Genomic DNA, 487,587 nt, shown 5'->3' on the forward strand with positions numbered 1-487,587 from the left:
CACATCAGTGAGACAGAAAGTTAACAAGAATATCCAGGAATTGAACTCAACTCTGCACCAAGCGGACCTAATAGACATCTACAGAACTCTCCACCCCAAATCAACAGAATATACATTCTTCTCAGCATCACATCACACTTATTCCAAAACTGACCACATAATTGGAAGTAAAGCACTCCTCAGCAAATGTACAAGAACAGAAATTATAACAAACTCTCTCTCAGACCACAGTGCAATCAAACTAGAACTCAGGACTAAGAAACTCAATCAAAACCGCTCAACTACATGGAAACTGAACAACCTGCTCCTGAATGACTACAGGGTACATAACGAAATGAAGGCAGAAATAAAGATGTTCTTTGAAACCAATGAGAACAAAGATACAATATACCAGAATCTCTGGGACACATTTAAAGCAGTGTGTAGAGGGAAATTTATAGCACTAAATACCCACAAGAGAAAGCTGGAAAGATCAAAAATTGACACTCTAACATCACAATTAAAAGAATTAGAGAAGCAAGAGCAAACACATTCAAAAGCTAGCAGAAGGCAAGAAATAATTAAGATCAGAGCAGAACTGAAGGAGATAGAGACACAAAAACCCTCCAAAAAAATCAATGAATCCAGGAGCTGGTTTTTTGAAAAGATCAACAAAATTGATAGACCGCTAGCAAGACTAATAAAGAAGAAAAGAGAGAAGAATCAAATAGATGCAATAAAAAATGATAAAGGGGATATCACCACCGACCCCAAAGAAATACAAACTACCATCAGAGTATACTATAAACACCTCTATGCAAATAAACTAGAAAATCTAGAAGAAATGGATAATTTCCTGAACACTTACAATCTCCCAAGACTAAACCAGGAAGAAGTTGAATCCCTGAATAGGCCAATAGCAGGCTCTGAAATTGAGGCAATAATTAATAGCCTACCAACCAAAAAAAGTCCAGGACCAGACGGATTCACAGCCGAATTCTACCAGAGGTACAAGGAGGAGTTGGTATCATTCCTTCTGAAACTATTCCAATCAATAGAAAAAGAGGGAATCCTCCCTAACTCATTTTATGAGGCCAACATCATCCTGATACCAAAGCCTGGCAGAGACACACAAAAAAAGAGAATGTTAGATCAATATCCCTGATGAACATCGATGCAAAAATCCTCAATAAAATACTGGCAAACCGAATCCAGCAGCATATCAAAAAGCTTATCCACCATGATCAAGTGGGCTTCATCCCTGGGATGCAAGCTGATTCAACATACACAAATCAATAAACGTAATCCAGCATATAAACAGAACCAAAGACAAAAACCACATGATTATCTCAATAGATGCAGAAAAGGTCTTTGACAAAATTCAACAACCCTTCATGCTAAAAACTCTCAATAAATTCGGTATTGATGGAACGTATCTCAAAATAATAAGAGCTATTTATGACAAACCCACAGCCAGTATCATACTGAATGGGCAAAACCTGGAAGCATTCCCTTTGAAAACTGGCACAAGACAGGGATGTCCTCTCTCACCACTCCTATTCAACATAGTGCTGGAAGTTCTGGCTAGGGCAATCAGGCAAGAGAAAGAAATAAAGGGTATTCAGTTAGGAAAAGAAGAAGTCAAATTGTCCCTGTTTGCAGATGACATGATTGTATATTTAGAAAATCCCATCATCGCAGCCCAAAATCTCCTTAAGCTGATAAGCAACTTCAGCAAAGTCTCAGGATACAAAATTAATGTGCAAAAATCACAAGCATTCTTATACACCAGTAACAGACAAACAGAGAGCCAAATCAGGAATGAACTTTCATTCACAATTGCTTCAAAGAGAATAAAATACCTAGGAATCCAACTTACAAGGGATGTAAAGGACCTCTTCAAGAAGAACTACAAACCACTGCTCAGTGAAATAAAAGAGGATACAAATAAATGGAAGAACATACCATGCTCATGGATAGGAAGAATCAATATCGTGAAAATGGCCATACTGCCCAAAGTAATTTATAGATTCAATGCCATCCCCATCAAGCTACCAATGAGTTTCTTCACAGAATTGGAAAAAACTGCTTTAAAGTTCCTATGGAACCAAAAAAGAGCCCGCATTGCCAAGACAATCCTAAGTCAAAAGAACAAAGCTGGAGGCATCACGCTACCTGACTTCAAACTGTACTACAAGGCTACAGTAACCAAAACAGCATGGTACTGGTACCAAAACAGAGATATAGACCAATGGAACAGAACAGAGTCCTCAGAAATAATACCACACATCTACAGCCATCTGATCTTTGACAAACCTGAGAGAAACAAGAAATGGGGAAAGGATTCCCTATTTAATAAATGGTGCTGGGAAAATTGGCTAGCCACAAGTAGAAAGCTGAAACTGGATCCTTTCCTTACTCCTTATACGAAAATTAATTCAAGATGGATTAGAGACTTAAATGTTAGACCTAATACCATAAAAATCCTAGAAGAAAACCTAGGTAATACCATTCAGGACATAGGCATGGGCAAGGATTTCATGTCTAAAACACCAAAAGCAATGGCAACAAAAGCCAAAATTGACAAATGGGATCTAATTAAACTAAAGAGCTTCTCCACAGCAAAAGAAACTACCATCAGAGTGAACAGGCAACCTACACAATGGGAGAAAATTTTTGCAATCTACTCATCTGACAAAGGGCTAATATCCAGAACCTACAAAGAACTCAAACAAATTTACAAGAAAAAAACAACCCCATCAAAAAGTGGGCAAAGGATATGAACAGACATTTCTCAAAAGAAGACATGTATACAGCCAACAGACACATGAAAAGATGCTCACCATCACTGGCCATCAGAGAAATGCAAATCAAAACCACAATCAGATACCATCTCACACCAGTTAGAATGGCAATCATTAAAAAATCGGGAAACCACAGGTGCTGGACAGGATGTGGAGAAATAGGAGCACTTTTACACAGTTGGTGGGATTGTAAACTAGTTCAACCATTATGGAAAACAGTATGGCGATTCCTCAAGGATCTAGAACTAGAAATACCATATGACCCAGCCATCCCATTACTGTTTATATACCCAAAGGATTATAAATCATGCTGCTATAAAGACACATGCACACGTATGTTTATTGCAACACTATTCATAATAGCAAAGACTTGGAATCAACCCAGATGTCCATCAGTGACAGACTGGATTAAGAAAATGTGGCACATATACACCATGGAATACTATGCAGCCATAAAAAGGGATGAGTTTGTGTCCTTTGTAGGAACATGAATGCAGCTGGAAACCATCATTCTCAGCAAACTATTGCAAGAACAGAAAATCAAACACCGCATGTTCTCACTCATAGGTGGGAATTGAACAATGAGATCACCTGGACTCGGGAAGGGGAACATCACACACTGGGGCCTATTATGGGGAGGGAGGAGGGGGAGGGATGGCATTGGGAGTTATACCTGATGTAAATGACGAGTTGATGGGTGCTGACGAATTGATGGGTGCAGCACACCAACATGGCACAAGTATACATATGTAACAAACCTGCACGTTGTGCACATGTACCCTAGAACTTAAAGTATAATAAAAATAAATAAAATATAAAATAAAAATAAAAATAAAAGAAAACATGTATGAAGAACAACAATGAAAGTGCAATATATCCAAATGACCAGGATGCAGCTAAAACAGTAATAAATGTGAAATCCAGAGTTTTAGCTGCTTATTTTAGAGCACAAGCATATTTCTATCTTAAAATGAGAATGGAAAAATACATTTCGATGTGGAATTTCATTTTATCGCAAATGTGCCTTGAATGTCTCTGTGAATTGAGGAGTGTTTGTAAAGCAAATGAAGTAAGAAAGGCATCTACTGAAACGATCACTAGAGGGCACTATTATCTAACTTCCAGAGGAAAAAGCTTTTAGTGTGGATAAAGAAATGTTATTAGCTCTAAAACAGACTCAAGATGGCATTATTTTATTCCTCTGTTTTATAGATGAGACAATTGAGGTCCAAAGGGGGGAAATGACTTGCTTAATATCATACAAACACCAGTTGTAGTGTCAGAACTAGAACCCCAATCACATCATGATTCTGCATGAAATCAGACAGACCCAGACTTTCCTACACATTTATGGGAAATAAGAGGCTCTTTTCCACTGGGGTTGCCCAGCTACTGTAATGCATGCCTGGCGTTGCTGGAGCTGCTGGATAGGGCTGGGCACTGAGGGAGTGTACCCTATGGAGAAAGCCTGCCTGAGAGTGAACCCGTTATAGTGGAAGGTGTAAGCCAGGAATGGGGAGATGGGACTTGAGAGCATTTGAGCCAATAACCTGTGCCTGAAGCTAGTGCCACCTCTTGGACATTTCTGTGATACAAGCTGGTAGATTTCTTTTTATCTAAAGCTGGTGGGTATGGGAGTTTTCTATCGTTTGCATCCAAAATTTCTGAATATGCCAAGTGTCTGTACTTTGCAGAAAGACCAATAGTATTCAGAACACATGGCTTTATGTTGGACAAAGCTAAAAAAGGTTCTGGGAAACTCACCAGGACTGTTTGAGAGGTGATAAAAACATATGAAGAGCTTCTCATGTTTCATTTTCTAGAAATTTTAGATCCTAAGTCATCAGTATGATTGTTTTTCTCTGCTGACTTCATTGCATTCTTGGAAGGCTAAATTATTTCGAAGGAGACTATTAAGAAAATGTGTGTTATATACTGGTAGAAAGGAGATGCAGGTTGTGTCATCTTTAGTACAATAGTGATGTCACACTCTCCAGGGGCAGAGTAGGGAGCGAACATGGCTTGCCTCAACAGTTTATGTCCTTCGCTTTTATGTACATCGCCTTATTTCCACCACATAGCAAATTTGCGAAGTGTTCTCGTGTCTATTCCACAGATGATATAGAGACAAAGTCTAAAGTCACCAGCTAGTCTGTATAAATATTAGGATTGGAACTCAATTCTATACTTTTGCTTTTATGCTAGAAGTACTTGTATCTTGTCCCAACTCAGTGCTAATAAACCTAGGAACTTCAGAATGCATCATGTTTGATTGAGATGTTGGCTTTTAAACTGCTTTCATTTGCCATGATGAAAGTATAATGTATTAAAAGGGCATAAAAATGCAGTTTTTCAACACATTCGCCACACTATGATATGGTTTGGCTGTGTCTCCACCCAAATCTCGTCTTGATTTATAGCTCCCATAATTCCTACAGGTTGTGGGAGGGACCTGGTGGGAGATAATTGAATCACGGGGGCGGTTTCCCCCATACTGTTCTCATGTTAGTAAGTCTCATGAGATCTGATGATTTTTTAAGGGGTTTCCCCTCTGGCTTGATTCTCATTCTCTTTGCCTGCTGCCATGTAAGATGTGCCTTTTGCCTTCTGCCATGATTGTGAAGTCTCCCCAGCTGCGTGGAACTGTGAGTCCATTAAACCTTTTTCTTTATAAATTACGCAGTCTCAGATATGTCTTTATCAGCAGTGTGAAAACGGACTAATACACTAGTTTTTCTCAGAAAAGTTTCTTTTCTTCCTTCCTCCTTTCTGAACCAGTTTAACCCACATTTTGCTTCTGTCTGAGGCATAACAAACCCAAAATGTGTAAACTGCTCTCATCTTAAGTGTACAGCCCAGTCATTTTTAAACATCTTGATATCCATGAATCATCACCTAGATTGAGATAAAAAAACATGTCTAGCAACCTAGAAGTCTGTCTGTTTGGTACTTGTTCATTTCCATCCAGAGGTAACAGACTGGAGTCCAGTGGCATGATCACAGCTCACTGCACCCTTGATTTCCCAGGTTCAAGTGATCCTCCCACCTCAGTTTCCTGAGTAGCTAGGGCCACAGGTGCACACTACCACATCCAGCTAATTTTGTTTTGTAAACATGGGGGTCTCACTATGTTGCCAAGGTTGGTCTTGAATCCCTGGACTCAAACGATCCTCCTGCCGGGGCCTCCTGAAGTGCTGATTACATGAGCCACTGCGCCCAGCTCATGGTTCTCTTTAATGCATCTTCCATACTTAGATTTGTAATGTTTCATTTCATAGAATATTGAGAGTGAAAATGGGCTTACTTTAGGGATTATCTAGCCTATCTCAGCCTCTGCTTACCAGGAAAATACAATAGTGAGGAATGTATCTTTCCCAGCCAAGGTTGCCCACCAGGGCCTCCTCACTTCCGGTCTAGTCCTTACCAGTTCCCCTCTGTTATGGACTGAATGTCTCCCCAGGTCCCTGTGTGGAAGCCTAACCCCTAGTATGAGGGTATTTGGAATTGGGGCCATTGGGAGGTAATTAGGTCATGAGGGTTCCACCCTCATGAATGGGATTCATGTCCTTAGATAAGGAGATACAGGAGAAATGATCTTTCCAACACATGGGGATGCAGCAAGACAACCATCTGCAAACCATGAAAAGCGCTCACCAGGAGCTGAATCTGCCGGTGCCTTGCTCTTGCACTTCCAGCCTCCCTAACAGTAACAAATGTCAGTTGTGTAAGTCACTCAGTCTGTGGTAGTTACAGCAGCCTGAACTAAGACATCTTCTTACACTTCCATAAACATCACTTGGCCTGTACTTCCAGAATTGCTTATAGGGAATGTTAAATATTTATATGAAAGCATAATGGAGAGAAGACAGCAGCAGATAGAACTCAGTGGCTTATCTTCAGGGAAAGCAGGGGAGGCTTAACGTAAACAAAAAGCTCATTAGCAGGTCCTCTGAAAGCCATGCAACTGAGCAGCTTATTTACAGTTCTGAGAAGGACCCCCTCATCTAGCCAAGCTCTGAAAGGCCCTAGCACCATAGGTCCCCTTCCCCCAGCCTCTTTCCCCCATGTCAAGCACTACAGTGGCTTGAAGGACACTTACTTCCACATTTTCTCTTCACAAGACTTCAGGTCCCTGAGAAACCTTCCAGCTCCTCAGAATATGGCCTAACCCATAACACATCCGGGATTTCTACGTCTCCTGGCTCATTTTTGTTTTGGGTGGTGGTTTAGAAGGAGGTATCCAAGGCAATGAATTTTCCTTCCATTTCTGAACTGGAAGGCTCACAGCCTCAGAGATGAGCCAAGCAGCAGAGGCATCCTGGGATCAAGAGGAAACTTCTTATTCACACAGGGGACTAGATGGGCAGAAAACTAGTCTTTAGGTTAGCAGCAGGTTAAGTAACAATCAGTTGTATCCCAAGTTAGGATCTGACGGTCTGGGCTTGGCCACAGGTATTTCTACCAAGGAGAAAACACTTTTTGCTTGCTTTAAGATTTATAGTTCTGTTCCTAAAAATCCCAAATTCTCAGCTGTGTTCACATGGTAAAGCTCATGAGAGCTGTGAGGCTTAACATTCTCTGTCCTGGAGAAAGAAGACCACTATCTGGTCTTTAATAAGAGAAAATCTAGACATATCACATTAGACTTAAAAGCAAGTGATTATTTGAGACTTAATGTTGATTTGTCCATAGCTCAGGTAGAGAAAGTCCTTATTATCCACGGGGCCAGCAAATCCACAGCATCAGCATCGCCTGGGAGCTTGTTAAGAAATGTGGGTCCCACCCCAGACTTACCAAGCCAGAATAACACCCCAAAGAGATTTGTATGTAGACTACAGTTTGATAAGCACTGCCCTAGGAACATTCAAATAAAGAAATTAGAGCTCTGAGAAAAGTGTGTTGCTCAGATGAACATTATTTCATGAACCGTGTGTGTGGGGGGCTGAATACTGATCCAAAGACAGGAGTCGAAGACAGCTCTCTGCAGGACTTGCTGACTCACAGTCTAAGTATCTCCTGCTTAGATTGCGGTGTGCACACAGCACCCAGGTTACTCAACATTCATTCACCATGTCCCCACTGACCCAGCACAACAGCAGTTGGGAGTGAAAAAAAAAAACAAATCTTCCAGTGGCCCAGCAGTCAATTCAGTCACACTTCAAGTTCTGTCTCCCCACAGGGGTGATAGCTACCAGCGGAGATAAGGTATCTGTTTGTCTTCATCACTATGCTTCTTTCGAGAAACGTCTGTGGTCTCAATGATAAAAAATAATTTCACGGTATTTGGGTTAATTACAAAAACCAAACTCTACAACTATTTGTTGAGCTGTGGAACTCACACACATTCAAAGGTTTCTGAATGAATGCTAATTCCACTCTTTTATTTCCTCATACCACAAACATTTTAATTTATCTGCCTTTTTACAACCTGATTTACACAAGCAAATTGCAAACGAAAACCAGGCATTCTTTAATCATCCAAAGTGCGTGTATAAAATATAGAACAAACCCTAGTATTTAAACATAAACAGGGGTAGCTGAAGCAGCTTTATTGCAATCTCTTCAAGTTAGCATATTACAGTTTAAATATTTATGCTTGTAAAGGTCTGCATAATCTACAATACAGAGTTATTTTAGAAGCAGTTAAGACTTAACTAATTGAAAAAAACCAACAAAACGTCAACGCAAAGCTGTAACAATTATCTGAAACTTATTTACAATTAAACATTTAGGGTCCTGATTTACAGAACTCAGTGCCTTTCATGATTTATTGATGAGTTTTATAGAGAAAGTAAGCAGTATGTAGAATATTCCCCAGGTAAAATCTGGAGTGAATGGCTTTTAAAGCAATCCATCAATATGCTTAACTAACAACTAAAGAGTAACAAAACTGTATACAGCAGCAATCAGAATAACAGGCCACAACAGAAGAACTAATGCCATTTTTGACAGTATCCTTGGTATGTGTAGGAAGAAAAATGATTGCCATCCCCCACCCCCCGCTGCCAACTTTTTTTATTAAAAAAATAAATTGTCCTTAATAATCACTATATGTGAATTCTGGGTAATAATCTCCTTTCTTCCCACAGAGTTGTGTTTAAACTTAATTCCTGCATCAGCAAATTTAAACAAAGAAAAGTTCCTTTGATAACAGCCATCAGAGTTCAATGGGTATTTATTCAGAGGGGAAAGCTTGGGGCAAGGTGACCAAGTGGTTAACTATTCCAATTGCAAAAGAGACATCATGGATAAGGTGCTAGAAACCCAAGATTACCCTTGAAGCACTTCAGTGGATTCAAGTGATTTAATGTACACAACAAAGGAAATGACAAAGGAAAATTAATGAAAGTGTTTTAAAGAGAAAAATTTCAACAAATCAGTTCCCAGGTAGTCTTTAAAAGAACAAAAATTTACAGTAAACATTTTAACTCTGGAATGCAAGTATTGTACAATTACCAGTACATTACATTTACAAAACTGCTTAGACAGTAGTTGCTCCAGAGTAAGAATTTTAAAATATACAAGCCAGTTCACGATGACTTTAGATATGTTATTAAAATACATTGTTAATCAAAAATACTTTACTATGTACATGTACACTGTATAAACTCTAGATTTGCCTACCAAAGAAAGCCTTAATCAATTTCTGGTTCACTGGCCCAGTACAATTCTATCATTTGGTCTTCGTATCATACACATGGGCTGAGAGGCATGGTACTGCCGTCAGTTCGTCAATAAAACAGTAACGCATTTTTCTTTCTGTAGAACGTCTAGTTGGATGAGTCAGTTTTACTTCCACCATATTTTACTTTCCTAAATGCTGATCCAAGTAACTCTGGGCATTCACATAATTCATTTGCAATTTGGTTACACTTCAAAATAAGGCTATAATTCATTTCATCAGTTATGACACTGTCTTGCTTGTAGTCAGGATGGTTTGCGATAAACTCCCTCATCCATCTGGCAACTGTCATTAGTTCTCCTGTGGGGCGGGGAAGCGGAAAAAAAAATTAAAACCACAGAAGTTTTTTTTTAATAAGTTGATATTTAGTGGTCGGCATAAACACAATTCTGGAGAGAAATCACTGTGTCCTTTTAGTGTAGCCGCATGGCAGGCGGTGGGAACATCTTTCATAGCGTTTGAAGAAGTCCTCCTGGGCAGGAATTCTAGGTTGCGGGCAGGCAATGAGAACACATACATCCAGTTTCTATGGTACCTGTTAGAGGCCACCCATATGCCGACACTGCTAGCTCTTAAGGGACAGGAGCCAGCACATGTGTACAAGAGCATGTGTCCTCCCGTTTGGCCAGAGGGCTAGGACTACAAATGCCGAGACTGCCTCAGAGGACTGTAGGGTCCCTTGAGCCATCTTTGATCAAAGAGGTGGAGAGAATAAAGAACAGTAAGTAGAGTGAATGAAGAGGGAAATTGGCAGTATACCATTTGAGGGGTGAGGCGGGGTTCTACGGCTATCCTTTGTGACTCCAGAAAGTGTACAGAAGCCTCAAGTTAAATACAGATGCCATTACCATTATTGCTGTCGCTTTATTAATAGCTGACAGCTCCCTTGTGCCAAATACTGTGTTAGGCACTGTAAATGTAACCTTAAAGCTAATAAAGAAAGGGGATTCTCAGGAGCCTCATTGTATGTACAAATGCAGGCTGAAGAACAGTTCAGCTTATTTAACTTACAGAGTTCCTTAGTCCTATAAAAGAGCCCATGATGATGTACAATCAACACAGTTGGACATAAATGGTAAGTAAACAATCCAGATGCCATTTCATCATCTGAGATGCCAGTGATTTGAAGATGCACCCCTATTTTCTGAACTGATAAGAAAAAAAGCACTGCTAATCTAAATTATGTGTCAAAGATTAAAAGGTGAATATAATTGCAGAGATACGAAAATGTGAAACAGTGTGCATGAATTAAATACGGCATTATTTTAAAAGACTTTAAGAAATTGAACATTCTAAGATTGTACCGTTCTGTCTACATTACGAGATTAAGAAAAACAGGTATCATACCAGATGCTCTCTTCTTAATTAGCTTTAGGTAGTTCAGAATACTACATCTGGTGTCCACATCTACTTCCATGTTTTCAAGGTAAGAGTTCAGAATTGGGATCAGTCCAGGAAACACACCTTCCTACAAGAAGCAGGACACGTTATGAACTCCCTGCCGGCGGATGTGCACAGTGAGGCATACTGTACAGGGCCACCCTCCTACCTTCCCATTGATGATGGTGTCTATGCTCATGAGGGTGTACTCCTCTGCAGCAAGCTCTGTGCTGTTCTGGGCCTTGCCACAACCATCTACCACTGCGTTGCCACCTGCCGAGGAAGAGCGTCAGGGGAGCTTTAGCAGCTTGTTGCAGCATAAGCTGACGTTAGAAATCTAAGATAATGTAATACCTTTGCAAATATCTTTCCTGAAATAAAACATTCCCTGCAAGACAGCATCTCGTTTCTGTGCTGCCTTCATGTTCTCATCAACCTAAGGGAGAAAAAGAATCACGACTAAGTCACAATATTCTTGATCGGACATACAGGTTGCAGCGCCTTCCTCACTTCTGCAATGAGGACTCACTCCCTTAGGGATTCTACGTTCTGCTCAAATGCTTCCCAGTGGGAGGAACAGGCTTTTTATTTATGAGTGACTGTGTCACTCAATCATGGATTGGTATGTGATTTTTTTTAACTAATCAGGGAATTTTAAGAGAAACGTAAAACCCAAAACTTATATTCATGTGGAATGTCTGTATTTCAAAGCACTTCTGTGACTGAGGCTTGCAATAGACATACAGTGTTGGGAGGGCAGGTGGCTGGTTCCATTTACATAGCAGTGTCTCACCAGGAGTCCCAGGGTAATGAAGGCAGAAGGCAGGACTAGAACCCAGTTCTTCTTCTTCTGTTTTTTTGAGACGGAGTCTCGCTCTGTTGCCCAGGCTGGAGTGCAGTGGTGCGATCTCAGCTCACCCCAACCTCTGTCTCCTGGGTTCAAGTGATGCTTCGTGCCTCAGCCTCCCAAGTAGCTGGGATTACAGGCCTGCGCCACCACACCTGGCTAATTTTTTTTGTATTTTTAGCAGAGACGGGGCTGGTCTCGAACTCCTGACCTCAAGTGATCTGCACGCTTCGGCCTCCCAAAGTGCTGGGATTACAGGTGTGAGCCACCGCGCCTGGCCTATAACCCAGTTCTTCTAAGTTGAATGCTCTTCCCCTGCTGCCTCGCCATTGGGGTTTTGCCTCCCCACTAGAGTGAGGAAAGGCAAAGACAGTTCATAGGTTGTCGTATCTGGAATAAGGTTACAGCCCTCCCAAGGGCAGAAGATCACTGCTTTTTGCCCACCTGGTGGCTCCAGACATGTAGACTCACTCATGAAACCGAAAACTGTTTCATTTGTGAATTCTCTACATCTCCAATGACTTTTTAAGACTCTCAAAGCAGAATTTAAAAAACTTTTTAGTAGTAATCCCTTATTTTCTATAATGAAATCTTATGTGGGACCTCAGTGTATACAATAGTGACCAGTTAGGCTGATGTGGGACAGATGGTACATAAACTCTCTTGATTACCAAATCTCCTCCCACATTAATTATGTGGGGAGTGCGATTGTTAACGGTTTCATTTTTGAAGAGACACACAGGACCTTCTGAACAATCTACATACTCTAGGAGCACACTCAAATAAATAGTATAAATTCCACCATGGCTGTGAACATCTGCTTTCATTACTAGTATTTGTTTCTTTTTTCCTTAGTCTTGTAAAAAGTTGATAATGACCACTTCTAATTTCTGCTTTTATGACTTCCTTTCAAAGTATATTTTATTTTGTTCTTTAGATTCTCAACTACTTAGATTCAAAATCTTTGTTTTACGACATAATTTTTCCTCACACACCAGCTCTGCCAGCAACCTACTGTCTTTCACTTTCCTATACAACCTGTAATTCTAGTTTTGGTGAATCTAAAATCTATACATTTTTAATTTCCAATGTTAAATTTCTCCAGAATCTCTCTTTAGTTTTAGTGGGAACGCATGCTCTATTGTGTCTACTTTTGAGAAGTGAAGATTTTCTTTATTTTTTGTAAATCTTACTCATGGCATCTGAAAAAAGATGTGGTATGAGATATGTAATACAGGCCATACAACCAAGCTTATTAACCGTGCCATTTAACTCCCCCATGGCCCTTCCCATCCTTTGATTATATGACCTGTCAGTTACTAAGTAACAGGCAAGGTACTCTGCTAAGTGGTTTACCTCATTAATCCCACATGGGCTTACAACAGCCTACTTATCCCCCTCTGGGATACATGTGGGAAACTGAGGCACTGAGAATAAGTAACTTGTCCAGGTTAAAAGCCTCCTAAGTAGTACCAGGGATTTATGCATTTAGTTCTCACATCAAAGCCACATATTACCCATCACACTAAATTCTTTTCATGTTACATTTCATGGTACAAAAAGGACCACAGCTTTCCTATCTTCTTGCAAGAATATATAAAACTACTTTCTCTATCCCATTTAATAATTTCTACCTCACATTTTGCCTGATATCGCTTTGCCATTCCTGCTATCATTCCAAAAGGTCACTATGCAGTTCTTCCCAGCATCTGTCCTTGTTCTAGGTATATCTTGTGCAAACTGTGTTGTTGCTATTTTATATTATCTGTTTTAGCTGTTTAATAGGATAGAGTTTAGTCTATTCAAATTTGTTTGCATTTTATTTTCACCATTTTATGTTCTGTGGGCTATTGTTTCTTCACTCCCCTGGCCCCACACCCAATTTTGTGGCACTGAAATGTATTCCTGGTTCATTTTACCACCCTTTTAGCCAGCAAGTTTAGGAGTAATAAATCCTGTTTCTATACTATTAATAGTTTTCCTTACTTTTAAAGAGGTAGTTTTGAAATTATAACTCTCTAAGTGTCAAGCACTAATGAGTATCTGCCACTCATCTCCTTCCATATCCCCTTACTAGGTGCTATGGTTTGAATGTTTGTGTTCCCTCAAATTCATAAGCTGATGCCTAATGCCCATTGTGACAGTATTAGAAGGTAGGGCCTTTGGGGGGCGATTGGCAGGACCTCCTTTGGGATGTCATGAAGGCTCTACCCTCATAAATGGGAGTAGTGCTCTCATAACAGAGACACCTGAAGAGCTAGTTAGCCCCTTCCACCATGTAAGAACACAGCAAGAAGGCACCATGTATGAACCAGAGGGCAAAAGCTCTCACCAGACACTGACACTGCCGGTGACTTGATCGGGGACTTCCCAGCCTCCAGAATTGTGAGCAATACATTCCCGTTGTTTATAAACCACCCAGTGTAAGGTATTTTTGTTACAGCAGCCCAAACAAACTAAGACACTAGATAAGACTTCTGGCATACTTTTAGCCCTAACTTGATCCATTCAGTTTTGTTAGAATCACCTGAAATTTAAAGAATAATTTGGATGAGAAGATAATTCTGTGGTTGTTAATTCTTTACCTCTCGAGATTCTGAAAACTTCTTTCCATCCAGCATTTAATGTTGCAAATGAGAAGTAGTATCAGTTGATTTTTTCCCCCTTGGCAGGTCTCCTCATATTTCCTCTTGTCCAGACAGTTAATTTTCTCTTTGAAATTAATAAATGCCTACATTTGAGTTAAGTATTTGTCTCATCCTTAAGGGAGACTTATTAAGGAAAAATTCTATTATTTCCTTGATTATTGTATTTTATATCTTTTCTATATAAACTATTCTCCTCTTCTAAATTATTACATAAACATTGAATTTTCTAGAGTTTTCCAGGCTTCAGGTTTTCCATAATTTTCATTTCTTCACCATCCTGCTGGGATTAATCTTAATTTGGTCTTCTAAGTCACTACCTTGGATATTCAACAACATCTGCACTACTGGTGAGAATACTCACCATTAAATAAGCACCATCTATAATGCTTGTTTTATGGATGTGACTGAACCTCTATAGAATTTGTCTGAGGCCACTAATTAGAATTCCTTTAAGAACACTTTCCAAAGCTGAGCATGGTGGTTTGTGTCTGTAATTCCAGCTACCTGGAAGGCTTGGCAGCAGGAGGATCATTTCAGCCCAGGAGTTCGAGACCAGCCTCAGCAACATAGTGAGACCCTGTCTCCAAAAAAGGTTTAAAAATTAAAAATAATAATAATAATTCTTTCCAGTTTCTTATCTTTTTTTTTCAAGAGATGGGATCAGGGCTGCACTGGAATTCCTGGATTCAAGCAATCCTCCTGCCTCAGCCTCCTGAGGAGCAGAGATTATAGGTGTGTGCTGGGCCCAGCTTACTTCCTTGAAGTAACCAAGTTTCACTGAACAGAGTATACCCTTGCAGGACCAGTTGGGCCCCTCTCTTTAAGGCTGTTAATTGTTCTCAATTTTCTGTTGCCTTCCGGGCATCTATTCTTATTTATAAGCAAAGGCTTAGACCGGTAGCTTACATGCAATCTCTCTTAGATGGATTTGGTCTCCCCAGTAGGTAGGCATGAGGGCAATGTGGGCCCACAGAGTTCTACGAGTGATCTTTGGTCTGGGTGTGAGGAGCAGGCAGGGATGGGCTGACAGTCTGACTTCCCTCAGGGGGTGTGGGGATGGGCACAGTCTGGCAAACCGCTCATGGAGGAAGGAGATGCCCCAGGGGCAGATGCTGGAGCTAAGCAGTTTCATTCCTGCTTCCATGTTTGCTGTGACAGGGCTGCCCTACTTCTCCATTCTCTGGCCCTAAAACCCTCAACCAGGAACTCCTGCGGCAGGGCCCTCTCTGTTTAGCAGTTTTTTCCAGCCACTCTCTGCCAAGAGGAACCCTGGCCCAGAAACCAAAGGCCTTCACCTCCTCAGCTACTGCCCCACCACCCACAGCTCTGTTCCCTCATCACCTGGAGTTGTTCTGCTGGCAAACTGCTCCCAGAAAGCGTGGTTTTTGGTCTTCTGGGGGGCTGATGAACTCCAATTTGTTTTTCTGACAGTCCAACCCCATCCAGATTCTTCAGAAACATCTCAAGTTCAGTTCTACTGAGGATACTTTTCCCGGCATTCCAGCATTTACACTTTCCCTCCCCATCCTGATTTTAACATTGTAATCAACCTGGGATTTTGTAGTGAATGAAATCAATGTGTGGGACTACTTCTAGCCATCAATCACCTTGAATGGAAAGCGTCTAGAAATTAAGCTTAGGTTTAAAAGAAAATAAAGAATAGGGCTGATGGAGAAACATTTTATTGCAAAGGGTAAACAATTCCAAATGAAATCAGGTTGTAAAAAAATGGCATATATAAATAAATATATCTACAGATAGATCTATACCCATCACCGTAAAGAAACATATCCTTACCTTTGACAGTGGAATGAGAAAATCCAATTTGTACGAAAGGATCACTCTGGTGAGCAGTACCACGAACACCACATAGGCAGAGTTCTCAAAGTCTGTTAATTGCACCTAGACAAGCAGAAGCTCAGAGAAGTTACAAACCAACTACACAAACGTGCTCTTCCCTGACCCAGGCCCCTCCTTAGATCATGTCATTCCCAAGCCATCTCCTAATTCCCCATCTGGGTCTGGAAGCCCTTTGCCCACATCTATTCTCAGAAATCAACCCTCTATAACTTGGACTGACTTGTTACCATGCACATACTTAATTTTTATTTTATATTTAAGAGCCTTCTGACAGCAGCATCAGAAGGGTGATGAACAGCTGGCAAAAGAGTACTTTTGAGTCAGTTCTTGCTGATGCGTGTGTCTTACCTCCATGGGTCGAAATTCTACTCTCCATCCGATGTCTGAGTTTGGAGGAGGGGGTTTAAATCTCATTGTCTGCCAATTTGTGGACTGAATATTCTATGATACAAAAGCAGAGAAGAAAACCAACTTTTCATACATCTGGGAAAATATTAAGATGATCTGATATTTAATTAGGAAAGAAGACCGCTTACTGTCCATACCAAATTTCTTCAACTGACAAAGACAAAAAGGTATAATTTAAGATTTTCTTGGAGTGTGCTCTTTCAGGAAAACAAAACAGCAAGTGTTTACCAAAAGCTAGAGGCCCTATCCCTGCAAGCTTAATCCCACCCAGCTCCTACTCCCTACCTCCCACCTAGCGGGCAGCAGCTGAAGAGCCACGGGGCCCCCACCTTCATCCCTGAGAGTTTTAGGAGCCAGCCTCCCGTTCCAGGTGACACTGGACACTTTCATCTGAGAACCCTGTCACACAACAGTTGTTTCCTTTCTTCCTCCTCTCCTGGGAATGCTGCTGCTTCAGTGACCCCAGAGCCTAAGAAGGGTAGCTGTTTCTCAAGACGCTGAGAGAGAGTTCTTTCTTGGCCCTAACCATCTTGGGATCTGATGGCAAGACTGGAAGGATTTGTATCTTTTGTGAGTTTGGTGGGGGAAAGAAAGGGGATATAGGTGTATTTCAAAAGGTATATATGTCAATGTCCACATATAACATGACACAGAAATAAGCCTATGAGAAGCCTATCTACAAAAAAAAAAAAAAAAAAAAAAAAAAAGGGATGACCTAAAAAAAAAAAAAAAAAAAAAAAAAAAAAAAAAGGTGGTATGTCTGAAGCACTGAAATAACTGATCAGGTTATTTTTTGTGCAGTGTATGAATTTTTCACCACTAGGCAAATAAGAAAATACTGAACAACAGCGAAACAATATAATCAGTGAGATAAACAGTAAGAATCGTAAAATAAGAGTACTTGAAACCAATTTTTCATTTGTTCAAGTTCTTTTCTGCACTGGGTAAATGAAAGTCTTATGAAATTTCTTTTGTATTCTTCACAGGTACAGAAAACTGCCTCCCCATGTTGGTTTGTGAAGTGAAATGCATATAAAACAGAGGATTCCAGACTCTCAGAAGTCAATAAATAAATAAATAAAAATAAAACTGAGGAGATACCTCAAAATGGTCAGACTCATTAGCATCATCCAGGTGTATTTTCTCTTCAAAAAGTGTCAGTGGGTCTCTAATAAAGAGATGAGCAACATGCTGGGCCAGGAGATGATCAATGCCTGCAAAGAGATCATATGGGAACTCACTGCAAAGCAGGAGATACCCCTTCCTCTTAGTCCAGAAAGACGACAGGATAGCTCAGGAAGTTTGAAGAAAGGGTGTCTAGAAGCTTGAAATAGCTGGTTTGATTAGTATCCTCACCTCGCCCAGTATTTTATCCTGCGGACACTGCGGAAATGTCAACGTTTTATTCACTACTTACACAATGCCTGCTGGGGCACTGGTGTGGACCTACACACAGACCTCCAAAGCAAGCTCCTTTTGCTAAAAGTCAAGAAGATCTCACAAGTATTTGGAACCTGAAACTTTAGGAACAAGCAGCCTCATAAGGAAAGTTAAAGACTTCACACTAAAAATAGAAACCAGACCAGGAGTCAGCAAAAAAGTGTATAAGAGCTTTGAAGAACTAAAGGCGTACAATTAAACCCAGAAAGATGCAGTGGGAACCCACCTTCCTGCAACAGCTGTTCGTAGATCTCTTTATCTATCGTCAAGTCGATGTCATTATATTTCTCACCACACTTAGATAAATAGCTGTCTATTGAGTCATATCGGGATTTACTGATCCTATAGTTATTGTTCTTCAACGGCTAAAGATTAAAAATATATATAAATGAATATGCTATATAAAATGAGTTGAAAATAATATATTTTTATATATGATAATTATATAAAAACCTCAACATAAGATACAGAAAAAAAGTTAGAGAGCCCTGAAAAGTATTATTAAGGAAAATTATATTTTTTAAAATCTGAAGGTAATTTAAATACCCTTTTTTTCTGGTATGATTTAAATATACTCTTTTCTTTTACAAGCAGATCACTTTCATTCTTATTAAGCTAGGGAAAATAAATGCTAAGGTTAAAAGCAAATAAATAAATAAATCTATAATGTAAGATAGACCTATCAAAATAATTTATCCTTTAAAGTTTATTTCTACTTAGAAAGCATGTTCAACAATTTATGAACAATTACATGAAGACCAGAGCAGCAGTAGTATAGCCCTGGTTAAGAATATCAAAAACACTTATAAGGGCTCCTTTAAAAACACCCCTGGTTCAGGTCCCATCCTAGAGATTCTTATTTAGTAGGTCTAGGATAGGGTCTCGGTATCTACTTTTAAAGATTTCCATGGGTGGTTCTGATGCACACCCCTTGCTGGAGAGAGGCAAGGGTTACTTTACAGTTCAACATGCAAACAAGAGGTGCCATCTCACCCTTATTAGTCAATGCCTAACCTTTTACATGAAAAAAGAATCTCTGACACAAATTATACTTTCCACGGCAGAAAGAACCATATACAAAACACTCATGTGGCACCAAAAAGCCTTTTGCTAAAAACAGCCATCAGCACTTCCAAAATATAGAAAAATGGCACTACTAATTTTAAATGAAGCTAAAACAAATACAGACATCAACATATGATAGAAATTAACTCCCCACCTAGACCAAATCTTTTTCCTCACTTTAGATAAAAATTTCAGGGAGACATCCTAAAATTGCAAGTAGTTACAAAAGATCCATTTTTACCTGCTTGATTTAAAAGGGCTATTAAGGAACAATAATTCCCACCTCCAGTCCTCTCTCCTCCCGAGTTCTATCATCTACAGATGCAGAAATCACTCCCCAGCGACAATCGATGTCTGACACATAGCCTCGGTAAAAGGGAGATGCAGCACTCAAAGCCATCTAAAAACAAACAAAAGTCAGCTCCTGCAAATTCAAAATGTCACTTACATGCTAAAAAAAGCTCCATGCAGTTATATTTCTGATAAAAAATAATCAGTCTGTGCAACCCATACAGAGCTCCACCACACGTACCTGTGCCTATCTTACAGTGAAATATACCAAGAAGAATCCAGTTCCTTGGGTTTGATTCACTTAAATCATCCTCTCTCTAATGTGAGGACATGAAGTATGGGAGAGGGAAAATGTCCACATTCAAACTTGACGTTTAACAAATCAATGTTGTACTAGCAACAGTAAATTTCTACAGTGTAGACTCTCAGTTCATTATACCTAAACCCGCATACTACTTATATTAGTCCATCTCTGACTGAGGTCTTAACTGGACTTAAATAGCACACCATTAGTAAATTCTGCATATGCTATCTTATTTCCTACGAAGTAGTATTTAAAATAAGAGGTAATTTATACTTACGACAATTGGACAGATAGTAGCCAACTGATCATAAAGGTATCTGGCCTCAGATATACTGCAGGCTTGGAATGTCACCTGTTTAAGAATTGCAAAGTTATTAACACCAAGGAATCATTAGCATGCTCCCCAAGCAGTGAAATCAGATAAGGAAGGTGCTGGGGAGAGAGGGGCAAGTTAACAGTGCTTCATGAATGGCAACATTTAATGCAAGAGTTTTGTTTAAAAGTTGTCTTAGGTGAATTTAACTAGAAAATGATATTTAATTATGTTCCATTGCCTATAGACAACTAATATAAATAACCAAGGTCCTAAGTGAAATAGGATTAAGTAGTCAAAAAAGAAAAATAAGACACAGACATACAATGACCTTTAGCAAAGCATTTTCTCTTCTACTGGCTTGTTGCCTTCCTATCCCTTCAGTTAGTGAGGGATGCAAAAGGTATTTGGACCTGTTAACTATTGTTTCCTTTCCCTTCCTTTTGCTTTCCTTCCCTTCCCTTTTCTTTCTTTCCTTTTTTTTTTTTTTTTTTTTTTTTTTGAGATGGAGTCTCACTCTGTCGCCTAGGCTGGAGTGCAGTGGCGTGATCTCGGCTCACTGCAAGCTCTGCCTTCTGAGTTCACGCCATTCTTCCACCTCAGCCTCCCGAGTAGCTGGGGCTACATGTGCCCACCACCATGCCCGGCTAATTTTGTTTTTGTATTTTTAGTAGAGACGGGATTTCAACGTGTTAGCCAGGTTGGTCTCAATCTCCTGACCTCGTGATCCACTCGCCTCAGCCTCCCAAAGTGCTGGTATTACAGGTGTGAGCCACCGCACATGGCCAACTATTGTTTTCAAATTTCACTGGTGGCAGTATGGTGAAGAGCTTGGAAGGGGGCAAGACTAGAAAGACTGGGAAGCAGTTAAAATACTGCATCTGTCAAGGAAAAGGCTGAGGAAGGATGTGGGGGAGAGTGATACTAAAGTCAAAGTAGCAGGCACTGGTGACCAAGGGGAGACCGAGAGTGGGGGATGGCTTAGGTTTTGGCTTGGGTGTTCAGAGGTTAGAGATAAAGAGGTGTCATGACGTGATGGACTTATGAGGCCAAGAGAACAGACAGAAAAAGAGGTCCTCTAAGTGGCTAGGTCTCCAGGGCTGGTGCTCAGAAGAAAAATCTGAGTTGAAGAAATACCTGGGGAGTAGGCTCAGACAATGTCCTGAAGATGGGGAGATCACCCAGGAAGCCTGCACAAGGAGGGTAGGTAGGACACTTAAGAGTCAGGCAGAGAGAAAGATCATACAACTTGGTGAGCATAAATTCTTTGTTACCCAACAGAAACCAAAACCAAAAACAAAAGACCTGCTTTTTTTCCAAGAGGGTAGAAGGGACAAGGAACACAAATGTGTTTGTGTTAGCACATTAGTCATAACTGCAAGTTGGCAACAGTTTTAATCTCCTCCGTTGTTGTTATTCAATAACGACAGTTTGAATTTCGTGTTATTCAATAATGACAGCTTGAATTTAGTGTTGGAACATGAAATAATTTCAGTGTTGAAGACTTGAAATACAGCAGCTAAGTGAATATTTGACTGTTACAATCTCAACTTGTTAGTTCCAATGGTCTTAGCTAGATCTCAACTTTGTTTTCCACAGCAGACAACGTCTATTGGAGACTCAAGTTTGCCTGCTCAATTATAATCGCATTTCATGTCAGTGTGGAGACTATATTAACTAGTAATTACTAGTTTAATAATAATTAATAATTAATTCAACACAGAGAAAAGCTGTGTCATGGGCACCAAAGAGTAAGAGTTTCAAAGGTTAAAGTAGACAAAGATTGATAAGGGTTGGCAATTAGGTCACTGATAACCAAACCAAGGGGAGTTGCTGCAAAGAGGTGGGAACTTGGAAATCACTTTGCGTGTGGCATGAATTACACGAGCAGTGAGGAAATGGGAGCTGGCACGCAAAGTCTTTATGCACTTATTTGCTGAAGTGGAAGCTCCAGAAGGGCGGGGATCTTTCTTCCCATTCTCTATCCCAAGTGTGCAGGACACCTGGTTAGTGCTAAACAAATGAGAATCTTGGAAAAAAAAAAAAAAAAAAAGAGGTGCTAAAGAGGATAACATAAGGTCAAAGGTATGGTGAGAAACCTGAAAGACAGGGACCCCAAAGGCCAACTGACAAGGCATTGCGATTTAAAGAAAAACAAAAAACAAAAAACTACATGTTTCCCAAGTATTTTGACTAAATAATTATTTTGAACATGCATCTCTTAGTTTTTTATGTCTTTTTTATGTTACTCTTAGGTATTTTAGTGTGTGTCATTTTTGTTTTTAAAAAGATACTATGAGAAGCAGGTTTTCTTTCCAGTTTTTCAATTGGCTTCTCTCAGATGGCCTGTACACAATACATAATTTGTAGGTGAATCCTGGGAAATCCAACCCCAGAGAAGTATACAACAGTGAAGTGACTTAGTTATTTTAAATACCTTTAGTAATTAGCTTTCTTACTCTAGAGCTGATATGCAATCATCAAATTAAATAGGACATCACTGTGGATAATGGCTTTAATGGAAGGAAAAAAAGTTCTTATGCCTTAAAAAGCTATAAATACATGAGTAATTTGGGCTTCTAGTGTCCTTTTAAAGCATCATATAAAGGAGACGCACAATGCTGCCAGGAAACTGATGGGGGTGGGGCTGGGGGTGGAGGGAGGAACTAAGGAAGATATATGTTAGAAACCTAAACATCTAATCTAAACTTTATCTACAACCCAGATCTGAAGTCACATGACTTTGAGGGGGTGGGGTGGAGGGGTCTCATAACCTGTCATGAACTTAGTGCTTTTTTTTTTTGGAGACAAAGACTTGCTCTGTTCCCCAGGCTGGAATGCAGTGGTACAATCTTGGCTCACTGCAACCTCCGCCTCCCAGGTTCAAGCGTTTCTCATGCCTCAGACTCCTGACTAGCTGGGATTACAGGCACATGCCACCATGTCTAATTTTTGTATTTTTAGTAGACACGAGATTTTGCCATGGTGGCCAGGCTGGTCTCAAACTCCTGACCTCAAGTGATCTGCCCACCTCAGCCTCCCAAAGTGCTGGGATTACAGGCACGAGCCACCGCACCTGGCTGTGAACTTGGTGCTTTTTAAGTGATTCCTGAAAGGCCCCCAAACAGTCAAGAATTTGAATGTGGTTAAAATGCTTTTTGTTTTATACACTAAGTCTTCCATTAGCCTTAAAAAATTACTTTAAAACTACTTTTTCTGCTTTACTGTAATAAGTAGTTTCTTTTTTTTCCCCAGCTCTCTAATGATACATAATAGATGTACACAGCTTCAGGGCACACGTGATAATTTAATACATTCATATAATTTGTACAGATCAAATCAGTGTACTTGGGAAAGAAGTCGTTTTAGCGTTCCACTGAAGAGACATAAAGCAGGGATTCTGGTGGTGAATTGGCAAAATTCATTTCATGTGCCACACATGAAATGCTTTATCTGTGCTAATGATTTAAGTGGCGTAGTGAAACTGTATATGTCATTGGGAAAAAGAAAACAATCCTACACCCATGACAGAGCTTACACTGGATGGAAAACTTCTATCTACAAGCAATAAAAATATTGATCATCTACCACTAGGAAACATTTATGGGTATACACACAGTGTTTCAGTGGAAAGAAATCCCTTGGAACTATATCAGAGAAACTATGCGGTCCTTGGCAGAACACCCTGGTTTAATATTAAACCAAGAAACGGCAATCAATACACTAACAGCACTTACACAATTCTAAAACCATGTACTGTAAGCTCTAGAACTTAATGGTTTTCTTTAGAAATACTTGTAATTAAGATAGGAAAACAGATATGCAGTTAAAAGTTGAAAAATCTCTTTTTTCGTGAAGTGTGATGGTTTATGTTTATTTGGAAGTCACGTATTTTACGCTACCTATAAATGTCAAGAAAACAGAAAGAAACTATCCTCAGTCATGTTATTTAAACACATTCAGAATGGAAAAATCTGATTCTAGCATTCAATTTGGATTATACTTAGTTCTGAAAATAAACAGACCAGAGATATATGCGCAAGAAATGCGTGTACACGCGGTAGCTGTCTGAGGTGAAGGAAGGCTGGGTTCTGGGCCGCTGCATTGAGAGAAGTCAGGCTGGGGGCTCAGAAGGGTCTTAATGGGTCCAGGCTCTGCACGGCCCCGCGCCTCTAAGGACGCTGTTTTTAATCAGCTGAAGTAATCAGAACTGGATAAAATTTCCTTGGACATTAAATAACAAGCAGCCTCTCTCTTTTACTTCCATTAGTTAAGGCAATAAAATAAATATTAGCTTAGAGTCAGATCTAGAAGGGGACTTAATATCAGCCCTTCTTTCAAATGACGAAAAACCTGAGCCAAAAGATGTAAAGGGAGTTGCCCAAATACCTGAGTAGTGACAGAGCCAAAACCCAACTGCAGGCTTGCGTGTGGCCACCTGATGGGTTCCATGCTCTTCCATTCCGGTCTTAAGCGCGCTTGGACACTCACTGCCAGGGGCACCATAATTTAAACAGATCCAGGAAAATTTTTTAATGGGTAAACAGAAACAGGCTCCTGTATACTTCACTCAGGGGCAAGACAAACACAAGCTGCTAAGTTATTTACTCTTTTTATACCTCTAGACAGTTTTGCACAAATCCCTTGGATCACAAAATCACTGGAATATTTCCATCAGAGCTCATTTTCAGAGTTTAGAACAATATTTAAGCCACCTCATTAGCCTGTCACGAGATGGCAGTAAAAACTAGGCATATAAAAAGAGAAGAGAAACAATGACAGAATATATTGCATTTTAAGTTAACTGAAATTACAGTTATAAAGGTATATATACTGTGTATACCTTTGTGGTGAACCACAGAGTCTGTAGAACGATTAGTCATAGACAGCTACCAATGAATTTGCTAATATAATTTCACTGTTTTTCAGAAAGGCATACCAGCTACCATTTCAACCTCATTAAAATGTGATTTTTGGAACAGGAAACATACATATATGAAGAAGCTAAAAAACAGAAATGGATGGAACACTTTGCCTCTCTGTATGTTTGAAACAATACCTGAAGACAGCAATTGCCCATTCCAAATCCCATGGCATCCATGTAAATATGATCTGGCTTAGAAGCCCTTGAAGCTTCATCATCCTCAGGAAATGTTTCTATAAATGGAGATGGTGTATTCTTGTCCTTAAATACTGTATTATAAAAATACAAAAATAAAAATGGCTTAGAATTCAGGATTAAACAACAAATTCAACATGTCTTTCTCCCACCCCACCACTTCTCAGTAGACTTACTTGGTACATTGATGACAACCTTTTCTCCTCTCCTATGTCGGATATTTCTTGTTAAGGTACTAAAACAGACAACCAAACGTCATAAATTGGTCACCTAACAGTCATCGTGTAAAAGAAGAATTTGATTACACACAAGTAAGCGGAATGAAATCATATCTCAGATTAGTTCTCTAAGACAACTCAACAGATAACGTATCTGAGTCAAGATACTATAAGGGAACTTTCTGGTTAAAGGTTTTGCATTAGTATCAATTCTTTGGCTCCTGCTCAAGAATGCTGTTCTGTCTCCTGCTCAACCCCTGCTCCCACGGCTCCCTTAACTTACCAAATCAATTCAGGTGTTCAAAGTCTGCCATGGTCTGCTTTCACTGTTTCCAACATGTCCCAAATTAACTCCAAAGACTTTGGTCAAACTCTAGTACCCACTTTGCCCAGGCATCTCTGGAGCCCCAATACCTTGTTCCTCCCTCCTTCAAATCTGCAGGATTAATCCTTATCCTCCAGACTCATGCTTGTTTAGTCCAGAAGCTACCAGGCACACTGTGGCCACTGAGTACTTGAAATATGGCTTGTCCTAATTAAAACACGCACGTGCTGTCAGAGTAAAATATACACCAGATTTTGAAGACGCAGTACCAAAAAAACCACGAAATTACTTGTGAATAAAGGATTGCATGGTTCAAATAACATTTTTGGACATATTGGGCTAAATAAAATCTAAAATTATGTTCATCTGGTTTTTACTTTAATGTGGCTATGAGAACATTTACAATTACATGTTTCTATGGGCAGTGCTGCTATAGATTCAGCCTAAATGCCACTTCTTCCATGAAGCCTGCTTTGATCCCCTCAGTCAGAAGCATCTCACTTTCTCCAAGAAGGATTTCTGGTGCATCTCTTGACATCTGTTATAATCTATCTCTTCTTGAGCAACTGAATTATTTTTATTTTCCTTTAAACACATGACAACATATGAAGTTAGAAACTATGTCTATAAGTATCTGTCTTCCCCAAAAGGCTCTGCACGTAGCAAACGTGCGGGCCTGTTAAAAGTAATGAACGCTGAGAAGTCTCCATGTTGCCACTCTGGGTCAGGAGCCTAGGCTCAGGGTGACAGATGAGCATGCATTGTGCAAAGCTAAGATCAGACTAGTGACAGCCTTAAAGCAACTTAAAACCTCAGAACTGAATGACAAACCAACAGAACTCGAAGTTAATGGAAGAGAAGAGAGTGCTTATTATATATATCAGGTACTGTACCTATTTTATAAGTTATATAGAGTAAGATGGGCAGATCACAGATACTGACGGTTAGATAGAGGGAAAAAAAATAGAAATAACGAAAAGAAAAAAAAAATCCCAGTAGGCATTTACAGACCTAGGACTGAAAATAATCTCCTCATTAAAAGAGGTCAGTGGCTCAGCTAGTAACTTTGTGATGACTTGGAGAACTGACAAGCCTGGTGCACGCATCAACAACCAAGGAGCCTTGGGGTACTGAAGATGTGAACAGGTGCACATCTGCTGTCTTCTCTGGTTACTTAGGAAGACAGCCAAAACTCAGTTAATGCTCAAAAAGGATTTCTAGACAGAAACACTATACTCTCAGAAGTCAGGGGTCTAGTGAAGGGCATCTGCATTTCAACACAAAGCCATACTCACCTGAAGCGAGGGTGCTTGTTTATTGCTTCATCTGGAAAGAAGAGGGACTTGGAAGCTCCTCCTTCCACTGGGTTGGGTTTGACCTCGGGCAGTGTGAACCCAGGACAGCCTAATCTACAACAAATTGAAGAACTAAATAGATGGGATTTGTTTTCAGGAATTAATTGTGTGCAGTCTTGCCATCACTGCACCTGCTAAAGACACCTCATTTCTAGTATCCCCTTTTCAGAGGGTTTTGTGTTTACAAAACAAATGTTGTGTAAATACTGTGCCCCTTTACAACCACTCCCACTCTTCTTGCTCACAAGGATCTTCTTTTAATTCCAGCCCACTAGTAACTTTATCCAAGTCTCCACTCACCCACAATCCACACAGCATTTACTCGGGTCCTCTCCATCTCTTCATCTAATAGAAAGGACTGACAGCACAGAAGTCATTTCCCTTGGTCACATCAGCTGTCATGGGTGACAGGTGTCCCCCTACATGGCCTATAATGGGTGTCTTCCTTTTCCATCTCTAAACTCTCAGATTATCTTTGGACCCCCTGCATGGCACCACTGCCTCCCACTTCCCGGTAGGCTCTGAATCTGGAAGGAGCCTGTTTTATGCCTCTGTAGGACACCTCATGAGTCCCTCAAGATTAGGGAGTATCTCTGCAGGTGTCCCCACCTACCCCTGAGATCACTCTCTGAAGTCTGAAACCCAACCCTTTTCTCTTACTTAAGCAGCTCTACTTTCAACACAGAAAAATGAAGCTCCATATTTATTCCTAAGTGTAAAGCTCAAAATTCCACATCACTTTTAGTGATGGCCCCAGTTCTTCCAAGTTAGGAATTTGAGGTCAATATATTACATGTGCTGTGAGGGAGGACAAGGACTAAGTGAAAGCCAAACAAGGGAGGAGTTTTAAATCAGTGGGAAGAAACTTTTGGCTTGAGGCTCAAGATAAGCTCATACCTTTTTTAAAAAAAATTATTTTTTTTTTCTGAGACAGGGTCTTGCTCTGTCTCCCAGGCTGCAGTGCAGTGGTGCAATCATAGCTCAGTGCAGCCTTGAACTCCTGGGCTCAAGTCATCCTCCTGCCTCAGGCTCCTGAGTAGCTGGGATTACAGGCGTGAGCCACTGTACCCAAGTTTTTTTTTTTTTTTTTAGGGATGAGGTCTCACTATGTTGCCCAGAATGGTCTTGAACTCCTAGGCTCAAGTAATCCTTCTGCCTCGGCCTCCTAAATTGCTGGGATTACAGGCGTGAGCCACCATACCTGGCCATCCATGCCTTATTTTTAACCCCTACCTTTTCTTAATATAAAATAAAGTATTTGTTGGCTGCCCATATCCACTTTGGAAACAATTGAAGGTAGTGATCTTATCTAGAAAACAGTTCCCAGCTACAAGGGTTCTTGAGAATTCTTGAAGCTATGTCCATTATTTACTATGAGCCAACAACCTTAGGAATAGTTCTTTGGGAGAGTAACAAACTTAAATCTAAGGGGATTCCTTGCTCACCAGAATCAGATTGGATGAAAAGAGAATGAAAATGTGTTTGTGTGGCAGGGAGAAGATAGAATCAGAACTTGCATCTTCGGACACCTATGGCACTGCTTCATTTTGGACCAGTGCTGTCCCACAGAACTTTCTGGAGTGATGGAAATGTTTAATATCTCTACTATCCAAAACAATGTGGTAGTCACTAACCACGTGGTTACTGAGCCCTTGAAATGAGGCTAGTTCCTCAGTCACATCAGGAAAACTATAATTTTCATTTTATATAATTTTAATTTTAAATTTAAATAGTCACATGGTTACTGTTTTGGACTACAGTTCCACACTATAGAGCTTTGCATCTTTATAAAGAAAGTCACCCTGTTTACACTTAAGAACCAGAGTACTCCTTTCTCTCTTGATCCTATACTACAACAAAACTTTATCATTTACTGTGGATGTATAGGGAGGCTTCTAGCCACTAAATAACTAATAATTATTGTTCCAAGTCCCAAAATACCTTCCTATATGGACAGGGTATAAAAAAATTATACATATAATTTTTTCAAAATTATAGGTTTTTAGAATAAAGCTTATTCCTCTGTCTCAACTCCCCCTTCACAATGACTTAAGATGCTGAATCTTTTTATTTTTATTTATTTATTTTGAGATGGAGGGTTGCTTTGTCACCCAGGCTAGAGCAGAGTGACACAATCTCAGCTCACAACCTCTGCCTCCCAGGTTCAAGCGATTCTCCTGCCGCAGCCTCCCGAGTAGCTGGGATTACAGGCACGTATCACCATACGTGGCTAATTTTTGTGTTTTTTGTAAAGACGGGGTTTCACCGTGTTGGCCAGGCTGGTCTTGAACTCCTGACTTCAGGCGATCTGCCTGCCTTGGCCTCCCAAAGTGCTGGGATTACAGGTGTAAGCCACCATGCCCACGCATTTAGTGCACGCTAAATCTTTTTTAAAAAGGCAACTATCCCATATGGAACCATTCTCAAGGTAAGGGACACATTAGGTTTAACCCAAAACTTTATTTTCTGGCCCAGAAGGAAACACCACTGCCCATCAATCCTATATATTCTTCAGCTTTAATATATAAAACAGTTCTGGTTTGTGTTACAAATCCCCTCCCACTTTCTTAATTTGCTAAGTGAAATGTACAACCCTCTTAATGTTAAGGGGGAAAAAAAGGAAAATATAAGGTATTACATTTTCCAGTTCACTAGAAGTTGTCATTTAACATCTGTAACCTCCTCCTTGGCTTCTACTCGAGTATTCGAAGGTTTTCAGGACAATGACCTATAGCAAAAGCCTTGCTGTGTCTTCTCTTCCCAGCAGTTCACTGACTCTGCCATCTTTTAAACCACACACTTTTCCTATCACCAGCACCCACCAGCATCCAGGCAGCCCTTGTCTCTCCACAGGGAGCTTGCTCACTCACTTCCTAGTAAGCCCTGGCACCTACAGCCCAAGCGAGGGCTGCAAAGCAAAAAGGGGATGCCATTCGCCCAACCCAACCTTCCCAAGGCCTCCAACTATTTTTAGGAGAACGACTAAAATTTGTGGTTAACCTGACCTGCCTGCCAATTACCTGCCAGCTTCCATTTACCCCATACTTGCACTTCCTCCTCAGCCTCCTAGTCACACTGGCCAGCTTGCTTTCTTCTAGTTCCCAGGAAGTCCCCGCTTGCTTGGCTCATCCTCGGACTTCTACACACACCGCTTCCCCTCCCTAAGACCTTCCTCCGCTCCCCATTCCTATTTCACTCCTCCTGGAATCTTGGACATGCCACTCCCTCTCCCTCCACCCACCAGAGTCCACTGGATACTCAGGTTGTACTCTTTGCTCCCCATCTCCTCCTCCTAGCATGGCCCCACTTTGACACGTATTGAATCTATGGGTATTTGATTGTCCTTCGTCCCCCCAGCTCCACAGAGACAAATCTGTCCATCCTCACTCATGAGAGCATGCCCATTCTGCCTGCAGCAGGCACTCAAGTGTCTGAGTGAATGGCAGGGCCAGTGACTTTTTACCTCCTCTTTCAAACATTAAGTCGAAGAAATGTCCCCACTCTAATCAAAACAAATCTGTCCACCTCACCCAGCTGGGATTTTCCTTCTGGTGGGGAGAGGGAGGGAAGTGGCCTGTACATATAGAACGAAGGGATCACAGAAATAGAGATGCTTCTATAAATGTTAGATGGCTGGGTTAAATAAGTTTTCAACTATTTAGATGTTACAATAGAGATATAAAAAACAATAAAATTCCCATTTAAATGCCCCTCTGAGGCCAATGATATGACCCTGAATGGCTGATGGACATTTATCAGAGAAAAGGTATAAAAATAGTTCAAAGTGTTCTCTCCACCATGGATACCAACCCCCAGAGCTCCTTTGAACTTTGAGGAGCTAAGTATACTGTCACAATCTGACAGACACCTAGCATAGATAAATCACATTCATGCTTTGACAGAAATGTATTTTTACATAGGGGTTCTATGTATAATACATATGATATTCATGTACCTCATTTTAAGCGAAGAACATAATTTCACTATTTACTTTTATGTACTTTTGGTCATAACTAGATTTGATGACAAACCCTAAATCTTCTTTTCAGGACAATATGCAAGGACCTAATGACTCATGTTGTTCATAGAGCATCGGTATCGATAGCGCTTTGGGCGCACCACAGACCCTCCGATCTGCCACTGAAGCCACCATATGCTAGTAGGTAAATGCTCCTTTTTGAAAGTGCGTGAGGGCACAACCATCACAGTCACCAGGGGATAGTATTCCAGAAGCTCTGGCTACTGCTTACAGAGTCAGAACTGTGTGGCAGGCCTGCTGCTCCCTCCACCCTCGCCTGCGGCAGACACGGCCACGCTGCTGGTCTGTCATCACAGTATCCTGGTCTTTCCCACTGAGCCCCACTGAGTGTGCTCACCACGGTGCAGCCGCCACAGCTGACAGAAGCTGGCATGCAACCGTGCCTGCAGCTCTACTGTTACAGAGTCTATCAAGTGCAGTGTATAAAAGATAAACTGTCTGTAACGTATGGGGATTATAGGGTGGAAAGCCTGGGTTATGACTTGCTCTTTTCATTACCTGTATCTCCGAGAGATCTGCTGGGGCATGTTAATATAGGAACTAACCTGGGAAATGAAGTTATTGTGCAAAGAGCCTGATTTTCTTCTAATACAGAAGTAGCCTCCTTCCGGCGTTTTCGCATGTTGGCCTCAACTGTGTTGAACTCGGACATCGTTCCTCCGTAGGGCTGTCCTGGTGTCCCTTCAATCATGTAACTCCCATACTCTGGTCTCCAAAGGGTAGGATGGCTATGGAGGAGAAATAATTTAGTTCCATCTTATTCTTCTGCTATAGTCTGCTCAATTTTTAAGTTTTTAAAGTTGCTTTAAAAGTGTAGAAACCATTAGGTATAAATGAAGCTAAGAACTCCTTCATAGTTCTCAGTGATTATTACTTTAACATAGCTATACAACTACATAAGGGGTCAACAAGTATTGGGTCCAAAATGTTTTTTTTCTTTTGAGACAGAGTCTCACTCTGTCACCCAGGCTGGAGTGTAATGGCACTATCTCGGCTCACTGAAACCTCTGCCTCACTGCAACCTCTGCCTCCCACGTCCAAGTGATTCTCGTGCCTCAGTCTCCTGTGTAGCTGGGATCACAGGCGTGCACTACCACACCCGGCTGATTTTTGTATTTTTAGTAGAGATGGGGTTTTGCCATGTTGGCCAGGCTGGTCTCGAACTCCTGGCCTTAAGTGATCCGCCTGCCTTGGCCTCCCAAAGTGCTGGGATTACAGGCGTGAGCCACCGTGCCTGACGCAAAATTTTTATAAATAACTGAAAATGCACACAGAGCATTCACTGTCCAGGACAAACTAACCTACTCTGCAGAGAAGGTGATGAAGCCTTAAGGGTTCTTTCAATTCAGTGCTGCCCTCCAAACTCAAATGCAGCTTCCCCAAAACGAATGAGTGGAAAATGAACAGAGGAGGATATACTCCCCTTCCCTCCCCGTCTCTCTCCTTAAATACAGGAATATCTTAAAAACGTGCCAGGTCAGGCACGGTGGGTCATGCTTGTAATTCCAGCACTTTGGGAGGCTGAGGCAGGCGGATCACAAGGTCAGGAGATGGAGACCATCCTGGCTAACATGGCGAAACCCCATCTCAACTAAAAATACAAAAAATTAGCTGGGCGTGATAGTGGGCACCTGTAGTCCCAGCTACTTGGGAGGCTGAGGCAGGAGAATGGCGTGAACCCAGGAGGCAGAGCTTGCAGTGAGCTGAGATCGCGCCACTGCACTCCAGCCTGGGCGACAGAGCGAGACTCCATCTCAAAAAACAAACAAACAAGAAAAACATCATGCTAGCCAACAAAACCCATCTGCAAGTTATATCTTGCACCATGGTTTGTGATCCCAGTTATACGCTTCCGCAATACATTTTTTTCCCAAAAATATTTTAATAAAAAACAGGCTTTATATTTAGTTTACTGTACAAAGTGCTTCATATATTAATGTACTTAATTCCAACACCTTAGGTAGGTAGTGCTATTATCTTTACAGACGAGAGAACTGAGGCACAGAACAGTTAAGTAACTTGCCCAAGGTTATTCAGCTATTGAGTAAAGGAACCATGATTTGAAACTCTGTCAACCTGAAACCAGAGCCTATACTCTTTTCTGTTTTTTTTTTTTTTTTGAGACGGAGTCTTGCTCTGTCGCCCAGGCTGGAGTGCAGTGGCCGGATCTCAGCTCACTGCAGCTCCTCCTCCCGGGTTCACGCCATTCTCCTGCCTCAGCCTCCCAAGTAGCTGGGACTACAGGCGCCCGCCACCTCGCCCGGCTAGTTTTTTGTAGTTTTAGTAGAGATGGGGTTTCACTGTGTTCGCCAGGATGGTCTCGATCTCCTGACCTCGTGATCCACCCGTCTCGGCCTCCCAAAGTGCTGGGATTACAGGCTTGAGCCACCGCGCCCGGCACCAGAGCCTATACTCTTAACTGTTATGCTACCCTGACTCCAATAACTGAGAAAAAACCTCCACATTCTAGTAGTTTTAGCAGTTTCAGAAACACTAAATCAGCATATGAGAGCTTACTTTGGGTTTGTCCTTTCCCCCTTCTCTTGTAGAGTTTCAAGAACTTTCTCCCCAGACAGGACCAATCGGACTTTTTTATTTTCATGATCAAAAGATACCAACATGTATTCCACCTATTGAAAATAAAGGTGAGAAAAATTAACATTCTTCCAGACTTGTTTTCAGGGTGACCTCCAGAAGAAAAAGGCAAGGAAACGTGAAGTCTGTAAAGGATCCACAGTAACTCCAGTCAGTCACAACTGCTTACAGTACAGCACAAAATAAGTGTTCATATGCATAATATGGAAACCTGCAGAAAGGATCAGTCAGTAGTGCCACTTCCACCCCTTCTTTCCTCTGTCCTACTTAATATCCTATGGAAAGGTCGATACCCATTTTGACAAGCTGTACATCAAAAAAGATGTATTTTGGAGCAAAGATTCTGGAAACTGCTGTTGTAAAAAAGAAGCTGCATTTTAAAATTTATTTCCTCAGTTGGCTTATTATAAGTTTAAGAAAGAGGTTATCTGGACATTGCAGTCAAGGTAGCTTATGCTTACTTATTGGCAAAGTAATAAGTAAGGTAGATTACACTTTCATAATCCTACTACCAGTCCCACCTTTGGAGAGTTAAACCATAACCATGAATATACTGTGTGGAGAAGTTATTTTAGGGGTTTCAACAATTTAATTTTGGTTTATCTCAAGTAATTTAAGACAAATTCTCCACTCTGAAACCATATACAATTTACAATGCAGGGTGCACTAGTGCACTTATTAACAATACCTGGTGGAATTCTAATAAAAATAAAGACTTAAACACCAAAGTCAGACTTCTGGGCAGAATACAACTAGAACCTACTTTTGTTTTTCCTGAAATTGTATGCTTTCAATCATGATAGTTGGCGTGAACAGTGAAGATTATGAATCACTATGTGTGATTGAAACAAAACATCCACTATCCATACGTAAGTGAAAAGATACAGAATTATTCAGGCAAACCCTTGAATGTACCCTTTGCACATGGCACCAAGACAGTTACTACAGAGGTAGGAAACTGACTCCTCACAAAGCAAACCAGGCCACGGTGTATTTGGTTTGGCCTACAATAGCAGTTTAGGAAAGAAAAAAAAAAAAAGGCAAGCAACAGTATATCCACTATTTCCCAGACATTTCACATGTAAATCTAGTTTCTCAGTCTTAAAACAATACCCAGAAGCTCAGCACGAGCCTGTGACTGTGCAGCTGCGCTGTCTGCTTCTCAGGGGTGCACACTGTCTACAGTTTATTCCCTTATTTATGTGTATTTCCCTGGTCTTAGAAGGCATTTGGGTCATTCACCCTCATCACAGAAACATTACGGGCCAAGTAATATGATTATAATGGGGAAAAAAATGTTAGTAACTATAGGAGATAACCTAGCAGATTTAAACAACAACAAAATAAACTTTCAATCAACTTTTATTAGCTCTCATCAGAATCTTTTTGCTCAGGAAATGGAAAAGGCTGCTTGATTTGGGTACGTGAACCAGAAACATGAGATCTCCACCTGCACAATCACTCAGTGTCAGCTGACTAAAAAACTAGGCTGCAGAATCTGGAACTGTTCGCAACAACAATTACAGGTTGCAAGATACCATCTATAGATCTCTGACTCCAGAATAGCTAAAACCTGATGGAACAGGAAACTTGGTTAAGTCTCAGAATGGGTATGTGAAAAGATACAAGTTAATCTTTAAATGAGTATAATGAGAAAGGATACACTTTCATATATGAATCCTAATCTTCAAACCCAGCATGCAAAAGTAGGCATGATCACCCATTTCACAGGTGGGCAAAGGGGCTCAGAGAGGTAAGCTACACAAGGCCACAAGTGTCAGGCAGGGATTTGAAGCCAGCCCCGTCTGGCCTCAAGGCCCAGCACACCTTGCTGCTAGGACTGTAGAGGGTGCCAATCTTGGTAAGTGAAGATAAGCTTTTTATAAAATTGTTAGTTAACCTATATGAAGCAGGGAAAAGTGATACTGCTGGTTGAAACTATCTCAAATTGATGATGCTTTTATTTTATGGAAGGGGTCCTAACATTGTATCATGGAAGCCGAGCTGTAACAGTAGTTACAGTCATAGATTTAAACAGATGAATTGGCCCATCCCTCAGGCCCAGGACGGAACTCACTTATTCTATGCAGCATTCCTAACTCCCAGCCAGGAGGAAATGTTCCTTCTTCAGTACTTCCTCTATCACTCACTTAGACTCCAACTGATCTGCCTGGCATCTGCTACTGGAATTAAGTTATTTGCTTAACTAGATAACATGCTTCCTAAAGAAAGTCTAAGAGATACTTCCTTGCTTACTGAGTGCATCATTTATTTTTTACCAAATGAGCAAAAACTTGTAGCAATGATATAAACTAAGTCGCAATGACTTCTGTTAGTTTCCTAACTTTGAAAAAAATTGAAATCCTTAGTTTTCAAATTCATTCTTAGCCCACAAGTTTCAAACATGGGTAGGGCAAAAGAACAAAAAGTTCAAGCTCATTTTGCGTTTTAAACATCAGCCAAATGGATGACATTTAAAATGTTAACAAACCAAACTCTCCTCAATTAAAGTATAATCACTTCATGATCTCATTAAGCAAATGAAACAGAAAAACATCAGAATATTTACCAAATGACAAAGAAAACCAAATTTACTTTTCAATAGAATATAATCAGTTGGAAGCCTCAAGAATTTCCTGAAGGTTTTTCAAACTAAAATTTAATGCCTTCTGAAGTGCTCCTTCTCTGCAGTCATCTTGATCTTTCTGCACTAGTCCTCAAAGAGGTTCTCCAACCTTTTAGCTTTTTGTTAAACAACCCCACCACCTCAACACATTTATGTTTATTTCTGATTAGAGCCTGTCTATATGAGCATTCTGAATCGTAACCACATCTTTAAAAGCCAAACTAGAGCTGAAATGGGGTTGAACGCAATAACCTAGATGACTGGTGATAATAAAAAGTGATACATTAAGACAACGCTTTTCCAATATAAAACATCTAAAGCCCCAATACATTATTTTATGATTGCTGGATTGTATCCCCATCCTAAACTTCGGTTTTGAATCCAAAGGATAAGAGGAACAATATACAAAAGAAAATCTTAAAACAGATGCCTTTCTGTATCACAACACTGATTCCAAGGATAAAATTGTACTGGCTTTCTAACTTTGAATAGCATTTAGGCTATAAACCCAGAATTGCAGCAACATCTAATATATTTACATACTTTACACACATATACAACTCCAAAAGCATATAAACCCAAAGAGTATTATAAATGGGTTGCAGAGCAACAATTCAAACTTGTGTAATTAACATATCATCTTGGAAGTAGGGGGAAAAATGCCCACTGAGCTCTATTCTCTGCAATACACAGGTTACAACGTCCTGAAGGTGGCTTTGGGATACTGTTTTTTGGCACCCATCAGTTGTCCTTTTAACTGAGGGAGGAGACCCAATAAAAATATCTGACCACTTTGCAAGGCATTCAGATTTTAAATGTGCACTATTTTTACAAATGAAAATTAAAATCTCTTGGATTTCTATTGCTAAAAGGCTAAACTTTATCCTACTAGAATAAAAGCCACTACTCTCAGCTGTCATATCAAAGACAAAGACACATATAAAAGACCAGAATAAAAGTCACTAATACACTACTATCTCTGAGCTGTTGAACCAAGGACAAAGACACATACAAAAGCCTAGTATGTACTTTGCTTTATGTGTGAAATAGTGTTGCTAGGAACACTCCGGACACAATAATCCAAGTCATTTAATGCAGGTTTAAACAAGGGTGAGGTACTTTTATGTTAATCTGAAATTAGGCCAATAAAAAGAAATAATTTTAATGGAGGCGATGTAAGTACTCAGTACAATGCTGAATATACAGCAGACAGTGAAAATACCTGTGACAAAGAAGTTTAAGATAAGAGTAAATACAAGCTTTTAGGATTTCAGTCTTTAAACGGCATTTACCACTGGTATAAAAATGTTCTTTTCTTTCTTTTAAAAACATGTTGATATTGTACCTTAAGGGTAAGAGTTTCAGGGAGCTTAGAATTTGAGGAACAGTGGGCCTGGTGCGGTGGCTCATGCCTGTAATCCCAGCACTTTGGGAGGCCAAGGTGGGCACATCACAAGGTCAGGAGATCGAGACCATCTTGGCAAACATGGTGAAACCCCATCTCTACTAAAAATACAAAAAATTAGCCGGGCGTGGTGGAGGCGCCTGTGCGAGATCGCGCCACTGCACTCCAGCCTGGGTGACAGAACGAGACTCCATCTCAAAAAAAAAAAAAAGAATTTGAGGAATGGCTGGGTATTTTATGAAATACTTATATCTTAATATCTACTCCTAGAGGTAAAAACAGTGCTTAATTAGGAAACAATACAGAGTTCTATAATACTCAGAGCAGTTACAGGCAGTTCCCCATTTAGGGAGAAAGTTCCTTTGTCAGTTTCTGTGTAAATGAGACGAAGGAATTTCCCCTCTCAAACTATTTAACTCATCATATGCTTGACCTCTTAAGAGAAGAAACCTACACTAAGTCCTTCAGAGACTACGAGCTGTGAGGTCCTACATTCCTCCCAGAGGGAGCATGAGGACTTTCCCCTCCTTACACCCTGGGAAGGATCTGTATTCAGGTGGTCAGCCCAAGAGGGCAAGACAGTGAAGGGCTCCCCAGGACCTAGTCCAGGTACAGTATGTGTGCAGGGCGGGGTTTTCAGTCCCCCTACCGACATCTGGGGTTCAGGGCCAGCTCTTCCATTTCACACTGCTGGCTCTCTTGCACTGGCCCAAGCAATAGTTTTGATCCTTTTGCTAGAACCACCTGTTGCTTCTCAGAGACTTAGTCTTCTCCTTACACTAACTCCTAAACAAGCCTGCAACCATTTTGAGGACGAAGGCTCTAGTTAGAGTTGATGACTCATCAGTGCCAAAAAAACATCGTCTTGCTGGACACACTCTCTGCCCTCCAACCCCCAGCACTAACCCCTTTGTCCTTTTATCCATTCAACAAAGCCCTTTGCTAAGCAGGTGCTGGGAATACTGTGAAGAGCCAGGCAGATGTGGCTCCTGTTCTCAGGCTTACACTGGCTGGACTGACAGCCAATAACACGCTATTGCTGAATTATCTGAACGAGCACTCGAAATGACCAAAGAGAGCTGTACATATGTAACAGCAGAGTCTAAGCCAGTCTAGAAGATCAGAAGGCTTCCCAGAGGAAGTGCCATTTAAATTTAAGTTGATTCCTGACATGGGGACTGGCTAGGCAAAGGTGAGGGTCTAGGGATTCTTCAACATAAAATTCAACCTCCCATCAGGATCCTGTCCCCCAGGGGAGCTGCACCACTGACTGCAGCACAATCACCCTCTCGCCTGTCAAAGATGCAGATCACTGCATCCACCCCGCAGCGATCATGCCAAGTAGTCACCCTCTAGGTTATAAACTGTTTTAAAGTTAGGGGCTATGCCTTCTGTCCAGAAGACTGTTTCATAGCAAAATGGTAATGACAAATATTTTTTAAAAGAAATCTCAACCATCAAGTTGGATGGCATTCATTTCCCAAACTTGGAGCACCCAAAGAGGTGTTAGCCATAGTGATATTACTTTATTTTTAAACACCCACAGTAACATAGGACAACCTGAATGACAAGGCTAAAAGAGGAGCTGTGTTTTAAAAAGTAGAAAATTGAGTATGAGATTCTAACACAGATGTAATAAAATTACATATGGCTCAGATTTTTAAAGATGGACTCCCATGTTCGATATGTCTAATGATGACATCACAAATATGAAAACCACTGTTTCACAAGGTAATCTCCAAGCACTTTTAGGGGACCAGTAAGTACAAAGTAGAAACTGTGTGTGCTTTTGTGTACATGACACTATACATACATAACATCACACACACAACTATATTTTAAACTGATGACTGTGGATACTGTAATAATTAAATTGTACTATGTTCCAAAAAGAAAATGTTTTAGCAGTCTCGTCTAAAGCTGTATCAAATTCTTCTAACATTTCATATATTTTGAGAAAATAGGTTTTTTTCCTCCTACTTTGAAATGCCTATTCATACTAAATAATTTCGCATGATACTATGAAAGGTTTACACTTTTAGAAATTAAAATAAATGTGGCCTCTCCCTGATCTAGTTTTCTGTAGCACAGAGCAGGCTGCTTTTTATTTATAACACATTAATCTCAATTTTAATACTGCATAAAAATCAATTAATTTCCTATAGGATTAGGTGGAGTAACTTTCTCAACGTTGTCTCGGCCCAAACAGAGAAAATATTCTTAACATGCCTAGATTAGTGATACGAGACCCAAGAGAAAAATTTCAAGACTTTAATAAAATACAGAAAGACAATGAGAGTTGCGGGGTAAACTGGGATGACTCTCATACAGGGGAAAATGTCACCTGTCACCAAAGGAACGCAAAACATTGTGTTGTCCATTATGCTACTCACTTAGCACATGTGGCTGTATGGATTTAAAATTACTTAGCATAAAACAAAAAAATCAGTTTCCTACTCCCTAATGGTTAGTACAGAGTAGAACATTTCTCTTACTGCAGAGGTTGTACTAGGCAGCACTGGACCAAAACCCAAGAGAAACTACAATCCTGAAATTAATTTTACCTGGACACACTAATTCATTCTTGTTGGCACAAAGGAAATCCTTGAATGTAGATCTGCTCTTTCATGCTCCACAGATACATGAGACATTTTCTGGGCCTCTGAATTCACACTGGCTGATTTTTTTTTTAAACATCATGCTACCACAATTCAGGCATATGTAGTTTTAATTTTCTGACAATTATAAAGACATTAAGGCATTCCTACTTTATTTCTGAACCATATCTAGCAAAACCTAACCAGTCTTCTTACACAAATTAACCTCAGAAAAGATAGCACATCAAGTTGCCTATGGGGATGTCTGCTTATGGCCACCAGCATAACCCAGGTACTCTGTAATTTAGGAACCTAAACCAGAACACATTTTCTCTTAAAGAAACAACATTGTAAATATGAATAGTTCTTATTTACCTCCAAACATCTGTACTTTAGTACAATAGCTTCTGGGTTCTAAGGACAAGTGAATTCCTTGGCTTTTTCCTAAGAACGTATTCCCCTGCTAGAGTCCTAGTCACCACGTGGTTGACAAGAAACAGTATCCTGGTCCCCAGACAGAAGCTGCTTTGGATCAACTGCCCTGCAGTAGCCAGAGCTGGGGCACCATAGCGGGTGAGGGTCATGGGCAATTTCTGCAGGGGCTCCCTCTAGGTGCAGGAAAGTTTAGGGCTTTAGCACGTGGGCGGGACTATTGCTAGAGAGAATACATCCCCCCAGTGGGTGGTGCCCAGCTCAGGGTCTGATGTACTTCCTGGGCTGAGCAAGCAAGAACACACACATGATTTCCTTCTAAGGCATGTTATAAGCTAGGCTGTCCTAAATTCACAGACTGCCTATGAGAAATTCAGGATTTTAGTTCCTAGGAACTGGTGCTAGACTAACCAACCCAACGAAGAGAGAGAAAAAAAGAGAGCTTTCTAAAGAGACTAAGTGAGAGTCAATGCTACGTGGAGGAATTCTAACTCCAAAGTGACTGCTAGTGCTCAGTGGGGGTCACCTATGCCTCCAGTGACAGGATGACAGGGCTTCAAGACCTCCAATTAATGCCATTCCACCATCATACGAATCTGAGTGCAGACATTCTGTCATAACCACATCTCATAAAGGCAGCGTCCAGTTCCCATTCAGGAATTGTACCTGGGTGTTACAGTAGATCCCACCAACAGAGGAATTCTAACCTGTGGGATCTGGAAGATTTAGGTTTTTGTGAATTCAATTTCCTTCCCTGCCGTATTTGAAATTCATGCTAAAGGATGAAAATCTCAGATTAAAGTTAAAGCTCCTGACTTGGGGTTCTGATTCTGGCCTGCTACCTGCTGCCCTGGGAAGAGGTTGGCACAAGCTGCATAACTATCAAATGAGGTCAGCCTGATTTTCACAGAAAGGGCTCGTCCTGCATCTGCCTTTTCACAGGGCTCGCTGGCCAGCAGATTAGCTGGGAAGGCTGCAGTCACATTACTAAACTTGTTAGCATTTGTCCTGCAGACCGAGAACTTTGCCAAGCATATTCAATGGTATCGTTTTGAAAGAGTGTTGGTATTTCACTAGAAGAGAATTACCGGCTATGGGGTACCAAAAAATGTTTAAGCCTGTATCTGTGGCCGATGACATATTCATATTTTCATAAAAAAAAAAAAAAGCCTACTTCCTACATTACCACCATCGCTTTCTCTGTTCTTCCTTCTCTTCCTCGCCACTCTCAATCTCATCTCTGTCTGGAGCCTATTAAAACTGTCACAGAGCTCTTTTCCTCCTGCCTATTTAGGCGATAATAGGTGGGGGAGCAGCCAAGAGGGCAGGCTTTGGAGTCAATCAGTTTGAATCTTGGTAACTTCTCGATGCTTCAGTTTTTGCAGAATGGAGGTAATACTTGCCTCACAGGGCTACTGGGGAGGATTACATAAAATAATGCATGTAAAGTGCTAAAACAGTATTAAGTACACCGTACTACTTAAGGGTTAGTGGTTACTATTTTCTAGCTCCAGGGCAGCGATACACTGAGGGACACAGAATAGTGTCTTGTGCTTTTCAAACGTTGGTTACAGCTCCTTTGTGGGCCATGATGAGTTGTGATCAACATAACAAAAAATAATTTTTAATAGGGTAGAATAGAAATATGAATGTCACTCATGGGAAGGGAACTGCTGTTTTGTGGAAATGTTTCACAGAGCACTTGTTTTAGTCGAAGGTGAAAGCTACTAGCATGGAATACTGTGTAACCAACCCTACAGTCAGGAAGACCATGGCCCTTCAGCAAGCAGGTCAAGTCACTCTCCTTAAAACTTTTAAATGGCTCACACTCAGTAGAAACTTCAACATCCCTCCTAAAGAGCATTACGACCAATCTTCTCAGCCTCCAAACCCCACACCATGTTGCAGCTACACTGGCCTTTTCTGTCTCCACAACAATTACTTCAAGGCCTTTGAAACACTTTTGTTCCCTCTGCCTGGGAAGATTTTACCTCAGTACTTCAAAGAGCTGGCTCTTGCGTGCTTCAAGTCAAGTGCCACTCCTTCAGAGAGACCTTTGCTGAACCCCCAGCACGGTAACTCCTTCCCCTTTCCACTTTCAAGGGGTGCTACCCACCCTGGTGCCTCCTAAAGTTGTACAAGGTATTTATCCTGCGCAGAGCAGCCTTAATTTTCCCTAATGATAGCCACTCAGAATGTGTTGTAGTCTTTGGCTTTTAAACCATCTGAAAATAAGAGAAAACCCAATGTCCGAAGTTCCAGTTCTAAACTACTGTTTTTGAAATTAAAGTCTTCCAGAAACTCTTAGTATAAGACCATCCGTTTTTCTTTTACTCATCAAACACAGAACATTCACTTTATTCAAATTAATTTTATTACCCAAAACTTACCCCTTTAGAGCATATGTTTTCTTTAAAAAGTTTACATATACAGGAGTGGAAATCTTTCTAAAATTGACTACATCCCCTTCTGCTATCAACAGGAAGATACTAAACATACTTTCACTTTTTATTAGGACTTCGGACGTTTTTGGCAATTTCACTTCTTTAACTACAGCTATAACAGAGCAGGGCTCTTGGGGGCACATCAGGAAGGCCACATCTGGACCTGTTTTGGGCAGCTGCTCTCCGGACTGGTCCCTCTCATTTCTGCCTCAATTTCTTGCAGTACATCCTGAGCTGAGAAACTAGATGACCAAGTTTACAGGAACTATGTATAAAGTGATCTGCATACAGGCGTCAAATATGCTTCCAGGAATAAAGTTTTTGTTTACTTCCCAGTTCTTGCTCTATTTGAGTAGTGAAGCCAACAGATGGTAACCCCTAGACACAACTTAACACACTGACAGGCCAGGGTTCTACTCTGCTTAGCTCAGGCAGGACTGCTGAAAAGTCTGCTAGAAAACAGCAGCTTCTATGACCTTTTCTATCTCTGTGAAGCTCTGGGCCCCCGCCAGCAGTTAATCTGAATAGAGCAGACTTAGAGCCCAGATTTTTACTAGTTTCCTGGAAAAGCGTCATGAAGTCGCTCACCTTAGAGTCTGAATTCTGCTAAGTCACCATCCACTTCAAAAAGGAGTTAACTGAATCCAAAGGCCTAAAAACGGAATCTCGGTGGAGGGGGACAAAGACAACAGGGGGTCTGTAAGAGCATTTATGTAACTAGGAACATCTGTTTTGCGGGCTCTCTTGTAGCATTATTGTGGAAATAAGTTCAACTACTAAACTCTAACCATAAAACAGACACAAAAATCTAATACAGTAAGTTCCTTAGAGATCATCCATCAGAGCAGAACCTTAGCCGTAGAAACCCAGTCGCTCAGGTTTCTATGGTATGTCGCTCAGGACATACCAACCCAGATAACCAAACTTTCCAAGTGCCAATAAAGGTGTATCAAAAATGAACCCTTTTGGCTATAAGTCTGAGGCTCATTACATCCTTCTTTGTCTTTTCAAACCATGTCTGAGAAACATAACCATTAAGTGGAGATTAAGTCATCACTTGTTCCGTTTCACTACACACCAGTGATAACTAAGCCACAGAGATACTACCAAAGTGACCCAAATTCATATGCTGTCCCAGTGCAAGCCTGTTTCCTTCTAAAAATTATAATCAAGATTTCAAGGATCATATGAAATGTAAAAACATGCATGGGGGCTTTGTGGCATTTATTTTGGTCTGACACCAACTTCTGCTATTCTCCCAAATCCTTAATATGTTCAGATATGGTGTTGCCAGATGCTCCCGGTACCTGCCCAAATGGCAAATCCAGAGGCTTCTTGTCCTTCCCCACTTCTTGAAAGCCTGCCATCATTCTGCCTACACACAGCAATACTTCTAACTCCCATACCGAATTTCTAGGAAATTATTATCTGCGGCTTTATAATTAAGATTACTTCTTAATTATAAATACATATAACTTATATATATAAGTTATATATATATTAATAAATATAATTACTAATTATAATTAAGATTACTTCAGTTGATGGTAAAGTATGTAATATCAAAGAAAATGCTAAAACCTGAAAGGTTGCAGGGGAATGAATTCTATCACTTCTGGTAGAATGTACCGATTTTCATAAGTTACAGAGTATTAAGTGTTAAGGTATTCTGAAACAATTAAAAATTGTTAAAAAATACAACTAAAAGAATGTATATATATATAAACATGCAATTCAAAACACGAAATGATACAGTTTTTTAATTAGTCTTACAGATGAGGAAATTATGGTCCAAAGAATTTAAGTTCTGTTTTCTTCTTTTCTTTTTTTTTTTTTTGAGACGGAGTTTCACTCTTGTCGCCCAGGCTGGAGTGCAGTGGTGCGATCTCAGCTCACTGCAACCTCTGCCTCCTGGGTTCAAGCGATTCTCCTGCTCCAGCCTCCATGGTAGCTGGGATTACAGGCATGTGCTACCACTCCCGGCTAATTTTGTATTTTCAGTAGAGACGGGGTTTCACCATGTTGGTCAGGTTGGTCTCAAACTCCTGACCTCAAGTGATCCACCTTCCTCGGCCTCCCAAAGTGCTGGGATTATAGGCGTCAACCACCATGCCCAGTCTTAAGCTCTGTTTTCTAAGCTCACACAACCTGGGATGACCCCAGGTCTTAGACTCTGATCTTCAGACTAAAGCCCATTCATAAAATGTATGTCAACTTTCAAAATAATTGTGCTTTAACCAAATATCCAGTCACAGGATGATAACAGAGATACTAAATGATGAAAACTGTAGCTTCAGAGCAAAGAAAATCCTGACCTTTTACAAACTTGGCTAAATCTTGGTGATGGCAGGTATCTTATAAATCACAATGATAGCCAGCTTTGCACAAAGTTTACAGACAAAGGAGAACAAAGCTAGAAGGATAGAAAAGTGGGAAACAATTCTACTTCTAATCAAGATGGAGTAACAGGGGCTAAATTTACCCCCCTACCTGAAAAACCAAAAAACAACAACAACAACAAAAATAAATAAAGAGAGAGGAAGAGAAAATATACGAAAGAATACTTTTCAAGACACTGCATATCAGATAAGAAAGGATCCCTGAGATATAGGGGAAAATCAGTGGGCTCTACAATTTCCCCCACTTACTGCCTGGGGAGAGGCTCCAGGTCACGGGCAGGAAGGTAAAGTAGAGCCCAGTGGACTCCCTGGGTGGAAGAGATGGAGGTGAAGGTCTGGGGAAAACATTTACAATAGAACTGAAACATAAGAAACATTCAGGGGCCGGGCGCGGTGGCTCAAGCCTGTAATCCCAGCACTTTGGGAGGCCGAGACGGGCGGATCACGAGGTCAGGAGATCGAGACCATCCTGGCGAACACGGTGAAACCCCGTCTCTACTAAAAAATACAAAAAACTAGCCGGGCGAGGTGGCGGGTGCCTGTGGTCCCAGCTACTCGGGAGGCTGAGGCAGGAGAATGGCGTAAGCCCGGGAGGCGGAGCTTGCAGTGAGCCGAGATCGCGCCACTGCACTCCAGCCTGGGCGACAGAGCGAGACTCCGTCTCAAAAAAAAAAAAAAAAAAGAAACATTCAGGGATGACAAAAAAGACGTGAAAGACCTATACTGAAAAACTACACAACACTGCTGGGAGAAATTAAAGATGTAAGTAGAGTGGAGAGATATTCATATACTCAAAGACTCAATATTGTTAAGATGTCAGTTCTCCCCAGACTGAGCTATAGATTCAATGCAATCCCAATAAAAAACCCCAGTAGGGTTTTTGTTTGTTTTTAAGTAGAAATTGCCTATCTGGTTCTAAAATTCACATGGAAATGTGGAAAATCAAAATATCCAGAAGAGTCAAACCAGTTGAAAAAGAATAAAGCCAGAGGGCTAATACTATGTGATCTCATGGCTTACTATAAAGACACAGCAATCAAAAGAGTATGCCATTAGCCAGGTGCAGTGGCACATGCCTCTAAGTCTCAGCTACTTGTGAGGCTGAGGCAGAGGTTTGTTTGAGCCCAAGAGTTCTAGGACAGCCTAGGCAGCACAGCAAAACGTCTTCTCTTAAAAATATAAATAAGGCCAGGCGTGGTGGCTTACGACTGTAATCCCAGCACTTTGGAAGGCCAAGGCAGGCGGATTGCCTGAGCTCAGGAGTTCGAGACCAGCCTGGCCAACATGGTGAAACCTCACCTCTACTAAAAACACAAAATTAGCCAGGCGTGGTGGCACATGCCTGTAATCCCAGCTACTCGGGAGGCTGAGGCAGGAGAATCACTTGAACCTGGAAGGTGGAAGTTGCAGTGAGCTGAGATTGTGCCACTGCACTACAGCCTGGGCCACAGAGTGAGACTCTGTCTCAAAAAAAAAAAAAAAAGAAAAAGAATAAAAAAAGAGAATGAAAACAGACTGAGAGGAAATATTTGCAAAGTTTGCAAAGCATGTGTCTGATAAGACTTACATCGAAAATATAGAGAACGCTCAAAATTCAATAGTTTTAAAACAGACAAATGATTTTAACACACTTCACAAAAAAAGATACACACGTGACAAATCGGCACATGAAAAGATACTCAACATCACTGATCTTCAGGAAGATGCAAATTAAAAATACAATAACGTACCACCACACTCCTATTAGAATAGCTAAAATTAAAGAGACTGCCCATACCAGTGTTAACAAGAATGTGGATGAACTGAACTGGCATACTCGCTAGTGAGAATGCAAAACGGTACAACCACCCTGGAAAAGTCTGGTATTACAGTTTCCTTAAAAAGTTAACATACACCACTCCAAGGGTAATAAGATGAAGAAAAGCATTAGTCCATACATACAAACTTGTATGTTAATGTTCATATAATTTTTTTATAATAGTGAAAAACTGAATGCAACACAAATGGTGAATGTATCAACAAACTGGTATATCCATGGAATGAAATATTACTCAGCAACGAAAAGGAATGAACTACTGACGCGTGTAACATGGATGGATCTCAAAATATTTATGTAGAACCAAAGAAGCCAGACCAAAAAAGTATATGCTGTATGATTTCCTAGATATATGAAACTAGATATCAAATGCAAACTATGATTTCCTGGATATGAAAATCTAGAAAATGCAAACTACAGTAACAGAAAGCAAATCAGTTGCATGGGATGGAGAGAGGAAGAAATTACCAAAGGGGCATGATGACGTTTTTGGAGATAATGAATATACTTATTATCAGAGGTGATTTTATGATGTATACATATGTCAAAACTTACCAAATTGTACATTTTAAATATGTGCAGTTAACTTTATAACTCAATAAAGCTGTTTAAATGTTTTTTTTTTTTTGAAACACCTGATTATATCATGAAATGTAGAAACAGAGTACTAATTAGCAAGCTCATTAGGATATGGTCCTTCCAATAATACCAGCAACATCAGTAATGCTTCATATACAGTTTTCTAACTTTAATAATATATTCACAAGCCTTGATAGTATGTAAAAATGTTCAGAAACATAAATACTGATGTTAGAGGCTCAGTTAATATTGTGACATCTTTTCTGAACATGCAGAGTCTTACTGAATGTTACTCAGGTTTATGATTCAAAATGAAACTACACACAGTACCAATCAATGAGTATATCTGCTAATACCATACTTCTAAGACAGTAGGGTCTTAACATGCAGGAATTCAACAGTGATATGGTAGGTCATAGTAACTGGTAAGTCTTAAAGGATTTTTCTGTAGGAGATAGGTATAGAAGACTAATATACTTTTTTCCATTCTACTATTCTCATGTTTTTAAAGTACAACATAACCTCTACTTATCGAGAACTAAACAAAGACCTCTATAAGCTGGCTAAACCTATTCACTGCATTTACAACACCAAACTGCACAATAACCTTCACATACTATCCAATGGTATTTCTCACCTCTCCTCCTGTGTTACACTGTTCTTTTGGCAATAATGCCTTCCTTTCTCTCCTTCATCTAATTAATGACCACACATTCTTTAAGGCAGTTTCTCAAAGGTGGTGTCTGAAGAAAAACCAGAATCAACTGAAGTGCTCTCCCTCTCTCTCTCTAGCATACACACATGCGCACATGTGCAAAGGGCACAAGGGAACTTCTGGGGGGTGGGTAGGGGTTAATGGACAATAAATGCTGTTGAATCAACGTCCAGTGACAGCTAAAAAAGATAGATGCGACAACTTTGCTTTTTGTGCTACAGAATATGCTATGACCTATAGAAGAAACCTGAATCTTTGTCATGCCTATTAAGAAATAATTAATTTGTGCTCTATATCTTATTTTAAGAAGCCTAGCCTGTGTGAATGCATTTTTGAAGCACAACTTAGAAATGCGATCAAAATCGCTTGAGCCCGGGAGGCTGAGGCTGCAGTACACTGTGATGGTGTCACTGCACTCCAGCCTGGGTGACAGAGCAAGACCCTGTCTCGAAAAAATAAATAAATAAATAATATTTTTAAAAAAGGAAATAAATATGATAAAAAATTATTGTTAATGGAATTTATCTGAATGAGCAAGTTTCAGTCAACTGTAAAAAACAAACAAACAAAAAAATCCCTACATATGTGGAATGTTTCATTCCCCAATGACCACAGCTATTTAAATAAGATATACTAGATATTTTAAATTTTCTAAGTAAATGGTTTAGGCTATTTATGAGTTTTTACTTAACAGGCTAGACACTTGCAAACCATCTCGCTAATATTACCTCTTTTAATCTCAATAACCCTGAAAGGAAGGTAGTGTTGTCCCCATTTAATAGATGACAGAACTGAAGTTGAGAGAGTAAGCAACTTGCCCAAAGCTATAGAGAACCTTCAATTTGACTCAAATAATTGTGCTTTTGTCCATTCTAGATTTATTGCTCAAGACTGTATTTTTAAACAGGATCATAAGCTTATTCATTCATAAGCTAGGCATTTTCTTTCTTTTTTTGTTTGAAAGAGATGGGGTGCCACTCTGTCACCCAGGCTACAGTGCAGTAGTGGCATGATCATAGCTCACTGCAGCCATGAACTCCTGGGCTCCAGCAATCCTTCCACCTCAGCCTCCCAAGTAGCTGGGATTACAGGCACAAGCCACCATGCCTGGCAAGCTATGCATTTTCTAAATAGTCACTTCAGCATTCTGAACCCAGCATAGGCAAATTGGAAGTTCAAACTCAATGGATGATATATCAGCCCTTAATAAATCCCATTTCTGTTTTATACATAAGAACATGCTCATAAAGATTAAAGATACATTGCATTTTCCTCTCAAAGTTCACATGGACTTTTCTGCTAACTAGAGGATAATTTACCTTTTTGCCTTCAAGAGCCACTGCACTGGGTTATAAACTTAGAAGAAGTATAAGTTTTAAATGTTGTTTTCTGACTCTCTACAACCTATACAGTTTGAACTCTGCAAAAGGAAATTCAATGAAATTCATGACTGTAAATAACCCAAAACCTGGTAAAATATTTAAGGACTGGACCTGGAGTCAGACAGATTTCAATTCTGATGATACATCTGCCACTAAGTAGCTGAAAAGGTCTGGTGGGCAGCTAACACTGGAGTGATTAGCAAAAAATCAGGAGTCGTATTTATTACATTTACATCATAGATTTCCCAGATCTGTCTTTTAATGTGCCTAAGTTACAAACAAAACCCATATCTGAAAAGCTGTGTGCGAACTGTGCGGAAGTGCTTACTTGTTTGTATTATCGGCAGGCAACAGGGCACCCAGGAATATCCCCCTCACCTCGCCTCATCCTGGGGCAACATAGGTATCTTCCTGGAACCTAAGAGCTAGAATTTGTGTTTCCCACAGAAGCAGCACAGTAAATGGTGGCTAGAGTTAGGACCTGTCATAGTAAAGGTGAAACAGGCATCTGCAGGCTGATCTTGGAGCTCTCACAGGAAAATACCCGAGTTCCAAAAAGCCAGCACACACGCAGCTCTGTAAGACAATCCACTTCGGCCTTGGACGAGAACACAAGCTGAACCCCAAATCCAAAGTTATTTCTGGTGTGAAGAGACAAATACTATCCTAGTAAGTAGAGTTGAGAATTTCTAAAGTGGCAGCCTCTCCTTCCAACCATACCTATGGCGAGTTTTCAGTTCATGTTTGTCTTTTTTGATCCAAGTCCATGGCTCTATAAGTGCAACAGTAAGCAATAAAAAGCAGCATTTTGATATGATCCCCATAAAGCCCAACATATCACATCCAAAACACCACTTTCTGTCCTGCGGGCCACTCTTCATCTCCACGTGGCACACCACCCACCACACCCACTTTTATCTACCACACACACTTTTATCTGCCCAGCCTGTTTCTCAGCTATTTCTCAAGGCTTCTGCACACAAACAAGCTCTCTTGCATCTGAGCCACTAGGCTTCTGACCTGTCTTCAGACTTCTATTCAGAATGTGTACCAGTGAGTTCCTACTACGTGCAAAGATTAGTGCTAACCTGTTCTTTTTCACAAGGCTCACCTCATCAAATAAATAAATCTGAGACTGTGGCCTTCAAACTCTTCAACTGTGAACCATTGTAAGAAATAATTTACATGCAATCCAATGCACAAGCCTACCCTTCACACACCCCCTCAAAAGATAACTCAGAAGTTCTACATAATATTCTTACTATGGTATGATAGATTAATATTCTTCACCCTGTCCCATTTAATATTTTAAAAAGTCCTGTTGACAAAGCGATATTAGCACTCCAGTGTTCATCGAAGTTATTCACCATTGCCAAGATGTAGAGACAACTAAATGTTCACTGACAGAAGAATGAAGAAAATGTGGTACATACAAGCAAGGGAATATTATTCAGCCTAAAAAAAAAAAAAAAGAAAATCCTGCAGTACGGGACAATTTAGATGAACCTTGAGGACATTATGTTAAGTGAAATACATCAGTCACAGAAGGACAAATACTGCTTGATTCTACTTATATGAAGTACTAAAAGAGTCAAACTCACAAAACAGAATTGTTCCCAGGAACTGGGTGGCGGGGAAAATTGAGGAACTGCTAATCTGTGAGCATGGTTTCAATTATGCAAGATAAACTAGTTCTAGAGATCTGTACAACACTGTCCCTGTAGTTAACAATACTGTATTTGTGCACTTAAAAATCTGTTAAAGAGGTAGATCTTGTGTTAAGTGTCTTGCCACACACACACACACACACACACACACACACACAAAGTCCTGGTTGGAATCTTCTAAATGTACGTCAACCCACTACTGAATCATGACCTGCTGTCTGAAAAATAATGTTCTATCTTACAAAAGGGTGATTAGATTACGTTGACATGATGATGATGCTAGAGGAATGGTTAGAGGCATCAGCAAATATTTAGGCATGATGAGACCCTCCCAACCTCAACCCACAAAAAAAAAAAAGTCACACCTTCTCTTTGCCCATAAGAGATGTAGAGAGGTGGCCAGGCACAGTGGCTCATGCCTGTAATCCCAGCACTTTGGGAGGCCGAGGCAGGTGGATCACCTGAGGCCAGGAGTTCAAGACCAGCCTGGCCAGCATGGTGAAACCCCAATTCTACTAAAAATACAAAAATACAAAAATTAGCCGAGTGTGGTGTTGGGTGCCTGTAATCCCAGCTACTCAGGAGGCTGAGGCAAGAGAATTGCTTGAACCCTGGGAGGCGGACGTTGCAGTGAGCCAGATCACTACGGCCTGAGTGACAAGGGCAAGACTCCGTCTCAAAAAAAAAGAAAAAAAGAAATGTAGAGAGGTACCACAATGGAGAATTAGTATCTGCATCCCAGATCAAGGGTAGGAGGGAGAACTAGCTGGGGGGAGACCAAGGTTTCACTGAAGTGTCATTGCAGGAGGAAAAAGTAGGGTGGGGATTCTTCTTAATCACCTGGGCAATCTTCACAATCTTAATTCTTTCCTTTGTGTCAGGCAACTATCAACACTTCAGGGCAGGAATGTTATTCTTCTCAAAAATTCTATACTCCACCCAGAGATATAACTGAAGCAAATTTAAAATAATAAAAAATGAGCAGCGGGTTATGTTTTTCATCTAAGATGACTTTCCTACCTCAGTTTCTGTTTACTCACCACTCCAAAAGACATTAATATGTTAGTGGGTTGGGGGGGAACAAAGGCAGATGTGGAAAACAAAATAGTCTAGAGAAATAGAAAGGATAGATCATAAAACAGTAAAATGCTGGTAAAAGCAGCATTTCAAATGAGGTTTAAAAAAATCAATTTATAACTTTGTATTTATAACAGAGTATTTGGAAGAAGAAATGTGAAGGTATAGTCTCAATAGTCACTGAAGAAAGTTTTCAGTGAACATCATTTATACATTTTAAGGTAAGAGCAGTGTTATCAAATCTTTTTTGGGGCTGGGGGGCTAAGGTCTCACTGTCACCCAGGCTAGAGTGCAGCTGAACAAGCACGGCTCACTGCAGCCTCAAACTCCCTGGCTTAAGCGATCCTTCCATCTCAGCCTCCCGAGTAGTTGGGGCCACAGGCACACGCCACTAATTTTTAAATTTTTTGTAGAGATGGGGTCTCGCTACATTGCCCAGGCTGGCCTTGAACTCCTGGGCTCAAGTAATCCTCCTGTCTGGGCCTTCCAAAGTGTTGGGATTACAGGCCACCACGCCCAGCCATTATTAGAGTCTTAACACAATATCAAAGTCTAATTCTCCACAGATCTGCTCAGTATAATTTCTTCAAGAAGTGTTATGACCTGGCTGAAATGCTGCGTCCAATTTTCTCTTCTTTATAGATGCATAATACAAGTTTGCATTATTGCCACTCTTTTCCAAGCCCCTTGATCTTTCACAGTGGGAAGGAGGTAAACCTATTGCAAAGCTCTCCATGAAAGCCTGTTAAAAGTAGAGACATGTACTTCAAGACTCTACTCTTCAGCTCTTCTCACTTCAACTTACCTAACAACTACAAAAGTCACTTAAAATAGGTAGTTCTAAATGCTCTTCCTGCCAACAGGAGAGGCCCTTTTTAAAAGGGTAAGATTAAGGATTCCTGGAGGGTCTTGCAGGAATACACAATGGGATGAAGATGGATGAGGGGTGGTGGGGGGTGGGGTGTTGTCTCGGGAATGAGTTGCTGAGCTCCAACTGTGCTGCAAATTTCCTGTTGATGTACTTCTACCTGGGACAATGACTACCAAAGACATGAACTGCCTGTCTTTGTAGAGAGACCTAGTTAAATGTCAAAAGAAGCACAGGGCACACTGGCTCACGCCTGTAATCCCAGCACTTTGGGAGGCCCAGGCAGGTGGATTACCTGAGGTCAGGAGCTTGAGACTGCCCTGACCAACATGGTGAAACCCTATCTCTACTAAAAATACAAAAATTAGCTGGGCCCGGTGGCAGGCACCTGTAATCCCAGCTACTCAGGAGGCTGAGGCAGGAGAATTGCTTGAACCCGGGAGGCACAGGTTGCAGTGAGGCGAGATCGCGCCATTGCGCTCCAGCCTGGGCACAGAGCAAGATTCCGTCTCAAAAAAAAAAAAAAAAAAAGGAGCAGCACAAAAAAAAATGTCAAACTTTGAACTGCTCTAGAATGACTAGTTACCATACAGTGGAAACTTTAAATGGTAATTCACTCACTCATTCATGCCACAAGGACCTGATGCCAGGCACAAGGCTGGGACCTAGGAAAACAGAGGTGAACAAGCATTATGTCCCTGCCCTATTTCGTCTTACATTTTCCTGTGACACATAATACAAAAATGAATATACAAAATGGCAGATGCTGTAAAGAAACTATGAACTTTACAGTAAAACTGAAGAATCATCACCAAAACACATGCTGTGCTTTTTCTGTTCAAAGAAGTGACAAACCACTTTTTGTAGAAATGTGAATTACTAGTCATCATACTTTCCTAATTTAAAACAGCACAATTTCTTCAGCTGTAGGAGGCAGAATTATCTCCCAATCTTAGGAAAAAAAAAAAAAAACTAACTTTTTGAAAGGAGATATTCTGCACTGGTGTAACAGCACCTCAGCACTTAGGCCAAGAGTGATAACAACACTGGCCAAAAGATAAACAGTTTACACAGGTGGCAAGCCAGCTAAGGCAAAAACTAAAAACAAGAAAAACAGAGATGGACTTCTCAAGAAGTCATTTAATGTGTACTGCATACACATGTAATTTTCAAAAACAGAAAGGGAAGGCACAAAACGTTTTGGCAGATGACACTAAACCAACAGTTTTAACATTGCTGCATTCCAGATCATTCCAATAAACAATGGTTCAACATACTGAGAATCTAGAGACATTTCATCTCTAGGCAGAACACTGGTTTGTGAAGTTTAGATGCTGGACCTAGGCCATGGAAAGACACAAGCAAATCCTAATGCTGAAACTCTAAATGCTTTCCCACTTAGAACTAAACAGGAAAGGGAAGTTTCCTCCCCCATGTAGGAAACTGAGCCGTAATTTACTGGTTTCAATTTATAGCTATCAAGTGTGTGTGTTGGAGGGGAGGGGAGATGAGAAGTTGGAGAGGTTTAAGAAAAAGACACCTGCATGAGGTTGAGCAGAAGTGGACATCCTGAAGACCTGATTTCTAAAAGCAGCAGGCCTGCTAGGAAAACTTAGTCTCTTTCATACTGACCGCAAAAGCGAATTTTGAGCCTCTAAGGTGGATCGTGGTAGTCGCCTGTCTGCAGAAACACTAGGTTGAAGACTCGCAGCACCTAGTGTCACTTTTTCATGCTCACGCCCTCCCAGCGCCCAATCCGTGTTTATGAAATGAAGGGGAAAACCCAAAAGAATGAATGAACGAGAAAGGAGTCTAGTCAGAAGGATGGCCCTGGACGCCGACTAGGCGAAGGCAGGGACGATGCTCCCGGGGCCGGGAGGCGCTCGAGGACCCCCGGGCACAGTGGAGAACGCGGACCGCGATAGGGCCGGGGGCGTAGGGCCAGACAAAGGCAGCGCGGGCGGCCAGACAGGGGTGCCGGGCAAGGGCGGGGGCCGCGGGCGCTCACCTCATCGCCCCACTTGAGAACGTCCTTGTGCCGGTCCTTGACGGCGTGGTAGATGTGCAGGAACTGGAGGATCCCGTGCCGCCGCACGTGGTCGGCATGGCGCTTGGTTTCCTCCCAGCTCAGCGGCGAGCCCTGGGACAGCAGCCCCATGGCCGCCCCCTTCTCCTCCTCCTCGGGGCTGACGGCGGCCGCCCGCTCCCGGCGCGAGACGGACACTCAGCCGCCCGCAGAAGGCAGCTGCCACTCCACCCCGGGGGGGCGCCCTCGGGCCGCAGTCGGCGGAGGGAGGGTCCCGCCCGCTCCGGCTCCCCGGCGGCGGCCCCTGCCGCCCAGGTGATAGACCCTGGGTCCGACGCACCGCGCGGATGCGAAAGGCAGACGACCGAGGGCAGGCGGGACGGCTCTCGGCCCGGCGGCCTCGCCCTGGCCGGCTCCCCGCTGCTCCTTCTCCCGCTCCGATGCGGCGGCGTCTGCGGACCCCACGGCCGCGCTGCCGCGGCTGCTCCCGCTTCTCTTTGCCGGTCTGGTGCACTGGCTTCTTCCTACTTGTGACCAAAACCTGCGCCGCCGCCGAGCATGCCCAGTCTTTGCGTCCGCTAGCTCGCAGCTCCTGGGCGCGATCCGTCGCTCCGGGTTTTATAGACTACGGGCGAAGGCGGGGACAGGAGGAGGTGCAGCGGCGGAGGCGTGGCCGGGGGGAGCCCGGTGGGAACTGCGGAGACTGAGGAGGGTTGTGCAGGGGTGGTTGGGGCGGAGTCGAGGGAAGCAGCTCGCGGGAAGGGGGCCTGCGGTCTGCCTCGCTTTAAGCAAACGCGACATGTCAAAATTCATTTTTTTCCTAATCAAAAGAGACAAACTTGGGGTTGGGGAAGAAAGTTGATTGTTTGAATCAATGACTAACTCACCATATTATTTTTTAGTTGGTCAGGGCCTCACACTTAAATCAGTGAGAGCGGCAGAATGTGTTGAGAAAAGTATTAACATGGTAGTGAAGTGAAACAGTTCAACTCTAGGCTCCATCACTTACTGACTGTGAGACTTGGGACAAGTTCTTCCCATAGCTGCATACAATTATATTAATTCTATCTTTTATAGATGTCGTAATTATGTGCATAGTGTACATGTGTATAGTGTTGATGGCCAATAAATTGACCCGGTTATTAAGAGGAATCAATTTGTCAACATTTGTAAATCATTATTCCCTACTCTCTTGATTAACTGGTGACATATGTTCTCTGGATGGCACAGACACCATTTATTGCAAAAAGTCTCGAGATAGACCATATGAGGAACCATCTCCAAAAGTTTATCCTCCATCTAAACCTAAAATTCATCCCTTAAGTGATCAAAATGACGTTCATGTGAGCCTACAGTGGGGATGAAGATAGTGGGAACACCTAGAGTTGGCCTTATCTTGGAGGGAAAGGAGAGGAAGGAGGTACCAAATAATTGTTTAATAAATATGTGTTGACAGAGCAATGACCTGTCAGGGGAAAAGTGCAAGCAACTAGATCATACATGTACCTACTCAGAAAGTGTGTGTTTATCATACCATCTTCCCTCGCACTACAGAGTTAACATTTAGTAAGCACTTATTAATTGCTGAATGAGTGAATACATGATAGCCAGATTCTCTTCTCCCACAGCCTTCATATTGGTTGTGCCCCTCACAGGACTTGGGGACATGAATATCCAAGGTCTGGCTGGGATTTCCACAATGGGGTGTGTGTGTGTGTGTGTGTGTGTGTGTGTGGTAGGGATATTTGAAGCTCAGGAGATGTTTCCATCCTCCTCACACAGCTGGGATAGAAATCAAACCACATTCTAATTTTTCCACAGCCTTTCCTCTGGGGCAGAGATGACTTATGCCTTTTGTACCTTTAATTCTAGAAAAGTGCTTGGTATAGAGTGTGTGCTTAATAAATGTTAGCTTCTCCGTGAAAAGCAGGTAGTGGGAGAGGGGGAGAAACAATGTTTCACATGTAGGTAAGACATCCAAGGATCACTGGGTTATTCTCACCATCTCACCTCACATTTTCATAGACCTGCATTGTTCAACATGACAGCCATCAGCCACATTGGCCGATGCACATTTGAAATGTGGCTAACATGACCGAGAAACCAAATTTTCATTTTAATTTAATCAATTTAAATGTAAATTTAAAAACTGATACACCATTCAGTTACTGGAAAGCTTTTAAGTAAATCTGGAACAAGTTGGAAATGTGAATCCACTTTTTGACTGTAAATTTTATGAAATGTAATTACAGATCAAGTATTTCCAATGAAAACTTAGTGGCCCAGATGTGCTGTGAGTGTAAGTCACACACCAGATTCTAAGACTTAGTGGAATAAAAAGTTGTAAATAGCTCATGAAAAATTGTATCTTGATTACATAGTGATATAGTATTTCAGAAATTTTGAGTTAAATATGATGTAGTACGTTATTTAAATTAATTCACCACCCCCAGTCCCACTTTTATTTTTAGTTTTAAAGGAGGCTACTGAAAAATTTAAGATTACATATGTGGCTCTCATTCCACTTTATTCAAACAGTACTGATGTAGACCTTGATTTACTCTTCGCAAAGCACACTTTTCCCATACACCTGCTGCACACCATACACTTTTCCCATGCACCCGTTAGGAATCATGGACCTGGGCGGTTCAATAACAGACTAAATTCTAGTCTAACCGAAGCCCTACGCGACACTGAACCTAGTGAGAGTTTAACACTGTAATTGGAGTTATTCTGTCCTAGATCCCGGCTGACACTCACATAAGGGACCTCCCTCACCCTATCCCCCGCATTGTGAACCAGCTCTCCCAGCGGGGGTCCCAGGGCTTTGGATAATCCCAAAAAAGGGCGCAGGCACTGTTACACCACAAGGCAGTTATGCCCAATTTAAACTTTGATCTCTCAGTGCCTTCAGCCGTTTCTGTTACAAAGAAAAAACAAAAACCCCATCACGGATCAACTGAAGTCATATTTAACAAGAGTCACTCCCCTCTGACAATGCTTTGCCTGCATAGCTCCACTACTGCTCGATTTCATTCTGTAGACTGCACCCAGGGCTAGGTTTCGACATCTGGAAGTGAGTTTTCAGCAGACAGCTCCATCAGGGCTGTAACGATAGCTGAAGGGAAAGAAGGAGCTCATATCTTGCAGTATCAGCTCTTCCCTATATCATGACCAAAGGCCAATTCCCGGTAGTGTCTTCTGCGGAAAAACGCGAGACCCGCTCGCCAGGAACCCATCACTGCCCAGCGGCGCCCTGGTTCGGCAACCTAGCCTCGCCGCTCCGCGGACCAACACAGGCCCCGCCCCCAGAGCCGCCCGAAAAACCTGGACGGTGGAGATCCGCATCGGGGGATGCTGTGCGGTCTTGAGGCCAAGCTGAGCATGCTCGGAGAGCCGGCCTGTCGCGGGAGGAAGCGGTGTGGGCCGCGGGCGGTGCACGCCGCGCCGTTGTTGTGATACAGCCCCCGCCACGTGACTGCGCGGGCCCGCCTCCCCCGCGCGCGGCACCGCCTCTCCGTGACTCAGCATTCTGTGCGGGCTCCGAGCCGGAGGTCAATCCGGGGGAGGCTTCTCAGGGCAGAGTCTCAGTCCATCACTCCTGACCTCTGGGCTGCTGCTGCTGCTGGTATTGCAGCAGTCATTTCAGACACGATGGGTTTCGGGCCTCTAAGGACCAAAAAATACATCACTTTCCCTGTGGTCACGCCATTCCCAGTTTCCCCTGAGTCAGCGACTTCGCGAGATCAAATAAAACAGAGAGAGTGCCTAGGGGACTCTGAGGAAGGCACTTCTAGGTCTTCTGCCCCTGCCTTTACCGCTCTCTTTGGCTTAAGTATCCTTTCACCTTGGTGGTCTGTTGCGTGGGTACCAGTATATCGCACTCTATGCCAGGTACTTTGAGCTGGTATCCGTAAAACAGTACTAATTTTTGCCACATTTTATAAGTGAGGCAACTGAGATCCAGTAATACTAAGTAACAGGTAGTGGCTAAGTCGGGATTTGAACTCCAGTGATATTTCAAAGCTGTCTACTACACCACTCAGCCTGGGTGAAGCTGGTGGCTGCCTTCAGTGTGATTCTTCCTGGGACTTGATGCCAACCTTCATTACATCCTTTCTTCTCCCTTGACACACCCTTTCCCCAAAACCCGCGGATCTGCCTCTGAAGTCCTTAAGATTTCTGTCTGTTAAATTTCTTAATTGGTAGAAACAAATGGTTATTTCCTAACTTCCGTGTACATGTTAAAGAACAAAAGATATAGAAGGAATTTTCTCCCTACATTTGAATTATACTTGAAATGTGGCTTGATCTTATTCAAGAAGATCCCTGGGGGCTTTATGATGGAAGAGCAGTAACCAAAAGGCTGGGGCTTTGGCCCCAACTCAGAGGGCTACCTGCTGGGTCAATCTAAGCAAAGTTGTGATAATCGTTGGAGAGTCCTTTCCTCTCATCTGTTCAAATGAGAGTGTGGAGGAGATAAAGTTTCCCTTCCAGCCCTAAACATTCTCTGATGTCATTACTAAAATTAGTTGAAAGGGTTCAAATCTTTTTGTATTGTGTAGTTTTTGTAATACATGCTGCTGATGTGTGCTATTGTCATTGTCAAAAAAGCAAGGAACCTCTTTTGACCTTTTCCAAGCCAATTTTTAGTTTACATGGATTTTTGAAAAATATAAATGTGCTTATTTTCATGTAGAGTTACAAAAGGTCTGTGAAGTTCAAGTGAAGAACTTTTTTAACATGGAGAAGTCTGTGCTAAAGAAGATGGGTAGGAGTCAAAAGGGGGCAAGATTAAAGATGTGGGAACGAGAAAGGATGTTTTCAGAAGCAAGATACCTTGGGAAACCTGACTTGTTGGGATCCAGAACACATGGGTAGTGGTGAGCTTTTTTTTCTAGAAAAATCTCATTGTCTTCTTACGCTAAGAAAGAAGATAAAGATGCCATAGTAATGTGTTGGGACGGTTCGAGTGATATCTGAGTCCTGTAGACTCATTCTTCTCACTGGAGAATAATTAAAAGATAACTTTTTATTATGGACATTTCCAATAAAGCACAAAAGTTGAGAGAACATAGTGTAATGACTCTTCATGTACTTTTTTCTTTCCTTTTTTTTTTTTTTTTTTTGAGATGGGAGTCTCGCTTTGTCACCCAGGTTGTAGTGCAGTGGCATGATCTTGGCTCACTGCAACCTCCACCTCCTGGGTTCAAGCAATTCTCCTGCCTCAGCCTCCCAAGTAGCTGGGACTACAGGCGCCTGCCTCCATGCCCAGCTAATTTTTGTATTTTCAGTAGAGACGGGGTTTCATCATTAGCCAGGGTGGTCTTGAACTCCTCACCTCAGGTAATCTGCCAGCCTCGGCCTCCCAAAGTGCTGGGATTACATGTGTGAGCCACTGTGCCCGGCCTTAGTTTTTGTATTTTTAGTAGAGATGGGGTTTTGCTATATTGGCCAGGCTGATCTCGAACTCCTGACCTCAGGTGATCCGCCTGCCTTGGCCTCCCGAAGTGCTGGGATTACAGGTGTGAGCCACTGCACCCAACCTCTTCATGTGCTTGTTATTCACCTTTGTATGTTTCAGTTATTTACCTCCTCCCATTAGTTTAAAAGAAATCTCACTCAAGTCTGATCTCAGGATCTCAGCTCTAAGTGAAGGTTGAAGAAAGAAAGAGGAATGTAGAAGATGAGGTTTGAGCAGCTGATATGGGAGGTGATCTAGAAAGATGGAAAGTAATGACCAATGACCTAATACCCGTAAACCAAAAATAAAATCCTAAGCCCTCCAACTAACTGAATGAACCACTCCTCTAGGCCAAGAACATTCTAAAGTAAACCTGAGGCCAGGCACGGTGACTCACACATGTAATCCCACCACTTTGAGAGGCCGAGGCGGGCAGATCACCTGAGGTCAGGAGTTCAAGACTAGCCTGGCCAACATAGCGAAACCCCGTCTCTACTTAAAATACAAAAATTAGCGAGGTGTGGTGGCATGTGCCAGTAATTCCAGCTACTTGGAGGCTGAAGTAGGAGAATCGCTTGAACCAGGGAGGTGAAGTTTGCAATGAACCAAAATCGCGCCACTGCACTCCAGCCTGGGTGACAGAGTGAGACTCCGTCTCAAAAAATAAATAAATAAATAAATAAATAAGAGAAAGTAAACCTGGAATATGAAACACTACTTCAGGCCATGATGGAATAGGTGATCGGACATGCCTAATTATAACATCCTCTCTGAATTTCAGACATAGCTGACCAGCATTAACATTGAAACAGAGACCCGAAGACTAACTAAACAGATTCTTTGGAGCAATAAAAAACCAACATGATGGATAACAGGCCCTGAAGCTATCAAGTGTTTTATCCCAAAATACAGTTCTTTGACATATTTTGAAATGGCCCTGCAAAGCTGTTTCTTGTGGGGAAAATCTACATCCTGTAGAGAATCCCCTTCCCTTTCCAGGTCTTTTTCCTGATCCAGAAGAGAATTAACGGAGTCTGGACCTTTTTAAGTCTCCCAACAAACATTTACAATCTGTTCTCTCTGAAGCCTGCTACCTGGAGGTTTCATCTGCATAATAAGAACCTTGGTCTCCACAACTCCTTATGTTAACCCAGACACTCCTTTGTATTGATTCTAGGTCCTTAGGTAAACTCAACCAATTGCCATTCAAAAAATCTTTGAATCCACCTATTCAAACATTAGAGGAGGCATGGAACTGACCCTCTGATATTGTTTGGCTGTGTCCCCACCCAAATCTCAACTTGAATTGTACCTCCCAGAATTCCCACCTGTTTTGAGAGGGACCTAGGAGGAGGTAGTTGAATCATGGGGGCTGGTGTTTCCTGTGCTATTCTCATGATAGTGAATAAGTCTCACAAGATCTGATGGGTTTATCAGGGGTTTCCCCTTTTGCTTCGTCCTCATTTTTCTCTTGCTGCCACTCTGTAAGAAGTGCCTTCTGCTTCCCACCATGATTCTGAGGCCCTCCCAGCCATGTGGAACTGTAAGTCCAATTAAACCTCCTTTTATTCCCAGTCTCAGGTATGTTTTTATCAGCAGTGTGAAAACAGACTAATATAGTAAATTGGTACCAGTAGAGTGGCGTGTTGCTGAAAAGATGCCTGAAAATGTGGAAGCAACATTGGAACTGGGTAACAGGCAGAGGTTGGAACAGTTTGGAGGGCTCAGAAGAAGACAGGAAAATGTGGGAAAGTTTGGAGCTTTCTAGAGACTTGTTGAATGGCTTTGCCCAAAATGCTGACAGCAATATGGATAATAATGTCCAGGCTGAGGTGGTCTCAGATGGAGATGAGGAACTTGTTGGGAACTGGAGTAAAAGTGACTCTTGTTATGTTTTAGCAAAGAGACTGGTGGCATTTTGCCTCTGCCCTAGAGATTTGTAGAACTTTGAGCTTGAGAAAGATGATTTAGGATACCTGGTGGAAGAAATTTCTAAGCAGCAAAGCATTCAAGAAGTGACTTGGGTACTGTTAAAGTTTTATAAGGGAAGTAGATCATAATAATTTGGAAAATTTGCAGCCTGACTATGTGATAGAAAAGAAAAAAACCATCTTCTGGGGAGAAATTCAAGCCGGTGTCAGAAATTTGCATAAGTAGCAAGGAGCCTAATGTTAATCCCCAAGACCATGGGAAAAATGTTTCCAGGCCATGTCAGAGACCTTCATGGCAGCCCTTTCCACCACAGGCCCGGAGGCCCAGGAGAAAAGAGTGGTTTTGCAGGCCGGGCCCAGGGTCCCCATGCTGTGTACAGCCCAGGGACTTGGTGCCCTGTGTCCCAGCCACTCCAGCCATGATTGAAAGGGGCCAACATACAGCTCAGGCTGTGGCTTCAGAGGGTGGAAGCCCCAAGCCTTGGCAGCTTCCACGTGGTGTTGAGCCTGCAGGTGCATGGAAACCAAGATTGAGGTTTGGGAACCTCCACCTAAATTTCAGATGTATGAAAACGCCTGGATGCCTAGGCAAAAGTTTGCTTCAGGGGCAGGGGCCTCATGGAGTACCTCTGCTAGGGCAGGGCAGAAGGGAAATGTGGAGTCAGAGCCCCCACACAGAGTCCCTACTGGAGCACTGCCTAGTGGAGCTGTGAGAAGAGGGCTACCATCCTCCAGATCCCAGGATGGTAGATTCACTGACAGCTTGCACCATGCACCTGGAAAAGCCACAGACACTCAATGCCAGCCTGTGAAAGCAGCCGGAAGGGAGGCTGTACCCTGCAAAGCCACTGGGGCAGAGCTGCCCAAGACCATGGGAGCCCACCTCTTCCATCAGCGTGACCTGAACGTGAGACCTGGAGTCAAAGGGGATCGTTTTGGAGCTTTAAAATTTGACTGCTTCACTGGATTTCGGACTTGCATGGGCCCTGTAACCTCTTTGTTTTTGGCTAATTTCTCTCATTTGGAATGGCTGTATTTACCCAATACCTGTACCCCCATTTTATGTAGGAAGTAACTAGCTTGCTTTCGGCTTTACAGGCTCATAGGCAGAAGGGACTTGCCTTGTCTCAGATGAGACTTTGGACTGTGGACTTTTGGGTTAATGCTGAAATGAGTTAAGACTTTGGGGGACTGTTGGGAAGGCATGCTTAGTTTTGAAATGTGAGGACATGAGATGTGGAGGGGTTAGGGGTGGAATGATATGATTTGGTTGTGTCCCCACCCAAATCTCGACTTGAATTGTATCTTTCAGAATTCACATCTGTTTTGGGAGGGACCCAGGGGGAAGTAATTGAATCATGCTGGCTGGTCTTTCCCATGCTATTCTCGTGATTGTGAATAAGTCTCATGAGATGTGACGGGTTTATCAGGGGTTTCTGCTTTTGCTTCCTCCCTGTTTTCTCTTGCTGCTACCATGTAAGAAGTGCCTTTTGCCTCCCACCATGATTCTGAGGCCTCCCTAGCCATGTGAAACTGTAAGTCCAATTAAATTTATTTTTCTTCCCAGTCTCAGGTATGTGTTTATCAGCAGTGTGAAAATGGACTAATATAGCCCCCTCACCCCGAGTTGTCTCATGTTTCCCAAGCGGTCTCACATTTTCAGGGCACGTTTCTGGACTGAACCACCTACATCTTTCATGTATTCATGTCCTACATCCACCTAAAATGTATGAAACCAAGCTATATGTAGCCCGACCACCAGGGCACATGTTCTCAGGATCTCCTGGGGCTGTGTCACAGCCCATGGCCACTCATATTTGGCTCAAAATAAATGTCTTGAACTGTTTTATAGAGTTTGACTGTTTTTGTTGACATATCTTACCAGAAACCAATTTCTGTCATTCTAAATTTGGAGATGGTAGATGTTATCCAGTTTTTTCACTCCAAATTATCCAGGTACTGTTCCAAATTATTGGGCTTTGTATTTAAAAACAAAACCCAAAGCTGGAAAAACATGCTTGTCACATATAGTATGAATGATTTGACAATGGCTGGGCATGGATGATTAATATTGCTGAAATAGGCCAAGTATCAAAATGTGAGTAAGGTTGCTAAGGCACACATTTACCTTTTTAAAGGTATCTGATGTTAGTCTCTGCCTTTTTTCTTCCATTTCATTCACCTTAGTTCACATAAATATGTGTAAAGTTCATTCTAGATTAGATAACACCAAATAATTGAACTTCGGCACACTATAACCTATCACTCATGGATGATGAGCTGTGAAAAAGTGCTAGCCATAATTACATGTATGTAGAAAGGCAACTGTACTGAATAATTGAGCAATTTTGCTTAGATAAGACCAGTTCCTAAAAGCAAAAAAACAAAAACGAAAACAAAAATGGTACTTCCTGAAAGTATTTTTTCTCATACAATACCCCCTGCCACTTATTTTAGTACTTAAACTTAAATGTAGTAGGTACCTTAAGGAAAAAAATTCAACTCACCTAAAAACTTATCTTACAATACACAGGACAGCCCCACAGCAAGAACTGTCCTACTCTAAATGTCAGTAGTATCAAGGTTGAGACACTCCTCTATATGTTGTGAAAGGAAAAGAAATCTCGGGACCTCCAAATCACTAAGCCCAGGGAAAAATCAAGCTGGAAACGATGTCAGGCAAACCTGCCTGCATCTCATTTTATTCCTAAATAAAATAGCTACAAAGACAAAAGGCTACATACCTCCTTTCACCATTTGCCTACAAGGAATTTCCTTGTGGACAAAGGGCAGACAGAAATCAAAGTCATCCCTCTGAGGCTCATCTGAGACAAATGCATATCTGATTGCTTCCTCTGCCCTATTGTTTATACAAAAATGCAGATTCAATGAGCCAGACTAAATTGTGTATTTGGTGAAAGGCTGATCAAAGACTCAAAAGAATCCCCCTCTGCTCCCCACGACCCTGTGTGCCTTTCTGGACTGAACCAATGTACATGTTACACATATTGATTGATATCTCTGTCTCCCTAAAATGAAAAAAAGCAAGCTGTACCCCAACTACCTTGGGCACAAGTCGTCAGGACCTCCTGAGGCTGTGTCACGGGCACATCCTTAACCTTGGTAAAATAAACTTTCTAAATTGACTGTGACCCGTCTCAGATATTTGGGGTTCGTAATGTATTACGATGAACTCTATTACACGAATGCTTGTCTTTAAATATTTGCAAGGATTTCCAAGATCATCAAAATGAATAGTTGAGAAGAATTGAACATTTATGATGGTTAGCGTCATTTTATTTGCAATGAACACAGGGACAAATATGTATATATAGTCACCTAGTATACTCCTCTCTACTGTGCTGATGGAGCCTGTGATGGGAGGGGTTAGGGCCGTTTCTTAATCCTGTTTCTGTTTTTCTTGTGGCCACTTACTAGTGAAAGGAAAATAAATCTTGGGGCCCCAACACCACTAAGCTAAAGGAAAAAGTCACGCAGGTAACTGTTTAGGGCAAACCTGCCTCCCATTCCATTCAAAGTCATCCCTCTGCTCACTGAGATAAATGGGTATCTGATTGCCTTCTTTGGAAAGGCTAATCAGAAACTCAAAGGAATGCAATCATTTGTCTCTCACCTACATGTGACCTGGAAGCCCCCTCCCTGTTTGAATTGTCCCACCTCACCAGACAGAACCAGTGTACATCTTACATATATTGATTGGTGTCTCATGTCTCCCTAAAATGTATAAAAACAAGTTGTGCCCCGACCACCCTGGGCACATGTTGTCATGCCTTCCTGAGACAGCATCATGGGTACGCATCCTCAACCTTGGCAAAATGAACTTTCTAAATTAACTGACACCTGTCTCAGATATTCAGGGTTCACATTTTGGCAACCATGAAGGGATTCTGAGTGGTTGTGCCTCTAACATTTGACAAATCTCCTATCAGTGCTTGGAACCAGCTCGAGCTATCTTTATGGTTCAAACCAATAGGACAATTTGCTGAAGCCTGGAAGCAACCCCTCCAGAGAATCCCCGATCTCCCAAAATTTGGTCGAGATCTAAAGTTTATTTTGTTGTACAACTTCCTTTGGAGTTTTACTTGCTTCCATTACAAGGCAAGCTTTTCCAGCTTCCATGTAGATGGAAGACAGGTAACTCCTTTATAGAGTTTCAGCTTGCTTCCAACAGAGAAGACAAATTTGAGATTTTTCCTGCTTCTAGGATGGTAGAGAGCAGTGTTCAGCCTGGGACTCATTCCTAAGTAAGTAACTGAATTGGGGTTTGTTTTGGCTAAAGTTAAGATGAACAACTAGCTGGTCTTAATTTCTCCTTACCATTAGAGCACTCAGTAATTGTACAAGTTGTGCCATTGTTTGCTTGGCTTAACTGCTTTTTTGTTGTTGTTTGTTTCTGTTTTTGTTGTTTCAGTCTTTTTCCCATTGGGTTTGATCAACCTATCTGACTTGATCAAATCTGAAGGGAAGTTCCAAATTATGGGGAATAAGGCCTCTGAAGTGGCTAAATTCTCACAAAAGAAAAGAGAAAAGAAAAAAGGTGGTGTGGTGGAGGGAGAAAAATGGCCAGCAAAAGAAAAAAAAAATGTTTTTGATTTTGACTACTTGAGGAGTTTTCTTTACATAACAAGGCCACCTCTTTGCTAGCCAGACCAAACTGAAAGAGCAATGGCTGTTGCCCTACTCTGCAGTTCCATAGCTAAGGGTTCTGCTATCTTTTTTTTTTTCACCACAACAGCCTGATTTTGGTTCCTAAATCAAGCCCTTTCTGGTTTGATACTTGTTACTTCTGCAACAGCAGCAATTTGTTCAAGCTGAAATATGGTAATCAAATTTAAAAACTTTTTTAAAAGGAGCTCAATGGTTAAAAGTTAGCTTAATTAAAAGCTACCATCCAAGATATGTGTGTGTATGCATGTGTGTGTGTGGGGCGGGGGGTGTTTGTATTTAAAAGGACATCGTGGTTTGTTTGTTTCTCTCCTAGGATCTCGTCTCTTTTTTTGAGCAAAAGATTTTTTCTTCTCAGCTGGCTGAATTCTCTTTTCTTCATTTACTTCTGCTGTCTCTCCTTTCTCTCGCACCCTCTGCTGCATGAGGGGCCTAAAATAGTTTATAATAGCCTGGGGTTCCTTAAAGAAAATGGAGAAGGCACCAGACTCCCTATTGGGGTGAAACCTGTTTTTCCTTATGGAGCTCCAAGAGTGTAAACAGACAAGTTTGTCTCAGCTCTTAAACTGCTTGTGTTTGTATTGTGTTACCTGATTTATTGACTAAAATAGTTATTGCAACAGAGGCTACTCTTGGGTTTTTAAGGAGGAGTGTAATACACTTTGAAATGTCTTTTCTTAAAAAAAATTGTTTTAAGTGCACTGCAAAAGCATTACATGGTCTAGCCTCATAATAATTTTCCCTTTTTGGAGAGCCAGGATTTAGTGTGGGCTCTGCCCAGATTTCATACATCCAGTTAAAAAAGAAGTAATCCCTATCTGAATAAAATTGGTCTCCTCATACAATCCTATGATAGAGTTCAATCATTTTATGTTTGATTTGGCATCCATCTTTAGTCTCCCTCTAGCACCACTATACTTTTTCTGTCTGTACCTTGAGATGTAAATTTTGCTATCTGATTTTTCATCTAAGAGTTGTTTCCTTCAATATGCAGGTTTAGGGCTATTTAGCTGACAACTACCAGGCTAATGAAACAGGTTATAAACAGTTTGCAAGTCTAAGACAGGGTAAAACAAAAGGAGGTTTTAGGAATCTACAAAATGTATTTCTATCAGTATGCCTAATATGTCTGTGTACCTATGTGTTATGTACATGTTTCACTACTAAAAATATATGAGAGCTGTAATTAATTGGCTTACAGAAAAATAAAGGTACTTAAATCAAATGCTTTATCAGAAAAAAGAAAAGACTAGCCAAATGCTTTTTCAAGTTTACGTGACTTAAGTAAATTCTTTAATAAATAAGCTAGCTTTAAAATTATTGACAAAATAATATTAGAAATGTCTTAAGAATTGCCATCATACATTTTTGTTTGCATTTATGGATCAAGTCATTTCATACTTATCCCTGCCAAATACTGTAAGGTGTCAAGATTTGGCATAGGGTTACAAAACTACAAACCCAGCCTAAAACAGAATGATCTTTGTTTGTGTTAATTTTTAATAAATAAGACATTGCCGGGCGTGGTGGCTCATGCCTGTAATCCCAGTACTTTGGGAGGCCGAGGCGGGTGGATCACGAGCTCAGGAGATCGAGACCATCCTGGTAAACATGGTGAAACCCCATCTCTATTAAAAACACAAAAATTAGCTGGGCTTGGTGGCGGTCGCCTGTAGTCCCAGCTACTTGGGAGGCTGAGTCAGGAGAATGGCGTGAACCCAGGAGGCGGAGCTTGCAGTGAGCCGAGATCGCGCCACTGCACTCTAGCCTGGGTGACAGAGCGAGACTCTGTCTCAAAAAAAAAAAAAAAAAAAAAGACATCGATATTGGTTTAATAAAAATAGCTACATCTTGAATTATTTAGTAAAATTACCATACCTTCTAATCTTATGGCTTTTGGGAGTGTAGTCCACAGGGAATAAGGTTTCTTTTGGGAAATGATTGTTATCATCTTTGTTTCAAAGTTAAACTAAACTACGTTCCTTCCACAGTTAGTTCGGCCTATGCCCAGGAATGAACAAGTATAGTTTGGAGGTTAGAGACAAGAGGGAGTCAGTTAGGTCATATCTTTTTCACTGTGTCAGTTATAATCTTGCAATGGTGACTTTCATAACTTTAAATGATGACTATCACAGTTTTCATAAATAATCTAGGTAAACAATTAAAATAATTAGGTAAATGTAATGGGATAAATACTTATAGATAAACTTGTCATAATTTAGAATCTAAAGTTGCATTAAATTAAACAATGGATATTTCATTATTTGGGTGTTTTCCAATGAAAATATATTGTAGGAAAATATTTTTTCTAAAAAACAAAATGTGTCCTTTTTAAAAGGTGAACAATTTTTGTCTAATTCAAAGCTCATTTCAAGGTTATATATAAAACAAGATAAAAGGAACAAGGAAATAAAGCAGATATAAAGAAAGTTGCAGAAATAAAAGATACTTTTTGGTAAGAAAGCTCAAAGAGAAATAATTTTATATGAGAAAGAATCTTGTATGGTGAATTTAGTCCTAGAATAAAATGACTGGTTGTTTAAGAAAGAGTGATGTTCAGGACAAACCAGAAAATCCAAGCATGTCATGAATCATCTGTGTAAGTCACAATAAGAGGATTTATTTAAAAAAAAAAAAAAAAAACTTTCAGCCGGGCACGATGGCTCACACCTATAATCCCAGCACTTTGGGAGGCTGAGGCAGGTGCATCACCTGAGGTCAGGAGTTCAAGACCAGCCTGACCAGCATGGTTTAGTAGAGAAACCTCATCTCTACTAAAAAATACAAAAAAATTAGCCAGGTATAGTGTCAGGTGCCTGTAATCCCAGATACATAGAAGGCTGAGGCAGGGAGAATTGCTTGAACCCGGGAGGTGGAGGTTGCAGTGAGCCAAGATTGCATCACTACATGCCAGCCTGGGTGACAGAGTAAGACTCTGTCTCAAAAAAAACCAAAAAACAAAAAAACAAAAAAAACCCCACAAACTTTTATATGATCAAGTTGTGTATAATTAAAGAGAAATTAGAATAGTCTTTCTAGAAATTGGGTTTGATGTAAAAAAAAAAACCACACTTATCCACTAAAGAATTGATCAGAACAATACAGTTTTCTTAGGGGATTGATTTACTCTTTTTCTTTTTTTATTTTTCCGAGACAGATTCTTGCTCTGTCACTCAGGCTGGAGTGCAGTGGCACATTATTGGCTCACTACAACCTCTGCCTCCCAGGTTCAAGCAATTCTCCTGCCTCAGCCTCTCAAGTAGCTGGGATTACAGGCATCTGCCACAACACCTGGCTAATTTTTGTATTTTTAGTAGAGACAGGGTTTCACCATGTTGGCCAGGCTGGTCTCGAACTCCTGACCTCGTGATCTGCCCGCCTCAGCCTCCCAAAGTGCTGGGATTACAGGCATGAGCCACCATGCCCAGCTGGATTTACTCTTAATAAATTGTAAGACATTTTAAGTTTTTAAACCCAGAGTTCAACTTTTATTGCATCTCACCATTTTTGGCTTTCTCTCCACTTTTAAAAGGTGTGAAATAGTAATGCTCACCTTCATCTCATTTTCAGCTCATATATGTTTTTTTTTTCCCCTCGAGTTCTGTTTGTTGTGGCCTGATGCTAACAATAAAGGTCTAAATGAAATGTTTTCTCCCAACGTAATATTCTGTGCACTGCAGAAGGTCTTTTGTTTTGCTTTTTGGTAACTTGACTAACAGATTTTACCTTTTATTGAAATAATTCCTATGCCATTATTATTAAGTTTTGGTTTGTTGAGAAAAAAGCTGAGATTAAAAGAAAATTTTTTAAAAATTAAGGTTATTACATCCATGTATCTTTCTGTATATGCTTTTAAACTACTTGTGACATTGAGTTACAGGGCTTTGACTCCTGGGTCTAAAAAGGACACAAAGTCTTGCTAAATCTTTTTTTTTTTTTTTAGACGGAGTCTCGCGCTGTGTCACCCAGGCTGGAGTGCAGTGGCGCGATCTCGGCTCACTGCAAGCTCCGCCTCCCGGGTTCACGCCATTCTCCTGCCTCAGCCTCCGAGTAGCTGGGACTACAGGCGCCCGCCACCACGCCCGGCTAGCTTTTGTATTTTTAGTAGAGACGGGGTTTCACCATGTTAGCCAGGATGGTCTCGATCTCCTGACCTCATGATCCACCCGCCTCGGCCTCCCAAAGTGCTGGGATTACAGGCTTGAGCCACCGCGCCCGGCCTGTCTTGCTAAATCTTAAACACTGATAGCAATTAAAGCCTCATCTTCAGGCCTGGTAGAAGATGTCAATCAAAATAAACTGCATTCCTAAAACACAATGCCAGAAATTAAAGCTACTCAACCCCTCAAGGCCCAGGGACTGTTTTGTGGAATAGGTGGGTGTGTGAGATTGTAAGGACTGATTTTGATAGAGAAAATAAGTTCAGTTTCTCTATAAATTAATCGTTAATGTCGAAGGCATACTGATGCAAGACCATCATATGGTCTCCTGTGTAGGATTAACAAGGTTTTCTGAAAGCACTGACCAACTCCTTAATAAAGGTTATAAAAGTTATAAAAGGCTTATGGAAGTTATGTCTTATGGTCAGGATTAAAATTTTATAGATTGTGTGTAAAATTTTGGAAAACAAATTTAATTGGCTTCATGCTGTTTTTATTACGGCTTGTTTGGGAAATTAAGTCTCCTCTCTGAAATAATGAAGGTTTTTGCCTTTTTTATTTTTAAATCCTTGAGTTATCACTTTGGTTAAATAAATGACTTTTTACAATGACCTGTGATCTTATTTTGTGATATCAAGCGTTTTTGACCTTTGATATTTGACAAACTTTCCAAAATCAAATTATAAATTATGTCTTTTTCTGACCTAATTAATCCTTTAAGATACTATGTTCCCTAAAGTCCAAAAATGACATATTTGGTTTATTTGATATGAAAATTATATAGGAACCATTGTCAAATATGAAATGGTATTTGGTTTTCTTTGGGCTGTATTTGTATAAATGTGTTATTGGTATCTGTTCCAAAATAATAGGAAACTCCTAAAATTCTGATATGACTTAGTGTATGTTATCACTAATTACAATTGTTATGTTAAATTATTGTATGCCACAGAGGTAACAAATTTTCTTGTCAATTGTGTCTTTGACTATGGCTGCCCTAAAACTTTGTTATCCATGGACAATTGTTGTCTTGTTTTGTTCTTCTTTTGAAGGTAGTTTTATAATCAGTTATAAAACTCTTAACACATGTTCTTGAATGCAGTTTTCTGATAACTTTGGAGAATGTAACATCAGAAAAGAGGAAAAACTTTCAGGACTCATGGAGAGCTGAAATGTTCACGAATATCAAGCAGAACAGAAATTAACTGCATGGACTGAACCAATAGAACACTGAAGTAATCTTTTTGGCTTTTTACACAAAATGTTGCTGATCCTTTGTTTTGGTTTTCAGAGTCAAGGAAACTTTTCTTTTGAACTATTGACAGCTTTTAACAAGTATACTCCTATGAACAAAATTTGGAACTTATTTGTTTCTCTCTACCTGATTTCTCCAAAATTTAGAAACTATTTGTGAGTATTCATGACTTATGGCAATATAGTTATTTGCATAAGTGAAATAAGAATCTGTTTTTATTTGTAACAGGACACAATTGGAGAAACTGGTTATATTACTGAGTCTTTTGCTGGAATGGTGTGCTTTCCTTTAAGGTATTAAACTTGACTCATAGAGCCAATAAAAACCCCTTGGGGAAACTGGCCTCATACCTTGTCTGCACAGTCCCTGAACAATGTTCCTGACCTGTGGTAAGTAAAGAATGTCACTTTCTGACAGGCCCAAGATAATTCACCCAACTCATAGGTATTTGATGGCACAAATCTATGGCTGGGCTGGGCTTTAAAAAAGCCTTATCTGAGATTCCTTCTATGGAAGAAGTCCATCAAAGTTAATTTTAAAAGCCTATGTGTAAAATAATTATTCTTGCTTCACTTCATACAAATAATCTGGCCAAGTATAATAAAGCAAATTGGTTCCTCCGTGATTTGTCTTTAGTAAAAATGGGAAACTAGAGAGAGAAAAAATATGTTTCAAAAACTACAGTACACCTGTTGTTAGATTTTAGTCTTGCCTAATGTTTTTCTATTTTTATTATTTCTACAGTTTAGACTGAATTCTAATTTTTCCTGGCTACAAGTCTCCAAAATAATGTTTTCAATTTTTTTCCTTCTTTTCCTTCCCCTCACTCCATTTTTCCTAATTTGAAATAATTGAAAACTAAGCTGTACTTTCTAAAGTCCTGCAGACTGAATCTGGACAACTTAAACTTCAGAAGAAAATAACAGCAACCTATTTATGTACATAAGCCACTTTCATACCTACCTAGTGATGTATGGACTTCAAAGTAATGTGGTCTATATAGATTTTCCAGGATTGCTCTCTTGTTTGTTGTTGTTTTTCTCCCTTCCTCCTACTATTTTCTCTTCAAAGGACATGCGATTTCTCAACCTGCTAAAAATGAGCTTTCCTAATAACTCGGGACCTACCCCTGTAGGAATAAACTATCTAGCCATGAGAGCAGAGACTCGTTTTCTTCTAAAATGCTTTCTTCAAAAGATTTTTTAAAAGAAAATGGAAGAAGTGTGAAAGGAAAATAAATCTTGGAGTCCCAACATCACTAAGCTAAAAGGAAAAGTCAAGCTGGGAACTGTTTAGGGCAAACCTGCCTCCCATTCTATTCAAAGTCACCCCTCTGCTCACTGAGATAAATGCATATTTGATTGCTTCCTTTGGAAAGGCTAATCAGAAACTCAAAAGAATGCAATCGTTTATCTCTCACCTACATATGACCTGGAAGCCCCTCCCTGATTAAGTTGCTGTGCCTTTCTGGACATAACCAATGTACATCTTACATATATTGATTGATGTCTCATGTCTCCCTAAAATGTATAAAAACAAGCTTTGCCCTAACCACTTTAGGCACATATCGTCAGGACCACCTGAGGCTGTGTCATGGGTACACGTCTCAAACTTGGCAAAATAAACTTTCTAAGTGAACTGAGACCTGTCTCAGATATTTTTGGGTTCACATACTCATCCAGCCCTGGTGTACCCTCTGAAGTATGTTATACCAGTGCATGAGAAACTAGTTATATACTTGTACCAATATTAGCATTAAACTACAGAGTACTTTGTACTCCTGTCTACATTTCTTAAAAATTCAGTTTTAACAAATGAAAACTCAGATTTCTTAGAAGCTTTGTTACTACTAGACAGGAAATGTGGCATACCGTGTATTAGTACTGAGGGAGAATCCCAACTCTGGTCCCTCCTAGCTCTGTAATCCTAGGCAAACTACTCTGCTTCAATTTCATCATCTGTGTAATTGAGAGTGAGGAGAAGCAGTAAGTTGCTGAGCGGTTGTGAAGATCAAAAGTAACATACATGGAGCATCTGGCACATATTAGGAGCTTAATAAGTTGGTACTTCTTTTGCACACATCAAGGAAAGGTAGGAATTTCAGGAGACACAACACTGCTAGACTGCAACAAGTAGCAGTGAGCTTGGAAAACACTAGCCGTGGATGCTTTTGCTGCTACAATGGTAACAGGTCTCAAACTTTTCCAGAAAGATCCTCCCCTCTTACTCAAAAGCCCAGCACTTGTAAAAGCTGGGGTTAACAGCTTTCATCTGGCCACCAAAAGCCACCTCACTGGCACTTTAATTTTTAAAGTTTTGTGACGGCTACTAGTGTTTTTTCTGCAAGTATCATTCACACAAAACTTTGCTGGCTCCTCTACCTTCTTCCTTTCTAAGCAGAAACCTGAATTAAATAGAAAACAGCAGCAGCAACCTCCATAGCCTTGGGTAGGGACCTTGTGGAGTCATGCTTCAAGGCTGGCAGGCCCCAGCTGTCAAGGAAAGGCAGGCCAGTGAGTTCCTCATCAGATGTTGCTGTGAAAGCTCATTTGGTGTGGGCAGCTCTGCCCCGGCACAGCCAAACCATCATCCTTCAGAGGAGTGTTCTGCCAAGGGGATGGGCACCGGATAAGTAGGTTGCTCTGTTTTTCTTTGATCTGGAGAAGGAAGGGGAATTAAGACGTTATTCAGTATCTGTTATGATCAGAAAGTCTTGTATTAATTCCTCCCCACAAACTGAGTAAAGCAGAGCTTCCCAAACCGTGTGCCCAGAACATTAATGTGCCCTGTAGAGTTACCAAGTGCCAAAATGCCAATTGCCCTCAGCCCTTGTGAAAGCAAAGCAGGACTTCATTCAGGTGATTAGAGCTCCCTGATCTGGTCACCTCTCACTGTAGGTGGCAACATCCTTTGCAGTAAAAATATTCTCATTTTCAAAGTATACAATATTATGAAAAAGTTTGGGAAAGGCTACTATAAGGTATTACCTTGGTTTACAGAGGAGGAAGTTGAAGCTCACAGATTAGGAAGCACACCCAAAGATCACACTTGCAAACAGCAGAACAGGCATTTGATTCCAGGTTAATTTGCCTTCAAAGTCCAAGTTCATTCCACTTTCCTCACATCGCTAAAAACAAAACAAAACCATACAAACAATAACACCTGAAATCTGAGTAGACCTTTTTGGTTTAGGAAGTGCTATGACAGAAGAAAGGAAGACATAAGAGGTGACGGAACAAACACTTCTCATATACCTACAATGTACCTCGTGCTTTACATTAAGAGTCTTGTCTTTTTAACAGTTTTAATTTGTTTTGCATAAACTTGTAGATAAACATATAAACTTATGGTACTTTTTGACAAATTTAATTTGCTCTTTCATAATTTTCTCTCTATGCCCCACTACTTTTTTCCTATTTATTTATTTTTGTATATTTAGGGGGTACAAGTGCCACTTTCTTACATGCATATGATGCACTATGGGCTTCTAGCATACCCATCACCTGAATAGTGAACGCTGTATTTAACAGGTAATTTTTCAACCTTCACCCCTCTCCCTATTCTCCCACCTTTTATAGTCCCCAGTGTTTATTATTCGACTCTTGTCCCCCACTTCTTCTAATAACTGATTCAGTTCTTAGAGAAACATTTAATGATAGAAACTGGACTTAATCCCATTTCTTTTGACTGCAAATTCTGGACACTCCTTGCCCCAAGAGCAATGGTATAATTAATTCAAAAGAGATTTTCAACATAAAGGAGTCATATTTACTGGGCCAAGACTGTACAAAATAAACTCTTAAATTTGATGCTATTTTTATGTTTTATAATACATTTCTATTTCTCTCTCTATACCCTTTGATTTCCTAGTTCATAATTTTTGGGGTTCAGAATAATATCTATGTCATGTGCTAATGGAGGAAGACATAGAGTAAGACCAAAAGACAGATTGGTTAGGAGTTGAATCACCAATCACTTGAAGTAGAGGCTTGAGAGATTAAAGTAACTTGAGGGTTAGTATAGCTAGAAGACTCCCAAGTGATGATTTCTTTTTAAAGGAAATTGTCTCTAAATACAATCCTTAAAGTAAATCCATGGAAATAAAACAGTATCATTTTATAATAAAATTCACCAAAATTCATGGGATCAAAGATGAAAATTCTCTGTCTAGAGATGTCTCTCAAGCACACAACAAAACCATTTTGTCCTGTCCAGGAAAAGCCAATGTAACTTTTGTGAGAGATCATGAACCATTTCCGTGTCCAGGCAACTAATCACTGCTTATGCTGTGTTCAGTAAGGTCAGGGGCACAATCCTGTAGTTGTAGGCATTTGTGATGGGGAAATCTGGTAGTTTTTCTGAGTCATAATTTGATTGCAATGGTGATGGCAATAGCTGAAACCTTGACTGTGAGAATTTGTTCTTGAAGATAAATTATTATTGAAGTTATATCTGGTACTTTTTTTTTTTTTTTCATGATGCAAAACAACTAAGAACATGGTCAAATCCTGTCTTTACTAAAAATACAAAACCAAAAAACTAGCTGGGCATGGTGGTGCAGACCTGTAATCCCAGCTTCTCAGGAGACTGAGGCAGAAGAATTACTTGAACCCGGGAGGCAGAGGTTGCAGTGAGCCAAGATCGTGCCACTCCACTCCAGCCTGGGCAACAGAGCAAGACTCTGTTTTAAAAAAAAAAAAGAAAGAAAGAAATATTTTACAGTTGTCTTTTAATGTTTAATAACTTGGATTTTATATATATATATATGTTCATAAACCTGCTGTCAGGTTAGTACCAGTGTTGATCTGGGTTGCAAGGAACTTAGTTTGAAAGTTTGGATTTGGATAATATGTAAAGTGCCACAGTTAAGTAACTAAGGCAATTATCTGTCAGATTAAATTTGTGTTTGTTTATTTAACAAATACTAGGCACCCACTCCGTATGGGCCCTGTTTTCGGTGCTGGGGATATTGGGTGAATAAGAATGGCAGCATTTCTGCTGTCATGAAGCTTTCCTTCTAGAAAGAGAAGACGGAAAATAAACACAATACATTGGATCACTTTAGGTGCCATTTTGAAATAATATAGACACCTGTTGTTATGAATGTGTCAGACTGTCTTCTAGTTAGTTTTGCTGAAAATTTACTTACAGGTGCAGTGACTCTGTAGGTCCAAAGAGCTGCCAGCTCTTAGAGAATTTTCCTTTGCTCCTGCTGAAGATAAAATCGGACAGTTATAGTACAGAAGTTTTTTTCCTCATTTCCCTTCGAGTAGAGCATGCAGCTTCCTTCTTAAATACGGAGTGGGTTAATCAGCATGAATTGTAATTGAAAGACAGATGCTTTGGTTCCTCTTTGAGAGTCCCTAGTTTCTGTTATGAATCTATAGATCCTTAGAAACATAGTATTTAACCAATGCCTAAAGCCTGAAAGGTTTATGAGAGATTTATGAGATTTACTCAGTACACCAAAATAGTGTCATAATGTTAAAGAAATTTGACTGATATTTTAAATTGACTTACCATGTTGTTATGTGGTGAAGGTTTTTATTTTTTTCAGAATTTACTTAGGATAAAAACAATAATGAGTGGCAATGCCTTTGATAGTATTACACCATAATCTTCAGGAAGACCATGCTGATATGAAGTTCCAGGCACAGGATGGTAGAAAACATAGAGAATGTAAAACAAGAGGGAAAAGTACAAGTAGTCATGTTTTTCAGAAATCTGGTACATTTGATGATGTCAAATATATAAGAAATAAATAATTCATATTAGTGTATTACACTCAAAGTTGCTTATAAATCCTGTTTTTTTTTTTCCCTTATAAGAAAATAACATAAATTCTGCTTATTTTCTAGATGTAGAAAGGAGGTTCAGAGTCATTACATTTTAACTACAGTAATACGTTTTGGGGTTTCCAAGTTTTAGTTTTCAAGTTATGGCTGGTTTATACAGCTTCAGGGCTGTTCTGTATTCAGATGATTATAAAGTGATTGGCTTGAAAGGCCAACGTAAGTCTGCAAATATTTATTTCAAATTTTAAAGTCTGTTAACAGCTCAATTCAGGTAACATGTTGTTGCATGATTAAAGAAAGCTGAGTTTCCTTTAACTGTACTTAGAAAGAATACTGTTGAAGTAATAAACAACAATGGCTATTATGCCTTTTTTTTTTGAGGCTTATAGTTTTAGTAATCGCATTAGTAACTGCATTCCAGAGGTCCGGAGCTTAGAAGGACAAAAAAGCTGTAGTACAGATTATGAAAAATTACCAGAAATAAAAAAGGAGAAAGAGAGAGAGAGAGATGAAGAAAGGGAGAAGGGAAGGGAAGGGAAGGCCAACAGCCTGGATTAGGGGTTTGAATTTCTTACTTACCAGTTCATTCATTAAGTCATTCATTCCTCCTTTCAAAATATTAGTGTGCTGGTGATAATACTTTAAGCAAATAAGTGAACCTCTTAGCCGAAGTTCTGGGAAAAAATAAAAGTTTTATTTTTTATTTATTTCTTTTTTTGAGACGGGGTCTTCCTCTGTCACCCAGGCTGCAGTGCAATGGTGCGATCTCAGCTCACTGCAACCTCCGCCTCCAGGGTTCAAAGGATTCTCCTGCCTCAGCCTCCCGAGTAGCTGGGACTACAGGCACCCACCACCACACCCAGCTAATTTTTGTGTTTTTAGTAGAGACAGAGTTTCGTCATGTTGGCCAGGCTGGTCTCGAACTCCTGATCTTGGGTGATCCACCCGCCTCAGCCTCCCAAAGTGCTGGGACTACAGGCATGAGCCACTGTGCCCAGCAAGATTTTTTTTTTTTAATAAGAAAAACTGGAAAGGATAATAATTCTGTCTGTGTCTCACAGTTATTGTGAGGCTTCAACAACAACATATATGAAAATGCTTTGGAAAAATTGCCTAGAGAAGAAAGTTCTCCACAGGTGCTATTAATAAAAGGCACATGCCTATTTACTATCTTATTTCTGAAATCACATTTGAGGTATTTCAAGCAGCCTTCAGTGGGGCTCTGGCCCAGTAGCTCGCAGTGCAACATGAACAACATGTTTATCTTGTGAGAAAGCTAGCAGAGTGTCTTAATACTTCAGCTGAGTGTATGAGGAGACAGTTGGAGCAGAGCAATCTCTCTTTGATTAGTGCACAAAAACTACTAATTTGCATATTTAAGATATGCTATTTCATTGTATGGGAAGAAGTTGGGCAGATGATTCATCTGGAAAAGATCAAGGAGGCTGATTCGTTTAATTCAAGGCTTATATATGCAAAGCTGTTTTTGAATGTTTGCAGATCTGGATCAAATAATTATGGCATTAATTGAGACATTAGTATGTGTTTGATGTGTTTGTCATTGTGTTCAAATTCACAAGCATCCTCTTATTTAATTGTCACTACAACCATTTGAGGTGGACAATAATATCCTCATTTTGCCATTGAAAATAGTAAATTTTGATGACTTAAGCATTTCTTTTTTTTAAGTTTACATATCTAGTAATTGGCTCAGGGCTTTCCTGCAAAGTCAGCTGTTGGCTTTGAGGACACTGGGGTCAGTGACCTGGGGTCAGTGATCTTATCCCCACCCTGTCCCTATTCACTGTAGCATTTGCAGAAGATGCTGTGTTCCTTCTCACCTCCTGTGATGGTGGCATCATCCTGGAGGGGGCAGCTCTCCCTCTATCAGGTCAGTCCATCTCTTGCTTCTCAGTGATGCTGTAGTTCCAGCAGTCAGGGAATACTCTGCAGGGGTTAATGGAGGAGCTGGGAAGTGTAGGGGTTCAATAAAGGGATAGATGCAGAAAAAGGAGTAAAGTAAGGGGACTGGGGAAATATGAATAGATTTAATGGATATTTATTAAGTGCCTACTAGGTATCAGGTACTGTGTGCTAGGTGCTGGGACAAAATAATAAGCAAAAGACAGGATATTTCATATAGAGCTTATAGCCTAGTTGGGTGGGAGGAGACTAGTGTTAAATGAAGAGCCACATAAACGAATACAGTGTTCCTGGAATGAACCGAGGATCAGGCTGCTTATTCTCATGGCCCAATAACGAGATGCAGATGAACTGGGAAAGAAGAGAGTTTACTTCTGTAACCAGGTACAGGGAGAAGGCCGGGAAAACATCAGCAGACCAACTCAAAGTTACGAAGTTTTGCAGAGCTTATATACCTTCTAAACTTATGTCTACGTGTAAGAGTGCATTCATCAAAAAGACATAAGTTCTTAATTTCTTCTAACCTGTAAGTAAAGTCTGTGTCCTGAAGACCTTCCTCTGGAGCCTCAGTAAATTTACGTAATCTAGATGGGTCCAGGTGCCAGAGGTAATTACCCTTATCTTGTCTCCTTGCTAAATCATGGAGGTTTGGGGAGATCCTTCAGACCCCAGTAGAACTTGTTTAATCCTAGACGGATCCTGTTAAGAATTCCTTCGTTATCTTGTCATGCTTCAAGGCCCAGGAAAAGGTTAGGCAAAACTCTCAGTGGGCTTTTTGTTACCTTCCAGCCTTTGTATAAGGACACTGGCTTTATCACCTTTGGTTGTGTGTGTGGTTTTTTTTTTTTTTTTTTGAGACGAAGTCTTGCTCTGTCGCCCAGGCTGGAGTGCAGTGGCATGATCTTGGCTCACTGCAATCTCGGCTCACTGCAACCTCCGCCTTCAGGGTCAAGTGATTCTCCTGCCTTGGCCTCCAGAGTAGCTAGGATTACAGGCGCCAGCCACCATGCCCGGTTAATTTTTTGTATTTTTGGTAGAGACGGGGGTTTCACCATGTTGACCAGGCTGGTCTCGAACTCCTGACCTGAAGTGATCCACCCGCTTCAGCTTCCCAAAGTGCTGGGATTACAAGCATGAGCCACCGTATCCGGCTTTCTATCAACCTTTTTTTTTTTTGAGGCAGAGGCTCGCTCTGTCCCCCAGCGTCCCAAGTAGCTGGGACTACAGGCGCCCGACACCATGCTCGGCTAATTTTTTTTTTTTTTTTTTTTTTTTGTATTTTTTAATAGAGACAGGGTTTCACCGTGTTAGCCAGGATGGTCTCGATCTCCTGAGCTTGTGATCCCCCCGCCTCGGCCTCCAAAAGTGCTGGGATTACAGGCGCGAGCCACTGCGCCCGGCCTGTATCAACTTTTAATATTTAACTTAACAGTCAGTGCTGAAACAGTTGTCATGGAGGCCTGCCTGGTTAGCTGTTCGTGAGACCTGGCCTGCTGCAGCACAATTTAAAATTGTGATATTTCATGACAGTGAAAGAGGCTATGACAAAGAATAAGGGGAAGAAGATATAGTTTAGATGACGGGAGTGTGTTTTTCAGAAAAGGAAATGGTGTTTAAAATGACATGTTTATAAACTATGTTTGAATATTGAAATACTTGTATATTGATAATTCTAAAATAATACAACTATTCACCTTTGAAAGTTGTAGTTAATAGTAGGAAATAGGTTTATTTTTATTACTTATGCACAGTTCTTTTTACCATTTTTAAAAGTAAATTGCAGATATAAGTGAATACTTCTACGTATGCTTTAGTTATAAAATTTAAGGAACTACTATTTGATTATCTTCATATCACTTGGAATAAGCCATGAGAATTACTGATTTTTACAGGTAAAATATCTCTTGTTTTGTGAAGGATTTTTCTTGTATTTCCCAATTAACTGTTTCTATATATATAATAAAAATTACCTTCTCACCATTCAATGTGTCTGTTTTAATGTTAATATTGTACCAAATGTGAACTATACCTAATTTCTAAAGTTTATGTAACCACATAGTGTTTTATGTCCAATAAAATGTTATTTATGTACTCAGTTTACAACATACCTAATTTTTCATAGACGAAAAATTGGCATTTTGGCAACCTTTAATGGTGAGAAAATTAAACACTTAGAATCTTCTTTTTAGAAAAATAAAATATGTACTTTCTACCTTTTGGATATGAATTTTCACTTGTTTTCTACTGACAGTTACTTCTCAAATAGTGTACATTATAAATAAAGTTATCATAATTAGTGGAAAGAATATTGATCAAAATATTTTATATTCCATCTTTACCTCTGTTCAGAAACTTCATGTAAAATTGTATATGTGTATTTCAAAATGTAAAAGTAATGTTTGTAAGGATCTTCACAATTATCAAAGCATTAAATGTACCATTAATTTTTTATTTACTGAATAACAGGGAAGTTTATTAAGTGGTACAAATATCATATTTCCTCTGTTTTGATACTTGTTTGTTACAGTTTATAGTTTATGTTATCTGAATCCAGGATTGTTTTATTTTTTTAAATAGAGATGGGGTCTCCCTATGTTTCCTGGGTTGGTTTCCAACTCCTGGCCTCAAGTGATCCGCCTGAATAGTTGGTATTATCAGCATGCATCACACCAACTGGTGCTTTTAAAATTATTATTATTATTTTAATTTTATTTTTTAAATTAAAAAATGTTTTTTGAACTAAAAGTAGATCTGCCGTTTGATCCAGCAATCCCACTAGTAGGTACCTACCCAGAGGAAAAGAAATCGTTATATGAAAAAGATACTTGCACATATATGTTTATAGCAGCACAATTTGCAGTTGCAAAAAATATAGAACCAACCCAAATGCCCATCAATCAACGAGTGGATAAAGAAAATGGAATACTACTCAGCCATAAAAAGGAACAAAATAATGGCATTCACAGCAACCTGGATGGAATTGGAGACTTTTATTCTAAGTGAAGTAACTCAGGAATGGAAAACCAGATACAGTGTGTTCTCACTTATAAGTGGGAGCTAAGCGATGAGGACACAAAGGCGTAAGAATGATATAATGGACTTTGGGGACTTGGAGGAGAGGGTGGGAGGGGGGTGAGGGATAAAAGACTACACAATGGGTACAGTGTACACTGCTTGGATGATGGGTGCACCAAAATCTCAGAAATCACCACTAAAGAACTTATTAATGTAACCAAACACCTATTCCCCAAAAACCTATTGAAAATTTTAAAAACAATCAAATACAATAAAATAAAATATATAAAATTAAAAAAATTTTTAAATAGGGATGGGATCTCACTATGTTGCCCAGGCTGGTCTCAAACTCCTGGTCTCAAGCGATCCTCCAATCTCAGCCTCCCAAAATGCTGGGATTATTGGTGTGAGCCACCATCGCTGGCTAGATGCTGACTGGAGTTTGAATTCAGGATTTCTTTTATGATCATTGTTTATGATTAATTTTAGGAGTAAATTTTTTTTTTCAAAGAAGTCTTATTTAAATCGATGGCACAACTTACAATTAATGGCATTTTAGAATTAGCATCATATGGCATGATTTATATGTTGTCAGCAGCAAGCCTTGATTTCATCCACCTGGGGTAGAAAATGAAATACCATTAAATTTTAATGTCCAACTTTCCATGGTTCTTCTCCCCAGGCTGTGATCCCTTGACCTGTCCCTCATCCTCCACTTTCTCACGATTCTCATTAGGTATTTCTGGGAGTCCTGGACAGCGTGCCTTACACCAGGTCTATAACTTGCTCCTCTGAAGTCCCGGGAGGTACCTGCTGCTAGCTCTCCCACTTTGTTCCTGGCCACGGCCACTGCACTTCCGGTGGCCTGAAGGAGGATCACGTGAGACATCCTGGGGTCTGCACTGTGTGCAGTCCCCAGACACAGTCCCCTCAGGACTGTTGAGTAGTCGGGTTCTTGGTGGCTTCAGTGTAGTCCCCAAGGCTTGCTCTCCTTGGTCCAGGAGTAGCTCTGCTCAAAGCCAAAGGGTCTCCAGGTGTCTCAGGGAAGCTTCTGTCACAAACTTACTGTACCCTTTGTTTTTCCAGCCTTCCACACACACACAAGTCTCCATGGAATCACAGGGCAGTTCCAACTCACTCCCCTTTCAACAGGAAAATTGCAACAGCCTCCCTTCTACCCAAAAGGCATCACGTCATTTAAAAGAAGGATGAGGCAGGGCAGTCAGTAATAATGATGGCGACCACAATAGCTGTCACTCCATTTTGATGTTAGGAAACTCAACAGAGAAAATCAGAGCGGTTGAATGAGTTGCTCAAGGTCACAGACCTAAGAAAACCATGCTCAGGATTTGAGCCAAGGACTACCTGTCTCCAAAGACACTTATGCCATCTCCCATAAAAGGACTGGATTTTTTCTGTCCCATGGCTGTTTTTACCTCTTGCTGAGCCTATCAGCTGAGGTACGTAGAGTAAGGGGTGGGGAAGCACCAACTCCTCCATGTGCAGTGGGTTGAAACACCTATTCCACATTACTGCTGTTGTTGCAGCAGGTATAAAGGGGGTGGGGACCTACCAAAAGGCTCCTGAATTTGTTTTTCAGCTTTTCGCTTACATTTTTGTTTCTATTGTACCATTTGATGCATGCACCTAAGTGCCTTTAAAAAGGAGGCTCCAAACAGCTGAGAAAGAAACGTTATAAAATTGATGATATCTGGTATCTTTTTTTTTCTTTTTTGAGACAGAGGGTTGCTCTGTCACCGAGGCAGGAGTACAGTGGCACCATCTCGACCCACTGCAACCTCCGTCTCCTGGCCTCAAGTAGTTCTCCTGCCTCAGCCTCCGAAGTAGCTGGGACTACAGGCACCGACCACCACGCCTGGCTAATTTTTGTATTTTTAATAAAGACAGGGTTTCACCATGTTGGCCAGGCTGGTCTTGAACTCCTGAACTCAGGTAATTTGCCCTCCTCAGCCTCCCAAAGTGTTGGGATCACAGGCGTGAGCCACCGCAACTGGCTTAATGACATCTTTTATGAAATCCTTTTTATGTTTTCAAGTGAATTTGGGTATTTTGTTTTATGTTTTCTAGTGAATTTGGTCAGTTTTCTCCCTTGAAAGAACTGCAATGCAATTTATTCATTCAGTCTTTCTTTTCCTTTCTTTTTCCCTCCCTTGCTTCTCTCCGTCTTTCCCCCATTTATCATCTAGGAGACATCTGCATGTGTTTGAAGCAGTTCTAAGTATTGTGGGATACAGAGATGAACACAACTGATACCTGTCCTAGGATATTACATTGTAAAGAACTGGATCTTTAGAACAGAAGGCAAATACAGAAAAATTCTAATACCAATTATAAAAGGATAAATACTTAAGCAAATCTGATAAGTGTGATGTGTTTCGTTTTGTATGTAGATCACTCTCCACTGAGAGAAAAGAGAGCAGGGCACTAGGGAAAGCATCATGAGGAGATGGTATACGGGGTAGATTTGGAAGGATAGGTGAAAAGTTGTTATGCAGAGATGGAGCATGGGCAGAATTTGGGGCAGTAGAACCATCAGAAACTATATGATGGGGTCAATGAAGAATAGGCTATACATGGTGAAATGAATGGAATGCTTACATCCCCCCCAAATTCGTATGTTGAAATCTTATCTCTTAAGCTGTTGGTATTAGGAGGTGAGGGCGTTAGCATGTGATTAGGTCATGAAGGTAAAGCACTCGTAATTGGGATCAGTGCCTTTACAGTAGGGACCCCAGAGAGCTAGCTAAACCCTTCCATGACGCAAGGACACAGCAAGAAGGCACTCTCTATCACTGGACGTGGAATCTGCTGTGCCTTGATCTTGGACTTCCTAGCCTATAGAAATGTCATAAATAAATTTCTGTTGTTTATAATCTACCCAGGTTATGGTATTTTATTATAACAGCCTGAAATAGACTAAGACACATGGTTAACAATAGATATTTAATTTTGATGGGATGTTAGTTTTTCAAGGTGGGTGAAAAAATACGCTTAAAAAGGTAGGCCAAGACCAAATTTAGGAGACCTTAAATCCTTAAATGCCAGTCTTTGGACTGACATAGGACTTTTTTTTAGACAGAATCTCATTCTGTCACCCAGGCTGGAGTGTAGTGCCGTGATCTCGGCTCACTGCAACCTCCGCCTCCCAGGTTCAAGTGATTCTTGTGCCTCAGCCTCCTGAGTAGCTGGGATTACAGGCATGGTGTGCACCACCACACCTGACTCATTTTTCTATTTTTAGTAGAGACAGGGTTTCGCTATGTTAGCCAGGCTGGTCTCCAACTCCTAGACTCAAGTGATCTGCCCACCTTAACCTCCCAAAGTGTTGGAATTACAGTCATGAGCCACTGCACCTGGCCTGTTTTGTTTTTCCTGTTTTTACTTTCCAGTTTTCCTGTTTGTTGAAGATTGGTCCAATTATACTCCTTAGTTTGTTTCATACTTTGGCCATTGGTCTGTGTTAGGCTCTTCCTTCTCCATCTTTCATTCATTTTTATTTTCTTTTACTTCTGCCTTTGATTTCCATCCCCACCACCCACCAATGGCAGCAATTCTTGGGCACTTGATATTTATGCTTTTCTTTATATGTGTTTTTATTATCTAAATACTATTGTATACATGCTTTAAAAATATTTTTCTGCCAATCATGGTGGCTCATGCCGAGCACTTTGGGAGGCTGAGGCAGGCAGATCACCTGAGGTCAGGAGTTCGAGACCAGCCTGGCCAACATGGTGAAACCCTGTCTCTACTAAAAATACAAAAATTAGCCAGGGGTGGTGGTGCGCCTGGAGTCCCAGCTACTCAGGATGCTGAGGCAGGAGAACCGCATGAACCCAGGAGGCAGAGGTTGCAGTGAGCTGAGATCGCGTCACTGCACTCCAGCCTGGGCAACAGAGCAAGAAACTCCATCTAAAAAAAAATAATAAAAAGTAAAAATAAAAATATTTCTCATTATGGAAAATCTCAAACATAAAATGTAGCATATTATAATGAACTCTCATGTATCTACCATCCAATTATAATAATGATAAATTATTGTCAAATCTTGGTTATCTCTATCCCCACCCACCTATTCCTTCCCCTCAGGTTATTTTGAGGAAAATCACAGATATTATATTATTTCATCTTTAATATTTTAGTATAAATCTTTAAAAGATATGGGCTTTTTGGGGAGGAAACATAACTTCAATGCTATTATCTTCCTTAGAAAAGGTGGTAAAGACTGGGCACAGTGGCTCATTCCTGTAATCCTAGCATTTTTGGAAGCTGAGGTGGGAAGATCTCTTGATTCCAGAATTTTGAAACCAGCCTGGGCGAGATGGTGAAACCTCATATCTATAGAAAATACAGAGAAGTTAGCTAGACGTGGTGGTGTGGGCCTGTAGTCCCAGCCACTTGGGAGGCTGAAGTGGGAGGACTGCTGGAGTTCAGGAGGTCAAGGCTGCAGTGAGCTGAGATAACACCACTGCACTCCAGCCTGGGTGAGACAAGCAAAACCTTGTCTCAAAAAAAAAAATTGTAGTGAAAATTTTAAAAATATTTCTTAAATAAGTAGTATTCACATTTCCTCAGTATTTCTGTAGAATATCAGAGGATGTTGAAATTATTAAAATTTATAAATTTGGGCTGGGCATGGTGGCTCATGCCTGTAATCCTAGCACTTTGGGAGACTGAGGCAAGTGGATCACTTCAGTTCAGTAGCTCAAGACCAGCCTGGGCAACACAGGGAGATCCTGTCTCTACAAAAATTACAAATAATCAGCTGGGCGTAGTGGCTCGCACCTTAGTTCCAGCTACCTGGGAGACTGAGGTGGGAGGATTGCTTGAGCCCAGGAGGTTGAAGCTGCAGTGAACTCTGATTGCACTACTGCACTCCAGCCTAGGCAACAGAGTGAGACCCTGTTTAAAAAAAAAAAAAAAAAAAAAAATCTACGAATTTGGAGGAGTTGCCCTGAAGAGTTGGAACTAAGACTTCTTTGGGTATGTTGAGGCTGGTTCTGGGAACATTGAAAATACCAAACTGGAAACAACTGTTGCTAGTGGAACAATACTGCTACTACTGGGGAGAATATAATTGGTGTGATGGTAATGATTCCCTTTTAGATTTTTCAGTTCTTTAGAACCCTGCTAACTCTGTTTCTGCCTCCTGTATGGACTCGTCCTGATGCTAACAACTCATGTCTTTTTGTCCACTCCTCTCCACTACTGTGCTGATATTATTTAGAATTTTAGTTCTCGATTATTATGCTATAAATATATTTTTATTTCTTTCTCTTTTCTTTGTTCGTTTTTGCAAATAAAAACTTAGGGTCTGAATTTCATATATCTTTATCAGATAAAAATTTTATTTTTCATTTATTATGTTTTTTTGTTAAAAAACAGCTTTATTTAAGGTATAGTTGACATACAATAAACTGAAAATATTTAGAATGTATGTTTGGGTAAGTTATAGGTATACACTCTTGAAACCATCACCCTTATTATATATATTATTATATAAGCATAATGAGCATACTTATCTCTACCTTCCCCCTCCCACCACCACCAAACTTCCTTGCGTTCCTTTGTAACCCTGCTCACCCACGCCTGCCTGCCTGTTTCCCCTGTTCCCAGGCAACCACCCGTCTTCTTTCTATCACTGTAGATTAGTTGCATTTTCTAGAATTTTTTTATAAATGGTTAAAACAGTGTATACTCTCTTTTATCTATTTAGCATAATTATTTTGATGTTCACTTATGTTGTTTCATGGATCAATAGTTTATTCTTTTTATTGCTGAATAGTATTTCATTACATAAATGTGCTACAATTTGTTTATCCATTCACTCTAGTAATAGACATTTGGATTATTTCCAGTTTGGACTATTACAAATAAATTTGCTATGAACATTTATGTACAAGTCTTTTGTGAACATATGCTTTTTTTTCTCCTGAGGTAATTCTTTGGAGTCAAATGGCTAGATCATATGGAAGGTATATATTTCACTTATTTATTTATTTAGAGACAGGGTCTTGCTCTATTGCTGAGGCTGGAGTGCAGTGGCATGATCTCGGTTCACTGCAACCTTCACCTCCCAGGTTCAAGTGATTCTCATGCCTCAACCACCTGAGTAGCTGGGATTACAGGCGTGTGCCACCATGCCCAGCTAATTTTTTTATTTTTAGTAGAGATGGGGTTTCGCCATGTTGACGAGGCTGGTCTTAAACTCTTGGCCTCATGTGATCCACCCACCTTGGCCTCCCAAAGTCCTGGGATTACAAACATGAGCCATTGCCCCTGGCCTGTATAGTTAACTTTTTAGGAAACTGCCAAACTATTTCTCAAGTAGTCATATTAATCTGTTTGCTTTGCTTTGAGGAAAGAGTGAGACCCTCTCATATTGTTTTATATTGTTTTATACTCAGTACTTGTTTTAAGAAAAATAAGGAAGTAAAACCAAAGACAGGCAGCCCAGTGCCAGGCCCAAAACTGGGCCTGGGCCTGCCTGGCCTAAACCTAGTAGTTAAAAATCAACTCATAACTTAGAAACCGATATTATTCACAGATTCCAGACATTGTATAGAAGAACACTGTGAAACTCCCTGCCCTGTTCTGTTTCTCTCTATCAGTGCATGAAACCCCTGTCACGTATCCCCGAGATTGCTCAATCAATCATGACCCTTTCATATGAAATCTTTAGTGTTGTGAGCCCTTAAAAGGGACAGAAATTTGCACTCGGGGAGCTCAGATTTTAAGGCAGTAGCTTGCTGATGCTCCCAGCTGAATAAAGCCCTTCCTTCTACAATTTGGTGTCTGAGAGGTTTTGTCTGTGGCTTGTCCTGCTACAGCTTGAGGCTGGGTAATTTATACAGAAAAGAGGTTTATTTGGCTCACAGTTCTGCAGGCAGTACAAGCACGGCACTTTGCATCTGCTCAGCTTTTGATGAGGCCTCAGGAAGCTGTTACTCATGATGTGTAGGGAGAGCAGGTGTGTCACATGGTGAAAGCACTAGCAAGAGAGATGCCAGGCTCCTTTAAACAACCAGCTTTTACACGAACTAATAGAGAAAGAACTCACTTATCACCAAAGGGATGGTGCTAAACCATTCGTGAGGTATCCGCCCCTATGATCCAAATACCTCCCACTAGGCCCCACCTCCAACACTGGGGATCACATTTCAGCATAAGATTTGAAACTATAGAAGTAGTTGAGTAATTTTACCTTTGAACTAACAGCATGTTAGAGTTCTAGTTCCTTTAAATATTTGGCAACTTTTGGTATGGTTAGTGTGTGGTGGTATTTTATTACAGTTTTAATTTCCAGTTCACTAATGACTATTGGTGTTGCCTGTCTTTCATGTGCTTATTTCCCATCCGTCTACCTTCTTTAGTAAAGTGTCTGTTCAAGATAAACCACATTGTGCACCATAAAATGTCTCCATGCTCTCTGGTCTCGGCTGCAGAAACGAGATGACGAAGGGAACGTCATCGTTTGGAAAGCGTCGCAATAAGACGCACACATTGCGCCGCCGCTGTGGCTCTAAGGCCTACCACCTTCAGAAGTCGACCTGTGGCAAATGTGGCTACCCTGCCAAGCGCAAGAGAAAGTATAACTGGAGTGCCAAGGCTAAAAGACGAAATACCACCGGAACTGGTTGAATGAGGCACCTAAAAATTGTATACCGCAGATTCAGGCATGGTTTCCGTGAAGGAACAACACCTAAACCCAAGAGGGCAGCTATTGCTGCATCTAGTTCATCTAAAGAATGTCAACGATTAGTCATGCAATAAATGTTCTGGTTTAAAAAAAAAAAAAAAAAGTCTCCGTAAGTTTAAAAGGATTTAAGTCATACAAAGTATGTTTTCGGACCACAGTGGTATTAAATTAGAAATCAATAACAGAATGATATCTGAAAAATCCCCAAATATTTGGCCCCAGTGTTGCTGTTAAGAAATCTGCTGCTAAATCTTCTTGTACCTTTGGAGGAGATATGCTCTTTTTTTCCTGGAAGCTTTTAGTATTTTCTCTTTCTCTTTGTTCTTCAATGTGCAATGCTCTTTCTACATTCTTAATCTCTCCTATTGGGCATGCAACCCTTTCCATCTGACTTCTTTTATCTTTAATTTAGAGATAATTGTTTTTATTATAATCTTAAATATTTGCTCTCTCTTTATTTTCTCTTCCCTTGGACTCCTGTCTTCAAGATGTCAGCATGTCTACTTTTATGCTCCATGGTACTTAACTTTTTATTTCTGTATTTCTCTCATTATCTTTTTTTCTGCCTTCTGAGAGATGTCCTCAGTCTGATCTTTCAGTTTTACAATTTTTCCTTTGGCTGCATTCAACTTGCTATTTATCTCATCTAGGAGTCACTTGGAAGCATAATTTTTTATACTTAATCTATGTATAACATCTGTCTTTCTTTATGACTTTTTTCCTGCTTCCTGTTACCAGTAGCTTTTTGACAATATTGGTTGTGCTTATTTTGTTTCATTTTTTTGAGACAGTCTCACTCTGTCACCTAGGCTAGAGTACAGTGGTGCAATCTCGGCTCACTGCAAACTCCACCCCACTGGTTCAAGCGCTTCTCCTGCCTCAGCCTCCCGAGTAGCTGGGATTACAGGTGCCCGCCACCATGCCCAACTAATTTTTCTATTTTTAGTAGAGATGGGTTTCACCATGTTGGCCCGAGTGGTCTTGAACTCCTGACCTCAAGTGATCTGCCTGCCTCGGCCTCCCAAAGAGCTGGAATTATAGGCGTGAGCCATCGTGCCCAGTGTGGTTGTGCTTATTTTAAATTCTTAATTTGTTTGTTCCAGTACTTCTGCTTGATATTGTGTATGTTCAGTGTGTGTTTTGCTTTTTACAGTGGTTCTAACCTCAGGTATTTTAAGCTGTGAGCTGATATTTCCCTGGAGTTATCAGGTACCAACATGACATGCCAATACCAGGCCCTACTTTCTGTCTTCTTTGTGGTTTTAAGATTAAGGAGTTGAGTCCTAGGGAGTCCCTTAGGTGTTGGAACTATAGTCAACAACCCTTCTGTTGCCCCTCCACTAGGCATTACTCTGCTACGGATTCTCCTCTAAAGCCTTTGAAAGGGAGATGGTAGTCATCTCATAAGTGATCCATCATCTACCACACGTGAGGAGGACTGAAGGAGTGAGTGCTCAGGGGAGCTGCTCAGCCTCCCCTTTTCGGCGTGGGTGATTGCTGCTGCCTCCTGACTCAGTGGTTATGGGACAGGCAATGGTCCAAAGGAAAGAGGAGAGAGAAGGAGAGCAGAACCTAGCAGCACTCTACCTATTATTCTAACTCTACATTCCTCCCCACCCAAAGTTTATGATGGCCTTTAGTCTCTCCAGGGGTTTCTTACAGTTTTTTCCTAGAGCTGATTCCCCAGGGCATCTGTGGCCTGTGCCTGATCTTGTCTGTACTTCAGGGGCCAGCAGTGGGGGATAGGTTACTGAAAGCTTTTGAGTTTTGCTGTGAGAAGATTAATCTTTCAACAGAGTGCAATAAAAGGAGGGAGGAAACCATGTTACTAGTCTAAGTAAGCAATAATGGAGATCTGGATTAATAGTTTGTATGTTGAAGTGAAATGATTTTTTTTTAAGTATAAATGATTTATTTGTTAGTTGAGCTCAAGCTTGAAGAAGCTGTTCTTTTATTTTGCTTTTTTTTTTTTCTTACATATGTTTATTCTTAGCCTTTTCTTTTCTTCTCTTTTCTTTTCTTTTGCAGTGAATTCTGCAAACTAAGCAGTGGAAGAATGTCAAGATGTTACAGTGAAAAAAGGAAGCTAAATGAGGCCAGATTGGAGAGCAAATTGTTATTATTTAAAACTTATGGACCACCTCGAATATGCCAAGTTCTATTTAAGAAAATACAGAAACATGACTCCTTTCATTTAACAGCTAACATTTTCAGGAAGTATACACCACATTTCTGTGTGTGTTTTACTCCACATACTGCCAATATTTAAACTTGGTTAGTTTGAGGAATTTTCTCTTATTAGTTTTCTTTTTCTCAACTTGTTTTTTAAAGAGTGGTTCTCTTTCTTTTTTTAATTTTGTTTCTTTTTTCTTTCCTCTTTTTAAAAATAAAAATAGATACTATGAACAAATATCGTTGCATATGTTCCTATTACTGGGTTGAAAGTTGGTAACTGAAACACTACCTTTATCTGTGATTTTTCTAAAAGCAGGCTGGATGAAATATTTGTTATCCTTTTGCAGTTGTTCAGTGTGTTTGTCTCTCCACAGAATGGTAACTGGCTGATCTCCATTTTCATTTCAGGCTAAAATCAAGGAAATCAATTTGAACTGTAGAATGCAAGTTTTATGTTAATTACAAACATATGAAAAATGTTCAGTTTTAAGTAAGACAATGTTGCTTATTTTTTCCCCTGTTTTTTATGCCTCTAATTCTGCTAGAAATCATATGTAAAAAGAATTTTGTGAACTGCCTAAGAATTCTCATAAAATGCTGATGGGAATGTAACTTCTGCTGACCATGAAGGATACTTATAGATACAGTGTAGCTACTCCCTCTATGCCCCCACTCCCACCATGTATCAGTGGTTCTCAAACTTTAGCATGCATCATAATCACCCAGAGAGTTCGTCAAAAAAGGGATTGCTGGGTTCCACCTCCAGAGTTTCTGATTCAGTAAATCTGGGGCAAGGTTTGATAATGTGCTTTCTAACAAGTCCCCAAGTCATAATGACACTACTAGTCCAGGGACCAACTCTGAGAACCGCTGCCACATCCCAATATTTCTCAGTACTGACTGCACTTGGGGATTTTAAAGAGAATACGACTGCCAAAAATTACCAGTGCTCAGGTCTGTTCCCACTGATTCTGATTTCATTGGTTGGGAAAGAGGCCAACCAATTAAATTGGTTGTACTTTATAAAAGTTCTTCAGGAGATTCTAAGGTATACTTAGGGTCAAGAAGCACTTCCTTATACTCAATCTCCACACGTCATCCAGAGAAACTCATGTAGTTTCTGCTCCACCTTTCATTAAAGCCTTCAATGTTAAGATATTATCAAGGTATTTTTATATAGATTGGGATGCCTGTTAGTCTTGGTCACCACCAAAATGTAAGTCACTAAGTGTTTATCCTCTTCCTTACTTTTACTATTTCTCCATGATTTCTCTCCACTAATCCATACCTGCTCCTACTTTGCCTTCCACCGTGAGTAAAAGTTCCTTGATGCCTCCCCAGAAGCAGATGCCGCCATGTTTCCTGTACAGCCTGCAGAGCCATGAGCCAATTAAACCTCTTTTCTTATAAATTACCCAGTCTCAGGTATTTCTTTATGGCAATGCAAGAATGGACTGATACAGGTAATAAATCATTCATTCATTCAAATAAAGTTACCATAGTGTTGGGGATACAGAAAAGAGACAGCCCCTTAAGGGGCTCAAAGTCCTCAGAATACCCTTCCTTCATTGTGACTTAGGGCCACTTTTGAAGACAAAAAAGAAGTAAGAGTCTTATTTCATGAATATGTGGCAAATGTATGACTTATTACACTTATGGTTCCACTAAGTTTAAATTAGGAGGAAGTTCCTAATAAGTATTTTTAAGCAAAAATTAGTTGTGATAGATTATAAAATTAGACACAATTTATCTCATTTCTTTATGCATACCCTTTGCAATGTGAATTTGTGGTCTTCCTATCATGAGGTGAATTCTATTTCTCCACCCAGTGAATTTGGGCTTGGTCATGTGACTTGGTTGGCCAATGGGACATTATTAACAAATAAATGCACTGCAGGTAGAGGCTTGAAAGGTGCTTGTGCATTGTTGGGGCTTGCTGGCTTGCTGCTCTTGGAGCCTTGAGATAACCTTGTGAATGAGCCTCTAGATGAAGAGAGACACAGGGTCATGTCATCCCTGTCACTACAACTAACAAACGCCAGCCATCAAACCTAAGTCGGAGGCTCTCTTAGCCCATCCAACTCCAACTGAACCACCAGCTACCCTGTAGATGTGTTGAGTGAGCCAGCAGCCAGCAGTTGTGCTGGCCCAGACCAAAAGAATTACCCATTGGAAAGTAGGTGTTGGATTCTTTCCAATCCACAGAACCATGGACAATAATACATGCTTTAAGTCACTACATTTTGGCGTGCATTGTTATATAGCAAAAGCCAACTGATACTATAGAATTTTTAGTTATCTTAAAATTTTTTAAAACTTAATTAACCTGCTGCAGCTACTGGATTAGGATGAGTTCAGAAAGTAAAAATAGAGTCTTAAAATATAACATTTCTCACAGCTGGCTGTCAGTTCTATTGAATTTTTACCTAAGGATTTAAATGAATTAGTTGATAGAGTTCTTTTTTTATTATTATCTCTGGTGCAAAGCATGAAGTTGAAGTTGGGTGAGGGGTAAAATTTCGGTTAGTAGCTGGATGACAGAGCAGCTGATTCTCCCAGCGTTTAGTCTTGCTCTGCTTAGTACACTAGCAGTCAGTGTTTGCTTAAGGAGTGGTTGGTATTTACTGCCTTTCAGTTCAACAACAGGCTACTTTTTAAAAATAAAAATTACCACTCTGAGTTCTATCCACCACCCACTCATCACTCAGTCACTCATTCCTACTATGCAGTGGCTTCAAGGGATATATTCTAGAAAGCCGTAATTGTAGTCCTTGGCTGTAAATCCATTGGATGTAGCAGTTGTCTCTGTGCTGTCTCTTTCTCACCTGCCACTCCTCAACCCACTGTAATCTGGTTTCTTCTCTCCCACGCTAACGAAACGCTTCTCACCAAGGCCACAAAGAACCGGGTATTGCTAAATCCAATGGCTACTTCTCAGTTTTTATTTTAACCTCTTAGCAGCATGTGACATTGTTGATCACTCCCTTCTCAAAGAACATTCCTCCCTTTGCTTCTGCTATACCACTATCTTCTGCTTTTCTTCCTGTTACTCTGACCATTCTACAGTGTCTGTTGAGGGCTCTTTTGTATCTCCCCATCTTTAAATATTGGTGTTCCTTCAGCTTAGGTCCTGGGCCTTTTCCTCTTCTTCCTCTACACACTCTCCCTGGGCAATCTCCTCCCTTGCATAGTTTTGATTATCTTGTATGTTTTCATCTCTTCCAAAGCAATGTCTCCAATTGAAATCACTCTCCTGACCGTCAGAAATCCAGCCATGTACTGAATAACATCTCTTGAATATCTCGCAGGCACGTACCTCAATCTCAATATGTCCAAGACTGAAGACTGAAACTTCCGCTTCCCCCACCCACACACTGCTTTTTGCTCCCTCAGCGCTTTTTGTATCCCATCAGCAGTGCCTGACATGGCTGTTTACCTAGTTACCCAAGAAAGAAACCCAGGCATCATCCTTGAGTTCTTCCATCTCCGGTTCATTCATGTGTCCCACCAGTTCTACCCCCATGAACAGTTCTTGTTTAAATCCAGTTCTCCTCATCTGCATAGCCACATTACCATGTTACCCAGCCCTGAGCCATCCTCTTCTCTTGCCTGGATTATGAAGCAGCTTTATAACTGGTGCGCTTGTCCTGTCCTTGCCACTTCCCCTCCATTTTCCACACAGCTGTCAGAAAGACCTTGGAATGTAAACCTGGCTATGAACATCCCTTCTGTTAAAACTCTTTAATTTCTTTCCACTTCCCTTTGTATAAACACCCATGCAGTTCATGATTTAAATTATGGGAATGTTCCATAATGTGCCTACCTCTCCAATCTTATTCCTTCCCAAACTTCATCATCTAGCCAACCTGATTTCTTTTGGTTCATCAGTGTTCTCTTCACCTCTCAGCATTTGAATGTGTAGTTCCTTTTGTCTGAAATACTCTTCTCCCCTCCCTCCCCTATTTGGCTTGACTAACTCTAGTTGTTCTTTCAGGGTCCAGGTTACATAATCCATTCTCTGAGAAGCTTTCTCTGATGTCTCAGGTCTGGAAACCCACCCCCTCCACCACCTCCAGGGATTTCCTCCATCAGTGTTTTCTGAAATGTGTGCTTTTCTCCATTAGGCAGACTACATGGGACTTTCTCAACTTTAAAGCTCCAGCAACTACCACTGGCCCCGGCACACATAGCCCTCATAGTTGTTGTGCTGCATTTAATTAAATGTTAGGATTGTTTTTTCTTTCTTTCTTCTTCCTTCCTTCCCTCCCTCCCTTCCTTCCTTCCTTCCTTCCTTCCTTCCTTCCTTCCTTCCTTCCTTCCTTCCTTCCTTCCTTCTCTTTCTCTCTCTCTCTTTCTTTTTTTTTTTTTAGACAGTGGCCTCACTCTTTTGCCCAGGCTGGAATGCAAAGGCGTGATCCTGGCTTACTGCATCCTCCTCCTCCCAGGCTCCAACGATCCTCCCACCTGTCTCCCAAGTATTGGGACTACAGGTGAGTGCCACCACCCCCAGCTAACTTTTGTATGTTTCGTAGAGATGGAGTTTTGCCATGTTGCACAGGCTGGTCTTGAACTCCTGAGCTCAAGTGATCCTCCCACCTCGGCCTCCCAAAATGCTGGGATTACAGGCATAAGCCACCATGCCCAGCCAGAGTTGTTTTCAAGTTATCCATTTCTTGTAGCAAATTAATCTGAACATTTCATTAATGAAATTATTGTATGTGTTCTTCAGTCTAATTATGTATTAGACTGTAACAATATTTTAGATGATGTTATTGTTCTTTACTGTGGTAATTGTAATTGGCCTTTATTCTTCCAAACTAATTACTTTCTGTTTTAAAATATTTTCTCTCTTTGATGTATCCAGATTGTGTCAATATGGCTGTCTCAAATGGCCACATTAGAAAAAAATTAAAAAGGAGCCAGGTGCAGTAGCACACACTTGTAGTCCCAGCTGCTTGGGAGGCTGAGAGGGGAGGATCACTTAAGCCCAGGAATTCAAGTCCCAGCCTGGGCAATACAGCAAGACCTCATCTTGAAAAAAGAAAAGAAAAGAAAAGGCCAGGTGAAATTAGTTTTAACAATATATTTTATTTAACTCGATATATCCAAATTATTATGATTTCTTTATATAATTATGTAAAAATTAATGAGAGATTTTACTTTTTTTTCTTACTAAGTCTTTGAAATCTGATGTGTAATTTACACTTTCAGCCCACCTCATCTTGGACTAATCATTTTCAAGTGCGTAAGCCACACGTGGCTAGTGGCTACCATATCGGACAGGGCCACGCTATACTGTTCTCAATTCTCAAGTATTCTAGTCACACAGTTTTCCTCTCCATCTTTCTCCCTCTCCGTTTCAGAGAATGCACGCTCCCACATCATGTGTCTCTAAGGTAAGGCCCAGGCTTTCAAAACTGAAATGCCAAACATTTGATTCCATTGTTATTTTCACTTTGCCAGGTGTTACCTGCCCTGAAGCTTTAAAGAACAACGCCCTGGATGACTTAATCTGAAAGGACAAGGAAAGCATGGAAATGTGAGTGGATGCATGTGAAACTGTGTTCAAAAATATTATCCAGCCACACCTGTAGTAATTTCTAGCGCTTAATTTCTCCATTTACTTTCAAGAGCCCAATTTCTCCATTTACTTTCTAGAGCTCAATGTCTACCTTAGAGCTTATAGCAATCATGTAAATAGCGCAAAATGCTTTTTTAATAGAATTTTTGTTTTGAATTGCCTATGTTGAAACTCAAATATTGTTTTCTAAATTTTTGTGCAGTCTTGAAAATATTTTTCCAGTCTGCCAGAGTTTTTAATCTCCACATTTGCTTGGCATGTTTCACCCCAAACTATCTAGCATGCACTGCAAAATTATAATTTTGTAAAATAAAAGATCACAGTTGCAACTGTTTGGTGACTCCTCATGGTTTACAGTTTTATTTTATTTTTTTTACTCTGAAAAGTACATATTTATTTTTAGTATTTTTCCTTTTTTAATCTCAAAAAGGTAATTAAAATCAGGAGGACCACTTGTGAAAATATCTATGTGTAGATATTACTAGTATTCTGGATACAGGAAAAGGATGGGTTGAGGGCATTTCTCTATAGTCAATTTAAAAAAATTTTTTAAAATATATATTGTTTTAGACAGAGTCTCACTCTGTCACCCAGGCTGAATTGCAGTGGTGCCATCTTGGCTCACTGCAACCTCCACCTCCCGGGTTCAAAGCAATTCTCCTGCCTCAGCCTCCCGAGCAGTTGGGACTACAGGCATGCGCCACCATGCCTGGCTAATTTTTTTGTATTTTTAGGAGAGATGTGGTTTCACCATGTTGGTCAGGGGGGTCTCCAACTCCTGACCTCAGGTGATCCTCCTGCCTCGGCTTCCAAAGTGCTCAGATTCCAGGCGTGAGCCACCGTGCCCGGCCGAGAGTCAAATATTTTAAAATGTTTACTAGGTACTGCGTGGCAGTCAGGCCCACAGAAGATGAGGGTACAATTTGAGAGGCACATGAGGGCTACAAACAAGAGCATGTGTGAACTGTATGAATAAGTGTTTGTGACTGGTGGGTATATGGGACACCTTTTACATTCCACTTGGCATCAACAGGTGCAGGTATGACCTGGTAATGCCTCAGATGCACTGCGTATCTCACGCTGTTCTGTTACTTCTCTGTTCTTGCTGTGTGGATGTCCTCAGAAACCCACTGAGACATTGTGACAGATGCACACACTGGAAGTGTCACAGAATAACACTCCAGGGGACAATCTGACTTGGGCGATGGGAGCCAGGGTAGAATATGAATGTGTAATATACATATGTCCTTTCTCTATGCTTCAGAAGGATAATCCTCAGTGGCATTTTACACAGCTCCTCAGAACTCCTGGTTGCCTTTGGCGGTGACTATCTTGATTATGTACCTGGGTATTGGCTCTTTCCCCAAATTCCCTCATCTGTTCCTTGGGATCCCTTCCCCAAATAAACTGACTACAAGCAAACCTTTGTCTCAGGCTCTGCCTTTGGAGGGATCCTAGGCTCATCTGATGGCACGGAGCAGTGAGTGAAAGGAAGGAACCTGGTGTGTCTCCAAGATTTGGTTTAAACAGCTTGGTAGTCAGTGGACTTAGAGATGGGACATCAAGGAAGAAGAGTCGCAGCAGAATATGAGAGTGGGGAGATGATGAGTTTGATTTTATGCCTGTTAAGTTGGAGAGGCCTGTGGGACAAATCGATGGATATTTAATAGGCAGTTGAAAATTATGACCCTGGAACTCAACAGCGAGGTCAAGGCTCAGGGAAGATTACAAGTTATTTGCATATGGGTGGCAGATAAAGTCTTGCTTACGGAGAAGTTCACCTTGGGAGAGTGTGTACAGTGAGGGGGAGGAGCACTAAGGACAGAACGCTGGGGAATAGCATTATTAATTCACACCAAGAAAGAGGAGCCCACAAAGGGATGAAAATAAACAGCAGGAGGAGAACCCTGGACAACTGGGATCCCAGAAGGCAAAGAATAGTTGTTGAAGGAGGGAATGTCCAACAGTGAAAAAATCATGGAGAGGTCGAGTAAAACATGGTGATTTTTACCTTAGAAAGTGAACATTGAGTGTTACGTACTGCAAGTGTGATCACAATGCGGGTGGAGAGTGAATGGGAAATGAGAAACGGGGCAGCAAATGTAGACTACTCTTTAAAGTGGCTTAGATGTGAGCGAAATGAGAAAGATGCGGAATTACTAGAAGGGACTAAGATGTCAAGAGGGTTTTTTTTGGTATAGAAAACATATAAAGATATTTTATGTTGAAGTCTGGAAATAAAATAAGTAAATATTATAGAATGTGTATTCAGGAGAATGATGAAATCCCTACTGTTAGATCTATTACTATTCTATTACTTACAGGAGTTAATCTATACCTGGCAAAGCCATGTGTAAAATTTTCCCATTATGGAGTTTTTATTTTAGAATCCTAATTTAGAACACCTCTCACTGCCCCATACCAAAGCAAAATTTCATTTTGCTCTGGTTCCTGGTTAACATCTTTTCCTTCAAGTACTTTGTTTATCAATAACTGATGCTCTTTGGTGGTTAGACACTCCATTTCTCAGCCTTTCTGCCCTGCCTTCACTGAAGGGAGAAGACTGAAAGATCCACACGTGTGTCAACTGCTCCTTTCCTGAGGGCTTCTCAGCACTTACAACTTTCTGTTTGTCACACTATGAGCCAGTGTAGGGGCCCACATATAATAGGCACTTTCTTTTTTTGGGACAGAGTTGGGCTCTGTTGCCCAGGCTGGAGTGCAGTGCTGTGATCTCAGCTCACTGCAACCTACGCTTTCCGGGTTCAGGCGATTTTCTCACCTCAACCTCCTGAGTAGCTGAGTTTACAGGCACGTTGCACCACGCCCAGCTAAGTTTTTATTTTTTTAGTAGAGACGGGGTTTCATCACGTTGGCCAGGCTGGTTTCAAACTCCTGACCTCAAGTGATCCACCCGCCTCAGCCTCTCAAAGTGCTGGGATTACAGGCATGAGTCACTGAGCCGGCCTGCTCTTTAATATTTTGAATGGATAAGTGAGTGACTGTAACCAGAAGTAATTAAGAAAGTTGTAAAAGAGAAGTTTCTGCTATTACCTATAGATTCACTTACTTCTCTGCCCAATTTATTAAATCCTGGAGATGTTTATAGGCTATTTTAGCTACAGATTCATTCTCTTTCACTACTTCCCCAAATTGGAAAACATTAAATAATGAGACCAAACACTCCACAACAGAGGGAAGACAAGAAGAAACTGAACTGCTGCATCATTCAACTTCGTCTTGTGACATTTTCTTGCTGACAATCACGACAACATTTAAAACATTCATAATTCTGATTTTAAGTTCTGTTTTGCATGGTGTTAAGAAGAGTGGATTTCCAATAATCCCTGCTACTTTTCAGGGTTTTCAAAATTGGCTAATAAGTATCCCAACTGTACATCTGTTAAGTAGTAACATTATGTATGAGCTCTGTGAAGAAATGGCTGTAACTTGCTGTAGTGGTACCAACCAAAAATTAGCTTTGTAAAAATTCTTTATATTGAAATACACTTACATGCCAGATTTTTAGGTTGATACCTAATGCCTGTACATATTTATGGGGTACATGTGAAATTTTGCTACATGCATAGAATTGCAATGATCAAGTCAGGTATTTAGGGTATCCATCACCTTGAGTATTGAAACGGGTTGGTTGTATCCCCATCCAAATCTCATCTTGATTTGTAGTTCCCATAATCCCTACGTGTTGTGGGAGGGACCAGGTGGAGATAATTGAATCACAGGTGTGGGTTCTCCCACCCTATTCTTGTGATAACGAGTTAGTTCTCCTGAGAGCCGATGGTTTTATAAGGGGCTTCCCCCTTCGCTGGGCACTCATTCTTCTCTTTCTGCCGCCATGTGAAAAAGGACATGTTTGCTTCCACTTCTGCCATGATTGAAAGTTTCCTGAGGCCTCCCCAGGCAAGCTGAACTGTGAGTCAATTAAATCTCTTTCCTTTATAAATTACCCAGTCTTGGGTTTGCCTTTATTATCAGCATGAGAACAGACTAACATAGTATTAATAATTTCTGTGTGTTAGTAACACTTCAAGTCCTCTTTTCTAGCTATTTTGGAATATATAATACATTGCTGTTAACTATGGTCACCCTACTCTGCTATGAGACAATAGAGTATTCCTTCTATTAATCTGTATGTTTTTCCCCATTAACCAACTTCTCTTCATTCCCCACCACACAAACATACTCTTCCCCTACAAGTCAGATTGTGACTATAGAGTCTTTCTAGTCATTGTGATTTTTTGAGTGGTGAAGTGGAAGGCACTTTAGACTTAGAATAATGGGCTTGTGTTTAAGTTTAATATCTTTACTATGCAATGCACTGATACATGTGATCTTGTTTGGTGAATGAAAAAGGAACATGACAATATCAAGTGTTACCGTTATTACTAAGTCTTTGAAAATGGCTGGGTATATTATCTCAGAAGTTAACCTGTACTGAAAATAACATCATCTTCTGAGTCAGACATATGTGAATAGCATTTCTGACTCTACTCTGTACTTTAATTGTCTTCTCTCAGCCTTAGTCTCTGTTCTGTAAAGCACAGAGAAAAAAATTCTTACCTAATAATGAATACCCTCCAGTGTAGTGAGGATTATATAAGACAAAGTATTTACTGGATCTGTCAAATAGTAGATGCCCAATAAATGTTAGTTTTCCTCTTAGTTTCTGCATTTATAAAATTGTGATTACATTTTACTGTTTTAGTTAGTTTTTAAAAATTTTTATTTATTTATTTATTTATTTGAGATGGCATATCTAGCTATGTTGCCTAGGCTGGTCTCAAGCTTGGGGGCTCAAGTGATCCTCCCACCTCAGCCTTCCAAATAGCTGGGATTACAGGTGCCCCCTCAACCAAGTCCGGCAAGTTTTTTGTTTTGTTTTTTTGTTGTTGTTTTGTTTTAATTTCTTCTATTTTTTTGAGACAGGGTCTCACTTTGTTGCCCAGGCTAGAGTGCAGTGGTGCAATCACTGCTCACTGCAGCCTCAACCTACTGGGCTCAAGTGATCCTCCCACCTCAGCCTCCCAAGTGTCTGGGACATAGGTGTGTACCACCACACGTGCCCAGGAAGGTCTTGAACTCCTGGGTTTAAGTCATCCTCCTGCCTTAGCTTCTCAAAGGGCTGGGATTATAGATGTAAGCTACCATGCCTGGCCAGTTTTTTTTTATTAGACTTTAGAAATTATTTCAAGAAAATAATATTTTAAGCTTAAAACTGTTGAAAAATTGGAATTATGATGAAGTACCTCACTGACAATCACTGGTAGTCAAGAAGTATAGTTGAAAGAATATTTTACATGGAATCAGAAAAACCTAGATTCCAGTTCTGGTCTCAACTATTATTATCTCTATCACTTTGGACAATATGTGGCAACTTACACAATGTTGAGTGAGGAAACAGACTAGTCCCAATTCCTAAGCAACTGTTGGCATGAGGGCGGGAAGCAAAAAGGGGAAAAGAATGTTTAGTAACACGGTCAAATGGGAATTTATTTCCAGCTTTCATTTCAAGTGGGAAGTGACTCCTAACAACTAAAATAGATTTAAAACCACACACACGCACTTCGTCACCACAGCATGCAAGATGATAATTTTCAAAAAGGACACCATGACTCCGGCTCCCACAGATTCAGTGGCAGAGATCAGCAATTTACATCCATGACTAGGATTTTGCAGCCAATAATGGACAAAGCCTTTCATCCTAATCAGCTGATTAAAAACTTAGTCTTAAAAGAATGCATGTGAACAAGTTAATAAGCAAAGCAACCATTCTGAAATCACTCCTAAGAATCTCGAAGCAAGAAGCAGACATCTAAATGATTGAGTGGAGTATACGTGTCATGAGTCAGATAGAGAACCAAACTGGAACCTAGCTAGTTCCTTCACCCCACTAAGAACTTTATGGAAGAGAAGTCAGAGATGATATAAAAACACAGTCCAGGTCCTTTAGAATCTTGTGTACATATTCATTTACTGCATAAATCTCACAAGGTGTCATTCAGTCATTCCAACCAGTTGTTTTATTTCCTTAAAAATCTGGAGTTTAGGTGTTGTTTTAGATTTTTGAACATTAGAATTAAGATTGTAGCCCAACATGCAACACCTGGTAAAGAAAAACCAGGGCTTTTGCTAACTCATATGGCATCTTTGAATACATGAGAGAAGTGAGCTACTTCCTTCAGGTAGATGCAGCCTGCAACAGGTGCATGGCGTGGAGAACAGAGCACAGAATGAATTCCAACTCTGCTCATCACCTTGATTGCATGCCCTGGGTAGTGGACACTGACTGTGTATCACTTCAAATCTTTGTGACCTCACGTCTTATTCCAGCCACAGCTACAGCAATCAGTTCTATGTTGGTGTCAATCAGTCTCACACAGGTGCCACTGAATAGTAGCTCACCTACCGCTCTAGGTCTCTCACTTTTTGTTTTGGTACTTTTGTGATCCCTCCATGGGCTAACCCATGGAAACCTTCTTGGCATCCATACATGTGCAAGAGTAAAATGCAGGATGTGCAGGGAGAGAAGGATGCAGGAGGGTGGAGTTAATAATGCTCTGTGAGGGAACCTTTGACCAATGGGAGAGAAAGAGACCAGTAGATAAATGCTCTGTCCCCTCCACTGCCTACCCCTGTGAGGGTTCTAAGACACATTTCGTAAGGGTGGTCAAAGGGTCCCAAACTGATTGTTTGAAGCTCTGCGTTGGATGGACTTACCATAAGACAGACTCATACAACTATATGCAGTAGTGCCAACAATGATCCCTGACCCTGCCTGCTTCAGATTCCACCTTAGAGACTCATTTGTCTCTGGGTGCTTTACGTGTTACATAACCGCTTGACATTCCTGAGCTCCAGTGCCCTCTCTATAAAATGTATTTAAGTGTAAAGCACTAAGTAAATTTAAATCATTATTTCTCCTTTCAAATCTCACATTCACTAACATATAAACAAATACTTGCCTTTGTAAAAAAAAAAATCATTTATAAAGATCTCTAGACTCATGACAACAGGTAATGAGTGTTTTAGACTGAGCTGCCGATTCTAGAAAGAGCTCATTTCTAATTTATCTTTATCTAGGTGGTAAGCTTGTTAGGCTTAGTCTGTCTGATCTGTGCTTTATCACAGCCCCACCTTTCCAGAAGTTTATGCCAAATCTGACCCCTTGATCTGCATGGTTTTGCCTGCTTGCCTATATCTGGTTTTAAGCACCATTCGTTCTGCATGGGTCTTGCCTATATCTGGTTTTAAGCACCATTCATTCTGCATGGGTCTTGCCTATATCTGGTTTTAAGCACCATTCATTCTGCATGGGTCTTGCCTATATCTGGTTTTAAGCACCATTCATTCATGGGTCTTGCCTATATCTGGTTTTAAGCACCATTCATTCTGCATGGAGTCTTGCCTATCTGGTTTAAGCACCATTCATTCTGCATGGGTCTTGCCTATATCTGGTTTTTAAGCACCATTCATTCTGCATGGGTCTTGCCTATATCTGGTTTTAAGCACCATTCATTCTGCATGGGTCTTGCCTATATCTGGTTTTAAGCACCATTCATTCTGCATGGGTCTTTAACATTTTTAGAGCTTGAGGTGCTAATCAGACGCAGGCAGCGTTAATCTGCTTCCCCTAACCAGCCCCCAGCTGCGGTCTCTTCTCTGTCAATACTTCTGTAGGTACTAATCTGTGACATCAAAAAGAATCTATAATTAATTTATTACTCTATTGGGCTTTTAACTTATTTTCATTCTCAAAGATAGCCTTCCATTAACAGATGAAATAAAGCATTGAATAAAGAACTCTTTTCTTTCTAAAGCATTATTACTTCATTTTATTTCATTATATTAAAATGCATTACGATAGAATCAGATTATTGTCATTCATTACAATTTCTTCGCATATTCATTGGATATTCACATATTCATTGGATGCTAAATATTTCCATTCCTAGAGTCAAGTCAGTGTCACAGAAAACTGTATCTAGCTACTTTTCATAGCACGCGATTATCATATCCTTGATTTCACTGTCACATTTTGGGTACTGTGAAGTGGACACTGGGTGTTTAGGACATGGGTTTAGGCCCAATTCCTCCATTGGCTCTGTGACCTTGGATGGCCACTTAATTTCTCTGGCCTCCAGCTTCCACTTTTATAAAATGAGGCTGTAGGACTAGATACACCACATTCTCTAATATTCTATATGTATCTCCTCTCTGCATTTGACCCTCTGTGACCTGGGTCAACTGAGTACACAGTAGGGTCAAGGTATCAGTATTAGTCTGCCCTCCTTTCTTACTTTCTCTTTCTTAATTGTCCTTATCATTTAAAAAAAAGTCATACCACTAATTCACTTTGAATCTTACTATGGCATTTTGTCCTGGGTCATAAAAACCTCTAGGTTACCAACAATGGAACACTTCGAAAAGTTGATGTTGGAGCAGTTTTCTTTAGAAAAGGCACTATAAGCATGCCACTCATCTTTCCCTATGTATTTCTGTTAGTGGAGTACCATTAAACATAGGGTCTTCCAGCCCATATTCAAATTTTCCGATTTCCTATAGAGCATACAGAGCATTGGAGCAGTGGGTATGAGATAATTTTCATTTAATGACCTTCCTTCTTTATCCATTTTTACTGTGAAAGAATGAATTTCTCCTAACGGAGTGTCCAGTGACAGTAGAGCAGATGCTGGAGGAGGTGCTGAGGGAGGCAGCCCCTTGTCTTCCCCAGGGGAGAAACTGTGTCTGTTAGTCAGAGGATTACAATACAGAGATGGTCAGCTTGAGGACACATATTAAAAAGTCAGGTCAAAATGATAAATGAAGTCGGATTTTTCTTTTTTCTGACAAAATATCTGATTTGGTGAGTTGACCTGACAACCACTGGCTTTCTGTATTGGTTTGCTAGGGCTGCTGTAACAAAGTCCCACAGACTGGGTGGCAGACAACAGAAACTTATTTCTCACAGTCTGAAGGCTGGAAGTCCAAGTTCAAGGTGTCGGCAGGTTTAGCTTCTTCTGAGGCCCCTCTCCTCGACTTGCAGATGGCCACCTCTTTGCTGTGTCCTCACTCACACAGCCCCTTTTCTATGTGGATGTACCTGGTGTCTTTGTGTTTTCTCTTCTTATAAGGACTCCAGTCAGACTGTGTTAGGGACCTGCCCTAATGGCCTTGTTTTAACTTAATCACCTCTTTAAAGGCCCTGTCTCCAAATGTAGTCACATTCTGAGGTATGGGGCGTTGGGGGTTCAACAGGAATTTTGGGAAATTACAATTTTATTTTTATTTTTTCTTTTAGCCTAGAAAATTTCTTTAGCATTTCTTATAGTGTAGGTCTCCTGACAACAAATTCTTTCATCTTTCATTTCTTTGAAAATGTCTTTATTCTCCTTTTGCAATGGTAATTTTTTTGAACTTACAGTTTTGGGTTGATAGGTTATTTTTCTTTCTTGTGGCACTTTATTTATTTATTTATTTATTTATTTATTTATTTATGACAGAGTTTCACTCTGCCACCCAGGCTGGAATGCAATAGCGTGGTCTCAGCTCACTGCAACCTCTGCCTCCTGGGTTCAAGCGATTCCCCTGCCTCAGCCTCCTGAGTAGCTGGTACTACAGGCGCATGCCACCACACCCGGCTAATTTTTGTATTTTTAGTAGAGACAGAGTTTCACCATGTTGGCCAGGCTGGTCTTGAACTCCTGACCTCATGATCTGTCTACCTCTGCCTCCCAAAGTGCTGGGATTACAGGTGTGAGTCACCGTGACTGGCCTCTTGTGGCACTTTAAAAGCTCATTTTCTGACTGCTTTTCACCATTGTTTTCACTGAGAAGTCAGTTTGAGTATGTATGATAGTTCCCCTGAACGTAATGCATCTTTTCCTTTGGCATCTCTTAAGATTTTTCTCTTCCTCTGTGTAAGGCCTTTCTTGTATTGCTATAAAGAAATACCTGAGACTGGGTAATTTATCAAGAAAAGGGGTTTAATTGGCTCAAAGTTCTGCAGGCTTTGCAGGAAGCATGGTGCTGGTATCTGCTTGGCTTCTGGAGATGTCTCAGGAAGCTTACAATCATAGTGGAAGATGAAGGGACAGCAGGCACATCACATTGCCAGAGCAGGAGAAAGATGGTGAGGGAAAGTGCCACACACTTTTAAATGACTGGATCTTGTTAGTATTCACTGTTGCAAAGAAGCACCTAGCCATGAGGGATCCACCCCCATTACCCAAACACCTCTCACCAGGCCCCACCTCCAGCATTGGGAATCACAATTCTACATGAGGTTTGGGCAGGGACAAATATCCAAACTATATCATCATCTTGGGTTTTCTGCATTTTGGCTATGAAATGTCTATGTATGTTTTTCATAGTGTTACATTGCATGGACTTCACTGAGCTTCTTGGAGCTGTAAAACTAAATTTGGGAAAATGTCATTCTCCTTTCCTTCAAATCTTTTTTTATCCTCTGTTTTCCTTCTCTTCTCCTTCTGGCACTCCTAGTATACATATGTTAGAGCATTCAGTATTGTTGCACAGGTCCCCAAAACTCTATTCATTAGCAATTTTTTTTCTCTTGTTCTTCAGATTGGATGATGTTTTAGTCTATTTCAGCTGCTACACTGTAACAAAATACCTTGGACTAGGTAATTTACAAACAATGGAAATGTGCTGCTCCCAGTCTGGAAGCTGGGAAGTCCAAGATCAAGGCGCCAGCAGATTTGGTGTCTGGAGAGGGCCCCATTCCTCATAGATATTGCCTTCCAGCTGCATCTTCAAGCCTCTTTTATGAGGGCACAAATCTCACTGATGAAGACAGAGCCTTCATGACCTCCCATAGGCCTCCCTTCTTAATACCATCACATTGAGGATTAGTTTTCAACACATAAATTATAGAGGGACACAAACATTTAGGTCATAGCAGACGATTTCTTTTGATTTGTCTTCAAGATCACTGACTTTTCTTATGCAATCTCTAGTTTACTGTTAAGCCATTTAATGGATATTTTATTTCAGAAAATGTAAATTTCAGTTACAGAATTTCCATTTGGTTATTTTTTATAATTTTTATTTCTATACTGAGATTTCCCACCTGTTTACTGTATTTATCTTTTCTGTTAAGTCCTTAAACATATTTACAATGGCTATTTTTATGTCCTTCTCTGCCAATTCTAGCATTTAGGTCACCCTAGAATCCATAAATAAAGCTTCATGGGAACACAACTATGCTAACTTATTTATGTGTTGTCTGTGGCTGTTTTCATGTTTCTCAGTGAGATAATGGAGTGGTTGTGAAAGTGATCATATTACTTGCAAGCCTAAAATACTGTCTGACCTTGTAAGAAAAATTTTGTCAACCTCTGCTCTAAAGAATGCCCCCACACTCGAGGGTGCAATCCTTCTTGTTCTATGACTTCCCTACAGTCTCAGAAAGTACCCAAAGTGCCTAGTTAGCTCTCCCACTCAGGCTAGGCTGTAAATCCAAAGTCTCTCAGCACTCAGCTGTCGCTGCTACCTCCCTTCAGCAGTCAACTCCGCAGCAGCCTCTCTCTGCCGGGCTTGTGTAGTTTTGCCCTGCACATGTGCAGCCCTGCCCTCAGCCAAGGATCTGTGGGGAACTCCCACTTAGACTTCTAGGAGCTCATCTTTGCAGCTCCCTCCTTTGCAGGGCACCATGCCCTGCAAATTCCAAACTTTCAGCATCCCTGAACTTCAGTCTCTTCCTCTTCAGCTCAGGAAGACTGCTGTGCTGGGTTTGGGCTCCACTTCGTGGCCTCTATTGTTCAAAAAGTTGCCCCCAAACCTGGGGCAAATATATGGCTCACTTCATAGGTTTCCTTTCTCTGAAGGAACACAGTTCTATGCTGCCTGGGGTCCAATATCTGAAAATAGCTGTCATTTAGTTTGTCATTTAAAAATCCTGAATTACGGTAAGGGAAAGCATAGTCATAACTGAAATGGTGTAAAGACTTTAAGTCTACCTAATATCTATTTTTTTCTTTTTTGCTAATTGGGTTATTCCTCTTTTCATTTGTGTCCTTTAATTTTGTTTATGGAAAACAATTGTGACGACCACACTCTTCTGTAGTTATAGGAAATTTTACACCCATTACAACATTATGCATTTATATTATCCTTATAAAATTACCGCTACTAAACCCAAAGCTAATAGCACTATTTTCTTACACTAAAACAATATTTTTAGAATTAGAAAAAAATGATCTGAAAACCATCTGTCGATATCATATGTATTTAGTTCTTATTATATTGCTGCATCCCCTTGTCAGTTGATGCCAGGCGGAGTATTTGTTAAGGGTCCCTAAATTTAAAATTTGGGGAACTGGAGGCAGAATATGCTGCCAGAAGGTAATGACATGGCGCGATTGGTGAAAATGCTAACCTGCATGGCCAAATTCTCAAAATGTAAAGAACTCAGAAATTAGCAGATTAATTTGAACTATCTCTCAAAATGTTGTTTCCTTCCTTCCTTCCTTCCCTTCCTTCCTTCCTCCTTTCCTTCCTCCTTCCTTCCTTCCTTCCTCCCTCCCCTTCCTCCTCCTCCTCTCCTTCCTCCTCTTCCTTCCTTCCTTCCTTCCTTCCTTCCTTCCTTCCTTCCTTCCTTCCTTCCTTCCTTCCTCTCTCTCTCTCTCTCTCTCTTTCTTTCTTTCAATGGCGTCTCGCTCTGTTGCCCAGGCTGAAGTGCAGTGGTGTGATCTTGGCTGACTGCCACCCCCGCCTCCCGGGTTCAAGCGATCCTCTGCCTCAGCCTCCTGAGTAACTGGGATTACAGCCATGCACCACCATGCCTAACTAATTTTTGTATTTTTAGTGGAGACAGGGTTTGCCATGTTGGCCAGGTTTGTCTCGAACTCCTGACCTCCAGTGATCTGCCTGCCTTGGCTTCCCAAAGTGCTGGGATTACAGGTGTGATCCACCACTCCCAGGCTTTAAATTGTAATTAGAAGGTTGACACTCTGACAGACCTAATTATCCTAAACATTCCCAATACAGCAAACACTAAATTTTGTACATATTGTCTAGTCTCCATAGAGAAATATTATAACTTTAATTATCTTGAGCATTTTTAAGCTTGGTTTTGAATTTGACTGGAACTGAAAGGTTCTTACCCATAAAGGAAGAAATTTCATTGTTTCACACAATGTGGAGGTTACTGTCTCTACTTGCCTGAAGTTGCATAATGACTGGCAATTTCAGCCAGGAGGCTTACTGTTTTCTTTCTGACAACCTTGATGGGACACACAAAACCTGATTCTTGCACCTTTGCCATGAACTTCATGATTTCCAGAGATTGGTAACCACTTAGCCCCACAAACTTCTAATTCTCTACACAGACTATCTCTTTCCTCGACTCTTGTGGTTTGTAAATAAAAGTCTTTTACCATACAACTCTGAAGCACTTCAAATTTTACGGTACCCCTTAGGCTCTAATGCCTTTAGAGATGGGACCAAATTGAAATTTTGGAAATCTCTCTTGCCTTTGTAGACTAGTTGATCATACTTCCCAAGTCACACTTCTGATACATCTGTGAGGGATTACTGCTTTGTGCTGCACTAGATGACCTGAAAGGTTTTCTAACCCTAGATAAAGCAAGTCTGCGATTCTCATGGATCAATTTTATTTGTTTATTGGAACCAGGCATCCAGAGGTTCCTCATTTTGTCTGTGTAACAGATGTCTTTCAAGAAATCTGTCTTTCGGCCAGGCATAGTGGCTCACGCCTGTAATCCCAGCACTTTGGGAGGCTGAGGTGGGTGGATCACCTGAGGTTGGGAGTTCGAGACCAGCCTGATCAACATAGAGAAACCCTGTCTCCACTAAAAATATAAAATTAGCTGAGCATGATGGTGCATGCCTGTAATCCCAGCTACTCGGGAGGCTAAGGCAGGAGAATTGCTTGAACCAGGGAGACAGAGGTTGTGGTGAGCCGAGGTCACACCATTGCACTCTAGCCTGGGCAACAAGAGTGTAACATCATCTAAAAAAAAAAAAAAAAAAGAAACCTGTTCTCTCTCTTCTTTCTATTACACACAATGAATGACTTCCTACTTCTGTGCTGGGCATCATTCTAGAAATAAAAAGGTAAGTAATATAGACACAGGTAGTGAATACATACACATTAATAATGTTTTAAAACTTTAAAAATTGATATAAACTTTCATATCACAAATGTACAAATCTTAAGTATAAGTTCAATGAATAACTTGAGTGAGCTTAAGTGTAAGCTCAAACAATAACTTAATAGTTTTCATAAGTGCTAGAAATCTTATTCAGCAATAATTGAGATTTTTACCAATGAATATAATATCCCAAATAAAATAAATGGGCTTTGGTTTGAATTGTCAGTTTGAAGACCATTACTCAGATATTTGAAAGCTGTTAGTTTGGGGCGAGGTCATCACACCATGGCCTGTGGGACTAGGTGCTAATAATGGTTTTTACATTTTTGAAAGGTTTAAGACAAAAACAGAAGAAGAAAAAGGGGAAGGAGAAAGAGAAGGAACAGAGACTATATGTGGACTTCAATGTTGAAATATATTTATTATCTTGTTTCTTATGGAAAAAATTTGCTAACCCTGGAGCTACAGAGTAAAAGTCAACTGGAAGCCAAGACAGTGATTTCTTTTCTTTGTTCTTTAGTTTAGTAAGCCAGATGTGTCAACAGGTTCTTTTTGGCTGGCATTAACATGTTGCTCAATAAAAAAAGGGCTTACATTTTTACTAACTTATGTTAGCCCCACCTAATGAAATTAAATACAAGGAATAGTTTGCTGAAACACTGTGTGCCAGAACCATTAAGTCAGGACAGTCTGAGGTTGTTGACCTCAATTTTGATATGAACTGGATTTTTTAGGCACATAGGAATAGTTATGGCTATATTTAACTATTTTCATGGCCATGGTGTATGTTTTGAAGACTTTCCCACAGATATTGTCATTATCTACTGGCTGGAGCCTTTAGAACACATGGGGGAAGGGGAGAAAGCAGGGAATGGATACTTAGGGTTGTGATTTAGCAATTTCTAATCATATACCTTATTCTCTCTGTCTTTGTTTTTTTTTTTTTTTTGAGACTAGGTCTCACTGTGTCACTCAGGCTGGAGTGTAGTGGTGCGATCCTGGCTCATCACAACCACCACCTCCTGAGCTCAAGTGATTCTCCCATCTCAGCCTCCCAAGTAGTTGGGACCACAGGTGCACATGCCACCACACCTGACTAATTTTTGTATTTTTTGTAGAGACGGGGTTTCGCATGTTGCCCAGTCTAGTCTCGAACTCCTGGACTTAAGAGATTCACCTGCCTTGGCCTCCCAAAGTGCTGGGATTACTGACGCGAGCCACTGCCCCCAGTCATACACCCTATTCTTCCTTCTCTCTCCAAATACTCGACATGCCTTTTCCTCAAGTTGACCCCAACTTGGACTTTGCCTCAGCGCTCAATATCTTACTCTCCAGAAGGGAATTCTACCTCAAATCAGGCCCATGGGGCTAGCATTTGTTTGACAATTGAATAAGGGGCAGCAAGGGAGTTTTTCGGTAGTTTTGATGTCACATTTGTTGTTATAGTTTGGGCTGGTCTGTGTGGTTAGATGGACTATGGTTATTAACATAGAGAGAAAGCTAGAAATAACTAAGAGAGTGTTTGAGCCGTAGTAAAATCGGTGGATCTTAGGGGAAAGTTTGTCCTGAAAAGGGAGCTCGAGTTAACTCAGGAAACTTGGACAAAAGTTACACAAATGGAACAAAGATGGCTGGGGTTAGAGATAGTTTGCCAAGAAATAAAGTACCACAGTTGCAGTCCTCAGTGAGCTTCCAATTGAGTATGGTAGATAGAAAAGGTAGAGATAGAGGTCAGAGATGTTACTGAACTTCTTACATTGCACAGGACAGCCTCATGTGCAAATAATTTTTGGGCCCCAAATGGCAAGGGTGCTGAGATTGAGAAACAGCATTTGGGAGGATCAGCATTCGGGAAGGCCCCTTTCTCCTCTCCTGCCAAGCAGGCTAGAATTGGAGGCAGTCCAGAAATGGGAAGAATGGCAGTGTGACAGGAGGCTAGTCCGTGAGATGGAGCTGAGAAGGACCTGGTCACACAGCGGGGCTACGGAGTCCATCATAATAAGGAGACCTCGGATTTTATTGCAGATTCTCCGTGAGTTTGTTCATCCATCCATTTCAAATGTAGAGATTCAATCAAGTTCCTATTTTCCAGGAAGTTCCAGGCAGTTTAACTACAAATAAGGGGAAGTCTTTTTTTTTTTTTTTGAGACGGAGTCTCGCTCTGTAGCCCAGGCTGGAGTGTAGTGGCACCATCTCGGCTCACTGCAAGCTCTGCCTCCCGGGTTCACGCTATTCTCCTGCCTCAGCCTCCCCGAGTAGCTGGGACTACAGGCGCCCGCCACCACGCCTGGCTTATTTTTTGTATTTTTAGTAGAGACGGGGTTTCACTGTCTTAGCCAGGATGGTCTCGATCTCCCGACCTTGTGATCCACCCGCCTCGGCCTCCCAAAGTGCTGGGATTACAGGAGTGAGCCACCGCGCCCAGCCGGGAAGTCTTAAGTAAAGCACTGCAATAACGCTTTCCTTACTTGCTTGTGGATTCTATAGCAGAAAACACCTCGTAGTTTTAGGTATAAATTAACCAGCCTAAATATTGTCTACTAACTTTCTTACATCTTTGAGACTTTTCAAATACTGCACTCGTCACTTTGACCTCTCTCACATGTGCCATAATATCTTGCTGAGCTCACTCACTTCCTATAGATAAAAATGACTGAGTCATTTTTAATGGTCCATATGGTTAATTATTTCATAATTATTTAAATTGGCCTAATTAATTACTTATTTAGCAATTAGTTGGTTATTATGTCACAAATACCCAGAATCATGCATCCTTATGGGAATTTCCTTAAGTTTTTCTAGACTAAATAGGACCAAACAGGTAAAGAAAAATTGTTTTGTTTTGTTTTGAGACAGAGTCTTCCTCTGTCACCCAGGATGGAATGCAGTGGTATGATCTCAGCTCACTTCAACCTCTGCCTCCTGGGTTCAAGCGATTCTCATGTCTCAGCCACTTGAGTAGCTGGGATTACAGGCATGTGCCACCATGCCCGCCTAATTTTTGTATTTTTAGTAGAGACGGGGGTTCCGCTATATTGACCAGGCTGGTCTCGAACTCCTGACTTCAAGTCATTTGCCTGCCTTGGCCTCCCAAACTGTTGGGATTACAGGCATAAGTCACTGTGGCCAGTCAGAAAGAATTTTTTTTTTATACAAATGAATCAGCTTTTGAATGTAAGTTTTCTGACCTATTAAACTGGCATTTAATAAAGGGAATAGTTTCTTCACTTTTCCAGTATTGTTGTAATTCAGACCCAAGGTTGAAGATCCTAATTGCTTCATGAAAAGAAAATATAAAGAAAAAAAAGATATAACCTCCTTTATTTTGCCAATGGTACATTTGTAAACTAGCCAGAAATAGTAATTTGGATGAAATAAAAAAAAATACCTATGAAGGCTCTGTAAATAAATAGACATGACTAACTAAGAATGCAATAGAAATGTCAATTAATGTGTTCCCTCTTTCAATCACTTTGACCCCGGGGTTGCAAACAAGCCAATGATTCTTAGCCCTGGCTGCATTTTAGTGAAACTTTCTCTGACAAATCTTTCCTACTTTGCTGGAAACTCTGTGCCAGGAGTTGTTTCTTTCTTTTTTGATGACTTTAAGCTCATTTTGTGGCCCTTCAAGTAGGTATCCAATGTTGGGATAGGTGGATGGATGAATGGATGGGGGAATGGAATACACGATTTTGAGTTGTTCTGTCCTTTATTTGATTTGTTTGTTAATTTGAAGAACAAAGCATGATGGCCTCTCGTTAGCTGGGCAATTTCCCACATTTTAGCTGGCTGACACAGTTCTTCCAATAACTTCTTGGTACCCCGTGGAGCTCACTCAGCCTCTCTTCTCCCTAAATCAAATTTTATCTTTAGGCCTAAAAGTGACTGTAACTGAGGATTGTTCTCCGTTCTGTGTTTTTTGTGTTCTTTGCATACTTAATAGCTTATGATTTTTAGGTTTCAGAAAATGGAATTGGTTTATTTCTTAGTTGAATCAAATCCTAAAGTCAACACTACAATACCCAACAGGGTGCAACTCAATTTAATTTAATTTGTTATTTTGTTTTTTTGAGACGGAGTCTTGTTCTGTCGCCCAGGCTGGAGTACAGGCTCACTGCAACCTCCGTCTCCCTGGTTCAAGCGATTCTTCTGCCTCAGCCTCCCGAGTAGCTGACATGCACCACCACACCCAGCTAATTTTTGTATTTTTAGTAGAGACGGGGTTTCACCATGTTGGTCAGGCTGTCTCGAATTCCTGGCCTTGTGATCTACCCACCTTGGCCTCCCAAAGTGCTGGGACTACAGGTGTTAGCCACCATACCCGGCCTTTATTTTTTAAAAATAGAGACAGGGTCTCACTATGTTGCCCAGGCTGGTCTTGAGCTCCTGGGCTCAAGCACTCCTCCTGCCTCAGCCTCCCAAAGTGTTCAGATTACAGGAGTGAGCCACCATGCCTGGCCACAACTGAATTTTAAATGCTGCTACATGAATTCAGATACAATTTTTTGTTGTCAGTTTACATGATAGGATTATTTAAATGCTTTGACATTTTCTTTTTCTTTCTTTGTTTTTTTTTTAACTAGTGATTTTACTCGAGTAAGATTCTGCTACTGTCTAACCTGTAGCTCTCTCCTTTCTTTGCCATTTGACAGATGGGCTGGTTTTTATGCTCTTTCTTTCATTTGGATCCTTATCTCTTAGCCTTTATTGCTGGAACTAGAGCAAATGTTTCCAAATGATGTAAATATATGAAAGTAAACACCGTGTTAACAATATAAAAGCAGTGTTCAGACCTAATGTTGACCATATAGCAGATCTTGTCTTCTACTTAACAAATATAACCAAGGCAAAATATGGTTCATGACATCTATTGTGTCAAACAAGAGAAAGTAGACAGTATTGTTACTACATTAACTGTTACCATCTGCTTCACAGGGTAAACAAAAGCACTAATATTTAGAAGTAAATTGAGAAGAAAGTGCCTGCTTTCACCAGGCAGGGAGTTCTGGTTGCTAGACAAAAAAGTCAGGGAAAAGACAGTGGCTAGGAGAGTGAGGAATGTGCGAGAGGTGGAGCACAGGAAACAGAGAAAATGATGCCTCCTCTTTCTTTTTGGAGCATGAAGCATTAGGCTACAGTGAAGGTGTAGAACGACACATCGATTTTGTTTGTGGGCTTATGAATGCTTGGCATTCATTCATTCATTTTTCAACAAATGTTCATTGAGCACTCACCATCAGGCAAGTACTATTCTAGGTGCTAAGGGTACATCACTGACTATAACAAGCAAACATGCCTGCCCTTGTGGAGCTTATACTTTAGCTAGGGGAGACACACAATATGCACAACAAATAACTGTATAGAAAGTCAGAAGGTGATAATCGTTATGAAAAAGACAGATTAGAGCAGAGGATCAGGGGGTGAGGTTGGGTGCATGGTCAGAATATTATATTAAAGAAGGTGGCCAGGGTGTTTAGGTCTCTTTGAGAAGGAGAAATTAAGCAAGGATTTGAAGGAGATAGGAAATTCAGCCATTCCAGGCAGAGGAAACAGCTGATGCAAAGGCCTCAGGCAGGGAGGGAAGCTAGAGTGGTCAAAGAAAGTAAGGAGGCCAGTGTGGCTGGAGTAGAGTGAGAGAAGCGGGAGTAACAGGAGACGAGGCAGATCTAAGAATTGCATGAGGTTCTATGTATTCCCTCTTTGTCTCCTATTCCATTATACCCTTCTCCCCCACAAACAGATGTGCTTCAATTTTTCTGGTTAAAAAAGGACAGATTTAGTTGTCAGAGCCCTTCACCTTTGCCCATCTTGTCTTAGCCCAGGTGATGTTGATTTGGCACATCTTGGAGGAGTTGCTCCTCTTAGGCTGCTAAGCTATCTACAGTCGGCACAGGGATTTCTTTAGATCCCATCGTCTATCTGCTCTGTGCCTCTGCATGCCTAAAATTCTGTGTTAGGAATGTGACTGATTGGAGCTCTGGAGATGAGGAATCTGCTGAGTTTTCTTTCTGGATGGATTTTTATATTATTTTCCCATAAGAGGCATGGATTTTATTAATTAATTTTTTAAATAGTTTTTGCCCATTAAAGTAACATGTACTTAAAAAAATTCAAACAGTACCAAAGTTATTAAATGAAAGTTGTCTCTTCTTACTCTAGAAGAAAATTTTTCTTTCTTTTTTCTTTTTCCTTTAAATAAATTTTTTTGTTTTTTATTTCAATAGGTTTTTGAGGAACAAGTGGTGTTTGTTTACATGGACAAGTTCTTCAGTGGTGATTTCTGAAATTTTGGTGCACCTATCACCTGAGCAGTGTACACTCTACATGATGTATAGTTTTTTGTCCCTCACCTTCCTTCCACCTTTTCCCCCTGAGTCCCCAGAGTCCATTGTATCATTCTTATGCCTTCGCGTCCTCATAGCTTTAGCTCCCACTTATAAGTGGGGACAAACGATGTTTGGTTTTCCATTCCTGAATTACTTCACTCAGAATAATGGTCTCCAATTCCATACAGGTTGCTGCGAATGCCATTATTTCATTCCTTTTTATGGCAGAGTAGTATTTCATGGTACATACATGTGTATATAGATACATATATGTATATATGGTGTACATAAAATATGTACACCATATTTTCTTTATTCACGCATTGATTTATGGGCATTTGGGCTGGTTCCATATTTTTGCAATTGTGAATTGTGCTGCTATAAACATGCATGTACCAGTATGTTTTTCATATAATGACTTCTTTTCCTCTGGGTAGACACCCAGTAGTGGGATTGCTGGATCAAATGGTAGTTCTACTTTTAGTTCTTTAAGGAATCTCCACACTGTTTTCCATAGTGGTTGTACTAGTTTACATTCCCACCAGCAGTGTAGAAGTATTTCCTTTTCACCACATCCCCGCCAACATCTACTCTTTTTTTTGACCATAGTCTTTCTTGCAGGAGTAAAATGGTATCACATTGTGGTTTTGATTTGCATTTCCCTGATAATTAGCAATGTTGAGCATTTTTTCATATGTTTGTTGGCCATTTGTATATTTTCTTTTGAGAATTGTCTATTCATATCCTTAACCCACTTTTGATGGGATTATTTGCTTTTTTCTTGCTGACTCGTTTGAGATCCTTGTAGATTCTGTATATTAGTCCTTTGTCAGTTGCATAGTTTGTGAAAATTTTCTCCCACTCTGTGGGTTGTCTGTTTACTCTGCTGATTACTTTTGCTGTGCAGAAGCTTTTTAGTTTAATTAAGTCCCAACTATTTATCTTTGTTTTTGTTGCATTTGATTTTGGGATTTTGGTCATGAAGTCTTTGCTTAAGCCAATGTCTACAAGGGTTTTTCTGACGTTACTTTCTCGAAGAAAATTTCTTATGTAGTCTTCCCCAAACTTTCAATTATGTGTACATATATTTATTTACACGAAAAAGATCATACTATATGATGTTTGCAACTTACTTTTTAAAGTTATTTCTTTCTCAGCACATGTACATATACCATGTTCTTTTTAATTGGCACATGGAATACAATACAACATAGATAAATCATAATCATTAGAGAAATACAAATTAAAACCACAGTGTGATAGCCCTGCACACCTATTAGATGCATTATGAATAATGCTGCTATGAACATGGATATACAAATCTGTCCTTGAGACTCTGCTTTTAATTCTTTTGGGTAAATATCCAGAAGTAGAATTGCTGGATAACAGTAATTCTATTTGTGATTTTTTGAGAAACAACCATAATGTTTTCCATAGTAATTGCACTGTTTTTTTAATTACCATCAACAGTACACAAGGGAGTTTTAAACTTTTTTTATTGTTTTGTTTTATTTTATTTTTTTGAGACAGATTTTTTTTGACAGAGTCTCACTCTGTCACTCTGGCTGGAGTACGGTGGTACCAGCAGGACTCACTGCAGCCTTGACTTCCTGGGCTCAGGTGATCCTCCTGCCTCAGTCTCCTGAGTAACAGGGACTACAGATGCATGCCACCACACCCAGCTAATTTTTGTATTTTTTGTAGAGATGGGATTTCACCATGTTGCCCAGGCTGGTTTTGAACTCCTGAGCTCAAGCAATCCACTCGCCTCAGCCTCCCAAAGTGTAGGGATTACAGGTGTGAGCCACCACACCTGGCCTGTTTTATATATATATATATATATATATTTTTTTTTTTTTTTTTTTTGAGACGAAGTCTCACTCAGTCGCCCAGGCTGGAGTGCAGTGGTGCGATCTCGGCTCACTGCAAGCTCGGCCTCCTGGGTTCATGCCATTCTCCTGCCTCAGCCTCCTGAGTAGCTGGGACTACAGGTGCCCGCCACCACGCCCGGCTAATTTTTTGTATTTTTAGTAGAGACGGGGTTTCACTGTGTTAGCCAGGATGGTCTCAATCTCCTGACCTCGTGATCCGCCCACCTCAGCCTCCCAAAGTGCTGGGATTACAGGCGTGAGCCACCCTGCCCAGCCAACACAAACTTTTATGAACACCTATTTGATCATTAGATACTACAATATGTAAAAATTAATTTATATAACTTACTATAAATTTGCTATATATTATATTCTTGGAAAGAAACCTTGTATTGATTAAAAATAAATAGAATTTAAATATGTACTAAAAATTTTTTCCTATAAATATGGCATCTAGAAGGCCAAGTTGTTGGAATGTTCAGGAAAAAAACATCCATACTGAAATGGATCAAAATTACTTGGGGCAGTTACATGTTTGGCTAGAAAACATGGTACTTAAACCACTGAAAATGATTATGTGTCTAATGTTGACATTATTAGAATAGAACAATTATCAAATTCAGAGTTAACTAAAGAATCTGTTTTGAATTGTGAAGACAAAAGTGAAGAAAGGGAAATGTTAGACATTTCAAAAACTTGAAATAAGTATGTGAGCAAGCTGGCGCGGTGGTTCATGCCTGTAATCCTAGCACTTTGGGAGTCCGAGGCAGGTGGATCACTTGACTCCAGGAGTTCAAGACCAGCATGGTCAATGTGGTAAAACCCCCTCTCCACTAAAAATACAAAAATTAGCCGGGCATAGTGGTATGCACCTATAGTCCCAGCTACTTGGGAGGCTGAGGTGGGAGAATCACTTGCACCCTGGAGACAGGGGTTGTGGTGAGCCAAGATTATACCACTGCACTGTAGCCCATTGTGAACAAGTATGTCACATTATTAAGTATGTTCACATTGAGAATGATGTCATATCAACAGAAAAAAGTTATACTGACTTTATTGAAATGTGAAAGAAAAAACTAGATATGATCTACCTTGTGAAATTATTAATGAATTGGAAAAAGATAATATTGACATAAAAATGCTAATTGCCTGGGAAATGATAATAGAGCAAATACGGCTTGTGTATACAAAGGTGTGTGGCCATTATTTCCACCAAAAACAATTATGTCAAACATGTGAAGTACTCAGCTCGTAGTCTTAATTTAATATGCAAAAACATTGCTTCTGTGAATAGAAATATGATAACCATTTTTAGTATTATACAGAGGATATGTACATGTTTTGGAGAATTCAATAAACAGATGTAATATTATATGTCTGTTCTAAGAATTACATTGTGGATACCTGATGGGAATCAAGATCAAATGGAATCAAGACATTTTGTATACAAATTAAAGACATTTATTGAATATTGAAAGATATAATATCAAATGGCAGAATACATGATGCTATAATTGAAAGTATCTTGGTGCAATAGATTATACATTTTAATGAAACATCTGTATGGGGTAATGTTTTAAGCCAGTGGAAAAAATTAATAAAGCTGTATTTTTAAAGAAATTACTATATATAAAGTTATATGCTTAATAGAAGACCTAACTCTTTGCTTATAATAAATGAGAAAAAATACTTTGAAAAAATATTTGATTAATAAAAAGGTCTTAGCAAGAGATGAATATACCTCCAAAATTTATAAATGAATGAAAAGAAAAAATTTAAAAATTGAAAATGCATAAATCACTGCATGGAGATATTAATTATTATTGGAAAAGTGCACGTCAAACAAAAGTTCTGAAGACCATAGCTATCTTAATTTCACATTTAAATGAAAATGTGAAAAAGCAGGTAAAGTATCTTAATATTTTGATTTTTTTTTTTTCTTCGAGACAGGGTCTCACTGTTGCCCAGGCTGGAGTGCACAATTTCGGCTCACTGCAGCCTCTGCCTCCTGGGTTCAAGTGATTCTGCCACCTCACCCTCCTGAGTTAGCTGGGATTACAGGCCTGTGCCACCATGACCAACTAATTTTTGTAGTTTTTGGTAGAGACAGGGTTTCACCACGTTGGCCAGGCTGGCACATTTGAATCTGTAACTAGAAAAAAGTTATTTTCTATGATTACATTTGATGTACAAAAAGCAGTCACTCACTTGGCTCTTAAATATTCTGACAATTTAAAGTATGTAGAAATTTCAGCCGAAATAGTTTTAAGCAGTGTACAATTTCAATAATTTGTAATATAAAATCAGTATTAGGTTTGGATTTTCTAAAAGGGATGCAAGTATATTACTTGGTGCAATCTTATCCAAATTTGGAAGTGCTCTTGAGAATTTTTTTTTTAACAGTAAGCACAGTGGTGCCACATAAAAGAATGTAAGATAAGCAAAAAAGTAGATTTTGAAAATATTATGGATGAGTTTGCTTCCATTACAGCCAGGAAAGTAAGATTATAATGAATTGTTTTGTTGTAAATAAAATCTTTACACTGAGCATAATATTGTGGGTTTTAATAACATGTGTTTAAAATTTTTTTCAATATTTTTATTACTTTAGTGTTTAAATATCCACAAAATACATAAAAAACATGTATACAGGGGTACAATTTTTGTTTTTTGTTTTTCTGCTTCAGCTCCAATATGCTCAGTGTGTCATCTCAATGGATTACAGTAATAAAAAGGAACAAACTCCTGATACATGCCACAGCATTGATGAATCTCAAACGCATTGTGTGAAGTACGAGAAGCCAACTCAAAAGGCGACACTCTATATGATTCTATTTGACCTTCTAGAGTAGGAATAATGATAGGAATGACTTTCTAGAGTAGGAATAATGACAGGAACAGAAAATAGATGTTTGGTTGCCAGGGACTGGGGCAGGGGTTGTGGGAGTGGTACAGAAAGGATTGGCTACTTAGGGGAAGGGGAGGATTTTTAAGATAGAACTGTTCGATATCTTGATTGTGATTGTAGTTACACAATCATATGTTTTTGGAAAGCCTCATAGGATTCTACATTAAGAAGAATCAGTATTTCTATTTCTCTGTAGGTACCGTGATGAGGCTTAGATAATTTTACAGCAGGGTAGCATATAAACGTTTTTGTTTGAAGAAGACTACTTTGGCTATATAAGAAACACAAATTGAGTCTAGGATAATAGCCCTTGTACAAATTGTTCACTCTCTGAATTTGTTTTCTCTCCTTGGTTATTTTGGGGTTCTCCACTTTGCTCTACTTTTATGGCCTATTATTTAGCTAACATCTTGTTTGTTTGGGGGGCCTAAATGTTCCTTGCGAGTAATAGGCCCAAGATGTTAACTGGTTTCCCCAGAACTGCCTAACTCCACTTAAGGCTGAACTTGAAAACACATGTTTTCTCAAGGTTGGGCTTAATTACCTTTTAGTAAAATCTTGGCTTGGGGACAACCATGTTCAGGGTGCATGTCAGAGCAAAGGTTTCTAGTCTTTGGAGGTTTTCACCATACCTCAATTATATTCTTCATTATCCTCTTGGCAAGCTGGCTAGATTTCTAAATCACATGGAGTTCTCCTAAGAGTTTGTATATCCTGAGATGTATGTTTTCTTCCCAAGTGACTAACAATAGTAAACTTTTATTATTTTATGTTTCCATAGTCCATTTCACATATACATTATAGCAATCCTTTTATAAAGGATTATTAAAATTTAGAGTTGTAAGAAGTTTTAGCGTCTTGCTACTCAAAGTGTGGTCCACCAATTAGCATCTGTATCACCTGAAAGCTTGGGAGAAACGTGGAATCTCTGGCCTGACACCAGGCCTACTAAGTCAGAATGCATATTAACAACTCCTCACCCCCAACCCATAATCTGCAAGCACATGAAAATTTGAGAAGCACTGATGTAGTTATTGTCTGGCTTAATCACTTACCTGGGGCTTATGCAGCAACCCTGCAGAACTCTCCCACAGCAACCCCACAGAGCTGAAGTACTGTTAGTTTATTGTATTTTTGTACCTTTTAATACTATATTATACAGTATTTGTATAATACAGTGCTTGTACAGTATAACATGAATATTGAAAAGATAATACATGGAATCTTTTGGTTATCATATTTATTGTATAAATAAATGTGTTTTAGCCGAAATTTGATAAGCACACACAAAACATTCATAGACAACTGTTAAATATCATTTGCATTGCAAAGCTGAGAAAAGTATCTGCTTAGATATTTTCAGGTAGAGGATCATCTCAAAGTAACAAAAGCGAAGATGTTTTGTGCAGCTGCTTTACCTTCTACCCTTGTGATATCCTGCAGCAAGGATGCCCCTGAGGGAGCAAATACTAAAATTAAATCATACTGGTCAGTGATGTTTTTGGGATGAGTCCTGGGACTAGCTCAGCATTCAAATGTATGTAGTGTTTAGAATTTAGGAAGAATTGTTGATGTCTTCATGCTAAGTGACTAATTTATAAAAAGGGTTTAAATTAGTCAGATTTAAGCAACATATTTATCTGATATTATCCCAGATTCTTAAAGTTTCAGGATTTCTTTTTTCATTTCTGCCTGCATTCATTTAGTTGTTCATATGATTCCCCTAAGTTTTCTGCCAAATTTTATATTTACATTGATGTCATCTTTCTAACCATAGTTTTACAATTCCCTATTTAAACCATTGGGTTTAGAGGTGTTTAAGAATTCAGAACTTTTCAAAGTTAGAAGATCCTATTTATTGTATGATATCCGGAGTAGGGTCTGGGGCAGTACTCTTTAATCAAACATGAATATTTCTGCAACATACAAACAATTCACACTAAATCATATGAATGAAGACTTCAAATAGCCTCTCCTTGGGTCACATCAGGTTTTTGTCACAAAATCAGTTACATAAACTTTTCTGTTTTCATAGTTTTGTTTGTTTTATTTTTATATTTTGCAACTATAGATTTAAAAAGATGGACCTGTGTGCAATAACAATATGAGAAGAAATTTTAGACTTTCTATAGTTTACCTTTTGTCTCAAAGTAGTAGTAAGGACAGCAAAAATTAATGTGAATGCATATTTATCCAAAACTAAAATTTCTCAGTATTCCATATTTTTTCAATATTTAACAAATAATACAGTCATAATATCATGTGAAGCTGAGGCTATCCTTATATCTGCTCATGCCAATTCTCATCCCCTTTCTTTCTTAAAAAAAAGCCTAATTTTGTCCAGTGTGCCAAACTAAAAAATATTTGCTTCACCACAGTATCGTACAACTGGAGGGGCCATATGTTTCAGGAGTGTCCCATGAGATAGAAACAGAGGGTTTCGGCCGGGCGCGGTGGCTCAAGCCTGTAATCCCAGCACTTTGGGAGGCCGAGACGGGCGGATCACGAGGTCAGGAGATCGAGACCATCCTGACTGACACGGTGAAACCCCGTCTCTACTAAAAAAAATACGAAAACTTAGCCGGGCGAGGTGGCGGGCGCCTGTAGTCCCAGCTACTCGGGAGGCTGAGGCAGGAGAATGGCGTAAACCCGGGAGGTGGAGCTTGCAGTGAGCTGAGATCCGGCCACTGCACTCCAGCCTGGGCGACAGAGCGAGACTCTGTCTCAAAAAAAAAAAAAGAAACAGAGGGTTTCTGTGAAAGCTTTTGATTTCCTAACACGGGTCTCTCCCCTTCTCAACTCCCCCTTCTTCTCCCTGTCTTGAACACAGATGTAATACCTGGAGATGCAGCAGCTATCTTGCAACAAAGAAGTAATAAGCATTAAGACAAAAGCCTCCAAAAAGGCTGGTGGAGGTAAAAAACAGAAACAGCAACCTGTTAAACCTCCTAGGACTGCCCCAGACTTCCTGTTTTGTGGGGCAAACTTACTATTTAAGCTACTGTTTTTGAGTTTCTGTTATTTGTAGCTAAACATATTCATAAATGCTATAATATGTCGCTACCTTTTTTTCTCATTTATTTAAATTTATTTATGTATGGATGGGGTCTCACTTTGTCGCCCAGGCTAGAGTGCAGTGTACAGTCATAGCTCACTATAGCCTTGACCTGCTGGGCTCAAGGAATCCTCCTGCCTCAGCCTCTCAAGTAGCTGGGACTACAGGTGCACACCACCACATCCAACCAGCTAATTTTTTAAAATTTTCAGTAGTATTCTAAACTTGTGTGAGAGTGTATCCACTCAATAGGTTCTTCCTGCCCACTGCACAGACAAAATCAATCCACCAAGGCCAAGTCATTGCAATAAAATTTAATTTATAGGAGGCCAGCCACACCACATGGGAGATGAAGTTATTACTCAAATCGATCTCCCTGAAAATTTGGAGGCTAGGGTTTTTCAAGGGCAGTCTAGGGGCCCAGGGAGTACACTTCTGGGTAGGCTCTCAGGACTGGTTAGTGCGGGTTGGCAGGCCTGGGTGGAGACGTTGGTTCATTGGTTGTCAGAATTGCAGAAACCTGAAAAGACATCTCAAAAGGCCAGTCTTAGGTTCTACAGTAGTGATGTAATCTGTGGGAGTAATTAGGGGATTTGCAATTTTTGTGGCCTCCAGAGTAACGGCTGGTAATCGTTTAAGTTTACACCTTAGCAGAATTCAGGCTCCTCTCATCCTAATAATCTGGTGGATGGATTAGCTTTCATTAGCTTTACCAAGTGGCATAATTTTGGGGAAGCGCTATTACCATTTAAACTCTGAACTAAATTGTCTCCCAAAGTTAGCTTGGCATAAGCCCAGGCATAATTAAGGCCAGTTTGGAGGTTAAAGGCTAGATGGGGGTTGGTTAGTTCAGATCTCATTCACTGTCATAATTTCCTCATTGTTATAATTTTTGCAAAAGTGATTTCAAGAGAAGAAAACTATATAATGCATATGCATTTTTGTGTATATGAATACATATTTCTGTAGAGATGAACAAAAAGGTGATACCTAGCCTGGGCAGCAAAGTGAGACTCTGTCCAAATAAAAAATTTAAAAATTAGCTGGTTGTGGTGGTGTGTACCTGCAGTCCCAGCTACTCAGGAGGCTGAGGCAATAGGATGACTTGAGCCCAGGAGTGTGAGGCTTCAGTGAGCTATGATTGTATCACTGCACTCCAGCCTGGGCAAAAGGGAGAAACCCCATCTGAAAAAAAAAAAAAAGTAATATCATTGGTTGCCTTTGGGTGGAAAAAGCAGGTGGCTGGAGATCAGAGCCGGGAGTGAGGCATGGCTTTTGTACCTTTTGAATGTATTTTTTAAAATTAAATATATGTATCTTACTGTATGATTTAAATTCTATACATTTCAAGGACAGACAAAATGAATTATGGTAATTGAGGTCAGAATACTATTAACTCTATGGGGAGATATTTACTGGAAAGCGGCATGAGGCGATCTTCTCCAGCTAAGAGATCGGAGATATCCTCTGTCCTGAATTAGATGGTGGTTACATAGGTACATGTAAATGGGAAAAAACCATCAACTCCATACTACTATTTGTGCACTTGATGTACCTCGGTACAGTTTTAGAGCATATACTTTGAATAATAAGAAAGAAAATTAAGATAATTATTAATATTCTGTGGGCTTTTTGTTCACTATCATCTTAGTTCAAATTTCAACAATTTCCCTCAAAGTTTTCTTAAAAGAGTTTTTATGTGAGAATGTGTATGTATACATATGAGTGTCAATGCAGAGGGGATTTGTGGCCAATCTGTAGGTTATTTCTTATTTAAAATAACTCTTCATTGACCTCACTTCATTGTCCAGTTACCACCCCAGTTTTTTACAGTCATGCTTTTTCAGCCCTGCTGTGTGTGTGTATGTGCCTAGACTCAGGACTAAGTATACACCCAGATATGAACAGACCAAGTCACATACTTAAGGATTTGATACTGGAGTTTGCTTCTATAGCGAATGAATTTCTAAATATTAGCCCAGCGCAGCTTTGATGAGTGCATGATGAATCAGCAAAAGCTTAAATAAGGGAGTGCGCCCCAACGACACATTCCCTTTGCAAGGGAACTTTGATCTCTACTGGATGACTACCTACCTGCTTCTGCCGTGCGCGCTCTCTCTCTCTCTCTCTTTGCTTCTAGCAAAACAAATATGTTCCCCTGCACTGAACGTGTTTTTCTAACAACAGCGGTGAAATGTGACAAGGAAACTTGTTTGGAGCAACGTCTGAGTCACAGCAGAATTAGTATCAGGTAAAAATGACCACAAAGTACAGGTGCTGAGTCACAGTGATTTGGGATTCTCTAGTAAAAAGGACATGTGGAGAACTTAACTTTTATTTCCTCTCTTTTGCTGGTGTAAGTTTGGAGGTACCGTCACACGATCATCTTTCATTCACTAATTATCACATTTTAGGTGCTTCTCCTTCTTACATAATAAAATAACAAAGCACATAGGCCTGGGGTCCCTGGGGAAAACCAAGTCTGCCTGGCTGCCTTGAGGACTCTGGACTGGATTTGACGTGGAGGAGTTGGGGACTGATGCTCAGGGATCAGAACACTGAAATTCAGGTTAATGAGTAAAGGAGTGAGAATATGCGTATGTGCGTTTCTTAATCCCATCTACTAGGTGATCACAAAACTCATTCAAAGTGGAATATAGTAGAGGTATTTCAAGTTGCTTTAGAGAGAGAATTACAAAAAAAAAAAGAAAAAAGAAAATCTTCAGGAGCCAGACAACCACTGTGGACACCAATAAGAGAGCTCCAACTTTGATGAGGTATAGACCTCTCAAAGTTGTTGGTAATAACAGCAAGGTCCATCTGGCAAGATTGGTCACCTGTGGTGGAAGTGGTGGTGACAGCGGGGATGCAACTGCAGCAATCAATGAAGATGATCTCACTAGGGCCGGGAGGTGTTAGAGGCATCTTCACAGCAGCACAGTGCCCAGAATGCCAAAGAGCAGCAGGATTGATCCAGGATCCTCTCCTGATAAAAGAGGGCTAGAAGACCGGAGGCTCCGGGGAGTCTACTGGGTGAGTTTTAGTCCACTCTCACATTGCTGTCAAGAAATACCTGAGACTGGGTAATTTATAGAGAAAAGAGGCTTAATTGACTCACTGTTCTGCAGGCTCTACAGGAAGCATAGAGGCTTCTGCCTCTGGGGTGGCCTCAGGAATCTTCCAATCATGGAAGAAGGCAAAGTAGGAGTAGGCATCTCACATGGCAGTAGCAGGAGGAAGAGAGCGAGGGGGAGGTGTCACACACTCTTAAACAACCAGACCTTACAGATAACTCATTATTCCAAGGACAGGACAAAGGGGATGCTGCTAAACCATTCATGAGAAATCTGCCTGCGTGATCCAATTACCTCCCACCAGGTTCTGCCGCCAACATTGGAGATTACAATTCAACACAAAATTTGGGCAGGAACACAGATTCAAACTATACCAGGGTGGAACCCTACATCTCATGTTTCTTGCCCTTGCTCTTGGTAGTTAGTGTCTCACTGGACTCTAGTGTCTGCTTGTTCTATTGGATCAGGAGCTCCTTGAGGGAAGGAGCTGTATTAAATTCATCTCTGTACCCTTAGTGTTTACCAGTGTTTTATTACGTTAGTAAATAAATCCATCTCTGTTCTTTATCAAAACTCTGAGTTGTGATGAAAAAGTAGGAGTTTCCACTTGTGCTTTGGATCCCTCAGTAGGACCTTTGCTTCTACAGTAACACCATCCTACACAGAGTAAACACCTACTGAGTGCTGACTATGCCTGCTGTGGTTGCTACGATCTCTAGGTTTGCCTTTAAGCTTCATATGTAAAATTTTTAATTGCTTTGCTATTTTAATCTGATCACATTCCCATGGTTCCTCCCTTTTAACTTTAAGCATATGCAACGTGCCCTTTTGTATAACAGTCTGAAGTTCTTTTCTACGATTCCTTCTTTTCTGCACAAATGTTCGTGTTTTCATACTTCCTATTACTTCTGAACATTTTCCTAAAGACGGAAGTCATAGAAGCAGTCCTTAAAAGTAGATTTTTTTGTTTGTTTGTTTGTTTTGAGACATTCTGTCACCCAGGTTGGAGTGCAGTGGCATGATCATGGCTCACTGCAGCCTCGACCTCCTGGGCTCAGGTGATCCTCCCACCGGAGCCTCCTGAGTAGCTGGGACTACAGGTACCTGCCACCACACCCAGCTATTTTTTCTATTTTTTGCAGAGATGGGGTTTCACCATATTGCCCAGGCTGGTCTAGAGCTTCTGGACTCAAGCAATCTGCCCACCTCAGCCTCCCAAAATGTTAGAATTATAAGCACGAGCCACCGTGCCCAGCTGAGAGCTGATTGTGTATTAATATCTACAGCTCTGGTTAGACACAATCTGAGGGAATTTGTGGCCAGTCTGTAGTGTTGTCTCCTTACTTAAAAAATACTTCTTCCTTGACCTAACTTCAGTGTCTAATTATCATTCTTTTCTACATCTATCCATGAAAAAATGTATAGAGTGGGGGAAATCTACATTTCTACCTCCATTTCCTTGTCATCCACTTCCACCTGAACTCACTGCCACCTGGCTTCAGCTTCACCACCTACGAACACATCACTTTCTCTAAAGTCTCCCATGCTTTTCTTCTGACTTTGAGCCAGTGGGCTATTTTCATACTTCTCTTTCATGTTTACTTAGTTGGTTTAACATTGTCAAAAAGTAAAACAAAACTCCCAAGCCAAGCCTCCCCTGCTTTGAGACAGTCTCCCCATCCTGACACCTGTGACCTTGAGTTCATCTGCATTATTCCAACCTATCTGGTGAATGAGTTAATGCTGATTTTTGATCATCCAACATGGTGTCAGCCTCCTTCAGCCTTCCAAGGTGAGTCTATGACTTTCCTCCCTTCTAGGTCCACATACGTTGGTTTCCTTCCAACTCTGCATCTTTACCCCATTCATGGCACTCTTAACTCCACATAGCCCCTTGGTTTTCTAAACCCATTTAAAACCTTACACCATCAAGGAGAAACATAACTTCTTAAACTTTCCCCACTCTAATGGCTCCTCAGGGTTTGTGTGAACAGTGGGGGTTTTTAATTTTTTGGTATAATACTAATTTATCAACACATATATACTTCTTTGTAAGTATGCTTAAGGTTTTTTTTTCATGAGTGTTTATTGCTCTCTGACATCCTTTCTTACATTTGGATTTTTTCCAAAATGCTTAATATGGTCCTCCGTATGCAGAGGACACTAGCTAAATATTGGTTAAAGTGGGTAACAATTAAAAATGTAATACTCCTGCCAGCTGAGTAAATACTTAACTTGCTTAATATGACCGTGACAATTTGTGCAGACACTGCCATTTCCTGCTTTCAGGGCACTGTTGTCTGTTGCTAACTTATTGCTCCTCTGGGTCTCCTTTTCCTACCTGGCTCAGATGTAGAATATGGGGCTTACAAAGTTAGATGAGGGCATTTTCTTATGGGTTTTGTTACCCATACCAGTAAGTTAGAAGGAAAAACCCACTAAGGAAAAACCAAAGCAAACCATTGTTTTTACACAGCCAACACAGAGCATTTCACCTCCAGTCTCCAAAATACATAAGGATTTCTCCCCACCAGCAACCAACACATTCCCTAGCAGATATCAGCTATGTGTACTATAATTTAATTCAATTCTGGCACTATCTACCTGGAGATAGCATCAGATCCCACAGAATAAGCGTTCCACCCCATAGAACTGCCCCCGCTTCAGAGGCTGATCACAAGTTACAGGTTGTCACCTATGCTTCTGGCTGACCAGCTGTAAGTCAAGATTCCCACTACTTTCTCTTTGGGTTCAATTCATTTGCTAGGATGGCTTATACAACTCAGAGGAACACTTATTTTGCATTCAGTGGTTTATTATAAAGGATACTAAAAAAGATACAGATGAACAGCCAGGAGAAAGAGATGCATAGGCAAGGCATGTAGGAAGGGGCATGGAACTTCCATGTTCTCTCTGCATGTGCCACCCTCCAGAACTTTCCGCATATTCAGCTATCCAGAAGCTCCTGAACCCGGTCATTCTGAGTTTTTATGGAGGCTTCATCATGTAGGCATGATTGATTAAGTCATGAGCCATTGGTTAGCCCCTCTTTCTTCCCTGGAGGTGAAGGTTGATTGATGGGACTTTAAGTCCCAATCATCTAATCATGCCTTGGTCTTTCTGGTGACCAGCCCCCAAACTGAAGCTACCTAGGGGTCCCTAGCCATCAGTAATCTCCACAGCATATCAAAGACACTCATCACTGGAGATACCCAAGGGTTTTAGGAGCTGTATGTCAAGAAACAGGAACAAGCCCAAATACATATTTCATAATATCATAACCATGTGACAACTTATCATAAAAACCAGGTACTCACTTACCAGACTGAATGCCTGTAAGAATTGATGAGGTTTACTGGAGTGGAGAAGGAACTGATGGAAACCTCTCGTGCCAGATGGGTTGAAGTTCAGGTTTGCCATACTCTAGTAGTATGATTTTGGCCAAGTTACTTAACTTCTCTGTGCCTCAGTTTCTTGTGCCAATGAAAGGAGATTGAGAAAGTGAATGGGGCAAAATGTTAACATTTGATGAATCTGAGTAAAGGGTATACAGGCTTCTATCTACTATTTTTGTAACTTTTCTATAAATTTGAAATTATTTCAAAATAAAAAGTAAAGAAAAATACTCTTGTGACTTGGAGACTCAATTTTTCCATTTGCAAGATGGTTGAGTTTTCATTTATGCTCTTAAAGAATGATGCTAATATTTTCTGAGTGGCAAACTGGGACATTTTGTCTGAGGAATCTCTTTAAATTTTTTAAAGGTAAAAGTCTTTCAAAGATTTTAAGTTAAAGCATATGAATTTTTTAAAGAAGATTTTTAAAGAAGAATAAAAATATATGACAAGAAATAAAAATGTAATAAACTACCTTTATTGGTTAACAAAAGAGTTGAATTGTCATATATCCATTTTAAAGTCAGTGGTATACTGATCCACTAGTATTGTTTGAAGAACTCAGTTTGCTCAATAACGAATTTTTTTCCCCAAATTTCATTGCAAATCTCATAGTCATGAGATTGGATTATCGTTGTTGACACCTCCAATTCATCCAAAGTTCTTAATCTAACAATATTGCTTCTCAATGTGCCCAAAAGCGAAAAGACAAAATCATGTGTTTTTATTAGGTATGAAATACTCACATTCACAGAACAAAAATCTGTAAGTAAATTTTATCATCTCTGATACAAGGAGATTGTATCATCTTCTTTTGTGTGTTACACTCAGGTAGTAAGTTCTCTTTAAAATACACTTTTGTGATACAAAGCTAATTTTAAAACCATATTACCAAATAGCAGAGAATGTCAAAAACATGACAAGTTGGCTTTCAGTTTAAAATGGAAATGTGCTCCATTGCAACTTTTCCTAATTTTATACAGACTCATGAAGACACTGAAAAGTGATTAATCCACATAACCATGACACTGGAAATGAAGTCTGAGTGGCAGTCAGAATCTGGGAGGAAGCATTGCTAAGTGAAAATCTTATGGAGCTTGACTAAAAATCCCGTCAGAACCGTCAAAATCTCTGCCTCTGACATGAAAAATCTTGATGGAAGCTGAGAGAGGTTTATGCCTACTCCGTGATCCAGGAACACAAGACCTTTACCAACCAAAAAAGTGGATAGCTGTTCTTCTGCTGTGAAGGTTAATAAAGGTAAACATTATAATGGCCAGGGCTGGAGTTGAGGGAGAAAGAAGGAGGAAGGAAAGAAAGAAAGAGACAAAGATAATTATATTAGTAAAAGTAAATAATGTTATTGTCTCTCAAAACAAAAATAATTTGACAGAAAAAAGAATCATTTTATATTGATAAAAGATATAATCCATAAAAGAGATATAAAATTCATGAGCCTCTATAGTATTACAACCTTAAAATGGAAAATTGACAGAAATATAATTGTTGTAAAAGACATTAAAATATTTTTCTCAAGATTTGGTAAAGAGTGAAAAGTAAAACAAGATTGAATGAATAGGCAGATCTTGAATTTTGTATTTTAAAAGTGGAGAATATACCTTTTCATGCAACCATGGACTATTTGCAGTAGGTGATCATACCACTGGCACACAGAGGAAATGTTACTATGTAATAAAAATGAGAACATGTAGAAGCCACATTCATATGATCAAAACTAACATATACTAAGAAAAGTTTAAACGAAGTCTTCAATCCATCAATTATCTAACAATTTCTAAAATGAAGTCAGAGTATGTTTTTTGAAACTTTAAAGTTTGTATGTAATCTATAAGAGAATATTCATAACAACACTGCTTATAACAACAAAATGGTGGAAATAACCCAAATGTTTGTCAGTAAAACATACCTATCAATGGAGAACTGTGCAACTATAAATGAGGGGTCTCCGAATATGTTTCTAGTTTAATATACTCTGCAGAATGCATTGTTATATGAAAAAAGCAAAAATGGAGGAAAATACACAATGTGCTACCATTTATCCAAAACAAGAATATGAATATACATATATTAAAAATCACAACAGTCCAGGAGTGGTGGCTCATGCCTGGAATCCCAGCACTTTGGGAAGCAGAGGTGGGAGGATCGTTTAAGCCCAGGAGCTTGAGACTAGCCTAAGCAACAGAGTGAGACCTTGTCTCTACCAAAAAAAAAAAAAAAAAAAAAAAGTTAGCTGGGCCTTGTGGCATGCACCTGTGGTCCTAGCTGTTTGGGAGGCTGAGGTGGGAGGATCACTTGACCCCAGGAGGTCATGGGTGCAGTGAGCTGGGATCATGCCACTGCATTCCAATCTGGGTGACAGAGCAAGACCCTGTCTCAAAACAACAAAAACAAGTAAATAAGAGCATAATAAAACAAAACTGAACAAAAATAAAAAAATTAAAAACTGTTTACCTATATGGGAACAGAGTGGAGAAAACATGGATTAAAAACAAAAGTTTCTGATTATATCTTGTTTTATAAATTTGACTTTGGAACGGTGCAAAGATTTTACGTAATTATCAAATCAAATTAACAAAAATTTTCTAAAAACTGAAAGGAAAATAAAAATTACTGTATTGAACTAGTTGCTTAACTACACAGAGAAGAACTATAACAAGTAACTTAAAAAAAAAACAACTACAGAGATTTAACATACAAACCTAGTGGGATATACCCTAAGAATAAAACAAAATGCAAATACACTTTATGCTACTTTCAATTATCATACTGTTTATAATAATATGGGCACTGCTATTCTGAAACTGTGGTATATATTACAGGATATGGCAAATAAGTACTTATATTGTTAAAAACCAAGTTGTAAGTATGAGAAAAAAAATATAAAAGCAAAAAGTGCAAACCCTGTAATCCTAAACTTGAACTGAAAACATCAGTATGAGCTCATGATGTGCTTTCTCTTAACAAAACAAAACAACTTATTTCCTAGCTCTGCCTGCTAAAAAGGCTTAGAAACAATGACCAGCTCAGCAGCAATGAGTTCCCATAACACTCAATATTCCAAAAAAAGGAAACCACATTCTTGGAAAGTCAGCTAATTCGAAGACTGGGGAGCAAAAAATTCAAGAAGGCCTTTATCTTGGTTTTCTTTGTGCTGTTATAACAAAATACCTGAGATTGGGCAATTTATAAAAATCACAGATTTATTTCTCACAGTTCTGGAGGCTAAAAGTTCAAGATTAAGGCACCAGCAAGTTCAGTGTCTAGAAAGGACCCAGCCTTTGCTTCGAAGATGGCGCTTTTCTGCTGCATTCTCTGAAGAGGATGGACGCTGTGTCCTCACATTGCAGAAGTCAGAAGGGGAAAAAGGGCCTAAACTGGTTCCCTGTAGCCTTTTTACAAGGTACTAATCCATCTCTCGCGGCTGAATCACTTCCCCGAAAGTCTTAACTCCCAACATCACCACAAAAGAGATTAAATTTCAACACATGAATTTTGTGAGGACACACTGAAACCACAGCAGTCTTGGAACATATTGTCATACTATAAAGCAAGAACATTTCATTGACCGCTCAAGTCATGTTAGAAAGGACTCAGAATCCAATTTGAATATCTGGCCAAATTTCAGTGGCCAAAAAAAGAGAAAATTTGCATGAGGGATTGAGACACAGCCAATCTGTTTAAATCCATGCATTCATAAAATAACTCTTGGTCACCTATAGAGGGTTCTGGGAAATCAGCTCATTATTTTCAGAACTGGTAAATACAAGGAAAGGATCAAATGTTAACCCTCCTTTCCTGTACTAACTGTACCACAGAGTAACCAAATCGTTGACAAAGGGAAGTTTCTCTAGTATAGAAGTATTAAGTATTCCTGTTAATACATGATTAAGGAATGAGAATTCGAGTACCTGCACATTTGAATGAAATAGTAGATTTAGGCTAAAATTTCTAACGTCACGCTAAGAGAAGCAACTGGGTACCTGCTAACAGAAGTCCTGTCACTATCACCAATGGTGTCTTCTTGCAAAAATATTCCAGTTATAAGTGACCAAATTACCTATTAGGGAGTGAGGGCACAGGTAATGCAGGAGACAGCAAACATACGAACAATAGACACCACATGGATACAATTAGCAAAATCCACAATGCTGGAAATTCTACAGGGCAAAGTGACCTAGTTTCTTCACCATATACAGGGCAAGGAAGGACTGGGGGAGGAAGTGGCGGATGCTCTTGGTGCCCACCCATATCCTCCGTGCTCTTCACTGTGCTCAGCCTTGCTCCCAACTGTCAGTAGCTGCTTTTTGGTGCCTAAGAGCTATTTTTTTTTTTTTTTTTCCTGAACCGCAGAAGGCCAGAAATGCCAAGCAATTAACAACCCCAGAAGCAACCCTTAACCAATGATTAAATAAAGTGGATGATTACATACCCAAGCTCCTTCAACTCCCAGGGGCATAATTCTGAGGTGGGTGTATGTTTATCCCTTTTTCAAGAACTTCCCCGAAGGATTAAGCTTCAGTCACCCACTGGTAAATTGCTTAACAGCTCAACCTCTATGGGTTTGGGTTGGTTTTTCTTGTATCACGTGCTGTCTCCATTATGGTGTACGCTGCACTTTCCAAATTAACCACCTGTACTTGAATCCTGTCTTAGATGCATTTCTGGAGGAACTCAAACTAAGGCAGACGGGGAACTATAGATTAAATGAAACGTAAGAGATGTCAACCAACTGCAAAGTGTGGAGCTGAGCAAAAAACAAAACAAAAACTGTTCAAAAAGTTTATAAGACAATCAGGGATATTTAAACACTGACTGAATATTTTATAACATTTAGAAATTATTGGGGTTTTTAGGTGGCATAATTCTGATAGGCTTATCTCTAAAACCAAGATCAAATATTGAGTATTTACAGATGAAATGTTAGGATGTCTGGGATTTGCTTTCAAATTAATATGGGGTGGAGTTGTGGTTGGTGATGAGTTGATAATTATTAAAACTGGGCACTGATATGTGAGACTTTATACCATTCTGTCTACTTTTGTAGATGTTGGAAATTTACCCTTATTAGATACAAAAAAGAAAAAAGCCGAAAGCTCTATGGGGATTGTTAATAACTGTGTTTTTAGTGCTTAATAGTGTTTAGTACATAGTCAGCAAAGAAGCACTCAAAACATTATTCATTGAACAACTGTTTTGTCTTATGTTGGGGATACCAAAGCAAATATTGTTGATGTTAACATTTTTAGCTGACATACTGGAAATCTTACCAAGAGTTTTATACAGACTAGGGGAAAAAAAAATCATTTTATCAATTAGTACAATGTCAGGTTCAAAAAACATTATACTAGGCCAGGCGCGGTGGCTCACGCCTGTAATCCCAGCACTTTGGGAGGCCGAGGTGGGGGAGAGATCACGAGGTCTGGAGATCAAGACCATCCTGGCTAATACGTGAAACCCCGTCTCTACTAAAAATACAAAAAAAATAAATAGTCGGGCATGATGGCGGGCGCCTGTAGTCCCAGCTACTCGGGAGGCTGAGGCAGGAGAATGCCGTGAACCCGGGAGGCGGTGGAGCTTGCAGTGAGCCGAGATTGCGCCACTGCACTCCAGCCTGGGCGACAGAGCGAGACTCCATCTCAAAAAAAAAAAAAAAAAAAAAAATAGAAAAGAAAAAAGATGTTATACTACCTCTACTTCTAACTAAAATATTTTTCAGCTTGTGATTCATCACCATCTGTGTCTTGAAGGTATATTTGAGTTAACATATATTTTTATTCGAATGTGCTGTTTTTTTGCAAAAATGCTGGAATTTCTGGGATACTTCGATGATTCAGTGGGACAGAATATGATACTGAATATTTGAAAGCAGGGCTTGGTTAGAAAATCTAAGATTGTGAGTGCTGAATTTAACCAGTGGATATATGTTTCTGAAATTTACAAGGTAACTGCTTTTGTTGGGACCAAAACCACACAGCCGGTAAAACTAAAACTTCACTGGGAAAATCATTTAAATAAAAGAATAGTATATTAAGTTGAAGGGTAGGGTGTATTTGAAGGCTTAGAAGCTTGTAAACAGAAACTTGCAAGAAATTCCTGCAGAAATTTTCCAGTTTAAAAAATATAGATAAAGCTGGGTACAATGGGGAATGTCTGTAGTCCCAGCTACTTGGGAGGCTATGGCAGGAGGATCACTTAAGGCCAGGAGTTCACGGCTGTAGTATGCTTAGACTGTACCTGTGAATAGCCACTGCACTCCAGCCTGGGCAACATAGCAAGATTCCATTTCTAAAAAAACAATTTAGATATAGATGTATCTATTTATCAGTCTCTAAAAAATTCTGTCACTTCCATGAGTTCACATTATTGCTGAGATTTATTTTCTTACAAGATTTTCTAATAACATGATAGTCCTTGTTTTCAAGCTGTCAGGTAGTAAAACAGTAATTTAATTTGGCAATAATATATGACATTCTAAGAAGATGCATTAGAAGGTTTTTAAGAAGTGTACGGAAATATTTTTGGAATGTCCTTCAAACAGGCAAAGTTTAAATGGGAAAGAGTAAAAAGTTAAATATTATATATTTATAAAAAGTCAAACAATTTTTTCCTTACCTGGTTAAAAAGGTGTTACCAAGGTCACAAAATAGCTTTGTATATTAAACAATTTTTTGTATTGCATTAATTCCTTGTTCTAGTTTAGGTACTTATTTTTGTTTTTCATTTATCTTTTTCACCTCTATGTAGCTTATGTTATTAAGTTTTTAAATAAAACCTAAGAGGTTTCTTAATTCTTTATGGAAAATTCTGTGAGAATAGTTGAATTTTAAAACTACAACCGAATAAGATTGACACAATAATATGCATATACATTGCTATTCTCACATTAACAATAATAGATTTGTGTCTTCCAAGATATCTCTGAGAATAAAATTTTCAGCCATATCGTCAGGTAAATTCACTCAAATTTACTATCTGGATTTGGCTGTTTAGCTTGTATGTTAAAAGGTAAAAGTTAAAAGTTAAAAGGTTTGCTATTTCTTGGAATCAAAGGTTATTTAACAAAACAAAATTAATTTCAATAAATTATGCATTTAAAGTTTTTTTTTCCAAGAAAGCATGTAAGAGATTTATCGTAGGTTCTAAATAACTAATTTAATTTTCCTAACATGTTAAGGAGAATTTTGGTTCCCCCAGAGGACTTTGAGAGGACTAACCCTTTATAATAAGACTGACTTTAAACTTCCTTTTAACTTGACAGTAGTTAATTCTAACTTTATTAAATTAGAATCCCCATTAATTCACCCATTTTTCTTTCACCAATTTTGTTTTACAATTAAAGTTTATCTGCAGAGTTTCTGTTTTGACCATTATGCTGAATAGTGCTGAGTTCTGCTGTTTGCCTTCCTTCAGCCTTTCTGCTGAATGGCCTCCTGAATCTTCTCAGAGGTTTTCGTCTGAGCCCATAATTGGGTTCTAAAAGCACATTCTGTTCATGTACTGGGATAGTGGGATGTGAGGGCAGAGAAGTTCTTCCTGAGCATGAGTCCTTCGTCCTCTACCCACTGTCTTATAAACCTGTCTCAAATTCCATGCACTTTTGGACCCACTTACATGAAGTCTCAGGAGCAGGTACTTTGTCACCTCCAGAGGGAAGACCAGGATCCTCCTAGCGGGTACTGCTGTGTGCTTGCCCCTGAGCTAGGAGCTTTGCATTTGCTATCTCATTTGATCCCCTCAACACCCTAGTAGTGAGTATAAAATATCCATTTTAGGCATGAGGAAATTGAGGCCCAGAGAAGGCCTGCTGAAACCAAAGGCTCTGCCTACATTGCCACTGCCTGTATAAACTGGTACAACCCACAGTTATATGGCAGAAAGCAGCGCTTCGAGAAAATGGACAAGCAACCGCCATGTGTTGAACAGGCTATGGGCAGGAGGAGTAAAGCAGTTATAGCACCTGGGGGTGGAAGTCAAGGCAGTAACCAAAATAAAGTGGGAGCACAGAAGAAAGCTGGGGAAATAAAAATGTTCAAATTTCACATTTCCTCATGAAAGCCAGATCAAGTTGGAGCTTGTTTAATAGCAGAAATTAGGCAGTCAGACCTGTCTGTAGGGCAAATAAATTTTGTTGAAAAGCCCAGTAAGTATTTACTCTGATGGAAAAGAGTCTTTTTCTAAATCCAGGATCTTCTCTTTGTGTGCTCTGTAGAATGAAGTGTACTTGTTTGGGTGGGGATATGTTTACCACAATTCTCCGTGTTTTGTTTCGTCTTTCCTCTCCGTGTTGTTGATCTCTTTTTCCTTTGCTCTATCCAAATGTATCAGTCAAAGAAGCCAAGAAAAATGTTATCTTTACTCTAGAGTTAGGGATTTCAGATACGGGTAGATGGCTCTGTTAGGCAGGATTGTCAGAGCTGGTTATAGGAAAACCAGGCAGCACACAGCACATGCGTGATCCCTGACACCAAAGTAACTTCTCTCTCCCAGCAAGGAATTGTGCTCTGAGGGGCTGAAGAGAGAAGGCATATTATGGGTCTGCCAAGGCTTTTTACTGGTCTCTGTTTATCTTTTTCCGAGTGCCAATTCAGCATGATCTAGACCAGGATCATTTGTTTGCAGGGATGGAAAACAAACTGAAACTGGCTCAAGTGAAGGTTCACTGGAAGGCTTACTGGAAAACTTACTGGAAGGATGTGAGGAGATGTTCGGGAATCCATTTGCAGAAAACATGTTTGGGTATACTGGGAGCTCTCCCTTTCTCACATTGTCTGCCTCACTGAAACCAGGATTGCTGTCTATTTCCTGGGGCTGTTGCAGTCATGCTGTCTTACTAACTGTAGTGTTGTATTAGCTACACGACTGCTCAAGTTTATTTTTTTAAAAAATGGTGTTCCATTTAGCCAGGATGATGCAAGTTGTTTCAAGGAAGGTTATAAAATGCCTGCAATAAAAGTCATGTTGGTTCACATTCATTAGGAAAAAATGAAATAAATCTATGCTGCATAACCTTTTTCATGCCAAGTGCAGGAGTGGAAGTTGTCAAATCAAGACTGGATCATCACGTACATAATGATAGGGTGCCAAAATTCCAAGGAGGTTGGGAGTCACTATTGTTGAGGGTGGTCAAAGAATTTGTTTCCCCACAAGGCATGTGGCTTTGGGCCAGCATACCTCATAATTCGTTCTCTTCTATTTCCCACATCCGTCTTATAATGTCTCAATTTAGCCAGGGGAATATGGAGCGTGAACTCTTTCTATTTACCCTTTTAACATCCAGATAGATATTTCTGAGATACATGGCAATGTGTCAGGGTTGAGTTTGCTGCTCTGGTTCTTATCCTTTTTTTTTTTTTTTGAGACAGAGACTCGCTCTGTCGCCCAGGCTGGAATGCAGTGTGGCGTGATCTCCGTTCACCGCAAGCTCCGCCGCCTCCCGGGTTCACACCATTCTCCTGCCTCAGCCTCCCGAGAAGCTGGGACTACAGGCACCCGTCACCACGCCCGGCTAATTTTTTTTTTTTTTTTTTTTTTTTTTTGGTATTTTTAGTAGAGACAGGGTTTCACCGTGTTTGCCAGTGTGGTCTCGATCTCCTGACCTTGTGATCTGCCCGCCTCGGCCTCCCAAAGTGCTGGGATTATAGGTGTGAGCCACCGCGCCTGCCTATCCTTTTTTTTAGACAGGGTCTTGCTCTGTCCCCCAGGCTGGAATACAATGGTGCAATCTCAGCTCACTGCAGCCTCTGCCTCTCAAGTTTAAGTGATTCTCGCGCCTCAGCATCCTGAGTAGCTGGGATTACAGGTGCCTGCCATCGTGCCCAGCTAATTTTTGTATTTTTAACAGTGATGAGGTTTCACCATGTTGCCCAGGCTGATCTCGAACTCCTGGCCTCAAGTGATCCACTTGCTTTGACCTCCCAAAGTGCTGGGATTACAGGTATGAGCTACCATGCCTAGCCTCTGGTTCTTATCCTTTTGAAAGTCTTAAAGTCTCCTCTTCATTCATGTATCAAATATTTGATGAAATATTTGACCAGATGTCAGAGTCTAGAACATCAAACCCAGATAGTGAACCAGTGGGTCGTAAATAGCTACATGAAGGGCATTGAATCTAAACAGATCCAGAGTAAGAGATTAAGATCAAGGAACTGGAAGGCATATCTGGATTTGTTATTTATTTTTAAATAGAGTATTTGTGTGGATGGAGAATGGAAAAAGAACTTGCAGTCTTGGTTCTCTGCAATGCAGTTTGGCCACTGCTATTGCTGTAACTCTGTCCTATTGTTTTGAGATGAGTTAACCCAGAAATTGTCATGGAAAGACAGATTCAGCAAAATGGAAACAGCCAACATTTTATGTATATATACAGCTCTTAGAAGTGTGCCTGACTAGAATAAGCATCTTAAATGCTAGCCATTATTTGATCAAGGTCTCAGCCGGTGATTGTAGTTTCTCAGTGCTACACAGTGTTGTAACTTCCAGAAGGTGGGACTTGATGAATCACGCACACTTCCTGAGTGTTTGGTCAGGGTGACCCTGGGTGCTGCGAGGATGACCAATGCTGTCGGCATCAAAAGGCCAAGAGATGACTTTGGTCAGATTAGATAAAGACCATTTAGGGTCATGGAGACATGGAAGCAATTTTCTTCTTTCCTAGAAGGTGATGCAATAGATGACAATAAGCATTTGGGGGAATCTCTCCAGCCAGGCTTGAAGGCAGTTTGTGTCACCTGGTGGGTGGGTGGATGGGGAAAGTTAGTTCTAATTACTATTCCAGAGCCCTACATCCAGAGCCTTTCCATTTAAAGGCAAGAGTGGGACTAACATTCCCAGTTCATTTGCAAATGACTCAAGAGAATGGGGGAGAGGAAAGGGAGATACCACTTTTAATTCCCCCGGAGGAGTCCTAATGTCCATTAGTGTTTCAACTGTTTGGTCTAATTCAGGTATGAAGTACAGTGTTTTTTGTTTGTTTGTTTGTTTGTTTTTTGTTTTTTGTTCTTCATAAAAGTGGTTGATTGATTAATACATTGCTTGCTGGGCATTGGGGAACTAAAAATGAAAATCATATGACTTTAACCCTTAAGGAGCTCAGAATTTAATGCAGAAGATGGATATTTATGATATATAATAAGGGCAACAATAAATGTAGCACAAGATAATAAGGAATCTTCCAGGCTTTGTGTTGGACAAAATGCCTCTGGGATGTCCTTTACCTGGAGGCAAATATGGGCCTAATGCCAGCTTCAGCTATTCTAAAAGAGACCTGAGTCTAAAGATCACATATTATCTCATATTTGGAGCCATGCTCGCTATCTGAAATTTCCCAGTGGCCACCAAGCTATCTGTATGGTCCCTATCGACCCGTTAATTATTATCCATCCCACTTTGCTACTTCTGGATCGGACACTTGACAGATAACGTCAGGAACAGTATAGCATGTGTTGTGCCCAAATGATCTTTAAGACAGCCTCTTTCCCAGTCTGGCTGTTGTGTGGAAGCCAGCACCCTGACTTCCTGATTTCTATTATACTCCTTCCTACAGCCCTGTCCACCACAGCCAGCTGGCTGAAGAGCTCAAAGGGCAAGAAATCAGCAACAGAGAGATCTGAAGCATGAGAAATGAGCAAAAAGCACCCGGGACATCATAATCATGGACAGTTTAGCAGCACATGAAAATAGATGGTCCTCGCCCCGAGGGACTGCAGTAACCCTGAATAAACAGGATGTCTCTCACTTTTAGCAGTTCTGTCTGTGCTAGTATTGGGGAAATATATTTTTTTGCTGCATGCAAAAATGGTAAAAGACATTCTATTAAGAAAATGAAAACAATGCTTCTGTTTTAGACAAAGCTTTTGAAGGTTCAAGGATCACCCATTTATTGACAAAATTGTTTCCATGGCTTAAAAATAAAATACGGGCGCGGTGGCTCACGCCTGTAATCCCAGCACTTTGGGAGGCCGAGGCGGGCGGATCACGAGGTCAGGAGATCAAGACCATCCTGGCTATCACGGTGAAACCCTGTCTCTACTAAAAATACAAAAAAATTAGCCAGGCGTGGTGGCAGGCGCCTGTAGTCCCAGCTACTCGAGAGGCTGAGGCGGGAGAATGGCATGAACCTGGGAGGCGGAACTTGCAGTGAGCCGAGATTGTGCCACTGCACTCCAGCCTGGGCGACAGAGCGAGACTCTGTCTCAAAAAAGTAAATAAAATAAAAATAAATAAAATAAAATACAAACAAATACTACAGGTATTCTTGCCTTCTCATTCTACTTAAAATCACATTTCCAAAGACTTTCTTCTTTCCTTAAAAACAGGAATTAAGAAATATTCAAAAGAAATCCTAGACAAAACTAACATTTCAGCAACCAAAGATAAATCCTGCTTTTAGAGGAAGATGCTAGGTTCTAGAATCTCTCTGAACACTGTGTAGCACTAAGAAACTACAATCACTGGCTGAGACCTTAATCAAATAATGGCTAGCATCTAAGATGCTTATTCTAGTCAGGCACACTTCTAAGAGCTGTATATATACTAATTCATTTATTCTTGCAGGATATAAAGGATCAGCAGACTCTTCAGGCTCTGGTATGTTTTGAGATGAGTTAACCCAGAAATTGTCATTGAAAGACAGATTCAGCAAAATGGAAACAGCCAACATTTTATGTAGATGTCTCTGTGGCTTAGTGCTAGAGACAGGACATTTGTGCCCTTAGGGGAAAAGTGATGAGGTCAGAGCAGACTGGGATAGATCAGGTCTGGTGATTTTATTGTAGATCCTGGAACCAAAGATGATCTTATGGAAATCCAGGTAGACAGTTCAGCTGAGGCATTCATCCATAGGGACTGACCAGAAAGGCACAGTTTGGGCTGAAAGTGTGGGCACATGAGACCAAAGCAAGAGGGCTTGAAAATGGGGTAGACGCAAGAGCCTGGAGAGAGAAGCCTCAGCCCCTGGGACAAAGTGGCAGGTGCTTTATCCAGGGTGCTGGTGTCTGGAGCACTTAGGGAGGACCCTGTGAAGGGCATGGTGTCTCCAGATCTATTTGGGTGCACCCTCCCATAGTTTAGTGTTCCAGAAGAAGGACGGGAAAATTACAAGAATAAGAGCAGGCAGAATTTGTGCCAAATTTCATCCTAACCCAAAATGTGGTTATAAACAAGGGTAAGGAGAGGGTTTTCATCTCCTGCTTTAATCCTGGAAAGCTCTGCTAGACTGTGATTCAATCTCTCTTTTTCTATCAGTTCTGGGGTTGTGATTCTTAATAGTACCTCAACTAACTTTTGGCATCCTTGTTCTTGTGATTACTAGGGATTTTCCGTTGTTTAAACCCTACTTGGCTTTTCCTAATGAGCACTAATGCCAAGTTTTTATCACTAAGCTCATAGATTTGTCAAAGAAATGGTGATGCCAAGAAATTCATTGCAAGTTACTACCTGTTATCCATGTGTAGGGTGTTTGGTGTGTTGTAATGTTCTTTAGTTTCTAATTCCTTATGTAGATGTCTAAAAAAGCGTGACCTTTGTTTTTCTCTTAAGGGCCAGATAGTAGATATTTCAGGCCCTTTGGGTAACACTCAACTCTGCCATGATGGTGAGAAGCAGTCGTAGACAAAAACATCTAACAGGAGTGGCTGTGTGCAATACAATTGTATTCACAAAACAAGCAGCACTAGGATTTAATATGTGCTCCAGAATTGGTGATTTTTGATATTAATACATAAACAAACAAAAATAAATGTCATACTATCCATGAGCAACATGGCTTTTTTGTTTTTGTTTTTGTTTTTTTTTTAGCTTAAAGTCAATTAAAAATTTTTTGGGCGGGGTTTCCTCCATGCACCCAGGCTGGGTGCAATTAGCACAATCATGTGGTTCACTGGGCGGCCCCAGGCTCAGGTGATCCTCCCATCTCAGCCTCCTGGAGTTAGCTGGGACTTCCACTTGGATGTTTGTCCTGCAAGCCCATTTCTTTCTTTCTTTTCTTTCTTTCTTTCTTTTCTTTCTTTCTTTCTTTCTTTCTTTCTTTCTTTCTTTCTTTCTTTTTTTCTTTCTTTCTCTTTTTCTTTCTTTCTTTCTCTTTCTTTTTTCTTTTTTTCTTTCTTTCTTTCTTTCTTTCTTCTTTCTTTCTTTTTTTCTTTCTTTTCTTTCTCTCTCTCTCTCTTTTCTTTCTTTCTTTCTTTTCTTTCTTTCTTTCTTCTCTCTCTTTCTTTTCTATCTTTTCTTTTCTTTTCTTTTTTTTTTTTGGGAGTCTTGCTCTGTTGCCCAGGTTAAGGAGAACAGTGGGCATGATCTTGTCCACTGTGCCTCCGTCTCCCTGGTTCAAGTGATTCTCCTGCCTCCAGCCTCACCCAGTAGCTGGGATTACAGGTGTGTGCCACCATTCCCAGCTTTTTTTTTTTTTTTTTTTTTGTATTTTTAGTAGAGACAGAGTTTTACCATGTTGACTGTGCTGGTTTCGAACTCCTGACCTCAAATGATCCGCCTGCCTCAGCCTTCCAAAGTGCTGGGATTACAGGTGTGAGCCACTTCACCCAGCTGATTTTTTTCTGTTTTTAGTAGAGACAGGGTTTCATCACATTGCCAAGGCTGGTCTCCAACTTCTGGGCTCAAGTGATCTGCCTACCTCCACCTCCTAAAGTCCTGGGATTACAGGTGTGAGTCACTGCACCTGGCCAACATTTTTTTTTTTTTTTCTTAATGGCCCTTTCCTAAAGAATGGGGAGAGGAGGAACCATTTGCTTGCATGGGTCTGTAAGCCGCTGCCCTTCATCTCATATCTTACCTTTACAACTTTGGAAGCCAATATTCTGAAACCAAACTTCCTTCCTACTTTTAAGATACAGAGGGGCTGGCATGTCCTATTCCAGGTTTCCTTGAAAGAGGAATTTGCTCCTTTCCCCGTCCTATCTAGTGAGGTTCTTTGTACACAGCAGGGCTCTGGTAAGAATTCAGTTACTTCTCCCAGTGGCCTCTCTTCTTTTGTCTTTCACTACATAGGCAATAGTGACCAACTAAAAAGTCTCAGTAATTTTACTTTTTTTTGGGGGGGGGGACACGCACATAAAGAGTTAATAGATTTAAAGACTAGGCAAATACCATTTCTTTTAAAACCTGAAAAACATCAAAACAAAACTTAAATGAAAAACTACTAGAAGATCATTATCCCAGCCACAATCAAGTCCAAAGGTTAAACATGTTTGCCTTCCTTATCTAAGGAATGAAGATGTACAGACCAATGGGAAGAACCTGATCAACTCTAAATTCTCTTTAGCAATTAGTAAATTTGCCACCTGCTATCGGTGGAATCATGTCTCCCAAAGAGATATGTTGAAATCCTAACCCTTGATACATGTAAATGTGACCTTATTTGGAAATCGGATCTTTGCAGATGGAATCAAGTTAAATTGAGGTCATTAGGTTGGGCCCAAATCCAGTGTGACTAGTGTTCTTATATTAGGTTGGTGCAAAAGTCATTGTGGTTTTTGCCATTACTTTCAATTACTTACTAACTACTTTCATTACTGCAATTACATTTTTTTTTTTTTTGAGATAGAGTTGCACTCTTGTTGCCCAGACAGTAGTGCAATGGTGCTATCTCAGCATCTCAGCTCACTGCAACCTCTGCCTCCTCGGTTCAAGTGATTCTCCTGCCTCAGCCTCCTGAGTAGCTGGGACTACAGACACACATCACCATGCTCAGCTAATTTTTTTTTTTTTTTTTTGGTAGAGATGGAGTTTTACCATGTTGGCCTAGCTGTTCTCGAACTTCTGGCCTCCGGTAATCCACCTGCTTTGGCCTCCCAAAGTGCTGGGATTACAGGCATGAGCCACCGTGCCCAGCCACCACAATTACTTTTGTACCAACCTTACAAAAAAAGAGAAGTTTGAACACAGACATATACACAGAGGAGAATGCCATGTGAAGACACAGGGACAAATAAGGAGAAGATGGCCATGTGACAACAGAGGCAAAGATTGGAGTGCTGTCTGTCTAAGCTAAGGATCACCAAAGATGGCTGGTAACTGGCAGAAGCTAGAATAGAGGCAGGGAACCAACTGTCCCTCACAGCTCTCCAGAAGAGACCAACCTTCATGATATCGAACTTCCAGCTTTCAGAACTGTGAAATCATAAGTTTCGGTTGTTTTAAGCCACCCAGTTTGTGATAACTTTTTATGGAAGATCCAAGTAACATACCACCCAAGGGCTGAAGTAAAATAACTCAAAGACATTCTGTAGCATGTTCCTCTCAGGTCATTTTTATGAAATGTCCTGCTCCTTACTATTTAGATATCTCAGTAATGAAACAAAGTTGATGATCCTGAGTGTCATCAGGAATCCACACCACGCACCCATTGGTTTCACTTTGATTTATCTTTTATTTGGATAATCTGGGAGTTTTAAAGTCAAATGGAGAATGATCATTTTAATACTTTTCCTCTTCTAGTTATGTGAACTCACAGTATTGACTGTGCAGTTTGGCAAGCTGTCAGTAACTGATAACATGACCAAAAAACCTGAGACATCAGCTATTGTTCTACTGTACTAGCTTCTTTGGGTACTATGAGCTCATGAAATACAACAAAGCACTTTCTGTCTAAACTCTTCTGAATATATGGCTCATGTTCATGGAACTCCCATTGTCTTAGTCTGTGCCTGTCAAAGGGGCAATTCTCTGACATCTTTGTTTTCTTTTAGAGTGTTCTCCCCTAATTTGATCTATACTTGACAACATGGGTGTAAAGAGCATCATGTCCTGGTATAGCAGAAACACACACAGGTGCTGCTGAAAGCCATTCTTCAGTAGTGGACTGTCTCAATGGGTCCACTGTAGAGCCAAAGGCAGGGAATTTCACAGGCAGAAGAGTTATAATAGCTAACATTTATTGAGTGATTCCTAGGCACCAAACACTCCTTTGGGTGCTTGCTAAAGGATAACTCCTTTCATTTTGACAACAACTCTATGAGGCAGATACTATAGGTATCCTCACTTTAGAGCTAAGGAATCCAAGTTAACGTAATAAGTAAAACTTGCCAAGATCACAAGACTGGTGAGGGCCAAGATATGAGCCCGGCTGCTCTGGCTGCAAAATCTTGTCTTTCATAATTACTCTGTTGGCTTTTTACCTGGGAAATAAACTCTCATATGTTGTAATGTTTTCCTCACCAAAACTGGTATTTTTTATGTCCTTTTCAGCTAATGCAAAATGTGCATCTTTGTATTTGCCCAAGATGGCAGGATCATCCTTGCAGGAAAGGAACCGAATCAGACAGCCTTTGGATCCCAGCTCTAGGGGATTCATGATGTGATCATGATATAGATGTTTATATATCATGATCGTTGAGCATTGTGATGTCAGAGCCTTAACCTTTAATATAATTTTAAGTACAGACTCTTAAGCACCAAGTATGGCTAAAATACATTGCTTACTCACTATCTGGTCAGCACTGTTCCATGTGCTTTAATATAAATTATTGCCTTTAATTTTCATATTATCTCCACTTTATGGATGTGAGACTGAAGCTTAAAGAAACTAAATGATAGGCCAAGCTCGCAGAGCTCATAATGGCAGAACTGAGATGTACTTTTATGCAGGAGGTAAGAGGGGCTATGCAACCAATTTCTGATCTCAGAGAACTGGTTACCAAGTACAGGAAGAAAAATCTGCATAGGAATAGAAGAAAATTTGATAGCTAATATTTATTGGATATTTCCATGTGTCATCAAGTGTACTTTACATGATTATATTTTTATTTTTAAACATTAAAAAATGACAAAAATTACATATTTATTGTATATATTTTAAAAACATGTTTTGAAATATACATACATTGTGGAATGATTAAATCAAGCTAATTAACACATGCATTACCTCATGTATTTATTATCTTTTTTTGAGATAAGAACACACAATCTACTGTCAGTGATTTTCAAGCATAAACAATACATTATTATTATCTGTAGTCACCGTGTTGTACAATAGATTTCTTGACTATATCCTTTCTGTCTAAACTGAAATTTTGTATCTTTTGGCCCATATTTCCACAAATCCCACTCTCCCACCACCACCAAGTCCCCAGCCCCTCATAGTCACCATTCTTCTCTCTACTTCTGTGAGTTCAACTTTTTTTTCAGATTCCACATATAAGTAAGATGATGTGGTATTTGTCTTTCTGTGCCTGTCTTATTTCAGTGAACATAATGTCCTCCAGGTTCATTCATGCTGTTGCAACAGGAAGGCTGAATAGTATTCAATTGGGTACACATACCACATTTTCTTTATCTATTCATCCACTGATGGGCACTGAGGTTGATTCCATGTCTTGGCTATTGTGAATAGTGCCGCAATGAACATGGGAGTGCAGATATCCTTTCCACTCACTGATTTCATCTCCTATGGATATATACCCAGAAGAAGGATTGCTAGATCGTATGGTAACTCTATTTTAAGTTTTTGAGGAAGCTCCATCTTGCTTTCCATAATGGCTGTACTAATTTACATTTTTACCAACGGTGTGCACACATTCCCTTTGCTCGGCATCCTTGCCAGTACTTATCTATCATCTTTCGATAATAGTCATTCTAGCGAGTATGAGGTGATATCTCATTGTGATTTGAATTTGCATTTCTCTGATGATTAGTAATGTTGAGCAGTTTTTAATATACCTGTTGGCCACATGTGTGTCTTCTTTTGAGAAATGATTATTCAGGCCCTTTGCCCATTTTTAAAATGGGTTATTTGTATTCTTGTTTTTGAGCTGTTTGAGTTCCTTATATATTTTGGATATTAACCCCTTATCAGATGTATGGTTTGCAAATATTTTCTCCCATTCTGCAGGTTGTCTCTTTACTCTGTTGATCGTTTCCTTTGCTGTGGAGAAGCTTTTTAGTTTGATGTAATCCTGTTTATCTATTTTTGCTTCTGCTGCCTGTTATTAATCTTTTTAATAACCTTGTAATGACCAAGTATTATTAGCATGATCACCACAGCATCCCACTTACAGACAATGGATCAGAAGTGGAGAGGTTGTTAATAAGTAGCAGGGCTGAGATTTGGATGCATACAGACTGCCTTGGGGGCCTGGACTCTTACTCACCAGTCTAAACTGAGTGATTTTCAAGCGATGGAGACTTTTCTGGTGGCTGGGATCAGTGGTGAATGGCATTTTGAGCTGAGCTTAGGGATGGGAGGAATTTCTACAGGTAGAGATGTGGAATCTCATTTTGCACCCAGAATGACTAGAGCAGAAGAACAGTAGGCTCCCACAGTGTGCAGACCGTTGAGAGAAAGTTGGGAGCCCGAGGCACAAGGAGGTGAGGTGTTCAGTAAGGAAGTGCTCTCTTCTTTTCAATTTTAGAGGCATGATTGTTTCCCCCGGTTGAATACTGAAAAGGATGAACTTTACTGTTGAGCATCTGTGATTGGAATAAATATATCTTTATCTGTTCTGGGCAGCTTTCAAAATAATTTGTTAGAAAGCACATTGTCATTTCTACCTGGTGCTCTGTGTACTACGTGTGTAAAGAAATAGTCTGAAGACAAGCACTGAAGCTCAAATCCTCATTCAACCATGCTACCTTGGGCTTCTTACTTCATGCTCTTCAGTCTCCTGCAAGTCTGGAGTAATAATGCATGCCCAGCTTATTCTTCAAAGACATCAGGAAGCCAAAGAGGGGACAAATGTGCAGAGCTTCAGAAGAAATATGCTATGGGACTCCAAGGAATCACATAGTTTTATTACTCTGATTAATTTGCTATTTTAATGCATAGTAGTAATTAATATTGGCCACAGGCAACTCAAGATAGAAATGTCATGACCTAGATGAATGTGTAGAATGCCCTGGTGTTTTCAGAGTGTTTGCACCTATATTATCTAGTTTAATCTTTACAACTGTCTTATGAAATAAGCAGGGTGGTTATGATTCATTGTTAGGTTTACAAATGTGGAAACTGAGGCCCAAACCATTTGTTTAGCCAATGTTGGATCTGGGTACAAAATTCCAGTCTTCCAATTCCCAGTTTAAACTGCTTTCCAAAGACCACAGAAGAGGCAATTAGGTCACAGCAGTTGCTAAATTTCTTGGCAAAATTCGAGAGGCAAGGGCATAGACTTTATTATAATGCTTTCTGAACACAGTACACAATCTGCAATAATCCCGAATTTCTAAATCTTAAAAAAAATCAGCTCAGAATTTTCCCCTTGCTTTAACTCCTCCAGAGAGAATCTTTCTGAATCTCATGAGGCTCTGTGCATATCCCTGTAATTACAGGTTATTACATCATAGAGCAATAATTTGTTTACATGTCTGTTTCCCCAGCCTCTCCTTCTTCACTTCCCCCTACTCCCAGAGACAGTGAGAAAAGGTCTATTCATCTTTGGAACTCCAGCACCTCACAGGTTGCTAGACATAACAAAAGCTCAAGAAATTATCTATCTATCTGTCTATCTATCTATCTATCTAGCTATCTATCTACCTACCTACCTATCTACCTATCTAGACTCCTGTACATCCACAGCCACAGAAGTTTGCCTGCATTCTCTCTACTTAAAAGTCATTATGTTTCTTTTAAATTGAACTCCTGTTATTTAATTGATGCTACATTTGTTGTTGTTGAGGCTTGATAGTATTATAATTTCTAGGGTAGTGTTTTTAAAATCTAGGTAATACAATTATAGAATAGTTTTCCATATATATGATATATATGGAAAATATTTTACTTCACTGCATAAAACAGAACCACTTAAACAGCAAAGAATATACTAAATGAAATAATAAAGGTTAAAAATAAATTACAAAATAAAAAACAAATGGTTGCAAAATGTCAACTACCCTAAATTAATATATGCATTTAAATCTAGCCTAGTAAAAATATTACAAAGTTTAGTTGACAGTGTTGCTGTTGTTTAAGATTTTTAAAAATGTGCTCTGCCTAGCGTGCTCGCTCGCTCATTGCCTTCCTTCCCTCCCTCGGTCTTCCTTCGCACGCTGCTTGGTGATTGTGGCGCTCGCGACAGGCAGGGAGGCGGTGGCGGAGGACACTCGTCATGGCCCCTCAAGCCTGCGGGATAGCGCGTCGCAGCAGCCGCAACTGGCCCGGTAGTGGGTGGGCCAGCGGTGGGACTGCGGGCCTGGCATCGGGCTTCGCCGCTGATGCGCTGTCTCTGGCGGTCGGGGCACCCTGCTGGCGTATGCCGGTGCCATATACCTGTGGAGTCGCGGCAGCAACGGCGGAGTCCAGAGGTCGGGCGGTTTGTACGGCCTGAAGCGAATAACGGAAGACCCCGGAGAGGGTATAGGCCAGTCCGCCCTTTTAGCGACACCCTGAAGGTCCTGGTACAATTTGGACATGAACTCTTCCAAGCAGCCAAGAATAAAGGCAATAAATATTTTAAAGCAGGAAAATATGAACAAGCTATTCAGTGCTATACTGAGGCTATTAGCTTGTGTCCTACAGAGAAGAATGTCGACCTTTCTACATTTTATCAAAACAGAGCTGCTGCCTTTGAACAGTTGCAAAAATGGAAAGAAGTGGCACAAGATTGTACAAAGGCTGTTGAACTTAATCCCAAATATGTGAAAGCTCTCTTTAGACGTGCAAAAGCCCATGAGAAGCTAGACAATAAGAAGGAATGTTTAGAAGATGTCACTGCTGTGTGTATATTAGAAGGGTTCCAAAATCAACAAAGCATGCTTTTAGCCGATAAAGTTCTTAAACTCCTTGGAAAAGAGAAAGCCAAAGAAAAATATAAGAATCGTGAACCTCTGATGACATCTCCACAGTTTATCAAATCTTACTTCAGTTCTTTCACGGATGATATCATTTCCCAGCCCATGCTTAAAGGAGAGAAGTCTGATGAAGATAAAGACAAGGAAGGGGAGGCTTTAGAAGTGAAAGAAAATTCTGGATATTTAAAGGCCAAACAGTATATGGAAGAAGAAAACTACGATAAAATCATAAGTGAATGCTCAAAAGAAATAGATGCTGAAGGCAAATACATGGCAGAAGCATTACTACTACGAGCTACCTTCTACCTGCTTATTGGCAATGCCAATGCGGCCAAACCAGATTTAGATAAAGTCATCAGTTTGAAAGAAGCTAATGTGAAGCTTCGAGCAAATGCTCTCATCAAAAGAGGCAGCATGTACATGCAACAGCAGCAGCCTTTGCTGTCCACTCAGGATTTTAACATGGCTGCTGACATCGACCCTCAGAATGCAGATGTTTATCACCACCGAGGACAGCTGAAAATACTCCTTGATCAAGTTGAAGAAGCAGTGGCAGATTTTGATGAGTGTATTAGGTTAAGACCTGAGTCTGCTCTGGCACAAGCACAGAAATGTTTTGCATTGTACCGCCAGGCATATACAGGAAACAACTCTTCACAAATCCAAGCAGCTATGAAAGGTTTTGAAGAGGTCATAAAGAAATTTCCAAGGTGTGCCGAAGGCTATGCACTATACGCCCAGGCATTAACAGATCAACAACAGTTTGGTAAAGCTGATGAAATGTATGATAAATGTATTGATTTGGAACCAGTTAATGCCACAACATATGTTCATAAAGGTTTACTTCAACTTCAGTGGAAGCAAGATCTGGATAGAGGTTTGGAACTTATCAGCAAGGCTATTGAAATTGACAATAAATGTGATTTTGCCTATGAAACCATGGGAACTATTGAAGTACAAAGAGGAAACATGGAGAAAGCCATTGATATGTTCAACAAAGCTATTAACCTGGCCAAATCGGAAATGGAGATGGCCCACCTGTATTCACTTTGTGATGCCGCCCATGCCCAGACAGAAGTTGCAAAGAAATACGGATTAAAACCACCAACATTATAAAATAGGGGGAAAGCAGACTGACCCTCTTTTTAAAAGTTTACCCCCTCTTCAACTGAACCCTAAAGACACTGTCATGAACTGTGTTGAATGGTGGAAATTAGTGTTTCTGTTTGTGGTGGTGTTATTTGTTACATCTGTTTCATGTCTAGGTGTTGTGGGTGTGGCTGTTGAAGGAAGTTTGCAGTCTTGCAGCTTTTATTCCCTGTGCAACAAAAGATTAGAACATGTTAAAGGGATATTTAAATAAAGTTGCAAAGAGTACAAATGATAATTGGCCATGCAAATAAAAACTGATTTGTTGATTTTTTTTTATTAATGGGGGTTGGGAGTTGATTATGTTCTGGATGATTTGTCTTTATATATATGTGTGAATACGCGGGGTATTTTGGCAGTGCGACTTTTAACTTCACCATAGTAAATGCCGTAGTAAACAGATTTACATTCACCAACCGCTTTCAGCCGCTGATTTTGAAAGCAAACAAAGGTTCAATGGGGGATTGCGCCAAAAATTGAGAGGACCCTTTAAACCACACACAATGCTCTGACTTGCAGAGTTTTAAACTTGGTGGTTAATTGCACGTAATCCTCAATTCCCCTTTCTACTCTAATATTACCGTACATTCTTCTTAAAGTCCACAACAGCAGATTTTCTTACAGTAAATTATGCAGGAGTAAAACATCTCTAATTGATATATATGCTAATTGAGTATTATGGGGGAGGACCAGACAAAGAGGTAAGATGAAACAGAAGTGTGTTTATAATTGTCTGTAACTATTTTCTATAATACCTGTAAGTAATATTTAATGGTGTGCTTTTAAAAGCGTAGGATAGAGGCAGGTACAGTGGCAATGTGTATATACTATTTATAGTCTCAGCTACTGTGGGAGGCTGATGATAAGAGGCTTGAGACCAGAAGCTCATGGCTTTAATGTGCCAGACACCCCAGCTAGCCACTGCACTCCACCCTGGGCAATATAGTGAGACCCCATCTCTTTAAAAAATTTTAGAACTTTTAAAAAATCAAAGTGCAGATTGCTTGTATGTATAACCCAAATAAAGGGAGTACGTAAGTGTGGATATATGAGTAATGGGAAATAGCTTAAAATTTCTAGGTGAAGACAAAAATGTAGCAAAGGGTCAAAAAGGATGTAAGACTTGGAGCTTGAGCATAGTATTTCCTGAAATAACAAGCTTTCAGTGCCTTTGAACCATGTGGCTACATGTGCTTTTCAAGGAATTTTTCTTTGAGCCACTTATTTTAAAGATGCTGAGGACGTAGAGTGCTTTTTTGTAGAGGAGCTAACCTTTCATCTCTAAGGACTAATCCACCACCGAGGTCCAGGTCTTCACTAGGGATGGCAGTGCCTTTATCTTACTCTGGCCTCCCCACTTAGGAAATCACTTAAGATTTTATTTCCAACTTCCACTTTGTAGACCATCCTTTGCTGGTGCTGGACTTTTCTCCAAGGGTGGAAGTGTCAGGTTCTTCGAAAGGGCCCTTTGTCTTGAAAACACCGTACGGGGAGAGGTCATTTAAGAAGGAATTATAATTATGGTTTACACTGCTGGGAGTAAAGGACATTTCTTGGCACTCTTTGCTAGTGCTTAATTCTGTTGGAAACCAAAAAGATTGTCTACAAATGCTGGTTCTCCTTTTAAGAAACTATTAGAAATGCGACTCTCTTTCCAAAGCCAATCTTTGGAAAATATTGGGCATATTCTACCACACTAGCTGGCTGGAAGCGGCTACAGCACCAAGATGATTTGGATGATTAAGTTTGAGACCTCTGCATTTTGTTTTTAAAATTATGCACTTCTTGATAGGTCTCAATACAGAAATGTTCTGTGATCTCTGACAGATCTCAATTTTAAAGCTATTTGCATGGCTTTTGGCCATTAACACTGACATTTTCTTCCACTTTTCCTCCCTTCTTCACCTTGGGTTGGGTGGTAGAGAAACACAAAGGAAACTGGAAGTAGTGCCATTCTATACTGTCACCCTAAATTCTCATGGACTATTGCCTGTTGTGAAAATATTTGAACGCACTGAAAGTTGCAACGTTCAGCCTTTCTTTTGTAAATGACCTCATGTAAATTCACCAAATAAATAAAGAGATTCAAAAAAAAAAAAAAAAAAGATTTTAAAATGTATATATGTGCATTGTTTTTAAAAACAATCAAAATGTATTGAAGAAAATATTAGTTTATCTTATTGATTTCTAGTAACAGCTCATAGAATATAGAAATGGTCTTGATTCTTTCAAATGTCTCCACCTGGTCATGTCAAAGTTCAATGATGGTTTAAATAATGATGGACCTTCTATTTCACTAAAGATACAATTTTTTTTTTTTTTTTTTTTGAGACAAGGTCTCAGGGGTTGCCCAGGTTGGAGTGTAATTGTGCAATCAGGACTCACTGTAGTCTTGACTTCCTAGGCTCAGGTGATTCTCCCACCTCAGCCTCCCAAGTAGCTTGGACTACAGGCATGCACCACCATGCCCGGCTAATTTTTTGTAGAGACAGGGTTTTGCTATGTTGCTCAGGCTAATCTTGAACTCCTGGGCTCAAGTGATCCTCCACCTCAGTCTCCCAAAGTGCTGGGTTTATAGGCATGAGCCACTATGCCTGGTTAAAAATACAATATTTATATGATCTAATTTTGAAGGGTCCACTGAAGTAGAAGTAATGTATTTATAAAAATAATATTTACAGCATTATATTTTAAAAATACTATCTTAAAAATTATAATTTTATCGAATCTCAATAAGAGGAAATATAGCATCAATTAAATGATAGGAGTCCAACTAAAAAGAGATAAAACAACTTTTAAGGAGAGAGAATGCAGGCAAATCTGTGGCGGTGGATATGCAAAAGTTCATTGCTTTGAAAATGGAATCGAACCTGCATGTGACCCTAAATTCCCGAGTACAGTTAAACAGCAGGGACATGAGTAGTTCTGCTGCTGCCAGACAAATCACCACAGTTTAGTGCATTATAGCCACACATGTTTATTATCTCATTGCTCTGTAGGTCAGAAGTCTGGGTTGGCTTGACTGGTTTCTCTGCTTCAGGTTTCACCAGGCTATAATCTGTGTTGACAGCATGGGTTATAGGGAGATTCACTCAAATTGTGGGCACAATCCAGTTTCTTGTAGCTGTAGGACTGAGGTCTCCATTTCCTTGCTGGCTGTCACCTGGGAACTTCTATTAGCTTTGAGAGGCCTCTTTTTAACTTTGTATCTGGGCAACTGTATCTCAGAACCAGTGATTGCACATCAAATCCATCTCACACTTGAAAGCTCTTGGATTTCCTCTTCTGCTGCATGTCTGACTTTAGCTGGAGAAACTTCTCTGCTTTTAAGAGCTCAAGTGATTAGACTGGCCCCATCTGGTTAATCCAGGATAATCTCTGCACCTCGAGATCCACAACCTTAATTACATAAAGTCCCTCTTGCCATATAGAATAACATATGCACAGGACCCAGAGATTAGGGTATGGACATGAGGGGAAGGGGTGACATTAATTGGCCTACTACAAGGCTACTTGGGAAACCCGGATTTAAATTCTGCTTTAGCCAATTTTAGTCTTTCTATTTTCTTAGCTCCTTGAGCTTCTTTCTTCTTAGTCGAGAGAGTTGATAGAATGAAGTTGTTCCTTGCAATTCTTTCTTCAAGTCTTTATTCATCTTCCTGTAGGAGTTGTGTTTTCCATTTATATTGGTGATGTATTCCTATGTTTCAAAAAGTTTATTCTCTATTTTTAAGAGGTAAACTATCTCCTAAACTGATTTTCTGCCAAGTTTCATGACATGTTCTGTGTGTGTGTGTGCGCGTGCGGGTGTGTGTGTATGCCTTTGTATGTGTGTATGCCTGTGTGTGTGACAGAATCTTGTTCTGTCACCCAGTCTGGAGTGCCATGGTGCAATCTCGGCTCACTGCAACCTCCACCTCCTGGGGGCAAGTGATTTTCTTGCCTCAGCTTTCTGAGTAGCTGGGATTACAGGCACACACCACTATACCTGGCTAATTTTTGTGTTTTTAGTCGAGAGAGAGTTTCACCATGTTGGCCAGGCTGGTTTTGAACTCCTGACCTCAAGTGATCTGCCGGCCTTGACTTCTCAAAGTGCTGGGATTACAGGTGTGAGCCACTGCGCCTGGCCCAGCTGAGGTGTTTGACTCTCACCTTTAAGCTCTGAATTTTCAGACTGCATGTTCATACTTTAAGGAGGGGAAAAGAGCTGGCCAAACGATTTTCTGCCTGGGTCAACGAATATGGCAAGGTCAGTGCAGGCAGGCAGGGGCAGAGGACTGGATGGCTTCATCAAAGGCATTAATTTATCAAGTTGGATTTTAATTGCAAGAATTCAGGGGAAATAATGGAAATTGGCAATGCCTTAACATTTCATGGATTTTCAGTGGAGTTAGTTTGTCCCTGTTCAAAACAAGCAGTCCTGCATGGGGAGACTCCCCTCCAATAGTAACTCTTTCCATTTGTCCATTTGTAGCCCCGCCATCTCCAGCAGGCTCCCAAAGCTGTCCCAGGATCAGTCGCCAGTACACCTCGCCATCTTCAGAAGTGTGGCTCTGTGGAGTGCCTCCAAAGCAGGAGCCAGTCCTTCTTTCAGCTGAATTTGCCACCCCTTATTTCTTTATGCAATATCTCACTCTCCTTGATATGGCTTGGTTATGTCCCCACCCAAATCTCATCTTGAATTGTAGTTCCCATAATCCCCAGGGGAAGGATCCAGGAGGAGGTAATTGAATGATGGAGGCAGTTCTGGTGATAGTGAGTGAGTTCTCACGAGATCTGATGGTTTTATGAGGGGCTCTTCCCCCTTTTGCTCAGCACTTCTTGTTGCTGCCACCATGTGAAGAAGGATGTATTTGCTTCCCTTTCAGCCATGGTTGTAAGTTTCCTGAGGCCTCCCCAGCCATGCTGAACTGTGTGAATCAATTAAACCTCTTTCCTTTATAAACTACTCAGTCCCAGTTATGGCTTTATTAGCAGTGTGAGAACGAACTAATGCACTCCAAGTGTCTCTGGAAGACTCAGGCCCAGAGATTCACAGTCCATCTCCAAGGACTCTGCACTGAGTGACCTGCCCTCAGTACTTTTACCCATGAGGGAAATGAAACACCTTCGATGGAGACTGGTCTGGGGTTCTGAAGGGCACGAGGGATTGAGCTGCAAGGGTCCTGCTTCCAGGAGTCCCTGTTTATCTCTCATTTTTGAGTCAGAAAAAGGCCCCTGGATATTTGTGTGTAGGCTCTACTTTCTTGGGTTTCTCCATGTCTCTGAAAACATGGCTGCCCATGAGAAGTGTTTAAAGAAATGAACTTTACCTATTAACTTGTTTAGCTCTCATATGAGATAAGGTGATGTAATCATAATGGCTCTTAATTTCAGAATGCAAGCATAAGGCCACACATTTTACATACACACACACACACACACACACACATATACACACACACACAGAGAGAGAGAGAGAATATATGTATATACACACACACTCACACTTAAATGATGTGTGTGTGTGTGTGTGTGTGTGTACTTAGTAAGCACCGAATAAATGCTTACTAGCTAAATGATGAAGCTAGTTCTAACCTGTTTTTGAAGAATTGGCAATTGGAGAGAGGATGTATGTAATTTAAAAAATTTTAAAGGGGACATAGCTATAGAGATATCAATCTTTTGAGTTTTTTTTTTTTTTTAAGAAATGGAAAGTGTTGGTTGCATAACTCCTTCCACCTGTAATGTGTCTTAACAATTTAATTTTTGGCTTGCAGCTAGTTTGGAAAAGTTCTCGTTATCATGGTTGTGTACTTTAATGTGCTTCCCTCTAGTGATTCCTGGGGTAAGGGAAAGTGTTTTGCATGCAGTAGATGCTTAATAAGTATTTGTTGATTAAATAAATGAGTAATATTGGAATAGAGATCAGCAAGCAGTAGGTCATGATGGTTTTGCTGTTTTATTCACTCATTCACTTACTTACTTCACACACAAAAAATTGATCTCCTACTATACACCAGGCATGACTCTAGACACTGGAGGTACATCTGTGAATGAGACAAAACTTTCACACTTAAGGATTGTATTCTAAAAGGGATGGCAGAACATAAATCACAGGAAAATATCCAGAGGTGGTAAACTATGATGGCACGTAGGCACAGTGAGATTTGAACCAGGAAGGAAAGGCCATTGGGCTGGAGCTGTTGAGAGTTACAGCCGAGGCCAGAAGCACAGTGCTGAAGCCTGAAGAGGGCAGAAAAAAAAATCCCAACCACTTGCTTCTGCCCTCTGACCTCCTTCTGATACCTCCCGTTAGATGAATAAAATGTGCGGCCAAAGAGCTTGAGTCTGGATGATGTAGTCCCTAGGGGACGGAGCACAGAGCAGGGCAGAGAAAGACAGAATATAATCAGGGGCATGAGGCTGGGAAATAATTATGTCTAATGAACATTTGTTAAACAACAAAGGATTCTTTTGGCATACAGAATTTTCTTTGCTACTCATATGCAGAATTGTAATGAAATAAATCATTTTTCAGTTTGGAACTCTGCAATAAATGGAAACATTTCATTAATATTGCAGAATAAAACTTGAGAGATTACCACCATTTAGCTTCCTTCCCCCTCTTTCTTTCAGGAATCCTCTTCTGTTAATGGGGATTAAGAACAGATGCGTGTATGTCCTCTTTTAGACTCTTCATGTGTTCTCTTCTCCCCAAATTGTCATGTATGGGGAATCTGCTAGTATGGCTAGAGTGGCAGGAATTAAGTCACAGATGTATAATTTTCACTCAACATTCTTTCAGAAGAGGTTAGATCAAGAAGAATTAAGACGATTCCAGAAACAGAAGAACAAGGAGACCCAGGGAGGGAGGGGTTTATTTGATGGCTGTTGGGAACTGGATTTGTGCAAACACTCAAGGCTGGCAGAATACATTTAATACACGCTCTTGACCTGTAAGGGCACTGAATTGAGAAAAGTCTGCAAGAGTTGTCTGGGCTTGTTCTTCAGAAGGAAAAAGGCAAGGTGTAATAGGGGAGCTGAGTACATGTCTTGTGACCCAGGAAAGGGAGAGGAGAGCATTGTTATGGTGTGATCAGAGCCAGAGCAGTGTGGCTGAGGGGAAGCAGTTTGACTGGGAAGCTCCTTGTTCCTTTGATAACCAGGTATGAAGATGACTAGCCATTCATTGTGCAGAGACAATGCTATATGAAAACTTTACTTTTCCTCCTGGACATGAAGACCTTTTTCATAGCTCCCTTTCATCTAAGTAGGCCGGATGGCTGTTCTGGCCAAAGAGATATAGATAGAATTCAGCACAGTGCTGAAGCCTGGAAAGGGCTCAGATCTTGTCTATATCTGGCCTAGCAAAAAAAAAAAGCAAAAGAAACTGCTTAGTTTCCCACTGTAACTGAGAGTGGAGACATCCCCAAGATTGTTGTGGGAGGCCGTACAAATCTGTAGGGAAGCTTGGAGTAATGTGGGAGTTTAAAGAAAACGCAAAGAAACTCTGAGGCATCTGGCTGGTATGCTCAAAATTTGGAATGTGGCACCATTTGTTTTGTGTTTGAGGCTAGTCTAGTCTATTTATATGATTACTGGGCTTGGAGAATTTTAAGAAAAACACTACTGCCATTTAGAATTTCCTAGATTTGATGGCCTCAACTGAATGTTATTATTTAAGTACTAAATTAGATCAAAGGTTGAACATCTTATGTTGGTTACATTTTGCTTGCTCATTTGGAGGGATAAGGTAGAAGAGAAAGGCTGTAAGGGCTTGTCTACATAACAATGGGATTTTATTTCCTAAAACGTTTTGTTGCAAATGATGATGCACCTGTGACAAGCTGGCTGTGGTCAGGGTGGAAATGGGAAGACAAACCACACTTAACCTATGACTTCTAAATAGTCAGGGCTGAGCTAGACCAGAGTTGGGCTTTTCTCTGAGTTACAAAGCAAGTCTCTATTGATGTTTTATACCTTTTTCTTTCACTAGTCTTCAAGCTGTTGAAATATTTTTTCAATTACTTGTCATTTGTTGTTGTTTTGTCTAGGTGAATCATCATGAAAACTAAGTAGAGAAAAAAAAACAAACACCCCAATCATCAGAGAAAGGATATTTCAAAACTGCCCATATTTAGTAATTGACTAAGGTCTTATTGAATGCAGCTTTATTGATAGTGATGAGATTACAAAATAACACTGCATACATTTTAGTTCGTTGTTCCTTACATAGTACCAGAATGTTTTAAGCAAATGAAATTTTTTTTTGCCAAAATCTGCTGAATAAATACAAAGTTTTTAAAGAATATCCAAGACAAATAATTTATTTCAAATTCCCTGAGAGGGCAAATTAAATGGTCTTTACCCAACGAATGTGCTGGAGGGTAAATCTTTAATATTTTAGAGTGTTTAATTCTCATAATTACCAATAGAGCACTGTTTGGAAAATTATGCTGTAGGTTTTTTTGGCATGAAAATAAATACTGAAAAGTAATTCCTTTTAATGCTGCCTTGTGCTGGAGAACCTATTCATCAGTGGCTGGAATAGGGATCTAGCTCATTCAGAGATTACATAAATTCATTTGGTTGTAACTAACGGAAAAAAATTAATGAGGTGATTTTAGTTTCTTTCGCCTAGTAACTTGGATGAGTTCTGAAGACACTTGGCCAGGATAACTATCAAAAAAAATAAAATTAAAAAGTTGACATTTTAGAACATACATATTTCCAGGTAAACTTCTATTTACATGCGTATTTGTAAAATACACTTACTACAACTGCTGCTCTACCTTAAATCACAGAACCATTCAGTACTCACTTTCTTATGGCATCAATTATACCTCCTCACTCATAACACTTCACTACCATCTAATCATCTTTTAAAATTATACGAATCTGTACCATCACTGTCCTATTCAAAACCATTCTTACAACATACGAAGTAAAAATAAAATTCATTCAGTGCACCGAAAGCAACTAATGCATCAGGGATGACAATTTGGCACCAAGAACCTAACTAAAAATGGACAAACTACGTTACAGTTTGGCTTCCTGCAGACTTTCTCATCAGGTCTCTGGCCCATTCGGAAAAAGAGAGCTTGAATTTTATTGTTTCAGCTGCTGGGTAACATGCAATTTCTCTGATACATTGAACTGATGCTTTTATTTGATCACAGGACTCAGACATTACAAAAATAACAAGTCATTTTCTTTAATAAAAAATAAAAGGAAGTATATGGTTGGGTCCTAAGATTCTGGAGAGTAATTGAATGTAAGCTTAAAAACATACTAAATATTTTCCACTTGGGAAATCTGGAGAAACTAGGTTTCTAGCAGCAACTGCTTCAATAGGTGGTTTAAAGAATATGTTTCGCTTACACATGAAAGGGGACACACATTATTTTGATTCTGCATACTTTTATGTCTTTCAATTGGCAATACAAGATGTTCCAGGATATGAAACTTTCATCAATCCTTACATTCCATACTCCTCGCCAATGTGGTATGTCAGAAATTCCAACATTCCAAATTCATATTGGTCTTTATTTTCCTAACTGTTGAAGCAGAAGATGGAACAGCAACGTACCTAAGAATCTGGTAAGCTCACATATGTGGATTTTCTGAGTTTTCAGATAAACAATGAAGAAAATAAGTTAAATAGTAATTTTAAATGATTTATCCAGCTCTAATATGTCTCCAGTTTCATCTCTAGAAAGCCACTGCCAAGTTTTTGCACAATCTATTTTATCAAGCTTTGATAGACGAAAAATCCTCTAGTTTCAGTATCTCTTCTCATTATTCCATCATGTAATGTCACAACTGATTGATTCTCATTTCATTTCAAGCCCTAGGTCCTCCTTTTCATACAATACTTCCAAGATGTCAATGGGAACACATCTATTAGTGTGCATCAAGGAATTACATCTATTTGCCCACTTATGATGTGTAGTCCACAATAAAACACCTTTTCTCTAAAAATTAACCATATACTATAGGCTTCTCAGTTGTATGAGTGTGTGCGTATACACACATAGACATACACCAAGGCAATATACCATATCCACATACACCAAGGTAAAAGATTCTTTGTGTAGGATAAGGAAACAGCCCAGTGCTTTTACATTAATAATGTCTTGTTCTTAATTTACAGCGTTTGTAGCCCTTACCTGAGTGTTATCATTAAATACCCAGAGATTGAACTTTTCATAAGGGGCAATGATATAAAATTGTTCCACAAAGTGTACTATATGAACCACTTTTCACAGTTCAGATAACATATTTTAGAAATAAATATCATAACTCTAGCAACAACCTATCTACACAAAGTGGAGAGGATGAGATGAATGAAAACCAAATTATATTTCCATATAACTCATGTTCAATTCCTAAATAGCTTGTTTTATTTTTCAAAATCCAATTGCACATAACCCATAATTGATAGGCCACTTCCTCTCCAAAACAAATAAACTGTCAAAGAATAAAGTGATAAATTATAAAAAAGGAAAATATGTATCATTTACTACAGTCATTCCCTTTCCTCAAAACTTGGCAAACATATAAGAAAAATGCTATCAAGTGGATATACTTTGATTATAAATCCAAAGCTAATTTGGAGCAGATGAGATTAATAAAAATAGGACAGAATGAGCATATATTTTTATATATGTGAGATGAGTGTTTGATTTTTACTTAAGAAATCAGGAGGATCCATATGAAATGGGAAACAATGGCATTTATCAACAGGAGAACCCGTTCATTCAGTTACTACCAAATCTGCAAATTCCAAATGTTTCTTTCATTCTTGTCTTACAAAAGATTGGGGCAAATAAAATTATTATTATTAGTTGTATAAACTTCAGGCTCTCTAAGCTTCAAGCTAACGGTCCTTAGGGACATAGTTTTATTTGGTGATCTTTGCAGGGCGTACATTAGGGCCAAGGTTGCCTTTAACCAGGTTGGTGTAGCTTTTACGGTGAGGGTAAGGCTCCCAGGGTATGTGAAATTCTTCTTTAACAGAGGACAAGGGATAAAATGCAAATCCTTCTAGTTGAAACAACCACATGACTTAAATTTACACTATAAATTAAATGACTCAAATCAATTCCTTGATTGACAGCAGGATTTTATGGTAGAAAATAAACTGGGGCCTGAGGCATGGAAAAAGAGAAATGTCCGCTAACGCAAAGGTTATCAACTTTACGGTCCCTGGGTGGAATCCCTATTCCTTGTCGGTCAGATCTTGTTTTAAGCTTTATTACGTTGTCATGGGATATCTTTCAAAATCCTTTACTCAATCACATTTGGAGGAAAAATTGCGTTGAAATAGAGAATTAAATCAAGTCTACGTAGATCGACAATTTCCATTTTTAAATAAAATCTATATGAATATCTTCAACTTCCTAAAGAAAAAAGAGAGAGAGGAAAATAAACTTTTGAACATGAAATCACTTACATAAACCTCAAGTGTACTAAAGTGTAGAGGAAAAAATCTCAAATGTGGGTGTAACCGCTATACATTTAGGAAACATGCCGCCTTGGAACAGTGCCTATAACGAATTCCGTCTGCCACCCAGTGGCCGCTGAAATAAATTGTTTCTTTTGTTGGCCATGGCCCTGTATTTTGATTTAAAAAAAAAAAAAAAAAAAAAAAAAAAAAGACAGAGGTAGATTATGCCATACCAGGAATTTAAAGCCATCAGGACATGTGCCTCGACATATTTTACAATACAATCAGTGTAGTAAATGTTAAATATTTTCCTTTTAGCGAACTCAGAGGTTAACCACGTGGCTCTATGAATAAATAAGGTATTCTTTCTGCGTCCCTGCATCTACCTGGGCTCAGATACTGACTGGCACAGAAGATACCGAACTGGCCCGGGATTCCCGAGTCACGTTGTTGGGCATCGAGAGGGTGCAGCAGGACACGCCGACGGTGGCCTCGGGTAGCTCGTCGTCCTCCATCCACTCGTTGAGCTCGGGGCTGAAGCACTGGATGCACTTCTTGTACTTCTTCTCGCCCTCGTTCCAGCCCCCGACCAGGTAGGCGCGGCCGTGCAGGGCCGAGACGCCCGCGGTGCTCACTCCCACCTGCAGCGGCGCCGCGTAGCTCCACTGACCTGTCGCGGGGCTGTAGCACTCCACGGTGAGCACGTCCACGCGCTCCCCGCGCGGCCCTAGCTGGCTGCCGCCCATCACGTACACTCTGTCGCTCAGCGTGACTGCGCAGTGCCAGCCCCTGGGTGTGCTCAGGCTCGGCAGCTCCTGCCACAAGTCGCTGGCCGGGTCATAGGCGCACACAGAGCGCGAGTATGCGTTGGCGATGTAGCCTCCGGTCACCAGCACGCGGCCGTCGGTGACCGCACTGGCGTGGCAGCAGCGCGCCACCTCCAGGGGCGTCTTCGGCTGCCACTGATTGGTGGAGGGCACGTAGCACTCCAGAGAGGCCAGGCTTCCTTCTGCGTTGCGGCCGCCCGCGGCGTACAGGAGCCCGTTGAACACGCTCAGGCTGAAGTGCGTGCGCTTCTGGTTCATGCTGGCCAGGTGTATCCAGGTGTTGAAGCGGGGATCGTATCTGGAAATGACAGAGAAGGTGTAACAGCTTTGTCGACGGCAGCTGGGGACCCCATGTTACTCCGCAAACCATAGTGGGAAGCCTGACACTACCCCTGCAAGGAGGCGAGGACCTGGTCCAGCTCCTCACCTGGAGGCTGGCGTTTCTCTCTCAGCCAGTAAAAATGTGTGACACTTGCTAAAGACAAAGCAGGCATTGAGTACCCCTCACCCCCACCTTTCCTCCGTTTATAAGCACTCCTTTTATGGGGCCGCTTGGAGAAGAGCCCACAGAGACTGAGCTTTCAGCCCCCGTTTCCTCTATATTCAAATATCTACATACAGCGGGATTTATGAGATGTGCACATGGGGGATACTGGGCATTTGTGGTGATCAGAGGAGGGCAACGCCATATTAAAGTCAATTCTGCATATCTTCAGATGCCAACCATTCCCAGCTCCCTCTCACTGTTTAAGATACGAATTGACTGATTGGATTTCTCAATTTCTCGCAAACCCCTTATTTCTACACCTCTCTTGGCCATTGCGACAGTAAAGCCCAAGCCACTCAACAAAGTCTTCTCCTGTCTGTTAGACTGAGAGCAATGGAACTCATGTCTAAAAGCATCATCAAAGGCTTAACTTTGGATACTTTTCTATTTTCCAGCACTTATTGGTAGAGAAGACTTTTTAGTTTAAGGATAAATATATATATATATTTTCAGTGCTTGGAACTCTCCATGTATAAGCACTGAAATCAATACCTCAAAAAGCGACTTGAGTACTAATAGGTGTCTTTTCAGCAGGAGGAAAATAAGCATAGTGAACTGATGCTTTCCTGTTGACATAGTTCAGAAATATTGTAAATACAGAACTCACTCCTTCAGTCTGATGTTCGTCTTTGTCCCATGTAACTTTGTCCCATAGTTAAGATTAAACTTAACTATAGTTACAAATTAAACACTGAAAATCAGTTAATTGTGTTCTTTTCAATGCATACACACATAATGGAATAATAAAGAATATTTTTCATGAAATGCTACACAAATTTTCAGATCTTGCTCATTAGTTATGTTTGACTTCATACTACTACCATGATATAAGCATGATTTTCTGAACATTTCATATAAATGGAAGTTTAATTTTTAATCATAAATATATAAAATAATATGGCATTTGAATTCCATTTTTCTGAAGGATGTGTTTTACTCTTTTACCCTTTTCTATATGTGTCAACAATATTGACACATTTTCTGTTATTCGGTTTTCAAATAAGTATTTCAAAAGAATTAGCTGCCACAGTTTTAGTGATCTCATTCTATTTGCCAATTATGAATTTGACAGTTGTCAGTAGTAGTCACTTAAAATAAATTTTGTTTTATTCTATTCTTTCTTACTACTTAGTGTTAAAAACTAAATTTGTACCTAATTTCTATCAAAAATCAGTATATTGTGAAGAGTACCCAACTAGAAATGAGTAAATGTGAATTGCTGCTTACTGGTGTTATAACTTCTCTGGGTATCAGGTTTCTCATATGTAAAATCAGAATAATTATCTCTTCCCTGCCCACCTCACAGGCTTGCTTCAGGAATCTATAGTGCAAAATATATATGAATGCACTTTATGTAATATAAAGTGCTGAACATACGTAAGGTGGCATTACTATTATTTTTGATTTACTAAGCCAATGGACTAAGCTAATAAGCAAGATTAATTTATTTCTATGTTAGGGCTATTTCCCTATAATATTGAACCATTTCAGTTCCTAATAAAAGATCAAGTACCTGCAGAAATTGCTGACTGCATGCTTGGCTTGATTTCTTGCATCATTCTGGTCTTCACCACCGGCTACATAAAGAAATCCATCCATCACAGCCACACACTGATTAAAACTTTTGGCTGGCATTTCTGTAAGCTTGCTCCACCCATTTTCAGGGTCTCTATACAAAATGTCTCTGCTAAGGGACTTCTCAGTAAGGCCTGGGCGTCCCCCAACGGTGACGAGGACTCGGCAGCCGCCTCGGATTCTTGTTCGCCTAGATTGTAATGTGTTTTGATGATATGGAAGCAAGTGGTAGTTCATAGCATCTACGAGAAGTTTGTGACAATCAGCATCTTGCATCATTCTTGGGACGGATTGAACATAATTGACCAGGTCTTGTGCAGAGATGGTACCAAAGCGAATATTGCTCAAAAGATCTGCAGCGTATTTTACTCTCTTTTGGTCAAATTCTAACCATTTCATTGCAATCTGGAATGCTACTATCTCAGAAGGCAACTGTAAGTCATCATCTATAAGAAGTTCATTAATTTGTTCAAATGTAAGTTTCATAAACTGATCCGATTCTGCAAATTCAAGGAAGTTATCCCGAATAAATTTCTGGGCTGCTGCTTTTGCATTTTTTAGGGAGTATGTTTCAGCAATATTAACAACATACATGCAGTTCTCAACACTCATCTCCCGTATCAGAAAATCACTGCACATCTTTACAAGAGTATGGATCTGAAGATAAACAGCGGCAGAAATAATGCTTCCTATTGTATACAAGGAGAGAGTGAGCTTTCCAGTGTAGGCATAAGCAATGACAGTGGCCAGGCCTAGTGGTGAGATATCATTGAGATCCACCCTCCGAGTTGATGGGTCTTTTTTCAGGATGTTGTAAAAATACTCACTGCATGAAGCCATCACTGACTTATGAACGTCAAAGGATTTGGTTTTGGTACCAATGACTAAGTCACATAGGAAGTTCTCCTGCCGCATTTTACTTAAACCTTCCAAGAGGTTGGGGCCATAAGAAGCATCTGTTAGTTCAGAGGAAATGCAGCTAAGGCCATTGCCTCCCTCTAGGAGCCCATTCAAAGCATTCAGTTTGTTTAGGGGGCTATCTTCTACGATTATAGTCATCTCATTGATATCTCCTTTGTTCTTTTTGGCAATCTTCTTTTTGGGTGCCATGTTGGCAAATACACTGTCACAGGCAAGAGCTTGCTAAAAAAAAGGAAAAAAAGGCATAGTTTTATTTTAATTGTGCTTTAGACTTTGAAATACTACACTGAGAAACCTTTTCATAAGATAATAGTTTTCATGGCATAAAATAGATTAATTTTAAAAAATAGATTTAAAGACATATTAAACTAGATGCACATTTTACAGATAGGTTACTTCAGCATGAAGCATTGAAGACAATTCTAGGAAGATTTATGTTATCAAATGAAATCTCTCCATAACTGTATTGCCAGGTAATTATACAGAAAAAGTGACCACGTTTTCTTTCTTTTTTTTTCTTTCTTTTTTTCTCTTTTCTTTCTTTCTTTTTTTTTTTTTTTTTTTTTTTTGAGACAGAGCCTCTCTCTGTTGGCCAGGCTGGAGTGCAGTGGCATGATCTCAGCTCACTGCAACCTCTGCCTCTCAGGTTCAAGCGATTCTCCTGCCTCAGCCTCCCAAGTAGCTGGGACTACAGGTGTGTGCCACCATGCCCAGGTAATTTTTGTATTTTTAGTAGAGATGGGTTTTCACCATGTTGGCTAGGCTGGTCTCGAACTCCTGGCCTCAGGTGATCTGCCCGCCTCCACCTCCCAAAGTGTTGAGATTACAGATGTGAGCCACTGTACCCAGCCAACATTTTCTGATTGAGCTATACAGTAGAATAGTAGTTAATTATCATTTAAAGGGTTTAGTTTACTCTCATGAAAAAGTGAATTATAAACACTCCAAAGATTTTCCTCAGTAAAATACTAAAATTCAGGAATCCATATGAAATGTAGAAAATATTATCAAAAGATTATTTTATTTGCAGTAGCAATGAAACCTGTTATATTTTAAGAGATATACATACTTGACTCGAATTTAGTGAGACACGTATGATAAGTACTATCAGATTTTGCCAGAGGATTTAACAGAGAGGGACTCTAGAGTCCTATATGAAGAGATGGATGTCAATTCAGTGAAATTTTAATTGCTACCTCTATATTTTTTCTTTTTGGAAATTAATAAAATTAGTTCAGAGTTTAACTGAGGGAGTGAGTATAAAAGAACATCTAGGAATATTGTTTAAAAATAAAGGAATTCTTACCAGATGTAAAAAAATTAGAGGAACTAAAAATTTTGGATAAGGAATAAAAAGAAATTCAGTGGAATAAGATAAGAGGTCGAAACCTATAAACTCACCAGAACAAAATAAAGGGTAGAAACCCGTATATGTGTGTATGTGTGTATAGATATATACAGTATATATGTGTGTGCATATTTATATATTTATATAGTGTATGTGTGTGAGTATATATATTAGGATAAATGTGGCACTTAAAAAATCAATGGGCAAGAACTTGTAATGATAGTATTAGGTCAACTGATTTCCTACTCTATATATTCACTAAAATAACTTCCAGATGAATTAAATATCTAAGTAACATATACACATACACAAACTTACATCAATCAGAACAAGCTAGGGATCTTGTTTTTGTTTTTGTTTTTACATCTTAGGGTAGGGAAGGCCCTTCTCAGCTGACACAAAATCCAGAAGCCATAAAAGGAAAGACTGAAATATCGGAATATAGAAAAATAAAAACATGAAACAAAACTGACTCTTTAAAAGGCAAGCAACAGACTGGGAAAACAAGTATTTTTAACCTTTTGGTTTTTGAGATAGGGTCTCATTCTATCACCCAGGCTAGAGTGCAGTGGTGTGATTTTGGCTTACTGCAGCCTTGACTTTCAGGACTCAAGCAATCCTCCCACCTCAGCCTCCTGAATAGCTAGGGCTACAGGTGCATGCCACTATGCCTGCCTATGTTTTTTGTATTTTTTTTTTTAAGAGAATGGGTTTCACCATGTTGCCCAGGCTGATCTCAAACTCCTGGGCTCAAGCAATCACCTGTCTTGGCCTCCCAAAGTGCTAGGATTACAGGCATGAGCCGCGTTGGCCAGCCTAATCTGATGATTTCTTTGGTGCAAATACACTCATCATGGCTGATTTCAAGCTATCAACTGCTTAACAATCAGCTTGCCAAATTTCTGCAAATTCAACAATCAGCTCTTGTGAGCCAGTGTAAGCCAGCTCCAACATAACACTATGGAAAATTTATATCAAAACAGGTTTATGCTAATTATTCAACAATTTTCTCTTTTCACTAGCAGTAACTCATATACATCTTTCCATAGCAGTACATGTATAAATCCACCTCATTCCTTAAAATCAGTGCATAGTTACACATAGTAAGGGTATATCATACATTGTTCAACTATTATCCTGTTGATAAGCATCTATGTATTTAGGTGGTTTACAATTTTTTGTTTTTGTTGTGTGTGTGTATGTGGGAGGGGAGGGGTGGTATGTGTTTTAAATCCCACTGTAATTTTATCCTGAGGGGTAAAACTCAGCTTTGGCTCTCCTTGAAGGGTTATCAATTTGATGGGTGGTGTAGGTGTTAAAGTAATTTTGTAGCCCTTCTATTGTATTTGCTCCTGTTCCTATCCATGCAGAAGAAGAGTAGCAGGTAGGCAGAAAATAGAGATGGTCTATTTCTTTTCCAGGGCTTTTGTTTTCTTCTTTAAGCTTCAGTTATCATATTCACATTTATATTTTTTACAAGACTATAGCACATATACCCTTCATTCTTTTTTTTGCAAACAATGCAAAATGCGTCCTTACCTTGTGAAAATAGATTATGAACCCACTATCATTTTAATGTTCAAATGCATTAATTTATGTGTTGAGTGTCTCCTTGTTGGACTTTCTGGGAGAAACTTTTGAATATTTGTCAGCAAGCGGTTATCAGATATCCATCTTGGTGTGGGCAGCACAGTGCTGGGAACGATGGAGCAGTATAAGATGTAACTTATATTAGAGAGACAAGACATGGCAAATGTAAAATATTAATAAGGAGCTAGGTAAGCATAGCAGAGTAAATTTGGGGGGGAAAGTCCTGTCTGTGTTCCTGGAAGAACTCCTGTGGCCCATTTTTTGTTATTCATATAGATACAGAATTTGTAAATGCTCATTGTTTAGAGGAAATCCTGAGTCTGAGGAGTAATCTGAGTGCCTCAAACTGAAATGCTAAATATTCTGTTACCCATCATTAAGATGCTGTTTCATAAGTAGCATGTAAGGGTCATATTTAAAATATTGATTACTGATAAAACAGGACATCTACTAACCAGAATGGATTCAGGCCACAGTGCTGGACCTGGGTCCCAGTGACTCCCTAGGGTACACTGTGTAATTCTTCAGTTACTAGGTAATAGACCCAGGAGAGGGTGGAAGGGTGGGAGGGACTCAGAGAAGCTCAGGGCAGTAGCTGTTCGGCTATTTCAATTTGTTTGATATACACATAATATTTACAGAGAGATCTTAATATTTTAGCATACTTTCTGATCCAAATGGAATTAAATTAGAAATTAATAACAATAAGTTGTCTAGGAAAACCATTTAATTTTCAATATTTGAAAATTAAACAATTTCCTTTTACATTATCCATGAGTCAAAAAAGAAATCACAGGAAAAATTTTGATAATATTTCAAATAGAATGACAATGAAAATATAACACAAATACCAATTTTACTACTTATCTGCCGTGTAACTTTTGATAGATTACCTAGCCTGATAGATTACGTAGCCTCTTACAGTCTCCATTGACTTATTTCTTAAGAGAAGATAATAATAGTGCCTGCCTCTAGGGTTGTCAATGAACGCCTAATGAGGAAATGTCTGTAACAGCATTTTGCAGAGTACCTGACAAAAAGTGAATGCTCAAAAAATTTGAACCATTTTCATGACAAGCAATAGCCTACGTTAGTTGTCTTTGGGAATAAAGAAAGGAGCCTGTTTAAGCTTTAGAGTGAAGTGAATCAGAGAAAGCCACCACATCATGGACAAGCAGTCGTGAGGAGCAGGAGGCAATATGGAACAGTCACATAGTGACTCAGAAAAGAAGTGGCAAACAGCAACCAAGGGAAGAGTTCTGGAACATGTAAATATTTCTATGAGATTTTTAAAAAACGCCAGGGAGAGAAAGGGAATACATGCAAATACACAACCTGAGAAATAGTTTTTCATTTTGATAGGTCGGGCTAACCCCAAAAGTTCAGAAAACTTGGGGCATTTGGTTATAGGTTAGGTGAGCAAAACAACAGAGTACATGGAACAGATTGTGTATCTGGATTTAAGGATTCAAATAAAAAGGACTATTGTGGTGGGGTGGTGTTAGAATGGCAGGTTTTGCAGATAACACGAATCTTGTTGGGTCTTGGTAACTGAAGGGTTTTAAAGAGCAGCATGTATAGGAGGGAGAAGGTTATTAGAAGTACAGGAAATGTTTCAAGTTGCAGCAGGGAGGCGTGACTCAGCCTGTCACATGCATTCAGAGATGGCTGAGGTCATGAGGGAGATAGTTGGGCAAGTAATGTTCGGTCAATACATATAGGAGGTTGGATGCCAAGAAGGCTTGAACCTGATAAATTCATATGCAGTCCGGAAGGACTAAGAAATCTCCAGGAAGAGAGAGCGCAACGTGAGGCTAGATGAAATAGTGAAATCAGTAAAAGCTTGCTCTCTCTCCATTTTCTTTCTCTTACTTCCTATTGATGGCTTCTCTTTCCTCCATTGCCTGACCTTCATGCTACTCCTGGTGTTCCCACTGTTGACCCAGCCCTGGCCTGTTCCACTCACGGGAACTTCCATGCCCTTCTTTTTCTTTATATTCTCTTGCCCTTGTCCTATTTCTCTAAGACCCCTCTGGGTAATACATTAGCTAGTCTGACAAATCAATCCAAGCTAACCAGTTAATGGGCAGATCTACTCTTTTTCTCAGATATGCATGGTTTTTGTTTTATAAATAAGTGTCCTTTTATGACTCACATACAAATTTCTATCAGAGTAGCCTTTGTAGAATACATATATTCATATATATGTACTGACTTGCTGAATATACCACATACATTTCAGAAGAATTTGTATTCTGCAATTGTTGGGTATAATGGTCTATAAATAGAACATTATAATCAGGGCAATTGATAATGTTGTTCGGGTAATCTATAACGTTACTGAAAACGTATAGATAGATACACACATGCACACACATATGTATTTATATTTTTTTTTATTAAAAGAAGTCTTTTAGAGCCTGTGAAATCACTTTTTAGAGGTAACTGGCTTACTTAGCTTTCTCCAAAGTGGGGAGAAGGAGAGGAACAGGCAGTAGACCATTTAAGAAACTTGAAGTCAGGCTGGGTGCCATGGCTCACTCCTGTAATCCCAGCACTTTAGGAGGCCGAGGTGGGTGAATCATCTGAGGCCAGGAGTTCAAGACCAGCCTGGCCAACATGGCGAAACCCTGTCTCTACCAAAAATACAAAAATTAGCTGGACCTGGTGATGCGCGCCTGTAATCCCAGCTACTCGGGAGGCTGAGGCAAGAGAATCACTTGAACCTGGGAGACAACAGAGGTTGTAGTGAGCCAGTATTGCACCACTGCACTCTAGCCTGGGCAACAAAGTGAGACTTTGTCTCAAGAAAAGAAACCGTTGAAATCAAAGCCTGCAAGCAACTTTCTTGTGGCCAGATTTTCCTATCTATACTCATAAATTCAGTCTTTCTTTAGAGCTACCATGATATCTCATTGCCGGGTCTGTAACTCATAGGTAAGGTTGTCCACCCACCCACCCAAGTGTTCTCACTCTGTGCCATGCTCCTCCAATAAGGACACTGCTGCAGATCCTTCAGAGGAACCAGAGGATCAGGATCATTGCTTTGAAGCTGAGCAAAGCTCTGATGTTGACTTCAGGGCTGCAGAGTTGTTCATTTGTTCCTATGTCCTAACAAATGCTCTGCCTGTGGCCCTGCTCCTGCATCTCCCAAAGCCACTGCTTTTCTCAACTTGAGGAGAACTGTGGTCAACTAATAATTAATAAGCCCCATCTTGTGCTGCAGGCCCTGTTACAGAAAAGACTAGCTCCCTCTTTATGGGGGATCAGAAATCAGAGGCTAAGTTCTCATGGGGCATACAGGAAAGGCTTTAACAAACTCTCCAGGCCCCTCACATTGGAGCCTTTCTGGGTACAGACACAACGCACGTCACACTGGGTGCAAACAAACACACACCTGCCTAAACACACAGCACACCACTTGATGAACCAGGATTTTTCCACAATCATGTTTAAGTTAAGAGCAAGGGCAATCTTCAAGGAAAGAAGTCATAAAAGGCCAGCAAAGTAATATATTTGCACAGGAAAGGAAAGTGGAACGATTTAATTTACTTCCTTTTACTAATTTGGTCATAGTGCTGGGCTTCGAGGCTGATGATATGGGCTAATAGATGACTGGGAAAAAATTGAGTATTTTTAAAAACATATTATCCAGTAACCAGGTCACATGTGGACATGTAGTCAGAGCAATTCCTACAGGAACTCTCACTGTTTTTTCCTACAATGTTACCAATGTTCACTGTGCACTCCTAGGTCATCAATGCGGGTCACAATGACAGTAAAAATGTGGCTGTGAGGAAGAGGTGTTACAAAAATGAGTTACATGTATGTGTTCATATGTAGAGTATAACTTACATGTTGAGCAATACATTTTGAAACATTCCATTCTTTTTGATTCAATTAATACTTTAACTTTGCAAAGTTGGATGAGGGTTTTACTTACTCTTTTTTTTAAATTTATTTTTAAGCTCTCTCTCTTTCTTTCCTTTTTAACAGAGTGAATATCTTGTTGTCAGCTGCTCAGGGCGTCCCAAGCTGGGTAGCCAGGGCCCAAGCTTGGTAGCCAGGGCCATCAGCCAGGATGTGATTACTATACCCTAGGGAGGGCTTTGACTCGGATTATGGTCTGCATGGAAAGGCATGCATCTTTGCTAAACTGCCCGTGGCTGGGAGAGTGTGAAGGCCGTTTCTCCATTTTTCCTAAACCACAGCAGGCTTGGTTCTCCCTGGCTACCTAAGGGGGGCTCTAACACATTGCCTTTTGGGATCAAAGGAAGGAAGAACTTTACAAGCTTCTGCCAGGACTGTTGGTGGCTTGCACTTTTCACACTATTCCTACCATAGTAGGAATTCTGGAAGGAGGAGCAGGTTTAGCCACAGCAGCTGAGGTTGTGTAATGGGATGAACAGCTATTTGGAGGCACTGCCAGTCCCTTCCCTTTTTGGGTCAAAGAAAAGACTTTGCACAGGATGCAGAGGGTTGTAGAAGGGTCCCTACGCTACTGGAGTTATCCTTTCATTCTGTGGAGGAAGCCCAGAGAATTCACCTTCCCTTGCTATGGACTCCACAGTCTCTCTCCCTCTGCTCTATCTGCTATCACATAGAGCAGCCTCTTGACTACCCTGGAAGAGCTGCCCATTAAAAACTGGGCAGAAGGGTAACAGAGAGGCAATTCCACACTCCCCTCCCCATGCCCACTGCAGATCCTGGCTCTTGGGCCATTTCTAGTGCCATGTATTCAACACCTGATAAGCAGCTGGGCAGAATTACGTAAATCATCACATTTTTCATCATCTTTTCTATTTGCCAAATTTAAGTATATTAATTCTTAAATATACATCACCAAGCAGGAATCTGTGTTATGTATTTACTGTAAATTGATAACTCCATTTTCATCTAAAAAAACAGCTATATAGCTAGTGTTTATTAATTGAGAGTATACTACATGCTGGGCCCTGTAAAGTATGTTAAGTACTTTACATAATTTTAGTTTTTAAATTTAAATATTACAGATATCCTAAAAGTTAGGTTATATTATGTTCATTTTACAAATGAAGAAATTAAGAATCAGAAAGAGTAAAAAAGATTTGTCCAAGATCACATAAGTAAGTGTGCAGTGTGTGCTGGGGCAAAAATTCAAACCCATGGAAACCCTGGCCCCCTATATTGTCTTCTTTAAATCCAGGGTAGAATAAAAACTGTAGTAGGTTAAAAGTTAGCTTTTTTACCATGGGAGGATAGAGACAGTGCAAGGTATAGCTGGTGTTTATAAAATTAAAATTTTGATACGGAGAACATGAAATGGTTCGTTCTGGTTCCAAATACTGGAATAAAAAAGTTACCTTTTTGAATGTAAAATAAATTTGTTTGGGGACACATCGATCCTGTGGATTTCTTTATCCTATCAAGGGTAGTAAGAATGTGAAAATCCAATAGGTTAGGTAAGCCAAATAAATAGGGACAAGGAGGGCTTGCATGACTCTGTTTATCAGATAATCAAGCACTTCCTTTACAAGTATCAGATTGAATATGAAATTATCATTTTTTGTTTAAAAGCAAATACTTTCAATTTCATATGGTTCCACTTAGCTAGAGGCTGTGCCTAACTTTATCTATAAAGAATACAGACTGTATGCACAAAGTTAACTACAATTCTATTCTCTAAGGCTGGATATAGGACACAAGGACACAGTACAAAAGTTTTTGTTTGGGATTTGTTGAAAACTTTAGTAAAATGGCTCTTTTTCTTTCCTAGTATTTTGTGTGTTGGAGGGAGAGGAGGTTAGAAATTGAGTTTTTAATCATCATAGAACTGAAAATTGGGTTTTGGTGTTCATTCTGCTCTAACCGCTTGATAGACCTATGTCAGAACGTCCAACCTATCAGGATTTCAGTTTAATCATCTGTCAAACAAGGAGATGCATTACTTTTGCTTCTATAATTTTGCAGAGAGTTATGAATACACAGCTGACTTTCGCTGTCAGAATTGTCAAAATCTGTTCCTACATCAAATGTCCCTTTAATATGGCCTTCCATATCTCTAGAATCTACTCATTATCAGATAGGGATGAACTGACTGAGACAAGGTTTCTTTACATGGGATCTATATGTCTGGGTCTGAACAGCTGGATTTAACAAATAAAAATACAAGATGTCAAGTTACATATGAATTTCAGATAAACTATGAATCATATTTTAGTATAGGTACGTCCCAGGCAGTGTTGGGGACATACTTATACTAAAAGTTGATTTGTAGCTTACCTGAAATTTAAATGTAGCTGGATGATCTGACTTGTACCTGGCATTCCTGATCTGGGTTGGGTATCAGGTGAGTCCATGAGTCCTATGGGATAGTCTGAAACATACTGTGTGCATATGTTTATGTGTACTTTCCACATAGTGGGCTCTGCATTTTCATGAGATCCATAATCCGAAGTAGATCCAAAATGACTGGACTGAGAATAATGCTGCCAAGCTCTGGCACATAATTGGACCCTTGTCTGTAAGTGGGCAAGTCCATGTGAAAGCATGGCACTTAAATTCCTCCTGGCCCCAACTGATCCCAGAAGAAGGCCCCCAGAACTGGTTACAGAAAAGAGTTGTTACTTCATATTTGAGAACATTTTCCTTCCCACTGCCCTGCACCCGTGCTTCCTGGGAGAGCGTCCACAACAGGGCAAGCTGAAAAGCCATGTGTGCTAAAGTGTCACTGTCACTCTCATGCCAGTATGAACTGGGATCCCAGAATGTCTTTTTGCCAAAGGGGCGAATCAGCTGCTCCTGCTCCCTGTCCTGGCCACATTCCTATCACTGCATCTGTCGGGGCTCATCAGCCCTACCTCCAGGAATAGCAACCCTCCTGGCTTCTGTTGCTTGCCATTTTAAGTCCAGCTTCGGGGTGATGGGGGTGGGGGGTGGTTTCCACTTTACCATGACACTTCCAACATGATTTTAAATATAAAATATATGTCAGCATAATGACATGTGCACATTTAAGACAAATACCTATTTTTTAGCCAAACAACAAATTTTTTTTTTTTCCAGAAAGGATATTTCCATTTTGTCAATAGGTTATATTTCTGGGAATTCAGAGTTGTCCGATATCTGTGCTACAGATTTAGTTAAAACTGGTAACATTTTATCCAAACTGATCAGTACCAAATGTTAAAATGATTCTTGATAAAAATAAAGATAGAATTCTAAACTTTGTGAACAAAGCCTAAGAATTTTCTCTCCTTCTCCTTCTCTATAAAGTAGTGAAAGAAAAATATATCTTAAGCTTTAGAGATTTAGAATTTTTGTGAGAAATTACAGGTGGTTTTACGTTTATAGCGCATCGCTGTCATGCATTTCTGTTACTGTGACACTCTCCTAACACACTACATTTCTCAGATTTCAACAAAATGTTTTCTATCTCCCAACTTCAGATTAGGGACATGAACCACCTGACCCAGCTGTAGACTCCCTTCAGTGAAATAGCTCTACAACCACAAACCCTCAGCCCACCGTCTCCCACCCACACATCCACACACACCCCAGGATCTAGAAGGCAGGAATTGGAGACTCTGGTCCCAGCTCCTTACCCTCCTTGGGTGAAGTGGCAGGTCAACTGGAGATGATGAAGTTTTAGCAGGAGACTCCTCTTGGGAAGGGATCTGTGGAGACAGAGAGAGGGAGAAGGAAAATCCAGTGGGGAGCCACCAGCAGCCACCTGACAAGACCCGACTGCAGCAATTTTTAGAGTGACCCTTTGCCGTCCCACTGGATAAGGCAGGCCGAGCCTGCGCTTTGGCCGGGAGCACAGCAGCGAGCGCCCTCCTCGCCGTCTTTGGCCTTCAACTTTCCGGGCCAGCCGGGGGCAGGGGGCGGGGCTCCGGTTGGTGGAGAGGGATTGGGTTTCTTGACCTGACCGGCTGTTCAAAAATAAAAAAAAAAAGAAGGAAAGAAAGAAAGTCAAGAGCTCAATCAACCTGTGTGAGAGGAAAGAAAATTAACTCGATGGGTGTTTAATTGTTGGAAGCAGGGATTCTAGTAGAGTAAGGAGAAGGGAAGGCTGTGGATTAAAAATTAGTTTTTGGAAAGGTAATTAGCCTGGTCACCTACGGTCTTTTGAGAAGAGAGTGGTTATAAATAGCCTGTTCTTTATAAGAGGAGCACTTATCTATCAGACATGGTACTTTCTACAGCACCTCACATGTGATTCTAACATTATTAGGTTCATTTTATAGTTTAATAACGTGAGGTTTATGGCCAGCGATTTTCCCGTGATCACAGAGAGGTCTGAGATTAACACACACTCTGGTACACATGCCTACCTTGGCAACACTTCATGAGAAAAAAAAAAAAATTAAGGATTGTAATTGACTAAAAACTTTTAATGGGCACCAAGAGTGTGAAATGGTTGCTTAAAAAGTTAGCATGATATTAAGCTACAATAATAGAAAAATAGTTCATGGAAAATAAATGTTCTAATTATTCTTCATTAGTCAGACGATGTGTTAAGCATCGCTTTGCCATCTTGGCACTCTGAGAACTTACTCTTCATCCTACAGAAGATAACTGGAACAAAAAAACTTCAGCGGTGGTGCATGTTGGAAACATCTGAAGAGAAGTATGACAAAGAGAGGAATTTTAAGATAGGTGAGACTCCTGAGAGCAAGTGTTGTGGGGGCTGTTGTACAGCAAGGGGATTCAATCAAAATTTCTGTAGCCTAAAATGTCAAAATTTGTAATGTGCAGTAATTCCGGGGAAATACCTTAAAATAAAGAAGAGTGCAGATAACAGCTGGGTTCTAATGATGACAATGTCAGCCTTGTAAAAGAGCCAGTTCTCTATAATTAGAAGGGTGGAAGTAAAAGAAGTTGCAGGACTGGTGTGACATTGAAGGGACTCTGTCTATGGCTGGAGGCTTCACTGCGTCATCTCTGATATCTTTCCGACTCTAAGCCTCTTTGATTCTACATGTACCAGTCTCCAGTTCACCTGAGACTCTCATTTCACTGGATAGCATCTGTCTATTGACTACTTCTGTTGGAATTCCCACCAAGTTTTTAGTAGGAAAAACTATTTTGATTTTTTTAAAAATTCTTTGCTTCCACCCATAGATCTCCAGCACAGAATGCGCTGGGAGTAAATCAAAGAAGTTTATATTATAGTTTGCTTCTAAGCAATTCTACTTGGTCCCACCTCCTTGACTCAGGTAAAGGGTCAGAATATTCCATCTTTTTTTTTTTTTTTTTTGTAGAGACAGGGTCTCACTATGTTGTCCAAGCTGGTCTCAAATTCCTGGTCTCAAGTGATCTTTCTGCCTTGGCCTTCAATGTTGTTTTATTATAATAAAAGTCAGCCTTATATCAGTATTTATGATAATGATGATATAATGATAGAAAGGGCCTTCAAGAAGATGTTGGTACCAATATTATCATCTTCAAGGGTTCAGGACTATTAATTCCAGTTTTACTGGAACATCACTGAGATGCTTCTTTCAATAGAATATAGTTTAATGTTAAGATACGAACACAAGTGGAAGAATAAAAGGCAAAAGATGGAAAATCTAAGACACTTTAAAAAATCATTTTCAGAGTAGCTACTCTCTGTAACCATTCAACTACTGCTATGGTAGATACACTGGAGACACAGCTTGGAACAGTAGGTTATAGTGAAAACTAAGAAATTTTGTCTTCATCTTTAAAGCAATGAGCCTACCAATTGGAGCATATTTAATAAAAAAGAGGGCCATGATGAGATTGGCATTTTAGAATGAACATTCTATAATTTGGGGATGTAACCTTAATGGAATTTAGATTGAGCAATTATTTGTTTCTATTGCTACTACCTGTCTCTCTTCCACCAACCTCCCAATACCCTCTGCCATACAGGCAGCTCAAATGTAAGCTCCATGAAGGCAGGGCTTTTTAGCTGTCCTAACAGCAGACTTTCTCTTTTGCTGGCTTTGATAAAACCCAGTGCCAGGTTGGAGATGCCCAAGCAAGAAGCAGCCAGCTAGAAACTAAAGCCTTCAGTTCAACATCCCAAAAGATGATGACAATCATCTTTTAGTGAACCTGGAAGTCAGTCCTTCCCCAGTAAGCCTTCAGTTGAGGCCCTAGCCCTGTCTAACACCTTGATTGAAGCCTTGTGAGAGAGCCTAGAGCAGAGGACCTAGGGAAGCTCTGCCTCCATCCCTGATCCAAAGAATCAGTGAGCTTATAAATGCATGTTGTTTTAAGCTGCTAAGTTATACAGCACTAGGTGACTAATATGGTATGCTTCTATTTGCCTTTTACTAGTTTAATTCTTGCAGCATCTTTGCCAGATAAAATTCCTGTTTTATATATAAGAAAACTAAGGCTGTTTTAACTTGTTTCAGATCACATGGCTGGTAAGGGATGGAGTCAGAATTTGGACCCAAGTTGTCAGGCTCCCAAGTGTGCTCTCTTGATTACTTGACTTTACACGAAGGCAGTGGCTGGGTCTGATTTGTTCACAGTTGTCCCATTCTCCAACATAGTGTATGACACATAGTAGATTCTCAATAATGGTTAATTAATTTCTTAATCTAGAACATTGCTAACTGAATGATGAATAGATTTATTTTGTTCATGCAAGATAATTTTATAAGCATTTTCAAAAAGTATAATTGTGCCTGTTTGGTCTCAGAGGTTTCTTCTTGTTTTGTGGTATGGCTTCTTCAGGGCCACATACTAATTGACTGAAATTTACAGGTGCATTTCAGTGTGTAGAGTAGTGTAATATAAACATGATGCAAGCCGCATATGTAATTTTAAATGACCTAGGGGTTACTTTTAAGAAGTAAAAAGAGGCTGGGCGCAGTGGCTCACGCCTGTAATCCCAGCACTTTGGGAGGCCGAGGCAGGCAGATCATGAGGTCAGGAGTTTGAGACCAGCCTGAGCAACATGGTGAAACCCCGTCTCTACTACAAATACAAAAATTAGCCAGGTGCCGTGGTGCGTGCCTGTAATCCCAGCTACTCAGGAGGCTGAGGCAGGAGAATTGCTTGAACTTGGGAGGTGGAGGTTGCAGCAAGCCAAGATGACACCACTGCACCCCAGCCTGGGCAACAGAGTGAGACTCCATCTCAAAAAAAAAAGAAGTAAAAAGAAACAGGTGACATTTATTTTAGTAAAACATTTTATTGAAGTCAATATATCTATATTACTATTTTAATATGTAATTAATATAAAAATTAGTAATGGGATATTTTACATTCAGAATAAATACTACAGCTGCAAAATTTGATCTGGTTTTTACATTTTTTAGTATATTTCAAAGATGGAAAATCTAAAACACTTTAAAAAATCATTTTCAGAGTAGCTACTCTCTGTAGCCATTCAACTAGTGCTATGGTAGATAGACTGGAAACACAGCATGGAACAGTAGGTTATAGTGAATATTAAGAAATTTTGTCTTCATCTTTAAAGAAGTAACCTGGATATTCCCTATTACAAGCACTCAGTAGCCATACCTGGCTAATATTGGAGAGTGCAGGTGTATGGACAGTGCATGTGCATGAATGGTGTAGTTGTATAAACAGTGCATTGTGTGAATGGTGCAGGCGTATAGACAGTGCATGTTTTGAATGGCGCAGGTGTGTGGACAGTGCATGTGTGTGAATGGTATAGGTGTATAGACAGTGCATGTGTGTGAATGGTGCAGTTGTATGAGCAGTGCATGTATGTGAATGGTGCAGGTGTATAGACTGTATATGTTTTGAGTGGTACAGGTGTATAGATAGTGCTTTTGTGTGAATGGTGCAGGTGTATGGACATTGTAGGTGTGTGAACAGCACAGGTACATGGACAGTGTCAGTGTATGAATGGTGCAGGTGTATGAACAGTGCAGGTGTGTGGACAGTGTGTGTGTGTGAATAGTGCAGGTGTATGGATAGTATAGGTGTATGAATGGTGCAGGTGTATGAACAGTGCAGGGCAGGTATGTGAATAGTGCAGGTGTGTGAATGGTGCAGGTGTAATGCTTGGACGGAAGAGTCAACCTTTGGGAATCTATGGAATATCCATTCCCCTTGTGACCGCTCTCTCTGTTATAATTCCAGGATACATCAGAAATAGCTCAAAATAAAAACTGAATTTTAGGGACAGAAGTTGTCTGAAAGTTGCTCTTAAATCATAGCTAGAACATAAATGACTTATCACTTTGGACACCTGAGAAAGCTTTCATTAATTTTGGGCATGGACCTTCATGTTTTTAAAACTGGGGTTAATGAAATAGGCAATATCATTTCAGGCAAAAGAAAGGAAAGGTTAAGAGAACAAAATTGCCCAAGATTTGGGTTATTAGAAGGTGAGACTTGAGAAGGTGACCTTTTAGCAATGACTATATTAGGTTTTTGGTTGTACAAAGTAATTGAGGAGCCAGAAAGGCCAGGAGCCAAATAGGCAGTGGAAAGGTGAAGCAGACAGATTTTACTTCCAGCTGCCCCACATCTGAACCTCTTTCCTATGGTGGTGCATTTTCCCACTGTGTGAGGTCAGGCAGAAAGCAGAGTCTGTCTTTCACCATAGAAGCCAAAAACCAGATGCTTCATTTGTCAGGCTCCTGTGCAGCTATGGCAAGAAGGGGCACAAGACATAGGCTTGACCTATCAGATGCCTACGTCCAGCCTAGAAATGAGGAGCCAGTGATGCAAAGAAGCAGGTGGAGAGGACGCTGTTTTGGCAGTGGGGGGTTGCACGGACTGAGCAGTATCAGCAGCACTGGTTTGTAGGAACAGCACTGGCAGTAGGGCAGTGGTGGCATCCCTGGGTCCAGAGCAGGAGGCTTTAGGACATGAAGCTGTGACATGGAGGCAGCTGTGGTGTCTGGAGCTGTTGGCCTTGACCCTGGCTACAGAGTTTTCTCTTTCTTTTGCTCCTTCCCTTTTTCTGGCCTGGTTCTCTGATCATACAGCGGAGGTTCTATGAGCTGCCCAGCGCCCTTTCAAAGGATTCTTTCCTCCTCAGTTGCTCAGTTGGCTAGCTCCGGAGCTCAGCTGCTCTGCATAATAAATCGCAGGGGACCTGAGGAAGAGAAGCTGAGAGCAGACAGCCTGGAAAACAGGGAAGCATGGAGTTGGTAGGAGTCTCGTGGGAGACAGGGGCTGAGCTACATCACAGGAAGCTGTAGTGTGAGAAAACAAGGAATTACTGATGGTTGTGTGGTTGAAGGGCCTGCCACCACAAAGGTGCCTAATGATTCATTTTCAGCTGTTTGCATTTTGTTGCAACAAGTGCTCTCCATAGCACAAAAGTTTCAGTAAAGTCTGCTATACATAAATGCCTGGGCGGTGTGTTGAGTGGAATCAATGAAAAGTCACCGCAGTCGGCACAGAGCAGACGTGAGGGGAGAGCTGTGGCTGGGCCGTGAGGGGGAGTGCAGCAGAGCAGTAACTTGGAGTCACTGGTGACAGACATGAGCCTATAACCTGGGAAATTCTCTGAAATCCTGGCAAGGGCACAGAGGTCCCCCATGGCTGTGACTTACAAAGGTCAAGCCAATTTTATGGGAGACCTCAGCTGACATCTGGGTTACACCAGTGTTAATTTATCCGTCTTCACTAAGAACAGCTGGCTCAGGGATTGGTCACACGGGACAACAAGTGCCATTTCTCATCTTTTATGTGGCAGAAGTAATCTTTGTCTGAAAAACGAACGTTAGTGACTCCCCAAACAAGTGGGAGGAAAGTCTGTATTCCAAGAATTTTCTGATAATAGAAATGAAACATCGCTTTTTTTTTTTTTTTTTTTTGGAGATGGAGTTTCACTCTTGTTGCCCAGACTAGAGTACAGTGGCATGATCTCAGCTCACTGCAACCTCCACCTCCCGGGTTCAAGTGATTCTCCTTCCTCAGCCTCCCAAGTAGCTGGGATTACAGGCACCTGCTACCAGGTCCAGCTAATTTTTTTGAATTTTTAGTAGAGACGGGGTTTCACCATGTTTGCCAGGCTGGTCTTGAACTCCTGACCTCAGGTAATCGACCCACCTTGGCCTCCCAAAGTGTTGTAATTACAGGCGTGAGCCACTGCATCTGGCCAAAATGTTGCCTTTTTAAGGAGAAACAGAGAAATATGTTTTATTATTTCAAACACATGAGTTTTAAATGAGAAGCAATGGCTAAGATAACTCCAGCAACAAGTCAATGTGTTCAAAAGTCTGATCGAATTTTTACTTTGGAAAAATAAACATGGGGCCAATCAATGAAATAAAAACTTTGATGGAAACTGCGGCTAATTTGGGAATTCATACAGCCTATCCCAATAGTATCTAGAAGTGCTAGTTGTACTTGGTCTGTGCTCAATATAGTTAAGAGGTTCTTGACGTAAGTGGGCACTTGCAAACCACATGCTCTGTTGTGACATTTTGGAGGCAGCAGCACCATTCTAGTGTAAAGGCACACTTGCAAAGGAGAAAACATATTTATTGCAAGGATTAACACATTATGGGCATAGTTTTCAAAACATAGCAAACATGTTGTTTTTTTTTTTTTAAATCTGCATATGAATGCTGAACTCTCATTTGCTGTAGCACCATCGAAGAGTCAACCCTTAGGCCAGGCGCAGTGGCTCACGCCTGTAATCCCAACACTTTGGGAGGCTGAGGCAGGTGGATCACGAGGTCAGGAGATCAAGACCATCTTGCCTAACATGGTGAAACCCTGTCTCTACTAAAAATACAAAAAATTAGCTGGGCATGGTGGCGCATTCCTGTAGTCCCAGCTACTTGGGAGGCTGAGGCAGGAGAATCACTTGAACCCGGGAGGCAGAGGTTGTAGTAAGCCAAGATCGTGCCACTGCACTCCAGCCTGGGTGACAGAGAGAGACTCCATCTCAAAAAAAAAAAAAAAAAAAAAAAAGTCAACTCTTTTAGGACGTAGGAGCCTATTATTCAGAAAACCTGCTTTCCTGGCATAGCGCTTATCTTAATAAAAGTTAGAGACTGGCTCGTGTGGCCACATTAAGTTAAAATGATTTAACTTTTCCTTTTTAACAAGTTTTGAATGGCTTACCTATTCTACCAATTGCCTTCTTCTTGTGTCTCCTTCCCTGACCTGCCTGGCTCTCCCCGACCCCTGCCCCTCTCCCAGCCTGTGAAGTGCCTTCTTTTTGTTTCTGTAATGTCATGTGTATACCTGTCTCTCCTGGCACTTACTACATTTTAACAATTTGTTTGTCTCCTTCCTGGTCTTCATTTTTTAAATCTCTCTATCCCCAGTATGGTGCCTGAACACCTGAGCAATGCTCCAGAAAGCCTGTCACTCTAGTGATGAGTCATTTGCTTGCACTAATGACCCTCTAACTCTGGAATTAAACAAGATTGAAGTAAGATTAAACAAGACCCCAAAGATCACCCACACTTTGGTTGCACTGTCAAATTTTCTTAAAAAGGTGATGAAAGGACTAAAAAGTCCCTTCCACTCTCTGCCCTAATGAAGAGATGGCCCTATCCAGTGCTTGCCTGCCACTCTGTCCCATTTCACCCACTTAGCTACAGTCTGACCTTTGACTCTATTAAAATATTTCTGCTTGCTTCACTCTGATCAAGAGCTACATGATTATGGAAGATTTATAGAAGCTGAGAAGTGATATGCAATCCCTTTTAAGTAAAACCTTAGTAATCATTTTTTATTCCTGTTCTTTTTTTTAAGACCCAAAATCATAAAATCTTGAAACCATATTGGCTTGTGTTTATGCATGTTGAGATCAATTACATGTTGTCTTAAGATAGTTTTAAATTGCAAGAGTTATTTCTGAACAGAAGACTATATTAAAATTACATTCTGAAAGCTTGATGGCAGTCTGTGAGTACTTTCAGGTAACATAGTGACTCCTTACTACCTGGAAAACAGCTGGAAAGAACACAATACGCCTCTGTTCTCTGTTAAAAAAAATGCCTCTGAGCTGCTAAAATAGATGTTATAAGTTATAGTATCTATTATTCTGAAATCCATGCTTTCTCTACATAGGTGTCCCTTCATATCCTCACTCAACGCGTTTTAACTCTGTTTTTTTTTTTTTTTTTTTCACGTTCCAATTGAGCTGGTTCCTAAGCAGGCAAGGAGATAGGCACAGCAAGAGGTGACCAGGTAACCAGAATGGAGGAAAGCTAGTGAAAACTAAGCAGAGGAATTCTGACATCTTGTCCGTCTCAGATTATTTAGGGTAGGGCTACCCATTTCTAAACACATGAGGACTCCTAACTATTGCCCTGTGGGCTCAGTTTGGCCTACATGAGTATTTCGTTTGTCTTTTACAGTGTTATTGTCTATTTTATTGAGCTGACATTCAAAATTAAGTAAGTTTTCCATTGACATATGAATTTTAGGCCTTTCGTGAATCATCACACTATCTAGTAATGCTAGGCTTGTTCATCTCATGGGAACGACAGCTGAAGCTGAGTGGTGACTGCTCCCTTTAGATAGGGCAGTTGTCCTTTCTCTTCACAGTTTCCATCACCCACCCACAGTTTGCACTGCACCAAGGCCCTGGGGGATTTTACTCCTTCTTGCCTGGTCATGAAGGCAACTGAGTTTGCCATGAAGGGCTTCCCATCAGGGCACATTTTCTAATTGTCATACAATTTTGAAATTAGAAGCACCTTTATAAAAGTGACTTCCTTGGGTAGGAGACTGGACTAGAATATCCTCAGCAAGCAGTCACCTAACCACTTCTGGTTTTGCAATGACAGGGAGTTCTCTACTCCACCAAGAAGATCTTCTTGCCTTTTTTTTTCTTTCTAGAGTTAATAACTTGTATTTATGTAAAATCAGTGTCTCCTAAAGTATGTTCTTAGAACCGTTTGTTCTAAGGTATGTTAACATTGATAATACATTTTTTAAAGAATCCAGCAGTCATATATATACACACACTCATATATACACACATATATGCACACATATATACATGCATATATATACACACACATATATATACACACACATATATATATGTGTGTATCCTATCCTCAGAACAGATAAATTACTATTTTTTTAGTGAAAGACTTCCCAGAGCCTTTAGGTGCTATTCTGCATTGTTGATCTCTAAGCCAAGGATAAATTTGCAGTCTTTTTTCATATATATTTGATCATAAAACTTAATTTTTTGGGACTGTCATGTGGCCCAAGTATTCTACAGAATAACCTTGGAAAATGCACATAGGAATTCTCAGTTTTGTCTTAATTGTTCATAAAAGTCAGTCATAAGCAAAGTAAAGCAATTTGCCCAAGAATACAGGAATTGTGGCTGTTATGAAATTGGGTTGGAATTCCAGAATACTGTCTCCTAACAGGATTCAGTGGAGTGTTTCACAGAGTATAATGCACTGATCACTAAATTTAGGGAAATATCCACGGATAAATACACTTGGTTAAATCCAAAAATGTGGAGGAAGAAAGCATTGGTAATCTTAAAAGAAGAATACCAATGTTAAGATAGAATCAATGATCATAAAAATACATAGTAATCATAAAAAATGGGAGATCATAAAGAGATTAAGGGAGTAATTAATGGGGGTTAGCCTTATTTTCATAAAGAGCCTTTCACACTACTTCCCTTAATGTTCACATTTTATATAAAGTATAGTATGTTATCAGCCTATCCTTTATAAAAACAAGCCATTCGATGATTATGGTCTAATTTCCAGCTCCTGTGAAAATTAAGTCCCAATTAATGGAAAATTGAATAGAACAAAACAAAATTTTATAATATCATTATTAAATTATCATTATTAAAAATAAGCAGTCTAGTTAATGATGTATTCTTTTGTATTCAAAGTTTAGTGTTAACCCCAAAAGTAATGGCAACAAAAGCCAAAATTGACAAATGGGATCTAGTTAAACTAAAGACCTTCTGCACAGCAAAAGAAACTATCATCATAGTGAACAGGCAACCTATAGAATGGGAGAAAATTTTTGCACTCTATCCATCTGACAAAGGGCTAATATCTAGAATCCACAAAGAACTTAAACAAATTTACAAGAAAACAACAAACAACTCCATCAAAAAGTGGGCAAAAGATATGAACAGACCCTTCTCAAAAGAAGACATTTATGCAACCAACGAACTTGAAAAAATGCACATCAAACTTGAAAAAATGCACATTATCACTGATCATTAGAGAAATGCAAATCGAAACCACAATGAGATACCATCTAATGCCAGTTAGAATGGCAATCATTAAAAAGTCAGGAAACAACAGATGCTGGAGAGGATGTGGAAAAATAGGAATGCTTTTACACCATTGGTGGGACTGTAAACTAGTTCAACCATTGTGGAAGACAGTGTGGCAATTCCTCAAGGATCTAGAACTAGAAATACTATTTGACCCAGCAATCCCATTACTGGGTATATACCCAAAGGATTATAAATCATTCTACTATAAAGACACATGCACACATATGTTTATTGTGGCACTATTCACAATAGTAAAAACTTGGAACCCAAATGTCCATCAGTGATAGACTGGATAAAGAAAATATGGCACATATACACCATGGAATACTATGCAGCCATATAAAAGGATGAGTTCATGTCCTTTGCAGGGACATGGATGAAGCTGGAAACCATCATTCTCAGCAAACTCTCACAAGAATAGAAAATCAAACACCACATGTTCTCACTCATAAGTGGGAGTTGAACAATGAGAACACATGGACACAGGGAGAGGAAAACATTAATCAGCTACTATGACTGAGCTGCTAGGAACACACTATATAAATTACCATCTTTTCCCCTCAAATTGCTCACAAGTCAGTCGTGGAGACAAATGAATGATGACTACAGAATCAGAAAAAGGTAAGTAGTATTTTGTTATAATGCAAACACAGGGAATTGGCCTGGGGAAACTGGGGCAGTTTCAGTACAGGGGACAGTGCTTCTGACTGGGTCCAGAAGGAGTTGGAGGAGTTTGCCAGGTGTATGATGGGGAATCCAACAGAGTATGTTTCATCCTGGGAAGGGAATCTACAATGCATTATTGGGAGTCTGGAATTTTATGTTTGACTTTTATTTTCAGGAAAATCTTTTTAAAGTTACTTTTAAGTGTATTCATTCACCTTATCACTGGACACTGCTGTACAATTTCGGGGTCCACATTTTCAAATGCGTTTATTATCACAGGATACCAGGAAACACTTTAGCTATCTTTTGCCTTGCAGGAATTCAGGCCCAGAATGTGGAGAGAGATTCTAATTTCTAGATTATAATACAAGTTGGAAATTCAGCTTTTCGTGTGAAATGTTCTAATTTTTAAATGTTGGCAACTAATTTTTTTTCAACATTGTCCGTGGTAACAAAACAAAAACACAGGTCACATGTTTGCAGCTCCTGCTCTTTGGATTTCAGTGTCATTAACAAGGTGTTTTCCACCCAGTGGCCGTGTATTTTTACTGCAGTTTGAAGGGCTTCAAGGGAATTTGCTTCTTGCAGTGTTAACCTTGAAACCCCCAACATATAAAGCCCACCAAAAAGGATAAGGGCCTAACGAGGAATTCAGCAGGAGACAAGAGGTGGTCTGGCCACTGGGTTGAGCTTGCACCACAGGGAAGCCCGTTCTGGAGCAGAGCAGGAAGGAGGGGTAAAGCCCATCAGAACCCAGGCATGGCGCTCTGCTTCGGGATACGTGGCTGAGCTTGTGGAAGGGGAACCGTCTCATAGCTCAAGCAAGGGTATCCGTGAGCAGTGGTTGAACACAGGATGTGTTTGACTGTGACATCAGGTGGCTGCCACCACAGCAGTGATTGTCATGGAGACTGAAATTTTTAGTTTTCTCTGCTGGGTTGTGAAAGTGATGCTTTTCTGAGTGAGAAACTCCTTTTGATTTGGCAAATTTGGGGGTCTGAATGAGGAGAGGGCTAAAGAGGGAGAAAATGGATTGTGGCAGAGGTTGCTAGTTGCTTCTCTTAACATCTGTTTTCCTTTTTTTCCTTAGTTATTAGCACTCCCCAGTTTTCAGCTGGGCACACAACCACCTCCAGGTGACTGTATCACTAATGCCTTTTAACAGGCAGAAGAAAACTAATTTTTAAAAAGTTCAACAGCACCATTAATTTCACCTATTTATATTTCAAATCAGCCATCACTGTGAAACTTCTAAGAAAGTCTAAAGGCATTAACTTGGTAATCCCCAAAACTAGAGTAGCAGAGCAAAAGAGTCAAAACCTCCTCCGGTATGAACTTTGCAAAAATAATAGTTGACAGGTAAAATGTCACCCTTTTTTAAATTGTCTGAACAAAGAAGGCCATGATTCGTCTTATATCCAATAAAAAACATTTTGTAAAATTATGATACATAGTCTCCTCTGTAGGGAGGGTACAGGTAGGCTTGTAGAATTAGAGAGACATGGATTCCAATGAGGAAAGGAGATTACTTGACAAGAGAACAGACAGAATTAATAAGATTAGCTCTTGCCCCATCCTTGGTGGTTTAGGGCCATGGTTTTGAGAGAGTTCAAAGCTCTTGCATGAGGCAAATTGGTAAATATTCGACCTGACACTTCCTGCACAATCATCTTAAATTATAAAGCAGTAAAAAAAGCTAAGACTATTCCATTTTTTGTGTCTTTTTGATGTTTTCCAAACTGAATTTTAACAGAAATGATAGCAAATGTGAACATTCAAAGTCAATCTCTATACCAATAGCACCCCTCAGGCCAGCTTCCTTCTCTGTCTATTTAGACTTGTTCTGATAGATATTTCAAGGGTGATCTCAATTGTACTCATGGAAAATAGCATTTCTGGAGAAGATTTCTACAAGGCTGAATTCTTCCTGTTGTCTAATTCTCCTACATATAGTATTTCCATGTATAGCAGCAACTTCGTCCACAGTTGGTCAGATAATTTTAAAAGCCACTTAAAGGTTTAACAGGAACACTTTTGGTCCCATCTGTGAGGGTGGGAGGGCTAGGCTTTAAGAACAGAATTAAACTCATATTTTGAAGTATAGTATGCAAATCAGGTTGCCAAAACAATTGTTTTTTATGACTCTTAGAAGAGATTTAAGATGGAGCCAAGAGTTGAGATGAAGGCTAAAGAGATCAGAGAATGAGAACCGAGGATTCCTAAGGTGAAAGTTTTTGGAGGATTGTGGCATTTTCCCATTCTTTTGCTGAAGGAAGAAGTGTGCTTCCCCTCTTCTTTTTTTTTTTTTTCTGTTTCCCATTACTTTATTTATTTATATTTTTAAATTTTTCATTATACTTTAAGTTCTAGGGTACATGTGCACAACATGCAGGTTTGTTACATATGTATACATGTGCCATGATGGTATGCTGCACCCATCAACTCATCATTTACATTAGGTATATCTCCTAATGCTATCCCTCTCCCCTCCCCTCGCCCCACAACAGGCCCCAGTGTGTGATGTTCCCCTTCTGTGTCTAAGTGTTCTCATTGTTCAGTTCCCACCTATGAGTGAGAACATGTGGTGTTTGGTTTTCTGTTCTTGCGACAGTTTGCTGAGAATGATGGTTTCCAGCTGCATCCATGACCCTACAAAGGACATGAACTCATCCTTTTTTATGGCTGTATAGTATTCCATGGTGTATATGTGCCACATTTTCTTAATCCAGTCTGTCATTGATGGATATTTGGGTTGGTTCCAAGTCTTTGCTATTGTGAATAGTGCTGCAATAAACATACGTGTGCATGTGTCCTTATAGCAGCATGATTTATAATCCTTTGGGTATATACCCAGTAATGAGATGGCTGGGTCAAATGGTATTTCTAGTTCTAGATCCTTGAGAAATCGCCACACTGTATTCCACAATGGTTGAACTAGTTTACAGTCCCATCAACAGTGTAAAAGTGTTCTTATTTCTCCACATCCTCTCCAGTGCCTGTTGTTTCCTGACTTTTTAATGATTGCCATTCTAACTGGTGTGAGATGGTATCTCATTGCAGTTTTGATTTGCATTTCTCTGATGACCAGTGATGATAAGCATTTTTACTTGTGTCTGTTGGCTGCATAAATGTCTTCTTTTGAGCAGTGTCTGTTCATATCCATTGCCCACTTTCTGATGGGGTTGTTTGTTTTTTTCTTGTAAATTTGTTTGAGTTCCTTGTAGGTTCTGGATATTAGCCCTTTGTCAGACAAGTAGATTGCAAAAATGTTCTCCCATTCTGTAGGTTGCCTGTTCACTCTGATGGTAGTTTTTTACTGTGCAGAAGCTCTTTACTTTAATTAGACCCCATTTGTCAATTTTGGCTTTTGTTGCCATTGCTTTTGGTGTTTTTGACATGAAGTCCTTGCCCATGCCTATGTCCTGAATGATATTGCCTAGGTTTTCTTTTAAGGTTTTTATGGTTTTAGTTCTAACATTTAAGTCTCTAAGCCATCTTGAATTAATTTTTGTAAAAGGTGTAAAGAAGGGATCCAGGTTCGTTTTCTACATATGGCTAGCCAGTTTTCCCAGCAGCATTTATTAAAGAGAATCCTTTCCCCATTTCTTGTTTTTGTCAGGTTTGTCAAAGATCAGATTGTTATAGATGTGTGGTATTATTTCTGAAGGCTCTGTTCTGTTCCATTGGTCTATATCTCTGTTTCGGTATCGGTACCATGCTGTTTTGGTTACTATAGCCTTGTAGTATAGTTTGAAGTCAGGTAGCGTGATGCCTCCAGCTTTGTTCTTTTGGCTTAGGATTGTCTTGGCAATGCAGGCTGTTTTTTGGTTCCATATGAACTTTAAAGCATTTTTTTCCAATTCTGTGAAGAAAGTCATTGGTAGTTTAATGGGGATGGCATTGAATCTATAAATTACCTTGGGCAGTATGGCCATTTTCACAATATTGATTCTTCCTATCCATGAGCATGGAATGTTCTTCCATTTGTTTGTGTCCTCTTTTATTTCATTGAGCAGTGGTTTGTAGATCTCCTTGAAGAGGTCCTTCACATCTCTTGTAAGTTGGAGTCCTAGATATTTTATTCTCTTTGAAGCAATTGTAAATGGGAGTTCACTCATGATTTGGCTCTCTGTTTGTCTGTTATTGGTGTATAAGAATGCTTGTGACTTTTGCACATTGATTTTGTATCCTGAGACTTTGCTGAAGTTGCTTATCAGCTTAAGGAGATTTTGGGCTGAGATGATGGGGTTTTCTAAATATACAATCATGTCATCTGCAAATAGGGACAATTTGACTTCCTCTTTTCCTAATTGAATACCCTTTATTTCTTTCTCCTGCCTGATTGCCCTGGCCAGAACTTCCAACACTATGTTGAATAGGAGTAGTGAGAGAGGGCATCCCTGTCTTGTGCCAGTTTTCAAAGGGAATGCTTCCAGGTTTTGCCCTTATTATTTTGAGATAACTTCCATCAATACCGAATTTATTGAGAGTTTTTAGCATGAAGGGCTGTTGAATTTTGTCAAAGGCCTTTTCTGCATCTATTAAGATAATCATGTGGTTTTTGTCTTTGGTTCTGTTTACATGCTGGATTATGTTTATTTATTTGCATATGTTGAACCAGCCTTGCATCCCAGGGATGAAGCCCACTTGATCATGGCAGATAAGCTTTTTGATGTGCTGCTGGATTCAGTTTGCCAGTATTTTATGGAGGATTTTTGCATTGATATTCATCAGGGATATTGGTCTAAAATTCTCTTTTTTTGTGTCTCTGTCAGGCTTTGGTGTCAGCAGGATGATGCTGGCCTTATAAAATAAGTTAGGGAGGATTCACTCTTTCTATTGACTGGAATACTTTCAGAAGGAATGGTACCACCTCCTCCTTGTACCTCTGGTAGAATTCGGCTGTGAATCCATCTGGTCCTGGACTTTTTTTGGTTGGTAGGCTATTAATTATTGCCTCAATTTCAGAGCCTGTTATTGGTCTCTTCAGGGATTCAACTTATTCCTGGTTTAGTCTTGTGAGAGTGTATGTGTCCAGGAATTTATCCATTTTTTCTTGTTTTTCTAGTTTATTTGTGTAAGGTTGTTTATAGTACTCTCTGATGGTAGTTTGTATTTCTGTGGGGTCGGTGGTGATATCCCCTTTATCATTTTTTATTGCATCTATTTGATTCTTCCTTTTTTTCTTCTTTACTAGTCTTGCTAGTGGTCTATCCATTTTGTTGATCTTTTCAAAAAACCAACTCCTGGATTCATTGATTTTTTTGAAGGGCTTTTTTGTGTCTCTATCTCCTTCAGTTCTGCTCTGATCTTAGTTATTTCTTGCCTTCTGCTAGCTTTTGAATCTGTTTGCTCTTGCTTCTCTAGTTCTTTTAATTGTGATGTTAGGGTGTCAATTTTAGATCTTTCCTGCTTTCTCTTGTGGGCATTTAGTGCTATAAATTTCCCTCTACACACTGCTTTAAATGTGTTCCAGAGATTTTGGTATGTTTCGTCTTTGCTCTCATTGGTTTCAAAGAACATCTTTATTTTTGCCTTCATTTCGTTATGTACCCAGTTGTCATTCAGGAGCAGTTTGTACAGTTTCCATGTAGTTGAGCGGTTTTGAGTGAGTTTCTTAATCCTCAGCTCTAGTTTGATTGCACTGTGGTCTGAGAGACAGTTTGTTATAATTTCTGTTCTTGTACATTTGCTGAGGAGTGCTTTACTTCCAACTATGTGGTCAATTTTGGAATAAGTGCGATGTGGTGCTAAGAAGAATGTATATTCTGTTGATTTGGGGTGGAGAGTTCTGTAGATGTCTATTAGGTCTGCTTGGTGCAGAGCTGAGTTCAATTCCTGGATATCCTTGTTGACTTTCTGTCTCGTTGATCTGTCTAATGTTGACAGTGGGGTGTTAAAGTCTTCTATTATTATTGTGTGGGAGTCTAAGTCTCTTTGTAAGTCTCTAAGGACTTGCTTTATGAAACTGGGTGCTCCTGTATTGGCTGCATATATATTTAGGATAGTTAGATCTTCTTGTTGAATTGATCCCTTTGCCTTTATGTAATGGCCTTCTTTGTCTCTTTTGATCTTTGTTGGTTTAAAGTTTGTTTTATCAGAGACTAGGATTGCAACCCCTGCCTTTTTTGGTTTTCCATTTGCTTGTTAGATCTTTCTCCATCCCTTTATTTTGAGCCTATATGTGTCTCTGCATGTGATATGGGTCTTCTGAATACAGCACACTGGTGGGTCTTGACTCTTTATCCAATTTGCCAGTCTGTGTCTTTTAATTAGAGCCTTTAGTCCATTTACATTTAAGGTTAATATTGTTATGTGTGAATTTGATCCTGTCATTATGATGTTAGCTGGTTATTTTGCTCGTCAGTCAATGCAATTTCTTCCTAGCATTGATGGTCTGTACAATTTGGTATGTTTTAACAGTGGCTGGTACTGGTTGTTCCTTTCCATGTTTAGTGCTTCCTTTAGGAGCTCTTGTAGGGCAGGCCTGGTGGTGACAAAATCTCTCAGCCTTTGCTTGTCTGTAAAGGATTGTATTTCTCCTTCACTTATGAAACTTAGTTTGGCTGGATATGAAATTCTGGGTTGAAAATTCTTTTCTTTAAGAATGTTGAATATTGGCCCCCACTCTCTTCTGGCTTGTAGAATTTCTGCCGAGAGATCCGCTGTTAGTCTGATGGGCTTCCCTTTGTGGGTAACCCGACCTTTCTCTCTGGCTGCCTTAACATTTTTTCCTTCATTTCAAGTTTGGTGAATCTGACAATTATGGGTCTTGGAGTTGCTCTTCTCAAGGAGTATCTTTGTGGCGTTCTCTGTATTTCCTGAATTTGAATGTTGGCCTGCCTTGCTAGGTTGGGGAAGTTCTTCTGGATAATATCCTGCAGAGTGTTTTCCAACTTGGTTCCATTCTCCCCATCTCTTTCAGGTACACCAATCAGACATAGATTTGGTCTTTTCACATAGTCTGATATTTCTTGGAGGCTTTGTTCGTTTCTTTTTACTCTTTTTTTTCTCTAAACTTCTCTTCTCACTTCATTTCATTCATTTGATCTTCAATCACTGATACCCTTTCTTCCAGTTGATTGAATTGGTCACTGAAGCTTGTGCATTTGTCATGTAGTTCTCGTGCCATGGTTTTCAGCTCTATCAGGTCATTTAAGGACTTCTCTACATTGGTTATTCTAGTGAGTCATTCATCTAATCTTTTTTCAAGGTTTTTAGCTTATTTGCAATGTGTTTGAACTTCCTCCTTTAGCTTGGAGAAGTTTGATCGTCTGAAGCCTTCTTCTCTCAACTCGTCAAAGTCATTCTCCGTCTAGCTTTGTTCTGTTGCTGGTGAGGAGTTGCATTCCTTTGGAGGGAGAGAGGTGCTCTGAATTTTAGAATTTTCAGCTTTTCTACCCTGTTTTTCCCCCATCTTTATGGTTTTATCTACCTTTGGTCTTTGATGATGGTGACATACAGATGGGGTTTTCGTATGGATGTCCTTTCTGTTTGTTAGTTTTCTTTCTAACAGTCAGGACCCTCAGCTGCAGGTCTGTTGGAGTTTGCTCGAGGTCCACTCCAGACCCCGTTTGCCTGGGTATCAGCAGCGGAGGCTGTAGAAGAGTGAATATTGCTGAACAGCAAATGTTGCTGCGTGATCATTCCTCTGGAAGCTTTGTCTCAGAGGAGTACCTGGCCATGTAAGGTGTCAGTCTGCCCCTACTGGGGGGTGCCTCCCAGTTAGGCTACTGGGGAGTCAGGGACCCACTTGAGGAGACAGTTTGTCCATTCTCAGATCTCAAACTCCATGCTGGGAGAACCACTACTCTCTTCAAAGCTGTCAGACATGGACATTTAAATCTGCAGAGGTTTCTGCTTCCTTTTGTTTGGCTATGCCCTGTCCCCAGAGGTGGAGTCTATAAAGGCAGGCAGGCCTCCTTGAGCTGCGGTGGGCTCCACCCAGTTTAAGCTTCCTGGCTGCTTTGTTTACCTACTCAAGCCTCAGCAATGGTGGGCACCCCTCCCCCAGCCTTGCTGCCACCTTGCAGTTAGATCTCAGACTGCTGTGCTAGCAATGAAGGAGACCCTGTGGGCATGGGACCCTCTGAGCCAGGCATGGGATATAATCTCCTCATGTGCCACTTGCTAAGACCCTTGGAAAAGTGTAGTATTAGGGTGGGAGTGACCTGATTTTCCAGGTGCTGTGTGTCATGGTTTCCCTTGGCTAGCAAAGGGAATTCCCTTACCCCTTGCACTTCCTGGGTGAGGCAATGCCTTGCCCTGCTTCAGCTCTCACTTGATGGGCTGCACCCACTGTCCTGTACCCACTGTTTGGCACGCCCCAGTGAGATGAACCCAGTACCTTAGTTGGAAATGCAGAAATCACCCATCTTCTGTGTTGCTTATGCTGGGAGCTGTAGCCTGGAGCTGTTCGTATTTGGCCATCTTGGAACTGCCCTCGCTTCCCCTCTTCTTAATCCAAATGAGAAAAACTTTGGGGGAGTCACATAAGGAACTTGATCTATGTCCTCTGGAATTCAGTGGACTAGTGTCTGAACTGTGAGGATAGCTGTTCAGGTTGTACACTGCACAACACTAGAAGGTCCCATTCACATAGACAACAATGTTTAGAAATCTGCAAACTATATTTGGAGACTCTGGGTGTCTGATTCTCCTAGAGGTAAGCTATGGTGGTTGGAGCTGCAATTAATTAATTGCAAAGAGGAAAATAAGGACACTAGGAGCAAGTTGGAGTTTCATCAACAATGAGACAAGGATGTGAGAGTTTTTCAGCTTAGCCATGTGGGTCCATGTAAGGAAACCAGCCTGAAGCCTGAAGCCTTCTTGAGAAGACCCTTAGGGGAAAAAACCTAGAGAGGACCCCTCCAACTGAAAGCCAGAGGGCCAAGTGTTGGTAGTGAAAGTGGCCAGGCATTGGAGTGACTGTCCTCATCATGGACACTGCAGTGGGGATTTTCCATGGGGTAAAGAACCCCATGAGAGTCCACCCTGAGCACTCAAGCTCAATGAGCAGCAATGCCAGATCACAGAGGTTCCATCCGTGTGCCCTTTGCATAGCCCCAGCCCTGGGTCCAGTCCTGGAGGGAATGGAAAGACAGCTTGTGAGGGGAAGCATCAGAAGAGGAAAAGATGCCAACTATGCCCTAAGCGCCCAGCCCCTGACTCCCAAGACCCTCACTTTAGGCTTGTTGGCCAAAATCAGGTGTCAGCTCAGGGAGGGTAAAAAATTTGGAATTTGGTTATTACACTAAATTGAACATTTTAATTACTAAAATAAGACTTGTGTTAAGACTAAAGGTGAGCTCAGGATATTTAATACCTTTAATTGAGAGGGAGATCTGCTTGAGACTTCATGTAAGGACAGAGAAAGAATCAGTCTATGCAATAGGTATAAAGGAGGAGGGGTTGGGGAGGAGTCGGTATTGCTCTCTTTGTAGCCTGTTGAGCTCCAAACCTTCAGTAAGCGGACCTGAAGCATTTTATGTTAACGTGAGACACATAAATCTACACTTATCCCCAATCTTTTGATGTAGAGCCAAGACCTTTTGTGCGAGCACAGGCAACTGATCTTTCTTCAACTCACCCACAACACAGCAACTATGAGTTCCAATTTTTGTTTCCTCACATTGGATTGAAAATGCTAAGAAACTTGCAAAACAACCCGAATATAGCTTAAAATGTATATGATTTATTTTCTCTTGTCTTCCACAGTTGTCTCACCCACACTCTTTTTTTGAAATGAAAATGGGTGTGGGTGAGACAACTGTAAAAGGCCTTTTGAAGGCATTTAGTTTAGTGGTTCATAGAAACAACCACTCTTTTTGTACTCATATGTCATTGGTTTACATAATATTTAATTAAATTATGTAATTCAGCAGCAAGTACTGTTGGCATAAACAGCAGAGCACATGCCCAGCTGACCCTTGGTAAAGGCACATTTGAACTTGTGGGAGTAGAAGCACATGGCTGTACTGGAGAGTAGCCCACTCATGGTGAGCTTTCCATGTGTCCTGATCATCCATCTACAGATCTTACCGAGAGACAGAGTGTGCAGGATTATCTAGGGAGTTGGTAAGTGGACATCAGTCTACTGAGGCACCATTATTTTAGGTCCAATATTTGAGATATAAACACCATCATAAAAGCTACCATTGACTGAGTATCTGCTATGTGCCAGTCAGGGCACTGGGCACTTTAGGCACACTTTAAATGAATAAAACTCATGTAGCTTTCACAGATAATACTTTCCTTCATTTTACAGTTGAGGAAACTGAAATTTACAGAAATTAAATAACTTACTCTAGGTCACATAGACAATACATGAATAATCAGTGCTTCTCAAACTCTAAAGCGCAAATAAATCACCAGGGGGCTATTATTTAAATGAAAATTTTGAAATCGTGGGTCTGGGGTGGGACCTGAGATTCTGCACTCTTTTATTTTTTATTTTTGAGATGGAGTTTCGCTCTTGTTGCCCAGGCTGGAGTGCAATGTGCAATCTCGGCTCACCAAAACCTCCACCTCCTGGGTTTAAGCAATTTGCCTGCCTCAGCCTCCCGAGTAGCTGAGATTACTGGTGCACACCACCACACCTGGCTAATTTTGTATTTTTAGTAGAGACAGGGTTTCTCCATGTTGGTCAGGCTGATCTCAAACTCCCGACCTCAGGTGATCCACCTGCCTTGGCCTCCCAAAGTGCTGGGATTACAGGCATGAGCGACTGCGCTTGGTCTGATTCTGCACTTCTAACAAGCGCCCAGATACTGTTGCTGCTGCTGGTCTGCAGACCATGTCTTGAAAATCCTGATATCCTAACTTAACTGCTCTGAGATGGAGCCCAGGCATCCCTGTTTTCTAAAAACTCTTCAGGAATCTTTTGTAAACAGAGTGGAGATAATTGTTCCTCCAGGAAAGGCAGAAAAGTTGTGGAAGTGGATTGACTTAGTAATACTTAGTTTCAAATACTTTAATTAAAAAAAAAATGTGTTTTAAAAATACAATAGTGGCCAGGCGCGGTGGCTCACACCTGTAACCCCAACACTTTGGGAAGCTGAGGCAGGTGGATCACCCAAGATCAGGAGTTCAAGACCAGCCTGGCCAACATGGCAAAACCCCATCTCTACTAAAAATACAAAAATTCGCTGGGCGTGGTGGCACGTGGCTGTAATTCTAGCTACTCAGGAGGCTAAGGCAGGAGAATTGCTTGAACCTAGGAGGCAGAGGTTGCGGTGAGCTGAGATTGTGCCATTGCAGTCCAGCATGGGTGACAAGAACGAAACTCCATATGAAACAAAACAAAACAAAACAAGCAAACAAAAAATAGTAATGAATTTGAACCAATATACAAGTTCATAAAATAAAAGGTAAAAATCTTCCTCCTTTAACAAGAATTTTTAAAGTAAAATATAATCAAGCTATTTACTGTACACCCTTATGTAACAATTTTCCAATTCCATGATATATCATAAATTTCTTTTGTAGTAAGTACATACTGCTATAATCTGCTTCATCTTACTTCACCCTTATTGACAATGCATTATATTCCATAGCACAATGCAACCATTATTCATCTATTCCTTCATAGGTGGGTATTAAGTTGACTCTAATTTTTTTCAGTTTTACAGATAATGCTTTGTGCATATATCCATGGGCATGTGTATAAGTCATTCTGTAGAATCGACTTCTAGATGTGAAATTGTTGGGTTATTTAAAAAGCTATTCTCAAATAAAAGGTTTGGTGAGTTACACTTGTGCCATCACATATAAAAATGCCTCCTTTCCCCCACCACCTTGAAATACTGGGTATTATCAATCTTTTCTGTATTAAGCAATACAATATGTGAAAGGTGGTTCTCAGTGATTCTTAATTTGTGTGTCATGAATGCATGAGGATGAAAATCTTTTAATATGTGCATTAGACTTAGTATTTCTTATTTTATGGCTTGTCTGTCTATATCCTTTTGCTCTGTTAGTTATTTGGTTGCTTATCTATTTTATATTGTTTGTCTCATATATGCTGCAAATACCAGCCTCCCAGCCTACTACTCGCTACTTTTTTTTTTTTTTTTTTTTTGAGACAAGGGTCTTGCTCTGTCGCCCAGGCTGGAGTGCAGTGGTGCAATCACAGCACACTGCAGCCTTGACCTCCCAGGCTCAAGCGACCCTTCCATCTCAGCCTCTCAAGTAGCAGCTGGGACTACAGGTGCATGCCACCATGCACAGCTAATTTTTAATCTTTTGTAAACACAGGGTCTCACCATGTTGCCCAGGCTGGTCTCAAACGCCCAGACTCAAGCCACCCTCCCACCTCAGCCTCATAAAGTGCTGGGATTACAAGTGTGAGCCACTGCTCCAGGCCTACTGTTCACTTTTTAAATTTGTTTTACAATATTTTACAAAATTGTTTCATTTCTTTATGTCAAATCTGTAAATTTTCTTCCATGACTTCTGTTTTACTTCTTATTTAGGAAAGACTTCCTCATCCCCAAATTATAAAATACATATCCCTGTTTTTTCCATCTATTACTTGCATAGATCTGTCACTCATTAATTCATGTGATCATTAATCCATATGCAAAAATATTCTGTATATAAAGTAGAATTATGACTTGAAGTTAGAGGTTTTTTTGTGTGTGTCTTTTACTCCCAAACACCATTCTCAGCACTATTCACTGAACAGACCACCATTAACCCTGGACTTGAAATGTCCCCTTTATTAAATGATAGAAGTCTCATCATTAAATTTATAAAATGATAGAAATCTCATATGTAGAAGTCTCATCATCTCCTTTCATCCCTTTTCTTCCATGCCTGCCCCAAGTTGTTTTAATTTCTGCAGTTTTATAGAACTGCTGGGAAGACCAGTATGTTATTATTTTTTAGTTTTTCTTCCTTTTTTAAAAACAAATTTCTTCTCTACTTTTCTTTAGATGAATTAAAAATGCCCATATCTTGTTCTAAAGCAAAGTTGCATTGGAATTTTTACTGAAATTTTTTTCTAATGGTCCACTAGTATGGGGAAAATTGACATCTTTATAGTATTGAATGTTTCATGCAGAAACAAGGTATGTCACTTCATTTACTCAGATAAATATTTTACATGGTCTTCACAAATGTAGATTTGCACATAACAAGAGTTAGGTTTATGGGAGGCCGAGGCGGGCGGACCACGAGGTCAGGAGATCATGACCATCCTGGCTAACACAGTGAAACCCCGTCTCTACTAAAAATAGAAAAAAAAAAATTATCAGGGTGTGGTGGCGGGCACCTGTAGTCCCAGCTACTCAGGAGGCTGAGGCAGGAGAATGGCGTGAACCCGGGAGGTGGAGCTTGCAGCGAGCTGAGATCGTGCGACTGCACTCCAGCCTGGGTGACAGGGCGAGACTCCATCTCAAAAATAAACAAAAAAAAGAGTTAGGTTTATTCCTGGATGAATATATATATAAATGAAGAAATATATCTTTATATATATACCTTTTTTTTTTTTTTTTTTTTTTTTGAGACAGAGTCTCATTCTGTTGCCCAGGAGTCCAGTGGAGCCATCTCAGCTCACTACAACCTCCACCTCCCGGGTTCAAACAATTCTCCTGCCTCAACCTCCCAAGTAGCTGGGACTACACGCACACGCCACCACATACGGCTACTTTTTCTATTTTTAGTAGAGACGGGGTTTTGCCATGTTGGCCAGACTGGTCTCAAACTCTCAACCTCAGGTGATCCGCCCGCTTTGGCAACCCAAAGTGCTGGTATTACAGGCATGAGCCACTGCACCCGGCCTATATTTATCTTCAAATATATTTACATATATACATACATATATACATATTTATATATATTTACATATGTATATATATGTAAATATATGTATCCTTTTCCAAAGCATCATTCTAATTGATTATTGCTGATATATGATAGCTGCTGATTTAAATGTATTTTTCTTCCAATTAAGCAGCTTACCAGAGTCTCATAAGGTCTAATCATGTCTTTGGAGCTATAGAGCTTTTATTTGGCAAAATTCATTGATTAAAATTTATACTTTCAACTGTGAAGCTAATAAGTACTCAATAAAGAAAATTAGAAATCTAGAAAAAAATTACCCCAACAACTGATAAGGACTAGTATCATTTTGCTTGCATCAGTTTTCATTCTTTTTATATTTCGTAGTTTCTTTTACATAATTGTAATCACACAGTACAACTAACTGGGTGTAGTTTCTCAAAGAATACATGCCTTCAACATGCAAAGCTCTTTTGCTGGGAGTTTGTTTTATAAGGAGCTGGGTGCTTCTCACTAACGTGCAGAAATGCTAATGCAACTTCTGCTACTGAGAGTTACTGAGTTCAGTTTGGTCCCTTCTTTTGCTGCAGGCCTGGCTTGGTGACACTTTTACCACCCAATTATAGTTCAGCATAACAAACCCTCTCTCTTCGCACCACACATAGCTGCTGACCTCACTGCATACTCAGCCGTTCCATTTCAGGCTTCAACCAGAATCGCTCTTACAGCACAGGTGATGCGGAGATTGCTAGGGGTTTACAATTCCATTTAGAAGGCTGAATAGATCACGATTCACGTAATTGAGATATCTTAAGAAAATTGTCTAAGAACTTAGAACTAAGACTTGTTTACACAAGTGTGTATACAGTTTGGGTTTGGATGGGTTGATTTGCTTTTTCTTCTGGATTGAAATTTGATATCCTCACTTGTTCATTTTGTTACCTATATGAAATGCTCTTTCTTTCTGTAACTTTCTACTTACTCACCTTCACAAAGGATTTCCCTGCCTTGTTTATATAAAATAGAAATCCTAGCTCTAATTCCCCTGGCCAGATCCACCTCAGGCTTATGCACAGCTGGACAAAGGTATAAATGGAGGCCCACATATCCTATGTCCAAGGCCCAGTAGGGCTTCATGCACACACACGTTAACACCTCAGTCAGCCCGTCCTAGTGCCCTCGACACGCCTCTTCCAAAAGCTACCTTTGACTTCCCACTGGGCCTACAGGCACAGAGGCCTGTGGTGAGCTTCATTTTTGAAAGGATGAGGCTAATCGGGCCCTCTCTTAGTGCAAGTAATTCCACGATCCTGGGCAACTTGGAGCATAATTGTCAGGCAGTGCTGTGGGCTACATGTGGCCATGTTCCCTTGGCTCTCAGAATTCCAGCTCCGTGAGGTGGGTCATGGCTGGAGGAGGCATGTGTGGGGCCCAGGGCTCCTCTTGACTGCATCTAAGGGTCTTGCCCATTGGCACACCCTATTTCCCTTGCTCGACCAAAATAGTTTTCCATTGTAATTACCACCATTTATTTATTTGTTATTTGTCTCTCACTAAAGCAAGCTCCACAAGAGAAAGAACTTAATTTTGTTCACGACTTTACTCGTAGCACTTAGAAGTGTCTTTGATCAGGAAACAATAAATACTTTTCAAGTAAGTGAATGAATGGATTCTGAACTATTGTGAATAACATATATAGCATTAGTAGAGGGGATAACACAGAATTTATATGTCTGAAAATTTACTCCTCTTTGTGAGATAGCAACAGACAACATAATTAAATACGTCAACAGACAGAACTGTGCATTATATTCCCTATTTCTTTATATCTGTCATTCCCTAGTTAAATCCTCTAATTTCTATATAGCATTAACTGGTGAAGTTGTGAGAATTAAACAAGATAGCATGATGGGTCTAACCTGATTTTTTTCTTTTACTTTTTTTTTTTTTTTTTTTTGAGACGGAGTCTCTCTTTGTCACTCAGACTGGAGTGCAGTGGCATGATCACGGCTCACTGCAACCTCCGCCTGCCGGATTCAAGCGATTCTCCTGCCTCAGCCTCCCAATGATTTTTTTCTTATTATTGTCCCCGTTCATTTGCTGAAAAGTCCAAGCTTTCCCATTTGTTAGAAATGCTTCTTTAGTAAAATAAATTGAATTTGCTTAAATTGATTCTCGTTCTATTAATTTATTTTTCTACTACTGAACCAAATACCACACTTTTTTTTTTGGGTGGGGGGACAGAGTCTCCCTCTGTTGCCCAAGTTGGAGTGCAATGGCACAATGTCGGCTCACTGAAACTTCTGCCTCCCGGGTTCAAGTGATTCTCCTGCCTCAGCCTCCTGAGTAGCTGGGATTACAGGTGCCCATCACCACGCCTGGCTAATTTTTTGTATTTTTTTTAGTAGAAACAGTGTTTTACCATGTTGGCCTAGCTGGTCTCGAACTTCTGACCTCAGGTGATCCACTCACCTAGACCTCCCAAAGTGCTGAGATTACAGGCGTGAGCCACCTTGCCGGCCTACAACACTATTTTAATTATAATAGCTTTAGAGTATGTTATGATATCTGGAGGACAATTGACACCTCACTGTTTTTTCTCTGTCAAAGTTTCTTTGTCTAGTCTTGTGAATTTTATCTTCCATGTGAACTTTACAACCATCTTAAAAAATTCTCTAAAATAACCCGCTTATAATTCTGATTGGCATATTTATTTCAATGATGGATTTGTGACATGTTGACATTTTTGAATATTGAAGCAGCCAATGCTTTTATTTAGGTCTTCCTTTTATTTTATTTAGGTCTTCAACAAAGTTTCATAATTAAAATAATACAATGTGCATTTAATATTGGTGTGGTTTTGTGACTTTTAATTTTTTACTACAGAATCTTTCTTCCATTACTTTATCTAGTTGATTATTGCTGGAGTAGCAAATGTTTCTAGCCTCCTCCCAATAACTATTCTCTTTTTCCATTTCACCCTTCCTTTTCCTTTCCAAATATAAGATTACCTTTTCCAAACTCTCTTGACCATGTGACTAAATGAGCTCTTCTGGGAAGTTTGCAGTGAGACTTCTAGGAAGTCTCCTTTAATGGGAAAAAATTAATGCTTCATTGTGAAGTAGGCATTCTTATTAGTGATAGATGCGTAATTGGTTTCTTTGTTTTCTCCTGTGGTTATTGTTCTAGTTACTATTCTGTCTTTTTGAGTTAATCTTAATAATTTATATTTTTCTAGATAATTGAGAAAAATTATATAGATTTATAAATTTATTGGTATTAAGCTGACTGTAGTATATTCTTGTAATTGTCTAATTCTCCACTGTCCTTGTAGTTATAGACTCTTTTATTTTTTAATCCATATGTTGTTTCTGTTTCTTTCTGTGTTGACCATGTTTGCTGACTTAGATTTGTCTATTGTATTTTTCTTTTCAACTTTTGATTTCATCAATTGCTCTTCATTTTTTGCTTTAAATTTCCTATTTGTTTTCTGCCTTTATTTTTGTTATTTTCTTCCTTCATTATTTCCTTTCTTTGATTTTATTTGTTGCTATTTTCCAGTTTCTTAGATTTTGTGCTGGATTCATTTGTATTTAGTTTTCCTTGTTTTACAATGTATATACTTAAAGCTATACATTTTCTTTTAAGTATGATTTTGGTCACATGAAATAGCACATGTCAGGCACTGAGAAAAGTCCAGGCACATAATAGTCACCTCTTTTTAAAAGTTTGTTTTCATGTATTGTGCAAAAAGTATTTAAAATTAAAAGAGCTGCTCAAGTTAATATTATCTTATTATCTTGACTAAACATTTTCTTAGTGATATTTCTTTATATATTTACTTTTCTTACCACCAAATTAATGAAAAAATTATTTTATTTATGTTTTGGTCATTCTCAACTGCTTTTTAGAATTACCTGGACAAGAAGGGGACACTTTAAAAAATCCTGATACTGAGGCCTCAACCAGACCAATTTTATCGGAATCTCTAGGTGTAAGACACAGTATATTTTAAAGCTCCCTAGGTGATATTAAATTCAGTGTAATTAACTGCCATTTAGATGAACTTGGGCAGCTGTCTATACCCTTTCATCCTAGCATCTTTAAATATAAAATGGGATGACCTATCCTGAAGATTTCCTTTAAAGGATAAATGGCACTTAGTAGGTCCTTGGTGAGAGTTTCCACAAAAAGTTGATAGTACTGCTTTTTATCATTTTAAAAACCTTATGACATTGTTGTTGTTTTTTTTTCTTTGCCACAGCGATATCTGCAGGGCTATTAGCCAGTCTTGATGAATTGTTTAGTCAAGAAGGAAGAAAGAAATGCTTTGGGTAGTTGCCGTTGACCTTGGCTAGGGTTACATTTCAGCTGAGCCTGAGGAAAGAAACGTTGTGCAACCAAAATGCTTTCCTGGCTGTAACACAATTAATAACAACAACAAAGCATAATGTTCAGCAGTTTTTCCCATTCATCTGCAATAAGTTTAAGAGTGCTTTTGAAGAGTCTGCTGGATTCTAAATATATATATATATATATGTGTGTGTGTGTGTGTGTGTGTGTGTGTGTGTGTATATATATATTTTTTTTTGAGACGGAGTCTCGCTCTGTCACCCAGGTTGGAGTGCAAAGGTGCGATCTCGGCTCACTGCAAGCTCTGCCTCCCGGCTTCATGCCATTCTCCTGCCTCAGCTTCCCGAGTAGCTGGGACTACAGGCACCCGCCACCACGGCTGGCTAATTTTTTTGTATTTTTAGTAGAGACGGGGTTTCACCATGTTAGCCTGGATGGTCTCGGTCTCCTGACCTCGTGATCTGCCGGCCTCGGCCTCCCAAAGTGCTGGGATTACAGGCGTGAGCCACTGAGCCCGGCCTCTAAATATATTTTAAAGAAATTAGTTACATTCTTCTTTTGGTCTCCCTTGCGTTATTCATAAAATCTAAATAATCAAAATTATTAGTCCATACAGCAGATTGACTGTCACACCAAGATCATAGATCCTAAGTTCTGAATTAATATGTATTAAAAAGGGCCAAACCAAGAAATACCAGTTACTGAGAAACTTAGGTAGGCACACACAATAATTCAACCCAAGCTTTCTTCTAACTCTCTCACTCTACTGACTAAATCCCACCCTATTATACAAGCATTGATGATTATTTTTTAGTTTACACAAAAGGATATATGGGAAAAAAATGATGATTTCTTTTTTTTTAAAAAGACAAAAGTGTGCCTTACTTGCAAAACAGGCATTATGTAAGGTAAACAACATATTGGTGCATACCACAAAATCAATTTGAAAGGTTAAAATCAGAATATTTTGGTGGGAATTATTTTCAAATCTGTATTTGTACAAACACACAGAATCTGTTTCTTCAAATATATGCAGAAATATATGCTATAAATATCTTCCATACACATACACACTCACATGATTTTTACATACTGAGTATGGCTTGCATTCCTGACTCCAACTCACAATTTATGTGATATCCAAACTGTTTTAATTCATCCATAGAAATAATGCAATGAATGTGACAAACCTATGATGAATGAGATGTCAACATGATGGCAGTGACATGATACAAAAAACTCTAACACGTACATAGAATTATACGTATACAGTTGAGAGATGATCCAATTTTCAGAAAAGATATCTTTCAATGGGACTTGTTTGGTCTTTGCATTGACACAAAACATTAAAATAGCGGTAGCACGAAGCCACTGTCACCTAAAAGTTTGAACCTGAAAAGCTTACCTTCAAAGTGCACATTTAACCCCAGAATATTCTTAACAGGGTCATAAGAGAAAATCTTAGGTGTTTCATGTGTTCAAACACAATAAAAAGCTTCAAGAAGAATTTTATCCTGATAATGGTGATTTCAGTTTCTTGGTCACAAGGAAAAATTCTTTGGCAGTAAATAGCACTTGCTCGTTATCATATACAAAACCATTAGGGGGTGAGTATGGAGATGCCCTTATCTATAAATTGTTTAATATCACTTTCTTTAGTATTTAAATTATTCGAACCATCTAATTGAAATATCAATAAACACTTCCTTCGTCCTAGTCACTTTTTACCCTCCTACTTCATAAACATCTTAGAAGCACCATATTCTGATATTTATATGTTTTGAGGACTACCTGCATTACAATAAAATGAACACCTATGATGTACTTTCCAATGCTTACTCTATTTCACCCCTTGCCACCTCTTGCCACTGGGTGGCTGTCTCTTGGGAGAGTATCAGAAAGACAATCAGTCCTGGTAAACTTCCATGTTCCCCACCATTCAAGGGATACTTGTGTACCCTGCCATGCCAAATGGTGGATGTGTAGGGTGTTCCTCTGCCGCTCCCTCTCACTCCTGCCTTCTCTCTCAATTCTCCTTTCCCTGACTCAGCTTGGATAGATCTATTGAAACAGAGAAAAGAGAATCAAAACTCCCTTTCTGCCCAGAGTCTGGGGAGAGGCGACTACCTTCCCCTGTGCTACCTGGTTGTCTTCTTATAATGACTAGGATTGGGGTGGATGGGTTGGGGCATAAAGAACTGGTTCTTTAATTGGTGTTACTCTATCAAATCTGTGGCTGGCTTCAGCTGCTAGACGTAGGGTGTAGTAGTGCCTTTTTTCCTCCTCTTTGAGCCTTAGCAAAATTCTCTACAACAGGAGAAAGCATTTACTGGATACACGATTACTCTGGTATAATAGCTATCACTTTGTGAGTTTGGGAGGGTGAAATTCAGGGTGTGAGGAAGTGTTTGTGAGCCATTTAAGCATGAGAAGTAGATGATTTTACAATGTAGCTGCAATCACACAAGGGACTAACACTAGGAGTAAACTTGGGATGTGAGCCTGGGCCTTGCTCAAGTGGAAATGAGCTGAAATGTCTGCAAATGGCAGCTAAAATGTTCAGTTAAGATGAGGCTTTTGCCATTTGGAAGTGGGCCAACCTCAGTGAATGGCTTTGCACCTGTTTGTCAGAAGAATCTTAAAATGATAATCCCAAGAGAGCAGAAATATTTACCCAGTTGAATAAGTCAGGGTTTGTGTGAGGTTTTTTTCCTTCATGCCAGTTAAACAGGCTTTTACTTTTCTTTTTGTTTCAGTTGTAAATGGTCTCAGTTCTTAGTGTAACTCCATAGGACCTGATGCGTAATAAGTGGTGAGCTGAGCTTTCGATTCGCATACCTACAAACACTGCATAGAGCACGCTCAGACCTGTACTCCACAAAAGCAGCAACAAGGGTAATCGTTTCTAATGAGCTGACTGGACTGAGTATATCCGCTACTAATAGACACCACAGCAGACTCCAGAAGAGTTCTCAGAATCTGAGCCACTCCTCTCCAGCAAGTAAAATTTTCAGTTGAGAGCACTGAGTAGTACAGCTGGACAGAGTTTAACAAGGACAAGACATTCCCAAGACTTATCCTGGCTATTTCCTATGAATTTCTAGATTAGCACAAATCGGGAACCAAAGCTCTTTGCTCACAGCTGGCACTGACCTAAGGCATCTTCATTTGTTGCAAATGGCTGCCAATACTAAAAAAAGAATTCATTTCACCAGCAGCTTAGATTACTGATTAAGGAGGCTTCAATTGAAGCTGTTTTAAACAACCACACTAAAATTAATCAAATAGCTATGTTACTTTAAAATAGTGCCTGAAATATATAGGCAATCAATAAATATGTGCTCGATGGGAGAATAAAGCTTTGATATTTATGAGACAAGCAGGGAGATATAATGAGAAGATTGGAAGAGCTATTGGATTTAATGCCTGTGACATGAGGTTCTGCTAATACCAGCCCTTGTGACAACAGCATTCATTCAGCTCCTCAATCTTGATACCCAAGAGTGATTCGGAATGACTCGCTTTCTTCCCCCGACCCAACAATGTTTCAGCAAGTCCTGCCAGGTCTATCTCCAAAATATCATCAAATTTGCCTACTTTCTCCAACTCCACCGTGCCTGACTCCCTGCTGCCATTCACACGCACTCAGCAGACACACAGAAAGTTCCACGTCGTTTCTCTGTTACCTTCCTCCAGTGGATTTCTATTGTCAGAGTCCGCACGGCCCTTCATGATCCGACCTCTGCCTCCTTCGTTCACCTCCTTTTGCACCTTCTCCTCCCTTGTCTAACGCATTGCAGACATACTGGCCTGGTTTTTTTCCTCAAACATGCCCTGTGGCCTTTGCATTTGGTGTTCCCTCTGCTTTGAATATTCCTTGTATGACTTGCTACTACTTCTCCCTCAGGTCACGGCTCAAATGTCATCTTTTCAGAGATGCCCTCCCTGGCCTCCTTAGTCCCTGCTCAATCACTCTTCACCGGATTAGCATGCTTTACTCCCTGCAGAGCACTTACCACAATCTGCCGTTCTTCGTGTACTGTGTCCCTCTAATACAGTGACCTTATCTGTCTTATTCATCTCTGCATCCCCAGCACTTACTTTTTTCTCAACTAATAGTCATTGAGTGAATACAGTAGATGTTACCTTTTCTCTGTTGTTTTCTTTTATTTGGATTGCGACCAAAAAATGTCCGAGAGGGCACCATGTGGCACTTGGTAGGAAATCGAGATCATCTGTTCCCATCCCTTTACTTTGGAATGGGGAAGTAGATGCTGGAGTTCCATGTGACTTGCTCGATGTCACTCAACCCATCAGGGAAGAGTCCAGAATAAAGCCAGGTCTCATGATTAAATCTGGGCTCCCTCTCTACAAAAACTGTGGGCAGAGCCAGCTCTAAAACAATTGGATTTTGTGGCTAAGTAAACAGTAACAAGGAATGTATGATAAAAGGTGGAAGGAGAGGCAGAGAAAAAAGCATTTATAAGACCTCTTAAAACAGCAGGCATGGCTGAAAAGATCATGTAATAAATAAAGGAAACTATGTGTGTTGTTCTACGTCACGTACGCCACAACAGACAATGTATGTAGAAAGGGTGTGGTGGCTGCTGCGGGACAGCAGAGATGGGAGGCACTGGACCAGCCTCGGGAGGGCACATCCTGCCTGCAACATTCACATTCACTTCCTAAATGCTTTGTTGGACACATGCAAACATTTTTAAGGGGCTGGATTCAGCCCATAGAGCCAGTGAGAGAATCTTGACTTAAACCCTCAGATTTGGGGTTGATGCTTGGGTAACATATACCACATCTGTAGTGAATTTAAGTTGTGGTCCAGTACTGAGCAGGAGAGGTTTCTAAGTCATCTTCTTTTTCTCTCAAAGTCTTGCCCAGGATATGGCAAATAAGGGACTTAAAGTGACTCAAGCAACGATAAGAAGAGAAGGCTTGCAGGCTGGGCACGTGTAATCCCAGCACTTTGGGAGGCCTAGGTGGGAGGATCACTTGAGGTCAGGAGTTCGAGACCAGCCTGGCCAACATAGTGAAACCCTGTTTCTACCAAAAATACAAAAATTAGCTGAGTGAGGTGGCAACCGCTTGTAATCCCAGCTACTCAAAAGACTGAGGCATGAAAATCACTTGAACCCAGTAGGTACAGGTTGCAGTGAGCTGAAATCATGCCACTGCACTTCAGCCTTGGTGACAGGGCAAGACTCTATCTCAAAAAAAAAAAAAAAGAGAGAGAGAGAAGACTGACTATGCACTGTGGGCTCTCCACACAAACACCTGTGCACACACGCCCCATTTATTTTTCTCCATATGTGCTCCAGGCTGTGACAGATGATGTCTGGGCCTGAAGACTGTCAATTACACTAGGATGAAGTCATCCTTGGTCTCAGGTGGAATCCCAGAATTTATAATTATATTAGGAAGGAATTCCAGGATTAGATTGGAGAGCAAGATCAAGGGAAAAAGTCAGGGGCAACGGTTCTCAGGCATTCATATCAAGGACGGCTATAGTGAGAGGAATCAAAAGAGTAGAATGTCATTAAATAGAGGAATCAAAAGGGTAGAATGTCATTAAATAGAGGAATCAAAAGGGTAGAATGTCATTAAATAGAGAACCCTGCCTTACATTAAAGGATCTTTGGAAGGTGAGTACATTATTTATGTCTCAGGGTTCCATCAATCAGTCTACTTTTAGTAAGTTTTAACTTATTCTCCTTATGTAACAAGCTCTGGGGAGTCTTCCAGGTAAAAATAAAACAAAACCAGCCAAACGAAAGACCTTTACAAGTGGCCCACTGAAGTAGAACTTGCTTTCTTTGTAGGTCAACCTGACCCCAGAGGAATTTTCTGAAAAATAGCAACACAGGATCCTTAGATATGGCTTATTTTTGACGGAAAAATGTTTGGAGTACAATAGAATATCCTTTAACTTATTGCCCTGGTTACCAATGATCACTGCTGTTAGTTAAATTTCAATTCGATTAATAGAAGATGAAGGTCTTTAATAAACTAGGGCAGTACAGAGGAGAGAAGTTAAAGAGTAAAAAGGTTGCTTTGTGGCAGGAGGAGCTGTTTGACATCCAAAGTTTCCTCTCCTGCCCTGCTCCCTTAAATAATGCATATGCTAGCTTGCTGGTCTTTGTTCTTTATTCGTATCACCTGTTTGACAAGGTAGATAAGATTGCAGGCTCAAAGACCAATGAGGAGGCTGTCCACTTGGAAGAGTGGCCTGTTATGGGGTTCACATTGGAGCTCAAGTGGAAGGAAGAGGTACGCGTGGGAGAGCAGCCTGACTCAGGGTGTTGAGGCCAAAGCAGGGTGAGGAAGGTACCCCTGCAGCGGCTGGCTCAGTGCAGGCCATCAGGGCACAGGTAGAGTGAGGAGGGCTCCCACTCACCAGTGGGGTCTAGCGTGGATATGACAGCGTGGGTGGTGTGAAGGGAGCATATGTGGTAAGGGAGGGTGGCAGCAGCAATAAGAACTTGGTTACAGGGAAGGATTGATTAGGCAAGTAAGCAGATCAGGAATAATGGGTGCCAGCTTTCTCATTGTCTGTGAAGGGGGATATACATATGGAAAGGGAGAAAAACAGAATGAACCTTGTGGTGTTTGAATAGAGTTTGCATTATTGGTGTAAATTTATTTTGTGTGCGTGTGCAGATAACAAGATAGAGCTCTGTTTACTGAGAGCCCTGGAACAGCGGCACTCCGTTACCAAGAAGGCTCTAAATTCTACTAAAAGGAATCATGGTTCCTTGGAGAAATGGCCGATTCCAGAGCCATTCTGGAATCCAGAGCTGTATTGCACGAAAATATAGGTGTAAATAACCACTTTTATATATTCAGTTTTTTTTTCTTTTGACGTCTCCCATCAGAGAATGCTCTTGAACCAGAACAGCCTATGCTGTATGTGTTTTGCTGTGTACCTCCAGCTTGGCACACAGTACGTTCTCAGTACAAATATTTTTTAAGTGAATAAATGAATCAATGAATGAATGACATGTTTACTTTCATGTTTTAGATGCTTACTTTCAAAATACAGAAAGCTTCACAAAACCTGTGCCTTAAGTCATTGTGAATTAATATCTCCATGCTTAATATTTTAGCAGACATTTTATTTTCAACCAATTTATTGCTATGACCGAGATATTGAACCTGAATAAGTTTCTATTGATTACGTTGAGGGAATAGGAGAGTTACACAAGGCAAGATGTTTTCCTTTCCTTATAAAAGCATTGGGAAATTCTCCAAAATTTAATTTTACTGGTAAGTTAAAGAATAGCTTAATTTAATTTTTCTGTTACTCAGTTCAGTCTGGGTCAAGAGATTTCCATGGAATTTTTTACATGCTCACCTCTTGCATATTATTCAGGAATATTTTGCTTTTCTTTGAAAGTCAACTGTCCCTTGAATATGGAAGTGTACTCAGAGAACAGGCAAGTAGAGAACCCGAACAAGCACAGAAACGCTCTTCTTCCTCCCTGCATTCCCTATCTGGGTAATGGCACCACCATCCCTCTGTCACCCAAGACAGAAAACTACTGGTTGTCATAGGATCCTCTCTCTTCACAGCATGCCTCCCACTAAATACACAGCCACAATGAAGCCCGACATCTTATCATTCTTACTTCTTAAGTACCTCTTATCTCTGTCCAGGGCCAGCTTCACGGGCATCCAACCTGTGCACTTGCACAGGTCCTCTCTCTCAGCAAGATTACTTACTTGGGGTTTAATGCTCTGCACTTATCTTGAAATTCTTAATAATGTTTTCTTCACATTTCTGCTTTGTAAGTCAAGTTCAGTGGGGCAATGGAGCATGTGCCGGGGGCTAGGAGCCTGAGTTCATGCATGATCCCACCTCCCGCCATCTCCACTGGGTGGGTTTGGGGCTGTTCCCTCCTGTGCCTCCTAGTGTCCTGCCTGCCCAGCCTTAACCTTCCTACTCAGGACCAGATGGGTCAGACACAAGCTGTGGCTGCTGTCCCTGTCCCAGACTAGCAGGTCTAGGATAGCAGGTCCATGAAGGGCAGCTGGAAGTTGTCTCTTGGTGGCAGCAAGCTTCCCTCCTACCACATCCAGTACCCAGCCCATACTGGCATAGAGGTTTAAGATCCTTGGGAGTTACCTGTCTGCCAGGGTTTGAGGCTCTAGGCTAGTGGGAAGGGGAACCACCTGGTTTGACTTCTCCAGATCCCACCCCTGATGTGGGTAGCACACTGACTCAGTGGCTGGTGGGAGGGGAAGCCCAGAAGCCAACTGACAGAGCAAACGCACTCATGCTACACATTGTGGGATGAGGCCCCTGGGAAGCTGTGGGAATCTGCACTGGCCCCAAGAGTGTTGTGGTGCCTGGGAGTGCTCCCTCAGCCAGCTCTGTGCCTTGGGACCCTCTTCTCTTTCTTCCATCCTTCCTGAATCTGACCTATAGTTGTCTCTCTGGCCAGCTCCAGGCACCCACCAGGATAAGCCACAAAACATGAATTGTGTGATTTTGGTGATTCTACACATGAGTCGAATGCTCATATTTGTATATAAAACTGGCATTTGCACAGTTTAAATTGCACATTGCATGCTGCCCATCTGAGAAGTCAATTCAGGTAAGATCACCTGAGCTGAGACGTGAAGGGTGAGCTCCTAATATGGAGCCAGTGCCATGGAGTGAGCACTTGAGGCAGAGAAAGGAGCGGTGCTGGGACCCAGCATCGAGAGAGTGTGGAATGCATAGACAGTGAGAGAAATCTTCTGTGGGTGGGTACAGGAGTCACTGGAAAATAATAGGGCTGGAGCAAGGCAGAAGCTAGATCTTACAAGAACTTGCTAGGCTAGAGTGCAGGTCGCTAAAATGGTATTATGTAGTTTACACATGGCAGAGAAGACATTAGGAGATGTTGCATTTTTAAAGATTCCTTTTGCAAACTGGAGACTGTGTTGTGGTGGAAGGGTGCTAAGATGGGAGGCAGAGAGATGGTAAGGAGGCTATTGAGCCTGTCCCGGAGGTAGATTTCAGTCTGAACTGTGGAAGTAGCAGTGAGGATGGAGAGGAAGAGGCAGAGACAGGACCAGCTTCATAATCTGTGGGGCCCAGAGCAAAATGAGAATGCAGGGCCCATTGTTCAAAGGGAAAAGTGCCATGAAAGGTTCAGATAAAGCTTATCCTTTCTTCCATGATCTCTCTCTTCTTGTCATGATGTCATGATGTTGTTATTTTATATCCTTCTCAGTAAAGAAAAATGAAATTCTACATTATTAGCATGAATTTTACCCCTCAGCATGAATTTTATCCTTCCAACATCAAGCAGAATTTAAGCACACTTCCCACTGGTAAAATTAAAAGCATTTGGATAATACCAGCCAGGGTGAGAGTATCAGAAACCAGTGCTCCTATAGAAAACTGAGGCACACTTTTCTGGAGGACAATTTAGGAATGTGTACTATAAGCCTTCCAATAATACTCTTTGGCATAACAGTTCCACTGCTAGGAACTTATAGTAAAACAAAAATCAGAAGAAAGCACTAAGATAATGTCATTTAGACTTCGCATGAAAGAGAATTTCACAAAAGGGAAGTTGTTACTTTTTCCCCCATAATGAAGGAATTCCTCTTAATTTTTCTTTCTTAGTATGCAAATAAATTTACTTACCTGAATACATATATATTTTTGGCCCATGACTAAAACAAAGTACTGTAATCTCAGATGTGTGTGTGTATGTGTGTGTGTGTGGGGTGCCCATTCCCTTTAAACTACCACAGACTGCGTGGCTTATACATGACAGAAACTTAGTTCTCATGGTCCTTAAGGCTTGGAAGTTCAAGATCAAGGTGCTGGAAGACTCAATGTCTGGTGAGCCCACTTCCTGGTTCATTGTGTCCTCACATGGTGGAAGAGATGAACCAGCTTCCTTGAGCCTATTTTCTAAGGGCCCTAAGCCTTCATGACCTAATTACCTCCCAAAAGGTTCTACTTTCTAATACCATTGCCTTGGAGATTTGGGTTTCAAAATATGAATTTTTGGGAACACAAACATTCAGACCATAGTGACGTCATTTCATCAAAAGAATCAGATAATATAATGCTCATAGAAAGGCAATGCTAAGTCATTTGGCTTCCTTGGGGAACTGTGGTTTGATGAACATACACCTTACTACAAATAAATCATTGTTAGTTTGACCAATATCTGAATTGATTCCAAATATGATAAGGGAATTTTTTGGGAATGTAGAAATATTTTTAAAGTATTCAAAAATTAAATGAATCCAATTAAACCAAATGTCTCAGAGGATCTTCTTATTTAAAATGTTGTTTCGCAGTCACAAATCATGGCCTGCCTGAGGCAACCGTTTTAAGTAATATGATTTTGCAAAATCGTAGCTTGGACACTGTGCTGCTTACACCTGCAAGTGATAAGGGTCATATAATATGTCACATGTGAGATGATGCTCCTGGCAGAGAGATTATAAGGCTGCAGGTCTGCAAATATGATTTTTTAAAGTGGCTTAAGTGTGTTTCCATGAATTTTGGAATGTTATCAAACACTAGAGTAGATACAACCATGAAATTAATATTCTGTATTGTGGAACTCAGTAGGGTTCATAAAGGAGCCCTAACTCAACCCTAAGATTTAAGAACACATGTTCTGGCTGCTTCTAACATTTACGTAACTAGGAAATAAGTGATAAATTAATTTCTCTGAACCTGTTTCCCAGTCTCCACTGAAGGCAATAATACCATCCCATGAAGTTATTTAAGAGGATTAAATGAGCTTATACAGAGATAAGGAACTAAAAGCCATGCCTGGCTCACCATAAACCTCAAACATCAACGATCCCTATTCACAATAGAGAGGTGCTATGAGAGGTGGAAATTTTCCAAATTAAAATAAGCATTTAAACCCACTGGGAGAAAAATGCAGTTATTGGGAGGGAAAAAGAGACATGCCTAAGTCTGCCCTTGAACTTCTGGCTTCAAGCAACCTAACCTTTTTGTTGCTAGCCAAAAAATAGAATCAGAACTGCTGATTTCCAGGTACTAGAGGAAGAAGGTAGCTGTTGGGATCTAAGACGGGGAAGAGGTGGGGGCTAACACTATTTTCCTGGTGGGGAGGCCATGGGGGAGAGTTTGTGGAGGCAATTGAAGGGAAACAAACTCTGACTCAACATAACGGATACATGTTACCTTGGAAGAAGTCATCTCTAGATGGTCATTATTACATAGACTTCATTGAGCTGCTATAAATATTGGCACAATCTATATAAACCATTACCAAAATGCTATTATTAGTAGTACTGTTATTTCTTATTTATCCTCCAGTAACGAAACCCTTCATTATCTATTCATTCATTCATTCATTCATTCATTTTTTAGAGACCTGAATCTCACTCTGTCACCCAAGCTGGAATGCAGTAATTATAGCTTACTGCAGCCTTGAACTCCTGGGTTCAACTGAGCCTCCCACCTCAGCCTCCCAAATAGCTGAGATTGCATGTGTAAGCCACTGTGCCTGACCCTCACTATATTTGTTGATGGTCAGCACCTGTTTTTTTCCTCCTTACCTATCCTAGGACCCAATCTGTCATTTTATAGGAACAGCCTCCAACACTCTGGATCCTCTACCACTATGACCTAAAGATTGGTTGCTGAAATGGAGTGGATGCCATGAGAATTAAACTGTATTTCTATGTTGTCAAACAAGACATCAACATTTCTGCAACGATGCTGAAGCTAATATTGGTTGACAGCAACAACTTTGGAGTCAGATGGCTTTGGGTTCAAATCCTAACTCTGGTATTTGACAGTAACATAGCTTTAGACGACTTAGTCTCTCTCTGCCTCAATTTGCTCCTTTATCAAATTGGGCTCTACTATCTACTGTGCTGAACATCTTGCATGTGCTCTGCCAGATGTTGCCTTATACTTCACCCTGTTCTGTGCTCCTCAAGGCATCAAAAGGCTTCCTTGTCTTCTGGCTTCCATATGGGGTCATACGCAGAGATTAGCTTACATAATGGTTCAGATTTTTTTTTGTTTTGTTTTTTTTTGTTTGTTTGTTTTTTGAGGCAGGAACTCACTATGTTGCCCAGACTGGCCTCAAACCCCCGGGCTCAAGCAATCCTCCCACCTCAGTCTCCCAAGTAGCTGGGATTCGAGACATGCACAACCATGCCTGGCTTGCTTCAGACTTCTTCAAACAAAGCTCTAATGTCACTACTGTGCACAAAGACACCCGTGGAATAATGTCCAAACATATAGCCTGTAATTGAACAGAATCTGACTCCTAATCTAACAGGAGTCTCACTTTTATCTCTTCTTGTTCCTCCTGATGTACCCTCATGCTGAGGAAACCAGATTACTCATTCACTATTTCCTGCCAATATTCATGCAATTTCCTACCTTCATGCTTCTGATTCTGCCATTCCCTACCAGGTCCTGACTATACATAATGAAATTCTACCCATTGCTCAAGGCCTAGCTCCAATGCCTCGAAAATATCCTCCCTGGCTCCCAGATTTAGGAATTGGTCTCTTGCAAGAATTCCTATACCACTGCGTGTGTATCTTTCTTTCTGCACTTCATCACTTCTTGCTTATATTATAATTATATGTTTCATCTTCCATGTGTTTTGTAAGGTCTGTGGAGGATGTCAGTGTTTTATTCATCCTGTGCCCCCCACCATACCTGCCCACAGAAGCTGCTCAGTAAACACTTCCTGCATGACCCATGTGGATTCTGTTGGTGGGTGAAGATCATCAGGTAGTTGAAAGAATGATGCAAGCTGGCATTATGAATTTACGTACTGCACTTTTTCACAAGCACTTCTTTGGGGGAGGGGGGGTTGTTCTTCAGCTTTATGACTACATGTTGCATTTCTGTACTGTACTGCTCAGGTCAGGTAGGGAGGAGAATCAGTAAATTCATCTTTAATCTCTCTTCTGGATCATTGCTACTTATAGTTCATGACAAAACATTGTCTAAAAAGGCTCACTAGGGGTAACCCTGCATGAATGTTGATATTCCAGAACAGATGGCAGGCTCTGGGGGAGGGGAAAGTGTGAAGGGAAAGTGTAAAGGGAAATTTTCACTCTCCGCCTGCCAAGCAGAATAAATAGAACACATTCTCTACACGGATGTCTTTTAATTCTGTCTTAACATTAGAATGCACCATGATGAATTAACAATTAGGATTGACTCAGCCAAGCTGTATTGAACTTGCACTGTGTCCCAGCACTGCCATGTGTTTGGGGAGGCACCAAGGACTTAAGGCAGGTTCTCTGGTCCTAATTTATTTCTCAAGTTTATGTAGGAAGCAAGATCTAAACACTACCGTCAAAATGAGGAGACATATAGATGGCTGCATATCTTCAAGAGTCTAAAGTATTTGAATAAATTTGAAGTCACATTATTGTGAGCCAGATCCTCCATGCCTGAGTTACTCTCTGGTAAGAAGAAATATGATTCATTTCATGGAGCTGTGGCTAAAAATTTGCTTACCATGGGCTTGGAAGTGGGGCCAAATGTTGGATCTCTTCTGAAGCAAGCTTTGGTGACTACCTGCTTTTCTAACTCCAGATTGGCCTTTACCTCTATCCCTCACCTTGTAAACTCAAACTAGCACTGCTGGTTGTGGCCATTTGGGGGAAGTGCCCAGAAGAGTCGTGGATCTTGTGGACAGACTTCAGAGGCACAGGAGGCCTGCCGTGGCTGCTGCTGGCAGGAGAGAGGTGCAGGTTGGGTTACCAAACACCTAGCAAGGGGAGTACATGTCCTCCTTTCCCCTGAGCTTCCTTTTAACTGGTGTTTAAAATTAGATCACATAGCCTAGGACTAGGAAATTATGAAATGACATTTCCCATTTTTTTAATGTCACTTAATCTACTGGTAACCAATTCTTGCTGTCCTTGTTTGTTTTCCCAGCAACCTACATCATTGGGTGGTTGAGAGGATGTGATAAAGTAGGTGAAAGTGCTTAGCAGAGTGAGAGCACATAGCATGCAAAAATATTAAGTATTACACATAACACGTATCACTTGTTCTGTGCCTCAGCCTATCAACTTCCTAAGAGTGGGATCCATATTTGAATCCCTTTTAGTTAAAACCTAACACAAGCATAAACAAATTCTTCACTTCTATTAAGTCTTTAATATTCTCATATAATGTCATTAAAAAGTAAGTTTTAATATTAACTGTTGTAAATTATTCTTCTTCCTTTTTTATACCCACAAGTTTATTGTAGCTATTTCTAAGTCTGGCACCAGTTGGTTGAGAGGGGAACCTCCATCTCTCTAACAGCAGGACTCACCAGCTTAGGGATGCATTCAGAGTGGCTCAGGGATGGCCTTGGTGTCCCCTCACATGTGGGGACTTTTTGTCATGCATGAACGAACATCAGCTCTTGCAGCTGCTCTAGGGGCCCTGTCCAAAGGAAAGCCATTTTAAAAATAGAATTGAAGGGAACAAATGGTTTGCCTGATAGACTATTTTGAGGTGCAGGAGATTGGAGGATTCAAAAATGAAAGTATGTTATCAAGTAGGATAGAAACATAAAATTTGGAGAAGCTTTGGGGTGTGGTGTTTACCAAAAGGCCATGGCAATTGTATGAATTTACTTTAATCTCTAAAGGTGACACCCAGCCATGAATTGGGTATATGTAAACCCGTCATAATAAGCCTTAGAAGCAAAGGTGAGAAATACCAGTAGCGTGTTCTCAGCACTAGATTACACATATAGCAAAGTCCTCAGTACCTTAGAGACACAATTTTAAGTTTTCAGAATAAACCACAGGCCTTTAAAACGTTGTCAAGAGTCTTCCATTTTTCCAACTCTTCTGGGGACATTTACCTCCCAGGGACTCTTGCTATTACCATGGTGAAAACTGAGCATCAGCCCAGTGCATAATGCCAGCCTGGACTTGATCCATGAGCTCACAGCCTAAAGTCTTACTTAGGAGTTCATATCTTTTCTGTGGGCTTTCAATCTTCCTTCTCTCAGTAAATTGGAGATAACCTAAATGAGCAGTAAGTAAGTCAAACAGCAGAATCAAATACGTACCATTTGAGTGGACTGACATTACATGTGGAAGCCCCTAGCACCATGTCAAGAATCAGTTAATTTTGTTTAGTGTATGTTCTTACACAGGATATTTAATAATTATGGATGTAATTATATTGTATATAGTTTTACCTTTTGCTTTTTCACTTATTTTACAAGTATTTTCTCCCATATTACATCCATTACATCTTTTAAAATGCTTTGTCACAAAATCTGCTTAATTTTAAAAAGTAAATAACATAGAAGTATGTAAAGTCACTGAGTAGTGGCTTGCCTGTAATCCCAGCTACTCAAGAGGCTGAGGCAGGAGAATCCGTTGAGTTTCTCTGTTTCTCTTCTTTGGGGCACTCTCTGACTGTCTCTCCCACACTCTCCACCTGTGGGGTTGACTAGATGCTCTGAGGAACTCAGAGGACTGTGCTTGCAGAGTCTCTAGAGTCCCTGGGACCAGGCCCCAGTTCCAGGAGGGAGGCTTGGAAAGTGGATCATCCTTGCTGTCCAGCACAGTATTTCCTTTGTGGAATTGCATGAGATTGAGCAGCCAATATGAGGCTGACACACTTACTTTGATTGACTCAAATTGTTTACAGAGATAGGCCCATGGCAAAAAACATTTGCTGCTCTTCCACCCATCCCAGGGGCCGCTCAAAAGAAAACAAGTGAGAGGAAGGATAAAGGAATGAGAAAGCTGGGAAATGAAGGTGGCAAGTTGATGTAGGCCCTAAGGGAAACCAAGAAATCCAGCTGAGAAGGATTTTGGAGAATGTCTAATAATAATAATACAATAAATGATAGCTGATACTTACACAATGTCCTTAATATGGCCAGGCACCTAAGAACTGTACATCACTAACCTGTTCAATCCTCACAATCCTAGATAAGAACAGTGACAACCTCAGTTTACAAAAGAAAGAGAGAGAAAGAGGGGAGTGAGGAAAGGTGGGAGAGAAAAATGAAGAAAAAAATGAAGAAAGGAAAGAAGGAGGAAGAGAGAGAAGAAGGGAGAGGAGAACTGAGGCCCAAGGAATTATATAATTTGACACAAGATCACAGAGTGGCAAGGGAGTGGTAAAGCTTGGTCCATGGAGTTAACTCCAGAATCTATGGTCCATATACTAGGCTAGATATATCTAATGTGGATTTTTAAGATACTGACTGGGTGGTATGTAATGTTGTAATGTGATCACTTTATATTGTCTTAGCTGTCCAGTGAATGCTAATATAACTCATGAATGATTTCTTAAAATTTTGCTTCGCTTAGAAACTAGTAGAGAAGCTGCTTATTCTTTAGATCTGTAAGTGAGGGAGCAGGAATGCCTGGGTAGCAATGAACATATGACAATAAGACTTTTAGGAGTCCAAAGAAACCCATGAGAAGGTGTATATATTCATCAGGATACCAAGAGGGAAAGTTGACATCCTCAGAGGGTTTAACCAAGAAGTGTAATGAAGAAGATGGAGGTAGGGTGAGGCATTAAGGGAAACAGTGAGGGAGGGTGAAGCATCCAGGAAATAGCAATAGAGAGAAGCCTTTACACTCCTAGTCCTTGAGGAGTCAGGGGCAATAACTGTGTTACCCAAGTCCATAGAGAGCTTGGACTCTTGGAAGGGAGGCTGCCTGCCAAGAGCCATGACTGCAGAATGTGCTGCTGCTGGAGCCATGGCAAGGCAGTGAGGAAGTACAGGAAATAAATATCTCTTCCTACTTCCCTGTCCAGCATCTGATATCCTGCAGGTGCTTCCATTGGCCAAAACCAACCCAGAAGCCGGAGGGCAAAGGAGCTCAGCTGATGCAACCTGCAAAGTCATCCTCTGGGTGCACAGAGCATGGCAGGGAAGGATGGAGAAGGAAAATCAAATGAAAAGCAACCGGCCCCAAAATTGGGACATCCATAAGCTCTGAAAGTGGAGGTTCCAGAAAATTTCCCTATGTTTGCAAGTGGGGAGATCTCAGTTGATACCTGAGTTACATTTCTCTTGTGATATTTCTACAATAAAAAAGTGCGTGTGTGTGTGTGCATGTGTGCGTGTGTGTGTGATTTATTTGTGCATTGGTAAGACAGTAGTTTGGATTCCAGTTTAAGTGTTATTTAGGTAGGGCCTCAGGTGTTCCTAGATTTCACCAAAAGTCCAGATGTATCCTAGGGAAACAGGCAGAACACTTGAAGGGATGTACATGGTCCCTCCAGAAGCCTGTGCTTCTCCTCAGGCCTCTCCATGACTGAGAACACTTCTTGTGGCTGCCCTAGTCAGTGTGCTGACCCCAGGGAGTGACTGGGGCTATTAAGCTTCCCGAGGCCATGGCCAGGCCCCGCTCGCCTCTCTGGTGTCTGTCTCAGTGTCTCTGGACCAGGCCCACTGTCAAAGCAGCTCATCCCACCCCAATGCCAATAATACTGATGAGCATGGGATCCACAGACTTTTTCTAAGTACAGCCAAAGTGTTCTCCAGAATGCTGTGCAGCTCTTATCAGGAAGACAACTTTATAATTCATTTTTATTTAAATTATATAATGTGGTTTATCATCTTGACATGCCATGCAAGCAACACATGATTCTCATCTGACTGGTTGTTTTAGGTGAAATCTTCGCTGAAAATAGTGTTCTTATATTTCATTAATCTTAAAAAAAAAGAGAGAGAGAGATTTGGAGTTGGAGGGAATGTTTGTTTTCACAATAAATTCCTCCTACACAGGCTCTCATTTATGATCCAGAAAGTCCAACAAGATTTAATTGTTTGGACTTTAAGTAATATGATACAAAAACCACAATTTCCACCTCCTGCAGTAGTGTCAATATTATCCTGATCACAATAAAATGTGACTGCCATATCATGGTTTTCTATCTACTCTGAAAACCTGAAAACTGGAATCAGGGCAATAGTTAACGGTTTTTAGGAAGCAAACTATTGTTAAAGCCATAGCAACTCATTAGCAAGAATTTACTTTACCAGAAAAGGTCAAGTGTGTGTTGACTGTCCTGTCGCTGGAGGCAGAGATGATTATTTTTTCCTTGAGAACAGTGACGTGAATGAGGGTGAAGTGCTCATGTGACCTGAGTGCGGCAGGCTCAATCCAGACTCCAGTGGCCGTCTTGGAGTCTCCTGGCTTTGCTGAGGCCTCCTTGTACCTTCTGCTATTACTTACATTAATTAATTAATGCAAGTGAGTGTTCCATTTGATTCTGATCTTAGCTTCTGCTCGATATGGGGGCAATCCATAATGTAGCCAATACCATGTCCCATGATTCCTGCTGCAATATGATGCTATACTGCAATCTATGAAATTGTCTTTGAAACACTTGATGTGTCATTTCAGCCTTGCCTTTTCTCAGAGAAGGGATATTGGCGCTTTATGCTGGGGAGTTCTTGCCTTCAAAACAAATTCCTTTGTTTCCCAGTGTTCCTTATCATCATTGCTTTGGTTCTGTGGTTATTTTAAGGCCACTGCTATCTGAATGCTTTTCAGTGAACTAACCAAGCCTCACATCTCCCAGGCCCAGAGACCTCCCAGAAGACAGAGGGCTGAGTGTAGAGCAGGCTGGAGAAGCCAGAAAACAGGATGAAAGGACCAGATGTCCTCAAAATGCCATTCCGCTAAAAACACCCACATGAAGGATAAATTCCAGCAGACGCATATTTCAATGCATTGCTGAGCTTCCAAGGTATTAAGGGAATCCCTAAGGACAACAAATTTAAAATAAAAAAACAAGTCAGAAGCTAGCATGGAAGCCAGGGCTGTCCTGAGAGCCAATGGAAGACTGGTCTGTTGGGCTATAGTGCACGTTTCCTGCCTTTGAGTCATCTCAATGTCTATCAACAGAAAAGTGTCAGTAAAATATAGAAATCTCATTGGCTCATACACAGTTCCCCCTCCAGAAAGTGACTGCTTTGTGCTGCAAGCATTAGCAGTTGCCACTGGCACAGCTATGGAGGAACATCATACTGTTCATGAAATGCATTCAACTCCAAATTCGCACTCTGAGCTCAGTCTGATTGTTTGTTCTGTCTAAAAATCCTAACTGCATGAGTCTCCTTAATCTTTGTGCAAAATAAAACAAGAGCATCCACCTCTGGCACCACTGCATTTTACGCAGAGCCTGCACCTGCTTTCCACCAGCAACCTCTGCGAATGTGCCTGTCCTCTCTCCTTGCACTGTAGACTCAGCCTTTCTTATCCACAAGTCCTTCTTATCTTCTTCCATCAAGCTACTTACACCTTTGCTTCAGGTAAAGCCCTGTATTTACTGTATTATTTATTTGTTGGGCATTTAATACGTGTTCTAATTGCTAGTATTTTTGTAAGAATTAGAATTTTACTAATTCCCAGCTTATGGAGTTGCATTGATTGAATTGCCTATCTCTTCCCCCAACTCCCCTCCCCCACCCCCCATAAGCCATTGCTTTTTTCATGTATGAGTAAAACAACAGAATGTAAAGTGTTTACTTTTGGGAATATATTCATATTTCAAGTTTGGGTGAAAACGTTGGCCCAGAATTAGAACAATGGGGATTAAGGACCATGGGAAGGGAAATGGGAAGAGTAAGCCTTGGGTCTACACAAAACAGAGGATGAGCTAAACCTGAAAGCCCCTCCACCCCCTACCCCACAAACAGGTTATTTGCAGAGGCCACAATCTCAGTAAAGAGATAGGCTGGGGAAAATCTGCCTTCAGTTCAAGGCACCAAAAGAGAAAACTATTAGTAGAAAAAAAAATGATGTTAACAATAACAATAATTTCCTCCTTAAGAATCTATAATCATAGGCATACTCTTTCAAGGACCTGGGATTCTACTTCACAGCACCCACTCAGGGATATGTCACATTTGGAGTGGAAATGACCCCAGGAGAGTTGTACCCATGGTACACTTGTGTATCCTCCCTGGAGAGAAGTACCTTCAATCAAGGTCCCACAGGTTATCAGAATATAGGCTTATCATTAAAAGATTCCAAAATGCTTTAAGAAACATGACATCATGAGTGAGACTTATTAATACTAGCAGAAACCACAAAACGCAGTTCTAGATCCCCATAGGATTTCAGATATTGAAATTCTCAGATATAGAGCATAGACTGATTATTCATCCACAAACACATACTTACAGAGATGTTATGTATTTTTACATGTCAACTTTTAAAATAGCAATTTTCCAATTAAAAATATGAAACAAAAATACTGGATAATAACAGTATGCCAGCTGAGAGGAAGTGATTTGAGTTAAAGCATTTTAAGATCTGTGAAGTGTTTGGAAGCAGAATCATGTATATTTTATTTTATTAAGAGCTTCCCTAAATTACACAAAAAAATTTAAAGGTAAACACTAAAGGCGGTGTGTAATGTACAAACAGTAGGTGAAAAAATATCCAGAAGACATCAGGGAGAAAAAAAGAAGCAAAAGCATAGCAAATAGAGGTTATACAACATGGCAGAAAGAAACACAAATTTATCAGTAATCACAATAAATATATACAGTATTTTTAAAAATCCCAAAATGTTTCTAGTTGTGAAAGTACCTCCCCTAGGTGTGTGTGGCCTTGAACAGACCCTGAGGATGGTGGCAGGGTGGTTTCCTCCCATGCCCTGGCCTGTCACACCAGGCAGGCCCTAGGGGCCAGTCGTCACCTTAAGGAGTCTGGTCAGCCAGTGGCGGCAGGACTCATCTTGCTGGCTGAGCACCATGGCATGTGTTTCTCTATGATAGTGCCTCTTAGGATGTTTGTTTCTGAGGCCACATTGAATATAAAAAAGGAAACATGCTCCTGAGGGAGACAAGGAAGCATGGAATTTTTGTCTCCAAGGAGGAAATGACCCAGAGGGGTGTGGACCAGCTCCCAGAACATCTAAAGGATAAGAATCCTTCAAAACCTGGGAACGGATGTCACACTCAAGCAGAGCGCAGAGCGAAACTGAGGGATGGTAAATCTTTACAAAGTGGAAGAAAGCGAATGGTGGCTATCCAGAAAGTCAGGAAAAAGGAGAAAAAATTCCAAAATAATTTTCATTAAAATTTAAATATACTAAAGAAAAGGAGGAAGAAAAGAGATGCAATATTCTGAAGAAGGCACAAGTTTCTGAGCCTACAGAAAAATATTTCCAGGGCTTTTACATAGATTTTCAGAAAGCAGTGCTTTCTGGTGCTTTTTCCTTTAACCTGTACTTAAGATAATGCTTCTAGTAAAATGGAAGAGGACAGCCTATGCAAATGTAAAGCAGAAATGAGAAGTACAGGTCATCTCATTTTAATGAATTCACTCTGGTTCCCAGAGATTTAAGCCATAACCATGTATAACCCCCACACAACCTGGAATACCTGATAGAGCACTGAGCTGTCACCATCTGGTAGAATATATTTGGTCTCATTCTCTCTCCCATAAATGTAACTAACTTTTGTATTTTCAGTGCTTGACACATTGGTAAATTTCTTTTTTTTTTTTTTTTTTAGCTGAAAGCTCAAATCCAAAGCCATACTTTAAACATCGCAAACTGGCTTTGCCTGTTGCCATTTCCACCAAATAAATAGCTGTTGGAGCTCACAGCAACCCAATCCTGTGGTTGGTTTCTTGAGAAAAGGGTTCGGTAACTATCCACCATCTGGTCAACCATTGGACTAATCAAGAGTCCTTCCATTGTAAGGCAAGAAGTTCAACTCAAGCTGGCTTATGTCCAAAATCCAAATTTATTAATATTTGCTTCTGTAACTGGGAAGTCCCGCTGTGGAGCTGGACTCGAGGACTCCAAGCACTCAAGCAACGTGTGGTGGGACAAAACTGAGATTCCTAAAGCAAGGTTTTGCTTTGTCGACCCCTTCCCCTCACATCATTGATTGAGAGGTACCCCTTCCACAGGGAAGACTAGATTAGTATAGGAGGAATGCAAATAGCAAAAAAAATGGTATTTACCTTTTCAATTTCTAAACATATTTCAAAATCTTCTAACAGAGATTTCAAAAGGCAGAGCTTTAGACTTGCAAAAGCAGCGATATTGGAAAGAAGAAAAACTTTTGAGAATTGAAAGAGCTAAACCCTGAAAGAATCAGGGGATAGAGAAAATGCCTTAAACAACATATTGGAAAGCAAATTAGGGTCTTCTAGATTTGGAGTTGCAAGGGGAATAGAAGGGGCATGATCAAGAAGGATGCTGGTGATCCTATGAAGGGAACAGTGTGTCTGGAGGGGCCTTCCCAAGAAGAAGAGTCAGCAGTGGGAGAAACATTGCAGGATTTTAAACTAGCCACCAAAAGCACTGATGACTTGAAAAAAAGAGAAGGGTATTGAGGAAAAAATCAGAACAGAAATGTAGAGGGGTAATAAGAGCATGTAAGTTGTTCTTGCCAAACTAGTAAATGGGAGCTTTGAGTTTTGGGGATGTGCCAATTACAAGGTCAGGAGAAAAAGTCCCATCCAATAGGTAACCTTGCCTTAGACAGTGGGGATGCCCAAAGGGCCATACCCCTTGCAGGACCCTCTAGATAACATAGGGGGCCAAGGGCAAAATTAAAATGTGGGCTACTTGGAAAGACGACATTAAGATTTTCAAGATGGTGACATCAGAGTATTAAACCAAGTAAAGGGCTGTTCTGAACACATTGTCTTGACCAATCCCTTATGAAAGAGTGAACTAGATGTAAGCCTGAGTCCCATCAACTCCAGCAGACTCTTTCTATGCATCCACAACCCAGCCTTCATGTGGATTTGCAGCCTAAATTCATACTATCTGGGTCATCCAAAAATACCTCTAGCCAAGTATTTTGTATAAAGGATACCTGGATTGGGAGTGCAACAAGGAGCCAGACGGAAGCAAAGGCAATTTTCTTTCTTGGAATCAGCTTCAGTGCAAAGTCTAAATCAGTTCTTCCATACAAAGTTTCAAGAAAAAAACAATTTCCTCATGAGAAATCATAAGTTACCCAACGAAGAAAGATGCTATGAATAAGAACTAAGAGAAATAAGTATATGATTTTGAAAAAGACCCACAAATAATTTTCTACTATTGGCATTATCAAATACACAATATTAAAAAGTAGTTTAATGTTTTAAAAAACTAAGGTCCTAGGCTGGGTGTGGTGGCTCACGCCTGTAATCCCAGCACTTCGGGAGGCCTAGGCAGGTGGATCACTTGAGCTCAGGAGCTTGAAACCAGCCTGGCCAACATAGTGAAACTCCATCTCTACTAAAAATACAAAAATTAGCCAGGCATGTTGGTGCATGCCAATAATCCCAGCTACCTGGGAGACTGAGGCAGGAGAATCACTTGAACGGAGGAGGCAGAGGTTGCAGTGAGCTGAGATCACGCCTCTGTACTACAACCTGGTCGACAGAGCAAGACTTGGTCTCAAACAAAAACAAACAAACAAAAACCAAACAAAACAAAAAAAAAAAACAAAAAATTAAGGTTCTAGTGTGACACTGTGCTATAGTTTTAAAACACGTTTTATAGTTTCATTACCACCAGGAGAAACTGGGTAAATGGCACATGGGAGCTCTCTGTATTATTCCTTACAACTGCATGTGAGTCTATAATTATCTCAAAATTAAAAGCTTAATTAAAAAATGAAGGAAAAACTGAAAAACCTGAATAATGAATAGGATTATAAAGAAGCCAAACATGCAAGTTTGAAAAGGAAGCAAATACAACATCTAGAAATGAAAAAGAAAAAGAAAAAAAGTCCTGTAGACTGAAGAATTACTGAACCAGAGTCTTCTGAAGAAATTTTCCAGAATGCAGTACAGAGAGAAAAAGAGATGGAAAATCCGATAGGGAGATTAAGATAAAGTAAGTAGACCTAACACACATACAGTTAGCGTTCTCGACGAAGAGGAGACAGTGAAGATGGGGAAGAAAAAATACCTGAAGAGATGATGGCTGATTTTTCACAGTTGGCGAAGGACACTAATCCACACAAAACATGTCATAATGAAAAAGTAGCCAGGGTGAAAGAGGATTACCTTCAAAGGGACAAAATTAGGCTGCTGACTTTTTGACAGCATCTTTAAAACCTTCCCACACATATTGAAAACCTTTCAATGATTTTCTGTCAGTTTCTGGATAGAGGCAAGAACAGCATAGCCTACAACTCTGTGCCTAAGCCTTTTTCGGGGCCACTGTCCCTGCAGCGGTCTGAGCTCCATGACTGTCTTTCAGTTTCTTGTATACTGCTGTCTTTCCTCATGGCTGGGGACTTCAGACAGGGTGTTCTCTTTGCCTGAAATATTTTCTGCTTTTCTCCTCCTTTAACCCAGTTAGCTACCACTCGTCCTCAGGACTCTGATAAAATGTTCCTTTCCTGGAAAGCAGAGTGAAAATTTGTTAGTTTCTGTGTTTGTTTGCTTTCCTGCCCAACATCTGACCTCCACATCCTACTTAAGGGGACTCTTATAAATTATATCCTTTGACTGATAAGGCTTGAAACTTAATATTCAGAATAGCTATCAGAAGGTATTCAACATACTCAATGGGACCACATACAAGTGAAACGTACTTTTCTTACGTATTTCAGTGGGATGTCTCATTACTTAATAATAAGTAATAAGAAAACATAGTATTTTTCTTATGTGAAGTATTTTATCTTCAAGTCTTCTAAATTCCAATATAAATTCAGTTGAAGTACTTCCACAAACACCTTTATAAAGCTGCACGGCCACGTTTAAGAAAATAGATCAAAAAGTCTGTCTTCCTTGACAGGTGCAAAGGGTGAAAGGCGCCCCATCCATGAGAGTGAGTCAGGGTCTTAGTGCTTCTCAGTGGTGAAGTACTGTAGTCAACTCTTTCTCTGAACTTCGAAGCAAGCTGACTTTGTCTTTAACTACATATGGATTTGGCTCAAGGACAAAGAGGATCCTTGTTTATGGGACTTTGGGAGAGTTCAGTAATTTTTCAGATGGAGGGTGACATGCAGAATTGTTCATTTAAATGACACGCCTTATCAGAAGCCAGAAAGAAGACTTCCTCATGAAATGCTCTTCAACCTCTGCACTTTCCTAAGATATTTATTGAAAAGGCGCTTTGTAGAAAAATACTTTCAGAGGAGCTTCTAAAAGGTAGTTTTTAAAGTAATAAATATTGATTTTTTTTTAACCCAAAGAGGTATAAAAACAAGCTAAAACATGGACCACGATCCCCCCTTCCACTTAACCCACTTATAAACTTAATCTTTACAGAACTGTACAAAACTGAAAGGATTAGCTGCAACCTCATTCCCTTCTTATCCCCAACATTCCATTATAAAAAAGCAAATATCCTAAAATAGTATCTATTTAAAAAGTACATATTTTTGTACAAAAGTAATTATGCTATCCTGCACTTTGCTGTTTTTGCTTAATATATACAAAAAGGAATTTAACCCTGGGGAGTTCTAACGTACGACTCATTGCTTTATAGTAAAACAGAAGAAAAACTATAGGGCAGTTAGAATGATGCTTTTAGCCCAGCCTAAAAAACTCAGAGGCATGTAGCATTGTCAGAAAATTTTTTGGACTACCTTTGTGACCAAAAAAAAGGCCTTGGCTACTGTCACGGTTCAGGCTACAGGTTTTACAGGTAGATTTGAATTCAAGCTGTAGAATTAACAAGTCAGGTTGTCCTTGGGCAAATAACCTCCGAACCCCAAATGTCCTTATCTAAACAGTGGAGCAAACAACACTTAGATTACAGGGTTGTTATAAGCAATTTTTCGTTTTGTTTTTGTTTGTTTGTTTGTGTTTTTTTTTAGACTGAGTCTCACTCTGTCACCCAGACTGGAGTGCAGTGGTGCAATCTCAGCTTACTGCAACCTCCGCCTCCCAGGTTTAAGCAATGCTTGTGCCTCAACCATCTAAGTAGCTGGAAATACAGGTGTGCGCCATGACACCTGGCCGTTTTTTTTTTGTTTTTGTTTTTTGTTTTTTGTTTTTGTTTTTTTGTATTTTTAGCAGAGACAGGGTTTCACCATGTTGGTCAGGCTGGTCTCAAACTCCTGACCTCAAGTGATCTACCCTCCTTAGCCTCCCGAAGTGCTGGGATTACAGGAGTGAGCCACCTCGCCTAGCCCTATTGTGAGCAATAATGAAATAATATATACAAAGCACTTAGCACTGTGGTCACATAGGAATCCTGCAGAAATTACAATTTTTGAAAAAAAGAGGTTGGTAAATAGGTAGCCTCCAAGTTTTCGTACTTGCCTTAATTCCATCTTCTGGAAGAAGCACGTGGGTCTTCCGTAAAAGGGAGTCCTTTCAGGCTCTGCTTCATGGTTTAGTGTCCAAGGTAATGTCGTAGTCCACCAGACAGCACTTTCCTAGCCTGTGCTCTTCAGTCATGACTAAATCGTCTTCATTTGCACTGAAATCTTCTTTTTTATTTTTACATTTTCTGCAAGAAGCAATTCCTCTTGTTTGGCAGAACATTGGCAGCACTAATTAGGATGCCTACAATGAAGGGCAAATCACAGAGAACAACTCCAATAGGGTGTCTTCTTGGGCGTGGTTGTAGTTCATGTTGACCAGAATACATGAGCCAAAGCAGATTTGGAACAGAGAGCACAGAAGCAAAGCAGAAAGATGGAGAGTTTTGTTTTAGTGAGTTCAATGCATCTGTGAGGAAATGTCCAAACATTAGGTGGACTGTTGGTCATCAGCCTATGAGAAAGACTTGGGAGACTGGGAATACAAATTTAGAAGTCATCAATGCACAGGAGATTGGACCTGGAAAAAGATACCTGGAGAACTATTTTAGGCACAAAAAGATAAAGGAGAGCCTGCAAAAGAGCCTGGGAAGATGTGATCAGAGGTAGGAGGAAGGTCAAAAGTTTAGTTTTCAGAAACAAGTAGAGGAGGGTTTTAGGAATGAAGACTGGTTGACTATGTCCAATGCTACAAAGAGATCAGGTAAGTAAAGAACTGAAAGATTTGGGATTTCCATCACTCCACACAGGTTCCTCATATTGGATTGTGATAATGGTGTGTATGCTCTGACACTGATTCTATGACTTCAACTGCGTGCCCAACACTTCAATTCCCTTCTGATACTAAATACTTGGAGTTAGCACAGACCCCACATGCGAAGGACTCAGTCCCCAAATTGCCTTCACATCTGACATCAGCCACCAATCTCAGGTATCCCAAGCTACCTGTACTTCTGCCTAGCTGACTACAAATTTGGGGGCTCCCATGACCTCCCTCAGGTTCAGTAATTCACTAGAATGGTTCACAGAACTCACTGAGAATGCTACAGTTTTGCAATAAAGGATACAACTTAGGAATAACCAAATGGAAGAGATGGAGAGAGCAAGATGTAAGGATAGGGGAATACAGATCTTCCATGTACCACCCTCCTAGCACGTGTGTTCACCAGTTGGAAAGCTCTTCGAGTCTCATGGTCCAAGGGTTCCATTATGCACACATGACTGATAAAGTCACTGGTCACAAGACTGAACTCCATGTCTAGTCTCTTTCCCCTTCCCACACAGGTCAGAGGGTGGAGTTAAAAGTTCTAACCCTCTAATCACGTGGCTGGCTTTTCCGGTTACCAATCCCCATCTGGAAGCTAAGGGGCCTTGTCATGAGTCACCTCTTTAGCATAAACTCAGGTACAGTCAAAAAGGGTTTGTTATGAATAACCAAATATCCTACTATCAGGAAATTCAAATTCCCAAGCTTTGTGCCAGGGACATGGGGGCAAAGACCAAATGTATTTTTTAAATTAAACCATAATAAAATAAAATAATAATAATTATTATTTTATTTTTTATTATATTATTACCAAATTATTTTTGACCTACCAATTCCACTTTGGAAATTTTTTCCTGGCATACACATGAAATTATCTACGTGCAAGGTCAGTCATTGGAGCGTTGTTCAATAGCAAAAGTTTGGGGAAAAAACATTATCTTTCAACAGGGAACTGGTTACAATTTATGATATGCCCCTAGAAAGGAATGACATACAGCTTTAGAAAAATAGAAAGAGGAGGCTTTCTACCTACTGATGTGAAAGGATCTAAAAGAGACACAGTACCAAAGTATAAATACTTTGTACATTATCGTGTACTTTGTATAGTTTGTTACCTTTTGTATAAAAATGGGGAAGATGGTAATTTATGTTTGTATTCACTTGTATCAGCAGAGAAAAACCCTAAGAGGACAGGACGCCACCTTGGACAAATGGTCCCTTAGTGGACATGTTTATGGGGGACTGGACAGACGCAGAGAATTGTAGGAAAATGTTCTGTTGGATACATAAATATTTGTGTTTTCTATTTTCTGGTTTTGGGATCACATAAATATATTATCTGATCAAAAAATAAAATTAAAAATTAAAATTAAAATATATTTAATTGAAGAAAAATGGTGTAGGCAGAGAATGATAGGCTTTGACCTTTATAAGGGTATTAGACTCATATGTGGATTTCTGAAAATAATTCTCAGATCCCGCTTAGAGATTCTGATTCAATCTGCCTGGGGCAAAGCCAGCACCTGTTTTTTCATTAAGCCCCACAGTAATGAAAACACCTGGCAAGCCGCTGCATTGCTGAGTTAGATGTTGGTGTAGTCCTCACAGGTAGAGGGAAATGAGGGGCCCGTGATGGGGTGAGAGCCGGCAACATTTGAAGGTTTTCATTAATAAAAGTTCCTGATTGATATGAAGAAAAGAGATTGGAGAGGAAGTATGGAGAGAAAGGGTCACTGTTCACACTGCCTCAGTTATGATTCTTGGGAGAATCTGACAATAACTCCACACATTAAAAGAAAAAATAAAAGAGCTTTTACCATTCAATGAATGACCTCCACTTTGAGCATTAGGCTTTCTGGCTATGTAGTGTCCACTAGAGGTCACTGTGCTCATGTTTCCGTGGAAACAGAAAACTGGCACCTGCTGCTGCTTAGCTATTCAGTCACTTATCTTAACGACTTGTTAAGCTTTGGTTTCAAAATGAGCCTTCCTCATAAAAAACTAAATCCAAAAAGCAGTACACTCAGAAGTCTCTCAACATCAGAAAGGAGAACTCAGAAAGCAGAGAGAGAAATACTTCCAGAAATGTCAGTGAGTGGATAATAAATTAGAAGAGTCTACTTAGTACTGAGAGATTTTTTTTTTTTTTTTTTCCTAAAGCAGTAATAAGTTAGGAAGGTATCTGAGACTTATTCTCAATTTTGAATCCTTTTTCTTGACTTTTGAACACGATGAGGTCAATTCTCACTGATTCACCAGATGCAGGCCTAGGGCTGTATATATTTTGGGATACACATAGTGGCCAAGGTGGCTTCACTTAGGCAAATAGGAAATTTGACTCAAGTATTTAAGGTAATACTTATTATTTAACTTTTTGAAACTTGTTTCTATGAAGACCAAATTACTGAAAGCATTAAAAAACAAAACAAAACAAGAACAGGGCATAAGGACACAGAATATCCACAATAAGAATATTTGCCTCTAATGATTTTAACTCAAGGTGACTTCTTTACGGATCTTGTCAGATGGAACTAGAACTCATTTCAGGGTTCTCAGAATGGGAGTGGTCTTGAGTCTGCAAATGACAGTATTTAAAAGTCTTTCAATGTGTAGCTCCTGAGTTTTTCTTAGACAATAGCAAGACTGTCTTGCAGCCTAAGGGTAATTAGCTGATTGACAAATACCAGGCCTAAGTTCAAAAGTTGTATTAAGCTTTGTGTCATAATTCTGTTGGTGATAATAAAATCAAATGGATTTCCAAATACTATGTTCATTGATTTTTTTAAAATTGGAAAGGTAACACTGTGCTTTAAACATGTATTTATTATAGATAGACAGATAGATTGTATTATATATTATATATAGGGAGATGCAGAAGCAGCTAAGTATCTATCTATCAACTGTCTATCTATCTCAATAGTTTTTGGAGTATACGTGGTTTTTGGTCACATGGATGAATTGTACAGTGGTGAAACCTGAGATGTTAGTGGACCTGTCACCTGAGTAGTGTACATTATACCCAATATATAGTTTTTTAATCCCTTACTCCCTTCCCACCCTTCCACCTTCTGTACTTCCGAGTCTACAAAGTATTATATCAGTCTGTATGCCTTTGTGCAGTCATAACTTAGCTCCCACTTATAATAGAGAACATAAAGTTTTTGGTTTTCCATTCCTGAGTTACTTCACTTAGAATAATGGCTTCCAGCTCCATCCAAGTTGCTGTAAAAAAACAAATGTATGTTTTTTATGGCTGAGTAATATTCCATGGTGTGTATATACCACATTTTCTTTGTCTGCTCATTGGTCGATGGGCACTTAGGTTGGTCCCACATCTTTGCAATTGTGAGTAGCGCTGTGATAAACATATGTGTGCAGGTGTCTTTTTCTTTTTCTTTTCTTTCTTTCTTTTTTCTTTTTCTTTTTCTTTTTTTTTTCTTTTTTTTTTTTTTTTTTTTTGAGACAGAGTCTTGTTCTGTCACCCAGGCTGGAATACAATGGTGCGATCTCGGCTCACTGCAACCTCTGCCTCCCAGGTTCAAGCGATTCTCCTGCCTCAGTCTCCCAGGTAGCTGGGACTACAGGCACGTGCCACCACACCCGGCTAATTTTGTATTTTTAGCAGAGATGGGGTTTCACTATGTTGGCCAGGCTGGTCTCAAACTCCTGACCACAGGTGATCAGCCCTCCTCAGCCTCCCAAAGTGTGGGGATTACAGGCTTGAGCCACGGGTTGGGCCGCGGGTGTCTTTTTTCTTTTTTCACTTTTTAATAATGGCCATTCTGGCTGGGGCTAGGTGGTATCTCATTGTGGTTTTAATTTACATTTCCCTGATGATTAGTGATGTTGATCATTTTTTCATAAGTTTAAATTGGCCATTTGTGTTATCTCCTTTCGAGAAATGTCTACTCACATCATTTGTCCACTTTTTGATGGGACTCTTTGTTTTTTTGTTTTCTGTGTTTTGTTTTTTGCTTTTATTTATTTATTTTTTCTTGCTGGTTTGTTTGAGTTCCTTATAGATTCTGGATATCAGTCCTTTGTCAGACGCATAGTTTACAAATATTTTCTCCCATTCTGTGGGTTGTTTACTTTGATGATTATTTCTTTTGCTGTGTAGGATCTTTTTTAGTTTAATTAGGTCCCATTTATTTATTTTTTAAACATGTATTTATATTGTGTCCCAGACATTTGAAGGGCCATGTGATCTAGATACCACATGGTGTGCTGGATTGTCTGCAGACAGATCAGCACTGCCTCTCCTAAGGCGAGGGGCTGTTTACCACGATCCTCTTCTGTCTATGGTTCTGGGTAAGAATTGCCAGGAGAAGGATTTGGAGTAAGGCAGATGTGAGCAAGAGGCCATTACCCCTGGAAGGTTATGGTGCTGACGCGGTGACCTATAGACACAGAGGGGCCAGCAGGCACCAGCTTGGCCTGGCTGTTCTCTGCTCATTGTCCAGTCTGTCTTCTCAACTTGCAATCTGGCCAACGAACAGCAGCCCAAGCCCACCAACCAGCACTTGGCCGAGGCCCACAGCACTGGGAGTTCCGTGGCGGCGGAAGTTTCCACAGGCCTCTCTATGAGCTCTTCCTTGGTGGTCCCGTGTTGGTGGCCCATGCACACAGCTTCTCCACATCTTTCCACAAGCTGTCACCCTCCCACCCAGCTGCTGCAGCAACCTGAGGTGGTTAGCAACTTTCTCTGATCCTCCAACTCTCCATCCAGACCTCCTGTACTACTCAGCTCCTCTCACATTCTGTAAGCTCCAATTTCAGTATTAAACCCCATATTCCTGTAAGACTTGGAGTGGCTCTGTTTTCCTGTATGAACTCCAACTGATACAGGCTGTTTTAAGTTTGGCCGTGGTTTAAAAAAAAAAAAAAAGAGCTTGGTTGACCACTTAGGGAAGAAGAGATGTGCTAACATTTACTAAATAGTCTCCAAAGCCCTAAGATAGCATTATAATAACTGTGTTTATTGTGGATAAAAACATGGACTTGGTCATCAGACAAATCGGTTTCATCAATTCATAACTATGGCATAACTCTAGGCAGCTTAATTTCTCAGAACCTTATTTTCCTTCTTTATAAAGTGTGGAATTGATTATTCCTTCTTCATGGGGTTGTTCTGAGGATTAAATGAGATAAGACATTCAGTGTTTAGTCAATATCCAGCACAAAGTAATACTAATTTTTAAAAAGCTACTATCATTGATCTCTTATTTAAGATCTGAGAGTTTCTGAGAATATTGCAGAAAACATCCTAAAAGTATCACTGTTAACCTAACTATGAATGCTAGATTAAGACTTAAAAAAAAATCTTTTAAAATAGACAGTTCACGGTGACGAGGGAATAAGGTAAATCTTCAAAGGCAGTCCATGCATGACTATGTACATGGCACAGATGCAGAGAGGAAATGGCATCAAGGCTGTGGATAGCTTAAAGGGCATCTTTCCATGCACTGGGACCTGGAACTCTGACTTCAGGAGTTACATGGGAGGCAGGGACCTTGCAAAGTGGATATTCAGTTCAGAAAGCCCTATTTAAGCTTCAATTTCAAAAGGCTGTCCCACAAAGATTGAAAGTAAGAAACTTTGCTGGTCTTGACCTTTCCTCTAAGTAAAATGGAAACCAACAACAAATGAACAAACAGAACCCACCTCTCCTAAGAATGCATCATAAGAACAAGCTCCTGGAGGCCGGGTGCGGTGGCTCACGCCTGTAATCTCAGCACTTTGGGAGGCTGAGGCAGGCCAATCACCTGAGGTCAGAAATTTGAGACCAGCCTGACCAACATGGTGAAACCTCATCTCTATAAAAAAAATACAAAAATTAGCCAGGTGTGATGGTGCATGCCTCTAATCCCAGCTACTCGGGAAGCTGAGGCAGGAGAATTGCTTGAACCTGGGAGGTGGAGGTTGTAGTGATCCGAGACTGCGCTCCAGCCTGGGAGACAGAGTGAGATTCTGTCTCAAAAACAAACAAACAAAAACGAAAAGACTTCCGTGCAGGTTTGGGGCTCCAACTCACACTGCTGGCGTGACCTCTCCAAATCCCAAACCAAGAAGGTAAAGTAATACTAGGCTGGTAGCATTCTTCTTCCTTATGCTCCTGGCCAAAGCAAACAGAAATTCTTTTTGGGGAAACCAAGAACAACCCAGACAGACATCACAGCACTCCTGCAGATAATGCTCCAATAACCATGAACTCACAGAACCAAATACTTTTTTTTTTTTTTTTGTAAAAAAAGGAAACAAAGTCCAACAGGCAGGAGTTAGCTAAGAAAACCTGCAGAGGAATCACGTTGACAAAGATTTCAGATGTTAACATTAGTGTTTGCAGAAGATAAATGATTTAGATGTTTGCGGAAGAAATTAGGAAATCAGAATTACATACCAGGAAGAGACTGTTAACTGACTAGGTAGATTTCAACAGAAACATACTGTACGCTCACCCCTCCCACCGCCCTCACACTAAACACATGACAACAACATTCAATGGATGGATTGAACAACAGATTAGGTGCAGGCAGAGAGTATTGGTATACTGAGAATTATCTGAAGAAATTACACAGACTACAGTACGAAGACATAAAATAAATGGAAAATATCGCAGACAAGCTAAAAAAAAAAAAAAAAGAAAAAGAAAAAAAAGAGGAGATTTAATGTTGAAGTTCCAGAAGGACAGAAAAGGGAATGGGGAGAAGATACTAGCTAAGAATTTTCTGAAAGCGTCATGATACGTGATGTGGTGTGCTGTTCCATAGATCCAGGACGCCTGAAGGACCCCAAGCAAAAAAAACCCTCTCACCAAACACATATTTACAAAGAACTGCATTTAGACCGTGGTCAACTTCATTTTATTACCATGATTGCTCTAAGGAACCGATTCCTACACGCCAGCCATTAGCCCTCGTCATTCTTTGAATGCTGCCCAGGTGGGCCTGCAGTATTGCCAGGTGGACCTCTGCACAAATAGTAGCAGTGACATTCATGTTTTATTTCAGGTAAGTGGGATTATGTCCATTTTGATGTCTCCCCTGGAAGTGTGACCTGAAAGGATTGTATCAACCAACCCTCTTGTCCTCTGGGAAAAGGAGACAAAGGAAGGGAAGGGAAAGGAAGAGAAGGGAAGGAAAGGGGAAGGGGGAGGGGAGGGGAGGGAAAAGAGAGGGGAAGAGAGGGGAGGGGAGGGGAGGGCCGCGTGGTCACCTGGGGCTGGCTGCAACCTAAGATCACTGTCCTTACCAGTTGGCCTTCCCTCCACGACTCTCTCTTCAGAAACCCCATGAGTACTCCCTCCCCTTCCTCAGATTCAGGTGTAGTAACAGCTCTGCTGCTAAAGCTCTGAGCTACTTTCTGCACCATCTCATGAGTGTCCCTTGCACCTTGCCCATGCATTGGTAAATAAACCATCCTGGAAAGATCCTAACTTGGGCATGCCATCTGCTTCCTGTTAGGAACCTGACTGAATCACTTTCCAGCTTCTTCAGAGCTCTGGAAACTCTTTGAGAGTTAGAATCCACTTTTCTTGCTTTTGATTCTCTGCATTTAGGGGAGAAATATTCCACAAAGACTGATAGAAATACCAGCATTATGAAATAGAAATATAAAACATGTGCTCACCAAAAGCCTTCCTTAAACTCACTCTGTTTCCATCAAAGTGAAACGATGGAGGTTGAGTGCTGTCTATCACTCTTGGAGATGCTGTCTGTGTGGTCCACATGTAGTTGGTTTCTTGGGCTAGTTCTCACGTGAACCAAATCCCTGTCCCTGAGTGTCTCTTATCATTTGCTGCACAAAATTAGGGAAAGCATGGAAGTTTCTGGAAGTGTTTCATGAGACTTAGGAAGGCCACTGTAGCCCCTCATTAGCTCATTTTATATCCCTGAAGTGGACATGTGCCATGTCTGTACTGAGATAAATCACCGTTTCAAATAATCTCAAAATTCCCTTCTCTCCTTACCTCTGAAGCAGCCTATTTCCATGTTCACTGCAGAAAAGTCTCATTACTCAGCCAGGCGCGGTGGCTCACGCCTGTAATCCCAACACTTTAGGAGGCCGAGGCGGGCGGATCACTTGAGGTCAAGAGTTCAAGAGCAGCCTGGCTAACATGGTGAAACCCTGTTTCTACTAAAAATACAAAAATTAAATTAGCCGGGCGAGGTGACGCGGGCCTATAGTCCCAGCTACACGGGAGGCTCAGGCAGGAGAATCAAGAATCGCTTGGACCCGGGAGGTGGAGGTTGCAGTGACCGAGATCGTGCCACTGTACTCCAGCCTAGGAGACAGAGCGAGACGCCGGGAAAAAAAAAAAAAAAAAAAAAAAAGTCTCATTACTCAAGGTTATTAAATCAATTGTTACCTTTAGTGTCTACCCTTTTCCTGGTCATATTTCAAAGCAACCTTCCTTGCTGGATAATTTATTCTATGCTTGTTTTATGAACGGCTTCCCTGTGACTCCTCGAGCTGCTGAAATCCCGCGCTCCCTAAATGGTGCACTTGAGCTGCTGCTCTGCCCTGCGCTGTCCTCTAGCGGCACAAGTGTGTCAGAGCAGCGGATCCCCCGCCTTCCGGCAGCAACGGGCTGCCAGTATTGAATCCTCCAGCCCTCACCATTTCTCGGCCTCCAGTTTTCTGTTTCTTGCCAGGGTTCTCCCTCGCTGCAGCCTCTTGACCAGAAGAGGATCAACTTGAATGGTCAGCGGCTTTCTTGAACTCTAGTTTGAGTCAAAGTGCCCCTGAAATACAGAAAATCTTGCTGTATACCGTAGACCACTTAGGAGCAACTCTTTCGGAATGCAGACCTTTTGACGTTAGCCTCCCATTCAGCAGCCCTGGCGAGCTGAAAAAAAGATTTGGCTGGGCCAGATTCACCACCCCCACCCCCACCTCCTCTTACATCTTTCTCCACCCTCCCGTCGCACTCTCTCCCGACGGAAAGGAGCTATTTGGAAAGACAAAGTAACATGACAAAATTAAGTAATATGTCAGCATAATAATTGGAGGTGAGCGGTACCAGCAGTAAGGGTTGTCAGTCTTGTGGATGCTTTTTTTTTGACGGAGTCTCGTTCTGTCGCCCAGACTGGACTGGAGTGGCGCGCGATCTCAGCTCACTGCAACCTCTGCCTCCCGGGTTCAAGCAGTTCTCCTGCCTCAGCCTCCCGAGTAGCTGAGACTACAGGCATGCAGCACCATACTCAGCTAATTTTTGTATTTACTTTAATAGAGACTGGGTTTCACCATGTTGACCAGACTGGTCTCGAACTCCTGGGCTCAGGTGATCTGCCCGCCTCGTCCTCCCAAAGTGCTGGGATTACAGGCGTGAGTCACAGTGCCCGGCCCTCTTAGATGCTCTAAGATGAAGAATTCCAAACTGCTAACCGTCAGCACACGTCCTTCATAAGAAAGCACAGCAGAGGATGCCATCCAGAGTCCAGGATGAAGCCAAGAGGGAGCCTCCAGAGCCGGTAAATCTCTCTCTGTTACTCAGTGATGAGGCTGGGACTCTCAAGGAAGGGCAGAAAGGCACCCAGAGGATTCTGAAGGGAGAGACCAAAGGGAGGCGCTTTCCAATACCTATCTGAGGGGGACCCTTTACAAATTACAAAGTGACTAATGAAAAAGGTAAAAATGAACATCTTGCAACATTGTCTACCCTCTATATACTCATTTCTATTTTCATATTGTTTTCTTTGTGATACCATATTTTACCTGCGAACTATTTCAGGTGTTGAATTGCAAGTTAAAAAATTACATAAGGTCAGGCGCGGTGGCTCACGCCTGTAATCTCAACACTTTGGGAGGCCGAGGCGGGTGGATCACTTGAGGTCAGGAGTTCAAGACCAGCCTGGATAACACGGTGAAACCCTGTCTCTACTAAAAAATGCAAAAGTTAGCCTTGGTGGCACAGGCCTGCAAGCCTAGCTACTCAGGAGGCTGAGGTGGGAGAATCATTTGAACCCAGGAGGTGGAGGTTGCATTAAGCCAAGATAACACCACCACACTCCAGTCTGAGCGACAAAGCAAGATTCCATCTCAAAACAAACAAAACTGAGGTGTAGACTGTAATCTCAAAAAAAAGTTACATAATATTAAAGTAGAAGTTTCAATTATTTCCCTGGTGCTAAAAGAAAAGGATGTTGCCCGTGTCCCTAGCTGGCATCTTAGGTTTCCCCTGTGAAATATCACCAGTGTATAACTCAGTAGGCCTCAACCCTGACTGCACTGTAAAATAACCTAGAGAGTTTTCAAACATTGAATCAGAACAGGGAGGTAGAGAGAGAGCTGGACATCTGAAAGTTCCCTGATTGATGTGGATGTGTGGCATGGATTGAGAACCACAGTAGCGTTCATCATTCCAGGTACCTTTGGTGGCGTGTCAGAGGAATGGGGACATTCCAACATGATTGCTGTGAGGACACCACCCTCACATAGCAGCCATCAGCCCTCATCATTCCTAGAGGACTATCCAGTCTGGTCCATGGCATTCCCAGGTGTAACTGCTTACACAATAGGCATGATATTCAGATGGGTTCATTTCAGGTCAACGTGGTTATGCTGTTTTCTTCCTAAGTTGTCTTTACCCCAAATCTTCTGACAACTAGAAGTTTATGGTTAAAATATAACAGGTTTTAGTGCTAGCTATTGGCTTTTTTTTTCTTTTATTTTGCATTTGGATATTAATTTTCTCGGTTATATATTATTATACTGAAAGCTTTCTCATAAAAAAAAAGATTCCCTCTTTTTCTTGTCTCTCGCCTTCACCCAGTGACTTCTGATTTGGTCTTTGCACCTCCAACACTCTCAGCCATCCCATCTGCTCACCCCACCTGAAATCCCAGTTCCCCTCCTTTGAGCTCATATTGCATTTGGGACATTACCGCCTCTTGATTAATTAACTTGTCTGTCTGCCCACCTACACCGTAAACCTATAGAGGAAAATAACAAAGAAATACTTGTGTTTATATCCCCAGTGCTCAGCATAGTCTCTGGCACATAGAAAGGGCTGGAATATTTTAGTAAATGAAAGTTATCAAAGTTATGAAACTTCAGATTTCATTGGAAGATTGTTTTCTTCCAGTGAAATCCTGTTTCAATGCAATTTACGTAGTGCTTGCCTGCCCACTCACTGCTCTGCTCCTAAACTGTGGAAGGGTGAAGTGCAGGGGTGGAGATGTTTTAAGTGTGAAGGTCTGTTCAGCATTCAGCCTGTCCTTCAAGGTAACTTTCAATTTCCTCCCGTGAGAAAGCGTCTGAAAACAGAAGTGGTCTGCCCTGCCCTCTAGCGGTGGCCCTGTGGCAGAACACTTTTAAAGATTGTTTTTGGAACTGCTAAGTGAACGCTCTCCAGAGTGGTATTGGAATGCCAGTCTGTATAATAACCTGTATATTATCCAGTTATTATTTCAGCTTTTCGCCACTGTTTTCTATAAGGGAGCCCTTTGCTCAAGGGTCTGTAGTTATATTCAGCAAGAACACCTCCCCAGAAGGAGGTTTGTGTGTTTAAGAACAGAGTCCTCGATCGGCGACTTCTCCTTGCTTCTGGGGTCGTGGCCTTGCTCCCGCTGTGCGGGAAAAGAATCCAGGTCCTTCCACGAGCGTGTGGGCGCGAGGGCCCCGAAGTGCTCGTGGTTCCGCGCTAGGTCTCCGCTGGGGCAGGAACCGGAGCCATGGGTGGGACCACCAGCACCCGCCGGGTCGCCTTTGAGGCGGACGAGAATGAGAACATCACCGTGGTGAAGGGCATCCGGCTTTCGGAAAATGTGATTGATCGAATGAAGGAATCCTCTCCATCTGGTTCGAAGCCTCAGCGGTATTCTGGTGCTTATGGTGCCTCAGTTTCTGATGAAGAATTGAAAAGAAGAGTAGCTGAGGAGCTGATATTGGAGCAAGCCAAGAAAGAATCCGAAGATCAGAAACGACTAAAGCAAGCCAAAGAGCTGGACCGAGAGAGGGCTGCTGCCAATGAGCAGTTAACCAGAGCCATCCTTCGGGAGAGGATATCAAGCGAGGAGGAAGGCGCTAAGGCGAAGCACCTGGCTAGGCAGCTGGAAGAGAAAGACCGAGTACTAAAGAAGCAGGATGCATTCTACAAAGAACAGCTGGCTAGACTGGAGGAGAGGAGCTCAGAGTTCTACAAAGTCACCACTGAACAATATCAGAAAGCTGCTGAAGAGGTAGAAGCAAAGTTCAAGCGGTATGAGTCTCATCCAGTCTGTGCTGATCTGCAGGCCGAAATTCTTCAGTGTTACCGTGAGAACGCCCACCAGACCCTCAAATGCTCCTCTCTGGCCACCCAGTATATGCACTGTGTCAATCATGCCAAACAGAGCATGCTTGAGAAGGGAGGATAAAAACTTTCAGAACGAGCAAAACACCATCAACGTTAATTCCAGAGATGGAACATTTTTTTTTTTCCTAGTAAGAAAATAACCCATTTGAAGAGAAGACCACTAATGAGAAGACCACTAAAGACAGACAAGAATGGACTCAGCATAATCATTTCACATTTTGAACAGCAGCAATTTGAAGGGCCAAAGCCTTGATCAGGGATCAGTCATTAAAGGACGCACTTCAGTATTAGTAAACCCTCTTATGATGATTAAAAGAGAAGGGCAGCCCTCTCCACCATTTGGTACTTTCTATTCAACTTCCACTGACCATAAAATGTTTCTCTTCTGAGCAAGCCCCATCATTTGGAGAACCTCCATCCTAACAAAGCAGAATGGGGTGGGGGGCTAAATTAATTGGAGTCGGGTGAGGAGAGAACCAGAAAACAGATCTGGGGACAGCAGTGCCAGGTGGAGAGAGCGAGAAAACAGATCTGGAGGTCGCAGTGCTGGGTGGAATTGTCTAGAATGTGGCATGCTTGCTTTCTCTCTCTTTCTTTTCTCCTTTGATTATATAAGAGCTGTTTCATTTTAACTTATTATGGTGATTATAGAGGCAAGAAGACAAAAAGGAGAGAAAATGTAGCTCTTCTACTGGAATAATGTTTATGATTACAAGTGAGATACGGTATTTTTATCAATATGAAGGCAACCTTGGCTGATATAACCTCTATACTGAATACTCACATCTTTACTTCACTCACTATCAATAATAAATATATTTTCTGACAAAGACAGAAAAAAAAAAAAAGAACAGAGTCCTCAGCACTAGAAATCTCCGAGGGATTCCTGGCAGCATCCCATAGGCCACTTGAAATGTGTTTTTTTTCTTTCATACTCTAGATCAAGGGTGTCCAATCCTTTGGCTTCCTTGGGCCACATTGGAAGAATTGTCTTGGGCTACAAATAAAATACGCTACACTCACGCCTGTAATCCCAGTACTTTGGGAGGCCGAGATGGGCGGATCACGAGGTCAGGAGATTGAGACCATCCTGGCTAACACGGTGAAACCCTGTCTCTACTAAAAATACAAAAAATTAGCCGGGCGTGGTGGCGGGCGACTACAGTCCCAGCTACTCGGGAGGCTGAGGCAGGAGAATGGCGTGAACACGGAAGACAGAGCTTGCAATGAGCCGAGATCGCACCACTGCACTCCAGCCTGGGTGACAGAGCGAGACTCCATCTCAAAAAACAAAACAAAACAAAAAAACACTACACTAATGATAGCTGATGAGCTAAAAATAAACAAATAAATAAATAATTTCATAATGTTTTAAGAAAGTTTATGAATTTGTGTTGGGCTGCATTCAAAGCTGTCCTGGTCTGCATGTGGCCTGCAGGCCGGGGACTGGACAGGCTTGCTCTAGGTATTTTTCCTTATGGTACTGGAGTATTTGGGGAGATCAGGGCTGAGTAAGGCTCTCGGCATTACAGTCCCTCAGGGTTCATACTCAAATAAAATTCTACAATAATGACCCAATGTGGCCCAATACAGCTGACCCACAGTACATTATGAGGTATTTAATCAACTCTCTTTGGCTTAAAGAAAATATTTTGGTTTCTGAGTTTTATCGTGGTTGATAGTGGTGGTGTAGCAATTTGCTTATTTGTTTGGTGGGCTTTTTAATCAATCATGATGATAGAAAGCTGTTGTTGGGGCTTAGGAGAAGAAATGACAATCTAATCTGAAATGTCACCGAAGCCAGCAACTGTAGGGAACCTACCAAATAAAATCTGTTGATAAAATAACAGGATATTCGGATTCTGATCTGACAACCTTTATTTTTTATTTCTTCCTTTTTTTTTTTTTTTTTAAGATAGGGGCTATCTAAATAATAATAATAATAAGTAATGCGGAAGGGAAGGGAAGGTAGAGAAAAGTGTATAATATGTGCAAAAAGATTATTCCCATTGCCTGTATACACCATCGTTTCGAATGGACTGCGGTTTTGCTGGCAAACTGCAAACACCTTCTTCAAATTGCAGACACATTTTGAGTCCCAACAATGAGCATGGTTCACAAAGCAATTTGTAGTCATGGTTTCTTTTACAAAATGATGATGTTTAAGAACATCTTGTAATTAGGTCAAAGAAAAACAGTGTTTATTCTATGAGCTGAGGATGGGCTGCAAGTCTGAGTTCTAATTAACACAGTGGTTGAGTCACTAATGCCAAGTGTCTGTTGTTAATGAAGACATGAAAGCAGTCCCACAGGTAACATTTTGGAAGGGGCTTCTTTACAACAGCCGTTCACTTGGGCAAACAGTGATAGCAATCCATGCCCTCATCCAGACTAATGAAATGCATAGCTATTTACTGGATTCTTTTTACCTCAAACCCATATAGAGATTTTGCCCAATAAATGTGTACAGTAAGGCCTTTGGAAAAATGCAAGTATTCATAGCTACAAGTATTAAACCATGCACTTTGAGCCCCTATGAATAGCAGCAAGGCTTAGGAGAGAATGTTCTTTTTTTTTCAATGCTAGATCACAATGGACTTCATCACAGTCCTGGAGTGCTACAGTCAGAATAGGCGGAAGCAGGAACTCTTGCTCCACATTATGCTTTCTTTTTGCAGCATTAAGGCTTTGGCTGAAGTGCTAATGATGAAAACTATCTCCTTGGGAACCTGTAGGTTTCCACCTTGTACCAGGCCTGGAGAGATTAAAATGTTGTGACAGTTGTGAAGTCCCTTTCTGGTAAAGCTCCATGATCCTGTGAAAAGTGTCAAAGGAGATGAATGAAAACAGAGAACCTCACCTGACCTCCAAGTTGAAGAGTGAAGTAAAAAGTTAACCCTAGTCACTCCACTGCAGCAGAAATGTTACATATTCCTGCTGCCAAAATTCCTTAGTCCACTCTTGAAAACACAATAAACACATTCTCTCTCTCTCTCTCTTTCTGCAGAGCATGTTTTCTTTCTGGTGTTTCTTTATATGGGAGACAGGTAAAGGAGAGAAAGGATTGTTTAAGTGGATGAAACAGGCTATATTTAAGAATTTTAGGCCATGAAGGGTGGCTCATGCCTGTAATCCCAGCACTTTGGGAGGCCGAGGTGGGCAATAGCCTGAGGTCAGGAGTTTGAGACCAGCCTGGCTAATATGGTGAAACCCTGTCTCTACTAAAAATACAAAAACATTAGCTGGGCGTGGTGGTGGGCACCTGTAATCCTAGCTACTTGGGAGGCTGAGGTAGGAGAATCACTTGAACCCGGGAGGCAGAGGTTGCAATGAGCTGAGATCATGCCATTGCACTCCAGCCTGGGTGACAAGAGCAAAACTCTGTCTCAGAAAAAGAATTTTAATCCTCTTGCCAAGGGCATATGCCTAGATATCACATGGTTCTGACATCAGTAAGTTTATTATTTAAAAATTTTTAAAATATACATATTTTTTAGAAATAGAGATGGGGCCTCGCTGTGTTGCCCAGGCTGGTCTTGGACTCCTGGGTGATTCTCCTGCCTTGGCTTCCCAAAGTGCTGGGATTACAGATGTGAGTCACCGTGCCTGGATGCTTAGTAAATTTAGACATGAACCCAAACTAAACCCACCCTCAGCTCCTACCTTTCCCACCTGTCCAGAGCTGCCTGCCCTCATTCCTTCCTCCCCTTACTGGCATCTGTTACCTTTCTACTCTTGAAGGAAAGCTTACTTCGGGATAATTTTCCTTCTCCATCTGCTTCTCTTGGCTCTACAACTCATAAGAAAGGATTGGAGAAAATATCACATGGATCACATAGTTTTGCATTTCAGAGACTCTAATGCAGTCATCTGGTGCTAGTCAAAGAATCTCAAAAGATCTACTTCCTCCTGAGTCTTCAATCTGTGAGATAAGGGAAGTTCAAATGTGGTTTCACCTTTTAAAATATGGGTTACTGAGGCTGAAAATCTGAAAAAAACCAGCTCCAAGCATTTGCTATCTTCACCATTTTGCTTCTCTACTCTCCCTTCAATTACTTTTCCTTCCTTGCTATTTCAATGCAGAATCTTCCACGAGGAAGTTCTCAGCCCTTCCACCTTCCACCCCTTTAGCAGATCACCAGTAGGTTCCTAAGGCATATTGTATTGCAACAAGGGATATTCGAAGGTTTTAGTTCCTAGCAGTGATAAGCTGGTGAGTGAAGGCCTTCTCAGTTCCCTAGGATCATGCCCCAGTAGAGACTACCTTGAGGTGAATGTGGTCAAGTTTTCCCTGGAAAAGGCAACCATTCCAAAAGCCTGTTCTGGGACATGGCTCCATCACTAGCACAATCTGCAAAGTGTGGATTTTTTTTTTTTTTTTTTAACAATAGACTGACAACGGTTACTGGTATGAAATTTCTTTCTCTTCATTTGCTTTTCATCTCCAAGCAATTTCTTTTTGCTTTAATCAAGCAGCTACTGTGTTCATGAAACACAACTTTTTTTTTTTAATATACAATTTTTTTTTCAGATTGTTTCAAAGAAAAGAAAAAACCTGGAAGAGCAAAAATCTGGGTCCCTGTTTTTTATCTGCCACTTGAGAGCTGTGTGACCTTGAGCAAGTCATAGCCATTCCTTCTTAAAACATGAGAGTGCCTGGTATATGCCAGGCACTGGGGCACAATGATGAGGAGGAACAGGAAATGGACCCAAGAAATTGGCCATTACACTTGCTCTAAAGAGTTGACCAAGATACTCAAGAGCAGAGAGGAGAAAACCTCTAAGTCTGCTTGGAGGATGGGAAGGATCTTTCATAAAACAGGTAGAAGAACGTTGGCTCTGGTGCTGTGAAATACTTGGTCAAACGCACTAGAACACAGTGCTTTTTATGAGCACTTTATTGGTTTGAAAATTATATAGTTCATTTCTATTAGTGGTGATACTTACAACTTGATCATGCACATGTGACTTTCAAAATCTAAAGTTAACAAATCTATCTACCTACCAAAGAATAGAAAGACTTTAGAACACTCTAAGCCAATGATCTCCTCCATTTTGTTTTAATTTCATCCTATTGTATAACCACAAAATCAATCACTATTATGATGTTGCTCCTTATAATCAAGATCTATTTAGATTTATTTACATTTTACTAATTTCCTTGCTTGCAATACCTTTCTGCATCTCACTCCTTTTTTTTTTTTTTGAGACAGAGTCTCTCTCTGTCGCCCAAGCTGGAGTGCAGTGGCATGATCTTGGCTCACTGCAACCTCCACCTCCCGGGTTCAAGCAATTTTTCTGCCTCAGCCTCCCGAGTAGCTGGTACTACAGACACACACCACCACGCCCTGTTAATTTTTGTATTTACTTTAGTAGAGATGGGGTTTCACCATATTGGTCAATCTGATCTCGAACTCCTGACCTTGCGATCTGCCTGCCTTGGCCTCCTAAAGTGCTGGGATTACAGGCATGAGCCACCATGCCCGGCTTCACTCCTTCCTTCTGAGTTCAACTTTGTTTTTCCTGAATTGCATCCACTAGTAGGGTCCTTTAGGGGTGCACTCTCAATTATTATTATTTTAATGATGGTTTAGTTGGACATAGAACTTTAGTCAAAATCTATTTAGATTTATTTACATTTTACTGATTTCCTTACCTACTATACCTTTCTGCATCTCACTCCTTCCTTCTGAGTTCACTCTTGTTCTTCCTTATTTGCATCTACTAGTAGGGTCCTTTAGGGGTGCACTCTAAATTATTATCATTATTTTAATGATGGTTTAGTTGGGCATAGAACTTTAGTTTGATAACTATGCATCTCAAAGATATTAGTACACTTATAGTGTTGCTTATATCAATGTAATTATTGTTCATTTTGGTTAACTGACTTTTTGCTTATGAAGATCTTTGTCTTTGACATTTTGTTGTTTCACTACATTTTGTTTTGTTGTTGACATTAGGAATGAACTTATTTTTATTTTTCTTGATCAGGACTTCTTAAATTTTGTGAATCTGACCATTTACGTTTCAAAAAGTTTAGACAATTCTAGTCATTGCATCTTCAAATTTTGCTTCTTCCCCATTTTTTCCATGTTTTCTTTCTGGAACTTCTATTGGATATCTTTTCATTTTATTCTCTACATTTCTCCCTTTTTCTTCATGTTTTTTTTTTGTCTCAATCTCTTTGGAATTCATGCTCAGAGATATCTTCCAGTTTGCTAATGCTTACTCCAGTTGCGTATTCCAGCTAATGCTATTCCAGCTAATGTTATCTTCCAGCTTCCACTAGCTGGAATGCATATTCCAGCTAATGCTATCTTCCAGTTTCCTTTGCTCTTTCTAATGCATCAATTAAGTTTTCAGCTTCAATGAATGTACTTTTCATTTCTAAGCACTGTGTTTGTTTATTCCGTCAACTTTGCAGTTGCATTTTTCTCCTTTTTTTTTTTTTTTTAATTGTTTTACGTCTTTAATCATTCTAAAGATACCTGTTTTATTGCCTGTGTCTGACTCACCGGAAATTCCTAGGTATCCAGTCATGCTGTTTGTGGTATCTGTTGCTTCTCGCTCCTGGTAGCTTGAGTGTTTCATAAATATAGATTGCGAATTTATCAACACTGAGCCTTTATCTGTGAGGATCCTGTGAGGCCTGGATCGAAGGTGTGATCCTGCAGCAAAGTTTTACAACTGCCTCTGTCGAATGCCCCATGGGTAGAAAACCAGGCTCCATTTTTACATGAATTGCTTGATTGACAGTACTTGAGCTATAAAAGACAAGCCCTGAATCCATGTGGGGGCAGGTCTTGATCAAGAACTCTCAGGGCAGACTTTCTTTTTCCTCACTCAGAACCCAGACTGAAATAAACAAAATACCTTGTCATCTCCCTGTCAGTGGGTGGTTTTATTTAAGGACCTCTCAATTACTGAAAATAGAGTCCTTCAAGAGTCCCCCTACTGGCATCTCAGTTCCAACTCCCAGCCTTATATATGCGTGGAGCCAGGACCTCATCTGCCATCTCCACGCAAGCATTTGCTCTGAGCTAGTGCGATGGCGCCCCCTTCCTGTCTCCCACTTCCCTCCCAGGACAACCACAGGCTTCCTGTCTCTGTGCTGCTCTGGTTTTCAGTGACCTTTTTCAATTTTAGCTCCTGAACATTTCTTGTACTATCTTATAAAGTCAGCTATGCTTTTAAAGTATGTTCCCCTCCCCCCCAGCATTTCTAGATGTTTTATAATGGGAGGCTCTACACTTTTCTATATTGTTAGAAATGCAAACTCTTACATATACTTTTACTAATAGATCCCAAAGAAGTTTTTAACTTGGTGAAATCATCTTGTTATGTGAAAAGGTGGCCGTCGTAGCTGGCTAACATGCTAAAGAGGATTAGCCTTGGTGAACACGCTACTAACTCAAAAAGTTATAATAGGGTGCTTGAGAGAATACAGGAGAAACATAAAGCCTTTTGAGGGAATAGTCAAGCAGAATATCGCAAACTGAAGGAATCTTGGAGATTAATGTATTTGTTCATTCATTCATTCATCAGTTACCTGATGCATGCCTATGACCCAGAAATTGCTGGGTATGCAGTTTCTTCTCATCAAGATCACCTTCTGCAGCACACGGTTAATAATAAACAGATGATTAAGTAGCATAGTTATAGATGGTGATAAAAGCTCCACACTTATCAGATGAAGACTGGGAGGTATCAGCCTCCATGAAGAAGTAACAGTTGAGCTAAACCCTAAACCATGAGAAAGAGTTAGCCATGAGAAGAGGAGGAAGCAGCACCTAGACAGAAAGGCAATGTGATTCAGTTGGTGGGCGGACAGCACAGGAAACTCCAGTGAGAAACCAGAGCAGACAGAGGGTTCCGAGAACACAGAAACCAACTTAGTCAGAGTTGGCCCTGGCGGGGCTCTGATTATACCTTCTCTATTCTCCAGTCCTGCACCCCTCACATACCACTAATGCCCTTGACAGCTGTCCTATTCAGCCTTGTCTTTAAGCAAGTTGTTATCTACCGCATCAAATACCTCCAAGTGCCCACATGAGCCATAAGAAGACCTAGAACACCTGCTTCTGGGGTATTTTGGACCTCTTGCTCCAAATCCATAGAGCCTCTGCAATTAATGAGATTATCTAGGAGTTCTTGCACCTGTTGTTTTTATGTAATTCTGTCTGTGCTCACTCGAATAACTACTAATTATGTTCTGGCATAATAAATAAAAACTTGCTGTATGGTTTTAGAAAACAAAGAAAGTGCTTGATATTTAAAAAGTGCTTTTTATTAGAAAAATCTCTATACTAAATTGTCAAATTTTCATATCTTTTTGTTATATAGAGAGCTATCTATACAGCCCTGCTCCAGTTGACAAGTATATATACATGTATGTATACATATATGTATTTATATGAGCCTGAAAAGAAGAAAACAAATTTTATTGTCTTCTTTCTAATATTACTGATGAGTAACTGCATCCTATCAATAGTTTGGAAACTATTGTTCACTTGATTTCACTTTATTTTCATAATAATCATGGGAGGTTAATAGTATTATTTTCCTTCTTTACCAGAAAAGGAAATCAGTTTCCTTTTATGACAATGGCGAAGCAACATAAAATATTACATAGAATAGATTAAGGATAAAATGTGCACGTTAAGAGTTAAATATTCATCTCTGTTCTAAGCGAGTAACACCAACATTTGCATCTCAATTTGTATGAATTGGGTATTTTGAATAGCTATGTAATTTCCTACCATTATTAGTAGAAAAGCTGTTGTGCATGCTTTCTTTTAAAATAAACATGCATTGACCAAAATTCGTTATCGAATACAAAATCAAAATCAACATTTCAATTTTTATACTTAGATATGATTTCATTTTCTTTACCTTATTGTTTTGAAGGCCTCTCTACAGGAAGCCAGAGTCTTATGAATTCTAGGATGAGATAGATTTCTGAGACATTAACCACATTAGATGGAATTATTTTCATTAATCCTTTGTATAGCAACTGAAAATAGACCTGGAAATAAGTGTTGAAAACATAAAGCTTAGACATGAGAAGCATTCAGTAGGAGGAGAGTCCTGGCATAGTTGTGTTTTCCCAGGGCACTGTCTTAATTTAATCTTACTGCCACAAATGGAGTGGCTCTTTGAAATACTAGGATTTGTCAAGTGACTTTTCTCAGTAATGGTGTTGCCTCTGCCCGTCTGTCAAATTCTTTTCAACATATGTTTAAAGGGCAAGTTAGAACACAAATGCAGAACTGAAAAGCATTCTGATATATCTACACTGTATTTCGGATGTTGTTTTACTTGCTCTAGTTCAGTCTCTTCAGTTCTTGATGATAATACTTGGCCCATTCTAGCTGCCTACAAAACACATCAATCAGGAAAATAAACTGTTTATAGAATCACACACATGTGATTTCTAACCATCCCAGTTATTCCTATCCTTCAAAATCCTGGCCATTGCCACATTGCTACTTGATTGTATAAAATTTTTTGACAGGTTGTATGTCAAGTGCTTTATATGTAACATCCATCAAACCTTTACAATTACCCAGTGAACCTGCTACCTTGATTAGCCCCCCCTTTTTTTTAACAGATAAGGAAACAGAGGTGTACAGATGTTAACTATCTTACCCAAGGCCATGCAGTCAGGATGGAATGGGGCAGGATTCGAACCCAGGCAGTTTCACCCCAGGGCCTGAGTGTTTAGTCACCGATAAATGGAATGTTGCTTGCGGATTACGTGCAGAGCATCATGGTGGGCATGTATCTCATATTCTACTGAGGAAGTAAGTTACGAGTCTAGGAGGAGGAGGCAGGATGCAAAGTCCAAAACCCTTTGCCTACTCCTCATGGCCCTTTATTTTGGGATTCAACTTATTTTTCTTACCTAATTGCCTACCACCTACCATTTTTCTACTTGAACTCTGGACTCATTGTGAGGTGTCTAGAGAAACCCTCACCTTCCCAGCTCCATGCCTTTGTTTACTTGATGATAACATGTTCTTCTCCATCCCCCACACAAATCCGTTTTTCTTTAGGTGCATCCTAACCGGTCTCCGTGGAGCTCTTCTTTCACTTGAACTCATAACATTCCTTCCCTCCTTTTTCGGTAACCATATATGCTAGGTATTATTTCATGTGCTTCATATCTATCCCTGATGCAAGCCTCAAGGTTACCTAGAAGAGTATACTAGGAAGAAAGAATGGAAAATGCAGAGGCCTTAAGGCCAGAGTGTACTAAGCATGTACCAAACCACAGGGAGGCCAGCAGCATCTAGGAGATATTTTTTAGCTCCCACAGGGCAAAAATGAGCTATGTGGGTACTCAAGGCCAGCAATCTATTTCTCCAAGCTGTCTTTGATGACTCTACACTCAGGCTTGCCTAGTGGAGTGGCTGTCTTATCTCTTTTATAAAGGCATTAATCCCATTCAAATGGCAGCGCCTTCAGTCACTTTCCAAAGGCCCTACATCCTAATGCTATTACCTTGGGGGTTAGGATGAAAACATATAAATTTTGGGAGGACACAGACATTCAGACAATAGCAGTGGTTCTTTGGAAGCCTATCACTCTAGTTTTTCAGTATTATATGTAACAAAAACTGGGCGCAGCTATCATCTAGTAACAAAGCCTTGAAGTACATAAAACAATATTTTCAGAACTAAAAGGAGAAATAGACAAATCCATAATCATAAGGGGAGATTTTGGTGCTCCTTTTTCAGTAAAGAATATAAATAGAATGAACAGACCAAAAAATAGTTAAAAACATAAGGGTTTGAAGAACATGCTTAACAAACTTGATCTAATTGATACATACGTGTTGAAAACTAACACCCAACAAGAGCAGACTAGAATTTTTTTTCAAGTACATGTTCTATAGAATTTTATTAAAAAATTTGACCATATGCTTGACCATGAAGGAAGCCTTAACAAATATCAAGAAACTGAAATAATATGGAATATGTTTTCTGACCACATGTAATGAAACCAGCAATAAATAATAAAAATGCCATACTAAAACCTCACATTTTTAGAAATTAATAATGCACTACTAAATGATTCAATAGGTCAAATCAAAATCACAATAGGAATCAGAAGACATTTTAAATTTCATATATTAAAAATGTAACATATCAAAATGTGTGGGCTGAATTTGAGTCAGTGATTCAAGGGAAATTTATAGGCTTAAATAAAGCTATTAGGGAAGTAGAAAAAAATGGAAATGAATCATCTAAGTATCCATTTCAAGAAGTTTGAAAAAGAAAAGCAAATTTTAACTCAAAGAAAGTAGGTTAGGTAAATTATAAACAACAAACTAGAAATCAATGGAAAAAATACAAATAAACGTATAATGAGGTTTAACAAATCCAAACATTGTATCTTTTTTTTTTTAAGCCTTAAATTGACAAACATCGGACCAGTCTGATCAAGAAGAGAGAGTGAGAATGTGCAAATAAATAATTTCAAGAATGAAAGCTCGTTTGAAAAAATCCTAAGAAGTCTATGTGACTTTTATGTCAATAATTTTGAAAATTTAGATAAAATAGACAAATTCATAGAGAATCTCAATGTACCAAAATGAGAGTGTCAGAAATAGAAGGATTTGAATAGTTCTGTATCTATGAAAGAAATTGAGTCCATAACTAAAAATTTTCCCATCCTAGATGCTTCCCTAGTGAAGTTTACCAAATATTTAAAGAAGTAATCACATCAAATTTACAAAAACTTTTCCAGAAAATTGAAAAGGAAGTACTTCCCAAATAATTTTGTAAGACCAACATATCCTTGATTCTCAAACCTGACAAGAACATACAAGAAAAAATAACAAGCCACTGTCATTTGTGAACATATAAGCAAAAATTCCAAAATAAATAAATAAATAAATAAAAGAATCAAACCCAGTGTTACACGAAAAGAATAATACATCATGACCAAAGTGGGTCTATTTCAGATATGTAAGATTGTTTTTAAATTAAATAATCAATGTAATTTACTGCAGTAATAGAATTTGAAAATCATATGACCATCTTAATAGATGCAGTAAAAATTTTTTATAAAACCCAGGATTCATTTATTTAAAAAAAAACTCTTGCCTTCACAAAGATATCTAGATAAACCTCATTAAAAACATCGTACTTAAGAGTTTTTCCTCTAAAATCAGGAACAAGGTAAAGATGGTTGCTTCTTTTCCACATTGTTTTGTAGGTTCTAGCTAGTGCAGCAAAGTAAGAAAAAGAAAAGAAGAAACCTTGTTGGAGAACTGGAAAGTAAGAAATGAATCTGTCATTATTCACATACAATTATACACATAGATCCAAAAGACCTACAGAAAAACTATTACAATTAAAAGAGGAATAAACCAAGGCCACTGAATACATAGTCAATAAACAGTCCTGTACTTAGTTTCCATATGTAATTAAGTTTTTATATGCTAGTAACAAGCAATTAGAAAACAAAAATTTTAACAAAATATCATTTATCAACAGCATAGAAAAGTCACATGTCAAAGAATCAATCTAAAAAATGTGCAAGACCTCTACACAGAAAACTACAAAACATTATTGGGAGAAATTAAAGAGAATCTAACTAAATGGAGGGATGTATCATATTGTTACTTCTGTCACATTCTGATAGTTAGAGAAAGTCACAAAGTTAACCCAGATTCAGTGCTGGAGGGGACTATGCAAGGACATGAATTCCATGAGGTGTGGTTCACTGAGAGCCATCTTTGGAGCTTAGCTACAGAGTTCATGTTCTGGCCTTTTATGGTTTACATTCTTCACCGGTGAAATACACTTACACTTATCTCCCTTTAGACTCCCAAAGCCTCATCCCATTATGGCACCAGCTCAAAGTCCAGTATCTGATCATCTAAATCATGTTGGCAAATCCAGATAAGGCTCTCCGAATGTATTCCCCTGGTACTACTCCTTGGGTGTGGGTCCTTGGGTGCAGATACTGAATTGTACAGATTGTGAATTTAAAAGACTAGCTCTCTCAAACCTCACCACCAACACACATGTACACTCCCATAAATACACAACATATATTCATAAGATAGGGCTAGAATAAACAAATAGACACTTGCATTTAAAAGGGGGGCATGAATAGGAGGCACAGAGCAAGCACCCATCCACAGCAATTCCAACATCGTCTGGGCACATTTTGCCAGCCCTGCTACTTGGGAGTGATTCTCCGTGGCTCTTGACTCCGCCCTCCATGATATCCTGCCTTTTTCATTAGAAACGACCCACGCTTGCAACTGAGAAACTTTCTTAACCTGCTTAAGAAAGCAGGGGCTCTTGCCTCCGCCCTCGGTGACATCCTGCCTTTTTCATTAGAAACGACCCGTGCTTGCAACTGAGAAACGTTCTTAACCTGCTTGCTCCTCACAGAAGTTTGAGGACCCAGAAGCTTCTTTCATTTTGAACTGTCTCAGTCTCTTTCAGCTCTAGCTGATACAGTTCTTTTGGAAATGTTGTGGTTTTCTGAGATATCAAATGATAAATCAGCTCTCTTAGATAAAAGCCCCTCTGTACTTTTCTGCTTCACTCATTTATTACTCCGCAACAAACTCCCCAAACTAAGTGACTTAAAATAACAATATATGTTTTATGATTCTGTGGGCTTTCTGGAAAATATTGAAAAATTGGACTACATTAAAACTAATAGGCCAAGCATGGTGGCTCATGTCTGTAATCTCAGCACTTCGGGAGGCCGAGGCGGGTGGATCACCTGAGGTCGGGAGTTTTGAGACCAGCCTGGCCAACATGGTGAAACCCCGCCTCTACTAAAAATACAAAACTTGGCCAGGTATGGTGGCATGCTCCTGTAATCCCAGCTACTTGGGAGGCTGAGGTGAGAGAATTTCTTGAACCCAGGAGGCAGAGGTTGTAGTGAGCCGAGATCGTGCCACCGTATTCCAGCCTGGGCTACAGAGCAAGATCCCATCTCAAAAATAAAATAAAATAAAATAAAATAAGTTATAAAGAACGCCTGAAGAATCAGTAAGAATCAGATAATTTAATAGAAAAAAGGGGGAAAGATATGAACAGGCACTTCAGAAAACAGAATATCTAAACGGTCAGTAAATATATATTATATAAAAGAATTCTCAATTAGTCATCAGAGAAAACTCACATTGAAGCAACAATGTGATACCACTGCATACTCAAAAAGATAGCTAAAGTTAAAAAGCCAACTACAAGCAAAATTGCTGGGGGGAGTATAAACTGAAACAGTCACCACTTTGGGAAACTGTCAGTATCTACTAAATTTGAATATAATATACCTTATGACTCAGCAATTCCACTTTTAGGTATATGTGCAACAGAAATGCATACACACATATGCACTAGAAGACTTGTGTATAAATGTTCAAAACAGCAGTATTTGTAATGCCCCCAAATGAAAATAACCCTAATGTCCATCCACAATCTTAAAAAACACACCAACACGTGATGTAGAGCCATAAATCAGATACCATACAGCAATGAAAATGCATGAACTGCTGTATACAACACGAGTAAATCTCACACATATAACATTAAGCAAAAGAAACCAGACACAGAAAGCACATACGATATAATTTCATTTATATAAAGTACTATAAAAAAAGGTAGGCTGGGCGCGGTGGCTCAAGCCTGTAATCCCAACACTTTGGGAGGCCGAGACGGGCGGATCACGAGGTCAGGAGATCGAGACCATCCTGGCTAACACGGTGAAACCCCGTCTCTACTAAAAAATACAAAAAACTAGCCGGTGAGGTGGCGGGCGCCTGTAGTCCCAGCTACTCGGGAGGCTGAGGCAGGAGAATGGCGTGAACCCGGGAGGCGGAGCTTGCAGTGAGCTGGCCACTGAACTCCAGCCTGGGCGACAGAGCCAGACTCCGTCTCAAAAAAAAAAAAAAAAAAAAAAGGTAAAACTTCTTTTATAAGGGAGTGATGATGTTATGTTTTGACCAGGGTGAAAGTTATACCAGTAGTTCTTTTGGTAATAATTTACGGAACTGTGCACCTTGAATGAAAGTCCACTTTACAAAGGGGTACATGTTTTGAACTTTTAATTTAGCAGAGCATACAAAGGGGAGTAATCAGTTGTTCCTGGGAAAGGCCTGATAGCTGAGTTATGAACGAGGAGGAGAGGTGTATCATGCAACCAGGGAGGGGCAAGAAGCAATCCCGGGAAGAGGAAGCATCTTGAGCCAAGGAATGAAAGTGCGAAACAGTTTGACATAAACTGGGACTCTCCAAGCAATTTCATATGGGCTAGGAAGAAGGAGGGTGAGATCAGGTGGAAGAGGGAGGAAAGCCCCACACCAAGTATTTCCAATTTTATTATGCTTTCAGAAGATATTGATAGGTTTTAAGCATGGAAGTGTAAGTTCTGGTTGGCATTTTAAAAAATCTCTCAGGCGGCCAGGTGCAGTGGCTCAAGCCTGTAATCCCAGCACTTTGGGAGGCGGAAGCAGGCGGATCACGAGGTCAGGAGATTGAGACTGTCCTGGCTAACACGGTGAAACCCCGTCTCTTCTAAAAATACAAAAAAAAAAAAAAAAAAAAAAAAAAAAATTAGCCCGGCGTGGTGGCAGGCGCCTGTAGTCCCAGCTGCTCAGGAGGCTGAGGCAGGAGAATCGCTTGAATCCGGGAGGCAGAGGCTGCAGTGAGCTGAGATCATGCCTCTGCACTCCAGCCTGGGCGACAGAGCCAGACTCTGTCTCAAAAACAGAACAAAACAAAACGAAAAAACACAAAACTTTCAGGCTGAGGCGGGGTGAATTGCAAGGGGGTGCCTGGACCTATACCCTCCCAACTTTTTTTCAGAGTTCTTCCTTCATCCAACTCCAAAGGCTGAGAGAATGAGAGGTCAGATCATGGAAAATAATGAAGCTCATGGAGGCACTCACCCTCTCTGTCCTTGATCTCATTAGCACCAGAAAATCATCGATGATCAAAACTGGAAAACAAGTACAAAATTCTTAATGAAAATTGCTCCACTGAAATGTCATAATGGTGATGGAAGGATTGTCCCAAAACTGAAATACCGGAAAAGACATGTATACTCTAAAGTATCTGTCCATGCACTCATTTGCTACAACTGGTTTTTCCTGTCCTTCATCAAGTCAAAGCTAGCTGTTCCTAGGCTTTTCTTCTTAAAAACCAGTTTTACCTGTTATGATACTTTACCTGCTATAGCTAGATTTTTAAAGACATGTTTTCTCCATACTTGCAAACTGGAAAACCTGCCTTGTTAAAGTCAGGTAACTGGGAATGTAATTAGTATATAAATAAACATTCAACCTCACTATTTAATCAGATAATTGCTCATTAAAATAAAATGTTATTTCACAGCTATCATATTGAGAAAGATTTAAAGGTCTGATAATGCAACTGTTGGAAAAGGAAACTCACACACTGCAGAAGAGATTGAAAATTGGTTTGACCATTCTGGAGTGCAATTTGTTTATATCTTTTAGAGCTGAAGATGCACTTATTCATCAAGCCGAAATTCAACTTGCAGGTAGAAACCATGCAGAAAGTCTGAAACTATCTGTAATAAAAAGCCAAGTTTTCTAAAAATATTTCCAACTTGCTGAGGATCAATGTCTTTGTAAAATACAATGAAAATGAATAAATAAAATTTGGGCTGGGAACAGTGACTCATGCCTATAGTCTCAGCATGTTGGGAGGCTGAGGTGGACGGACCACTTGAGCCCAGGAGTTCGAGACCAGTCTGGGCAAGACGGCAAAGCCCCGTGTCTATAACAAGTAAAAAAAATTAGCCAGGTGTGGTGGTGTGTGCCTGTAGTCCTAGCTACTCTGGAGCTGAGGTGAGAGGATCGATCACCTGAGCCTGGGAATTTTAAGGCTACAGTGAGCTGTGATTGCGCCACTGCACTCTGGCTTAGGTGACAGAGTGAGACTCTATCTCAAAAAAATAAAATTTTAAAACAGACATACAAAATACAAAACTCAATATTCTGTATTATTGGATTCAATAGACACCAAAGTACTCAGTTGGATTGCTATTAAAGTTTCTAAATGAGTATTGTCAATTTCTATGCTTAATTAGTTATGAACTGGTAACGATCTTCAGGTCATGGTTTGAGAAGCTCACAGGAACAAGGAGATAGATATAAGGAAAAATGTTCATTGCAGCACCGTTTAAATATTTAAAAAAGTTTAATTCACAACCAAAGGAAAAAATAAATGTTATGGTCGTACAATAAAACATAACACAATAATTAAAATGAACAAACTAGACCTACATATATTGACATGGATAAGTCTTGAAACCAGAACATTCAGTGAAAAAAACTGCTGATAGTCTTTATTGTATAAGTCCATTTATATAAGTTTCAAAAATACTTAACACAATATTACATAAATATCTTATGAATATGGATAAACGTATTAAAATTAAGGAATAGAAGTAACTAACTTCAGAATAGCCATTTTCCTCTGGGAAGTGTGAGAAGAAATATAAGATTAGGAAACTTTGATTTTACCTGTGATGTCTTATTTCTATCAAAAAATTGAAGGCCAGGTGCAGTGGCTCACGCCTGCAATCCCAGCACTTTGGGAGGATGAGGTAGGCAGATCATGAGGTCAGGAGTTCGAGACCCACCTGACCAACATGGTGAAACCCCGTCTCTACTAAAAATACAAAAAATAGCTGGGTCTGGTGGTGCATGCCTGTAATCCCAGCTACTCAGGAGGCTGAGGCAGGAGAATCGCTTGAACCCGGGAGGCGGAGGTTGCAGTGAGCCAAGATTATGCCACTGCACTCCAACCTGGGTGACAGAGCAAGACTCCATCTCAAAAAAAAAAAAAAAGATATTGCATAATGTAAACATTTATTAAATCTGGGTATTGTGGTACATGCATGTCATGTTATTTCCTATTTTAAAACTGTTTGAATTATTTCATAATTTTTAATTTATAAAAACAATAAAAATGGTTCAAGGAAATTTACTACATCTTTGAAATATTGAAATTGTTTAAGTGTCATGGTTTACTTGGCTAGAATACACATAGACATAGACAGATAAACTTAACCATTTACTTCTGGTTTCAAAGTTCTGACTTAAAAACTGGAATACCTCACAGACTCAGGAGGGATAATGGAAAAGCTGTCCCCAGGTAAACACAGAAAACCTGTATTCCAGTCTCAGCTCTTCATGTACTAACCCGTGTGAACACCAAAACATCTCAAATTACAGAGGAGAACTTACAGGTCACCTACTACAACGTGCTCACTCTAAAATAAACTAGCTCACCAGGCTGTGAATTGTCCAAGGCACACACTCATTGTTGGTGGAATTAAGATTCGGTTTGAATGTTTTCTCCATTAGAAAAGTCACAAGTCATTTGGAAACAAATGAACAAACAAAAATAATGGTGTTTGGTTACTGCTAGTTGTTTCTACAAGGCTTGATTTCAGACATTCAAATGCAGTAGCTCACATTGCCTCTTCAAGAGTAAGCTGAGGGATCACATGTCACATGGGAAGCAGGGGAAAGACCACTGACTTTGAAGTCAAGCAGGTCTTGCTGTGAGTTCCAGCTGTGCACTCTGTGATCTAGGACCCAGGTTTACTTACCTGTAAGTATGGGGAAGAATAAATTCCAAATCACATACAGAGTTTGTGCACATGTTGAACATAATGAATGGCTAAGGAATGTTACTTCTTTCACCTTTTTTAACTACTAAGACACGGAGCATAAAATGACTCTATGTCTGCCTTGAAGTGGTGATATAGACACGTAACAAATATATTAGTAACTCCCACTCTCCCCAGCCATCCAAGGTTTCACTTTCCAAGGTTTCAGTCATCCATGGTCAACTGTTGTCTGAAATTAAGTGATTATAGTACAATATCATATTTTGAAAGAGAGAAAGAGAGTGTTTACATATATATATATATATTTTAAGACAGAGTCTCACTCTGTTACCTAGGCTGGAGTGTGGTAGCATGATCTTGGCTTACTGTAAATTCTGCTTCCCAGGTTCAAGCAATTCTCCAGCCTCTGCCTCCTGAGTAGCTGGGATTATAGGTGCCCGCCGCCATGCCTGGCTAATTTTTGTATTTTTTTAGTAGAGTTGGGGTTTTGCCATGTTGATCAGGTGGTCTTGAACTCCTGACCTCAGGTGATCCACCCGCCTCAGCTTCCCAAAGTGCTGGGATTACAGGTGTGAGCCACTGCACCCACACATAACTTTTATTACAGTATATTGGTATACTTGTTCTATTATTAGTTATTATTGTCAATCTCTTACTGTGCCTAATTTATAAATTACCCTTTGTCCTAGGTATGTACGTATAGGAAAAAACATAGTGTATGTAGAGTTTAGTACTGTCCTTGTTTCAGGCATCCACTGGGAGTCCCAGAAGGTATTCCCGGAAAAGAGGAAGCTACTGTAATTGCAGTAGAATGTGGTAAAGACCAACCTAGGCACATGTGGAATATTCCAAGGCAATTGAAAAAGCAGCAGGTAACTACTACACTATACTGTGTTGCCATTTAACATGTCTAGGGCTCCATTTGTCCATAAAATTATTCTCTGCTTACAAAAGTGAGAGCATTAAAAAAAAAAAAAAAACAAAGAAAGTGTTTGGCTTGTAATAAGGTGTATACTAATATGAGGCATTGTTATTTTTTTCACCCATGAAGCAAGTAGGGGAAAAACCAGAATAATGGGCAGAACCAAAACCAGAATAATGGCCTCTCAAAGATGCGTACATCCTAATCCCCAGAATCTGTGAATATGTCATGTTATATGTCAAGGAGGAATTAAGGTTGCTAACCAGCTGTTATTAAAATGAGATCATCCTGGATTATCTGGGTAGGCCCAATGTAATCATAAGGGTCCTTTATGTGTGGAAGAGCGAGGCAGTGTTCAGATTCAAAGATCTGAAGATGCTACACTGCTGCCTTTGAAGATGCAGGAAGGAGCCACAAGCCAAGGAATGCAGTTGTACTCTAGACTCTGGAAAGGGCAAGGAAACAGATTATCTCCTAGAGTTTCCAGAAAAAAAAGCAGACATGCAAACAGCTTCATTTTTAGCCCATGAGACTTATTTCAGGATTCTCATTTCCAGAACTATAAAGTAATACATTTGTATTGTTTTTAAACCATTAAGTTTGTGCTGATTTGTTTACAGTGACAATAGAAAATTTATTCAAACTACAATCTTGATACTTTGAAGACAGTAGCATGAGCAATTAATTAGTCCTGAAGACAGCATTGAATGTGAGTTCCATTTTTTCTTTAATGTACTTGTTATCACCCTAGAGACACTGGGTTCAAATGGCTTCTGCATGATCAATATGGGCCTACAGTCAGCAAGATGAGGTCTTTCATTAAATTTCCTCTAGATCTATTTAGCTGTGGCATGCATAGACTGTGCTCTTCTCTATATACTGATGGCCCTGGTGCATTCCGTGACAGACACTGAGCGTGCACCTTGTACAACAGTCCCAACTACTTTCCCTCAAAACATTTCTGTTAGGCCAAATACTGTGTATTAATATTTCTTTATTTCTCCTGATCCTTATTTCAGATGTCTAGTTCCACCTCATAAACTTGTAATCATCTTTCAGGATGTAGATCAGGGGTTCTCTTTTGTGGTAAATTGAATTTTTTGCTTAATTCCTCACTTCCCTCCAGCAGCATTCACACCCACACATGGCTGAATGGTAGGTATGCCCCTGGCCCTTTACTTTGGGCTTGGCCATGTTACCTGCCTTGACGAATGGAATTTTTACGGCTGTAACAAGAGCAGAGACCTGAACTGTTTTTGCACAGGTAGTCTCTCTTCCTCTGTAGTGACCCCACAACGAGCACATATTCTGGTCCATGGGGGAGGAGAGTCATATTGAACAGATCTGATCCCAATCTGCAGCTCAAAGTTGGAGCTCAGAGCCTGGCGCCCAAATCCTGAAACCAAGCACAGCCCAGCAGTTTGGTCGTTAATTTGCAGACATGAGCCTGAGGATTACTGTTTTGAGTTACTATGTCTTTGAGTGGTTTGTTGCACAGCATTTTTGTGGCAATAGCTGACCGATATACCTCCCAGATAAATGCGTTTTAACTACTCTCGCCCAGTAAAGCTAACTACCTCCTCCTATGCTTTTTGTGCTCATTGTACTGTTACAGATTTATATACTGTCTTCTCCAGTGGACTTAAGTCCTATGAGAGCAGATACCAGGTGTCACTTGATTTTGTATCTATGATCTCCAGCATGATGCTGAGAATATAGTAGGCCCCTAATACCTTACAAGTGAACAAATAAATGAATACAAGGAACACACTGTCCCAGGCCTGAGACTCTTAGGTGGAGCAGGTGAGAAGGAATAGGAAATTACAGATTTCTGAGCTGCTGCGATTGTCATCAAATACAAAGGGGCCAAGCTTTGTTGGTAGACAGAATAAATAATATTTTAAAACACATATGATTTGTTTTTCAGGTATTTATAAAGGCTATTGTTGTTAATGAAGCGAAATAATTTATCTCAAAGTAATAAATTAATTGCCTATTATCATCATGTATTTCCTCAAATGATGGATGTAAAAAGAACAACTCATCTCAGGTGAGGAACGAAAAGTTTTGACATTAAAAAGAGCCCTCGTATTCGGAAATGCTGGGAAATGCCATTCTAGACTATTTGAAGAAGTCACAGAGAAGTCAGCATTGTGCTGAATCTTTTCTTGCTTGTTTACTGGTGGTCAATGTGGCGGTGACTTGGCATGTCTCTCTGGCTTCATCTCTCCCGAAACTTTAGGTCACTGCAGATTGACATCATACGGGCGGGGCCGCTGTCAGACTTTGAGACATCTCAAAGAAAATTATAAGCTTTCATTGTTTCTCCACCCTTTCTATCACAAAAGCTGTCATATCACTGCAGTTTACAGCTCAGCTTTGGGTTGTAATTATAGTCATTGCCATAAGAATTCTTCCAAAAGAGAGGGTTTATTTAATAGGGAGAAACTCACATACACAAAAGAAAGGATTGCCAGCACAAGAGTAATGATTGAACATTGATAGTTTAAAACATGAAAACTACACATTGAGCATGGCAGGGAGTTGGCTTAAACCATATGCCTTCCCATCCTAAATATTTATAGTAGCAAGAGGCTTCTGTGCAACTGTCGAGGCCTTTTTTTTTTTTTTTTTTCGCTCTTTAAATGTATTTTTTCCCTTCCTTCTAGTTCATTTAAAGGATGATATTTCTCATCTGTGGCTAGAATACTGCAGAGGAATGTTTAAGGGTATAAAGGCATGTTAGGAGAACTGGAAGTGGAGGTCAGGGGAGGGGGAAGCAATAGACAAGTGGTGACTTCACTTAGAATCTTTATCTACTTATAGGCAACGTTCAAGGTCTCAACTTAAGCCATGACCCAGGCATAGCTCCGTGGGGCTGACAGAACTAATAGGAGACTCTGGAAAGGATATTTGAGAAATATTTGTTAATGAACATGTGAGTAAGCAAAAAATGAATGCTAAAGCATTCATTATTGATAAATATTGATAAATATTTGTTAATGAACATGAGAGTAAGTGAATGATGAATGCTTCAGCCTGCCCCTTCACTCATGCTCCTTTGGTCATCCTCCACTAAGCACTCTATACTCTTGTGGCAATGAAGTATTTGCCATTTCCCAAACATCATGGTCCCTCTTGCTGTAACTCCTGCATTCTTTATCTCCTCATGCAGCCTACCATAGCCTGTCAAGTTCCTACTCAACCTTCAAGTTATAACTCAAGCTGTCATAGTTCCATGCTCTAGAAATGCTTTATGCATGTATAATAACTCAAAACTCATTATGTTATAATTTTCTCAGTTCACGTGTAGGAACCATATATTTTAATCATTGCAAATTAAGCAACTGGCTTGGTGCATGGCACATCATAGGTATTCAACTAGTGGTCACTAAATATCTTTTATGCTCTTTGACCCTTCCAGTGCCTTCCAAAACAGACAGTGAATTACTGCGCTGTGGGATGATTTCTTCTACAATTCCTTATGTAGAAGAATTCTTTATTCTTTATTCTACATGTCCTCTTTTCCTAGGATATAGTAATTTTTCACTCTAGCTCAGAACTGATCAAGCAACAAGATGAGTAAGACCCCATTCTAGATATTAGGGTTAAGAAAAGGAAAGGGAAACCATTGAAAGAAGTTTAGGTGGGAATGACATCATGATATTTACCTGTGGGAATGACACATACGAGTTTAGACAGCATATTTCAAAGTAGACAAGGTCATTGTAATAGTCCAGAATAGAGAGTTGGGGATATGTATACATATACATATTTTATATATGTATGTATTTATATATGTGTATCTATTTTTATATAGAGAGAAATTATATATGTTACATAGATAATTTCAGAAATAGCACTTTTAAGATTTGGTGGGTGATTGAAATGGTGCAAAGGAGGGAAGGAATCGAAGATTATTTCAAGAGAGCTTGGACAAATCCTATATTCTGCCACTACAATGGGAAATGCAGGAGGAATGACTTTACTAGCAGAAGGGTGGAGGACCCTGAGCTCAATGCTGCTTTTATCACAAATGAGGGACCTGTGGATCATCCAGAAGATAACTGTTCACCAGTAGACAGTTGTTTTGGAGCTCAGCAGAACAATCAAGACTGAAGATACAGATTTCAGAGTCATTAACAAGCAAGTAGAAGTTGAATTTTAGGTTGTAACTTACATTGTCCAAGGATGCTATATGGAGTAGAGGTTCTAGGGGGTTGGGGTAGGAAAAGGTTATGTGGGAGTTTCCATCTCTGAAAATGGGAGACAGTTGACTGAAACCACATGCCTTCCATTGCTAAATATGTGTAGTGGCAGTTTTTAAAAAGTGGGAATTATTGAGAGTCTTGTGCCCTGATCCTAGGTGTAGTTTTGTGTATAATTTAAAAAGCTCCCTATGTATGCTGATATAATCTCACATCTTGAGAATGACTGTTGAATATATTTTTATAATTAGACTTACTATGTAAATTTATATAGTTGACTCATCGATGAGATTTGAATCACCTACGAGATTCTGCGTTACTTGAGGGCAAGACTTTATCTTGTTCAAATCTATATCCTCAGTGCTTAACACAGTATCTATCACACAGGTATTCAAATATTTTATGAGTCAAATGATCTAATTGATTGTTTATTTCACAAGGTAGGGTTTGTCACTGACTTTTTAAATGTACGGACATGGAGGCTGCACAAGATACAGTAACTTGGTCATGGCACACAGCTAGTAAGTGGTTCAGCCAGTTGCCCCAGTGCCGATCAGTGTTTTTCCACAATAGCACACTGCCTCTGCTCATTCCTAAATCTGCCACCACCATCGAAAGACAGGGAAGCAGGGTATTTAGGAACTGGATGTAGCCTTACTAGAAGGCCCTGTTAAATTAAACTCAAAGTGCCCTCTAAGATGTGTGCGGCTTACCTTGTCACTCCTTACTAACTGACTTCTTAAACTATCAGGTGAAAAGAACATTAAAGGAGGAGATATTTCGTATTGGACCCATGTAGAGAAATACTCAGATGAGCCAGGAAAGTAGGAGAAATGACTAACTGAAGGAAAATTGTGTCACAATTCTTTATATGCCTCACCCCTTTTATCTGATTAAACAAGGAGTTTGTTTTCACATGTTCTTTGCATGAATAATATGATCTTCCAAACAGGAAATCAAAACCTTTGCTATACTCTAGGCCTCTCCTTAACCAAAAACTTGATACGTGGATGCTGTATTTAATATGTAGAACATGTGATAAGACAAACAGGAAAATGCTGAGAAAGGAAGGGGGCTACAGAGGAGATTTTATGATGGAAAAATATAGAGGGGACAGTATGGAAACTCCAGTGACTGTGATTTCTGACCAACAGTCCCTGAGTTGTAAACATCTAATACCTATAAGGTAACCTTGACTCTTAGCTGGCCAGAGCTCCTCCAGGAAAGCTGTTACGGAAACTCTCACAGCTTTCAGAGAGTCTATGGATTTAAATGTAAAGACCCTAAAAGCCAGGAAAGTTGGTTGGAGCCATTTTAATGAGTTTATTCTCATGGAGGATGATTTGATTAGAGATTTGTCTTCGTGAAACAAGCTTCAATTAGGCAGAGGTATAAAATATTAGGAAGGTAAAGGTCCAGCAGTCACTTGAACTTATTTGGGTTTGAATAATCAGTTTGCTTTCTAACAAATCATAGCACCTCCAAAGGCAAGGGAGTTGGATTGGGAAAACATGGCACCCCTGCCTGCTGCTCCAAGTCAGGAAATGTAGGCAGGCTTACAGCCAGGTGAGGAAACAAAGGATGAAGGCAGGAGAGGTGTACACAAAGAAGGAAGGTGCCAAAGGCCAAATCTGCCAAATAAATTTGCTCAGGGCTTGACCATGCACCAGGAAAGGGAAAGGAATTATCTTTCTGTTTTACCACAGACCTGGAACCTTCCCTGACCTTCCTCGGCTGGAAGTCCCCTTTCCCTTCTTGGTGCCCCATGGCTCTTTGCTCACCCTTTCCCTATAATGACTCTTTTTGTAGTTATCTGTCGTGAGCCCTAGATTTGAGCTTGTGAGACAGAAACAACAGTTAGCATTAATCAAATGTACCAGCTACTCTAAAATTGTGATTTCATTTCAATCTTGTAACAATACTATAAGGCAAGCACTCTTATTATCCCCAGGAAACTGAGGCATAGAAAGTTAAATATTTTGTTCAAATTCACAGACCATAAAGGGCAGAGCAGAAATTCAAGTCCAGGCGTCTAATCCAAAATCTTTCCTTTGGAGACTCCCTGTTTTTCATGAAGCCCAGAATCCCATCTTGCACATCACTTTCTCCTCATAGTACCTACATGGTCACTTGGACATGGTGAGTGCGTATTAAATTGATTTTGAGTTTGTTAGTCTTTCTGTGGGGGTGACAATTTTCACTGAATTGACTCCAGGGTATTATTAATATTATTAAGTGAGAACATATGTTATTAAGGATGTGCCAGACACAAACCTTTCCTACCTTCCCAGATTCTCTCATCTGCCTCCTGCCACTCTCCTGACTGGCACCTCCCCCACATGCCTCCACTCCACTTCACTCCACTCCACCCCACTTCATCCCACTGCACTCTGGGTTTGGATGAACGACCACATTTCAGGGCATTGGAGTCAGCTTCTGGGGAGGCTCCAAAGGGCCAGATGGCCCAACACTGAAATGCAGAGGAACTAAGTTTGAATGGAATGAAACTCAACCAAACGTAAGTGAGAGAGAGAAGGGGAGTCAGGCAGATCAACTCTCCATTCTTTCTCTTCTTGCAGCTTTTGTGGAGAAGGTCCCTTATGCTAGAGAACAGACCTGTGCTCAGCAAAATACCGTGCTTTCTTAGTTGAGAAGCAGTGGCCAGCATGATAACTCATTCCCTTATATGGCTTTATATTTTTCCTCATCTCGTTTCCTTTTTTCCTCACTGCACTGCCCTGGGCTTGTACCTCTCAAGTAAAATGGCAGCATAAGACAAGGAACAAAGAGAGACATGATATGTCATAACAGTAATAATCCAAGAAACTCTAACAAACAAGTGCTTATCTATACTTCACAACAGAGACATGAAAGATATTTATAAAGAAAACAATTGGTTCCACTGAGAGAGATTGGCAAACTCTAAATCACAGTGGGAGATTTTAATATGCCTCCTCAAAGCTGATAGAGAGATGTCAATACTCTTCCGTTTGAAAATGAGAGATCAATAAAACAAAAATTAGTAAGTCTACACCAGATTTAAATGAGAAAAATAATGGAAAATATCCTTGAAAACTCAAAGGAGCCCAGAATCCTATTAAACAATCATAACATAGCTTCTATGGCAATACAGGTTTGGTGGTTCAAGAAAAGTATTACCATACCAACCTTTGGGACCTGACAACTTTGTTTGAAGGTAGGAGAGACGCCAGTCCTCAAGGTCAGGTCCAGTACTCTGGCACCTAAGATTCCCATGGGCAGACACTCACTGGCTCTGTGCTCATGATTCACTCTACAGGTAAAATCTCCCAAAGGCACTCAACACTGCTGGTCAAAGCCCACATCTGTGCCATCAGAAGAGAAGGTGGGCCTTTGAAGATTTATGGCTTTTATCCCGAGCCTCCCACTTCTTTAACTATCTCCATGGGCTGAATCTCTTACTTTTCAAGCGATGATAACATTAATAATGCAGAAAACTTTCAGAAAGTTGTTTTGATGCGAATGCTATTACTAAGTTGTGCATCTGAGAGTCTTGGTAGTCTTTTATCAATGAATAAACATCAAATTTTACCCTGTCACAGTTTTTCTCTTCTGCTATATATTCAATTATTATTCACTTGAATTCCTTTCTTCCTGAACATTTTATTTGGAATTTTCCCAATGACACATTTTATTAGTTTAAAAAACACTTTCCATTTTTTTCTCATTATCAAAACAAACTGTGCTCATTGTAGCAAATTTAGTAAATACAGAAAAGCAGAGAGAAGAAAATAAAATTCATCCTACCACCCGGTAGTAGTCACTTTCACATGCCATTTTAACCCTGCGACAACTTTTTGAAGCTTATGGGTTCAATTTTCCTGAAGTTCTTAGGCTTGGCTTTTGGCTCCCACCTTTGTCCTTTCTTTCTGTCCTTACTTTTTCCTCTTTCCCTCTCCCATTTTCTTTACATCTGCCAATTTATCAACCAATAACAAATAGAAAGGGAAAATTAAATTTTTAATCTTATTATAAATATCTTATTATCAAATTAAATTTAGGTGTTATAGAGCCATGTGTGAAGACAGAAATTTGCCCATCAATTTTGATATTAATGGTAACTCCTTGCACTAGGCATCTCAGGTATGAACTCAGTGAAACAGGAGTAGATCAGTTCATGGGGTTATCCAAAAAAGCTCACTTTCCCCAGCTCTACAGAATCAACAGTCTGAACTTCTCTAGAACAAAGGCTATTTTATTTACTGTGTTTTAATAATAATGGCACACTCACCAAGCATCAACCCCTGATAGAACTCCTTTACATATATTAATTGATTTAGTTTTCACAATAATCCTGTGGCAAATGCTAGTAATATTACTCCCATTTTGCAGATGAGGATACTGAGGCACAGAAAGATAAAGTGACTTGCTCAATGTCTCACAGCTTATAAGGAATAGAGCTGGCATTAGAACCCTGGCAGTTTGTTTCCAGTGTCTGTAGTTTTAAACCACTGCCAAGCTTCATCTAAAGTGTTTGCATATTTTGTAAGTTGTGATTTCTATGCCATATAATGTTAGAAATAACTTTAGATGGTTCATGGAGTTATTTTAAAAAATATTACAGTGGCTCATGCCTATAATCCCAGCAGTTTGTGAGGTTGAGGTGGGCGGATCATGAGGTCAAGAGATCGAGACCAGCCTGGCCAACATGGTGAAACTTCGTCTCTACTGAAAATACAAAAATTAGCTGGACGTGGTGGTGTGCGTCTGTAGTCCCAGTTACTCGGGAGGCTGAGGCAGGAGAATTGCTTGAACCCGGGAGGCGGAGGTTGCAATGAGTCAAGACTGCACCACTGCACTCCAGTCTGGTGACAGAGCAAGACTCTGTCTCAAAAAACAAAAATTATATGTTATATAATGTGTGTGAGAAAACTATATCTTACACAAAAAATCATAAGTATTTCTGCTTAGGATGAATAAAATTTTAAAGCCAATTTCAAGAAAAAAATAAGTAATTAGCAGTATAAATGGTATGTAAAAGTTGCAAAAATAACAAAAGTGAAAGTGACCTGCTAGTTAACACTGTTAATGTAAAAACTCAAACCATTGGCTGGGCACGGTGGCTCACGCCTGTAATCCCAGCACTTTGGAAGGCTGAGGCAGGTGGGTTACCTGATGTCAGGAGTTCAAGACCAGCCTGGCCAACATGGTGAGACCCTGTCTCTACTAAAAATACAAAAATTAGCTGGGCGTGGTGGCACATGCCTGTAATCCCAGCTACTCAGGTGGCTGAGGCAGGAGAATCGCTTGAACCCAGGAAGTGGAGGTTGCAGTGAGCCAAGATCACGCCACTGCACTCCATCTTTGGGGGAGAGAGCGAGACTCTGTCTCAAAACAAAAAACAAAAAACAAAAAAACTCAAAACAAGATCTCACCTCTAATTCAATGTGGCACCTGGCAGAGATTCCCCACCAGCAGAGTGGATCAAAGATGGTGGGCCCAAACTCTCACCCATATTTTATCCTGTAGCACTGTGAGTGAGGCTTCACTGGTTGAACTTTTTTTTTAAAGTAACACCTTTTGCTTTTTCATACATTACAGTCCTATTAGCTTATTAGACATTTTCTGCCTTGAAAAATTGCCAGTCTGAGTTTCTTAGACTGAGGTTCTACCCAAGGAATAGGCAGAGAGCTGAAAGTTATTCTACTACTAATCTTTACTGTATTTTATTGACTTTCAGAGAAATATGTTAGAAGTAATACCAAGCCAGCTGTGGGCTGGCTTCTTGAGATGGATAGAGACCTCTCTTTATTGCAGTGTACATAAACCCTGTCCCTACAAGAATCAGGGTCAAGAGACACAGTGTCATGGCAACTCAGATAGCCTTTTGCAGTGGATAAGATAAACATGCGCTGTCTGTTCTTCCTTGAGATTTATTTTGAAGAAACAAATTCATTGAAGCTGGCTTCAATGACTTGATGCTGTAATCCTACAAAGCTCTTGACTGTACAAAAGTTGAGCATATTTTTTTCAAATTTTTAAAAAAGGTCCTCTTTATGATGATGCATGAGGCACTTTCTCTTTAATTGCAGTGACAGGAATAATAGACTTGGTTTTATTTTAGGAGATTAGGAATACAATCATTGTTTTGATATAAGAAATCTTAACAGCCAAGATTGTAGCCCTCATGTCTTAGAAATGAAGGGCTCTCATATCTCAGATATATAGAATCTATGGCATGCAGTTTTTGACTTCTCTTTTATCTCATCATTTTTCTGCTCATTTTTCTTTTGACCTATTTTATTCATTCTTTTATTCAAAATTTTATTTCTTTTTTGGCATACAAATGCATAAAATACAATTTACATGGTGTAGGGAATAAAATGAGATGTAAATAATGAGATTATTATTGTCCAAATCCCACATGTTGGATTGTAATTCAAATTACCAAAGGCAGCAAAACTGTAGAAAATGTTTTTACTGTCAGTCTCAGCTAAATTCTGTTTGTGGGCCAAGCCCAATTTATAAGTCTTTGCCAATCCCACTCCCAGGCGCATATATTACAGTAGCATTTGACATCATGTTTTTTCCTCCTTCTGCTTTATGCCTCAATAATTGAACTGATTGCCTGGGTGTGGAGCCCATGCAAGCAAACTTTTCCATTTCTTTTTTCTATACAGGCTGCCTGATCTATTTTAGACTGGGTTTGGGTATTTGTGGTAATAGTCATGATTTTTTCTTCTTCTATTAAAGTTCACGGTCATTCTTGATGATAGATTTACTTTAAGTTAAAAGGAAGTTACTAAAGAAATTCACAGTACAAAGAAAGAAGAAAACCAAAGTGCTAGTCAAAGCACTTCTTTGAGACTTGTGTGTAAAAGCCTAAATAAATATCTTTGCCATGTCCTCGTAAAACTATTTTCAGGTTAGCCTTTTTAATTAAACTGTCTTCAGTACTTTTTAAATATCCTGCTCCACCCTCTGTCTGTTCTGAAGATGATGGAAAGATGCATATATGACTCAAGTTTTCAGTAACTACTTTAGACCCAAATTTTATCTGCCATGGACATAGGGAATCCATGTTATGGGCGTCTGGAGAATATATGAACCACCTGTATGCAGAATTTTGTAAAGACAGAAAAGTGGCCCTTAGCTTTCATTAAATTCTCAAAGGAATCTGTCACCTAAACAAGGACTAGCTGCTCTGGAAGCAATTTAAGAAATGTTTATGCTCTCTTTGGTACCAACAATGCCCTTAGCATCCCATCCTTTGACATTGAGCCAGCAGTGCACTCACTATTGATTCAATTCTGTCAACAATTCTTAAGCTCTTCCATCGGCAAGGCACTATTAGGCCCCACTGGGAAACAAGGATGGTCTGGTGTAGTCCAGGCTTTCCAGGAGTTACAGCCTGGAGGGAGAGGCAGACAAGCATCTCAGATCTTAGTGTGTGAGAGTATCAACTGGGGAGCTTATTTCATTGCAAATTCTGATCTAGTAATTTTGGAGTGGGGCCCCCAATTCTCCATTTTCTCACACACAGAAAGAAAGAATAATTATTATCTATTAGAATAAGATCTAATAGATATGATTAAGATCTATTATTCTATTATCTATTAGAATAAGATCTAAAAAGTAAGAATAAGTATCACATACTTTACACATGTACCTCACTCGAAGCAAAGAAACTCAGTGTTGGCAAACTCAATGATGGGTTTATTCAACAGTTAAACCAGGAGCTTATCATTGCTATATTAAGTAATGCATCATTTGCTATGTTGGTTCTCATCTGTGCCACATATTGGAATCACCTGGGAATCTCTAAAAACTACTGATGCCTGGCCCCCATCCCCAGCCAGCTGACTTAATTGGCAAGGGTGCAATGTGAGCAGGGCATGGGGAGGTTTATAAGCTCTAAGCTCATCCTAATGTGCAGCAAAGTTTAGAAACCACTGATCTAGTGGCTCCCAACATTGTCTTTGTGTCTCATATCCAAAAGTGATTAGCAAAGTTATGATAAAAAACTTGATCTACCTGAGCTCTGAGTCTCCCACCTAAAGGGACCTTCTGAGCTTTCATTTCAGACACTGTATATCCATTTTCTATAGTTTCTCTGTAGCCTTTTCTAGGACTTGACTCTTGTATTTTCCTAGTATGCTAAAGGCCAATAATCAAGCACAATCAGAAGAAATAAATTGTTTAAGGTAACATGAGATCTATTTGTAAGAATGATCTTAAATAGTGTAAAGGACAAAGAATAGTTCAAAGTAGCATTAAAAGCTGCTTAGAAAGAAATGAAAAATTTCTATTAAAATATGTAAAGTCTATAGGAAAAGATAGTAAAACTTGGCCAGGTGTGGTGGCTCACACCTGTAATTGCAGCACTCTGGGAGGCTAAGGCAGGAGGATCTCTTGACCCCAGGAGTTTGAGACCAGTCTGGGCAACTGAGTGAGACTCCATCTCTACCAAAACAAACAAAAATTAGCCAGATGTGGTGGTGTGGACCCATGATCCCAGCTACTCAGGAGGCTGAGGTAGAAGAATCACTTGAGCCTGGGAGGCTGAGGCTTCAGTGACCCATGATTGTGCCACTGCACTCCAGCCTGGGCAATAGAGCAATATAATGTCTCAAAGAAAAAAGAAAAAAAAAAAAAAACCGCCTGGCCCACATGGTGAAACCCCGTCTCTACTAAAAATACAAAAATCAGGTGGGCATGGTGGCAAGCACCTGTAATCACAGCTACCTGATAATATGCCAGTTAACCTGATGGACTAGGAGTCAAACTCCTGTTTGAGTCTCAGCTCTTCAGTTGATTAACTTCTTGAATTCGGACCAGAACTCATGGAAATACCAAAGACACAGCACACAATCAGGGCTCACAAAGGTTTTTCAGGAGCCAACACAGCTGAACATCCAGAACATCCAGACCAGTGATTTCCAAACTCCAATGTGCAAATTACCTGGGGATCATGTTAAAATGCAGATTCTGATTCAGTAAGTCTGAGATTTGGCGAGATAGTCTGCATTTCCCACAAGCTCATGGTGATGCTGATGCTGCTGGTCTTGGACCACACTTTGAGTGGAGAGGATCTAAATTTCTTCAGCAGTGAGTTATTAAACCCTTTTCTAGTGCACCGCCAACATCGTGGTTCTTTCTCTGTCTCTGTGTCTTTCCATGTATCCGTAGCTTCTATCCCACCTCTAATCACTTGTATCTTAATTATTAATTCCACAAGAGAAAAGATCAAATTGATTTATCTCAAAGCAGTGGAAATATAGGCATCTCTTTTTAAAAAATATTTTTTATTTCAATAGCTTTTGGGGTACAAGTGGTTTTTGGTTACATCAATGAATTAAATAGTAGTGAATTATGATATTTCAGTGCACCCATCACCTGAGTAGTGTACATTGTACCCAATATGTAGTGGTTTTTTGTTTGTTTGTTTTTGTTTTTTGAGATGGAGCCTCACTCTGTTGCAAGTATGGAGTGCAGTGGTGTGATCTCGGCTCACTGCAATCTCCGCCTCCCAGGTTCAAGCGATTCTTCTGCCTCAGCCTCCCGAGTAGCTGGGTCTACAGGCACGTGCCACCACGCCCGGCTAATTTTTTGTACTTTAGTAGAATTTGGGTTTCACCGTATTAGCCAGGATGGTCTCAATCTCCTGACCTCATCATCCGCCCACCTCGGCCTCGCAAAGTGCTGGGATTACAGGCATGAGCCACCGTGCCTGGCCCCCAATATGTAGCTTTTATCCCTCACCCCCCCCCCCACCCAACCTCCCGTTTCTGAGCCTCCAAAGCCCATTATACCACTCTGTATGCCTTTGCATACTCATAGCTTAGCTCCCACTGATAAGTAAGAGCATGCAGTTTTTAGTTTTCCATTCCTGAATCACTTCACTTAGAATAATGGCCTCCAGCTCCATCCAAGTGCTGCGAAAGACATTATTTTGTTCCTTTTTATGACTGAGAAGTATTGCATGGTGTATATATATCACATTTTCTTTTTTTAATTTTAATTTTAATTTTAAGTTTGGGGGTACATGTGCAACATGTGCAGGTTTGTTACCTAGGTAAACATGTGCCATGGTGGTTTGCTGCACCTATCAACCCATCATCTAGGTATTAAGCCCAGCATGCATTAGCTGTTTTTCCTTATGCTCTCCCTCTCCCACCACATCCCCCAGGAGGCCCCAGCGTGTGTTGTTACCCTCCCTGTGTCCATCTGTTCTCATTGCTCAGCTCCCATCTGTAAGTAAGAACATGCGGTGTTTGGTTTTCTGTTACTATGTTGGTTTGCTGAGAACAGTGGCTTCCAACTCTATCCATGTCCCCACAAAGGACATGATCTCATTTCTTTTTTATGGCTGCATAGTATCCCATGGTGTATATGTACCACATTTTCTTTATCTAGTCTATCATTGATGGACATTTGGGTTGATTCCTAGTTTTCGCTATTGTGAGTAGTGCTGCAATGAATATACGCATCCATGTATCTTTGTAATAGAATGGGTTATATTCCTTTGGGTATACACTCAATAACGGAATTGCTGGGTCTAATGGCATTTCTGCTTCTAGATCTTTGAGGAATTGCCACACCATCTTCCACAATGGTTGAACTAATTAACATTACCACCAACGGTGTAAAAGTGTTCCTATTTCTCCACAAATATCACGTTTTCTTTATCCACTCATTGGTTGGTGGGCCCTTAGGTTGGTTCCAGATCTTTGCAATTGTAAATTATGCTGCAATAAACATACATATACTTGTGTCTCTTTAATATAATAACTTCTTTTCCTTTAGGTAGATACCCAGTAGTGGGATTGCTGGAACAAATGGTAGATCTTTTAGTTCTTTAAGAAGTCTGTAAACTGTTTTCCGTAGAGGTTGTACTAATTCACATTCCCACAAGCAGCGTATAAGCCTTCCCTTTTCACCACATGCACACTGACACCTATTGTTTTTTCACTTTTTAATAATGGTCATTCTGACTAGGGTAAGGAGATAGTTCACTGTAATTTTAATTTGCATTTCCATGATGATTAGTGATGTTGAGCATTTTTTTCATGTTTCTTGGCCATTTGTATGTTTTCTTTCGAGAAATGTCTATTCATGTCATCTGCCCATTTTGGATGGAATTATTGCATTTTTTTCTTGCTGATTTATTTGAATCAAATTTGTTTGAGATTCTTGTGGATTTTGAATACTAGTCCTTTGCCATATGCATAGTTTGCAAATATTTTCTCCATTCTGTGGGTTATCTCTTTACTCTGCCAATAATCTCTTTTGCTGTGCAGAAGCTTTTTAGTTTAAATAGGTCTCATTTGTTTATTTTTGTTTTTGTTGTATTTACTTTTGGGGATTTAGTCATAAATTCTTTGTCTAGGTCAGTGTCTAAAAGAGTTTTTTGGAAGTTATCTTTTAGAATTTTTATGGTTTCAGGTCTTAGGTTTAAGTCTTTTATCTGTCTTTAATTGATTTTTGTGTTAGGTGAGAGATAGGGATCCAGTTTCATTCTTCTACATGTTGCTAGCCAGTTTTCCCAGCACTATTAAATAGGGTGTCTTTTCCCCCATTTATGTTTTTGCATGCTTTATTGAAGATCAGTTGGTTTTAAGTATTTGGCTTTATTTCTGGGTTCTCTATTCTGTTCTATTGGTCTACGTGCCTACTTTTATACTAGTACCATGCTATTTTGGTAACTATAGCCTTGTAGCATAATTTGAAGTCTGGTAATGTGGTGTCTCCAGATTTGTTTTTTCTGTTTAGTATTGTGTTGGCTATGTGGACTCTTTTTTTGGTTCCATAGGAATTTTAGGATTTCTTTTTCTAATTCTGGGAACAATGATGTTGATATTTTGATGGGAATTGCAGTGAATCTGTAGATTGCTTTGAGCAGTATGGTCATTTTCACAATATTGAATCTCCCAATCCATGAGCATAGGATGTGCTTCCATTTGTTTTTGCCATCTATGATTTCTTTCAGAGTGTTTTGTAGTTCTCTTGTATAGATCTTTTACTTCCTTGGTTAAGTATATTTCTAGGTATTTTATTTTTTTTGCAGTTATTGTAAAGGGGTTGAGTTCTTGATCTGATTCTCAGCTTGGCCGTAGTTGGTGTATAGCAGTACTACTGATTTATGTACATTGATTTTGTAACCTGAGACTTTACTGAATTCATTTATCAAATCTAGGAGTCCTTTGGAGGAGTCTTTAGGATTTTCTAGGTATATGATCATATCATCAGTGAACAGCGATGGTTTTACTTCCTCTTTTTCAATTTTGATGCCTTTTATTTTTTTTACCTTGTCTGATTGCTCTGGCTAGGATTTCCAGTACTATATTGAATAGAAGTGGTGAAAATGAGCATTCCTGTCTTATTCTAGTTCTCAGGGGGAATGCTTTCAACTTTTCCCCATTCAGTATGATGTTGGCTGTGGGTTTGTCATATATGGTTTATTATTTTGAGGTAAGTCCCTTCTATGCCTAGTTTGTGGAGGGTTTTTACCATAAAAGGATGCTTTGATTTTATTGAATGCTTTTTTCTGTATCTATTGAAATAATCATATGGTTTTTGTTTTCAATTCTGTTTATGTGATGTATCACATTTATTGACTTGCATATGTTAAACCATCCCTATGTCCCTAGGATGAAACCCACTTGATCATGATGTATTATCTTTTTGATGTACTGTTGGATCCTTTTAGCTAGTATTCTATTGAGGATTTTTGCATCTGTATTCATCAGAGATATTGACCTGTTTTCCCTTCCTCCCTTCCCATTCTCTCCCCTCCCCTCCTGTCCCCTCCCCTCCCCTCCTGTCCCCTCCTCTTCCCTGCTGTCTTCTTTCTCTTTTCCTTTCTTTTCTTTTTTTCCTCTTCTTTCTATGTTCTTTCCTGATTTTGGTATCAAGGGGATACTGGATTCATAGAATGAATTAGGGAGGATTCCCTCTTCCTCAAACTTTTGTAATAGTTTCAGCAGGATTGGTATCAATTCTTCTTTGAATGTCTGATAGAATTCGGCTATGAATCCATCTGGCCCTGGGATTTTTCTTGTTGAAATTTTTTTTTACTACTGATTTAATCTCACTGCTTGTTATTGGTCTATTCAGAGTTTCTGGGTTTTTTTTCCTGATTTAATCTAGGAGGGTTGTATGTTTCCAGGAATTTATTCATTTCCTCCAGGTTTTCTGGTTTGTGTGCATAGAGGTGTTCATAGTAGTCTTGAATGACCTTTTGTATTTCTGTGCTGTTGGTTGTCATGTCTCCAGTTTCATTTCTTCATTTCTTTTTTTTTTTTTTTTTTGAGACGGAGTCTCGCTGTGTCACCTAGGCTGGAGTGCAGTGGCGCGATCTCGGCTCACTGCAAGCTCCGCCTCCCGGGTTTATGCCATTCTCCTGCCTCAGCCTCCGAGTAGCTGGGACTACAGGCGCCCGCCACCACGCCCGGCTAGTTTTTTGTATTTTTAGTAGAGACGGGGTTTCACCATGTTAGCCAGGATGGTCTCGATCTCCTGACCTCGTGATCCACCCGCCTCGGCCTCCCAAAGTGCTGGGATTACAGGGTTGAGCCACCGCGCCCGGCCTCATTTCTTCATTTCTAATTGAGCTTATTTGAATCTTCTCTCTTCTTTTCTTGGTTAATCTAGCTAATGTTCTATCAATTTGTTTATCTTTTTAAAGAATCAGCATTTTGGTTTATTGATCTTTTGTATTTTGTTTGTTTCAATTTCATTTAATTCTACTCTGATCTTTTTTTTTATGCTAGTTTTGGGTTTAGTTTGTTCTTGTTTTTCTAGTTCCTTGCAGTGTGACATTAAGTTGTCAATTTGTGATCTTTCAGACTTTTTGATGTAGGCATTTCGCACTATAAACTTTCCTCTTAGCAGTGCTTTTGCTGCATCCCAGAAGTTATCATTCATTTCTAATAATTTTTAAATTTCCATCTTGATTTGTTAACCCAAAAATCATTCAGGAGCAGACTGTTTAATTTCCATGTATTAGTATAATTTTGAGAATCCTTTTAAACTTGATTTCTAGTTTTATTCCACTGTGGTCTGAGAAGATACTTGAAATGATTTCAATTTTTAAAAATTTATTGAGACTTATTTTGTGGCTTACCATATGGTCTATCTTGCAGAATGATCCATGAGCTGATGAGAAGAATGCATATTCGGCAGTTTTTGGATAGAATATTCTGTAAATATCTGTTAGGTCCATTTGCCCTAGATCATAGTTTAAGTCCATTGTTTCTTTGTTGAGTTTCTGTCTTGATGATCTGTCTAGTGCTATCAGTGGAGTATTGAAGTCCCTTACTATTATTGTGTTGCTCTCTGTCTCATTTCTTAGGCCTGACATTAATTGTTTAATAAATCTGGGAGCTCCATGTTGGTGCACATAAATTTAGGATTGTAATATCTTCTTGTTGTATTGATCCTTTTATCATTATATAATGACATTCTCTGTATTTTTTTACTATTGCTACTTAAAAGTCTGTTTGTCTGATATAAAAATAGATACTCCTGCTCACTTTTGGTTTCCATTTGCATGGAATATCTTTTTCCGCCTCCTTTATCTTGAATTTATATGAATTTTTACATGTTAGGTGAGTCTCTTGAAGATAGCAGATATTCAGCTTGTAATTTCTATTCATTCTGCCAATCTGTATTTTTTAAGTGGAGCATTTAGGCCACTTAAGTTCAATTTGAATATTGAGATGTGAGGTGTTGTTCCACTCATCATATTAATTGTTACCTAGGTACTTAATTTTTCTCATTATATTATTGTTTTACAGACGCTGTGAATTTTATGCCTTCAAGAGGTTCAATTTGGTGCATAGTGAGATTTTGCTTCAAGATTTAGAATTCCTTTTACCATTTCTTCCAGGGCTAGTCTGGTAGTGACAAATTCCCTCAGCATTTGTTTGTCTTAAAATGACTTTATTTCTCTTTCATTTATGAAATTTAGTTTTGCTGGATACAAAATTCTTGGCTGACAGTTATTCTGTTTAAGGAGGTTAAAGATAGGAGCCCAATCCCTTCTGATTTGTAAGGTTTCTGCTGAGAACTCAACTGTTACTCTGATAGGTTATTATGTAAACATTATCTGACTTTTTGTCTCACTTCTCTTAGAATTCTTTCCTTCATGTTGACTTTGGGTAGCCTGATGACTATATGCCTTGATGATGACCTTTTTGCAGTGAATATCCCAGGGATTCTTTGAGCTTCTTGTATTTGGATATCTAAATCTCTAGCAAGGCCAAGAAAGTTTTCCTCAATTATTCCCTCAAACAAATTTTCCAAACTTTTTGCTTCCTCTTCTCCTTCAGGAACACCAATTATTCTTAGGTTTGGCCACTTTATATAATTCCATATTTCTTGGAGACTTTGTTCATTTCTTTTTATTCTTTTTTCTTTATTTTAGTCTGATTGGGTTAATTTGAAAGCCTTGTCTTCAAGTTCCAAAATTTTCTTCTACTTGTCTAGTCTAGTGTCAAAACTTTCCATTGCACTTTGTAATTCCCTAAGTTTGTCTTTCATTTCCAGAAGTTCTGATTGTTTTTTCTTTAAGATATCTATGTCTTGAAAAAAATTTTCATTCATATCCTAATTGGTTTTTTGATTTCTTTATATTGGTTTTCACCTTTCTTTGGTATCTCCTTGAGTAGCTTGATAATCAACCTTTTGAATTCTTTATCTGGTATTTCAACGATTTCATCATGATTTAGATCCATTGCTGGAGGGTTAGTGTGATCTTTTGGGAGTGTTACAGAACGCTGTTTTGTCATATTACATAATTAGAAGAAAGAGTATTTCTTCTAATTATTCTTGAATTTAGTTTTGATTTGACCATTTTTTAAAAAAGTATTCTCCCCATCCCCTTAAGGATGTGTCTTTAATGTTTATAACTTATTATAGCCTCATTTGGGTCTTGGTGCTTTCAAGGGTGAAGACTCTATACGAGTTCCTTAGTTATAGAGAGTCTTTTTATGATGGCTTTCTCAGATGCTGGTTATAGTAGCAATGTGCTTGGTGTATGAGCAACTTCACTGTCTCCTATGGGGTTGGAATGACAGAGGTCTCTTGTAGCTTATCTCATTCCCCCATGGTAGGTACTTTTAATTTTGGCCCCTGTATTTTATTTACTGGGTTGAATAATTCAGGCTTCAGGCCAATAGGAGGAGTGTCCATGGGTAAAAACCAACTATGGCTAAAGCAGTTGGGTAAATGCAATGCCCAGTGGTGAGCTGAGGTCCCCACCTCAATAGAGGTGGCTGGGGGAGCTCTCAGTGAAACATACTGAGGTCTTATTAGGAGGAAGGGTGGGGCCACCTCAGCTCCCCTGCCAGGCCAGCAGGAAAGCTATCCACCTCCTAGACACACTCCTGACCCAGCGTTCTGCCTGTTCAGATCAGACAGGCATCTCCTTTTCATCTGCAGGAATATTGATGTTTTAAGTAAAGAGAAATTGTGACTCTAGCTCTCATGCAAGCCTGAACCTGGAGGGTGCTCCTACTATGGGGATGCATTCACCCTGAAGTGTTCCAGAAGGGCTGTGTATAGGTACACCGCTGTTGAGCTCCCATGGGAAAAGCTCTAGCTTTGTTTGCAATGGTGGACAAGAGACAAAAGAAGTCCCCTTCTATAAGCCCCTTCATGAGCACCAGGGCTGCCTGACTATTGTGACAGAGCTGCAGACTTTCCCTGCTGAGCCCAGTATTGCAACTGTGCCTCTGCTGGAAGAAACTTCCCACCAGCAGAAAGATCTAGGACTCAAGGATTCCTTTGTTGTATGGGGTGTTCCCTTGATGTGGTACATTCCCCCTTCCCTTAGTAATAGGATTCCCTGAGAGCCAGACCACTGTGAATACAATTATTCCTCTGGGTCTAGTCACCCAGTGGGGCTGCCACACTCCAGGCTGGTACTAGGCAATGTCTGCAAGGGATCCAGCAATGGGACCTGTCCTCAAGTTTCCCAGAAATAGGTACCAGTACCAGCTCTGATGGGGGTGACAGGGGAGTGACATAGACTCTTTGTTATTCCTTAGCTATAGACAGCCTTAGTGTGGGGGCTTTCTCAATGCCAGCTGTAGTATTAATGAACTGGTCACATAGACAGACTTAGGACCTCCTGGTTAGCTAGGGTGGTGCAGGCAATGGTGCAGCTGAGGTCACACACAAGTATTCTCTTTCTTAGGCAGTGTTATTCTACCTGAAGATGCTGTAATGAACTGCGTCAGTTGGCTTCCAGCCAGAATGTGGTGCTTGCAAAAGAGCACCAGTATAGATATCCTTTAAAATAGTCTTTTATACCTTCCAGATGTTCTACAATGAGCTAGCATTACTTATATAATAATAATTTTTTTTCCTGCTATTTGTAGCTAACAACATTACCACTTTGGCTGCCTTATAGGCAATGCAGGCCAAACAAGATCCCTTCAGAGACCCACAGAGCTGGAGAGAAAAATACAGATCTGAAGAGCAGGGAATAGAACCCAAGAACCCAAGTGAAGACTACATCCTTGGAAGGAATTACTGGATTCCAGAGAGGCCAGCAAACAACATTTTATCATGAAGAGCCCTGCTTTCCTAGACTGAGGAGATTTCTAACATTCTTATATGTGGGAGGGTTCAAAACTGCACTGCATCTATGTGATCTCACTGTGGATCTGGAGAGAATCGACAGCGTGCAGTGGCAGGGAGAGTAAATGAGGGGAGTTAACCATGAATGACTCCAGGGGTAGGAGCAGCAGCAGAAATAGGGAAGTGGGAAAGCAAGCTGATCTGAGTGGGGAGACGGGCAAGTTTAAACCAGGCTTTCATTTCAAGGCTAGTGAGTTAATGTCTGGCACAACTGCAGAATCCCACTCCTTTTTGCTCCACATAAACATGTGATTTGGCTGAGACTACACTTTCCCTAGCAATCCAGAGAACTGCATGCAATTGGTTTACCATGTATTTAGTAGCTTCTTCCTCACATTTAATTAGTCCAAATTGACGTTATGTATAATGAAGTCAAAACGGACATTGACCAAGATCAAAGACCTTCAGAATCCCCTCCTCTGATCATTCTTGCTTTTTTGTAGCAATATTAATATTCACTAAGTTTTGAGCACCCACTATGTGTGAGGTGTGGGTTGGATGTTTTACCTACATTCTCATTTCATTTTCACTGCAACCATACAAGGCAGACTTTATTAATTTCATTTTCTGGAAAGGAAACCTAATAATTTTGGTTAACTCAGTACCCAGATTTATTTGTACAGAAAATCTGAGGCTCACAGAAGCAAAATATATTATCCATGGTCATACAACTGGAATTTGAACCCATGTTTGCCAAATTCCAAGTCCTGTGCTATTTATGGTACATTTCCCAAATCTTACTGAGCATACTCATTGTCCTCATCCTGACGTTCTCTCTCCTTTTAGGCCATAACCCATATTCTGGCTTCCCTTATTTCAAGTATTTTATGGTAGCATCCCAGGAACCAACAACTCCACCTACATTTCTTGGTTTTCACTTTGCCCATCCTCATGCCTAATTCTTACCGTCTGATTTTTGTCCTCCTGCTCCAATGTCTAGTGATAAAATAATATAAAAATGTGGAGTAAATCCTTTGGAAACTGGAAGATTTATTTAGCACCTAAAAGGTTAACTCCAGTGCCCACACAGGTGTTGTTGATGGGTGCCAGTCAAAAGCAGCTAATGCTCAAAGAATAACTCAGTCTTATAAAAACACAGCCAGACCTTTTAGGAACCAGGCCAGGACCTGAGCACCAGTTTCAGCTATAGACCAAAAGGGATGAAGACTGAGTCCACAGGGAACATTCCAGGAATCACATAAATACCTGAGACTTAGTACCAGGGTGTGAGCAGGGCTTGGATCTAGAAGAGCCTGGTACGGCCAGAGGTCATACTATAAGCATCCAAATAGACAGGGTGTAGGCTACAAGACACAGTGGGCTAGCTGAGTGTTCTGCCTCTTTTCTAAGGAGTGGCCTGTGGCTACCCACTATGTTTACACTCAATTGTGCAGAGTCTGAAGCAAAGTATCTAAAGTTAATCTTTAGTGGCTTAGGCTGAGGACTCACTGAAGTCAGCAATCCTTGAATCAACTCTCTTGATTTTCTATTACATTCCCTACAGCATTTACCCAACTAGTTTCTAGTCACAGCCTCTCACCCATTCTAAACAACCCCAGCATGACTTTACTCTGAATTTGGAGATGTTCCTTGTGAGCGTCAGTTTTCTTCCAGTCCACCTTAGCAAATTCTTCAGCATTTTAATTTTTTAAATTCATCTTTTCCTTCTATCCTCATGCCTTCCGTCTTGGAATTCACACTTGCTCCACCACTGCTGCTTCCTTTGATGGCATCTTCTCTTACCTGCCTTGTCACTGGTCTCCTCTCTCAAGTTCTTTCTATTACTCACGTCTTTCTTATCCTAAAGGGTTTATGTACTTTCAATTTTCTTGCCTATTTAAGACACTCTGTTTCCTCATGCCATCTTCAGTTTCTACTTCCACACCTCCAACTATCAACCCTTTGCCACTGACTTCTGCTAAAATATCTCCTTAATCAGGGACATCCTAATTGCCAAGACCCCTGTAGAGCTGTGGATCCTCTTGACCACTTCCTTCCACTGGCAACTCTCACCTCTATGGTGCTGAATCCCCTGGTTCCTCCCCTGTTTCTTCTTTGCTTTGTTTTACTGTCTCCTCTTCCCACAGCCCACATATAGGCAAGTCCTAACGTTTGCTTTATCCCTAATGATGATAAAAGCTTCCACTACTTAAGCCATATAGTCTACACATCAATCCAATTTCAGTGTCCATCATTGACCTACTGAATCCAGCTCTGCCCTTTGAGTTGAGTTTATTTTAGTATGGTTGTCCTGATTGGGACTCAAGGTACTCATCATTTTCTGTATGCCCTCCCTCCTAACCTCAGATAATAATAGTTATCATAATTATAGTTACTAAGTAATATGTAGATGTTATACATGTGCTTCTATGTGCTATAGGTTATCCATTGCAATGCCAATGGCATCTCAATGAGGCAGGTGTTTTTATTTTCATTTTGTAAATGAGAACACTGAAATCATGATATAACTGGCCCAAGTTCATACAGTGCAGCGGGAATTCAAAGCCAGATCTAACTGCATCAACCTATATTAACTTTTATGCTTTGAGGAAGTTTAAGATAGTAGTTAAACACATGGCAGCTGATGCTAAATTTTCTAGGTCTCAGTGCTGGCTTATGTTGAGATACCCTTGCAAGTTTTATTTGATCCTTAAAGTCTTTGACAAAACAAGAGAAGCTTCAGGCAACTGAACCTGTATTCACTGGTAGGCTGAGAGAAAGTCAGAACTGCTCCCCTGTGGACAGTCTTTTGGCATTTGAAAGATCCTTCTCCTCCTCCTCTTCCTCTTCCTCCATCTTTTAGCATCTGCACTGGTAGCACAGTAGTCATCTGTCAAATATTTGTTGGATGCTGATTATGTCCCAGACACTGTGCTAGACACATAATGACATCAACAGTGAACTCTCAGATATAAATAAAACTGCTTTCTGAGAATGGGACAGTGTGAGCCTTAGCCAAATTGCAAAATGACAAAGATAGGCTCTATACCATTTCTCTTCTCCTCTCATTATCCTTTCGGCATGGACCCCACTCCTCTTCCAAAAGCCTATGCCTTTGCTGCCACTCCCTAGATTTCTGAAGCAAATAGAATGTTAGCTGGAAAGAGGCATTGGATCAGGGCTCAGGAGACCTTTCCTGATACTGCACTGTATTTATTTGGTCAAATTCCTTTATCACAAAGAGTTTCAGTGTTCCCTGCTGTAAATGTGAAGTTGTGTTGAGGCTGCCTGGAAGATAGCACCAACCTTCATCACTGAAGAAGTATCTTAGGCCCTAGGATAAACACTTTAGAGGGAATCTCTAAAATAAGCTAGTTTTAATGGTAGTCAAATTGCTATTAAATTTAAGTTTCCAAAATATTTTACTATTGTTAAACTAAGGTTTCCAAAAATATTTTACTCTTCAAAGCAAATTAACAGAATGTGAGTATTACAGCATAATGGCACAAATTTTTATTTTTTCTCAATTTGTTTCTGGCATTTTAAAGGCATCCACTGTGGATAATTGGCATTGTTTAGTTTATTATACAGAATAAAAGCCTTCTCTTCTCCATGTCCCCTTTAGTTGGTTAAACTCATTGGGAATCACTTTGGATAACCCTTTAGAAAAATAAGTTAGATTAAAAACCTTTATTTCTATTATACATGTATGTAAGTAAGGCAGAGACATCGTGAGACTTTCAAAGGAAAGAAGGAAACAATAAAATGTATGCTACAAATTGAACACAATCCATGTGAATACTTTCTCAGTTTGAGCAGTGAATCTCAACTGTGACAGTTTTGTGCCCCCCTCCCCACCCACTCCTCCCCAGAGGACATACGGTAATATCCGGAGATATTTTTGATTGTCACAACTTGGCAACTTGAGGACAGATGTTACTGGCATTTAGTGAGTAGAGGCAGGCGCGCTGCCAAGCATCCTGAAATGCATGGGACCCCTCCACTCCCCACCCCCTCAACAAAGAGTCATCCAGTCCAAAATGCTAATAGTGCCCAGGTTGAAAACCCTTGACTTAGAGACACAGCCAGGGTGGTTCAAACTTGTCTTCTAGTTTCTAAACTGGAACGCTTCATGAGTATATGAACTGAATTCTGCTAAAAACAAACAAAAATAAAAATCATTTTGGAGCTTCTCTAAATTTCATAGGGATAGAGTTGGTGGCACTCCACTGATGGCAAAGTAATCACCACTTCTGTCTTTATTTTGGAGTGCAGAGCTTAATTATCTGCAACAGCACCCACGGAAATTGTCATGATGGTATGAGAAGAAATAGCCACCCCCAAAAGTCCTGGAAAAGTTTTAACGAAAGTGGTAGTCAGGAGAAATGGAAGAGGTAACTGTCACTCTCTTTCTAAAACAACTGAGGGCTCCTGGAGGCAACTGCCTTCAGCCATGCTGTGTCAAAAAGACCTTGTCAAGTAAAGGCTGTAATTGCCCACAACTTCCCTGGGAAAAAGGGAAAGAAAAGTTTCTGTGACTCTGTGAATTGCTTTAACACAAAGCACAATGGGTGGGCGGATGTGACAGCTTTTAAGCAGACAGTTGCTCTAGGTGAGCCAACAATAGAGTGACCCTACAGATGTTTAATGAGCTCAGTGGAATGAGCTCACTTTGCTCCCCTCCACTAGCTGTGAACTATTCTCACCAAGAAGTACTGACTCAGGGTGCAAATATTTTTGAGTAAGATGTGTAACTTCTCTTGGTTGCCTATAAATACATTGTAAAATGTATAGCATTGCAGAATTTAGTCTGTTAGAAACATAAAAAGATAAATAATGTTAAAAGATAAAGAAATTAAAGATACTATTTATTCCTACATGAGACAGAAGAGACAAGAGCCTAATACATGGAGAGTGTATGAAACATCAGGGACCTTAGGGTCAGGAAATAATAGGTACCTCCTCTTTCTTCCTCCACACCAGAAAATACCCCAAATTGTTGACAATGTTGCCTCAATGCTTTTCCAGTAGGTGGTAAAGGATTATAGGTAAGAAGCTAAGAATGGGGGAAATATGTCTAGTGGGACAGAGTCTTGGGGAAGCGAGCACATCCAGGGAAGAGATCAGACTCTAGAATGGCTTCCAGATGCTGATTTCCAATGTTCCAAGGTGAGTGCCCAGAGACAGGGGTACATAAATTCCAGCCACTAACCCAAATGTGACTCTGAACACCAGAAAAGGGGTCCCACCCTCAAAATGCTTTCCCACTGTTTTTCAGAAAACTGTCATAATTTTATCGTAAGTTTACAGTGACTGCTATGTCAAGGGCACACCATCCCCAAAGTTATGCAAAGCACAGTCTTCAAAACCATAAAAGAGCAGCTCTGGTGAAGATAGCAACGGTCAGAAAGGCTGAAGTTTTAAAATTCAGTGATCTTAGTTCATCTCCAGTAAATGAGAGAAAGCTCTTCTTCACAGAAGAATGCCAGCTAACAAATTTAGGAGGAACAATAGGACTACAAAATCATTTTTGCTCTTCCCATTGAAATATAACTGATGCAGATAAGAATCATCAATGAATGCTAAAACTATGAGGTGGAGAACAGAATATTAATGTGGTGCCTGAATCACCCTACAAATTACGTATTTTTAAAAAAGAAACAAATATGTCTTTACAATGGAGAAATCTGGTGGCTGCCACTTTATTCAAGGAACCACATTTAGCATCACCAATCTCCTGTGGTTGTAAAATGAAGTACACGGCATCACCACATTTGGAGTATGCTTAACAAAAATGTTTAACCTGAATCTAATCAAGCCTTGTCTTATTCCATTTATGCTGCCCATAACAAAATATCTGAGACTGGGTAATGTGTGACAAAAGAAATATATGTTTCACAGTTTTGGGGGCTAAAAGTCCAAGATCAAAGTTCTGGCAGTTTCGGTGTCTATTGAGGGCCTAGTTTCTGCTTTCCATCTGGCACTATTGCTGCATCCTCTGGAAGGAACATAATGCTGTGTTACTACATGGCAAAAGAGATGGAAGGGTAACAGGGACTAAGAGCTCTCTAGGTTGGGTGCGGTGGCTGGCCACGCGTGGTGGCTCACGCCTGTAATCCCAGCACTTTGGGAGGCTGAGGTGGGCGGATCACAAGGTCAGGAGTTCGAGGACAGCCTGGCCAACACAGTGAAACCTGGTCTCTACTAAAAATACAAAAAATTAGGCAGGCGTGGTGGTGGGCACCTGTAATCCTAGCTACTTGGAAGGCTGAGGCTGGAGAATTGCTTGAACTTGGGAGGCAGAAGTTGCAGCGAGCTGAGATCGCACCACTGCACACCAGCTGGAGTGACAGTGTGAGACTCCGTCTCAAAAAAAAAAACCTCACCTCTAATATTATCATATTGGTGATTAAGCTTCTACATATAAATTTTGAAGGAACACATTCAGTCCACAGCAAGCCTTTTTATCTAATTTCATTTCTATAGAAAATACAAAAGAAAGATACAGAAACAAGTAAAATAACACCATGAGAAAAAAGTTAGGTAGATTCAGAATGTAGGTCTGGTCTCTGACAAAGTCATTGTCATAGAATAACAATAATAAGTTAACTTCTTTGTTGCCCCAAATTACAGAACATATTAATATGTTTCTGCAGTAGTGATGGGTGAATGGCAACACCAATATCAAAAATTCCCCTGGCCAAATATTATAGATCCTTTTATATTTGATAATCATTTTTCAGATTACTTTTTCTTTTTTCTATATTAATGAAACACTTAATCAAAATATACTTACTCTGGTAAAAAATGTTTATCATTTAATATAAAAGTTTATAATAAAGTACAGCAATTTTTGCACTTAACGGTCCCTACCTCCCCAAAACAGTCACCTTTAGCAATTTTGGCTATGTTTTAAAAATAAATATTGTCATAGCTCTTAATAATGTGTTTATACTATAGTTTCTCAGTTTGTCAATTTAAGAAAAGCTAACTTCTGCTACAAGCAAGGATTTTATTATTCTATATTCCTATCTCATCTATCCTTAATATAGTTACATCATTTTTAGTTAAATTAATAAAGGATAATTTTATGTAAATGTCATTGCAGAACCAAGTGGTATCCTATGATTATACTCTTTCTTGTACACCAACAAGTTTCTTCTCATCTTTTTAAGTATCTTTCCTTTGTTTTCCAGTATCTTCTTTATAACAATCACTCAGTTTTATTGGTCATTTTTTGTTTATTTCTTCCTTGTTCTTGTTTTTCTAAAGCACATATTTATCTGGTGCCTTTATTTATTTATTTATTTATTTATTTATTTATTTATTTATTTATTTATATGGGTGAGACTCTCATAGAGCCCTCTGCCCCGCTCTAACGACTCCCTGCTGATTTCTAGGTCTGCTTTATGAGATGTCCCTTGAGGATCTCCTACATTCTTGTTTTTCACTTTTGTGGTGTACTATTTTGTTTTGTGCAGCATATTTTCTGGAAATTTCCTAAGACAGGAAAGAATTTCTGAGGCTTTGCATGTTGGAAAATGTCTTCATGTTATTCCCATACTTGAATAATAGTCTTGCTGAATGCAGACCAGGAGATGAGAAACCATATTCTTTCATCTTTGGAAGGTTAATTTTTGGATTTTATGTTACATAGGTATAGAAATATAGTTGAATTTTGTATACTGGTCTTGTATCCTGCAACCTTGCTGAACTTGTTTATTAGCTCTAATAGTTTTTCAGTGAATTCCTTAGGATTACCTATATACAAGATCATGCCATCTATGAAGAGAGATAATTTTACTTCTTCCTTTCCAATATGGATACATTATATTTCTTCTTCTTGTCTAATTGCTCTGGCTAGAACCTCCAGTACGATGTTGAATGGAAGTGGCCCACAAGAGTAGACCTTCTTATTTTGTTCCTGATTTTAGGGGCAAAGCATCTAGTCTTTCACCATCAATATGATGTTTTCAGTGTTTTTTTTTTTAATAGATGCCCTTTATTAGGTTGAGGAAGTTCTCTTTTATCCCAAGTTTAAGTATTTTTATTATGAAAAGGTGCTGCATTTTGCAAATGCTTTTCCTATGTCTACTGAGATGATCATGTGGTTTTAATTATTCTATTGATATGGTATATTACATTAATTGATTTTTGGATGTTAAAACAACATTGCATTCCTGGAATAAGAAGTCCTACTTGGTCATGGTATAGAATTCTTTTTACATGTTGCTTTACAGATGTATAATTATTTTACATTATTTTAATATATAAATTTCTTTTTATATGTTTATACATTGCTTTTTAATGTCTTTTTATAGGTTTGCTAGTATTTTGTTGAGAATTTTAAAATTCATGCTCCTAAGAGGTAATTGTCCATGGTTTTCTTCAGTTGTCTTTATGTTTTTGATATCCATGTAAAACCAGCCTCAGAAATTAGTTGGAAAATAATGTCCTGCCCCTCTGGGAATATAACCCTCTGACTGCAACCTTGTGGGAGAGGAAACTTGTATTCTTGGCTGAACCTGCCTGAAGTGAAGCTTCCATCTCACTGGGTGGGAAGGGGAGAGGGTGAGCCTTAATTCAAGTACCACAGGCTTTCTGTTCTTATGGAGTTTCACTAGGTTTTCTTGAGTAACTATTTCTTCATTTGCTGTATGGCTTTAGGATAATTTCCAGAGATTTTAAATGGTTGGGTTTTTCTACAAAAAATATTATTTTTGGCAATTTTGCTGGGCAGCTGGTCTATAGAATCTTTTATATTGTCATGTCAGAAGTGGAATTCCAGTTATCTTCTTTTTTTATCTCCTCTAACATATTTATTTTCCAGTAACCTTGGTTGCTCTGTTTAATATGGAAGGCATTCCTGAAATGTCATGTGATCCTTGGTTGTCCCTTCATATTTAAACTGAGACATTGTGTTAGTCCATTCAGGCTGCTACAACAAAATACCTGAGATCAGATAATTGGTAAACCACCAAAATTTATTGCTCAAGGTTGTGGGGCCTAAGAAGTCCCAGATCAAGGCACAAGCAGATTCAGTGCCTGGTGACACATCATATAATAGATCGTGGAAGGGCGCTAATCCCATTGATGAGGCCTCCACATTCATGACCTAGTTACGTCCCAAGGCCCCAGCTCCTAATACTATGACCTTAGTGGTTAAGATTTCAACATGTGAATTTTGGGGGACACATATATTCAAACCATAGAATACTGAAAAGCTAACTGCTCTGTAGAAAGGCAGAAGGGTACATCAAGTTTTTATAAAATAATTTCTACTCATACCTGTTTATCTCTTTGACTATTTACATTGCTCATATATTTATCAACCTTCTATCTGTATATATGCACAGAAAGATGTCTATAATGATGTTTGCTAATTGCTAATGCTGGCTGTTTCTCTATGGCAGGAATTGGGATGCTATATTATTTTTTCTCATTTTTTTATTGATTGACATTTTAAATAGACACATATCATTAAAAAAAAGTAATTACAATGCAAAAGCAAAACTCAACCAACCAATAGAACCACCCAACCAATCAGTCAGGGCGGGGACTAAGGTGAGGCAAGTCAGGTACCTAGGGTATAAAATTTAAGGAGGCACTCCCTCTCATGGTCATCTAAGTACAACCTAGGCTCCTCAGTTGCCTCCCTATAGTTCCAGAAAGCCCTTTCAACAATACAGGGGGACTACAGATCAATGTGGATGAAGAACTACATGTTTGGAATCCTGTGCAGATAAGTAAAGCATACTCTTTCTCCATTATAAATGATTATTTTGCTTTTTTAACTGTCTGCAAAAGAAATCATAGCTTTTACATTTCAGAAGTTTATTGATAAGATACTCTTAAACTAACCAACACCAAGTTTTCCTGTTCTTTTCCTCTCCCTCAATTCAACACATGGGTGAGTAAGTCACAGCCTCTGGCCAGGGCCAGGGAAGGATGCTGGAGAGGGGCGTGCTGTCTCCAGCATTTCTTGCTTTTCCCTCAACTAGGACTCTCCTGATCACCTTAGCTAAGGCAGCACATCATCTTACTACGTTTTCCAGCCCATTTTTCTGCTTTAACATCTTCCTGGTGGTTATCCTACTCCAAACATATTCACACTTTACATATATAGTTTTATTTTGTGTATTATGTTTGATTTCTTGTCTTGCCTTGTTAGAACATAAACTCTGCAATGCTACCCTCATGGAAGCATGATGGCACATAGTGGATTTTAGTTAATATTTGCTGAATGGAAGAATGAATGAGTTCATTGGATTTTCAATGAATGATTGTGAACCTGATACTGTTCTTGGCAACCTGAATGTGAATAAAATATACAGTCTTTGCTCTCTACAGAGAGTCCACATGCCAGACTCTCCCTGCCTCTGCTCCCAGCCCTGTTCATTTGCCTCAGACAATCTTATCTAACAAACACTGTACTTTTGTTTTTACCCCTTTTTCCTTTTCTTATATTCTCTGTCTCCTTGTTTTCCCTCAACTTTTGCCCAATTATAATAGGGGAATATTTTTTCCTCCCCTAAAAAATCACTCACTGATGAACATTAAAAAATAGTGTTAGTAATTACACATTTATCAAGAGAATCAATTTTGGAGAGAAAACAGTAACAATAGTATTATTGGCTGTGAATGTCTGTTAAATGCTTGCTATATACCTGACTCTGCCAAGCAATTATGTGCATTGCCTAACTTAATCAGTACAGATAAGAAAACGATGGTGCGAGAAGTAACTTGCCCAAGCCACAAAGCTGGTAACTGGTCTGATCCAGATCTTGACTTCTCCCAGGGGTAACAGGGAGGCTGAGTTGCTAATTTCCAGTATAATCCTCTCTGTGGGGTTTTTCCTTCATCCCCTCACACATTACAAGGAGAATGAGATGTTGCTTTCTTCACATTCCTACAGCACTCTGCTCATACACTACTTCAGCTCTTATCACATAAAATGTTTGGTATGCATCTGAAAAGTTCAGCTGGGTACATTTTCACTCATTACCAGTGTTATAAACTATTTGATCCCCTTTTCATTGCAATTAGGGTTGTAATAGAAGTAGGAGCTTCAGGTTTAGATAGACTAGAGTTCAAAAGCTGGCATCTGCTACTTACTAGCTGTGTCATGCTGGGAAAATTTTTTAACCCTTCTGAATCTTAGCTTACTCATGTGTAGCATGAAGATAATGATACTTGTGCAATGGTGTAATGGGAATAAGCTAAGATATGTCTGTAAAGGGCCTGGCATTGTGTCTCACACAACATAGGTGCTCAGTGAGTACTTTTTATCTCTCTCCTGCCCACCTCGACTCTGATTCTCCCACTGCATCTTATATAGCATTTCAGCTATATTACATGTTATCTGATATGGTTTGCATTAGTTTTCTATTACTGCTCAACAAATTACCCAAACTTAGCAGCTTAAAATACAAACACTTATTATCTCAAATTTTCTTTGGGCCAGAGATCTGGGACCACCTTAGCTGGGTAGTTTAGGTCAATCTCTTATGAGGTTACAGTCAAGATGTCAGCTGGAGGTACAGTCATCTCAAGGCTCAACTGGGGGGAAAATCTGCTTCCAAGTTCACTGCCATTGCTGCTGAGATGCTTTAGGAGATCTGTGTCTTAGTTCATTTTTGCTATAAAGGAATAACTGAGGCTGGGTAATTTATAAAGAAAAGTTTTGTTTCTGTTTTTGTTTTTGTTTTGGCTCATGAGTCTGCATCTGTTGAGGGCCTCAAGCTATTTTCACTCAAGGAGGAAGGGGAAGAGGAGCCAGTGTGTGCAAATCACATGGGGAGAGAGAAAGTGAGAGAGAGGAGGTGCCAGGTTCTTTTCAACAATCAGTTCTGTGGGAACTAACAGTGAGAATTCTCTCATTCCTGTGAGAATGGCACAAAGCCATTCATAAGGGATTTGCTCCTACAATCCAAACACCTTCTGCCAAGCCCCATTTCCAACATTGGGGATCAAATTTCAACATGAGACTTGGTGGGGACAAGCAAACCATACCTGGATTATAACAATCTGCTCTAAGCTTACTCCTGTGGGCTTCTCTGTAGGGCTATCTCAGGACATGAAAGCTGGCTTTCCCCAGAGCAAGCAATCCAAGAGAGAGTGAGAGAGAGCACCCAAGATGGAAACCATAGCCTTTTTATAATTTGATCTTGAGAGTGACATTCCATGACTTTTACTGTATTTTATTCATTAGAAGTGAGTCAATAAGTCTGGCCAACACTCAAGGGGAGGGAATACTGCAAGAGCATAAATACCAAGAGGTGGAGATCACTAGGACCATTTAGAGTCTGCCTATACCACATGGTTTAAATAGTCTTACAGAGCTAACCTGAGGATTGTGAGCCAGCCAACCTCATTTCATAACTTGTTTTTTTTTTTTTTTTTGAGACAGAATCTCACTCTGTTGCCCAGCCTGGAGTGCAGTGGCATGATCTCGGCTCACTGCAGCCTCTGCCTCCTGGGTTTAAGTGATTCTCATGCCTCAGCCTCCCAAGTAGTTAGGATTACAGGCACGTGCCACCACACCCAGCTAATTTTTGTATTTTTAGTCGAGATGGGTTTCCACCATGTTGGCCAGGCTGCTCTCGAACTCCTGACCTCAGGTGATCCACCCGCCTCGGCCTCCCAAAGAGCTGGGATTACAGGCGTGAGCCACCATGCCTGGCCATCATCTCATTACCTTTTATAGAAAAGTTAGTCTTGCCTTTATAAAAGGGACTTACACATCTTGAGAATACAAATATTACTAAACTGGGTAACATGCTATACCAGTAATAGAATTTCAACACAATCTAAAAAATAATGATAATGATAATGGTGATAATGATTTCTTTTGCATAGAATTAGAAGTTATCACACTATCTTTCCATTCCTATTCTATGTAAAACTATATTTTTTCTTTGATTTATTTTTTTAAACTATTTCTTCTAAGGCGGTCCCCTTGGTACATTTTACACTTTCTTTTCTTTGGTCTGTAGACACACACACACCCAGCTTCCTTTCTCAGGGAGCACCAAAGGTCAGGTAGAAAGTCATGGAGAAATAAAAATACCACTTTCAGCCCTTATTGAAAGGGCAACTTGTTTGTTATTCCCAACTAAGCCACAGTGTGCTCCAATTATCTCCCCAGAGCAAAATGTCCTGCCTATGACTTATCTTGTTTCCTGTTCCCCCTTTCTCTTGCTGGCTGCCTTTAGTTATGGCACTGCCTAGTTGCATTAGTCTCTAGTTGCAACTAGACGCCTAGTTGCATCCCCTAAAGGGGATGAAATTGATCAAATTTGATATTTATATCCATTCAGGTTTATAATAAAGATTATGTAAATACTAAAGTATGTAAGATATAAGTAGCAAAACATATTTAAATATACATTAAATTTTTATTTTATAATTATGAAATATATATATATAGTACATATATATTAATCTCTAAGCAGGGTGTGTATATATAGTAGATCCAACAATAGAGATATGATATATCATGTTCTTCTATTTCTATGAATTACTGCGAACAAATTTTATTAGAGAAATAAAGTATCTATAACTTTCCATCCTCAACAAATTCTGCTTTTGCATCATTCTTTCTCAGTAGAAAGAAATAAGAAGCCAGATGAATATACAAAAAAAGGAGGATAAGGGACTATGGACAGGTGAATATATATTCTGAGATAAATGAATTTGACAATGACAGCTACTTTGGGAACAGGGAAAGAAGAATAACAATGGGATACTGATCATGAATCATAAAAGAAAATGTTACAAAAATGAAACTTGATAGGATAATTTACTTGTGGCGGACTTTATGTCATTTACTTATGCTGAAATGTATTCCTAGCAGAATGTTTTGAGGAAGAAGAAGAGTTAGAGGCTTTTAAGACTTGTCAGGGAACTTACATCCATCTGCTCTTGTTGGAGATGCACAGATGAGGAATAAATGAGGAAAATCCTATGAGGTTCAATGCTATTTTGTTGAAGTGCCAAGACTGAGACTCACTGAATTCATAATTCAGTGGCTTTTATTAATAATTGTACTTTCTTTCCTTCTTTCTTTTTTTTTTTTTTAGAGTTAAGGGTCTTGCTATGTTGCCCAGGCTGGATTTTAATTCCTGGGCTTAAGGATCCTCCTACCTCAGCTTCCCAAGTAGCTGGGACTACTGGTGCATTCCACCACACCCAGCTAATAATTCTACTTTATATCCTGCAAGAGAATTGGTTTAAGTTTTTACTTACAAATGTCAAGTTTCTTATTTTCTACATTGCTTAAGACATTAAAAAATCTGAAATAAGCCTGTCAAGTGAACTTTCCTTATATCCCATGTGAAAATTATACTTTTAATGTAAATTTTCCCCAATTCTTGTGATACAGCATGTTTGAGAAAGATCAAAACTGTCTGGTATCAGTTCACATAGTGATTGGCTTAGGACTTGCAAAGAGTAGTATCTTCACAGGTATTGGTTGAACTATTCTTTTTTTTTTTGAGACAGAGTCTCGCTCCTTTACCCAGGCTGGAGTGCAGTGGCATGACCTCGGCTTACCACAACCTCCATGTGCTGGGTTCAAGCAATTTTCCTGCTTCAGCCTCCCCAGTAGCTGGGACTACAGGCGTGCACCACCACGCCCAGCTAATTTTTGTGTTTTTAGTAGAGATGGGGTTTCCCCATGTTGACCAGGCTGGTCTCAAACTCATGACCTCAAGTGATCTGCCTGCCCTGCCCTCCCAAAGTGCTGGGATTACAGATGTGAGCCACTGCACCCAGCCTGGTTGAACTATTCTCAGACAACATAATGTCATATTGATGTGTAACATGTCATTGGTGCAGATTATAACTGAAGAAACTACATGAAGTCCACACTACTGAATTCACCTAGAACTAAGGCCAGTGTATCCCACCAAACCTGCATCCTAAGATCCACTCATACAAGTAAGTCTTTCCCGATGAAACTTACTCCGTAAAATTAGAAGAAGAGACTTTTTCACCAAATGCTTAGAAATCAACATAGGAACACATCAGACATGAAAAATCAAGGACACATTACTCTTCCAAAGAAAAACAGTAATTTTACAATAACAATAATAGGCAAATACATGAAATGCCAGAAAAAGAACTTTTTAAAAATCTTTAAGAATTTCAGTGAGATACAAGAAAATATAAACAGACAATTTAACAAAATGAGGAAAATAATTCATGATTTGAATGAGATATTCAACAGAGATCAATATCATAAAAAAGAACAAAAAAAAATCCCAAAGCTGAAGAATTCAATAAAGGAAATAAAAAAATACAACTAAGAGGTTCAACAACAGATGAGACCAGAAGAAAGAATTTCTGAACTTGAAGATGGGTATTTTGAAATAATAAAAGAAGGCCAAAAAAAAAAAAAAAAAAAAAAAAAAAGTGAAGAAAGCCTACAGAACTTACGGGATACAAGTAAGTGAACAAATGTTGTTGGTATTATGGGTGTTCCAGAAGGAGAAAACATGGAAAAAGGTGAGGAAAACATATTTCGTGAGATAATAACCGAAAACTTCCCAAGTCTTGGGAGAAAGACCAACATTCAGGTCCAGGAAGCTCAATGAACCCCAAATGGATTAAACCTGAACATATCCTCTCTGAGGCAGATTATAGTAAAACTGTCAAGAGTGAAAGACAAAGAAAGAATTTTAAAGGCAACAAGATAAAAGTTTTGAGTCACATATATGAAAATCTCCATTAGATTTTTCAGCAGGAATTTTAGAGACCAAGAGAGAATGAGATGATATATTCAAAGTAGTGAAAGAAAAATACTTGGCAGGCACAAACATTATACCCAGCAAAGCCATTCATCATAAAAGAAGAAAATGAAATATTTCATAAACAAGCAAAAACTAATGGAAATCATCACCATTAGATCAATTTTTTAAGAAATACCCAAAGGAGTCTTACATCTAGAAATGAAAAAAACAATAACCACCACCATGAAAACATGAGAAACTATAAAACTCAATGCTAGAGCAGATACATAAAGGAGAAAGGGAAGGAATCAAAACTCGTCACTACAGAAAACTACCCAATAGTAAAAATAAACAATAGGAGAGGAAGTAAGGAACAAAGGATACACACACACACACACAAACCTAGAAAACAATCAATAAAATGACAATATTAAGTCCTCACCTATCAATAATAACCTTGAATATAAATGGATTAAATTCCTCATTTAAAAGATATAGACTGGCTGAATAATAATAATAAAACAAGACCGAACTATATGCTGCCTAAAAGAAGCTCACCTCATCTTTAAGGACAATCACACTGAAAGTGAAGGGCTTAAATAAAAAATATTCCATAAAAATAGAAACTAAAAGCAAAAGCAAGCAGGAGTAGCTATACTTAGACAAAACAGACTTCAAGTCAAAAGCTGTACGAAGAGACAAAGACATTACATAATAATAAAGGGATTGACTCAGCAAGAGAATATAATAATTGTAAATGTATATGTGCCCCAAACTGGAGCACTCAGATATATAGAGCAAATATTATTAGATCTAAAAGGAGAGACAGACTCCAATACAATAACAATTGAGAACTTCAACACCCACTCTCAGCACTGGATCGATCATCTAGACAGCAAATTAACAAAGAAATATTAGATATAAACTGCACCATAGATCAAATGGACCTAATAGACATTTTACTTAACATAGAACATTTTACTTAACAGCTGGTAAATACAAATCTTTTTCATCAGCACGTGGAACATTCTTCAGGACTATGTATTAGAACACAAAACAAATCTCAAAAAATTTTTAAAAATTAAAAACATATCTACTATCTTCTCAGACCACAATGGAATAAAACTAGAATTCAATAACAAAATGAACATTCAAAACTATACAAATATACGGAAATTAAATAACAGGCTCCTGAGTGACTAATGGATAGAGAAATTTAAATATTCCTTGAAATAAATAAAAATAAAAACACAATATACCAAACCTAGGGGACATGGCAAAAGCAGTATTAAGGGGCAAGTTTATAGCAATAAATGCCTACATCAAAAAACTACAAAGATCTCAAAAAAACAACCCAAAGGTACATCTCAAAGAACTAGAAAAGAAAGAAGAAAGTAAATCCCAAATTAGTAGAAGGAAAGAAATCAGAGAAGGAAAGATCAGAGCAGAAATTAATAAAATTGAGATTAAGAAGAAAAGTACAAAAATCACTGAAACAAAAAGTTGGGTTTTTTTGGAGAAGATAACCAAAACCAACAAACTATTAGCTAGATTCAGAAAAAAGAGAGATGGTCCAAATAAGTAAAATCAGAAATGAAAAAGGAGATGTCACAACAGATACCACAGAAATACAAAGAGTTACTAGAGAGTACTATGAATAAATACATGACAATAAATTAAAAAAAAAAGAAATAGATAATTTCCTGGACATAAATAATCTACCAAAATTCAACCAAGAAAAAACAGAAAACTCAAACAGGCCAATAACAAGTAACAAGATTGAGTCAGTAACAGAAAATCTCCCAACAAAGAAATGTCAAGGACTGGATGGCTTCACTGCTGAATTCTCCTGAATTTTTAATGAATTAGTATCAATTCTTGTCAAACTATTTCACAAAATGAAGCAGAAAATTTTTTTTCTAACTCATTTTATGAGGCCAGCATAACCCTGGTACCAAAAGCAGACAAGGGCACAACAAAAAAAGGAAACTATAGGCCAGTATTCCTGATAAATATAGACACAAAAATCCTCAACAAAATACTAGCAAATCCAAATCCAATCCAAGAACACATCAAAAAGATAATACACCATGGTCAAGTGTGACTTATCCCAGGAATACAAGGATGGTTCAATATATGCAAATCATTAAATGTTATACATCACATCAATGGAATGAGGGACTACTAAAAACCATATGATCATCTCAATAGATGCTAAAAAAGCACTTGATAAAATTCTACATCTGTTTATAATAAAAACTTTCAATCAACTAGGCAAAGAAGGAACATACCTCAAAATAATAAAGGCCATATATGACAAACTCACAGCTAACATCATATTAAATAGGGAAAAGCTAAAAGGTTTTCTTCTAAGAACTGGAAGAAGACAAATATGTCCACTTTCACCATGCTTATTCAACATAGTACTAGAAGTATTAGTCAGAACAATTAGTCATGAGAAAGAAATAAAAGGCATATAAATTGGAAAGCAGGAAATCAATTTGTCCTTGTTTGCAAATTCCATGATCTTATGTATAGAAAAACCTAAAGACTCTATCAAACAACAGAATAAAATAAATTCAGTAAAGTTGCAGGATATGAAATTAGTATAAAAAAGCAGCATTTCTGGCCGGGCGCAGTGGCTCAAGCCTGTAATCCCAGCACTTTGGGAGGCTGAGACGGGTGGATCACGAGGTCAGGAGATCAAGACCATCCTGGCTAACATGGTGAAACCCCGTCTCTACTAAAAAATACAAAAAAACTAGCTGGGCGAGGTGGTGGGTGCCTGTAGTCCCAGCTACTTGGGAGGCTGAGGCAGGAGAATGGCATAAACCCGGGAGGCGGAGCTTGCAGTGAGCTGAGATCCAGCCACTGCATTCCAACCTGGGCGACACAGCAAGACTCTGTCTCAAAAAAAAAAAAAAAAAGTAGCTTTTCCATACATGAAAAATGAACTAGCTGAAAATAAAATCAAGAAGGCAATCCCATTTGTAATTGCTACAAAAAGTAAAATACCTAGGAATAAATGTAATCAAGGTGGTGAAAGACTTTTATAAGGAAACTACAAAACACTGAAGAATGAAATTAATGAAGATACAAACAAATGGAAAGACATCTCAAGCTCATGGATTACAAGAATTAATATTGTTACAATGACAATACTACCCAAAGTAAACTACAGATTCAATGCTATCCCTACCAAAATGCCCAGGATATTCTTCACAGAAATACAAAAAGAAATCCTAAAATTTGTATGAAACCGCAAAAGACTCCAAGTAGCCAAACCAATACTGAGCAAAACAAACAAACAAACAAGAAAGCCAGCCAGCCAAGTTACAGGAATCACACTACTAGCCTTCAAAATATCTTACAAAGCGGTAGTAACCAAAACAGCATGATACTGGTGCAAAAATAGACACATAGACCAATGAAACAGAATAGATAACTCAGAAATTAATTCATGTATCTATGGCCAACTCATTACTGATGAAGGTGCCAATAAGGCACATTGGGAAAAGAAGAGTCTTTTCAATAAATGGTGCTGGAAACACTGAATATCCATATGCAGAAGAACAAAACTAGACTCCTACCTCTTAACCTATAAAAAAAATCCACTCAAAATAGATAGAAGACCTAAAAGTAAGACCCCCCAAAAAAATAAAGCTTCTGAAAGAAAACATAGGAGAAATGCTTCAGGACATTAGTTTGGGAAAAGATTTTATAAATAAGACCTTAATAGTGCAGGCACCAAAAGCAAAAATAAACAAATGGGATTATACTAAAGTACAAAGTGTCTGCACAGACAAAAACAACAACAATCAACAGAGTGAAAAGACAACCTACATAATGGGAGAAAATATTTGCAGACCATTCATTTGACAAGGGGATAATATCCAGAATATACAAGGAACTCAAACATCTCAGCAGCAAAAAACAAAGTTTAAAAATGGACAAATGATCTGAACAGACATTTCTCAAAAGACCTAGAAATGACCAACAAATCATGGTTAAAACTAACAAATATGATGTTAAAAAATGTTCATCATCACTAGTCATCAGGAAGATGCAAATCAAAACCACAATGAGGTATCATCTCACTCCAGTTAGGAGGGCTATTATCAAAAAGACAAAAAACAACAAATGCTGGCAAGGATGTGGAGAAAAGGGAACTCTATACACTGCTGGTGGGAATGTAAATTAGTACAGCCACTATGGAGAACAGTATGGCGATTCCTCAGAAAACTACAAATTGGACTACCATATGATCCAGCAATCCCACTACTGGGCTTTTATCCAAAGGAAAGGAAATCAGCATATTGGAAATACATCTGCATGTTTATTGCAGTAGTATTCACAATAGCTAACATATGGAATCACCCTAGATGTCCAACAACAGATGAATGGATAGAGAAAATGTGGTGTATATACACAGTGGAATACTATTAGGCCATAAAAAGAATAAAATCCTGTCACAGCAACTCCCTTCCTCCCTCCCTCCCTTTCTTTCTTTCTTGTTGCCCAGAGTGGAGTGCAGTGATGCGATCTCAGCTCATTGTAACCTCTGCCTCTCAGGTTCAAGCAATTCTCTTGCCTCAGCCTCCCAAGTAGCTGGGAGTACAGGCACATACCACCATGTATTTTTAGTAGAGATGGGGTTTCACCATGTTGGCCAGGCTGTTCTCAAACTCCTGACCTCAAGTGATCCACTCACCTCAGCCTCCCAAAGTGCTGGGACTACAGGTGTGAGCAATAATATATAGTTTCAAATAGCTAGAAGGAGGATATTGAATGTTCCCAACACAAAGAAATGCTAAATGTTTGAGATGATGCCCATGCTAATTACCCTGATTTGATCACTATATGTGTATGGAAACACCACTTTATACTCCATAAATATGTACAATTACTGTATCAATTAAAAAATTAAGTTTAATTTTTAAAAGGTGAATACAGTTACACTTAGCTTTGTACATTAGAAATGTACCCACAAAATTGTATGCAACTTAATTTTTTGGTAAATAAAATTGTTTCAGTTGCATTAAAATAATGATCCATTGAAACCTTTTAGTAAATCTTTTTGGTAAAGCAACAAATCCTAGGACAACAAGAATCATCTCTGCATTGAAAATTGCCATGAGATTACCTATCTTCATGCTTGATTTTGCTTAAAACAGGACATATCTGTAGAGTTGCCTTCCTATAAATTAATTTGACTTGTCTCAATGATGGATTTATAATAATATCAGATACTGACATTTCCACCCAAACTCTCTTAATTTTTACCTCCTTTAAGGTGCTATAATTAATGCAATGTATTTGTTTATAAGCTCCTCACATATTAATAAAAACTTTAAAATAAATTGATGTTCTTTGAAAACATTTCTCCCTTGTATTTCATGGGAAGAAAACAGCAAATAAAGTAGATTTGTCAGTTGACCCAGTAATAGAAAATAGTATGAATAAATTAGAATTGCAGAGATTTCTGCAATTCTGAAATAAATGATTGAATGAAGCCTGAATATTATACTTTTAAAAATATATGCTGATCTGATCTTTATTGTTTTATTAGTAACATAAATAAACTATCGTGGTATGCTTAAACAGTGAAATGTTTTTGTTAGCCTGAAAGTTAATAGTTTTCTTTATTTCTTTTAAGACAGCATTATTAATAACATATTATTTCAAGTGGACTAGGCCTAAAAAGTATCTTCTTCTCCAGTCAAGTTTGCATGAACTTTATAGAGAGTGCTAACTTGACTGGAGAAATAGGAGATCTTTCAGGCTTATGTTAGTTAACTGATCAACATACTTTGATCACTAATGGTCTTTGAATTGTTTGAATGACAGTGCTCAGTAGAGTGGTTTCAATCATAGGTATCATTTTTACTTATTACTAAGTAGACCTTGACCTTCAGTGAAAACAGTGTCTATATTGATGTAGTTTATATTATAGGAAATGTTACTATAAAATAAGAGTAACATAAGAAGAGACACAGCTATATGATTTTCTTAAACCTTTTGTGGATGAAGGTGAAAAATAAATGAGGCATCTATGTTTACTTAAATGATTAACAAGTACATTTTGATCAGATGAGGCAATGTATGCTAATGTGCTCTTTTTAAACGATAAAGCATTACACAAATGTAAAGCATTGCCACAACCGGAGGAAGTCCTGTTTGTGAGCTGCCTCTAAGCTTCACCTGAGACATTCCTGTTTTATCGAAGAAGGAGACCATGAGGCTGAGGCAGAGGCCTGGAAAAAGATGGATTCAGTGGCAGATACCTGGTTTTCATTTGGCTTCTTTGATATAGTCTCTTTCCTCTTGAAATACTTTACAGTCACATATCAACTGATATGATAATTTATATATTGTTTACATAAACAATGTACTCACTTGATAGGCTTTCTTTTGGCTGGTAACTGAGCAAAGAGTACTGGCAATTAATAATGCCTAATGTGTTGTGTTCTGCAGTATAGAAAACTTTTTCCATTACATTAACCCATAATCCTCTCAATAATCATTTGAAGGTGGCATTTTTCATGCCTTTGTAGAAATAAAGAATATTAGAGTTAAATATAATTCACCCAAGATCTCATCCCTAGTAGTGGCAGATCCAAAAATTCAATGCAAAATCATGAGTTCTTTATACCACCCCACACTGCAGGTAGTTTTGGCTCACTGCCACTAAGGCAAAATGCTGTTCAATATTTGACTCATCATTAGCACCTTTATAAGGAGATTGAGAAAAACAGAAAAGCAGAAAACTCAAATTGCTCATTTGTAACTCCTATGAATGGAGGGGTAGATTAAAATCTTAGTAATAAGAAAATTTGGATTGTCCATATACTGTTATAATCTGTGAAGCTACATGAACAAATGATTACAATTTATAAAAAACAACTGAGTGGTTACTACATGACCAACTCTCCCACAGATAACAATTATAATGCTGAACAAAATGCAAAAATCAACTATCTGAAGGTACTGGAGAATGGCCAAAATCAAGCAGAAACTGAAGGAAAATCTGTACTAGGAAGAAGAGTGAATTTTCTGTTTTTATGACTCTGACAAGCATACACTAGTCTCTATCACATAGATCAGCTAAAACTCATATTTAGAGCAATCTGGCTCAATGTATCATACATCAGAGTTGGGGTGACAAAACCTCAGACAGGATTGAGTGAGAACAGAAGCTCCAGATTCTGCATATAAATACTCCAAATATTTGACTGACCTCTAAATTATGCATGTGTAGTTCAGCTTTTAAGCAACCTAATTAAGAATAAAATAACTGAACACAAATTTCAGCTGCCATGTACCACAGAGAAAATAAGAGTTTGTTGTTTTATTTCATTCAAGCTAACAGGCTGCTAAAACAAAACAAAACAAAAAATAAACATTCTTTGGAGGACTATAACAGAATCCAGAGATTTTATTATTTACAATATCCAGGACATAACCCAAAATTACTAGGTATATGAGGAGACAGAAAAATGTGACCTATACTTAAAAGAAAACGCAATCAAGGCAGAATGACTCTAAGATGACCCAGGTTTCAGAATTTGCCTACAGAGTTTAAAGCAGTGATTATAACCTTAATCAAATACGTAAAGGAACATAAACTCTTAATAAATGAACACATAGGAAATCTCAGCAGAGAAACAGAAACTATATAAAAAAAGAACCAAATGGAAATTTCAGAACTGAAAAATACACCATCTGAAATTGCATTTCTGATGGGCTTAATAGCAGTTTGAAGATGATAGAAGAACCAGTAAACTTGAAGCTGGAACAGTATATATTATCCAATCTGGAAAACAGAGAGAAAAATATTAGGGAAAAAAGAAGCAGAACCTCAAAAATATGTGGGACAATATCAAGAGGTCTAACATTTTAAAAATTGAAGTATTAAAAGGAAAGAAGAGAATGGGCAAAAAAAATGTGAAGAAATAATGGCTGAAAATGTTCTAAATTTGGTGAAAGTTATAAATTTACAGATTCAATAAGCTCAGCAAACCATAATCAAGATAAATATAGATATATAATAATTAAACTGCTAAAAACCAAGAATACAGAGAAAATCTTAAAAGCAGCCAGAGAAAATGATACATTACATACAAATTAGGTCCAATTTGAGTTGTTGCTGACTTCTCATAAGAAATCATTAGAAAATGGATTATTTTTAGAGTGCTGGGGGAAAAAAAAAACAGTAAACCTGTCAATCCAGAACTGTATATCTACTGAAAATATCTATAAAGAATTAAGGTACAATAAAGACATCTGCAGATAAATCTTTAACAAACTTCCAGGCAAAGAGACATGATACAAGATAGAAATGAAGAGCACTATTTCCTCTTATTTCCTTAAAATAAAAAAGAATTTTAAAAGAAAATACATAAAATTTTGTGTGCGGTTTATAACATATAAATGTAATCGGCATACAAATTGTAACATAAAGCACCAGAGAGTTGAAAAACAGACATAGATAATTGCAAGGATCATATGCAAGGGTTTATATGAATTGGTATATTTACTCTAACTGGACTATGAAAATTTAAGGATGCATATTATATTCCCTAGAGCAACCATGATAGCTAGAAAGCCAATAGATAAGGAGAGATTATAAAATATATTTATTTACTTAAAAGATGTCAAAAAAAGGAGGAACAGAGGAAAAAAATCAGATAGTATACACGGAAAACAAATAATAAAAGAATAGATTTAAGTCCAAATCATCTGATAATTATATGAAATGTAAATGGATTAAACATTTCCACTAAAAAGCAAGGGATGGGGATAGACTTTCAACTTAAATAGTAATACGAATCAAAGAGATTTTAGGGTAATGACTTTAGTTCTGATCATAAACATTGCTGACTTCTAAACTAATGTATCCATGTAATTCTGTAGGCTCTCAGGTTTCTCAAATTGTTTGAGTGTAGGCTTCTCTTATAGCAGGGATATATAATCTTTAGAAAATATCCATAAACTCAACCTTGGAGAATCATGAGTTGGGATCTGAGTGCTTCTTCTCTGAGAGAGGGCTTTGGGATTCATATACAAATCGATCTGTCTTTCTATTATCCAGATTTGTATATCATTAAGATTTAATTTGCTATTTAACCTGTTATATAAATACCTCAGAGGGTCACTCAAATAATCTTTTATAGGGCAAAAGGTCATCCTCTCTAGATTGAGAACAAAAGCTGTTTTACACTACAATAGTACTGATTTATAAGTTCCTTGATAGCTGCCTTTCTTTCAGTAAGACTGAAAGCCCTGTCTTGTTCTTTTTTGTCTCTCCAGCAAATTAACCCAGTGCCTTGCATGTAGTGAACACGTAAATATTTATTGAGCAACTAATACAACACGACTAACCCTAGATGTAATTTACAACTACTTGTTGGATACATTCACCTGTATACTTTTTAATTTTTAAAATTAATTTTACTGATATATACATTTTATATAATAAATGTTTCCTATTTTAAGTATACAGTCTGATGAATAATGTATACACCCACATAACTACACCACAATCAAGATATATAATATTTCCATCTCCCACTTCCCCTACAAATTCCCTGGTTTTCATCACCAATCTTTATCACCACAATCCTTCCTACAACCCAACTAACAGGTTCTAGGCCACTGATTCAGGTTGTGTCACTTTATGTTAGTTTGCATTTTCCAGAATTTTATATACATGGGATCATATAGTATGTACTCTTTTGTGTCTGGCTTTTGTACAACATAGTTTTTGCCATTTATGCACATTGTTACATGTATTAATGGCTTGCCCCTTTTCATTGAATGCTAGTCCATTGTTTCACTATACTACACTGTATCCATCTGTTGATGAATATTTGGATTGTTTCCAGTTTGGGGCTATTATTAACAAAACTGCTCTCCACATTTGTAAACAATCCTTACTTGGACATATGTTTTCACTTTTTCTTGTGCAGATACCTAGGAGTAGAATGGCTAGATCATCAGGGCAGGCATATGATTACAATAAACTGCCAAATTGTTTTACAAAGTGGTTTTACCATTTTACACTTCTATCAGCAATGTATGAATTCCAGTTGCTCCATTTTTTAAAATTTTTTTGAGATAGTATCTTGCTCTGTTGTCCAGGCTGAGTGCAGTGCCCAGCTCACTGCAGCCTCGAACTAACTAGGAGACTCAAGTGATCCTTCCACCTCAGCCTTCTGAGTACCTGGGACTCCAGGCACATGCCACTATGCCGGGCTAATTTATTATTTTTTGTAGAGATGGGTGTCTTCCTATGTTGCCCAGGCTGGTCTTGAACTCCTGGCCTCAAGCGATCCCTCCACCCCATTCTGCCTTGGCCTCCCAAAATGTTGGAATCGTAGGTGTCAGCCACTCTGAGGGCTAAGTTGCTCTGTATCCTTCAGTGACATTTGGTATTGTCTTTTTTTTTTTTTTTTTTTTTTTAATTTTAAGTCATTCTAGTGGTTAGGTGGTGGTATCTCACATTAAAATTCACATGCCCAAACCTCTGAATCTCCATTTTGACCCTATCTTACAAGCTAACATTTTGGACTTTCACAAAAAAAAAATTAATGACATCATGCTCAAAAAATTAATGACAATGCAACAACAGACCACTAAGTGTTTATCATTCTCCTACCTTTAGAGAGTAAGCTTCATGAGGTTAAGACCTATCTTGTTTTTTCTTACATTTCTAGTATCTAGCACAATGCCTGGTACATAGTATGTACCTTTATTAGTTATTTGTTGCTGTGTAATAAATTACTCCAAATCTTAGCAGTTCACAGCAAAAAACATTTATTGTCTCACATAATTTCTGAGGTGCAAGAGTGGGGAGCAGCTTAGCTGAGTGGTCCTGAGTCAGAGGCTATCATGAGGTTTTAGTCAAGCTATCAGCTGGTGCAGCAGTCACTTGAAGGCTTGACAAGGGCTGGAGAATTGGCTTCCAAGATAGCTCACTCACATGACTACTGCCAAGAATCATCAGTCCCTTGCTAGTTGTCCCTTGCTAGTTGCCAGCTGCAATTCTTTGGCACGTGGAGCTCTAGATTTGCTCAGCGTGGCAGCTGGTTTCCCCAAAGTGAGTGTGATTGGAGAGAAAAAGGTTGGTTACAGGGACCAACCAGGAAATGGTGGATGTTGCCCCCAACTTCCTGGAGGCTGGCAAATAAAGTGCATAATGAATATTTATTGATTAAAGTAATATGTGTCTGATACTCTACTAAGCATCTCATATCTTTCATTTCATTTAATCCAGATAACAATCCCATGAACCATTATCCTCATTTGAGATATGGTAAAACTGAGGCTTATAAAAGTTAAGTCAACTGTCAATTTCTACAAAGCTAGTGGCATAATAAGAGTTCAAACACAAATCTCTTTAGCTCAAAGGCTGTGAAAACATGCTTCACAGTATAAATGAATAAAAGAATTACATTATTCTAAGAATAAATTGATTTAGGTGGTCTTTTAAACTTTGTTTAAATTGAGTCAAACTCATTTGTATGTGGCGGAAGAAACTAGATGTTATATCAGGTGGGAAACCCTAAAATTCTTCAGGTGAATAAAAAGTTAATTGCTTCCCTATTCTGTAGTTGACAAGGTGTTGTTTCATTTTTTCTCTCTTACTATGCTGTTTCAAATTCTTGGCAGATCCTTGGAAACAAGGAAAGTCAAGAATTCGCCTACTGACTACCCACAGAATTAAATCAACAAAAACTGTTGATCATTGACTGTGCATATGGCATTGTGGCAGATTCCCCGATCTACAAAGCAAGTGAGACAGTATCTGTTGTTCAAGAGGTCACAATCTCTTTCGAATTAAGCTGATACAAAAATAATAACACAGAGAAACTGAAGCATCATGGAGAGGCACACAAGGAATGCTTATTGAAGTTTGAATTTTTAAAAGACTGGACACGTCTTTAAAATACATTTGGTGTTTGTTAAAATAATCTAGTGTGATAATCTCTGGAAATCAACATTAGATTAAATGGAGGGAGCCAGCCTTCTTTAATTTTTTTTTTTTTTTTTTTAAGCGGTTGGAAAACTTGAAGACGGGGACTTACTAACCTTTCCACATGCCTCTGTCAGGAAGGGTGGCAGAAATGAGCTTCATATGTGTTTCTGGAATGCAAGAATGTAGAAAGTGGGGTGGAGGTTCAAAGTCCAGGTAGCCCTCTGTGAGAATGCAGGAATCAAATCAGGACAAACAAAAGAGAGGGAGAAGTGGGTAGGGCAATGGAGTTTAGGCATTGACTGGAATGAGAGTTAAGGTGATAACGCTGGGGTAGAAATGAAAGTCAGACCCCTCCTTACGGACTGGGAAGAAAGGAGCCCTCCTAGCAGAGTTGAAAAGACCAAGTGTCCTCTTCTCCATTTCACCGGGGAAACCCTCCTGTGCCCAGTTGTAAGATATGGGAGAATCTATGGAGCCAATGGAGAGTCTAATGCAAAAACTAGTTTCCGACTAAACTTTGTCTTGGCCACTGAGCATGCTCAGCTTTGTCTTCTATAGAAAAGTGAACTCCGTGGCTCCAGATTTTAGCTATAGCAGCTGGAGGGCGGGAGTGAGGGTGGGAGAGCCAGCGTGGCAGCGTGGCAGAGGCCACAGGTGGAATCTGGAGTTTGAGTATGCTTGAAAGGGAAAGTGTGGAACGAAGGGGCGGTCGGGTGGGGAGTCAGAGGAGCCCCCGAGGAAATGATTCATCATTGTTACTGACCTTGACTTGAGCAACCCTTCATGAAAGGAGAAAATCTTGTTATTCGGAGATGGGGATTGTGTTGCAAACAGTTACAGGTGAAGAGGGGCAGCTCAGGATTCCGGCCGTGGTCCGCTGGAATGAGTCGGGGCGAGGGAATGGTCGTTATAACCCAATAGTGAGCCTCCCGGTTCATCCGGGCTGGACGGGACCCGGGTTGCAGCAGAAAAGCAGGAGCTGTATGGAGGATGCTCACCTGGCAGCCTCGACCTGCCCCTCTTCGCTTGCTCCTCCCTCCGCACCAGCCCCCGCTAGTTGTCAGGGGCCAACATCTGGGCCGGGCTGGAACTGGCTCAGAAACTCGCTTTTGCCTGCTTATTTCTGCAGTTGGGCTCCTGGCCAGGTGCAACCACATCTATGAGACTCTCGCAGACTCTCAGACTCCTATGCCTTTGGTGGTACAGGGAGGAGGATTTACTGTCACTCACTGCATAAACCATGATCACCGGAGATGTGCTCCCAAGTTACAAAGCCTGCAGGCGGTGCCCGAGGACCAGAGGGCAGGGCAGGGGCCTGGCGCGGCCCGCTCACACTTCTGGAGCAGCCGTGAGCAGCGGGCACACGGGCAGCCACGAAAGCAGCAGCGAGGGCGGTGCAAACACCTCAAAACTACACCGAATCTCGTAGCGCCTGGCGCTCCAGGCGCGCAAGGTACGCTTTCGGGGCGGTCCTGTCTGACCCCGGAAGAGAAAGTTGTTTTGGGGAAGGGGAGCAAGGAGAGGAGTGCGAGTTAAATAAAACTAAGTATCAAAGTTGTTCTGCTCTGCTCAGGCCGCCTCTGCTCCGCCTTATCTTTGCCCCAAGTCCTTTCACAGTCTGCCTTCCTCAAAGGGCCCGACGCGCCCCCGTCCTAGCCGGAGTAAGCCGACCTGCAGCAGCCGGCCCGCAGGTCTGTGGACCCTCTTCGATCCAGGTCGCCGGGAAAACCCGGAGCGGAGCATCCCTCGGGCCGGGAAACGCCCTCGGCGCGCACCCACTGGTGCGCATGCTCAGTCCGCGCAGCTGCCGCGAGTAGGAAGCTCCGCGCGGCGGCGGGGGCGGCGACTGGAGGGTGGGAGGGGAGGCACCGGCTGGCGGGCGGGGGTGCAGGGACGGGGCAGGGGCTCCCGCCTGAGGTTCCTTGAAGCGCTTCCGACCGCGAAGCCGGGCGCGAGAAGCGAGCGAGCCCGAGAGCCAACAACGAGCGCGGAGAGGGCAGCGGGCTGAGCGGAGCCGCCGGGCAGAGCGGGCTCAGAGCCCGGGTCTCCGCCGCTCGGGACCCGGCTCGGCGGCGGCGGGGGCGGCGATGTTCCACTGCATCCCCCTGTGGCGGTGCAACCGTCATGTGGAGAGCATCGACAAGCGCCACTGCTCGCTAGTCTATGTCCCCGAGGAGATCTACCGCTATGCCCGGAGCCTGGAGGAGCTGCTGCTGGACGCCAACCAGCTCCGCGAGCTGCCCGAGGTAAGGGTCCGGCCTCACCTGCGCGCTCTGCTCTCGCCTGTTGTCCCTTCCGCTCTCTCGTCCCCTCTTCCACCTCCGGGTCCGGCGTGAAGGAACCGTCCCTCTTTTATGCATTCACCTGCTTCTTTCTCCCCGTGTCTCTTTACTTCCATCCTTTCCCAGTAAAAGTTCCTTTTCATTTTATTCAAAGTGGCCGAATATTTTCCGCGTAGTCACTGGGGCTCGTGCTATTGGAGAAACGTTCTGGACTGTTAAGTAACTTAGATCCATGTCTAGGTACTGACACCTGGCACTTGTGCCCGGGCAGGTGAGAAGCCGGGTGATTCGGGCTGTTTCCATTTGGAAGCTACAGAGCACAGCCTCCCGCCCCCCTCCACTCCCCGGGGTCGTTCCCCCACTAAGGGCCGGGCGCGCCTCTCCTTTGGTCGAGGCTTGTCCCAGAGGACCTTGTGACCTGGGCAGCGCTCAAGCGGGCCGCACTATCTCGGCATCTTGGGAGGAATGTGCTCCGTGCTTTATCGCGGGTGGGCTTGGCCGGCTGGCCTGCAGTGGCTACGGGGGTGGACGCAGGATGGGGGTAGGGGAGAGCTGGGCCTGGAGCGCTGGGGGCAGGTGCCCAGATGCCGGCCGCCCGGGCCCTGCCTGCGTGGACCTGTTGCGTGGTGGGAGCTGCGGTGAACGTCAGCAGAGGCTCTGCCCGCGGGCCAGCCTTGCAGCCTCCTTTCCCGGAGCGGCCACAGTCGTCCTGCCGACTTTCTGTCGTTGCAGTGATGCGCTATCTCTTCAAAGTTGTTTATGTAAATTGATCACTCCACTGCCGCCGAACTTGTCAAGTGACATGTGCTGATGGTGCTTTGACCGAGAGTAGGGGGACAGCGAACTTCCTTCGAGCTTGTCTCGGGAACTTAGCTAGAGTAACCCTTCAGGGGGAAGGTGTCTCAAACCCAGGTGTGTGCAGGAAGTCAGTGTGCAATAATCCAAAGGTGTGCAGGAAGTAGGGAGACTGCTGGGAGTCGGGGATCGGACCTGTGTAAGGGCTGAGCGTTGGAACGCAAACATCTTGCTTGTCCTTTAGTTAACACAAGCCAAATCATTGTCACAGAAACACTAGTCAAGTGTTCTGGCTTGTTAGAATGACCTGATACGTTCTCCAGCGCTGATGGAGCATTTAAACAATCAGAACTGTGTGTTTTTCTCAATATTTTAAGTGGTGGTGTTCTTCTTGGATTAACTTTCCTGGGTTCCTGTGGAATGGATTGGATGTTTACTCTGTGTAATCATAGAGATTATCCTCACTAGGACCTTTGCAAAGCCCCCCAGGCTTTATTTAGCTTAGAAGCAGCAAAGCCATCAGGTTCCCTCAGGCTTTTATTATTCTGCAGGCATTTTCAAACACGTGATTTTTTTCTGGCCTTTCACATCATTAAAGATTTCACTTACCAGTCGTCAGCTCACTCACTGCTTTAAGTTGTGTAGTTTTAGGCAGTGATATCACCAGGAATATAGAATATGTAATTTAATACTTTTCAGGGGCTTCAGAATGACATTATTAAAGATGGAGTGAAAAGTTATTCACTAGAAATGATTCATTACTCTTTGTGGTATTTGTTTGTTTGTTTTCTTTTGTAGAACTGGAAGATTTCCTTTGACTGGATTGGCTTTTCACTCCCTTCTGCAGGGTTTGTGGGTTTTCCTGTAATGTTGGGGAATTCAGCTTGGCATGGGAAATTACATAATTTCCCATGCCAAGCCAAAATGTCAGGTTTTTCTGTGATCCTAAATGGAAACTTGTCAGAAGCTCAAAATATAGTCTGATGGCACTCTGTAAATACGGTAAATAAACAAGCTTTTCAAAGGTTAGAGGTGATCTTGCTAATGGATTATTATTGCTCTAACAACTCTTAAATTAGTATTAAAGTTTTTAGGTTGTGTGAATTCTGCTTCTCCCTGACTTACTGTGTGTTTTGGTGCCTGGGTGTGTGCATGCCAGGCATGAGAACCACCTTGAAATCATAGATATCTGTTCCATCCCTTCCATTTTTTCCTTGGGCTTTCTGTTGTCTCACCTCTGAGATCTGTATAACTTATTACCACTGCTCTCTGCTGCTCCTGCTCCAAACCCCTATCTCCTTACCTGCCACATCACAAGAGGGTCTCTTGTTGACAAGCCTCAAAGGTCCTTATTTTGGTGGCCATACCAGCTGTATGTTCTCCTCTCTATAATTTGTTTGGAAGCACAGCTTAAGGGGAAGCCCGTACCCCTTACCAGGGCAGCAAAGATATGCAGTCTCTCCAGGCTTCAGTGTTATAACAGCCACCTTCTTTCCACTGAAAGGCGTGCAACCTCTGGTTTGCGCCAGTATCTTCATTTTACAAATTCAGATTCAGGATTGAGGTGACTTTCTCAGGGCTATCCAGTGAGTTAGATGCAGTTGCTGGTGGGTGCTGTTCATCCAGATGTCAGCCAAATACAATTACTTTGGACACCTAGCAGTAATCTTCTATCCTGCTTCTCACACCCATCAAACCTTTATTTAGTCTCTCCTATTTTACTCATGTCATTATAACTTGGCCTTAGCCGAGCATTTATTGAGATTCCATTTTTGCAAGTTATTGGGAATATAGAGATTAAAGGAGGCATGATTCACAGCTTTGTGAGGAAGCAGATGATTTTAATCCAGATGTGGTTAGTGTGGGGTGGAAAGGGCACCACAGTTAAACTGCTCCTAAGCTATGGACTTGATGGTTACTTCGCTAATGTTTTAAGCCTTTGCATCAGATCCCTCATCTTCAGTTTGGTTCCATTTGGGTGATAGTCTCACTATTCTTTATGCATCCACTGACTCCTCACCCACTACCCCCAGTTTGATCCTTTATGGCTCTGTGCTAACAAAGACAGTCTCGCTGTAACCTTCTTGAGATGTCTCTGTTTTTGCTTACCTATGTTTATTATTTGTTTGTTTGTTTATTTATTTTTGAGACGGAGTCTCACTCTTGTCGCCTGGGCTGGAGCGCAGTGGCGCGATCTCCACTCACCGCAAGCTCTGCCTTCCGGATTCATGCCATTCTCCTGCCTCAGCCTCCCAAGTAGCTGGGACTACAAGTGCCCGCCACCACACCTGGCTAATTTTTTAGTATTTTTAGTAGAGACAGGGTTTCACCGTGTTAGCCAGGATGGTCTCGATCTCCTGACCTCGTGATCTGCCCACCTCGGCCTCCCAAAGTGCTGGGATTACAGGCGTGAGCCCCCACGCCCGGCCTTACCTTTGTTGAGCACAGAATCTCACCCTGTGGCACCCGATAGGTCTTGCTCAATAAACAGTTATCTATCTGTTGAATGAATGTTGCCGAATCTTGCAAAAATCTTCCTCCCTCTGCTTCTTTCTCTTCCCTTAAGCATATCACTGCTCAATCCTTTTCTAATATAGTCAGAATATGCAAGTTGGAAGCAACTTCAGAAGAAAAGGTCATTCATAGGATGACACTGTTTTGTCTTACTTGCCCTACAGGAACCTTGGCTTCCCCTCTGTACTTCCTCAGCCTTTCACATGCCATTGGTTTTCTCCTCAGTGTGCGCCAATTCTCAGATACCTTCAAATGCATGTGTTTTCCTGTAATCTCCAGCACCAATATAGCACTTCATGTAGTAGTAGGCAGCACGTATTTTAAATGAATATACTAAAGGCTTCACAGCTTTAAAAAATTGAATTTCACCTTGCCACAGAGTTCAGTTGATCTTTTGTTGATTGCCAGATGGCATTATCTCCAATACCTGCCCCCTACATCATTCTTTCTCATATTCTGCTTTATTTTTTCCTGTTCTTTAGAGCACATATCATTACCTAACTCCAGACCATATACTTGCTTTCTTGTTCTTTGTCTCTCTCCCTAACTAAAACATAAGCTCCATGAGTGCAGAGGTCTTCACGGCTGGACCTAGGACAGTATTTAGTACATAGTGGGCACAAAGATGCATCGATGAGTCCTAACATGGGTAGGTGGGCCCTGTTTCTTAGCCATTGTAATTCACCTTCATATGGTCAGACTTTTCTACACCAATCTAGTGACACTATTGTTGACACAAAGTCTTCTTTCAGAATCCAGTGTCCTTGTCTTGCCAGTCTTTGTTTTCCATCTCTTCTGTACTGGACACCTTTGATTGCCTTATCTTCGAAAGAATCTTCATGCACTGTAAACATATTTTCTATGAATATGACTTCAAGTTTAGTATCTCCAGCTGTGATCTGTTAAGGGAATATCCATCTCCACTTGTGGTAAGTCCCTTTTGCCTTAAACCAACCATGTTTTAATTTAGGTCTCATATTCCAAACTGACTGCTTTTCCCAGAAGTTCCATTTCTAGGGGGCAGGGCACCTATTCTTTCCATCTCAAAGGTCCAAGGACTTACCTCTGATCCTTTCTTCTCTGAATTTTGTTGCCAAGTCCTGCCATTTCTTTTTTCACAATGCCACCTTTTCTGTCTCAGTCCCTCACTCCCATCTGGTTGGCTTCATCTGGATTTATATTGTCCATTGCTGGTTGTCTTGTGCCGAGGTTCTTTAGGGCTTGTCTTGAAAGGGCAGAGAGCAGAGGTGCTGGATTCAGAGAGTTCAAAATGCTGCCCCAACACTTGGAGACTCTGGTCAAGCCTCTGTTTCCTTAGGTGTTCCCTACTGTGTAGGGTTATAGAGTTATTAAAGAATATGTGTAAAGCCCTGAAAGTGTCAGCACAGAGTTAGATCTCAGATGTCTAACATCTTTCTGGATACTGTGGCAAGATCCATTTATTTAAAAATAAAGTTTCTCTTTTTCTTTTTTTCTTTTTTTTGAGACAAAGTCTCTGTGTCACCCAGGCTTGAGTGCAGTGGCACGATCTCAGCTCACTGCAACCTCTGCCTCCTGGGTTCAAGCAATTCTCCTGCCTCAGCCTCTCAACTAACTGGGATTACAGGTGCACGCCACCACACCCAGCTAATTTTTATATTTTTAGTAGAGACGGGGTTTCACCGTGTTGGGAAGACTGGTCTTGAACTCCTGACCTCAAGTGATTTGCCCGCCTCCGTCTCCTAAGGTTCTGGGGTTACAGGCGTGGGTCACCGTGCCTGGCCAAAATAATGTTTCTTAAACTGGAGTTTGAAGACGTTTTCCTGGCAGTTATTTTTTAAAACCAGAATTTCATTTTTAATATTCTTTTCAATAATACTTTTCTTTTTTCTTTTTTTTTAGACAGAATCTCACTCTGTCGCCCAGGCTGGAGTGTAGTGACACAGTCTTGTCGCTACAACCTCTACCTCCTTGGATCAAGCCATTCTCCTGTCTCAGCCCCCTGAGTAGCTGGGATTACAGGCGTGTGCCCCCACACCTGGCTAATTTTTGTGTTTTTAGTAGAGAGGGGGTTTCACTATGTTCACTGGTCTCAAACTCCTGACCTCAAATTATCTGCCCGCCTCAGCCTCCCAAAGTGCTGGGATTACAGGTGTGAGCCACTGTGCCTGGCCAATAATACATTTTTTAAAAAATCACAGATTCTGTGACATCTTGATGACCTTATAAATGAGCAGTGCCAAAAGACTTTCTTGACTGTGTTTGAGCCTTCCTTTAATTGTCTCTAGCTAATGGGGGAAGAAGAGATGTGAACTTATTGCAGAAATGATTTGTTGGTGTCAGAAGATGGCTGGAAGTTGTATGAACAAAGGTTTCATATCAATTTGTTAGACAGAAGTGTTGGGTAGCTGAAGGGGTCACAGCGCACATTGGTGTCAGTAAGCAGAATGGGAATGCAGGCTACCTGCTCCATGCCGCTGTTGTATTTAATACATTGCAAGCAGCCATACAGTGTCTGCAAAATTGCATCATTGTTATCTGTCATGTTAAATTAATGTTGAGCTTTCTTTTATGTGTTTTTACCAGATTTAAAAATTATTTACCTTATAGTTGTATAAGAACTAAAGCATAGAGAAGACATAACCTAGTTTTATGTTTGGACATACTTCAATAACATTGTAATAAATGTAATTTAAGTGAATGCTTAGGGGAAAGGGGATCCAAAGGAATATTTCCCCTTTATAGTGCTGATCTATACATTTCTCAAGTTAGGGAAACAATTCTCATTTCTCAGATACCCTGTTACCATCACACAATTTAGCATTTAATTGTTTTCTGTGTTAGTCCCCCACCCCCCACCCCACACCTCTCCTCACCTCTCATACTTAAAAGTGAGAAAACTGAGACCTAGAGAAGTTGTCATTTGTCTGGGGTTAGTGGAGATTAGAGTCTCTGGTTAAGAAATGTTTAGTGAGTGTCTGTGACATATTAGTAATAATTATAATGGGTTAGTGGAGATTAGAGTCTCTTCAATTAAGAAAAATTTAGTGATTTTCTGTGATGTATTAATAATAATTATAATTGTCACTGCTTATTGAGGTTTAACTGAGTTTTAAGCATTATGTTAAGTGCTCTACATAAATAATTTCTCTAAAATGGAATAACAGTCCACTGTAGCCGTTACGATTTCAGCTTGGCAAATGCAGAAACTGAATCATAAAAACCTTATTTAAAAGGCTTAAGAGCCTTGGTTAAGGTTAGTTCTGGAGCAAGCATGAAACTCCTGCAACATGTACTGCCTTTACTGGTATGCCGTACTGCCCGCCTGGGAGCAAGGAGGCATGGCGGTGTGAAGAGCCTCTGCAGAATGCCATGACAGATAATGAGATGAACTGTGCCTGTAGGCAGAGGAGCCTCAGGGAAGGTGTCTAAGCAGAGGTGAAGTATGGAAAGATCTTTGTTTTTAGAAAGATCATTCTGGGGCAGAGGAGAGAATAGAGTCCGGGAGAGCAGGCAGGGGCCGGTTGCAGTGGTTTAGGCCGGAAGAAAAGATAGAGTACTGGTGGGATGCTCTGGGAGATGGCATCATTAAAGTTTTTGCTGCTAGGAGCCTCTACCTTCCGGTCTGGTGCTCTTTCTACTATGCTGCCTTGTGTTGTGCTTCATAAATTTGTGGGACGCCAAATACAAAGCATTGTCCTCCTTTCCGTGGACATATTTTCCTTGATTGTGGGGTACCCTTGTGTTCAACTTGTAAGATACTCACTAAAACCTGGCAAGTTTTGTAGTAGGCATTGGCTTGGGAGGAAGATGGACAGCCAGATGTGTTATGGGTAGGAAGAGTTTGCTTATTTTTGGTTTTGTTTAGATGAATGGGATCATTAAATTTATAAAAATGTACCAGCAGTGACCCTGGTAACCCTGTGGGTTCTAGTTTTCTGAGTAATATGAATGCGTATTTATGTTTGTTCTATACTATGAATTTTAGTTTCATCGTCCTGTGCTGGAGTAGAGGATGCTCTCAAAGACAAATACTTGGAGAGTATTTATTATTCTAGAGTAACTTGAAACTCATTGCTTGTATATCTTTTTAAAAAGTAGCTGAAGTCCTTGAGAAAAACAAACCATTTGGTTAATGAAACTTTATGAGAGTTGACAAAGATTGAGCCATGCTTTTAGTATGGTAAAACAGCAAAATGAGCCTGCTTCCACAATCCCAGTTCCCTTTTCCTGGGGCTGCCAGCGGAAAGGGAGCACTTTGACTCCACATCACAGGCTTCCAGTGAATTTCCCCTGTTGCCAGAATTTTGCATCTTTTGTACTGTAACAAACAGGTACTTGGGATTTCTTTAAAATGGACCCTTTACCACAGACTTGAGATTTTAGGGGTGAGCCACTGTTGAGATTTACACAAGAGTGTCAGAAATAGCAGTGTAAACATTTCTTTGCGATGATGGCAGGTCCCAAACATGGTCTTGCTGTGCCATGGAATGAGGTGTTGCGTTCTTTTTGGGTGAGGATCCAGTGAGTGCTGCAGGCTTTTCACTGTGCTCACTGAAGTCTAGGGCAAGTTCACCTATTTTAGGACTCTACTCAGAACGCAGAGCTGGAAATGTTTGCCCTCTGCTTCATAAGATAGTTATGAGGGGTGATGAGACCATGGGCCAGATCTTCATAAATGCATAGGAGAAACTTCTGGATGTCCATTAACTTTCTCTTGGGTATGATTTAGTGGACAGGAATGGTAATTTACTATTGCATGTGGTATTTTAGAACATCTAGTAGGGGGTGTGTGTGTGTGTGTGTGTGTGTGTGTAGTGTAAAATAGTTTGGACTCCTAAAATAAGATGTAATATTTAAAATTTTTCCCTCCTCATTATTTTGATCTAGACTATAATGTTTAGATTTCAGGGAAGTTGACTCAGTTGGAAGAAATTTGGTGTTTTTGTTTCTAAAAACCCCAAGGAATGGATTTGCCATGTGGTGAGTGGAAGGTGGTGTTACACCTAATTACAGCATGTTCCAGACTGACTCCTTGATTGTGTGGCTGAATGGAGAGGACTCTGTCCATCTGGCCACCATGGGCACCTTTCTTTCCGCAGTCTACCCCCACTTCTTGGGAAGAGATAATCAGGAGGCTGTCCACTGGCTTGTGGTGAGAACCAGGTGCCTGAATCAAATGAGCTGTTGTGAGGGCCAGAAAGTGGCTTCAAATCTCTCAGGATGTAACATGGGCTCTGACTGCTTGACTTGATCTGGAAGATGCTGAATAAGTGCCTTTGAGGCTCATGTTGTTAGTGCAGATGACCTTGACTATGGTGTTGTCTTGTGTTTATCTTACTATGAGAGTAGTATGTGTTGGATGATTAAAATAATTCAAAGAACAAAAAGAAGAGTCACTTGATTTCCTTGAAATGATATCATCCATTAACAATTTGATTTTATTAAAATTTTTTATTTTATTTTTAATTGACAAATAATTGTATACATATATATGGTGTAACATAATGTTTTGATACATGTATACATTGTGGAGTGATCAAATCAATCTACTTAACATACCCATCACCTCACATATTTATTATTTGTGGTGAAGACATTTAAAATCCCCTTTGTTTTTAGGATGTATTCTTATGGATTGTTTTCTTCTTCATAGATCACCATGTATTTGTTGTTATTAAAACAAAAATAGGACTCCCACTATATAAATTGTTTTGCTGCTTGTTCTTTTTATTTAACACCTTATCTTGGACATTTTTCATACCTATATATATAGAGAGAGAAGTGTTACTGCATTATTGCGAGTGCTATAGTATTCCATTGTATTGGATATAGCACTGTTATTTATTTTTTAACCCTTCTCCTATTACTGGATATTTAAATAGTTTCTAATTCTTTGCAATGGTGAGCCATGCTGGATTTAAAGTTCTTATATGTATTACTTTGTATACCTGTGCAAATGTTTCTTTAAGATACATTTCAAGAAGCATAATTGCTGGATCAATGGATATGTACTTTACTAAATATTGCTAGATTTTCATTTTTTTAGTCAGAGTTGGATGGAGGCCTGGAGATTATACAAATCTAACCTGTCATTTTGCATCTAAAAAGCTAAAGTATAGAGAGGTAAAATGATGTATTAAAGGAGAATAAAGATATGGGCTACACATTCCTGATTCTTGAGACCGAAGTCCTGTGATCCTTGCGAGATCTTGAAAAATAGCCCTAGAGGCTGTCTTTTTTTTTTTTTTTTCCTTCTTTTTATCTCTGGGCCCATTGTTCTTGACTGCAATTCTTTTCCATAGGTCTAGAAAAGGCCTTAGGTAGGCTTTAGTCAGTTGAGCAGGTATTTGTGCCAGATCTTTGGAAGACTAACATCTAATACTTGCCACATGAATGTGCATGCCAAGAGTTGCTGTGGGCCCTTGTCAGAGGCTTGTTGCATTTGAGGTGTAGGAAAGCAGGACTCCGGCTTTCACTGCTGCAGGGCTTAGACAGGCTGGGGAGGGAGGAGGGCATTGCAGACAGGCAGCTTTTGTAAGGTGATATATGCTGTGTTTGGAGCATAGATTCTTACTGTGGGTTGACTTGGTTCTCTTTCTGGAGCGAGAGGGCAGGGTGGTATGCAGGATGTTTGGGGACACAAAGCTTGGTCATTAACTTGTGATGACTGCATGGATCAGCACCCCCACCTCAGTCTCTTCTACTCAAGTCTCCATTCAGGCCAGATCCTCTTACTTGAAGATGAAATATGCATAGTTGTTAGGAGATTGTCCTCTTCATGGTGACCCCTTGGATAGGTAACTTGTCTCTCATTGTACTTCAGTTTACTCATCTGTAGAAAGAAGGTAATAATAGTCCCTACCTTATGAAGTTGTATGAAAATTAAATGTGCTACTCTGTAGACAGTCCTGAGAACACTATCTGGGAGATAGAAAGTACTCAGTACAGTTTGATCATTGTTATCAATGCTGACTTTTGTGGTAGAGGCCCACATTCCCTCATTTGTCCTTCCTTCAGATCCTGTCTCAATACTTGGTCAGAGTGATCTTTCTAAGACACAAATGCGACAGTGATTGCCTGCAATGGTGGCTTCCCCGCACCTGCAGGGTACAGTCTGGCGGCATTCTGCACTCCGCCTACTCCTGCCATCTTACCTCCCCTCAGCCTTGTGTTTCAGCCCCAGTTAGCTGCTCTTAGTTGCTGACGTATTGTTTCATGTTCTTAGTCTTCATTTTTTGTCGTTCTGCCTATGGTGAAGTACTCTTCTCACTTCTTTGCCTGTCTCACTGCTCCTCATCCAACTGGACAGAGCTCCGGAGCTAACATTCCTCCAGGAAGCCCTCCCATCTCCTCTGTGGTCTCTGGAGACACTTCTGACTTTATTGTTGCATCTTTGTAATTATCTCTGTTCCTCATCAAAGCGAGTTTCTTAAAGCAACACATCTTTTCTTTGCATTCCTGCTGCTTAATAGGGTGGTTGGTGCAGAGCAGGCATTGAATACGTATTTGAAGGGCATCTTGGGGAAAGTTTTCAGCCCTTTTGAGGAGCGGATTTAGTAATGGCTTTGAACCAGACTTGTGAGGGAGAGCTTGAACATGACACCAAGAAGAGCCGGGCTGTCTGTAGTCCTTGTGTGTATGGGTGGCACCATGATGGAGCAGAAATAGCACTGGCCTGGGTATCAGCCCTGGGTTCTTGTCCTGGTCCTGTCCAACACTAGCATTGTGACCTTGGGCGGATCATGTACTCTCTTGAGCCTCAGTTTCCTTACCTGAGTGGTGTCAACAAAGTCCCTCTGTGTGTTGACCCTCTCTGATGCTAATTTTATGACTTGAGGTCCCAGAGTGAACCTTTGACGAGTGGTGCTGCAGTTGTACACATACTCTGTGAGGTTGCTTCATGAGGTTTAGTAGAACCACAAATCTAGGCTTAATCATTATAATCAAGGGTTTGATAATAAGGAAAAGCTGTTCCAAACACTTACCCTCCTGTGGTCAGTTGTTGATTCCCAGAACCAATTAAGGAAAAAAGATCAGCAGATTTTCTTTGGTTAAAACACTCACACTCCCTCACCCCCAGCAACCTTTGAACACTGAAGTTTTTCTCTTTTGTCAGTTGCATTTTCCCAGCTTTTCGAAATGAGACAAAATGGGTGAATTTGGCTGGGATCTTTTTTGTGTCCTTATTAAATGAACTCAAGCAATTCAGAGGGGGTTGTTTGAAACTTCCCTTTGTGTTGATTTGAGTACCTGAGAGATTGTATTTTGGGAAACTTAGTTTGGGGATTGACCATTGTAAACATCTATGGGTCAGTGTCAGATTGAAGTGGCTTTGCAAAGAGTAAGTTAGGATCAAAGGCTACAGCTCTCCAGTCTCCTCCTGAATAGCTGGCTTCTCTGATGGGATGTTGGTATCAGGCTTCAGAGACATCTTGATTCAGGAATGGGGACTAGGGATGGGTCTCTGCTGGATCCTGACAGTTTCTCCCTGCTTCCCTCATTCACTCCACATACTGTTGAGCGCTGGCTGTACTTCAGGCATTGTTCTATCTAGAAAGGCAAATAAATCTCTGTCCTTATGGAGCTTCCATTCTAGTTAAGGATAGAAAACAGATAAGAAAATATGAATTTCAGATAGTTACAAAAGCTGTAAAGAAAACAAAACAGAGAAGCCAGGCACAGTGGCTCACTCCTGTAATCCCAGCACTTTGGAAGGCTGAGGCGGGCGGATCACCTGAGGTTGGGAGTTCGAGACCAGCCTGACCAACATGGAGAAAACCCGTCTCTACTAAAAATACAAAATTAGCCAGGCGTGGTGGTGCACGACTGTAATTCCAGCTACTCGGTAGGGTGAGGCAGGAGAATCACTTGAACCTGGGAGATGGAGGTTGCCATGAGCCGAGATCATGCCATTGTACTCCAGTCTGGGCAACAAGAGTGAAACTCTGTGTCAAAACAAACAAAAAACCAAAAAAAGACCCCAAAAAACAAGGAAGTGCTATAGAGAGTGATGCAAATGGAGATTTCTATTTAAGGCCTCTCCAAGGAAGTGACGTTTGCACCAGTGGAGTGGGGCAGCCATGTAAATATGGCAGAGCTTCCTGCAAAGGTTTGCAGATGAGCTTGGTGAGTTTATGGGCAGAAAGAAGGCTAGTGCGACTGGAGCCCTTGGCATGAGCAGTCGGAAATCCAGGTGAGGATATTGGCGGGGCCTGGAGGGCCTGGCGAAGAGATTGGATGGATTTTCATCAGTGAAGTGTGGCAGATCATAAGCCTATAAGATACCTGATTTATGTTAGAGAGTTCACTCTGCCTGCTGATTAGAGATTAGATGATAGAAAGAGAAGAAGCAGGGAGACTGGGAGAGGGGGCTTTTATTGAGAGGTTCTAGTGAAGTGCTCCTGGTGACTTTGACTGTAGTGGTAGCAGTAAATACTGAGATAGCTTGGGGGTAAAGTGGACAGTACCTGCAGGATGTAGATTTTTGGTTTTATTGATGGGGAGTGGGCAGCAGAATTATTTATTGATTTAGGGAGCACTGGAAAAGGGAACTGCTGTATAGGAACTGTAAAGTACTTGAGTCATGGCAGAAGTTTTTATGAGACCTAGAATTTAGGAGAGGAAACCTGCGTAATTGATAATTATAATAATGATAGCATTTTATGAGCAGTGTGCCTCAGTCTGCTCTAAGCACTTCCCGTGATTAACTCATTTAATCCTTACAACCATAGCTATATTTCACATAAACTGGTTTATTTTACAGATGAGGATACTGGGACACGGAGAGGGTAAATAACTTGCCAAGGCCACGCGGCTGCTAAGTAGCAGAGTAGCAGAGCTGTGATTTGAAGTGATGCAGTCTAGCTCCAGAGCCAGTGTTCCTTATCACTGGACCTTCCTGCCTCAAGGTCAGACATGGGGAGACAGTGTTGTCTGCACCAAAAGCCACCTGATGAACCATAAGTTGCATCTGTTCTGTGAAGGGGAACAGAGGGACACCCATGACCCCTGCCTGAGTGACAGAATGAGACCCTGTCTCAAAAACAAATCAATAAAAAGAAAAGAAAAAGAGCACTGAGCCTAAATATCATTTAAAGAAAGGGGTCACTAAATATTAATGAGCTCATTCAAGCATAATCTTTCAAAGATTAGTGACATCCCTTCTTTGGTGCTGGATTTCTTACGTTCGGGATGTAACTCACAGCTGAATCCTTATATACATACTTGAAGTCAAAGCACATCCGTCTCGGAAAACAATAGGAAGCTCACTGAACAGAAGTGAGCATTTGTTTTCTCATAGTAACTCCATGGTAAGTCTGCTCATAATTATTCAGCTGTTATATACTATTTTTTCCTGTTCTCAAAGCATATCAAGTGATTAGCTTATGAGGAAATCATTAGTCTTGACTGTAAAGGTCAGTATTTTAAAGAGGCTCTAATGTGCTTTCTGGAACTATACATATTTCCGTTACAAATGGATGCTAATAAAAATTAAGGGAAAACAAGCATTTTACAATAGATCTGTCTTATCTAATAACATCTTACACTTATTCTCATACCTTGATTTTTGATAACTTCATTGCAAAATGTCAGAAGGAGGAAGGGTCCAGTGTTATTTATGCCCCACACCACAGGTAACTACAGTGATTCACTGAAATTGCATGGGGACAGGAGCAAAGCAAATCAGGTCTCTGCTCTTCAACCTAGTCACCATCCCTCTTTGGTAACTTACTGTTTAAAAGGAAATTTTGTGTTTTTGGTAAGGTAGAAGGTGGTTTTGGTAAGGTAAATATAGCAGAAGATATTTACTTGTGATGTATACTTTATTTTTTAAAAAGTTTATATATTCTAAAATGTTTATTTCAATTTTCAGATATAGGTACAAGGTAAATCTGGTCCAAGAGAAGCATCAGGTAACTTCTGTGGTTTCAATTCACTGGTAGTTTCCCCTTAGTGGAGGGTTCAGCCCTAGGGAGACAGAGAAATGTATGTGGAATACTCTGGACTGCAAATAACAAAAATCTCAACCTAAAATGCCTTTAATGAAACAGGTATTTAGTTATCTCACACATCAGGAAGCCTGAAGGTAGGAGCAGTGGTGGGTGCTTGTATGACTTCCCCGTGACTTGATCCCGTGCTGGTACCCTTAGCAGAGAGGAAAGGGATAGATAGAGTCACAGGCCAGCCCTGGCCACCAGCAAGGCTGACAATGACAGTGTCTGGTTTTAAAATTTTATTTTAAATTTCGCCTCTGTAGCGGGAAGCAGGTGGGCAAGGAATAGTTGGAACAAGAGGTTGGAAACGGGTGTGGGGTGGGCACTCTGCAGTGTCTGCTGCAAGAAGGAAGGCAGGAAGGAAGGCAGGCAGACGGTGAAAGCTTGCCTGGTTCTTGCAGACACCCTTCTTTCCCATCAGGGAGTAGTAGATAAATGTTATGTCTCTCGTTTAACCCTATGTCTTCTGCCAAAAGCGTAAGGGCCATCTGCTCAGGAAAGATCTCTAGCAGGAATGATTTCTGTTTCAAAGTATTCTTAAAAAAAGCTTTTACATGTAGACATTTTCCCTAGATTTTATTCTCACTACTTGTGTGAGAAATTTTGAGAGAACAAAAACGTATATAAATAGGGTATAATAAAAATGAAAGTGATCAATACACTTAGTTTCTAACTTGTTAATTTTCTGTCACTCAGTGATAGGGCTAGCTCTCCCAGCCTCTGTGCCTTTCTCGGTGCTGTCCACTCTGCTCAGAATGCTATTCTCCAACGTCAGTGCTGCCTTCTCTGTGAAACCCTCCCAGGTCTCCCAATCTGTCAACGTCTCTCTGCTCCCCCAGCCTTCGAGGTTTACTTTTCTAATGAGATTCATCAGGACAGGACTTAGCTGTGTATCTGTTTGTTTTCTGTCAGCTTATCATCAGGGACTTACTTATGTGTTTCTACCTCAGGCATTGGGAAATTCAGTGCCTTAATCACAGAAATGCTCCAAAAGTGTATTTTTTCATTAAAAAATAGATTTTGTGTGGAGTAGTTTAGATACGTAACTCCTCAGATATTTCCACATTCTCATTGTGTCTAACCGCTCTGTTTTAGTGCCTTGGCATAATGAGTTATTCTGAGGGCTCGGTGATGACAGGAGCACAGCTTTAGTTTCTGTTTGAGACAGGCGTCTGTCTCGGGAGGAACTCTGCAGGCCACAGACCACAGCTCTGGCCCCAGCTAGGCGTGTTCACATTTGTTTGCTATCCACCTGAGAGGCAGGTGACAGTGCTGGCTGAGTCAGCACATCCTGCTGGCAGAGGGTCAACAGTAGCACAGAAAGATAATATGTCATTAGTCATGTTGACAGAAGGACGTTTCTTCTCCCACTTGTCTATTAGTTGAGGTGTTAATGAGGAATAAAATGGCCAAAAGGCAGGGAGCTTTCTCTCAAAAGAGACGGCCTGAGCTGCTCACACACAGCACACGCAGGATAGGAAGGGTTGACTACAACCTCAGTTGTAACTTTTAAAATACCAATAGCAGCTCTTTATTAGCTGCGTACGGTATTCCAGATGTACAAGTAGGCGCTTAAACAGATTTTGTCCTGCCCTCACATCAGCCTTATGTGTGAGGTTTTTTTAAAAGTCACACTTTACATGTGGGGAAACTGAGGCTGAGCACTTTGCCTGGGGACACTCAGCTAGGAAAAACCTGGGCTGGGGTTAAGCCCAGGTCTGCTAGGCGCAGGCTTTTACATGTGAGGTACTAATCTGACAGGCCCTGTTGATTGGGTGGCACCCTTGAAATCCTCATGCAGTGAATGCATATTGATGGCCTGCTGTGTGCCTTAGGCACTGGGGATGCAAAAGTGAATGCACAGTCCCTGCCTTGACACCTGAGCAGATCAGATCGTGGTGAGCCTGTGTTGTGAAGCTAATAGCAAAGTCTTCTTGGAGGTAGAGGGCATTGCATACGCAGGCAGGGGCACCCTAGAGCCAAGTGTTGTTGGAAGCATGGGGTTTAAGAAGATGGTGTCAAGAGATAAGGCCCCATCATGGACAGCCTTGAATGCTAGGTTAAGGAGTTTGGCTTCTATTTTGTAGATAGAGGAGTGTCTTGTTAGACGTAATTTAGAGAGCTCAGCCTAATGGCAGCTTTTGGATGGATTTGAAGGGAACAAGACTGGAGGAGATAGGGTTAATATTTAGAAAGCAAACCAAGGCAGAATTTAGTGACGTGGTTGGGGGAGTGAAGGATAACAGTTGAATTATTGGTTTGAGTGACTGGGTACCAGCACTGGAATTTGAAGAAAGAGGGGAAGGATGCTTGTTGATAAATAAAAGATCAAACCTGGTGGCTTTAGTTTTCTCAGTTCAAGATGAGATAGGACACTCTGCTAGGTGAGGGAGGTGGAGGTGGAGCATGGGGTGCCTTGGAGGTAGTGGAGGGGAAGGAATGGGAGGGGGGAGCTAATGGGCATTGCTGAGGTTGGCATGAAATTTTGGTGGTGCCAGGCTTCTCATTTTTTTTTTCCTCTGCAGTGCTCAACTTTATAGGCTTAGGATAGAGAAAGGTGGATTGTGGGTGCTGGTTGTACCTATGGAATAGGGAGTGGCTGGACGAGAGTGGGATGGGGCCACTGAGGATGCGAATGAAAAAGTACTTGGGATGCTGTACAGAGAGAGAAGGGAGCTCCAGAAGGAATGGGTGGGCAGAGAGAAAAATGGAACAGCAGCATAGTGGACTGGGGCTATGGGAGAGGTCATGGCCAGATCCGGGATACTAGAGTTGAAGATTCATAAGAGGAAGCAGCTGTGGGTGAGGCTGTATTCTGGGGTGTGACTCAGGAGTGGACTGTGCGGATTGGAGGGGTGTGGTGGTCATTGCCCTTAAGGAAGCCCAGGAGTTGCTATGCTTGCTTGCTGGGTGAATCAGCTCCATGAGGGACCAAAAAATCAAATACCTGTGGCAGGGCCAAGTCGGCAAATTGTAGGATAGGGCAGGCTAGTTATAGACAAACCTATGCAAACCATAGAGTGCATGCCCCCTCTACAGAGGACAGCTGCCCCTGCCCAACTCTACCAGGTAGGAGGTGGGCCTACTGTTACTGCCTGGCTCTGTGGTTTTCTTTCTTTTTTTTTTTTTTTCTGGAAATCAGTTTTTATGTGCAGCTTCCTGATTTTTAAGTGTTCAGTAATTAAAAATGGGCAGTTATCCAACAATTGGAACAACGTACTGTGAGCTATAGGAATCAGGTATACAGGTTGGGTTTGACTCTGTGGGCTGCCTGTTTGCACTCTCTGATCTTTGGACACCTCAACAGGTCGTAGGACTGTGGCAGGGAGTAGAGTAGGGAGGTGATTTTGAATTGGATTCTGTAGTCTTGAAACACCTTGCCTTTCTGGTCATCTCATCTGGCTTGGAGGTTTTAAAGATAAGGAACTAAGTAGCTAAATTAGTTTTTCAGTAGCAGCTAATAGGTGATGATAGTAATCTGAAGCCTGTGGCTCAAAGGAACTGCAGATTGTGTTGGAAATTTTGCTAGCTCCTTCTGAAACCCTTGCATCCTTGCTCCTTTCCTCTATACAGAGTGTCCTTTGGCTCTCATGGTTTGTTTCTTGATTCGTACTTCCTCTTTTGCTTATTCACAGCATTTTCTTCTCTACTCCCTTTTCTCTTCATTACTCATTTACTTCTCTAACTCCAACTCGTCTTTTATAGAATTCAGCTCAATTTAGTTGGCTAAAGTAATGTGTAGGTCAAATGATTGTTGTATTGATTTGTTTAGTAAAATCTTGTTTTCTTAGTTTTTAAACTCAGTGAATTAACTGAATTGTTGTTAGATGGTAGTGAAACTTTTTAAAAAAATTAGCAGATTAAAAGGTGCTTACACATACAAATGCATATTTTACCCTTAAATTAATCACTCTGTGGGTTTTACTCAAATTTCAAAACACCATTGAACCTCTTTGGGAATTATCCTCATGCCACCAACACATATCTGTCCATTATTGGTGTTTGCAAATCTTTGTTTCTTTGAAGGTATTTACATTTGATGGTCGAGGCAGACTAAGAACTGAGTCTAAACAATAAGAGAAGTGATTATGAAGTACTGACACAGTGTCTATCGTTCTGCTCAGCAGTGAGTCCCCAAAGTTGGTCCAAACAAGAAGGTGCACAGATATTTGCAGAGTGAAGCCTGGTCAGAGTATGTGCTACCAGCATAGCTTTGAAAACCTTGCTTCCAGACGTGCTGTATTTATTAAGCTAACATTGAATTTTCTTATTTTCAGACATTTTAGTTAGACCTTTGGTTAGTGTTTTGGAGATAAATATGCAATTTCGATTGGCCTTTGAAATGCTAAAATAGACTTTGAAACCTGCATTACTGTCTTTCTGGGCCCGTTGAGCTCTGGATATTGTAGAAGAGGAAATATTAGGGTATGGGCTTCCCTAAGTGTTGATTTTAAAGAATGATGTGCATGTGGCTGTGTGGCGGCAGCATTAGTGTTGAACAACACGCATGCAAACCAGGCTTACCGCCAAGCCTCTTGTGTATAAGGAACCAGTCTGTCTTTCTCTGGCTGGTCACTTGTTGCGGGGAGCACAGCAGTAGTTTGGACTTGATTCTTTATGAGAAGCACATGGGGAGTTCTTTTTAAAAATATGGATTCTAGAGCCTTATCTCCAGTAATTTCACCCATTATGTTGGGGTGGGGTAGGAGTCGTGAGTGGGACCAGGAGTCTGTAGTTTTAGCTAGTGCCCCAGGTGACTGACGCTCATGGTCCTGGGGCCGCACTATGAGAAGGAGTGGGGCACTGGGCTTTGGGGTTGAATGAACCTAGGTTCATGTCTTATCTCTATCCTCTAATGGTTATATGATCAAGCAAAGCTACTTATCATCTTTGAGTCTCATTTTTCTCACCTTTAAGTGGCAATGATGGTTCCATCAAGCACAGCGTATAGCTCCAGGTCATGAGTTTTTCTTGGGCCCCCTCCTGGACCATTATTTGAGATTTTCTTTTCTCTTGTTCTCTTTTCTCCTCCACTCTAGGGCCTTTTTCTCCACCTACTTGTGTATGCACACACAGTGAGCGTGTCCTGAGGAGCTAGTACCCAAAGCCTGCCTCAGGTCCAGTTCTCTACTCTTAGGTTATTGAAACATGGTGACAGTTGTTTATAATTTTGTCCTGCCAAGACCCAGAAACTCTCCAGACTATAAATTAATTTGGTCTGTGCATGTTGCGTCTGTAGGTAATTAAGGGCATTTGTTTTCAGGGGACAAACTTAAGCAAGTTCTCTCTCCTCCTGCGTTCACTTGTTGAAGGTAAGAGTTCACTGTACACAGATAGTCATCCCTGTGAAACTTTTTGTTTTGGCCAATGTGATCTTGATCTTCCTGGAAGATAGGCAGGCCAGTTTTAAAAAATGTTTTATTTTTGTTTGTTTTTAATGCTAGCACTGAAAAATAATACTTTGGTCTTGGCCCATACTGCTGTCAAAACAAAATACTTCCTGTATCCAGGATATAAGTAGGTTTAACAAGTACCCAAGCATGTTGCTGCTTTTAGTTTTCATCTCTCCTTTGTAACTCTTGAAGTGGAATAACTCTGCATTCTTTTCTTGCTAATCACTTAACTTTTAATTGAAAGTTTTGCTTTTATAACGTGAGCTCTTTTGGCAAATGCATGAAGGTGTGTCTAATGTAATTCCAGTTTCAGAGGCACTTTTTAAAAAAGTAAAAGAGGCTTTAATCTTCAATGCTTTTGACACTGGGCTATTTATTACGTATTTTTAGTTTATAAATTACAGTGAGCGTGGTACCAAAAGGCACTTTTTTTTTTTTTCTGTTTGGTGTATTTCCTGATTCTTGGCCTGGTAATTATATTCAGGATAATTTAGTCTTGGACTATAAAATAGATGTTGGGTCTATATTCTCTACCTACTATACGTTAAAAATTCCGAGTTCATTACATGACAGAATATATAGGTATATTTTAGTATGAGAATTGAAGCCCTTGGTATCTCTGTCAAAAGCTTCTTGAATCTCATATAAAAGAAACATGTAGGAAAGAGAAATCATTGGGATGGAAATGCTAAGTGCCGAGTGACTGTAGAAATCAGTAACAAGCTTTTTTATGTTGCTTTAGAGTTACTCAAATCAAAACAGAGCAATATTTGTAGTTGTGGCCTTTAAAAGACGTAGCTTTCTTACAGTCAGAATATGTAAATCATAGGTTAAAGTTTCTTATTCAAGATGTTATATATTTTCTAGGATACTTTGTAAACTGAATATTTCTTTCAAAATAACCCCATGGAGGGCTAGAGGGAAGGATAAAAAATCTGCATAACACCTCTTCTTTCCTTGTATTTCTGATTCCTCTGCAACTTGTGAAGACTTTCATATATGCCGAACAATCTGAAAGTCGGAACCTCTGCTAAAAATCCAGCTCTCTTCCCCCTTTAAAACTTTTCAACACGTTGGCTTCACTTAAGACAAAGAAGATAGCCAGAATTTTAATTAGTGGTTCAATTTGTGAGCTGAAAACGTTCATTTCAGCTGATATTTTTGAAAGAGATTTTTGACCCCCAATTATGGACATGATATTGACGCCCTTTTAAGAAACTTTGACAAATACAGAAATGTTTAAAGACATAGAAGAAAAAGTCACCCACAATCCCCACCTAAGATTACAGCCCCTAATTTCAATCCGAGATACTGGTTGTCTGATGACCCACTTGCATACCACCTAGCTGGCTCCCTCCCTCATGAGCCCTGGGGCATCCTTCACCCAAGCATCATAGCTGCCGTCTGGCACTGTGCATATCTGGCATGCATGTCTTTTTCTCTATGGGATTCTGAGCTTGAGGGAAGGGACTATCTTCATTTTTTTTTATTTAAAAAAAATTATATATTGACAGATTATAGTTGTATATATTTGTGGGGTACAAAGTGATGTTATGATTTTTTAATACAATGCGAAATGATTAAATCAAGCTAATTAACATATTGCCTCAAATTTTTAACATTTTTGTGATGAGAACATTTGAAATGTTCTATTTTAGTGGTATCAAAATGTACAGTACTCAGTTATTAGCTCTATTCACCATGCTGTGCAACTGACCTAAATAAATCAAACTTATTTCACCTAACTTAAACTTTGTACCCTTAAGAATGAATGGGGATTATCTTTGTACCCGCTTAAGAATGGAGATTATCGTTTCCCCATTCTCCTCACCTCCAGCCTCTGGTAACCACTATTTTACCCTCTGCTTCTATGAACTGAATTGTTTTAGGTTCCACATGCTATAGGCATAATTGGTTAAGACATATGGTACTTGTCTTTCTGTGTTTTGTTTATTTTACTTAGCATACATAGTGTTCTCTTTGCTGCAGATTGCCTCAGTTTTTGTATCCCTAGAATCTAGGGTAATGTAGGTACTAAAAAAATGATTAAGCTACATCCTATGCATTTTAAGTTCATATCATTTAATTGCATGAGGCCAATGCCATGTGTGCTGTATGATCAACACTTTTTTTGAAATGTCTACAAATATTTTAAAGAGCATTTTATATTTTGCATGTGTAATGTGTAATATATGGACATGGTAAGACATGAATACAGCACAAAAGATGCACATACAATGAAAAGTGGGTTTTCTTTACATCCCTTTCCCAAGTCTGTGCTTCCTTTCTAAGAAGAAGGCCACTCTTTTATTACCTTTGCATCTTTCCAGAGATGATCTATATTAATGCTTATATACACACGCGCTGTCTTCTAAAAAAGTCTGCCTTTGGGATGTAGGGCAATGGTAGACATGTGAATGATATGGCTCTTTTGGAAGTCATTCTGGCCTTATCTATTAAAATTAAAAATCAAGCCTAATAATTCCAGTTCTGGCATTCTGTTTTATAAATAGAAATACCAGTGTATCAAGATAGAAACGGAAGGATTTTTGTATCAATAGTGCCTTTTTTTTTTTTGTGGTGGCAAAAAAGAAAGGAAAAAGAAAAAGGAAATACAGTGAATGCCTGTCAATGAAATTGTTGAATAAATTGTGGTACACACATACCATGACTATGGTGCAGTCCTTACAGAATTAAATAAAGTTTTATTATTTGTCACAGAGGAACTTTCTTGGTACATTTTTATATAAGAAAAGAAAGGCAGATAAGATTCCTTGAGATTCTGTTTTTACAAAACAATGCTAAATTCTGTATGTGACTGGATGTTTATGTATGATGGTATGAACATGGAGAAAGATAACAGGGGAAAGGAGTTAAGTAAAAAATGCATTCTAAATTAGAATTCTAAAAAATGTGCCCTTGAATCTTTTCCAGAATAGGCATCAAGGTAGTTGAAGTGATTTGCCAAATCTACTTCCTTTTACTTCTAGGAAATGGTGGTGGATACTTAACCTCATTTAATTTCATTTCATAAATGCTTTTATCTTTTGGGGTGTGAATTACTCAAGGCAGAGCATAGGAACTCATGTAGAGCAGCTAAATGCTTTGATACAATGAATGCTCCTTGGGTTTCAAGTTGTCAGGGAGGCACTGACCCTCATAAGAGTACAGGACTGTGGGGGTCACAGCACAGTTAACTGCACTGCAGGCTGAGAGACTGGAGAGGTGGTAGCACTGACCCATGTGGGGGTGATCAGAGCCTAAGTTAAAGCTCTATGGGATTGGAAACTATAAATGCCAAGAGCTGTGGAAGAGAGAGAGGCAATTAAGGGTCAGATGATAACTTGAGTGTCTTGTCAGAAAGGTGAATTAAGTGGCAGGATGATGCAATGATGAAGGTTAAAAATAGGCATTTTGGAGAAAGGAAGTTCGGATATCTTTTCTGGGTTTACATCCTAACACAGCCCTTTGTTGCCCATCACATTTATCTTATGATCCTTATGATGTATGCTTCTGGCAGGTAGAATAGGGAGGAGGAGAAAATAAATGTTGTTTAAGGGGCTTGAAAAGCAGTTGAAGAAGACATTATGTTCCTACCCTCTTTTCACAGAAGTGCCTAAATACTTACTAAGTGAATACATAGTAAGCCCACGGGAAACACCTAAATTTCTGTTAGCAGAAACTTAAATTATTTAGTCTTGGATTGAGGAGGTACTTTGTCTGCTTGGACATCTGTAAAGGAGGAGAAAACCTCTACTTTCTGGACCACAGGATTGTAAAGTCAATTGGAAAGGAAAAGAGCACATTGAAGACTGTATATGTATTTGAAGGATGTATGCCGCCATCCTGTCCACCCATAAATTCACCCTTCTCTATTCTATATAAACTTATCTTCAGTTGAAGATTTTTTCTAGTTCATTTATTTTGTCTGATTATGCTACTACAGAGATACCACATTTCACCAAAGTCCTTAAAATATGCTACCCCAAATGAGATTTATTAGCAAGGGCAGAGAACTGTCACTCCCCTCATCCAGGGCTTAATACTTCTATGAATGCAGTTCTAGAGCATGTGAATATGTATGTGTAATTATTGGATTCATATTGAGTTTCTAGTTCAGTTAGTATGTATAACTCTTGGATTCACTTTGACTTTCTAGTTAAATCCATCCCAGCATGTTCATGCATGCTGCCTTTGGGCCAGATCTCCATGATTCTGTACAGAACGTTAGGTTTTTTGGATTTAAATGCAAGATTTCACATTTCTCAGATCTAAATTTAATTTCATTAGATTGGCACATTAGCTTCATTGCAACTGCCTTTCAAGAGATCTTTTTCCACTTGATTTTCATACAACTTACTGGCTAGTTTCAGGAACCCTGAAAATGAAATAAACATGTCATCCAGTGGAAAGAAATAAGAGCTGGAGACTGAATTCAGACTTCTGCCATTTGCTAGCTGTATACTCTTCAGCAAGTTAACTTCTTTGAGCTTCCATCCCCATATGCTTTCCTAACTATGAAGTGGAAAAAAAAAATCTCTATTTCACAGGCTTGTTAAAAGGGTAAGGTAAGTCAGTGTGTGTACAGCATCTAGTATGGAGGTTTGCACATGGTAGGCACAGTGCTGGTCAATATCAGTAACTCAAATTCACAAGTTAAACTATGGAACAGTGTGAAGCCCTGAACCATACTCTCCAACAAGCAGATGATCAGGTCACGAGCCCACTAATCAGCATTCTGTGAATCGACTTTGATTGTTCAACAAGTTTTGAACCTCTCCGCCCCCATTTTATCCTTCAGCCCATGTTTCTCCATTGTGTTCAGGATACTGTAAGAGGGTTATCAGGTTATCACCTACCTTAGTGAATTCCAGATGTTCTGTTTAAGGACATAGGAAATTATTTGTGATGTAATATATGTAATAAGATATTGAAGTCTGTTAGAAAAATGGGAACATTTTTCTTTCTTTAGTTTACTGGTATTTGAAGTATTTGAAGTGTACATGTAGTAAAATTAAAAGTTGGTATATATTTTTAAAAAGTGAAGCAGATATGACTAGGGGAAAAAAGAACAGGGCCACACACTAGAATGTCAATACTTACTATGGGGACAATATGGGCTACTACTGTAGTACTCCACAGTGCCAGCGACATAGGAGGATCTCAAGAACCTGTTGACTTATTTCTTCTCTATTCAGGTACCACAGCTTGTTCTCTCTTTATTATTCCAGAGAGCACTTATGAATATGTCACTTACACTATGCTTTCTTTGAAAAATTGAAAGCAAAAAATTATTTTTTTCCTTTCCTTTATGCCTGTTGTAATATGCAGGGTTCATTGTTCAGCTCTCACTGCAGAAAAGCATTTGTGCTAATGCTTACATGATTTGAATGCTTTGTGGGTTCTCATGTGTCCACCTTGGATCTTAAGCAACTTGCCTTGCTAGCATCTGCTTTCTCTCTAAGGACAGAGCTGTGTATGACTTTTCTGGGCCCTAGCATAGGCACTTTGCCTTTATGGTCTCCTTTCTCCATTAAAAAAATTTATAGGTTATATTTTATTACTGCACTAGTCAAATATTCTTTTTACATATTATTATATTTATTTTTCTTTTGATTTCAAAAGAAATGAAAACATTTTTTGAAGACCCTGAAAAGTATCATGGGCCCTCAGCACTGTGCCTTCTCTGCCTAATGGCTAAGTCACCTGGCTCAGGGACTCAGGAGTGCCTGTCACGGAGGGCCTCCTCTGCACACTGAGGCGTGCATGATTTATGATGGCAGTGCTTCTCTGTTTTTATCCTCATTTGCTCTTAGAATGTTGGATGATCATGATTATTATCTGAGAAGTAATCACTTGCATTTCTCCTCTTAATACATTTTCTCTTGTCCCCTTCCCAGATTATTGTTCTCTGGTAGCCTTCCTCAGATTCTTAGAACTCCTGCACTATGAAAGATGGCTTTAAGGGAATTTTTTTTCGGCAACTGCTTTGTACCATTTACAGATGCAACATTGTGAGACTGACTTTGGAAAGGACCTGAAGGTTAATGCTTTGCCTTCTAATGCTAGTAATGCTAGATTTTTTTTGTTTTTTGTTTTTTTTTTTCCTTTTCTTTTTGTTTGTTTCTCTTTTTTTTTTTTAGTGTGGTGAGGTTGTTATGTTCTTTTGATTTTTGAATGGGATCAGTCAAAAGCATTTAGGCATTGTCCGTGGTGATTTTGAAATAAAACTTGTTAAAGAAAGTATAATTACTGTACTTGTCACGTGCTGACAGTCAGTTTCTCTTTGTTGTTATCCTAGCTGTGTATTTCTAGGTCCTGTAAGAATAGCTCCTCCAGTGTTAAAGTGTCTGGTGGCTAGAAGGGAATACAGATCCTTGACAAGAAGAACATAGCAATCGAGGGAGGAAAATTGCAGAGGAGTTGGGGAGGATACAGCAATAGCAAAAGCTCACATGCCAGAGAGAGACCAAGGAACATGGTTTATACTTGCTTCTTTAGTGTTTAAACAGATGGGCAACTCTGAAATAAAGGTCCACATGAAGCCAGAGAAAGTAAATTTTAATGAAATACACCCTTGGAAGGGAGGAGGTCAGGGAGAAGTAATACAAGGTTTATTCCATCAACGTTGCTATAGCCTAACCCAGGAGGATAGCTTTAGCATTTTGAGAGCCAGGAAAGTTGCTGGCATTTCCATTGTCTTCATAAGTTGTTGGCATTTCCATTGTCTTCATAAATAAGTGACTTGAAGCAGTGAAAGCATGTCTTACTAAAGGTTGTTGGGGAGGGTCAGTTTTCCAGTGCTCATATAGTTGCTGGGCTTTAGGCCAGGCCCTGATAAATGTGTGGACAATGAAGTGGTTGGTTCACGTTTTGACTGTGGTTCACGCAGGATTACCAGACAAATGGCCACCTCATCTGTCACTGGCAAAAAATTGAAATCTCACTGACTGTAACTAAATTCTCTCTCACTCAATTGTTTCCCGCTCTTGGTCCTGTTGGAATATGCTCCTTCATAATGTGGGGGAAGAATAGCTACATAAAGAATTCAGTCTCTGTGACTGTTTACAGACATTTAACCCTCATGTATATTCTTGGGAGATGTAGGCATATTCCCATGAGTGAGGAAGGCTGAGTCCAGTTAAGGTGCGAGCCCTCCCGTGTCCTGGAAAGTGTCATCAGAGCAAATGCTGTCATATGATACCATCCTTGTGGCTCTTACAGCTGAGCCATCACAAATACGCAAAAATAGCTTGGATGCTTGGACACATCTCCCAACTTTAAGCTATTAGGGTTTTCAAAATTCTCCAGGTCCCTTGATCCTCACTGTGACTCTGGAGTGTAAGTTTTGGGTAGGCTGCTATTGGTCTGAGCCTTTCATTCAGACATGTCATTACCAGTCACATTGCTATTCTTGTCTGTGAGACTTGTTTTTTAAATTTAAAAAGAAAATAAGCTCCTATTAGTGTGGACTATATTGATAGGAATCAAAATTTCATATTTAAAAGTTTTTTGTAACTCATGAGGGGAGTACGTGAACTCCCTTATTAAAGAACTTTTCTCCATTCTGTAGGTTGTCTGTTTACTGTGTTAATAGTTTCTTTTGCTGTGCAGAGGCTGTTTAGTTTAATGAGATCCCATTTGTCAATTTTTGCTTTTGTCACAGTTACTTTTGGTGTCTTGGTCATGAAATCTTTGCCTGTTCCTATGTCCAGAATGGTATTGCTGAGGTTGTCTTCCAGTTAACTTGAATTTTGGATGCTGTTTTATGACCCCAGAAAACCTGAAGTTTGCTTTTCTGCTTCATGCAAATGCTGTACTTGGTGCTAATTATAGGCCAAAATGCATATCAGGTACTGTTATCTAGGAACCTTGGTAAATTTTGAGAAGGAAGAGGGGAATGTGCATGGAAACGGAACTTGCAGAATCCTAGGGTCAAGAAGGTAGTTTGTAGATCAACCATCCAGTTTTTCAGTTCCTTTGATAAAACCATACTAAGGGGTCACCTGGCCGGTACTTGAATGGGGAATTCACTGTATCCCCAGACGACCCTGACATTTTAGCTCACTGTGTAGGGGAACATGTTTCTTTCTTTAGTTTTCTGGTATTTGGCCATGCCAAGCAAGTCTAATTCTTTCACCATGTGACAGACTTTACATATTCAAAGGACATTTGATGTTCCCTGCAAATCTTCTCTTCCATATCTCATCATAGCCTTGCTGTCCAGGTGTGTTCCGGTGTGTGTTTCAGTGTCCTCTGCACTATTTAGTGTTGCCGGTAAACCATGCATAGGGAGAGAGAACTGAATTTTTCTTTGAAATTTTGTTCATGTGTTTTTTAGGTATACTTCATAATGGCAGTAGGTTCCAGGTATTGACTATGTAATGATGGAGGTATGCACTTTGGATGTTCTTGTAGGTCTATGCAAAGGAATAAATCTTTGAAAAGTGACCAAGTTATCAAATTTGCCTGTCTTGCCTTAAAGATGTAATTGTGTAAGAGCCTGCTAATGTGGGCAGTGGTCAGTCCTGCTAGACCAAGGAGCCTGGGTGCCATGTCAGCCCCTCCGTCTCATGTTCTACTGCCACTGTTTTGAAAGTTAACACTGGGAATTGGCAGAGAAGTCATTGGTATGGGAAATAAGGGATTTTATAAACATTGTAAGTGTGCTTTGGGTTCCTGGAGTTGTAGAATCAGGGAAAGGGGCCATCTCCAAAGTTGGTAGTGCCTCCCAGACTTGGCTGCTCATGAGAGTCACCGGAGAACTTTGTAAACTGCAATGCATTGCCTCACTGCAGACCTACTGAGTAAACTCTGAGGGTGAGGCCCAGGAGTCTGATGATAACGCAGCAGATTAAGAACTGGTTTGCAGGCATTAAGTGGGGAACAGGTGATGGTCCAGCTTTTAGAGCCACAGACTAGGTAATCTTTAAGCTACTCTCTGGTTCTGAAATTACAATTTTTATATCCTTTTGATTGTTCTTTATGCTGTCTTTTTATGGTGTGTGCTTTTTTATTGCCTTCTTTTTCTGTTGCTGTGTTCTTTCACTTTCCTTCTCTGGTTATTGTTGGCTTGTTTTACCCATTTGAGTCACTTACTGGCTGAGTGTCCTCAAAGATTTTTCAAGCAGAGGAATGGCATGATCACAGTTTTCATTCTTGTCCTTGCTGGCCTGTGATGACCATTTTTTTCCCGTCTTTCTAGTGTGTCTAGAAAGAACACACTAGATCAGAGCATCCTTTTGCTAGGGCTTCCACCTACTCCTGCTAGCACTCTGCCTACACATGGGCTTGCTGAGGCATGATCTTTATGTCTCTTCCACATATCTTTTTTTTTTTTTTTTTTTTTTGGACTCCTGATCACAGCTGTCCAGACGTTGCTTTTGAAATGGATCTGAATTTTTAATTTTAACCCTAAAGAGGCCATGCCTTCTTACAACCCAGAGCCTAAGTTTGGTTTGTGTTAATAGAGGAACCTCCCCAGTCTTTCCAAGCCAGCTTGAAATAATAAAGGATGTCTCACTGCACCCTCCAAGAGAGATCACAAAAGGAGAACAAAGAGCCCCTATTACTCTCCATTGATAACATATTAAAAGCTTGTATTTGATAAGGTGCCCTGTTCTGAAGGTGCCCATGTACAGTCAGGCTCCAGCATTCATGTCCATATCATCTTTGAACTGTTTCTCAGTTAGCAAATCTTTACTCAACTCAGAGCAACTGTAGGACAAGTATTTGGGAAAAGGGGGATATCTTCTTTTATGCAAATGTCAAGAGTGATTGACTTTTTTCATCATCTTAACCCAGAGTTCCTCAACCTTATTTTCATTAGATCCCCCTCCGTGCCTCTTTAGACATACATTTTGTAATCTCCCCTTCGATTATGAAATCTTAACACCACTGATAAACTATATATCTGCATATATACTGTGGCCCTTTGAACAAACACAAACATTGTAATAGCTGAGACTTTTTTTTTTTTTTTTTTTTAACACTCTTCCTCCCCCCATTAGTTTCCCTTTCCTGGGTGACTATAGATGCCTCTATTGTAAATGTATGTTTTAACCCACCTGCCCAACCCTGGCCCAACTTGCATAAGGTATATTTAAGCCAAGTGATTCTAATGTGCATCCAGGCTTAGGACCCAGTGATCTTACCTACTGTTTCCAAAACCTGGCTTGATCATAAAAATTAACTGGGAACATTTGTTAAACAATCATATTCCCAAACCCTTGTGCCTGGAGATTATGCACTAAGAATTCATATGCTTAACAATTGCCTCAGTAATTCTTAAAATGTGGCAGATTTGGTTCTTTCTGTTCGGACCCAAAAGCTGCTCTCTCTGCCCATTTTCCAGCCTAGAGTTTATGAGGGTGGGGAATGAAGTTGCTTACAAAGCATATATATATTCTAAATATCCTGAGTTGGAGCTTAAAATGAAACCGAATAAACACTTTCACACACACAAAAAACCAAAACCCAAAAAACAACAACAAAAAAAACCCGTTGAAATAGTGTCATGTTACTTCACTGGACAACTGGCCTTGAATATCTATTGAGTAGAACTGTAGCGGGTATTCTGAGGGATGCCTTAGTGTGTATAATATGGTTTATTACTACAGGGGGCTCATTAATCTCTTGAAGGAGCAGAGACAAAATGCATTGGAGAATCACCTTAAGTTTGCCCAGGTAATTGGGTAAAGGCCTCAGAGAGGTCGTGGCATTTGAGAATGAGTAAAATGCTGCTAGCTGGGGAAAAGTTGTTAGGAACAGGAAAGGCATAATGAATAATGAATGATTCACTGGTGCCAGAACATGGGGTGCATGGGCCTATGGGTGTGGGAAGTGAAGTCAGAAAAGTCACGGATATTTGTGGGACAGAAGTTAGAAAGGACACTAGACTTGAAGCCAGAGAGGTTTGTTGAAGGTGTGGCTCTGATACCTTCCATGCCTTGTCTCTCAAAGTTCAATTTGTGATAATGATTGCTCACTGGGCAGTTGTGTTGGTAGCGTAAGATATGAGCAAGCATTTTATAAGCTCTCAAAACCTACAGAAATGTTGATGGTGTTATTTATGTGCAGGTCATGAGGGCCCTGAATATGGAGCTGAGGAGCTTGTGCTTTGTTCTATAACTAGTAGATAGCCATTGGAAAGCTTTGAGAAGGCCTGTTTATGCTGCATTAGGGACTGAGCAGACGTTTACAGGCTTACTTAAAGACTTAATCACAATCTGTAATGGTCTCATGCATGAGGAAGTGCATTCTGAACTTCTAGCTCTGACCTACAAATGGATGTTTGGAATAGAACCCACTGGAGAGTTGGAGGCCCTTAGTTCAAAGGCCAAAAAAAAAAAAAAAAAGAAAATGGGTAATTTGTCTTACCTGCTTTCCTTTCTTTTCATAATTAGAGAATAGAGAATCACAGGCTGTTGATGCTAGAAAGGAGCACAGAGGTCTAGTTGAGTTCATTTACCATCTTGGGTGCTCAAAGCTTTGCTATTAGTTATTCACAGGGCTAGGACCTGGGAGCCCTGTCACAGGGCAGCACCCATCTGGTTCTGAGCCAGGCAGGCTAATGCTGGAGGGGCTGGCCTAGCCAGGCTTGTCTCCATTTTCCAATGTGTACAACTGTTTTTCCTGGGCAGGATCTAGGCCTCCTCTCTTGCCCTGTGTTCCTTTTATGCACAGTTTAGGTCCACCCTTCATTCAGTGTTGACTGACTTTGCACTGTCTAAGTTGCTGAGCCTCCCTGAACTCCTTCCGTTCCTTTCATATATGTTTTAGCTCACTTGTTGCTTTGGTTTGATGATTAGTATGAAAAACATTTTTTAAAATTTACATGCCATGTTTGGATAGTAGCTTGAATACTTGGTAGATTGGGTTGCTGGACTTGTTAATTAGTCCTGAGACCCTTTAAACATTTGGTCCCTGTGGTCTGTCGGTTTCTGCGTACAATATCTTTTTGTTTGTGGTCCTTCTCTGTTTTTGAAAATGAAAGAAGTCTTAAAATGTGTTGGCATGATTCTTGTTTAGCACTTAGCCTCATCCTACCAGTATACTCCAAGGGCAACAAGGTGTTATCATTAGATCTAATATTTTTGCTCTTGAAAAGTTTGGTGACTTGGATATATAGGAAGATGTGGTATGTGGTGGGTTTAATAGTAATAATTAAGGCTAACATATATTAAGCATTTCTCATATGCCACATACCATCCTGAAAACCTGTATTCACTGTATTAAGTAACTTGTATGAGGTCACACAAACAGCCAGTAAATTGTTGGGGAGTTGGGATTATAGAGTTTGGGCTCCACAGTGCACCTTCTTTGCCTTGGTCTTCATAGTAGAGATGCTGGGACTTTGAACATGAGTCTGAATGCTGGCACAGACACATCGATGTAATCTGGACCCAGGCATGTAATCTCTCTGTGCTTTAGTTGGATCATTTGTGAAATCAGAGTAACTGCCTGGCTCAGGGTTGTTTTTAGGGTTCAATGAGATTATGTAAGTAGAGCCCCTGGCCTAATGTCTGGCACTTGAGAGGCATTTCTCATTATTTTGGAGATGTTCTTGTAAAAAGTAATGTTGTAAACTTTTTGAAATTGGACTTTCAAAATCTGTCTAGTAATAAATCATTTTAATGTTAAATTGCTGTCACTCACGCATATGAGATATTCTTCATTAAAAGAAATCTTTGATGAATCATGGGCCTGGAATATCAGGCTGTGGAAAGTGCTTTCCAGAGAGAAAAGGGGCCCATGGTACCAGGACACGGTATCTCCCTGGTTGGTGCTAATGATATGCTATAGTGAGTCATGACATGGGTGATCTTGTTTCCTTTTATTATACAAATCTGGGTAAAAAGTTGGACTCTTAGCTAGGAGTAGGAACCTGGAGAAGTGGTAGCAAAGAAGCTGTTGGGACACTGAGCTACCTCAGAAAATTGTCCTGGGAGCTTACCAAGAACAGATTGTGCCCTTTGGTCTGAACACCTGGGAGATGTTGCTTGCTTCCTGGTGAAGGAATGCTGTTGCTCTTAACACTTTACTTTGGGATTATGATTGGGAGTTTCCTACAGAATTCCTGCATTCCTCTTTTCTTGAATATTCTTTTTGGTTGCATGTCACAAAGAGAGGTTTCTGACTCAGAGAACCCTTGAGGTGATGTGCTGAACAAAGTACTTACTAGATGGTGTTTCTGCAGAGGAACCAGCTGGTCAGCAAATACAAGCACACTGCCAGAGTGTATTTTAAGAGCTGAGTTGCAATGAAAGAACTGTGTCCTTAGATACTGTGGTAGTGAGATGGCTCATTGGGTGGCCTGCGGGTCACTACCCAACGTTTCTGCACATTCTTACATTAGACAAAGGCCAGAAATGTTAGTTCCATGGCTTACCTAGGTTGTTGGTAAGCAGTAGAAATAAAATGTAAAGACTGTCTGTCAAAAAGAGCAGTTTTTAAAGTGGCTCTGAAGGAGCTTTGCCTTTTCTTGTCACAAAGAAAGCAGACTTGTTAGACGTTAACATCTCATCGGATGTAACTTCAGGACATGGGAGCTGAGTAGAATTTGTTGGATACTAATGGTCTGCCTTGTTCCTTAAACAGTAGGGGGATTCAAAAACTTTGCAGTTAGGCCTTGTCTCTGTGGTTCTTCATCTGGATTAATATTAGAATTTAATATTTAAATTCTGTTTGTGGAGCCAAAATGTGGTGATCAGCATGAGATCTGTTTTGTGTTTGCATAACTGTTTGTGAGTTGCTAGGGAATATACTCTCAGTTTTTTCCATCTTGCCTTTTTACTTAACTATTTTGGTAAACCAGTAGAAAACTGTGTGAATTTAGTGTGTGTGAGAAGTTTAAATGTAAGAGAACATTTATTTTCAAGGTACAAGACTGCCTTTTACAGGAGCTGTAAACACTTCGGGTTTTGCCATTATCTTCAATGGCATTATTCAATAATGCCATTATTGCAATTAAAATTGTGTGATTTTATTATGTTGGTGCAAAAGTAATTACGGTTTTTGCCATTCAATGGCATTATTCAATATTCCATGGCATTATTCAAAAATTATTGAATAATTATTGAATAATGCCATTGAAGATAATGGCAAAAACTGTAATTACTTTTGCACCAACATAATAAAATCACACAGTTTTAATCTTAAATTTTGATTATGGAAATACCACAATATATGTTGTAGCTTACGTATATTTAGAATATGTTACAAGATGTTTGGAGGCAAGTTAAGCCCTTTTCCACTGTTAAATTCTACAGTGGTTATAATTAGATCATTATGTTTCTAAATACCTGAAATCTGGTTAGGGCCTAACAACCTGAACAAATGGCATTAAACAGTCAATCCGGTTCACATGACTTCTTTGTAAACGCAAAAAGCTAAGTTGCATATTTAAATTTTTTGGAATCCTGTGGGATTTCAGTATGTACGCATCTGATGCTTGGGTTATTTGTTCTCCTAGTGTTTGCTGTGTTCTATTGCTTGACCATACCCTGCCGCCCCTTTTGGAAAAGTGCTTTGGCATTCCTTGAAACAAAGTTTCCAGAATAAATATAGCGATATCATGGTTACCATTGCTAGGCTTAATCCGTCTTGCAGTTTGTTAAGAGATGAATTCTTGGCTGCATTAAGTTGTATTAACTGGTTAGTCAGGTCCCTCCCTGACCCTTCAAGATCTCCTGATAATGGTTTAAAACAGTTAGGTCATCTTCAGCATTACTCAGAGTAAGAGATAAAGTCCTTTTCTTTCCTCCATTACTTACAATTTGTATGCACTCAAAGTGCCATTAAATGTTGTCTTAGAAAGTTATGGGCCATTCTTGAGTGATTGTAATCTGTCAACTCATTAATTTTTGAAGTACTATGTCAATGCCTGAGTCTTCCATTTCTTGCTTGCTGTCCAGAAACATCAAACTTTGGCTAGGGGCGGTATCAGCGTATTGCTTAAGGAGATTAAAAACATTAACTAAGGTATTCTGTCATGGATAATAGGTAATCCTAAAGTATTCTGTCATCCATGATCAGGACTTATTAGTGTTGCCTATGTGAGGTTTTTGTTTGCTCGGCCTGTCACTTCAGAAGGTACTCCGAGTGCTGATTTTAATGTTGGTGTATTTGCTGAGAAAATTCAGAAAGAATCTTCCTAATGCAGTTCCTCTGAACAATCCGTTCTTATTTGATGCCTCATAGGAATCTTTGATCCTATTGGTATGATGTGACTGACCATAAAATAGCCTAATTGGGTTTTGTTTTTTTCTCAGAAGAAGCATAACAGATACAGTTTATGATAACAAGAGCCGTTTGTTATCCATTTATGGCAGTTTGTGCCTCATTATGATTTTCATTTTCCACCTTATATTTTAATTATTGATCCACCTGTCCTGTGTCATTTCCTGGATGTCCTTTAGGAATAAGGACTACTTCTTATTTGAAATCTCTTTCATTTTCAAACCTTGCACATAGTAGACACAGTATGTATGTAGTGCTTGTTGTTACTATTAGCTTGCATAAATTGTATTGAATCCATGGCACAATGCCCACTAAACAAAATTTTATTCCATTTGAGTCATGTAATGCTTTCCTGAGTACAATGTGTGAAAAATGCAACCTTATTGAGAATCCCACGTCAAAATATAAAGAACACTTTAATAAACTTTATTGGATATCTGTTTGACTGCTTGTTGAAAGAACCTTTTTCTTTTCTGTATGTAAACAGATTATATCCCCCTCTTTTCAAGTTTTACTTGATGATACATTTGGTTAAAATGTGGAGGAAAAACAACTCTTTCTGGATGAGTAGAATCTTTGATTTTCTGTGGCACAAAATATCAATCCCAAGAAGTTGAATGATCCTCCGTCATCTGGCCTAAGTTCTTTTTTTCTCAGCAGATTTACCTTTTTAAAACAGTTTTTCCCCCTAAAATTTCTATTACATTTTTTAATAAAATAGGACTTATACTGTACACATATACAATTTTACATATCTTTTTTCACTTAACCTTTAAACACAGTGTTTATTATATTATTAAATAATCTCCGGAAACATGATTTTTAGTGGCCATATAATAGTTCATTGTATGCATTTGCCATCCTGTGTTTAATCATTCCCCTATTGTTAGTTTCAGTTCGATATCTTTTTTCTCTCGTCATAGTTGATCTTTCCCTCTGCAGTACCAACCCTGCTCGGTCCAGCTCTCATCAGTTCTCCATCTGCGCCATCAGTCTGGTCCTCCCATGTCAACAGCTCATCCCTTCAGTCAAGTTACCAGTAAAGTAATGCTGCCCTGATCCATTTTACTTTTAGCAAAAGCTTCTTTTCTCCAAGTGATTGCAGTTGCCACTACTAGTCTGATCCACCCTTCTGATCATAGCGCAATACAGAAAACATGCCTGGTTTCTTGGTTTTCAAAGTGATTCACCTTTGAGCTGTTTTAATTATGGGGGTCACCCTTGGGGCATTTATATCTTTGTGTAGGATCTTTAATGGTGACAGCTTAATAATGCGTGAAAACACCTTGGAAACATTAAAATATACCATCAAATGAGGGGATAAATTTATTAGGGGAGGCCAGAAAAATTAGAGAAAGATTTTGAATAAATATTTTGAGCAAAATAAATGTAAGCATCTTTATTATACATGCTCAAGCACACACATACTAACACTCAGTGGAAACTAATTTGCTTCTCTGAAATTTGGTCATGCAAGGAAAGGAGTCAGCACTCTTTTCTTTGTTGCATAAAGAAAAGGGTACTTGTGCCTCTGAAACTATTTGAACCTATTAAAAATTCTATTTTAGAGCAGGACAGGCTTTTTTTCCCCCTGTGATCTATTTCATGTATTTGTCTTCTGGGCAAATAGATGGGCAGGGAAAAATATCTCTTCAGATTATAGAAGAAATGGTTAGTTTTATTTAGAGATTAAACCCTTTATCTTATTTCATATTTATTGTCTATCACCTGGCCTATTAGTACATGAATATAAACTTTCTATTTTTTGAATCAGTATTTCAAATTCTTAAGTATTTGTGATTCTCTTGAATTCCATTCTGTGTCTGTGAAAATTGTTTAGCATTAATAAAATTCTAATTCCCAGTTGAACAGTGTCATCTTTTTGAGTTTCTCCAGGACTGTCCTGCTGCTCTGTGATACCTCCCCCTTTGCCTTCAGAAACTAGACCTAGCTGAGCCTTTTTTCTTTGTATGCCCTTTTGCTGTATCATATTATAAACTTGTATCAAATTTTGTCTTCTGCTTTCCCTGTTTCTTTCAGCCTTCCCTTGCCCAAGGCTTTATCTGGATGTTTGTTTTGTCTCTGTGCCCCTGATCCTCTAGAAGTTGATTCATTCTTATCTGTCTAGATTTCTTGCATGTCTACCCTCTCCATCTGGATTGGATTGGCAGCAACCCCACTTATGTGCTCTCACATGTAGGTTTCATTAGCATGCTCTTTTCTTCCGCTCGCAACTTGTCAATCAAGATGGAATCTGACAGCATTGGTAATTTTAGTAGTTATTTCTTTCCTAGCTTACCCTCCCACCTCCACCTCCAGCATGACTTAGTTTTGGTTAGCTGATTAGATTGTAGTTTCACACCAGTGTTTTTTGTTTACTAGGTAGTTATCTAAGGATTTCTACTGTGTGATCCTCCAGCATGGCTCTGTTTGGGAATTTTTCCTAAAGAATATTATTAACTGGTGTGCAGTATCAGGAAAGCCAGTAAAGTTACTGGACTTCAGTTTCCTTATCTGTTAACTAGAGATAGAAAACAAAACAAAACTCTACCTCACTTGGTTATAGGGATTCAGTTAAATAAAAGTATCTGTGCCTGTAATCCTAGCACTTTGGGAGGCCAAGGCAGGCGGATCACAAGGTCAGGAGATTGAGACCATCCTGGTTAACATGGTGAAACCCCATCTCTACCAAAAATACAAAAAATTAGCCAGGCGTGGTGGCTGGAACCTGTAGTCCCAGCTACTCAGGAGGCTGAGGCAGGAGAATGGCGTGAACCCGGGAGGCGGAGCTTGCAGTGAGTGAGCCGAGATCGTGCCACTGCATTCCAGCCTGGGCAACAGAGCGAGACTCTGTCTCAAAATAAATAAATAAATAAATAAATAAATAAATAAATAAATAAATAAATGTATCTGTGTATCCCCAGCCCAGTCTTTTCTTATTAATAGAAGTCCTTCTTCATTCATGTCTACCAATTCTGTGCATTTTTTGACATCTTTATTAAGATATAATTCACATACCATACGATTCACCCCAAGTGTGCAATTCACTGGTTTTTAATAAAGTCACAGTTGTGCAACTGTGTTGTGCAACTATTCTAAATATATTCTAAATAGTTGTGCAAATATTCTAAAATGACCGCGATCAATTTTAGAATATTTTCATCACCCAAAAGAAACCCCATATCCATTAGCAGTCATTTTCCATTTCCTAGGCAACCGCTAATCTACTTTCTGTAATTTTATGCATTTTAACTTCATGCTTAATGTTATATTGTGTGCTGACAGGATTTTCATTTTTCTTTTGGAACATGGAAAGTATTTTGAAATGCAATTCTATAATTTTTAGAGCTACAAAGAGCCCTTTATCATTTAATACTTATTTTTTTCACAAGGAAACAACAGGACCAAAGAAGTTAAGTGATTCACCCAGGGATATTCCTATTCCACACCTCTACCAAACACACTGACAAAAAGTGTGTCATTCACACTTATTTAATATTTATGAGTGTTTGCTAAAACCCTTTCAAACTCAAATTCTGGGTGTGAGATATGATTGTTTGAATTCTCTGCTTTAACCAAAGTAGTTATTTCACTATTCTGTGAATCTTTCTTGACCTTTTCTGTCTATATCCTTTTTATATATATAGAATCTTAGCCAAAGTTTATTCAGTATATTATTTTCTCTTCTAATTTGCTTTAGAAAAGTCATTACTCTGTAATCAATCATAGCATTTTGTACATAATGTACCCAGTTTTCATGTGTGTTCTGTGGCATATCTGAGGTTTCTACCTCATTTAATCTACCAATTTTTTCCCACCCTCTCCCTCTTTTTAATGTGATTTTTGCCATTCCTTCCATCTATAAATGAAGATGATTTCTCTGCTCCCTTAAATATGGCTGACTTTGTGACTTGCTTTGACCAATGGAATGTGGCAGAAAGGACAGCATCATGCAAATTTCAAGCTTAGGCCCCAAGAGTCCTTTCAGCTTCTGCCATTACCCTTTTGGAATGCTCTCTGAGAGCTTCATATAAGGAAGCCACTGTAGCTTAAGGGAGGAGGAGGGACAGAGGCCTTGTGGAGCACAGAGGAGCTCTAGCTGACAGCTGGCACTAACTGCTAGACATAGGAGTGAGGCCAGTGTGGATCTTCCAGCCCTTCTGACACTAGCCAAATGTGGATGCGTGAGTCCACATGAGAGCAGCAACGCAACTGCCTCACCAACTCACAGAAACGTGAGACATAAAAAAAATCCATGTAGTTTTGAGCCACCAAGTTTGGGATGGTTTGTTAATGCAGTGAAAGCTAACTTACATGTGTAGGTGTCAGCATTGTGGCAACCTTGAGATGATTAAAGAGTGTAATCCATGTGAAGTGTTTAGCTTACTGCCAAACATAGTGTCCCTCAGTAGAGGTTAACTGCTGTATTATTATCATTATCATTGTTGTTTTGGTTATAATGGTCACTTCTCCCTCCTCCTCCTCTAGATCTAATGCCATTGCTCTTTAATATTGTTAACTTTGATGAATTAAGTAATTGGGCGTCCTTGGTGCTAATTGGTATTTTCCTTCCTGATTAGTAAGTAGTCTAAAACTTTAAAAAGTTTTTTTATTGTGAAATAAAACACATTTATAGAAAAGAACTTAAAGCATAAATTTATAGCTTACAGCAAATTATAAAGTGAACATCTGTCACTGCCATTCAGGTTAAGAAACTGAACATTACCATGACTCCAAAAACTTGTATCAAATTATGTATTCTGCTTCCATTGCATGCTTTTCCTGATCATAATCCTCCCTCTTATATCTAGAGGTATCTACTAACCTGATTTTATAAGAATCACTCTTTGCTTATCTTTTTGGGTTTTATTACCTCTGTATGCATCTGTAAAATTAGTTCAGGTGATTTATTCAGCATATAAATGAAATAATATAATACACATTCTTGTGTGCCTGGCTTTATTCACTGAACATTATCTCTAAGATTCATCTATATCATGACTAACAGTAAGCTTTCATTTTCATTGCTGTGTAGAATTTCATTGTAATAATGTATAATACCTCTATCAAATCTACTATTTATGGGTGTTTGGGTTTTTACAGTTTTGGGGTATTATAAATAATTTTTTCAAGCACATTTTGTATATGTATTCTGGAAAAATATATGTGAGAGTTTTTTCTAAAAGATCTATACCTACTATAATTTCTGGGTAACAAAGTCACAGTCACTTTTTGCAAGTCTCACAGAAAAAAACAATGTCAGATGACACAAATGATGTATATTGTGCATTTTACCTTGAGATTAGAACCGTTGGTTTACAACCACATACAGGTGGTTGACCAAAAAGGCAGTCTAGGTTGATGGGGACAGGAGTGGGGATGGGATGAGAGTTATGTAAGATGAAAAGGGGTCAAGATTTATGTGATAGGTTAGAATGTCTCCAGGAAGGAAATCTGTGAGTAAATTTTGTGTCATTATAGTTAGGAGTCCCACAGTTTTTCAGGAATTAATAGCATTCTTTACACTAGTTGTTCTCCATGTGAATCTGTAACAATGGTTTATGTTTTCTCTATATTACGGAGGAGAAGTTTGGGCAGCTGGGGGACAATTGACTGATCCTTGGCCAAATGATAATAAAAGGGGACACAGCTCTTCTAGGACTGAGATTTTCATTGTCCCTTTCTAAAAAGCAGAAGGGTGGTACTAACACTCTACCAAAAAAGAAGGAAAAGAATCTTGTCAGAAATGGAGAATGGGAGAACATTTATCCAAATTAAAGGCTGTATCTACTGAAAGCAATGGTGGCTATAAGAAGATGGGTGTAGCATAACAACCCGAGGCAATTTGGGTTCCTTTGCATATAATTGTACAGAATGTGCTCTAAGTGGGTTAGTGAGCTATAATCAAACATGGTAGAGTTGAAGAACGGTCTCTGTGTGTTCTGTCACATGGTTGCACTGCACTGAGGCGTCCTGCCAAGACGGCTACAGGAATTGTTTTTCATGTGCTCTGGCTGATCTCAAAGGCAAGGCAGAAGGGTTGATAGCTTAGTGAGTTATTTTTCCTGACTCACTGAGGAAGTTGAATATTTGGGAATTTAATACAGTTTCGCTGGCTTGTGTTGATCTTTGGATACCATATTAAGATCACATCAGGATAATGAGAGAAGAATTAAGGAACTACTGGTTTCATTTGGGATCATGTCAGATAGGGTTGTTTTTACATCTGGCAGGTACTTCCCAAGTTGAATAAAGTAGTATTTGTGACAGGCTGTAGTGGAGGATGCTGGTAACATGCAGAACCAAACCTTAAATTTGCGTGCTATTATGACTTCTATTGGATGTGAAGATTTGTAGGTTATCGTTTCCACAGATTATTCACTGTACATCTAAGTACCTTATTGTCTTGATTTCTTGTCTTATTTCTGAATGGTCCCAGAATGTATGGAAATGGTGATGGGTTTTGTAGTTTTGCTATTATGCCTTTCCTGGAAAACAAAGTGAGCTTTTCATGCTTGAGTAAACACATTGATGTATTATGAAACTGTCAGACTCTGAACAATTGGCATAAGCTCAATTATTCAAATATGTGACTCTATTGAATGGCTTTTGTGCTGGCTGATGCTTTAGTACAGGCAGTATAAAGACGTTTTAATATCTTTCCTTAAGAAATTAAATCTCAACTGCATGAGTAAAGAAATCCAAAGGATTAGTCCTTTAGTTGAGCACTTTCCTCATTATCTTGTATAGCTAATTGGTAGCATTCATTTGCTGAGATTTATAGTTCATTTTATTTTTTTAAAAAATATGGTTTTTAAATTTAAAAGTCATTCACGCATTATCCTTGTCACCTAACATAACTGCTTTTTTCTTCTTTGTTCTCTTCCTGTCAGTCCACATGCACATATGCTTTTTAAATGTAGTGTATCTGCAATTTTGTTTTCTTTTTTAGTTATATTTGCATGGTAAATCTTTTTCAAGTTCTGTGGTCTTTATAATATTTATTTTTATTGTTGCATAATATTGAATTATTTAATAATATGCAATCATTTTTCTTCTTTGAAATGTATGTTTTCTAGTTTTTTATTTTTACACATAATAGTGCAAAGATGTATTTGTGCATTATTTTCAGTTGTGAGGACAGATGCCCAGAAGTATTTCAGTGGACTTGAAAAGATTTCTTTCTTTTATGTATTGCTCAATTGCTTTCCAAGAGGCAATTGTATGATTATATAAATATGCAATCTTTTTTACCCACCCAAAAAAGAAAGATGAAGACTATTAAATGTTAGCATCCTACAAAATTAACATTTGGAGTATCCTGGAATCTCAGTAGAGACTTCTTCATTTGTAAATTCAATTTCCATTTTTAGAGAGTAATGTATGCAAATAGTTTAAAAAATCTAATAAGCTGTTTAGTGTGACAATGAAAAACAGCAGCCTCTTGCCTCCTTCCCCACTCCAGTGTCTGGCTTTTGACTATTTCTGCGAATATTTGCCTCCATGTTGCTAAATGACGTACTTTTGCGGCTTGATTTTTTTTCCTCTTTGAGTTATTTATGGATTTCTTTTTATGGAAGATGAGGCTTTAGTTCTTATAGTTTCTTTCCCATTCTCAATATTGACATAACATAAATTTTGGTTTTACCAATATAGATATTATAATGTTATGACTGTAAGTATTGTTCATAATCAGATTTTATATTATGATTATATGTTCTTTCACTTTATATTTTCCCTGGAATTAATAACCCTCTTTCCTTTTGCTTGCTTTGTTCTCTCTATGCCTATTTCTGATTTATCACCAAACATACTGAAAGAGTTGTAAATCTCCTTTGATGCTTCCAAACATATCAGATAATTCCTCAGGTGTGTTTTTATTTATTTTTTCAAAACTTCCCTCTGGGAGCTGTCATATTTTGCTCCAGTGTAGATGGTTTGCTCTTGGGGCCTGATGTTCAAGCTACATCTTGGAATTCCCTTTATGATTTTATCCTGGGAATTTCCTTTGCCTTTCTCTGTTTTGTTGATTCTCTGTTTCCTGGATCTCAGGTTGTTTTTCTTTTAAGTTTATTTACATATTTTGATGGAGTCCTGAGAAAGGTACAAGGAAACTAAACTTTTTGATACCATGTGTGACTGAAATGTTTTTATTCTGTAATCATACTTAATTGATAGTTTGGCTGGGTATACAATTTTAGGTTGGGAATAATGATTTTTTAGGAATTTTGAAGACATTGCTTCATTGCCCACTTACTTTCAAGGTTCCTTTTGAGTCCAGTGCCATTCTGATGCCCAATTCTTCGTTATGATCTTTTTCTTTTATTTCCTGTCTCTGGAAGCTTTTAGAATCTAATTTCTGGAGTATTCCTTGGTATGTACTTTTTTATTCATTCGTTTTATTGGTTACATGGTGGGTCCTCTCAAACCAGAAAAAGCATGTCCTGCAGTTTCCTGTATTTCTCTCTTTGAACTATGAATTACTTTGTAGTACCTTGTGAACTGGTCCATTCATTTTCCTTTCTTTTTTTCTTCCATTTTCCCATCTTTTCATCTTTTTATTCCACCTTCTGAGGACTCTACTCACTTTATTTTTCACCTCTTTTATGGGATTCTTTTATCAATGCTGCAATATTTTTCACTTTCTGAAAGCTTGTTTTTGGTTCTTCTAATTATGCTTTTTATGGTGTTGTGTTGCTTCATCTGTGATTTCTCTGAGGATATTATTTATATTTTGGTTGAGGAAGTTTTTTTCTGCTCCCTGCATCACGTTTGTTTCCTCTGAGATGTGGGGTGTGTGTGTGTGTGTGTGTGTGTGTGTATGTGTGTGTGCGCGCGCGCGCGTACATTCTCTTTCTTGCATGTGACAGTGGAGATCAGGGGAGGTGGGCCTGTTTGGAAGCTCCGTGTGTTGGTGAGGCATATAACCTGAAGCTTCTCTATAGGAAGATTGGTGTCTGCAAGTCTGTGCTCATGCCCAGGAGCCGGGCTGTGGGGAGAAGAGAGGGCAGGATCTTACTGACCAGGCTTTGACTCAGTCCCCTGTTTTTAGCAGGGTTACGTTACCCCTGCCCTCAGCTGTGCTTAGCTCTGTTTGGACTTACCTCTTCTGGAGAGGAAATTTCCAGGCTCCTGCCTGGCTCTGCAGGGTAGAGAAGAGAATATGGCAGTTTAATTGTTCTTTATATAAATTTTCAATCAGTTCTCCTTTCCTCAGAGGTACATGGACCTAGTTTCTTATTGGCTACTCACCCCACAGGCTTAAATTCCAGCTTTGTTTCGATTTGTTGGTTGGTTACCATTCATCCTTCTGTTTTCTAGCTTAAAGGATTTTGTTGCATATCTAGTTTGCTTTTTGTACTCTTTCATTTTTTGTCTTCATGAGCTTATTTCACATTATATTTATGTTCATGTGAATTCCTTTAGTGTCATTTTAATACAGTTTTAAAAAAGTGTGGGGAAAGAGCACATACTCAGTCTGCCATGGTTGATGGAAGTATCCAGTGCAGACTTTTTAGATTGGTCAAATATATATTTTTTGCCTGCACACATTTGTGGGATATTTATTATACTTCCTGATATAATAATTTCTTTAAAAAATGTCTTAAAATATTTTAAAAATATTTTAACATTTAAATATTTAAAAAATTTTAACATTTAAATATTTAAAAATATTTTTAAAATGCATTTTTATTTGTCTATTTTTACGTGTCTATTTAGCATTGCAGATTTAATGTCCACTTTCATAAGTCAATATTTCTGTCTACTGGCTAGCTTAAAGGAGTGACTGTTCTTCTCATTAAGTTGCTCATTAATTTTTAAAAACCTTTTATTTTGAAATAATTGTAGATTGATAGGAAGTTCAAAAATAGTACTGAGAGGTTCCTTATACTTAGTTTTTCCCAGTGGTAGGATCTTCACAACTACAGTACAGCCATCAAAGTTAGGAAATTGATGTTGCTACAATCTTCATTAGTTTTTAAAAAACATTGTTTTACATTTCATAGTAGCCCAAAAGTTTATGATACAAACACATGTGAAATCTATGTTAAACTCTTTTGTCTTTCAGCAATTTTTCCAGCTAGTCAAATTACGAAAGCTTGGACTTAGTGATAATGAAATTCAGCGGCTCCCTCCAGAAATAGCAAACTTCATGCAGCTGGTGGAACTAGACGTGTCTCGAAATGGTAAGAAAGATTCCTCTTGGGTTGGCCATTTATCTCTTCAGATGCTGGGAGTGTTTTTAGTAAATACAGCTAGATAAATATTATTGGAGGTGCTTTCTCTGATAGTTATGTGAAAACTGTATGATTCTTGGGGTGAAATTAATGCCATTTTTGAATAGGTCAGTTAACTTATAGGCATTTTCCAAAAAAAAAATTTCATGACGCAAGTGTTAGGAGACAGCTTTCTCCAAATAAGTTCAATCTGATTCCTAGAGTTAGAGAGTGGGCTGGGAAATCATTTAACCTTGTCCACTTATTTTGCTGAATATGATACTGAGGACTGGTGGCACGGTTCTTGTCCAGTGCTTGGGTGCTGCTGTGGCAAGGGAAACCTGCCCTGCGGAAGGGTTGGTTCCTCTTGGCTGTGTCTCTGTTACTTGGTATACTCTCCCTGTAGTGAACAGACCTGCTTGCATTCAGGCATCTTCTGTCTTCATTTGTTTCTAATTAGGCTGCTGGTGGTTTTGCCCACTTCAATTTGTGTGGTATATTTGTGAGTTGATTTTTATTTTCAGATCCCACTATTGATTCATTTTTATTGAACATTTGAATAGAGCATCCTAATAGATACCCCAACGGGATACTCAAATGCCTTTCATTTTTAAATGGGTACCTTGGTTTAACCCTGAGTTTTATACCGCTTAGAGGGCTTCCCACATGGGCTGGTATTGCTCCTTGTTATAGCATATTTGATTTATTAAATTAAAGTAGCAGCTCCCAGTGGTCCTATCTACTGATGGAATTCAGTTCTTGTAAGGACCCTGGTATAATTTCCTCACGATAGTCTCAAATATGGTCCGAATTATTTATTGAAAAGGTAATTCCTTTATTTATCTCCTATTACATCCCTGATTTATTTTGTGTTTTGCTTTTGCTTTCCTACAAAAATCTGTAGGTTTCTTCTGAATCGATTATCTTTAGGTCTGTATATTTCTGTCTGATATTTTTGACAAAAACCCCAGGTCCCAGACATAGTATTCTTTTGTGGATCATTGTTATAATGCAGCAGTCAGTACTTGGTCGGAAATATGGTGAAGAAAAAATGATTCCTCCTTTCTGCCAACTTCTAATAGGTTTTAAATTGCTGTTATCTATTACATTCCATAAATTAGAAACTGTCTTCTGGCTTAGCCATGTGATCATGACATACTTTTATTTTGCATGAAAATTATTTCTTACTTTGAAGGTACTAGAAGAAGTAAAACAAAACAAAACTTTTTTTTTGGGAGAGTGTCTTGTTTTAGATGGCTTATTTGGTTGCAGGGAACCCAGATCTACCTAGGTAAAGTGGATTTGATTGTACGGAAGCAGAGGGTGGAGGGAATTAACATATACCAAAAGCAGTGGCACCAAGCTTGCATTTGACACTATCTTGAGGGTTTCATGGCCTCTCTTTTCCAGTGTGTCTGCGTCTGTTTGTGGGTTCTCTGTTCTTCCCTCCTCAATGACCTGCTCTGTTGTAACTGGCTTGTGGTGGCCTCTTTTTTGTGATTTCTTTTTACGTACAGTTTGGCTTTTGCCCCTGCTGCAGCATTTGTTTGCCAGTGAAGGATTTCTCAGTGAAGAATGGTTGACCCAACTTATCTTTTTATGCCAACTGTAAGACATAGAGTACAGGTCAGGTTACCAGCCACCCTGAAGGTTGGCTGCCCTGGGAGGTGGATGGCAACCAGTACAAAGCATGGCCCTGCCCCTCAGCTCAGAAGGTGTTGATGAGCAGCTTCGCTTACGCTGGAGTATGGGGTGGGGTGGGCATGTGGGGTCTGGCCAGGCCAGAATTGCCTCAGAAACTAGCCTGTATAATATTTACCCAAAGTATATGTGATTGAAATGATTCTCTTGTCTTAGCAGACAAGTTATATCTCTTGTTTATAACTTAGATAAGTTATATCTAAGTTATAAACAATGACTAGCTATTAACTCTGCAAGGAAGCAGTGACTTTGTAAAATGGTCACAGAAATCACAAAATCTGAAGAAATACATAGCAATTTTGAAATGGGGATTAGAGATAAACAGAAATACTTAAGAAAGACGAAAAGTTTTGGCTCTCACTCTTTGAGAGGAAGGAAACCATACAGCTCAAAAGTTCCCAGTCCCGTAATTAACTCTAATGGGATGCTCAGTGGAAAGTCAGAACTGGTCAGCCGCCAGTTTTACCAGTTCCCACATCAGCTCTTTCAAACACTTGTAACTAGAAAGTAGGGCTCCATGCATCTTCCCGTGTGTCCGCTTTTACCTTCCAGCACGTTGATAAAAGAAACTAGTCTTTCACTGAAGGCAGTATCAGAACACAAAAATGTTTCTGCTCCTTGAGACACCTACACTGCTTTTTTTAATTTTATTTTTTCCCTCAGTTTCAACCTTTCCTTCTGCAAGTGTTCGAGTTTTGTGAAGGATCCTGCAGAACATTCACCTTCTTACCCAGCTCTCTTAGAAATGCTGAGAGGGAGTTAACTGTTCCCTTCCCTTCTTGGCAGAGCCTGGCTCTGGCTCAGTAGCATGATGTGTGTGGTGGATGTAGGGGTAGAGGGGAAGACAGCATGGAAGGTTCGGGGCTTTCCCGGAGGTTGTTAAAAGAAAGAATGAACCTGGGCTGGGTGCAGTGGTTCACGCCTGTAACCCAGCACTTTGGGAGGCCAAGGCGGGGGGATCACGAGGTCAGGAGTTCGAGACCAGCCTGACCAACGTGGTGAAACCCCGACTCTACTAAAAATACAAAAGTTAGCCAGGCTTGGTGGCACGTGCCTGTAATCACAGCTACTCAGGAGGTTGGGGCAGGAGACTCGCTTGAACTTGGGAGGTGGAGGTTGCAGTGAGCCAAGATCGTGCCATTGCACTCCAGCCTGGGCAACAGAGCAAGACTCTGTCTCAAACAAACAAACAAACAAACAAAAGAAAGAATGAATCTGTGCAGATGACAAAGCAGAAGAACAAGGTCACTATTTACTGTAACCAACAGGTATAGGGGTCTTAGGCCATTTCTTGGTCTGGCAGATCTCAGTATGCTTCCTGTCATTTTTTGGACAGATAAAATCATATCAATCTGAATACCCTAGGCAAGTGAGTAGGCAAATAAAAGTCACAAAGCCTGCAGCTGGAGAGTTAGTGTAAGAACCTGACTTTGTACAGGTGCAAACATTTGTGAGGGTTTGTGACTGGTGCCTGGAGGCCTGTGTGGGCCTCTGGTCTTCTGTTGCCCCACCTGACAGTGCCCACTTTCGGATCAGAGGCTGTTCCTTTGGGTCCCTGCCCAGCCTCAGTGGTTTGTAGCAGGGTTATAACCAGGGCTGGCCACAGTCATGGTAGGACCTTCCTTAGTTCTTGATTTTGCATTGCTTTGACCAGGGAGGGGAAAGTCCATTGGATTAGTGCTTGTCATACTTCAATGTGCAAGGAATTATCTGAGACTCTTGTTAAAATGAAGATTCTGATGCAGTAGGTCCAGAGTGGGTCTGAAGATTCTGCATTGCTAAGAAGCTCCCAGGGAATGCCAACCCTGCTGGTCCCCAGCCACACCAAGAAGGATCTTAGACATCACCACCTGCAGGCTTGCTGCTAACTTTCTTTCAGCAGCTTCCTGTGGTTAGGAGCCCACATTCACTCCCTTCAGGCACCCCTGCACCCTCCCATGGAAGGTGGGAGATCTTCCGGTCATTCCTGGGTAAAGGGTAAGATGCTAGAGCTGACTTTAGCTCAAATTTGCTTTGATTCTAAAAGCAAAACTAGACCTTTCCGGATGTTTCCTTGCTCAAGTGAGGAGAAAACTCAGGTTTTGCGTTTCTCTTTAAAGAGGTTTGTAAATGAAGAGAGAAGTTTTTACAGGCTCATTTTCTGGGCCAAGAAGAACTGCCAAGACCTTCAAACACTGACTTTTGTGGCTTTGTTTTCTGACATTTCAGGAGCAAAGTCAAGGGAATTGTGTGCTGTGTTGGAAAAGAGAAGCATGAGTTTAGGGAAAAAGAGGGCAGTGCTTATGGATTATCTAAACTGCAAGGATTTTTTTTTTTTTTTCCGAGGGACAAGTAGAGAGCTTTGGGATGAGCACAGTGCATATGGTCTCTTCCCCAGAATGACTAGATGTGCTCAGCAGAGAGGACCCTGGCTCGGAGCCCTGGCTCTGCTGTCAGCACACGGTTGACTTTGGGCAGGCCCCTTCTGATGCCGCTGGGCCTTGTTTTGCGGAGTGGGATAAAACCCTGCTCCCTGTATGTGCCCAGTGAGAGTCGAGGAAAGCGACACACTTCTCATGTCTTAACTTGGTGGATTTTTTTTTAAAACAGGCAAATGTCGAAAATATATATGAGAAGAAAAAAAGTAGGTGTTTCCCCTGAACATAGAGTAAAGGATGATTGGAGTATATGAACTAGATATCTGAATTTGCTGGTAACATTTTGTCTACAAAAAGTATACAGACTTAGAATTAAGTTCTGCAGCAGTTTTCTGTGGTGAAATGCATATGCTTCAATGCTTGGACCTTCTATCTGCTTTCTCTGCTCACTGATTATTAGCTGCTTGAGGAAAATGACCTCTGATTGTGTGAGAAGTGGTATTATCTCTTTGTGTGAGAAATGGTATTATCGCTGGCTGCTTGAGGAAAATGACCTCTGATTGTGTGAGAAGTGGTATTATCGCATAGTAGGATCTTGCTCTTCAAGAATCTAGGGCAGACTTTCTTAATGCTTCATGATTCCTGCCTCAAGGGTTAGTAATTTGAATTTTATAGTCTATACTGTAATTTGACTTACATCACAGTACTATATCATTATCCATTTAGTTCAGTTTTCCCCAAATTGTAAGGCGTATACTACTAGCACTGCTAGAGATGATTTTAACTGGTGCTGCAAAACAGCAATTTTAAATTTTGAGTCATGGTGAGAAAGTTATCCTTTTAGTTTCAATTTTGTTCCTTTTGGATTGCATCTGTAAAATTTGATAACACTATATTGTATTTGCTACATTTATCTTTTATATCTAGTAGTGATAATAGCTTTGAATTCATGTTAGTGATTTAAAACAGTTTTCTTCCTTTAAAAATCTCATCCAAATTTTAAAAGTCAGTTTAAAAGAATGAGGCAAATGATAAAGAATGCAGGGGCTACACCAGGATGGCAAAAATTGTGAAGGTGGAATAGAGATGGCTGAAGTTAAGGAAACACTTGTCAGTATTAGCATAATGTGCCAAAGAGATCATGAATCTATTTCTCTTATGGGGCAAATAAAACTGCAGATAGAAAAATCATATCCAGAGACTGCATACCTTCACTAATTATTTTGTCAACTTGAGTTAACAAGAACTTAAAGGTAAGACGGTTTTAGTATAATCATCACTAGCACCAGGACAGCACTGCAGACTGAGTGGACTGCCTACCAGTGGGGACATTGTCTCATCCTCTTCTAGAGGCTGGACTTCGAGTGCATGATTGGGTTAGTTGTCCTCTGTCTAACCACCAGATGCTGATCCATGTTTGGTCTATAGTTATGGATTTGTTTCATAAAATCTGAAACCAATCTCGAAGCCTGCTGAAATGCAGAAGTACCACGATAGCACCAAATCGTGGTACTTCTTATTATGCCCTGAAAAGAGCTCGTTCTGGCAAGTGTAACTCTAGTGTGGTTAAAAGTCCTCCTACTTAGTTATGAACAAGTAACCTTTTTTGTTTGTTTGTAATAACTATATACACGCATACCAGAAGTGTGGCGGAAGCAAGTTTTTACCCATGTGGACTTCAGACTTGCCACAGTTAAACCATTGTTCTCTCCTTTCTTGCTGCTGAATTTGGGCCCAAATTTAGCACTTTCCTGAGCAAACTACCCCAGTGACTGGACTTCATACGTTACAGTAGGAGAGTTTCGTTGTCACTGTCATGGTTAAAATATCACAGGAGACATCCAGCAAAGGGAGCACACCTGTATGCTCACTGTACCTTAGGTTGTGCTGGCTGGACAGTGTTGAGCCCAATGCTTGCATTCTTGCTTTGCAAGTACATCCGCTTTCCCATTGTGAGCCTCCTCTCTGCCTTAACTTTTACCTTCCCTTTTGTTAGGAAGAAGAGTTAATGTAGAAAAAAAAAATCGCCTTCTACACACGTTTTAGTTCCAGATAATAATTACCTTTAAAGTGGGGGTGAAGAGGAATCAGGCTTCTGTGATGTTTTCTAATCACCTTTCCATTCTGCAAATTTCAGTGAGCGTTGTTTAAACATGAAGATATGGTTTTCATTTCAAACGCTGAAAAAGTTGGGATAAACTTTATACATGCATCTCTTTTGATGAGTATATTTTACACTTTTTACCTGTTTTCTTCTTGCCATTCCATAGTCCTTTTCTGTTCCGATCTGGAAGGGTCTTTTTGGTCTGCCTTCTGAGGGTCAAGTGATCTTCCTTCCACTTGCTTTGTCAGAACGTATATATGGAAGAGTAAACTACTGTTCCTCTTTATTCTGTTAATATTGTTAATATTCTGTAATCAGAAAAGTTATGACTGATGAATAAGTTGTAGGCTTATATAACTTTTTTTCTTTTACTCTTTTTTTTTTTAAGACGGAGTTTTGCTCTTGTTACCCAGGCTGGAGTGCAGTGGCGCCATCTCGGCTCACGCCAACCTCTGCCTCCTGGGTTCAAGTGATTCTCCTGCCTCAGCCTCCCGAGTAGCTGGGATTACAGGCGTGCACCACCACGCCTGGCTAATTTTGTGTTTTTAGTAGAGATGGGGTTTCTTCATGTTGGTCAGGTTGGTCTTGAACTCCCGACCTCAGGTGATCTGCCCGCCTTGGCCTCCCAAAGTGCTGGGATTACAGGTGTGAGCCACTGCACCCGGCCTACGCTTTTTTTTGTTGTTGTTGTTGTTAATTAGCAGGTTTCTGATAGATCCGAGTTTGAGAACAACACCTTTGAATATGTTTTTAGGTCAACAAGTTCTTCATTCAGTTACAGGTTCTCTAAATGTTTTGTCTATTTTAAATAGCTCCTTATCTTCCTACCTCCATCCCTCCCTAGCTCATTCATTCACTTTATCCGTATGTGCTACGCTCTGTGTTAGATCTTGGATTTTCTAAAACAATGGCGGATTTAACCCAACAGGCTAAGTTATGGAAGGAAAAATAATTGCAGTGGTTTCTCCTGAAATAAAACAAAACCCTAACATATGGGATGACAGTTTCTGCTCACTTTTTAATTAGGCAGTTTCTGTAGGTATCAGGTTGATGGTTTCCAGCCACAGTGCTGGCATCATTTTGATTTTGAGGCCACCTATTTTGTTATGTGAATCTGGCTGAGCCAAATGGTGCTGAGGCTCCAGGCAGCTGAAGGCTGGATGGCATCTTTTGGTCAGGATGGTGACACCAACATGCTCGCACCACTGCAAACAGTGCTGTCCTCTTACTGAGCTAGAAAAGACAAATCTTGGAAAGGGACTTGAGCCAAGAGGGAAAGAGGGAATGAAAAGCAGTACTAAGAACTGCAATTTGAGGATTAAATATAGAAATGATACGATTTTTAAATTAGCTTTTTAAGTGTTGAATAAGTCCTTAATCTAACTAAGATGTCGGCTCAAAGTGAATAATGAAAATGATTCTTAAAAACATAGTGGTGTGTGACTGTTGTCCCAGCTACTTGGGAGGCCAGTTTGAGAGGATCACTTGAGTCCAGTAGCTTGAGTTTACAATGAACTATGATTGTGCCAGTGTACTCCAGACTGAGTGATAGTGCAAGTCCCTGTTTAACAAAAAAAAAAAAAAAAAAAAAAAAAAAGATTCTGTATTCTTTTCAGTTTGAAAAAGCCTAAAACTCTGGCACTTTGAAAAATGCTTACAGTTAACAACTGTAGCTCATAATAAGACTTTTTTTTTTTTTTTTTTTAACTTCAAGCAATATTTATTGAGTACTTACTAAATGTAAGGCTCTATACTAAATTGTTCTATCCCTTAAGGAAATAACGAACAACTCTACAGGCACAACAGACAAATATAATGACTATTATACTATGGTATAAATGAAGTGCTCATTATGTTCGGAAAAGTGTCAGTAACTAGGATTAGTAGCAACTGATGTGAAAAAGACATGAAAGAAGAAAAAGGCATTTTGGATTAGATGTTGGTAACAAGCAGTGTAACAGTTCTTATACTTTGGCAGCAAATTTAGAGGGAGTCAATGAGTGGATTTCTCAGTTGGGTTGTCATTTGTTGTTTGTTACAAATTTATTTCAAATGTTTGTTGTAGCTTTATGGAGTCAACAATATCATTAAAAATGCAAATATCGTAGTGCTTCTCTGTGAACTATTCACTGAAAAATTTAAGGTTCTCTCTGAGACAGATTTATTAGGAATTGATTCATATAGTTATGGGGACTGAGAAGTTCCAGGATTTGCCCTCTGCGGGAAAGCCAGTGGTGTAATTCCAGTCCGAGTCTGAACGCTTGAGAACCAGGGAAGCCAGGGGTGCAAATTCCAATAGAAAGGCAGGAGAAGATGCCTAGTTCAGACAGGCAAGCATGAAGCAAAAAGGGGCAAATTCCTTCTTCTTCCATCGTCTGTTCCATTCAGGTCCTCAGCAGATTGGATGATGCCCACTACATTGTGGAGGGCAGTCTACTTTATTGAATCTACCAATTCAAATGCTTATCTCATCCAGGAACACCCTCACAGACACACCTAGAAATCAATACTGTTTTAATTTGGCATCATGTGGTGCAGTCGCGTTAACACATAAAAGTAACCATCACACCTAGTAAACGTAGACACCACAGACACACACACAGACACATAGACACACACAATCTCATTACACTTTAACAACTTCCTAGTGAGTAGCATGTTTATAGGAAACTCAGATGCCTGTCCAAAGAGGACCGGGTAGCCTGCCTTCCCACAACTGTACATAAATGCATAAACCTAGACCTAAGTTAACATAATTGATGGCCACTGATAAGTTAATAGTTACCATAAAGCCTATGCAAGTGTTTGTGACTTTTTTATTTGAAGTTTTAAAAACTACATTCTTAAAAAATATGTTTTAGAAACTAGAGGTTTATGTTTGAGGAATCCTTGAAGTCCTTCGCATGAGGCAATATGTCATCGTCATAAGTGTGTGAGCCCAGGGATCACTACCTTGGACAGATTACTTAATCTCTCTTTGCCTCAGTTTATTCATCTGTAAAATGATTTTAATAGCATCTACTGTATAGAGGTGTTTTTGACCCTTAAAAGAGGCTGTGCATGTAAATACCTGCACTAAATTAGAAGTACGCTTTTTGTTAGAAAAATTAACATAAACAACTTAGAGTAGTGCCTTGTGTAGAATGAACATTCAGTATAGGTGCTATAATTCTGTCATCTTTCATTTTGGATCATGAAAATCTGAACTAAGACTGAGAGGACTGTCCAAGTGAGAATACAGGCATGAGGGATAGAGTGATACAGGTGAGTTTTCGGCTCAAGATGACTTCTAGATACTGTGCACCATATGCCAGCCATTGTTCTGCTTCACCACATGTATCATTTAATCCACACACTAATTCTGTGAGATGCTATTAGCATCTCAGGGATGGCTGATGAAGAAACTGAGCCTTAAAGAAGTTGTCATGTGCCCCAAATCATACTCCTAGTTAGTGATGGACCTGAGATAAGGAACCCAGGAGGAGTGGTGCTTTTCATTGTTTTTGGAGTTTATTGAAGATAATAAAGGCAGATCTAATTGTTTTATTCTATTTTGAGAGAAAGGATGGACAGTGTATAGACTAGTCACCCTCTGAATTTGAAGATAAAAAACTGGAAAAAGTTATCCTAAGACATTTAAACTTGCAAAAAAATCCATGAAACTACTAGTGAATAAATTCAACCACCTGTAGAAATGGCCCACCCTAAGAGGTGGTGTCCTTGTTTGGGCTGCTATTACAAAATGCCTTAGACAGGATCATTTATAACAAGAGAAATGTATTGCTCACAGTTGTGGAGGCTGGGAAGTCCAAGATCCAGATGCTGGCAGATTCAGTGTCTCATAAAGACTTGTTCTCTGCTTCACAGATGGTGCCTTGTTGCCATATCCTCACATTGTGGAAAGGGCAGGGGAGCTCGTGTTACCCCCTTCTGTTTTCTTTTTATTGTTCCATCTTCTTCTAGTTGAGTGTCTTTTATAAAGGCACTAATCCCACTCATGAGGGTAGAGTCCTCATGACTTACTTCCCAAAGGCTGTACCCTTTAATAGTATCACATTGGGTATTAGGTTTGAACAGGTGAATTTGGGGAATACCAACATTCAGGTGGTATTACATAAATAACAGGTGGTTCATAAATCTTTTTTTTTTTTTTTTTTTTCTGAGATGAAGTTTCACTCTGTTGCCCAGGCTGGAGCACAATGGCATGATCTCTGCTCACTGCAACCTCTGCCTCCTGGGTTCAAGTGATTCTCCTGCTTCAGCCTCCCAAATAGCGGGGATTACAGGCGCTCGCCACCATGCCCAGCTAATTTTTGTATATTTAGTAGAGACGGGGTTTCACTGTATTGACCAGGCTGGTCTTGAGCTCCTGACCTCAGGTGATCCCATAGTGCTGGGATTACAGGTGTGAACCACCATGCCCGGCCCATAAATCTTTTATGGCTAGAAATGGGGTATCATCCCACGAAAAGTAGAAGAGCTTTCTCAGAAAGATCTGACATAGCATTTCTGAGGTAACTGTTGTGCTGTCTTGGCAAAAGGTTGAAGCGTTGCCAGAAGTGTAGTGATAATCAGGAAAGACAAAAACTAGGAATTTATGGGTTTTACCTTTGAAGGAAAAGTAAGGAGATTTGGTAACATGAGTGTCCCAGGTCCCTTGGAAGCAGGTGTAGCTCTCTTCTATGGAGAGGACTTTGTGCATCTCTGATTACTGATGATGAAAATCATACTGTGGTCCTTTCTCAGGGTGTGGATATTCACTAAGCACTGTGATGGGGCATCTAATTTTCTGATATGGGTGCTGAGGATAGGTAATATGCTAACGTGATGACATCAGTACCTAGTTCCATTAGGATTCACATTGGTCACTCAGTCACAAGGAAATTGTCTTAGTGTGGCACATTTCCATAGTCATATCATCTCTGGGCAAACTGACTGACCTGGCAGCTGGTTAACTCTGACCTGGTTAGCCACTAAGTTTTGTCTCACTGGCAGTATACTACACAAGGCTCTGCTTCAAGCAGCCAATAAGCTTCCCTCTTTGAAGTTCTTCTTTGCAATATAGAGTAGTGTTAATTCAGCAGGTTTCCTTCTTTCAACTTGGTATCAATGAAGTGAGTTAAATTTGACCTATCCCTGAAGAAGACTAAGAAGAACACTCCAAGAAGGGTAGAGAAATCAGTTATTAGGATCATTTATTTTCCAGTTTATGTTCTTTAAAATACATGTTCCTCGTTGAGAATTAATAGTGAAATATAAAGAAACATTGTTGAAAAGCAAAGAGAACTGTGTGAATCCTTCTCATCAATATATTTATTGGGTGCTTACTGTGTACCAGGTATGAGGCTAAGTACTTCATATGTATTATATTTTCTCATTTAATCTTCAAACTATCTCCAAGAAATAAGCTTGCCATCTTCTTGTTACAGGTGACAGAACTGAGTCTCAGGTTAGAAACTTTGATTGTGTGACTCAAGAGTAGTAGAATTGGTGTTTGGTCTTAAGTTTGTTGAACTCTAAAATCATAATTCTGTCTCCCCAGTATAAAAACATTTATATCCCACTACCCAGAAATAATCATTAGCATTTTTGTACATTTTATTTATCTTTTTCTCTTTTCATTTCTGTTTTATAAAATTGGGATCATTTAACAAATAGATATTCCTATCTTGCTTTTTATTCACTTAACATAGGTTGTAAGCATTTCTCGTGCCATTATTTGCACTTAAGCACAGTTTTTTAAAAAGGCAGATTAATCAATAACTTTTCCCTTTTCTATAACATGAACACCAACAGGAAGCTATTAGGTTTCAAAGGTAAGGTTGGTATATGGTAGATAATCGACAAGACAGGGGGATTTCCAGAAGGTTGTGATAAGTTAAAAGTCAGCCAGACAGAGTGAAGAAAGAGGTGAGTAAGCAGTTTCGAAGTCTTTACCTGATTTGGGCTTCTTGTGTTGAAATAAGTTAGGGAGGCAGGTACCCCCAGGGCCACGTAGGTGCAGAGGGAAAGAATGTGGGCAGAGGCAGGCCAAACACGTGCAGCTTTTAAAAGATACTCTGAAGCAATCAGGCCTGTATTTACCTAACAAAACACTCTGCTTGTAGAGGTGCTTGGTGAAAGTATTATACCATGCACATTAACAGTTGATATCTTGAAGTATTTAATCTTCGTTTTACAAAATGTTGAAGAACAAGCCTTCCATTCAGCAAGTGAATGAGTGAGTGCTGGGTTAAGATGAACAAGTGGGTCTGAGCAAATTAGGCAAAACTGGGAGGTTGAGTGCCAGTAACTCAACACAGGCCCAACACAAAAGGCAGCCCAGAGCCAGTGGGGAAACCCAAGTAACACCAGAGGGGCTGAGGAGGACTGAAACGAAGTTGGCATAGCAGCAAGCACCTCGGGGACCTGAGGGAGTCTTTGGAATTTCCTGCTCCCTCATCTTACATTGAATGTGCTGCCTGTACTGTGGTCTGCCTGTTTACCTGGGTAGGAACTGATGGGCCACAGCATGGCAAGGACATGTGCCCATTTGACATTAGCCATGAGTGGAGTCAAATGCCATGGAAACTTGCTTTATCACAATCACAGGGAGCACCTTTGCTTTAAGAAGGCCTTCCTCACTCCACCCCAGCCCTGTTTTAGGTCCTTGCTCTATTCAGGAGCTATGCATGATGTCGCTGGAGAAGATACATTCCTTCTGCTCTTCCTCCTGATCAGGGCCCTGCCTTTGGGTCTTGTCTCAGACTAGTCAGCCTTCAGTTTTGACCAACTGGAGCTGGGTAAAGAGGTCTCCTTTTTGCAGTTCATTGGCATCTTCTGAGCAGATGCTTTGGTCTTCTGGAGCCCTTTCTTACTGCCAGCTGAGTTTATTCTTATCTCCAAAACCCTTCTTTACTGTGCTAGCAACTGTTCTGTCCTTCCTTAGGGATCCAAATTGAAAGAGATAAACTCAAAGAAACATTCTAAATAAAGGCCACATATTTCATTATGAATAGCACAGAAAGCACTAGTGAAAGTCTTGGCAAGAGTGTATGCTTCATTGTGATAAGGGACGTAGGGACAGTAACAGATTTTTAGAATGAGTTTTATTCTTTCATGAACATTTATCCAGTGCCATGAATATGGGTTCTGTGCTAGAAGCTAGAGATAAATCAGTTTAGCAGTGGCTCTTGAGGGATTTAGGCCGGAAGGGTGGAAGGGCCAAGTCCATCCCTGATGACACAGGACAGTGTGGAAAGTCCTATCTCAGAGGTATACCTGAAGGAGCTGGGAGTTTGTGGGGCATGCTCCATCATTTTGGGGGAAGTAAGCGTATCAAAAAGACTTCCTGGGAAACATGACACTTAGGCTCTGAGGGGCAAGTTGCGGATAGAGACAAACAAGTGTGAGAAGGTCATTTCTGGGCAGATGAAATAGCATGAATGCGTGTCTGAAAGTTTGAAATAGCATGATGAATTTGAGGAAATGCAAGATATTACTAGAGCCAATGGAAAGAGATAAAGCTAGAGAGGTAGATGACAGCAAGATCACAAAAGGCCTACGTGTTTGCTAAGGAATGTTTTCTTTCTTTATTTTTTTCTTTTTGAGACGGAGTCTGGCCCTGTTGCCCAGGCGGGAGTGCAATGGCACGATCTCGGCACACTGCAACCTCCACCTCCCAGGTTCAAGCAATTCTCCTGCCTGAGCTTCCCGAGTGGCTAGGATTACAGGCACCTGCCACCACGTCCGGCTAATTTTTTGTATGTTTAGTAGAGACAGGGTTTTACTATGTTGGCCAAGCTGGTCTTGAACTCCTGACCTCGTGATCCGCCCGCCTCAGCCTCTCAGAGTGCTGGGATTACAGGCGTGAGCCACCGCGCCTGGCCAGGAATGTTTTCTTGAAAGCTGTGGGGAGCCATGAAAGGGTTTCAGGTAGGGGAGTGGCTCACATATCACCCTGGCCCTAGCAGGGAGCATGAAGTCGATTAAGGACAGTCTGGATGTGGAAGGCCAGGCATCTATGTCAGGGGTGGAGGGACCTGAGAGGGGATCAGGAGAAGAGAAGACCTTGGACCAGGCATGAGGACAACTAGCCAGTAGCTTGCTGGAGTGGGAGTGAGAAGGTTTTGGGTCTGGATAAGTTCCCTCTTCCCACCACAGGCAAGATGGGGGAAGCCGAAGAAATGATCAGGTCTGAGGGGAGAAGATGAGTTTATCTGTGGACATGTGGAGGGTGAGATGCCATTGGGGTGTCTAGATGGAACTGTTCAGTAGGCAGATGAATATAAAGTTCTGAGGCTCAGGGGAGAAACTTTAGTAGGAGATACAGGTTTGAGAGCCATCCGTCTGTCGGTGATGGTTCGAGCCACAGGTATCAGTGACGACAGTCAGGGAGAGGACATGGAGCTGGAAGGGCAGATGAGCTTGCAGAATATCCCTGCTCAAGGGAAACCAGAGGAAGAGGGGCCCTTGTAAGATTCTGAGAAGGAACAGCAGCAAGACTTGTCAGCAGTGGGGACTGATAGTGTGGGGTCCAAGCAACAGAACGACAGAGCAGAGATCATCACGTTAAACCTTATGGGGATGACTGATTGCATGGGCTGGAGCTAGTGTGCAGGTTAATGGATGAAGTGTTGTCATGGATGAAACTGCCCAGGCATAACCTATAGAAAAACAGAATCCTTGGGAAGTACCATCGTTAAAGGACTGGTGAAAAGAACCCTGAGTAAGAGACGGGGAAGCAGCAGGCAGGGAAACAAAGACATTCTCCAGAGCTTTTATAATGGAACTTAAGGCAGGGCAGCACATTCAAAAGGGCTGTGGTGTAAAATGGGGCAGAGTAGTCAATAAACGTGCACTGAAAAGTTTCCATTGGATCTGGCATTTGGGAGGTCATCTGTGACACCAAAGACAGTGTCAAAAGTGGTTCACAGCACACATTGCTTGTTGTTTTGTGCTTTTTCCCTTGACTTTTTTTTGAAAGATCAGAGGAAGGCGTGAAACATATCCACAATTACCTGGAGGAAACAGCAGCAATCACTGTTTCCTGCTGGATCTGCCAGTTCTAAGGGATGTGAGCAATTATGCTGGTGGTATGTGTCTTGGACAGCTAACAATGATATAATTAATGGAGGAATTTCATAACACTCTGCTCATAATGTATACGTGTTTGATCAGTGTCTGGCGTGGGTGCAAGCCATCCGGGCATTGCTGTTGCCACTGCAAGGCAGACCCAGTAGACAAAAGGTGGGAGTAGCCAGTCACCAATTATCTCCTTCTGGAGTCTGGTCATTGGCCATAGATAGGACCAGGGTGGGCTCTGGCCATTTCAGGCCTGTTATTCAATGTTAAGTGTTGAGAACCACAGGCAGATAGTATTCCCTTCTTCTAAGACTCTAATAATTGCATTTATCTCATTGTGTTTCCAAGTTTATTTCACTTTGGGATTTTTTTTTTTAATTATGAAAGCAATATGTGGTCATTAGAAAAAGTCAAGGGAGGCAAGTAAAAGAAAAGTCAACAGACTGCCCTTCCCACTTCCAGACTCTCCCTGCCCTGGTGGAGGGTTGCCAATGTTGGTGTCACACTGTACTGGGCTTATTTTTATGATAACCCTCTCCCCCACTATGTTATGAGATCATAATGGGCAGAGACTGTCCCTCTTGTATTCACCTTTGCCTCCTTACGTTCTGCCACATGGCCTGACATAAATAATCAGGGCCCATCACATAGCAGTTGCTTAAGTAATCAGATAAATGAACAAATGAGTGATTGGAGTGATTTTTTTTAGGTTTTGCCCTTGGGACCATTGTTTCTATCCCTTTCATTGTAATTTTAGAGATAAACTGGATACAAGAGGAGAGCACCATTTTTGTCACTTTTTGGTTTGTAGGAATGTTTATACAGATGGTGCTCTGTGACAAGGTGTAGGGTCTACAGCCCCTTTATCCTGCTAGAGGTACAGATTTATGAATTATGTAGATAAAGTTAATCTTATTTAGAAACTGGTAGATGACTGGCAGAGAATAAATCAGAGATGATGGGCTTAGCACTTCCATGGAATTATAAGATGTGGTATTTGTAATATATTTTAAGTTTTTAAAATGCTTTTTTTAAAGAACTTAAAATGTATTATAAATATCACATCTTATAACTAGTTCTTATATTACTTCTATGTAGTCTAGAAACTTACTATGCACTCTCTGCATGTTAGGCACTGGGATATTATCACAACTAAAGCGGAAGGAAGGTTCTTGGCTAAGAGAGGACAAAAGTCCTATCCCCAGAGACATTCAAACCGCGTGGGCAAAGCTGCCTCTGTAGATTTGAAAGGGAAGATAGAGAAAAATATCTTGAAGATCAGCACAGAGAAAGGGGATGTTCAGGAATGATGGAAGCAAGAATTATTTTTACTTAGATTTTGGATTATGGCCTGTTTTCCTTCACTTGGAGCAGTTGTTTCTCCAAGTGGGCTCTGGAACCACCTACATAGAATTCTTATTAAAATTGCATTTTTCTACCTCCTAAGGAATATGCAATCCAAATTTCCAGAGCAGGAACCCAGGAGTCTGCATTTTAATCTTTAAGAAAATTCATGCAACTCTAAATTGCAGCCAGGAGCCATTCATAAAATAACACGACAGAACCTAAACGTTTCCTGACTGGGTCAAGACCCTAAACAGCATTTAGACCGAAAGGATGTCTTTACATTATGATCTTTTTCTGACAAGCACATGGAACAATGGTTTTACTAAGTCCAGAAAATGAAATGATTTTTGCCCAGTTCAAAATTCAAGCGTCTATTATAATGACCTGGATTACCAGGCCATTGTGACACCAACATTGGTAACCTCCTGCCAGGGCAGGGAGAGTCTGGAAATGGGAGGGACAGGTTATTGACTTTTCCTTTACTTGTTTCTATTGACTTTTTATAATGGCTATATAGTGCTTTATAATTTAAAAAAATCCCAGAATGAAATAGACTTGGAAACACAATGGGATAAATGCAATATTACAATCTTAGAGGGAGGGAACAGTGTCTGTCTGTGGTCCTCAACAGTTAACGTGGAATAACAGGCTTGAAGTGGCCAGAGCCCATGCTGGTTACAACCATAGCCAATGACCAAGAGAAAACTGGTGACTGGTTACTCCCACCTCAGCAAAAGATAACATTTCACCTTCTCTCTCCCTTTCACCCTAAATTTGGATGAGTGTGTCTATGAGAATTGCTTTAGGACATAGAAATTGATCCAATATGCCACAGTACATCATTTTCAGAGTGAGATTCAGCTGAAACACACTATATATTTTATTCTGATTCTCAGTCTTGAATTTTCTATAATTCGTAAGACAGTACTGGTTCTGCAAAATTTTCTCATAACAGTACGTCATCATAAGCACCACTCATTATAATTCTAAAAAAGGACTCTAGATCGCGCCACTGAGCTCCAGCCTGGGCGACAGAGCGAGACTCCGTCTCAAAAAAAAAAAAAAGGACTCTAAAACATTCATTCAATGGCAGAGCCAGAAGAATGTATGTGCATGCTTCATTGATGAATACTTTGAAGGGGATAATACCAATTTCTGATATGTTTCCTTTTAAGAAGTTTAAATGTGTTAGAAATATTTTACCTTTTCATCTGTCAGTTGACAACTTATAATTTTTAAGCTCTTAAGCTCTTTGCAGTATTTCTTTGAAAAATGTGGACATGTTTTTGAGTTCTTTTTAGAATGCTTTTTGTACTCCCTTTTCTGGTTTAATCTCTTTTTTAAAGGGTTACTTTTGAAAAGATGTACTTGTATTATAGTAGAAGGATTTTTTTAAAATCAATTTTATTTCAAAATGAGAAGAAGTCAGTTAAATTAGATCCAAACAGTACCGCTTTTCATCCCTTTCCCACCACCTCCTTTCCCCATCCGCAACTAAACAAAACAGCTTTCCCTTGTCACATTGCTATTGTTACTTCCCGTTGGAGGCAGTTTAACAAAACCTTCAGTGCAGGCTCTAAAGGTTGGATCTGCTTCAATGTAAGAGCATAAATAGCTTTATTATGGGGGTGAAGTGTTAATGGGAGCCATGAGTAATTGTCAGATACCACACTAAAATGGGCAGGGCAACATGGACGGAGCTGGAGACCACTAGCCTACGGGAATTAACGCAGAAACAGAAACCCAGATAATGCATGTTCTCACTTATAAGTGGGAGCTAAACACTAAGTACACATGGACACAAAGAAGGGAACGATAGACACTGGGGCCACTTTTCAGGTGGCGGGTGAGAGAAGGGTTGAGGATGGAAAAACTACCTATTGGGTGTTATGCTGATTACCTGGTACGCCAAATTCCTGTGACACACAATTCACCCATGTAACAAACTTGCACGTGTACCTTTTGAACCTAAAATACAAGTTAAAAAGAAAAATAAAATGAAGTGACCAGGTCCCCATTGGCAGTGGTTCTGAGCTGCGTGTTAGGTTCACCTTCCTGCATGTAGGTTTTGTTGTTATTGTCCTTGAACAGTGCCCGAGTCCTACCCCAGGCTGACTTTTCCAATTCTCAGGTGATGGTGGTCCCGTGATTTTGATCTCAGCCAGAGCTGAGAACCACTAAAGTTGTTTTTTTTAGAGGTTGCCATTAGACCTCCTTTATCTGAATCTCCGGGAATGCTGGGTTAAAGTGTATATTCCTTCTCCTCATCCTAGATCTGCTGAATCAGTCGCTAGGAGTGGGACCAGACCATTCTTTAAGCGGGTCACATGATTCTTTTGTGCTCTGAAGTTTGAGAATCCCCGGCCTCTGGGACACCCAGTGGTTATATTAAACCTGGATTAGGGATGTGATTTGGCAAACAGTGGTGAGACTATTGAGAATCAGTGTTCTAGCTAGTTTATCTGGGCTAAAGGGCTTCTCCTGCCCTTCTGGAAAAGTGTGTTCACTCCTGGCCCTGCACCCTCCTTTCCCCTACTCTGTGTGTTACCCAAAGGTTTTTTGGGTCTGAACGACTCATTCAGCCTGTGGCTGAGTCTCTAATGGACAAACACTATGGTGTGGGCGAGAATACATAGTAGGATGTCTATCCTAGCTGACGAGAATCACAGATCCTATTTGGAAAGATAAGTGTTGCTTAGAAAGACAACACAGAGGGCATGGAAGCTGGTACCATTGAATTCATGCCGAAAGAGTGAGCCTGGCCATAGAGGCTTATTTGCCGTTCAGGGGAGGAAAAGATTCCCATGGCCTAAGGAAGGTGGGGAAGACTTCGGAGAAAGTTAAAGACTTCATTTCTGGATCAAAGCATTCGTTCACTGGAAGACTCCATTTCTCTACACAATTTTGGTATAAACATACCAGTAGTTGTAGTTTTGGCCATATTAAATGGGAATGATTAATATGAGCTGTAATGTTGAGCGAAAGATATGTATCAGATGAATACAACTTTTTTCCCCTTATTTTTGATATTTGATTGCTGTCTTCTTGAAGTAGCCATTAGCCTGAATCATATGTGTGTGTGTGTGTGTATGTGTTTGTGTGCATGTGTGTATGTATGTTTGTGTATATAGTTTTGAAAGAAGAGTAAGTAAAAAGTGCCAAAGTGTCCACATTTTTTTTCTGCACATTATCCCATATGAAACCTACCATTTAATATTCTGGAATTCACCTTTACTTTGTGTGTGTGTGAATCAGCATCTTGTACCCTAAGACATGTTTGTGTTTATTTAAGCCAACTCTGTGTGGGAGGAAAAGCTGAGGTATAAGGGTTATTTTGGTAATTGTGGCTTTAGGTGAAAACCTTTTTGATTAGGAAAAATTTTTGCCAGCACAAGTACCAAGAATTATGCAAAATAAAATCTAACAAAGGGTGTCTCTCTTTCCTGCCTCCCCTCCTGTACTGTGGAGAGACCCATGCCACTCAGCCTGCGTGTGCCCTGGAAAGGTGCTTGGAATTATGGCTTTGTCTACAAGGCTGGCTGCCTTCTCAGTGAGTCTGTGGTGGTTGGAATAATGTGATAAATGGGATGCGTTTGAAAAAAATTCTCCATTTAGCTTCCCCCCCCCCCCCCGGCCCTGCACACCCAGCACAACAGCTGTGGTAGCAAATGGAGACTTGGCTCATGGATTCATATTTAGTCTTGTTTGACAATTCCAGATATTTTTAAGCAGGATTGAGTCAGGCAGCCCACAGCACGGCATTCAAACTGTCTTAATCAGCCAGCTTGTTTGGCACACAAGGACTTTGTTTTATCCTAGTAGTAAATAATACTAAATCAAGCAATATGATGTACTGAATGTACCCAAAGTCACAGCATTCAGTATTTTACTACAGCCTGTCAGCGTCTCTTTTTACATGCTTGTTCTGTTCACTGCTGGTTGTTTTATTCATTGTAGCTTTTGAATTCCATCCTTAGCCAGGTCTGGATTCATAGTTTTCATACATAATAGTCTCCTATGTTTTCTGCCAGTGTGGCCCTTCCTCCTTGCCCTCCTCCCTTTACATAGCATTGCCAAGTAGACGCAGCGTTCATTTTTGCCCAGAAGGGTTTCCTATTGTGGCACCTCATTTCCTTATTAAGATCATGGGATTTTGTCATTTGCCTCTTCTGTGGATGAGTGAATCTCATCCCAAGAGCCTGCTCTCGATGTATGGGGTTTCTTACACTGTTCCAGGTCTTCCGCTCCCAGGCTCCTCTTCATCTCTCCAGGTAGGTAGGTCTCTGAAGTCTTCACGTTCAAGCCCTCCCTTCAGCTCTGTGGCTGTCCTTGCTGCCTTCTGAAGAAGGACTTTGTTTGTCTTGTCTACCTCTCTGCTAGCTGCTCAGATTTTCCAGATAAGTCAAACCCGAACACATCAGAATGAACTTTCCCATTGACCTTGGTATTCTCCTCAAGCTATTCCCCCTTTTTCTCTTCTGATTGCCAGGCTTTTTGAAGGCATACTCTACCCCATGTTCTCAGATGTGGAGATTTAACAGAACAGTTTAATTTTTTTAATGGGATCTGACATAGGATTGCTAATTCTTCATTTTGATAATAAAAACCTATCACCATCATTTAGTAAAAGACAAAGAGATTTCAACCCACTAGTCAGAATATAATCTCAGATTAAACAACAGTCCTTTTAAGTAAATACATTCAGCTTTATTATCAGAAAACTTTTCTCTCTGCTTCTTTCATTTTGCCAACTGTGAATACTGTGTCTCCGACTAGAATTTGACAACTACTGTGTACGCTCACTCTGTCTGCCTCCTCTTTATCCACTGCCTTCTCAACCTTTGTGTTAATAGCTCGGCATCCCCTCAGACCACTCTGCCCTTGTCCTCTCAAAGATGACCACAAATTCCTGACAGCCAGGCCCGCATCTGTCTTGCCTGTTGTGTTGCCGCAATGATCCACCCTCTGGGTGACTCTCTGCTCTTTTAACTTCTGGGACTACTCCGCAGTTCTCTTCCCCTCTGCCTCCTGGGTCTCCACGGAAGCTTGTGTCTTGTTCCCCTCTACGTAACAGCAGGTTCACTTCCCTGCAAACTTGTTCCTCTCTCCCCACACTGCTCATCCACCCCCATCTCTGTGTAAAATGAGTACCAAATGGTATCTTGGAACCTCAGGCTTTGTTTCTGACTCCTCACTTTCTCTCTCCCTATGCATTCCTTCAGCATTTTTGACTCCTGCAGTGTGTCTGGAGCTGATCAAATCTGACTTCAGACCCTCAACCGCTGCTTTGCAGTCTTCCTTGGCCACAAGGCAGATGGCTGGAATTTCAGAGCCCTGCTCTTTCACATGTCAGCAGAATAACCTTGGACAATTTATTTAATGTTTCCAGGCCTGCTTCTGCGTCTGTTAATGGGACTCCTGCTATCTATCTCAATACTTGTGGCAAAGATTAGAGAGAATGCATGCAAAATGCCAGTCATGATACCTGGTACGTAACAGGCCCTGAAAAATGGCAGCTCTTATGTGGAGTCATATAGTCAAAGAGGGCTTGGAGGGAAATAATTCATTCCCCTTTGCACTTCTACTGATCTGAGCCTGTCCTCTGCTGTTTCTCCCAGTGCCTAGGACTTACCACTTATGTCTAAAGTAGCAGTGACACCAGCTGTCAGGTGACTAATTTTAACAAAGCCTTCTTTGAGTAATAGATAGTTGGAAGGCGATTCCAAATTTTCATTGGGGAAATAGAAATATTGTGCTTAAAAGATATGAAGTGTCCATATGGCTGAAAGGAGGCAATTGCGTGTTCACTCTTGATACCATGGCAGCCAGCTGGAGCACAGGCGCCAGCTCAGCATCGGCCAGGATGAGCCATAGTGCACATTTTCTTAGCAGGAGTTGCTCTAGCATTTTGAGAATTCATTGTGCTAACAAGAATATTAATCTGTTGTGATAATTCCTCTCCTCTCATTGTAGAGGATGGTGTTGTATGGGAAGAAGATCAAGTTCTATGTAATCTTGCTTTTGCATTATCCATAGCACTTTCATATTGGTAAATATAGAAGGTGATCAATACAGATGTTAATAGTTTGCATGAGAAGCATGAGAAGGAAAACCTAATTGGGCTTACCTGTAGGTCCATCTTGTATGTTTTTTCCTTAAACACTCAGAACACAAATGTAATTAGACTCAAATGGGGAAATTGTTTATCTTGAGCAAGTCCGGAGGTGACGTAAAGAATGTCTATGCAGAAGGTTGTTAGTCTTTGTATCCACATGCAATTGCTGATTCCTGTTAGGGTTGCCTCTGCCTCTGGACCTCTTGGTGGGACAGTTCGTGGAGTAGTTTTATTGTGAGTAGTTTTATTTGTGAGGTACCATTTGTTTATGCCATATTATTTTTTGTTTGTCTCCGATTTGTTTTAACATCAGTGATGTGGCAGTGAGGGTACAGTCTTCAGATTCTTGATTGCTTATGCAGTTACATGTTTTTTAAATCTAATATTGGATACTAATGACAGAGAACTTAATGACTCAGTCTTTTTTTTTTTTTTTTGAGACAGAATCTTACTCCGTCGGCAGGCTGGAGTGCAGTGGCGCAATCTCGGCTCACTGCAGCCTCCACCTCCCCGAATCAAGTGATTCTCCTGCCCCAGCCTCCTTAGTAGCTGGGACTACAGGCCCGCACCACCATGCCCAGCTAAGTTTTGTATTTTTAGTAGAGATAGGGTTTCACCATGTTGGCCAGGGGCCAGGATGGTCTTGATCTCCTGACCTTGTGATTCGCCTGCTTCAGCCTCCCGAAGTGCTGGGATTATAGGCGTGAGCCACCGTGCCTGGCCAAGACTCAGTTCTTTCTATATTGACAGAGTTCTTGATATTTCCTTCCTCTGGTTTGAATGTGTCCAGGTTGAGAGGAGACCAAGAAAACATATGCCCCAAGCCTTACCAGTTGGTAGGAAAAGTGACCCACATATAAAAACCATTCTGGGCCACTTGGGGAAGGTTGCCTTCCTCTCCCTTATAATCCTGTACATTTGTGTACTTTACCAAGTTATAACGTACATTCTCACTTTACCTATCAGTAGACTTGTGAGGTGGATGAGACAGAGATTCCAGAACCCTTTCACAAGGAAACAGAAGTCCAAAGTGGTTGAAGTTTACCTGTCTTCATTACCTGTAAATGAAGATGCTGGCTGTGAGTCGGTCTTGATTCCAGACCCTGTGGGGTTAGTCAGTACGTGTTGTTGAATGCCTGCCGAGGCCCCACACTGTGGCAATGGTAGGGCACAGTAGAGAACAATATAGGTGTGGTTCCTGACCTAGTGGAGGATACATCTAGTGGGAAAGTTATTGAATAGATTTTATAGATAATCACTGCTGAGACAAAGGCTTCAAACAAGGAGTATTGGGCACCATGAAAGGCCTCATTATTTGGGGGATTCATGGAAGATTTAATTGAAAATGTAAGACAGTATATTGCCTTTTTGTTAGTAGTGCTGCATTAAGTAAGAAATAATTATGAAACATTTTAACATCGTGTACTGAAATACTAAGTTGTAATCCAAAATTGATAAAGATTATTCATACTAAAGAATTAAATAGGGTTAGAATTTTTAAGGCTTCTTTATTACTTTGATTTTTTAAATTATGTATCTTGAAAATGAATTTCAGTTTGGCCAGTTTAATCTGAAGAATTAGGTAAAGAAAAAATTTAAATCTACCGTAAGTCAGATCAGATGATCCACTGGTTCCCTAGACTGAGCTGCAGAAGATTCAGAGACAGTGTTATCCTTAGCTTTGGCAGGTGGCACACGTCTCTTCACCCTCACTTGTTACTTTCAGAGGCAAGATGGCTTTGTGGGCAAGATCATGGGACAGGACTGAGATGGCATAGGGCCAAATCCTGGCCTTCCCAATTACCAGCTGAGTAAACTTGGGCAAGGCCCTTACCCATTTGGTGCCTCAGTTTGCTGATTCGGAGAATGGAGATGATAGTAATAGTACTTCCTTAACATTTTTGTGAAGGTTTAAATGAGTTCATTTTTGCAAAGTGTTCAGAATTGTGTCTCACACTTAGTAGGCACTTAGTAAAGTTCTACCGCTGCAGTTTTATGATCAGGGTGGTAAAGGGCCTCTGAGTGCAGTGAGGCTGGAACCAGGAGAAAGAAATTGTTCTGTGCCTGGGCCGAATCTAGGACCCTGGCCTTGTTAGCCCCTTGTACTAATTAGGCGAACACAGGCATCTTACTGTAGGGATAGTCATGCTGATGCAATAAGTGTGGATGGTTGCTTAAATAGTGCTTGCCCCCTTTTCGGTAGTAAAACTTCAACTTACCTTCCATATCATAGATCCTGAGGTTTAGAATGTTATCCTTTGTGATTTTACAAAAAGACAAATTACTTGAAGAAGGCAATTATTTGCTTTCTTTAAGCCATTTAGTTTTTTTAATTTAACTTTCTTTTGCCAAATGCCATCAACAAATATTTGGTGATCTTAGAGAATAGCCACAAAAAATATGTAAGACTTAAGTTTTGTTTTGATTTGCATTTCATGGTATTCCCAGTGGAAGGAACCTAGTATAATAATTTACTAGCATCATATAGGTCTTGAAGCCAGGAGGAGAAGAGAGGCTATTTATATAGAACAAGAAGAGATACCAGTGAGTAACTGATTTATTCAAAAAGAATTTACTGTGCTGTTTAGACCAAACAGAGGCTGTCTCCCCATAGTCCTTCCCAAAGGAAATGCCCAGGAGTTTCCAAACTCACATATACCTAGAAGGAACTTGAGAAATCACTTAATCCAGTCTGTCTCCATCACAAGAGGGACTCCAAAATGGTGATAGCTTTTCAGAAAAGGTCGTGAGTACACCTTAAGGATTCTGGGGATGTGGGAAAAAAGCCCGAATTTCTTACAGAAGAATATAGAGTGAGCTTAGGCATTACTTTTAGGATACAGTGGGGTGGAATCTCAACTTGGCATGTTCAAAAACGGCTGCTGAGGAAAGAATATGAGTACCAGGAGGGTAGGGAATATCCTTTTAAATCACTTTTTAAGTGATGGTATCTGTTGTGAAAACTATTCTCTCAGAAGCCCTCTGGCAAGTAGCGCCAGGACTGTTCTCCTGGCGGCATTGAAGGAGACTTTGCATGGACAGAGCTTAGGGCTGATTATGAGTTTTCTATGTACAGGCTGTAGTAATGTTTATATTGCCAAACTACAGATTTCATGTTTTTATTTCTAAAGTATGACTATAAATCTCACTAATTGAAAACAATTCGAATTCAGAAATAATAGCTTCTATAGAGTGGGTCAGAATTAAAGTTTAGCTTAAGAAAGTTGTAGGAAAAAAATTAATTTTACAATCATTCTTAGACATTTTATAAATATCAAATTTTATGCTTTTATTCCTGGTGTATGTAGAACAAGCCCAATTTGAATTAATGAAAAGTATGATTAATTTTATTTTTATTTTTTATTTTATTTTCATTTATTTATTTATTTTTTTACCAGTAGTGGTGGCACGCGTAATCCCAAACACTTTAGGAGGCTTAGACGGGAGGATTGCTTGAGCCCAGGAGTTTGAGACCAGCCAGGGCAAGACAGTGAGACCCTGTCTCTACAAAACATTTTAAAATTAGCTGGGCACGGTGGCGTGCACCTGAAACAAAAAAAAAAAAAAATTTTTTTTTGTTTCACCTTATGTAAAAGCTTGAACTGAGTGTTGGCACGTAGTAATTTTGGGTTACATTCCTTAATGAGCAGATGGAAATCTCATTAATAGTACTAAGTATTATTAGTATGCTAACTATATAATAATAAGTATTTCTAATACTCTAAGTTACGTAGATGCTTATTTAGGGTTTAATCATTATTGCTTCTCAAATAGTTAAAACTAGCAAAAGCCCTCTAAATGTTATTTCTATTGGTAATGCTACTCTTTTTTTTTTTTTTTTTTGGGACAGAGGCCCTTAGGCTGGAGTACAGTGGCCCTATCTTGGCTCACTGCAACCTCCACCTTCTGGGTTTAAGCGATTCTCCTGCCTCAGTTTCCCGAGGAGTAGCTGGGATTACAGGCATGCACCATGACATCCAGCTAATTTTTGTATTTTTAGTAGAGACGGGTTTCCCCATGTTGGCCCAGGCTGGTCTCGAACTCCTGACCTCAAGTGGTCTGCCCGCCTTGACCTTCCAAAGTGCAGGTATTACAGGTGTGAGCCACTATGCCCAGCCAGTATGATGCTACTCTTCAAATTATTTGGCCTTGAATGGAAAACAATGGTCGTCTCTTTTGATCCCCTCACCCAGTGTTCTAGTGTGCCATTTACTTTCCCCCCCTTTATCCTACTTAGATTGTAAGTTGGAGGTGTCAGTATCATCTTTTTTTACAGGAGAGGGAACTCCTTGTCTAGCAGATTAATTGTGAACAGATCAAGGTGGCATATGGTAATCTGCTATCAAGAGATCTTTCCAGCCTTCTCTGCAGATACTCTCATTTTGATACCCTGTTGTTCAGGCAGACTGTACCATCATCCCTAGGGATCACCCTCTCATCACTGTGCATCAAATATCACATTCATGCCTGTGCTTCTCCTTTGCTCTTATTTATTTGATTCAAAGCATAACAGGGTCCTTCTTTGTCTGGCTTCCTCCCTTCTCAACTCCTGCAGCACTTAACATTATAATATACTAGCGTTATTTAAAAATACTTGCCGATGATCTATTTTACAGATAAGGAAATTGAGGCACAGATAAGTAGTTTACCCAGGGGCACAAACCTAATAAGTGCAGAAAACTGGTGCAGATTTGCTCTTATGGCTGTTCAGATTTGATGGAGGATAAATTGAATACAGAGAGAGACCATTTAAGAAGCTATTGTCATCATCTGGTAGATTGGGGCCTGAACTAGGTTGATAATAATAGGAATGGACAGAAGATGGACAGGAAAAAATAATTAGAGAATACCAAAAGGATTTGGAAATTGGATGTGAGTGTCAAAGAGGGAGATGGTGGGGTCTGGGGGAAATATTCAAATTACAATTTTTAATGGGGTATTGTGGTCAGGCTAGACCTCATTGAGAAGATTTTTTTTTTCTTCATACATTTAGTTTTAAACCTCACATTTGTCCCCAGCAGAACATTTGGGAATCAGTTAAAAGTGATTTCAGGTGGGAATAACCTGCAAGCTGTATAGTATCTCTTGTAAGAGATCTGGCACTGAGCGGTTTTCTTAGTGGTAAAATAGAGATACTATATACCACATGAAAGAACAATGTTCTCATACAGTCTTTGTTGCATATGTTTTCTTATCCATTCCTTCAGGACCTATGGACTGCTTACAATATTCTTAATACTGTGTGGGCTCTGAGAAACTGCAACTGACAAGGCCAACATGGTCTCTCTTCCCCGGGGATCTTAGAGTTTAGTAAGGGAGATTTACCATCATCAAACAATTAGTTAATTAAAACTGTAACAGATCTTACAAACGTGAAACCCAAGGAACTTGAGAACTGGAGAACCCAATCTAATTTTGGAGTTCAAGGAAACTCCAAGAGGATTTGACATGTTAGTTGAGTATTTCAGGGTAAGCAACTTGCTTAAAGCAAACCAGCAATCAAGACCCTTTAACCCACACTATTGCCTTTCTTGTCTAAAGTTTTTATTTTACAGGCAAATATATTCAAAGGGTCAAGTTAGGAACGTGCGTGTAATGGAAAGAAGTGGTGTTGGGAGTCAGGAGACTTGCGTTCTGTTTACTATCTGCTACTTTATGCATACAAGCAATTTAGCCTGGAGAGAGAATTCACCTTCCTATAAACCACACTTCTAGATCAGCTGTGTCTGGACTTAGTCCAGCTGTGTTTTCTGGCAGTTGTTTTTGTTATCCCCTGATCCCTGAATTCCGGACCAGCTCAACCAGAATTTCTTACAGCCACCATTCATGTGATTTCTCGGTTGGCCCATCTTCTCAGGTCTCAGTGATGCTTCTGTTACTCTGAGCAATATTGAAGCCTTCTACCTAAAAGACATACGTTTCGTCTTTACCCTCTGCTTCTTTGATTTTTATTTTTTGTTGATAGAGTAGTAAGCCACTGTAAAATTTATATTTTAATGTGTGGCTTCATCCTCTTCCTCAGTACTTGTGAGACACCTCTTTTCAAATTTTTCTTTCTCAGCGCTGTAATTTATTAGGAGGTGTCTTTTTTAGTTTTATCTTTAATGGACACATAATTGTACATATTTATGAAGTGCAATGTGGTGTTTTGATACTTTTATTCAATGCATATTGATCAAATCAGGATAGTTAGCATATGTGTGACCTCAACATTTATAATTTCTTTGTGGTGAGATTGTTCAAAATCTTCTCTTTTAGTTATTTTGAATTTAATATATTATTGTTTTTTCTAGTTACCATGCATACTGTGGAATGGAACCCTAGAACTTATTCCTCTTATCTTACTGTAACTTTGTACCTGTTAGCCTTTTTCCCATCCCCTTCACCCCACTACCCTTCCTAGGCTCTCTTAATCACTATTCAACTTGCTACTTCTATGAGATCAACTTCTTTAGATTACACATATGAGTGAGATTATGTGATATTTGTCTTTCTGAGTCTGACTTATTTCACTTAAATAATGTCCTCCAGGCTTATCTATGTTGTCTCAAATGACATGATTTCATTCTTTTTTATGGCTGAATAGTACATTGTGTGAAATATACACATTTTCTTTATCCATTCATCTGTTGAGGGACACTTAAGTTGATTCCATGTCTTGACTCTTGTGAATAATGCTGTGGTAAACATGGGAGTGCAGATATATCTTCGATATGCTGATTTCATATCCTTGAGATATGTGTCTGGTAGTGGGATTGCTGGATCATATGGTAGTTCCATTTTGAATTTTTTGAGGAACCGCCATAATTTTTCATAATGGCTGTACTCATTTACATTCCCATCAACAATGTATAAGAGTTCCCTTTTCTCTGCATCCTTGCCAGTATTTGTTATTTTTTGTCTTTTTGATAATAGCTATAATAACTGGGGTGAGACAATATCTCATTGTGGTTTTGATTTGCATTTCCCTTGTGATTGGTAATGCTGGGCATTTTTTTCATGTACTTGTTAGCCATTTGTATGTCTTCTTTTGAGAAATGTCATTCAGATCAGATCTTATGCCCATTTTTAAAAATGGAATTTTTCTTTTTTGCTATTGAGTTTTTTCTGTATTCTGGATATTAACAATCCCTTGTCAGATGCGTAGTGTGCAAATATTTTCTGTCATTCTGTAGGTTGTCTCTTCATTCTGTCGAGTCTTTTCTTGGCTGTGAAGAAGCTTTTTAGTTTGATAAAATCCCATCTGTCTGTTTTGTTTTGTTTTGTTTTTTGAGATGGAGTTTCACTCTTATTGCCCAGGCTGGGGTGCAGTGTCGAGATCTTGGCTCACTGCAACCTCTGCCTCCCAGGTTCAAGCGATTCTCCCGACTCAACCTCCTGAGTAGCTGGGATTACAGGCACATGCCACCATGCCCAGCTAATTTTTGTATTCTTAGTGGAGACAGGGTTTCGCCATGTTAGCCAGGCTGGTCTCGAACTCCTGACCTCAGGTGATCTGCCGCCTTGGCTTCCTGAAGTGCTGGGATTACAGGTATGAGCTACCGTGCCTGGCCTGTTTTTTGCTTTTGTTGTCTGTGCTTTTGAGGTCTTGTCCAAAGAAATCCTTGCCCAGACCAATGCCGTGAAGCATTTCTCTTGTTTTCCTTTGGTAGTTGCATAGTTTCAGGTCTTACATTTAAGGCTTTAACCCATTTTGAGTCAATTTTTGTATATGGTGAGAAATAGGGATCTTGTTTCATTCTTCTGCATGTGGATATCTGGTTTTTCCAGCACACTCAATGTGTGTTTTTGGCACCTTTGTCGAAAATCAGTTGGCTGTAAATGAGTGGATTTATTTCTCTCTTTTTTTAAAAAAAAATTTTTATTTCCATAGGTGTTTGGGGAACAGATGGTATTTGGTTACAAGAGTAAGTTCTTTAGTGGTGATTTGTGAGATTTTGGTTCAACCATCAACCAAGCAGTATACACTGAACCCAATTTGTAGTGGGTGGATTTATTTCTGGGTTCTCTATTTCATTGGTCAATGTGTCAGTTTCTATGCTAGTACCATACTGTTTTGGTTACTATTGCTTTGTAGTATAGTAATTTACATTCTCACCAACAGTGTGTAAGAATTTCCTTTTCTTTGCATTCTTTTGAAGTCAGGTAGTATGTTGCTTCCAGCTTTGTTCTTTTTCTTTAGCATTACTTTGGCTTTTTGGGGTCTTTTGTGGTTCTGTAAGAATTAGAGGATTGTTTTTTCTATTTCTATGAAGAATATCAATGGTATTTTGATAGCAATTGCATTGAATCTATAGATTGCTTTGGGTAGTATGGACACTTTTAACAATTTTTTTCTTTTTCCTTTTTTTTTTTTTTTTCTTTTGGAGGCAGAGTCTTGCTCTGTCACCCAAGCTGGAGTTCAGTGGTGTGTTCTCGGATCACTGCAACCTTGGCCTCCCAGGTTTAAGCAGTTCTCTTGCCTCAGCCTCCAGAGTAGGTAGGATTACAGGCATATGCCACTGCGCCTGGCTAATTTTTTTATTTTTAGTAGAGATGGAGTTTCACCATGTTGGCCAGTCTGGTCTCGAACTCCTGACCTCAAGTGATCTGCCTGCTTCGACCTCCCATGGTGCTGGGATTGCAGGCGTGAGCCACCATGCCTGGCCACAATGTTAATTCTTCTAACCCATAAACACAGTGTATCTTTCCATTTATTTGTGTCCTCTTCAATTTTTTTCATCAGTGTTTTATAGTTTTCTTTGTGGAGATTTTTTACCTATTTGGTTAAATTTATTCCTAGGTATTTTATTTTTTGTAGCTATTATAAATGGGATTGATTTTAAAAAATTTCTTATTTAGGTAGTTCACAATTGGTGTATAGAAATGCTACTGATTTTTCTATGTTCATTTTGTATCCTGCAACTTTATTTACTAATCCTCACAGGTTTTTTATGGAGTCTTTAGGGTTTTCTATATGTAAAATTATGTCATCTGCAAACAAGGACAATTTAGCTTCTGCTTTTCCAGTTTGGATGCCCTTTATTCCTTTCTCTTGCCTAATCTCTCTGGCCAAGACTTTTAGTACTATGTTGAATAAAAGTGGTGAGAGTAGATATTCTTGTCTTGTCTAGATCTTAGAAAAAAAGCTTTCAACTTTTCTTCATTCCATATGATGTTCATTGTGTATTTGTCATATGTGGCCTTTATTGTGCTGAGATAACAAGGCACCTCTTTTCTCAGCCTTATAGACTGCTCCTCCGAACCAAAAAGAGCGACAACAAGAGAGACTCTCATGGAGTATTCAGGCTGACCAGCGCTTTTCAGATCATGGCAAGCCAATGGCATGGCATGGCCTCACTTGCCTGAACAGTGATGCTCATCCTGTAATGAAATTGCTTGTTTCTTCTTAAGCATGGCAGTGCCATGACTTGAACATGGGAGGGCCAGCACTCAGTGAAATAGATGTGTAGTGATGGTTGAGTCACTTCGTCTCTTTGAGCCTTAGTGTCTATTTTGTATAATGAAAGTTAAAATAGTTTATTTTGAGGAGATTAAATAAGATAATGTATATAAAAGGGCTACAGCTGAATCTGTACTAAGGGTCCACAAATGTTCGTGAGTTTTAAACATTGATTCCAGATTTAACTATAGATTCAACAGCTATATATATATATATATAGCTATATATATATATATAGTTTGTTTTATATATATATATAAAACAAACACTATGGTCCTACTTTCACAAATAAGCTATTATATTTATGCTATTACTTTCATAAATAGGCGATTATATTTATATAAACTAGGACCATAATGTTTGTTTTTCACTACCTCATTTGACCATGCAAGGCAGAAAATAGTGTGAGGAAAATGTCAGCATAGATCCAGATGTTTTACGCTTTTAAATTTGAACTAAAATCTTTCATGGAGCATCTGATTCCTGTGAGGCTGTTGGATCGAGACATCCATTTTCCCTTTAATTCTCCCTTTTCCCTGCCACCCACAATTTAGAAATATTAAGTATGTTTTGGCTCAGATTGCATTAGTCAGACTGGTGGAAGAAACAGCAAGAACCAGGAGAAATCTTTCTATTTTAGCCCTTCTCAATGTTAATACGTCCAAAATAAATGAATCTTTGAAGTTAAATGCTACAGACTAACATTTTAAAGGCCCAAAAGCTATAATCTCAAGTTTTGTATCAAGAAAGGAATTTAAAGTAACAACTGGTCATTTAAAAATCACAATATTTAAAGGCCAGTAAATGTGGGGGAAAATATTCAGCTGCATTAGTAATAAAAAGAATATAAAAATGTTGACATACTATTTTAGCAATACAATTGGCATTTTTTTTTAATGTAACAGAAAGAAAAGAGGAGGAGCGATGTTGAATAGGGCATCTTGTACAGGCTGATGAAAGTTTAAGTAGGCATAAGTTGCTCCTCACAAAAGCAATTTAACAATATTTTTCAAGCGCTGTAGAGATGTTAATGCCTTTGACACAGTAATTCTACTTCTGGGAACATAGCCTAAGGAAATAATCAGGAATGCACATAAATATAACATCAGGAACTTTGTAACAACCTAAATGCCCAACAGTGGAGGATTGATTAAATGAAGTATGAAAATATATACAATGTGCTTTTCTGCCATTAAGAACAGCAAACTACTTGGAAAAATAATGATAGGAGAAAAAAGCTTGTAAAGTAATGTAAAGTGCAAAAAACAAATTATCATGAACTTAGTATTGTGAAATATAATCTGTTTATACACATATTCTGTGTGTGTGTATATGTGTGTACACACGTGTGTGTGTGACAAGTTAAAAAAAAAAATCACAATAAAAGATTACCTCTAGGTGATGAGAGTGTTGGTGGTGTTTATTTTCTTCTTTGTATATTTTCCAAATACTTATGTTTATAATTAGAAAAAAATTCGTAATTTAAAAGTACATTACTTTAGAATACCTGGTACTGATACCACCACATGAAAACACAAGGAAAAAAAGTCTAATGGTAATTACAACAGAATGCCATCAGTGCTTTTGATAGAGTGGTGGGACTTGGTAGTGGTAGTGGTGGTTTTTGTTATTTTATTATTTAATTGATCTGTTAAATAATTGTACATATGTATGGGTACACAGTGATGCTTTGATACATATAGTGTATTGTGATCAGACCAGGGTAATTAACATACTCATCTAAAGCATTTATCATTTCTTTGTGTTAGGAACTTTCAATATCCTCCTTTCACCCATTTGAAACTATATATTATTGTTAACTGTAGTCATCTTATAGTGCTATACAATAGCAGTTCTCAACTTTTTTGGCACCACGGACCGGTTTTGTGGAAGACAGTTGTATTAGTCCATTTTCACACTGCTGATAAAGACATGTCTGAGACTGGGCAATTTAAAACAGAAAGAGGTTTAATTTGACTCACAGTTCCATCTGACTAGGGAGGCCTCACAATCATGGTGGAAGACAAGGAGGAGCAAGTCACATCTTATGTGGATGGTGGCAGACAAAGAGAGCTTATGCAGGGAAACTCCCCCTTATAATAGCTATCAGATCTTGTGAGACTTACTCACTGTCATGAGAACAGCTTGGAACGACCTTCCCCCATGATTCAGTTACCTCCTACCGGATCCCTCCCACAACACATGGGAATTCAAGATGAGATTTGGGTGGGGACATAGCCAAACCATATCATTCTGCCCCTGGCCCCTCCCAAATCTCATGTCCTCCCATTTCAAAACCAATCATGCCTTCCCAACAGTCCCCTAAACTCTTAACTCATTTCAGCATTAACTCAAAAGTCCACAGTCCAAATCTCATCCAAGACAAGGCAAGTCCCTTCCATCTATGAGCCTGTAAAATCAAAAGCAAGTTAGTTACTTCCTAGATACAATGGGAGTACAGGCATTGAATAAATACATCCATTCCAAATGGGAGACATTGACCAAAACAAAGGAGCTACAGGCCCCATACAAGTGCGAAATCCAGCAGGGCAATCAAATCTTAAAGGTCCAAAATGATCTCCTTTGACTCCATGTCTCACATCCAGGTCATGCTGATGCAAGAGGTGTGTTCCCACGGTCTTAGACAGCTTTGCCTCTGTGGCTTTGCAGGGTATAGCCCCTCACCTGGCTGCTTTCACGGCTGGCCTTGACTGGTGGCTTGTCCAGGTGCATGGTGCAAGCTGTCGGTGGATCTACCATTCTGGGGTCTGGAGAATGATGGCTCTCTTCTCGCAGTTCCAGTAGGCACTGCCCTAGGAGGGACTCTGTGTGGGGGCTCCAACCCCACATTTCCTTTCTGCACTTCCCTAGCAGAGGTGTCCCATGAGGGCCTTGCCACTGCAGCAAACTTTTGTCTGGGCATCCAGGCATTTCCATACATCTTCTGAAATCTAGGCAAAGGTTCCCAAACCTCAATTCTTGACTTCTGTGCACCCGCAGGCTCAACACTACATGGAAGCTGCCAAGGTTTGGGGTTTCCACCCTCTGAAGCAACAGCCCAAGCTATACTTTGGCCCCTTTTGGTCAGAGCTGGAGTGGCTGCGATGCAGGGCACCAGGTCCCTAGACTGCACACAGCATGGGGACCCTGGACCAGGCCCAGGATTCAATTTTCTCCTGGGCCTCTGGGCCTGTGATTGAAGGGGCTGCCATGAAGACCTTTGACATGCCCTGGAGACATTTTCGTCATTGTCTTGGTGATTAACATTCAGCTTCTCCTTACTTACGCAAGTTTCTTCAGCCAACTTGAATTTCTCCTCAGAAAATGTTTTTTTTTTTTTTTTTTTTTTTTCTGTCAAATTGTCAGCCTGTAAAATTTCCCAAACTTTTATGCTCTGCTTCCCTTATAAACTGAATGCCTTTAACAGCACCCGAGTTACCTCTTGAATGTTTTGCTGCTTAGAAATTTATTCCACCAGATACCTAAATCATCTCTCTCAAGTTCAAAGTTCCACAAATCTCTAGGATGGGGCAAAATGCTGCCAGTCTCTTCGCTAAAACATAACAAGTCACCTTTGCTCCAGTTCCCAACAAGTTCCTCATCTTCCACCTCAGCCTGGACTTGATTGTCCATATTGCTATCAGGCTTTTGGTCAAAGCCCTTCAACAAATCTCTAGGAAGTTCCAAACTTTCCCACATTTTCCTGTCTTCTGAGCCCTCCAGACTGCTCCAGCCTCCGCCTGTGAACCAGTTCCAAAGCCGCTTCCACATTTTTGGGTATCTTTTCAGCAGCACCCCACTCTACTGGTACTAATTTAGTCTATTAGTCTGTTTTCATGCTGCTGATAAAGACATACCTGAGACTGGGCAATTTATAAAAGAAGGAGGTTTAATTGGACTTACAGTTCCATGTGGCTAGGGAGGCTTCACAATCATGGTGGAAGGCAAGGAGGAGCAAGTCACATCTTACGTTGATGACATCAGGCAAAGAAAGCTTGTGCAGGAAAACTCCCCCTTATAATAACCATCAGATCTGATGAAACTTACTCACTATCATGTGAACAGCACGGGAAGGACCTGCCCCATGATTCAATTACCTCCTACCGGGTCCCTCCCACAACACATGGGAATTCAAGGAGAGATTTGGGTGGACACACAACCAAATCATATGAGCGGTGTTTCCACAGACCAGTGTTTGAAATGGTTCTGGGACAAATCAAGCTCATTACATTTACTGTGCACTTTATTTCTATTATTATTACATTTGTAATATATAATGAAATAATTATGCAACTCACCGTAAGGTAGATTCAGTGGGAGCCCTGAGCTTGTTTTCCTGCAACTGGACAGTCCCATCTGGGGTTGATGGGAAACAGATCAGATCATCAGGCATTAGATTCTCATAAGGAGCACACAACCTAGATCCCTTGCATGGGCAGTTGACAGTAGGGCTCATGCTCTTATGAGAATCTAATGTGGGCGCTGACCTGACAGGAAGTGGAGCTCAGGCAGTAATGCAAGTGATGGGGAGTGGCTATAAATATGGATGAAGGTTCGCTCACCCGCCCACCGCTCACCTCCTGCTGTGCATCCCAGTTCCTCACAGGTACTGGTTTGTAGCTCAGGGGTTGGGGATCCCTGCCATAGAACACTAGAACTTATTCCTCCTATAGCTATAATTTTTTTAGAGATTTGATGTTTTTAATATTTTTCTTTAATGTGCTTCTGTTGAGAATATATCTTATATTAGGAAAACAAATATAAATGTATTAAAATACTTTATAAATCTAGGTCATGTTTGAATGGAGGTAGCATTTCCAGCTGTTCTCTTGTGAGTGTGATCTATCTTGAGAATGATAAAAACTGTTAATAATGGTGGCAAATTATAGACATTTTCTCTACTCCTACAGAGATTCCTGAAATTCCAGAAAGCATTTCATTCTGTAAAGCACTGCAGGTAGCTGACTTCAGCGGAAACCCACTGACTAGGTAAGCTTTCTGCTTACTTTTCTATCTATAGTAGTAAGGATATCTTTTTTGAGAGCCAAGCAAAGAACACAGTCAGGTTAACCATCTTGGAGGTACCTAGATGGCTCACTATCTTTATCACGGATGGTTGACTTTCACAGATACTTCTTTATAAATAGCCCTGTACAATGAAAGGCACACTATTCGATTGATAGAAACCTCAAAGGATGTTATAGGGATAAGGTGCAGCACAGCGAAGTGTACAAAACAGGATGAGGAGTGCATTTCTGAAGCAATGTGAAGAGTTGTAGTAGTTTATAACCCCCCATTGATCTGTCCTGTCTTGTGGGGTAAGGCAGGTTTCTAAACTCCCAGAGAGCTTACACCAGAGTTATCCAAGGAGAAATCATATTACAGTTATTTTTTTGTACTCCAGTAATGAAAAGTGTTTACTATCTTTTTTTTTTTTTTTTTTTTTTTTTTTTTTGAGATGGAGTCTCGCTTAGTCACCCAGGCCGGAGTTGTGTGGCACCATCTCAGCTCACTGCAACCTCCGCCTCCTGGGTTCAAGTGATTCTCCTGCCTCGGCCTCCTGAGTAGCTGGGACTACAGGCGTGCACCACCACGCCCGGCTAATTTTTGTATTTTTAGTAGAGGTAGGGTTTCACCATATTGGCCAGGATGATCTCAATCTCCTGACCTCCTGATCCACCCACCTCAGCCTTCAAAAGTGCTAGGATTACAGGCCCGAGCCACCTTACCTGGCCATACTATCTTTTACTGTCTTAACTTTCCTCTAACTCTCCATTAAAAACAAATGAACATCAACAACAAGAAAAACAAAAACCTCCTATGAACATCATTATTTCTTTAACAATAGCTGTGGGGATTTCTTTGTTTTTGTTTTTGTTTTTGTTTTCCTTCAAATAAAGCTACTGTGTCAGTTTTACTACTTATTCCAGCTTTACCCTTCTTCGTATGACACAGTCTGTTACCCAGGCGTGGCTGAGTGGCATTGCTGTGAGCTGTTCCTTATGGCTCCTGGCTTAGTCATGAGTCCACTGACCACTGGCTTCCAGGCATCTTGTTAGTAGGATAACTGAATTGTGCCCGCGTGGCAATGCAGAGATAGCCCTTGGGTGTCTGTTTTAGATGTCTCTTTGGGCCAGGTGGGTCCATTTATAAGATTTCTCAAGAATCTGAAAGGAACCTCAGAAGAAATGCACTCTTCCCGTCCCTTCTTTTCTGTCTTTTCTCTTTTGATCTAGGAAAATTAAGATTAAACTAAAATTTCTGAGTCATCTCACCCACTTCAAAATTGCTTGGGACTTCTTGGGTATGGAGTGCTGGAGAATGCACTATTTAGTTTTATGTTTCCAATACCTTGTTATTGCCAATAAAGAAATGTGTTTTCTTTTTAAAACTTTTTCTGATTGTCCTCCTTTGAATTGTAGTGATTAAGTTACATGTAACATTTATTACTGAAGAATAGTAATCTAGTAAGCTATACTCCAATAGCTTTCTTACTTATCACTGTCCTTCCAACCTTATCCTCTTTCCCTACCATCTTCCATTCAGCTGTCTCTTAAAACCTTTCTATAGCTCCCATCTCTGTAAGATAAAGTCAGAGCTCCTCCCTGTGCTATGTGAGCCTCTTCTTGCCCCTCCATCTGACCCTGGTCTGTCTCTCCATCTTCATTGACCTCAGTTGCCTGTGCTGGACGTCAGTCTCTGCTGTAATATAAAGTGCTTCTAGTTAGTTCATTTCATGCCTCTGTCTTCTTGACAGTACCGACCCTTTCACCGTCCTTAAGATGCAGTTTGAGCATCATACACGTTTTCGGGAAGGCTTTCCCAGTTACTACCCACGGGCCCCTCCTCTGGGCTCCCGTAATGCTCTCTGTGTACTTTTTTCATAACACTTGAAGTTTACCCTTAAGTTATTTCTCTGACTAAGACTCCTTGACCAACCTGAGGAAGTTACTTGTATTCCTGGAATGGAGTAAGTGCTCAATAAATGTTTGTTGAACTGGACTAAGCTGAAGGCAGCTTACAGCTTTTGGCAAGCTGGGAAATACTCGTTATGTTGCTGTTGACTTTTTTTTAACCATTCAGTTGCTTCTTCCTTTTTTCTATTTTTTTTGATTTTCCTTTTCTAATGTCTGCTGACATTTGACTTTACTATTATTTCAGTTCTCTCTCAACTGGAACACACCTAGATTGTGTGAGGCTTTACTGTTTTGTTTGTTTTAATTCTGGCTTTCTATTTGGCAGGTTTCTTAAGGTGAAGCCATTTTAATTTGGCAGGTGTGCTGTTTTTTTAAGATTTAAGATGGTATCTGTGAGTTGAAGGGACCTTAAAAATGATTTAGTTTGGCTTACTTATTTTATGGCTCAAGAAACTGAGGCACATGTAGGTTAAATTACCTTTCAAGATCACACAGCTAATGAGTGGGAAGCTCGGACTGCAGTTCATTTCTCCTAACCTTGGGTCTGTACTTCCTTATCACATCTGTACTAGTTTAGCTCTTGTGTTAATAGCCAGTAAAAAAGCACCTGTTTAAATCAGCTATTTAAAACTATATTTTTCTTGTGTTTAAGAACATCTTAGCTAGTTTTTAAATTATAAAATGATATACACGTTCTGGTAAAAACTCAGGCAGAACAGATAAGTTGCATCTTTTGAATTATGAGTAAAAATCTTGCCTCTGTTAATTGTGCCTCAGAACAAATTCCAGTGATTATAAATATTCCAGTTAATACCCTGATCTTGCGGGTCTGGATTTGGTTTTGAAGTTTGGAATTAACCTATATTAAATATCAAACATAATGTTTCATAGGCCTTTTTTTAAAGGAACCTAGAAAGATAAAAATGAAAGATTCTAATCTAGAGACCATCACTAAAGCCAGAAATCTCTCCCTCACTGAGAAAAAGTGATACTTATATGTTCTGTTGTCTTTGTTAGCAGATTTATGTTTAATAACCTTCAGCATTTTAAACACAATGAGATCCTTTGCCTTTAGTTAGGTTTTCCCTTCCCTCCCTCAATATGGTAACCATAGAAATATTGAAACTAAACTTTCTTTGTAAATTTTAAATGATGATTTTATTTTGAAGCCTTGTTATTCTGTAGAGTTTAAGGAACATATAAAAAATATCCCTTTGTGTAGAACATAGTAAAACATAAAATTATTTCAAGTGGTTGGCAACTTAAATAGAACTAAAAGAAAAATGTTAAGAAAGTAGCAATTGTCACGGTGGTTCACGCCTGTAATCCCAGCACTTTGGGAGGCTGAGGCGGGTGGATCACTAGGTCAGGAGTTTGAGACCAGCCTGATCAACATGGTGAAACCCTCGTCTCTGCTTAAGAATCCAAAAATTAGGCAGGCGTGGTGGCACGTGCCTGTAATCCCAGCTACTCAGGAAGCCAAGACAGGAGACTAGCTTGAACCCGGGAAGCAGGGGTTGTAGTGAGTTGAGATCTTGCCACTGCACTCCAGCCTGGGCAACAGAGTGAGACTGTGTCTCAAAAAAAAAAAAAAAAAGGGAAGTAGCAATTGTCTGTCAGCGGATCAATAAGTACTCCGTAGCTTTCCCCTAGGAATTATAAACTACAGGAAGAAAAATTATGCAGTAGCTGTCCTGTGTTTTATTATAATCTCAAGGACTGATGAAATTTTCTCTTTAGTTTCTGCTAATCAATAAAGTATTTTTACTCTTAGGCACTTTTAGCTGCAGAAATAATTCATCATTTTCTTTCATAAAGTATTCAGTAGTCCCAACAATTTTTTTTGCCTTTGTTCTTAGAGCTTGCATATCTTTCTACTTTAATTATTTCTAGATCACCATAACAGTAAGTATTTATCATGCCCCTGTACATCTACTATGTATATGAAGTCTTTGTTTTTTCCTTACAAGTGTCTTATTTATAGGAAGACAAGGCAAATATGCCATATATAATGTCATTTTTAGGAGGTTATTTCAATTAGCACGTAGAATAAATCATTATATTTATGCTTGGTATACACTATACATGAACTTTTCTTTTTTAATTTATAGCATTTTTGTTTGTTTGTTTGTTTTGTTTTAGGTTGCCAGAAAGCTTTCCTGAGTTACAGAATTTAACATGTCTTTCTGTAAATGACATCTCACTGCAGTCTCTACCTGAAAATATTGGCAAGTAAGTTTTTTTGTGAAGTTTGGGTGGATCGAGGTGAAAGGGGGTTTATATCATCAGCTCTAGCCTCCTTTCCTTTTTTTTTTTTTTTTTGAGACGGAATCTCGCTCTGTTGCCCAGGCTAGAGTGCAGTGGCGCGATCTCAGCTCACTGCAAGCTCCGCCTCCCGGGTTCACGCCATTCTCCTGCCTCAGCCTCCCGAGTAGCTGGGACTACAGGCGCCCGCCAACTCGCCCGGCTAGTTTTTTGTACTTTTTAGTAGAGACGGGGTTTCACTGTGTTAGCCAGGATGGTCTCGATCTCCTGACCTCGTGATCCGCCCGTCTCGGCCTCCCAAAGTGCTGGGATTACAGGCTTGAGCCACCGCGCCCGGCCTCCTCCTTTCCTTTTAAAGCTCCTATTTGTCGACTCAGAAAGCCATTTACTCATTCTTTAATATGACCTTCAAGAAAGATTATAGCCAGCCTCCTATGTTTTTGCATCTAATTGTCCCTAAATTTTATTGGTTAAAAAGGGTGCTGCTACTTGTTACTAGTAAAAATCCTAAATTGTTTGGAAGTGCTCTTTAAACTGATGTATGGCAAAGTAGTTAATTTAAGCCACGTACTATGTGTCATGTAGGTGGTCAGTAAATACTGGTAGAAACAACCACTCAGTAATTTTAAACCATGCTGGAGAGCCAACAAACAACTCCATTAAAAACGTAAAGTATGTGCTCCTAAAGAACAGCTACATCTGACAGTATTTGTGAACTGTGGATCCAAGAATAGGGAATGAGAATGGTGTATTTGGAGAGTGGGAGTGGAATTGGGAGAGGAAAGGAATGATATGGGCATATTCCATGTTGCCGGCTTAGAGGTTGTGGAGAACTTAGTCATGGCAAGAAATAGAATCCACTGAAGACAGTGTATGCTGGTGAATAAATGTTCTGTTATACCTTCCCACAGATGAACTAGTTGAATTGTCTTTGCAGATCTTTTTCACTTTTCCAGGGCATACAGTGGGTTAAATCAGGTTGATGCAGTAGCTCATGCTTAACCACTTAAAAATAAAGGTCTGACTTGTCTGCCCTAACCTGGTAGACCAGTGTTCTCTACCATCATAAATGATTTTCCTTGTTTGTAGCTGTCCTGCGTAAGTTCTAAGACAAAATAGAAACTTGCTCTTTGAGAACCACAGTAAGCAGTTGAGCACAGTCTATCTGATATGTCTGTTTTGCAAAAGTTCTCTTTCCGGAGGTTTATAAGAATATTTGCAGACAGCTTTTCCCTCTCCTTCCCATCCTCTTCAGGCAAATGACAACTAGCTGACACCTGTTCAGCCAGCAAGTTGGTGTTTTTCTGAAATGCACCCTGATGTTTTATCTTTATGCCATTAGACTTGCTAATTAAAAATTGTGCCCTTAAACTCTCAGGAGGAGGAGAAGACAGGAAACCCTCAATACACTCTAGGTTTAAGGTATCAGTTGCAGAGAAAACAGTGGTATTCTATTGTGAATTTCATGCATGTGCAATTCACTTTTGCTGTATCAAGTGTCAGATATTTATAATGTAACAACTTTTGTGCTGGGCATGGTGGCTCACACCTATAATCCCAGCCTTTTGGGAGGCTGAGGTGGGAGGATTCCTTGAGCTCAGGAGTTCAAGACCAGCCTGGGCTATCTTTTGTAGAGATAACCCATCTCTACAAAAACAAACAAACAAAAAATCAGCTGGGCCTGGTGGCATAAGCCTGTAGTCCCAGCTACTTCGAAGGTTGAGGAGGAAGGATCACTTGAGCCCAGAAGGTTGAGGCTGCAGTGAGCTGTGATTGTGCCACTGAATTCCAGCCTGGGTGACAGAGCGACACCCCAACCCCCTTTTTGCCCCCCCCCCCCCCACACAAAATTCTTAAATACAGTAGCTGTTTAAACACCCAAACTGACGCTGTCCTCCTCTTGCTCCTCAGGATATCTGGAGTTTAATTCCCTTGTTACCTTCCTTTCCGTTCATTCTTAGTCTACAGCTGCCTAGATGGTTCTTCTTTCTAGCCTCCGATTCCTACCTCTCTCCTTTTTTCCCATTTTATGTCTTTTTAAAAAAGTCTTAATGCTTTGATATGAAATATGTTATTAAACCAGAGTGTCCCTCTCCCCCTCTACTGAACTATTTTAATGGAAAGTATAATTTTAGAATATGTTTTTTACAATGTTCATTATTATATATTTTCTGTTAATATCTGTACCTGTTTTTGTCAAAGTTCAAGACGTTTTTGTTTTGTTTGTAGACTTAATCAGCTTCTGTTACCATTATAGCATTGTGGATACTGATTGTTTACTGAATAAAATGCCACTTTGATCTTGAAATTAACTGATTCTTATTAGGTCAGTTTGTGAAATTAAATGAAAAAGAGAGAGAGTTTTCTATTCTTGGTTGTTAGTAATTTTATTACCAGAGCAAGAAACTATGATTTCTTCCTCATGCATACTCAAGTAATGGCCTGTTCTCACATACCAGAAAGAAACAATCAAAGAACAAATTCTTCCTTGGAGAAGATTGGGCACACCTGGTGTCCAAGACCTTGTAGAAAAGGCACTTGAAACAGTGAATTGTTGAGGAAATCTCATATATGCATAAGTGTACTACATTTTAAGCAAATTATTATTTGAAACTTGCAAGCTTTCCTCGTGGGAAGGCTTCATTTGTTTCTCAAAGAATTTCCAAATAGTTTCTTTAGAGCATTTAACACATTTAGTTAACCAATATTTAGTAACCAGTACAACGTCTCGGAGATAGAATTGTTTTGTATGGAAACATACCTGTTTAATATTCCATAAAATTTGAAAGGACATGGAATGACCATTGGAATGCTTGGTGTGTTATCTTTGTGGAGTCTGATGTGGAATCTTTGCATAAATTACCTCTGCTTATGTGGTCAGATGGGTAAACTACGTTAGCATTGGCCTTTCAAGCATCAGTGAAGACAGGACTTCATTTCTCCTCTTGGCACCTAGCACAGTAGTTGGCATTAACTGGGAAAGCTATGGATGTCTCAAGGACTTGGGCCCCCTCAGGATGGTCAGGGGTACTCAGACTAAGAGGGGAGGGCAAAAGTCTTTATATAGATAGAGTGAGCAGACTTGCAGTGTCTTGAACCTGGGGGCACCTGGACACATCTCCCCCATCACGTGTTTGGTTTGCCTATGGTCAGTTAATTTGAAGAAGTTTTTAGGAGTTGATGGCAGAGCTGGAACTGGACTACGGCTCTCCAGGTCCCGGTCCTGTGTTTTTTCACTACTCCACCCTGCCATTGCCACAGGACAGTTGGTTCCTGGGGCCCTTGTGGGCTCAGTAACTTTCTTTTAATACTCCTGGAAATATCTAACAGTTCATTAAGTAGGTCCAAACATCTTAATAAGTGTTTATGTCCTAATAACCTGGTAGCTGTTTGAAAAAAGTTATACATATGAGTGGAAAGAATACATATTTTTATTTCATTCTTAAATATTCCCAATTATTCACAGTGAGTCCTCATGTAACATCATCCATAGGTTCTTGAAAACTGTGACATCAAGTGAAACAAAGTATTATGAAGCCGAGTTTACCATAGGCTAATTGATATAAACAAGAGTTAAGTTACTGGGGACTATTTCTGATCAGAAAAACATCATCAAACTTCCAAGCAAAAACCCAAAACACTTCTAATATTAAACACTGACATAAATATGAGCTATACATACATTTAAGAAAGGTTAATAAAAAGAGGTATAATTATTTACCTAATTTTTGGAGAACCTGTAAGGGATGGCAATTATAATGGTGGTGGATTAAGTCAAGGAATAAATGTTTGCAAAGCAAAAATTTTAAGGAGCACTTCCTATGGTGCAGTTCAAAGACATGAATAGGGTAGGCTCGCTGATTATTTTTGTACTGCATCATTTATTTTTGTGCATTTGTATGATTTTCATACACTTTGTTAATTTTTATTTTACAGTAATTTGTATTCATTCATTCATTTTGCGACCTGCTTATTCCAGTTCAGGTGAATGTTAAAATTTTTTACCTGCCTTGTCTGTTTCCAAACTGGCTGGGGTGTTTCATTTAATGATTGAAATGTTACATCTTTTATCATGCCTTCCCCAGTGATTGACAGGCGAAATAGATCCCAGACTTGCAGGTTCCCTGACCCCTGTCATACTCCCCACACAATAAGTACTTTAGTCCTTTGTCTTTACACAGAAGTGTAGTTGTTCATTGCTTAATTGTATGTATATAACTGGTATATGTACTTGGATCACCTTGTACTCTGATACTACAGGGATCTTGGTTTTCCAACTCTGTTTGTGTCTGTATCTACTCTGGCATTGTTCTCACATACTAAACAAGTACACGTGACAAGGTGCAGAGTATTGCCTCCTTTATTCCACTTGCTTCCAACATCATGTCATAGGCAGTCAAGTTCAGATTCTAGAAGATTTATGCTAGGATCACTTTAGCCTGTTCCTGTATTGTCACTTTTTTGGCCTAATGCAGTTGTACTCAATTTCTAGAAAAAGTTGTTTAAAAGAAGCAACTATTTAAAAAACAGCTTCTGTTGCTGTAAAACCTTCCAAGAAAAAATAATTATTGTCTATTAATATTGCTTAATATCTCTGATATAAGGAGCTATTAGGGAGACAATAAATTATTTTTAAGGAAACAAATGCCTTACCAAAAGAACTGGTAAGCTTCTTCCTTTTTAATAATATTCCTTTTTAATAAACATTTCTAACACTTATTTTCCTGCCTTTGTTGCCCGTAGGCTTAGAGCTAATTCTGATAATCAGTGAGAATAGCTGTGTTCCTTTTTGTGCGATAAAGGGAGAGGTGATGCTGACAGTCTCAGTGGGGCACAGACTCTTTGAGGTGCATACACTGTCTCATGACACCCTTCCTCCTGAGGCTAGCTTTACCCATCCTGAGCTTTCTCAGCTTCCTCTGTGAAATGGAGATAAGTGATCTGCCAAGGTGTGCATTGCTGGTGGATGGTAGAGCTGGCATTTGAACTTAGTTTCTTCCTTGAAGATACTGCATTTTCTTTACTGCCTGCTTCTCATAATGAACACATTAGTGTCTCCCCTCTCTCATGGCCCTAACGTTGTTTCATGAACCTTTTTGCATATTTGCAATTTTAAAAGACTTACTTAAATCCCCTTTAGAAAAAGTTGGGGTATAATTAAGTGAATGACTTTCTGTGTCACTGCAGATGCTGGTTGGCACGGGATAGCACGTAGTGGGGTCTTACTCAGTCGAGTTCCAGGTCTTGGATGGGCTTTCAGAAAACTATCTGAATAAAAAAATTTGGTATTTTAGATATGCCCTTAAAAACAGTGCCTAGCGAATAATGGCTTTTTACTTTACTATCACTAAAAACACTTGTAAGATTTCACTGGTAAGGCCAGGAAGGATAATTTTGTTTTAAGGAGTTTTGAAATGTTGGTACAATGTGTGAATATATTTGTCTTTCAAAATACTGAAAATATTTTTCTTGGGATCAGTTGTATCAGTTTGTACTCAAGCCACACACTTTGTGTTTTACTTTTTAAAAATGAGTTGCTGTTCAGATGACATGATCTTATATAGAAACAATCCTAAGAAATCTTTAAAAATTATTAGAGCTAATAAATTAATTCAGGAAGATAGCAGGATACAAGATTACAAAACAAAAATCAGTTATATTTTTATATATCAGCATTAAACAATTCTACTCACAAAACACTAAAAAGTGTAAAATACTCAGGATAAATTTAACAGAAGAAATGTAGGACACGTCCATGCAAAGTGTAAAACATCATTGAAATAATTAAGGAAGACTAAATAAGTGGTAAGATAATGTGTGTTATGGGTTGATACTTAATATTGTTAAGATAGCAGTACTCTACAAGTCTATCTACAGACTCATCTTAAGCCCCATCAGAATCCTTATATATATCGTTAATTGATTTTGACAGAGGTATCAAAACAATTCATTGGAGAAAGAATAGTCTTTTTAACAAATGTTGGGAAAACTGACTATGAACATTCAAAAGAATGAAGTTATACTCTTACCTCACACCAGACACAAAAACTAAATCAAAATCGGAGATCTGAATATAAGAGCTAAAACTGTAAAAGTCCTCGCCGGGTGCAGTGGCTCATGCCTGTACTCCTAGCACTTTGGGAGGCCGAGGCGGGCAGATCACGAGGTCAGGAGATCAAGACCATCCTGGCTAACACGGTGAAACACCGTCTCTACTAAAAATACAAAAAATTAGCCAGGCATGGTGGTGGGTGCCTGTAGTCCCAGCTACTCAGGAGGCTGAGGCAGGAGAATGGCGTGAACCCAGGAGGCGGAGCTTGCAGTGAGCTGAGATCACGCCACTGCACTCCAGTCTGACTGACACAGCAAGACTCCGTCTCAAAAAACAAACAAACAAACAAAAAACGGTAAAAGTCTTATAAGAAAACAGGGGTAAATATTTGTGACATTGGATTAGGCAGTGGTTTCTTAGTATGACACCAAAGTCTGTGTAACAAAAGAAAAAATGGATAAATTGGATTGCATCAAAATGTAAAATGTGTGTGCATCAAAGAATACTATCATGAAAGTGAAAAGACAACCCACAGAATGGGAGAAAATATTTGCAAATCATATATCTTATCAGAGTCTAGTTACCAGAATATATTTAGATCTCTTACAACTTCGTAATAAAAGAACCAACTCAAAAATGGGCAAAGGATTCGAATAGGCATTTCTTCAGAGAAGATATACAAATAACCAATAAGCATATGAAAAGATGTTTAACAGCATTAGTCATCAGGAAAATGCAAGTCAAAACCACAACGAGATACTACTTTATACCCTCTGGGAAGATTATAATTAAAAAGATAAATGCTAACAAGTGTTATTGAGGATGCAGAGAAATTGAAACCCTCATATGTTGTTGATGGGAGTGTAGAATGGTTTAGCCCCTTTGTAAAACAGTTTGGGGAGGTTCTCCTTAAAATTGAACATAGTTACCATGTGACCCAGCCATTCCATTCCTAGCTATGTATACTCAAAAGAATTGGAAACCTAGGAGGGTTATTATTGGCATTATTTATAACAAAGGTAGAAACAACTGAAATTTTCATCAGTGGGTAAGTGGACAAACAAAATGTGGCATATGTATACAATGAAATAGTATTCCTGGATGAACTTTGAAAACATGTTAAGTAAAAGAAGCCAGACACAAACAATCACATATTCTATGACTCACTTTTTACAAAATGCATACTATAGTCAAATCCATAGACACAGAAATTAAATTATTGGTTGTTGGGGGTTGTGGGGTGGAGGAAGATGATAAAGAATGACTTCTAATGAGTATGGATTTTCTTTTCGGTATGATGAAAATTTTCTGGATTAGATAGTGGTGATGTTTATATACCTTCTGAATAAATATATTAAAGACCACCAAACCGTACACTTTCAAAGGTGAATTTCATAGTTTGTGAATTATATCTCAGTAAAAAGAATGGACCTTAGGCAAATTTGAAGCTGGGTACTGCTGCAGGGTGATGTTATACCTGGGAAACTGACCCCGTTTATTTTTACAGGAAATGCTCTATAATGTAACCTTATAAGTAGTGTGCTAAGATCATTTTGTTTAGTTACTTGCACGTGGTGATCAGGCAAGTGCACATAGCCAGAGTCTCCAAAATGCTCAAGTGATGCAGAGAGAGAGTGGAGGTCGAGAGGACATAAAAACTCAGGTGGCAACTGATGGAAAATTCTGAAGATCTGGGAAGCCTATGATGGTGTCTGAGAGCATGCTGCTTTGTCTTTAGTTGGTATGCCCTTCCATGAGATTCCATATCCTTTACCGTTAAAGAAATGAATACCCTCAAATATGTTAGCCTAAATATCTCTACTCCCTGTTTAACTGAACTGTCTTCTCCAAAAATAGCATTCTTATAGGAGAAGTAATATATGTGATGAAATAGTCCAGTACCCGAAACAGTTATTCAGTCACTAAATAGTCATTATCAATAAACATTTAATTATTCCAAGTTGCTGATAGAAGTAGAATGAGTAAGCCCTAGGTTCTCTGGCAGATTGAACTAGAGCGTGTGGGTCTGATTTTATGTCTGCTGAGTCTGCTGCCCTTGGGAATGGTGACCTTAATTTGAGTGAGCTTGAACTAAGTGAGCCATGTGGCCCCCACTCACAAGGCCTAGTGCTAGGCAGCTTACCTATATCATAAGTGCATGCTGCCTAAAAGGAGTAAATCCTTTTTTTGAAAACTATTACCATATTTAATGTTCTTTTTTGAGGTCTGAGAATTACTATAAAATATTTATTATTTCAAAAACAAAAAGATTTTTAAAAAAAAGTTTTCTAGAGCAAAGCCACCATAAGAAAATTTGTAACCAGAGGTTTCTTGAATACTAATTTGATGTTGAAAGAGTAGAAATATTATGAATGTATAAGCAACTCCCTATTCCCCCATTAATAGTTTTTCCCAATCAAATAATGTTGCCCTAAGTAGTTGTTGTTTTATATATTAATGGTTTTATAGTGAACCGCCACTTGTTTGTTTGGTCTACCTTAATGTGTTTTACTCTTTATTTTCTTAATGATTTTGGCCGCTAAAATGGAAAAAAATTAAGTGGGTTAAGAAGGGATTTGCAAACATAGTGGAGAACAGATGTAAATTCCTTAAAGTAACCATTCATACAGTCACTGAAATAGAATCCTAAAAATACAGTTGGCCTACATTCTGACTTACAAAAGAGTACAACTTTTGTCCCTGCTATTATGAACAGTGTGAAACATTAAGAATTAGTGTGCTTAGAAGAAATACTTCATACACTCTTTTCCTGCAGGAGCTTGTTAGGTGTGTTCCCCTGCCCCCCAACTTCCTTTGTTGGTAAAAATGGTAGGGATTGACAGAGAGGATAGAAAGTCATGTTTTTTTTGGTAGGAGGAGGAAGAAGAGGTCATTCCAGCAGTATTGTGTAGAAATTAATTTATCAGAAATTAAAATTGAAGGATGAAATGTTTATTAATAGGGTTTTAGTTAAAACAGTTAAGATATCCATAGACAGTAAGATACTGTGCAATTGTTGACAAAATACTGGTATGTACAAATAAAAAGTGAGACCAAAAAAATCTGGTGAGGAAAGCAAAGTGCCAGATATATGCAGAACGCTACCTTTCTTGTAAAAAAAAAAAAAAAAAAAAAAAAAAAGGAAAAGAGGGAGAGAGACTATATAAATTCACACCTAAAGATTAAAGAAAGCCCCACATGAACACATGAATCCATACAAAATTTTTAAATTTTTAAGGTAATTTCCTCTGAAAATGTTTGGTGTTGGGAAGCTAGATTGATGGGGGAAAAGAAGGAACTCTTTACTGAATATATTGTAAATATATATAAATTGGCCAGGTGTCATGGCTCATGCCTGTAATCCCAGCACTTTGGGCAGGCCTAGGTAGGCAGATCACCTGAGGTCAGGAGTTCGAGACCAGCCAGGCCAACCGTCTGGTCTGGTGAAACTCCATCTCTATTAAAAATATAAAAATTAGCCGGGTGTGGTGGTGCATTCCTGTAGTCCCAGCTACTTGGAAGGCAGGGGCAGGAGAATCACTTGAACCCAGGAGACGGAGGTTGCAGTGAGCCAAGATCACACCACTGTACTCTAGCCTGGGTGACAGAGTGAGATTTTGTCTCAAAAAAAAAAAAAAAAATATATATATATATATATATAGTGTGTGTATATATACACACACACGTTACAATAAATATGTATATCCATAAATATGTTATTACCTATTTGCAAAATTGGCATACCAACTCAAGAGTGAGAGGCAGCACAACATAGTGGTTAAGAATGCAGATTTCCTGGTGAATCCTGGCATTTCTACTTGGCAATTTTGTGAGACCTTGTTCAAGCTTCCTCTCTGTGCCTCAGTTTTCTCATCTGATAAGTTAATTCTCATAAAGAAGTTATAACAAAATTTGTCATATAGTAAGTTGCCAGTATTAGTAGTAGAACTATTAAGGTGTTAAATTTTTAAAATCACATTTGTAAAAGTATTAGAAATGCCTGATTCTTTCCTGTACCTCTGTAATACCATGTTTAACTGAAATAGCGGATGAAGGCCTGTGGAGTTTGGGTCTCCCTTTCTCTCTCTCAACCTTCTGATTAAGAGCTTGGGCTCTTCAGTACGCAGGATGAGGTTCAGATCCCACTCCCGAAGCTGCTCAGGAGCATGTTCCTTATGGGGTGCTGTAAGAGATGTGAAGATATTTGAATTCAATGGGTTGCTTTGATGGGACAGGGACTTGATTGAAGCTGTTGTATTCTGAAAGATCAGAACAGGAGATTATTCATTCATTCACTTTTGTGTTAACGTCTCTGTTCCAATTCTGCATTTAGGCTGGTTCACTTTTATGTCAGCTCTGTTACTACAACAATTTGGAGAACCATATTCTGGAGTGGGCTGGTTGGGTTCTGCATTTTGGTGAAGGACTGTTGAAGGCAAGCTACTGATGTGAACCCATCAGTTTCATTCTAGAATCACTCAGTGATACTGAGAATGACTTGTCCAGATTATGGAACTGAGAATGACTTGTCCAGATTATGCTGTGAGGTTTGGGCTCATACAGGAGGTAGGAGTCTGTAGTCAAAGCCTTTGTTTGCTTTCTGTTTCGTCCAGTCCGGCTATGGACAGTGTTTGATGGGTTAAAAATTGGCCAATGCCAGATGTGGGGCCTATCCTTCAAGGAGTTTTTTAGTAGTGGAGATGACTTCTGTGATTAGTAGCATCTTGTAGCAATCTTTCTGAAGACCCTGATTCAAGGCACACACATTTGTAAGGTACCCAGCTGCACTTAGGGACAAAGGGTGTCTTAAGGAAATAAGGCAAGAAACTGGCTCTGTTAACTTGAAGGGAAAATGTATTATGCTCTAATTGCCATAATGGATATGATTATATTTATTTTAGGGAAAATCGAGATTCAGCAGTAAATACCTCAGGCAAGCAAACCTAGCTAGTTAGTGAGGGACAAGCAGGATTCAAGCCTGGGCCCCAGGCCTCTCAGATTCCATGTGCTCTTTTTAGAGTGGCTTTCATCAGTGAGTCTATAGAATCTGATGATAATATCCAAGTTTCTTTATTTTAAATAGTTTGAAATAATTGGGGAAGTATTGCCTCAGAATATAAAGATATTATTTTATATACAGGTTGAGCACTCCAAATCCAAAAATCTGAAATCTGAAATGCCCCCAAATCTGAAACTTTATGAGTGCCGAGCATTTGCTCAAAGGAAATACTCATTGGAGCATTTTGGATTTCAGATTAAGTATATCACAAATACTCCAAAATCCAAAATTTGAAACGCTCACAGTTCCAAGCATTTCAGATAAGGGATACTTAGCCTGTACTTTAAGTTAATTTTTACTTTTGAAATATTATAAAAATATGATATTTTTGGTTGTTGATGTATCACCCATACATCCACATTTTATTTACTTCCCCCAAACAGTAGAAACTAAGAGGTTTTGTAGCCAGAACTTTTTTACTTAGCAGGATATTATATCTGGGTGTTAGCATGATGAGGGGTGGGAACTAGGACATTTCAGCAGCATTTTTGCTCAAGTGTTGTTTGCTTCTAGTAACTGTGGCCTGTGCCATTTGCTCTCAAGACAAAATTTAAAGATAATTTTAAAGTGTGTATCACATTCTTAAAATCAAACAGCAAAAATTCCAGTGTCTCTTGGTGTGTTTAAAAAGGTAAGACTTAAGTGTATACCTAAAACTGAGAGGTGTTTTTCAAATTAAAATGAGAGAGTTCTGAAGAACAGAGACACCTGGAGATGCCTCAGTCAGTGAGGGTGAGGGCAGAAGCTTTGGCATTTGGCCAGGGTCGAATAGTGGTTTTACCTATTTCTAACAAGTGGGCCTCACACAAAACCTCACGGTCCTAATCATGTCATGGTAGCATCAACTTGCTGGGTCATTACTAACCAGATGAGATGGCTCATGGAAGGCGCCCTGCACAGCTCCTTCTGCCTGAGCAGGCAGGGTTCTCCCCGCTGGCTGTGGTCTATGTTTCAGGCAGGAGATGCTGAGACCGTGGCTGTGGAAACTTGGCACAACACTCAGCATGAGGCTGTGTGAAACTGGTGCTTTCAGTGATGCCCAGTGAGTCAAGTTTTTGATGCAAAGAAGGACATTTTCCTTCTTTCATTAGTGGGTCTCCTTGGTTTGTTAAAATAGGTGTGAAAGTAATGGATAACAAATAGATAAAATGACAATCCTAACATTGATTTTTAAAATTTAAATGTGAAAATAGCCAAGGAATTACTGTCTTCTTAATGAAACTGGTTAGGCGTTACATGGAAATTTAAAACTGAAAACAAAGCCCTTTGTTTTTAAATTTTTACTTTTTAAGTAAAATTATTATTTACAGATTATTTACAGATTGCTTTTGGAAGGAGATACTGAGTGGTGTACATCTCATCCTCCTCCCCTTCTCTTTGTTGTTTCTTCTATGTAAACACTTGGTCAAGAGAAAGTAGAACTAGAGAACTGCAAGTCCGCACCGAGTTACATTTGATTTGAAGGACGCTGGTGTTAATTTCATGGTGACATATTAGCAGGGAGTTTGTTTGTTAAAAAATAAATTGAAAGTTTTGTTCTTGCTTTAAGTATTAAAATTATTTGGTTTTGTAAAATTGGAGAAGATGCAGGATTTGTACATTTCATAGTACAGTTAAAATATATTTTTCTGGCAAACAGGTTTTAAGCATGTATGTACACTGTTCATTTCAATTTACATTTCTGGATGTTATAAAACCAGCCTTGTTAGTACACGTGATTCTGGCTTTTTTGTTGGAAGGAGGGAGAATGGAGGATTAAGGCAGATTAGAGTGTTGGGATAATGTCTGACTTTTTGTGTTCTGTGCGCTCAGAAATGAAATTCCTCCATATCTGGATGTTACTATGGTGATATTAGCAAAATGTGACTTTTTGGTTGGTATAGTTACTACAGTGCTTGTAGGGGCAATATACTGAGTCACTGATTTCCTGAATCAATATGTTTTGCCAGTGCTGACACAACTTCATGAGGGTTTCTGGTGATGCAGAATTGCCACTGCCTGTCAAGATTTGCCCCATCTGTCAAACATCTGTCCCATTCCACTGTGCTCCTAATAGACTGGATTACACCCGAGAAGCTGGAGAATCAGATGAAGAGAGCCTCATGCTAGGGTTTAATAAGAATAAAAGCAATATTATTATAGCTACCATTTATTAAATCAGTCTGTGTTCCAGGCACTGTGCAAGATGCATTATGACATTATCCTGAATGCATTTAAATGGAAGTTACTTCCTAAGCTCAGCTGCCGCTTGCTGCATGAATTTATGATCTTAAATAGATGAACTTGGACTCTCTGGACTGAGATGCCCCCTACTTTAAAACAGGGATGATCTCTCACTGATACTGGGAAGAAGAGCTCTGAGTTCTGCAAGATTAAAGGTGCTACTGTTTTTATGGTAACAGTGCATTTTTGGCATTTGAAAGTCTATAGACGCACACATTCGGCTTCTGTCTCAGCCCTGAGAATGGTTGTGTTATATTGGCTGATGAGTTATTTCCACATATCACATATACAAGGTATTTGAATGAAGTTGCTTTGTAGTCATGACACACTACTCTTTTATTAATTATTAATATCTTAAGATTACAATTTGAGAGGTCGAGATGGTATTGTTTTTAATGGGTGTGGGTGGTGGTGGTGATAGGCATTTTTACCCTGGGAAGTGACCTACTAGGTTTTATTCAGTGTTGCAATTTGTCCAGTATGTGTATGGGGGAGGGGAGGTAGGAAGAATCTCAGGAATTTCTCTTATACTTTTTTTTCCTTCTGTTCATTTCTAGTCTTTATAACCTGGCTTCACTGGAACTGAGAGAGAATCTTCTTACATATCTTCCTGAGTGAGTCATTAGGGAAAATAAGAGGAGATTTTGTGCAGAATGAATTTAAGTATTTAAAAAAAAATAGGACTACAGTATTACGTCTAAAGATTTGTGTGTTTTGGGAAGTTTGGGGGATGCCAACCGGCCTTTTCTTAACAGTCCTTCCTGTGCAATATTTTCTACCATAGAAATCAAATTTGTCCTTATTTTTGAAGCTACTCCAAGTGAGGGATACTATATTGCTCGGCATTTCTAAGTATTCTCTAAGTGCGCTTTGTTTATTTTTTAAAATAGCTCTCTTACCCAGCTTCGGAGACTAGAAGAACTTGATTTAGGAAACAATGAAATATATAATTTGGTAAGTCCGTATTTGAGATTTGAATTTAACTTTGTTTTTAGTTATGATCGCACAGTATTTGAGGGAGTTCTATGGGGATCTATACGAAGCCAGTATTTCCATAGATGTAGCTTGGGAACACTAGAGAACCAGCTTCATTTCACACAAGTTAGGAATTATGATTCATGGGTAGGGGAGGTCAGGACTAGAGATGATGGACATAGGTGGAAACAACTGGCATTCTTGGGGAAAGTTTGGGCACTTTGAGGAAAGGGACTCGATGTTAAGAGAAGTACCAGTGAACATCTGCTAAGGTACCCAGTTATTAACAGATGAATTCAGATTCTTTCTTTCTTCAGGGAAGACTGAAAATTGAATCTTTGTTACCATACCTTTTTTTTCCTTTTGTTTTAGCCAGAATCAATCGGAGCCCTCTTACATCTAAAAGATCTCTGGTTGGATGGAAATCAGCTGTCAGAATTACCTCAGGTAAGTGGTAATTTCACAGTGTCTCCCCAGAATGTAAAACAGCAACAATAAGCTTTGTGTATTTCCTGCTGCCACATAAGGTTTGCTATAAAAGGATCTTGAAAACCAAAAACATTGATTGAAAAAGCACATTTGGGAAAACATATTGAGCATGCATCATTCTCCATTGCCATATGAAAACTGAAAACCTCAACCCACCATTTGTAAATGTAGTAAATATTTCCTTTAGTTTGTGAAATCTGTTTTTTATTGTGTCCTTGCTACCCATATAGCTTACTTCAAGCACAGCAGGTTAGTAAATTGCCAGGACCCATGATTCTGATGGTGTACCTTTCTGCCACTCCGTGATGTGCCAAGTGCTTTTGGGATAATTTGACCATGTTTTGCCCCGTAATAGTTTGTGTAAAAGCAATGTTAAATGCTTTTATTTCATATTTTTCCAGTGTTTCTTATGGTTTAGCTGGCATGTCGTAGTGTTCAGGCCTTTCCTACTGTTCCCAAGTGGAAGAACCATGTGCCAAATGAAGTGGAGTCTTGTGTAGACGTCTGAGCACATAGTCATCTTGTGGAGTCCTAGCAGACGGGCCTACATTCTGAGACAGAAACTGAGAAACCTAAAACAAACAAAAACCAACAGGCATTTTCCTCTTGTATTTTTTTCTCCAACTGTTACTGAATTTTATTCTTTCGTGTCTCTCATAGCCAGTTTTTCATATGACCAGTTGTAAAGGGCTCTGTACTTTCATTGGGGAATGCCATATCAATGCAGGGAACCCTAATACTAGAAGAAAGCACTTTAGTAAATTTTTAGTTGTTATAGCGCTGAAGTTGCCATGATGTCACCTAATGACTAATGGAACTAAGGAACTAATTTAAGTCTGTTTATGAGATCTTGGCTACAACTGGGGAAAGGAGATAGATTAGCAACTCTTGTGGGTAGAGTTCGATTAGTACTTGGATTTTTCTAGGAAATATATGGGACATCCTGGTTGGGAGAATGCTAGTTACTTTAGAAGTCCAAGGATGGCAGAAAAATATCATGACATTATCAGGAAAGTAATAAATCTGTGGGACATAAAGGGGAAAGGAAAGAGTTGCATATGTTCAGATGTGTGTAAATGACTTTGTGCAGAGTGTGATATTCTAAATACAAAGAAATTAAAATTGCAGTGATTATGCTGTAAATGGTTATTTAAAAATGTCATTTGCTCCTATAGTATAAATTTGTGTTAAATCAGCATTAAACACACAAAAAAGTCTCAAATAATTAGAATGATTTTTCTTATCTTCAATGATGATGGAAAGAGAAGGATAAAAAGGCATTGTTAAAAGGAGTTAATGAAGAGTAGAACAACTTCAGGGATCTGGTCTGAAATTAGTAGAAATCTAGTCTAGTTTCCTTTAGACAGGAAATACAGGGACAGGATCATAAGGCAATATCAGGTTGATGATAAGCTGGAAAGAATAGATCAGACCAAATTAAATGTAGATGGAGGAATTTGTACTTATGTAGACATCAGGGAGCCACAAGATATTTTTTGAATAGAAGGTCATCCAGTTATAGGACGAGAACTGGCTGTGTTTCAGGAAGGAAATGAGGAAGCACAGTTTATGGAATGGTCTCAGGAACGGGGAGTTAAGACTAGAGCCCAAGAGGCAGAACTGACAGTCAAGGTAAGGGAGTAATGAGGGTAAGATTTAATATTGGGAAGTGGAGTGGAAAAGTAGAGGCAGTGATAAGAGAGAAAGCTTGGACTTTGGGAATGGAAAGAAAGGTAGGTCTTGAATAGAATGTTGGACTCATAGAGGTACTTTACCTTATCCTGGTAGACTGTTTTCACTAAAGGCAGTATGCTGCTTTTAATGTTAAAGGTACAGATAGATCTGGATGTTCCAGTTTTGCTGGGGAGCAATTGCATTGATGTTTGTGCTAACAAATGCTACCTGTCATGGAAGAAAATACAAAGTAGGTAGGTTCTTACCAGAGGAAATCCCAGGGTCACCCTACAGTGTAAGCTACTTAGATTAGTTCCAAACTTGAAAAGCTAAATTCTAGCCTCCTTTTCCTTTTATGATTGTGTGACCTTGTAGTTGTTTGTTCTCCTGTATCTTTACCTATTAAGTGGGAATGATTCCTTGCCTGCCTGAAAGGTGTAGGGCTTTTTGTCCCTGCCAGCTCTGTGTCTGTGATTCATACAACTTCCCACTTTCATTGGAAGGGGATCTAGGAATTTGCTCCTGCCTTCAGATTTGGATTCATGCTAAAGATAACATCCTTAGGACCGCCCTGGGATTTAATTGTGAAAAATCACTGGAACAAATGCCTCTGCACTGTGGCAGGTTTAAGTGTGCGTTTATTTTTCCATGTCATTGTTATAGGAAATAGGAAATCTGAAGAACCTGCTGTGCTTAGATGTTTCTGAAAACAGGTTGGAAAGACTTCCTGAAGAAATCAGTGGCCTGACTTCATTAACGGATTTAGTCATTTCCCAGAACTTATTAGAAACTATTCCGGATGGCATTGGTAAGCATTGGAAATCACTAACTGCTAAAGATACTGCCTGCCGTCGTCTTGAGCATTTGGAGCACACTTTGATCCTTTGGTCACCACTTTCAGATGCTGAGAATGTGGCTCCTTAAAGTTTCCTTGCTGTTTGTTTTTAAAGAAGGAAAGCAAAGAGCATTTATTACAGCAGAAGTTTCTCTATATGCAGATGTTTCTGTCATCCTGGGTTGGTATCTACCTGCTTAAAAGTAACTGCTGTCATTACTCTATATGCAGATGTTTCTGTCATCCTGGGTTGGTATCTACCTACTTAAAAGTAACTGCTGTCATTACTTTTAAGCATTGATTCATCTTTACTTCATCTATGTCTTCTCCCAATGATTTCATGAGGGATTACCCCAAATAATAAAATGTATTTAAGGCATATGAGCAGTCACTAAGAAATTTCTAATTTGGCATCCTAATAGCTTATTTATTTTTATTTATTTATTTTTTTAAGATGGAGTCTTGCTCTGTCACCCAGGCTGGAGTGCAGTGGCGGGATCTCAGCTCACTGCAAGCTCTGCCTCCCGGGTTCACGCCATTCTCTTGCCTCAGCCTCCTGAGTAGCTGGGACTACAGGCGCCCGCCACCACACCCGGCTAATTTTTTTTGTATTTTTTAGTAGAGACGGGTTTTCACTGTGTTAGCCAGGATGGTCTCGATCTCCTGACCTTGTGATCCAACTGCCTCAGCCTTCCAAAGTGTTGGGATTACAGGCGTGAGCCACTGTGCCCGGCCAGCATCCTAATAGTTTATGAGAAAATAACTGACTTATTCCATGACCTCAGGGAGGTGCTGGAAGAGTGGCATAACTGAATTGAACCTTTGTTTAGTACATCGATAATCCTTTAATCATTCTGTGCTATTTTCTTTAAAAACAATCAATCCAGACATTTTGTTTACTATGAAGGAACTTATTCCAGTGTGAGAAATAAATGGAGAGAAGGTATAAACAGATACGGACTTGGGAGCTCCATCATAGCAAAGCCACTTTGAAGTTGAAAGAGACTTTATTTAACCATGGAGTTATCATAGGATTGCTGTCTTTAATTTTATTCAGAACATCAAGGAAGCTTCTGAAAGGTTTTCAATAGTTGGAGAACTTGTATGGCAGAGGACCACTCCCTCCGTGGTATGTGGTCAAGATGAAAATTTCAGTAGAAATTCAGACATTGTATTTTGGTTAAACCCGGCTAGAAAATCGATAGGGATTTTGACTCTATGCAGAGATGTTCACTGAGAATCGTTTATGGCATCTGAAAAGGGTTGTAGAGACTGGGCATGTTTTGTTGCTTGGAATGGGAAGCAGCAGAAAGCATGAGAGGATGACTTCAAACGTTTAAAGGACTGCCTTTCAAAGAAGGAGATGTATTACAGCTTTCTGATCAAATGAGCAAAATGAAAGGATTGTGAAGCTCAATTTCATTTAAGAAAGAGCTTTAAAAAGCAAAGATGGCTGGGAATGGCTCACACCTGTAATCCTAGCACTTTGGGAGGCCAGGAGTTTAAGACCAGCTTGGGCATCATAGTGAGACTTCCCGTCTACAAAAAATAAAAATATTAGCCAAGTGGGTTGGCACACGCCTGTAGTCCTAGCTACTCAGAAGCCTAAAGGGGAAGGATTGCTTGAGTCCAGGAGTAGGAGTTTGGGGCTGCAGTGAACCATGATTGTACCACTGTACTCCAGCCTGGGCAATAGAGTGAGGCCCTGTCTCTTAAAAAAGAAAGAAAGAAAAAAAAAAAAGGAAAGATATGTTACAAATTCATTTGGGCTGCTTAGTGAAGAAATGAGTACCTTGTCACTAGAAGTATTCAAGGGGAGGCTAGAAGACTAGTTGCCAGGAGACTTCTCTGTTGGGATGAGATGTTTCAGTGCTTGGCTGTGCTATTCAGTATACCCTGCAGAAAATGCTAGTGGGTCTCCTGACAGTGAGGGCAGGTCGAAGCCCTCCAACAACAGCATTAGGCTATTGACTATGCTAAATAAAGAGCTTAAGAATTGGTTAGTTCTTCTATCTTGCCCTGTGGCTGCACATGAGGCAGGATACACCTTTCGATATTTTTCTTTCTCCAGCTTTATGACTGCGTTAGAATAGAGGCTGTTTTCTGATGTAGTGGGGAAAGCATCAACTTTCCCCACTACAGTAGAGAATGAAGGGTGCCGCTTAATCCCATGACTTGTTGAAGTGAGAATCTGAATGACTTTGCTAGTGGCTAGTGGGGACTCTGAGGAGGCTGCAGTAAGACTTGTTCTTCTTTCCCATGAACAGTGGGTATCACCAGGACATCCAGTCTTCCTGGCCTGAGTGAAATAGACTCCGTCTTTAATATGGCTTTCCTGAGGTTACCGCTTTATTCTGGACCTATAGAAATACCGCGCTGTAGGGCTCTTCACTGAGTCATTTTCATTCATAGGTGATTTAATAAACTATTTCTTTTGTTTATTGTAAGGATAATTCTTGGAGTAAAATGAAAGTTTCCTCTGTGCATGAAACACCTCCATGGAGAGAAAGCTGTTTTGTTTTTCTGTAAATGTCTTGGCTTTGCTGTGATGTTTTTATGCTTTTTAAAATGTTTTGTTTCTAATTGCCAATCGTTTTTGATGTTCTAAACAAATTATTTTAACTCCCAACCTTCATGGTCTAAATGATAGAGTTTCATAATGTGAAAAGCTAGATGAGGAAAAAATAAGTAACTGTTTGAAACAAAAAGAACAGCAGATAGGAAATTCCAAGCAGTGATTACGAAAATAATTGTAACTAATGAATTTGATAATAATAATAATACTAATGATGCTTTTACAGGAAAACTAAAGAAACTGTCAATCTTGAAGGTGGATCAGAATAGACTCACACAGTTGCCTGAAGCAGTTGGGGATTGTGAAAGTCTCACTGAGTTAGTTCTTACAGAAAATCAGCTCCTGGTAAGTGTGGTTTGCACGTACATCATAGAGACTTACTAGGGTAGATTCTACTTATTTGTAATTTGAGTGGACTAAATGGAAATTTCTTCATATTATATCCCAGAAGGGTCTTACAAAGCAAATGCATGACCTAAAGATCAGTTTTTAATCTGCTTAAGCAAAGAAAGTAGTGCTTAGGTTTCCCTGTTGAGCTTGTGTCCCAGTTGTGGTGCTTCGAATATAGGGACTGAACAAATGCCTCACAGATGTCTCCAGTGAGGTGTGGGGATAAGCTACTCTCGATGGATGTGTTGATGCCCCAGCTGTGGTGCCCAGAGACCACCACTGGGAATATTCATCAGGATTCCTCTGGCCTCTCCTTGGGTTCTTTGAGCAAATGGGAAGAACAGGAGAGATGAGAAAAGAGATGAACATTGTCCAGGAAAAGCCTTGGTAGGATGGGGGCTGGGAAATGCTCTTGATCAGGGAGCCATAGGATGGTATCTAATGGGCTCTGGTTAAGGCAGCTTCTTATTAGAACTTTGGGGTAGAGGAGGGGTTCCTCCACCTGGACCAGGCTTCCACCAGACAAGGGCAGGGGTTATGCGTGCACCCCCTGGCAAAGGGTGGGTGGGCAGGGTGGCAGCAGATCTCAGTTGTCTTTTCCTGTCCTGCTTCCCCCTCTGCTTTTGTCAGTCTTTCAGTTGTCACTTCTTCTTCTTCCCCCCTCTTTTAGTTGTCATATAGCCACTCTGTTTTCTTCAGTTTACTCTCCTACTTTTCTCTTTTCTTTTCTCCATCTTCATTTTGTCACTTTATTATTTTTTTTTACTCTCTTTTCCCTTTTCCTTTTCCCTTTTCTCCTTTATCTATAAATAGAGTAAGTAATGTTCTTTAGGTAGAAAGAGCAAAAAGGATAGCAAGAAAGGATGGAGTGCACAGATGTGGGTGGGGAGCCCAGTAGCCCCTCCCCTCAGACAGCTCAAGCAGCCAGCCTCTGGCAGGTGTGGTGGGAGTTACCAAATCTTCCAGTCCTGCTTTGTGATTTTAGGCTTACAAATAGTAATCATAACAACTGTAAAAATAATATTCACCCCTGGATTGCACTGGAGTATTGAAGACTCCCATGTGGGTGCCAGCCTGGTTCTGGTAGAGCTCTGCTCCCCACTCCAGGATGCTTACCTTTCTCCCATCCCCATAGCCCTCGCCTTCCCCTGCCCATGTGGCACCCTGCTCTGGGTGCTGGTTCCCTGCCTCAGTGCTGTGGCTTCCACAGACATCTAAGCCACTGTCCCAATGTGGTCCTTGAAGGTGCAGGCAGGGCGGGAATGAATCTTGAGGGTGCAAATTCTCACTCACTTGAGTTGAACAGCATTTATTTCCCTTTACAAGATGTTTCCCTGTTCCCAGGTCTCTACTTTTGATTTCATTCCTTTAAAACAGACTTACCATTTCAGCAAAAATTCAAAATATTTAATGTCACACCCCCTAAGTGAACATTACAAATATCTAATATTCAGCAAAAACTATTGCTTCTGTTGCTGGATGAGATTATATTCTTTAGGTCCTTCCAGAGATCTTATTTACTGGGAGCCATGTTAAAAATATGTGTTACATTAATAATGAAATTGTTATTTTAACAGACCCTACCTAAAAGCATTGGAAAACTAAAGAAGTTGAGCAACTTGAATGCAGACAGAAATAAATTAGTGTCCTTACCAAAAGAGGTATGTGCTTTTAGAGAAATCATGTGATCATAATTATGAAGAAATAATCACAATACATAAGGGATCAAAAATGTCAAATGCTTTGAAAAGACGCATGTGTTGCTTTTAAAGGTGTGAACTCCAGTCTGTGAGTTTAGAGCCGACTGGAGGAATTATGTCAAAGAATGGTCATCAGTAACATTAAGGAGAGTTGGGAAAGGTGAATTTATAGGATTTTAAATGGGAGAAAGAAAGAGATTGACATTTTGGGTTTGACATACAGAGAATGGTGACACCATTGGCAGAAATGGATTATTTGGGAGTTTGGCAGAGGAAGTGGACGACTTTAGCTTTGATTTTTTAATTTAATGTGGAATTAAGCTCTATCCCATAAGCAATTGGAATTATAAAAACTGATCTCGATGCAACCATATTTCTAGGCAGCGATTTACATTGGGCCATGCTCATGTCTTGGATGAGTTTAAACAAACTCTTCACAAAGGCATACACATAGAGGAAGGTGAATGGGAAGCTAAAGCCAGCTTCCTAGGATTTTTTTTTGGTCAGTGGTCTAAGCACGAGAAAACGAGACGCCACCGTCTGTTGTGGAGAGTAGCTGTGTGGACTTAGAGGTATTTAAATTCTGGCAAGGGAGGTGGAAATGCTGACAATGAGGATGAAGCTTATAGTAGGTCAGACAAGGAGGTGTTTAGTGTGTTGTTTAAAAAGAAGGCTTACAATTAGCCAGGCGTGGTGGTGGGAGCCTGTAGTCCCAGCTACTTGGGAGGCTGAGGCAGGAAAATTGCCTGAACCCGGGAGGCTGAGGTTGCAGTGAGCCGAGATCATGCCACTGCACTCCAGCCCGGGTGACAGAGTGAGACTCTATCTCAAAAAAAAAAAAAAAAAAAAAAAAAAGGAAAAAGAAGAAGACTTACTTTCTATTGGGTACTAGAAGAGCTTGGTTGGAGAAGGATAATACTGAACTTGATTTTTTTATTAGCAATAAAGCTTAAAACTAGCTGTTGATGAGCCTTCTCCTTTGCTGGGTCCTCATCTAGAAGGGTATGGTATTTCCTTGTATGATATGATCACTGGCCGGGTGTAGTTTGCTTCATATTTCTGTTTTGACTTTTTCTAACATCTATTTTGGAGTAATTTCAAAACTGCCATCCAGCCAGTCAGAACACGTGGCCTTCTTATTTTCCTATGGCCACGTCTCAGGGTATCTGAACTTCCTCTTTCCTTTCCTCATCTTGGTGTTTGGCCCACAGTGTCCCAGTCTTCTCCCTGGGTAAGGTGGCCAGCATTTCTGAATGGAGACATGAGAATATTTACTATAAACATGATCATATTCTGAAACATCTTTTATATGAACACTGGCATCTAAGTAAACTGTTTCCGGCTGAAAGACTTAAGTCTGTTTCTCAGCTAAACTGGGACACAACTAAGAGATTCTACTAATTAGAAAAGTTGGGTTCTAGTTTCTAAGCAATAAACCAAAATACACAGCTGATATTCTGAACAGTTAAATTTACTGTTGCTGGATAGTGGCAGATGGATAGTAGATTGGACATATAAACACACATACGGATGTAGAAAAGATTTCTTTCTTTCTTTTTTAATGCCAGGTAACTGTACTAGATGCTTTCAAGTATTTGTTGTACTTGTTGAATCCTTACAACAGCTTTTGCAGTCATGATGATTTCCTCATTTTATGAGTGAGGAAACTGAGGCAAGTAAGTTCTTTTTCTTACTTGGGCTCGCACAGCTGGGAGTTGGTAGAACCTGACTCCAAAGATGAGTCTCTCAATAAACACATGACCACTTAGGTAATGCAGGCTCAGCCCAACCTTTCCATCTGTGACCTTGAGGTAGGGCAAGTCCCTGATTTGTTAAGGAAAGGCCAAAGTATCTTTAGTTTGGACACTACAGAAAGTTAATACATTTTAGGTTTACTTTCAAGGCAGATCATGAGGAGAGCACTTTTAGGTGTAATGTTAATTCCCAGCAAGTTTCACCACCCATCCCCAGCTTCCCTGATCCCCTGACTGTCTTTCACAAGATTACATTCTAAACAAGAACCTTTTGGAAATTTACTTTCATAGAACTTTCACCATCATTTCAGCATCAGTTCTCTTTTAGCTTTAAAAGAATGAAACACACTCAAGTGTTTCTGACTAGAGGGTTATATCTAATCCATGCTATGTGTTCACTAAATTTACTAGAACAGTTTTTCATGATGTGAAAAGTGAAAATATCGTGAAAATATTTCTAACTTCAAAGCCTTTTGGTCATATTTTGTCCATTTTCTGAGAAATTATGATTGGTCTTCTGGCATCTGGCATTTTAGAAAGAAATAGTCTGTGCCTTTCCCTTCAGCTGTCTGAAAAAGCAGAGAATGTTTAGGTTTTTAGGAATTGGATCTTTTCTAGATCGCCTCCTACTCACACACACTCAGCTCCCAGAGTAGGAAATGTGCTGAGCACATGTCTCCAACTCTCCCACGGATCACAGTTTGCTGCCCAGCAGAAATGGTTGAGTGCTTGCTTCTGACCACTGGGGCTGAGCAGCCAAATCACCGAGAGTCTCCTGATCTCTCATGCATCACGTTGGCCCAGGCAGCACCTTCATGTCATGAGTCTCTGTGCAGTGAGCGTGGTAGGCCCTGTGACTGTGTATATGTTAGCTCTTCCTCCAAGCTTGATGCCATTTGATCAAATCTTGCATTTTCCTGATTGGATTCTTCCAAAAATGTATTGCTTTCTCTTGAACAGTTAAGTTGCATACATGACATCTCTAAACTGAAAGACTGACCAATTCAATTCATATGCCAAAAACCCATAGTAGTATTAATTGCCATTGGTCTGGTATGCTGTGTAGTTCTTCCTATATTTTGTCCTTTAAAAAAAAAAATTTTTTATATTATTGTGTGTTGCTAGTTTTAGGGCACAGCTCCTTAGTCTGTAGCAGCATTTATTTGCATTTTTTCCCCAAATGGTTGAGGGGAAAATGTTTGTACTGTGTGGGTCACAATAATGGATTCTGTTTGTGTTTTGTGGTGTTATTTGTAGTAAACATTTGCAAATCAATGAATGTCTTTTGTTTTCTTAATTGTTAGCTGCTTGGAAATTTAGAAAAGTCAGGTAAACTTGTTATCTTGTAAGTATTGTTCAGACCACAGTTGCATCTCTAACTTCCATTCTGCTTCTTAAATGCATGAAGATTCAAATCGGCTGACTGCTTTGTGTGCTCTTCATTATAAAATATTGGACATTTTCCTCTAAATTCAGTTTTTTGTTTTTTTTACGACTGCATGGCCTGGAACCTTATTTTGTTATGTGTTTTTCATGTTTGTTCAGATTATTCACTCTCAAAAGAATGCTTTTCTGTGAATTACATTTTAAGTTATTCAGAAATCTGAAAGGCATCATTTGGCAGCTCATCTGTTTTCACTAAATTGTAAGTTTGTTGGCACAAATCTGTCTCTAATGGAAAGGCTAGATTTGCTTTATTTGCTACACCTGGCATGCCTCTGATTTTTCAAGTCACTTATTTGTGTCTTTTATTTTTCATCCTGTTGCTTAAGTATATATACTTCTGGGAAAAGGAGATTTCTTAAAAACTCATAGTGTTGGTGGAGAGGAGAGTTAAGGAACATACTGTGCAGTAGTATGATTGATTCATGGATAGATGGAGTTGGTGGTATATGTGTGAGCATGAGTATGATGAACAAGAGCCAGACCGTAAAGAATTTTTGGCTAGAAGAAATTGAGCTTATATCCAAGTTTAGAGTCCGTTTTTCTTTTTGTCTCCATTAAGTCCGAATGAAAGTGACACCAACTAAGCCACACTTACGCAGTGAGATGAGGCAAGATAGCATTTGCAGATCATTCATCAAAGCTTTTTTTAATCAGACAACCTGTAAATATTAATTACCCATAAATATTACTATGATACTCAGAAATGCCTGTGGTGATAGAATATTCATTTTGTGGATAGTTTTCTGCCTTCTTCTTATTACAATTTAAAATTATTTCAGTATGTTTCCATTATATTCTAAAATGAATTATTGATTAAAGACATAATATAGAATATAAAAATATTAGATAAAATATAGTTGACCATCAGATTTCAAGATGGAGAAGTCATTCCTAAACTTGAAATAAGTCATTAAAAAATAGTTGATGGATTTGTCTACAGGAAAATTCGATTTCTGATCTTTAAGAAGGTAAAGATAGCCTTTACTTTCTTGAAAGGGGGCAGGGAGACATTTAAAGTATCTTAAATGAGAGATCTGTCTTTACTCTATTAGAAGTTCTTTTACACCAATGAGGAAAAGATGTATTAAATACATCCATAGAGAAGTAGACAAAAACAAAGAAACTTCCACAAAAACCAGCAAGTGATTCACAGAGGAACAAATAGAAATGGCAACTAATGTGAAACAATTTCAGCCTCATCAGTATTCACAAAAAAATTAATAATACCAAATTTTGGCAAGGGTGGAGGGAAGTGTATATTATCATGTAAATGTAAATTATTATGACTTTCTGGAAGAGAATATGATAATAGTAAAAACTTCAGAAATGTTTATACTCTTTGATTCTGCAAGTCCACGTCTAGGAAAACATTCATGGATATACACTAAGAATGATGTACAAGAACATTTCTCACATTATTCATAGGAACAGCCTACATGTTCCAGGCACCATACCAAGTGTCCATAGAGGCAGCTAACATGTGCCAGGCACAATGCCAAGGGCTTTTGCATTTATTCTTATCTAATTATCATAACAGTTCTATGAGGTGTAGGTAAATCATTATCAGTGTCCAACAGATTGTGAAACTAAGACTGAGAGAGGTTAAGTAACTTCTCCAGAATCACACAGCAAAGAAGTGGCAGACCTAACTAGCATTGTCTACCCTGGGCAGTTTCTTAAATAATCTGTGATACATCCATAGAAGGAAATAACTATGTGGTCCATAAAAGTCCTCTTAGAAACATTGTTAAAGTGTATATGTAGAATCACAAATGAATGGCAGTGGTACTGGAAGATCGTTCCTCATAATGTTAATACTGATTATCCCTTTGTGGTAAGATTTGATTTTTTTTTTCATTGTGGTTTCCTGTGCGTGGATGTATGGTTTTTATTTTTCTAATCAATGTAAGGTACTTTTTTATAATCAGAAAAAAAGAATTCCGTAGCTGTTAGTGGATATTTTGATGTCAGTGGCCCCAGAATTCAGGGAATCCCAAAGCCACATGATTTCCAAAAATGTTTATGAAGTAGGGAACATTTGAATAATATGCCATAGATGATGGAATTTTAAAATTATGTTTCATATTATTTTTGCTCAGATTGCATTTTGGCCAGATTTTAATTATTGTACATTTTTCTTTTTTTGCCAATGGGATGTGGGTTCAATTATGTTACAAATAATATTAAAAGGAATATACTGAAGGAAAGTGAAAGTTCCCTTACACTTAAGGCAAGCATTTAAAAAATAGAATATAAACAAAAGTGACTAACGTAGGCTGCCTTTTTGAATCACTGAATCTGTCTCATGATCTTCTCCTTGGGTGAGCTAACCTGCAGGCAATTAATACTTAGTGAAAGTTGACTTGAGCAGAGGTTTGCTCAATAATCTGCAGATCCTATTTTCTTGAGATGGGTTAGATCAATGCCTAACAGCTAAGGAGACACAAAATGGCTGGACAAAGATTCTCAGCTATATTCCATAATTCTCAGATAATCCAAGTCCAACCCCTTGTATTCTGGGAAGGTGCTATTATGTGGTTTAAGGGAGGCTTAAAAATATCAGCTTCCTACATAACTGGTAATAAGTTTTTTAAAGTCTGCTTCCCAGAACTTCTAAATGATACAGATATTTTATCCTGATGACAACTAAGGAACCTGTAAACTCTGCCTCCTGAACCCAAAAGAGAAAGCCAAAATATATATGAATGATGTGTATAATGTCAGTGTTCACTATTATTAATACAAAGTGTCACTGCGATACATCGTTAGGGAGATAGTTTTTTAAAGACATTCAGGTGAGTTCAGGAAAGAGACTGCCAACATCAGTACAGTTCTAAGAACATAGTAGGTATTTAGGTGTTGATTGTACTCATCATTTGGATCTGAGGTTTTTACTTCCCGGAAAAAAAAAATAGCTACCACATTTATTTGGCAGCAGCAAAAGGCCAGTTTCTATGATAGGTGCCAAATTATATATGTGGTTTCATTTAATTTAATCATTATTGTTACTTTTGGTTAAAGTAACACATCCAAACCCACAAAACATATGACTGAGCCTAAATTCTAGCCCAGGTCTGTATGATCTCAAAGCATCCACTCCCTCCATCATACCGCATCTCCCTCTGACGTCTATAATGAACTATATCTTTTCAGTTATGGGTTTGAATGCTTAATAATCTTTTCTAAAAACCAAAGGTTTGTGCCATCCCTTCCTGGCTGATTTGGAAAGAGGGCTGTGTTTGTGTGAATGTTTGCTGGGACAGCATGTGCCTTTGTGGGGTGATTAAGGCATCCCTAGCACACTCTGCAACAACATGTGCTCTTTGTTGGCATTGTTTTTCAAAAACCATAGACAATAGAGATCAGGAGGTCACACTGCCTGCTCTGACAATCCAGAGGGCCTAAGAGGCTCTTGTACGCAATTGCGTTCCACCCCTTGACGTCTCAAACGGGTATGAGATTAGAGTGGGAAAGGAAAAAGAAAAATGAAACAATAACACACAGTAGATAGCTCACACATTTCATTGAAGTTTACACTTTATCTTCCTAAATGATTAATGGATCTTGTCCAGAACATTTATTTAGAGCCCTCTGACCCACTTTAATTAGTTAATTAATTTTTTGGACTACATAATACATGCACATGATACAAATTGAAAATGTTCACATGGTATAGCAGTAGGGCCGCAAAACAGATATCTTACAGGTTGGTGTGGTGGGAGGGCAGTGGACAGCTTCATGACAAGATGCCCACAGTTAAAATGCAGTCCCAGCTCTATATGCCTTCCAGGAGCTGATTATCCCCTCCGGATGATCATATGAATAATGATATCTGCTTTGCCCCCCTTGGGTCACTCATAAATCCTGTGTTTTCAAAGGTAGGTCAGGACGCTAGCAGGGGTCTTCAGCCTCAGCCAGCTGCTGACTTGGAAGCCCTCCTTCAGGGCATGTAGCCGTACCTCTGAACCCCAGCCTCATGCCGAAGCTCCTCCACCTGGGAGCAGGGATGTGGGAAGGGTGCCCCATGGGAACCTAGTCATTCTTTCTCATAAGTAGATCTTTGTCAGGATTGTCTAAATTTATCAGAGACTCTAATAATATTGATCATCAAAGGGATCAGGGTTTTGATTGCTTTCCTTCCATGATATTTCTGGGCATCTAAGTAGACCCGTTGATTCCCTTCCTTAAGGGAGGGAGAATGTGCTCAGCCATATGGGAAATCCAGTTGCACATTTCTTGTAGGACACTATATTGGGGCTATATGTTTATAAAACCTAAGAGAGGCTACTCTGGTGATTCTTACTGGAACAAAAAAGAGTTTTGTTGTCTCCACTGCTGCACATAGAGGCAGGTAACTTTTAAGTAGAGGTCTTTCACAAGTAAGTAAAGTGTCTAAACATACGTAAATGAGAAATTTAGTGGGCAGAGAGGCTATGCATGGTGGGTAGACAGCATGAATACTATACTTGCCAAGTACCCTGAGTGTACATAAACATGTGCAAATTAAGCAGTAACTCAGGTAAATGATCTTAGGGTTCTTCATGTGGTATTTTATGCTCTCAGAGGGTTAGACCATAATTATGAAATAAAGGCAGAGAGCATTTTATTATATGGACCAAAGGGTTCTGTGAAGGCTCTATGGAGGAACAGAGGATGTTTAGCTAATTTTGGATCATTGGTGAGATTTAAAAAGGCATTTCTATAAAAAACAGTGGGATCAAAAATATAAAAATGTATTTAGGGTATAATGAGTAGACCATTTTTGCTGGAATGAGGAGACATATATGAATGCAGGGACTAAAGGGGGCAAAATCTAAAAGCCTTTCTACATATCACAGATTGCTCCATGACCAGAGACAATTTTTTTTTTTTTTTTGAGACAGTCACCGCTCTAGCTAGGCGCTGGAGTGCAGTGGCCGGATCTCAGCTCACTGCAAGCTCCATGCCGAGGAGTTTCGCCATTCTCCCTGCTCAGCCCTCCCGGTAGCTGGGACTACGAGCCCGCCACCTTGCCCGGCTAGTTTTTGTTTTAAGTAGGCGGGGTTTCACCGTGTTAGCCAGGACGATAAATCTCCTGACCTTGTGATCCGCCCGTCTCGGCCTCCCAAAGTGCTGGGATTACAGGCTTGAGCCACCGCGCCCGGCCTGACAAATGTTAGCCTACATTTACTTATATATTTATTTTTCTTTTATATACATTATGGTTAAATATTGTGGTTCAATACATTATTTTGAAATCTTTATATTTTTAAGGGAGGAAATAAAAAGATTATGTATGAAGGTAATTATGTAGCCATTCACAAATCTGCATTCTGCTTTTGAGGATATTATATACATATATTAAACACATGTATAAATAGAAAAGGGCAGAAGATATATTCAGATAGCATTAACCATTCAAGTCTTGTGCTCTTTCTCAAGTGGGAGCCTCTGGAGTAGTATTTTTCCATGTGTTGGAGAGACATCAATAGGTTCCTTCATGAGCCTTTCCTAGCAGTTGCCCTTAGTCAGGAGAGTGAGTACAAGAAGAATGTAGTACTTTATGGAGTCCTGCAGAATGTTGTGTCTGAGATCGAGCTATTTTTCCGCCCTCTTGATTCAGTTTTCCTGACTGTAAAAACCACCACCAATTTGTTAAAGAGAATCATTGGATTTTTGTGTGTGTTTATGTTCCTTTTTGAAGACCAGACTCATACAAAACTCAGTTACCTTTAAATTGCTTACTTTTAAAAAATGGTAATCAAATTTGGTGTGGATGGAGGTGTTGATCTGTGTGCCTTTACGAGCAGGCCACGGCTAAAGAAATGGATGTATAGATTTACTCCGTTCACTTTTTGTGAAGATACTGCTGATTTTACATCCATCAAAAAAAAAGTGAATTTACCACATTAATTTGTGAATGACTAAAAGCTATTAAAAGATGTATGGTGGAAATTAATGTACTGTATAATCTGTAAGATACCCCTTTTTTTTGAAAAAAAACATGGAGAGTGCTGAAGTTAATATAATGGGCAAGTCTTGAATTGTGTGTTCATCAGGATCACCTTTGGCCTAACTTTTGAAACTACAATTGTTAAACTTGCATATTACCACATAGTATTTTTCTGGATTGTATAGTTTGGTTAACATATTTAACAGATGCAGTTGGGTTAGATATCAGCAGTGGAAAATGATTTCTTCTTTAGAATAAAATTTTTAAAGTGTATCATTGATTTTCTTGATTTAATTTAGAACATGTACATCTAACGTTTCACAGAGATTTTTATGAACATATAGGGCTGTGTTTTGTATGATTTAAATTAATGATTATTGGTCATCAGTGAGACCAGTGAGTTATGTGGTATAAGTTTATGCATCCTTTTTATACTGTTTGGTAAACAAAGTACTCTGATCCTACTCCATCTCCCCTAGAAAACTGGAAAAAAAGATGTATTTCCTTTCTCACCGTAGATCGGCGGGTGCTGCAGCCTCACTGTGTTCTGTGTGCGTGACAATAGACTAACTCGGATACCTGCAGAGATGTCACAGGCAACAGAACTTCATGTGCTGGATGTGGCAGGGAACAGGTAAGCCTGTTGTATGCTTTGCTTGAGGGAAACAAATATGCATACATCCCAATCTTTGCGTGCATCTTCAAATTTTTGTCTTTGCTTTATCTTACAGAATATGATCCCAATTTTTCAAATGACCTAGGCCTCAGGGAATTCTTCATATGGGGGCTAGAGTGCTTGAGCCCAATGGAGCAGAGAAAGGGGAAACCTGAGCATGGGTTAAAGTGTCAGTGGACACTTTTGTAGAAATGCTTCCCAGAATGATGGTACAATGATGCCAGGGAAAGAGCACTGAACTAAGAATGGGGAGACTTGGGTTGTGGCTTAGCTCTTCTAAGTAGCTTTTGTAAGTCATCATGGGCTTCAGAGTTTCCTCACCTGGAAAGTGAGCACAAATGAGTTCGAACTCAGTTTTAACCAGGGGACCTTGACATACTGACTCTGAACCCTCTGAAAATACAAACAAAATTGTGTATTTAGGGAAGTGTTTATAGCTAATGTCAGAATCTCCAAATGATTCATAATACAAAAAAAGTTCAGAGCTACCAGACTAGTATCCCCAAGGTCACAGCGTCACCATTTCTCAAGTTCCGGAGCAGAGGTCATGTTGGACTGAGCGCCATTTTCTAGAATATGCCTGTTCATCATCTTTGTGGAACACATTTGTTTCCGTCATTCCGAGCTAATTTCAGCGCCCTAAATGTCATATGCGCCTTCTCTGTGAACAGAAACAGGCTATTCTTTCTATTGGGGACCCTCTTCTCTGGCTCCTTGACTCTCTTCTTCATCACTCAAGCTTTATTTTCTTGAGGGAGCCTCCTTTCTGAGTTCGCATTTGGGAAAATTCCCCTGCCATGGCAGTCACAGTACCATGTGAGAATTGCCAGTTTTCATATGGGTAACCCTTCTAAGCCTGAAGTTACCTAAAGTTAGATGTTCTTCTGGTTTATGTGTCATTGTATCACTTGTCAGATGCAATGACAGAGTGCCTGGCACATAACAGATGCCATTTTCAGTGGAACAAAAATGTTAATAGTTTTACAGGATGAATAGCAGGTCGCTGCAGGATGGCTTATATCATAGGCTTCCTTGCCAAAAGGAATTAAAAATTGCTTTTGAGTGTAATATAGTTAGGAGAGAAAGGTTCAACTGCTTGGGGGAAGATGATCAATGATCTTAAATGGTAAAGGCCAGCAGTCTAAAGAGTGTTTGGGAGACTGTCTCCTGAGTGCTGATTAGCTGATCATTTTGGTCAGGCACAGGTCACCATTTTTTATTCTTGCTAATGGATTATAGACAGCAGGGCTAAATAAACAGCAGTTCTCAGCTGGAATCTAGAGGTGAGTTATAGCCTCAGGCAATGCTCACCTTTTCAAAGTTAATGCTTTCAGGACATCTTGATAGATTCTTAAGACCACTAACTGGTTGCCGGAAACCCAGGATTAAATTGAGTTGCACCTCGGATTTCTGCTGAACTAAGCAGAACTAAGGCATGAGCCTTTACAGCTTGAGGAGGGTACTTCTTTCCTGATCTTTATCCTCTAGCAGTAGAAACTCAATGAGTCAACATTTGCTGGTTCTTGCCACACTACTGAGCATGAATTTGCATCAATTCTTGAGCAGAAAGATGCCTGTGATGGCGAAAAACTGTTTTTACATGAATGAAGGCCCCATTTCTCCAGTTCTCAGAAAAAGAGAAAGTTAAATTTTTATTATGCTTGGGCTGGGATGGAGAAAACCTAGTTAAAAAGTCGAGTTACACAGTTGTCATTTGAGTCAGTTAAGTGTGTCATTTAGTCCATGCATACGTATGTAGATTCATAATCAAATTTTAAGCCTATTAAAATATTTAATCACCGCTTATTAAAAGTATCAGTATAGAAACTAATTTTTTTAAAAAGGGCTACCTGGTCAGCCTTTTAGCTTGCAGAAATGTCATACCATAGGATATCATACTAAATCATATTAAATGTAACAGAAGCTTCTGCCTCTTCTTTCAAGTATATGAAAATAACACATGGCAGCAGGAAACGTACACTGTGAGTTTCTAGAAACTTTCTTTTGCAGTTTGGTAGGATAAATTATAGCAAGGATGACTATAACCTGTCACTTGGAAACTAAGTATTAAACCTTCTGTGACAGTAAAGAAAATGTCTTATATCATCAGTTACCCGAGCACAGAACACAAAATTCTTTAATACTTAGACTCTCTCCCATAGGAATATCCATCAAGTGTGCAAAACTCAGCATTTGAGGATTTTCCTTACTTGCAATATTAGTAGTACTGAATATTAGAAACAATGGTTGTCAATTGGAAAATAGGAAATAGCTTACACTTTTTAATTTTATACTATGTATGTATTACCCAGTCCAAAGAATTAAAAATATTAAAAGACAAACAACAGCATACTGTTGTGGAATACTAAGCAGTCAAAGAATGAGATATTTCTCTGTGCAGTGACACAGAAAGAGACCCAAGATACTGAGTGAAAAGGGAAAATGTTGAGCAGTTTATAGGGCTCTCATTTTGGTGGGGTTTTTTCCTTAAAAAAGAAAAAAAAAATCACTTATTTGTGCATTGTACCCAAATACTAATAGTAGTTCCCCTAGATGAGACTTGAAGGTATAGGGAGTTTTCATTTTAGATATTCTAGTATTGTTTAAGTTTTTGCCAGTTATGTTCTCAATTTATATATATTTTTAAACATTTTTGAAAAGTTTGCTTAAAACTAAAAATTCTGGTAGAAAGTAACAGAAAGATGAAACATTACATTGTAAGGCGTATTCAGTCACTGGTGAAGTTAATATTAATCAGTAGGCCATGCTTAGATATTAAATAAATTTGAGAAGGCAGTTGCTATAGTAGTTCACAGGCATGGAAGGTCACTTGGGGCTGGGTTGGTCATGGATATAACTGGAGACAAGAGGCTTACAGTTTGGTCATTCATTTGCTTTAGTTCTTGTACCATTGGTGTGAATAGTAACCACAAGTTTTTTATTTCTGGGCGCATGTAGTCCTAAATAGAACACAGAGATGCCTACGGGCTGTGGTTTCTTGTGTGTTGATTCTGTTTATTCTATAGTGTACAGAAGGTACCAGAATAAACCAAAAATTATTAGCTCCTTTGGAAAGCAGGAATGTATTTCTCATCGATTTTCTGACTTGTAGCTGGGATGGTTTACCCAAGAGAGACAGAAAAGCATGTGTATGTCTTTTTTTCCCCAGGCTATAGTGAGTTAGAGGATTAGCCAGCCGGCAGAATCTCAGTGGGCAGACTGTTCAGGGAACAGGGTGTTTTTTTTCTTTTGGACACCACTGGCAACACTTCTGTCCGCAAGACAGTGGGCAGCTCATGTGTGGTGTGGACTCAGTCAGCAGCAGCCACATTCAAGCTGGCACTTTGATTCTTTGCAGCAAAACTGGTGTTTCAGGCAACTCATTAATCTGAGTTGAAATATGTTGATAAGATTTGTTGTTGTAGAGTCTAGTAATTTATTTAGCTTTTGTCACATGGTTTGTCATCCTTAGAAGTTGTTATTTATTAGTATTATCGATGCTCTTTTTAGCCTCTTATTTATACTTTTGCTTTAACATTCAGCTGGCTTCTAGTCTGAGAAGTTACAATGACCACGTTTGAGTATCTGTGTTTTGTGCCAGTTTTCAAGTCTTGATTTTTTTTCTTTCTGTTCTCATGAGTAAGACAGGTACAGATGCTGACTGTAAGTGTCTTGCCCAAGACTTGAAACTTTAAACATTCTAGTGGATGTTAGCTTGCTTCCTCTTTTAAAAGATAGAGGAGAAAAATTTTAAATAAATTATATTTTTGTTCAATAAAATGAAAGAGTTTGATGTACTTGAAACTTTAACAGTGTATAATGCCTATTTAAAAAATCCTTGTCACAGTACCTGGCAAATACATGTTTTTAACTTTCTTGCATTTGAGTTTACATGTATGTAACGTTCTTTGGATAGAAAGAGAAAGAATTTTTGTATAAGCAGAAGATATTTCAGTTCTATCCCTTAAAGAACAAATATCTCAGAGTAAGAAGAAATGTAATTGTGATTCTGCTGTTCCCTGTGGTTCCCTCAGGTGTCCTTCTCTAACTGTGAGCATATGGTGGCACCGGGTGGATTCTAGGATTTGAAAATATGTATTTCTCACCTCATACTGCTCTCATTAGTGAAATATTATAATGTACAATTCATAGTCTTTTCAAGAGTACTTTAACATAAGCAGTTCTCGTGGATACACTGGCTTAAGAACCTCACTCCCACTTAAGTTACAGTTTCACAGTACTTCCTCAGTATTGCACGCAATACATATGCATGAGATGGACTCAGCCTTTACTGGACTAATTGTTAAAGAAAAGAAAATATTTTCTCATCTTTGAAACTAACACAGAAATCTTGCAAAATGTATTGTTACTGTGAAAAGTTTGTTAATGATGCTTTTGTTGTTAATACTGTCCATGCACTCTTTGACTTTTTTTTACTTCTTTTATTAAAGTAATTTAACCAGTTTATGCCTACCTTTTCCTCTGATTAGTTTTGTGTTATTGGAATACAGCTTCTTTTCATATCTTTAGAGAGTTCTAGTTTATTTCCCATAAGTTCTGTCAGTTGAAATGGTATTGCGTCTGAGAATTCACTGTTAGTCTTTTGGTAAGATGTATAGGTAGATTTCCTGCTAATGTTAACTGGAAATAGGTGTACATATGATTTCTGGCAGTGGTCTTTACTAAATAGATTCTACGAGTTGCAACCAATCTGTGAAGTCTTTGTGCAAACATAAAAATAAAACTAATCTTTAGGTGTCACATTATAACATTTAAAGTACTTTCATACGTACTACCTCATTTGAAACTGAAATAATCTGATATAGATTTTAATTGTCACCTAGGACTCTGAGAAGTAAGAGCTTCTAGAAACTGAGAGATAAAGGTTTAGAAGGGAATACCTGAAATAATCTCCCTAGAGAAACTAGATGGAGTCCATACAAAATGGGGTTTAATCTTTATTTTGGCTGCAACTTAAATGCTTTGACACCCCAGGCACCTCCTTCCTCTTGGCCTGATTCATCAGGTGCTCCTGGAAACAGGTAATCCCGCAGCTTCAAAACCAGCCCTGTCAGTGAGGCTGTCGCCATCAGAGGTAAAGAACCTCCTCTGGGTCCTTCCAAAATCACCTTGACTTTTTTTCTCTCTTTACATTGAAACCTAGTACAAGACCCTAAAAATGTGTCCTACAATTTTCTCTCTTTTTTTTTTTTTGCCCTGTAATCTGGAGGTTCTCATGGGAGAAGTGAGAGCAGAAAAGGGAAGCACAGGAACCTACTGAAGAATCCACTTGCAAAGAGTATGTCAAGTGTCTTAAAAACATAACATCGTTTTTACATTTTGAAACCAATCTCAGGAAGCTGTTTTTAATTTTTCCTCATTTTATGGATAGGGATTGATTTGATTATAAAATTTGAGGTTGTAATGTCTGTTTTTTTAAAAAAAAAAAAATAGGTTGCTGCATCTACCTTTATCCCTGACTGCCTTGAAGTTGAAGGCTCTGTGGCTATCTGACAACCAGTCCCAGCCCCTGCTTACATTCCAGACAGACACAGACTACACCACGGGAGAGAAGATTTTAACCTGTGTCTTACTTCCTCAGCTGCCTTCTGAACCTACTTGTCAAGGTGAATTTAATTTAAGGACAGTATTCACAGGGCCACGAGATTGAGTAGGACCTAATGTCTGTCCATAAGGCCTCTTACTCCTTCATGTGATTGTGTTATATCCAGTCTGCACCTAGAGCCGGCTCGGGCGAGGCCACTGTGGGACTCTTCCGGAAACGTTACCCTACATCCTTGCAGAAGGGCCGCTCATATCTATTTATCATGTTTGAAATTCCATAAGCAGTTTTTTGGTTTTGAATTATAGCTAAGGCTGAAAATACAATACTTCTAAAAGTGGTAACAGAGTCTCTTAAAATCCAAACTGATAGTTCAGAGGATTAGTACTAACACCACTGGCATACTGTTTTTAAGCCATTGAATTATTTTGAGTCATTGTATCTTTGTTTTGTAAACTGCGTGGTTAAAAAAAAAATTCACATTAACATCAAAATGCTATCATAAACCCTTTGCTGAGAGCTGGGCTTGGTGGAGGGGAACCGGAGTGCCCTGGGGGAATGGGAGCCCAAGTGGGAGGACTTTAAGACCCTAAGGGAAAACGTGGTAGAGTGTGTTACTGAGGAAAGTACTGGTGTCCAACCTGTGCGGCCACATCACTGTCAGGACAGTTTTGAAGTTGCATAAAATAAGTATTTTAAAAGGGACTCTAAATTATGACATTCTGTGATGAAATATTAAACATATTAATTTAGCAGATATTTTATATGATCTCAAATAGAGTTATACATCATTAAGAAAGAAGGGCCAACCTTGCCCCAGGCCTTTTTCTTTTTGTTTTTGAATTTTGTGTGTGTTTGTGTTTTAAAGCCAAACTTGCCACAGAACACCACCCTTATTTCTGGTGTTCTACCCCTGGTCCTCCGTATAGATTCTGCCTTGTCAGCTGCAAAGTTCATGGCTTTTACCGGTCACATGAACCACAGTTCCCTGCTGATGTGGTCTTTGTCACTGCAGAGAATCTGCCTCGCTGTGGTGCGCTGGAGAACTTGGTAAATGATGTCTCTGATGAAGCCTGGAACGAGCGTGCTATCAACAGAGTCAGTGCAATCCGATTTGTGGAGGATGAGAAAGATGAAGAAGACAATGAGACGGTATGGAAATGCAGATTCTTTGCCTCTGTGGAAGTTCAAAATTAAAAGATTGAGAATGGCACCTAATTAGGATATTCTTTATTTTCAATTAGTATGTTCTTTGCCTTGCCTTGCCTTCAGCATTGAAGAATTTTTTTAGAAGACAAAACTAGGTAATTCTAGGTACTCAGTCACAAAAGGTAAATGAGGCAAATGGAACTCATTTTTTTTTTCTTTTTTGAGACAGAGTCTCCCTCTGTCACCCAGGTTGGAGTGCAGTGGAGTGATCTCAGCTTACTGCAACTTCCACCTCTTGGGTTCAAGCCATCCCCCCACCTCAGCCTCTCAAGTAACCTCTGCCTCCCGGGTTCAAGCGATTCTCCTGCCTCAGCCTCCTTAGTAGCTGGGATTACAGGCACCTGCCACCACACCCAGCTAATTTTTTGTATTTTTAGTAGAGACAGGATGTCACCATGTTGGTCAGGCTGGTCTTGAACTCCTGACCTCAAGTGATCCACCCATGTTGGCCTCCCAAAGTGCTGGGATTACAGGCACCTGCCACCATGCCCCTCTAATTTTTGTATTTTTTGTAGAGATGGCATTTTACCATGTTGTCCAGGCTGGTCTACAGTTCCTGGACTCAAGTGACCTCCCCACTTAGCCTCCCAAAGTGCTGGGACTACAGGCGTGAGCCACTGTGCCCGGCCTCTCATTGTTGTGTTGTGCTGCTTTTATGGTGCTTCTTTTTATTTGTGATAGTTTTCCCTCCCACTGAAACTTTTTTTTTTTAATTGTTCCCAGTGAATGCTGTCTCTTCCCATGTTGACTCCATTTACTTGCCATGATTTGACTTAGTGCCCGACCTCTGTGCCTTCTTCATGTAACCAGCTCACCTTAGTCTTCTTGTAGAGGGCTTAGGATCTTAGTTGGATTAGTTAACAAGTTTTTGTTCAGAAATTGGAAAATACCAGTCACCCTTACTTTCATCTGTACTTGAAAATGTCTCTCAGACATCCAGCATCTCTAGGTGTTGGTGACAAGGCTTGACATCTTCCTAGCAGTTGACTTTGGCTTCTTAAATTCCTTAAACTAATTGAGATTTTTCTTAAGCAGAACTTGGAGTACTTGCAGCCCCCAAAACAAAGGCAGTTTTTAAATTTTTGCCTACAGTCTTTGTTATTCCAGTTGTCACCAAATGGGATTTTAGGCCTATACAATCGTAAAGGGCAAAAGGCAAATTAGGGATGATAAAATTACTCACTGTCAATGACTCTTTAATACTCACCTCAAGACTTGTTAGAGTGTGATTATCACCAGTTACTTCATTGCCTCTTCCAGTATTTTGTTAAGCTAGTTTGGTTCCCCCTAAAGCGCTTGGATAGGCCGTTTAAAAGATGTACACGCTGTTTTATGAGCTAAAGATCATGTAACATATTAAATAATATTTAAAAAATTACTCATACCCTGTTACTTAACTTCCAGTCTTTATTAGAAGAGTGTGAACTTTCATCAGTAGGTCATAGAAATAGTACACACAGCAGCAAAATAAGAAAAGGAAATATTTCCCTCTATTTCCTTTTTCTTGCATGCCTCAAGGGTTGAAAAAAGCCAGAATCGCTTTGGGTAATAGTAGAACATTATAGTGACTTTAATTTAGGATTTTTTATTTACTCTTTTATCTTTTTCTTTCCCCACACCCTATAATTATATCCTAAATTTTAAAATAAATGTTCTTGCTGCTTATGGAGATTTTTATTTTATAGTAATTTCATATTTTTATAAGTATTCTTTTATTCTAAAAGTAATCCTTCTATTGTAACAAGGTAAGTTATATGGAACACTTTCCCTTTCCCTTAACTACCAGTGAGCAGTTGATAAATGCACATACCTCCAAAGAAAGCTTTTCCACGCGCTTTAACTCAGAATTTCTAAGAAGGTAACATTTGTATTGGAATGCAAATGCCTTGAAGCTGCGTGTTTTGAAAAAGTAGTGGAATAAAACCAAAACACTCACTCCACTGTTTGTTTTTAGAGAACACTTCTAAGGCGAGCCACTCCACACCCAGGGGAGTTAAAGCACATGAAAAAGACAGTGGAGAATTTACGGAATGACATGAATGCTGCTAAAGGACTGGACTCAAACAAAAACGAGGTCAATCATGCCATTGACCGAGTGACCACTTCTGTGTAGAGTTTCACCTCCGAGTTTTACCTCCTGTGTCTTCCTCTGCTGTCCAGACGTTCCTGTCTGCTTCCGGGGAGCCTCACGTGCTCCTTGTCTTAGCTAACCGGCCCCCGCGCGCCATCCTCCCGTGGAGTGTGGGGAAGCTGCTGTCTCCCAGGAAGTGCCTTACTCGTCCCGCAACCAGTCAGCCACCAGTGGTCTCCCGGCGTGATTTTTTTTTTTTTTTTAATTTCAGTTGTTTGTAATAAGTAGAATACACTACTGTAAACATACGACCTTTGTTTTTGTCTTATGTTGGGATAAGGGAGAGCAGAAAGGGGAATTTTTATCCTACTCCCTTCCATAAAGTGCTGGGACATTTTGAATCCCCCAGGTTCCCTTGGACCTACTGATGAGAGATAGTTTTATGTATGGGGAAAAATGGATACTTTTTAAACCTTTTTTGGCAGCTCAGATGGTGTAAATTTTAAAATTTTGTATAGGTATTTCGTAACAAAAATATGTATTTCTTTTTTGTTATTTTATCTTGAAGACGGTACATATTTTAGTATTTGTGCAGAGAAACAAGTCCTAAAGTATTTGTTTTTATTGGTACCATCCACTTGTGCCTTACTGTATCCTGTGTCATGTCCAATCAGTTGTAAACAATGGCGTCTCTGAACAGTGAGATGAGAATAGGAATGTGGTATTTTAAAGCAGTGTTGTATTTTAATCAGTAATCTACCTGGCGGATTTGTTTTTAACCAAAAAGATGAATTATCAATGATTTGTAATTGTATCGGTTGATTTTTTTTTTGAAAAGATGAACCAAAGGATTTGACTGCTAATATTTTATTCCTTACACTTTAACTTTTTCTGAATAAGTCTCTCATAATGAGCGCTGTGTCAGACTGCACCTACTCTGATGGTATGTGCCATTTGTAAAATAAAATAGATCAGAAAAGCACAAAAAGAGAAAACTGGTTCAGACATTCAGTGGGCAAATAAATTATGTACTGCAAAAGAATGATTTTTATTCAAGAAAGCTTTAAAAGTTTTATATCCAGATATACAACCACAATAAAGCAAAATAACCTATCAAAATAGAAATGTTGCTATCTTTATAAGTGCAATTTAATTTGTAAATAGAGTTTGAATCAAAGTATCAGAAAATACTGCTTCAAGATTTAATTTTAAATCTGCGAATTTAAGGGATATTGGGAAAAGTTTTGGTGTGTTTCTGTTGACTTCTTTTTTGTATGCTGTGATAAAAGAGAAATGAAAAGTGCCAGTCACTGTGTGGTGTCTAGGAAAATCATATATATTTTTTTTCTCCAAGAAATAAATTCTTCCTGGACATTGGCCATACAGCTTTTAAAAATTATTACTTTGTATGTTCAAGTGATAGCAGGTAGCCAAATTTTTTGGCCGTGTGCTCTGGTCTATTACATATTTAAATTACCCATCAGTTGTGAGTGACCTCCTGTGGGACTTGCATTCACACAGGGCGGAGCCCAGAATTGCCTTTGACTCTGGCTAGTAATTTTGGGTTGTGGCAGTCTGGCCAAGTGGACCCCTTAGAAACCCGTCTTCAACCAACCAAATACAATACTTTCTTTTACTTCTATATATTTACTTATTGGGTTCACTTAGCTTTTTTGGCTGTGTGTATGTAAATATGTGTGTATTTTAAAAACTATTTACGGAGCTGAAAGTACATAACATATAAGTGAGTTTCGGCTGGTCAGTTTTATACCTTGCTCCCTAATCTGTGCATAGCAATTTTCTTTTCTCTATTTTAAGGTTTTTTGACATCCTCTATTTTGTTTTAAGCTTATAAAGATGATGCCACTAACTCATGGACTGATTATATATAAGCAAATTGTTTTATTTAATGGGAATTGTCTTGACGTGGAAGAACAAGTAGAACTTGCATGGCGTGTTTTGTTTTTTTTATATAAAGCCCATCCTTTACTACTCAGTTCATCATGGCTTTTCTGGACTGGAGGTGGACAGAATGGCATGTGTGTGCTTACATTTTCCTAGGAAATGTCACGCACCTAGTTTATTTCCTTTGGCCTGTCTCCTTTAGTTCATTTTCACTTGGTTTGCTTTTTGTTTTCATTTTGGGGGATTTTGTTTGTTTCCCCTCTTCCCTTGAGAGGAAAATGTCACTTTCATCTTAATCTTTTATGCTGGGGACCCTGCAGTGCTCTTGAACTTCAGGGTTCTGGAACCAAACTGAAGCTTCACAGTGGAAACAGCATCAACCAGACAGTTCTGCCCTGAGAACATGCCAAGCCGTTTCCAAGAAGGCCCCTCTCGTAGTTAGAAGAAAAACTTGATTATGTGAAAGGATACCTTTCTCTGTCAGTGCCCCTCCCCCGTCCCCATCCAGCCCTTCCTTTAGGAAAGGGAGGAGTACAGTATATGGCTGGCTGTTTGTCTTGTGGGAGTGACAGGTGAAAGCAGGAAAGGAGGTTAGTATGACCTGTTCACCCACTTTTATTTTTTTTTTCCCATAGCTAGTTATTTCTTCTTTTTAGCAAGAAAATAATGCCTCAGTGGGTAAAAGAGCCAACAAAAAAAAAAAAAAAAAGAGGAAGTGGAAATAAAGTCATTGATAATGAAAAGAGGGATTGGTAAGAAATCATAAAATGTTTGCCTGGATATTGTCTTTTTTTCTGGAGAGTTTGGAGGAATGGTCCTGAGTGACCCAATCTTTCTGTCTGAAAACATACTAGCTGGCTGTCAATGAGGTGAGCAGGCAAGGTGGGATCACTCACACCAGCCTCTCACAGCAGCACTTCTGCCATCTCCTGTGAAATCTACCACACCCAACAAGACATGCTTAGTGAATGGGGTGAAGGCTGGGAAAATTCTGTGTCTGAGAGTTACTCTGAACAGCCAGTCCTGCTCTGGTGAAAATGACTGACGCTTGGTTGGCCACAGTGGCTCACAGCTGTAATGCCAGCACTTTGGGAATCTGAGGCGGGCGGATCACAAGGTCAGGAGTTCGAGACCAGCCTGGCCAACATGGTGAAAAGTTGTCTCTACTAAAAATGCAAAAAATTAGCCTGGCCTGGTGGTGCGCACCTGTAATCTGAGCTACTCAGGAGGCTGAGGCAGGAGAATTGCTTGAACTTGGGAGGCAGAAGTTGCAGTGAGCCCAGATCGTGCCACTGCACTCCACCCTGGGCGACAGAGCAAGACTGTCTTAGAGAAAAAAAGAAAGAAAATGAGTGATGCTGTGCCCTGGGCAGGGCTGCAGCAGCACTCTCCAGGGACTGCATTGCAGCTGCTTATTAATAGAAGGCGATTAGGGACATTGCCACTCAGTGACATCCATGGAGAGTTGAAATCTCACTTCACCATTATTGTTGTCTTACCTCATCCAATTTTCCAAAGAGCCAATTAAATATAACTTTATTATGGAAAATTCAAAACATACAAAAGTAGAATAATCATTGACCCTCCTATAGCTATCACTTAACTTCAATAATTAGAAACACAAGACTAAGGCATTTATAAGGAACCAAATGTGTTATGCATGTATTTAAAATATATATATTATGTTTTAAAATACATCTATAAGAAAGTGCACAATGAAGCATTTTTTTAAAAGCTCTAGAAAATCAAGCAAATGTGTTTTTTAAAACTGCTTTGGATTTACAATTTTTGAGTCAACATGCCAGTGGAATCATGCATATGGATATAGGTCTGAATCCCAGCGTGCCATGTAGGTTTGGACAAACTGTTTAACCTCTCTGGCCCTCAGGTCCTTCATCTCTAAAATGGGGCAGTAATACTCCTTTCAGGCTTAGAGTGAGGATTAAGTGGGATACATAAAACATACGCTCTCAGGAAGTGGGTGGCTGCTGTTATTACAGGTCTTGCTGTTTTTGTTGTTATAGTAGTGTTATTAGCAGCTCTGCAATTCCTGCCACCAAGCCAACAGTGTGTCATCAGATGGGTAGTGTTCTCAGGAATGAGGACACACACTAGTTCTGATGGAGAAAACTTTATTTGAAAACTGTTTCGCCTGTGGTTTTATATATAGACTCCTGCATTATGTAATGGATGGTGGAGATATTAATTTGTCCTGTGTGCTTACTTAATGGTAGGTCTAGCAATGGTCTCATGGTAACCACCTCATTTTAACCAGACTTACTAAGTAGCTGTCCTTAAGGTAAAACTAGATCCTGCCAAGAAGCCATGAGACAGCTAGTTGAGGATAGGGTCTCCTTTTCCAGAAAATGTCCCCCTCTTTGTCATAACCTCGGTTTTCTAGGTTCAGGTCTCTGGTGCTCATTTTGCCTTGTCTCTCTCTTTCACCCTGGATTTTCATAACATCTCCTTTTTTACCTCTTGCTTTGTTCTGTCTCCTTTCTCTCAATGGAGGCTTTCATATATCAGGAGGGACGAGTCAATTTAAGACATGGATCATCCACGGAGAAAAACCTGCTGGAACAAATAAATTAGTGCAGCATGACGTGGGGCATGTAGAGAACACTCCCATCTTATTGGAGTGGTTTCCTTTTTTAAAAAGCAGACAGCTGGTGGGAAAAGGAAACCAGAGGAACCTGATCTGTTACTTGTATTCAGTGGGCTGTGTGGAAGATTGGAGATGAGGTTTTGTGTCTAGCAGTTGGCCTGGCAGTTGGCCAGAAGGATAGTGTAACTTTAAACTCCGAGAGTGGGTAGCCATTGTGACAAGCATGGATTTTAGCCAAGGGCTCTTGAGTTCTGACTGGACAAGAACCTGACTGGGTCAATCCTCCAAGTTTCTTTTTTTTTTCTTTCTTTCTTTTGAGACAGAGTCTTGCTCTGCCACCCAGGCTGGAGTGCAGTGCAATCTCAGCTCACTGCAACCTCCGCCTCCCAGGTTCAAATGATTCTCCTGCCTCAGCCTCCCGAGTAGCTGGAATTACAGGTGCACGCCACCATGCCTGGCTAATTTTTGTATTTTTAGTAGACACAGGGTTTCGCCATGTTGCCCAGGCTGATCTCAAACCCCTGGCCTCAAGTGATCCACCCACCTTAGCCTCCTAAAGTGCTGGGATTACAGGCGTGAGCCACTGTGCCCGGCCCCAAGTTTCTTTTGCAGCATCAACAATTAACTTCTAAACAAAAAAACGAGCTGCCCTTTTTTACAGTAAGATACTACTATGAACTACAGCAGCCATTCACTGAGTACTTAACCATGTGCCCTACACTGACCTAGCTGAACACAGCCTCAGCTTTCCAGAATACCACCATGAGGTAGATGGTACCATTTCCTTTGTGCAAAGCAGATAATTAAGACTCAAATAATTTTAGGAATTTGCCCAAGATCAAACAGTAAGGGACAAAATCGGAATTCAAATTCACATCTCCATTGACATTTCAATCACCCCTTTATTTTACTTTGCTCCCCACTCCCAGCCAAAGCACTATAACCTGTAATTGCATTTAAATTCGTATTTATCAAAATGGTGATGGTTCCGTTTTTTGTCAAAATTACGTAGACCTAATTTATAGACAAAGACTGGCATGGAACTGAGTGAAATTTAATGAAATTGATGCAGAATTGGGACTTCATTTGTGTCTAGTGGTTGCAAACACTGTGATTCTGCATTCTCTAACCCAGGGGTCCCCAACCTGTACCCCAGGGCCAGGTACCAGTTCTTGGCCTGTTAGGAACTGGGCCGCACAGCAGGAGGTGAGCAGTGGGCCAGCAAGCATTACCGCTTGAGCTCCGCCTCCTGGCAGATCAGCAGCAGCATTAAATTCTAATAGGAGCACAAACCCTATTGTGAACTGCACATGCAAGGGATCTAGGTTGCATGCTTGTTATGAAAATCTAATGCCTGATGATCTGTCACTGTCTCCCATCACCCCCAGATGAGGCCATCGAGTTGCAGAAAAACAAGCTCAGGGCTCCCACTGATTCTACGTTATGATGAGTTGTATAATTTTTATTATATATAATTAATATATATAATTAATATATAAGATATTAATATTATATATGATAATGTAATAACAATAGAAATAAAGTGCATGGTAAGTGTCATGGACTTAAATCATCCTGATGCCATCCCCCCTCACTGGTCTGTGGAAAAATTATCTTCCATGAAACTGGTCCCTGGTGCCAAAAAAATTTGGAACCACTGCTCTAACCCTCCCACCACCTTCACTCACTTCCTGTATGTTGTCCTGGGCTGGCTAAGTGCTATGGAAATGTTCATGGGGGTCTTTGTTCTGCCATCTCAAACTGTGCAAATTCTAAGAAACTTGGAAGATAAAGTATTTGGCTAGTGGGAAAAAAAATTGATAATGTTTTCAACATTAACTGGAGTGACAGTTTGGTAATCAGCTCTCTGAGAAAGCTTCAGCATATTCCGAAAATTGGCAGTTAGCTCCAGAGTGAGCTAATTAGTTAGGAATGACTTTTAATACTCACTACCTTTAATAGCCTACCCTTGGAGAAGAGACAGATAATGAACACTTGGAAATCTATGGTGCTGCAACTTGACCTTCATGCCATTTGGGGGAAATGAGAAAGATGACTCATAATTTATTATTTAAAGTCCTCCTTTTATAATGTGTTATTGTGAAAGATTTGACAAATAATGATTGCTCCTTTAGGAACTCTCATTTAATCAAAGAATCAGAAAACAGGAAGAATAGAAAACTTGTGTGACTAAGCAATGTTTAATCTTATTTGAAACTGGCTCCACCACCCTGGTGATAGAAAGAGAAGGTCCTATGGAGTCTTCCCATAGCAAGAAACCCGGCTTGTAACAGGGTATAATAGAGTGACACCCCACACCTGATGCCCAGTAAATGCAGAGTCTGCAAATGCCTCTCTTTTGAGGCTTTCTCAAGGTAAGTCATAAATGAAGTCTTACTAAACAAGCTGCTTGCCAACAGTTGCCCAGGCACCCCATGGGACTGCACTTCACTGAGCATCTGAAGAAAGTATTCATTGGAAATGGGCTCTCCTGGGAGACTGTCTGGATCCCGAGTGTTTGGCGTTCATGTTCCCACACCTGGCTGCTGCTTCTTGCCCTTGCTTAGCTGTAGGTGTGAGTGCTTGTTTGTTTAAACCTCTCTCAGCACTGCTTGGAAAAACAAAACAACATGGTTACTTGTCTGGGCATTGAATGTTCTTCCTGAATTTTGGTCCTGCCCATTGGCCCAGAGGCGTAATGGGTGGGGCAAGTTTCGGGGTTAGTTTGGAAAGTTTCAAGAAGAAGCTATGGGCTGGGTCTGTTAGGTTGGGATTGCTCTTGGTTTTAATCCTTTCGGAATGTCTGAGGGTCAGGAGCATTGCCATTGATGGCTATGGGAGTTGTCAGGCTGTGACTCTCTTTCTCACAGAGAATGCCAGAGGCACCCGGGAAGGCATTTGCCAGGGCTCTGACAGATGTAAAGTAAGCCTCATCCATGTTGTGTTCTCACCGGGACACCTGGAAGGTGTTCAGTGTAGAAAAGTCACGAGCTAGATGAGATACCAGCTTGATGTCAACTCCCTCCCCAACAATGGCTGCCTGTCTTCGTCTTAATGCCTGCCAGCAGGTAAAGGGCGTGTGCCCCTGGGACCTGGGTAGCAGCAGTCCTTGGGAAACCCAGGGTTTGTCATCTGTAGTCACTTGACCCTTGGTAAATTACCTAACCTTTTATTCCACATCTCAATGAGAGCAAATCCATGTAGCAGTTAGGTTGTTAGAAGAAATGATGTTGACAACCAAATGTGAAGCTCTGATATGGTTCTTTTCTGCTATCATAGCTACTGGCTCTTTAAAGAACTGGTACAATGTGGGGGGCAGAAAAACCACTTCATGCAGTGATGTTGCTCAGTCAGGCATACAGCTAGAGAAGAGCTATCTCTATCCTTAGCTCCTTAGGTTTGTCCAGGGCTGCTCAGTGTGGCTGACCCTGTCTCGCTCACTCTCATGTAACCTGGCACCTACTGCAGTATCCTCCTCTTCTTGAAGGCTGTATTGCGCAGCAGTTTCCAAACTTGAGCATGCATTGGAACCCCCTGGTGTCAGTGTTAAAGCAGATTGCTGGACCCCACGCTCAGAGTCTGATTCCGTAGGTCTAGTGTGGGGCCTGAGAATTTGCACCTCTAACGTGTTCTTAGGTGCTGCTGCTGCTACTGGTCCAGGGAACATACTTAGATAACCACTGCTCTAGTGTGCTGGAAGGAGCAGGAGCTTTGGAGTTAAGCAGATTTAAATCCAGCTGTGGCACTTACTTAATGTTGTGACCTTGAGAGATTTTTCTTAATTTCCCCAAGTCTTAGTGAACTCATCTGTAAAATGGGAATAATACTTACTTCAAGACTTTCTAGAGAATTAGATGACAGAGCACATAGAAGGTTTTTAGCAATTACCACTCTTTTTGCTATCCTGAAATGCATCGTATTTGCTCCATATGGGGAGTCACAAGAACATCTGGTCTCCTTAGCGATGTGCTGACCTTTAGGCTCTTCTTGCTAATCTATACAAGCTAATAGGAGGAGAGGAAGTGCTAACAGAAGTAGAAAGCATACTTGCCTCTGGGCGAGTGCCTAAGGGGAAGACTGAAAATGCAGATGGCTGACGTAGTTAGAATATATTAACACTTCCTGACTTGCCTGGTGGCTTACCAGCCCACACACCGTGGACTTTCAGTGAGCAGGAACAAAATCTGTGCCTGACATTCAGGTCACAAATCTCCCAACCCACAATCTGTCCTTACACCTGGGCTTTTGGAAGAAATCTTCCAATCTTGGTATTTCAGATTGGGAAACACCCAAGCTCAGGATCTCCAACCTCATCTGTATTCTTCATGTAGCATGACAATCATTTTAGTGTCCTTAGGAAACAAGTTGCCTTATTCAACTGTTCCAAGGTTTTATGATTCTCTCCAAATGCATTATCCCCTTGTCACACTAAGGATGATCCTCAAAATAGGTAACTGGTATGGAAATATATGGTAATACATAGACCAATACATACATTTTAGAAACTCCCTTTTTTATCATATAAAGCAATATTATATGTATCATAAAACTACTTCTCTAGAGATCTGAGTAGTAGTTCTAATCATTTATGATATTGCATAATTATGCATATCATATATTCATAATTTTTGCATCTTTAGGGCTTATTTAATGTAGGTGGCTGCTATCTAAATGATGCCCTTCCCTGGGCCACCATTTGCTTTGGGAACAACATCAAACTTTTTTGATAGCATTCCTATTAAAATACTCAAGTCCAGGGGCTCTTAAACTATAACCCATTGCCTCTTTTTATAAATAAAGTTTTCTTGGAACATGACTATGTCCCTTTTTAAGTATGCAGGGACCAAATGGCACTCAAAGCCAAAAATATTGATTATTTGACCCTTTATTGACAGTTTTCAGGGGTTTCTGCCTCTAGTCAGTCAATAGGTGCAACCTGCTATCTTTTGCCACCAGAGGGCGTTGGATGTGTCGCCTGGTTATCAGAACCAGACACCAGTCTGGACAAATGGGCAAAACTCAGAGAGCCTGTCTCTTGTTCCCTACCAACAGCAAGACCTGCCCTGCCACTTGCTATGCCAACACTGGGATGCTTTGCAACAAATGCCTGGGGCCACCCCCTTCTCAGGCTGCTCAGGAGCTGTAGCACACCCTCAACACTCTCTTGGGTCCCAATGCTATTATGTTTGGGGACCCTAGTGTTATCTTACATTTCTGTTCAATTTTCTTTTTTTTTTTTTTTTTTTTTTTTTTTTTTGAGACGGAGTCTCGCTCTGTCGGGTTCACGCCATTCTCCCGCCTCAGCCTCCGAGTAGCTGGGACTACAGGCGCCCGCCACCACGCCCGGCTAGTTTTTTTTTTTTTTTTTTTTTTTTTTGTGGAGACGGGGTTTCACCATGTTAGCCAGGATGGTCTCGATCTCCTGACCTCGTGATCCACCCGCCTCGGCCTCCCAAAGTGCTGGGATTACAGGCTTGAGCCACCGCGCCCGGCCTCTGTTCAATTTTCTTAAAGGATGGGCTGTATGCCTGGCTAAGCAACATCATTGCATGATGTGTAGACTCCATGAATGAAACTATCTAGCATCCTGTAGGAAGAGATGCAATATTTTTTAAATGGCCAAGGCAGTACATTTAGATACTGAATGTCAGTCTTCTTTTATGGAGGAAATAAAGGCTTTCATGAGTGAATTGCTAGTTTTTATTCCCTGCTACCCACACCCACAGAATGCCTTTGCTGGACTCTGTCCTCTCCCAGACCTCACTTCCTCATCACAGCTAGCTCTTCCAGCCACTCTCTGATCCTTTTTCTCTTAGAGTTTGCTCCATCAATGATTCATTTTGTCCCATCTCAGCAGCTTCTATAAGCATGTTTAAATACCATTCTAAATGAGCAAAAAACCTTGATCACCTAGCTCAACAACCTAGAGCCACTGCACCCAGCCCTGATAGGCATTGTTTCTAAATCTTTGTGACTACTTTTACTCAACTTTAATTGTTTCAAGTATTTACATTACAATCTTTGAATTAGGAATAGAAAATTGAATTGGCAAATAGGAAAATTGTTTTTTGATTACTTCGTGAAGACTTATTCTAAAGACCAATTTACTTTTTGCTTTACTTTTAACTTCTGAGTCCCTGAGAAATAGACTCTTAAGTCCCCTCCATCGTTGTCTTCCTTACTCTTCTCTGCCAAGGTTCTTAAAACAGGTGTATTCTTGTTCTCCCCGCTTCTAAGTTTCCACGCACTACCGTGAAAACTCTGGCTCCCATACACAGCATGGTGGAACTGCTCTAGCCAGGTCAGAGACCTCTGTGGGGCCACATCCGATGGACATTGATTCAGCTCTTACCTTTCTAGAACTGTCTGCTGCATTTGACTCTGGGGAATGCTCCCTCTTTCTCGAAATTTCTACCTCAGTGCTTTTTCAACTTTTCTGACTGCAACTCAACTTTCTTGAAGGAACCTGTTATGTAGTAACCCAGTAAACACATACATGTACATAGCTGAACTTTATCCTTAACTATATGTAAGGAACTCTGATATTTCCAATTTCATTATTTTTAGTGCTAATCAAAACCAAATAAATTGATTTCACAACTCATTAACAGGTCATGTCTTGCAACTTGAACCCTTATGCTTTTGACACGCCTCTGTAATGAGTAAGGAAGTTTCTAGGAAGCTTCTTACCAGTTGATTAGCATCAAACGTATAGTTTAACCTGTAAGAAGCTGTGTTGGAGGAAACCCATTAGCTTGGATGAGAGTGGGAGGAAGGTAAAGAAAAATTAGATGTAATAGGTGTTTGTGGGTGTTGATGGGGTGAAAAAGGGCAGTGATAAGAGGAAGATTGGGTTTGTAAATAGGGCATGTAGGGAGATAAAGAGGATGATTACAAAACCAGGGGAAAGAAATTTGCCTACTTGACAGGCCTATTGTGAAAATTAACTTTCAAAATGGAAATATTATTTTGTAGTGTGTATTGTACTTTTGGAAGAAAGAGTATATTATTATGAAATAAGAATCACATATGTTTTTTCTCCACCCAATTAAAGATTGATGGAAAAAACTTCACCCAAACTGGAGCATTTTCAGTAGAGAGCTCCATTTTCTTTGCCACTTGACAATGTATTCAGACTAGATTTCTCCACTGCATTTGTGCATCACATCTAGTCAATCACTGGAGACCTCTGCGTGTTTCTTAGGCTGACAGCATTTCAAGCAGAACAGAATCAGCCTAAGAAACTGGATTTTCCAGTACTATGGCTGAGATAAACTTGCCTGTTAACTTCTTAGATTCAGCGCAGACCCCTCTTCTGAGGATTGAATATATGTAAGGCATTGTTTCTTTGTTTGTTTGTTTGTTTTGAGACAGGGTCTCTGTCACCCAGGCTGTAGTGTGATGCTGCGATCATAGTTCACTGCAGTGAGTCACCTTGCCCAGCTAATTAAAAAAAAAAAAAAAATTAGAGATGGAGTCTCACTATGTTGCCCAGTCTGGTCTTGAACTCCAGGCCTGAAGTGATCCTTCTGCTTCAGTCTCCTGAGTAGCTGGAGTTACAGGCTAGAGCCACTGCACCTGGCCCTGATAGGCATCAATTCTAAATCCTTGTGGCTACTTATTACTTGACTTTAATTGTCTCAAGTATTTTCTTTATTATTTTTGAATGAAAAACAGGGAAATTGTTTTTTGATCACTACATGAAGGCTTATTCTAAAAACCAATTTACTTTTTCTTTACTGTTTTTGTAACTTGAGTCCCTGGGAAATATACTCTGAGATGCCCATTTGGATGCAGGAGGTTTACTGAGGAATGCTCTCAACAACACTGGTAAGGAGTGAGGAAAGCAAAACTGGGCAGTGGGAAAAGTGGAACTGCGATGCAATTGCAACTGAGGCTTTGAATGGTCAATAAGGAGCTGGGGATCCCAGCTGAGGCAAGAAAGCAGGCCTTTGTTCCCCACAACCAGTAATTAGACGTAGGCTGCCGCTGGAAAGGAGGTGCAAACATGGGCAAGGCAGTTTCCTTTGATAGAGGGCAGTTCTTGTGGAGGGGTTCATGAGTGAGCAATGAGCAGCCAACTCGCTCAACAGCTGGGGCAATGAGCGCCTTCATTCTGAAAGAGCGATCTCAGCTGCACGCTACAATGTGCACTACAGATGTGTTAGTCACTCCAGTCATCTTCAATCTGGTTATTTCCTCAGCATGTATTACATTTCAAACAATTTCTCTTCTAAGACTTGGTTTTTTAAAAAAACTCACTTTTTGGGCCGGGCACGGTGGCTCACGCCTGTAATCCCAGCACTTTGGGAGGCCAAGGCGGGCAGATCATGAGGTCAAGAGATTGAGACCATCCTGGCCAACGTGGTGAAACCCCGTCTCTACTAAAAATACAAAAATTAGCTGGGTGTGGTGGCGTGTGCCTGTAATCCCAGCTACTCAGGAGGCTGAGGCAGGAGAATCGCTTGCACCCGGGAGGTGGAGGTTGCAGTGAGCCAAGATTGTGCCACTGCACTTTAGCACGGCCACAGAGTGAGACTCTGTCTCGAAAAAAAGAAAAAAAAAAAAAAAAGCAGAAAACAAAAACTCACTTTTTAAACTTTAAAGTTCAAGTTGTGCAGGTACATATGCAGGTTTGTAAATAGATAACCTTGTGTCAAGGAATTTTGTTAAGATTTTATGATAAAGACACCAAAAACCATTGAAACAAAAGCAAAAATTGACAAAGGGGATCTAATTAAACTAAAGAGCTTCTGCACAGCCAAAGAAACGATCAACAGAGTAACCAGACAACCTAGAGAATGGGAGAAAATTTTTGCCAGTATGCATCTGACAAAGGTCTAATATCCAGCATCTATAAGAAACTTAAATATATTTATAAGATAAAAACAAACAACCCCATTAAAAAGTGGGCAAAGGACATGAAGAAGACACTATTTAAAAGAAAACATATATGCAGCTGACAAGCATATGAAAAAAAAAGCTCTACATCACTGATCATTAGAAATATGCAAATAGGCCGGGCGCGGTGGCTCAAGCCTGTAATCCCAGCACTTTGGGAGGCCGAGACGGGCGGATCACGAGGTCAGGAGATTGAGACCATCCTGGCTAACACGGTGAAACCCCGTCTCTACTAAAAATACAAGAAAATTAGCCGGGCGAGGTGGCGGGCGCCTGTAGTCCCAGCTACTCGGGAGGCTGAGGCAGGAGAATGGCGTGAACCCGGGGGTGGCGGAGCTTGCAGTGAGCCGAGATCGCGCCACTGCACTCCAGCCTGGGGCACAGAGCAAGACTCCGTCTCAAAAAAAAAAAAAAAAAAAAAGGAAATATGCAAATAAAAACCACAATGGGATATCATTTCACACCAGTCAGAATGGCTGTTACTAAAAAGTCAAAAAGTAATCGGTGCTGGCGAGGTTGCAGAGAAGAAGGAACACTTATAGGCTGTTGGTGGGAGTGTAAGTTAGTTCAACAATTGTAAAAGCTTCACTTTCTATTAGTATGTATTGTTCATGACAAGAGATTAGAAATCATTGATTTATGAAACCAAACTGTCTCCAGATGACCTAAATTATCTTGTGAGCCTGGAGTACCTAGTTTATATTTTCCCCATCTTTCTTGTTACATTGTCTCATTTCTAATCTAGTGAAGGCCTTTGCCTTTGCAGGACAAAACCCTTGATGATACATTTTATTATTAATAGTGTTAAAATCAAAGGGCTGGAAAGGTAGGATTATTTCACTTTTTTTCAGAGAATATTTTTAGAAATTAATATTACAGATGGCACACAGTTGACTGACACCATATTTCCTTAATTTCCTACATTCTCTGCTTTCCCATCATCATTGAATTAAAAAAAAATACAGTGTGTGCATTCAACATTTTGCTTGAGATATGCCAGGAGAATGGAGAAATAATCCTTTTCATTCTGCTGAAAAGTCCTGAAAAGCAAGACCTCCTTGATTTTTATCAAATGTATGTAGTTACAGTGTATGTCAAATAATGTCATATGAAATTAAGTTTTGCTTTATGTACAAAAAAGGAAATAATTCTAATCACCCCTTAGCTTTCTCCCCATCAAAAAAGCTAGCTAGTTGATTGAATACATTCATGCTATTTTCATTTCATGGCGAAAGTTATCTTGTGAACAGAAATAGCTGCTCTCCTAAGCACAATCATGTGAACCAAAGTGTCGTTCACAAGCATCAGTACTTCTGCAGGGAATTCTGCTGACCACTGTCCCTATTAACCAGATTAAAATCTTCTTTATATCCTATAACAATACATTATACAAACATTGACTGCATAATAGTGCTTATGCTAGAAAATGTTTCCTCAAATCAAAATTTGAAGTGGAAGATGTGATAAGATGTTGTGAAGAAGGCCAATAGTGGCCATTATAATCGAAGAGAAAATTCTCTGCAAAGTATTAGAGCTAACACTTAGAAAATAAAAGGCAGCAGTAAAACAGGTACACCCTAAATTAACAAAAAAATTGTATAGCCAGAGAAGATGGTAACCACACTGTGATATCAACCCCATCCTAATGATGCTCCAAGTTCACAATGTTTATATATTGTGCTCTGGGAAAGCATTTCCCCTAATTTAAATTCGCTTCTATTTGAAAAATTAAACTTGTCTTATATGAGCTTTGAAGCATATGAATTCTTATTTTAAGATCTCACTTTTTTGTTTTGATGTTTTAAGTTTTTGTTGTTGTTTTGTTTTGTTTTTAATGTTTTACTGTGCTAATTCCATGATGTATAAATCATTTTAGGTCATTTCTAAGAGAAGAAGTGTTAGTAGATCAAGAAAGGGCTATAGAACTAAGGAAGAAGGATAGGAAGAACGGGAGGAGAAGTGAAGGAAAGGACAGAGAAACTTGGAGAACAATAAACAGCAGAAGACATCCTGGAGACCAAGATGACAAATGGTGTTAAGAAAAGAGCAGCTGTCTACCAGGTGAGGCAGTCTGGCTGGTGGAAAGAGTTCTGACCTCCGTCCAAATCGGGGCTTAGTTTCTCATTATGCAGCTGAAGTTTGTCAGTTAACTGATATTTACTGAATTCCTGTTACATGCTAGGCATTGTGGTGATAATGGTAAGACCTACAGAGTGTCCTTGACAAGTTACTTGAAAGCTTGGAACTTCTTTTCCACCATGGATATGATAGTGTTTATCGTATGGGGTTCCTAGAAGGAGTAGGAATGACAAACATGTTATATAACACTCTTAATTATGAATGGCATTTCTAATTTTATTAATGATTTTAGTTGACAAACTTTGGCATGCTATTTGTATCTTAAGTTCAGAGATCTCACCTTTCCTCTATCCATTCCCAATTGATTATTGAATGGTCTTTAACACGTAAAGAAAAACTGTTTTGTTTGTTTGTTTGTTTGTTTTCAGTGTATTTAGGGTGTGCATTTCCTGGCCCTTCTGCTTCCTTTTCCGGTTGAATGGGCAGATACCTCAAATATAATCTGCCCCCTAAAAGTCAAATTTTCTCTACACCCCATGTCCCAAATCTGCTTCTTTTTCTGAGTGTGTTTTCTGTGCAGTTAATAGCACTGCCACACACAGAGTTACCCCAGCCTGAAACCAGGGTCACCACCATTCCTGCCTATCCATCCTACTACCTTTACCTCCTCCACTCTCATCCCTGCCTCTCCATCTCCATCACCACATCCTGGTTCCTGCCCTCATCACCTTTCACTCAAGACCATACTCAGATATGTGGCCACCACAGGCAGATGAGATGTTTGGGGACCCTACTGACTGTTATTTTACATTAATTTTCACTTGTTTTAGATGATGGGGTTGTGTGGCAGAGAAGTGGGCAAGAAGAGCTGTTGGCATGCATGGTTTCTGTAAGACCTGGTGCCATTCCATGCTGCTCCACCTTTCCATACCCCACTTAGCACCACAAAATCCAACAATGAACTCAGACCACCCCTATACATACCTTAGAAGGCAGTTCATGATTCAAGCATGGCCCTCAGGGATCTCACCACACAGCCGCTCTTGAAATGCTTGTTCCAACTTCACTTAATTCTTTCACTGGGAAGAGCCTGGGTAAGTATTTTGTTTTCTCATCTTATAAAACTTCTAGCGGATGTGTTAACACCTGGAGCAAACTACTAACCTGCCCACTAGTATACATTCTCCCTTTTTATTCTTTTGCCATGTGTTTAAAAATCAGAGACACTGTTACTGTGAGAAGCACCATGTTTTGTTTTACAGTAAGAAAAAAACCCAAACAAAGGTGGTACATCAAAGGCTGCACCTCAGTGGAGGGGAAACAAGAAGTATGCCTGCCATCCACCAAAATGAAAAAAAAAAAAAAAAAAAAAAAAAAGGCTGGAAAATAACATGTCTTACACTGGTGGAGATAGGAAAAATGAAAATTTCCCTTGAGAACTTAAACCAAAAACTGTTAGTCATTTAGATTTGTGGTCTGAATTCATACTAACTGTGGTTTTTAAAAAATCCCAAACAGAGAATTTTTTTGCAAATTTATTTGAATACTTTTATTATTTACAAATGCATTCACTTACCTATCCACAAAGATATTCATTTTAAAATCACCATCAAGAACAAAGTATCTTGAGTTACTATATCCATTTCAACATGCAGGACACTTTTATACATCATTCATGGTTGATTGTAAGAAAAAGTACTGGTTAAAAAAATGAGGGTAATTGTTTCCATTTCTTAGAGATGTTGAAAGATAAAATTTATACCATTTGATTCAGTCTTGATTTTAAGATTAAATTTTGAGACTTGATTTATACCATTTGATTTTAAGTCTTGATTATGAATGCATAGGCTATATAAATAAATTCTCTTGGCAGTTTCACCCGTCACCCAAATCATCACACACAGATAACACAAAACAGAATGTACTACCAAGAACCCTGAGCTTTCTTCTTTCTTTTAACTTTTGAAAATATTTTAATTTACTTTCATTTGTTAAAAGTATTTTAGCTAAATATCTAATTCTAGATTTAACACCATGCTCCTTCAATAGAACTTTCTTGACTAACAATTATGTCAATTTGTATTTTACATTTAATCTACAAGTTATTTTAAATGGTTTCAAATAAAATGTACACACAGATATTAGTTTGATTACACTTAATCTTTACCACCTTTATTAAGGTATGATTGACAAATAAAAATTATATATATTTAAGGTACACAACCTTACATATATGTTTTGATGTATTTATATACTGTGAAATTATTACCACAATGAAACTAATTAAACTGTTGCCCAAACCACCTGCTGCTCATCAATTACCTCATTGAGTTACTCTTTTTCTTTTGGTGTGGTGGTGATATGATGTGGCTGTGTCCCCACCCAAATCTCATCTTGAATTGTAACTCCTACAATTCCCACATGTCATGGGAGGAACCCCGTGGTTGGGGGTTGAATTATGGGGGCAGGTCTTTCCTGGGCTGTTCTCATGATGGTGAATGAGTCTCATGAGATCTGATGGTTTTGAAAGTGGGAGTTTCTCTGCACAAGCTTTCTCTTTGTCTGCTGACATCCATGTAAGATATGACTTACTCCTCCTTGCCTTCTGCCATGATTGTGAGGTTTTCCCAGCCATGTGGAACTGTGAGTTCTCAATTAAACCTTTTTCCTTTTTAAATCGCCCAGTCTCGGGTATGTCTTTATCAGCAGTGTGAAAATGGACTAATACAGGTGGGTTCATCTGAGATCCATTTTACTAACAAAGTTTAAATATACATGAAATAATTAACTAGAGTCACCATGCTGTACATTGAGTCTCCAGCTCTTACACATCTTTTAAAAACATGTTTGAACAATTTGATCAGTAACCCCAATTTCCCCAGCCCGGGGGGTGTCACCATTCTATGCTCTGTAGCTGTGAGTTCCATCTACTCTTTTTCAGATTCCACATAAAAGTGAGGTCATGCAATTTTGTATTTCTATGACTACCTTATTTTACTTAGTGTAAATTCCTTAAGATTTATCCATGTTTTTGCAAATGGCAGGATTTTTTTCTTTTTTAAGGCTGAGTAATATTTCATTAGCTAGAGAGATAGGTAGATAGATATAGATATACACACTTCACTTTTTAAATTCATTCATCTCTTAATGGACACCTAGGTTGTTTTCATATCTTGTCTATTATGAATAATGCTGTGATGAACATGGGAGTACAGACATCTCCTCAAGATAGTAATTTTATGTCCTTTAGGTATTGCTATGATTTGAATGTTTGTCCCCTTCAAAACTCAGCTGAAATTTATTTGGTTGCTCTTGTGGCAAGGTTAGGAGGGGAGCGACAGGACCATGAGAGCTCTGTCCTCATGGGTGGGTTGAATGCCATTATAAAAGGGCTAGTTTGACCCCTGTTCCTGTAGTTTTTTTGTCAGGCGGAGAAATAAATTTAAAGTAGTCTCATGTTGGGAATGTGCCTAGATTACCGGAAGAAACAGATGCAAATGAACTCTGGAAAAACACAACTTCAGTCCAGACAGAATAACTGTAAAATGAATGCTGGTTTGAGAGATGTCAAAATGTGAGTATGTATGTCTTAGAGTAGATAGTGACGGTGATGTTTCAGCTGGACCTATGGCCAAGTCGCTAGAGTCTGCATTTCCCAGTCTTCTCTGAAGCTGTGTAGGGCTGGGTCACTTACTAGGCTGAGAGCAGCCTGGGGCTCTCTGGCTGGGAACTGGTGACCATTGTAGTAAACTCCCTGGATCCAGGGTGGAAGGTCCCGGTTGGAGATAATTGAGCTCACCATCCCAGCCTGGATTCCTGGATGACGTGAAACTCAGAGAAAACTAATTGTCCCAGACCAGTGGTTTACTGGATAGCTGAGGGTCAGATAGCAAATATTTTAGGCCTTTCTTGCCATAAGGTCATGGTCGTACTACTCAACTATCTATGTAGAAGGAAGGCAGGTATAGCCAACAGGGAAATGAGTGGGCGTGGTTCGGCTTCTATGAAACTTTATTTATAAAACAGGCAGCAGTTTGGATTTGGCCCCCAGGCTGTCACTGGTGATCCCTGCCCTAGCCCATCCACACATGTTTGGAGTACTATGAGACATTTAAGCTATTATATTTTGTGTTTCCTTGTTATAGAATCTTAGCCTACATTCTAATTAATGCAGCCTTCATTATGGATTAATTCCCTGAGAAGTGTTTTAACTGGCCCAACTCTTCATCTGCTTCTACTCTCACCTGAGCTGGCAGTGGTCTTCACTTGTCCCTGCTTTTGGTCTCGAAATCCTGTGTGTCACTCTTCAACCTGCCACCAAGATGGGTCTTTCAAGAAATATTCTCATTTTCTCCTCCTTAAAATGCTCTGAGTTTACTCATTGCAAAGAGTAAAATATAATCTCCTAGAGAGGCAGAGGAGACCCTGATCCAACTAGCTCCTGCCTACCTTTTCAGTTTATGCTACAGGCAACGTTAATCTTCAGAGAGGTGTTTGCTTGTGCCACCCCTTCTGGCTGGAATGGCCTTCCCAACAAGGGCTTTTCATTGCACTTCAATTATCTATCACAACTCACTTCCAGGGTTTCCTTCTGTAACAGCCCCTTCTAGATTCTCTCCTGCTAAGAAATTAACTACCTGCAAGTTGAGGCTGTATCTTATTGGTTTTTATTCCTCTAGGATCTGGCACAGAATAACCTCTGTTCATGCCCTAAATGAGTGAGCACCTTTTTCCTCTTCTGTCACTACTCGTAATTAAAATGATCTCTTTACTTAGGAAATATATAATATTTATAATATTTATAAAATCAGCAGAATAGGACATTCTATTTAGAAAGGATAAAAGGAGGCCCACAGACTAAGTACACTGCACAAAGTTTATTTATCTAAGATTTGTTCATTTTCATATTTCACTTGTGAAAGCCTACCCTCCTCCTTTCAAACATCTGTTCCTTCTCCCATCTCTACAATAAAAATCCTCTCCTATGTATTTACTCACTTTTGCCTTCATGCAATGCTCTTCTTTGAAATACTGTTGCCCAAACCACCTCCTGCTTAGAGGAAATCTCACTCTGTCATTTCTTGTCTCATATTGTATGTCCAGTTGCTCTGCACAAAGATGCAGTCACCTAGCTCTTTACTGGGTGGAATAATATGTTAAATGAAATGTTTGTATGAGATCCTTTTTGAAGTTAGTTGTGTGGGAGACCATCCCCTTTTGTAAGATTTGTCAAAAGTGAGGGGGTCAGAGCTGGACTGATGACTTCTAAACCTTGTTCATGCACCAAGGATGTGAGATGTTGGGTGATAAGACAGTTGGGGAGACAGTGTACAAAGAGCTACAAGTGTACTGTGAGTCAGCCCTTGCCTCAGCAACCCCCACTAGGAAGGAGGAGTGAGGGGTGCTTGTCCCATCTTCAAGCCCTGCAGAAGCTTCAACAGACCACCCCCAAAGAGCTAGATATGTACCTCTTAGAGTTACAGGGTCAGCATGGTCTGAAGACTGGCACTCTCCAGAGTAAAGGTCCAGAGACTGGCTGGGCAGAGGTGTGAAGAAGAGAGGCTTCAGGGCTGGGATGGACCAGACCTTCCAGAGGTCGTCAGGAGTTTTCCCCTGGATAACATCCAGGTGCAAATGAAAGATGCAGCATGGGGCTACTTCAAGTCCTGTCTAAGGGGGCTACCTGGAGAGGTTCATACAGGTCAGCAGAGAGAAGCTGAAGATGGAACTAGATACCTAGGAACCTCAAACAACCAGCTGGGATAGAGACGCACAGGCCTGGGTCAAGAGAACTGCAGGGAAAGACACACATTGATGATTGCCAAAAACTTCCACAAAAGCGCCAGCAAGAGAAACAGCTCTACCTCACTGCCAGGCTCAGAATGCATGAAGCCAGCTTACAACAGTGCCAACTGGGAGAACTTTCCTTCCCCGCTTACCTCCCCTCCCTCTCTCTTCAACAACAGAGGGGCAGTCCAACACCAGGCAAGAAATCTGGCAGAAGCAGAGGAGAAATGCTGGCGGTGAAAGGGAAGAGATGCTGACACTGCCCTTTCTGCAGGACTGGAGTCCTGCCCAGGGCCAGGCCTGGCTGGAGGAAGGGGAGAAGGCACAATTGTATATCCTGTGCCTGCTTGGATTCTGATAAAGGCTCGTAGTTTCAGATTTCTGCTTTGAGGATGTCTGCAGTAGCTATAAGTGACCAGAAAAATCATAAGGACAGCCTGCATTCTCACCAAGGGCCTGGGGGAAGCACAGAACATAAACATAAAACTGTTTTATGATTATATTTCCCCACATCAGTCTTGTTCAATAAGTCAATTAAATGTGTTCACCTATGTTTTTGACTTTTGAAGACAGTGCCATGTTTATTATTCCCAGTAATTTTTGCCAAAATTAAAGGAAAGAAAATTGAAAGGCAAAATGATGTGCTTTTGAAACTGAGGTTGTGCTGGGAACAAAGGCGTTATTCGCTAAGAGTAAAAAAATACGACACAAGGAAATTAAGAACTGAGCCTATTTTCTTGTTAGCTACTTTCTCATGCACTTTAATACTATTTCATAAAACTACTTTCACACTTCAGACATCTCAAGATTAGGAATATGTGTTATTTTTTGCTCCTTCTCTGCAACTTTTTGGAGAGGAAAGCAAACAGAATCACAGGGAATCTATTCAGGTAGTGAGAATCTCATGAAGTACAGAAGACACTCTGATTAAGACCGAAACCTCCTGAGGAGTTTGGCTTTAAACCCCATGTTCTCCCTGGCAAAGTGTCTTGATCTGAAATCCATGTTAAGCTAAAATGCCAAGAAGATAAAATATCTTCAGACCTGGCTTTAGCTGGGCTGCTAAAAGGAGCCAAGTGGAAGAAAACTGCAACCTGGAATATTACAGCTGAGGTTTGCTGGTGGCTGCACAGGTGTGGGAGTGATCGTGATGTCAGCGGCTAGAACATCACCTTCATTTTGCCACAAATCAATTGCAAAATGGCTTCCTTTCACTGGAAGGTATGTGTGGAATAAATACTCCTGTTGCTATGGAATTAAATATGGGCAAGCTTGGCTTCAGGGACTGAGGTCTTGATTTTAGAGGGCAGGCTCAGTAGGAGTGAGTCAGAAAGAAACAGTTTTGTGAAAGGGCTACTTATTTGTACTGGAAGTGGGGCCACCACCCCCACCATCCTCTGGGAATGCGATAGGAGGCCTCTGCTCTCTCTAGCATGTTGCTTCTGGAGCCTGCCAACATCCAACCTTTCTAAGGCATATGCCTTACCTGTAAACTTATGTTTATATCAAGAAATACGTGAGGGTGGCTGGGAGCAGTGACTCACGCCTGTAATCCCAGCACTTTGAGAGGCGGAGGTGGGTGGATTGCCTGAGGTCAGGAGTTCGAGACCAGTCTGGTCAATATGGTGAAATCCTGTCTCTACTAAAAATACAAAAAAATTAGTTAGCTAGGCATGGTGGTGCGCACCTGTAATCCCAGCTACTCCAGAGGCTGAGGCAGGGGAATTGCTTGAACCCGGGAGAGAGAGGTTGCAGTGAGCCAAGAGCATGCCACTGCACTGCAGCCTGGGCAACAGACTCCATCTCAAAAAATAAAACAAGAAAAAGAAAATAAATATGTGAGGGTACTGGGCAAGATGGCTCACTACGCAGACAGGTGGAACAGCTGCCACTGAGGGACCCAGATGACTGGAACACTCCTAACAGATCTTCAGAGGGAAGGCACTGAGAGTTAACGGAGGGAAGACTCAGAAGCTGGGCTGAGAGTGGAGGAAGCTGGGAACCCTGCATGGGGTTACCATGTACCAGGACTCGTTCCTGGCCTGCAGTGGCTCCACGAGAGTGACCGAGTTGAATTGGTAAGGAGCAACCCACTCTTGCCACAGGCCTCTGGAATCCTAGCAGGAGGAATCCTCTTGACCACTACAGACACTTGCCACACAGAGTTGGCAAACAGACTACTTAGAGAAGTGGCAGGGGCAGCACACCAGCTGATGTGGAGCCCGGAGGTTTAGTGCAGCAGCGTTTGTAGCGGAGCACAGCCAGTGACACCCATCCCCTAGGCTTGACTTACTCCCAGGAGAGACTCTGGCCCTAGAGGAACTGTCAGACCTGAACTCTGCAGGATGGTCTTGCCTATCAGATGGGGCCAGTCCAACCTGAGAACCCGTGGTCTGCTGGCCTCTCCCTGGGCCCCAGGCTGGCCGTGCCTGCTTGCCAAGCAGCTTCAGATGCCCTGGGGGCCTGCATCATAACTCCTGTGCTGGCAGACAGTGCCTGACAAGCAGAGAGCTCCAGCAGGGTGGCCCCCATGGCCATGCACTAGCCTGCCCACTTCCTCCCTCCACTGCAGCTTCCCCCAGGCCCATGGACACCCCCACACATTGCTTTGCTGGGGTGTGTATGCAGGGGGCAAGGGGGTCACCTTTCCTGCCCTGCCAGTGTGCATATGTGCATGCACCCTGTCCTGTCATTGTTGTGGTGGGAGCGCACTCCACACCATCACCACCACGGAGGAACTGCCATTGCAGTTGCAGACTGGGTGGGGCCAGAGCCAGCCAGCCCCACCCCCACCAGCACCCCATCTCTGCACCAACACTGCCTCAGGAGTGAAACTAGGAACAGAGAACAGAAGATTCTTTCCATCTCTGAGTGACCACCCCTGAATGTGGTTCGCAGAGAGTGCACACAGACCTGTGCCCACCAGTGCCCTGACCCCATGCCAACATCACCCCCAGTGCATCTGTAGGCAGTCACCAGCAGGGGCCCCCTGCCCTCCTGAGCCATGCTGCCTCCACCACTGTTGTGAATGCCCAAATGGAGGCAGGCACCCTGGCACCTGCTAGTACCCTGCTGCAGACAGCGAGTGTGTACCCCGCTGGGTTGTCACTCCCACTGCTGCTGGCACATGCAAACAAGGATGGATCCTACTGCCACCACACTACAAAACCCTTTAGCTGACACCACACATCAAGATGTAGTGACCAGTGGTCCAGGAGCACCTTGGCTTCCATAGTGCAGATAATTCCTAACCTCAAGGAGCCAGAGAACAAAGTCAGGCTTGATACAAGTCCCCCAGAGTTAGAGCACACAGTCCAGGAGTTGGGAAGTGAGTGTTGGCACCCTAAAGTCTTCCAGAAATGAAGCCAGTTGACTGACTACCTTATAGCACAATCAAACCCTCAAGGTCATCAAATAAGATAGAAGAAAAAAAACCCATCTAAATGTCACCAACTGCAAAGATTGAAGAAACATCAGCCCACAAAGATGAGAAAGAAGCAGCACAAGAACTCTGACAACTCAAAAAGCCAGAGTGCCTTCTTTCCTCCAAACAACAATGCTATCTCAAGGATAGCAAGGATTCTGAACAAGGCTAAGATGGCTGAAATGACAGAAATATGGACAGAAACAAAAATCATTGAGTTTTTAGGAGTACATTGAAAACCAATCCAAGGTAGTTAAGAATCACAGTAAAACAATAGAGAAGCTGACAAACAGAAGAGCTACTATAGAAAAGAATGTAACTGACCTGACAGAGTTGAAAAACACATTACAAGAATTTCATAATTCAATCACAATTATTAATAGCAGAATAGACAAAGTTGAGGAAAGAATCTTAAACTTGAAGACTGGCTTTCTGAAATAAGACAGTCAGACAAGCATAGGGAAAAAAAGAATAAAAAGGAACAAACAAAACCTCTGAGAAAATATGGGATTATGTAAAGAGATCAAATCTATGACTAATTGGTGTCCCTGAAACAGATGGGGAGAGTATAAGTAACTTGGAAGACATATTTCAGGGTATCATATATGAGAACTTCCCTAAGCTAGCTAGAGGACCCAACATTCAAATTCAGGAAATGCTGAGAACCCCAGTAAGATATTTCACAAGAAGATTATCCCCAAGATATGTAATCATCAGATTCTGCAAGGTCAGAATAAAATAAAAAATGTTAAAGGCAGCTGGAGAGAAAGGTCAGGTCACCTAGAAAGGGAAGCCCATCAGACTAAGAGCAGACTTCTCAGCAGAAACCCTACAAGCCAGAAGAGATTGGAGGTCAATATTCAACATTCTTAAAGAAAAGAATTTCCAACTCAGAATTTCATATCCAGCCCAACTAAGCTTCATAAGCAAAGGAGAAATAAGATCTTTTTAGACAAGCAAATGCTGAGAGAATTTGTCAACACCAAGCCTATCGTGCAAGAACTCCTGAAGGAAGCCCTATATGGAACGAAAAAACCATTACCAGCCACTACAAAAACACACTTAAATACATAGACCAGTGACTCTCTAAAGCAACCACAGAAACAAGTCTGCATGATGAGCAGCTAATATCATGATGATAGGCTCAAATCCACACATGTAAATATTAACCTTGAATGTAAATGGGCTAAATGCCTCAATTAAAAGGCATGAACTGGCGAGCTAGATGAAGAACCAAGACCCACTGGTATGCTGTTTTCACGAGACCCATCTCACATGCAATGACATAGGTTCAAAATAAAGGGATGGAGAAAAATCTACCAAACAAATGGAAAACAGAAAAAAGCAGGGGTTGCAACCCTAATTTCAGATGAAACAGACTTTAAATTGACAAAGATCAAAAAAGACAAAGGCATTACATAATGTTAAAGGCTCCATTCACCAAGAAGAGCTAACTATCCTTAATATGTACACACCTAACACAGGAACACCCATATTCATAAAGTAAGTTTTCAGAGATCTCCAAAGAGACAGACTCCCATACAATAATAGTGGGAGACTTCAACACCCCACCTACGGTATTAGACAGATCATCAAGGCAGAAAATTGACAAAGATATTCAGGACCTGAACTCAGCCCTGGATCAAATGGACCTGATAGACATCTACAGACCTCTCCACCCAAAAACAACAGAATATACATTCTTCTCATCTGTACATGGCACCTATTCTAAAGTTGGCACAAAACAATCCTCAGCAAATGCAAAAGAACTGAAATTGTAACAAACCACTGTCTCAGACCACAGAAGAATAAAATTTGAGATTAAAACAAAGAAAATAGCTCAAAACCATATAATTACATGAAAATCAAATAATCTACTCCTGAATGACTTTTGAGTAAATAATGAAATTAAGATAGAAATCAAGAAGTTTTTTGAAACTAATGAGAACAAAGATGCAACATACCAGAGTCTCTGGGACACAGCTAAGGCAGTGCTAAGAGAGAAATTTATAGTGCTGAATGCCCATATCGAACAGAAAAATCTCGATTTCACAAACTAACATCAGAACTAAAAGAACCAGAAAACCGAGAGCAAACCAACCCCAAAGCTAGCAGAAGACAAGAAATAACCAAAATCAGAGCCGAACAGAAGGAAATTGAGACCAGAAAAACTATTCGAAAGTCCAAAAATCCAGTAGTTGCTTTTTTTAAAAAAAAATCAATAAAATAGATCACTGGCAAGACTAATAAGAAAAGAGACAGGATCCAAATAAACACAATTAGAAATGACTAAGGGGATATTACCACTGACTCCACAGAAATACAAATAACCATCAGAGAATATTATTAACACCTCTATTCACACTACTTAGAAAAATCTAGAAGAAATGGATAAATTTCTAAACATATACACCCTCCTAAAACTGAACCAGGAAAAAATTGAATCTCTGAACAGACCAATAACAAGCTCTGAAATTGAATCAGTAATAAATAGCCTACCAATCAAAAAAATAAAAGCCCAGGACCAGATGAATTCACAGCCAAATCCTACCAGATGTACAAATAAGAGCTGGTACTATTCCTATTGAAACTATTACAAAAAATTGAGGAGAAGAGACTCCTCGCTAACTCGTTCTATGAGGCCAGCATCATTCTGATACCAAAACCTGGCAGAGACACAACAAAAAAAGGAAACTTTGGCCAATATCCTTGAGAAACATTGATGCAAAAATCCTCAACAAAATACTAGCAAATGAATCCAGCAGCACATCAAAAAGCTTATCCACCACCATCAAGTAGATTTTATCCCTGGGATGCAAGGTTGGTTCCACATACGTAAATCAATAAATGTGATTCATCACATAGACAGAACTAAGGACAAAAACCACATGTTAATAGATGCAGAAAAGGCTTTTGATAAAATTCAACACCGCTTCATGTTAAAAACTCTGAACAAACTAGGCACTGAAGGAACATACTTCAAAATAATAGGAGCTACCTATGGAAAAACCCACAGCCAAAATCACACTGAATAGGAAAAAGCTAGTCAGAAAACCAGAAATAGACAGGGATTCCCTCTCTCACCACTCGTATTCAACATAGTACTGGAAATCTTAGCCTGGGCAATCAAGCAAGAGAAAGAAAGAAAAAACATCCAAATAGAAATAAAAGAAGTCAAGCTATCTGTTTGCAGACAATATGATTCTATACCTAGAAAACCCCATAGTCTGTGCCCCAAAGTTCCTTGATCTGACCAACAACTTCAGCAAAATCCCAAGATACAAAATCAGGTACAAAAATTAGCATTCCTATACACCAACAACCATCAAGTTGAGAATCAAATCAGGAATGCAATTCCATTCACAATTACCACAAAAAGAATAAAATACCTAGGAATACAGCTAACAGGGAAATGACAGATCTGTATAAGAACCATAAAACACTGCTGAAAGAAATCAGAGATGACATAAAGAAATGGAAAAACATTCCATGTTCATGGATAAAAAGAATCAATATCATTAAAATGGCCATATTGCCAAAAGCAATTTATAGATTCAAAGCTATTTCTATAAAACTATGAATGACATTCTTCACAGAATTAGAAAAAAACAATTTTAAAATGTATATGAAATTAAAAGAGAGCCTGAATAGCCAAGGCAATCCTAAACAAAAAGAACAAAGCTGGAGGCATCATGCTATGCAACTTCAAACTACACTACAGAGCTACAGTAACCAAAACACCACGAAACTGGTACAAAAACAGACACGTAAATCGGTGGAACAGAATAGAGAGCCCAAAAAATAATGCCTCACACATGCAACTATCTGATCTTTGACAAACCTGAAAAAAACAAGCAATGGAGAAAGGACTCTCTATTCAGTAAATGGTGCTGGGATAACTGGCTAGCCATAGGAAGAAGATTAAAACTGGACCCCCTTCCTTACACCATATGCAAAAATCAACTCAAGATGGATTAAAGATTTAAATGTAAAACCCAAAACTATAAAAACCCTGGATGGCAACCCAGGCAATACCATTCTGGATATAGGAACAGGCAAAAATTTCATGACGAAGACGCCAAAAGCAACTGAAACAAAGGCAACAATTAACAAATGGGATCTAATTAAACAAAAAAGCTTCTACACAGCAAAAGAAACTATCAACAGAGTGAACAGACAACCTATAGAATGGGAGAAAATTTTTGCAAATACGCATCTGACAAAGGTCTAATATCCAGCATCTATAAGGAACTTTAACACATTTACAAGAAAAAAGCAACCTCATTAAAACTGGGCAAAGGACATGAACAGACACTTTGCCAAAGTAGACACAACGTGCAGACAACAAGCATATGAAAAAAAGCTCAACATGACTGATCATTAGAAAAATGCAAATCAAAACCGCAATGAGATACCATCTCATACCAGTCAGAGTGGCCATTATTAAAAAGTGAAAAAAAAAAAGATGCTGGTGAGATTGCAAAGAAAAGGGGACACTACATGCTGTTGGTGGGAGTGTAAGTTAGTTCAGTCATCATGGAAAGTGGTGTGGTAATTCCTCAAAGACCTATAAACAGAACTACCATTCTACCCAGCAATCCCAATACTGGATATATAAGCAAAGGAATATACATTGTTTAATCATAAAGACACATGCATGCGTGTGTTCTTGCAACTCTATTCACAATAACAAAGACATGGAATCAACCTAAATGCCCTTCAATGGTAGACTGGATAAAGAAAATGTGGTACATACACACCATGGAATACTGTGCAGCCACAAAAAAGAATGAGATTATGTCCTTTGCAGGGACATGGATGGGACTGGAGGCCATTATCCTTAGCAAACTAATATAGGAACAGAAATACAAATACCACATATTCTCATTTATAAGGGGGAGCTAAATGATGAGAACACATGGACACATAGAAGGCAACAACAGACACTGGTACCTATTGGAGGGTGGAGAGTTTGAGGAAGAAGAGGATCAGGAAAAACAACTAATGGGTACTAGGCTTAATACCTCGGTGATGAAATAATCTGTACAACAAACCCCCATGACACAAGTTTACCTATATAACAATCCTGCAGATGTAGTCCTGAACTTAAAAGTTATTTAAAAATGTAAGGCACACATAACTAATTCTTTACTTAAAAGAATAATAATAGAAATATAATAAGCACCCACATACACCCCACCATCTCAAGAAGTATAACATTGCCAGTGTTTCTGAATTCCTCTGTCTGCCTTAACTGATCATGTACCCTTCTCTGCCCATACTCCAGACAGGATGAGTCTCCAGAATTTTTATCCACCTCTTGCTTCTCTTTTTACTTTTAACTCACATACATATTCCACTAATTGACTCATTCATTTGGCCTGTTTTTGATGTTTATATAATATATAGTCTATGCTCTTTTGTATCTTGTGCTTACACATATATTTTTGAGATTCATCATGTTAATATTGGTAGTTGGCCTTTTGTTCACCACTGTATAATATTCTGTAGCATGAATATATCAAAGCTAATATATTAGTTCTACTCATGATTGACATCAAGACTTTTTTTCTATTATGAATGCTGCTTCTATGATTATTCTTTTTCTTATTTATTTTATTTTATTTTTTTGTAGATATGGGAGTCTCATTTTGTTGCCCAGGCTTGTTTCAAACTCCTGGCTTCGAGCAATCCTCCCACTTCAGTCTCTCAAAGTGCTGGGATTACAGTTGGGAACCACTACAGCCTATGATCATTATTCTTTTTTTTTTTTTTTAAATGGAGTCTCACTCCATTACCCAGGCTGGAGTGCAGTGGTGCGATCCCGGCTCACTGCAACCTCTGCCTCCTGGGTTCAAGTGATTCTCCTGCCTCAGCCTCCCTAGTAGCTGTGATTACAGGCATGTGCCACCATGACCAGCAAATTTTGTATATTTAGTAGAGACGGGGTTTCACCATGTTAGCCAGGCTGATCTCAAACTCCTGACCTCAGGTGATCTGCCCACCTCGGTCTCCCAGAGTGGTGGAGTTACCAGTGTGAGCCACCGCACCCAGCCATGATCATTCTTAAACACGGCTTCTGCAGTGCTTCTGCAAGAGTTTCTCTTTGGTTACAATCCTTGAAATAGGATTACTGAGTGGAAGAATATATGCATGCCCAATTTATATCTTTACACCAAGATATTTTTCAATGTATTTTCCAGTTAATAATAACTTCAGTATGGTTTAAGAATTCCTATCGTTACATATCCTTCCTTACTGTCAGTACTATCAGACTTTACCTTTTTATCAATCTGGTGGTATGCATATATGCATATTTCATAACATATTTGTGAAATGATATCTGATCTCTCACAATATATGAAATTATACCTGATATTTAATTTGCATTTCCTGATTAATCCAATTCCTGACTTCATAAGGTTGCGTCTCTTTTTAGGAATTATAGGTACAATCTTCTCTTTCGTGAAATTCCTATTCCTGTCTTGCCTGCTTTTATAGAGTTTATTGTTCTCATTATGTAATAGGCATTTCTTATTTTAAGTATTTTGTCAAGTGTATTGCAAATGTTGTCTCCTGGTTTGTGGCCTGTCTTTTAACTTGGTGATGTCTTTGATGAGTAGGATATATAGAAGTTGTTAAAAATTTAATGTAGTCATATATACCAATGCTTTCCTTTATGGTTTGCATTAAGAAATCCTTCCCTTCTCTGAAGTCATAAATCAATTCTCCTAGATTCTCTACTAAATTTTTAAAAAATTACATTTAACATTTTAATTTCTTAATCCATGTGGAATATGTGTGTGTGCATGCTTGTGTGTATAATCCCAAAACGCTTGATCAGGTAAGCATTTCATATCTGAAGAGGCTGTCCTGGCACCAGGATTTGGGACAGGAAGCATGGCATGCCAGCAGAGTACATCTCTGTTATCTCTTTAGTGGGAGTCCACCCAGAATTCTATGGTCCTAATTAATATAGTGTTATAAGCCTCGACACCTGGGGGGTCAAGTCTACCTATTTTGGTAGATATGCCTTGTCTGTTTCTGATGGTGCTTTTGCTGTCAACTTGGCCAGGCTATAGGCCAGTTATGCAAACATAATCTAGGTGCTGCTGTGAAAGAATTCTACCTATGGAATTACAGCCCTTAATCAGTTGACTTTAAGTAAGGAAGATTATTCTGGATTATCTGGGTAGGCCTGATTGAATTTGTTAGAAGGCCTTAAATGCAGGACTGAGGTTTCCCCAGGAGAGAGAAGAAATTTCACCTGTTGATGAGAGCTGTGGCTCGTTCCTCTGAAGTCTCACTGTGCTCACGATGACTTTCTGTATGCATTTGGGACTTGTTTAACCAGCCCCTGAGATCATGTATGCCAATTCCTTGCAATAAATTTCTATGTCTCTCCCTGTTTCTCTTTGTCCCTCTCTGCCTCTCTGTTTCTGTATTTCTCTCTGTATTTGTGTATACATATGCACACGTATATATTCATATATGTGTATATATATATTCTTCCTCTGCTTCTCTGTTTGAACCTTAACTTATGCATTCTTCTCTCTTTCATATAAATGACAAAATTAACTTGTCAGGTTGATTTTGTAATTTATACATGTTTGGGTTTCAATGTATATTACATTAAATCTATATGATAATTTGGATGGAATTGATGTCTCCACAGAATTGAATCTTTCTATCCATGTTTTTCCACTTACTTAGGCCTTTTTATTACCTTTCCATAGAGTTAAAATTTTCTGCAAAACTTTATTTTTGTAGCTGTTACAAGTGTCAATTTCTAAACCTTGTTCTTATAAAATAAAAGACATTCATAAAAATTGCATAGCTTAATGAATTATTATAAACATCTATATAATCACTGCTCAGGTGAAGAAACAGAACATTGCCTGAAGCTTGGTGAGCGCCTCTGTCTATTCACAACCCACTTCCTCTACTTGAAACACAATCATTATTCGGACCTTAGAAAACAGCCTCACTTCCTTTTCTCCCTCCTGTCCTTCCACAATTTTGTCACTTCTGTAAGAATTTCTAAATAATATGGTTTAGCATTTTATGGAAATGGAATCAGGCAGCAGTGTGAGTCCACATTATTATTTAAACTTTACTCTTTCTCATTAAATACATGTTTATCATTATGAAATGTCCCTCATTGCCTCTTAAAGTCTTTTTTTTTTTTTTTTACTTTAATGTCTACTTTGTGTGATATTAATAGAGTACACTAAGATTTTCCCCATCCTTTTACATTTTGCCTTTCTGAATCCGTATTCCTGGTGACCACTGTGGTTTGCCACATTTTAAAAATATTTTTTGCGGCGAACCCTTTACTATTTTATTGCCCTCTGAGCTACAAGACATTATATATTTGGTACTGATTTTCCAGTTATTTTAAGAGGATGGTGAGTGCAAATTAAATTCATCTGATTTGCTTTTATCAGAAGCAGAGTCCCCAGTTGTATCTTCTTTTAAGTCGCTTTTTATTTGTGGATAGCTTTAAAAAGTAAGTTTTTGTGTATTGATCCTACACCCTGCAGACTTGGTAAACTCATTAATGTAGATAATCATATTATTAGCAAATAATGAGAAATTTCATTCTTTTTGATCCTTACACCTTGTATTTCTTTTTCTTGTCTTGCACTGGCAAGTATCTCCAATACAATAAATACAAAATAGCAATTAGGCTTCTTTGGTTTCTGATTTTAAAGGGAATCCATTTAATGTTTTGCACTACACAAAATATTTGCATGTTTTTAAAAATTGGTATGCTTTATCAGATCATGCAGATTCCCCTTTTATTCCTAGTTTGCTAAGAGATTGTTGAAAAAGTCATAAATGGTTATTGAGTTTTATTGGAGCTTATTCTGCATCTATTAAGATGATCATATGATTTATCTCTTTGAATCTGTTATTGTGGTGAGTTACATTCCTAGGTTTTTCTAATGTTGAGCCAATTTTGCACCTTGAATAAATTCAACTTGATTATGTGCATTATCATTTTTGTGAATTTATTGACTTGGTTTGCTAATGGTTTATTTAGAGCTTTTGCATCTACGTTCTTAAATGGCCCGGAATTTAACTTTTGTATAATGTTCATGTCTGATTTGACAGCATGTTTACACAAGCCTCATTAAGTGAGCTGGGGAGTGTCTCCTGTTGTTCTTTCTTTGAAAGAACTAGTATAAGCTTGGAATTATGTGTTCCTTGAATACTCAGGAGAGCTTACTTGTAAGCCGTCTGGGTCCTGTGTGTTCTCTGTGGGAAGACTGTAACTACTGATTTAATTTATAGGCTGGATCTGCCATCATTAAAGATTCTCACCATGGGAGTGCCTGCTGTACCAGCAGAGCCCAGGCTGTGTGACAGCTGGCAGGCCCTAGTACCTTACTGTCCTCCTGTCCCTTTCCAACTTTCCTGGAGTCAAAATCCACAGGGGCTGCGGCTCCCCCCAGTGGCTACAGAAGAGCAGCTCTGAAGGACAGCTTGTTAGCGGTGGGCAGGTGCAGCCGGAGGAACCACATAGGCTCTGGGTACTTGCCTGCACTGTCCAAAGGCTGCCATCTTCTCCACAGAGCAGTAGGTTTGCTCGAGTCAGGATGAAATAAAGACAGAGAGGGACAAGTGGGAACCAAGGAAGGAGGGTTAGTGAGAGTGTAATGGTTCTGGAGGCTCCCCATTGTATGGCTCACTGACATTTAGTTGTTAGATAGGGGATAGCCCAGGGAGGGGGCAGTGGTGGCAGCCATGTGGTAGGTGCCTGGTCAGAGGGCAGGCTCAGTTTGGCAGCTCTTTACCAGTCAGTAGGACAGAGATCTCAACATTTTAATGTCTGTTGTAGCTGTTCTACTGTGCACCAGAGCTGAACACTGGATTTAGATTTCTGGATTGACCATTATTTTCTTTCAGCTCTTTGAAGATATTATATCACAGGCATCTGACTTCATGATTCTGTGAGAAGTTAGCTATTCATCAAACTGTAAATTCTTTGTAGATAATTTATCTTTCCTCTCTAACAGCTTTTAGTGTCTTTTTCCTTTTCTAGTGTCTTACAGCTTCATGATAACATATCTAAGTGTCATTTCTCTGTATTCAGCCTGCTTGGCTTCCTGATGGGAGGACTGGAATCTTGCATCAGTATTAGGAAGTTGTCAGGTGCTGTCTTTTGAGTGTTGCCCTCCTCATTCTCTCAATTACCTCCTTCTGAATTGCCTATTGTGCTTTCGTACTTTTTCCTCATCTTTTCGTCACTTCATTTCTCTCTGATGCCTTCTAGATAAATTCTTCAGATCTAAGTCTCACTTCTTCTGTTTTCATTGGTAATTCCGCATTGGAAGTGTTTGTGAGTCTACTCTTGGGATTCATCACTTTGCTGATTCTCACTCAAGTGACTTATTTCCTTTGTGTTTTCTGGTTTTTAATTGTAAGGTCTGAATTTTTTTTTCTTTCAACCTTTACCTGTGAGAAATCTTTGAGGTTCTGAATTTGAAGTACTTGGGTTAGGGATCTCTTTAAGCTAAATTTTCATATTGTGGGTTTGCAGTAACCACACAAGTAGTGTGAACTCCAGACCCAAACCCATTTTGTTGTGAGACTGTAGTTAATAATTTTGCAGAAAAGATTGCCCCACTCCTACCAGTTTACCAGAGACAAGGCAAAAATAACCAAGTGAATATTACTACTTGCTTTCTCTATGAGGGAGGGATGTTGGAGAGGCTCTATTTTACTCACCGTAGATGTCAACCTTGAGAATCTCAGCATTGAAAGAAACCCAATCTCCTATGTGTCCTTCCTGACTTGGGCCCAGACATTCTTCAGGTCCTGGTGCTTGGCCAGGTTTTTAAAATTTTCTCCAGGTTTTTCTGTAAGCTCTGCAAGGTAAGGTTTCACTTCATGTCTAGCAGTCATATTGCTGGAAGTGAGTGTATACTGTACTTGAAAAAGAACCCATTTTACAATTAGGAAACTGAGGCACAGGGAGATTAAGTAACTTGCCCAGGATCATAGAACTAGTAAGTGGTCAAGTTGGGACTGAGATCTAGGCAGCTGACTCTACTGACCAAGTACTTAAACCACAGGCCACCCTATAATAATTCTTCATTCTTCAAACACAGGCCACCCTATAATAATTCTTCATTCTTCTTCATCTACCTCTACCATTGTTCTGTTGGTTTTGTATTTATTTATTTTTTAGATGAAGTCTTGCCCTGTCACCAGGCTGGAGTGCAGTGGTGCGACCTCAGCTCACTGCAATTTCCGCCTACTGGGTTCAAGCAATTCCCCTGCCTCAGCCTCCTGAGTAGCTGGGACTATAGGCATGCACCGCCACACCTGGCTAATGTTTTGTATTTTAGTAGAGACAGGGTTTCACCATGTTGGCCAGGATGGTCTCGATCTCATGACCTCGTGATCCTCCCACCTCGGCCTCCCAAAGTGATTGTTGTGTTGGGCTTTCTAAACATTTTTTTTCCGAGGTATTACATTTTTGTTTGGAAGAACTCCAGAAAGCTCACTATTCTGCAAACACTCTGGATGTATTACCCTGGTTTAAGGTACCTCATCAGAAAAGGGAAAGGAGTAAAGCTGGGAAGGTGGGAAATGGAGTTCTGTTGATTCATTTGAAAAGGTGACAATACTGTGAGAAGGTGACCAGGAAACAGCCTCTCCAAGCACCTTGAGAAGTTTTCTGAATGAATGTGGATAGTTAATGGGAATCTCAATGGAAACAGAGGGACAGTCCCTGATGCTTTACACAGGTCACCTGTCTCTCTAACAACTGTTGGGACTAGATGCTTATAGCTCCGTAGGCTGGGAAGTCCAAGATCAAGGCATGAGATCAAGATCAGATTAAAAAACAAGGGAGCTCTCTGAGGCCTATTTTTGAAAGGCAATGGTTCCATTCATGAAGGCTCCACTTTCACGACCTAATCAGCAACCCAAAATCCTACCTCCTAATACCATCACATGAGAGACTCAGATTTCAACATAGGAATTTTGGAGGGGCACATTCGGTCTGTAGCATGAGTATATGGTGTCTATTGTATAAGTCTTTCAACATTTTAATATGTTTGAACATTTTCACAATTAAATATAGACAAGAAGAGGAAAAAAGTAGCCTGGGGTGGTCCCTACGTCATTGTAAGTTCCTTTCAAGTGTCTTCTCACTTTTGTCAGCAAATATACTTAATATAGTACTCCGTACACACAGCTGCTCATGAAACACAGAAAACTAACATCTAAATTATCATCTAAAAGTATATGGTGCTCCCCATCCCCATCTGCCACATATGATTCAAAATAAAATAATGCAAACCTGAAAAAATATGCATGAAAAAGCCTACCCAAGTTTAGATTTTTCCCATTTTAGAAATGTGATAGCATTTCTATGAAATAGGAAATCCTTCTCCACTGCAGCCTGACCAACATATTTTCTACATGTGTTCTTGCTTTGCTGGTTCTCTAAGCATGGGCTTACTATGCAACTTGGGCAGTCTAGCACTGATAGGCTCTTGCATTTGTTAATTACGGAAAAAGTAGCTTTTTTAAAAAATTAATTAATTAATTAATTAATTTATTTTTGAGACAGAGTCTCGCTGGTCTCCCAGGCTGGCGTGCAGTGGCGCAATCTTGGCTCACTGCAAGCTCCGCCTCCGGGGTTCACACCATTCTCCTGCCTCAGCCTCCCAAGCAGCTGGGACTACAGGCGCCCACCACCACGCCTGGCTAATTCTTTTGTGTTTTTAGTAGAGACAGGGTTTCACCACGTTAGCCAGAATGGTCTCCATCTCCTGACTTCGTGATCCACCCACCTCGACCTCCCAAAGGCTGGGATTACAGGCGTCATCCACCACGCCTGGCCAGAAAAAGTAGCTTTATAAGAGACTGAAGCTTGCCCATA

The 487,587-nt window shown here is 39.9% G+C and overlaps 5 protein-coding genes, 2 long non-coding RNA genes and 2 pseudogenes across 13 annotated transcripts; 4 read left to right on the forward strand and 5 right to left on the reverse strand.

Moving 5' to 3' along the window:
* Nucleotides 1-8,100: 8,100 nt before the first annotated feature.
* GCLC (glutamate-cysteine ligase catalytic subunit) lies at nt 8,101-56,299 on the reverse strand. 2 transcript variants are annotated; one of them, XM_003897747.4, is made up of 16 exons: nt 55,688-56,299; nt 33,595-33,707; nt 31,623-31,805; nt 26,979-27,092; nt 25,317-25,375; nt 25,081-25,214; nt 19,986-20,060; nt 19,397-19,513; nt 18,275-18,413; nt 17,710-17,822; nt 16,549-16,641; nt 16,138-16,242; nt 11,200-11,281; nt 11,015-11,118; nt 10,813-10,933; nt 8,101-9,765 (listed from the first exon to the last, which is right to left on the reverse strand). In XM_003897747.4, the coding sequence occupies exons 1-16, from the start codon at nt 55,835-55,837 to the stop codon at nt 9,554-9,556; spliced, it is 1,914 nt and encodes a 637-aa protein (XP_003897796.3). In that variant the 5' UTR covers nt 55,838-56,299; the 3' UTR covers nt 8,101-9,553. The 2 variants fall into 2 exon arrangements, with proteins under 2 accessions (XP_003897796.3, XP_021793071.2); XM_021937379.2 differs by lacking the exon at nt 33,595-33,707 and having other exon boundaries at nt 55,688-55,844.
* Nucleotides 56,300-91,387: 35,088 nt separating this feature from the next.
* LOC108585307 lies at nt 91,388-91,754 on the forward strand (annotated as a pseudogene).
* Nucleotides 91,755-155,538: 63,784 nt separating this feature from the next.
* Nucleotides 155,539-157,369, forward strand: LOC116275295 (annotated as a pseudogene). The gene has a single exon (XR_004184306.1). The product of XR_004184306.1 is annotated as a mitochondrial import receptor subunit TOM70 pseudogene (transcript).
* A 7,840-nt stretch (nt 157,370-165,209) lies between these two features.
* Nucleotides 165,210-183,154, reverse strand: KLHL31 (kelch like family member 31). Of its 2 annotated transcripts, none has more exons than XM_003897749.5 (3): nt 182,914-183,154; nt 171,410-172,614; nt 165,210-169,647 (listed from the first exon to the last, which is right to left on the reverse strand). In XM_003897749.5, the coding sequence occupies exons 2-3, from the start codon at nt 172,579-172,581 to the stop codon at nt 168,915-168,917; spliced, it is 1,905 nt and encodes a 634-aa protein (XP_003897798.2). In that variant the 5' UTR covers nt 172,582-172,614; nt 182,914-183,154; the 3' UTR covers nt 165,210-168,914. The 2 variants fall into 2 exon arrangements, with proteins under 2 accessions (XP_003897798.2, XP_009203661.2); XM_009205397.4 differs by having other exon boundaries at nt 182,865-183,154.
* Nucleotides 183,155-249,998: 66,844 nt separating this feature from the next.
* Nucleotides 249,999-252,422, forward strand: LOC101009401 (MICOS complex subunit MIC19). The gene has a single exon (XM_003897750.4). The coding sequence runs from the start codon at nt 250,970-250,972 to the stop codon at nt 251,651-251,653; it is 684 nt and encodes a 227-aa protein (XP_003897799.1). The 5' UTR covers nt 249,999-250,969; the 3' UTR covers nt 251,654-252,422.
* A 5,605-nt stretch (nt 252,423-258,027) lies between these two features.
* LOC108585468 lies at nt 258,028-321,822 on the reverse strand. 4 transcript variants are annotated; one of them, XM_017957949.3, is made up of 4 exons: nt 321,398-321,822; nt 320,748-320,801; nt 267,515-267,564; nt 258,028-260,617 (listed from the first exon to the last, which is right to left on the reverse strand). In XM_017957949.3, the coding sequence occupies exons 1-4, from the start codon at nt 321,789-321,791 to the stop codon at nt 260,486-260,488; spliced, it is 630 nt and encodes a 209-aa protein (XP_017813438.2). In that variant the 5' UTR covers nt 321,792-321,822; the 3' UTR covers nt 258,028-260,485. The 4 variants fall into 4 exon arrangements, with proteins under 4 accessions (XP_017813438.2, XP_017813437.2, XP_017813440.2 ...); XM_017957948.3 differs by having other exon boundaries at nt 320,748-320,855; XM_017957951.3 differs by lacking the exon at nt 320,748-320,801.
* A 628-nt stretch (nt 321,823-322,450) lies between these two features.
* LRRC1 (leucine rich repeat containing 1) lies at nt 322,451-451,933 on the forward strand. Its single transcript, XM_003897751.5, has 14 exons — nt 322,451-322,880; nt 367,904-368,021; nt 405,091-405,169; nt 409,240-409,329; nt 423,254-423,310; nt 423,587-423,650; nt 424,044-424,118; nt 426,498-426,642; nt 429,471-429,589; nt 431,212-431,295; nt 440,985-441,100; nt 446,597-446,769; nt 447,721-447,857; nt 449,869-451,933. Exons 1-14 carry the CDS (start codon nt 322,722-322,724, stop codon nt 450,025-450,027), a joined length of 1,575 nt encoding a protein of 524 aa, XP_003897800.1. The 5' UTR covers nt 322,451-322,721; the 3' UTR covers nt 450,028-451,933.
* Nucleotides 337,094-355,630, reverse strand: LOC103883735. The gene is made up of 3 exons (XR_646074.4): nt 355,550-355,630; nt 353,974-354,026; nt 337,094-337,175 (listed from the first exon to the last, which is right to left on the reverse strand). It is a non-coding gene; the product is annotated as an uncharacterized LOC103883735 (long non-coding RNA).
* Nucleotides 447,797-485,491, reverse strand: LOC103883734. The gene is made up of 3 exons (XR_004184307.1): nt 485,421-485,491; nt 454,366-454,461; nt 447,797-447,882 (listed from the first exon to the last, which is right to left on the reverse strand). It is a non-coding gene; the product is annotated as an uncharacterized LOC103883734 (long non-coding RNA).
* Nucleotides 485,492-487,587: the final 2,096 nt, after the last annotated feature.

Source organism: Papio anubis, chromosome 6 (assembly GCF_008728515.1).
Source record: "Papio anubis isolate 15944 chromosome 6, Panubis1.0, whole genome shotgun sequence".
Classification (NCBI taxonomy): Eukaryota; Metazoa; Chordata; class Mammalia; order Primates; family Cercopithecidae; genus Papio; species Papio anubis.

What these genes read in the sequence shown, in the direction of transcription:
- GCLC (XM_003897747.4), bottom strand. Translation starts at nt 55,837, where the DNA reads ATGGGGCTGCTGTCCCAGGGCTCGCCGCTGAGCTGGGAGGAAACCAAG. An exon ending in GGTTGTCATCAATGTACCAA is followed by an intron (nt 25,215 to 25,316) that starts GTAAGTCTACTG and finishes TTTATAATACAG; the next exon opens with TATTTAAGGACAAGAATACA. An exon ending in CAGGAAAGATATTTGCAAAG is followed by an intron (nt 11,119 to 11,199) that starts GTATTACATTAT and finishes CTTCCTCGGCAG; the next exon opens with GTGGCAACGCAGTGGTAGAT.
- KLHL31 (XM_003897749.5), bottom strand. Translation starts at nt 172,581, where the DNA reads ATGGCACCCAAAAAGAAGATTGCCAAAAAGAACAAAGGAGATATCAAT. An exon ending in GCAGTCAGCAATTTCTGCAG is followed by an intron (nt 169,648 to 171,409) that starts GTACTTGATCTT and finishes TGTCATTTCCAG; the next exon opens with ATACGATCCCCGCTTCAACA.
- LOC101009401 (XM_003897750.4), top strand. Translation starts at nt 250,970, where the DNA reads ATGGGTGGGACCACCAGCACCCGCCGGGTCGCCTTTGAGGCGGACGAG.
- LOC108585468 (XM_017957948.3), bottom strand. Translation starts at nt 321,791, where the DNA reads ATGTGGTTGCACCTGGCCAGGAGCCCAACTGCAGAAATAAGCAGGCAA. An exon ending in TGACAGAGGCATGTGGAAAG is followed by an intron (nt 267,565 to 320,747) that starts GTTAGTAAGTCC and finishes CTTGTTTTCCAG; the next exon opens with TTTTGATCATCGATGATTTT. An exon ending in TGAGATCAAGGACAGAGAGG is followed by an intron (nt 260,618 to 267,514) that starts GTGAGTGCCTCC and finishes ACTTATTTCCAG; the next exon opens with GTCTATTTTCAGTTGCTATA.
- LRRC1 (XM_003897751.5), top strand. Translation starts at nt 322,722, where the DNA reads ATGTTCCACTGCATCCCCCTGTGGCGGTGCAACCGTCATGTGGAGAGC. An exon ending in AACTATTCCGGATGGCATTG is followed by an intron (nt 426,643 to 429,470) that starts GTAAGCATTGGA and finishes ATGCTTTTACAG; the next exon opens with GAAAACTAAAGAAACTGTCA. An exon ending in TTCTGAACCTACTTGTCAAG is followed by an intron (nt 446,770 to 447,720) that starts GTGAATTTAATT and finishes TTGTCACTGCAG; the next exon opens with AGAATCTGCCTCGCTGTGGT.